Below are 510,659 nucleotides of genomic sequence, written 5' to 3' on the forward strand. Positions count from 1 at the left end.
TAGGGCTTATTAACACGTTGATTATTTGGTCAGACATTTGCATCTGTGTTTGTATGCCAAAAACAGGAGTGGAACTTACATAGAAAAACTATAATTTAAAGATTGACATCTATTCTGTGTTTTGGAGACCCTCCTGGTTTTGTAATACAAACAATGATAAAATATTGATAAAAAATACTGATATGTGAAAAAAACTTAACAAATAGGTTTGAGATGGTCTGTTGTACTTAGTGTTCACTGGAACTTGCAGTGGCTTAGTACTTGGTTGTCCAGTGGCCTGATCTCAAAGAAAAAGTTTAATGTTAATCTTTGGTTGCCCATTATGGTTTATATCACAATTTGCCTTGGAAAACTTTCACTATTAAATTCAATGGTAGTAGAGGTACGAATTTCTTTCTTAGCAGAGTTGTATATATGGGTTCAACTCGGTAGGAGAGTAATGCTCACCACTATGTCACTTAGACCTCACTCCCACTTGCTTATCAATATGCATAATAAAAAATCCGATTGCTCTTGGTCCAATGTTATTCAATGAGGCAGTGCAGATCCGCATGTTTTTTCTCAGTTGTATTTGGCATGAGAAAAAAAATGCAGCATGCTGTAATTTTACTCCAACATTGGTACAGTGCGAGAAAAAAAATCACATGCCATACAAGCCATCAGTGTGGCATCTGATTTTTAGGGATATATTACAATTCTGTAGCATAGGAAGCTGTACATTGTTCTGTAAAAGATTAATAGCTGCTGAGTAAAAAACAGTGAATAACACAATCCCAAACGTGTAATAAACACCTTCAAAGTAACATATATAAACACAATTTTCCCTGAGTGTACGGGAAAACAAAGGCATACCAAAAGATAAGAAAAAATACTTTATTCAATAATATATAAAATAAAAGCCACAAAAATGACCAAACAGAAAAATTTTACTAAAAACAAGCAAACATAAGGCAGCACAATATACCGGTCATAATAATAGAGATATGCATAAGATATAAGCACACCAGGGAGTATATGAGCAAATTTATTATATGTATATAGACTGCAATATTGCATATAATACTGGGCTGTATATGTAAAACAATCATGAATTATCAAAAATGCCCCTATAACAGGTCCAATGGGCAGCCACTTGCAGCATTACAAAGCCTACATTAATGAAAAAATGCTAAAAAATACACCCTGGAATGTGTATATACAACAGTACAGTTATATGGACAGACGTAGGCGCAGAAAAAACAAAATATTATGCACAATAACTGCCACAAGAAGCTATCTGCCACAGCAGGGGATGCAATATAAAGTGCAATCAGTGCTATATAGTCTATGGTTGAAAGTCAACCCATTCAGTGCGATATATTATCCCCCTGCAAGCAATGCAAGACACTTTTATCAGATGTATAAGTGCATCAAAGATGAAAAACCGCCATCTGACCATTATACAGCAAAATATGTGTGATGAAAAACTTACATAGGTACAAGGACCGGACTTGTGTGTCTCTGTTGCGACCCCGACAGCGCCGTTTCGCTGCTCAGGCTTCTTCCATATGGGGGCTGGTGTGTTGTATATAGAAAGAACGCCCAATATATAAGGCACAAATCAAGCCAAACGCTACAAACAGCTGGTATCGGAACGTGCCGCATGTTACACGACGCATGCACTGGTTTTCAGCCGCTCGTGCAAACTATGTGGCTTCCCAGACATCGCCCTGGTAACCAAGCGTGTAACGCTTGCATCACCCGGTGGGCGGGGCTGGGAATCACCGAGTGGCCGAATCTAGGGCATGCGCACACGTCCTGGCAGTCTCTTGTTGTGCGTGCATGGAGTCTCCCAGCGAAAGAGTGACTAAAGTATGTAAACTGACAAGGGTGAGTAGACACGCCCAAAGCTAACGCAGCTAAAAACACGGCTATTATAGGACGTCATATGTAAACAAATAGGGGTGAAAAAGCACGCCCAAAGCTAACGCAGCTGAAAACACGGCCAATATAGAGCGTCATATACAAACAGGGGTGAAAAAACACACCCAGAGCTAACGTAGCTGAAAACGCGGCCGATACAGAACGTCATATATAAACATGGGTGAGAAAACACACCCAAAGCTAACGCAGCTGAAAACGCGGCCGAAATAGAACGTCGTACTAGCTACCCATATAACTCGCGTGCACCTATACTACCTTATAATAAAACAACAACAATACCCTTTCCTCTTGGAGTTTGTATAACTGCACGTCGATAAACATATCGATAATCTCAAAACAGACACTCCACCATAGCAACGTTATATTAGAGACCACAATAATACACTAACAGTTTATAAATCTAAAGCAACCTAAGAGCATTTGGTATAAATACACATGCCATATAAATGAGCAAACGAAAATAATACATTACATGAACAACCCATAACAAATTACATAGTGTAAAAGGATTATCATAACACATATGCACCAAATTTTAACTTGATTGAAGAAGTTTCTATTGGACAAACCATCCAAGTCCGTGGTGATTAGCTATAAACCAAGCTCCAAATCTTGAGATGTAATAAATGCCACATGCAATGTATTATCCAAATTTTAACTTGATTGAAGAAGTTTCTATTGGACAAACCATCCAAGTCCGTGGTGATTAGCTATAAACCAAGCTCAAAATCTTGAGATGTAATAAATGCCACATGCAATGTATTATCCTAAAATTAATAATAACACATTAGAAAACATAAAAGCACACTAAAAACACAGGATATACGGGCAACATACAAAATAGAAGTATAAGTGGGTAACCATAGTAACCAAAAGGAGACCCTTTGATCCACTATAGAAAAATTTACATTACTAGGCAAATTTTGTTAAAGCCAATAACCATATATATATGGGGAGAAAACTTTACTGCTCTTATTAGGTGGAATTATAATCTACAACTAAGTGGAAAGAACAGGCTCAAGAGATCATAATGGTAAAGTTGCAAATAGTTCATGGTAAAATGGAATTATAATCTACAATGAAGTGGAAACAACAGACTCAAGAGATCCCAGTGGTAAAGTTACATTACAAATAGTTCATAGGAATGAGCTAAAGCCCATTGTCTCATTCAGCCCTTGTGGGGCAAGGGTACCGAGTTGGTATATCCACCTACTTTCTTTACGTGCCAAGATTTTACCCAGATTTCCTCCTCTGTCATTCAGGACCACCTGATCGATTGCCTGTATTTTCAGGCCCGATGATTCGGAATTGTGATGCAGTCTGAAATGTTTTGGCAAAGTTTTAAGCAAACCAATGTCAACCGCATTGGCTGCCTTTTCAATATCCAAGATGTGCTCCCTGGTTCGTATCCTGAGCTCACGTGTAGTGAGCCCAATGTATATCTTTTTGCAAGGGCATTGTGCATGATACACAACGCCCTTAGACAAACAAGTCAGATGTTTCCATATAGAGTAAGATCTTGAGCCATCATGATTAACAAAGGAGACACTTCTGATATGATTTTTACACGCTTTGCACTTTTTACAGGGAAAAAATCCATTTGGTCTCGCTGTATAGGGCATATCCATAGTCTCCTTCCCTGAATAGTGGCTATGAACCAGGATGTCTTTTAAATTTCGTGCCCTTCTAGGTGTCATAGCTGGACGAGTAGAGAGGGTTTTTTTCAAAATTGGGTCACTCAGCAAAATATTCCAATGTTTTTGAAGTATAGATGTTAATTCCGGCCATTGTTTATTGAAGTTTGTAATAATCCTCACTTGATTGATGTTATTCCTATTACTAGATATATTACTGCCGTATAGTAATTTTTCTCTCGGAGTTCCACATGCTCGATTATATCCTTTTTTAATTTGTCTCTTGCTATACCCACGGTCTTGGAAACGCTGAGCTAGTTCCATTGATTGGGTCTGGAAGTTATCCTCAGTGGCGCAGATTTTTTTGATCCTCAGAAATTGCCCAATTTGGATCCCATTTATTGTTGGTTTAAAGTGGGCCGATGATGCATGGAGCAAGGTGTTCGTGGCAGTTGGTTTTCTAAATACATCGGTGACAATTCTGCCATTGGGGGTTACTGTCATCTTGAGGTCCAAGAAGCCTAAAGATCTACCACACTTATAGGTAAGTTTGATATTATAATTATTCTGATTTAGCTTATCCATCAAAGATGCTAGTTGGTCAGTACTGCCCTCCCAAAAAAACAGGACGTCATCGATATATCCACTCCATCCTTGTACTAAATCCATGCCTATTAGTTGATCATTTTGGAAAATTTCCTTTTCCCAAAAGCCCATAAAAAGATTGGCATAAGTAGGGGCGCAAGTTGCGCCCATGGCCGTCCCTTGTTTTTGAAGGAAAATCGTCTTATTAAAAATAAAGACGTGTTCCAGGACAAACCTTAACAGTACCAAAATGAGATCAATCAATGCTTTATCTAGATTGCTTTGATTTAAAAAGTATGAAACTGCATTTAGACCGTCAGGAGGTAAAATGTGGCCATTTTAGGTTGTAATTTTGTAATATAGTCAAGGAGGCGCTTAGGGATAATCCCTTTTTCATAGGCTATTTCCAAGATATTAATTAGTTCTTGCTGGAACTGGGTGGAAGGGTTATGGGTCATTTTTTTATAGCATGATTTGACCGATAGTATTTTGTCTGCTTGCTTTTCATACATGTTAGTAGACCAGATAACGGTGTTACCTCCTGCCAAAACTGCATAAAGATCCGGATGATCCCCCAGGAAGACCGATAGTTTCTGGCAAGGAGGGTTTATGTGAACCAATCTGTATGGTTATAGATTATTATCTACAACCCTTAGTCCTAACGCTTCCGTCATACATAAAAGACACTACATCAGTCTTACAGAGATTGGACTCTGTTTACTTAGAAGATGGGGCTATTCTTGTAACAGCAGATGTTGAGGCGCTTTATTCATCAATTAGACATAGTGACAGTCTAAATGCAGTTTCATACTTTTTAAATCAAAGCAATCTAGATAAAGCGTTGATTGATCTCATTTTGGTACTGTTAAGGTTTGTCCTGGAACACAACGTCTTTATTTTTAATAAGACGATTTTCCTTCAAAAACAAGGGACGGCCATGGGCGCAACTTGCGCCCCTACTTATGCCAATCTTTTTATGGGCTTTTGGGAAAAGGAAATTTTCCAAAATGATCAACTAATAGGCATGGATTTAGTACAAGGATGGAGTCGATATATCGATGACGTTCTGTTTATTTGGGAGGGCAGTACTGACCAACTAGCATATTTGATGGATAAGCTAAATCAGAATAATTATAATATCAAACTTACCTATAAGTGTGGTAGATCTTTAGACTTATTGGACCTCAAGATGACAGTAACCCCCAATGGCAGAATTGTCACCGATGTATTTAGAAAACCAACTGCCACGAACACCTTGCTCCATGCATCATCGGCCCACTTTAAACCAACAATAAATGGGATCCCAATTGGGCAATTTCTGAGGATCAAAAAAATCTGCGCCACTGAGGATAACTTCCAGACCCAATCAATGGAACTAGCTCAGCGTTTCCAAGACCGTGGGTATAGCAAGAGACAAATTAAAAAAGGATATAATCGAGCATGTGGAACTCCGAGAGAAAAATTACTATACGGCAGTAATATATCTAGTAATAGGAATAACATCTACCATTTCTTTCTACCCTGGCAGGAGGAGTTTTCAGAGACTGCAGGGCATAGACCCAAATTTGAGACTGTTCACTGAATCTGAGACAGTTGGGACTAGAGAAGTGGATGGATTCCCGGGTCTCTGGTCCAGCATCCAGGTCAGTGGTACCTGGCAGCTGGACGGGAGGCCGGAAATCTCTAACTGTCTGGCGTCCCTGGATCGGCTTTTGATTAGCCAGGGCTGGTGCGACGTCATCTGTGCGTCCTGCTCATCTCTAGTTGATTTAGTCACAGTCGGAACCGCCAGAACTTTCTCATCTTTATGTAGCTTCATGATGGCACAAGACTCATTGCACCAACCCCATTTAATTCTACTGGGAAATAAGACACATGACAACTGCTATGGTGTTAAAAAATTGGCCAAGGTGCCTTTATTAAGAGATTACCTGAAAGTATTCGTATGAGTTTTAATTCATAAATCCATAAATAGAATAAATAATAATTAATTAATCAATTTAATAAAGTACCAGAACCAATCCACCACAAGTAAGGGGGATTCAAGAATTGAATGCCCCCCATACACACACACATACACACACACACAAACACCTCAGCCAATTTTCCAATATGTTCTGGAGTCTGACATTAAATATAACGAGATCCACATTGGACAGACAAATAAAATCTGCCCCGACATGAAGCCCTCCAAGACAATGTGCCTATGTAATTCCCATTAATAACTAACAAACTTGCACATATATTTATTAATACACTTTCTGATCCCTTCCACAAAACATAATTTGGAAGCATGCCCAAGCAACTTCAGGACCATTTTGGAAAAGACCAAGGAGCGAGACGAAAATTGACAATGGATCCAAACAATATCTCTTTTCAATAGAGACAATAAAAACCCATGAACGAATCTTACCTATATCACTTCATCCTAAATGAATAACTAAAAATGTCCATGGAAGGAAAAAACAGCAGAAAGTGCAATCAAATGCTCAAGCAGGTCAGCCCAACGAAGGCCCCTTTTACCATACAAAAAATACCCGTACTTGACTTGTTCGAAAAACCAGGTTAATGGAATAACCTTGATTCTCAGCTCTCAGGCGAGAACAGTGGATAAATAAGTGACGCATCAGCCATGCAACCTTTGAGCCTGAGGAAATAGAGAAAATAAAGTTAGTTCACTATGACAAAAGCAAATGAGGACGAATGTACAACTTAATTTTTTTATACTGCCATCTCCCAATTTTTGAATTAAGGAATCAGATAAAACCAAACTAGTAGCAGTAGTAACCACTCCAATCCGGAATGAATGTGAATTGAACCCAAAACCATCAAGTGACGCAGATTCAAGCACATTTTTAAAATTAAACTGATAAATGGTTGTGGGGCAACCATCGCTATGACAAAAGAAAGGACCAGGTATGAATCCCCTACGTTTTACCAACCTTCCACATTTCTAGCTGGTCAAATTAAAAGAAACTGAACAATGAAAAAGAGTAACCAATGCATCTCTGCCACACTGGTCCGTCTTGGAAGTTCGCATGAAAATCACCATAATAGATGTCGAAAACTGGACATCCAATCAACACAAACCCAAACGAACTGAGCAGGAAGCCGAAACCAATTCACTGACCCAGAGTGCCACAAAAAACACCACAACGAGAAAGAGCAAGTTTGTAATAATCACGATATACCACTCGAAAGCACCGCAGAACCTGACTAACAGAGCTTATGTAATGGGATTACGCCCATCAAGGGAAAACAAGACTTCTTGTAACCTTTCAAAGCTTGATTCGCTATGAAAAAATCGATCAACCCTGTTGTGAATTCTGTTGTCGAGCTCCCTCCTGTGGTCGTGAATGGTACTTCGGCGAGTTCTGTCCATGGACTCCCCCTGGTGGCTGTGAGTGAAGCTGCTGCTTCTGAGGTTCCTTACACAGGTGACGTGGTTTATCCTTTGGTTGGCTGCTCTATTTAACTCCACTCAGATCGTTACTCCATGCCAGCTGTCAATGTTCCTGCATTGGTTCAGTTCGCTCTTGGATCTTTCTGGTGACCTGTCTTCTCCTGCAGAAGCTAAGTTCCTGATAGTTATTATTTGTTCATTGTTTCCTTGTCCAGCTGGTTATCATGATTTTGTCTTGCTAGCTGGAAGCTCTGGGATGCAGAGTGGCATCTCCGCACCGTTAGTCGGTGCGGGGGTCTTTTTGCACACTCTGTGTGGTCTTTTGTAGTTTTTTGTGCTGACCGCAAAGATACCTTTCCTATCCTCTGTCTGTTTAGTAAGTCTGGCCTCCCTTTGCTGAAATCTGTTTCATTTCTATGTTTGTGACTTCATCTTAACTCACAGTCAATATATGTGGGGGGATTCCTTTACCTTTGGGGAATTTCTCTGAGGCAAGGTAGGCTTTATTTTCTATCTCTAGGGCTAGCTAGCTCTTAGGCTGTGAAGAGGCGTCTAGGGAGTGTCAGGAATGCTCCACGGCTGTTTCTAGTGTGTGTGATAGGATTAGGGGTTGCGGTCAGCAGAGCTCCCACATCCCAGAGCTTGTCTTGTGTCAGTTTAACTACCAGGTCGTGCCGGGTGCTCTAAACCACCAGGTCATAACAGTACAGCTGGCCCAAAGTATTAATGCATCTCAATAGAGGGATACGAGAAGTTCTGAGACCATTTTTTTTTCTTTGCACTGTGTTTTGTCTTTCTTTTCCCCTAAACCTTTGGGTGGTTCAGGACACAGGTATAGATATGGACATTCAAGGTCTGTCCTCTTGTGTGGATCATCTCACTGCAAGGGTACAAAACATTCAAGATTTTGTGTTTCAGAATCCTATGTTAGAGCCTAGAATTCCTATTCCTGATTTATTTTCTGGGGATAGATCTAGGTTCTTGAATTTCAAAAATAATTGTAAACTGTTTCTAGCTTTGAAACCCCGCTCCTCTGGTGACCCCGTTCAACAAGTAAAAATCATTATTTCTTTGTTGCGTGGTGACCCTCAAGACTGGGCATTTTCCCTTGCGCCAGGAGATCCTGCATTGCGTGATGTTGATGCGTTTTTTCTGGCGCTTGGATTGCTTTATGATGAACCAAATTCAGTGGATCAGGCAGAGAAAATCTTGCTGGCTTTGTGTCAGAGTCAGGATGAAGCAGAGGTGTACTGTCAGAAGTTTAGAAAGTGGTCTGTGCTTACTTAGTGGAATGAGTGTGCTCTGGCGGCAATTTTCAGAAAGGGTCTTTCTGAAGCCCTTAAGGATGTCATGGTGGGATTTCCCACGCCTGCTGGTCTGAATGAGTCTATGTCCTTGGCCATTCAAATCGATCGGCGCTTGCGTGAGCGCAAAGCTGTGCACCATCTGGCGGTATTCTCTGAGCATAGGCCTGAGCCTATGCAGTGTGATAGGACTTTGACCAGAGCTGAACGGCAAGAACACAGACGTCAGAATGGGCTGTGTTTTTACTGTGGTGAATCCACTCATGCTATCTCCGATTGTCCTAAGCGCACTAAGCGGTTCGCTAGGTCTGCCACCATTGGTACGGTACAGTCTAAATTTCTTTTGTCCGTTACTCTGATTTGCTCTCTGTCGTCCTATTCTGTTATGGCATTTGTGGATTCAGGCGCTGCCCTGAATTTGATGGACTTGGAGTTTGCCAGGCGCTGTGGTTTTTTCTTGGAGCCCTTGCAGTATCCTATTCCATTGAGAGGAATTGATGCTACGCCTTTGGCCAAGAATAAGCCTCAGTACTGGACTCAATTGACCATGTGCATGGCTCCTGCACATCAGGAGGATATTCGCTTTTTGGTGTTGCATAATCTGCATGATGTGGTCGTTTTGGGGTTGCCATGGCTACAGGTCCATAATCCAGTGTTGGATTGGAATTCTATGTCTGTGTCCGGCTGGGGTTGTCAGGGGGTACATGGTGATGTTCCATTGTTGTCAATTTTGCCTTCCACTCCTTCTGAAGTCCCTGAGTTTTTATCAGATTACCGGGATGTATTTGAAGAGCCCAAATCCGGTGCCCTACCTCCTCATAGGGATTGCGATTGTGCTATTAATTTGATTCTTGGTAGTAAGTTTCCTAAGGGCCGTTTGTTTAATTTATCTGTGCCAGAGCACGCCACTATGCGGAGTTATGTAAAGGAATCCTTGGAGAAGGGTCATATTCGCCCGTCGTCATCACCGTTGGGAGCAGGGTTCTTTTTTGTGGCCAAGAAGGATGGCTCTTTGAGACCTTGTATTGATTACCGCCTTCTTAATAAGATCACAGTCAAATTTCAGTATCCTTTGCCGCTGCTGTCTGATTTGTTTGCTCGGATTAAGGGGGCTAGTTGGTTCACCAAGATAGATCTTCGAGGGGCGTATAATCTTGTGCGAATTAAACAGGGCGATGAATGGAAAACAGCATTTAATACGCCCGAGGGCCATTTTGAGTACCTGGTTATGCCATTCGGGCTTTCTAATGCTCCATCTGTGTTTCAGTCCTTTATGCATGACATCTTCCGAGAGTACCTGGATAGATTCATGATTGTATATTTGGATGACATTTTGGTCTTTTCGGATGATTGGGAGTCTCATGTGAAGCAGGTCAGAATGGTGTTCCAGGTCCTTCGTGCGAATTCCTTGTTTGTGAAGGGGTCAAAGTGTCTCTTTGGAGTTCAGAAGGTTTCATTTTTGGGTTTCATTTTTTCCCCTTCTACTATCGAGATGGACCCTGTTAAAGTTCAGGCCATTTATGATTGGACTCAGCTGACATCTGTGAAGAGCCTGCAGAAGTTCCTGGGCTTTGCTAATTTTTACCGTCGCTTCATCGCTAATTTTTCTAGTATTGCTAAACCGTTGACTGATTTGACCAAGAAAGGTGCTGATGTGGTCAAGTGGTCCTCTGCGGCTGTAGAGGCTTTTCAGGAGTTGAAGCGTCGTTTTTCTTCTGCCCCTGTGTTATGCCAGCCAGATGTTTCGCTCCCGTTTCAGCTCGAGGTTGATGCTTCTGAGATTGGAGCTGGGGCTGTTTTGTCGCAAAGAAGTTCTGATGGCTCGGTGATGAAACCATGTGCCTTCTTTTCTAGAAAATTCTCGCCTGCCGAGCGCAATTATGATGTTGGCAATCGAGAGTTGTTGGCCATGAAGTGGGCATTCGAGGAGTGGCGACATTGGCTTAAAGGAGCTAAACATCGCGTGGTGGTCTTGACGGATCACAAGAATTTGACTTATCTCGAGTCTGCCAAACGGTTGAATCCTAGACAGGCTCGATGGTCGCTCGTTTTCTCCCGTTTTGATTTTGTGGTTTCATACCTTCCGGGATCTAAGAATGTGAAGGCTGATGCCCTGTCAAGGAGTTTTGTGCCTGACTCTCCGGGTGTTCCGGAGCCGGCGGGTATTCTTAAAGAGGGGGTAATTTTGTCTGCCATCTCCCCTGATTTGCGGCGCGTGCTGCAGAAGTTTCAGGCTGATAGACCTGACCGTTGTCCAGCGGAGAAACTGTTTGTCCCTGATAGATGGACTAGTAGAGTTATCTCTGAGGTTCATTGTTCGGTGTTGGCTGGTCATCCTGGAATCTTTGGTACCAGAGATTTGGTGGCTAGATCCTTTTGGTGGCCTTATTTGTCATGGGATGTGCGTTCTTTTGTGCAGTCCTGTGGGACCTGTGCTCGGGCTAAGCTCTGCTGTTCTCGTGCCAGTGGGTTGCTTTTGCCCTTGCCGGTCCCGAAGAGGCCCTGGACGCATATTTCCATGGATTTTATTTCTGATCTCCCTATTTCTCAAAGGTTGTCGGTCATTTGGGTGGTTTGTGATCGCTTCTCTAAGATGGTCCATTTGGTGCCCTTGTCTAAATTGCCTTCCTCCTCTGATTTTGTGCCATTGTTTTTCCAGCATGTGGTTCATTTGCATGGCATTCCAGAGAACATCGTCTCGGACAGAGGTTCCCAGTTTGTTTCGAGGTTTTGGCAGTCCTTTTGTGCTAAGATGGGCATTGATTTGTCTTTTTCTTCGGCTTTCCATCCTCAGACTAATGGCCAAACCGAACGAACTAATCAGACTTTGGAAACATATCTGAGATGCTTTGTTTCTGCTGATCAGGATGATTGGGTGTCCTTCTTGCCTTTGGCTGAGTTCGCCCTTAATAATCGGGCCAGCTCGGCTACTTTAGTTTCTCCTTTTTTCTGTAATTCTGGTTTCTATCCTCGTTTCTCTTCGGAGCAGGTTAAGCCTTCGGACTGTCCTGGTGTGGATACAGTGGTGGACAGGTTGCAGCAGATTTGGACTCATGTGGTGGACAATTTGACATTGTCCCAGGAGAAGGCTCAACGTTTCGCTAACCGCCGGCGCTGTGTTGGTCCCCGACTTCGTGTTGGGGATTTGGTTTGGTTGTCATCTCGTCATGTTCCTATGAAGGTTTCTTCTCCTAAGTTTAAGCCTCGTTTCATTGGGCCATATAAGATTTCTGAGGTTCTTAATCCTGTGTCATTTCGTTTGGAATCTTCCAGCTTCTTTTGCCATTCATAATGTGTTCCATAGGTCGTTTTTGCGGAGATACGTGGCGCCTATGGTTCCCTCCGTTGATCCTCCTGCCCCGGTGTTGGTCGAGGGGGAGTTGGAGTATGTGGTGGAGAAGATTTTGGATTCTCGTGTTTCGAGACGGAAACTCCAGTACCTTGTCAAGTGGAAGGGTTATGGTCAGGAAGATAATTCCTGGGTTTTTGCCTCTGATGTTCATGCTGCCGATCTAGTTCGTGCCTTTCATTTGGCTCATCCTGATCGGCCTGGGGGCTCTGGTGAGGGTTCGGTGACCCCTCCTCAAGGGGGGGGGTACTGTTGTGAATTCTGTTGTCGAGCTCCCTCCTGTGGTCGTGAATGGTACTTCGGCGAGTTCTGTCCATGGACTCCCTCTGGTGGCTGTGAGTGAAGCTGCTGCTTCTGAGGTTCCTTACACAGGTGACGTGGTTTATCCTTTGGTTGGCTGCTCTATTTAACTCCACTCAGATCGTTACTCCATGCCAGCTGTCAATGTTCCTGCATTGGTTCAGTTCGCTCTTGGATCTTTCTGGTGACCTGTCTTCTCCTGCAGAAGCTAAGTTCCTGATAGTTATTATTTGTTCATTGTTTCCTTGCACACTCTGTGTGGTCTTTTGTAGTTTTTTGTGCTGACCGCAAAGATACCTTTCCTATCCTCTGTCTGTTTAGTAAGTCTGGCCTCCCTTTGCTGAAATCTGTTTCATTTCTATGTTTGTGACTTCATCTTAACTCACAGTCAATATATGTGGGGGGCTTCCTTTACCTTTGGGGAATTTCTCTGAGGCAAGGTAGGCTTTATTTTCTATCTCTAGGGCTAGCTAGCTCTTAGGCTGTGAAGAGGCGTCTAGGGAGAGTCAGGAACGCTCCATGGCTGTTTCTAGTGTGTGTGATAGGATTAAGGGTTGCGGTCAGCAGAGCTCCCACATCCCAGAGCTTGTCTTGTGTCAGTTTAACTGTCAGGTCGTGCCGGGTGCTCCTAACCACCAGGTCATAACACAACCCCACTTCACCATGAAGACGTAGATAAAAGGAATTCCCCGCTAAAGTCTTTTGAATATATGAAACTGACCAATTCTGGCTAAATAAGGATTCGAAAAAAAGTATAAAACTGACTCAGGAGTACACCTTAGTATGGGAAAGCCAAATATTTTACAAAAAAATTCCCACATACTTTCAAGAATAAGACTCCCAGGTACTAGTGGCGACAGAATCGGCTACCAACTCGGGTATCTTCATCAAGTAATGGACCACCATTGGAACAGACACGGCCAACCTTCCTGAGCTCCACCCGGAAACAACTCTTGGAAATCTGATAGACACTGATGAGACAACAATTGAACAGGTAAGTGATGATTCTAATAACAGGAACTAGCCTTCAACCAAATATTAACTTTCAAACACATTAAAGCAAATTGACTAAAGATAACAGAGGACCATGAGTTCTCAGGAGTCTAAACAAATTTTCGAATTTAACAATTTTGAAGACCAAAGAAAGAAACACACCAAGATACTAAACAACTCAGGGGCTAAGTAATACTTTTTGAAAGCCAAGTCGGGAGCCAAGAAGCACCACACCATTCATGATAAAAATAACACCAAAGCCAAACTAACTGACTCCAGTAAACAAATAGATAGAAAACGAAACCTGAAAGGTGTATTACAAACAAGAAATTTCATTGTAATTATCTAGAAATTGAGATCAAACCAAAATTTTTTATTTCAATGAACTTGTAACCAGATATGTGAACCTGGGGAGTTATGACCTCATATATTCCACGCAAAGACACCCTACCCATCGGAATAATGCGTACAGCAAAGCTAAATAAGCCTAGAGCAGATTGAAATTACCGCAGTGTCACTTGACTGACACAATAAAAATCATATTGAAGCCGTCAACTGTTGCAACTTCGCATCTGGTAAACTGCACGACATACGGTCAGAAACTAACACGATTCTAAGAAATTCTAACAGATGACAAACTACAACAGGCTGAAGAGAAAAAAGGGTAAACAACAAAAAATTATCCAATTAATGAAGCATAAAACCATCGTTAACTTCCTGCTAAACACACCATTGTAAAAACATAAAAAAACCTGCAAAATAAAAACACGAGAGAGGAAAACCCATGGGAAGCGACTTATCAAAGACAAATAAATTCCTAAAGGACAAACCTAAGGAATTAAATCCAGACGGATGAACAGGAAACAGCCTAAACATTGATTTAACATCCATCTTAGCCAACCATGCGTGCGCGCCTCAGCAAGCCCACAGCCATGTCAAAGGATGCATAAGGAACAGAAGCCGAAGTGGAATCCATTTGATCATTAAGGGAAGAGCCGTACAGGTAGTAAAGAAGATGTATCAAGCGGAATTATCCTCTTTTTTTTTTTTGCGCAATACCAAGGGGAGACACTCTAAAAACTGGAAAACAGAAGAGAGGAAAAAAGGGGGGCCATCCTCCCGTGGAAACTTCTTTAAACAGGTTTTCAGCCTCCACCTCATGATATTTACCCACAGATAGCAAATTAGCATGAACCACACAACTCAAAACTAAATATTCAGGAACATAAAACCCGTCATTGAACCCGTGAAAAATCACATTAGCCATCCGCCTGCAGAGGTACATGTCTAGCTATGCCTGAATGTTTTGCACTTTCACTGGGATCTGCTCCTTTAAAACCGTGCTCCTTGAAGGAAGGTTGCAGGTGTTGATTTGCTTACTAAATCATTTGGAAGCAGGATGAATATTTCCTCCTTATACGCAAAACAAAAGCTTTCATCATAGGCGATCCACGCTATGCCACTAAAATCTCTATAAGCTTAAAAAATAGCTTTGATTATTATTATTATTATTATTATTTATTTGTATAGCACCATTAATTCCATTGTGCTGTACACGAGAAGGGGTTGCATACAAAGTTATAGATATAATTTACAGTAAACAAATTTACGATGACAGACTGGTACAGAGGGGAGAGAACCCTGTCCTTGCGGACTTACAGTCTACGGGATAATGGGGAAGAGACAGAAGGTCGGGGGTGCAGCAGCTTTGGTGGTGGTGAGGAGGCAGCTCGGGTGGTGGTGAGGCGGCAGAATGGTTATTGCAGGCTGTAAGCTTACCTGAAGAGATGGGTTTTCACATTCCATCTGAAGGATCCGAGGGTGGTGGCTAATCGGATGTGTTGAGGCGTGGAATTCCAGAGGATTGGGGATATTCGGGTGAAATCTTGGAGGCGGTTGTGTGAGGAACGAATAAGTGTGGAGGAGAGTAGGAGGTCTTGTGAGGATCGAAGATTACGAGAGGGAAGATATTAGGAGATTAGATCAGAGATATAGGGAGGGGACAGGTTGTGGATGGCTTTGTAGGTCAGTGTTAGTAGTTTGAACTGGATTCGTTGGGGAATTGGGAGCCAGTGGAGGGATTTGCAGAGGGGAGTAGCGAGTAGAGAAGTGGATTAGTAGGGCTGCAGAGTTGAGGACAGACTGGAGAGAGGTAGCGGGGTAGCCACATTACATTAAACTAACATTGTAGACATTTTTTGCTGGTATAAATGCGATTTTTTAAAATCTCATGTACTATGTGAAAACTGTAAAATGCAGCAGATTTTCTACAAACAAACACGCAATTAAAAATTTGATGCATTTTTACTACTTTTATTCTTATGGTCATAACAGTCTCATACCAAAGTGATCTTACAAACCGGTTTGATATTAGTAATTTGGTCATGCTAATTTCACTTTACATTTATAAATATTTTATAATGTGTAAAGTGTTTTTCACCTTTTAACATTATTTGACTTTTTGAAATCAGAATAAATCTGATTGGCAGGTCTTTCAATAGATGAATTACAAAATAAACTGACCTCATATTAAAGGGGTTCTTCACTTTTCACAGTCTTGTTAGAAGAGACCTTTCACAATTATCTCATTATATGGTGTAACCTCACAGGGACCATACAGTAATCAGCTGTAATCTATGGAGAAAACTGGAATTAAGTGTTCATTTTTTTCTGTAGCACCACTACAGTGGAAATTAAAGGATTATTCCCAATAATACAAATTAGGACCTATTTTCTCCATTCATTGTCTATGAACTGATGGAAATATCTGAATACAGTACTCAGCCACTTCTCCATTATATCTAGCATTTCAGAGCCCCATTGTTGGGTTTAGAGTGGGTACTAGCGGTCAGGATTAGGTGATAACTTGCAATGTTGGGAATAATCCTTTAAGCATTGCACACTTTGTTTTCAGGTCCATAAGTTGTCTATGTAATGTAGAACAGGTCCTCCAGAGCGAAAAATGCTTTGTGTAATCCTCTACTCTGATACAGAGATGTGAATTCTGAACAGGGGTCCTACCTAACAAATTCCTAATAGCATTTCCTTAATAGGGTAGATTAAAATGGGTTTTCTAAAAATGACAATCCATTCAATATAGTGGGAGAGTTATTTATCCATCAGTAAATAACAGACCTATCAGTGGGTCATGTTGCCGTTCAGCACCATCAAGAAAGTCTTCAGACGTTGGCTTTAGAGTAAACAGAATTCTTGACTCTCATCTATAGAGAGGCATGTACAGATGGTGGGTAGGCTTTGGACAAGCCTGATCCTAGAGGGGAAAGATGTACCCATTGACAACAAGGAATGGATAAAAAGTGGAGGTTTGGTCCCTATAACAGACAGAGAGTTTGAATATTGTGTTGTATCTTTTGGAACTACTATTGGCCTGTGAGATGATTGTGCCTGGAGCCAATTTAAAAAATTAGGAACACCACACACTGGAGCCTTCAAAGCCAAGCTCCTGCATAGGTGAATAATGTTGGGAAGAGAGGTCTGTGGATGGCTGCACAAAGGTATAACGTGAAGTGCTAAGATAAAACTATGAAGGGAAGTAGTGAGTAGAGTTGAGTGAATTTGTTCGGGTTCCCTCTTAAATCGGCAAGCTATAGCGCTTGCCAAATAAGCTGCAGAGGGAACCTGGCTGATCGGCCCGCTCAATCCAGAAAGCCAGGTTCCCTCTGCAGCTTATTTGGCAAGCGCTATAGCTTCCTGAATAAGAGGGAACCCGAGCAAATTTGCTCAACTCTAGCAGTGACCCCAATCTTACAAGTGGGACTGAATCATCACAGGACCAGAGACAAAGCATAATCAGCAAGCATTTATGAGACTGAAGAATAGCTTGGATGACCATGAATAAAAGAGGTGTGCAATCATATTGTATAAGCTGCTGCTGAAACGGTGTAAGTGGTGAGGGTATCACTTGCCTGAGTATGTTTTTTCCAGCATAAGTATATGCAGTGTCTGTAGATACTATATCTGCCAGAGAGAAGTGATTGTAGTGCTGAGTTTAAAAACAGTGGAACCAATTGGTAGACCCTGTTGGAGTTTTTCTACTCACTTTTCCTAAATCCTGCGCCAGGCCTTGCTCCCTTCTCCTATGGCTGCTTCCTTTTGCAATAGTCCACATTGTATTTCTCAGGTAACCTGGCAAAGTCCTCTGGGAGCATCACTTTTTTGCATTGTAAGGTCAGCTAAGGCAGCATCAGGTGTTTGGGTATTAGGTAGCATTGCTCACAGATGCTTCAAGTTTTTCACAAGTTTTCCTTTTGGTTCATTTGACTTCACTCCAGACAGATGTTTAATCATCCACCTCTGCTACTCTTGACTTCCATGCTACAAACAGCGTTATTTCCAATCTCAGTCAAGCCCGCTTTGTGTTTTCCACAAATATATTTCTGCATGCAAGTTATCAACTTCTCACAACTATTTTGATCCTGTTCACACCTGGCATCTGCAATAAAGCTAACACATCTGTTCAAGCAAGTTTCCAATATGCCTATACTACCATTCAATCTGGCGATCAACTATTTCTTTGCTATAAGTTCCAGTTTACATATCGCATTTACTTCTGTGTTACTCTGGTGATTAACTGCTTCTCTGTAAGAAGATACCAATGTCCTGTACAGTTGCGGTTCCTATGTGTCTTTGCACTTCTACTTCATCTCTGCTGCCTGCTACCCTTGTTTGTCTGTTGTCTTGCATATTCCTCTGTCATGGTCCTTGCTGATCCATGTGTCATCTGCCAAGACTCACTCCATTGCATCATTGCCTCTGGACCATGCTTTTCACGCAGACCTACGACTAGGAGAAACCGCACACTAGGATGAGCCCTTCACAGAATTGAGTTATGAGGTTTTGAGTAGGAGCATCAATGTAGGATTGGTTGCCTATAGGAAAAAGCATTGGCTAGACTAGTTTAGGTTGCATGGCGTATTATCCAGAATGAACATATTAAGTTGCTCCATGGTGGATTCCAACTGAGTGCACTGGGATTTAGTGAGGAAATTAAAGGAGTGAAAAATTTGCAAGCCTGGGTCTAGTGGTGAGTGTATCATAGAATCATAGAATGTTAGAGTTGAAAGGGACCTCAAGGGTCATAGTGTCCAACTCCCTGCTCAATGCAGGATTCACTAAACCATCTCAGACACCTGTCTATTCAGCCTCTGTTTGAAGACTTCCATTGAAGGAGAACTCATCACCTCTCCTGCCAGCCTGTTCCACTCATTGATCACCCAAACTGTCAAAAAATGTTTTTCTAATATCTAATTTGTATCTTCTCCCTTTCAGTTTCATTCCATTGCTTCTTGTGTTTCCATGTGCAAATGAGAATAATGATGATCCCTCTATACTGGAACAGATATTTGTAGACCGCTATTAAGTCTCCTCGTAGCCTTCTTTTTTGCAAGCTAAACATTCTCAGATCCTTTAACCGTTCCTCATAGGACATACTTTGCATTCTGCTCACCATCCTGGTAGCTCTTCTTTGAACTTGCTTCAGCTTTTCAATGTCTTTTTTAAAATGTGGTGCCCAGAACTGGATACAGTATTCCAGATGAGGCCTGACTAAGGAGGAGTAGAGGAGGATATTTACTTCACGTGATCTAGACTATATGCTTCTCTTAACACATCCTAGAACTGTGTTTGGACTGTCTTTCTTGCTGCTGCATCACACTATTGACTCATGTGCAGTCTGTGATCTCTTAGTATTCCCAAGTCTTTTTCACATGCGCTGTTGCTCAGTTCTGTTCTTCTCATTCTATAGATGTAATTTTCATTTTTCTTGCCCAGATGTAGACTCTTGCATTTCTCCTTGTCAAATACCACTCTATTAGTCACTGCCCACTGTTCAAGCTTATCTAGGTCCTTCTGAATCCTTTCTCTGTCTTCTCTAGAGTTAGCTATCCCTTCTTAGCTTTGCATCATCTGCAAATTTGATTAGTTTACCTTTAGTTCCCTTATCTAGAATATTTAAAAAAAATGTTGAACAATACTGGGTCCAGGACAGGGCCTTGTGGTACCTCACTTGAAACACTTTTCCAATTGGATGTGCACCCATTTATTACCACTCTTTGAGTGCAATCACTGAGCAAGTTATGAATCCTCCTAACCATAGTCCTTTCAGTCCCATACTTGGTCTTTTTTTCAGAAAGGATAGTATGAGATACTTTCTCACTTGCTTTGCTGAAGTCGAGATATACTATATCTACTGCAGATAGATATGTAGTTGCCATTTGAACGACATTGAAGGCTGTGAGATGCAGGTGAGCATGTTCTTTTGAGAGGCACTTTTCTAGAGAAAACAGCAGCAATTGATTGAAGATTAAAATATAGTACTTTGCTAAATCCTGTGTAGCTAAACTTTTCAACAGTTGTAATAGGCTGTCTCATTAGTCCTATAGACTTGAAAAGAGAAGCAGTGCATATGTTGAATCGCTACTTCATTCAATCAGGAGACTTTGATTCCTGCAGTTGTGAAAAGTGTAATTCTCACTAAGATATGACTAGATGACAATTTGACAAACCACTGATCTGATACTCTGTAATGCTTCTGCACTGCAGAGCATCGTAGCAGCATCTGATAGGCAGGGAAGGAGGCATTTCCACTTCTGCTCTTACCAGGCACTCACAGGCCACCTTCGCTACAGGACCCTGAAGCACCCCGTGGCCATTTTGCAACCGTGGGTCACCAAGGAGACCATGAGCACAGCGAGAATAACATCATCAGTGCTCAAACAATACATTAAAAAAATTCCACTCTGTCTCAAAAACATAATATAGTATGTGTCCTCAGAAGAATGCAGTATAGAGTATCAACAGTCCTTATCTTTAGATTTATCCCATGATTGATTGTGAAATATCCCACTCTTCACCAGTAGGCGGCAACAGCTCGGAAATGACTAAATTGAACATGGATGGTCCTGAACTTGAACAAAATGTGGGAACGCATATGATAAACACAATAGACAAACTACAAGAAAAAAAGACAAAGACAAGAATACATAAAAATCTATAGGTAGAGGCCTTCAAAGGATAACATAATGAATAAATAAAGAGCACTAGGTGGGTGGAAAGTGCTTCTATAAGATCCAGCTAAACCCATCTACTGTTTGTAGAAGTCTAGCCGGAAGTGGGCTTTATGAGAAATTTGTAGTAAAAAAGCCATACCTTCAACATGGAAAAAAGGCCAAGTGACTCAACTATGCACAAAAACATAGGAACTGGGGTGCAGAAAAATAGCAGCAGGTGCTCTGGACTGATGAGTCAAATTTTGAAATATCTGGCTGTAACAGAAGGCATTTTGTTCACTGAAGGACTATAGAGCATTACAATAATGGGCGTCTGCAAGCAACAGTGAAGCATGGTGGAGGTTCCTTGAAAGTTTGAACTATCTTCAGTCTGAGAAGATCAAGGAGTCCTAGAAGTGATGATATGTCCCCCACTGACCCCAGATTTCAAGATCATCAAGTCTGACTGGGAATACACGACCAGACAAAAGGATTTTCACCAGCCAACGTCGACAGAAAACTTGTGGTTAGTTATCCAAGATGTTTGGAACAAGCTCTCTACCGAGTTCCTTCAAAAACTGTGTACAAGTGTGCCTGGAAACATTGTTGCCTTGATGATGTTCGGAAGCAAAGGATGGTTACATCAAATATTGATTTCATTTAGCTTTCTCTTTTGTTCATTTACTTTGCATTGTGTTAATTGCAACCCCATAGATTAGCGGTCACAAGCTTTGCCAGCGCCCAGATATCAATACATTGAAAGAAGGTGCAAAGTGCCGCTCAATTCAATGTGCAGCAGTACTGCAGAACAATCCTATTGTTTTCAAAAGAATAGGATTATTCTGCAGTACTCGGCCATGGTCATAACACAATGAATGGAGCTGCGTTTTGCAGCTTGGTTCAATCTTTTGACATCTGGCCACTGGCAAATTTTGTGTCAGCTGATTGGTGGGGGTGCCGGTTATCGGACCTTCTTTGATTTTATATTATCTTTCTTACGGTTAGTTCATCAATATTTTATGACTGGAGAACCCCTTTTAATGTACTCCAAGAAGCTAAATACGCAGCAGGAAACATTGCTGTAACAAAATTTTTAAAAAACTGCCACCGGCAGGGGAGCATTTTGAAACCAATTGCTTAGATTTCTTGATAAAGTCATTTTAGAAATGACCATTTAGGTCTTTGCAAAATAAATAATGAGCTTGGGGCCCCAAACTAATGTGGCGAAGGGTGAAGTCAAATTATTTTTGAGTTTCTACAGATCACTTATCTGGCATGTGCTCGGAAATAGAGACATTTGGATTGCACCACCAAAGCCATTAAGTACATGTAGGCAAGGAAAAGAACCATTGGTACTATGTATGACTGAGTGAACTGGATACAGTCTATTTTATGGACATTTTATACTCCTATTTCATTAGGCTCTCAAAACTGTAATGGTTAAATTATCTTACAAAGGAGGAGTTCCCATGGGTTTTCAGTTCTCTGTCTGTTTCCAGACAAAAGCATTTGTTCCTGAAAGGATCGAGATTATAATATGGCAGCAACAGATCCTGCCTCATCCTTTTGTGGGATGATATTTAACTTCAAGGTCTCTTTTTATCTGAAAATAGCTTTTATTTCCAACTCCCTCCCACATTGCTGAGGCACAGACACACAGGAGCAGTGTCCTAGGCCGATGACAAAGGGGTCAGATTGACTGAATGACCTATCAATTGATATTTATTTAGGAGGATCCATGGAACATTAACGGTGAAAAAAACACAAAACATCATAACCAAAAGTACTGAGAAAATCATTTACGCTGAAAAAGTGAGGTGCAGGTACAGACCTTAGAAGTGCCCCTGTATCCTTTAAGTTCTCCCATGGGTATTCTTGCATTGTTGGTTGTCAAGGATTTCTGTGTGTCTTCTTTTTTTTAATCACGTCATTTTTATTAAGATTTTGAAGTCAATTATAACAATAACCACAATAAACATAACATCATTTACATTAAAAAGTGCAAAGAAAAGGGTTTCATATATATTCGCCAAGGAGCCAGTTCTTTCAAACAGCATAAGCAGCATATTATTATACTGATGGTGGCCCAATTCTAACGCATCGGGTATTCTAGAATATGTATGTAGTTTATTTATGAAGTTTTCAGAATGCAATTTATACAAAGGATTCGGCCGGCTGCGACCAATTAGTGAAGCGTGGTTCAAATTCCGCGCCAATTCGCGGGTGGACTGCACCAGGTTTTTAAGGGTCCCGGGTGAAAAAAGTCTCAGTGGGCCCACCTCTTTAACACATACCACGATTCATGATGCACAGATACAGCAGAAAAATATAGCACAGCCAAATAGCGTATAACACAGCCCACGTAGTATATAACACAGCCCACGTAGTATATAACACAGTCACGTAGTATATAGCTCAACTACGTAGTATATAACACAGCCACGTAGTATATAGCATAGCCCATGCAGTATATTGCCCAGCCACGTGGTATAATGCCCAGCCACGTAGTATATAGTACACAAGTAGTATATAGCACACACGTAGTATATAGCACAGACACGTGGTATATTACCCAGCCACATAGTATATAGCACAGACACGTAGTATATAGCAGACACGTAGTATATAGCACAGACACGTAGTATATTGCCCAGCCACATAATATATTGCACAGCCACATAGTATATAGCACAGCCACATAGTATATAGCACAGCCACGTAGTATATAGCATAGCCACGTAGTATATAACATTGCTGCCCATGCAGTATATAACACACGTAGTATAGAGCACAGCGATGTAGTATATTGCCCAGCCAAGCAATATATACCACAGCCACCTAGTATATAGCACAGCCCATATAGTATATAGCACAGAGATGTAGTATATAACAGCCCACGCAGTATCTAGCACAGCCCACATAGTATATAGCAATGTGGGCACCATATCCCTGTTAAAAAAAGTATTAAAATAAAAAATAGTTACATACTCAACCTCCGTCGGCCCCTCGGATCCAGCCGAGGCGTTTACCGATGCTCCTTGCGACTCTCTGGTCCCAAGAATGCATTGCGGTCTCGTGAGATGATAACCTAGCGGTCTCGCGAGTTCGCTATGTCATCATCTCGCGAGACCGCAATGCATGGACCGGTCACCGGAGCGTCGCGAGGAGCGGGAAAGGCCTCGGCTGGATCCGGGGGCCCACGGAAGGTGATTATATAATGATTTTTATTTTTTTTTAATTACTTTTAACATTAGATCTTTTTCTATTGATGCCGCATAGGCAGCATCAATAGTAAAAAGTTGGTCACACAGGGTTAATAGCAGCTTTAACGGACTGCGTTACACCACGGCATAAAGCGGTCCATTAACGCTGCCATTAACCCTGTGTGAACGCTGACTGGGGGAGGAGTATGGACTGCGGGCACTGACTGCGGGGAGTAAGGAGTGGCCATTTTGCCACCGGACAGTGCCCGGCGCTGATTGATCGTGGCCATTTTGCCACGACCAATCAGCAACTTAGGATTTCCGTGACAGAAAGAAAGACAGACAGAAGGACAGACAGAAAGACGGAAGTGGACCTTAGACAATTATATAGTAGATTATATTATTGGGGGATCTTTCTAGATTTTTAAAAAAAGTTGTTCCTGTAGTGTTTCCTGATGAAGGAGTCTTGAACTCTGAAACGCGTAGAATAATAAAACCACATATACTAATAATTCTGGAATTCTAGTGATTCAGCAGCGCAGAAATTTACCACAATTATCTCAATCTGTATCTAACGGCTGGTCCTTCCTGGACTCCTGTATCTGCTGCTGGGAATTCTTTCAATGCTTCAACTCAGCTACATCTGGTGAGTGCAATCCTATAGATTAACCTTTTAACCTTATCAGATAAGACACTATTTGCACTTTTTATACCAAATATTCCTCGGAATACTAGAATGACACATTAAGATTATGTAAAGCATTCCCAAATAAATAAAGCGGCCTCCCCAACAACACTCTTGATGGCATACCAGGAGTGTCCAACCATGGACCTCAAATTCTCTCAAATTTGTTCATTGCATTACATTTTTATTTATACCATTTTCCAATCTAATAGTATTGTTTAGCCTATTTTTGAATACGCCAATTAAGCAAGATGTTTTTGAATATGAATCCATTTGGATGCAATGTGTTTCCTAGCTTGATATAAGAATCGCTATTTGAACAGGGTCAAATTTCATGTCATCCTCTGTTTACCCTAATATATATATTTTGGGATCAGGAGGAATCTCAATCTTATATGCTCTTTTAATAATATTGTGAAAGAATCTGGGTGTCTTGTACTGTATTTCCTATGGATAATAATTTGAGAAAATCTCTGCACCTCATTTACAAATAAAGGGGATACCAATATTGAGTTCCATTGGTTTTCTGAGTTTGGTCCCGTGCCCTCCTCCCATTTTTGCTTGGCTTGTAAGGGGAGTTTTGTTTAATAAGAATTTGGAAGAAGTCTGTGCAAAAGAGAAATACGACCCCTAGAATTTCTCTTTTCCAAAACTTGTTTAACAAGAGAGTTATGATATATTAACAGGGGAGTCAGTTTTGATTGTACATTGAATGCATGCCTAAATTGCAGATATTTATGAAATTGGTTATTTGACAGCTCAATCTCCTCTTTTAATTGGTCAAAGGTTTTAAGGATACCTTCGGATAATACTTGACGAAACGTACATATGCACCTATCCATCCAATCCTAAAACCCCCCCTCTAATTTGTCAAACTCAGGGCATCTATTATTAAACCAGATGGGAGTAAATGCATTGCAATCTCCCATACCCATATTGTGTTTACCTCTATCCCAAACCTTATAAAGTAATGCAAGAGTTGGGTATGGTGATTTCTTGCATATGAGATTACTTAGTTCAGTGATATGTATAGGAGTTTTCCATAGAGTTCCTGAAGTAATTAACATTTTAATGTTATTCGAATTCTCATTATGATTCCACCCTCTAAAGTGCTGCAGTTAAGCTGCCAAAAAGTATATTATCGCTCATAGAGTTTGGTATTTGGCCAGAATGTAGGGCATCCTTTAAAGTCTCTAAAAATTTAGGAATCAATATATCACAATATTTTTTGTTTAACCCCTTAGTGACAGAGCCAATTTGGTACTTAATGACCGAGCCAATTTTTGCAATTCTGACCACTGTCACTTTATGAGGTTATAACTCTGGAACGCTTCAACGGATCCCGCTGATTCTGAGATTGTTTTTTCGTGACATATTGTACCTCATGTTAGTGGTAACATTTCTTCGATATTACTTGCGATTATTTATGAAAAAAATGGAAATATGGTGAAAATGTTTTAAATTTTGCAATTTTCAAATTTTGTATTTTTATGCCCTTAAATCAGAGAGATATGTCACGAAAAATAGTTAATAAATAACATTTCCCACATATCTACTTTACATCAGCACAATTTTGGAAACAAAATTTTTTTTTGTTAGGGAGTTATAAGGGTTAAAAGTTGACCAGCAATTTCTCATTTTTACATCTTTTTTTTTTAGGGACCACATCACATTTGAAGTCATTTTGAGGGGTCTATATGATAGAAAATAACGAAGTGTGACACCATTCTAAAAACTACACCCCTCAAGGTTCTCAAAACCACATTCAAGAAGTTTATTAACCCTTTACGTGCTTCACAGGAACTGAAAAAATGTGGAAGGAAAAAATGAACATTTAACTTTTTTTTGCAAACATTTTAATTCAGAACCATTTTTTTTATTTTCACAAGTGTAAAAACATAAATGTAACCATAAATTTTGTTATGCAATTTCTCCTGAATACGCCAATACCCCATATGTGGGGGTAAACCACTGTTAGGGCGCACCGCAGAACTTGGAAGTGAAGGAGCACCGTTTTACTTTTTCAATGCAGAATTGGCTGGAATTGAGATTGGATGCCATGTCACGTTTAGAGAGCCCCTGATGTGCCTAAACAGTGGAAACCCCCCACAAGTGACACCATTTTGTAAACTAGACCCCTTAAGGAACTTATCTAGATGTGTGGTGAGCACTTTGAACCCCCAAGAGCTTCACAGAAAGTTTATAACGTAGAGCCGTGAAAATAAAAAATCGCATTTGTTTACACAAAAATGATCTTTTCGCCCACAAATTCTTATTTTCACAAGGGTAACAGGAGAAATTAGACCACAAAAGTTGTTGTGCAATTTCTCCTTAATACCAACCCTAATCCAAACCCTAACCCTAATCCCAACTCTAACCCTAAATTTAGCCCCAAACCTAGCCCTAACTTTAGCCCCAACCCTAACCCTAGCCCTAAGGCTACTTTCACACTTGCGTCGTTTGGCATCCGTCGCAATCCGTTGTTTTGGACAAAAAACGGATCCTGCAAATGTGTCCGCAGGATGCATTTTTTGCCCATAGACTTGTATTGCCGACGGATCGTGACGGATGGCCACACGTTGCGTCCGTCGTGCACTGGATCAGTTGTGTTTTGGCGGACCGTCGGCACAAAAAACGTTCAAAGTAACGTTTTTTTGTACGTCGCGTCCGCCACTTCTGACCACGCATGCATGGCCGCAACTCCGCCCCCTCCTCCCCAGGACATAGATTGGGCAGCGGATGCGTTGAAAAACTACATCCGCTGCCCACGTTGTGCACAATTTTCACAACGTGCGTCGGTATGTCGGGCTGACGCATTGCGATGGCCCCGTACTGACGTAAGTGTCAAAGAACCCTAACCCTAAATTTAGCCCCAACCCTAACCCTAAATTTAGCCCCAACCCTAACCCTAAATTTAGCCCCAACCCTAACCCTAAATTTAGCCCCAACCCTAACCTTGAATTTAGCCCCAACCGTAACCCTAAATTTAGCCCCAACCCTAACCCTAGCCCTAACCCTAACCCTAACAGACAGCGGTAGGTAAGTATGTAGTGTTTGTTTTTTTTTTACTTTTACGCTGGTAACCAGGGTAAACATCGGGTTACTAAGCGCGGCCCTGCGCTTAGTAACCCGATGTTTACCCTGGTTACCGGAATCGTTGGTCGCTGGAGAGCGGTCTGTGTGAAAGCTCTCCAGCGACCAAACAGCGACACTGCAGCGATCCGGATCGTTGTCGGTATCGCTGCAGCGTCGCTTAGTGTGAAGGGGCCTTTAGTAACAGTAGAGCGCAGTTATTTTTTAGGTCTTTATTAATTATTCTGCAGCCTGGTCTAATCATTGGATTTATGTTGGGGTCTGTTCTTATTATGTGTTTTTTATTACAGTGATTTTTTTTGGGATGTATATATTTTGGGACACTGTATTTGTTTTGGGGCTCTATATATTCTGTTTTTTGGTCTGGGGTCTTTACGATTAGGATGTAATAAAGGATATATAAATGACTTGTGACTGAATAGCAGTAAGTAAGCAGTCTTTAGTGTCACATGAGCGCTGCAGCCTAACAGCAGCCACTGATTTACTGTAACGCCCATTTGCATTTCATACTCCAAAGTTAATGAGGAACACGCATGAATAAGATGTGCCCAATTCATAGAGAGGCGAATGCCACTCACGGTAATTCATTTGATACATTTTATCAGTGGCGTGCAGTGCACCTCCATGTGCATTGACAAAAATGTTACTTCAGTCAGGGACTGAAGTAATATTTCTGGCGTAAAACATGCTAGCACTTTTGATATATTTGACAGGTAAGCATAGCCACTATGCGTCCTGCCATGGCTTCTTCCCAGCTCTGCCCATTTTGGCAGAGTTGCCCAAAACTTGAATAAAAATGGCAATAGTCGCAACTCCACATTGCGCAAAAGTTTTGTAATTTTTGAAAATATTTTGCTCCAGTTTTCTGACTTAAACACTTTGTTAAATCAGGTCAAACAAATGCCTCCTCTTCCCTTATTTTCGTCTACACTATGTTCCAAATTATTATGCAAATTATATTTTTCTCGGATTTTCCTAAATGGTCGGTGCAAATGACAGTCAGTCTAATAAAAGTCATCACCCGTTAGAGTATACATCGAATTTTATTGAATAAACCTCCCAATGATAACAGTATAATCTCCAAAATGAATAAAAACTCAAAATGCACTGTTCCAAATTATTAGGCACAGTAGAATTTCTAAACATTTGATATGTTTTAAAAACTGAAAATGCTCGTTTGTGGAATTTGCAGCATTAGGAGGTGACATTCACTGAGCAAAAAAGCTATTTAACTCCAAAACATCCTAACAGGCCAAGTTACATTACATAGGACCCCTTCTTTGATATCACCTTCACAATTCTTGCATTCTTGAGTTTTTGGAGAGTTTCTTCTTGTACGTCTTTGCATGAAGTCAGAAGAGGGGCGATCCAAAAGTAATGATAATCAATACTAAAAACAATGAATATAGTAAAAAAAAGTTTTTATTTTTCTACATAGTCTCCTATCAAGTCTATACATTTAGTCCATCTCTTTTCTAAACTTAGAATTCCCTTCGAAAAAAATTCTTGATCTTGACCCTCAAAAAAATCCCCAACAGCGGTTATCACATCGCTATTGTCATCAAATTTCTTGCCCCGGAGGTGTTCCTTGAGCCAAGGAAAGAGAAAGAAGTCACTGGGGGCTAGATCTGGTGAATAGGGGGGGTGTTCCACCAGTTCAAAGCCCGCTTCTTGAATGGTAGCCATGGCAACTAGGGTTGAGCGACTTTTACTTTTATAGGATCGGGTCGGGTTTCACGAAACCCGACTTTCTCAAAAGTCGGGTCGAGTGAAATCGGCCAATCCTATAGAAAAGTCGGGGTCGGCCGAAACACGAAACCCAATGCAGTGCATTGGGTTTCTAATGGTTCCCAGGGTCTGAAGGAGAGGAAACTCTCCTTCAGGCCCTGGGATCCATATTTAAGTGTAAAATAAAGAATTAAAATAAAAAATATTGCTATACTTACCCTCTGACGCGCCCTGGTAGTAACCGGCAGCCTTCCTTCCTTAGAATCAGCGCGTGAAGGACCTTAGATGACGTCGCGGCTTGTGATTGGTCGCGCGACCGCCCATGTGACCGCTCACGCGACCAATCACAAGCCGCGACGTCACCGAAGGTCCTTCAAGCGCTGATTCTTAGGAAGGAAGGCTGCCGGAAAGAAGCAGGGCGCGTCCGAGGGTGAGTATATACCTAATAGGAATATACTCACCCTCGGACGCGCCCTGCTTCTTTGAGGGACGTGGATGGGCGTCCTTCATGATGTTCATCTTCCGTCGATGTTCTTCCCAGCTTAAATTCCTTGGCCCAGCATGCAACTGTGGAATATGGAAGAGAAGAGTCCCCCAATGTTTCCACCAAGTCGCTGTGTATGTCTTTGGCAGTCATTTTTTTCAAGCAGAGGTATTTGATGACAGCTCTGAGCTTGTTTTTTTCCATTTTGATGTTCACTCCTCGGCAGTTCATATTCAAATGAATGTAGCTCCCAGGAATCGTGGTCTATTTAAGTGATTTTTTTTCCTGGACTAGTGGGTACCTAAGAGAGAAGAAAACATTTTATTTTAATTTCTGTGTGCAATAGAAATAACCGATTATCATTACTTTTGGATCACCCCTCGTAGCTTCCCAGAGCTGCTGTTTTGATGGGTACTGCCTCCCACCCTCATAGATCTTGTGCTGGATGATACTCCAAAGGTTTTCTATAGGGTTGAGGTCAGGGGAAGATGGTGGCTACACCATGAGTTTATCTCCTTTTATGCCCATAGCAGCCAATGACTGAGAGGTATTATTTGCAGCATGAGATGGGGCATTGTCATGCATGAAGATGATTTTGCTCCTGAAGGCACGTTTCTGCTTTTAGACCATGGAAGAAAGTTGTCAGTCCGAAATGCTATTTACTTTACAGAGGTCATTTTCACATCTTCAGGAACCTTAAAGGGCCCCACCAGCTGTTTCCCCATGATTCCGGCCCAAAACATGATTTCTCCACCTCCTTGCTGACGTCGCAGCCTTGATGCGACATGGTGGCCATCCACCAACCATCCACTACTCCATCCATCTGGACCATCCAGGTTTGCTTGACACTCATCAGTAAACAAGACTGTTTAAAAATTAGTCTTCATGTATGTCTGGGCCCACTGCAACCGTTTCTGCTCATGAACACTATTTAGGGGTGGCCGAATAGTAGGTTTTTGCACCACAGCAAGCCTTTGAAGGATCATACACCTTGAGGTTCGAGGGACTCCAGAGGCACCAGCAGCTTCAAATAATTGTTTGCTGCTTTGTAATAGTATTTTGGCAGCTGCTCTCTTAATCCAATGAATTTATCTGGTAGAAACCTTCCTCATTATGCCTTTATCTGCATGAACTCTCTCTGTGCTCTGTTTCAGTAACAAATCTCTTCACAGTATGATGATCACAAAGTTTTTGTGAAGTATCTAATTTTTTCATACCTTGTACAAGGCATTGCACTATTTAACGCTTTTCAGCAGCAGAGAGATCCTTTTTATTTTTCATATTGCTTGAAAACTTTGGCCTGCTTAATAATGTGGAACATCATTTTTAAGTAGTTTTCCTTTAATTAGAATCACCTGGGAAACTAATTATCACATGTGTTTAAGATTGATTTCAGTTATCTATTGAGCCCTGAGACACAATACCATCCACAAGTTTATTTGAAAAACACACTTAAATCCAATTTGCATAATAGTTTGGAACACAGTGTAGCCTCTCTAGTGCTGCTGCTCTGCAGTACAGGGATTGAATCTGCCAGCACGTCCTTTGTTAGTTTTCTGTTGGTTAGCAGTTTCTTTTTTCATAAATTACCAGACAATGGCCTGCAGAATTACATGTAATATGGATTTGATGGGGCATTATGGAGGGCAGGCAGGCTCAGTGTGTGGGAAATATTATCTGCGGCACAGTGTGCAGATCTTTTTGACTTTGGGCACAATGCGTGGAAACTAAATTCTGAGGTACTCTATTTCCTGGGGAAGGGGGAATATGCTGGTACTATTGTCGGGAACACAATGGATGGGTGGTATGGTCTGGGGCATTAGTGTTTATTTGGTACTATTGGCCGCGGCCAGGGCCAGACTGGCCATCTGGCAAATGCCGGAAGGGCCTGTCTGGTTATGGGCTTCCTTGTCTGCACGTTTTTAACAGAATTGGTGTTCTCAAGAAACCCATACTATTAAGCGTTGTGATGGAGCACAAAGTTCCTGACTCCGTCACTTACCCCAGCAGGCCACGGGTATCATTAGAAATATTGGTTTTGTAGTAAATCTTCCTTTCTTCTATCCAGGGTAATATTAGTAATATATCCCATCTGGTTCATGGGGATGGGGACAACATGGGCCTGTGTGATTTCAAATGCCAGGACTAAGTTGCAGCCCCAGTCCACACCTGACCAGGGCTAAAGTTTACGTGTGGTGGTTCTAACGTCTAAGTATAGTATATGAGACTAATGTTGGTGGTGGGCATAGTGTGTGAGAATATTATTTTTTGGTTCCCCAGAGTGGCACCAATTTATCAGGGTGAAGTATGGGGCACAGTGTATGTGTGGCATTACTATGCGCTGAGGGCACATTATTGATATTATGTTCAAAGGAGTGTGTATAGTAAATCAATGTAAAAAATCTAGACTTAGCTGCAGCAGTCACGAGGATGTACGGAACATGATCGCTACAGCCAAGTTAACAGAGACCAGCAGCAACCACAAGAGCAGTATCACCGAAGTGACAGATGATTTAACCTGGACCTATGCATAACATCATCACATATTACAAGCAAGAATAGGACTTACAAATGTGACAAGAATAGTTTTGTTTTATGTATCAAAAAATCAGCGTCATCCAATGCTTTCATCATTCGGCCATAGTAACAACCACAGACAGTATTGTATGGACAGCAGTGAGCATCTTCCTATAAAATATTTTTAGCATGAGAGTTAGAGATGACAATAAACAGCAAGGAAGAATATCCCTTAGGGTAAGTTCACACTGTGCGTTTTTTTTCTGCAGCAAAACCTGATTTCTTGGCTGGAAAGAAGCTGTGTCAAAAATGCATGTTTTGGTGAGTTTTTTGCTGCGTTTGTTTGTGGTTTTGGTGCATTTTTTTCATGTGTTTTTGGAGTGAACTTGTCTCTTTGTGCATGCTAATAAAGTTGAGTGCCCCCAGAAAAAAAAATACTTCCTGTAGAACCATACCTCTAAATCCTTTGAAAAGCCAGCAATTCCTCTGTCGCGTACAGTAAAATCACACTGACAGGTTAGCATAGAATAGATATATACACATAGAATACATAGATATATATATATGTGAGTGACACACACACACACATAGAGTGCCTTGCGAAAGTATTCGGCTCCCTGGAACTTTTCAACCTTTTCCCACATATCATGTTTCAAACATAAAGATACCAAATGTAAATTTTTGGTGAAGAATCAACAAGTGGAACACAATTGTCAAGTTGAACGAAATTTATTGGTTATTTTAAATTTTTGTGGAAATTCAAAAACTGAAAAGTGGAGCGTGCAATATTATTCGGCCCCTTTAACTTAATACTTTGTTGCGCCACCTTTTGCTGCAAGTCACTTGGGGTATGTCTCTATCAGTTTTGTACATCGAGAGATGGAAATTCTTGCCCATTCTTCCTTGACAAACAGCTCAAGCTCAGTGAGGTTTGTTCATGGTGTGTTCAGGGTGATGAGCTGTGTTGCCTTTACGCCAAACATATCGTTTGGCATTGTTGCCTAAAAGTTCGATTTTGGTTTCATCTGACCAGAGCACCTTCTTCCACATGTTTGGTGTGTCTCCCAGGTGGCGTGTTGCAAACTTTAAACCTCAGCTGTAGATCTCTGCAGTTCATCCAGAGTGATCATGGGCCTCTTGGCTGCATCTCTGATCAGTCTTCTCATTGATTGAGATGAAAGTTTAGTGGGATGGCTGGGTCTTGGTAGATTTGCAGTGGTATGATACTCCTTCCATTTCAATATGATTGCTTGCACAGTGCTCCTTGGGATGTTTAAAGTTTTGGAAATCATTTTGTATCCAAATCCAGCTTTAAACTTCTCCACAACAGTATCACGGACCTGCCTGTTGTGTTCCTTGGTCTTCATGATGCTCTGTGTGCTTCAAACAGAACCCTGAGACTATCACAGAGCAGGTGCATTTATACGGAGACTTGATTACACAGGTGGATAATATTTATCATCATTAGGCATTTAGGACAACATTGTATCATTCAGAGATCCACAATGAACTTCTGGGGTGAGTTTGCTGCACTGAAACTAAAGGGGCTGAATAATATTGCACGCCCCGCTTTTCAGTTTTTGAATTTCCATAAAAATTTAAAATAACCATTAAATTTCGTTCAACTTCACAATTGTGTTCCACTTTTTGTTGATTCTTCACCAAAAATTTACATTTGGTATCTTTATGTTTGAAGCATGATATGTGGGAAAAGGTTGAAAAGTTCCAGGGAGCCGAATACTTTCGCAAGGCACTGTTTAAATGCTTTTATATTACATAGATAGATAGAAGAAAATATGGCAATTCATCTGCTATGTACTGTAAAATCACAGCAGAAACCGACAGGAAAGAAGAGATGGATTACATACAGTAAATACAAATAGAATACATAAATATATAGATGTCTGTGACAAATACAATTAGTGCAGTGTGTGCAGCTTACTGTACACGTATTTAATTAATAAAAGATTCATTTTTTTATTTTTTGGAAAAAAATGGCACTCCCACACAATTTTTGTAACCAGCAGAGGGAAAGCCGATGGCTGGGAGCTGTTGTTTATAGCCTGGGAAGGGGGTAATACCCAAGGAGCTTCCCAGGCTATTAATATCAGCTCACAGCAGTATAATTATGGCCTTTACTGGCTATTAAAATGGGAGACCCTAAAACAAATGACGTAGGGTCCCCCTATAATTAATAACCAGCAAAGGCTATGCAGACAGCTGTGAGCTGATATTAATAGCCTGGGAAGGTGCCATGGATACTGCCTCCCCAGAAAACGCCCATCTCTAAGATGTGCCATTTCTGGCACGTAGCTTTGCTCTTCCTACTTGCCCTGTAGCTGTGGCAAGTGGGGTGATAGTTGGAGGGGTTGATATCACCTTTGTATTGTTCGGTGACATCAAGCCCCGAGGGTAGTAATGGAGATCCGTCAATAAGATGCCCCCATTACTATCCCCATAGCCACATTGTAAGAAAACACAGACACCCACAATAAAGTCCTTTACTTGAAAAATTGATACAGGCTCCTTTAATAATGTCAATTAATCCATACTTACGACGTCGCCTAATTCCCCTGAAGCCCTCCTGTAATGAACCAAAAATAAAAAAACAATATCCATCACCTCTCTGTCATTCTGTCCCACGCCGTAAGCCATGTCTTGGAGATTATTAGTTTTCAACCTGGACGGTGCCAAGATGCAACCTTCCAGGCTGAAAGCCACTGGTGAATGAGATACTGCAAGCGCAGCTTCAATGACTAGCAGTGACGCCAATGAAGCTTTGTTACCAGTCGGGATGAACTGTGCTGCAGCCACATTCACACTTTCAGTATTTGGTCAGTTTTTTACCTCAGTATTTGTAAACCAAAGTCAGGAGTGGAACAATCAGAGGAAAAGTATAATAGAAACATGCAACGACTTCCATATTTATCACCCACTCCTGGTTTTGGCTTAGAAATACTGACCAAATACTGAACGTGTGCACGTGGCCTTACATTTTACAGGGAATATTAGACATCAGGAGTCAGTGGAAGATATGGTGATTTAGACAAGACATATTTTATACAACACATCGTGAAAGGGTCACTGGTGCTGTACGTGAGGGGAGATGTGTCGCAAAGGTTGGTTTCCTGCGTGATGTGAAATCCATAAGTGTTTTCTGCAGCATGATATGTGCTGAGAGCAATCCAGTTGCTATATGTCTTGGTTTTCATGGTGGGTAGGTCAGAGATGTGCGGGACGCCTACCTAACATATCTTAATCTCCAGGGTGTGGCTGGAGGGAGTTAAATGTCGAGCCAACTTTTTTATCTGTATGTATGTGTGAAGGAAAGGAAGCCTCCATATTAGGCTCCTGTGATAGCTGCCATATGTGGTGTCCCAGAAGTACTGAGCAAGACTTTCTATGAATTGTTTACTTTCTTTTGAGCCACAAAGGCTGTTTTTCTGTTACCAGTTTGGGTTTTTGGTTTATGATGCAATAAACCACCCAGAGACTTTAACCAAACGTGGTCCTGTGTCTACCTCGAGGAGCATCTAAGTGAGCCGCCCTTCCACAATTGGTGTTTCGAATGTGGGAAATGTTCCAAGAACACGGGTAGCAGCAGTGGATATACTATATATCCTGGGTGAATGAGGCTACAGGGATGAAACAACGGTTGGGCAAAATGGAGGACCTAATCATGCTTCTGATCCTGAGCCAACAACAGCAGCACCAAGTACAGCAGGAGACAAATAAACTCCTAATATAACAGATTCAACAACAAAGGCAGATGGAATGCCTGGTGGGAAATGTCTGCAGCACAGAAACCGCCCCTCCCCCACATCAAGGTGATGACTCATGCATCCAGAAAGTGGTAAGACAAGCCATGTAAAAGATGACCCCAGGGGATGATGAGGAGGTATTTTTGATTGTGTTTGAGTGGGTGGCTGAGCATGAGAAGCTACCACCAGAGCAGTGGGCAGAGGTGCTAGCCCCTATTTGACTGGTGAGCCCCGGAAGGCCTATTATGATTTAGCATTACAGTATGCCCTGGGAATATGCCAAACTAAAAACTGAGATACTGGCACGCTCAGTGGTGACTATGGCTGTCCGAGTGCAAAGTGTCCATCACTGGGCGTATTGCGGAGATAAACCTCCTTGCTCCCAAATGTTCAACTTGCTGCATCTGGTGCAGAAATGGTTGCAGCCAGAGTCCTCCACCCCAGCCCAGATTGTGGAGCCAGTTGTAATGGACAGATTTATCTACTCCCTTCCAAGGCTGGTACAGACATGGGTTGCCCAGGGAGACCCCCGGAATGCAGATGACCTGGTTGGCCTCATAGAAAGGTACCAAGAAGTCCCTAAGGAAGCTGGGTGGTTATACATCTCCATACTAGGGTACCCAGTCTAAAAAAAGGGGTAACAAATCCAACACTGGAGGACCCCGAGGTCCCAAGGAGCCACTGAGGAGTTAACAAAGGCTGTTGGTAAAGACCTGATATGCTGGCAGTGTCATGGTCCTGGATACATAGCGACCCGTTGTCCTATGTCTTCTGAGCAGATGGATTGTAGCCTAGGCAGATGCTGCTCGTATTATGCCTACCCAGCCTGCAGTGTGGACTATAAGCCCGGAGAGGGGCCACAGTCATATCCCGTGACCATAAACCAAGTACTTGTCAGGACTCTTGGAATCCAGGAGTGTGGTGACCCTGATATGGGCCCTGCTTCCCCATCAGCTGATCTTAGGGAAACATGTTGGCATCTACTGTATCCTCAAGGATGCCAAAGACTACCCTGTTGCCATAGTGTTAATTAAAGCAAACCGTAGTATGGAGTTCCATGTGTTCGGGGTAGTCAAAGACTTGCTACACCCCCGTGGTAATCGGGCAGGACTACAAATTGTTCTGGGACTTGTGGGGGAAAGGCAAGGGTGCCCAGTGACTCAGTCGGGAACCATCGCAACTCTGATGAATCCCCGTCGTAGTCAGAGGTGCAGGAGTTCCATTTGTGTGTCCTAGCTGGTGATGAGGAGGAAACGGTGACCAGTGAGGCCGAGGTTCCTGAGCTGGGGGTTTCTGGGGAAAATTTTGGTACTGCTCAAATGCAGGATCTTACCCTAAAAGGGGCCTTTGAAAATGTGTCTGTGATTGATGGGGTTACTCTAGAGCCGGGGGCTGATACCAGGTACCCAAGGTACCCACGCTTTGCAGTCAATAGCGAATAGTTGTATCGAGTTACTACACTGAGGGGAGGTGAAATAGTGGAGCAGCTTTCGGTTCCAGGGCCATACCGGCGGAGGGTTCTAGACATGGTCCATTCGCATGTTTTGGTTGGACATCTGACGGTGGAGAAAACACAGGAGAGAATATTGCAGAGGTTCTATTGGCCGGGATGTTATCATGAGATCCTGAATTATTATAGGTCCTGCCCCACCTGCCAGATAACCGCTCCCTCTTCTCACTTCTGAAGTCCTCTAGTCCCGTTACCGGTAATTGAGATCACTTTAGAGCAAATTGTCATGGACCTGCTAGGTCCTTTAGTTAAGTCTGCACGAGGGCACCAATATATTTTTGTAGTCATGGACTATGCGACCCGGTATCCTGAAGCAGTACCCCTAAGGAACTCTTTGGCTAAGAGTAGCACCCAGGAACTTGTCCATATTTTTGCTAGGACGGGTATGCCGAAGGAGATTTTGACAGACCAGGGAATCCCCTTCCTGAGCAAGGTAAGAAAAGAACTGTGTAGGGTCCTCCATTTTTCCCATCTGCAATCCTCAGTGTACCATCCACAGACCCACGGACTAGTAGAGTGCTTCAATAAAACCTTGAAAGCCATGTTCAAAAAGGTTATTGAGAAGGGTAGTCGAGTCCTATTGTCCTCATGCCGAACTCCGATGGTGAGTGGCGGTTTTGTAACTACTACCACAGGTTGAATGAAGTCTCCAGATTTGATGCTTACCTGATGCCTCGTGTGAACGAACTCAGAGAGACTTGGACTCGTGAGGTACATTACAACCCTGGATCTGATGAAGAGCTATTGGCAGATCCCCATTTCCAAGAGTGCCAAGGAGAAGACAGCCTTCTCAATGCCTGATGGGTGTTTTCAATACAACAGGATGCTCTTCGGTCTGCAGAGGGCCTTCCAGAGAATGATGGATCGGATACTGGCTCCACATCAGAAGTATGCCGCAGCGTACCTCGATGACAATGTGGTCTTTAGCCCTGACACAATGCACCTTAACTGATATGCAGTTTCCTATGGGGTTTGATATTGTGAGATTTTATTCCAACATAGACAATACACAGGGGATATGGTATTAATGACACTCTATCATATGTCATCCATGTCATGGCAGAGGCATTTACTGGTACACTGCAGATAGACATTCCTCTGCATATCAGTTAAGGTGCATTGTGTCTATCAATTATACCGTGATTATTATTATCTTGATGTTTTATGGGTTGCCATCAGCACATGTCGTTTCTGCATGCAATTATTTACCATTTATGTCGGGATAAGTTATTATTTAGTGCTTGACATGTGTCTGAATTATTAGCCGTCTGATTACTTCAACATTTTCCTTCTATGGCCCATTTGGCCTGGTTTCTGGGGGTGTGGGTGGATTGGCCATGGTGTATGTGTTTTTAATGGTTTTTATATTTGTCTTGTCTTGAGGTGCAATAAAGGTTTACTTGCATTTTACCATGCTGTGGATGTGCATATCATTATTGGTCTAGTCTTTTCTCTCCCTTATGTTCACATTCATTACAGACTAGGTGTAGCACTCCATTTTACTATATTCATTGATATATTTGTGATTGTGGTGCACCCCTTAGTCTACTGATATGGGTTTTTGGTTTATGACACAATAAACCACCCAGAGACATTAAACATTAGAGAGGTGAGGAATATTGCTGCTTTTTATTTTTGTTTTATTACAGGAGAACAAGGGCTTTGGTGGAATTAGGCGTTAGGTGAGTATAACTGTGTTTGTTATACTTTATTCTGGCTTTGTCATTATTTACCATATAACTATTGGATTAGTAATAGACAGTTGTCTTATAGTGGGCTTGATGTCACCTGACCATACAAAGATGACATCAACCCCACAAGTATGAACCCCACTTGCCAATGCTACAGGGCAAGTGGGAAGAGCCGGACAAAGCGCCAGAATTGGAGCATCTAAAAGATGCACCTTTTATGGGTAGCTGTGGGCTGCAATTTATAGGCTTTGGGGGTCAATATCCATGGCCCTTTAATAGCCTGAGAATATGAGCCCCCAGCTGTGAGCTTTATCAAGGCTAGTTGTCAAAAATGGGGGGACACCACACCGTTTTTTTAAATTATTTATTTAAATAATTTAAAAAAAACAGTATGGTGACCACTCTATTTTTGATAACCAACCTTGCTGAAGCTGACAGCTGAGGGTTGCCTGGCTGGTTATAGAAAATACAGGGGAAGTAACGCCAATTTTTTCATTCATTCATTCATTTATAGCCCAGGCGGCGGCTGACGAATAATCCCATCAGCCTGCTGTCACTGTTATTAACGGCAGCAGGGTTAGGCTGATGGGAGTGATAGTCCCATCAGCTGCTACCTGCTGTCTCTTTTATCACTTTAAATATAACTCTTACCATTCTCCCCTGCTTGCGAAAAGCAGGGAAGAATGATGTGAGGTGTGTTCAGCACCCGGCGCCGGGGAAAAGCACTAACTGTAACACTTCTTCCCCTTCGCCGATGCCTGTCACACAGATGAAATCCATGTGTGTTATCCATGTGCACTTGTGTGGGATGTTTTGTGGCCCGTGTTGACATTAAAAAAAGGACAGCGTGTTTTGCCCAAATATGAACTCCAATATGGTGCCTCTTCCCTTCTGAGCTTTGCACTGTGCTTAAAAGTAGTATTCCCCTACTTATGGGATATCGGCATACTCAAGAGGAATTGCACAGCAAATTGTTTGGTGCAATTTCTCTACTTACCCTTATGAAAATGCTAAATTTGGGACTGAAATAACATTTTTGTGAGGAAAATGTGATTTTATTATTTTCACAATTCAACGTTATAAACTTCTGTGAAGCACCTCGGGGTTCAGGGTTCTCACCATGCATCTAAATACATTTCTTGAGGGGTCTAGTTTCCAAAATTTGGTCACTTGTGGGGAGTTTCCATTGGTTAGGCACATCAGGGGCTTTCCAAACGCTACATCGCATCCAATTTCAATTCCAGACAAATTTGCGCTGAAAAAGTGAAATAGTGCTCCTTCTCTTCCAAGCTCTGCCATGCGCCCAAACAGTGGTTTACCCCCACATATGGGGTATTAGTGTACTCAGGACAAATTGCACAACAACTTTTGGGGTAATTTCTCCTGTTAGTCTGGGGAAAATAAAAAATTGGGGGTGAAAAGATCATTTTTGTGAAAAAAAAGTGATTTTTTATTTTCACAGCTCTACATTATAAACTTCTGGAGCACTTGAGAATTCAAAGTGCTCACCACACATCTAGATAAGTCCCTTGCGGCGTCTAGTTTCCAAAAATGGGTAATTTGTGGTTGTTTCCACTGTTTAGGCACATCAGGGGCTCTCCAAACCCGACATGGCGTCCAATCTCAATTCCAGCCAATTTTGCATTGAAAAAGTGAAACTGCACTCCATCCCTTCCAAGCTCTGCCAATGCACCCAAACAGTGGTTTACCCTCAGATATATGGCAACAGCATACTCAGGACAAATTCCACAACTTTTGGGGTCCAACTTCTAATGTTGCTCTCAGAAAAATGTAAAAATTGGGGGGCGAAAAGATCATTTTTGTGGAAAAAATATGATTTTTAATTTTCACGGCTCTACGTTATAAACTTCTGCGAAGCACATGGGTGTTCAAAGTGCTCACCACACATCTAGATAAGTTCCTTGTGGGGTCTAGTTTCCAAAATGGGGTCACTTGTGGGGTTTTTCCACTGTTTAGGTATATCAGGGACTCTCCAATCATGACATGTTGTCCGATCTCAATTCCAAACAGTGGTTTATCCTCACACATGGGGTATCAGCATACCCAGGATAAATTGCAAAACAACTTTTGGGGTCCAATTTCTCCCGTTACCCTTGGAAAAATAAAAAAATATATATCTGAAGTAAATTTCTTGTGAAAAAAAAATGTACATGTTCTTTTTTTTAAACATTCCAAAAATTCCTGTGAAGCACCTGAAGAGTTAATAGACTTCTTGAATGTGGTTTTGAGCACCTTGAGGGGTGCAGTTTTTACAATGGTGTCACTTTTGGGTATCTTCTATCATGTAGATTCCTCAAAGTGACTTCAAATGTGATGTAGTCCCTAAAAAAAAAATTGTGTTGTAAAAATGAGAAATCGCTGTTCAACTTTTAACCCTTATAAGTTCCTAAAAAAAAATTTGGGTTCCAAACTTGTGTTGATGTAAATTAGACACGTGGGAAATGTTAATTATTAAGTATTTTGTGTGTGACATATCTCTGTGATTTAAGGCATAAAAATTCAAAGTTGGATAATTGCGAAATATTCAAAAATTTCTCTAAATTTCTGTTTTTTTTTCACAAATAAACGAAAGTCATATCAAAGTAATTTTACCACTATCATGAAGTACAATATGTCACGAGAAAACATTGTTAGAATCAGTGGGATCCACTGAAGTGTTCCAGAGTTATTACCTCATAAAGGAACAGTGGTCAGAATTGTAAAAATTGGCCTGGTCATTAACGTGCAAACCACCCTCAGGGGTAAAGGGGTTAATCAAACGTGGTCCTGTGTCTACTTTGAGGAGCAGCTACAGTAAGTGTGCTGACCTTCCACAACATATAAATTACAATAGACTATCTTCACCACACTTAGTAGTGCTATTATTATAAGGCAAAATTCACACGAATATTTAAAAAAAACTGATTTACATCCAGAAAAAAACAGACTTTTTAAATCTGTATTATCATCCATTTAGCATATTTTTGCAGTTATTAAAATATACAAGACTAAATACAGTTTCCTGTGTTAAAGAATTACTATGTATCAGAGGCATAGCCAGGGTTTTGGTTCAGGAGGGTCGAAACTTCTGAGTGGGCCCTTAACCAGGTAACCTTGATTACAACTGGGTGACGCACCCTAAAAGTGGAGGAGAACCTCAGCAGATGACCGCGCTGGTACTGAAAATGATCTCTAAATAAAGACCAACATTGATATTACCGCCATATGGTCAGTGGTAGATGCCAGTCTTACAGAACATATAAGAGATCACAGCACAGTTACAGATAATGACTTACCGCTGACATTCTTTCTGATGGAGTCGTCACTTTTCACTTCTTTTCCATCTGGCCCAGACCGACACGACAAATTCTTCCAGCCATGACTCTGCTGCAGAGAATACAACAAAGATACGTTTCACATCTCACATTCTAGCCATCACCATCTATTCCCAACCTGCACAAACTCCTTATCCTGCTGATACCCCAATACTGAGCCGCTGCTGCCTTATGTGTCCTTATTACTGCACCTGCTGTGTGGTTCTCTGTGACCTCTAAATTCTAAAGCAACTCTCTAGAATACAGTAATGCCGGGTGCAAGTGCCCTAGAAAACAGTGCCCACAATTTGTCCCCTAAAAAGTAATATTGTCCTGTGTGTGCCCTTTTGACAGTCACAGTAACCTGAGTTCCCCTATAACAATAAGTGCCCACTTAACATTGAATATCCCCCCTTACAGCTCCCGTATACACAGTATGATGCTCTTTTATACACCGTATAATGCCCCCTTACTGTATATAACCACCCACACAGTATACTGGCCCCTTATTAGGCTCCAACACTGTAAGATGACCCCCTTACTGTAATCTCCACACTATGATGCCCTCTAGATAGCCTCTATATAGTATAATGTACGAGATAGTCCTCAATATAGTATAATGCACTCCCTATAAGCCTCCACATAGAATAATACACCAGATAGTCCTTAATATAGTATAATGTACTCCCATAGGACTCCATATAGTATAATGCACTCCCCATAGGCCTACTCTATATTGTATAATGCACCCCAATAGGCAGACTCTATAGCATAAGGCAGCACGGTGGCTCAGTGGATAGCACTGCAGCCTTGCAGCGCTGGAGTCCTGGGTTATAATCCCACCTTGGACAACATCTGCAAGGAGTTTGTATGCTCTCCCCGTGTTTGCGTGGGTTTCCTCCGGGTACTCCGGTTTCCTCCCACATTCCAAAGACATACTAATAGGGAATTTAGATTGTGAGCCCCATCGGGGACAGTGATGATAATGTGTGCAAAACTGTAAAGTGCTGCGGAATATGTTAACGCTATATTTATTTTTTTAGGGAACTATCCATGTTTGAAGTGACTCATATGTTAGGAAACCCCCAAAAGTGATACCATTTTAAAAACAGCACCCCCTGACATATTGAAAACTGCTTTCAGGTAGTTTATTAACCCTTCAGGAATTAATACAAAGTGGCATGACAGGAATGAAAATGTGTATTTTTACCACCTAAATGTCGGTAACTTCTGAACTGGTTACAACAGCCGGCAGACTCTAAGGCCGCTATTTGGTCGTGAATTACCATCGCAAACATCAGGACCACACAATCATGATCTGAGGGCACCAACTGGGATAAAGAGGGAGCCCCCACACTCTGTTAACCATTTATAATGATGTAGTCACTATTGACAGCAGCATCTAAAGGGTTAAACAGATATGGACTGTGCCAACATTGATCGTGGCTGATACAGCAAGTTGTCAGCTATAGTGGACAGCTGACAGATGCTGGATTGTCACCTGTATGGGGAGGCTATTCTCTTATATCTCAGGTCAGTTAAAAGACGTATTGGCTGTCACTAAGGGGTTAATAAAACTTCACATGTATGATGCAATTCATATTCATCTCCTGAGTGCGGTTGTTTCTTCAAATATACGACCCTGTAATATAAGGCAGCCCCCACAAAAAAAAACATAAATAAATACTCACCTCTCTTCTTCCTGGTTCCTGCACTGCTCCCTGCTCACTTCCGGACCGCAGACGCCAGGCAGTGACGTCATCGCGCCCCCGTGTCGGTGACATCAGACGCTGACAGGGGGATGATGGGAGAAGGAGCGTAGCGCTCCTTCCCTCATCAATGCGGTCAGCTACATCGGCTAGATGTAATGATAGGTGGGGGGCCCACTGCTGGCACCGCCACCGGCCTGCTCAGGGGCCCATAGCGGCCAGGTGGCAGAACAGGGAGATCAATACAGTTACAGTAGCATATCTCCGGGTGGGCCCCTTCAGAGCGCGGGGCCCTGGGCAACCGCCTCATCCGCTCCCCCGGTAGCTATGCTACTGCTATATATCCATAAAAATTTGGGTGCTATATGGTTCATCTGTATTGGATCTGAGTTTATTTTGCTCACTCAGACTTGAATAGATTAGTCTCATCCAAAATACACAAAAGAATATTGCATACTATTATTTTTTTTCGTGGAAACATTTGGTCTGTGTGAAGAAAAAAAAATCGATAATCTAATCACCGAAAATTGCTTAAGCATTGGTTGATGTGTTGTCAGTTGTTTCATGGACAGGAGTTGGTCCGGAAATACGGTCGTGTGAACGTAGCCTAACAGCAAGACAATTTAAAACATGTCCCCGCTCCTACAATGTTAATAGGTTAGTGTTGTGTTGTCATTCTCCTGTCCCTTCCTTTTATTGAACAAGCAACGGCCATTAGATCAATTGACAATTGTAAAAGCCACCAGTATTGTTTACCTCAGTGCTGAGTTCCACAATCGTCAATGGCAGAAGTCAGGTTTCACTGAGGGTACATTTCACAGTGCGCACAAAGATCATGTGTGTGAATGCTTTTCTGAAATGTTAGACTCTGAGGCATGTTCTGTTCAGTTATCCACTAGTCAATGATAATTATGTATTTTAATAAGCAAAATTGGTATTTTGAGGTGATAAAAAATGTCTGTTACTTTTTGACAATTATGGCATTCACACAAAACAAGTACAGTGGGAAACATAAGTATTTGATACACTGCGAATTTTGCACGTTTTCCCACCTATAAAGAATGGAGAGGTCTGTAATTCTTATCGTAGGTACACTTCAACTGTGAGAGACAGAATCTAAAAATAAAAACAATAAAATCACATTGTATGATTTTTACATAATTAATTTGCATTTTATTGCATGAAATAAGTATTTTTTTCACCTACCAACCAGCAAGAATTCTGGCTCTCACAGACCTGTTAGTTTTTCTTTAAGAAGACCTCCTGCTCAGCACCCTGCAGTTACCTGAATAAACCTTACCTGTCTACACACTCAATCACACTCCAACCTCTTCACCTTGGCCAAGACCAAATTGCTGTCTAAGGACACCAGGGACAAAATTGTAGACTTGCGCAAGGCTGGACAGTAGGCAAGCAGGTTAATGAGAAGGCAACAACTGTTGGCACCATTATTAGAAGATGGAAGAAACACCAGATAACTGTCATTCTTCCTCGGTCTGGGCTCCACGCAAGATCGCGTGTCGTGGTGTAAGGATGATTCTGAGAAAGGTCAGGAATCAGCATACAAATACACGGGAAAGTTTGCTCAATGACCTGAAGAGAGTTAGGACCACAGTTCCAAACATTACCGTTAGTAACACACTATGCTGTCATGGATAAAAATCATGCAGGGCACGCAAGGTCCCCCTGCTCTCGCCAGCACATGTCCAGGCCTGTTTGATAGGGTTGAGCGAAACGGGTCGTTCATTTTCAAAAGTCGCCGACTTTTGGCAAAGTCGGGTTTCATGAAACCCGATCCGACCCCTGTGCGGGGTCGGCCATGCGGTACGCGACTTTCGCGCCAAAGTCGCGTTTCAATGACGCGAAAAGCGCCATTTCTCAGCCAATGAAGGTAAACGCAGAGTGTGGGCAGCGTGATGACATAGGTCCTGGTCCCCACCATCTTAGAGAAGGGCATTGCAGTGATTGGCTTGCTGTCTGCGGCGTCACAGGGGCTATAAAGGGGCGTTCCCGCCGACCGCCATGTTACTGCTGCTGATCTGAGCTTAGGGAGAGGTTGCTGCTGCTTCGTCAGAAGCAGGGATAGCGTTAGGCAGGGTCCATTAACCACCAAACCGCTTGTGCTGTAGCGATTTCCACTGCCCAACACCACCTTCGGTGTGCAGGGACAGTGGAAGCTACATTTTTTTTTTTTTCCCCCTCAGCGCTGTAGCTCATTGGGCTGCCCTAGAAGGCTCCCTGATAGCTGCATTGCTGTGTGTACGCCGCTGTGCAAACCAACTGCTTTTTTCAAAGCACAAATCCTCTTGTTCCTTCCTTTCTGCACAGCTATCTTTTTGGTTTGTACACACTTTTTATTTAATTTGTGCATCAGTCCACTCCTTATTGCTGCCTGCCATACCTGGCTGAGATTACTGCAGGGAGATAGTAATTGAAGGACACTCCCTGTTTTTTTTTTTTTTTTTTGTGGGAGATTAAGATTGACATTTCTGCTAGAGTGCCATCCCTGTCTGTGTCATCTCGCACTCAGTGGGCCATAGAAAGCCTATTTATTTTTTTGCTTGATTTGGGTTATAAAATCTACCTGAAAAAATCACTACATCAATCAGTGGGAGAAAAATATTGGCCTCAGGGCTTGTGTGCCACTCTTGACTCCTGTGTGCATCATCACTCACTCAGTGGGCCATAGAAAGCCTATTTATTTTTTTGCTTGATTTTGGTTCTAAAATCTACCTGAAAAAATCACTACATCAATCAGTGGGAGAAAAATATTGGCCTCAGGGCTTGTGTGCCACTCCTGACTCCTGTGTGCATCATCACTCACTCAGTGGGCCATAGAAAGCCCATTTTTTTTTTTTTTTGCTTTATTTGGGTTCTAAATTCTACCTGAAAAAATCAATAAATCAATCAGTGGGAGATTAATATTGGCCTTTGGGCTTGTGTGCCAGTCCTAAGCGTGCCATCTCTCTCTCTCAGATAGTGGGCCATAGAAAGCCTATTTATTTTATTTTTTTTTTATTGGGTTTATAAATTTTCCCTGGAAAAAAAAAAAAAGTGGGAGATTAATATTGGCCTCTGGGCTTGTGTGCCAGTCCTGAGCGTGCCATCTCTCTCACAAATAGTGGGCCATAGAAAGCCTATTTATTTATTTTTTTTGGTTTTATAAATTCTCCCTTAAAAAAAAAAGGGAGATTAATATTGGCCTTTGGGCTTGTGTGCCAGTCCTAAGCGTGCCATCTCTCTCTGTCTCTCAGATAGTGGGCCATAGAAAGCCTATTTATTATTTTTTTTATTGGGTTTATAAATTTTCCCTGGAACAAAAAAAAAAAAGTGGGAGATAAATATTGGCCTCTGGGCTTGTGTGCCACTCCTGACTCCTGTGTGCGTCATCTCTGACTCAGTGGGCCATAGAAAGCCTTTTTTTGTTTTATTTGTTTTCTAAATTCTCCCTGAAAAAATCATTTTATTTTCTTTGGTTTCTAAATTCTTCCTGAAAGAATCATTTTATTCTATTTTTTTTTTCCTAAAGTCTCCCTGAAAAAAACAAAAAAAAAAAAAATCAGTGGGAGATTAATATTGCCCTTTCTGCTTGTGTGCCAGTCTTGACTCCTGGGTGTGCCATCTCTCTCTCTCTCTCTCTCCAATTGTGGGCCATAGAAAGCCTATTATTTTTTTAGCTTGATTTGGGTTCCAAAATCTACCTGAAAAAATCACTACATCAATCAGTGGGAGATAAATATTGGCCTCTGGGCTTGTGTGCCACTCCTGACTCCTGTGTGCATCATCACTCACTCAGTGGGCCATAGAAAGCCCATTTTTTTTTTTTTGCTTTATTTGGGTTCTAAATTCTACCTGAAAAAATCAATAAATCAATCAGTGGGAGATTAATATTGGCCTCTGGGCTTGTGTGCCAGTCCTGAGCGTGCCATCTCTCTCACAAATAGTGGGCCATAGAAAGCCTATTTATTTATTTTTTTTGGTTTTATAAATTCTCCCTTAAAAAAAAAAGGGAGATTAATATTGGCCTTTGGGCTTGTGTGCCAGTCCTAAGCGTGCCATCTCTCTCTGTCTCTCAGATAGTGGACCATAGAAAGCCTATTTATTATTTTTTTTATTGGGTTTATAAATTTTCCCTGGAACAAAAAAAAAAAAGTGGGAGATAAATATTGGCCTCTGGGCTTGTGTGCCACTCCTGACTCCTGTGTGCGTCATCTCTCACTCAGTGGGCCATAGAAAGCCTTTTTTTGTTTTATTTGTTTTCTAAATTCTCCCTGAAAAAATCATTTTATTTTCTTTGGTTTCTAAATTCTTCCTGAAAGAATCATTTTATTCTATTTTTTTTTTCCTAAAGTCTCCCTGAAAAAAACAAAAAAAAAAAAAATCAGTGGGAGATTAATATTGCCCTTTCTGCTTGTGTGCCAGTCTTGACTCCTGGGTGTGCCATCTCTCTCTCTCTCTCTCCAATTGTGGGCCATAGAAAGCCTATTATTTTTTTAGCTTGATTTGGGTTCCAAAATCTACCTGAAAAAATCACTACATCAATCAGTGGGAGATAAATATTGGCCTCTGGGCTTGTGTGCCACTCCTGACTCCTGTGTGCGTCATCTCTCACTCAGTGGGCCATAGAAAGCCTTTTTTTGTTTTATTTGTTTTCTAAATTCTCCCTGAAAAAATCATTTTATTTTCTTTGGTTTCTAAATTCTTCCTGAAAGAATCATTTTATTCTATTTTTTTTTTCCTAAAGTCTCCCTGAAAAAAACAAAAAAAAAACAAATCAGTGGGAGATTAATATTGCCCTTTCTGCTTGTGTGCCAGTCTTGACTCCTGGGTGTGCCATCTCTCTCTCTCCAATTGTGGGCCATAGAAAGCCTATTATTTTTTTAGCTTGATTTGGGTTCCAAAATCTACCTGAAAAAATCACTACATCAATCAGTGGGAGATAAATATTGGCCTCTGGGCTTGTGTGCCACTCCTGACTCCTGTGTGCGTCATCTCTCACTCAGTGGGCCATAGAAAGCCTTTTTTTGTTTTATTTGTTTTCTAAATTCTCCCTGAAAAAATCATTTTATTTTATTTGGTTTCTAAATTCTTCCTGAAAAAATCATTTTATTCTGTTTTTTTTTTCCTAAAGTCTCCCTGAAAAAAAAAAAAAAACAAATCAGTGGGAGATTAATATTGCCCTTTCTGCTTGTGTGCCAGTCTTGACTCCTGGGTGTGCCATCTCTCTCTCTCTCTCCAATTGTGGGCCATAGAAAGCCTATTATTTTTTTTAGCTTGATTTGGGTTCCAAAATCTACCTGAAAAAATCACTACATCAATCAGTGGGAGATAAATATTGGCCTCTGGGCTTGTGTGCCACTCCTGACTCCTGTGTGCGTCATCTCTCACTCAGTGGGCCATAGAAAGCCTTTTTTTGTTTTATTTGTTTTCTAAATTCTCCCTGAAAAAAATCATTTTATTTTCTTTGGTTTCTAAATTCTTCCTGAAAAAATCATTTTATTCTATTTTTTTTTTCCTAAAGTCTCCCTGAAAAAAAAACAAAAAAACAACAAATCAGTGGGAGATTAATATTGCCCTTTCTGCTTGTGTGCCAGTCTTGACTCCTGGGTGTGCCATCTCTCTCTCTCTCTCCAATTGTGGGCCATAGAAAGCCTATTATTTTTTTTGCTTGATTTGGGTTCCAAAATCTACCTGAAAAAATCACTACATCAATCAGTGGGAGATAAATATTGGCCTCTGGGCTTGTGTGCCACTCCTGACTCCTGTGTGCGTCATCTCTCACTCAGTGGGCCATAGAAAGCCTTTTTTTGTTTTATTTGTTTTCTAAATTCTCCCTGAAAAAATCATTTTATTTTCTTTGGTTTCTAAATTCTTCCTGAAAAAATCATTTTATTCTATTTTTTTTTTTCCTAAAGTCTCCCTGAAAAAAAAAAAAAAAAAAAACAAATCAGTGGGAGATTAATATTGCCCTTTCTGCTTGTGTGCCAGTCTTGACTCCTGGGTGTGCCATCTCTCTCTCTCCAATTGTGGGCCATAGAAAGCCTATTATTTTTTTTGCTTGATTTGGGTTCCAAAATCTACCTGAAAAAATCACTACATCAATCAGTGGGAGATAAATATTGGCCTCTGGGCTTGTGTGCCACTCCTGTGTGCGTCATCTCTCACTCAGTGGGCCATAGAAAGCCTTTTTTTGTTTTATTTGTTTTCTAAATTCTCCCTGAAAAAATCATTTTATTTTATTTGGTTTCTAAATTCTTCCTGAAAAAATCATTTTATTCTATTTTTTTTTTCCTAAAGTCTCCCTTAAAAAAAAAAAAAAAAAAAAAAATCAGTGGGAGATTAATATTGCCCTTTCTGCTTGTGTGCCAGTCTTGACTCCTGGGTGTGCCATCTCTCTCTCTCTCTCCAATTGTGGGCCATAGAAAGCCTATTATTTTTTTTAGCTTGATTTGGGTTCCAAAATCTACCTGAAAAAATCACTACATCAATCAGTGGGAGATAAATATTGGCCTCTGGGCTTGTGTGCCACTCCTGACTCCTGTGTGCGTCATCTCTCACTCAGTGGGCCATAGAAAGCCTTTTTTTGTTTTATTTGTTTTCTAAATTCTCCCTGAAAAAATCATTTTATTTTATTTGGTTTCTAAATTCTTCCTGAAAAAATCATTTTATTCTATTATTTTTTTTCCTAAAGTCTCCCTTAAAAAAAAAAAAAAATCAAATCAGTGGGAGATTAACCCCTTACCGGCATCGGACGTACTATACCGTCCGATGCCGGCTCCCCTGCTTTGATGCAGGGCTCCGCGGTGAGCCCGCACCAAAGCCGGGACATGTCAGCTGTTTTGAACAGCTGACATGTGCCCGTAATAGGCGCGGGCAGAATCGCGATCTGCCCGCACCTATTAACTAGTTAAATGCCGCTGTCAAACGCAGACAGCGGCATTTAACTACCGCTTCCGGCCGGGCGGCCGGAAATGACGTCATCGCCGACCCCCGTCACATGTCCGGGGGTCGGCGATGCGTCTCCATTGTAGCCATAGAGGTCCTTGAGACCTCTATGGTTACTGATTGCCCGTCGCTGTGAGCGCCACCCTGTGGTCGGCGCTCACAGCACACGTGCAATTCTGCTACATAGCAGCGATCAGCAGATCGCTGCTATGTAGCAGAGCCGATCGGCTTGTGCCTGCTTCTAGCCTCTCATGGAGGCTATTGAAGCATGGCAAAAGTTAAAAAAAAAAGTTTAAAAAAATGTGAAAAAAATAAAAAAAACATAAAAGTTTAAATCACCCCCCTTTCGCCCCAATCAAAATAAATCAATAAAAAAAATATCAAATCTACGCATATTTGGTATCACCGCGCTCAGAATTGCCCGATCTATCAAATAAAAAAAAGTATTAACCTGATCGCTAAACAGCGTAGCGGGAAAAAAACTCGAAACGCCAGAATTACGTTTTTTTGGTCGCCGCGACATTGCATTAAAATGCAATAACAGGCGATCAAAAGAACGTATCTGCACCGAAATGCTATCATTAAAAACGTCATCTCGGCACGCAAAAAATAAGCCCTCAACCGACCCCAGATCACGAAAAATGGAGACGCTACGAGTATCGGAAAATGGCGCAATTTTTTTTTTTTTTTTTTTAGCAAAGTTTGGAATTTTTTTTCACCACTTAGATAAAAAATAACCTAGTCATGTTTGGTGTCTATGAACTCGTAATGACCTGGAGAATCATAATGGCAGGTCATTTTTAGCATTTAGTGAACCTAGCAAAAAAGCCAAACAAAAAACCAATGTGGGATTGCACTTTTTTTGCAATTTCACCGCACTTGGAATTTTTTTCCCGTTTTCTAGTACACGACATGCTAAAACCAATGATGTCGTTCAAAAGTACAACTCGTCCCGCAAAAAATAAGCCCTCACATGGCCAAATTGACGGAAAAATAAAAAAGTTATGGCTCTGGGAAGGAGGGGAGCGAAAAACGAACACGGAAAAACGAAAAATCCCCTGGTCATGAAGGGGTTAATATTTACATTTGTGCTTCAGTGACAGTCCTGCGTGTGTGGCATCTCTCTCATTTGTTGCCACCAACAACAGAGTGTGTAACATTGTGCCTGATTTTCGTTGTGGTCTCACTCACCTGTAAAGGGGTAGCTAAATCATACTGAAGTTATAGCTCACCGTGTAATTTGTGTGACAGCAACAAATACCGTTAGTTTGTTTACATTTTTAAAACAATGAGGAAGTATGGTGGAAGAGGTCGTGGCCGGGGGCGTTCATTGTCAGCTGGTAATGAGGGTAGTGGTAGTGGTGGAGCATCAGCTGGTCGTGGGAAAAAAATATTGCACCTAAGTCTGGAGCTGTGGAGCCAGGTTCGTCGTCTGGCTACACAAGGCCTCGAACGCTCCCTTTTCTGGGAGTAGGAAAACCGCTTTTAAAGCCGGAGCAGCAAGAACAAGTTTTGGCTTATCTTGCTGACTCAGCCTCTAGCTCTTTTGCCTCCTCTCGTGAAACTGGTAAATGTCAAAGCAGCGCGTCGTTAGTGGATGTTCACAGTCAGGGACAAGTCGCTTCCTTGTCCTCTTCAGCAAAAACAACAACAGAGAAGAATGCAGCAGGCGACACAACGGGTTACTCCATGGAGCTCTTTACACATACCGTCCCTGGCTTAGAAAGTGAAGCAGTTAACAGTCCATGCCCATTACAAGTTGAATCTGACATGGAGTGCACTGATGCACAGCCACAGCCAGACTACTATGCTGGTCCTTTGACTCAGACCACAACATTGCCCTCGCAGGGTGCTGATCAAGAATCAGACCCTGATGAGACTATGTTGCCCCATCACGAACGCTATACCACCGACCGACACGGTGACACAGACGAAGTTGCACACGAGCTACAAGAAGAGGTAATAGATGACCCAGTTCTTGACCCCGATTGGCAGCTATTGGGGGAACAGGGTGCAGGCGGCAGCAGTTCTGAAGCGGAGGAGGAGGGGCCGCAGCAGGCATCAACATCGCAACAGGTTCCATCTGCCGGGCCCGTATCTTGCCCAAAACGCGTGGCAAAGCCAAAACCTGTTGGAGGACAGTGTGGCCATCCGGTTAAAGCTCAGTCTGCAATGCCTGAAAAGGTATCCGATGCTAGAAAGAGTGCAGTCTGGCATTTTTTTAAACAACATCCAATTGATCAGCGCAAAGTCATCTGTCAAAAATGTTCAACTACCTTAAGCAGAGGACAGAATCTGAAAAGTCTCAATACAAGTTGCATGCATAGACATTTAACCACCATGCATTTGCAAGCCTGGACTAACTACCAAACGTCCCTTAAGGTTGTAGCACCCTTGGCCAATGAAGCTAGTCAGCAACGCAACATCCCTTCCGGCAGTGTAGGGCCACCATTTTCCGCACCACCTGCAGTATCTGTGCAGGTTTCTTTGCCAGGCCAAAGCAGTCAGGGTCAGGGAATCACCAGTTTCGTAGTAGGAAACACTGCATCTAGGGCACCGGTGGCAACAATACCATCTCCCACCGTCTCTCAGTCTGCCATGTCCACCGGCACCCCCGCTAGTTCCACGATCTCCAGCTCTCCAGTCCAGCTCACCCTACATGAGACTATGGTTAGAAAAAGGAAGTACTTAGCCTCGCATCCGCGTACACAGGGTTTGAACGCACACATAGCTAGACTAATCTCGTTAGAGATGATGCCCTACCGGTTAGTTGAAAGCGAAGCTTTCAAAGCCCTGATGGACTACGCTGTACCACGCTACGAGCTACCCAGTCGACACTTTTTTTCCAGAAAAGCCATCCCAGCCCTCCACCAGCATGTTAAAGAGCGCATCGTCCATGCACTCAGGCAATCTGTGAGCACAAAGGTGCACCTGACACCAGATGCATGGACCAGTAGGCATGGCCAGGGACGTTACGTGTCCATCACGGCACACTGGGTAAATGTGGTGGATGCAGGGTCCACAGGGGACAGCAAGTTTGGGACAGTTCTGCCTAGCCCACGGTCTAGGAAACAATTGGCTTTAGCCGTTCGCACTCCCTCCTCCTCCTCTTCGTCCTCCTGCAGAAGCGAGAGCTCGTCCACAGACCGCAGTCGCACAACCACTCCATCCGCAGCTGCCACTGTTGCACACCAGGTCTCCCATTATGGGGCAGCTACTGGCAAACGTCAGCAGGCTGTATTGGCTATGAAGTGTTTGGGCGACAACAGACACACCGCGGAAGTTCTGTCCGAGTTCTTGCAGAAAGAAACGCAGTCGTGGCTGGGCACTGTAGATCTTGAGGCAGGCAAGGTAGTGAGTGATAACGGAAGGAATTTCATGGCTGCCATCTCCCTTTCCCAACTGAAACACATTCCTTGCCTGGCTCACACCTTAAACCTGGTGGTGCAGTGCTTCCTGAAAAGTTATCCGGGGTTATCCGACCTGCTCCTCAAAGTGCGTGGACTTTGCTCACATATCCGCCGTTCGCCCGTACACTCCAGCCGTATGCAGACCTATCAGCGTTCTTTGAACCTTCCCCAGCATCGCCTAATCATAGACGTTGCAACAAGGTGGAACTCAACACTGCACATGCTTCAGAGACTGTGTGAACAGAGGCGGGCTGTTATGTTTTTGTGGGAGGATACACATACACGGGCAGGCAGTAGGATGGCAGACATGGAGTTGTCAGGTGTGCAGTGGTCGAAGATTCAAGACATGTGTCAAGTCCTTCAGTGTTTTGAGGAATGCACACGGCTGGTTAGTGCAGACAACGCCATAATAAGCATGAGCATCCCCCTAATGCGTCTGCTGATGCAAAGTTTGACGCACATAAAGGATCAGGCGTCTGCAGCTGAGGAAGAGGAAAGCCTTGATGACAGTCAGCCATTGTCTGGCCAGGGCAGTGTACAGGACGAGGTAGCGGGCGAAGAGGAGGAGGAGGACGAGGAGGATGATGGGGATGATTATATTTTTAATGAGGAAGCTTTTCCGGGGCCACTGGAAATTGGTGGCGCGGCAAGGCCAGGTTCTGGTTTTTTGAGGGACACAAATGACGTGGATTTGCCTGAAACTGCCCCTCAACCAAGCACAACCGCAGATTTGAGAACTGAAACTTTGGCCTACATGGCGGATTATGCCTTACGTATCCTCAAAAGGGACACACGCATAACTAAAATGATGAATGATGACGATTACTGGTTGGCCTGCCTCCTTGATCCTCGCTATAAAGGCAAATTGCAAAATATAATGCCACATGAGAACTTGGAACTAATATTAGCAACCAAACAATCAACTCTTGTTGACCGTTTGCTTCTGGCATTCCCTGCACACAGCGCCCGTGATCGTTCTCACACGAGCTGCAGGGGCCAGCAGACCAGAGGAGTTAGAGGGGCAGAAATCAGAAGTGGCGTTGGCCAGAGGGGTTTTCTGACCAGGTTGTGGAGTGATTTTGCTATGACCGCAGACAGGACAGGTACTGCAGCATCAATTCAAAGTGACAGGAGACAACATTTGTCCAGTATGGTTACAAACTATTTTTCATCCCTTATCGATGTTCTCCCTCAACCGTCATTCCCATTTGATTACTGGGCATCAAAATTAGACACCTGGCCAGAATTGGCAGAATATGCATTGCAGGAGCTTGCTTGCCCGGCAGCTAGTGTCCTATCAGAAAGAGTATTCAGTGCTGCAGGTTCAATACTAACAGAAAAAAGGACTCGTCTGGCTACCCAAAATGTAGATGATCTAACCTTCATTAAAATGAACCACAACTGGATTTCGAAATCTTTTGCCCCACCTTGCCTGGCTGACACCTAGCTTTCCTATGAAAAGGTCTTGCCTGTGGACTATTCTGAATGCCTTTTCCAATCTCGTAATTTTCTGCACCTGATTGTCCAGCATACGACATGTTTACACCTCACTAAATGGCCAAACTCCCCACACGGGGCCGTGGTATCGACACTTGGCGACAGCACCCGTGAGAGTGCAGTTTGTCTGAAGAGGTGGGTGAGCCCGCTTTTGGTCGACGGCACTGCCACTGGGTCCCTCCTAGTACAATAAAGTGTCTCTGGCGGTGGTGGTGCGCACCCAACGTCAGACACACCGTTGTAATATGAGGGGCCCTGGGCCTGTACCGCCGGCCACAAGACAGTTTCCCCCCACCCCAGCTCAAACAGTGCTCTACCACTTGCAAAATTATCTCACAGCTCCACCAATGTTTAGTCTATGCGCTGACATCCTTCAATGCCTGCCACTGACAATACCATTGTATTGACATTTTTGTTATGTTAGGCCTTCGATGCCTGTCTGTGGTCACTCCTTCCACTAGGCCTCCACTGACCACACCACTGCTGCCCGTGTACCCCTGTAACCAATTCAAAAATTGCCTACAGCCATGTGTTATTATTTTAGGCCTTCGATGCCTGTCTGCGGTCACTCCTTCCACTAGGCCTCCACTGACCACACCACTGCTGCCCGTGTACCCCTGGAACCAATTTAAAATTGCCTACAGCCAGCCCAATTTTTTTACTTTAGGCCTTCGATGCCTGTCTGCGGTCACTCCTTCCACTAGGCCTCCACTGACCACACCACTGCTGCCCGTGTACCCCTGGAACCAATTTAAAATTGCCTACAGCCATGTGTTATTATTTTAGGCCTTCGATGCCTGTCTGTGGTCACTCCTTCCACTAGGCCTCCACTGACCACACCACTGCTGCCCGTGTACCCCTGGAACCAATTTAAAATTGCCTACAGCCATGTGTTATTATTTTAGGCCTTCGATGCCTGTCTGCGGTGACTCCTTCCACTAGGCCTCCACTGACCACACCACTGCTGCCCGTGTACCCCTGGAACCAATTTAAAATTGCCTACAGCCATGTGTTATTATTTTAGGCCTTCGATGCCTGTCTGCGGTCACTCCTTCCACTAGGCCTCCACTGACCACACCACTGCTGCCCGTGTACCCCTGTAACCAATTTAAAATTGCCTACAGCCATGTGTTATTATTTTAGGCCTTCGATGCCTGTCTGCGGTCACTCCTTCCACTAGGCCTCCACTGACCACACCACTGCTGCCCGTGTACCCCTGGAACCAATTTAAAATTGCCTACAGCCATGTGTTATTATTTTAGGCCTTCGATGCCTGTCTGTGGTCACTCCTTCCACTAGGCCTCCACTGACCACACCACTGCTGCCCGTGTACCCCTGGAACCAATTTAAAATTGCCTACAGCCATGTGTTATTATTTTAGGCCTTCGATTCCTGTCTGCGGTGACTCCTTCCACTAGGCCTCCACTGACCACACCACTGCTGCCCGTGTACCCCTGGAACCAATTTAAAATTGCCTACAGCCATGTGTTATTATTTTAGGCCTTCGATGCCTGTCTGCGGTGACTCCTTCCACTAGGCCTCCACTGACCACACCACTGCTGCCCGTGTACCCCTGGAACCAATTTAAAATTGCCTACAGCCATGTGTTATTATTTTAGGCCTTCGATGCCTGTCTGCGGTCACTCCTTCCACTAGGCCTCCACTGACCACACCACTGCTGCCCGTGTACCCCTGGAACCAATTTAAAATTGCCTACAGCCATGTGTTATTATTTTAGGCCTTCGATGCCTGTCTGCGGTCACTCCTTCCACTAGGCCTCCACTGACCACACCACTGCTGCCCGTGTACCCCTGGAACCAATTTAAAATTGCCTACAGCCAGCCCAATTTTTTTACTTTAGGCCTCCGATGCCTGTCTGCGGTCACTCCTTCCACTAGGCCTCCACTGACCACACCACTGCTGCCCGTGTACCCCTGGAACCAATTTAAAATTGCCTACAGCCATGTGTTATTATTTTAGGCCTTCGATGCCTGTCTGTGGTCACTCCTTCCACTAGGCCTCCACTGACCACACCACTGCTGCCCGTGTACCCCTGGAACCAATTTAAAATTGCCTACAGCCATGTGTTATTATTTTAGGCCTTCGATGCCTGTCTACGGTCACTCCTTACAATATGCCTCCACTGACCACACCACTGCTGCCCGTGTACCCCTGGAACCAATTTAAAATTGCCTACAGCCATGTGTTATTATTTTAGGCCTTCGATGCCTGTCTGCGGTCACTCCTTACAATATGCCTCCACTGACCACACCACTGCTGCCTGTGTACCCCTGGAACCAATTTACAATTGCCTATAGCCAGCCCAATTTTTTTTACTTTAGGCCTTCGATGCCTGTCTGCGGTCATTCCTTCCACTAGCCCTCCACTGACCACACCACTGCTGCCCGTGTACCCCTGGAACCAATTTAAAATTGCCTACAGCCATGTGTTATTATTTTAGGCCTTCGATGCCTGTCTGCGGTCACTCCTTCCACTAGGCCTCCACTGACCACACCACTGCTGCCCGTGTACCCCTGGAACCAATTTAAAATTGCCTACAGCCAGCCCAATTTTTTTACTTTAGGCCTTCGATGCCTGTCTGCGGTCACTCCTTCCACTAGGCCTCCACTGACCACACCACTGCTGCCCGTGTACCCCTGGAACCAATTTAAAATTGCCTACAGCCATGTGTTATTATTTTAGGCCTTCGATGCCTGTCTGTGGTCACTCCTTCCACTAGGCCTCCACTGACCACACCACTGCTGCCCGTGTACCCCTGGAACCAATTTAAAATTGCCTACAGCCATGTGTTATTATTTTAGGCCTTCGATGCCTGTCTACGGTCACTCCTTACAATATGCCTCCACTGACCACACCACTGCTGCCCGTGTACCCCTGGAACCAATTTAAAATTGCCTACAGCCATGTGTTATTATTTTAGGCCTTCGATGCCTGTCTGCGGTCACTCCTTACAATATGCCTCCACTGACCACACCACTGCTGCCCGTGTACCCCTGGAACCAATTTACAATTGCCTACAGCCAGCCCAATTTTTTTACTTTAGGCCTTCGATGCCTGTCTGCGGTCATTCCTTCCACTAGGCCTCCACTCGTCTGGCTACCCAAAAAAAGGACTCGTCTGGCTACCCAAAATGTAGATGATCTAACCTTCATTAAAATGAACCACAACTGGATTTCGAAATCTTTTGCCCCACCTTGCCTGGCTGACACCTAGCTTTCCTATGAAAAGGTCTTGCCTGTGGACTATTCTGAATGCCTTTTCCAATCTCGTAATTTTCTGCACCTGATTGTCCAGCATACGACATGTTTACACCTCACTAAATGGCCAAACTCCCCACACGGGGCCGTGGTATCGACACTTGGCGACAGCACCCGTGAGAGTGCAGTTTGTCTGAAGAGGTGGGTGAGCCCGCTTTTGGTCGACGGCACTGCCACTGGGTCCCTCCTAGTACAATAAAGTGTCTCTGGCGGTGGTGGTGCGCACCCAACGTCAGACACACCGTTGTAATATGAGGGGCCCTGGGCCTGTACCGCCGGCCACAAGACAGTTTCCCCCCACCCCAGCTCAAACAGTGCTCTACCACTTGCAAAATTATCTCACAGCTCCACCAATGTTTAGTCTATGCGCTGACATCCTTCAATGCCTGCCACTGACAATACCATTGTATTGACATTTTTGTTATGTTAGGCCTTCGATGCCTGTCTGTGGTCACTCCTTCCACTAGGCCTCCACTGACCACACCACTGCTGCCCGTGTACCCCTGGAACCAATTTAAAATTGCCTACAGCCATGTGTTATTATTTTAGGCCTTCGATGCCTGTCTGTGGTCACTCCTTCCACTAGGCCTCCACTGACCACACCACTGCTGCCCGTGTACCCCTGGAACCAATTTAAAATTGCCTACAGCCATGTGTTATTATTTTAGGCCTTCGATGCCTGTCTGCGGTGACTCCTTCCACTAGGCCTCCACTGACCACACCACTGCTGCCCGTGTACCCCTGGAACCAATTTAAAATTGCCTACAGCCATGTGTTATTATTTTAGGCCTTCGATGCCTGTCTGCGGTCACTCCTTCCACTAGGCCTCCACTGACCACACCACTGCTGCCCGTGTACCCCTGTAACCAATTTAAAATTGCCTACAGCCATGTGTTATTATTTTAGGCCTTCGATGCCTGTCTGCGGTCACTCCTTCCACTAGGCCTCCACTGACCACACCACTGCTGCCCGTGTACCCCTGGAACCAATTTAAAATTGCCTACAGCCATGTGTTATTATTTTAGGCCTTCGATGCCTGTCTGTGGTCACTCCTTCCACTAGGCCTCCACTGACCACACCACTGCTGCCCGTGTACCCCTGGAACCAATTTAAAATTGCCTACAGCCATGTGTTATTATTTTAGGCCTTCGATTCCTGTCTGCGGTGACTCCTTCCACTAGGCCTCCACTGACCACACCACTGCTGCCCGTGTACCCCTGGAACCAATTTAAAATTGCCTACAGCCATGTGTTATTATTTTAGGCCTTCGATGCCTGTCTGCGGTGACTCCTTCCACTAGGCCTCCACTGACCACACCACTGCTGCCCGTGTACCCCTGGAACCAATTTAAAATTGCCTACAGCCATGTGTTATTATTTTAGGCCTTCGATGCCTGTCTGCGGTCACTCCTTCCACTAGGCCTCCACTGACCACACCACTGCTGCCCGTGTACCCCTGGAACCAATTTAAAATTGCCTACAGCCATGTGTTATTATTTTAGGCCTTCGATGCCTGTCTGCGGTCACTCCTTCCACTAGGCCTCCACTGACCACACCACTGCTGCCCGTGTACCCCTGGAACCAATTTAAAATTGCCTACAGCCAGCCCAATTTTTTTACTTTAGGCCTCCGATGCCTGTCTGCGGTCACTCCTTCCACTAGGCCTCCACTGACCACACCACTGCTGCCCGTGTACCCCTGGAACCAATTTAAAATTGCCTACAGCCATGTGTTATTATTTTAGGCCTTCGATGCCTGTCTGTGGTCACTCCTTCCACTAGGCCTCCACTGACCACACCACTGCTGCCCGTGTACCCCTGGAACCAATTTAAAATTGCCTACAGCCATGTGTTATTATTTTAGGCCTTCGATGCCTGTCTACGGTCACTCCTTACAATATGCCTCCACTGACCACACCACTGCTGCCCGTGTACCCCTGGAACCAATTTAAAATTGCCTACAGCCATGTGTTATTATTTTAGGCCTTCGATGCCTGTCTGCGGTCACTCCTTACAATATGCCTCCACTGACCACACCACTGCTGCCTGTGTACCCCTGGAACCAATTTACAATTGCCTATAGCCAGCCCAATTTTTTTTACTTTAGGCCTTCGATGCCTGTCTGCGGTCATTCCTTCCACTAGCCCTCCACTGACCACACCACTGCTGCCCGTGTACCCCTGGAACCAATTTAAAATTGCCTACAGCCATGTGTTATTATTTTAGGCCTTCGATGCCTGTCTGCGGTCACTCCTTCCACTAGGCCTCCACTGACCACACCACTGCTGCCCGTGTACCCCTGGAACCAATTTAAAATTGCCTACAGCCAGCCCAATTTTTTTACTTTAGGCCTTCGATGCCTGTCTGCGGTCACTCCTTCCACTAGGCCTCCACTGACCACACCACTGCTGCCCGTGTACCCCTGGAACCAATTTAAAATTGCCTACAGCCATGTGTTATTATTTTAGGCCTTCGATGCCTGTCTGTGGTCACTCCTTCCACTAGGCCTCCACTGACCACACCACTGCTGCCCGTGTACCCCTGGAACCAATTTAAAATTGCCTACAGCCATGTGTTATTATTTTAGGCCTTCGATGCCTGTCTACGGTCACTCCTTACAATATGCCTCCACTGACCACACCACTGCTGCCCGTGTACCCCTGGAACCAATTTAAAATTGCCTACAGCCATGTGTTATTATTTTAGGCCTTCGATGCCTGTCTGCGGTCACTCCTTACAATATGCCTCCACTGACCACACCACTGCTGCCCGTGTACCCCTGGAACCAATTTACAATTGCCTACAGCCAGCCCAATTTTTTTACTTTAGGCCTTCGATGCCTGTCTGCGGTCATTCCTTCCACTAGGCCTCCACTGACCACACCACTGCTGCCCGTGTACCCCTGGAACCAATTTAAAATTGCCTACAGCCATGTGTTATTATTTTAGGCCTTCGATGCCTGTCTGCGGTCACTCCTTCCACTAGGCCTCCACTGACCACACCACTGCTGCCCGTGTACCCCTGGAACCAACATCAGAAAATATAAAAATAAGTATTTTGCTTATAAAAAAGAAAATACTGGAGAGATATCAAATGCAGACATTTTAACATTAAAAACAAACACATACAACAAAAATCTGGTACAGTACTAAAAATGGCCACCAGCTACAATAACGTTCTCCTGCAAGTAGTTAACTGAAAGTTTTTTTCAATTTAAAACACAGATATGGCATCCACCGAGTGTTGTCCTGTCGCGTCTTCTTTATATTATTGCCAAGAAGATGCAAAACAATGAACATAATAAAATCATTATTTACCAAAAAAATAGAGTAAGTCAAAACCACATTGCAAATAAACATTCATTACAAATAAAGAAGCAGGGCGCGTCCGAGGGTGAGTATATACCTAATAAGAATATAATCACCCTCGGATGCGCCCTACTTCTTTCCGACAGCCTTCCTTCCTAAGAATCAGCCCTTACGTGGTGTAGAGAGAGGGTTTGTTACACTCCAAGGTGTTCCCCAGGTTGCCTTTCCTGAGCTTCGATCTTCATGCTCTCGTTTAGTAGTTGTCGGAAAGTAGGCTGCATTAGGCCTACAAATTGGGTATGGGGTGGAGAGAGATGGTGTGTTACACTCCAAGGTGTTCCCCAGGTTTCCTTGCCATTGCTTCGGTCTTCCGACTCTCGTTTAGTAGTTGTAGAAAACTACACTGCATTAGGCCTACAAAATGGGTATCGGGTGGAGAGAGATGGTGTGTTACACTCCAAGGTGTTCCCCAGGTTGCCTTTCCTGAGCTTCGATCTTCCGGCTCTCGTTTAGTAGTTGTTGGAAACTACACTGCATTAGGCCTACAAATTGGGTATGGGGTGTAGAGAGATGGTGTGTTCCACTCCAAGGTGTTCTCCAGGTTGCCTTTCCTGAGCTTCAATCTTCCGGCTCTCGTTTAGTAGTTGTTGGAAACTACACTGCATTAGGCCTACAAATTGGGTATGGGGTGTAGAGAGATGGTGTGTTCCACTCCAAGGTGTTCCCCAGGTTTCCTCGCCAATGCTTCGATCTTCATGCTCTCGTTTAGTAGTTGTTGGAAACTACGCTGCATTAGGCCTACAAATTGGGTATGGGGTGTAGAGAGATGGTGTGTTCCACTCCAAGGTGTTCCCCAGGTTTCCTCGCCAATGCTTCGATCTTCATGCTCTCGTTTAGTAGTTGTTGGAAACTACGCTGCATTAGGCCTACAAATTGGCTATGGGGTGTAGAGAGATGGTGTGTTCCACTCCAAGGTGTTCTCCAGGTTGCCTTTCCTGAGCTTCGATCTTCCGGCTCTCGTTTAGTAGTTGTTGGAAACTACGCTGCATTAGGCCTACAAATTGGGTATGGGGTGTAGAGAGATGGTGTGTTCCACTCCAAGGTGTTCCCCAGGTTTCCTCGCCAATGCTTCGATCTTCATGCTCTCGTTTAGTAGTTGTTGGAAACTACGCTGCATTAGGCCTACAAATTGGGTATGGGGTGTAGAGAGATGGTGTGTTCCACTCCAAGGTGTTCCCCAGGTTTCCTCGCCAATGCTTCGATCTTCATGCTCTCGTTTAGTAGTTGTTGGAAACTACGCTGCATTAGGCCTACAAATTGGGTATGGGGTGTAGAGAGATGGTGTGTTCCACTCCAAGGTGTTCTCCAGGTTGCCTTTCCTGAGCTTCGATCTTCCGGCTCTCGTTTAGTAGTTCTTGGAAACTACACTGCATTAGGCCTACAAATTGGGTATGGGGTGTAGAGAGATGGTGTGTTCCACTCCAAGGTGTTCTCCAGGTTGCCTTTCCTGAACTTCTATCTTCAGGCTCTCATTAAATTGTGGTTAAACGGAACAACTGCATTTGGCGTACTAGTTGGTTTGGGGCCTACTATCGGTGTCTGCCACTCCTTGCTGTTCTCCTGGTTTCCTGTCCTGAAATTCCGTTTTCAGGCGCTCGTTGAGTAGTTGTTAATGTTAGACTGCATTTGGCCTACTAGTTGGGTTGGGGCCTACTATCGGTGTGTGCCACTCCTTACTGTTCTCCTCCACTGAACAAAGCTGTGCCGCCTGTTTACTACGGTTGCCAATTTTGAACTGCATTTCGACTACTTACTGATTTGGGCCTACTCTCTGTGTCAGCCTCTCATTCCAGTTGTCCTCCACTGCAATGCCCCCTGGTTATTCCTGTGTTACCAATTTTGAACTGCATTTAGCCAACTTTATTCTTTGGGCCTATATCTGTGTTTCCTCCTCATCCTGCCCATTGCCCAGCCAGTGATAGATGAGTCTGCTGGTACATTGACCCATAACGCAACATTCCCCGTGCACGCTACACAACAACATTGTGACCCTGCTGAAAGTCAGGTTGCTCTTCCCGCATACCATACCACCTTACACGGGGACAAAGAGGAAGGTGCAGATGAAAGTGCAGGTTCCTTCATCAGGTGGGGGGAGGAATACTAGTTGGCGACGTCACTGGCACAGGGCCTCTCATAGTACGCAAAAGTGTTGCTGCCGGTGGGAGGCGCCCCCGCCGTGCAAACACACCGCTGTACTTTGAGGGGCCCTGTGCCAGTGCCAATGCCAACGAGTGGGCCCCCCCTGCTTGCTCAGGTTCACAGCACTTGCAAAGTTGAAATACTTACCTCTCCCTGCTCCACTGCCGTGACGTGGTCCAGATTTCCTGGGCCCACTAATTACTTGAACCAGCCCTACCCACCACAACTTTAGCCAAATGACCCCCAATTTCAAATGCCTTCCAATTATTATAAGGTAAATTACGCTTGACAAGCTTCATTAAGAAGAATGGATGGTTTTGACATTAAAATGGGCACTCTAGGTGTTTTCCTGGCCCCCACTCACTGCCGACTATGCTGCCCCATTGACTTGCATTGGGTTTCGTGTTTCGGTCGATCCCGACTTTATGTCATAATCGGCCGATTTCACTCGACCCGACTTTTGAGATAGTCGGGTTTCGCGAAACCCGGCTCGACTCTAAAAAGGTCAAGGTCGCTCAACTCTACTGTTTGAAATTCACCAATGACCAGCTGCATGATCCAGAGGAGGCATGGAAGAAGGTAATGTGGTCAGATGATACCAAAATAGAACTTTTTGGTATCAACTTCACTCGCCATGTTTGGAGGAAGAAGAAGAAGGATGAGTACAGCCCAAAAAAAACATAAAGCCTGGTGAGGAAAACATCATACTTTGGGGGTGATTTTCTGCAAAGGGGACAGGATGACTGTACAGTATTGAAAGGAGATTGGATGTAAGGGGAGATTTTGACCAACAACCCCCTTACCTCAGTAAGAGCATTGAAGATGAGTCGTGACTGGGTCTTCCAGCATGACAATGACCTGAAGCACACAGCCAGGGCAACTAAGGAGTGGCTCCGTAAGAAGCATTTCAAGGTCCTGGAGTGGCTTAGCCAGTCTCCAGACCTGAACCCAATAAAAAAAATCTTTGGAGGGAGCTGAAACTCAATGTTGCTCAGTAAGAGCCATGAAAGATCTGGAGAAGATCTGTATGCATTGAGGAGTCAGTCAAAATCCCTGCTGCAGTGCATGCAAACTTGGTAAAGAACTACAGAAAACATCTGACCTTTGTAATTACAAATTACCAAATAATAAATTCTGATTTTTCTATTGTATCAAATACTTATTTCATGCAATAAAATGCAATTTAATAATTTAAAAATCATACAATGTGATTGTGAAGACACAGGGGATTGGCGGGCGCCCCGGTCCGCTAGCTGAAACCACATGGACCAGAGATCATCCCACAGAACGCCTGCTCTCCTTTTACAGTGGGAATATCGCTACTCAGACAACACAGTGCAAGGGTAAAACAGTGTGGCAATTATTGAACAACAAAACAGGCAGATAATATGTAGAACAGTCCCAGCACAACACCCCAAGATGGTGCACATTACAGAGTCTCACCCTTCCGCTGACTCGCTGGGATAATAGCAGCTGTTACTTCAGGTTTTCCAGAGCCACTTGCCACACCTGTAGCATGCACACAGAGAGGAAGTAATGACAAGCATAGGAAGATGACAATCCATTCAGGTACAAGGTCAGTTGACCAGAGGGTCACGACCTGGTTTCTTCAAACATCTCCATGGAGCCAGGAGACCAGCGGGTCCCAATCTTGGCTTTCTCCAAATGTATCCATAGGTGCCAGGTGACCAGATGGTCCCAACCTGGTTTCTCCAAATGTATCCATAGGTACCAGGTGACCAGATGGTCCCAACCTGGTTTCTCCAAATATATCCATAGGTTCCAGGTGACCAGATGGTCCCAACCTGGGTTTCACAAATGTATCCATGGTTCTGCGATAATCAGTGGAGCATATCTGTATTCTTCCAGCCGAGGCTGAGGTCTCCTAAGCTGGCATCCTGTAGAATGATAAATCTGTGTCCCTCTTGATGGAGCCATAATGTATTGGCTGATGTCCTGTAGTGACTCTCTGGATATCTGGATGTCTTGGCTGAATCTCTGGCTGTCTCCCTCTGACTCTTCCAGAGGGGTATTACCTCTTTTTATATTTTACAAGTGTCCTTCATTCAGTATTTACAGGTAATGCTGATAAGACCAATTCACATTGTTTGATTATGTAATCTATTTGCATAGATTTTCCTCCTCTATTTTAAAAGTCAACAAACTGTCTGGCTTAGACAATGCATAATTAGCATATCAGCAAACATCACTAGTCATCAAGGATAAGAGCATAATGTTACTTCAAATGTCAACTTGAAAGTCAATATTGCAGGCTCACACAAGCAAAAGTCTGTTTTCTTGACCAACCATAAAGAAACATATAAATTCAAAAGTCAAAATATACAGCAGAACAGTCTATTCTTCCTAGTTTGCTAAAAATAGATGTCTGGTTATTTAGGATACAATGCTGTGTCTCCACAGTGATTTTCTGTTTTTTATCTTTAGATTCTGCCTCTCGCAGTTGAATTGTACCTACGATAAAAATTGCAGACATGTCCATTCTTTGTAGGTGGGAAAACTTGCAACATGGGCAGTGTATCAAATACTTAAGGGACATACGCAATATTTAATACAGAGCTCATTGACCTTTTCTAATTGAGACGGCATCCCAAATTTGGGCCCCCAGTGCAGCTGCTCCAGCTATACTGGCTATATTTCCACCCTTGGTTCTGTTTTTTCATTGGTGCTCCCACAGCGTGAATGCAGGATGCCGATGCGATGCCTGCTGAAGACCCCTGTGTCTGTCATGATTGTATTCCTGTGAAAACCAGCCCGTGACTGGCGTTCACAGGAGACCATGATTTCTGCTATACACAGCAATGCTGTGGCATTGCTGTATACAGCACAAGCGATCAGATGATTGCAGTTTCAAGTCCCCTAAAGGAACAAGCAAATATTATGAAAAATTAAAAAATGTTGAAAAAAAATACATATAAAAGTTGTAATCACCCTACTTTTCCCCCATTAAAAATTAAGAAATAAAACAATACACATATTTGGTACTGCTGCATTCATAATAATCCGATCTATCAAAATATAAGATAAATTAATTCGATCAGCAAACTGCATATCAAGAAAAAAACCACCAGAATTGCTGTTTTTCTGCAACTGCAACAATAGAATAAAATGTAATAATAGGCGATCAAAACATCATGTCTACCCAAAAATTATATCAATAAAACTCTAATCTATACTAATGTTTATTTTTTTATATAGCGCTAACATATTCCTCAACTCTTTACAGTTTTGCACACATTATCATCACTGTCCCCGTTGGGGCTCACAATCTAAATTCCCTATCAGTATGTATTTAGAATGAGGGAGAAAACCGGAGTACCCGGAGGAAACCCATGCAAACACTGGGAAAACATACAACTCCTTGTAGATGTTGTCCTAGGTGGGATTTGAAACCAGGATTCCAGTGGTGCAAGGATTCAGTGCTAACCACTGAGCCACCATAAAAACATCAGCTCAGAGTGCAAAAAATAAACCATCCCACAGCTCTATATGCCGAAAATTGAAAACGTTACGGCTCTTGGAAAGTGGCAACATAAATTTTTTTTTTTTTTACAAATTTCAGAATTTTTCTTCATTACTTAAATGAAGCAAAAAACTATGCATGTTGGTATCTGTGTCATACTGACCTGGAGAATCATATAGTCAGGTCAGTTTTACTATAAAATCAACAAGTTAATAAACAATTAAAATAGACATAGCAGAACTGCACTTTTTTATTCTATTTTACTACACTATTTTTTTTTCTGCTTTCCAGTTCATTATATGATAAAATGAATGGTGTCATTCGAAAGTACAACTTGTCCCGCAAAAAAACAAGCCCTCACATGGCTATGTTGACAGAAAAATAAAAAAAGTTATAGGTAGAATAAGGCAAAAAGGCAGAGATGCTAACCTGCCTTGGCCTCCAAACAAATGCACTCAGTGGACCCATGTGGTTGAGGCTACTTTCACACTTGCGTCGGTACGGGGCCGTCGCCATGCGTCGGCCCAACGTACCGACGCAAACTGCGAAAAAAAAGAACAACGGGGGCAGCGGATGCAGTTTTTCAACGCATCCGCTGCCCCATTGTAAGGTCCGGGGAGGAGGGGGCGGAGTTCTGGCCTCGCATGCTTGGTCGGAAATGGCGGACTCGACGCACAAAAAAAACGTTACATGTAAAAATTTTTCGTGCCGACGGTCCTCCAAAACATGACGCATCCATCGAACGACGGATGCGACGTGTGGCGATACATCGCAATGCGTCGCTAATGAAAGTCTATGGAGAGAAAACGCATCCTGCGGGCAACTTTGCAGGATGCGTTTTTTCTCCAAAACGCCGCATTGCGACGTACAGCAAACAATGCTAGTGTGAAAGTAGCCTAAGATGACGACAACACAGGTGCAGAAATACCAATGAGGCAACCACTCACAACCTCACAACTGTCTTTTATGTGCAGTAATATGCCAAGCAGCCACCCCCTCCATTAGTTTGGTAGGTTGTGAGTGCTTGCCTCATCGGTATTTCTGCACCTGTGTTGTCTCCATCTTAATCACATGGGTCCACTACATCCTGATAGTGCATTTGTTTGGAGGCCTAGGCAGCTAAGCATCTCTGCCTTTTTGCTGTTTTCTGAATTTTTGGAGGATCTCTGAATCCTCTTTTTGTGCTATAATTGTTTAACTATTGGAATAAGGGGAGAAAAAGAAGGAAGATCACCTTAAGGGGTTAAGTATTTACATCTACAACAAAAACCTGTGAAATATTAATAAATCAAAGCTGCAGATCACATCAAATATAAAGATATGAACATTTTATCGTTATTTTACGGTGGCCGCAACAGTGTGGAAGTGCAGATATAATGGAAGTCTGTAGCGGTAGAATCCGTCCGTTAATACACGTGCAGACGTTCTAATTGAAGGTTTGACACAAAGATTGGTTTCAGAGACCCAAGCTCCTAAGGCTATGTGCAAACGTATTTTTTAGGGCTGCGGATTTTTCTGCAGCGGATTTCAGAAATCCGCAGGTAAAAGGCACTGCCTTTTACCTGCAGATTTTCCGCGGATTTACCGCAGTTTTTATGCGGAATTTGTGCGGATTCCTATTTTGGAGCAGGTGTAAACCGCTGCAGAATCTGCACAAAGAATTGAAATGCTGCGGAATGTAACCCGCAGCATTTCAGCATGTTTTTTTCCGCAGCATGGGCACTGCGGATTGCTTTTTCCATAGGTTTACATGGTACTGAAAACGCATGGAAAGCTGCTGCGAATCCGCGGCAAAATCCGCAATGTGTCCACATAGCCTAATTGTGACATTAAAGAGCACTGACAGTAATAACGATAATTGCTTACTTTGTTCGTCTTGTTTTTTTCCCCCGTTAAAGATATTGGTCTTCTCACTTCTGTATAGAAGTAACATTAGCCTTTTCCCCCGAATAATTTACGGGATTACAAAAGGAGTTCCTATAAGAAGTTTTTTCCGTTTTTCTGATATAATTCTTGTTGTCATGACTCAAACGTCTTTGGCATCTTCCAACAGGATCAATGAAACGTAATAATTTTTTCCAGTTGCTCACAGCCACAGTTCACTGTTGTTTTTTGGTTTGGTCCCCATGAATCCAAGTCTTCACAGGATCAAATCTTGTTTGCTACAATTGATCTTCGTCGATTATTCTTTATATGTCCAGCAGATCCGAACAACTCCTGAGTGACGCGTGACCATATATGTCCAATTTGGGTCTCCCTAGGGATCAAATCATCCCGGGATCATATCTATAAGGCTGGGAGCGTCACTCTGTCCGAAGCCTTTATAGACTGTGCAAGCGCAAGCGCTGGCGCAGTCTGGCCCCCTCAGAGTGACTCTCCCAGGAGATCGCGGTATGCGTAAACACTGAACGCACACCGCGATCTCCAACGGAGAGGCAGAGACCGCCAGGAGGGTGAGTATATTCACCTGTCCCCCGTTCCAGCGCTGCGTGCAGCTCCGTCTCCGTGTCCCGGTCCTCTGCCTGTGACGTTCAGTTCAGAGGGCGCGATGACGCGCTTAATGCGCGCCGCCCTCTGACTGACCAGTCACAGCCAGAGGACCCAGCAGTGGAACGGGGCCAGGTGAATATAGCAAGTGCCTGAGCTAGCGGCGATACTGGCACCTGACCCCCACAGCGCGCCGGTGTCCTCGCCTGCTCAGGCCCCCCAGCACTCGGCGCCCAGCGACGATAGGTGAGTATGGTTTTTTTTTTATATATATTGCAGCAGCATACGGGGCATACACTATAGAGCATGTTATGGGGGCCATAAACCATAATGGAGCAGTGTACGGGGGCATATACCATGGAGCATCTTATGGGGGCCATCAACCATAATGGAGCAGTGTAGGGGGCATACACTATAGAGCATGTTATGGGGGCCATAAACCATAATGGAGCAGTGTACGGGGCATACACAATAGAGCATCTTATGGGGGCCATAAACCATAATGGAGCAGTGTTCGGGGGCATATACAATGGAGCATCTTATGGGGGCCATAAACCATAATGGAGCAGTGTACGGGGGCATATACCATGGAGCATCTTATGGGGGCCAAAAATATTATGGAGCAGTGTACGGGGGCATATACCATGGAGCATCTTATGGGGGCCAAAAACCTTTATGGAGCAGTGTACGGGGGCATATACCATGGAGCATCTTATGGGGGCCAAAAATATTATGGAGCAGTGTACGGGGGCATATACCATGGAGCATCTTATGGGGGCCATAAACCATAATGGAGCAGTGTATGGGGGCATATACAATGGAGCATCTTATGGGGGCCGTAAACCTTTATGGAACAGCATACGGGGCATACACTATGGAGCATCTTATGGGGGCCATAAACCTTTATGGAGCATATGGGGCATTTGGATGGGAGCAGCAAATTAAAGAAAGGTGGCGCAGGATGGGAGCAGCACATGACAGAACGGGGGTGCAGGATGGCAGCAGCACATGACAGAACGGGGGTGCAGGATGGAAGCAGCACATGACAGAACGGGGGCGCAGGATGCAAGCAGCACATGACAGAACGGGGGCGCATGATGGAAGCAGCACATGACAGAACGGGGGCGCAGGATGGAAGCAGCACATGACAGAACGGGGGCGCAGGATGGGAGCAGCAAATGACAGAATGGAGGCGCAGGATGGGTGCAGCACATGACCGGATGGAGGCGCAGGATGGGTGCAGCACATGTCAGAATGGAGGTGCAGGATGAGTGCAGCACATGTCAGAATGGGGGCGCAGGATGGGTGCAGCACATGACAGGATGGGGACCATATACCAATATAAATGCTCGCCACCCGGGCATAGAACGGGTTCAATAGCTAGTACCATATATTCTGAATAGGTTTTAGATGTATAATCAATATGCCTTGCTTTTACATTTTAAGATAATTTTTAATACTAATTTTAATACTATTCTTTAGGCTTCAGGGACACAGGCAAGTCTGGCTTTCTTTGATCACAAAGAACCCTGGATTTTAACCTTTTTTTCATGTTGTGTAAATTTTGTTGTGTAGTGAACTTTGAGACGATCATGTTCTCTGTTTGGCAATTTAAAAAAAAAGACTGCATAAAAGTAAATCAACCCTGACAGTTGTCATAGGTTTTGTCCTGATGAAGAGGTCCTGTGTATGGCCGAGGCCACACTTGCAAGTGCAATGTGAGAAACTCATTTGAGTCAAGTATTTCTATGCAGCTGAACGCTCTGGTCCAGAGTGCAGGTGGCAGTGCCGGGTATTGATGCAAGAGACTTACCCGAGTTTCACTCGCCAGTGTGACCCCGACCTATGACTTCAAAATGCATTGACCTGAAACCTGTCCAATAAAGCTTTTGAAAATATTATTGACTATCCGAATATATTCATCAGCAGCACATCCACTGACACTTCACCTGGATCCAGATATAATGGATCTCATGGTTTCAGCCTTTTTAGTCAATAATAAAGTAACAGTTTTTCGGACAAACGGATTCAGAAATAAAAATGAAATCTCTGTACTTCCTGATGTCCCAATTTATGATTTACTAATATAATACTAATATATTTTGAGTGTAAAGAATGTATATAGCAGCATAAACACAAGTGTATTCACATGCATGCAAAGTATAAATGAAGAAACATTAAGCACTAACACATTCAAATGTTACCATCGATTAAAAAAGTAATTTACTTTGAAGATAAAAAAGACTAGAAAATGCAATGACCAACAGGGTTATCTCATGATGCTAATTTACCGTAGGTTAAAATTACAAACTGTTTGTAAAAATACATTTGCAATTTACTTGTTATTGATATCCTCTATGTTATCAAGAATTGAGGATTTCTAAGCACCATAGTGAAGCTGGCTGGATTGCTTAAGTACTTCTACACTCCTCCGATACTGTAGAGTCAAAGCTGCCTCTGTTTCCAACATCGGAAGGTGTGCAAATTGGGTGAGTGGTGAAAGTATTCCACTGGTCCGACCAGGCAATCGGTCAAGAGCGCGCCGTCAGTAGGCAAGCAGGAAGCTAGGAGACTGAGAAGTGGTACCCCGCACATTGTTAAGTATAACATTTTAAAGGAATTGACTTTCCTATTTTCATGTAGCCAGAAAAAGTTTCCCACTGTCATTAAACCCCAAATTTCCCACCCCAGTTCATAGAATCATAGAATGGTAGAGTTGGAAGGGACCTCCTGTGTCATCTGGTCCAACCCCCTGCTCAAAGCAGGATTCACTAAATCATCCCAGACAGATGTCTGTCCAGCCTCTGTTTGAAGACTTCCATTGAAGGAGAACTCGACACCTCTTGTGGCAGCCTGTTCCACTCATTGATCACTCTAACTGTCAAAAAGTTTTTTCTAATATCTAATCTGTTTCTCCTCCCATTCAGTTTCATCCCATTGCTTCTAGTCTTTCCTTGTGCAAATGAGAATAAAGATGATCCTTCTACCATGTGACAGCCCTTGAGATATTTGTAGACAGCTATTAAGTTTCCTCTCAGTCTTCTTTTTTGCAAGAAAAACATTCCCGAATCCTGTAAATGTTCCTCATAGGACATGGTTTGCAGACTGGTGACCATTCTGGTCGCTCATCTCCAGTTTGTTGATGTCTTTTTTAAAATGTCGTGCCCAAAATTGGATGCAGTATTCCAGGTGAGGTCTGACCAAAGATGAGTAGAGGGCAATAATGACTTCATGTGATCTAGACTGTATGCTTCTGGAGCGCCCCCAGACACAGGGCCGCGGGGTACTTGGTCTGGGGTTGTCACGGTGGCTAGACCTGGTCCGTGACCCTGCTAAGGGGCATCCAATGAAAGTTGTTGGTGCGTGGTGCAAGGTGCAAGGAATAACAAAGACACAGGGTTGCAGTCATTTTACCTTTTTACTGAAGACTTCGGGGTCCACAATACAGAGCACCTCTAACAGGGCTGGCTGAGTCCGGCCAGTCCGAAGGCACATCCAGAGTTCCCTTTGCAGGTGGAAATCAGTGTCTACCAACTAGCGCCTGTGTGTTGTAGTTCTTCCCTGCTGAGCATTCGGGATAGTCCTCACAACTTTTGTATTCGTTCTCTCTCTCTCCGTCCCCCAGGTATATCTGGCTAGGACGCACCTGTATGACAGGTAGGCCTGGAGTTATTCTGGGACCCTAGAGACGCCCCTCTCCCACGATTGCCTCCTATGTCCGTTTAGGTGATTTAAGTCAGACAGCCAACCTGTAATTAACTGTCCTGCCGCTGTTTGAAGTAATGCGTGGAGTCTGTTACTTCCTCGGTGCTCTGGCCACCGGCTACGCGCCTCAGAAGGATGTTGCCACAGTCTTAGGGACACGACTCCTTCTGGTTCTATCTCCTTCATACTATGATCCCGCTTCTCACTTCTCCATAATATACTTCGCTTCTTGTCCTTCCTTGAGATGCCGCCGCAAGGTGGTGTAGGCACGGCTCCGTAACAATCTGTCTTTCTCCTAGGTACCTGCCAGGTTCCCACTCCTGACAGGTCCTCTCCCGAACTCTCCCAGGCTCTTTCTCCTCTGACTTCCTATCCAACCCCCAGTTTTACCAGTGTGAGGAGTGGCCTAATACATAGTGCCTTTTGCTCCCCCTGGTGGCCGGAGTGTGAAGTGTAATGTGTGACTGTGATACCTGGTCAGGTGAACTCCTTTAGTGCAATCAGACATAACATCACTCCCTTTAGTGGCAGAGCGACATTACTGCAATGACCAGGACTCTGGGGCGCTGCACTCCCCCCCGGTTAAATCCAGTACTCCCGGACTGGGAAAAGAAGGATAACAATACATGTTAATAGAAAACACACACAATCTTACATACTATGAACAAGTAAATATAACAGTGCTTTCCGTTATGGAAGGTAAGGACACTTGAACGTTGCAAAAGATTGGTCATGCACAGTCCATGACTCCCAGTTCAGTAGGTGCAACCATAGAACAGCAGGGACCCTGGGTAAACAACGGGGTCCCTGTGAAAGTTTTGGAGTGATTCACTGTCCATCACGCCATTGTCCATTTTTTAAACCTGTAACACAGATATTTACACAGCATTTTCGACCAAATAGCAACTATCGTTAATATCTCCAAGTTTCATAGCGAAGTGGAGTCTGATTCTGGGTGGTACGCGTAGACCTTCGCAGCGCAGGGGTTGCTATTGGCCTAACAGGGCCCGCTACGCTTGCTATCGCTGGTGTAGTGCACTGTCTTCTAGCTACACTTCTTGTGAGTCTGGGCAGCACTGGCATGCTGGAGTTATCAGGGCTGCCACTACTAATGGTGGGCATGGCAGATTCACCGATGGCAGAGGGAGGGCCTGCTGGTTCGACCGTTGGCATTGCATCTTCTGGTGGAGTCAGCTGCGCTTGCGGGTCCAGATGCCCTGGCACCACATTTAGTTCTGGCGGTCTCAGTTGACGAAACGTTAAGACAGGTACCACAATGGCCTGATTTATTTGAGTCCAGGACTGGGGAAAATCGCCAAGAACAGTGTGTATCATCTTATCCTCTTCCACGGGCGGAGAAGTCCCGGGATCTGTTTCCCCATCTCTCAGCTTATCAGGGCATATTTTCAGGTGGTCTCTGGATATGGCCGTTGAGGTCTCCCCTCCATCTTTGCTGATGAGACAGACCTTCGTCTTGTCGAAGTCGGAGGGCAGAATGGTATACGGTTCCGCTTCCCATTGATCATCAAGCTTGTGTAGTCTCCTCTTTCGTTTGAGTACCTGCTCACCAGGTGACAATGGAGCCGCGGGAGCATACTGGTTGTAGTCCCTCTCTTGCTTTTGTCTGGCTTGAGCGAGACTTCTTTCTACACATTCCTGTACTTTGCGGTACCTTTGCTGCCTCTCAGTATCCCAATCCGCATCTGGCGATATTTCTTCGGGGATCAGGACCCCCATGTCCAGATCGACGGATAACTTGCTAGGCCTTCCTCGCATCAGGTACGCTGGGGTGCAGTTGGTGGAATTCACCGGGATGTGGTAATACATATCTACCAAGTCTGGTAACTTTGTGGGCCACAAGTTCCGCTCCTCTACAGGTAAGGTCTTCAGTAAGTCGATCACCACTTGGTTCATCTTTTCACACATCCCGTTGGTTTGTGGATGGTACAGCGTGGTTCTGATCTTCTTACACCCGTACAAATTGCAGAACTCCTGGAACACCTCCGCTTCAAATGCTTGTCCCTGATCGGTCAACACCTTCTCCGGGTACCCATAGGGTCTACAGAAGTACTGCTGGAAGGTTTTGGCAGCCGTCCTAGCCGTTAGATCTTTGACCGGTACAACTACCAGGAATCTGGAGTAGTGGTCCACAATGGTGAGAGCGTAGATATAACCTGACCGGCTAGGTGTCAGCTTTACGTGATCCAGCACGACCAACTCAAGCAGCCGTTTGGTGATGATGGGCTGCAAGGGAGCCCATTGGCTGTCACGATCTTTCCGGCGTAGGCTACAAGAGCCACACTCCCGACACCACTTCTCGATGGCTTTCTTCATGCCGATCCAGTAGAACCTCCCACGGAGTAGTCTCTCCAGCTTCCTCCATCCGAAGTGTCCTGCCCCATCGTGGTACGCTCCCAGGACCATTGGCACATCTTGTCTTGGGACCACGATCTGCCATACCAATTCATGAGTGCGGGGATCGATGCTCCTTCGGCACAGCTTGCCATCGTGAATAAACAGTTTGCCCCTCTCCTTCCACAACTGTAATGCCTCTGGTGGATCATCCAGGCCGGGATGCAAACCTGCCTGCGTCAGGAGCTCTTTCACCTGACGGACCGCAGGGTCACCATCCTGGTTCTCTGTCCACCCGTGATGGGGCAGGGGATTCAACGGAGCGCCCTGTTTATTTCTGTGCCGGTTGTCCACCTGATGGGAACACTGGGTTGCCTTGGGGCGATGGAAAGTGGGCAGCTCTACTTCTTCAAATGCTTCTGGATCTTCCCCCGTTTCGGGCAAGTGTGGCATTCGGGACAACGCATCGGCATTCGCATTCTTGTGCCCCGTCCGGTACTTGATGGTGAAGTCGTAATTGGACAACCGGGCCATCCACCGCTGCTCCAAGGCACCAAGTTTTGCTGTGTCCAAGTGCGTTAGTGAATTATTATCTGTGAAGACGGTGAATTTTTCCGAGGTCAGGTAGTGCTTGAACCTCTCCGTCACGGCCCAAACGACGGCGAGGAACTCCAGCTTAAAGGAACTGTAGTTGTCTGGGTTCCTTTCAGTGGGGCGAAGTTTCCTGCTGGCGTAAGCGATTACTCTTTCCTTGCCCTTCTGGACCTGGGACAGCACAGCTCCCAGCCCCACGTTGCTGGCATCCATATACAATTCGGTTGGTCATATTCAGGGCAGGCTAGTACTTCGTCTCCTGTCAGTGCCGATTTTAAGCAGGTGAACAATTCTTCCAGTCCGTCATTCCAATCAAATGGGGTATTCTTACCCTTGGGTTTCTTGGGTTGGCCCACCAACAGGTCTTGCAATGGCGCGGCCTTCTTGGTGAAGTCTTTGATAAACCTCCGGTAGTAGCCTACCAACCCGAGGAACTGCCGGACTTCATGGAGGTTACCGGGCTGCGGCCAGTCTTTGTTCACCGTGACCTTGTCGGGGTCTGGGGCCACTCCTTCGGCACTCACCACATGGCCCAGGTACTGCACTTTGGGTTTTAGCAGATGGCATTTGGACGGTTTCACCTTTAAGCCAAAATTGGACAGCACTTCAAACACCTAAGCCAGGTGCTTCAAATGGTCTTCATAGGTCTTAGAGAAGACAATGACATCATCCAGATATAGCAGCACGGTCTCAAAGTTCTTGTGTCCCAACAGCATTCCATCATCCTCTGGAACGTCCCCGGGGCGTTACACAATCCGAAGGGCATGTAGTTGAACTCGCAGAGACCCATCGGCGTCGTGAAGGCTGTCTTTTCCTTGTCCGCTTCTGCCACGGGAACCTGCCAGTACCCACTGGTGAGATCTAAGGTAGAGAAGTATTTAGCAGACTTTAACGCAGCCAAGGACTCCTCTATCCTAGGCAGGGGGGTATGCGTCCTTATGTGTAATATGGTTTAATTGCCTATAATCCACACACATCCTCATGGTGCCATCTTTCTTCCTAACGAGGACTAATGGAGCTACCCAGGGGCTACAGCTGTCTCTCACTACCCCAGCCTCCTTCATGTCTTGCAACATGTCCTTGGCACACTGATAATGAGCTGGGGGTACAGGACGGTATCTTTCTTTTACGGGTGGGTGATCTCCTGTGGGGATGTGATGTTGAATCCCTTTTACCCGCCTGAAATCAAGGGGGTGTTTGCTGAATACCCGCTCATACTCGTGAACCACCCTGTAGGCCCCCTGTATCTGGTGATGGAGTAGAATCAGTGCCCACATGTAATTCTTGACACCAATCTTTCGATTGCTCTGCAGGGCCGTTGTCCTCCGACGGTTTGGACTGAGCCAAGGGCCCAGGTGCCTGTATCACGCTATTATTAACAGTAAACAGCTTGGCAAGTGTGACATATTTGGTTAGGTGGACTTCTTCCTCACCGCAGTTGAGAACACGTACCGGCACCCTCCCCTTGCGGACGTCAACCACCCCTCTGGCTGTCAGGAGGGTAGGCCTATCATCCGAATACACGGGTTCTACCAGGGCCTGATAGTCTTTACCCCCGAGGCCTATGGATGCCCGACACCATATTAACATTTCACTCCTTGGGGGTATTGCAATGGGGTTCGAATCACTCACTGTGACCCGGCCAATTTCACCACCAGTCAGCTCCACCTGCTGTCTCCGCATTAGGGCTCAGATTTCTTTCTGCAAGGCACATTGTTCACTGTAACCAGCTGTCTCTGCTACCTGCTGCAACAAGACAATAACTTCTGCAAGACAATTTTCTATGACATTAGTACCGATGGTCATCATTGGGTTATGTTCACGTCGGTCAATATCAACAATGACAATTCCATGGGCCTCCAGTTCTACCCGCACCACCTTAATAGTGACCTCTTTATACCCCACTTGCGGCAGCGGCTGACCATTACTAGCTATTATGGTAAAATCATCATCGGGGGCACGGGTAATGTCGGTGTCCTCCCAATAACGTCTATAAAGAATGTAGGGCATAGTTGTCACCTGGGAACCGGTGTCCAGCAAAGCGTTCATGGGGATACTGTCGATCATGATGGGGAGAACTGGTCGCCCTCCGATGTATTTAGCTCTCCAATTGTGCGGGCCTGACCATTCTACTCCTGGGGGTTGACCCTCTGCCCCAGGGGTTGCTCGTTTAACTGACAGTACCTTGCAAGATGGCCCACGTGGTGACAGCGGCGACAGATAGGTCATCCATCCCGATGAAAGCGATCGTCGTCTCTGCCTCTGGTCGGCGGAACTCTCCTTGGTCGCTGCCAGGGGACATCCTCCGGTCTGAAAGCCAACTGGATCTTCTCCTTGGGGGCCTCCTGTAGGGATTGGACGGTCTGGGCTAGGGCAGCAATGCTCCTGGTCAGCTCCTGTATCTGGAGGCTCAGTCCTGCAGGGGAGTCGTCTTCCAGGGTCTGGGCATCGGCCTCGGCGGAAACGGATGCGTCCGGCGCCTCCTCCTGGTGGTACGTGAGGGCTTGATGCCTGGGAAGTGTGGCACGGCTGGGCTGTCACTCTGGTAGTGCCTGGATGGCTTTATCTTTGAATTGCGCAAAAGTCAGGTCTGGATTCTGCATGGCCAGGAGTGTAGCTGGGCCCTTTGGTTACTGCACAGGAGCCCCTTGATGAACCGCTCCTTCAGGAGTTTATCTTCATCTTGCATGCTGTTTGGGTCACTTTGCTTGATGGCCCGCAGCGCCTCCTAAAGATTAAGGGCATAATCCCGTAAGCTATCCTGCGACCTCTGCTCGCGCCCATAGAACGTCAATTTAATTTCCGTAGCGGTGCGGGTGTCAAAGGTGGTTTTAAGCTTTGCAAATACCTGTTGCGCAGTTTTCTTGTCCGCAACAGGCCAGGACTTCACTTCCCTCAATGCCACTCCAAAGAGTTGACCGGTTATCATATGAACTTTCTGAGGCTCTGTCAAGGGATAAAACTCGAGCAGGCTACAAATCCCCTCTTTAAAGTCAGTTAACGCATGGGCTTCTCCGGAGTATCGCAGGAGCCAGGCGGCTCCTGGTTGGTACGGCATAGAGAAGGGCATTATGGCTGTTGTAGCAGCGGCAGTATCTGGCTGGTTGATGGGAGCGGCAAGCCCCACGGAATCCGGCGGTGATACCAGACCCGTGGCTGCATCTACCATGGAATCTGGAAGTGCTCCCGAGTCTGCAGCTGTGGCCGCCTCCTCCGCTCCTCCGGGATCCGACATGGCCGTTCTTCCCCACTTGCTAACCCATCGGGGTTGGGGTTCTCCTTCCGGGATCGGGGTCGGGGCTCTTCTTCCGGGATCAGCACCTCACCGCGTATTCCACTCCACGCTCTTTTCCAGCCGGCTCCACCCACGAAGCTATGGCTCCTCCCCTCGCGCTCCACACGGCACGGCAATGGCGGATTTTTGGCGGCAAATAGCGATACAGTCTTTGCAATAAATCACAGTTCAATCACAGTTCCAAGGCACGCATGAACTGATTCTTCAGGCTTAAGTAGATCCTGTTCGTGACGCCAAGTTGGAGCGCCCCCAGACACAGAGCCGTGGGGTTGTCACGGTGGCTAGACCTGGTCCGTGACCCTGCTAAGGGGCGTCCAATGAAAGTTGTTGGTGCGTGGTGCAAGGTGCGAGGAATAACGAAGACACAGGGTTGCAGTCTTTTTACCTTTTTACTGAAGGTTTCGGGGTCCGCAATCCAGAGCACCGCTAACAGGGCTGGCTGAGTCCGGCCGGTCCGAAGGCACATCCAGAGTTCCCTTTGCAGGTGGAAATCAGTGTCTACCAACTAGCGCCTGTGTGTTGTAGTTCTTCCCTGCTGAGCATTCGGGATAGTCCTCACAACTTTCGTATTCGTTCTCTCTCTCTCCGTCCCCCAGGTATATCTGGCTAGGACACACCTGAATGACAGGTAGGCCTGGAGTTATTCTGGGACCCTAGAGATGCCCCTCTCCCACGATTGCCTCCTATGTCCGTTTAGGTGATTTAAGTCAGACAGCCAACCTGTAATTAACTGTCCTGCCGCTGTTTGAAGTAATGCGTGGAGTCTGTTACTTCCTCGGTGCTCCGGCCACCGGCTACGCGCCTCAGAAGGATGTTGCCACAGTCTTAGGGACACGACTCCTTCTGGTTCTATCTCCTTCATACTATGATCCCGCTTCTCACTTCTCCACAATATACTTCGCTTCTTGTCCTTCCTTGAGATGCCGCCGCAAGGTAGTGCAGGCGCGACTCCGTAACAATTTGTCTTTCTCCTAGGTACCTGCCAGATTCCCACTCCTGACAGGTCCTCTCCCGAACTCTCCCAGGCTCTTTCTCCTCTGACTTCCTATCCAACCCCCAGTTTTACCAGTGTGAGGAGTGGCCTAATACATAGTGCCTTTTGCTCCCCCTGGTGGCTGGAGTGTGAAGTGTAATGTGTGACTGTGATACCTGGTCAGGTGAACTCCTTTAGTGCAATCAGACATAACATCACTCCCCTTAGTGGCAGAGCGACATTACTGCAACGACCAGGACTCTGAGGCGCTGCACTTCTGTTAATACATCCCAGAATTGTATTTGCCTTTTTTGCTGCTGCATCACACTGTTGACTCATGTTCAGTCAGATCTATTAGTATACCCACGTCTTTTTCACATGTGCTGTTGCTTAGCCCTATTACTCCCATTTTGTATATGCTTTTTTCATTTTTATTGCCCAGATGTAGTACTTTGCATTTTTCCCTGTTAAAATCCATTCTGTTAGTTGCTGCCCACTGCTCCAGTTTATTTATATCTTTTTGAATCCTCTCTCTCTTCTCTAGTATTAGCTATCCCTCTTAGCTTTGTGTCATCAGCAAATTTAATCAGGTTACCCTCAATTCCTTCATCTAAATCATTGATAAAGATGTTGAACAATACAGGGCCCAGGACAGAGCCCTGTGGTACCCCACTTGAGACATTCTTCCAACTGGATGTGCAGCCATTTACGACCACTCTTTGGGTCCGATCACTAAGCCAGTTATGAATCCACCTAACAGTTGCCTTGTCCATTCTATACTTAGTCATTTTTTCAATAAGGATTGTGTGAGATACTTTGTCAAATGCTTTGCTGAAGTCAAGATATACTATATCTACAACATTTTCCTGATCCACCCAGTCAGTGATTCTGTCATAGAAGGAAATTAAGTTAGTCTGACATAACTTATTAGTTACAAACCCATGCTGACTCTGTTTAATCACTTCATTCTTATCCAGGTACTTACATACATGTTGTTTAATAATTTGTTCAAAGATCTTTCCTGGTATAGACGTCAGACTTACCAGCCTATAGTTCCCTGGGTCCACCTTCTTCCCCTTTTTGAAGATAGGAACAACAGTTGATTTGTAGCTCATAATCTTAGTTTGTCTATTTTTGTTGTAGTTGCCATACAATGTAAATGACATTTAGTAAAACTTTTGGAAACAGGAAAATCCCTCAATGGGGTTTTCTAAAGAAGGTAACTCTTTTTTGAGGGTGAAGTGTTCTCAAAAATAGTTTAAGACAGTAATGGATAATATTCATTCCTAAAGAAGTTATCCAACCTTAGGGTACAAGTCTGCAGTCACCCTATGTGACTGTAGACTTGTGAATCCTCACAGCATGCTGCGTGATTCTCTGATGCCAATAGGTGCATGACCACAATTAAGCAATTTGCATACATGCAGTCACTTACCGACTAGATTTGTGCAGCCTTGCTCAATAGACGTGTATTGAGCATGGTTGAACATTTCTAGTCGGAATAAAAACAGATTACACTGATACATATCAATCAAATTAGTAGACCACATGCCTCTCTCAAGGACAAAACAATTATCACCATGGACACTCCCAAAACATGAATCCTCCAAACTACCCACGGAGTGAAAGTCCAGAAAAGAGTATGGAAAATTAATCATATTTTATTAACAGAATATAAGCATATAATAATGTAAAAGCTATAACACCAAGGCACATACAGAGCTCATACATGAAGGACAGTCTACACTGTAATAGCAGAAGGGGTTAACTTGCATGCCTATACAAAAATTGCACCCTGCAAAGCTAACTATGTAGCATATGTTCCAAAAAGTGCATAGTGCAAAATAAAGTGCAATAAGTAATCAGTGGGGTCCTCCAAGCAGTATAGAATATATAGAGCACAAGTGTGTTCAAAGCCTGAGGAGATCACCCATTAAGTAATGCTCATCTTACCCATGAGTATCTGCCAGAGTGTGTCCAGTTGCAGGGGCATTGTTGTGTGAGTCTGTCAGCACAGATTGACTTTTCAAACCAAGTACAGATGCTCGGTGCATCATGGCAGGGCCAGTCATTTACATAGACCTTCCCAACTGCTTGGTTTCCATCTATCTCCTCCTTTCCCTGGTTCTATGAAGCCAGAGCTGTCAATTAAATAACGAAAGTGGAGATAGAGGGAAAACTAGCAGGTGGGAAGGCGTATTTAAATGATTGGCCTGGACATGAAGCGATGAGCAGTGAGACTTAGTTTGAACAGTCAATCTAACAGAGTAGCTTTAAGTTTTGCCATGTGTTATTACAAAAGGACAGAAAAGGTTGGCCTATACACTGGTCTTTAAGAGACTTGCCATCAAGTGTATTTTGCCTATAATACAGCCCATTTTGCCACTATAATACAGTCGTTGTGGTACGACGTTGTGCATGGTGAGTTGTACCAGACATGTGATTTGACATATCTAAAAAATGCTTGTTGAATGCCATAAAATGCCATTTATTTAAATTTACAATGGTTTTGGATTGGTACCCATGGTTTACACAAAGCACTATAGCACTTTCTGTCATTTATACACACCAGTTAGTTGTTTGTGTGGCTTGAGGCTCTTCTATTAATCTTATCACTGAAAAATTTGAGCCATCTTCACTCCCCACTCCCCTTTCTCCTCCTACTACCCCCATTACACATTGGGTTATGGAGAGCTGGAAGGGTTAGTGGTTAGGGGACATGAGGGTAAGCCGATGTTGAGAGGGGGCGCCACTTTGCATATTTATTTAGGGTGCTAACCTCAGCGGCAAGGTAGAGACACATGACCAGGGTTAGTAGAGGGTGAATTAGCATAGAAACCACCATCCCCCGTGTACCCCCTACTTGATATTTTGTCTGGGTATCTGGTTGTCAATTCAGATTTGTTTTACTATTTGTGGTTGGATTTGATGACATGGGCTCTTAAAGAGGTAATGTTTGTCTTCTGGTTATCACTATTGTACAGACTACCTTTATGGGGACACTCGTTCCTTTGGTTCACCAATTGATCTAATACCCAAACCCTCTTCTTCCTTTCTAAACACCGCGGCACACCTTTTTGAACACTGTCTCTTATGGTCTTGGTGTTTTAGTTTATAGCTAGGGATTTCTAGTTGAATCCAGGGTGAGCCGACGGTGAGTGGGGGTGCCACATTGGGTCCAAATTTAGGGTGCCAACCTCCACTGTAAGGAAGGGAGGAAACAGGGTTCAATAGGACCATTTAGGGTTTATCTGTTAGCTTCACCACCAGTTTGTATTTCTGGACCTGCTGGTTGCAGGCATTAAAGAGTATATGTCTATATGTTGATATGTTGTTTTTTAATGATTGAAATAAAAATTTGATTTTAGGTATTAGTTTTCATGACAGCCTTATTTGTTGGCCCTCACTCAAAATCTTTAGAGAGTCATCAGGTGGCCCTCACTCAAAATCTTTATAGGGTCATCTGAAGGCCCTCACTCAAAATCTTCATACAGTTATCAGGTGGCCCTCACTGAAAATATTTATAGGGTCATCAGGCAGCCTTCACTCAAAATCTTTATAATAATAATAATATTTATTTATATAGAGCCAACATATTCCGCAGCGCTTTACAGTTTTACAGTTTCAAACACAACAGTCATAAGTAACAACGTTAACAATACAATAATTAAAGCGAAATAAGACGACCCTGCTCGTGAGAACTTACAATCTACAATGAGGTGGGGGAGATACAAAGCACAGGTGTGTATTTACAATAATGTATTTACAATGATGGTCCAGTCATCTTCAGGGGGTGGGGGATAGATGGAGATAGTGAATGGGCTTCACACACACAAACCTAAAATGACTTTGATTAGTGAACGTGGTAGGCCTCTCTGAACAAATGTGTTTTGAGCAAGCACCTAAAACTATGCAAATTGTGGATGGTCCTAATATCTTGGGGTAGAGCATTCCAAAGGATTGGCGCAGCACGGGAGAAGTCTTCGAGTTGGGAGTCGGAGATACGGATTAGTGCAGAGGTTAGTCAAAAGTCATTTGCAGAATGCAGCGGTCGGTTAGGCCGATAGACAGAGATGAGGGAGGAGATGTAAGGGGGTGCCGCACTGGGGAGAGCTTTGTGGGTGAGAACAAGTACTTTGAATTGTATCCTGTAATGAATTGGCAGCCAGTGTAACGACTGGCGAAGAGCGGACGCGTCCGAGTAATGATTAGCCAGATGGACAACCCTGGCTGCTGCATTAAGGATGGACTGGAGAGGGGAAAGTCGAGTGAAGGGGAGGCCAATTAATAGAGAGTTACAGTAGTCCAGGCGGGAGTGGATCAGGGCGACAGTGAGGGTTTTTGTTGTTTCCATGGTGAGAAAAGGGCGGATTCTAGAGATGTTCTAGGTGTAAGTGGCACGAGTGGGCAAGAAATTGTATATGGGAGGTGAAGGAGAGATCAGAGTCAAACATAACACCCAGACAGCGCGCCTGCTGCCAGGGTGTTATTATGGTGCCACCTACGGAAAGGGAAATCAGGGTCATCAGGAGGCCCTCACTAAAATTTTTTAGAGAGTCATCAATACTCATATATAATATATGTATACCACCCAGGAGTAAGTGTTTTTCAGCCCTTGCACTTCTTACATAGGCTTTATGAGTCTAGGAGTCCCACCTTAACAATTTTAACAGAATGTGTATGAGGCCCTCCCTTATATCCTCTATTTTTTGCAGTTATGGCATTGTCCGAATAGGCTTTGTGAGTTTCAGTGTCCTTTCTTCATAAATTAAACAGGTTTTGTCTGACCATGTGACACACATCACATGCCCAGATAAGGTAGTAAAATGTTAAAATTACATTTACCGGTGACTACCTGTGGGTGTACCTTTATTTCCCCCTCTACTATGTCATCTACTGTAGTCATAGGTGGTGGGGAAATATGATGAGAAATGGCCCAATTATTAAGGGGTGGAGGAGACAGATTTTTTTCTTCTCTGTTTAATTTTACCTTACAGTGGGTACGGAAAGTATTCAGACCCCTTTAAATTTTTCACTCTTTGTTTCATTGCAGCCATTTGGTGAATTCACAAAAGTTCATTTTTTCTCATTAATATACACACTGCACCCCATCTTGACTGAAAAAAAACAGAAATGTAGATTTTTTTTTAAAATTTTATTAAAAAAGAAAAACTGAAATATCACATGATCATAAGTATTCAGACCCTTTGCTCAGACACTCATATTTACCGTATTTTTCAGACTATAACACGCACTTTTTCCCCAAAAAAAATGTGAGGAAAATGGGGGGTGCGTCTTATAGTCGTAATGCAGGCTTACCGGCAGTGGTGTGGTGGCAGCGTCAGAGGTGCGGCAGCGTCAGAGGTGCGGGAATGATGAGCGGTATGGCGTGAGCAGGGTCCCTTCCACAGGTGAGGTGACGCAGCGGCCCGGTATTCAATGTGAACAGCAGAGCCGGGTTAATCATCGGTCTTTCGGTGGCGGCGGTCGCCGCGATCTCCATCTGCACACGCGCGGCCTCCCGCGGCCATTTTCCTGAAGTCCCGGGAAGCACAGCACTCCATCTGCGCACACACGGCCTCAGGAAGATGGCCGCCACCACTGAGAAACCGGTGATTAACCCGGCTCTGCTGCTCACATTGGATACTGGGCCGCTGCGTCACCTCACCTGTGGAAGGGACCCTGCTCACGCCATACCGCTCATTATCCCCGCACCTCTGCCATCGCCACACCACTGCTGCAACCCCCCATGGAAGCAAGGTCGTGGCGTCGCCCACCTAAGCATGAAGGGACCCTGCTCAGGTGCACGCCGTACCGCATCACCCCACCTCCGCCGACACCATGCCTCCTGTGACCCTGCTCTGCCACCGCCAGCCCTCAGGGAAGATACTGTAAATTCGGACAATAAGACGGACCCCCATCTTATAAAAAATCTCTTTTTCTGCAATTTTCACCCCAAATTTGGGGTGCGTCTTATAGTCTGAAAAATACGGTCACATGCTGTCCATTTCCTTGTGATCCTCCTTGGGATGGTTCTACTATTTCATTGGAGTCCAGCTGTGTTTAATTAAACTGATATTACTTGATTTGGAAAGGCACACACCTGTCTATATAAGACCTCACAGCTCACAGTGCATGTCAGATGAAACGAGAATCATGCAGTCAAAGGAACTGGCCAAGGAGCTCAGAGACAGAATCGTGGCACGGCACAGATCTGGCCAAGGTTACAAAAGAATTTCTGCAGTACTTATTTATTTATTTTACTCATTTATATGGTGTCATTTTCCAAGACCCCTAGCATCTCCATTTTTTTTTATCTCAGGTTGGGTGAGGTCTTATTTTTTGCATGCTGAGCTGATGTTTTTAACGATACCATTTTGGTGCAGATACGTTCTTTTGATCGCCTGTTATAGCATTTTAATGCAATGTTGCGGCGACCAAAAAAACTTAATTTTGGCGTTTTGACTTTTTTTCTCGCTATGCCGTTTAGCGATCGGGTGACTCTGAACTTGGCGATACCAAATATGTTCATGTTTGATTTTTTTATTGTTTTATTTTTAATGGGGCGAAACATGAAATTTCATATTTTTTTAATTTTTTAAATGTTTTTAAAAACATTTTTTTTTTTACTTTTGCATGCTTCAATAGTCTCCATGGGAAACTAGACGCTGCCATAACCTGATCATCTCTGCTACATACAGGTGAAAGTCAGATCTCCTGTATGTAGCAGAATTGCTGACTTACAATGGGCACCGACAAACTGTGAGTTTCAAAGCTCTCCAAAGATTCCTTGGCATTGCTAATTTCTACTGGCAGTTTATCAAAAACTCTTCCCAAATACTTTCTCTTTACTATGATCCTTACATGGAAGGATACAAACTGGCTTATCTTTGCAATTTAACCCATTAGTTAAGAGATAAAACTTCTTATGGAAAATAATGACTAATTATGATTTATGAACTCAGTTTCATGTAGGAATATATGGTGAGCATGAAAAGGGATCTACAGTGTATAGGAAATATTGAAAATTATATACCTTTTTTGACAAACGTTGACCTACAAGCATGCAATCACTAAACCACTATAGCATAACTTATCATTCTGATCAGATTTAGATATTTTGGAGTTTCCCTTTACTGTTTACTGTAATTTTTTTTGGAGTAGCCGATGACTGTCTTAGAAAGACCAGATTATGTATTTAAAACGTAAAACTGTGCATTAATATTAAAATTCTGCTCCCACGATAGATTTCTTCTGTGAAGTTGACTTCCCCCTCTTCCACCTAGTGCCCTGCTTCTCAAGAATTGATTAATCTGCTATAGCCCCCCACCCACCTTCCCCTCAACCATCACCCTTTTTTCTCAGCCTGTGATAAAAATCAGCAGAGGGAGGAGAAGTCTGGAATTTAGGTATTTCTACTGGACAGCAAAGGTAGAGTGGAAATCTAACAAAGAGCCTATTGTAGTACCATGTTCAGCGCCTTTGCCATTTTACATTGTAAACAGAGCCTTTTTTAATGTACAACAGGGGAAAGTCGCACATATGTATGTTGAAAGGAAGCATAAACATGTATGTAAGAGTGGTTACAGTGAGATTAGATTTTCTTCTCTGGTATTTTGCTTTTAGTCTATTAAAAAATCTATTGTACATTTTGTAAAGGTATTTGTTGTAACCTATTTTCATTTATGAAATACTTTATACAGTGCTTCCATAATAATATTTTATGTCACCAGAATTATGCACAGAAATGTCACTTAGTATTTGATACTGTAAATAAGGTAATCACAACTAGTATAAAATAGTTAGATCTATACCTTCATTATGGACAAAAATTAAAAGCACAGACACATAAAGAGAACTATATTTTCCCCTAAAAATCAAAAATTAACATAGCAAAAAAAGGGTAACAGTATGACCGTGATGTCCTATATTTTAAGTGTAGAACCCAAGGATAGTAATGGAAATTAATAAATCGTAACTATAATTGGGGCTGATTGGTTTCAATTAAGGGATCCAGCATTTGGCAAATACCCTAATGAAAAATAAACAGACCCCCATTATATAAATAAAGGGATGCGTCTGATGGTTTTTGCATCCGTCATACAAAAAATACAGCTTGCACAAAACTGGTAGTGGTTCTGGTGATGTATTCCGATTCTGGTGATGTATTCCGGTTTTGGTGACATATTCATGTAGTGATGGTAGTTCTGGTGCTGTATTCATGTAGGGATGATATATCACCAGAACCATCATCAGTACATGAATACAAAGCCAAAATAATCATCAGTGCAAAATTAGAGCACCAGAGCCATCAATAGTACATAAATATGGCACCAGAAACATCATCAGTAAATAAATACATTACCAGAACCATCTTCAGTACATGAACATCAGCAGAACCACCATCAGTACATAAATATGTCACCAGAACCGCCATTAGGTCATGAATGAATCACTAGATCCACTATCAGTACATGAATGTATCAACTGACTCACCATACCCAGTACTTGACTATGTCACCAAAACCATTATCAGTATATTAATACGTTACCAGAACCTCAATCAGTGCATGAATACATCTCAAGAACCACCATAAGGCTATGCTCACACATTCAGTATTTGAGCAGTATTTTACATCAATATTCGTAAGTCAAAATCAGGAGTGGAACAATCATTGTAAAATTATAATAGAAACATGTATATCACTTCTGCATTTTTTTACTTCTGGTTTTAGCTTACAAACACTGATGTAAAATACTGACCAAATATTGAAAGTGTGAACGTGGCCTAAGTACATGAATACATGACCAGAACCAAGAGTACTTTAATACAAGAACCAAGCTTAGTACAACAATCAATTGTAATATCAAGCCAGCCCCATAAACAATTGTATTGCATGTATTTACAATCCTACAATTCCTAGTATGTCCTTAACAATGGTAAGGAGATACTGCGAGCTGTTATTAACAGCCATCATCAGACTGCGGGCCATACAGGAGCCACAGTACTGAAAAGAACTAGTTAGTATCACAAATAAACATTTACATCCAGGTACCTCATAGATTACATCTTACAGTCGTCTCTTTCTTTTTCATCTCCATCTTGTCTAGATGCCATGATGACTTTTCACATGCACAGCTGTTCTCTGCAGACCTCCCTCTTCTCCTTTTTTTTGCAACTCATCACGACACAGTGCCACATGGTCTGCCCTTATGAACCATTGCCTATACCATGGCTGTCCCTCTCTAATTTTCCATTACACTTTCTTAATCTTCAGACTGTCCCCTCTCCATATTCTGCCTCCATTTCACACTACATTACCAAAATCCAATATGTGAGGCAACACCTCCCACCAAATACAACTAATCAACATCCCCCATCATAGATGGGGGATGTTGATTAGCTCCATTTCACACTGTCCCCTCTCCATATCCATTTTCCATTTATACACTTTTTCACAATATGCCCTCATTGTGACCACCACGCTGCCCTCTTCAAACTGTAACCACTTCTCACACTGTTCCCCTACACAGTATGATGGTCACCACAGCCGCCCATATGGTGTGATATCCTTAACAACCCCCCAATATATAGTAGGGTCACCTCCACAGCCCCTGTTGTGAATTCTGCTTTTGGGTTCCCTCCAGTGGTTGTAGGTGGGAATGCAGTTGTCTCTGAGTCGCAGTCCTGGCCAGGTGTATCTGCTGATTGCAGTTCTGACTGGGATATTTAGGTGTGCAGGATTCATTAGTCCTTGCCAGTTGTCAATGTTTCTTGTGAAGTGTTGGATCACTTTCTGGCCTCTCCTGCTTAGCTGCCAATTCAGCAAAGATAAGTGTCTGTTTCTTTTTCTGTGGCACACATGCAGTGTGCTTATATTTTGTGCTATTCTTTTGTTTTTCTCTTGTCCAGCTTAGACTGTGTCAGTGTTTTCTTAGTCTTGTTGGATTCTCTGGAGTTGCAGATATATGCTCAACATCTTTAGTTATATGGTGGAGTTTTTGTATTTTCTGCTGTGGATATTTTTGGAAGGATTTTTAATACTGACCGCTTAGTATCCTGTCCTATCCTTTCCTATTTAGCTAGTGTGTGCCTCATTTGCTAAATCCTGTTTCCTGCCTGCGTGTGTCTTTTCCTCTACTACTCACAGTCAATATTTGTGGGGGGCTGCCTATCCTTTGGGGTTCTGCTCTGAGGCAAGGTAGAATTCCTATATCCATCTATAGGGGTATTTAGTCCTCCGGCTGTGTCGAGGTGTCTAGGTTTTGTTAGGCACACCCCACGGCTACTTCTAGTCGCGCTGTTAAGATCAGGGTTTGCGGTCAGTATAGTTACCACCTACTCCAGTGAAAGTTTTCATGCTGCTCCAAGGTCACCTGATCATAACAGTACAACTGGCCCGTAATGAGTTAAATGCATCTCAGAAGAAGGGAAGAAAGGACTTGAGCCATTTTTTTTTCTTCAGTCTACTTTGTCTTCTCCTCCCTCTTTATCTCTGGGTGACTGAAGAGCCTTGTGCTAGCATGAATGTTCAGGAAACAGGAAACAGGAACAGGAACACATGGGCTACTTGCACAGTGAACAAGTCTGTATGATCATGTTCACACACCACCAAGAAACCTGAAGACACAAAAGAGAATAGGATTACTGCAACATTTTTTCAAACTGAGTGTTTTTGGTTTTACTATTCTCTTTTGTGTCTTCAGGTTTCTTGGTGGTGTGTGAACATGATCATACAGACTTGTTCACTGTGCAAGTAGCCCATGTGTTCCTGTTTCCATAATTGTTCTCTTGTGTCTACAAGACTGGGGAGTTCCACCACTCCTCTTGGGCTATCTGCACAAAAGCTGTTCTACCCTGTATGCACACATGGATTTTTCCTCTCTGAACCCTGTTCACACAGGTTATATACAGATGATCAGGTTTTTAAAAACATCAGATAGGGATTGCATACATTAGTTTGGACTGCTCTGATAAGGGTATACCGTGAAGATTGGTAGAGCAGCTTAGTATACATTTTTTGCAAAAAACGTATCAACCAAATACCCTGTTTTTTACATCTTTTACTAGCACTTGCGGATTACTGCAACATTTTTTCAAACTGAGTGTTTTTGGTTTTACTATTCTCTTTTGTGTCTTCAGGTTTCTTGGTGGTGTGTGAACATGATCATACAGACTTGTTCACTGTGCAAGTAGCCCATGTGTTCCTGTTTCCATAATTGTTCTCTTGTGTCTACAAGACTGGGGAGTTCCACCACTCCTCTTGGGCTATCTGCACAAAAGCTGTTCTACCCTGTATGCACACATGGATTTTTCCTCTCTGAACCCTGTTCACACAGGTAATATACAGATGATCAGGTTTTTAAATACATCAGATAGGGATTGCATACATTAGTTAGGACTGCTCTGATAAGGGTATACCGTGAAGATTGGTAGAGCAGCTTAGTATACATTTTTTGCAAAAAACGTATCAACCAAATACCCTGTTTTTTACATCTTTTACTAGCACTTGCGGATTACTGCAACATTTTTTCAAACTGAGTGTTTTTGGTTTTACTATTCTCTTTTGTGTCTTCAGGTTTCTTGGTGGTGTGTGAACATGATCATACAGACTTGTTCACTGTGCAAGTAGCCCATGTGTTCCTGTTTCCATAATTGTTCTCTTGTGTCTACAAGACTGGGGAGTTCCACCACTCCTCTTGGGCTATCTGCACAAAAGCTGTTCTACCCTGTATGCACACATGGATTTTTCCTCTCTGAACCCTGTTCACACAGGTTATATACAGATGATCAGGTTTTTAAATACATCTGATAGGGATTGCATACATTAGTTAGGACTGCTCTGATAAGGGTATACCGTGAAGATTGGTAGAGCAGCTTAGTATACATTTTTTGCAAAAAACGTATCAACCAAATACCCTGTTTTTTACATCTTTTACTAGCACTTGCGGATTACTGCAACATTTTTTCAAACTGAGTGTTTTTGGTTTTACTATTCTCTTTTGTGTCTTCATGAATGTTCAGGAATTAGCTTCTCGTGTAGACCAGCTTGCTGCTAGGGTACAGGGTATTTCTGATTATATTGTTCAGACTCCTGTTTTAGAACCGAAGATTCCTACTCCTGACTTGTTTTTTGGTGACAGGTCCAAATTTTTGAGTTTTAAAAACAACTGTAAATTGTTTTTTGCTTTGAGACCTCGATCCTCCGGTGATTCCATTCAGCAGGTTAAAATTGTCATCTCCCTGCTGCGTGGCGACCCGCAGGATTGGGCATTTTCCCTGGAATCTGGGAATCCGGCTTTGCTTGATGTAGACTCCTTTTTTCAGGCTTTGGGATTGTTATATGATGAACCTAATTCTGTGGATCAAGCTGAGAAGACCTTGTTGGCCCTGTCTCAGGGTCAAGAGGCGGCAGAATTGTATTGTCAGAAATTCAGAAAATGGTCGGTGTTGACTAAATGGAATAATGATGCTTTGGCGGCAATTTTCAGAAAGGGTCTTTCTGAATCCGTTAAAGATGTTATGGTGGGGTTTCCCACACCTTCCGGTCTGAGTGATTCTATGTCTCTGGCCATTCAGATTGACCGGCGCTTGCGGGAGCGCAGAACTGTGCACACGGTGGCGTTATCCTCAGAGCAAATTCCTGAGCCTATGCAGTGTGATAGGATTCTGTCTAGAACGGAACGACAAGGTTTCAGACGTCAGAATAGGTTGTGTTATTATTGTGGCGACGCTTCTCATGTCATTTCTGTCTGCCCTAAGCGGACAAAGAGGATCGCCAGTTCAATTACCATCAGTACTGTACAACCTAAATTTTTGTTATCTGTGTCCTTGATCTGCTCATTGTCATCATTTTCTGTCATGGCGTTTGTGGATTCAGGCGCCGCCTTGAACTTAATGGACTTTGAGTTTGCCAAGCGTTGTGGTTTTCCCTTGCAGCCTTTGCAGAACCCTATTCATTTAAGGGGCATTGATGCTACACCCTTGGCTAAAAATAAGCCCCAGTTTTGGACACAGGTGACCATGCGCATGGCGCCAGCCCATCAGGAAGATTGTCGATTTCTGGTGTTGCATAATTTGCATGATGCTATCGTGCTGGGTTTTCCGTGGTTGCAGGTACATAATCCTGTGTTGGATTGGAAGTCCATGTCTGTGACTAGTTGGGGTTGTCAGGGGGTTCATAATGATGTTCCTTTGATGTCAATCTCCTCTTCTTCCTCTTCTGAAATTCCAGAGTTTTTGTCTGATTTTCAGGATGTATTCGATGAGCCCAAGTCCAGTTTCCTTCCACCGCACAGGGACTGCGATTGTGCTATTGACTTAATTCCAGGCTATAAGTTTCCTAAGGGTCGACTTTTCAACCTGTCTGTGCCTGAACATACTGCCATGCGGAGCTATATTAAGGAGTCTTTTGAGAAAGGGCATATTCGACCATCTTCTTCACCGTTGGGAGCGGGGTTCTTTTTTGTTGCTAAAAAAGATGGTTCCTTGAGACCCTGTATTGATTATCGCCTCTTGAATAAGATCACGGTCAAGTTTCAATACCCTTTACCTTTGCTTTCCGATTTGTTTGCTAGGATTAAGGGAGCTAGTTGGTTTACGAAGATTGACCTTCGGGGGGCATATAATCTTGTTCGTATTAAGCAGGGTGATGAATGGAAAACTGCGTTTAACACGCCCTAAGGCCATTTTGAATACCTTGTGATGCCATTCGGACTCTCTAATGCTCCATCTGTTTTTCAGTCCTTCATGCATGATATCTTCCGGACTTATCTTGATAAATTCTTGATTGTATATTTGGACGATATTTTGATTTTTTCCGATGATTGGGAGCCTCATGTGCAACAGGTCAGGATGGTATTTCAGATCCTTCGTGACAATGCTTTGTTTGTGAAAGGGTCTAAGTGTCTTTTTGGGGTGCAGAAGGTTTCTTTTTTGGGCTTTATTTTTTCTCCCTCGTCTATAGAGATGGATCCGGTTAAGGTTCAGGCCATTCATGATTGGATTCAGCCCACATCCGTGAAGAGACTTCAGAAATTTTTGGGTTTTGCAAATTTTTATCGCCGTTTTATTGCTAATTTTTCCAGTGTGGTTAAACCCTTGACCGATTTGACGAAGAAAGGCGCTGATGTGGTGAATTGGTCCTCTGCGGCTGTCTCTGCCTTTCAGGAGCTTAAACGTTGATTTACTTCTGCTCCGGTGTTGCACCAACCGGATGTTTCTCTTCCATTTCAGGTTGAGGTTGACGCTTCTGAGATTGGGGCAGGGGCCGTTTTGTCTCAGAGGGATCCTGTAACCGTGTGCCTTCTTTTCCCATAAGTTTTCACCTGCTGAACGCAATTATGATGTCGGCAATCGGGAGTTGTTGGCTATGAAGTGGGTGTTTGAGGAGTGGCGACATTGGCTTGAGGGAGCTAAGCACCGTATTGTGGTCCTGACCGATCATAAGAATCTGATTTACCTCGAGTCTGCCAAACGGCTGAATCCTAGACAGGCTCGATGGTCCTTGTTTTTTCCCGTTTTGATTTCGTGGTCTCGTACCTTCCGGGTTCTAAGAATATTAAGGCTGATGCCCTCTCTAGGAGTTTTTTGCCTGATTCTCCTGAGGTCTTAGAATTGGTTGGTATTCTGAAAGAAGGGGTGGTCCTTTCTGCCATTTCCCCTGATTTATGACGGGTTCTTCAGGAATTTCAGGCTGACAAACCTGACCGCTGTCCTGTGGGGAAATTGTTTGTTCCTGACAGATGGACTAGTAAAGTGATTTCTGAGGTTCACTGTTCCGTGTTGGCTGGTCATCCTGGCATTTTTGGTACCAGAGACTTGGTTGGTAGGTCCTTTTGGTGGCCTTCTTTGTCACGTGATGTGCGTTTTTTTGTGCAGTCCTGTGGGACTTGTGCGCGGGCCAAGCCTTGTTGTTCCCGTGCTAGTGGGTTGCTTTTGCCATTGCCAGTCCCTGAGAGGCCCTGGACGCATATTTAGATGGATTTTATTTCTGATCTTCCGGTCTCCCAGAAGATGTCTGTTACCTGGGTTGTTTGTGACCGGTTCTCTAAGATGGTTCATTTGGTGCCTTTGCCTAAATTGCCTTCCTCTTCAGATTTGGCTCAGTTGTTTTTTCAGCATGTGGTTCGTTTGCATGGTATTCCGGAGAATATTGTGTCCGACAGAGGTTCCCAGTTTGTTTCTAGGTTTTGGCGGGCCTTTTGTGCTTGGCTGAGCATTGATTTGTCTTTTTCTTCTGCATTTCATCCTCAGACAAATGGCCAGACCGAGCGAACTAATCAGACTTTGGAGACTTATTTGAGATGCTTTGTGTCTGCTGATCAGGATGATTGGGTGGCCTTCTTGCCATTGGCCGAGTTTGCCCTTAATAATCGGGCTAGTTCGGCTACTTTAGTTTCGCCTTTCTTTTGTAATTTTGGTTTTCATCCTCGTTTTTCTTTTGGGCAGGTTGAGCCTTCTGACTGTCCTGGTGTGGATTCTGTGGTTGACAGGTTGCAGCAGATTTGGGCTCATGTGGTGGATAATTTGGTGTTGTCTCAGGAGGAGGCTAAACGTTTTGCTAACCGTCGTCGGTGTGTTGGTTCCCGACTTCGGGTTGGGGATCTGGTCTGGTTGTCTTCCCGTCATGTTCCTATGAAGGTTTCTTCCCCTAAGTTTAAGCCTCGGTTTATTGGTCCTTATAAGATTTCTGAGATTATTAATCCGGTGTCTTTTCGTTTGGTGCTTCCGGCCTCTTTTGCTATCCATAATGTCTTCCATAGATCTTTATTGCAGAAATATGTGGTGCCCGTTGTTCCCTCTGTTGATCCTCCGGCCCCTGTGTTGGTTGATGGAGAGTTAGAGTATGTTGTTGAGAAGATTTTGGATTCTCGTTTTTCGAGGCGGAGGCTTCAGTACCTTGTCAAATGGAAGGGTTATGGCCAGGAGGATAATTCTTGGGTTTTTGCCTCTGATGTCCATGCTGCTGATTTGGTTTGTGCCTTTCATCTGGCTCATCCTGATCGTCCTGGGGGCCCTGGTGAGGGTTCGGTGACCCCTCCTCAAGGAAGGGGTACTGTTGTGAATTCTGCTTTTGGGTTCCCTCCAGCGGTTGTAGGTGGGAATGCAGTTGTCTCTGAGTCACAGTCCTGGCCAGGTGTATCTGCTGATTGCAGTTCTGACTGGGATATTTAGGTGTGCAGGATTAATTTGTCCTTGCCAGTTGTCAATGTTTCTTGTGAAGTGTTGGATCACTTTCTGGCCTCTCCTGCTTAGCTGCCAATTCAGCAAAGATAAGTGTCTGTTTCTTTTTCTGTGGCACACATGCAGTGTGCTTATATTTTGTGCTATTCATTTGTTTTTCTCTTGTCCAGCTTAGACTGTGTCAGTGTTTTCTCAGTCTTGTTGGATTCTCTGGAGTTACAGATATACGCTCCACATCTTTAGTTAGATGGTGGAGTTTTTGTATTTTCTGCTGTGGATATTTTTGGAAGGATTTTTAATACTGACCGCTTAGTATTCTGTCCTATCCTTTCCTATTTAGCTAGTGTGTGCCTCATTTGCTAAATCCTGTTTCCTGCCTGCGTGTGTCTTTTCCTCTACTACTCACAGTAGGCAAGGTAGAATTCCTATTTCCATCTATAGGGGTATTTAGTCCTCCGGCTGTGTCGAGGTGTCTAGGTTTTGTTAGGCACACCCCACGGCTACTTCTTGCGGTGTTAAGATCAGGGTTTGCGGTCAGTATAGTTACCACCTACTCCAGTGAAAGTTTTCATGCTGCTCCAAGGTCACCTGATCATAACAAGCCCCCATAAATAGTATGATTTCCACCACAGACCCTCATAAATAGTATGATGTCCAAAACAGCCCCAATGTATACTAAGATGATCCCCACAACACTCCATACAATATTATGGCCCGCAGACAGCACCCCAAACAGTATTATGGCCTACAAACAACACCCCAAACAGTATGATATTCACCACAGCCCCCTATCCAGTATGGTCACCATAGCCCACAGTGTAATGACCCCCACAGGGCCATTATAGAGTATGGTCACCACAGCTCCTTATATACATTGCTTTCCCACTTCACAGACCCTCATTTCATGGCCCAAATACACATTCCCTCATTTCATGGCCCCCGCACAGCCCCTTATTTCATGGCACACCGCACTGCCTCTCATTTCATACTCCCCTACACAGCCCCTAATTTTATGCCCCCCTGCACAGCCCTTCATTTTATTCCCCCTCTGCACAGCCTCTCAGTTTATCACCACTCTGCACAGCCCCTCAGTTTATCCCCACTCTGCACAGCCCTGCAGTTTATTCCCCCCCATCTGCACAGCCCCACATTTTATCCTCATCTGCACAGCCTTTCAGTTTATTTTCTCACATCTGCACAGCCCCTCTGTTTATTCACCCCCATCTGCACAGCCCTTCTGCAATGTCTTGCACCTAGGGTAAACTGCATAGCAAATCTGAAGAACTATACTACATTTCTAATTGGAGGTATCTGATAATATTATTACACCTCCGGGAAAGGATCTTATAGATGAGAATACCTCTTTAAGTAGAATGAGAATCAAAGAATACTAAACACAAGAGGTAAGGAAAAGTAAAGTAGTTGTCTGTGGCAACAAATCAGATTTCTGCTCTCATTTTGCAGAGGTTCTTTAAATTTGATAAATCTCAACCTACTTTTTCATATTTAACTTTTTGAGTGTGTCCCATAATTGAATGCATGCACTGCGCAATAGCTGAAGGTGTATGATTGAAGAATATTGGCTAAGTTTAGTGATGAGCAAGTATACTCGTTACTCTAGAATTTCTGAGCATGCTCAGGTGGTCTCCGAGTATTTGGGCATGCTCGGAGATTTAGTTTGTGTCGCCGCAGCTGTATGATTTGCGGCTGCTAGACAGCTTGAATACATGTGGGGGTTGCCTGTTTGTTAGGGAATCCCAACATGTATTCAGGCTGTCTAGCAGCCGCAAATTATGCAGCTGCGGCGACAAAAACAAAATCTCCAAGCACGCCCAAATACTCGGAGACCACCTGAGCATGCTTGGGAAATCTCAAGTAACGAGTATACTTGCTCATCACTAGCTAAAGATACCTTCACACATAACGATTTTGTTAACGATATCGTTGCAACGTCACGCTTTTTGTGACGTAGCAACGATCCCGCTAACGATCTCGTTATGTGTGACAGCGACTAACGATCAGGCCCCTGCTGGGAGATCGTTGGTCGTTAGGGAATGATCAGGACCTTTTTTTGGTTGCTGATCACCCGCTGTCATCGCTGGATCGGCGTGTGTGACGCTGATCCAGCGATGTGTTCACTTGTAACCAGGGTAAATATCGGGTTACTAAGCGCAGGGCCACGCTTAGTAACCCGATATTTACCCTGGTTACCATTGTAAAAGTTTTTAAAAAAAACCAGTACATACTCACATTCCGATGTCTGTCACGTCCCCCGCCGTCAGCTTCTCTGCACTGACTGTCAGCGTCGGCCGTAAAGCAGAGCACAACGGTGACAACACAGTCAGTGCGGGAAGCTGACGGCGGGGGACGTGACAGACATCGGAATGTGAGTATGTAGTGTTTTTTTTTTTTTACTTTTACAATGGTAACAAGGGTAAATATCGGGTTACTAAGAGCGGCCCTGCACTTAGTAACCTGATGTTTACCCTGGTTACCCGGGGACTTTGGCATCGTTGAAGACAGTTTCAACGATGCCAAAGTCGTTCCCCTGATCGTTGGTCGCTGGAGAGAGCTGTCTGTGTGACAGCTCCCCAGCGACCACACAACGATTTACCAACGATCACGGCCAGGTCGTATCGCTGGTCGTGATCGTTGGTAAGTCATTTAGTGTAACGGTACCTTTAGACTCAACATCCATAAAGTCTTCTCTGTCTAAAGTGGTTAGCTGTGCACTGAAATTAATAGATCTAAAAGTGTTGAACCCCTGCTGTACATCAGCAACAGATGTAGATATAACCATATCTTTCCCACCTTAAAAGGTTGCATTCACACACCATAGTCTCGTTGCGTTGCATTTTATTTGCAACAAAGTTGGCAAAACAATTTATCATGGCAAAAAATGGCTCATCACAGCAGCAATGTGTGAACACAGAATTGCTGTCAACCTACTTATTATTAATAAATATAAAAAAATCACTGTCTACGTATTCCAAACATATGACAAGTATATATATTTATACAGTGAGTGCGCACAATATCAAGGGAGCGGCTAGATCTAGGTGGCAGACATACAAAGCAAGCATTGAGTGCCAGACGTGTAACTAAAATGGGTGCAGGGTTTGCTGTTGCACTGGGGCCCTGGAGCCTAGAAGGCACCTTGGAGCCTAGGAGGGGCCAAAAGGTTATTTTGGCTCATAAGAGTCAACCTATTAATAAGCACTATATGGTAAAACTGGAATAAAAAGCAGTGAAGTGAATATTTGCCCTAGGTGAAAGAAAACCTAAGTCCAACTATGTTCAGTAGATGCTGTAGATTTCATCCCTGACTATTAGTGCTGTGTGGCTGCTTTCCTTGCTACAGAAGCAGTTATTGTACCCTCCTTCCAATTCCTGATTAATTGAACTACATTTTTGATACTTTTCCAGCTCATTCCTGTTCCGTTGTCAACTCGCCTATTAAACTCTGTTTTGTGATGTGAGAAATTCTGTTTAGCAATTCCACATCAAGATCTGCTAGTACCTAATGCCCAGATCCAGCTCCTTGGATGCATTTACAGTTGCTTTTTCACAGACAAAAACATAACTAGGACCCTATGTCAGGATGATATTCAGGAATAGACAACCTATGCAGCTGCCCAGGGACCCAATACTAACTGTCACCATCAAGGTATTGTTCATTTTAAAAAATCTATTTTTATCTACAGTCAGGGGCGTAGCAATCTTGGTTGCAGAGGATGCGACCATGATCAGGTCTGTGCAGAACGGGGGCTTGCTGACACCAGCTCCTATTTCAGCTGGTTGAGCGTACTTTTTCTCCACCTATGGTTAGTGGTTGGGTGAAGCCATTTATTGTCAAACTATGTGTTTTCTCTTTTTAAATCATAGTGACAACCCAAAACATCCAAATAACCATGATCAAAAGTTCACATACACTGGTGATTTTGGCCTGATAACATGCACAGAAGTTGATACAAATGTGTTTAAATGGCTACTAAAGGTTATATCCTCATCTGTGACTTGTTTGCTTGTAATCAGTGTGCACGTAAAAGCTGAGTGAGTTTCTGGGATCAAGACAGACTCTTGCATCTTTCATCCAGCCACTGACGTTTCTGGATTGTGAGTCATGGGGAAACCAAAAGAATTGTCAATGGATCTACTGTAAAAGATAGTTGAACTGTAAAAAATATGAAAAGGATACAAAAAGATATCAAAGGAATTGATAATACCAGTCAGCAGCGTTCAAACTGTGATTAACAAATGGAAAATCAGGGGCTCTGAAAAAAAAAAAAAAACACAGTCAGGTGGACCAGCAAAAATTTCGTCCACAAATGCCAGGAATATTGTTCGGGATGCAAGGAAAAACCCACAAATAATATCAGCTGAAATACAAGACTCTCTGAAAACTAGTGGTGTGGTTGATTCAAGATGCACAATAGGGAGGCACTTGAAGAAAAATGGGTTGTATGGTCGAGTCGCCAGAAGAAAACCATTACTGCACAAATGCCACAAAGTATTACGCCTATAATACACAAAACAGCACAGACAAGCCTCAAAACTTCTGGAACAAGGTAATTTGGAGTGATGAGACCGAAATTGAACTTTTTGGCAACAACCAAAAACGTTACACTTGGAGAGAGGTCAACAAGGCCTATGATGAAAGCAACTCCATTCCTACTGTAAAGCACGGAGGTAGATTGCTGATGTTTTGGGGATATGTGAGCTACAGTGGCACAGGAAATTTGGTCAAAGTTGAAGGAAAGATGAATGCAGCACATTATCAGCAAATACTCAAGGCAAATTTGCACTCATCAGCCCGGAAGCTGCGCATGGGACTTTTTTCCCCACTGTATATATGGTACTGTCCCTTAGTATATAGCTTCATCTGCTATGTAGAGTGTTGTCTCTTACATAGTTTATTATTGTTGTTTTTCTTATTCACAGCGTCCATTCTCTTGTTAGATATAAAATTACTTCTGATGGAGCAGTCGGTGACCAGACGACCAGTCCATCAGCTCCTCCATTAGAAAATAAGCTTTCCCATGTTCGATCAGCCATCATTGCATTATACATCTAACAAGAAAGGACGGTATGTAATAAAGACAGGGCTGTAATGTGCTGCTGCAGTGCTGTATAGTGCAACCTCCACCAGGGGTTGCTGGTGAGGGAAGAGAGGTTGTACACAAAGTGTAGCAACACTGAGCAGCAGCACAAGTGCCACAGGTAGCGAAAGAGTAGTCAGACAAGCCGAATCCAAAACTGTTAGGAGATGAAGTACCAAAGATAACAGCAAAACACGTAGTCAGGGACAAGCAAGAAGTCAGAGCCTACCGGGAACGTGGTAACCAAAACGTGAGACATTAGACGAAGTCGGGGTACAAGCCAGAGTCGAAACTAGTCAGGGAGCATGGTATCAGAGACAGAAAACAAGGGGCAAAGTCCAGAGATCAGGTCAAGTCATACACGAGTACAGGCAGTCAGAGGCATAAGGCTCACTAATACAGGTATACAGGTCAGGGGCTCAAGCCAGGAAGCATGAACTATAGCTGACACTGGCCCGCAGGCTGCAGAGGACTGAAAAAGCCCATCCATCTTCAAAATGAGGCAGAGGGGATTAACTCCCGCATGACCAGTCCAGAGACAAGACAGCTGAAAGCAAAATCAGGACTGGATCATGACAGTACCCCCCTCTCAATGGGGGCCACCGGACCCCCAGGCTTCCCTGGATAATGAGCGTGAAAGGCCCGGACCAGTCGATCTGCATGGACCAAGCGCGCCAGCACTCACGACCGGTCCTCAGGACCGTAACCTTTCCAATGGACCAAGTATTGCAGTGATTGGCAGAGCATACGAGAATCCACCACCCGTTCCACCTCATACTCAGTCTGGCCATCCACCACAACAGGCGGCGGGTGCTCTGGAGACTCACCTGAGGAAGGCACCGATGGCTTCAGAAGCTCCTTATGGAATACATTGGGGATCCGCAATGACGGAGGCAAGCGCAGACGAAAGGCCACAGGATTAACCACCTCTAAAATTTCATAAGGGCCAATAAACTTGGGACCCAACTTAGCCGAGGGAATCCTCAATCTAATATTCTTAGTGGATAACCATACCTTATCCCCCAGCTGGTAAGCCGGCGCCACAGAACGTTGTTTATCGGCAAAAAATTTATACTTGCCCTGAGCCTCCCCAATGTTTCTCTGAGTCTCCCTCCAGATCTCCCCCAACCGCAGAAAGGCTAAATCAGCCCCTGGACACCCCAAATCCAGCTGGGAAAACTCACCAAAATAAGGGTGAAACCCATAGTTGCAGAATAACGGGGAAGTACCAGTGGACTGATTGACACGATTATTGAAAGCAAATTCCGCCATGGGTAGTGCAGAGCACCAATCCTGTCTGGATGTAGCAAGACATCATAATATCTGCTCCAAAGACTGATTAGTCTTTTCAGTCTGACCGTTGTTCTCGGGATTGTAGTCCGATGAAAAGGACAGACTGATACCCGGCCTTTTACAAAAGGCCCTCCAGAATTTTGCCACAAATTGCAGATCTCTATCAGACACCACACTGACAGGCACACCATGCAATTGGACCACATGTGTTATGTTTGCTAATGACAGGTGTTATGAAGGCAATCCAGAAACACAGTGTGCTTAGCGATCAGAGCGCACACAGTGATCTGACAAATACCCAAAAATACAAGAACGAGCTCTGAGACGTGGAAACTCTGTAGACTGCACACCTAATCCTATCCTAAACACAACTAAAAGCGGCTGTGGATTGCGCCTAACAACTACCTAGGCAACTCGGCACAGCCTAAGAAACTAGCTAGCCTGAAGATAGAAACATAGGCCTGACTTGCCCCAGAGAAATTCCCCAAAGGAAAAGGCAGCCCCCCACATATAATGACTGTGAGTAAGATGAAAAGACAAAACGTAGGGATGAAATAGATTCAGCAAAGTGGGGCCCGATATTCTAGGACAGAGCGAGGACAGTAAAGCGAACTTTGCAGTCTACAAAAAACCCTAAAGCAAAACCACGCAAAGGGGGCAAAAAAAAACCACCGTGCCGAACTAACGGCACGGCGGTACACCCTTTGCGTCTCAGAGCTTCCAGCAAAACAAAAGACAAGCTGGACAGAAAAAAAGCAACAAAAAAGCAAAAAGCACTTAGCTATACAGGGCAGCAGGTCACAGGAACAATCAGGAGAAGCTCAGATCCAACACTGAAACATTGACAAGGAGCAAGGATAGCAGCATCAGGCGGAGTTAAGTAATGAAGCAGTTAACGAGCTCACCAGAACACCTGAGGGAGGAAGCTCAGAAGCTGCAGTACCACTTGTGACCACAGGAGTGAATTCAGCCACAGAATTCACAACAGTACCCCCCCCCCTTGAGGAGGGGTCACCGAACCCTCACCAGAGCCCCCAGGCCGACCAGGATGAGCCGCATGAAAGGCACGAACAAGATCGGAAGCATGAACATCAGAGGCAAAAACCCAGGAATTATCTTCCTGAGCATAACCCTTCCATTTAACCAGATACTGGAGTTTCCGTCTAGAAACACGAGAATCCAAAATCTTCTCCACAATATACTCCAATTCCCCCTCCACCAAAACCGGGGCAGGAGGCTCAACAGATGGAACCATAGGTGCCACGTATCTCCGCAACAACGACCTATGGAATACATTATGTATGGAAAAGGAGTCTGGGAGGGTCAAACGAAAAGACACAGGATTGAGAACCTCAGAAATCCTATACGGACCAATAAAACGAGGTTTAAATTTAGGAGAGGAAACCTTCATAGGAATATGACGAGAAGATAACCAAACCAGATCCCCAACACGAAGTCGGGGACCCACACGGCGTCTGCGATTAGCGAAAAGTTGAGCTTTCTCCTGGGACAAGATCAAATTGTCCACTACCTGAGTCCAGATCTGCTGCAACCTATCCACCACAGAATCCACACCAGGACAGTCCGAAGACTCAACCTGTCCTGAAGAGAAACGAGGATGGAACCCAGAATTGCAAAAAAATGGAGAAACCAAGGTAGCCGAGCTGGCCCGATTATTAAGGGCGAACTCAGCCAACGGCAAAAAGGACACCCAATCATCCTGGTCTGCAGAAACAAAACATCTCAGATATGTTTCCAAGGTCTGATTGGTTCGTTCGGTCTGGCCATTAGTCTGAGGATGGAAAGCCGAGGAAAAGGATAGGTCAATGCCCATCCTACCACAAAAGGCTCGCCAAAACCTTGAAACAAACTGGGAACCTCTGTCAGAAACAATATTCTCAGGAATGCCATGCAACCGAACCACATGCTGAAAGAACAAAGGTACCAAATCAGAGGAGGAAGGCAATTTAGCCAAGGGCACCAGATGGACCATTTTAGAAAAGCGATCACAGACCACCCAAATGACTGACATCTTTTGAGAAACGGGAAGGTCAGAAATGAAATCCATCGAAATATGTGTCCAAGGCCTCTTTGGGACCGGCAAGGGCAAAAGCAACCCACTGGCACGAGAACAGCAGGGCTTAGCCCTAGCACAAATCCCACAGGACTGCACAAAAGTACGTACATCCCGTGACAGAGATGGCCACCAGAAGGATCTAGCCACTAACTCTCTGGTACCAAAGATTCCAGGATGACCAGCCAACACCGAACAATGAAGTTCAGAGATAAGTTTATTAGTCCACCTATCAGGGACGAACAGTTTCTCTGCTGGACAACGATCAGGTTTATTCGCCTGAAATTTTTGCAGCACCCGCCGCAAATCAGGGGAGATGGCAGACACAATGACTCCTTCCTTGAGGATACCCGCTGGCTCAGATAAACCCGGAGAGTCGGGCACAAAACTCCTAGACAGAGCATCCGCCTTCACATTTTTAGAGCCCGGAAGGTACGAAATCACAAAGTCGAAGCGGGCAAAAAATAATGACCAACGGGCCTGTCTAGGATTCAAGTGCTTGGCAGACTCGAGATAAGTCAAGTTCTTATGATCAGTCAATACCACCACGCGATGCTTAGCTCCTTCAAGCCAATGACGCCACTCCTCGAATGCCCACTTCATGGCCAGCAACTCTCGATTGCCCACATCATAATTACGCTCAGCGGGCGAAAACTTCCTGGAAAAGAAAGCACATGGTTTCATCACTGAGCAATCAGAACCTCTCTGTGACAAAACCGCCCCTGCTCCAATCTCAGAAGCATCAACCTCGACCTGGAACGGAAGAGAAACATCTGGCTGACACAACACAGGGGCAGAACAAAAACGACGCTTCAACTCCTGAAAAGCTTCCACAGCAGCAGAAGACCAATTAACCAAATCAGCACCCTTCTTGGTCAAATCGGTCAATGGTTTGGCAATGCTAGAAAAATTACAGATGAAGCGACGATAAAAATTAGCAAAGCCCAGGAACTTTTGCAGACTTTTCAGAGATGTCGGCTGAATCCAATCCTGGATGGCTTGGACCTTAACTGGATCCATCTCGATAGTAGAAGGGGTAAAGATGAACCCCAAAAATGAAACTTTCTGCACACCGAAGAGACACTTTGATCCCTTCACAAACAAAGAGTTAGCACGCAGGACCTGAAAAACCATTCTGACCTGCTTCACATGAGACTCCCAATCATCTGAGAAGATCAAAATGTCATCCAAGTAAACAATCAGGAATTTATCCAGATACTCACGGAAGATGTCATGCATAAAAGACTGAAACACAGATGGAGCATTGGCAAGTCCGAACGGCATCACTAGATACTCAAAATGACCCTCGGGCATATTGAATGCAGTTTTCCATTCATCTCCTTGCCTGATTCTCACCAGATTATACGCACCACGAAGATCTATCTTAGTGAACCAACTAGCCCCCTTAATCCGAGCAAACAAGTCAGATAACAATGGCAAGGGATACTGAAATTTAACAGTGATCTTATTAAGAAGGCGGTAATCAATACACGGTCTCAGCGAACCATCCTTCTTGGCTACAAAGAAGAACCCTGCTCCCAGTGGTGATGACGATGGGCGAATATGTCCCTTCTCCAGGGATTCCTTCACATAACTGCGCATAGCGGCGTGTTCGGGCACGGATAAATTAAATAATCGACCTTTAGGGAATTTACTACCAGGAATCAAATTGATAGCACAATCACAATCCCTATGCGGAGGTAGAGCATCGGACTTGGGCTCTTCAAATACATCCTGATAATCAGACAAGAACTCTGGGACCTCAGAAGGGGTGGATGACGAAATCGACAAAAATGGAACATCACCATGTACCCCCTGACAACCCCAGCTGGATACCGACATGGAATTCCAATCCAATACTGGATTATGGGTTTGTAGCCATGGCAACCCCAACACGACCACATCATGCAGATTATGCAACACCAGAAAGCGAATAACTTCCTGATGTGCAGGAGCCATGCACATGGTCAGCTGGGCCCAGTATTGAGGTTTATTCTTGGCCAAAGGTGTAGCATCAATTCCTCTCAATGGAATAGGACACCGCAAAGGCTCCAAGAAAAACCCACAACGTTTAGCATAATCCAAATCCATCAGATTCAGGGCAGCGCCCGAATCCACAAACGCCATGACAGAAAACGACGACAAAGAGCATATCAAGGTAATGGACAGAAGGAATTTGGACTGTACAGTACCAATGACGGCAGACCTAGCGGACCGCTTAGTGCGCTTAGGACAATCAGAAATAGCATGAGTGGAATCACCACAGTAGAAACACAGACCATTCAGACGTCTGTATTCCTGCCGTTCAACTCTAGTCATAGTCCTATCGCACTGCATAGGCTCAGGTTTAACCTCAGGCAGTACCGCCAAATGGTGCACAGATTTACGCTCGCGCAAGCGTCGACCGATCTGAATGGCCAAAGACAAAGACTCATTCAAACCAGCAGGCATAGGAAATCCCACCATGACATCCTTAAGAGCCTCAGAGAGACCGTTTCTGAACAAAGCTGCCAGCGCAGATTCATTCCACTGAGTGAGTACTGACCATTTCCTAAATTTCTGACAATATACTTCTATATCATCCTGACCCTGGCACAAAGCCAGCAAATTTTTCTCAGCCTGATCCACTGAATTAGGCTCATCGTACAGCAATCCGAGCGCCAGGAAAAACGCATCGACACTACTCAATGCAGGGTCTCCTGGCGCAAGAGAAAATGCCCAGTCTTGAGGGTCGCCGCGCAAAAAAGAAATAATAATCAAAACCTGTTGAATAGGATTACCAGAAGAATGAGGTTTCAAGGCCAGAAATAGCTTACAATTATTTTTGAAACTTAGAAACTTAGTTCTATCTCCAAAAAACAAATCAGGAATAGGAATTCTTGGTTCTAACATAGATTTCTGATCAATAGTATCTTGAATTTTTTGTACATTTATAACGAGATTATCCATTGAAGAGCACAGACCCTGAATATCCATGTCCACACCTGTGTCCAGAATCACCCAAATGTCTAGGGGAAAAAAAAATAGTGAACACAGAGCAGAAAAAAAAAAAAATGATGTCAGAACTTTTTCTTTCCCTCTATTGAGAATCATTAGTTAGGCTCCTTGTACTATTATGTTTGCTAATGACAGGTGTTATGAAGGCAATCCAGAAACACAGTGTGCTTAGCGATCAGAGCGCACACAGTGATCTGACAAATACCCAAAAATACAAGAACGAGCTCTGAGACGTGGAAACTCTGTAGACTGCACACCTGATCCTATCCTAAACACAACTAAAAGCGGCTGTGGATTGCGCCTAACAACTACCTAGGCAACTCGGCACAGCCTAAGAAACTAGCTAGCCTGAAGATAGAAACATAGGCCTGACTTGCCCCAGAGAAATTCCCCAAAGGAAAAGGCAGCCCCCCACATATAATGACTGTGAGTAAGATGAAAAGACAAAACGTAGGGATGAAATAGATTCAGCAAAGTGGGGCCCGATATTCTAGGACAGAGCGAGGACAGTAAAGCGAACTTTGCAGTCTACAAAAAACCCTAAAGCAAAACCACGCAAAGGGGGCAAAAAAAAACCACCGTGCCGAACTAACGGCACGGCGGTACACCCTTTGCGTCTCAGAGCTTCCAGTAAAACAAAAGACAAGCTGGACAGAAAAAAAGCAACAAAAAAGCAAAAAGCACTTAGCTATACAGAGCAGCAGGTCACAGGAACAATCAGGAGAAGCTCAGATCCAACACTGAAACATTGACAAGGAGCAAGGATAGCAGCATCAGGCGGAGTTAAGTAATGAAGCAGTTAACAAGCTCACCAGAACACCTGAGGGAGGAAGCTCAGAAGCTGCAGTACCACTTGTGACCACAGGAGTGAATTCAGCCACAGAATTCACAACACACATGCTCAATGAATAGTTTTGATAGAGTCTCAGCATTAGGGAGGCCCGCCAAAGGTACAAAATGCGCCTGCTTACTGAACCTATCAACAACTACCCAGATCACGGTTTTGCCATTAGAGGGGGTAGATCGGTGATAAAATCCATGGACAGATGAGTCCACAGTCTATCTGGAATTGGCAGTGGCACCAATTCCCCAGCCGGTTACCGGAGGTTTTAGCATGAGCACAAGTTTCACAGGAAGACACAAACCCAATGACGTCTGAAGCCAATGAAGGCCACCAAAACAGCCTAGTGATGGCTTTACGCGTGGCCGAGATTCCAGGATGCCCACTAAGAGCCAAGTCATGGAACTCCCGAAGCACCCTTAACCGATACTGGACAGGTACAAAGAGCTTATTATCAGGTACGGATGAAGGAACAAGAGATTGGGCCTCACAAATCTGTCATTCCAATGCCGAGGACACCGCAGTCACCACCACTCCACGCTGAAGAATGGAGGTTCAGGAGGTGAAGCTGGATCCAGGCTACTAGATAAAGCATCAGCCTTCACATTCCTGGACCCTGGTCTAAAAGTAATAGAAAACTGAAATCGGGAAAAAAAAGTGACCACCTTGCTTGTCTCAGGGTCAAACGTTTGGCAGATTCGATGTAAGACAGATTCTTGTGATCCGTAATGACAGTGATACGATGGGCAGCTCCCTCCAAAAATTGCTTCCTTTCTTCAAATGCCAATTTAATGGCCAACAGCTCCCAGTTACCCACATCATAATTCCTCTCAGCAGAGGAAAATTTTCTCGAAAAGAAGGCACAAGGTCTTAAATTAGTCAACGTGGTGGGCCCTTGAGACAACACAGCCCCCACTCCCACCTCCGAGGCGTCCTTCTCTATGATAAATGGTTTAGACAAATCAGGTTGAACCAGTACAGGAGCAGTCATGAAACATTTCTTCATAGAAGAAAGCGCCACCAAAGCTGGAGGATTCAGAGTCCCAGCCTCTTGGCTACTGAGACTGGACTGTGTGAAAGACTTCATGATGCTACTTGTCAACACACTGGAGCCTTTGTCTGCCATCCAATCCACAACATCCTCACACTTGTCTGGGTTCGGCAGTGGTGTAGCGCGCTGACCAAATTTTGACAGGAAGCTACAACAAGATACAGTCACCTTTTGATCTGTCACACAGCCTTGGTGGGCACCACCACATCCAAGTGCCTTAACGTCACCCTTTCTCATATTAAATGCATTATGAAAAAAATTCCTGGCTTTATTTTTCACAAGTACCCTCACAGAGGTGTTATGTACAAATTTCCTGTATCTTGCAATGTGTGGCTATTTTTTTCAGATATCAGCCTTATTACACATGGCAACAGCAGACTCATGCAAATTACAGGTAAATAGTCACTTTTGTGCATCTCAGCAGTGTTTGCACCAGTCGCACAACTGCTAGATAAAGATACGCTATTTATTTAACCAATAGAAAATTGGTATTTTTTTAATATTGCTTTGCTGACACACGGCAACAGCAGACTAAGGAAAATTATTGCCACTGGTAAATTGTGTTGTTTTCATTTCTCAGCAGGGTTTGCAACAGTCGCACAACTGCTTGATAAACATACGCTGTTTATTAAACCAATAGAAAATTAGTATTGTTGTTATATCGCATTGCTGATGCCGATAGCAGACTAAGGCCAATCTCACACGTCCAGATATTTCCGGTACCAGAAGAAATGGTCTCAGAGCTATCCGTGTCCGTGTGTGCATGTAGGCCATCTGTGTGTCATCTGGGTGCTATCTGTGTTATTTAACCAACTAGCTGAAGAGCCCAGCATTGCCCGGTTTAGTAACTAACTGTGGTTAATTATAACAAATTATAATGATTATATTGCACATAAAGCACAGCTTTTCTCCTTTATAGTCGCCTCCTCCATATATTACTCGGCCGTATTTAACAGGCTGAGAAAATCGCAGCATGCTGCGATTGTCAGCATATTCCTCCAAAAATAAGCCAATGCAAGTCTATGGGGGTGAGAAAAATACGGATTACACATGGACCACACGTCTGCCTTACGAGAAATATGCACCGGTGTCCTATAGAAAAGCCGGTAATTCAGTGCGGTGCGGTGAAAAATCACACTGACAGGTTAAAAATAGAATAGATAAAATAAATGTCTACCATAGTATAGGTTGACACACAAATATTCAGAAAAATTCCCACGCTACAGTTCATATGAGTTTATGCCACCAGGGGGCGCAGCTTCAATGACGGCACCGCTAGTCACAAAGCTCCGTTACCTTCATTTCATTCATTCCCAGTCTTTTACAGCCAGGAGCGGCTGCATTAGCAACGCTCCTGGTTGTAAATGTATTTAACCCCTTCAGATGGATTTACAGTGTGCGACATAACTGTACAGCGGACAGGTATGGGATATTTATACATATTAGTCCAAAAAGGAGAAATCCAGAACACATTCACTATATCAATGCATCAAAAACCTAGTAGATGTATAAACCAGGCTACAGAATGTTTACGTTCAAAAACTTGAAAACTTTATTGACATAAATAGAGTAAAATGTATTTATACACACAATAATACAACAGGATGCCTCCAATCCAAAAACCGGCACTGAGAGTGTTAACAGATATATAGCCAATATTAATTTAAAACAAAATATATAAGGAGCATTTCCATTATAGTCATGTGACTTATATTTTGTGGCTAAAGAGTATATCTATGGTCGGGTAGGTTGCTGGGGAAAGATTACTGTACTCCGGTGCTGATAAGGCTATATGCAAACGCTAAAGAAAGGCCTATCGTATATATATTGTAGCATGGCTAAAGGGTTTGTAGTCGATGGGAGGTATGTGCCACATAAGTGCCTGGTTGCTGTAATGTAGCCCGGAGTATTCCTTTCTTGCACATAATCTTGTATATGTGTTTCAGGACCTGTGGTAATGTCAGACCACATGGCTAATCATGTGATGGGTTACTGGGTGGGGTTAGCTCTTTATAAGACTGGCTAATCCTTTACACAGCAGAGATGTGTGGAGGTGAAACCCTCCTGAGTGTGTTACGGCTTCAGGACTGAGCCGGATGAACTGGACACTTGTTTTTCTTTACCTGAACCAAAGGCTATTTGTTTTCTGTTGTTTGCAACATGGTTTATGAAGCAATAAACCCAGTGAACTTTAAAGGAACACGTCTCCTGAGGGTCAGCCGTCGCAGCTGAGTGAGTGAAATCCTTACAATTGGTGGAGACGTGCGAGCAGCGTTCCCAGCGGAGACGTGAGTTTATTTTGAATGTCCTGGGTCAAGGCTGTTGCAAGCCAGCAAGCATTGCCGGAGAAAATGGAGGACCTGCTGAAACAATTGGTCCAGATGCAGTCACAGCAGGAGAAAAGGCAGCAAGAGACCAACAGGCTGTTGATGCAGCAGATACAACAGAGCCAGCAGGAGCAACGGCAGCAGATGCAACAAAGCCAGCAGGAGCAACGGCAGCAGTTACAACAGAGCCAGCAGCAGATGCAGCAGAGCCAGCAGGAGCAACGGCAGCAGATGCAGCAGAGCCAGCAGGAGCATCAGCAGCAGATGCAGCTTCTGGCAACCGCCATCCAGGGCAAGGCGAGCGCCCCAACCCCAGGTTTGGCTGATGACACCCACGTCCGGAAAACGGTAAGACGCGCGTTGCAGAAAATGACTCCCGGGGATGATGTTGAGGCCTTCCTGACGGTGTTTGAGAGGGTCGCTGAGAGGGAAAAACTTCCGCCAGAGCAGTGGGCAGAGGTACTTGCGCCATACCTGACGGGAGAACCCCAGAAGGCGTACTATGATTTGACCTTGCAGGATGCCAAAGAGTATCACAAATTGAAAGCTGAGATTCTCGCACGTTTGGGGGTGACACTGACTGTCAGGGCACAGCGAGTTCACTCCTGGGGCTATCACCGGGACAAACCACCTCGTTCCCAAATGTTTGATCTGTTGCACCTGGTCCAGAAATGGCTGCAGCCAGAATCCTCTGCGCCTGCACAGATGGTAGAACGGGTGATGATGGATCGGTTTGTCCATTCCCTCCCGAGGCCTATACAGTCTTGGGTTGCCCAGGGTGATCCCCAGAATGCCGACGAGCTGATCGGACTGGTTGAGAGGTACCAAGGGTTGGAAGGCTCCTTCGGGAGGCAGCCCATGCCGTACTGGGGATCCCAGAAGGCAGCTGAGTCCCAAAAAGGGGTGGTGCGTCCAAGGTCACAAAGGGCGGGGGAGGTGGTGCCCAAGGTCCCCACGGGTGATATTATTTGTTGGAGGTGCCACAAGCCAGGACATATAGCTGCCCGTTGTTCCCAAACCACTGAGCAGATGGACTGCAGCATGGGACGCCGTTGTTCATACTATGCGTATCCAGCTTGCAGTGTGAACTCTCCGCCCAACGAGGGACCTCAAGCATGTCCCGTGAAGGTGAACGGTCAAGCAGTAACGGCACTGTTAGACTCGGGGAGCCTAGTGACCCTGGTGAGGGCCACTTTTCCTCTCCACCTGCTCCCGGGAAAGAAGGTCGGAGTGTGGTGCATACATGGTGATGCAAAGGACTACCCTGTGGCCAGTGTGAACATTGAAACGACATGTGGCACGGAGTCCCACATAGTCGGCGTCGTTCAGGACTTGTTGCGCCCTATAATTATTGGCCGGGATTTCTGTTTGTTTTGGGATTTGTGGGGGAAAGGTTCTGAGCTCCCTAGCAAGAGTAGGGAACCAGTGAACCCGGGAAGGGTGGTGCCACACCCAGAGTCAGACAGATTTCCTTTTTGTGTCCTGGCTGGAGATGAGGAGGAAGTGTCCCCTGCATCTGACATCCTGGAGTTAGAGGTATCCGGTGAAAATTTTGGGACTGCCCAACATAGGGACCCCACTCTGAGGGAAGCCTTTAATAATGTCACAGTTATTGACGGGGTGGTACAGGAGCCGGGGGCAGACACAAGATTTCCCCATTTTCTAATGAGCAGGGAGTTGTTGTACCGGGTCACGAAAATAAGGGAGGAGTTGGTAGAGCAGTTGGTAGTGCCGGGTCCATATAGACGGAAGGTGTTGGACATGGCCCATTCACACATCTTGGGTGGACACCTAGGGGTGGAAAAAACGCAGGAACGGGTTGTGCAGAGGTTCTATTGGCCTGGGTGCCACCGGGAAATAGTGAACTATTGCAGGTCCTGCCCTACATGTCAGCTAACTGCTCCCACTCCTCATTTCCGGAACCCCCTTGTGCCACTGCCCATTATTGAGGTGCCATTCGAGAGAATTGCCATGGACTTGGTCAGTCCCTTAGTTAAATCAGCCCGGGGCCATCAGTATATATTAGTCATCCTGGACTACGCCACACGCTATCCTGAGGCAATTCCCTTGAGAAATTCTTCTTCAAAGAGTATAGCTCGCGAGTTGGTCCATGTCTTTTCCCGGACAGGTCTGCCGAAGGAGATCCTGACTGACCAGGGGACACCTTTCATGAGCAAGGTGATGAGGGAACTATGCAAAGCCCTGAAAATCTCCCAGTTGAGGACCTCGGTGTACCATCCCCAGTCAGATGGCCTTGTTGAGAGATTTAACAAGACACTGAAGAGCATGCTGAGAAAAGCTATAGAGAAAGACGGTAGAGACTGGGATTGTCTCTTACCCTATTTGATGTTTTCCATTCGTGAAGTTCCACAGGCCTCCACAGGTTTCTCACCGTTTGAGCTTCTGTATGGCCGACATCCACGAGGACTCCTGGATATAGCCAAGGAAACCTGGGAAGCCGAAGTCACGCCCCACAGAAGCGTCATTGAGCATGTGGCCCTGATGCAGCAGAGGATTGCAAAGGTGATGCCTATCGTGAAAGAACACCTTCTCCAAGCACAAGAAGCTCAGGCCAGGGTCTACAACCGGTCTGCAAGAGTGAGGCAATTCAATCCGGGAGACCGAGTTCTTGTGTTAGTTCCGACAGTGGAAAGCAAGTTCTTGGCCAAATGGCAAGGGCCATATGAGGTTGTCGAGAAACTTGGTGAAGTAAACTATAAAATTCACCAACCAGGAAGACGGAAACCATTCCAAGTATACCATGTCAACCTTATCAAGCCGTGGCAAGATAGAGAGCCGACAGTAACTCCATCGTTGTTAAGCAACCCAGAAGATGAGGTTGGAGCGGTTACTATAGCGGAGACGCTATCGGAGTCCCAGAAACAGCAATGCCGGGAGTTACTCCAGAAAAACAGGGACCTGTTTTCCGAGTTGCCTGGGTACACGAAGGTCATAGAGCATGAGGTCCTGACAGAGCCCCATGTGCGCGTGAACGTGAAGCCCTATAGAATTCCTGAGGCCCGTCGAGAAATAGTCTCCAAGGAAGTGGAGCGTATGTTGAAGCTTGGAGTCATTGAGGAATCCAAGAGCGGTTGGTCGAGCCCAATTGTCCTGGTCCCAAAACCTGATGGGGAGTGGAGATTTTGCAACGACTATAGGAAGTTGAATGAGGTCTCCAAGTTCGACGCATATCCCATGCCCCGAGTTGATGAGCTCATCGAAAGGCTTGGGCCCGCCATGTACATAACCACCTTGGATTTGACGAAGGGGTATTGGCAGATCCCCATGGCACAGGAAGCCAAGGAGAAGACGGCGTTTTCTACACCAGATGGATGCTTCCAGTATGTCCGGATGCCATTTGGCCTACAGGGAGCTCCGGCCACCTTCCAAAGGGCTATGGATAGAGTCCTTGCACCCCACAAGGCATACGCTGCTGCGTACCTAGATGATATCGTCATCTTTAGCCCGGACTGGGAGAGTCATCTGGAGAAAGTCCAAGCGGTGTTTGATGCTATAAGAGAGGCCGGATTTACAATAAACCCGAAGAAGTGTGCATTGGGTAAAGAAGAAGCTAAGTACCTTGGATACATAGTGGGTCATGGAGAAATAAAACCCCAAATCAGTAAAGTGGAGGCAATTCAAACATGGCCAAAACCAGTTTCCAAGAAGCAAGTTAAAGCCTTCCTGGGAATCGTGGGATATTACAGGAGGTTCATCCCAAACTTCGCCACAATGGCGGCGCCTCTGACTGACCTGCTAAAAGGGACAAAATCAGTAATGGTTAAGTGGTCCGAAGAAACAGATTCAGCCTTCCAAGAAATGAAAGAGGCTTTATGTAAGCAACCCGTTCTGATGGCCCCAAACTTCAAGAAAGAGTTTATTCTTCAGACAGATGCCTCAGATGTTGGGGTGGGAGCAGTCCTTTCCCAAGAACTACATGGGGAGGAGCATCCTGTTCTCTATCTGAGTAGGAAGCTGTCCTCATCTGAAAAGAACTACTCAGTCGTTGAGAAGGAGTGCTTGGCCATAAAATGGGCAGTGGACACATTGCGGTACTATCTGCTGGGACGTAAATTTAGACTGGTATCTGACCATGCCCCGCTTAGGTGGATGAGAGAAACGAAAGGAAGAAATGCTAGAGTCACCCGTTGGTTCTTAGCCCTGCAGGACTTCAGTTTCCATGTGGAACATAGGGCCGGAAAGCTGCACGGTAATGCGGATGCCCTATCGAGAATCCCTTGTTTAGTGGGGGAAAGTGCCAAGCCCCACGGCTTTAGGCAGAGGGGGGAGGTATGTAGCATGGCTAAATGGTTTGTAGTCGATGGGAGGTATGTGCCACATAAGTGCCTGGTTGCTGTAATGTAGCCCGGAGTATTCCTTTCTTGCACATAATCTTGTATATGTGTTTCAGGACCTGTGGTAATGTCAGACCACATGGCTAATCATGTGATGGGTTACTGGGTGGGGTTAGCTCTTTATAAGACTGGCTAATCCTTTACACAGCAGAGATGTGTGGAAGTGAAACCCTCCTGAGTGTGTTACGGCTTCAGGACTGAGCCGGATGAACTGGACACTTGTTTTTCTTTACCTGAACCAAAGGCTATTTGTTTTCTGTTGTTTGCAACATGGTTTATGAAGCAATAAACCCAGTGAACTTTAAAGGAACACGTCTCCTGAGGGTCAGCCGTCGCAGCTGAGTGAGTGAAATCCTTACAATATATAAATGTTGTTTTTTTGTTTATGGCCGCTGTGCCTTATATATATAAGCTCCCGGAACATGTGCACCTCACTAGCAGGGTATGGCTAGATAAAAATAATAAAAATAAAACATCAATCTGATAGATAGTCAGGGAGCCATATATACAATGGCGTCCAGATAATATACCCCCTGGTAGTGAAGAAATAGCACAAATAGAGCCCCAACAGCCTAATCAAGATCCATAGTTACCTCTGAACACTCACAAAGCCGGTAAGATACCCCTACGCGCGTTTCCATAAGCTTCTTCTTCCGGGGGCGTGTGTTGTTAGGAGAAGAAATGAGGGTTTATTTAAATGAGTTCCTAGCCAATAGCTGTGGATGAAAAATCACCACACATGTGAGTAAGGTGCCTTACGCTATATCCTGTGCGGCCGTGTTCAACGTAAATGAAAAGCGCCGTGTTGCTTGGTTACTATACACTCAGTGTGACGCACTAGAAACCCTCTGCATAGTTATACGCAGGAGCGGAAGTCAAGAAACACCGTGCATATCTCTGTATCCCTATGATCTAATGCACAGCTGCCAACCGAGCTGTTGCCTAGCAGCCTTAACGCAAACAGTGGATTGGTGCACACAAACTAAAGTGAACATCGCCGCCACATACCTCACAATGCGCAACCGCAGGCCCGGTAAAAACAAACAAAGAAACCTTCCATTATCCCTTTGGGGAACAATCAGCTGATACCTTGTACAGCGCTGGTATAATACCAAACACATACCAAGATATAACACAGTAGTGCCAGCGCAAACAGTGGACGAGTGCGCGAGCGCACAAATGACCGCGGTCTCCGCCTACCTCCCACTGCGCAGCTGCAGACAGAATAAGACTAGGCAACATAGCCAGCCACTGCCCCACTGTGAAGAGAATCGGTACGGAACAGCAAAGATGGCCACCACCTCATCCTCACCGCATCACCCAGCAACGGTAACTAGGAAGCTTGCTGTGAATCAGGTAACGTCAAGCCAAAAGTGAAAAGTGCTGAGCAATCATAAGTACAACAGTTTATAAAATGAGGGATCCCAGGAACATCCCCAGAGGTTAATAACAACAGTAATAACAGGCTCACCACTTAAAATATAATAAAATGCATGGGATTAAACTTCATAACTAAACACATGAACAAGGACAATCTAAGCCTCATTAACACTGAGGGTATACATGCATAGTGCGATACCAAAGGGAAGCGGACTAAATGGCGCATGTAAATACAGTGACACCACAGCTATAAGGATCCACAAATCGCTGGAGGCGGACGCTGCCGCACACCAGCCAAAAAGGGTGGAATGCAGCCGCGATACCTGTACCGGGGATGAGAGGGTCCAGCATGTAGCCCCCTGCTGCCATGCGCACTCCAACTTCCCAAAGAACAATAAGTACAATATACAAGTTGTGATAATAAGATCATATAAGAATAAATATAACCTCATAAACCGAGGTGTGAGTGTACATACACATAAACGTGACCTCATAAGCGAGGAATAAATATATAAGGAATGATAAATAAATTGTACAGAAGTGAACAAAACAAAAAATAACAAGTGTAATAGATGATACACAAAAGGGGTAATGAATCCCATACAACAAGCCTAAAGCCTTCGAGCGGATAATGAATGAATTACAAGTTATAATATAACCTACGGACAAAAATATCTTATAAAGTTCGAATTGCACTTCTTGATAGTCACAGATCGTCCGTCATGTTGCTTTTCAGTTGTGGTGTCAGAGGGCAAAAAAGCATCTTCAGCCGAACAGGAACTAGGTGCCGTGGATATCAGATGTCCATTATCTCACATTATGACAGGGATTTATCGCAACTCAGAATATAAAAAGGCCGGAACTCATGTGGATAATCAATACCATAACTTATAAAAAATAAGAAAGAAAAAATAATTAAAAACAATACAAACAACCACATATACCCACAATCCCCTAAAATATATCAGACAAGGAAAAGAAAAGAAAATCAAGACCAAAAAACGAGATTATAAGAATGCTCCAAAACCAAGAGTCTCATTAAGGCCCTGCGGAGCCATAGTGCCCAGTCGGTATATCCACCGACTCTCGACTTGGGCCAAAATCTTACTGATGTCACCACCCCGTATTCCCATGCTGACAGAATCTATGCCCCTCACCACCAAGCCCACCGAGCTGCATGCATGATGTTGCCTGAAATGTCTAGGCAGGGTTTTCAGACTGGTTTCATCTGTTACTGTCTTTGCTTTTTCTATAGCCGACATAGATCCTGCCGCACGGGCAGGTAGCATGATAAATGACTCCTCGAGTCGAACAGGATATATGCTTCCTGATATCATATGTTATAGTTCCGTCAAAATTCACGAAGCTCTTGGCCTTTACGGTATTGGCACAAGCCTTGCATAATCCACACGGGTAGAACCCGGCATTAGTAATATCCTTAGATCTTTTACTTGATCTAGTTGGATCATAGAAACTATGAACCAAGGTGTCAGCAAGGTTCTTAGATCTTCTGGCCGTGATCTGTGGCTTTGTCGGTAAGACTTTTTTTAGGATAGGGTCATTGAATAAAACATTCCAATGTTTCGCTATGATTTCTCAAAATTGGTGCCATTTATTATGAAATGTGGTAATCAATCTGACCTGATCTAAATCAGTTTTAGTAGTCCCCTTTGCAGTCTGTTTGTTTGGCCCATATAACAGTTCGGCCCTAGTATTCCTATTTGCCCTAGCATATCCCCTTCTAATAACTCTTCTACTATACCCTCTTTCCTGAAAACGATCAGCAAGGTCCCGTGACTGCTCATGGAAGTCCTCCGAGCTAGTGCATATTCTTTTTGCCCTCAGGAACTGCCCTACTGGGATGCCACAAATCGTGGCTTGAGGATGGAATGATGTTGCGTGCAAAAATGAATTAGTAGCCATAGGCTTCCTAAACAAGTTAGTATACAAGTTACCATTTGGGTCAATCCCGACAATAAGGTCCAAGAACTCAACTTGGCCGCCAAATTTGAACGTAAGTTTAACGTTGACCTCATTGTTGTTCAATTTATCAATAAATGTGGTAAGATCGCCTATGGAGCCATCCCATATGAACCAGATGTCGTCAATATACCTCATCCAGCCAGAAATATGGCTGGATAGAGGTATTGGTTCACTGACAAAAATCTCCCGCTCCCAGGCACCAAGAAATAAGTTGGCGTACGAGGGGCACAACTGGCCCCCATCGCCGTACCCTGCAATTGTAAGTATGTATTATTTTTAAAAATAAAGATGTTATGTGTTAATGCATACTCAAGCAATTGCATAAGCAGTTGGATCATGTCTTTATCCATATTGCTGGACTCCAAAAACCAACGGACTGCTCGAAGGCCATCTCTATGCCGAATGGAAGTGTAGAACGCCTCTACGTCCGTGGTTACCATTACCGCATTCTCATTTAGATGGATACCATCAATCCTGCGGAGCGCCGAATTTGTATCTTGTATGTAAGATGGTAATTCACTTACCAAAGGTTTTAAATAGGGGTCGATAATTTTAGTGACCATCTCACATAAACTCCCATTGCCGGAAATTATCGGTCTCCCAGGCGGGTCCATGGGGTTCTTATGGATTTTAGGAGTCAGATATAGAGTTGAGAGCCGTGGATGCATATCTTTGATGACCTCTAAGAATTTTTGGGGGATGATTCCAATGGTAAAAGCATCCTCCAATATTTGGACTAATTCGTGCTGAAAAGAGTGCATAGGGTTAGTAGTTAACTTCCGGTAACATTCTTTATCGTTTAGTAATTTCATGGCCTGTCTCTCGTACATAGCGTTTGGCCAGATCACTATATTGCCACCCTTGTCCGAGGGTTTAAACACCACATCAGTAAGGTTAGCCAGACTATCAATTGCCTCTCTCAGCCTTGCTGCAGTTGGAATCTCCATAGCCAGATTGACTCAGATTTTCAATTTCAGTGTTCACTAATTTAGTGAAGACCTCCACCGCAGGACAAAGGCTGAGGGAGGGGAACTTCTTGGATTTGCCCAGAAGTGATACAGGAAATTTATGGCTTACCGATGTGGTGCTATTTTCCTCGGCAAGGGCTTCCAAATCTGCCAACGTCTCCCTCTCCTGTGTAGATGGAAAGAGATCATCTATTTCAGATCTGTAGTGCATCCTTTTTAGAATTATTTTCCGCGAAAAGAGATGGAGATCCTTAACCGCTATGAACGAATCTAGATGTTTAGAGAGAGAGAATGTTAAACCCTTAGCCAGTACCTGATACTGAACATCTGTAAGAGAGAGGTTGGACAAGTTTATTACCTTAAAGGTATCCTCCCTATTCTTAGATGGTCTTGAAAATATATCAGCCTGTCGTTTTTGTTCATTTTTCTTTGCCCCAAATCTTGTGGTCATATTTGGCTCCCGATTGCGACTAGAGGTGCTAGTTTCAGATGCGGACGACATTGAGCTAAACGATGGCTGTCTTGATCTATTAGCCTCCGTATGGTTCTTTTTCCACTGCCACCTATAGATTCTATTTTCCTCATAGTCTTTAACGTCTCTTTGATATTTTTTCACCTTTCTCTGGCAAATCTCATTTTCCCACTTCTCCATATCATTATTAAAGTCACTAGACCATGTGTTAAGGACTGGCGGAACGCACCAAGAATAGATGATATGAAACTAGGTGCGTTCGCAGTCTGAGGTCCACCGTGCAGGTAAAAACCTGCTAGTAAGACGGACTATATGACGGTACTATAAGTATTCACGCACGGGTTAACTTCACCCTGCGTGAAGGAAGCGATCCTGTTGAGTCACAGGACCGCGGTACCGCACATAGAGCACGAGCAAGAAGTCAGCGAACACAACCCCAACACAGGATTGAAGTCCGATTAGACCACTTGCTGGCACAACACCGCAACTGGGTGTGTAAAGAAACTATTAAAATAGTATATAAAGGCACGAGAGTGCATGCAGTGCCGCACTGACGGACGCCACTAACCACCCAGGCTTGGGTAAGGAAAGCGCAGAGGAAGCGCACGGCGCCGTACAGGTGGTCACAGCAACTAGACGCTGTTATGTGTGTAACGTGCTGTTGGATAAGTCGGGAGCTAGATAGCAAACATACACCTTCCGCGAACAGTCATCCAATAGGGAGGGTATTTTAAAGAGCGACTTTCACTCACAACACACACACATATTATCAAGACAATACTAGCGCATGGCCATGCGGTCATGCGCAGTTTATATAGTTGCAGCACAGGAAGCTGCTACAGAAGTTTTGCCCTTTCAGGACCTGCCAAGAGGACCAATGGGATGTGCTGCAGCACCTGAGCATGTGACCCTCGATCTCCAACGGGAGATCCTGTCCTGGGCACGCTCAGTGTGTGCAAATAAGGACTTAGTCCCAGGGAAGCCCGCTCGCCGCAGATCAGTGCAGGGTACAACATGAGAGCCGGAAAAGGCAGCAGTAACCCTTTGCACAGAATCAGTCCCAGCGAGACGCTGGGAGCGACGCCTCCGCTGAGCAGAGCCCACTGCGGCCGAAGCAGAATGGGAGACCGCAGCAGACACGGATCGAGATTCCCCCAGTGCAGCAGAGGAAACTCGACTCCTAACATTACCCCCCCCTCCTAGGGCCCCCCCCTCCTTGGGCCTCGCTACGTTCGAAGGCAGCAATAAGCTGCGGAGCCCGAATGTGCTCAGCAGGCTCCCAGGACCTATCCTCAGGGCCGTAACCCTTCCAGTCCACCAAAAAAAAATTTTTTGCCACGTACCACCTTGCACCCCAAGATAGCGTTCACCTCGAAATCGTCCGTAGACGAACCCGATGTCTCGGCAGATGACTCAGGAAACCGGGACATGTATACGGGCTTAAGGAGGGACACATGAAAGGTGTCGGTGATACCAAGGCGTGGAGGAAGGGCCAGACGGTAGACCACAGGATTAACCTGTTCGAGGACCTTGAAGGGACCCAAGTAGCGAGGAGCAAACTTAGTGGACTCAACTCGCAGCCTGATGTTACGGGCGGAGAGCCACACCAAGTCGCCAGGAGCAAAGGTCGGAGCGGGGCGCTGATGAGCATCGGCGGAGGACCTCATTCTCTCCTTAGAGGCCCGAATGGCATCCTGAGTGCGGTCCCAAATATCCCGTGCCTCCACAGCCCAGTCTGCCACCCTGGAGTCTGCGGAAGACACGGGCATAGGCACAGGTACCCGTGGATGCTGACCATAGTTGAGGAGGAATGGGGTTTGTCCAGTGGAGTTGGCTACGGCGTTGTTCAGCGCAAACTCTGCCCACGATAGCAAGGATGCCAAGTCATCCTGCCTGGCTGAAACAAAATGTCGCAGGTATGTGACCAAGGTCTGGTTGGCCCTCTCTACCAACCCATTCGTCTCGGGATGATAAGCGGAAGAGAGATTCAACTCAATACTGAGAAGACGACAAAGCTCTCTCCAGAACCGAGATGCAAACTGGGGACCCCGGTCACTGACAATTTTGTCAGGCATACCATGTAGGCGGAAGATGTGTTTAATGAACAACGCTGCCAAGGCCCATGCAGAAGGTAACTGTGGTAGCGGCACCAAATGCACCATTTTTGAGAAATGATCGGTGATGACCCAAATGATGGTACAGCCGCGAGATTTGGGTAAACCCACAACAAAGTCCATCCCGACCATCTCCCAGGGCCTATCTGCCACCGGCAAGGGATAGAGCAACCCAGCTGGCCTTTGCCGCGGAGATTTATTTATGGCGCAGGAGACACACGCCAGAATATAATCCCTGACATCCCGGACCATATGCGGCCACCAGTACGTCCTCGCCAATAGCTCAGATGTCCTCTTTGTCCCAAAGTGTCCACCCACCCTGGACGAATGAGCCCAAGAGAGAACCTCCGGTCGCAAATTAATGGGCACAAAAGTCTTGCCCGGAGGCACAGACTCCAGCGAAACCGGCGCTACGGTTCTCAGGCTCTCAGAAGGGACAATAAGCCGAGGCTCCTCTTCCTCCTCTTCAGTTGACATAAGGGAGCAAGAGAAAGCGTCAGCACGAATATTCTCCTCCCCGGCGAGAAAATGAAGGGAAAAGTGGAACCGGGAAAAGAACAAGGACCATCTGGCTTGGCGAGAATTTAGCCGCTGGGCTGTTTGCAAGTAGACCAAATTTTTGTGGTCCGTGTAAACTTGGAAGGGAAACCGCGCACCTTCCAGAAGGTGTCTCCACTCTGAAAAGGCCAATTTCATTGCTAGCAACTCCCTATCCCCGATGGAGTAGTTTCTCTCCGCTGGCGTGAAGGTCTTAGAGAAGAAGAAGCATGGATGCTTCCGACCTTGAGCATCCTTTTGATAGAGGACTGCTCCAGCACCAACGGATGAGGCATCCACCTCCATTAGGAATGGCTTATCCACATCGGGACGATGTAAGATGGGAGCGCTAGCAAAGTGGGACTTAATAGAAGTGAAGGCCTTGGAGACCTCTTCCGACCACAATTTGGGATTCGCTCCCTTCTTGGTGAGGGCTACCAAGGGAGCTACCAGAGTTGTGAAGTGGGGAATAAACTGGCGGTAATAGTTAATGAACCCCATAAAGCGCTGCACCGCTTTAAGAGAATGGGGCTCTTGCCAGTCCATCACAGCCTGTAGTTTGGCAGGATCCATAGCCAATCCCTGGGCGGAGATGATATAGCCCAGGAACGGTAAAGACTCCTGCTCAAACATACACTTCTCCAACTTAGCATAAAGAGAGTTTGCCTGTAGAAGGTCGAAGACTCTGCCAACATCTCTCCGGTGGGAGTCTATATCTGGAGAAAAGATGAGAATATCATCCAGATAGACTACAACTGAGGTGGAAAGCATATCCCGGAAGATGTCGTTGACAAAGTCTTGGAAAACGGCTGGGGCATAACAGAGCCCGAAGGGCACTCATAGTGCCCATCTCTGGTGTTAAACGCCGTTTTCCATTCGTCCCCCTCACGGATGCGAATCAGGTTATAAGCACCCCGCAGATCTAATTTAGTAAACACTCTAGCTCCCCGAAGCCTATCGAAGAGCTCGGATATCAAGGGCAAAGGATACTCGTTCTTAACGGTGATAGTGTTAACACCCCTGTAGTCTATGCATGGACGTAGTTCCCCATTCTTCTTCTGCATGAAGAAGAACCCTGCCCCAGCAGGTGACACTGACTTCCTGATAAATCCTCTTGCCAGATTCTCTTGAATGTACTGAGACATGGCCTCCGTCTCCGGGAGAGATAATGGATAAACTCGACCCCGGGGAGGCTCCGCACCAGGCAAGAGATCGATAGGTGTTGTGAATTCTGTGGCAGAGCTCCCTCCTGTGGTCACAAGTGGTACTTCGGCTGATTCTCTCTGTGAGCTTCCGTTGGTGGAGGAAAGTGGTACTGCGGCTTCTGAGTTTCCTTCCTCAGGTGATGTGGTGAAGTCGTTAGGTGCTGCTCTATTTAACTCCACCTAGTGCTTTGATCCTGGCCTCCAGTCAATGTTCTAGTATTGGACCTGTTTCCTCCTGGATCGTTCCTGTGGCCTGCTGCTCTGCATAGCTAAGTTCCGCTTTGCTATTCTGTTTGCTGTTTTTTTTCTTTCCAGCTTGTCTATTTGTTTTTTCCTGCTTGCTGGAAGCTCTGGGACGCAGAGGGTGTACCTCCGTGCCGTTAGTTCGGTACGGAGGGTCTTTTTGCCCCCTTTGCGTGGTTTTTGTAGGGTTTTGTGTTGACCGCAAAGTTACCTTTCCTATCCTCGCTCTGTTCAGAAAGTCGGGCCTCACTTTGCTAAATCTATTTCATCTCTATGTTTGTCTTTTCATCTTAACTCACAGTCATTATATGTGGGGGCTGCCTTTTCCTTTGGGGTATTTCTCTGAGGCAAGGTAGGCTTATTTTCTATCTTCAGGCTAGCTAGTTTCTCAGGCTGTGCCGAGTTGCATAGGGAGCGTTAGACGCAATCCACGGCTGCCTCTAGTGTGGTTGGAGAGGATTAGGGATTGCGGTCAGCAGAGTTCCCACGTCTCAGAGCTCGTTCTATGTTTTTGGGTTATTGTCAGGTCACTATGTGCTCTGACTTCTATGTCCATTGTGGTACTGAATTACCTTATCATAACAGTACTGGAGGCCCAAAGTACTAATGATTCTCAATAGAGGGAAAAAAGAAGTTCTGAGACCATTTTTTTTCTCTGCACTGTGTTTTGCCTTTTTTTTCCCCTAGACATTTGGGTGGTTCAGGACACAGGTGTAGCGATGGACATTAAAGGTCTGTCTTCATGTGTGGATCAGCTCACGGCAAGAGTACAAAATATTCAAGACTTTGTGGTTCAGAATTCTATGTTAGAACCGAGAATTCCTATTCCTGATTTGTTTTTTGGAGATAGAACTAAATTTCTGAGTTTCAAAAATAATTGTAAACTATTTCTGGCTTTGAAACCTCGCTCCTCTGGTGACCCAGTTCAACAAGTTAGGATCATTATTTCTTTTTTACGTGGCGACCCTCGGGACTGGGCATTTTCTCTTGCGTCAGGAGATCCTGCATTAAGTAATATCGATGCGTTTTTCCTGGCGCTCGGATTGCTGTACGATGAACCTAATTCAGTGGATCAGGCAGAGAAAAATTTGCTGGCTCTGTGTCAGGGTCAGGATGAGATAGAGGTATATTGTCAGAAATTTAGAAAGTGGTCCGTACTCACTCAGTGGAATGAAGGTGCGCTCACAGCTATTTTCAGAAAAGGTCTCTCTGAAACCCTTAAGGATGTCATGGTGGGATTTCCTATGCCTGCTGGTCTGAATGAGTCTATGTCTTTGGCCATTCAGATCGGTCGACGCTTGCGTGAGCGTAAATCTGTGCACCATTTGGCGGTATTACCTGAGCTTAAACCTGAGCCTATGCAGTGCGATAGGACTTTGACCAGAGTTGAACGGCAAGAACACAGACGTCTGAATGGGCTGTGTTTCTACTGTGGTGATTCCACTCATGCTATCTCTGATTGTCCTAAGCGCACTAAGCGGTTCGCTAGGTCTGCCACCATTGGTACGGTACAGTCAAAATTTCTTCTGTCCGTTACCTTGATCTGCTCTTTGTCATCGTATTCTGTCATGGCATTTGTGGATTCAGGCGCTGCCCTGAATTTGATGGACTTGGAGTTTGCTAGGCGTTGTGGGTTTTTCTTGGAGCCCTTGCAGTGTCCTATTCCATTGAGAGGAATTGATGCTACGCCTTTGGCCAAGAATAAGCCTCAGTACTGGACCCAGCTGACCATGTGCATGGCTCCTGCATATCAGGAGGTTATTCGCTTTCTGGTGTTGCATAATCTGCATGATGTGGTCGTGTTGGGGTTGCCATGGCTACAAGTCCATAATCCAGTATTAGATTGGAAATCCATGTCTGTGTCCAGCTGGGGTTGTCAGGGGGTACATGGTGATGTCCCATTTCTGACTATTTCCTCATCCACCCCTTCTGAGGTTCCAGAGTTCTTGTCTGATTACCGGGATGTATTTGATGAGCCCAAGTCTGATACCCTACCTCCGCATAGGGATTGTGATTGTGCTATCGATTTGATTCCTGGTAGTAAATTCCCAAAAGGTCGACTGTTTAATTTATCTGTGCCTGAGCACGCCGCTATGTGGAGTTATGTGAAGGAGTCCTTGGAGAAGGGGCATATTCGCCCATCATCGTCGCCATTAGGAGCAGGGTTCTTTTTTGTAGCCAAGAAGGATGGTTCACTGAGACCTTGTATAGATTACCGCCTTCTAAATAAGATCACGGTTAAATTTCAGTACCCCTTGCCGTTGTTATCTGATTTGTTTGCTCAGATTAAGGGGGCTAGTTGGTTCACCAAGATAGATCTTCGTGGTGCGTATAATCTTGTGCATATTAAGCGAGGCGATGAATGGAAAACTGCATTTAATACGCCCGAGGGCCATTTTGAGTATCTAGTAATGCCATTCGGACTTGCCAATGCTCCATCAGTGTTTCAGTCCTTTATGCATGACATCTTCCGAGAGTACCTGGATAAATTCCTGATTGTGTACTTGGATGACATTTTGATCTTCTTGGATGATTGGGAGTCTCATGTGAAGCAGGTCAGAACGGTGTTTCAGGTCCTGCGTGCTAATTCTTTGTTTGTGAAGGGATCAAAGTGTCTCTTTGGTGTTCAGAAGGTTTCATTTTTGGGGTTCATTTTTTCCCCTTCTACTATCGAGATGGACCCTGTTAAGGTCCAAGCCATCCATGATTGGACTCAGCTGACATCTCTGAAAAGTCTGCAAAAGTTCCTGGGCTTTGCTAATTTTTATCGTCGCTTCATCTGCAATTTTTCTAGTATTGCTAAACCATTGACCGATTTGACCAAGAAGTGTGCTGATGTGGTCAATTGGTCTTCTGCTGCTGTGGAAGCTTTTCAAGAGTTGAAGCGTTGTTTTTCTTCTGCCCCTGTGTTGTATCAACCAGATGTTTCGCTTCCGTTCCAGGTCGAGGTTGATGCTTCTGAGATTGGAGCAGGGGCTGTTTTGTCGCAGAGAAGTTCTGATTGCTCGGTGATGAAACCATGCGCCTTCTTTTCCAGGAAGTTTTCGCCTGCTGAGCGAAATTATGATGTGGGCAATCGAGAGTTGCTGGCCATGAAGTGGGCATTCGAGGAGTGGCATCATTGGCTTGAAGGAGCTAAGCATCGCGTGGTGGTCTTAACTGATCATAAGAACTTGACTTATCTCGAGTCTGCCAAGCGGTTGAATCCTAGACAGGCTCATTGGTCGCTGTTTTTTGCCCATTTTGACTTTGTGATTTCGTACCTTCCGGGCTCTAAAACTGTGAAGGCGGATGCTCTGTCTAGGAGTTTTGTGCCCGACTCTCCGGGTTTATCTGAGCCGGCGGGTATCCTCAAAGAGGGAGTAATTGTGTCTGCCATCTCCCCTGATTTGCGGCGGGTGCTGCAAAAATTTCAGGCTAATAAACCTGATCGTTGCCCAGCGGAGAAACTGTTTGTCCCTGATAGGTGGACGAATAAAGTTATCTCTGAGGTTCATTGTTCGGTGTTGTCTGGTCATCCTGGAATCTTTGGTACCAGAGAGTTAGTGGCTAGATCCTTTTGGTGGCCATCTCTGTCGCGGGATGTGCGTTCTTTTGTGCAGTCCTGTGGGATTTGTGCTCGGGCTAAGCCCTGCTGTTCTGGTGCCAGTGGGTTGCTTTTGCCCTTGCCAGTCCCGAAGAGGCCTTGGACACATATCTCTATGGATTTTATTTCAGATCTTCCCGTCTCTCAAAAGATGTCAGTCATTTGGGTGGTCTGTGATCGCTTCTCTAAGATGGTCCATTTGGTACCCTTGTCTAAATTACCTTCCTCCTCTGATTTGGTGCCATTGTTCTTCCAGCATGTGGTTCGTTTACATGGCATTCCAGAGAATATCGTTTCTGACAGAGGTTCCCAGTTTGTTTCGAGGTTTTGGCGAGCCTTTTGTGGTAGGATGGGCATTGACTTGTCTTTTTCCTCGGCTTTCCATCCTCAGACTAATGGCCAGACCGAACGAACCAATCAGACCTTGGAAACATATCTGAGATGCTTTGTTTCTGCTGATCAGGATGACTGGGTGTCCTTTTTGCCTTTGGCTGAGTTCGCCCTTAATATAGTAACATAGTAACATAGTAACATAGTTAGTAAGGCCGAAAAAAGACATTTGTCCATCCAGTTCAGCCTATATTTCATCATAATAAATCCCCAGATCTACGTCCTTCTACAGAACCTAATAATTGTATGATACAATATTGTTCTGCTCCAGGAAGACATCCAGGCCTCTCTTGAACCCCTCGACTGAGTTCGCCATCACCACCTCCTCAGGCAAGCAATTCCAGATTCTCACTGCCCTAACAGTAAAGAATCCTCTTCTATGTTGGTGGAAAAACCTTCTCTCCTCCAGACGCAAAGAATGCCCCCTTGTGCCCGTCACCTTCCTTGGTATAAACAGATCCTCAGCAAGATATTTGTATTGTCCCCTTATATACTTATACATGGTTATTAGATCGCCCCTCAGTCGTCTTTTTTCTAGACTAAATAATCCTAATTTCGCTAATCTAATAATCGGGCCAGCTCGGCTACCTTGGTTTCGCCGTTTTTCTGCAACTCTGGGTTTCATCCTCGTTTCTCTTCAGGGCAGGTTGAGTCTTCGGACTGTCCTGGTGTGGATACTGTGGTGGACAGGTTGCAGCAGATTTGGACTCATGTAGTGGACAATTTGACCTTGTCCCAGGAGAAGGCTCAACGTTTCGCTAATCGCAGACGCTGTGTGGGTCCCCGACTTCGTGTTGGGGATTTGGTTTGGTTATCTTCTCGTCATATTCCTATGAAGGTTTCCTCTCCTAAGTTTAAACCTCGTTTCATTGGTCCGTATAGGATTTCTGAGGTTCTTAATCCTGTGTCTTTTCATCTGACCCTTCCAGATTCTTTTTCCATCCATAACGTATTCCATAGGTCATTGTTGCGGAGATACGTGGCACCTATGGTTCCATCTGTTGATCCTCCTGCCCCGATTTTGGTGGAGGGGGAGTTGGAGTATATTGTGGAGAAGATTTTGGATTCTCGTGTTTCAAGACGGAAACTCCAGTATCTGGTTAAGTGGAAGGGTTATGCTCAGGAAGATAATTCCTGGGTCTTTGCCTCTGATGTCCATGCTCCCGATCTTGTTCGTGCCTGTCATATGGCTCATCCTGGTCGTCCTGGGTGCTCTGGTGAGGGTTCGGTGACCCCTCCTCAAGATGGGGGGTACTGTTGTGAATTCTGTGGCAGAGCTCCCTCCTGTGGTCACAAGTGGTGCTTCGGCTGATTCTCTCTGTGAGCTTCCGTTGGTGGAGGAAAGTGGTACTGCGGCTTCTGAGTTTCCTTCCTCAGGTGATGTGGTGAAGTCGTTAGGTGCTGCTCTATTTAACTCCACCTAGTGTTTTGATCCTGGCCTCCAGTCAATGTTCTAGTATTGGACCTGTTTCCTCCTGGATCGTTCCTGTGGCCTGCTGCTCTGCATAGCTAAGTTCCGCTTTGCTATTTTGTTTGCTGTTTTTTTTCTGTCCAGCTTGTCTATTTGTTTTTTCCTGCTTGCTGGAAGCTCTGGGACGCAGAGGGTGTACCTCCGTGCCGTTAGTTCGGTACGGAGGGTCTTTTTGCCCCCTTTGCGTGGTTTTTGTAGGGTTTTGTGTTGACCGCAAAGTTACCTTTCCTATCCTCGCTCTGTTCAGAAAGTCGGGCCTCACTTTGCTAAATCTATTTCATCTCTACGTTTGTCTTTTCATCTAAACTCACAGTCATTATATGTGGGGGCTGCCTTTTCCTTTGGGGTATTTCTCTGAGGCAAGGTAGGCTTATTTTCTATCTTCAGGCTAGCTAGTTTCTCAGGCTGTGCCGAGTTGCATAGGGAGCGTTAGACGCAATCCACGGCTGCCTCTAGTGTGGTTGGAGAGGATTAGGGATTGCGGTCAGCAGAGTTCCCACGTCTCAGAGCTCGTTCTATGCTTTTGGGTTATTGTCAGGTCACTGTATGTGCTCTGACCTCTATGTCCATTGTGGTACTGAATTACCTTATCATAACAGATAGGACAGTCATAGGGGCGATGGGGCGGAAGGGTCTCCGCCACCTTTTTGGAGAACACGTCTGAGTAAGACCAATATTGCTTGGGGAGAGAGGATAGATCTGCGGGTACCTCAGTAGTAGCAACCTGAACACACTCTCGGTGACACCTACCCCCACATGATTCACCCCATCCCAGAATTCTGCCTGAGGACCACTCGATGTGAGGAGAGTGGTAACGTAACCAAGGTATCCCCAACAGGACCTCATCAATCCCCTCAGGAATGATGAGCAGAGATATAATCTCCTGATGGGATGGTGACATGGACAGAGTAAAAGGGATGGTCTGATGTGTTATCTGTGCGGGGAGTGTCGACCCATTCACCACTCGTACCGTTACTGGTTGAGGTAGCATAACCAGGGGTATTGCATGACGTTGGGCGAAAGCAGAAGACATAAAATTGCCCTCCGCCCCAGAATCCACGCAGAGCTCTACCGAGTGGGAGGATGAGCCAAAAGTAATTGTCCCCTTAAAGGACAATTTGGAGGCAAACGTCGCAGTGTCTAGTGCACCTCCACCTACTACCACTAGACGCTGACGTTTCCTCGACCGCTGATGACATCTGGTGGCAAGATGTCCTGACTGTTGGCATACATGGCAAACCTGGGATGCACGAGCGGTCCGGGACTTAGATCCCGCTCGTGACACTACCTTAGGTTCATGGGGCTCAGGAGCCTGGACTGGAGATTCCAAAGGTTTGGCGAAGGTGGGAGCCAGCCGAAATCTCTGCCTACACTGGGCTCGCTCTAACCTCCGCTCGTGAAAACGGAGGTCAATACGAGTAGATACTGTTATTAATTCTTCCAGTGTGGCGGGAATCTCCCTAGTGGCCAGGGCGTCCTTAACGTGGTCAGCCAGCCCCCTCCAAAATATAGGGATAAGGGCTTTATCCGACCACTCCAACTCAGATGCTAGAGTGCGGAAGTGGACGGCAAAAAGGCTGACCATGGACGAGCCCTGAGTCAATGCCAACAGTTGGAGCGCCGTATCATGGGTGACACGAGGTCCTAAAAAGACCTGTTTTAGAGTGCTCAGGAATAACGGAGCACTCTGCACCACATGATCGCCACGCTCCCACAGCGGCGTAGCCCACTGCAACGCCCTGTCTGACAATAAGGATATGATAAAGCCCACTTTAGCCCGCTCTGTAGGGAAACGAGAGGCCAGAAGCTCGAGATGTATTGAGCACTGACTCACGAAACCCCTACAGGACTTACTGTCACCAGAAAATTTCTCTGGTAGCGGTAGGCAAGATAGCGTCGGTACAGGGCTGGCAGTGGACAAAGTAGCTGCAGCCACACTTGCAGCCTGAACAGCGACAGCAGTAACATCCACAGCTGAGGTTGAACGCTCTAGAGCCGCCAACCTTCCCTCCTGCTGCTGGATGTACCGCTGTAAACGCTGATCGTCCGTCATTACTAGCCAGACCTTGGCGCTAGTATTATGTTAAGGACTGGCGGAACGCACCAAGTATAGATGATATGAAACTAGGTGCGTTCGCAGTCCGAGGTCCACCGTGCAGGTAAAAACCCTGCTGCTAGTAAGATGGACTATATGACGGTACTATAAGTATACACGCACGGGTTAACTTCACCCTGCGTGAAGGAAGCGATCCTGTTGAGTCACAGGACCGCGGTACCGCACATAGAGCACGAGCAAGAAGTAAGCGAACACAACCCCAACACAGGATTGAAGTCCGATTAGACCACTTGCTGGCACAACACCGCAACTGGGTGTGTAAAGAAACTATTAAAATAGTATATAAAGGCACGAGAGTGCATGCAGTGCCGTACTGACGGACGCCACTAACCACCCAGGCTTGGGTAAGGAAAGCGCAGAGGAAGCGCACGGTGCCGTACAGGCGGTCACAGCAACTAGACGCTGTTATGTGTGTAACGTGCTGTTGGATAAGTCGGGCGCTAGATAGCAAACATACACCTTCCGCGAACAGTCATCCAATAGGGAGGGTATTTTAAAGAGCGACTTTCACTCACAACACACACACATATTATCAAGACAATACTAGCGCATGGCCGTGCGGTCATGCGCAGTTTATATAGTTGCAGCACAGGGAGCTGCTACAGAAGTTTTGCCCTTTCAGGACCTGCCAAGAGGACCAATGGGATGTGCTGCAGCACCTGAGCATGTGACTCTCGATCTCCAACGGGAGATCCTGTCCTGGGCATGCTCAGTGTGTGCAAATAAGGACTTAGTCCCAGGGAAGCCCGCTCGCCGCAGATCAGTGCAGGGTACAACAGGAGAGCCGGAAAAGGCAGCAGTAACCCTTTGCACAGAATCAATCCCAGCGAGACGCTGGGAGCGACGCCTCCGCTGAGCAGAGCCCACTGTGGCCGAAGCAGAATGGGAGACCGCAGCAGACAGGGATCGAGATTCCCCCTGTGCAGCAGAGGAAACTCGACTCCTAACACCATGCCTCAAGCGATTCCTTTTTTATTTCATTTTTCATATTATCTACTAATTTTTCCAACTCACTCTCAATTTCCGTAATAGCCTGTATATTGCTATCAATAATAATCTTGAGGAATTCAAGAGAACATGCTGTAGCGGCACTAGTCCATCGTTTAATCAGTTTGTCGTCCTTCAACTCAAATGTAGGGAACAACTGCACCCTCAGTCCCCGAGGTATAATTTCCTGCTCCACATAATTTTCCAACGTGGTCCTGGTCCACCACAGTCTTGTTTTTTTGTACATTACGTTTCTATACTGTCTAAACATTTCCTTGTCTGATACAGATGTGACCACATTGGATACGGAGGCACCCGTATTGAACATACAGTATTAGTCGCTTTCTTACGCCAGGCTGATTCCCTGACTTTGTAATCCATAATAATAATAGGGACTGTCTGTTTGAAAACAGAATTAACACATTTATACATATTAGTCCAAAAAGGAGAAATCCAGAACACATTCACTATATCAATGCATCAAAAACCTAGTAGATGTATAAACCAGGCTACAGAATGTTTATGTTCAAAAACTTGAAAACTTTATTGACATAAATAGAGTAAAATGTATTTATACACACAATAATTAGTGTTGAGCATTCCGATACCGCAAGTATCGGGTATCGGCCGATATTTGCGGTATCGGAATTCCGATACCAAATTCCGATACTTCCCGCGTATCGGATACCGGAATCGGAAGTTCCCAGAATTCAAACTGAACGCAGCAGCCAATGAGGAATGATTGGAAGTGTGGGCACATCCTGTTTAGCATGGTGGGCATGTAAGTACTGGCAAGGCTGTGATTGGCTGCTGAAATGATGTCACTCTGCACTATAAAAAACGCTGCCGCCATTTTGCGCTCACTCTGCTGTGATTTCAGTTAGGGACAGGACGCTGTGTTCTAACTGAGGGCCAGTTGAGCTAGCTAATTGCTTTATTTTCCTTTCCAAAGGCTAATTTAGCAAAACGCTGTGTGTTCTTCACTGTTCACCTTGCTCTTGCCTTGCAACGCTGTTTTAACAGCGTTCTGCAAGGTCTCTGTGTGTGTGTGTGTGTGTGCAGCTCACTCTGTAGTCTGTGTGCAGCCATATACCCGGTTGTATTCAGCTCAGGGGGGTTCACACTGCCTCACACAGTTGTCCTTTTTTGCTCATAGTGCAGCCTGCTGCACATTTTTTCTCAAATTTCCTATTAGTGTTTTTCCACCAGTCTCCAGCTAAATTGTGGAAAAACACTACATAGGATAACCTAGAGGGGGGTTTTTGGGCCTTGCAGCGCCGTTTACGGCTGTCTGCACGGTCTCCGTGTGAGCCCAGCTCGCCCTGTAGTCTGTGTGCAGCCATAGCCGGTTGGATTCAGCTCAGGGTTCGTTACTGGCTCATACCTTGAGAAAAATTTTCCTTTTTTTCAAATAGTGCAGCCTGTTTAAAAATTTTAAAAAAAATTCCCTATTAGTGTTTTTCCACCCGTCTCCAGCTAAATTGTGGAAAAACACTACATAGGATAACCTAGAGGGGTTTTTTTGGGCCTTGCAGCGCCGTTTACGGCTGTCTGCACGGTCTCCGTGTGAGCCCAGCTTGCCCTGTAGTCTGTGTGCAGCCATAGCCGGTTGGATTCAGCTCAAGGTTCGTTACTGGCTCATACCTTGAGAAAAATTTTCCTTTTTTTCAAATAGTGCAGCCTGTTTAAAAATTTTAAAAAAAATTCCCTATTAGTGTTTTTCCACCCGTCTCCAGCTAAATTGTGGAAAAACACTACATAGGATAACCTAGAGGGGGGTTTTTGGGCCTTGCAGCGCCGTTTACGGCTGTCTGCACGGTCTCCGTGTGAGCCCAGCTCGCCCTGTAGTCTGTGTGCAGCCATAGCCGGTTGGATTCAGCTCAGGGTTCGTTACTGGCTCATACCTTGAGAAAAATTTTCCTTTTTTTCAAATAGTGCAGCCTGTTTAAAATTTAAAAAAAAAAATTCCTATTAGTGTTTTTCCACCCGTCTCCAGCTAAATAGTGGAAAAACACTACATAGGATAACCTAGAGGGGGTTTATTGGGCCTTGCAGCGCCGTTTACGGCTGTCTGCACGGTCTCTGTGTGAGCGCAGCTCGCCCTGTAGTCTGTGTGCAGCTATAGCCGGTTGGATTCAGCTCAGGGTGCGTTACTGCCTCATACCTTGAAAAACAATTTCCTTTTTTTCAAATAGTGCAGCCTGTTTAAAATTTAAAAAAAAAAATTCCTATTAGTGTCTTTCCACCCGTCTCCAGCTAAATAGTGGAAAAACACTACATAGGATAACCTAGAGGAGGGTTTTTTGGCCTTGCAGCGCCGTTTACGGCTGTCTGCACGGTCTCCGTGTGATTTAAACTAGCTCTGTAGCCCGATCTGCACAAAAAAAAAAGTAAAGTTCACCAAACACAACTTAACACTTGTGTAGGCCACATTTGAAAAATAATAAAGTTTAGTCCACACTTTACAACATTAGTGTTTCTTACACCTGTTAGGAGGAGCATTTCAGGAATAAGCACACTAAGGCCTTAGTACTTTTCTGCTTATCTTTATCTGTCAACCAAGATGAAGAGGGCAGGGAGTAAGGCACGTGGGCGTGGGCGCGGAGCAGGGAGAGGAGCAGGGAGAGGACGTGGTGATTCTGTGCCTGCTGCGGGCGCCGGTGACTTGTCGTCACTCAGTTTCAGCAGGGAACAGTCCTTCATGCGCAGCTTTGTCGGAGAGCGCCGTGTACCGCTGCTGCGTGAAGACCAAATTGAAGCCGTTGTCGGGTGGATGGCAGCTAACTCCTCGGCATCGACTTCAGTTAGTGCCACATCCTCTCAGGCACAGAGCACTGGAGAGCAGCCATCTGTCTCTTCACCACCTGCCAAATTGGCCAGGCAGTCAGAGAGCCCAGGACAGGAGCCGTCTCTACTTCTGTTCTCTGAATCTCTTGGCTTGGAAACAGGGGGCCAGCCAAGCAGCATTGGAGAAATGGAAGAAGAGGCAGTGTGCAGTGATGCCCAACAGCTTTTTCTCTCTGACTCTGAAGAGGCAGGTGGGCCAGTGCCTCCGATGACCACAGCGCAGTACGCATCTGATGATGAAACTCAGGTGCCGCTTTCTGGTGCGTACTGTGCTGCCGAGACTACCCTTGAGGAGCAGTTGGTGGCAGAGGGTAGTGGAGATGATGAGGTCCTTGACCCATCGTGGCGTGAGGAACAGGAAGGTGGTGGGAGCAGCTCTGAGGAAGAGCTTCCCCTTACGGGCCAAAGAGGGAGAGGGAGGGGGAAGACTGCGGAGCCTGTAGCCTCCACTTTGGCACCCGTTAGGTGCCTGTCTCTTTCCAAAGCCAAAAAGGGCGCTCCCAAGACTTGCAGTGCCTGGTCCTTTTTTGACACAGTTGCAGATGACATTTGTTTTGTCAAATGCAAGCTGTGTCATCAGAAAGTAAAAAGAGGGAAAAATGTCAGCAACCTCAATACCACAAATATGTGGAAACATGTGCGGACCAGGCACGCGGTGGAGTTACAGAAACAGACTGAAGATGTAGGCCAACCAACAGCGGCAGCTACCACCTCTTCAGCTCGTGTTGCCTCTTCCTCCAGCTCACGCGCAGCTGGTTTGGCTTCCTCCCAGGATCGCCATGGAAGAACCTCTGGCACTGTTGTCCAGAGACCTTGTGTAATTCCACCCACAGCACCACCTTCCCAGTCATCCTCACACTCCCAGTCTACTCTACAGCCATCGGTAGTACAGGCATGGGAGAAAAGGCGGGCATTCTCGGCCAACCACCCCCGAGCACAGGCTCTGAATGCAGGCATTGCCAAACTGTTGTCCCTGGAAATGCTCTCGTTCAGGCTGGTGGAGACTGACAGCTTCCGTGACTTGATGGCATTGGCAGTCCCACAGTACAAGGTGCCCAGCCGCTTTTACTTCAGCAGGCAGGCTGTCCCTGCCCTGCACAGGCATGTTGAGGCAAACATAAAACATGTGCTACTGAACGCCGTCAGTAGCAAGGTCCACCTCACCACCGATGCGTGGACCAGTCAGCATGGACAGGGGCGATACGTTTCCCTCACTGCCCATTGGGTTAATGTTGTTGAGCCAGGTACAGATCGTGCGAGTGGCGCAGGACGTGTCCTGCCCACTCCAAGGATTGCAGGAATCCAGTCTGTACGCATCGACTCCTCCTCTTACACCAGTTCCTCAGATTCCTCTCTGCAGGATCCGTCACAGTCCACCTCCACATGGACCCGTGAACGTTTACCTATGACCGACATGAGCACAGCCGTGGCCAAAACGTCAGCAGGCCGTCTTGAAACTAGTTTCAAAGGGGCATCGAAGCCACACAGCGCAGGAGCTCTGGAATGCCATCAAGCAGGAGAGCGATGTGTGGTTACTGCCAGCGAATCTCCAGCCAGGCATGGTAGTGTGTGACAATGGCCGAAATCTGGTGGCAGCTTTGGCCCTTGGCAACCTCACTCACATCCCATGTCTGGCACATGTGCTCAATTTGGTTGTGCAGAGTTTTCTGAGGGACTATCCGGATCTTGATGCCCTGCTGCACAAGGTCCGCCTAGAGTGTGCTCACTTGCGGCGTTCCAGCTTGGCCAGATCCCGCATTGCTGCTCTGCAGCGCCGATTCCGCCTTCCGGAACACCGCATCATATGTGACCTACCTACCCGGTGGAATTCCACGTTACATATGTTGGAGCGGTTGTGTGAGCAGCAGCAAGCAGTTATGGAGTACCAGCTGCATCAGGCGCAAAGAAGTCGCAGTCAGCGCCGATCAGACTTCACAACCACAGAGTGGGCCACTATGAAGGACGTCTGCCAGGTTTTGCGTCCTTTTGATTATTCCACGCGGATGGCAAGTGCAGATGATGCACTAGTCAGCATGACTGTCCCCTTATCTGCCTGCTTCAGCAAACTTTGCAAGGGTTAAGGGATGATGTTGTGGAAGAGGTGGAGGATGAGGAGTCACCTTTTCCATCAGCTTCTGGAGAGTCAGCGCCACGTGGTTCCTCACAAAGGGGTACGCAGGGGCCAATTTGTGAGGAGGATGAGGAGGAGTCAATGGAGGAGGAAGAGCTCCGTCCAGAGGAGGGAGCGACACAATTGTCCAGTGGTCAGTGTGTACAGCGAGGGTGGGGTGATGACGAGCGGGCAGAGATCATGTCTCAAGCAGGGGACAGCGTTTCTGGGCCAGTTGGCACTCTGCAGCACATGGTGGATTTCATGCTGCAGTGCCTGAGAAACGACCGCCGCATCGACCACATTCTCAACATGCCTGATTATTGGGTGTTCACCTTCCTCGATCCTCGCTACCGGGACAACGTCCAAAACCTCATCCCAGCGTTGACCGGGGAGCGTAAATTGCGGGAGTACCACGACACACTGGTGAATTCCATCATCTTCTCCTGTCCAACTGAGGAGTGCTGCTAGTGCTTTACAAAGCAGCTCAGTGCGTCGAGGCAGTGGGGGAGGCTCTGCCCAAAGAGGGAGCAGAAGCAGTGCCTCTGCCCAAGGCAAGCCCAGTATGGCACAACTCTGGCACACTTTTGTGTGCCCGCCCCAAATGTCTACACCATCACCGGCGGCTCCAGTCAGCAGGAGGCAACGGTTCCGTCAGATGGTGACAGACTACATGGCTTGCCCTCTTACTGTACTCCCAGACGGCTCTTCCCCGTTCAAGTTTTGGGTCTCTAAGCTGGATCCATGGCCAGAGCTAAGCCAGTATGCATTGGAGGTGCTGGCTTGCCCTGCGGCTAGTGTCTTATCGGAACGTGTCTTTAGTGCCGCAGGTGGTGTACTAACAGACCGTCGCATGCGACTATCCTCCGATAACGTTGACCGGCTTACTTTCCTGAAAATCAACCAGGCCTGGATCTCGCAGGAATTTGCCACTCCTCTGCCTGATTAAGTAATTGGGTGTTATCCAGGTCTCCTGATGTGTTCATCTTTCTACCACCTGAACTGCTATTCCTGGGCTCCAACACCGCCAGTTGCGGCTCAGAAGTGCAGGCTGCACAGTAAAAACATACGACCCAGTGTTATTGGGTTTCAGTAACGTCAGCTGATCCCCAGCTGTGTAGCCGGCAATGTGTCCTGCGACCGCCACGCTGGCACAACAACCTAAATGTAAGGGAACCTGTCCCCCCCCCCCCCCCGTCGTTTGTTACTGAAAGAGCCATCTTGTGCAGCAGTAATGCTGCACAAGGAAAAGGTAGCTCTTTTAGTTTAGCTCCTTGCACACGCAGAACTTAACACTTATAAAATGTGTTCACTGATACCGTTATACCGTCCCGGAGCTGGGACTTTCCTTCGTAATGGGACGCAGCACAGCCGTCATTCCTACCCCCTTGGTGCCATGCGCTGCCTCCTCAGCGTTGTTTTAAGCTGTCACGGAGCCTGCGCTGTTCTGTTATCCCTTGGGCATGCCCTATTTGCGCTGCCTGTCTTCTGACATAATTTGGAGTCAGGCTGGCTGCGCCTGTGCGGCCGCGCTGCCCGAGATCCCGCCTCGCAGTGTCTTCTGATTGAGTCACACTGCGGGCCTGGGATCCATGGGCATGCGCAGTGCATATCTTCCCATCGGGCTCTCGCTCATTTCACTCCGCCTTCTTTAGACTGTGCGCCGTCAGCTGATCCCTAATAGCATGCCACGGCCGTGACACCGCACAGTCTGAAGAAGAGGGAAGGAGGGGAGTGAGAGTCGAGGATATGCACTGTGCATGCCCATGAATCCAAGGCCCGCAGTGGGATTACGTTAGACAAGACTGCGAGGTGGGATCTGGAGCAGTGTGGACCCACAGTCACTGACAGCCTGACACCAAATTATGTCAGAAGACAGGCAGCGCTAATTGGGCATGGCCAAGGGATAACAGAACAGCGCAGGCTCCGTGACAGCTTAAAACAACGCTGAGGAGGCAGCGCACGGCACCAAGGGGATAGGAATGACAGCTGTGCTGTGTCCCATTACGAAGGAAATTCGCACCTCCGGGACGGTTTGACGGTATAAGGGGACACATTTTTAGTGTTTACTTCTGTGTTTGCAAGGAGCATAATTAAAAGAGCAACCTTTTCCTTTTGCATCCTTAGTGCTGCACAAGATGGCTCTTTCAGCTACAAACGTCTTGGGGGGGGGGGTTAAAGGTTCCCTTTCAACTTGCTCCAATCAGGCTTCGGCCTACACTCTGTTCCTCTGCTCCTCCTGCTGTCCCTGGGCTCTAACACCGCCAGTTGGTGCCTGGAAGTGCTGTGTGCACAGTCAACAGTCGCTCCTCTGTTATTGGGGTTCAGTAACGTCAGCTGATCCCCAGCTGTGTGGGCGGCAATACCTCCAATCTGCTCCTCCTGCTGTCCCTGGGCTCTAACACCGCCAGTTGGTGCCTGGAAGTGCTGTGTGCACAGTCAACAGTCGCTCCTCTGTTATTGGGGTTCAGTAACGTCAGCTGATCCCCAGCTGTGTGTGCGGCAATACCTCCAATCTGCTCCTCCTGCTGTCCCTGGGCTCTAACACCGCCAGTTGGTGCCTGGAAGTGCTGTGTGCACAGTCAACAGTCGCTCCTCTGTTATTGGGGTTCAGTAACGTCAGCTGATCCCCAGCTGTGTGTGCGGCAATACCTCCAATCTGCTCCTCCTGCTGTCCCTGGGCTCTAACACCGCCAGTTGGTGCCTGGAAGTGCTGTGTGCACAGTCAACAGTCGCTCCTCTGTTATTGGGGTTCAGTAACGTCAGCTGATCCCCAGCTGTGTATCCGGCAACGTGTCATGCGACCGCCACGCTGGCACAACTAAAATGTAAGGGGACCTGTCCCCCCCCCCCCCTAGGCGTTTGTTACTGAGAGAGCCACCATGTGCAGCACTAATACTGCACAAGGAAAAGGTCGCTCTTGAAATTATGCTCCTTGCAAACGCTGAACTACACACTCATGTCATGTGTTCCCTCACACCGTCCAACCGTCCCGGAGGTGGGACTTTCCTTTGTAATGTGACGCAGCACAGCCGTCATTGCTACCCCCTTGGCACCGTGCGCTGCCTCCTTAGCGTTGTTTGATTCCGTCATGGACCCTGCGCTGTTATGTTATCCCTTGGCCATGCACAGTTTGCGCTGCCCGTCCTCTGACATCATTTGTTGTCGTCCTGGCTGCGCCTGTGCGTCCATGCTGCCCGAAATCCCACCTCGCAGTGTCGTCTAATGTGATCCCACAGTGGGCCTGGTATCCATGGCCATGCGCAGTGCATATACTAGCCTCTCACTCCCCTTCACGCTTCTTCAGACTAGGCGGCGTCAGCTGATCCCTAATAGCATGCCACGGCCGTGACGCCGCACAGTCTGAAGAAGCAGGAAGGAGGTGAGTGAGAGGCGATGATATGCACTGCGCATGCCCATGGATCCCTGGCCCGCAGTGGGATTACATTAGATGACACTGCAAGGTTGGATCTCAGGCAGCTTGGACGCACAGGCACAGCCAGCATGACACCTAAATGATGTCAGAAGACGGGCACCGCTAACTGTGCATGGCCAAGGGATAACATTACAGCGTGGGCTCCGTGACAGAACCAAACAACGTTGAGGAGGTGGCGCACGGCACCAAGGGGGTTGGAATGACGGCTGTGCTGTGTCACATTACAAAGGAAAGTCCCACTTCCGGGATGGTTTGACGGTGTGAGGGGACACATTATATGAGTGTGTACTTCAGCGTTTGCAAGGAGCATAATTTTCGGAGCCACCATTTTCCATGTGCAGTATTACTGCTGTACAAGATGGCTCTTTCAGCAACAAATGCCTGGGGGGGGGGGGGTTAAAGGTTCCCTTTCAACTTGCTCCACTGCAGGCTTCGGCCTACACTCTGCTCCTCTTTGATTCCCTGGGTTTCAACACTGTCAGTTGCCACCTGGAAGTGTTGTCTACACAGAAAAAACACTAGGTGATGTGTCAGTGGGGTTCAGCACCGCCAGCTGTTCCCCTGCTGTGTAGTCGGCAACGTGTCCAGCACAAGCCACGCTGGCACAACAGAACAAAAGCTGCCACCAGTGCAGGCTTCGGCCTACACTCTGCTCCTCTCCTCCTCCTGCTGCCCCTGGGCTCAAACACCGCTAGTTTTTGCCCGGAAGTGCTAGCTGCAGAGAGAAAAACACCAGTCAATGTGTCAGTGGGGTTCAGCACCGCCAGCTGTTCCCCTGCTGTGTAGCTGGCAACGTGTCCTGCAAACGCCACGCAGGCACATGAACTGAAATTAAACGGAACCTGGCCCCACCCCCCCAGGTGTTTCTATGTATAACAGCCACCTAGTACAGCAGTACTGCTGCATTTGTACAAGGTGGCTGATTTTTTATCCTTGCCCACGTAGAATTAAACACGTAAAATATGTGTCTCATTACAGACCATTACAATGTCCCTGAGGTGTGACTTTCCTTTTTAATGACACGCACCACCCCCCTTTGTAGCGCTGCCCGTCTTCTGACATCATTGTTTGGCTGCCTGTGCCTGTGCGTCCGCCCTGCCCGACACAACCCCCCTCGTAGTCTCATATTTTTGGGCTGCGAGGGTGTGATTGATGGGCATGTGCAGTGCATATGTTCGCCTGTCTTAACTCATCTCCTTTTGCCTTCTTCAGACTGTGCGGCCTCCTGGCCGTGGTAGGCGATAAGGGATCAGCTGAGGCCGCCCAGTCTAAAGCAGGTGTAACGACATGTGTGAGCGGCAAACATATTTACTGCACAAGGCCACGAATCCCAGCCACGCAGTGTGTTTTTTTTAAAACACACTGCGGGTCTGTGATTCATGGCCATTGCTAACCGCACCGGCCAACATGAAATGAGGTAAGAAGACAGGCAGCGCTCACAGCGCCTGGCCAAGGGATCACAATAGCGCAGATTCCTGTACAGCAAATAACATTGCTCAGGAGGCTGCGCCCAGCACCTAGGTGTAAATTTTGACACCTGTGCTGCGTCTCCTTAAAAAGCCAGGTCACGCCACAAAAACAGAACTGAACTACTGTTCAATGGGCTAAATTGTGTACGTCTTTCATTCTGCGTGTGCAATGAGCAAAACTTAAAGAGCAACCTTTAACTTGTGGAGCTTTACTGCTGCACAAGGTGTGGCTCTTCAACATTGTAACACCTGAGGGTGGGTTAAAGGTTACCTTTGAAATTGGTTCACGTAGGCTTCGGCCTACACTCTGCTCCTCCTGCAGACCCTGTGCTCTAACTACGCCAGTTGGGGCCCGGAAGTGCTGGCTGCACAGAGAAAAACACCCACCATTGTGTCAGTGGGGTTCAGCACCGCCAGCTGTTCCCCTGCTGTGTAGCCGGCATCGTGTCCAGCACAAGCCACGCTGGCACAACTGACCAAAAGCTGCCACCAGTGCAGGCCTCGGCCTACACTCTGCTCCTCTCCTCCTCCTCCTGCTGACCCTGGGCTCTAACACCGATAGTTTTTGCCCGGAATTGCAAGCTGCACAGAGAAAAACACCAGCCAATGTGTTAGTGGGGTTCAGCACCGCCAGCTGTTCCCCTGCTGTGTAGCTTGCAACGTGACCTGCAAACGCCACGCAGGCACATGAACTGAAATTGAAGGGAGCCTGCCCCCCACCCCCAGGTGTTTCTATGTATAACAGCCACCTTGTACAGCAGTACTGCTGCATTTGTACAAGGTGGCTGACTTTGTCTACTTGCCCACGTTTAATTAAACACGTACAAAATGTGTCTCATTACAGACCATTACAATGTCCCTGAGGTGTGACTTTCCTTTTTAATGACACGCAGCACCCCCCTTGTTATCGCTGCCTGTCTTCTGACATCTTTGGTTGGCTGGCTGCGGCTGTGCGTCCGCCCTGCCTGAAACCACGCTCCTCGTTGTCTTACTTATTTTGACTGCGAGGGTGTGATTGATGGGCACGAGCAGTGGATATCTTCGCCTGTCTTTACTCATCTCCTTCCGCCTTCTTCAGAATGTGCGGCCTCGTGGCCGCGGCATGCGAGAAGGGATCAGATGAGGCCGCCCAGTCTGATGCAGGTGTAAGGACATGAGGGACAGGCGAAAAAATTTACTGCGCAAGGTCACGAATCCCAGCTCTGCAGTGTGACTTTATTAAAAGACACTGCGGGTCTGGGTTTCATGGCCATCGCTAACCGCACCGGCCAATATGAAATGAGGTGAAAAGACAGGCATCGCTCACAGCGCATGGCCAAGGGATAACAAGAGCGCAGACTCCTGTACAGCAACTAACAACGTTCAGGAAGCTGCGCACAGCACCTAGGTGTAAATTTTGACACCTGTGCTGCGTCTCCTTAAAAAGACAAGTAGGTAAAGAAGCTGCGGAGACACCATAGTAACATAGTAACATAGTTAGTAAGGCCGAAAAAAGACATTTGTCCATCCAGTTCAGCCTATATTCCATCATAATAAATACCCAGATCTACGTCCTTCTACAGAACCTAATAATTGTATGATACAATATTGTTCTGCTCCAGGAAGACATCCAGGCCTCTCTTGAACCCCTCGACTGAGTTCGCCATCACCACCTCCTCAGGCAAGCAATTCCAGATTCTCACTGCCCTAACAGTAAAGAATCCTCTTCTATGTTGGTGGAAAAACCTTCTCTCCTCCAGACGCAAAGAATGCCCCCTTGTGCCCGTCACCTTCCTTGGTATAAACAGATCCTCAGCGAGATATTTGTATTGTCCCCTTATATACTTATACATGGTTATTAGATCGCCCCTCAGTCGTCTTTTTTCTAGACTAAATAATCCTAATTTCGCTAATCTATCTGGGTATTGTAGTTCTCCCATCCCCTTTATTAATTTTGTTGCCCTCCTTTGTACTCTCTCTAGTTCCATTATATCCTTCCTGAGCACCGGTGCCCAAAACTGGACACAGTACTCCATGTGCGGTCTAACTAGGGATTTGTACAGAGGCAGTATAATGCTCTCATCATGTGTATCCAGACCTCTTTTAATGCACCCCATGATCCTGTTTGCCTTGGCAGCTGCTGCCTGGCACTGGCTGCTCCAGGTAAGTTTATCATTAACTAGGATCCCCAAGTCCTTCTCCCTGTCAGATTTACCCAGTGGTTTCCCGTTCAGTGTGTAATGGTGATATTGATTCCCTCTTCCCATGTGTATAACCTTACATTTATCATTGTTAAACCTCATCTGCCACCTTTCAGCCCAAGTTTCCAACTTATCCAGATCCATCTGTAGCAGAATACTATCTTCTCTTGTATTAACTGCTTTACATAGTTTTGTATCATCTGCAAATATCGATATTTTACTGTGTAAACCTTCTACCAGATCATTAATGAATATGTTGAAGAGAACAGGTCCCAATACTGACCCCTGCGGTACCCCACTGGTCACAGCGACCCAGTTAGAGACTATACCATTTATAACCACCCTCTGCTTTCTATCACTAAGCCAGTTACTAACCCATTTACACACATTTTCCCCCAGACCAAGCATTCTCATTTTGTGTACCAACCTCTTGTGCGGCACGGTATCAAACGCTTTGGAAAAATCGAGATATACCACGTCCAATGACTCACCGTGGTCCAGTCTATAGCTTACCTCTTCATAAAAACTGATTAGATTGCTTTGACAGGAGCGATTTCTCATAAACCCATGCTGATATGGAGTTAAACAGTTATTCTCATTGAGATAATCCAGAATAACATCCCTCAGAAACCCTTCAAATATTTTACCAACAATAGAGGTTAGACTTACTGGCCTATAATTTCCAGGTTCACTTTTAGAGCCCTTTTTGAATATTGGCACCACATTTGCTATGCGCCAGTCCTGCGGAACAGACCCTGTCGCTATAGAGTCACTAAAAATAAGAAATAATGGTTTATCTATTACATTACTTAGTTCTCTTAGTACTCGTGGGTGTATGCCATCCGGACCCGGAGATTTATCTATTTTAATCTTATTTAGCCGGTTTCGCACCTCTTCTTGGGTTAGATTGGTGACCCTTAATATAGGGTTTTCATTGTTTCTTGGGATTTCACCTAGCATTTCATTTTCCACCGTGAATACCGTGGAGAAGAAGGTGTTTAATATGTTAGCTTTTTCCTCGTCATCTACAACCATTCTTTCCTCACTATTTTTTAAGGGGCCTACATTTTCAGTTTTTATTCTTTTACTATTGATATAGTTGAAGAACAGTTTGGGATTAGTTTTACTCTCCTTAGCAATGTGCTTCTCTGTTTCCTTTTTGGCAGCTTTAATTAGTTTTTTAGATAAAGTATTTTTCTCCCTATAGTTTTTTAGAGCTTCAATGGTGCCATCCTGCTTTAGTAGTGCAAATGCTTTCTTTTTACTGTTAATTGCCTGTCTTACTTCTTTGTTTAGCCACATTGGGTTTTTCCTATTTCTAGTCCTTTTATTCCCACAAGGTATAAACCGCTTACACTGCCTATTTAGGATGTTCTTAAACATTTCCCATTTATTATCTGTATTCTCATTTCTGAGGATATTGTCCCAGTCTACCAGATTAAGGGCATCTCTAAGCTGTTCAAACTTTGCCTTCCTAAAGTTCAATGTTTTTGTGACTCCCTGACAAGTCCCCCTAGTGAAAGACAGGTGAAACTGCACAATATTGTGGTCGCTATTTCCTAAATGCCCAACCACCTGCAGATTTGTTATTCTGTCAGGTCTATTAGATAGTATTAGGTCTAAAAGTGCTGCTCCTCTGGTTGGATTCTGCACCAATTGTGAAAGATAATTTTTCTTGGTTATTAGCAGAAACCTGTTGCCTTCACACCATCACGTGTTTCTCGACGCAAGCAGTGAATAGCCAAGCCTTTCCCCGGGAAGGAAGAACCACGGGAAGGGCAGCATCCTATGAAGGAAAGCCACCTATGCCAAGCATGGTATCCATCCACAGACAGCTGTTTCGGGGTGTTTGCCCCTCATCAGTGTGGAGTAGGAATCTGGCTATTAGGAGCAGTGCCTAGTAAAAAGGCTATAAAGGCACAGATGATTGGCCTCGGGGAGACCAAAACATCCAACACTGCGGAGACACCATCACGTGTTTCTCAACGCAGTGATTCCAGAACACTGCCCCCATCCCTTATGGGAAATATGCAGATGCAGGTAAAGAAGCTGCGGAGACACCATCACGTGTTTCTCGACGCAAGCAGTGAATAGCCAGGCCTTTCCCCAGGAAGGAAGAACCACGGGAAGGGCAGCATCCTATGAAGGAAAGCCACCTATGCCAAGCATGGTATCCATCCACAGACAGCTGTTTCGGGGTGTTTGCCCCTCATCAGTGTGGAGTAGGAATCTGGCTATTAGGAGCAGTGCCTAGTAAAAAGGCTATAAAGGCACAGATGATTGGCCTCGGGGAGACCAAAACATCCAACACTGCGGAGACACCATCACGTGTTTCTCAACGCAGTGATTCCAGAACACTGCCCCCATCCCTTATGGGAAATATGCAGATGCAGGTAAAGAAGCTGCGGAGACACCATCACGTGTTTCTCGACGCAAGCAGTGAATAGCCAGGCCTTTCCCCGGGAAGGAAGAACCACGGGAAGGGCAGCATCCTATGAAGGAAAGCCACCTATGCCAAGCATGGTATCCATCCACAGACAGCTGTTTCGGGGTGTTTGCCCCTCATCAGTGTGGAGTAGGAATCTGGCTATTAGGAGCAGTGCCTAGTAAAAAGGCTATAAAGGCACAGATGATTGGCCTCGGGGAGACCAAAACATCCAACACTGCGGAGACACCATCACGTGTTTCTCAACGCAGTGATTCCAGAACACTGCCCCCATCCCTTATGGGAAATATGCAGATGCAGGTAAAGAAGCTGCGGAGACACCATCACGTGTTTCTCGACGCAAGCAGTGAATAGCCAGGCCTTTCCCCGGGAAGGAAGAACCACGGGAAGGGCAGCATCCTATGAAGGAAAGCCACCTATGCCAAGCATGGTATCCATCCACAGACAGCTGTTTCGGGGTGTTTGCCCCTCATCAGTGTGGAGTAGGAATCTGGCTATTAGGAGCAGTGCCTAGTAAAAAGGCTATAAAGGCACAGATGATTGGCCTCGGGGAGACCAAAACATCCAACACTGCGGAGACACCATCACGTGTTTCTCAACGCAGTGATTCCAGAACACTGCCCCCATCCCTTATGGGAAATATGCAGATGCAGGTAAAGAAGCTGCGGAGACACCATCACGTGTTTCTCGACGCAAGCAGTGAATAGCCAGGCCTTTCCCCGGGAAGGAAGAACCACGGGAAGGGCAGCATCCTATGAAGGAAAGCCACCTATGCCAAGCATGGTATCCATCCACAGACAGCTGTTTCGGGGTGTTTGCCCCTCATTAGTGTGGAGTAGGAATCTGGCTATTAGGAGCAGTGCCTAGTAAAAAGGCTATAAAGGCACAGATGATTGGCCTCGGGGAGACCAAAACATCCAACACTGCGGAGACACCATCACGTGTTTCTCAACGCAGTGATTCCAGAACACTGCCCCCATCCCTTATGGGAAATATGCAGATGCAGGTAAAGAAGGTGCGGAGACACCATCACGTGTTTCTCGACACAAGCAGTGAATAGCCAGGCCTTTCCCCGGGAAGGAAGAACCACGGGAAGGGCAGCATCCTATGAAGGAAAGCCACCTATGCCAAGCATGGTATCCATCCACAGACAGCTGTTTCGGGGTGTTTGCCCCTCAACAGTGTGGAGTAGGAATCTGGCTATTAGGAGCAGTGCCTAGTAAAAAGGCTATAAAGGCACAGATGATTGGCCTCGGGGAGACCAAAACATCCAACACTGCGGAGACACCATCACGTGTTTCTCAACGCAGTGATTCCAGAACACTGCCCCCATCCCTTATGGGAAATATGCAGATGCAGGTAAAGAAGCTGCGGAGACACCATCACGTGTTTCTCGACGCAAGCAGTGAATAGCCAGGCCTTTCCCCGGGAAGGAAGAACCACGGGAAGGGCAGCATCCTATGAAGGAAAGCCACCTATGCCAAGCATGGTATCCATCCACAGACAGCTGTTTCGGGGTGTTTGCCCCTCATCAGTGTGGAGTAGGAATCTGGCTATTAGGAGCAGTGCCTAGTAAAAAGGCTATAAAGGCACAGATGATTGGCCTCGGGGAGACCAAAACATCCAACACTGCGGAGACACCATCACGTGTTTCTCAACGCAGTGATTCCAGAACACTGCCCCCATCCCTTATGGGAGATATGCAGATGCAGGTAAAGAAGCTGCGGAGACACCATCACGTGTTTCTCGATGCAAGCAGTAAATAGCCAGGCCTTTCCCCGGGAAGGAAGAACCACGGGAAGGGCAGCATCCTATGAAGGAAAGCCACCTATGCCAAGCATGGTATCCATCCACAGACAGCTGTTTCGGGGTGTTTGCCCCTCATCAGTGTGGAGTAGGAATCTGGCTATTAGGAGCAGTGCCTAGTAAAAAGGCTATAAAGGCACAGATGATTGGCCTCGGGGAGACCAAAACATCCAACACTGCGGAGACACCATCATGTGTTTCTCAACGCAGTGATTCCAGAACACTGCCCCCATCCCTTATGGGAAATATGCAGATGCAGGTAAAGAAGCTGCGGAGACACCATCACGTGTTTCTCGACGCAAGCAGTGAATGGCCAGGCCTTTCCCCGGGAAGGAAGAACCACGGGAAGGGCAGCATCCTATGAAGGAAAGCCACCTATGCCAAGCATGGTATCCATCCACAGACAGCTGTTTCGGGGTGTTTGCCCCTCATCAGTGTGGAGTAGGAATCTGGCTATTAGGAGCAGTGCCTAGTAAAAAGGCTATAAAGGCACAGATGATTGGCCTCGGGGAGACCAAAACATCCAACACTGCGGAGACACCATCACGTGTTTCTCAACGCAGTGATTCCAGAACACTGCCCCCATCCCTTATGGGAAATATGCAGATGCAGGTAAAGAAGCTGCGGAGACACCATCACGTGTTTCTCGACGCAAGCAGTGAATAGCCAGGCCTTTCCCCGGGAAGGAAGAACCACGGGAAGGGCAGCATCCTATGAAGGAAAGCCACCTATGCCAAGCATGGTATCCATCCACAGACAGCTGTTTCGGGGTGTTTGCCCCTCATCAGTGTGGAGTAGGAATCTGGCTATTAGGAGCAGTGCCTAGTAAAAAGGCTATAAAGGCACAGATGATTGGCCTCGGGGAGACCAAAACATCCAACACTGCGGAGACACCATCACGTGTTTCTCAACGCAGTGATTCCAGAACACTGCCCCCATCCCTTATGGGATGCTGCCCTTCCCGTGGTTCTTCCTTCCCGGGGAAAGGCCTGGCTATTCACTGCTTGCGTCGAGAAACACGTGATGGTGTCTCCGCAGCTTCTTTACCTGCATCTGCATATTTCCCATAAGGGATGGGGGCAGTGTTCTGGAATCACTGCGTTGAGAAACACGTGATGGTGTCTCCGCAGTGTTGGATGTTTTGGTCTCCCCGAGGCCAATCATCTGTGCCTTTATAGCCTTTTTACTAGGCACTGCTCCTAATAGCCAGATTCCTACTCCACACTGATGAGGGGCAAACACCCCGAAACAGCTGTCTGTGGATGGATACCATGCTTGGCATAGGTGGCTTTCCTTCATAGGATGCTGCCCTTCCCGTGGTTCTTCCTTCCCGGGGAAAGGCCTGGCTATTCACTGCTTGCGTCGAGAAACACGTGATGGTGTCTCCGCAGCTTCTTTACCTGCATCTGCATATTTCCCATAAGGGATGGGGGCAGTGTTCTGGAATCACTGCGTTGAGAAACACGTGATGGTGTCTCCGCAGTGTTGGATGTTTTGGTCTCCCCGAGGCCAATCATCTGTGCCTTTATAGCCTTTTTACTAGGCACTGCTCCTAATAGCCAGATTCCTACTCCACACTGATGAGGGGCAAACACCCCGAAACAGCTGTCTGTGGATGGATACCATGCTTGGCATAGGTGGCTTTCCTTCATAGGATGCTGCCCTTCCCGTGGTTCTTCCTTCCCGGGGAAAGGCCTGGCTATTCACTGCTTGCGTCGAGAAACACGTGATGGTGTCTCCGCAGCTTCTTTACCTGCATCTGCATATTTCCCATAAGGGATGGGGGCAGTGTTCTGGAATCACTGCGTTGAGAAACACGTGATGGTGTCTCCGCAGTGTTGGATGTTTTGGTCTCCCCGAGGCCAATCATCTGTGCCTTTATATCCTTAAAAAGACAAGTCACGCCTCCACTACTGTTTGACAGTATAATGGGCTAAATAGTGTACGTGTTTTATTCAGCGTGTGCAATGAGCAAACTAAATAGAGCAACCTTTTACTTGTGCAGCATTAATGCTGCATAAGGTGTGGCTCTTGTACCTTGCAACACCTGAGGGGGGGTTAAAGGTAACCTTTGAAATTGGTTCAACTAGGCTTCGGCCTACACTCTGCTCCTCTCCTCCTCCTGCTGACCCTGGGCTCTAACACCGCTAGTTTTTGCCCGGAAATGCGAGCTACACAGATAAAAACACCAGCCTGTGTGTTAGTGGGGTTCAGCACCGCCAGCTGTTCCCCTGCTGTGTAGCCGGCATCGTGTCCAGCACAAGCCACGCTGGCACAACCGACCAAAAGCTGCCACCAGTGGAGGCTTCGGCCTACACTCTGCTCCTCTCCTCCTCCTGCTGACCCTGGGCTCAAACACCGCTAGTTTTTGCCCGGAAGTGCTAGCTGCACAGAGAAAAACACCAGCCAATGTGTTAGTGGGGTTCAGCACCGCCAGCTGTTCCCCTGCTGTGTAGCCGGCAACGTGACCTGCAAACGCCACGCAGGCACATGAACAGAAAGTAAAGGGACTCTGCCACCCACCCCAAGGTGTTTCTATGTATAACAGCTACCTTGTACAGCAGTAATGCTGCATTTGTACAAGGTGGCTGACTTTTTATCCTTGCCAACGTGGAACTCAACACGTACAAAATGTGTCTCATTGAGACCATTCCACTGTCCCTGAGGTGTGACTTTCCTTTCTAATGACACGCATCACAACCCCTTGGTAGCGCTGCCCGTCTTCTGACATCATTGGTTGGCTGCCTGTGCCTGTGCGTCCGCCCTGCCCGACACAACCCCCCTCGTAGTCTCATATTTTTGGGCTGCGAGGGTGTGATTGATGGGCATGTGCAGTGCATATGTTCGCCTGTCTTAACTCATCTCCTTCCGCCTTCTTCAGACTGTGCGGCCTCATGGCCGTGGTAGGCGATAAGGGATCAGCTGAGGCCACCCAGTCTGAAGCAGGTGTAAGGACATGTGTGAGCGGCAAACATATTTACTGCACAAGGCCACGAATCCCAGCCACGCAGTGTGATTTTTTGAAAACACACTGCTTGCCTGGGATTCATGGCCATTGCTAACCGCACTGGCCAACATGAAATGAGGTCACAAGACAGGCAGCGCTCACAGCGCATGGCCAAGGATTCACAATAGCGCAGACTCCTGTACAGCAAATAGCAACGCTCAGGAAGCTGCGCCTAACACCAAGGCGTTATTTGGCACACCTGTGCTGCGTCTCTTTAAAAAGACAAGTCACGCCTCCAATACAGAACTGAACTTCTGTTCAATGGGCTAAATTGTGTACGTCTTTCATTCTGCGTGTGCAATGACCAAAACTTAAAGAGCAACCTTTAACTTGTGGAGCTTTACTGCTGCACAAGGTGTGGCTCTTCAACATTGTAACACCTGAGGGTGGATTAAAGGTTCCCTTTGAAATTGGTTCAACTAGGCTTCAGCCTACACTCTGCTCCTCCTGCAGACCCTGGGCTCTAACTACGCCAGTTGGGTCCCGGAAGTGCTGGCTGCACAGAGAAAAACACCCACCATTGTGTCAGTGGGGTTCAGCACCGCCAGCTGTTCCCCCGCTGTGTAGCCGGCATCGTGTCCAGCACAAGCCACGCTGGCACAACTGACCAAAAGCTGCCACCAGTGCAGGCTTCTGCCTACACTCTGCTCCTCTCCTCCTCCTGCTGACCCTGGGCTCAAACACCGCCAGTTTCTGCCCGGACATGCTAGCTGCACAGAGAAAAACACCCACCATTGTGTCAGTGGGGTTCAGCACCGCCAGCTGTTCCCCCGCTGTGTAGCCGGCAACGTGACCTGCAAACGCCACGCAGGCACCTGAACTGAAATTGAAGGGAGCCTGCCCCCCACCCCCAGGTGTTTCTATGTATAACAGCCACCTTGTACAGCAGTACTGCTGCATTTGTACAAGGTGGCTGACTTTTTCTCCTTGCCCACGTGGAACTCAACACGTACAAAATGTGTCTCATTGAGACCATTCCACTGTCCCTGAGGTGTGACTTTCCTTTCTAATGATACGCAGCACCCCCCTTGGTAGCGCTTCCCGTCTTCTGACATCATTGGTTGGCTTGTTGCGCCTGTGCGTCCGCCCTGCCTGAAACAATGCTCCTCGTTGTCTTACTTATTTTGACTGTGAGGGTGTGATTGATGGGCACGAGCAGTGCATATCTTCGCCTGTCTTAACTCATCTCCTTCCGCCTTCTTCAGACTGTGCAGCCTCATGGCCGCGGCATGCGAGAAGGGATCAGCAGAGGCCGCCCAGTCTGAAGCAGGTGTAAGGACGTGTGTGAGCGGCCAAAATATTTACTGCTCAAGGCCACGAATCCCAGCACCGCAGTGTGACTTTATGAAAAGGCACTGTGGGTCTGGGATTTATGGCCATCGTTAACCGCACCGGCCAACATGAAATGAGGTCATAAGACGGGCAGCTCTAACAGGGCATTGCCAAGGGATAACACAAGAGCGCAGACTCCTGTACAGCAAATAACAACGCTCAGGAAGCTGCGCCAAGCACCAAGGCGTTATTTGGGACACCTGTGCTGCGTCTCCTTAAAAAGCCAAGTCACGCATCCACTACAGTTTGACTGTAGAATGGGCTAAATTGTGTACGTCTTTCATTCAGCGTGTGCAAGTAGACAAATTAATAGAGCAACCTTTCACTTGTGCAGCATTAATACTGCACAAGGTGTGTCTCTTGTACTTTGTAACACCTGAGGGGGGGTTAAAGGTTTCCTTTGAAATTGGTTCAACTAGGCTTCGGCCTACACTCTGCTCCTCTCCTCCTCCTCCTGCTTCAACACGGGCTCTAACATCGCTAGTTTTTGCCCGCAAGTGCTAGCTGCACAGAGAAAAACACCCGCCATTGTGTTAGTGGGGTTCAGCAACGCCAGCTGTTCCCCCACTGTGTAGCCGGCAAAGTGTCCTGCAAACGCAACGCAGACACAAAGCTGCCTCCAGTGCAGGCTTCGGCCTACACTCTGCTCCCCCTGCTTACCCTTTGCTCCAACACCGTTAGTTGGGGCTCTAGGAAGACAATCTTTAATAAGCAACGCATCCTGGTTCCAGCACCGCCAGCTGGTTCTCGGCAGTGTTCTTGTCACAGGTACTCCCTCGTGCCAAGCCTGGTTTCAGCACCGTCAGCTGTTTCCGGGTTGTGTCGTTCACTGAGACGCCTATGCTTGCCCCGTCGTGGTGCGGTCGGGTTAGCCAACTTCAGGGTGCCTCCAGTTTAGGAGCTTCCTATGTGGGCTGCGTGAACTGGTAGTCAAGGCTGGTTCTGTAGTGCCAGTAGGCCCAGCTCCCCCTGTAGGACTGTTGGGGTTCGGTAACTGCGGCTGCCTCGCGGCCTAGCTGTTCTCTCCTCTCCTGTGGACCTTCGGGTCCACCACCTGGTTCCAGCACCGTCAGCTGGTTCCGGGCCGAGCCTTTGGCTTAGGTGCCTCCTCCTGGGTATCCCAGTTCCGCCAACGCCAGGCGGTCCTTGGTAGTGCTTTTAAGCGCGGGCACCTACAGCTTAGTAACCGGGTTCCAGCACCGTCAGCTGGTCCTCGGTGCCATTGGCTCTTGCACACTGGGGCAACGCATCCGGGTTCCAGCACCGCCAGCTGGTTCTCGGCAGTGTTCTTGTCACAGGTACTCCCTCGTGCCAAGCCTGGTTTCAGCACCGTCAGCTGTTTCCGGGTTGTGTCAAGCTCACTGAGACGCCTATGCTTGCCCCGTCGTGGTGCGGTCGGGTTAGCCAACTCCAGGGTGCCTCCAGTTTAGGAGCTTCCTATGTGGGCTGCGTGAACTGGTAGTGAAGGCTGGTTCTGTAGTGCCAGTAGGCCCAGCTCCCCCTGTAGGACTGTTGGGGTTCGGTAACTGCGGCTGCCTCACGGCCTAGCTGTTCTCTCCTCTCCTGTGGACCTTCGGGTCCACCACCTGGTTCCAGCACCGTCAGCTGGTTCCGGGCCGAGCCTTTGGCTTAGGTGCCTCCTCCTGGGTATCCGAGTTCCGCCAACGCCAGGCGGTCCTTGGTAGTGCTTTTAAGCGCGGGCACCTACAGCTTAGTAACCGGGTTCCAGCACCGTCAGCTGGTCCTCGGTGCCATTGGCTCTTGCACACTGGGGCAACGCATCCGGGTTCCAGCACCGCCAGCTGGTTCTCGGCAGTGTTCTTGTCACAGGTACTCCCTCGTGCCAAGCCTGGTTTCAGCACCGTCAGCTGTTTCCGGGTTGTGTCAAGTTCACTGAGACGCCTATGCTTGCCCCGTCGTGGTGCGGTCGGGTTAGCCAACTCCAGGGTGCCTCCAGTTTAGGAGCTTCCTATGTGGGCTGCGTGAACTGGTAGTCAAGGCTGGTTCTGTAGTGCCAGTAGGCCCAGCTCCCCCTGTAGGACTGTTGGGGTTCGGTAACTGCGGCTGCCTCGCGGCCTAGCTGTTCTCTCCTCTCCTGTGGACCTTCGGGTCCACCACCTGGTTCCAGCACCGTCAGCTGGTTCCGGGCCGAGCCTTTGGCTTAGGTGCCTCCTCCTGGGTATCCCAGTTCCGCCAACGCCAGGCGGTCCTTGGTAGTGCTTTTAAGCGCGGGCACCTACAGCTTAGTAACCGGGTTCCAGCACCGTCAGCTGGTCCTCGGTGCCATTGGCTCTTGCACACTGGGGCAACGCATCCGGGTTCCAGCACCGCCAGCTGGTTCTCGGCAGTGTTCTTGTCACAGGTACTCCCTCGTGCCAAGCCTGGTTTCAGCACCGTCAGCTGTTTCCGGGTTGTGTCAAGCTCACTGAGACGCCTATGCTTGCCCCGTCGTGGTGCGGTCGGGTTAGCCAACTCCAGGGTGCCTCCAGTTTAGGAGCTTCCTATGTGGGCTGCGTGAACTGGTAGTGAAGGCTGGTTCTGTAGTGCCAGTAGGCCCAGCTCCCCCTGTAGGACTGTTGGGGTTCGGTAACTGCGGCTGCCTCGCGGCCTAGCTGTTCTCTCCTCTCCTGTGGACCTTCGGGTCCACCACCTGGTTCCAGCACCGTCAGCTGGTTCCGGGCCGAGCCTTTGGCTTAGGTGCCTCCTCCTGGGTATCCGAGTTCCGCCAACGCCAGGCGGTCCTTGGTAGTGCTTTTAAGCGCGGGCACCTACAGCTTAGTAACCGGGTTCCAGCACCGTCAGCTGGTCCTCGGTGCCATTGGCTCTTGCACACTGGGGCAACGCATCCGGGTTCCAGCACCGCCAGCTGGTTCTCGGCAGTGTTCTTGTCACAGGTACTCCCTCGTGCCAAGCCTGGTTTCAGCACCGTCAGCTGTTTCCGGGTTGTGTCAAGCTCACTGAGACGCCTATGCTTGCCCCGTCGTGGTGCGGTCGGGTTAGCCAACTCCAGGGTGCCTCCAGTTTAGGAGCTTCCTATGTGGGCTGTGTGAACTGGTAGTCAAGGCTGGTTCTGTAGTGCCAGTAGGCCCAGCTCCCCCTGTAGGACTGTTGGGGTTCGGTAACTGCGGCTGCCTCGCGGCCTAGCTGTTCTCTCCTCTCCTGTGGGCCTTCGGGTCCACCACCTGGTTCCAGCACCGTCAGCTGGTTCTCGGCAGTGTCTTTTGCTCTTGTACCTTCTGCTCCCCATCCTGGTTCCAGTACCGTCAGCTGGTTCCGGGCAGAGCCTTTGGCTTAGGTGCCTCCTTCTGGGTATCCAAGTTCCACCAACGTCAGGTGGTCCTTGATAGTGCTTTCAGGCACGGGTACCTCCTGCTTAGTAACCGGGTTCCAGTAACGTCAGCTGGTCCTCGGTAGTTCCATTGGCTCTTGGACCTTCGGCTACCCATCCGGGTTCCAGTACCGTCAGCTGGTTCTCGGCAGTGTCTTTTGCTCTTGTACCTTCTGCTCCCCATCCTGGTTCCAGTAACGTCAGCTGGTTCCGGGCAGAGCCTTTGGCTTAGGTGCCTCCTTCTGGGTATCCGAGTTCCGCCAACGTCAGGCGGTCCTTGGTAGTGCTTTTTAGCACGGGTACCTCCTGCTTAGTAACCGGGTTCCAGTAACGTCAGCTGGTCCTCGGTAGTTCCATAGGCTCTTGAACCTTCGGGTAGCCATCCGAGTTCCAGTTCCATCAGCTGGTTCTTGGCATTTTCTCAGCCTTCTTGTACCTTCTGCTACATTTCCAAGTTGAAGACCCTAAAGTCGACGACCCGGAAGACCACCCCGATGACGACGACGATGACCCGGAAGACCACCCCGATGACGACGACGGCGGAGACGACGACTGCGGAGACGACGACGGCTGAGACGACGACGGCGGAGATGACGACACTGGAGACGACGACCCTGGAGACGATGACATGGAAGACCGAGAAGCAGAAGAACAAGAGGCTGCAGAACAAAGAGCAGAAGAACATTAAGCATAAGACTTAATATCAGAGCAAAAGATATTATCTAAATTATATGCAGAAGAAGACTAAGCAGTGTATGGGGGTGAGTCCGTTCCTCCTCGTGGTGCCCCTGGATAAAGCCTGATGCTGCAGGCCAAACTGAACGCGGACAAATGTAACTTTTGTGACTGGCAGAACGGAAGGTGTAATCTTCAAACTTTTATAGATAACAACTATGGGAATGCCTGTCACAAATGAGAATATGATGAAGAAGTAGAATAGGAAAAATAATAACAGTGGAATAAAAAGAATATGTAGAATAGGAAGAATAATAATAGTTGAATAAAATGAATATGAAGAATGTAATCAAAAAAAAAAAAAGGTAAAGGATGAAGAAGAAGATGAATAAGGTGAAGAAGAAGTTGATGTCAAAGATGCTGATGATGATGAAGATGAAAGTGTGGGAAAAGTAAAAAAAAAAAGAAAAAAAAGAAGGGGAAGGGCGTGGAATAGTGAAACATCAATATCTGACAAAATAAAAAAAAAATTTACATAGTCAATATCTTTGTCACTCCGAACGTCTTAAAAAAAAACAAAAAACATGCTATTCTATTTGATTGTGATAAACCTCTATGACTTTAATGTCTCCGCCACCTCCCCAAATACATCCGGCATTATTCTTAGTTGTTTTCCTTCATGTAGAATGAACCTACAAGGCAAGAAAGGGTTTATTTTAATTCCGATATTTTGGTCCCATTGACTTGCATTGGGATCGGGTATCGGTATCGGCGATATCCGATATTTTTTGAATATCGGCCGATCCTATCCGATACCGATAGTTTCCGATATCGGAAGGTATCGCTCAACACTAACAATAATACAACAGGATGCCTCCAATCCAAAAACCGGCACTGAGAGTGTTATATAGCCAATATTAATTTAAAACAAAATATATAAGGAGCATTTCCTTTATAGTCATGTGACTTATATTTTGTGGCTAAAGAGTATATCTATGGTCGGGTAGGTTGCTGGGGAAAGATTACTGTACTCCGGTGCTGATAAGGCTATATGCAAACGCTAAAGAAAGGCCTATCGTATATATATAAATGTTGTTTTTTTGTTTATGGCCGCTGTGCCTTTATATATATAAGCTCCCGGAACATGTACACCTCACTAGCAGGGTATGGCTAGATAAAAATAATAAAAATAAAACATCAATCTGATAGATAGTCAGGGAGCCATATATACAATGGCGTCCAAATAATATACCCCCTGGTAGTGAAGAAATAGCACAAATAGAGCCACAACAGTAGCCTAATCAAGATCCATAGTTACCTCTGAACACTCACAAAGCCGGTAAGATACCCCTACGCGCGTTTCGATAAGCTTCTTCTTCCGGGGGCGTGTGTTGTTAGGAGGAGAAATGAGGGTTTATTTAAATGAGTTCCTAGCCAATAGCTGTGGATGAAAAATCACCACACATGTGAGTAAGGTGCCTTACGCTATATCCTGTGCGGCCGTGTTCAACGTAAATGAAAAGCGCCGTGTTGCTTGGTTACTATACACTCAGTGTGACGCACTAGAAACCCTCTGCATAGTTATACGCAGAAGCGGAAGTCAAGAAACACCGTGCATATCTCTGTATCCCTATGATCTAATGCGCAGCTGCCAACCGAGCTGTTGCCTAGCAGCCTTAACGCAAACAGTGGATTGGTGCACACAAACTAAAGTGAACATCGCCGCCACATACCTCACAATGCGCAACCGCAGGCCCGGTAAAAACAAACAAAGAAACCTGTCTGCAGCTGCGCAGTGGGAGGTAGGCGGAGACCGCGGTCATTTGTGCGCTCGCGCACTCGTCCACTGTTTGCGCTGGCACTACTGTGTTATATCTTGGTATGTGTTTGGTATTATACCAGCGCTGTACAAGGTATCAGCTGATTGTTCCCCAAAGAGATAATGGAAGGTTTCTTTGTTTGTTTTTACCGGGCCTGCGGTTGCGCATTGTGAGGTATGTGGCGGCGATGTTCACTTTAGTTTGTGTGCACCAAACAGATGACCTGGCCTCCACAGTCACCAGACCTGAACCCAATCGAGATGGTTTGGGGTGAGCTGGACCGCAGAGTGAAGGCAAAACAGCCAACAAGAGCTAAGCATCTATGGGAACTCCTTTAAGATTGTTGGAAGACCATTTCCGGTGACTACCTCTTGAAGCTCATCAAGAGAATGCCAAAAGTGTGCAAAGCAGCCATCAAAGCAAAAGGTGGATTCTTTGAAGAACCTAGAATATAAGACATATTTTCAGTTGTTTCACACTTTTTTGCTAAGTATATAATTCCACATGAGAAGGTGTGTCCAAACTTTTGGTCTGTACTGTATATATATATATATATATATATATATATATATATATATAGACTGTATATATGTGTTCACGAATATTTGAGCCCATGGATCCATTATATGTCCATTTTGCAAGCCGACGAGAAAATCTCACCATACGGATGCCATACGGGTGACACATGGATACTTTTTGGAGAAAAAATTTGCATTCTCACATTGAATACTGATCACTGTTCAGAAACTTTTCTGCATATCTCGGCCATAAAAAACGGACCGTATTTTTATACATTAGGTGTGACCCTGGCCTTAAAGAACATCTCTGCTGAACCTCGGCTTCTATATTTCCTATGAAGTAGAGTTGAAGAAATTGAGGTTCTTTTCCATGTAATGGAAGCAGTGAGCCAATTAAGTGGTAAATCTGTCCTTGAACTTTGAACGTGGGCATAAATCCAGTTGAAAAAATGTGTTTTTTCACCAAATGATGTCATTTGGAAGCAGGAGTTGTACTTCCTGATGGGGCTATGTGGAGTGGGCATGGCTTGATACATACATACACTCAGCTTTATATATAGATAGAATTTTTTTTTATTTTTTAGATCGCCTTTATAAGACATGCCAACAGCAGACTCAGGAAAATTACTAGTAAATAGTGATGTTTCTGTAGCTCAGCAGGTTTTGCGCCAGTCGCACAACTGCTAAATATATACTAGCTATTTCAGCAATAGGCGAGGAATATTATTTAGGAAGTAGCTTTTAAAAAGGATGTAACTATATGCTGGCACTGAGGAATATTGTTTATCTGTAAAAAAAAGGATTTTAATATTCTGGTACTAATATTATTTGGCTGTAAAAAGAGCTGCTTTGTATATTATGGTAGTGGATGAAATTCCGCCTCTCACTCCCTAATCCCACAGTCTGTTCCTAATTCTAAACTATACAACACAATACAAATTAGCAGAGATCTGCAGCATGTACTTGCAATGATGATGTGATAATGATAACACCCAGGTGCCTGCCTTTCACTCTCCCTTGTATTAAATCTCTCCCTATGCTATCTCCACCTAACAAAAAACTAATCTTCAGCCTCATGAGCTCTTAAAAGAGCTTTTTGGAATCACAAACTCTCCCTATATGCTCCTTTCACTCTCCCTATGCTCACACTACGCTCTCCCTACGCTGTTTCCGGCTACAATGTGCGCAAGATGGTGCCAGTAGGGATTAAATATCCCCTATGATGCTGTAAGGCCAGCCAATAACTATAATGGCACACCAAAGATGGCGCCGGCTTTACTGTGATTGGTAACCAAGCCCAGCATGGGTGGGTCACTTGAATATACAGAGGCGAATACCAAATTACTCACCGAGTAACGAATACCACGAATAGTGTATTATTCGTGCGAGTAACGAATAGTGCCGAATGTATTTGCTCACCACTACATATGATGTACTGGAAAGTGGAAAAAAAAATCAAAGTGTGGTGAAATAGCAAAACAAATGCAATTCTGTCATTTTTTTAATTTTTTTTATTTTTATTTACAGCATTGATTTTATGTCAAAACTGAGCTGGCAATATAATTCTCCAGGTCAGTGAAATTACGCGGATACCAAACATGCAAAACTTTTGTTTTATTTAAGTGATGAAAAAATATTCAGAAATTTGTTAAAAAAAATGTGCTTGTTGCTACTTTCTGAGAGCCACCATGTTCTAAATTTTGGGATATGGAGCCATGTGAGGGCTTATTTTTGCGTCCTGAGCCCATGTTTTCATTGATATAATTCTCGAGTAGATGCGTTGTTTTGATTGCCTGTTATTACATTTCTTTCTGTTGTTGCAGCGGCTGAAAAAACTGAAATTTTTATTTTGATAGACCATACTTTTATGAATGCAATACATGCCGGTGGCCAATCAGATGCCGGCAGCTGACATTGGCATGCCCATGACTGGGAGTGCATGGCATTGATATCACGTGCCATGGCAGGGATGCTGAAATCAGCTGCCGGCTCTAGAAGAGGACCCTACTCAGTGTGGGAGCATAGGGGAAGATGAGTAATATCGTTTTTGGTTTTTTTAATGTATTGGAGTATAAAACAGGATACCGTATCTAAGGAAGAAGCCCAGGAGTGGGCACATTATATATGGAAATAGACCAGGGTGGGTCACATTACACCAGGAAGGGGACCAGGATGGGACATTACCAGGATGGGGCACATTATCTCAGGAAGGGGACCATGATGAGGCACATTCTCTCAGGAATGGGACCAGGATGGGTCACATTGTCCCAGGAAAGGGGCCAGAATGGGGCACATTATCTCAGGAAGGGGACAAGAATGGGCACTTTATCCCAGGAAGGAGACAAGGATGGAGAACATGGTAGGAAGAGGGCCAGGATTGGGTACATTATCTCAGGAAAGTAACCAGGATGGGGTACATTATCCCAGGAAGGGGACCAGGATAGAGCAAATTATCCCAGGAAGGGGTCCACAATAGGGTGCATTATTCCAAAAAGGGGACCAGGTTAGGGCACATTATACCAGGATAGGATTCATTATACCAGTAAGGGGACCAGGATGGGGCGCATTATGTCAGGATGGGGAAAAGTATACAAGGAAGGGAACCAGGATGAGGCACAATATACCAGAAGGGCACATTTATATCAAGATGGGGTTCATTATACCAGGAAGGGGACCAGGATGGGGCACATTATATCAGGAAGGGAAACAGGATAGGGAACATTATACCAGGAAGGGGAATAGGATAAGGCACAATATACTAGGAAGAGGACCAGGATGGGGGACATTATTACTGGAAAGGGCATCCCTTATTACATAACATCTTCTCTAGTTATGTATGGTGCAGTCCCTTATTACCTTATTACATAGCATCCTCTGTTGTTATGTACAGTGCTGTCCCATTATTACATAGAATTATCTCTCGTCATGCATAGCACCATCTCTAAAGGTACCGTCACATTTAGCGACGCTGCAGCGATCTAGACAACGATCCCGATCGCTGCAGCGTCGCTGTGTGGTCGCTGGAGAGCTGTCACACAGACAGCTCTCCAGCGACCAACTATGCGAAGTCCCCTGGTAACCAGGGTAAACATCGGGTTACTAAGCGCAGGGCCGCGCTTAGTAACCCAATGTTTACCCTGGTTACCAACGTAAACTTAAAAAAAAAAAAAACACTACATACTTACATTCCGGTGTCTGTCCCCGGCGCCCACATAGTATATTGCCCAGCCACGTAGTATATTGCCCAGCCACGTAGTATATTGCCCAGCTATGTAGTATATTGCCCAGCCACGTAGTATATTGCACAGCCACGTAGTATATTGTCCACTGACGTAGTATATTGCACAGCCACGTAGTATATTGCAAAACCACGTAGTATATTGCCCAGCTACGTAGTAAATTGCTCAGCCACGTAGTATATTGCCCAGCCACGTAGTATATTGCCCAACCGCGTAGTATATTGCCCAGCTACGTAGTATATTGCCCAACCGCGTAGTATATTGCCCAGCTACGTAGTATATTGCCCAGCCACGTAGTATATTGCCCAGCCACATAGTATATTGCCCAGCCACATAGTATATTGCCCAGACATGTGGTATATTGCCCAGTGACGTAGTATATTGCCCAGTGACGTAGTATATTGCCCAGCCACGTAGTATATTGCCCAGTGACGTAGTATATTGCCCAGCCACATAGTATATTGGCCAGTTACGTAGTATATTGCCCAGTCACGTAGTATATTGCCCAGTCACGTAGTATATTGCCCAGCCACGTAGTATATTGCCCAGTTACGTAGTATATTGCCTATGCATCTGCATATTTCCCATAAGGGATGGGGGCAGTGTTCTGGAATCACTGCGTTGAGAAACACGTGATGGTGTCTCCGCGGTGTTGGATGTTTTGGTCTCCCCGAGGCCAATCATCTGTGCCTTTATAGCCTTTTTACTAGGCACTGCTCCTAATAGCCAGATTCCTACTCCACACTGATGAGGGGCAAAAACCCCGAAACAGCTGTCTGTGGATGGATACCATGCTTGGCATAGGTGGCTTTCCTTCATAGGATGCTGCCCTTCCCGTGGTTGTTCTTTCCCGGGGAAAGGCCTGGCTATTCACTGCTTGCGTCGAGAAACACGTGATGGTGCCCCCTGACGAAGGTGTTCCGAAACGCGCGTTGGGGCGGGCGCCGGGACCCCCACTGGCCAGCACTTGCTCATACTATACGGTGATGTATCCTGAACCTTTCTTTGCTATCTCTATTTCCCTATATGTGTAGCTCTATTGTGAGCCGGGACTGGTATTAAGGGGATACATTCTCCCACTCTGTACTCATGTATGTATAGCAGTATGATGTCAGGACATCCCCCCTTTTATATGTATACATTTTTTAAATAATCATTGTGGTTGATGTGGGTACCTAGCGCCTGTTGTTTGTTATATTGGTGGCTTTTCGTTGCTGCCACCACTTCTGTGTATTCCTAAATAAAGTATTTGTTGCATTTTCTAGACCTGATTGTTGAGTGGAAGTTTCCTCCCCCCCCCTTACTGCTCCTAATAGCCAGATTCCTACTCCACACTGATGAGGGGCAAAAACCCCGAAACAGCTGTCTGTGGATGGATACCATGCTTGGCATAGGTGGCTTTCCTTCATAGGATGCTGCCCTTCCCGTGGTTGTTCTTTCCCGGGGAAAGGCCTGGCTATTCACTGCTTGCATCGAGAAACACGTGATGGTGTCTCCGCAGCTTCTTTACATGCATCTGCATATTTCCCATAAGGGATGGGGGCAGTGTTCTGGAATCACTGCGTTGAGAAACACGTGATGGTGTCTCCGCGGTGTTGGATGTTTTGGTCTCCCCGAGGCCAATCATCTGTGCCTTTATAGCCTTTTTACTAGGCACTGCTCCTAATAGCCAGATTCCTACTCCACACTGATGAGGGGCAAAAACCCCGAAACAGCTGTCTGTGGATGGATACCATGCTTGGCATAGGTTGCTTTCCTTCATAGGATGCTGCCCTTCCCGTGGTTGTTCTTTCCCGGGGAAAGGCCTGGCTATTCACTGCTTGCGTCGAGAAACACGTGATGGTGTCTCCGCAGCTTCTTTACATGCATCTGCATATTTCCCATAAGGGATGGGGGCAGTGTTCTGGAATCACTGCGTTGAGAAACACGTGATGGTGTCTCCGCAGTGTTGGATGTTTTGGTCTCCCCGAGGCCAATCATCTGTGCCTTTATAGTATATTGCCTAGTGACGTAGTATATTGCACAGCCACATAGTATTTTGCCCAGTTACGTAGTATATTGCCCAGTCACGTAATATATTGCGCAGCCACGTAGTATATTGCCCAGTTACGTAGTATATTGCCCAGTTATGTAGTATATTGCCCAGTTACGTAGTATATTGCACAGCGAAGTAGTATACAGCACAGAGCCATGTAGTATATTGGCCAGTCACGTAGTATATTGCCCAGCTACGCAGTATATTGCCCAGCCAGGTTTGTCACAGGTGAAAAAATAAAAAATAAGCATATACTCACCTTTCCGAAGGCCCGTTGTAGTCCACGGCAGCTTGCAGTCCCACGGTTGGTATCACAGCACAGGACCTGTGATGATGTCGCGGTCACATGACCGTAATGTCATGGCAGGTCTTTCTAGCGCAGGCACGCAGGGCCTGTGATGACATCGCGGTCACATGACTGTGACGTCATGGCAGGTCCTTGTCACGCAGGCACGCAGGGCCTGTGATGACGTCGCGGTCACATGACCGTGATGTCATGGCACAGGTCCTTCTGCCATACCATCTTTGCCACCGGAAACTGCAGCGGAAGATGGCAGCCAGCAGGAGTGGCTCAGCGTACAATGGAGGGTGAGTATAGCAGGTTTTTTTTTTTTTTTATTATTTTTAACATTACTTTTTTACTATTGATGCCGCATAGGCAGCATCAATAGTAAAAGGTTGGGGACACACAGGGTTAATAGCGGCGGTAATGGAGTGCGTTACCCGTGGCATAACGCGGTCCGTTACCGCCGGCATTAACCCTGTGTTAGCGGTGACCGGAGGGGAGTATGCGGGCGACAGGCACTGACTGCAGGGAGTAAGGAGCGGCCATTTTCTTCTGGACTGTGCCTGTCGCTGATTGGTCGCGGCAGCCATGACAGGCAGCTGGCGAGACCAATCAGCAAATGAATAACCGTGACAGAAGGACAGACAGAAAGACGGAAGTGACCCTTAGACAATTACAGGTCCTTCTCAAAAAATTAGCATATAGTGTTAAATTTCATTATTTACCATAATGTAATGATTACAATTAAACTTTCATATATTATAGATTCATTATCCACCAACTGAAATTTGTCAGGTCTTTTATTGTTTTAATACTGATGATTTTGGCATACAACTTCTGATAACCCAAAAAACCTGTCTCAATAAATTAGCATATTTCACCCATCCAATCAAATAAAAGTGTTTTTTAATAACAAACAAAAAAACCAACAAATAATAATGTTCAGTTATGCACTCAATACTTGGTCGGGAATCCTTTGGCAGAAATGACTGCTTCAATGCGGCGTGGCATGGAGGCAATCAGCCTGTGACACTGCTGAGATGTTATGGAGGCCCAGGATGCTTCAATAGCGGCCTTAAGCTCATCCAGAGTGTTGGGTCTTGCGTCTCTCAACTTTCTCTTCACAATATCCCACAGATTCTCTATGGGGTTCAGGTCAGGAGAGTTGGCAGGCCAATTGAGCACAGTAATACCATGGTCAGTAAACCATTTACCAGTGGTTTTGGCACTGTGAGCAGGTGCCAGGTCGTGCTGAAAAATGAAATCTTCATCTCCATAAAGCATTTCAGCCGATGGAAGCATGAAGTGCTCCAAAATCTCCTGATAGCTAGCTGCATTGACCCTGCCCTTGATGAAACACAGTGGACCAACACCAGCAGCTGACATGGCACCCCACACCATCACTGACTGTGGGTACTTGACACTGGACTTCAGGCATTTTGGCATTTCCTTCTCCCCAGTCTTCCTCCAGACTCTGGCACCTTGATTTCCGAATGACATGCAAAATTTGCTTTCATCAGAAAAAAGTACTTGGGACCACTTAGCAACAGTCCAGTGCTGCTTCTCTGTAGCTCAAAAGTGGCTTTACCTGGGGAATGCGGCACCTGTAGCCCATTTCCTGCACACGCCTGTGCACGGTGGCTCTGGATGTTTCCACACCAGACTCAGTCCACTGCTTCCTCAGGTTCCCCAAGGTCTGGAATCGGTCCTTCTCCACAATCTTCCTCAGGGTCCGGTCTCCTCTTCTCGTTGTACAGCGTTTTCTGCCACATTGTTTCCTTCCAACAGACTTACCATTGAGGTGCCTTGATACAGCACTCTGGGAACAGCCTATTTGTTGAGAAATTTCTTTCTGGGTCTTACCCTCTTGCTTGAGGGTGTCAATGATGGCCTTCTTGACATCTGTCAGGTCGCTAGTCTTACCCATGATGGGGGTTTTGAGTAATGAACCAGGCAGGGAGTTTATAAAAGCCTCAGGTATCTTTTGTTTGTTTAGAGTTAATTAGTTGATTCAGAAGATTAGGGTAATAGGTCGTTTAGAGAACCTTTTCTTGATATGCTAATTTATTGAGACAGGTTTTTTGGGTTATCAGGAGTTGTATGCCAAAATCATCAGTATTAAAACAATAAAAGACCTGACAAATTTCAGTTGGTGGATAATGAATCTATAATATATGAAAGTTTAATTGTAATCATTACATTATGGTAAATAATGAAATTTAACACTATATGCTAATTTTTTGAGAAGGACCTGTATATAGTAGATTGCCATAAAAGGAGTCAATACATTTCTTATACGGGGGCCCAAGCTTTCAGTGTCCGCCCCTGATGACAACACATCGGCACCACGTGATCATGTTGTGGGAGCACCGATGAGGGGATAGAATGATGGCCCGCCTGCCAATATAACGTGTCACCATTATAAGGTCTTCAGAAGGGTGTTTCTTTTCTTTCCACACTCTTACAGAGGGTTAGGAGAAACCCTGTCTTTGTGGACTGAAAGAACAGTTATAGTTAGGACTAATTTTCCTGTAGGTCTGGAAATGGCTCTACAATCCTTAATGGGACTGAAAGGCTTCTCAAACTTTTTCTACTGGATCCTCACCAGGCAGACCAAGAGGATTCTTTACTGTTAGGGCAGTGAGAATCTGGAATTGCTTGCCTGAGGAGGTGGTGATGACGAACTCAGTCGAGGGGTTCAAGAGAGGCCTGGATGTCTTCCTGGAGCAGAACAATATTGTATCATACAATTATTAGGTTCTGTAGAAGGACGTAGATCTGGGTATTTATTATGATGGAATATAGGCTGAACTGGATGGACAAATGTCTTTTTTCGGCCTTACTAACTATGTTACTATGTTACTATGTCTAGGACTCACCATGTGTAGTGTAAGTCCTTACTAAAAATAAAAAGCTCAGTCTTCCTTTTTTAGCATTCTAAATCCAGTATAACATTAAAATACATAGAAATGATATACCGTAATTATATTATTAAACTACAGTTACATAGGTTGAAAAAAGACATAGGTTAATCAAATTCAACCTTTCTCCAGCAGTTTTACATTTCATCACCAATTTAACTATAACCCACAATGTAATGTGTGTCGATGAAATCATCCAGCCCTTGTTTTCAAAGCTGTTAGGCTATGTGCACACGTTGCGGATTTGCAGCATTTTTTTCTGTGCAGAAACGCTGCAGATCCACAAGTGATTTACAGTGCAGTGTAAATCAATGAAAAAAAAAATGCTGTGCTAATGGTGCTGAAAAATCCGCACCGAAAACGCTGCAGATTAAAAAAAGGACCATGTCAATTATTTTTGCGGATCTGCAGCGTTTTTGCACCCATTGACTTCCATTAATTCAGTCATATCTGCAGCAAAACCGCAGGATCTGCGGTTTTGCTGCGGAGTTGGGTGCGAGAAATGCTGCAGATCGGGAGAGGAAGAGTGTGTGGGCGGAGATTGTGTGTGTGGGCGGAGACTGTGTGTGTGCAGGGAAGATGTGCGTGTGTGTATTTGTGTGTGTCTGCAGTGGTCTGTGGGTGTGTGCGGGGGTCTGCGGAGCTGTGTGGAGGTCTGTGGGGCTGTGTGGGTGTGCGTTGGTGTGTATGCGGGGCTGTGTGTGCGCGGGGCTGTGTGTGCGCGGGGCTGTGTGTGAGCGGGGCTGTGTGTGTGCGGGGCTGTGTGTGTGTGGGGATGTGTGTGTGTGGGGCTGTATGTAGGCAGGCATCATCTGATGGGACTTCTAGTACATAGTAATGGACAAGACGTGGACTCTCGCTACTAGTGGTGCAGACTGAACATGGAGGGATCCTCCAGAATATAGTCTTGTACAACAACAGTCGCACTCAAGAAAGAGGTCTTTAGATTTTTTTGCCAAAAAAACTTGTTTTTTTTATTGTGAACAAACACCAAATTTTTGTGGTATCACCGCATTGTTTCAAGGTTTCAAGGTAACGTTTCGACCCACTGGGTCTTTCTCAAACCTTACTGAAACAAAAACAAAACAAAATGTACAAGGTATCACAAAACATGAATACATAACAATAAAACATGAACAAAATACAATATATACAAAAGATATACAGAGAGTCCCTATATAATGTAAATTGCGTATAGTGGTAAACTGGCGACGGTAATGGAGTGTAAATGTATTTTGGTGTAATAACTCCTATACAGGGAGAGAATAAAATGGGTAGTAAAACCTGAAGGTAGTCAGAGAAATAGAATAAGTAATGTAACAAAAGGAGAAAAGAGCAGGGCGTAAAAAAAATAAAAAATAAAATTAAAAATATGAAAATAAAATGAAAATAAAAGTAAGATGTAAAAATAAAATAATGGAAGAAATGCCGAAAAAATATATATTTTATTTGAAAAAAATGAAAAAGATAAACCAGAAAAAAAAGGAAAAAAAAGGAAAAAATAAGAAATAAATAAATAAAAAGAATGATGAAAAAATGACGAGAAAAATTATGAAAATAATTGATGAAAAAAATGAATGAGAGAATGAAATAGAAAATAAAAAATAAATACGGTAATAAAAAAATATATAAAAAATAAAAAATAAAAGGAAAAATTAGAAAAAAAGGGGGGAGTGGGGGGGGGAACTCAAAGGCTACACGATGTACCATACTCACCCTACGGAGAAGGCAGAGGACTAGTGTGCCTGAAAAAATAAGGTATAAGTTAGTGAAGAGGAAATAAAGGGAAATACCTATCCACCACCAATATGGGTATAAAAGTAACAAAAGGTTAGATTACAATACTGGAAATATGGTTACTTGAATGTGAGGTCCATTTCTCTGTTGAGGCCTCGTGGGGCCAGTGTTTGGAAGGTGTAAATCCAGTAAGCCTCCCTTTCTTTCAATCGTCTGATGTGGTTTCCGCCTCTTCGAGACCGCTCGACTTGTTCGATCACTTGCACTCTCAGTTGCGAAACATTGTGGTTCGCACTGATGAAATTGTGCGGAACTGGAAGCCAAGTCTTCTTGCAGCGTATGGTGGACTTGTGACTAGCAATTCTGTCACGAAGATGTTGGGTAGTCTCACCCACATAAAGTAGGCCACACGGGCATTTTATGAGATACACGACATAGTTGGCGTCACATGTGTAGAAGCCTTGGATGTTATAATATTTGCCTGTGTGGGGGTGGGTAATTCTATCCCCCTTGATGATGTTTGAGCAACAGGCACAGCTGAGGCACGGGAATGTGCCTCTACGTTCTGTGCCAAGAAAGGTCTGTCTAGGGACCCTGGAGAAACTACCCACGTCCGCTCTGACTAGGCTGTCCCTAATGTTCTGTGGGCGTCGTTTACACATGAGTGTGGAGGTCCGAAAGGCTTCAATGTTAGGATAGGACTTGGTCAAGATGGACCAATGTTTATGGATGATATTATGGTGTGTATGAATGAATGTAACCCTTTCTTTGGTAGGAACTGGAACAGAGGGTGGTGTCAATAGTGGTTCAACAGCTCTGGCTTTCTCCTTGGTCAGGAGTTCCTGAGGGTATTGTCTCATTTTAAATTTATTGGCCATCTCGTCTAGGCGGGTAGGGATGAGATTAGTGTCTGATACTATCCTCTTGATCCTTGTGAACTGGGAGCGAGGTAAACTATTTTTGGTTGATGAGGGATGGCAACTGGTGTAGTGAAGTAAGTTATTGGTATCAGTAGGTTTAGTAAAGATATCTGTGGAGAGAGTGCCCTTATCGTTCTTCATCACTAGGGTGTCCAAAAAGGAAATCTGAGTCATATGCCAATTTAGTGTAAACTGTAATTCTGGCCTGATGGAATTGAGAATCTCGGTGAAGGATAGAAGGTCCTCAGGGGTCCCAACCCAAAGACAGAAAATGTCATCTATGAAGTGTAGCCAACATTTGCTGTTTTGTTTGAATAGGGCATTGGTATAGACATGTGATTGCTCGAAATTATCCATGTAGATATTAGCATAAGCAGGCGCCATGTTAGCGCCCATGGCGGTCCCGCGTACCTGCTGGTAAAACTGATCTCCAAATAAGAAATAGTTCTCCCTAAGAACAATGGACAAGAGGTCAAGGCATAGTTGGGTGAGGTTATTACTAAGATTAGATGATTGGAGGAGCTCTGCAACCGCAGTAATGCCGAGGTTGTGTTCAATAGAGGTATATAAGCTCTTGACATCGAATGTGGCTAGAATGCAATCAGAAGATATATTGGTAATCTGACTTATGGAATGAAGAAAATGGCCAGTGTCTAGAACAAATGATTGGGTTTTCTTAGTTAGTGGTGTTAATATCTTTTCCAAAAAAACAGAGATTGGTGCTAGAATGGAATCTGTCGAGGCCACTATTGGGCGGCCGGGTGGATTTGTTAAGGACTTGTGAACTTTAGGCAGGGTGTAAAACACAGGATTCTGATTTACTAAAAAGGTGACAGTTTTAGAATCGATGGTGTTCAGGGCTACATATTTGGACAAAATTTGTTGAATTTTTGACCTAATTGTAAGTACCGGATCGTGGGGGATAGGTAAATATGTGGTGGTGTCAGACAGTTGGCGAAGGATTTCCTTGACGTAATCAGTATGGTTCTGGACTACAATGGCACCGCCTTTGCCGGCGGATTTTACCACAATGTGTTTATTGTCTTTGAGGGACTTAATGGTTTGTTTCTCGATGGGTGTAATGTTATTGCATGTAGGAAAAGAGCCCTTCTGGTGTTGGTCTAGGACCCTGCCGATGTCCCTATGTACTAGGTCAATAAAGGCTTCTGTGGCGTTGAATGAACGTGGAGGGCTAAAGTTACTTGGGTTGCGTAGGCCCAGATCCGTGATGGATATCTCGGGAGCAGGGTTACCTCCTGGTGGAGGGACTCTGTTCCCCCTAGTTTCTTGTTCATGTCCAAAGTACGTCTTCAGACGGATGTTTCTATAGAAATGTTCAAGGTCTTGGGATAATTGAAATTTATCCCATGGGGGGGGGTAGGGCAAAATGAAAGCCCTCTTTGGAGAATGGCTAGTTCAGACGGGCTGAGTGTATATGTGGAAATGTTGAGGATAGAGTTAGAGGGTTTACCTGGGATCTGGTCGTCATCCGATCTGCGATATTTGCGGGCGTCCCTCCTTGTATGTCTCCTCCTGCGTGGCGGCCCCGTGTTTTGGATGGCGGTCGTTTCTGAAAAAAACAGTTCTGAGAAAAAGTGCTAGTAGAGCTGTCGCTGTCTGTGCTGTGTGAGCCGGTAAATCTTGGATTGTAGTTGTAGTTTTGACGCCTGGAGCCCGTATTGGTGGAATCCTTCCATCTGTATACCCGGTCTTGGCTGTAGTCGTCGGAATCTCTCTGAAATTTAGATCTTTTCTTGTCCTGTAACGCCTTACCATGGTCTTCGATGGTTTTGTCTGTTTTGGATTTCAGGTTCTGCCACTCGGTGCTAGAGAGAGTAGAGCCAAGTTGTTCCTCTATGGAAGTGATTTTCTGTGCTGTTTCGGTGATAGCTGTCTGTAGAGTTTCTATGGTGAGTAGTATAATATCCAAGGAGCACTTGTTGAGTATTGACTGAAATTTCTCGCAGAATTCAGGTTTATCAGAGAAAAGGGTGGGTCTCAGGTGGCACCGTAAACCTCGCAGTATTCTGCTGAGTTTGTGGTATTCAGCCAAGGTGGTTGCGTGTAGATCGTATGAAGTTAGACGTTTCCGTTCTCTCTCGTAATCCCTGGTACGTATTTCTTGTACAGGAGTTATAAGAAAATCCCCTGAGGTGGTTACTCTTGATAGTATCCTGGATGCTGTCGTCTCATCAAAAGCAAAAGTGTATTAGGTATCTCTAGCGCTTATAGAATAGCTTTTTACCATACTTCCACACTCTGCGCCCCCGCTTTATTATGCGCCGTTACTAACAGGTCTTTTCCAGCACCGCCACGTTATGCGCCTGCGCTGACAACTTTCACAGATAGTACCGCCCGGGGCTGTGATCGCAGCGTTCTTTATAGTGCGCAGGTGCGACGTGGTTTCCCGGCCCCAAGCGCACCAGACCTCGTTCTGACCGCTGCGCTAGTGCGCAGGTGCAACATGGTTCCCCCAGCCCCAAGCGCTCCAGACCTCGTTCCTACTGTAGCGCTAGTGCGCCTGCGTTCCTTCTATCCCACACTTCCTGTCGCCCATTTCAAAAGGCGCCTCTCTCCTTGGTCCCACACACACCACCACCGCAGACACCCGCAACTACTAAACTACAGGTAATTGTGCCTATTCTTTTTCTCTACTTTTGCTCTGGAGTCATCTCTTTGGCTATTATACTTACCGCTGTGGCCTTCTTTTCTATAGCCCCTAAACGGGACTCCTGCATCTCTCCAGGGATTTGTGCCCTTCTCGGTATCTACTATTGGAAGGTCAGTTCTTAGCCTCTACCATTGTCCACCACCTGGGTATCCCACTCTTCTATGGTACTGCATCTGGTTATTGTGTTTGCTTGATACTATGTCTGCATAAATTCTCAGTGCCTGTCCTTTTTTTAGAATACTGTTATCATATAGGGTACTGTTGGGTCTAATGATATTGGTTGATTCCACTATAGTATATAGCCCCCTATGTTTATTGCCTCGACGGTGCCTACCGCTCTTGCAGTATGTGTTACACATATGCCCCATAGGTGCTTGACGGCTAAGACAACGTACGTCCGACGACAACCCTAAGGTCCCCTACCACCGTACCTCCCCATGACTTCGATGGGTCCTGCTTTGCTGTCTCCGTGTCCACTATTAGGACAACTATACGCAATTTTCATTATATAGGGACTCTCTGTATATCTTTTGTATATATTGTATTTTGTTCATGTTTTATTGTTATGTATTCATGTTTTGTGATACCTTGTACATTTTGTTTTTGTTTCAGTAAGGTTTGAGAAAGACCCAGTGGGTCGATACGTTACCTTGAAACCTTGAAACACTGCGGTGATACCACAAAAATTTGGTGTTTGTTCACAATAAAAAAAACAAGTTTTTTTGGCAAAAAAATCTAAAGACCTCTTTCTTGAGTGCGACTGTTGTTGTACAGGGACTTCTAGTACATACAGTACAGACAATACATACATATAGAAATACAGTACATACAACATAGAGTAAATACTCACCAATCACCTAGTCCCCAAAGCCCTCAATTCTCCTGTAAGAAATATAAAAATAATAAACCAACAATATACTCCCTGATCCACAGTAATCCATGTAATAATGAGTGTCCCATGACGATCTCCCTTGGAGAGCTGTCACATCAACAGATGCGACCGATCTCCAGGGGCTCCGGCGATACAATGACGGAAGGTATCCTTCCGCACTACATCCCTTTGCCGCTGTGAGTACAGTATAATTCATACTGTCACTTGTGGCACAGCTGCATCGGAAAATTCTCACGCAGCAGTGCCGTAAAGTGAGAACAATGAACTCATTGAACCCTCAGTGACAACACTGCAGGAGCCATTGTCTCCTGTCAGTGTGTCATTGAAGGTCTATAGAGCTGTCACATCTCCTGATGTGGATGTAAGTATGGTGAAATTAAGAATATTAAAATACTTTTTTCTGGTTGTGTCTTTTTTTTTACTCTTGTACTACTATAGGATTAGTAATGGAATAGGTGGCTTATTGACGCCTCTCCATTACTAACCGGGCTTGATGTCACCTTACAATACAAAGGTGACAGACTAACCCCTTATTACCCCATATAGGGCAGTGGGAAGAGAGATGCTAAGTGCCAGAATTGGGGCATCTTACAGATGCGCCATTTCTGGGGCAGTTGAGAGCTGGTATTTGTAGCCAGGGGGGCAATATCCATGGCCCCTCTCTAGGCTATGAATATCAGCCCGCTGACTGCATAGCCTTTCTGGATATAAATTATAGGGGACCCCACGTCATTTTTTGGTCCCCCTATTTTAATAGCCAGTAAAGACTACGCAGACAGCTGTGGGTTGATATTTATAGCCTGGGAAGCTCCATGGGTATTAACCCTTTCCTAGGCTACAAATATAGGCTGCCAGTAGCTGGCTTTCCCACTCTGGACTTGAAAATTGCACGGGAGCCCACACAATTTTTTTTTCCATTTTGTTAAAATTAAACAGATATTGCGTTTAAGGCTGGGGTCACACTTGTGAGAAACTCACACCTCAATACCCGGCACAGCCACCGGCACTCGGGAGCGGAGCGTGCAGCTGCATAGAAATACATGCAGCTGCACACTCTGGTCCCAAGTGCCGGCGGCAGTGCCGGGTATTGAGGTGCGAGACTCGTGCGAGTTTCTCGCAAGTGTGACCCCGGCCTAACGAAGATTTTGTGTGTGTGTATGTGTCTTTATTTAACTCTCTATGTACTATTTTATTATGTTTATTACTAAACATTGGGCTTGGTATTTATCTATCTATCTATCTATTATCTATCTTCCATCTATCTATCCATCTATCTATCTGTCTATCATCTATCTTCCATCTACCCATCTATCTATTATCTATCTATCTATCTATCTATCTATCTATCTATCTATCTATCTATCTATCTATCCATCTATCTATCTATTATCTATCTATTTTCTATCTATATATCTATCTATCTGTGTAAACAATATTCTTCAATGGAGTATGTAAATGAAGAATTTGGACAAGAAATGACATCACAATTCTTTTTTTTTTTTTAAGCATGTTAGCTTTATTTAGGTTACAAAAAAGCAGACAAATCTGCATGAAAAAACGCATGAAAAAAACGCAGCAAATCCGCACCTGTATTTTCTGGTAAGAGAGGGAAGAATCTGCACAGAAAATTCCACAGACAACTCTGCAACGTGTGCACATACCATTATAGTGTCTGCCATTACTACCTCTTGCAGAGCAATCCAAAATCTGACTGCTCTAACTGTAAAGAATCAGCTTTCTTCCACCTGAAATGAGTGCCCCTGGTCCTTGGTATAGTCTTTGGAAGGAATAAGTAATGTGCCAGTGTTTTGTACTAGCCACACATATATTTATACATGTAAATGAGATCTCCTCTGAGGCATCTTTTTTCTAAGCTTCATCATATGAGAGGCCTTTCGTTCCTTGTAATAAATTAGTTGCCCGTCTTTGAATTGATTCTGAATATCGTTTTGAAAATGTGGAGCCCAGACCTGGATCCCATATTCTAGATCTGGCCTCACCAGTAATTTATAAAGGGGTAATAATATGTTGGGATCGTGGAATTTTATCTCTCTCTTTATACATCCTGAAATCTTGTTTGCTTTTGCGTCTGCTGCCTGACATTCAATACTACTGCTCAGTTTACTTGTAACCAGAATACCCAAGTCCTTCTCCTGTTCTGTAGTCCCGAGGATACTCCCATTTAATGTATATGCAGCAATAGGATTACTCTGTCCTAGGTGCATTACTCTACATTAAACTACATTAAATTTCATTTGCCAAGTTTTTGCCCTTTCATTCATCTTATTCAGATCGTTTTGCAATATTGTAATGTCAAGGTCAGGTTTTAATATCCTGCATAGTTTGGCATCATCAGCCAAGACTGACACTTTACTCTCAATCCCATCCGCAAGGTCATTAATAAAGAGGTTAAAAAGAATCGCTCCTAGCGGGGCCGGACTAGCCATATGGCAATTCTGGCAAATGCCAGAAGTGCCCGTCTAGTCATGGGCTGCCTGGTCTCCTACTTTGTTGACAGAATCAATGTTCTCAAGGCACCAATGCTGTTAAGAGTAGTGACGGAGCACAAAGTCGCTTACTCAGTCACTTACCCCAGCAGGCCACGGGTATCATTAGAAATGTTGGTGTGGTAGTAAATCTTGCTTTCCTCCATCCAGGGAAATATTAGTAATATATTCCATCTGGTGCTCGGAGACGGGGACAACATGGGCCTGTGTGATTTAAAATGCCAGGACTGAGTTTCAGACCCAGTCCGAACCTGGCTCCTAGCACAGATCCCTGTAGCACCCCACTGCTAACTATTTCCCGTTTGGAGAATGTTCCATTTATGACAACTCTTTATTTCCTGTCATTTAGCCAATTCCTTACCCATCTGCATATAGTTTCCCCCAGCCTCTGCTTATGGAATTTCAATGTAAGGCTGTTATTTGGAACAGTATGAAATGCCTTTGCAAAGTCGAGATGAATCACATCAGCTGCATTACCAATATCCAGATTTGCCCTTACCTCCTCATAGAAACCCAACATGTTAGTTAGACACAACTTATTCTTCATGAATCCATGCTGGTTGTCAGTTATTATATTATTATCTACAATATATTTCTGCAGGTCATCTCTTATAATGCCCACAAAAAATTAGCATACTACTGATGTCAGGCTTACCAGGCGGTAGTTGCATGGATCCACCTTCTTATCTTTCTTAAATATCAGTACCACATTAGCCATCCACCAATCCAATGGCGCCACCCATGTTACAAGAGAGTCTAAGAATATGAGGTACAGCGGTCTATCAATTATTGAGCTCAATTCCCTCAATATCTGTGGATGAATGCCACCTGGGCCGATGGATTTGTCAATGTTTAAACTGCTCCAACGTAGATATAGATTCTTTTTGTGTTAAACTAGTTATATCGGGTGGTGAACTTTGATTTTTGCCTTGTTAAATGATGCCTGTAACAGACAGTTCATTGGTGAACATGGATGAAAAGTGCTTTTTTAATATCCAAGCCTTTTTTTTGTCCTCTATAATTTTCTTGTTATTGTATTGTTGTCTTTTAAGGAGCCGATACCATCTGTTTTTTCTTTTTGGCATTGATGTATTTATAACAAATTTGGGGATTTATTTTCATGTCGTTGGCTATATGTTTCTATGTAGGTAACTTTGCTTGCTTGATTTCTTTTTTACATTTCTTATTTACATCTTTATACTCCTGAAATGCTTTTTCAGTATTCTCAGCTTTCAAGATTTTGAATGCCCTTTGTTTTTGTCTTATTAAACTTTCTACTGTCTTATTTTTCCATAATGGTTTCTTTTTATTCTTTGACATTTTATTATAAGAAGATATAAGTTTCCTCCAGGATTCTAGTATTTCCTTAAAAGTGCCCTATTTATGTTTTGTATCCCCAGTTACCATGACATGGTCCCAGTCTACACGATTAAGCTCTTCCCATAATTTATTGAAATCAGCTTTCCTAAAGTTCCAGGTTTGGGCATTTCCCCTTTTGAATGTTTGATTGAAAATTACTTTAAAACTTACCATATTATGGTCACTGCATCCCAAATGCTCCCTGACCTGTAGATCTGAAATTGTATCTGGTGTCTTTCACAGAACCAGATCCCGCATATTACCTCCCTTGGTTGGTTCACCTACCATCTGAGAGAGGTAATTGTCCTGAACTGTGGATAAGAACTTGTACCTTTTAGCACAACCAGAAGATTCTATGTCCCATTGAATGTCTGGATAGGAAAAATCCCCAATTATAAGAACCCTATCACTGTTTGCTGCCTTTTTAATTTGTTGCAGCATTGTATCCTCTACCTGTTCAGCTATATTAGGAGTCTTGTAGCAAACTACAATTAGCAGCTTTCCATTATAGCCATCCCTATGTATCTTTACCTATAGGGACTAGAGCCTGAGCACAGTATGATCACTTTTCTGTGAACTGTCTCCTGGCACCTTATTAACAATAAAGGGGCACATCACATATAGAGTACTATAAAGGTTTATCCATTTTGGGGTATTTTTTTCTCTTCTTACTCAAAAGCCTGTATCTGTGGCTAAAAATAATTTTTGCCATTGGGTATTATTAAAAACTATATGGTGGCCTGATTCTAACGCATCGGGTATTCTAGAATATGCATGTCCACGTAGTATTATTATTATTATTATTATTATTTATTTATATAGCACCATTGATTACATGGTGCTGTACATGAGAAGGGGTTACATACAAGTTACAGATATCACATACAGTAAACAAACTAACAATGACGGACTGATACAGAGGGGCGAGGACCCTGCCCTTGCGGGCTTACATTCTACAGGATTATGGGGGAGGAGACAGTAGGTTGAGGGTTGCAGGAGCTCCGGTGTTGGTGGGGCAGTAGCTTCGATAGTGATGAGGCAGCAGCGGTGTCAGTGCAGGCTGTAGGCTTCCCTGAAGAGATGAGTTTTCAGGTTCCGTCTGAAGGATCCGACTGTTGTTGATAGTCGGACGTGTTGGGGCAGAGAGTTCCAGAGGATGGGGGATATTCGGGAGAAGTCTTGGAGGCGATTGGATGAGGAGTGAATAAGTGTGGAGGAGAGAAGGAGGTCTTGGGAGGACCGGAGATCATGTGAGGGAAGATATCGGGAGATTAGTTCAGAGATATATGGAGGAGACAGGTTGTGGATGGCTTTGTAGGTCAGTATTAATAACTAGATTGTGGCCCGATTCTAACGCATCGGGTATTCTAGAATATGCATGTCCCCGTAGTATATGGACAATGATGATTCCAGAATTCGCGGCAGACTGTGCCCGTCGCTGATTGGTCGAGGCAACCTTTATGACATCATCGTCACCATGGCAACCATTATGACATCATCGTCGCTGTGCCCGTTGCTGATTGGTCGAGGCAACCTTTATGACATCATCGTCACCATGGCAACCATTATGACATCATCGTCGCTGTGCCCGTAGCTGATTGGTCGAGGCAACCTTTATGACATCATTGTCGCCATGGCAACCATTATGACATCATCGTCGCTGTGCCCGTAGCTGATTGGTCGAGGCAACCTTTATGACATCATTGTCGCCATGGCAACCATTATGACATCATCGTCGCTGTGCCCGTTGCTGATTGGTCGAGGCCTGGCGGCCTCGACCAATCAGAGGGCCGGGATTTCCAGGACAGACAGACAGACAGAAAGACAGACAGACAGACAGACGGAAAAACCCTTAGGCAATTATATATATAGATTTGAACTGGATACGCTGAGGGAATGGGATCCAGTGAAGAGATTTGCAGAGGGGGGAAGCGGAGGAGTAGCGAGGAGAGAGATGGATTAGTCGGGCAGCAGAGTTAAGGATGGACTGGAGAGGTGCAAGGGTGTTAGCAGGGAGGCCACAGAAAAGGATGTTGCAGTAGTCAAGGCGGGAGATGATGAGGGCATGCACAAGCATTTTAGTAGATTGGGGGTTGAGGAAAGGACGGATCCTGAAGATATTTTTGAGCTGGAGGCGACAGGAGGTGGAAAGAGCTTGGATGTGTGGTTTGAAGGACAGGGCAGAGTCGAAGGTTACTCCGAGGCAGCGGACTTCGGGTACGGGGGAAAGCATGATGTCATTGACTGCGATAGATAGGTCAGGTAAGGAAGATTTGTGGGATGGAGGAAAGATGATGAGTTCAGATTTGTCCACATTGAGTTTGAGGAAGCGAGAGGAGAAGAAGGAGGATATGGCTGATAGGCATTCTGGGATTCTGGACAGCAGAGCGGTGATGTCTGGGCCAGAGAGGTAGATCTGAGTGTCATCAGCATAGAGGTGGTACTGGAATCCATGGGACTTTATGAGTTGTCCCAAGCCAAGTGTATAGATTGAGAAGAGTAGGGGTCCTAGAACAGAGCCTTGGGGGATTCCAACAGAGAGAGGGTGGGATGAGGAGGTAGTATGGGAGTGGGAGACGCTGAATGTGCGGTTGGAAAGGTACGAGGCGATCCAGGATAGGGCGAGGTCTTTGATGCCAAAGGAGGAGAGGATCTGTAGTAGGAGGCAGTGGTCAACTGTGTCGAAAGCAGAGGACAGGTCTAGAAGGAGGAGTACAGAGTATTGTCCAGTAGTTTTGGCGGTAAGTAGGTCGTTAGTGATTTTGGTCAGGGCAGTCTCAGTTGAGTGATGGGGGTGGAAACCAGATTGTAGATTGTCGAACAACAAGTTAGATGAGAGGTGGGAGGAGAGTTCAGCATGGACGTGCTGCTCCAGGAGTTTGGAAGTGAATGGGAGCAGCGATATTGGGCGATAGCTGGACATAGCAGTTAGATCGAGGGTTGGCTTTTTAAGGATAGGCGTGATTGTGGCATGTTTGAACGCAGAGGGGAAGGTGCCAGAAGTTAGTGATAGGTTGAAGAGGTGGGTTAGGGATGGGATAAGTGTGGTGGTGAGGTTGGGGAGGAGGTGGGATGGGGTCGAGCGCACAGGTGGTGAGGTGCGATTTGGAGAGGAGACAATTAAGCCCCCCTTCAGTGATGCTGGATAGGCAGGTTATGGGGTTTGGGCATTGGTCTGGTATACAAAGGGGTTGTGGTGGTTGAACAATAAAGACTTGCCTTGTCTGGTCGATCTTATTTTTAAAGTGTGTGGCAAAGTCCTCAGCAGAGATGAGGGAGGTTGGAGGGGGCAGTGGGGGGCGGAGGAGGGAGTTAAAGGTTTTGAATAACTGTTTGGGGTTGTAGGATAGGGAAGATACGAGGGTTGGGAAGTAGGCCTGTTTAGCAGAGGTGAGTGCAGATTTAAAAGTGAGTGTTGCTTGTTTGAATACAGTGAAGTCATCTTGCGAGTGTGTTTTCTTCCAACGCCGCTCCGCAACCCTGGACACTTGCCGGAGCTTTTTGGTGGTGTTATTGTGCCAAGGTTGTCTATTGATACGTCGCACTCTGCCATGGACGAGAGGGGCAACCATGTCAATAGCTGATGCGAGAGTGGCATTGTAGAAAGCAGTGTCTGTGTCGTGGAGTGAGGATATGGATGCCAGTGGTAGGATGGAGTCAGAGAGTGTGTGGGTGTCTAGGTGTGCAAGGTTTCTGCGTGGGTGCGCATGTTGCTGGACATGGATGACTGGTGAGGAGGACAGGGATGAGAAGGTGAGCAGATGGTGGTCGGATAGAGGGAGAGGGGAGGTGGTGAAGTTAGATAGAAAGCAGAGACGAGTGAATACCAGGTCTAGTGTATGCCCATCCGTGTGGGTGGCTGCGGAGGATCACTGAGTAAGTCCAAAGGATGAGGTAAGGGACAGAAGTTTGGAGGCTGTTGACTGAAGGGTATCAATGGGGATGTTGAAGTCACCCATGATGATGGTGGGAATGTCAGCAGGGAGAAAGTGAAGAAGCCAGGTGGAGAATTGGTCAATAAAGGCAGTGGCCGGACCCGGAGGTCGGTATATGATGGCCACTTGGAGGTTGGAGGGAGAGTAGATGCGGACAGAATGGACTTCAAAAGAGGGGAGGATAAGGGAGGGAAGAGGTGGGATTGGGTTAAAGGTGCAGTAGTCACGTAGTATATTGCCCAGTCACGTAGTATATTGCCCAGCCACGTAGTATATTGCCCAGTCACATAGTATATTGCCCAGCCACGTAGTATATTGGCCAGCCACGTAGTATATTGCCCAGTCACGTAGTATATTGCCAAGCCACGTAGTATATTGCCCAACCACGTAGAATATGGCCCAGCCACGTAGTATATTGCCCAGCCACGTAGTATATTGCCTAGCCACATAGTATATTGCCCAGTCACGTAGTATATTGCCCAGCCACATAGTATATTGCCCAGTCACGTAGTATATTGGCCAGTCATGTAGTATATTGCCCAGTCACGTAGTATATTGCACAGCGACGGAGTATACAGCACAGAGCCACGTAGTATAGAGACTTAAAATAAAAAATAAACATATATTCTCCTTCTGAAGGCCCGTGGAAGTCCTGCTATACTCATCATCCGCCGCCTTTCCCGCTCATCGCAACGCTCCGGTGAATGCTCCATGCAAGCGGCAGGTACCGGTCCCAGGGCTGGTATGAGCACAGGACCTGTGATGACGTCGCGGTCACATGACCGTGACGTCATGGCAGGTCCTTGTCACATACAATCCTTGCCACCGGAACCTGCCGCTTGCATGGAGCATTCACCGGAGCGTTGCGATGAGCGGGAAAGGCGGCGGATGGTGAGTATAGCAGGTTTTTTGTTTTTTTATTATTTTTAACATCACATATTTTTACTATTGATGCTGCATAGGCAGCATCAATAGTAAATAGTTGGGGACACACAGGGTTAATAGCAGCGGTAACGGAGTGCGTTACACCGCGGCCCGTTACCGCTGCCATTAACCCTGTGTGAGCGGTGACTGGAGGGCATTATGGAGCGGGCGCCGGGAACTGACTGCAGGGGAGTAGGGGAGGGACTAATCGGACTGTGCCCGTCGCTGATTGGTCTCGGCAGCCATGACAGGCAGCTGCCGAGACCAATCAGCGACGCGGCATTTCTGTTACAGAAGTTGAGGACAGAAAGACGGAAGTACCCCTTAGACAATTATATATATAGATATTGCTCTGTTTGACATTTATGTGCTCTTTGTGTCCCTGAATATTCAACTTTGATGTGGTCTGTAGTCATAAATCAGTTGAAAGCAGCTCAGAAAATGAGGACTACAAGAACAAACTCCCTGTCAGACTATCTCAGTGGGTTGACTGACGAATTCTCTGTTAACTCATTCTGCAGCAAGCAAGAGATATTGCAAAACATACACTATAGAAGGCAAAGAGTGCAACATTTTAATGAAACCCAATTGTAAAAATGACTTGTAGCCACAATTCCAAGTAAGAACAAAAATTGTCCCCAAAGATGGATAACCCACGGAGAAGTCCATGGGAGTCAAGAGTGGACCTGTATGATGTAAAATGGTTTTTATTTAGCAATTGTGCAGCGAACAGGGATCTGAAAAAAGTTTTATAAACAATTCTATGTTTCCTATCTCAGATGAGCATGATGTAGGGACAGATACCCCAATTCCAGCTATTACCACATATTGGGTTGTTGTTGCAAATTTGAATAAAGACAGTTATAATCAACTCTACGCTATTTATTTGACTCAGACCCCTTTCACATGTTCGTTTTTTGTGTCCATATGTGGTCCATTTTTTAAGGGCCGCAAATATGGACACATGTATGCCCATTGTATTCAATGGTGATGTGCACGTCAGGTTTTTTTTTTACACAGACCATGTGACATGTACCAGTCCAGGGAAAAAGCCGTACAGATCGTACTGTTTCCAAGTGCTGGTCTCCCTGAGATCTGCGCGACGAGGCGACAATGATGGAAGTTATATTCAGCATCCGCAGTGTATATTGTATGTAAAATAAAAAATTATTTTTTAAAAATTGTCGTGGTCTCCAGTGTAATTTTGATAACTATCAGAGGGAAAGCCCATGGCTGGGGGCTGATGTTACTAATCTGGGAAAGGGTACAATATCCCAAAAGGTTCCTAGGCTATTAATAACAGCTCACAGCTGTTTGCTTAGCCTTTACTGGTTAGTTCATGGGAGACCCCAGAAAAAAATATATAAATTCTAAGCAGCAATTCAGTGTGAGCCGGAAAATGAACTGTGATAATCTTTATGACATCACCACTAGCACCATGAGAAATTTCACAGTGCTAGCAATTATCTCATTAACGTCATCGAAGTTCATCAGGCCGCTCACAATGAGCTACACATGGGAAACACAGCTTCAGTGACCAGTGGTAACCTCAGTTACATCACCACAGGTCACTGAAGCTGCTATCTGATGCTCAGCTCAGTGTCTGCTGGATTTGAGGCTTAACGGTCGCATCATGCCACCATTCAGCTTGAAATCCAGATAAAGCAGAGATGGATTACAGCGTGGGACAAATGGATTATCGTCAGACAGGTGAGGAATATGTTTTTTATTATTTTTATTTTTACAGTTTTAAATGGAAAAATGAGGGTGGGATATGACCATTTCAATTACAGGCCTTTATTCTTGCTGTGTATTTACAATATGACTATGGGTTTAGTAATGGGGCGTCTTATAGATGCCTCTCCATTTCTAATCACTGGGCTTGATGTCAGCTGACAATACAAAGCTGACATCAACCCCAACCCTATTACCTCACTTGCCACCACCACAGGGCAAGCGGAAAGAGTGAGGGTAAGTGCCAGATTTGGCTCAATGTTATTAGCCTGGAGGGGGGCTAATATCCCTTTCCCTGGCTATTAATATCAGCCCACAACTGTCTCTGTTTAGCCTTTGCTGGTTAGAATTTATCAGGGACACCTGCGTCATTTTTTTTCTGGGGTCCCCCTATAAACCAACCAGTAAAGGGTAAGCAAACAGCTGTGAGCTGTTATTAGCAGCCTGGGAACATTTAGGGCTAATGGTCCATCTCCCGCGGACACACAATTGCCACATAGATATGACACATAAACAATGAACAGATACATGGATGTCACATACGTACATACGGATGGCACACGGACACGGACCATAGATCTCACTAGACTAGTTTTTCCAGTACAGGAATCAAAAAGATGTATGAAGAGTGCCTAAGACAGAAAGAAAATCTATCTCTTTGCATATATACAGTATATATGCAAGTGAGCACAATATATTATATTGTTGAGGTCAATACAATATATTATGACGCTTCAAAGTACAGATCTATGCAACGTTCTATTATATACAGTGGGGCAAAAAAGTATTTAGTCAGTCAGCAGTAGTGCAAGTTCCACCACTTAAAAAGACGAGAGGCGTCTGTAATTTACATCATAGGTAGACCTCAACTATGGGAGACAAACTGAGAAAAAAAAATCCAGAAAATCACATTGTCTGTTTTTTTAACATTTTATTTGCACATTATGGTGGAAAATAAGTATTTGGTCAGAAACAAACAATCAAGATTTCTGGCTCTCACAGACCTGTAACTTCTTTAAGAGTCTCCTCTTTCCTCCACTCATTACCTGTAATAATGGCACCTGTTTAAACTTGTTATCAGTATAAAAGACACCTGTGCACACCCTCAAACAGTCTGACTCCAAACTCCACTATGGTGAAGACCAAAGAGCTGTCAAAGGACACCAGAATCAAAATTGTAGCCCTGCACCAGGCTGGGAAGACTGAATCTGCAATAGCCAACCAGCTTGGAGTGAAGAAATCAACAGTGGGAGCAATAATTAGAAAATGGAAGACATACAAGACCACTGATAATCTCCCTCGATCTGGGGCTCCACGCAAAATCCCACCCCGTGGGGTCAGAATGATCACAAGAACGGTGAGCAAAAATCCCAGAACCACGCGGGGGGACCTAGTGAATGAACTGCAGAGAGCTGGGACCAATGTAACAAGGCCTACCATAAGTAACACACTACGCCACCATGGACACAGATCCTGCAGTGCCAGACGTGTCCCACTGCTTAAGCCAGTACATGTCCGGGCCCATCTGAAGTTTGCTAGAGAGCATTTGGATGATCCAGAGGAGTTTTGGGAGAATGTCCTATGGTCTGATGAAACCAAACTGGAACTGTTTGGTAGAAAAACAACTTGTCGTGTTTGGAGGAAAAAGAATACTGAGTTGCATCCATCAAACACCATACCTACTGTAAAGCATGCTGGTGGAAACATCATGCTTTGGGGCTGTTTCTCTGCAAAGGGGCCAGGACGACTGATCCGGGTACATGAAAGAATGAATGGGGCCATGTATCGTGAGATTTTGAGTGCAAACCTCCTTCCATCAGCAAGGGCATTGAAGATGATACGTGGCTGGGTCTTTCAACATGACAATGATCCAAAGCACACCGCCAGGGCAACGAAGGAGTGGCTTCGTAAGAAGCATTTCAAGGTCCTGGAGTGGCCTAGCCAGTCTCCAGATCTCAACCCTATAGAAAACCTTTGGAGGGAGTTGAAAGTCTATGTTGCCAAGTGAAAAGCCAAAAACATCACTGCTCTAGAGGAGATCTGCATGGAGGAATGGGCCAACATACCAACAACAGTGTGTGGCAACCTTGTGAAGACTTACAGAAAACGTTTGACCTCTCATTGCCAACAAAGGATATATTACAAAGTATTGAGATGAAATTTTGTTTCTGACCAAATACTTATTTTCCACCATAATATGCAAATAAAATGTTAAAAAAACAGACAATGTGATTTTCTGGATTTTTTTTTCTCAGTTTGTCTCCCATAGTTGAGGTCTACCTATGATGTAAATTACAGACGCCTCTCATCTTTTTAAGTGGTGGAACTTGCACTATTGCTGACTGACTAAATACTTTTTTGCCCCACTGTACGTCATTGCTATTATTTAGCAGTTAAACAACATTTACTGCCTTTATGCTCTAGCTCAATGGGAGTCACTTTCATTACTAGGGCTTTCAGCATCTTATTCTGTTTAAGCGCCTCAGATCGTTACACTGGCCCTAACAGTGGTCACACAGTGTGCTAGTTGTTCCCTGAAGCACTATCCTGGCCCACACTCTGTGTCGTATGTCTACGTTGGAAGTAACGGGTCACAGGAACAGTCCTCCGCTACAGCCAGATCATCTCCCGAGCCTGGTTCAGCTCTGGTTATGTTCTTCCACTGGCGCGGGTCATGGTCTACTACTGGTGTGGGTCACTGATCTTCCTCTTGGCTCAAGTCACGGATCTTCCTCTTAGCCCAGACTTTCTCCGTGTTCTGACCGCTCTCGGACTCTTCTGTTGCGATGCTGACTGCAAGCCCCTTTGCAGCCACACAGCCTGCCTGGTACAGGTTCTGGCTCAACTGCATCCTTCTCTGTCCAGCCAGGCCTTAAATATTTAGTAACTGCGACACAACTGTCACCTGACCCGGTGTCGTCTCCAATCTCCTCTCTATGGGAACATGCACTTCACTCTTCAGTTCTTACTATTACAATTTTTTCTTTTTACTTTCACTTTCTCTATAGCCTCAAACTGAAGCATGCTTGGGTTATGCAGCAAGAAATTATCCAAAACACACCAGCTTTTCTGAATGGCTTCAGAAAAGCAAAATTAAGACTTTGAGATGCTGTGGCATGACCTTAAAAAGTCAGTTCATGCTCGGAGACCCTCCAATGTGGCTGAATTACAACAATTCTGCAAAGTTGAGTGGGCCAAAATTCCTCCAGAGCATTGTAAGGGTATGTGCCCACGTTGCGGATTTCATTGCGAATTTTTCTGCGCGGATTCATAAAAATCCGCAGATAAAAAGCCCTGCGTTTTACCTGCGGATTACCTGCGGATTACTGAGGATTTACCATGGATATTGTGCTGAATTCGCCTGCGTTTTTACACCTGCGGATTACTATAAAAGAATAGATGTAAAACGCTGCGGAATCCGCACAAAGAATTGACATGCTGCGGAAAATAAACTGCAGCTTTTCCGCGTTGAATTTTCCACAGCATGTGCACTGCTGATTTGGTTTTCCATAGGTTTACATGGTACTGTAAAATGCATGGAAAACAGCTGCAGATCCGCAGGCTTATTGATAGTTATCACAAACGCGTGATTGCAGTTGCTTTACGGAGAATCACTTTTTCGCACAGGGCCCTGTAGGTTTGGATTTCGTTTACTCTTAATTAGTGTTGAGCGATACCGTCCGATACTTGAAAGTATCGGTATCGGATAGTATCGGCCGATACCCGAAAAATATCGGATATCGCCGATACCGATATCCGATACCAATACAAGTCAATGGGACACCAAGTATCGGAAGGTATCCTGATGGTTCCCAGGGTCTGAAGGAGAGGAAACTCTCCTTCAGGCCCTGGGATCCATATTAATGTGTAAAATAAAGAATTAAAATAAAAAATATTGATATATTCACCTCTCCGGCGGCCCCTGGACATCACGCTGGTAACCGGCAGGCTTCTTTGTTTAAAATGCGCGCGTTTAGGACCTGAGGAATGACGTCGCGGCTTCTGATTGGTCGTGTGCCGCCCATGTGACCGCCACGCGACCAATCAGAAGCCGCGACGTCATTCTCATTCACTAAACTCCTAATTCTAGGAATTTAGGACCTGCGAATGACGTCACGGCTTCTGATTGGTCGCGTGGCGGTCACATGGGCGGCACGCGACCAATCAGAAGCCGCGACGTCATTCCTCAGGTCCTAAACGCGCGCATTTTAAACAAAGAAGCCTGCCGGTTACCAGCGTGATGTCCAAGGGCCGCCGGAGAGGTGAATATATCAATATTTTTTATTTAAATTCTTTATTTTACACATCCCTATGGATCCGATACCGATACCCGATACCACAAAAGTATCGGATCTCGGTATCGGAATTCCGATACTGCAAGTATCGGCCGATACCCGATACTTGCGGTATCGGAATCCTCAACACTACTCTTAATAATAAAGACCTTCATTTATAAACTGCATTTTGTGTTTACTTGTGTAATCTTTGTCTAATATTTATATTTGTTTGGTGATCTGAAACATTTAAGTGTGACAAACTTACAAAAGAATAGGAAATCAGGAAGGGGCAAACACTTTTTCACACAACTGTATGTATGTAATGCAGTGTAGTTGTGCAGTCTGCAAGAAAAGCTGCACTAACAAGTGCAAGAGAAGAACCTCTCATACATATACATTAGTCAGTGCCATAAAATCATGTCCCCAACACATCTGATAAAATATAAAGTAGAAAATTGCTTCAAAGAAACAAAATCACATATATTGTTATTTACTTTGCAAAGTGTTATTTTTATGGAAATTACGGTATCTAAATAAGAATAAAAGAACAAGCAAAACAAACAATCAGTGCATATAAAGGGAACTTTTCATTGCCAAAAATGCTTTTTTTCTGCAGATATAATTGCAGGTAAATAAGATTTAAATTGTGTCTACTAGGCTTGCTGGAAGTGAACCACATCCCGTCAATCCATGTGCCAGGGAGTGATTAGAGCGAACTCCCAGGATAGTGAACAGTGACTGTAACCGCTTCCTGCACCCACCCAATTACTGAAAGCGAGTGTCTACAGGGACAATATAATTTAATTTTCTTCCTGTAGCCGTTGCTTCATTAAGGCAGCAAGATATGATTTAAATGCTAATTACTTACAGATTAGCACCATATCTGCAAGTAAATATTTTCTGGAGGTGACGGGATCCCTTTATGTGTGTGAAATGGAAAGTTTTTGTGATAATTGCTTCATGAAAAGTGCATCTCTATACTGCTGACCATAATGCACTACAATTTTTTGGGGGGAGGCATTACTCTCAAATTGTGAAAGTGGCATGACACTTGTCTACTCTCTACAGCTCTTTTGTTACAATGGCAGTCCAGCAATGTGATGATACACTGCCTGTGTTAGATGTGGACAAGGTGAATTTCATACACACACGATGCTGCAAATGGATATTGGCCTCAATATTTCTTGGAGGCACGGCCATCAGTCTCACAGCCGGACTATTAATAAGTAAGTGTGCATATTTATTTTTCTTATCTAAACACTAATACTCTATTTAAAAGAGGTCTAATAAATGACAGTATTCACTGGGGGGAATCCCTGCTAGTTCTTGGTTAAATGGAACATGTCATGTTGAAAATGGTATCTTTTCTGTATGCATATGAGTCCAGGGGGAAGTCCTATTCATACAAACACCAGAGATTTCAATGAGCAAAATACAATTTACACTGAACTTTTTTTTAACAAAACCATATCTCATTCTGCTCAGCTTCTCTATGCCAATCTGTTCACAGATCAGAAGGCATATACGGTACATCATGAAGGTTTCTCTTTAAATGCATGGCTACAGATATTTCCCACTCTGGCTCCCCACTCAAATTGTTTGCCCCTACATACTGCTCAATATAAATGCTACTGAAGTAATACTATCAACTATTCTATGCAACAAACAAATGAATTCCGTTTTGATCAGAATAAATAATTATAGAAGACCTTTCACTGGATTTTATTATTTAAATATGATCTTAATATTTTAAATTAAATCTGAATATTTTATCCAATTGCCACAGTTTCAATGATTCTGGAACAGGTTTTCTCCTTTTTCTGTGCCCTTCCATTCCAAAGTTATGCCCCCTGATTATTGTTTTCAAATAATTGTTTTAAAAATAATATACCACAGAACCTCTCTGTGGTCGTTTACTTTTGCTCTTCTATGATGCCGGCCAATCAAATAGGGGCAAGTCGTAGAAGAAAATTGATCTTGAATCAGCGATACAGTGCCAATCAGAGGGGGTATTCAGTGTAAAGAGAATCTGTCACCACATTTGACCTATCTAAACTGTTAATATGGGAGGAACACTGAAGAGGAGCGTCAGAAGTCGGAATATGCAGGCTCAGGATTTCCGGACGCGCACCTGACGTCACAGGGACAGAGTGACGATGAGAGAGGAGAAAGATAGGATAATGAAGAGACAGCATTATATTTCAGGCAACAACCTCACCATAGCCTGGGAGAACTCCTTTTCATAAAGGGATAAAAGCTGGCATCTGATATGAGACATTCAGCATTCTATAACCTGTATGCACATATTAATAGGTTAGGCTAGCTTCACACTAGCTTTCGGAAGGGCTGCAGATGAAAGCCTTCTTCCTCCGTGAAGCCCCGTTCACTGCCGTGCCTCTTCCTTCAGCCCCGCCTACGTCTGCATCTGTCCTGCATACCCTATCTTTAATATTGGGTATGCAGGCCATGCGGATGTATGCAGATGCCTCCGCATGCGTCGTTTTGAAGCCGCACCAACCACAACAAAATCCAACATGTTGCGTTTGACGCAGGTCAGCGCAGTGTCAAGACAACGCATGCATAGGCATCCGCATACATCTGCATGGCCTGCGTACCCAATGTTAAAGATAGGTATGCAGGACGCATGTAGACATAGGCGGAGCTGAAGGAAGAGGCTCGGCAGTGGGCGGGGCTTCACAGAGGAAGAAGGCTTTCCTCCGCAGCCCTGCCAAACGCTAGTGTGAAACTAGCCTTAGATAGCTCAAATGTGCTGACATATTCCCTTTAAAATTAAAAAAAATAAGTGAGGGTATGTGCACACAATCAGGAATTGCTCAGGATTTGACGCAGGTGGTATCTGTACCAAACCTGCATGTGAGGTCACTGGCAGGTCAACTGTATTTTTGATGCGTTTATTACATGCGCTTTTGATGAGTTTTTTTTCGCATGAGTTTTTGATGCATTTTTTCATTGCATGCGTTTTTTTGTCACTTGAAATAAAGCTAATTGAAAGTTGGTTTCTGGGAAGGGAAAAAAATGTTCTGATTGCAGATATATTTGCAAATATATTGAGGTATGTGCACACGGTCAGTAAATGCTGCGGGTTGGATTTATAAAAAAAAAAAGCGTGTCTTCTGGTCGGTGTCCGTGTCTATTTGCTGTACTGGGACAGCGCGGAATAGTATAGTAGACTTCACTATTCCATCCAATAGTATATTAAGCCCTGTTCATACTGAGCTTCTGCAGTGCGTCCGGGGGCTCTGCCTGAATCCCCCTAAAATAGGATTCACATTAATCCCTGACGGGCCACGGACTGCATTGACATGAGCAGAAGTCAAATGAATTTGTTTTTTTTTCTGAAATTGACTGATTTATTTTCTTCGGGTATGTGCACACGGTCAGGAATTGGCAGCGCTTTGGATGTAGCACATGTCCGCTGCCTACTATTGAACGCAGGTGACTCCTCTGTGGTCACGGAACCGTGTGGATTCACTGCGTCCAATACAGTGTACGGGTGATATTTATCTCACGTCTCCGCAAGAGAAATAGACATGCTGCAATCTGGAAAGACGTGACACATGTCTGTCTCTGCGGGTGAGCCGCGGGTGTCTATGGATGCATAGTGGGCATGGGGGTTTCTTGAGATCCCATCCACTACTGTATGCTGTAACATCTGGACGCTGCACAAGTACGCAACGTCCAACCTGCATAGTTTACTGACCGTGTGCACCTACCCTCAGAGTCTGTTTCTGTTTTTTCATCCAAAAGTGTCCACTTTTCTGTGGCTGTTTGGACAGACGGACACGTTCAGAGAAAAAACATCACCTGTGGAATTCACGTGAACTCCATTCCTGTCATTGCAATCTATGGCTCTATAGGGAATTCAGGCAGAACCCAGATGGTGCAGTAAAGAAAGACAGTGTGAACATGCACTAATGTAAAACACAGGCCTTAGACATAAACTGCTGATCCCTATTATAGTGACACTTGAATTACAGAACTATATATGCAGCACATATACACAGATATGCACTATACATGTACACATATTATATATACTTTATAAATATAAAAACATACACTACATATTCTATATACAGTATACAGACATACAGTGTGTACAAGGACAAATATGAGGTGTATATACAGAGAAACATTCAGTTTATATACAGTATATACAGTATGCTCATATATATACACTTTATACATATTTCACAATATGCTGCACACATGCAGTATAACATAATATACACAGACACACATACTATATACTGTATGTACATGCATATATATATATATATATATATATATATATATATATACACACACACACACACAAATGCACCACAGATATACACAATCATACTATATACTTTATATGCACACACATACTATATACACATATACAGACACACACTGTATACTACCCATGTACACACACAGATATATACACTACAGTTCCAAATTTCCTTATTTTTGAAAGAAAAGCAGTTTTTTCCAATGAAGCTAACATTAAATGATTCAGAAATACACTCTACACTTTGTTAATGTAGTAAATGACTATTCTAGCTGCAAACTTCTGGTTTGTAATGCAATATCTTCATAAGTATATAGAGGACCATTTCTAGCAACCATCACTCCAGTGTTCTAATGGTACTTTGTGTTTGCTACCTGTGTAAGAAGGTTAATGGATGGTTAGAATACCCTTGAAAACCCTTGTGCAAGTATGTTAGCACAGCTGAATACAGTTTGGCTGATTAGAGAACCTATAAACCTGACCTTCCTTTGAGCTAGTTGAGAATCTGGAGCATTACATTTGTTGGCTCCATTAAACTCTCAAAATGGTCAGAAAAAAAGAGCTTTCATGTGAAACTCGACAGTCTATTCTTGTTCTTAGAAATGAAGGCTATTCCATGCGAGAAATTACCAAGAAACTGAAGATTTCCTACAACAGTGTGTACTACTCCCTTCAGAGGAGAGCACAAACAGGCTCTAACCAGAGTAGAAAGAGAAGTGGGAGGCCCCGCTGCACAACTGAGCAACAAGAGAAGTACATTAGAGTCTGTAGTTTGAGAAATCGATGCCTCACAGGTCCTCAACTGGCAGCTTCATTAAATAGTACACGCAAAACGCCAGTGTCAATGTCTACAGTGAAGAGGCGACTCTGGGAGGCTGGCCTTCAGGGCAGAGTGGCAAAGAAAAAGCCATATCTGAGACTGGATAATAAAAGGAAAATATTAATATGGGCAAAAGAACACAGACATTGGACAAAGGAAGATTGGAAAAAAGTGTTATGGACAGATGAATCCAAGTTTGATGTGTTTGGATTACACAGAAGAACATTTGTGAGATGCAGAACAGCTGAAGAGATGATGAAAGAGTGTCTGACGCTATCTGTCAAGCATGGTGGAGGTAATGTGATGGTCTGGGGTTGCTTTGGTGCTGGTAAAGTGGGAGCTTTGTACAAGGTAAAAGGGGTTTTGAATAAAGAAGGCTATCACTCCATTTTGCAACGCCATGCCATACCCTGTGGACAGCGCTTGATTGGAGCCAATTTCATCCTACAACAGGACAATGACCCAAAGCACACCTCCAAATTATGCAAGAACTATTTAGGAAAGAAGCAGGCAGCTGATATTCTATCTGTAATGGAGTGGCAAGAGCAGTCACCAGATCTCAACTCCATCGGGCTGTTGTGGGAGCAGCTTGACTGTATGGTATGCAAAATGTGCCCATTAAGCCAAACCAACTTGTGGGAGGGGATTCTGGAAGCATGGGGTGAAATTTCTCCAGATTACCTCAGCAAATTAACTGTTGAATACCAAAGGTCTGCAATGCTGTAATTGTTGCAAAGGGAGCATTCTTTGACAAAAGCAAAGTTTGAAGGAGAAAATTATTATTTCAAATAAAAATATTTTTTTCGAACCTTGTCAATGTCTGGACTAGATTTTCAATTCATTTGGCAACTCATTTGATTAATAAAAGTATGAGTTTTCATGGAAAACACAAAATTGTCTGGATGACCCTAAACTTTGGAACCGTAGTGTATATGTATAATTACCAGGTTCTGATATCACTTGTGCAGATCTCAGGACAATGATGTAGGAACAGCCATGATGAGGAGGTGACACACACACACAGGACTGCAGACATTATCCTGCCCCAGGTCTGACCTCTGCTGTACTGTGCCCTTCCCCTTCACTCTCAACTTCTAACCTGACAATGCAGGGGAGAGAGAGGGGGGATTGGAGGGGTTTGGGAGAGACAATCAAGGACTGCAGAGGATGCACAGCGTTATTCACTGTAAGTAATGCTGTACACTCTCTGGGCACTTCATAAAGGGGCTGCAGACACAGGGGGCCCCCTTTGTGGGTGGGGACCCCAGGCAGCTGCCTTGTCCGCTGACCCTGTTTCCTAGTTACATGCATATTAAGTGTGGGAATGCAGCTTACTACGCATGTGTACTAATTTAAATAATGGTGAATCTTGTGACACAGCCAGAAGTACACGACACAGGAAGTGGAGGAGAGCACAGAGAGAGGTCCCCTCCTTTTTTAATAAATAATAGTTTAAAAAAAAGGTATTGTGGGGTCCCCCTATATTTGTCAACCAGCCAGAGTAAAGCAGACTACTGGGACTAGTATTTCAGGCTGGTAAGGATCCAATATCCATGAACCTTACCAGTCTGATAATACAAGACCATAGCAGTCTGTTTACCTTGGATGGTTAGAAAAAATAAGGGGATCCCCTCCAAAAAAAATAGCTTGGGATCCCCTTATATTTGTCAACCAGACAGAGTAAAGCAGACTACTGGGACTGGTATTTCAGGCTGGTAAGGATCCAATATCCATGAACCTTATCAGCCTGATAATACCAGGCCGCAGCCGTCTGCTTACCTTGGATGGTTAGCAAAAATAGTGGGATCCCCTCAAAAAACAAAATAGCATGGGGTCCCCTTATTTTTGTTAACCAGGAAAGGAGAAAGCAGGCAGCTGTGACTTGGTATTCTCAGGCTGGCAAGGCCCATGGATTATGGCCCTCATCACCCTAAAAAGAGCATCCTGCAGCCGCCCCACAATTGGCACATCCAAAGATGCGCCAATCGTGGCACTTTAATCGGCTCTTTCCACTTGCCCTGTAATGGTGGCAAGTGGGGTAATATTTGTGGGGTTGATGTCACCTTTGTACTGTCAGGTGACATCAAGCCCACGGCTTAGCAATGGAGAGGTGTCTATAAGACCCCTATCCATTACTAATCCTATAGTTGTATGGTAAATAAAGATGCAGCCAGAATAAAGTCTTTTAATTGAAATAATGACACAGACTCCTTTAATAGATCTTAATTAAACCATACTTACTGCATCGCCTCTTCCATCAATGCACTCGTTCTCCTGTAAGAGAATTAAAATAAAAAAGCAACAATATCCTTACATGTATGCCGAGAAGATATACATACTCTCCCACGACCAGTCCAGCTCTGCTACATTTGGATGCCTTTGGCTAAACGGTGGCATTATGCCACTATTCAGCCAGACATCCAGACACAGTGGAGCTTGAAGATGATCACCGAAGATGTCCCCGGCGGTCACGGGCACTGCAGTTCTCACGATCAGCCCAGCAGATCGCAAGAACTGCAGTGTAGTTGTACTTTTGGCTGAGACAAGGTACACCTTTATTTAAATTAGTACACATGTGTAGTAAGCTGCATTCCTGCACTTAATACGCATGTGACTAGGAAGATAATGCGGTTTTACTGCATCTAATGATAGTGAATGGGTAATTTATGCAGCGGAGACAGAGCATCTCCGCTACATAAATTGACATGCTGCGGTCTGGAAATCCCATCCACTATGTTGAAACATCTAGCCGCTGCGGGTTGGACGCTGCGGATCATTTAGAAACAACAATACTAATGTTTTAACTCAGGATTCAGGAAGAGTTCAGAAATCAATATTTTGTGGAATAACCATGATTTTTAATCACAGCTTTCATGTGTCTTGGCATGCTTTCCACCAGTCTTTCACACTGCTTCTGGCACAATAATTTAAGCAGTTCTTTAATGACTTGTGACTATCCATCATCCTCTTGATTACATTCCAGAAGTTTTCAATGGGGTTCAGGTCTGGAGATTGGGCTGCCCATGACAGGGATTTGATGTGGTGGTCTCTTAATTTTTGCCAGAGCTGTAGTGTCAGTGTACAGTTAATACAGGGATCATCAGTTACATTATACACAGGAGCACTGACTCACCGGTGATGTCTCTAATTGAAGTCCTTCATCTTCATCCAGCACACATCGCCATCACTTTTTCCAGCCAGTACTTGTTTCTGCAGAAAATAACACAGCTATCTAGAGCACATTCCCAAATTTTTCCCCAACCTCTACACTACGCCAGATGAAGAAAAAAAAGCAACAGTGTCACCCTGCACAATACCAGGAACTCTCCCCTGCACTGAAAATAGTATCCTCAAAAATAAAATATATCACAGCAGTAATAATTTCCTATAATTAGCCCCTACAGTAATAATGTCCTACATCCTGCTCCCATATGTACTCCATTCTGAACCCGACGTGTCTTATTACTGGCCCTATGCCTTACCATCCTGGCCCCATGTCTCTCCATTGTGGCCCCCATATCTCCCCATACTGCCCCATGTCTCTCCATTTTGCTCTCATGTCTATCCATTCTGTCCCCATGTTTTTCCATCCTGTCTCCATGTCTTTCCATCCTGTCCCCATGTCTCTCCATCCTGTCACAATGTCTCTCCATCCTGGCCCCATATCTCTCTATCCTGCCCCCATGTCTCTCCATACTTCCCCGTGTTTCTCCACAGTGTCCCTATATCTCTCCACAGTGCCCCCACGTCTCTCAATACTGCCCCATGTCTCTCCACACTGCCCCCATGTCCCTCCACACTGACCCCATGTCTCTCCACACTGACCCCATGTCTCTCCATACTGCCCCATGTCTCTCCATCCTGGCCCCATGTCTCTCCACACTGCCCCCATGTCTCTCCATCCTGCCCTCATGTCTCTTCACACTGCCCCATGTCTCTCCATCCTGCTCCCATGACTCTCCATACTGCCCCCGCACCTCTTCACACTGCCCCCATATCTTTTCACACTGCCCCATGTCGCTTCATTCTGCCCCCATGTCTTTCCATACTGCCCCATGTCTCTCCACATTGCCATATGTCTCTCCACAGTGTCCCCATGTCTATCCAGTGTCCCCATGTCACTTCATCAAGACCCCATGTCTCTCCATATTGCCTCCTTGTCTCTCCATACTGCCCCATGACTCTTCACACTGCCCCTTGTCTCTTCATTCTGCACCCATGTCTCTCCATACTGCCCTATGTCACTCTACACTGCCCCATGTCTCTCCATATTGCCCCATGTCTCTCCAGTGTCCCCATGTCTCTTCACAGTGTCCCCATGTCTCTCCATACTGCCCCCATGTTTCTCCACACTGCCCCCATGTCTCTCCATAGTTGCGCTTTACAAAATAAAGTTTCTCCTTACGTGGCCGAGATCCAGTGGTGTCCTCTCTTCTTGATTCAAGTGAGGTGCAGACGTTCCGGCATACAGCAGTGATGTCATACGTAAGCGACATGCGGGCTAATGTCAGCTGCTGGCCTGTGATTGGCTAGTGGCTGTTAACTGTTGCCGTGCGGGAAGCCTTCCCACACGGCAATATAGATTTTAACTATAGGACGCACGTTCAGTTAGTGAACAGGCAGAAACCTGCCACTGATGCCTGGGCCGAGCCCCCTATGCTCACCGGGCCCCATACGCCAGTAAGGTCAGTAATGCCCTGATGGCGGCCCTGAGTAGTAGCATTTTATATGAAATAATCTAGTGGTAATACAGATGTGGACAAAATTGCTGGTACGCAGCTGTTAAAGTAGGAAAAGACTGCATGTTTCATGTTTTTCCGCAGATGTTCAATAAGATTTAGATCAGGGCTCTTAGAAGCCACTTCAGAAGAGTCCAATGCTTTGCTCTTAGCCATTGTTGGATGTTTTCAGCCATGTGTTTTGGACCATTATCCTGTTGGAGGAGCCATAACCTGTGAATCACACCAAGGTTTCTGATACTGGGCTGTACATTTGACTTTGAATGCATTGATAGACTTGAGATTTTATTGTGTTGCATGTACGCCACTCAGCATATGAAGACAAAACATAAGTTATTTTTGGAATCCTGGCCAAATCTTACTCAGGGCAACGATTAATTGTAATTCATCACAGTAGAGGGGAGGTAACAGTGTACAGGCACACAGCTATGATACAGTTCTGAGCTAAAGTTAATCACAGGGTTTTATTCAAGCTTCTTTTCATCACACAGAATCACTTCTCTTCATGTAATGTTTCATCAGCACATACAGCTCTGGCAAAAATTAAGAGACCACCACATCAAAGCTCTGTCATGGGCAGCCCAATCTCCAGACATGAACCCCATTGAAAACCTCTGGAATGTAATCAAGAGGATGATGGATAGTCAAAAGCCATCAAACAAAGTAGAACTGCTTACATTTTTGTGCCAGAAGCAGTGTGAAAGACATGCCAAGACACATGAAAGCTGTGATTAAAAGTCATGGTTATTCCACAAATTATTGATTTCTGAACTCTGAATTAGTATTGTTATTTCCAAATGATTATGAACTTGTTTTCTTTTCACTATTTGAGGTCTGAAGGCACTGTCTTCTTTTTAATTTTGGCCATTTCTACTTTTCAGGAAAAAAAATACAAAATGTATTGCTCGGAAATTGGAAAACATATTGATAGAAGTTTATAGACTAAAAGAACAATTTACATTTTACTCAAAAATATACCTATAAAGAGAAAAATCAGAGAAACTGAAAATTTTGCAGTGGTCTCTTAATTTTTGCCAGTGCTGTATGAAAATCTCTTTCCAGATAACTTCTCTTCACACACAGTGTCTTAACCTAACCAGAACTGTACTTAGCTGATGCAGTGAGGGGGAAAGGGGATGAGTCTGGTGCTGTAGCTCTATAACGTTTATCTTGAGGTAATAAAGATGTTCCTGGCTGTCCTGACTGATTCTATGATTACAGCAATCGCTTCCAGGAAGAACTGATCTAAAGAGCTTGTCTGATTTCAGTGTGAGAGGAGACTCTCAAACATGCACCTTAAGTTTTAGTCACACTAAACGACTTACCAATGATCACGACCAGCGATACGACCTGGCCGTGATCGTTGGTAAGTCGTTGTGTGGTCGCTGGGGAGCTGTCACACAGATAGCTCTCTCCAGCGACCAACGATCAGAGGAACAACTTCGGCATCGTTGAAACTGTCTTCAACGATGCCGAAGTCCCCTGCAGCACCCGGGTAACCAGGGTAAACATCGGGTTACTAAGGGCAGGACCGCGCTTATTAACCCCATATTTACCCTGGTTATGGTTACCATTGTAAAAGTAAAAAAAAAAAACACTACATACTCAAATTCTGATGTCTGTCACGTCCCCCGGCGTCCACAGGGTTAAAACTGCTTTCGGCAGGAGCACTGCTAATGTACGCGCTCCGCCCGAGAGCTGCCCTGCACTGACTGTGTCAGCGCCGGCAGTAACAGCGTGTGCTCTGCTTTACACTGATCCAGCGATGACAGCGGGTGATCAGCGACAAAAAAATTGTCCTGATCATTCCCCAACGACCAACGATCTCCCAGCAGGGGCCTGATTGTTGGTCGCTGTCACACATAACGAGATTGTTAGCGGGATCGTCGCTACGTCACCAAAAGCGCGACGTTGCAATGATATCGTTAACGATATTGTTATGTGTGACTCCGGAAGAAGCGAGCAGCGAAACGGCGCCCGTCGGGTGGGAGGGAAGGACACCGGATGCAGGATACTCTTGCGGTAAGCCCTCCCACACTTTCACCTACCAACTGGCATCACTCTTATTAATCATTCGGCCTATGACTATTGTATTTGCCGTATTATACTGTCATTTTGGCATTCAAGATTGCAGCATTTGCACATTGCTTTTTATGGTACAATATCCTTTTGTGGTATCCTCTTTACACATATGGCCATACCATGGGCACTAATTGTTATTTTTTGACTAATTGCCTGTTATACTAGATTGTCATCCCTTGCACCTGTAGCTGCAGCATTTGTACTTTTTTCGGTATTATACTATCATGGCCTGCCAGTGTCACACTGCACATTGACACTGTGTATATATATGTTTGGTTACTATACTCTGGTCCCTTATTGTTAGGTTGGGGAGACTGAGCTTCCGCTTACTTGTATACATGTATATCAATCACTTGCAGTTAGATTTATTTTCCTAGTTATTACCATATATATATTTATTCCGCTATATACTGTTAGGGAATCTAACATTTTGTATGGTACATATATACTTACTTGTTGCGTCTGTGATGTTGTTGGTCCTTCCCTATGGAGGTTTTTTTAGCCCTGTCACTGATCAGGTGTTTTAACCAATTTTGTAATAAAGATATAACTTTTTATAAATTTAACCTTTTGCCTTATCACTTGTTGTCTGTGGGCTATTATACCATCATGGATTTTGTTGTTCAGATTTATGACACCTTGAGCCAGATGCAGCAAAGCTGCCCCAAAACATAACCAATCCTCCTCCATGCTCCACAGTAGCTACAATGTTCTTTTTATCTGTATGCTCCATTTTTCTGTCTGTGAACATAGAGCTAATGTGACTTACCAAAAGCTTCGGTTTTGTCTCATCTGTCCTTAGGACATTCCCCTAGGAGCTTTGTGGCTTGTCAATATACATTTTGGCAAATTCCAGTGTCGCTTTTTATGATTCGCTTTCAACAGTGGTTTCCTCCTTGGTTATCTTACATGAAGTCCACTTTGGTCAAGACTGCGAAGGATGGTGCAATCTTATGCTGATGTAAGACGGGTGGCACGGTGGCTCAGTGGTTAGCACTGCAGCCTTGCAGCTGCTGGAGTCTTGGGTTCTAATCCCACCAAGGACACCATCTGCAAGGAGTTTGTATGTTCTCTCCGTGTTTGCGTGGGTTTCCTCCGGGTACTCCAGTTTCCTCCCACATTCCAAAGACATACTGATAGGGAATTTAGATTGTGAGCCCCATCGGGGACAGCAATGATAATGTGTGCAAACTGTAAATCGCTGCGGAATATGCTAGCGCTATATAAAAATAAAGATTATTATTATGTATATTGAACTTGGAGTTCACCTTTAACCCCTTTACGACCAAATGTCATCTCCCTACATTTGATGCAGACTGTTTCCCTGCACATGACAGCTGATACACCCGCAGCTGTTAACACGTTAAATCTCTGACAGTGGCATGTAACTTGCGCAATCTGGAAGCACATCATAAGACAAGCACATCGGCACCCCCGTCACGTAATCGCAGGGCACCAATAGGTTGTCATGGCAGAAGACCCACATGCCTTTCATTGTAAATCTCCAATGAAGGACAGCATTCATAGGAGATCAAGATTTATGCTACGCATAGCAGGGCTGAAGTCCTACTATGTGTAACACAGGCAATCATACGATCGCAGCTTCAAGTCTCCTAAGGGGACTATTGAAGAAAGTAAAAATGCCACCCCCTTTTGACCCATGCAAAATAAAACAATAAAAAAAAACACATATTTGGTATCGCTAACTTCAGAAATGTCCAATCTATCAAAATATAAAGTAAATTTTTCAGATCGGTAAACGGCGCAATAAGAAAAAAGCAAAATACCAGAATTCCTTTTTTTAGTTGCCGCACCATTGCAATAAAATGCGATAAAAACATTGTATCCTCCCCAAAATGGTATCAATAAAAGCGTCAGCTCAGGTCTCAAAAAATAAGCCCAGCCCTACATCCCAAAAACTGGATTTTTTTTCACTACTTAAATAAAAAAGAACCTACGCATTTTTGGTATCTGCTTACTTGTACTGACCTGGGGAATCTTGTTGGCAAATTAGTATTAGCATTTAGTGAACATGGGAAACACTTTTTTTGCAATTTCACAACACTTGGAATTTTTTTCCCATTTTCCAGTACACTATATGGTAAAGTCAATGGTGTTGTTTAAAAGTACAACATATCCCACAGTAAACAAGCCTTCATACGGCCATATTGATGGAAAAATAACAAAGTTATGGCTCTGGGAGGAAGGGGAGCGAAAAATGAAAACAGAAAATCACAAGGTTGTAAAAGGGTTAGGCTAGGTTCACATTGCGTTAGCAGCAGCCCGTTCAGCACATACGCTAATGGGCTGCTGCTAGCGCAAGTGCCTGCGCTACATCACGCTAGTGCAGATGGAGCATCTGCTACCTCCATCTGCGCTAGCAGTGACGGACCCGGAAACGCTGCAGCCAGCGTCTCGGGTCCGTCACTCAAATGACGGCACATCGCTAGCGCACGCCCATTGTGGGCGTGCGCTAGCGATGCATTCGCCATTGCATTCAATGGCGGCGTTACCGGACTACGTTACACCGCGTTATGCCGCGGTGTAACGTAGTCTGTTTAACGTAGTCAATGAACGCAATGTGAACCTAGCCTTAGTCTGTTTGCAGGTTGTTCTGAGCTCTTTTTTAATATTTGTATCATTCAGCTGTTCAATTTGACATCAATTTTCCACTTCGGACCACATGAGAGTTTGGCTACGGCCCTATTGACTTTAAACTTTTGAATAACATGCAACTGTAGTAAAAGGAACAAAAAGCTATATGGAGATGGTCTTATAGCCTTTACCTTAAACATGTTTGTCTATAATTTTATTTAAAATCCCTTTAGACAACTCTCTCCTTAGCTTTCTTTGGTCCATGCTCAGTATGTTTGAGTTAGGCCGGCGTCACACACAGCATATGAAAATACGGTCCGTATATTACGGCCGTAATACGCTGAAAAGTCCCGAAAATAGTGGTCCGTAGCTCCTCCGTAGGCAGGGTGTGTCACCGTTTTTTGCGCATGGCATCCTCCGTATGTAATCCGTATGGCAGCCGTAATGCGTGTTTTTATCGCAGGCTTGCAAAACCGACATACGGCTATACAAGGGATCCATGTGTAAAAAAAAAAACAAAACCATATATACTGTCTATATACAGTTAGGTCCATATATATTTGGACAGTGACAACATTTTTCTAATTTTAGTTATAGACATTACCACAATGAATTTTAAACAAAACAATTCAGATGTAGTTGAAGTTCAGACTTTCAGCTTTCATTTGAGGGTATGCACATTAAAATTGGATGAAGGGTTTAGGAGTTTCAGCTCCTTAACATGTGCCACCCTGTTTTTAAAGAGACCAAAAGTAATTGGACAATTGACTCCAAGGCTATTTCATGGACAGGTGTGGGGAATCCCTTTGTTATGTCATTCTCAATTAAGTAGATAAAAGGCCTGGAGTTGATTTGAGGTGTGGTGCTTGCATTTGGAAGGTTTTGCTGTGAAGTAAACAAGCGGTCAAAGGAGCTCTCCATGTAAGTAAAACAAGCCATCCTTAAGCAGCGAAAACAGAAAAAACCCATCCGAGAAATTGCTACAATATTAGGAGTGGCAAAATCTACAATTTGGTACATCCTGAGAAAGAAAGAAAGCACTGGTGAACTCATCAATGCAAAAAGACTTGGGTGCCCACGGAAGACAACAGTGGTGGATGATCGCAGAATAATCTCCATGGTAAAGAGAAACCCCTTCACAACAGCCAACAAAGTGAACAACACTTTCCAGGAGGTCGGCGTATCAATATCCAAATCTACCATAAAGAGAAGACTGCATGAAAGTAAATGCAGAGGGTTCACTGCACGGTGCAAGCCACTCATAAGCATCAAGAACAAAAAGGCTAGACTGGACTTTGCTAAAAAACATCTAGAAAAGCCAGCACAGTTCTGGAAGAACATTCTTTGGACAGATGAAACCAAGATCAACCTCTTGATGGAAAGAGAAAAGTATGGTGAAGGCGTGGTACAGCTCATGATCCAAAGCATACCACATCATCTGTAAAACCCGGCGGAGGCAGTGTGATGGCTTGGGCATGCATGGCTGCCAGTGGCACTGGGTCACTAGTGTTTATTGATGATGTGACACAGGACAGAAGCAGCCGAATGAATTCTGATGTATTCAGAGCCATACTGTGTGCCCAGATCCAGCCAAATGCAGCCAAACTGATTGGTCGTCGTTTCAAACTACAGATGGACAATGACCCTAAACATAAAGCCAAAGCAACCCAGGAGTTTATTAAAGCAAAGAAGTGGAATATTCTTGAATGGCCAAGTCAGTCACCTGATCTCAACACAATTGAGCAGCATTTCACTTGTTAAAGACTAAACTTCAGACATAAAGGCCCACAAACAAGCAGCAACTGAAAACCACCGCAGTGAAGGCCTGGCAGAGCATCAAAAAGGAGGAAACACAGCATCTGGTGATGTCCATGAGTTCAAGACTTCAGGCAGTCATTGCCAACAAAGGGTTTTCAACCAAGTACTAAAAATTAACATTTTATTTAAAATTATTGAATCTGTCCAATTACTTTTGGTCCCTTTAAAAACAGGGTGGCACATGTTAAGGAGCTGAAACTTCTAAACCCTTCCTCCAGTTTTAATGTGGATACCCTCAAATGAAAGCTGAAAGTCTGTACTACAACTGCATCTGAATTGTTTTGTTTAAAATTCATTGTGGTAATGTCTATAACCAAAATTAGAAAAATATTGTCTCTGTCCAAATATATATGGACCTAACTGTATATATATATATATATATATATATATATATATATCAGTAGACACATATATGTATATATATTAATATTTCATCCAGCGCGATATAGCAGAAAGCCGGTAACTGAATTACCGGCTTTCTGCTATATCGCGCTGGATGAAATATTAATATATATACATATATGTGTCTCAATGACATATATATATATATACCTATTCTATGTGTACACATTTATTCTACCTATTCTACTGTAAGCTGTCAGTGTGATTTTACTGTACACCGCACTGAATTGCCGGCTTTTCTCTCTAACAGCGCTGCGTATTCCTCGCAAGTCACACTGCTGGTCCATGTGTAATCCGTATTTATGGGGCTTCCATAGACTTTCATTGACGTTTTATTTGCGCAATACGGTGGCAAACGCAGCATGCTGCGATTTTCTACGGCCGTAGAAAGCCGTATAATGCTGATCAGGAAAATACGGCAGATAGGAGCAGGGGCATAGAGAATAATTGTGCCGTATTTTTTGCGAGTTTTACGGACGTAGTTTCTGCGCTCTTACGTCCGTAAAACTCGCAAGCGTGACGCCGGCCTTACACATCATGATGTCAAACAGCACAGTGACTACTTTTCACCCTTGAAATATGCAGACTGGCTTTTTGTAGACACCTGTGATGCTAATTACAAGACACAAAATAGTTTCACATGTCTCTATGGTCAAATTATTTTCAGTCTTTTTTTGTCCAAGCCTGTTTCATTAATTTGTTTTTATTTTTCTGTTGAACCCCAATTTAAAAGCAATGTCTGATTTTCATTAGTTGATACTCAGTAAAGTTATATTAACATTTACTTTTGTCAGTTTCAAGATATTTCAGTGACCATTGTAGTTTACTCTTACTTTAACAGAAGGGTGCCAACAATTTTGATTTTGTCTATATATGTAAATTGTAATAGTTACAAAAAAGGGGTAGAAGATGGCTACACTTTTTTATACAGTTGGAAAGACGGTATACCAATGTATACCTGCACAACTGATGAAACACTTTTGGCATTCATCTTCAGCGTTTATTTAACTTTGTTATACAGCACCATTTCCAGAGAGCTTTAAAGATATTATCATCAATGTCCCCATTGGGGCTCACAATCTAGACTCACTGTCTTTGGTGTGTGGAAGGAAGCCAGAGAAAACCCACAAAGAATATACAAATTTCTTGCTGATGTTTTCCATGGTGGAAATTGACCCCAGGACCTAAGAGATGTAAGGCTGAATATTTTCTCACGCTACAGTTCAAATGAGCTTATGCCACCAGGGGGCGCAGCTTCGGTGATGGCACTGCAAGTCCCTGAAGCTACGTTACCTTCATTTCATTCATTCCTCAGTCTCTTACAGCCGGGAGCGGCTGTATTAGCAGGCTCCTGGTTGTAGCTGTATTTAACCCCTTCAGATGGATTTACATCGTGGGACATGACTGTACAGTGGACAGGTATGGGATATTGTTGCTTTTTTATTTTCCTTTTTTTTTTCAGGAGAACGAGGGTCTTCAGTTGGATTGAGCGTACAATAAAGATAATAAACCCCATGTGTATTTCATTAAAATACTTTATTCTTAATGTGTGTGTGAATTTTTAACCCTTTACTAACATTGGATTAATAATGGATAGGTGTCTTAATGACATCTCTCCATTATTAACCAGGCTTAATGTCACCTTACAATAGCAAGGTGACATTAACCCCTTACCACCCCATATCCCACCGCTACAGGGGAGTGGGAAGAGAGTGGCTAAGTGCCAGAATAGGTGCATTTTACAGATGTTCTTTTTCTGGGGTGGCTGGGGGCAGATGTTTTTAGCCGGGGGGCAATAACCATGATCCCTCTCTAGGCTATTAATATCTGTCCTCAGTCACTGGCTTTCCCACTCTGGCGGAGAAAATTGCGGGTGAGCCATTTTTTTCCGTGATTTAAACCTTTATTTTAACACCTAGAGCTCCAAAATTTTGCACACACACTACTAACATTATTAGTGAGGAATATGTAAAAATATAACGGATATGAAATGGTTTACTGTATGTAAACCATGTCTCATATCCTGTCGGGTTTGGTAAGGAGTTAGCAACAGCTGGCAATTGAATTACCGGCATATATGCTATCTAGCTCTCTATGAAATATGAATATATATGTGTCAATGACATATATATATATATATATATATATATACCTGTTCTATGTGTAGACATTTATTTTATCTATTCTATTCTAACCTGTCAGTGTGATTTTACTGTACACCGCACTGAATTACCGGCTTTTCTATAGAATACCGGTGCGTATTTCTCACAAGGCAGACGTGTGGTCCATGTGTAATCCATCTTTTTCTCACCCTCATAGACTTGCATTGGTGTATTTTTGGATGAATACGCTGACAATCGCAGCATTCTGCGATTTTCTCAGCCCGTAAAATACGGCCGAGAAATATACAGCTGATGGAGCTTCCCCATAGAGAAACATTGGTCCGTGTGCAATGCGTTGCTTTTGCGCCTCTCCCTCATCTGTATTTCTCTCTAGTGTGAGGCTGGCCTAAGGCTCTTCTCCCATGATTGCTCAGTTTGGCTGGACGGCCAGGTCTAGGGAGACTTTTGGTGGTCCCAAACTTCTTCCATTTAAGGATTATGGAGGCCACTGTGCTCTTAGGAACCTTGAGTACTGCAGAAATTCTGTTGTAACCTTGGCCAAATCTGCGCTTTGCCACAATTCTGTCTCTGAGCTCCTTGGCCAGTTCCTTTGACCTCATGATTCTCATTTGGTCTGACATGCACTGTGAGGTCTTATATAGACAGGTGTATGTCTTTCCATATCAAGTCCTATCAGTTTAACCCCTTTCTGACCTCACACGGGATAGTACGTCCGAGGTCAGAACCACCGCTTTGATGCGGGCTCTGGCGGTGAGCCCGCATCAAAGCCGGGACATGTCAGCTGTATTGTACAGCTGACATGTGCCTGCAATAGCGGCGTATGGAATCGCAATCCACCCACCGCTATTAACTAGTTAAATGCCGCTGTCAAACACTGACAGTGGCATTTAACTAGCGCTTCTGGCCATTGGGCTAGAAATGAGCGCATCGCTGAGCCCCGTCACGTGATCGGGGGTCAGCGATGCATCGGCATGACAACCAGAGGTCTATTGAAGACCTCTATGGTTGTTGATGCTGGATTGCTGTGAGCGCCACCCTGTGGTCGGCGCTCATAGCAATGCACTAAATCTACTACATAGGAGCCATCAGAGCATCATTCCTATGTAGCAGAGCCGATCAGGCTATGCAAGCTTCTAGCCTCCCATGAAGGCTAGTGAAGTATGGCAAAAGTAAAAAAAAAAAGTTTTAAAAAATCTTTAAAAAAAAAATATATAAAAGTTTAAATCACCCCCCCTTTCGCCCCATTCAAAATAAAACAATAAAAAAAATCAAACCTACAAATATTTGGTATCGCCGCATTCAGAATCGCCCGATCTATCAATAAAAACAATGATTAACCTGATTGCTACAACGGCGTAGCGAGAAAAAATTTTGAAATGCCAGAATTATGTTTTTTTGGTCGCTGCGACATTGCATTAAAATGCAATAACGGGCGATCAAAAGAACCTATCTGCACCAAGATGGTATCATTAAAAGCATCAGCTCGGCACACAAAAATAAGCGCTCACCCAACCCCAGATCATGAAAAAATTAGACGCTATGGGTATCAGAAAATTGCGCTTTTTTTTTTAGCAAAGTTTGGAATTTCTTTTACCGCTTAGATGAAAGAGAACCTAGACATGTTTGGTGTCTATGAACTCATAATGACCTGGAGATTCAAAATGGCGGACAGTTTTAGCATTTAGTAGTAAAAAAAAAGCCAAACAAAAAACAAGTGTGGGATTGCACTTTTGTTGGAATTTCACTGCACTTGGAATTTTTACCCGTTTTCTGTTACGCGACATAGTAAAACCAATTGTGTCGTTCAAAAGTACAACTTGTCCCGGAAAAAATAAGCCCTCATATGACCATATTGAGGGAAAAATAAAAAAGTTATGGCTCTGAGAAGGAGGAGAGTGAAAAACGAAAACGCAAAACCGAAAAAAACTGGGGTCATGAAGGGGTAATAAACCCAGCTGGACTCCAAGGAAGGAGTAGAACCATCTCAAGGAGGATCACAAGGAAATGGACAGCATGTGACTTAAATATGAGTGTCTGAGCAAAGGGTCTGAATACTTATGACCATGTGATATTTCAGTTTTTCTTTTATGATAAAATTGCAAAAATTTCTGCAAAGAGTGAAAAATTTTAAGGGGTCTGAATACTTTCCGTACGCACTGTATATCCCATAAATATCGAATAGATACAAAACCACAATATTCACATCTGGACAATGGAGACACAAGTCTGAAACACTCTAAAAACACTGTACATGAACTAGGAAACTGAGGATGCACAATGCTACTTTTATACATCCCACCAAAATATTAATAAATATACAAAATTAAATATAAATATGGAGTGATGCATGCATGCCAGTCTTTGTTATACTCATGGCATTCAGTTCATGAACCAGGAGGTACAGCCTGAACACCGCTACAGATGTCAACCAGATAAGCTGATGATACACAAAATAATAAAATTCATAATTGTACCCATAGGCCATGAATGAAATATTACTTTGCTATGATACATATCAATAACCGTGTCAGTATTATTTACTTATGGCTAGTGTTGAGCCACCCCCCCTAGTGTTCGAGTTCAGTTCGGTTCGTCGAATTGGGGCGTGTTCGACGAATGTTCTTCGATCATTCGACGAACACCGTCGAACCCAATTGAAACCAATGGCAGGCAAACACAACAACATACAAACACATAGAAAACACATAGAAAACACCTTAAAAGGTGTCCAAAAGCTGACAAACTGCTCAGAAGACACAACAAACACATGGGAAAGTCACAAGTACATATAGTGATGCGAAAAGAAAATACGTGGAGGAGTAAAAGGAGGAGGAGACACAGATATAGGCATGTCATGCCCTTCTAAAATCAAGAAAGGCTGGAGTAAAAATCTAAAATCAGCCTACCAACACCTAGACGTCGTGACAAAAAAATAAAAAAATGTAAAAAAGAAATATCTTTAGGTAGAATGGCGGGTCCATTCAGAACACTTTCCTTAGTGTCCAGCATCTCTGCGCCTAATGTCCAGCATCTCTGCCCCCAATGTGTCCAGCATCCTGCCTCCAGTGTGTCCAGCATATTGCCCCCAGTGTTTCCAGCATATTGTCCCCAATTTGTCCAGCATATTGCCCCCAGTGTGTCCAGCATATTGCCCCCAGTGTGTCCAGCAATCTGCCCCAGTGTGTCCAGCATATTGCCTCCAGTGTGTCCAGCATATTGCCCCCAGTGTGTCCGGCATTCAGCCCCCAGTTTGTCCAGCATTCTGCCCCAGTGTCTCCAGCATATTGCCCCCAGTGTGTCCATCAATCTGCCCCAGTGTCTCCAGCATCTCTGCCCCAGTGTCCAGCATCTCTGCCCCAATGTGTCCAGCATCCTGCCCCCAGTGTGTCCAGAATCCTGCCCCCAGTGTGTCCAGGATATTGCCCCATTGTGTCAAGCATATTGGCCCCAGTGTGTCCAGCATATTGCCCCCAGTTTGTCCAGCATATTGCCTCCAGTGTGTCCAGCAGATTTCCCCCAGTGTGTCCAGCATCCTGCCCCCAGTTTGTCCAGCATATTGCCCCCAGTGTGTCCAGCATATTTCCCCCAGTGTGTCCAGCAATCTGCCCCAGTGTGTCCAGCATCCTGCCCCCAGTTTGTCCAGCATATTGCCCCCAGTGTGTCCAGCATATTGCCCCCAGTGTCTCCAGCATACTGGCCTGGGCCCCCCGGATTGCCGTTCTCAATAATAAAAAAAAAAGTTCTCCTCATCTGTCCGTGCTCCAGCGGCGAAGCTCCCTCCAGCAGCGCGCACTCGCCGGCGACTGACAATGACATCAGACGCCGGCGACGTGCGCGCTGCGGCTGATGTCAGCTGCCAGCCTCCAATTGGCTGGTGGCTGTTAACTATTGACGTGCGGGTGCGCGCCTGCATATCAATAGCGTTTAACTGCCACAGCGCCGGTCGGGGCCCGGTGAGCAGATGAGACGGGGCCCGATACGGGCCCCCTCTGCCCAGTGGGCCCATATGCCAGTCAGGGCAGTAATGCCCTGATGGCGGCAGGCAATCTGAGCGGTAGCCCAGGGCCCCCTCACACCACTGGGCCCTGGGCTACCGCCCATATTGACCCTATTATAATCCGCCCCTGGGTGGGGTACTCTGCTGAGTAGCAGAAACCGCTACTAGGCCCAAAAGGATTTCCTGGGCTAGATGCAGTTAAAAATTAGTACTTAGATAAACAGGCTGTGTAGCTTGCTTCATGGGTGGGGTACTCTGCTGAGTGGCACAAAATGCAACTAGGCCCAAAAGGATTTCCTGGGCTAGATGCAGTTAAAAATTAGTAATTAGATAAACAGGCGGTGTAGCTTGCTTCATGGGTGGGGTACTCTGCTGAGTAGCAGAATCTGCTACTAGGCCCGAAGTATTGCCTGGGCTAGATGCAGTTAAAAATCAATACTTAGATAAACAGGCGGTGTAGCTTGCTTTATGGGTGGGGTACTCTGCTGAGTAGCAGAAACTACTACTAGGCCCAAAGTATTGCCTGGGCTAGATGCAGTTAAAAATCAGTACTTAGATAAACAGGCGGTGTACCTTGCTTCATGGGTGGGCTACTCTGCTGACTAGCAGACACTGAAGCTTTGGAGCAGACTTCTGAATCCCAGGCCATAGTATGAGTAAACAGCTCTGCAGACTCAACCATCTGTGTTACCCCAAGCCATAGTGTATGTAGTTTCTAAAGGTTAAAAGGGGGGGAGTGACCCCACCCACCTGGAATTGACGCTGCCAATGTCATGTAAAACACAGCAAGGGGACTCCAAAAACAGTCTCCATTTTTTCCAAAAATTGGGCCACAGACACCACTTAAGTGGCATCAATTTCACCAGAGTTTCTTAAAATGGTGGTGAGGTGATTTTCAAAAATCATCAAGCTTTTAGTCTCCCCAGGATGACACAGGGGTAGAAAAGTCCTTGCGGATCCAGGATTTGTTCATCTTGATGAACGTTAATCTGTCTACATTGTCACTGGACAGCCGCGTGCGCTTATCTGTCAGCACACCATCAGCAGCGCTGAACACACGTTCAGAGAGAACGCTGGCTGCGGGGCACGACAAGATCTCCAAGGTGTGAGTGGGGAGCTCAGGCCATTTTTCCAGATTGGAAGTACAACATGAGCAAGGGTCCAGCTCCACAGTCATGGCATCAATGTTAACTTGGAGATACTCCTGTACCATCCTTTCTAGGCGTTGGCTAGGCGTCAGACTTCTTGTCTCCTGTGGCCTTGCAAAGGATGGTTCAAAAAAATTCTTGAAACGATTGGAAAAAATTGCTGTTACCACCAGATACGATGGTACTGTTTGAGTGATGACTCGACAGTCCCACGGTTGGCAAGTTAGAACTCAGAGATTCACTACGTGCACCACTGTTTTGTGGAAAAGCAGATGTAAGATTCTGTAACAGTCTCTGCTGATACTCCTGCGTGCGTGAATCCCTTTCTATGGCAGGAATTATTTCACCAAATTTACTTTTGTACCGGGGATCTAAGAGTGTGGCAACCCAGTAGTCGGCATTACTTCGGATTCTGACAATCCGAGGGTCATGTTGCAGGTAGTGCAGCAAGAAGGCACTCATGTGTCTTGCGCATCCAGGAGGACCAAGTCCTTGTTGTCTTGGTGATGGCGAGGAGAGAATCATGCTTCTTTTCTCTGCCCTCTCCCCCCAACCTCGCACAACAGAAATTTGATCAAGGTCTCCCTCATCTGATGAGTCTTCCATGCCCAGCGCCAGTTTGTCCTTCACTTCCTCGGCTCCTGCACCTTCCTCAACAGTTTGGCTGCTACCTGGCACACTCGGTAATCCCTCTCCCCCACCCTCCAATGCCAGCCGCCTTGGTGCTGCTGACCGTCTGGACCTTGGAGATATTATCCATTCCGCATACGACTCCTCCTGTTGTTCCTCCTCCTCCTCCTCTTGTCCCACCACCTGACTCCGAATACTGTTTAAGGTGTGCTCCAGCATGTAAATGACCGGAATAGTCATGCTGATAATGGCATCGTCAGCACTAAACATCTTCGTCGCTATTTCAAAACTGTGCAGAAGGGTGCATAGGTCCCTGATCTGAGACCACTCCTGCAGTGTGATTTGCCCCACCTCTGGATCTCGTTGGCCCAGGCTATACGTCATAACGTATTGCACCAGGGCTCGTCGGTGCTGCCACAGTCGCTGCAACATGTGCAGAGTTGAATTCCACCATGTGGGCACATCGTATTTCAGCCAGTGAACTGGCAGGCCCAACGACTTCTGTAGAGATGTAAGTCATTGAGCTGCAGGATGCGAATGGTGGAAGTGAGCACACACCGACCATGCCCTCTGCAGAAGCCCATCTAGTCCGGGATAGTGGGATAAAAATTGCTGGACAACCAGGTTTAAAACGTGAGCCATACAAGGCACGTGTGTGACATTGCCCCTGCGAAGGGCCGAACCCAGGTTTGCAGCATTGTCGCACACAGCCTTTCCTGGCCGCAGGTTCAATGGAGACAACCATTGATGGAACTCGGTCTCGAGAGTTGACCACAACTCCTCAGCTGTGTGACTCACATTTCCCAGACATTTCAAGGTAGACACCGCCTGATGCCGTTGAGCCCTGGTGACAGCATAGTAAGGAGGTGTGCAGGATTCCTTCTGCGCAGTTAGAACACGGTGGCATTACCAGACAGGCTTTAGGTGCAGGTGGAGGACCGAGAGGAGGTTGAGGAGGCAGAGCAGTGGAGGAACTTAGAGATACAGAGGAACGACACATAACTCGTGGGGATGGCAAGACTTGGACAGCAGCCCCTTCTCCTGATGTCACCATAGTTACCCAGTGCCCAGTCACCGACATGTAACGCCCCTGTCCATGTCTACTCGTCCAAGTGTCTGTGGTGAAATGCACCCTGTCACACAGAGAGTTTCTCAAGGAAGCGGTGATGGTGTGTGCGACATGCTGGTGTAGCCAGGCACAGCTTTGTTTGAGACGTAGTGGCGACTGGGAATCTGGTACTGGGGCACTGCAACGGACATAAGGTCTCGAAAATCCTGTGTTCACCAGGCAGAAAGGCAGCATTTCTGCAGCCAATAGCTTGCAGATGGTGAAATTCAACCTCTTAGCTTTGTGATGGCTAGGAGGAAATGGTCTTTTACTTGTCCACATCTGAGGGACCGAGGGCTGGCTGCCGTGCTTAGATGGAGTTGAAAAGGGTGTTCCCGGCAAACTGCTGGTCTGTGAGAAAGGTGCAGGCTGAGATATTATGTTTACAACCAATGGCAGCGTACAGAACAAAGCAGCAACACACACCGGTCCAGGTGTGGTCTGAATCCTTTATTAGAAAATGTAAAAAGACACCGTCATCTTCACGGCTCGGGACAACAAACAGGGAAGGAGGTGAGCAGGATGTGACGACGGCCGTTTCGCGCCTACGATAGCGCTTCCACGGGTCTAAGGTGCAGGAGAGTGACGCAGACCTAAATAGGCAGGTAGGAGAACACCCCCCCTCCCTCTAATCACACGCCCCTTCCCTCCGGCACCTGACGACAAAATACAACATGTGTGAAACATAAAATATTAAAAACCGGGACCAAGACCGGATTCTATCCACTACCTTGTGTCAGCTCTCAGGTAAAAACATATACAATATCCGGGGTGACTACGTGAACACAAAAATTATGAATATATCCCTACCCTCCCCACCTCTAACGCAGCATGCTACACACATCTTCACATATGTTAATCCTATACATCTCTTTGCCGCGGGTCATACCGCAGCCGAGGGGACCTACCTAGTTCGTAAGAACATACCAGTGCAGTTAGTCAAAACACCAATATAACCAAATACAGGGGTACAGGTCACAACCAGTCTTTACAGGAAGACAGACATATCTATCCTGTCATTCATTCAAGCCCGCTGGACCCATCGCGCATGCGCATAATCCACTTGGCTTCCTTTCTTAACAACAACTTATGTGTATCACCCCCCTGTGCCGGCACGACCACCCTCTCGATGTCCGCAAACATGAGGACTTCTGAGTCCCCTAGATGTGTGTCCCTGATATGCTCAATCAGTCTAGGCACACCCTTACCCGTCCGAATCGATCTGAAGTGTTCCCTTGAAACGGACACACAATTGGCGTATGGTCTTCCCTATGTAAAACCTCTTACAGGGACAAAAAACAACATACACCACATAATCGGTCTTACAGGATATCAACTGCTGAACGGTATGTCTAATAGGACCTATATTCAAAAATTGCCCAATGGCATGATGCTTGCAAGGAGAGACAATGGCCGCAGCGATAGTTACCCTTAGGGATCGATTGTTCCAACCACGTCACTCTAGGATTGGATATACGATTGCGCACCAACACGTCTCTGACCCGTGTGCTCCGTCTGTTAGAGATAAGCGGCCCTCCAGCCACCCTATCCGAGAGATCCCTGTCTCATGCCAACACATGCCAGTGCCTCCTAATAGATGCCCTGATCTCCTGGTCCATCAGACCAAAGCGAAAACAGAAGGCGAACCGTTGTCCCACAGGTGTCCTTTTGCCATCCGCCCCACCTCGTAAATGCTCATTGACCCGCTCCACGGCCCTCTGAAAAATGGTGTTCTGGTAGCCCCTCTCCCGGAGCCTATCACACAACTCCCTAGACTGCTCCTCAAACCCTGTCTGCGTGTTGTTAATCCTTCTCGTACGGAGAAGTTGACTATAGGGCAGCGAACGTCTAGTGTGTGCCAGATGGAAACTATTGAAATGTAACAACATGGATGTGGCAGTGAGGGTTCAAGATGGGGAAATTCGTACTTTTGTCCATCGAAAATCTACTGCAACGAACTCGTTGTTACATTTCAATAGTTTCCATCCGGCACACACTAGACGTTCGCTGCCCTATAGTCAGCTTCATGCGGGCACCTCTACTTGGAAATCGGGCTCCTGTGTAACATGCTTTGTGCGGACCACGGCTGATCTTGGACTCTTTGACAGCTGTGCGGCTCTACTGTTTCTATATGGACATGAGATATTATGTTGCCTTGATCAAAATGTGGTGGTCTCAATGTCTGAGAGCGCTTAACACCAGCAGGTGTTTCCACTTGCAAATTTACAGACGACCTGCCAATCACACTGGCCTAGTGGGTAAAGAGATGGAAGGTCTGCATCCAAAACCATGTGCCAATGCTGTCCCCACTGTCACAGAGGATGAAGAGGCCGCGGATGCACTTGATGGGCAGACGGTGGTTGGCCCAGCCCACTTGGCCGCATTGTAGCACAGTGAGCATCCCACTGCAACTTATGCCTCATATCCATGTGACGGTTCATGCATGAAGTACTCAAACTATTCATTTTTTGGCCTCTACTGGGATTTTGTTAACAAATCTTACAGACAACATGAGTTGGGTCATCCTTTGCGATCTCAAAAAATGCCCAGGCTATGCAAGGCTTAGAGCCCATATGACCTGGAGAGCCACCACAACTTGTGCTCAGAGGCACAGTTATGGTTGAGGATACAGTTGTTGACGTGCTTCCAGTACTCTGTCTCTGTCCAGGAAGGCACAACCTAATCTCATCGTCAGACTTGTCACTAGCATCCTCCGCCACCTCCTCTGCTGACCTCATGGACTGGCGGACAGTTGGTTGACAGTAAATGGGGTCTCCAACCTCGTCATCATCACTCTCTGTGTTCTCACACCCGTCGTCCTCAGAGCCAACCTCTTCCTGCCCTGACCGAAAAGTCAAGTTTTCGTTCCAATTATATCTGTCTCATCATCAGCTTCCTCATTGTATCCACCAACAGGAGTTACAGTTTGGGAACGAGGGTCTACATTATGCTCAGAACCTTCTTGATCTGGGCCTGGATCAGACTCACAAAGATTCTGGGCATCAGTGCAGATCATTTCCTCTTCTGGATTCACAGAAGCTCTGGAGCAGACCTCTGATTCCCAGGCTATAGTATGAGTAAACAGCTCTGCAGACTCAACCATCTGTGTTACCCCATACTCAAACGGGAGGCTGGAGACTTGGGAGTTGGGAGGAAGCAAGTGCGATTGGGGTGACACTTCTGAGGACTGGAGTATTTGTGATGTTGAAGTTGAGGTGGAGGAGAGCCCACTTGAACGAGCACTTGATATCGGTTCAAGCACCTGCTGTTTTTGTGCCTCATCTGGAATTTGTAGTGATGCTCGTAGTGATGGTCGTAAGAAAGGGATCATATCAGATTGTCCACGAAAAGAAGTAGACATCTTACTTTGGCTGGAAGATAGTCTTTCTTCTGCAGATGTTACTGTTGCTTTACCACCTACCCTACGGACACAACATTTTTTTCAATACTCCTATTCCCCTTTCCACCAGCAGCAGGCCTTTTGCCACTCATTTTGGTGCTTTACTAATTGGAAACTCTGTAGTTGTTGGCACAAAAAATGATGGATGGAAACCGAGCAGAGCTGAGCGGCCAAACTGTGGTACTAGGCCCAAAACGATTTACTGGGTTAGATGCAGTGAAACTTTAGATACACAGGCAGTGTAGTTAGCTTTACAGACGTGCTACTCCGCTAACAGGCAGACACACTGCTCCTAGGCCCAAAACAATTTACTGGGTTAGATGCAGTAAAAATGTAGATACACAGGTGGTGTAGCTTCACAGGCGGGATACTCCGCTGATGTGCAAACTCTGCTACTAAGCCCAAAATGATTTACTGGGTTAGATGCAGTAAATTTAGATACACAGACGGTGTAGTTTGCTTCACAGGCGGGCTACTCCGCTGACGTGCAGACACTGCTCCTAGGCCCAAAACGATTTACTGGGTTAGATGCAGTGAAAATTTAGATACACAGGTGGTGTAGTTAGCTTCCCAGATGGGCTACTTCGCTAACATGCAGACACTGCTCCTAGGCCCAAAACAATTTACTGGGTTAGATGCAGTAAAAATTTAGGTACACAGGCGGTGTAGTTAGCTTCACAGGCAGGCTACTCCACTGACGTGCAGACACTGCTCCTAGGCCCAATACGAATTACTGGGTTAGATGCAGTAAAAATTTAGATACATAGGCGGTGTAGCTTCACCGGCGGGATACTCCGCTGACATGCAGACACTGCTACTAGCACCAAAATGATTGTTAGCATCGCTCCCTCTGCTCACCTCTGTCGCCCCGCCTCCGGGTCCAGGCACGCTCGTCCTGCTCCTTCTGTGGTGGCTGCTCTTCCTGCTCACTCTTATCGCTCCACTCCTGGGTCCCTGGGTCTCTGTTCTTCTGCAGCGGCGCCTGCTCTTCCCGCCGCTGTTTGTTCCTGCTCTCCTGCTTCCGTGTCTCGGCGCTCGTCCTCGCTGTGCTCCTCCCCTGCTTCCTGCTTCTCGCTCTGCTGGTGGGATCCGGCTTCTGCGCAGGCGTCCTGGGTCCCTAGAGGGCGCACGCGCTCCAATCCTTCTGCTACTGGATACTTGAATCCGGAGATCTCCTGCAGCCAATCCGGGTGAGGTATATGGTATATCAGGCCGCCTCTCCTGCATGGACACGCCTGATCGTCATTTGCTTCTAGCTTGTGTCTCTGGCCACTTTGTGCTCTGTGTCTGGCATCCTTGTGCTCGACACTTAGTCTTGCTTTCCTGTGTCTGTGCTTTCCTCTGGCTCAGTTTTGCTGTTCCTATCATCCATTACCGGTCTCCCTGGTTCCAGTATTTCCGTCCCCTGTACTTTCTTTGTTTCTGCCTCATACCCATCTTCTCTTCCTCCTTCTGAGCCGTCCCACTTGGTATCTGCTACTGTGGACTGGTGACCTCTGGGCCTGCTCCTGACGGTCCCTGTATAGGGGTCGGTCTCACTAGGTCAGTTCGCCCAGGGGTAGGTCTTATGCACAGTCCAGAGGGTCCACTCTAGCTCCATTTCTCTGGTAGCATCACAACGATTTACTGGTTAGATGCAGTAAAAATGTAGATACACATGCTTTGTAGTTAGCTTCACATGCGGGCTACTCCACTGACGTGCAGACACTGCTACTAAGCCCAAAACGATTTACTGGGTTTTTATGCAGTAAAAATTTAGATACACAGGCGGTGTAGCTAGCTTCACAGGTGGGCTACTCAGATGACTACCAGACAATGCTACTAGCCCAAAAGGATTGGCTGAGCTAGATTACACCAAATGCTGTGACAAACACTTGGACAGCACTGGCACAGACCTGCCTGGCAAAAAGTGCTATGAACTGCTGTAACCTACCCTGAAAAGGGCTGATATTACAACTAGTCCGACTCCTTAAACCTATCTCTCTCTGTCTAACAGAAAATTCGCTCGCAAAAACCACTCTTAGACTGTATAGCGCCCACAGCAGCAGCGGTGCCGTCTAACACTAAGCTGCAGCAGTGAGGAAATGGTGGTGACGGGGAAAATGGCTGATTCTTATAGGGCAAGGACATGTTACATACACAGCCAATGACACATGCACATTGCTGTGTGTGCACTGCTGATAGGCTGAGAGACTGCACCGCCCCACTGTAAATGCGGGGGGAAAAAAATGGAGATCGGCATTATTTCAGCACAGATCTATTCCCGCCCCCCCCCTCCACCCACTATACACTGAAACAGTCTATTAACATTGCTAAACAGTTTAAATGTGAAAATCAAGTTAGGCTTTTGGTGAACGAACAGATATCGAACAGAAACTTGAACAGCCAAATTTTAAGCAACTGTTCGGCCCAAAACAGCTCGAATTTGAAATTGACTAACTGTTCGACTCGAACACCGCTCATCTCTACTTATGGCATTATGCTCATGAATCAGAGAGCTCAGGATGAACAATGCCATACATTCCACCTAATGCAATATTAAAGAATTAAAAGAAAGAAACAAAAAAGCATGTTTTATTCTGTTCTGCAGCCATTATTACAACCTGTGTCAAGCTCAACATGAAACATTTGAAGAATGATGCTCTTTAACCCCTTTACCCCCAAGGGTGGTTTGCACGTTAATGACCAGGCCAATTTTTACAATTCTGACCACTGTCCCTTTATGAGGTTATAACTCCGAAACGCTTCAACGGATCCTGGTGATTCTGACACTGTTTTCTCGTGACATATTGTACTTCATGATAGTGGTAAAATTTCTTTGATAGTACCTGCGTTTATTTGTGAAAAAAACGGAAATTTGGCGAAAATTTTGAAAATTTCGCAATTTTCAAACTTTGAATTTTTATGCAATTAAATCACAGAGATATGTCACACAAAATACTTAAGTAACATTTCCCACATGTCTCCTTTACATCAGCATAATTTTGGAACCAATTTTTTTTTTTGTTAGGGAGTTATAAGGGTTAAAAGTTGACCAGCAATTTCTCATTTTTACAACACCATTTTTTTTTAGGGACCACGTCTCATTTGAAGTCATTTTGAGGGGTCTATATGATAGAAAATGCCCAAGTGTGACACCATTCTAAAAACTGCACCCCTCAAGGTGCTCAAAACCACATTCAAGAAGTTTATTAACCCTTCAGGTGTTTAATAGGAATTTTTGGAATGTTTAAATAAAAATGAACATTTAACTTTTTTACACAAAAAATTTACTTCAGCTCCAATTTGTTTTATTTTACCAAGGGTAACAGGAGAAATTGGACCCAAAAAGTTGTTGTCCAATTTGTCCTGAGTACGCTGATACCCCATATGTGGCAGTAAACCACTGTTTGGGTGCATGGGAGAGCTCGGAAGGGAAGGAGCGCTATTTGACTTTTCAATGCAAAATTGACAGGAATTGAGATGGGACGCCATGTTGCGTTTGGAGAGCCACTGATGTGCCTAAACATTGAAACCCCCCACAAGTGACACCATTTTGGAAAGTAGACCCCCTAAGGAACTTATCTGGATGTGTGGTGAGCACTTTGACCCACCAAGTGCTTCACAGAAGTTTATAATGCAGAGCCGTAAAAATAAAAAATCATATTTTTTCACAAAAATTATATTTTTGCCCCCAATTTTTTATTTTTCCAAGGGTAAGAGAAGAAATTGGACCTCAAAAGTTGTTGTCCAATTTGTCCTGAGTACGCTGATACCCCATATGTGGCAGTAAACCACTGTTTGGGCGCATGGGAGAGCTCGGAAGGGAAGGAGCGCAGTTTGACTTTTCAATGCAAAATTGACAGAAATTGAGATGGGACGCCATGTTGCGTTTGGAGAGCCACTGATGTGCCTAAACATTGAAACCCCCCACAAGTGACACCATTTTGGAAAGTAGACCCCCTAAGGAACTTATCTAGAGGTGTGGTGAGCACTTTGACCCACCAAGTGCTTCACAGAAGTTTATAATGCAGAACCGTAAAAATAAAAAATCATATTTTTTCACAAAAATTATATTTTTGCCCCCAATTTTTTATTTTTTCAAGGGTAAGAGAAGAAATTGGACCTCAAAAGTTGTTGTCCAATTTGTCCCGAGTACGCTGATACCCCATATGTGGCAGTAAACCACTGTTTGGGCGCATGGGAGAGCTCGGAAGGGAAGGAGCGCCGTTTGACTTTTCAATGCAAAATTGACAGGAATTGAGATGGGACGCCATGTTGCGTTTGGAGAGCCACTGATGTGCCTAAACATTGAAACCCCCCACAAGTGACACCATTTTGGAAAGTAGACCCCCTAAGGAACTTATCTGGATGTGTGGTGAGCACTTTGACCCACCAAGGGCTTCACAGAAGTTTATAATGCAGAGCCATAAAAATAAAACAAAATTTTTTTCCCACAAAAATTATTTTTTAGCCCCCAGTTTTGTATTTTCCCTAGGGTAACAGGAGAAATTGGACCCCAAAAGTTGTTGTCCAATTTGTCCTGAGTACGCTGATACCCCATATGTGGGGGGGAACCACCGTTTGGGCGCATGGGAGGGTTCGGAAGGGAAGGAGCGCCATTTGGAATGCAGACTTAGATGGAATGGTCTGCAGGCGTCACATTGCGTTTGCAGAGCCCCTAATGTACCTAAACAGTAGAAACCCCCCACAAGTGACACCATTTTGGAAAGTAGACCCCCTAAGGAACTCATCTTGATGTGTTGTAAGAGCTTTGAACCCCCAAGTATTTCACTACAGTTTATAACGCAGAGCCATGCAAATAAAAAATTTTTTTTTCCACAAAAATTATATTTTAGCCCCCAGTTTTGTATTTTTCCAAGGTTAGCAGGAGAAATTGGACCCTAAATGTTGTTGTCCAATTTGTCCTGAGTACGCTGATACCCGATATGTGGGGGGGAACCACCGTTTGGGCGCATGGGAGGGCTCGGAAGGGAAGGAGCATCATTTGGAATGCAGACTTAGATGGATTGGTCTGCAGGCGTCACATTGCGTTTGCAGAGCCCCTAATGTACCTAAACAGTAGAAACCCCCCACAAGTGACCCCATATTGGAAACTAGACCCCTCAATGAACTTATCTAGATGTGTTGTGAGAACTTTGAACCCCCAAGTGTTTCACTACAGTTTATAACGCAGAGCCGTGAAAATAAAAAATCTTTTTGTTTTCCCACAAAAATTATTTTTTAGCCCCCAGTTTTGTATTTTCCCAAGGGTAACAGGAGAAATTGGTCCACAAAAGTTGTTGTCCAATTTGTCCTGAGTACGCTGATACCCCATATGTTGGGGTAAACCCCTGTTTGGGCACACAGGAGAGCTCGGAAGGGAAGGAGCACTGTTTTACTTTTTCAACGCAGAATTGGCTGGAATTGAGATCGGACGCCATGTCGTGTTTGGAGAGCCCCTGATGTGCCGAAACAGTGGAAACCCCCCAATTATAACTGAAACCCTAATCTAAACACACCCCTAACCCTAATTCCAACGGTAACCCTAACCACACCTCTAACCCTGACACACCCCTAACCCTAATCCCAACCCTATTCCCAACTGTAAATGTAATCTAAACCCTAACCCTAACTTTAGCCCCAACCCTAACTGTAGCCCCAACCCTAACCCTAACCCTAATCCTAGCCCTAACCCTAGCCCTAACCCTAACCCTAATCCTAGCCCTAACCCTAGCCCTAACCCTAGCCCTAACCCTAACCCTAGCCCTAACCCTAGCCCTAACCCTAACCCTAACCCTAGCCCTAACCCTAGCCCTAACCCTAGCCCTAACCCTAACCCTAGCCCTAACCCTAGCCCTAGCCCTAACCCTAGCCCTAACCCTAGCCCTAACCCTAGCCCTAACCCTAGCCCTAACCCTAGCCCTAGCCCTAACCCTAGCCCTAACCCTAGCCCTAATGGGAAAATGGAAATAAATACATTTTTTTTTATTTTTCCCTAACTAAGGGGGTGATGAAGGGGGGTTTGATTTACTTTTATAGCGAGTTTTTTAGCGGATTTTTATGATTGGCAGCCGTCACACACTGAAAGACCCTTTTTATTGCAAAAAATATTTTTTGCAATACCACATTTTGAGAGCTATAATTTTTCCATATTTTGGTCCACAGAGTCATGTGAGGTCTTGTTTTTTGCGGGACGAGTTGACGTTTTTATTGAAAACATTTTTGGGCACGTGACATTTTTTTATCGCTTTTTATTCCGATTTTTGTGAGGAAGAATGACCAAAAGCCAGCTATTCATGAATTTCTATTGGGGGAGGCGTTTATACCGTTCCGCGTTTGGTAAAATTGATAAATCAGTTTTATTCTTCGGGTCAGTACGATTACAGCGATACCTCATTTATATCATTTTTTTATGGTTTGGTGCTTTTATACGATAAAAACTATTTTACAGAAAAAATAATTATTTTTGCATCGCTTTATTCTCAGGACTATAACTTTTTTATTTTTTTGCTGATGATGCTGTATGGCGGCTCTTTTTTTGCGGGACAATATGACGCTTTCAGCGGTACCATGGTTATTTATATCTGTCCTTTTGATCGCGTGTTATTCCACTTTTTGTTCGGCGGTATGATAATAAAGCGTTGTTTTTTGCCTCGTTTTTTTTTTTTTTTCTTACGGTGTTTACTGAAGGGGTTAACTAGTGGGACAGTTTTATAGGTCGGGTCGTTACGGACGCGGCGATACTAAATATGTGTACTTTTATTGTTTTTTTTTTTTTATTTAGATGAAGAAATGTATTTATGGGAATAATATTTTTTTTTTTTTTTCATTATTTTGGAATATTTTTTTTTTATTTTTTTTACACATTTGGAAAATTTTTTTTTTACTTTTTTACTTTGTCCCAGGGGGGGACATCACAGATCAGTGATCTGACAGTTTGCACAGCACTCTGTCAGATCACTGATCTGACATGCAGCGCTGCAGGCTTCACAGTGCCTGCTCTAAGCAGGCTCTGTGAAGCCACCTCCCTCCCTGCAGGACCCGGATCCGCTGCCATCTTGGATCCGGGGCTCGAGCAGGGAGGGAGGTGAGGAGACCCTCGCAGCAACGCGATCACATCGCGTTGCTGCGGGGGGCTCAGGGAAGCCCGCAGGGAGCCCCCTCCCTGCGCGGTGCTTCCCTGCACCGCCGGCACATCGCGATCATCTTTGATCGCGGTGTGCCAGGGGTTAATGTGCCGGGGGCGGTCCGTGACCGCTCCTGGCACATAGTGCCGGATGTCAGCTGCGATAAGCAGCTGACACCCGGCCGCGATCGGCCGCGCTCCCCCCGTGAGCGCGGCCGATCGGCTATGACGTACTATCCCGTCCAGGGTCAGATAAGCCCAGGGCACCTCGACGGGATAGTACGTCTAAGGTCACAGAGGGGTTAAAGAGTTGTGACTTGACCAAGTTCGTTGTTAAATGGACCAAACTTTCTTTCTGACAATAGGAAAGAAGCATAAGTACCTTCTGTTTTTATTTTCCTTTTTTGAATTTTGGAACAAACATTTTTTTTCATTATGAGGTAATTGATTTCTATCTTTACCATTGGGATAAACGGTGATGGCGAATTGTTAACATGCTTAAAGGGAATGTCTCATCAGAAAATTACCTACTTTTTAAATCAGGTTTTATATTAAATTAATGTTTTAAAAATAGTTGGTAATGTTTTCTTTATTTTTCACATAATGTTCTGTATTTAAAAAAATAATTAGAAATCATGAAATTTTCACACTGGCTACTGGGGCTATTTTATACTCATACTTCTTGTTCTTTATAAAAAAAAAAATACTTTTCAGGAGGTTCATTTTCATCACAGATCGGACTACAATGAAAGGTAACTCCTATATATACAATAGATAACACTAGATACACCATTTGCAGCAGATGCTGTCACATCCCGGCTCCCCGACACTTCACTCCTTTAGTTGCTTTTCAATACAGTGAAACATGGTGTTGGCTAGAATATTGTTGCTAATGTTCATGTGGATTTTCTGAAGGAATAGGAAGAACAAGTCCCAGTGGCCAGTGTGAATATTGTTAATATAGATTTTGATATGAAAAATAGATAAGAATTAACAAAAATGTATTAAACATACATGTAACATAAAAACCTGATTTAGGAAGCGTAGGTCATTTTTTGATGACAACTTTCATTTAAAAGGGGATCTTTCACCAAATTTAATTTTTCATGTTGAACTGGACACACAATATAATAATAGAGCAGAATATTCCTGGAGTGTAACTAGGTGTTATCAGAGACATTCTGAGGGAGTTTACTTCTTCCTTCTGTTTCACGTTGACCAATCATAAACAGGCAGCAACATACAGGCGAAAAAGAACATTTCCCACAATAACTTAAAGCAGGTTTCTCAGTGTGTGAGGTACAATGACAGAGTCCTGATCTCTTGGTCTTGCATGATATGAAAATACTGGTAATAGAGCACAGATGACTAACACCTTTCAGATAAGTGGCAGCCTAACTGAGTTTAGCAGTGTCACATTACAAACCTTTCAATTAGCTCTTTTATCATAGTATGGTCACATTGGCTATACTGTCCGGAGATGAAAGTTCAAAGATGTCAGTAATCACACTTATGACTGTGGTACTCACAGTAACTTGGCAACTTGTACTTAGTATGTAGTAATAACAAAGTATGATGTCATTGCATGTCACACAAGAGTAGCCTGTTTTTAGCTATCCTGGGGCATGTTTTTCTCCCATGTGTAACTGCTTGCTTATGATAAGGCAAAGCTATACAGGGGAAAAAGCTTGGACTTAATGAACATTAACTCATTAGATGCAAAATACTTTGATTACTAAGTAATATCGCCACAACAGAGAGGCAAAATAAAAAATGAACAAAAAAAAAACATTTTACTCTGCTCTGCAGCCTCGTTTACATTGTGTGTCCAGTTCAACATAAAAAAAACTGGTGAGAGGTCCTCTTATGATTAAGATTAGTGTTGTGTTAGGCTACTTTTAAGATTAGTGTTGTGTTAGGCTACTTTCACACTAGCGTCGTACGACGCACGTCGCAATGCGTCGTGGCGACGTACGGACGCATGCTGTGAAAGCGCAGCACAACGGGGGCAGTGGATGCATTACTACAACGCATCCGCTGCCCCATTGTGAGCTCCAGGGAGGAGGGGGTGGAGTTCCGGACGCACATGCACGGTCGGAAATGGCGAACACAACGCACCAAAAAACTTTACATGCAACGTTTTTTGGTGCCACGGTCCACCACAACACGATGCAACCGTCGCACGACGTGTGGCAATGCGTCACAATGCGTCGCTAATACAAGCCTATGGAGAAAAAACGCATCCTGCAGACAACTTTGCAGGATGCGTTTTTTCTGCAAAACGACGCATTGCGACGTGCATCGTACGACGCTAGTGTGAAAGTAGCCTTACTAAACACAGCACCTAAGGCTGCGTGCCCGCGATCAGGACGGAGTAGTAGCGTATTGGACACAGTGTTCTACATTACAAGCACAATGGATGGGATTTATAGAACTCAGTCGTGGTGCTGATTTCAAAGCCGCAGCATATACACTTCTGTAGTGGAGACGCTACTCTCCTCTGTGTATTTTTCCTGAATTGTTATTAGATGAGGTAAATTTGCATAGTTCCAAAAGACAAGTACGTAATGTAGAATGCAGAGTTTTGGGAGTAGCGAAAATATGCTGCGTCCAGAATGCTACTATTCCTTTTCGTGGGCACATAACCTAAGGGTGTCATGAGGTTCACACTGTAGTTTTATATTAAGCAGCACTTTGATTATCAAAAAGCTATCCTGACATGAGTTTTCAAAGTAAAGTACACTAGCCTCATCAGGTCAATGAGATCTATTTAACATTGTATACAACTCGCATTGTGAAATTCGGTGACAGACACATCCACCTTGCCATGTTTAGTGAAGTAACTGTCACTTAATAATAATAATCTTTACTTTTATATAGCGCTAACATCTTCCACAGCGCTTTACAGTTTGCACACTATCATCACTGTCCCCGATGGGGCTCACAATCTAGATTCCCTATCAGTATGTCTTTGGAGTGTGGGAGGAAACCGGAGTACCAGGAGCAAACACGGAGAGAACATACAAACTCTTTGCAGATGTTGTCCTGGGTGGGATTAGAACCCAGGACCCCAGCGCTGCAAGGCTGCGTGCTAACCACTGCTCCCATTAAAACTCTATCCAGTACACCATGCCCATTTTAATAAAACTGTTACACTAGAAAACCCATATATACACTACCATTCAAAAGTTTAGGGTCACCCAGACAATTTTGTGTTTTCCATGAAAACTCATACTTTTATTAATCAAATGAGTTGCCAAATGAATTGAAAATCTAGTCCAGACATTGACAAGGTTCAAAAAAAAGATTTTTATTTGAAATAATAATTTTCTCCTTGAAACTTTGCTTTTGTCAAAGAATGCTCCCTTTGCAGCAATTACAGCATTGCAGACCTTTGGCATTCTAGCAGTTAATTTGCTGAGGTAATCTGGAGAAATTTCACCCCATGCTTCCAGAAGCCCCTCCCACAAGTTGGTTTGGCTTGATGGGCACTTTCTGCGTACCATACAGGCTAGCTGCTCCCACAACCGCTCAATGGGGTTGAGATCTGGTGACTGACTTGGCCACTCCATTACAGATAGAATACCGGCTGCCTGCTTCTTCCCTAAATAGTTCTTGCATAATTTGGAGGTGTGCTTTGGGTCATTGTCCTGTTGTAGGATGAAATTGGCTCCAATCAAGCGCTGTCCACAGGGTATGGCATGGTGCGGCAAAATGGAGTGATAGCCTTCCTTATTTAAAATCTCTTTTATCTTGTACAAATCTCCCACTTTACCAGCACCAAAGCAACCCCAGACCATCACATTGCCTCCACCATGCTTGATAGATGGCGTCAGGCACTCTTCCAACATCTTTTCAGTTGTTCTACGTCTCACAAAGGTTCTTCTGTGTGATCCAAACACCTCAAACTTGGATTTGTCTGTCCATAACACTTTTTTCCAATCTTCCTCTGTCCAATGTCTGTGTTCTTTTTCCCATATTAATCTTTTCCTTTTATTAGCCAGTCTCAGATATGGCTTTTTCTTTGTCACTCTGCCATGAAGGCAAGCATCCGGGAGTCGCCTCTTCATTGTAGAAGTTCACACTGGTGTTTTGCGTGTACTATTTAATGAAGCTGCAAGTTGAGGACCTGTGAGGCGTCAATTTCTCAAACTCCAGACTCTAATGTACTTACGACATTGTAGGAAACACTGTTGTAGGATATCTTCAGATTCTTGGTAATTTCTCTCATGGAATAGCCTTCATTTCTAATAACAAGAATAGACTGTCGAGTTTCACATGAAAGTTCTTTTTTTCTGGCCATTTTGAGAGTTTATTGGAACCAACAAATGTAATGCTCCAGATTCTCAACTAGCTCAAAGGAAGGTCAAGTTTATAGGTTCTCTAATCAGCCAAACTTTTTTCAGCTGTACTAACAAACTTGCACAAGTGTTTTCAAGGGTATTCTAACCATCCATTAGCCTTCTTACACAGATAGAAAACACAAAGTACAATAAGAACACTGGAGTGATGGTTGTTGGAAATGGGCCTCTATACACCTATAAAGATATTGCATTACAAACCAGACGATTGCAGCTAAAATAGTCATTTACCACATTAACAATGTATAGAGTGTATTTCTGAATCATTTAATGTTAGCTTCATTGGAAAAAACTGTGCTTTTCTTTCAAAAATAAGGAAGCTTCTAAATGACCCTAAACTTTTGAACGGTGGTGTAAGAGAATGCCAAGAGTGTGCAAAGCAGTCATCAAAGCAAAAGGTGGCTACTTTGAAGAACCTCGAATATAAAACATATTTTCAGTTGTTTCACACTTTTTTGTTAAGTATATAATTCCACATGTGTCAATTCATAGTTTTGATGCCTTCAGTTTGAATGTAAAATTTTCATAGTCATGAAAATACAGAAAAATCTTTAAATGAGAAGGTGTGTCCAAACTTTTGGTCTGTACTGTATATATATTAGGGTGCCAAGGAAAAAGGAACTTTGCAAATTGGTAAGTCTTACCCCTCAAATTTGTTCATTTTGGCATAAGGATTCACCATGTAAAATATGTTGACATTAAATTTAGATTTACCACTTGCTTAAGGCATGTGAATTATTCCATGTTTCTCATTTTCCACAATATTGTACACACAATAACCACTCAGTTTGTCATCATATCTTTAACTGGATATACTATTTATAATTCAAAAAACATGGAATGGCAGTAAGCATTCTATTACAGTAAAATATGCATTACACAATTATGTACATTAATAATAATAAATAATAATCTTTATTTTTATATAGCGCTAACATATTCCGCAGCGCTTTACAGTTTTGCACACATTATCATCACTGTCCCCAATGGGGCTCACAATCTAGAATCCCTATCAGTATGTCTTTGGAATGTGGGAGGAAACCGGAGTGCCCGGAGGAAACCCACGCAAACACGGAGAGAACATACAAACTCTTTGCAGATGTTGTCCTGGGTGGGATTAGAACCCAGGACTCCAGCGCTGCAAGGCTGCTGTGCTAACCACTGCGCCACCGTGCTGCTGAACATGTATCAGTACTTAGCAGCAATGTAGCTGTCAGTTCAGTTTTTTGCGTAAATATAATTAATCTGATCGGTAAAAAGCATAACATACCATACATAACGCGGGATATGCATGATGATAAATACTAAACAAACATTTAAAACTGCAATATGATGTGCCCTTGAGCAACCATTAAATGATAACTAATTTTAAAAAAAGAAAATTATAAAATATCTATGACCAAAAGGGAACAAAAATAGGAGGTAAGACCTTGAAAAACTTGCTACTTAATTTTTACCATTTTTTTTACCATCTTTTAAAGATTAAAAAAGAAAGATTAAAAGAAAGATTACCATTCATTTCCTTGGCACCCTAATATATGTATATGTATATATATGTATATATGTCAGAAGTTTATTGAACAAAAAAGCAATTTACGTTTTGCTCAAAAATATACCTATAAAAAGAAAAATCAGACAAACTGAACATTTTGCAATGGTCTCTTAAAAAAAAAAAAGAAATATATATATATATATATATATATATATATATATACATATATATTTATATATATATTTCTTTTTTTTTTTTTAAGAGACCATTGCAAAATGTTCAGTTTGTCTGATTTTTCTTTTTATAGGTATATTTTTGAGCAAAACGTAAATTGCTTTTTTGTTCAATAAACTTCTGACAACATGTCTCCAAATTTCCAAGCAATAAATGAAAAATGGTCAAAATTAAAACAACCCAGTGCTTTCAGACCTCAAATAATGCAAAGAAAACAAGTTCATAATCAGTTAGAAACAACAATACTAATGTTTTAACTCAGGAAGAGTTCAGAAATCAATATCTTGTGGAATAGCCATGATTTCTAATCACTGCTTTCATGCGGTCTTGGCATGCTTTCCACCAGTCTTTCACACTACTTCGCTTCTGGAGCAAAAATTTAAGCAGGTCTTCTTTGTTTGATGGCTTGTGACTATCCATCATCCTATTGATTACATTCCAGAGGTTTTCAATAGGGTTCAGGTCTGGAGAATGGGCTGCCCATGACAGGGTTTTGATGTGGTGGTCTCTTAGTTTTTGCCAAAGCTGTATATATACAACCCCTGGCAAAAATTATGGAATCACCGGCCTTGGAGGATGTTCATTCAGTTGTTTAATTTTGTAGAAAAAAAGCAGATCACAGACATGGCACAAAACTAAAGTAATTTCAAATGGCAACTTTCTGGCTTTAAGAAACACTAAAAGAAATCAAGATTAAAAAAATGTGGTAGTCAGTAATGGTTACTTTTGATAATCAAGCATAGGGGAAAAATTATGGAATCAATCAATTCTGAGAAAAAAATTACGGAATCATGAAAAACAAACAAACAAAAAAAACTCCAAAACATCACTAGTGTTTTGTTGCACAACCTCTGGCTTTTATAACAGGTTGCAGTCTCCGAGGCATGGACTTAATGAGTGTCAAACAGCACTCTTCATCAATCTGGCACCAACTTTCCCTGATTGCTGTTGCCAGATCAGCTTTGCAGGTTGGAGCCTTGTCATGGACCATTTTCTTCAACTTCCACCAAAGATTTTCAATTGGATTGAGATCCGGACTATTTGCAGGCCATGACATTGACCTTATGTGTCTTGTTTTAAGGAATGTTTTCACAGTTTTTGCTCTATGGCAGGATGCATTATCATCTTGAAAAATTATTTCATAATCCCCAAACATCCTTTCAATTGATGGGATAAGAAAAGTGTCCAAATTATCAACATAAACTTGTGCATTTATTGAAGCTGTAATGATAGCCATCTCCCCAGTGCCTTTACCTGACATGCAGCCCCATATCATCAATGACTGTGGAAATTTGCATGTTCTCTTCAGGCAGTCATCTTTATAAATCTCACTGGAACGGCACCAAACAAAAGTTCCAGCATCATCACCTTTCCCAATGCAGATTTGTGATTCATCACTGAATATGACTTTCATCCAGTCATCCACAGTCCACAATTGCTTGTCCTTAGCCCATTGTAACCTTGTTTTTTCTATTTAGGTGTTAATGATAGTTTTCGTTTAGCTGTTCTGTATGTAAATCCCATTTCCTTTAGGCGGTTTCTTACAGTTGGGTCACAGACGTTGACTCCAGTTTTCACCCATTCATTCCTCATTTGTTTTGATGTGCATTTCCTGTTTTGGAGACATATTGCTTGAAGTTTCCGGTCTTGACGCTTTGATGTCTTCCTTGGTCTACCAGTATGTTTGCCTTTAATAACCTTCCCAAGTTGTTTGTATTTGGTCCAGATTTTAGACACAGCTGAATGTGAACAACCAACATCTTTTGCAACATTGCATGATGATTTACCCTCTTTAAGACTTTGATAATCCTCTCCTTTGTTTCAATTGACATCTCTCGTGTTGGAGCCATGATTCATGTCAGTCCACTTGGTGCAACAGCTCTCCAAGGTGTGATCACTCCTTTATAGATGCAGACTAGCGAGCAGATCTAATTTGATGCAGGTGTTATTTTTGGGTATGAAAATTTACAGGGTGATTCCATAATTTTTTCCTCAGAATTGAATGATTCCATAATTTTTCCCCTATGCTTGGTTAAAAAAAGTAACCATTACTGACTACCACATTTTTGTTCTTGATTTCTTTTAGCGTTTCTTAAAGCCAGAAAGTTGCCATTTGAAATGACTTTAGTTTTGTGCCATGTCTGTGATCTGCTTTTTTTCTACAAAATTAAACAACTGAATGAACATCCTCCAAGGCCGGTGATTCCATAATTTTTGCCAGGGGTTGTATATATATATTTTATTAAAATGTAAACATTAGACTTTAACTCAGATCATAATAAATATTATAAGCTGCATGAGATACTCATATAATTGTCTGTGTTTGATTCGTCCGCAAATGAATGAATCCATTGATTCTCCCAAATTTTTTTTCTCTAGTGTATTTAACAACACAGAGCCTCACTGTCGTACATACGTTGGAATTACAAGGCCTTCAGTACAACCCTAGTTTACAAAATAGCTCCTCTTTGTACTACAAATCTATAACCACTACGTTACAGAGAATGGTAAGTCTATTACTGTCTGACACTGTCCTCTCAACTGAAAAACTAAACCATAAAAAGGTTCTAAAATAGTGAAATAATATCAGTACTAACAATATTTTTTTCCTTTCAAGCTTATTTTTAAAAATTTCTGCAGTTTTCGTGTGACATTCAGTTAAAAAAATAAACAAGTGTGAGGGAAAAAGAAAGAATTAGACTGAGGTCACACAACCGTGTATTCTCTCATCTGAGAGAATCGGGTCGATTAGGCAAATCACCTTCTGATCAAACGCTGATGATTATACTGTTATCTGGTTCACTTGGACAAGGAGAAGATGGAGAAAAAATGTCTCCATCTTCTCCATTGTTAGTGCGTGGAAATCGGAGTGCACGCAATCATCCCAGTGCAGTACGATGTTTTCTATGGACTAATTGACCAAATATTAGATCAAACTCGGGCATGCTGTGATTTTTTTTTTTCCCTTCACCGACCCTGTATGAGTAAAAATCAGACATGTACAGGATCACATAGCATAACAGTGGTCCGGATGTGATCCGATGTTTTATCTGACCACACACAAAATGACAATAAGTTTGTCTGCACGAGCCCTAAGCGTCGTTTTACACACAATGAGTTTGATTTACTAATGCTGCCTAACTTTCAGACAGTTCAAGCTTTGACTTAACCAGATATAGAGTATGTGTAGATGACATCTTTTTTAGGCGGATTATACTCTGAAACCCGCCTGAAAATGTGCAAACTAATCACTCAAAGGAATAAACATAAGTGATATGTAAAAACAACTTGTTATTCCTATGTTCAGTCCTTAGAGTGACTTTAAACCGTTTAACGTTTCCAAAGATGCTAAGTTGTTAAAAAAAAGTAACCTGTCCATTCTTCTGGCGTTTACTGCTCAAGGATGCTTTATATTTTATAAAAGAAGTCAATGTATAGGCTCAAAAAGAGTCTGCCAGGACATCTTTTTAAACGTTTTGACGCATTTTTTGATTCAGAAACTGCTAGCATTGTTTTCATTATTGAATGAAGGTAAAAATAAAATGTCCAGATAATGCCCCTGTAAAAGAGACCCCCAAAATCCAGGAAAAATAACTCACATTCAAAATGTTGAAAAAGCACCCATGAAATGACATAAAAATGCTGAAAAAAGACCCTTCAGGAAACAAAAACGCTGGCATTTCCTGAAGTCTCTACCTATTGAAAAACTTATCAGGTTTGCCCATCTGACAAAAATGTTGTGTGAATATACCCTTAAAGGAATTGTCCTGTACTACTTTAATGCTTCTAAAATGCTACAGTGCCCCAAATAAAATAAATAAAAACTCATCCTTTCCTTCATGGACCAGTGATGTGTCTCTGCGCAGTCTCATAACTTTACAGCCTTCACATTTCATCAAACGGAATTTTGAAGGCTTCAGCCAATGGGCGGCCAATTGACATGCTGCGGAAATTACAACGCAGCGTTTCCGTACATTTTTTTCCGCACCATGGGCACAGAGGATTTGGTTTTCCATAGGTTTACATAGTACTGTAAACCTGATGGAAAACTGATGCGAATCCTCAGCAGCCAATACGCTGCAGGCAAATCCACAATGTGTGCACATAGCCTTAGACGGTTAAATATACACCACTTATTATTTGGTGTACTTTTGTGGGTCCCTGGTGTGTGTTTTTAAGTAGTTTGACTATTTTTTTATCTGTCTTCCTGTAGGTTTCTCAGCAGGAATTTTAAAATACAAGTAAAAAAACCTATGGGCCTAATTCATCAAGATTGGCGTTGTCCACGCTGGTCTTGAGGGGGCATGGTGGAGTCAGACGCTCCTGATTCATGATAAGGTGCATACCTCTACATTAATTTGGAGTGTCTGATGAGGGCCGTGCGCCTCCAGGCGCCACACCAGAGATCTTACACCAGTCAGGGACTGCAGTGATATTACTGACGTAAGGAACATCACAGCTCATCATGAATTAGAATGGCATCATGTCGCTGCAATGCCCCACCCATTTTGGCAGAGCTGGGAGACACTGGTGTGAGAATGCCAAAAGCTACAAAATTTTGGCACAACTCTGAGTTGCGCCTACATTTTACAACTTTTAAGAGCTTTTAGGCCACAATTTTATTTGTGAAAGCTTTGATAAATTGGGCCCAATGAATAAAAAACTCAGCTAAAAAAATGCTTGTAAAAATGCTTGAAATTGAAGGTGTGTTTTATAAGCCTAAAAGACACTGCACAAAACACAAAGACATGTGTGAGTATTCCATGTTGCATTAAGCAGGGTTTTATATTTTTTCCTGGATGTAATGCTGCAGTTGAGAATATTTTCTTGATACAATATATGTTGGTGCATATTACAGTGTTTGTTGCACAGGTTCTTCCAGAGCAAACAAACATGGGTACCTGTACATAAAATCAGGTACACAGGTGTAAAAGGAAGCAGTGATACCCCTGAACATACCCCTGAAGAGCCCTTGCCCTTGTGACCATAGTGAGGAAAGACTACCATTTGCTGGCCGGGTGCAATAAGGTGGAACCAATTTGTAACGGAAGAAATGCATGGGGAGCAGCTTTGTGTGCTGGACATGGTCAGGTGACTCGCAGGACAGAGTCCCAGGATATAAAAGCTGAGAGAGTGAGGAGCAGGCGAGGACCAGGGATGGTGCTGAGGCCAGCATGACATATGCCTCAGTGAGAAGTCTGAGACCTGACAAGGTTCAGACTATGTCCGGGAAGACCCAGAGTTCTGACTGCTCTGGTCAAGACACAGAGACCAGATGTCACCTGCAAGAGCCGAGCCCCAGTCCTCTCTGCTCCAGGCCCAGCAGACATTCGCTGACAGTCAAGCAGCGGAAATCCGCAAGGAGATGACGACTAGAGAGGCACTTCTATGATTCCAGAGGGACAGCACGAGCGAGCAAGGCCATCACTTCCAGTTTTAATATACCAGAGATGCCCCGGGTCAGGACAAAAGGTTGGGAGGGGGCCAATTGGTGTGTGGGAGGCTCAAGGGACTTTAATAGACTTTGTCACAAAGACTTGTTGCTTAGCGGGAAAACCCGGTGACCCCCGCTATGACCAGAGTTAAAGAGAGAACCTACGTGCTTAACTCACATGACTGGGCGTACCACCTTCGTGAATTGGACATTAGTATTATATAGTGAAGAACGTTCATTGCTATTTCACTCGTATTGTTATATGGTTTATTGTTGATTTGCCTTGTTATTATCACCAACAGTTTAGACGTACTGTTAATTACTGTTGTGTTTTAACATAATTATATTGTTCACTGACTGTTCTTGCCTCATGTTATCTGCACATTGCATCCAGTCACCTGCATATATAACATATAATTGTTAAAATAACAGATCCTTAAAATTTAGGTCTGCAATATTACCTTGCGCACAAGGTCTGAGCTAAATATTGGTTTATGGTTAGTTTCAGCTCGTTTTTTTATATAATTTATACAGTTTGCTTATGTGCATCTTTCACTTAGTTGCAATCCAGTTTCAAAGATTCTGTTCTAGAAGATAGCTACACTGGATTATCAGTTTTACATTACAGGTAAGCAATTTATATTTTTTGACTTGTGAAATGAACTGTTATAGAGGGGGTTATTCAATTACTTTTCTACTGATGACCCATCACCCTCACCGATCAGCTGTTCTCAGTGTCCTGGCAGGGGCTGGTCTTCAGCAGTTGCCAACTTGAATAGGATAGCTCCATTAAAAACGAAAATATGTCAGGGTCTTATATTATTTTTTGCTCCAAAATATGGGTTATGGCTTATTTTCAGGGGTTATCTTATTTTTTCAAGCCTAAGGCACACCTGTGCAATAATCATGCTGTCAAATAAGCATCTTGATATGCCACATGCTGCACATACATACACGTGTATATACACACACTGCACACAGTGTACATACCAACCTAGTTTCTATACACTCCAGCAGATAAAGGTCCTTTGATGACTTCATGGTCACATGACTATGATGTAACCAAAGGTCCTTAACCCCTTTCTGACATCGAATGTAATTCTCCATCCACGTGTCTTGGGCCTGTTTGACCAGGGACAGAATATTACGTCTGAGCAATCACCCACGCACATAGAGGGTGTGTGGGCAATCGCTGCCGGGTGTCAGCTGATTCTGACAGCTGACACCCAGCACTAAGTGCCAGGAGTGGTCACAGACTGCTCCTGGAACTTTATCCCCCGAAATGCTGTGATCGAACATGATCGCAGCATTCCAGAAGCCAGCAGAAGGCTGACAGTCCCTCTGCCTTTGGATTAGAGATCCCGCGGCATGACGTGGGGTCCCGATCATTGCCATGGTGACCTGATGTCGTCATGACGACATCCGGGTCACCAGACCTAGCAAACTTGCTGATCATGCCCAGTGCAGAGCTGAGAGCTTTTGCAGCATGAGGATACTGCTTCACCTCCATGCTGTAGAAGTGATCAGCCTGCAAAAAATGATTGTACTGTAGTGGGACAAAGTAAAAAATTTAGAAAAAAGTAAAAAAAATTTTTTTAAATAATTGTAAAAAATGTAAAAAAATCAAAAATAATTAAAAAAAATCTAAAGATATTGTATCTCTAAATAAATATTTGAATGAAAAAAACAATAAAAGTACACATACCAGTATTTGGTATCATCACGTCCGCAACGACCTGAACTATAAAACTGTCATATTAGTTATTCTCTTTAGTGAACACCATAAAAAAATTAAAAAACAAGGCAAAAAACAATGCTTTATCATCATTCCGCTGAACAAAAAGTGGAATAAAACGTGATGAAAAAAGACGGATATAAATAAACATGGTACAGCTGAAAACATAATTTTGTCTCGCAACAAACAATGCATCACACAGCTCCATCAACGAGAAAATAAAAAAGTTATAGCTCTCACAATAAAGCAATGCAAAAATAATTATTTTTTCTTTAAAATAGTTTTTATTGTATAAAAAAAGCACCAAAACATAAAAAACTATATAAATGAAGTATTGCTGTAATCGTACTGATCCGAAAAATAAAACTGCTTTGTGAATTTTACCACACACGGAATGGCATAAACTCCCCCCCCTCCCTCCCCCCAAAAAAAGATATTCCTGAATTGCTGGTTTTTGTTCATCCTGCCTTACAAAAATTGGAATAGAAAGCGATCAAAAACTCATGTGCCCGATAATGGTACCAATAAAAACGTCAAATTTAAAACAAACTCACTTTATTAACAAGCTAGTTAAAATACAGACATAAACATGAACAAACAATAAGGTGCCTCTATACAACCAACAAAAAATCAATGCAGTCAGCATGAGCAGAGATAGGAGTGGGGCTGGGGCTGAAATTATCAAGTCATGCATATAATCCATTGAAATCTTCCTACTGCATATGCCCTGATCACAAGAGATAGTAAAAGGGTGCTCTTACTTATCACTTGTGTATTGCAATTTTCCAAGTGCTAGTTAGGACTTATCTACAGCCAATACCATACAGCATCCTCCACTATTGATTCTCTAATGACAGCAATATTTAAACAATCCAGGCATATTTAGTGGTGTACCCTGTACCCCACACATATTACCTGCTCCATGTCTCTCCCAACGTGCTCGGCCAAATGGCATGCTGTGTCCACAGCCATGATCTGCCGGCCGGCAGCTAGAGGAGTTAGGGCTAAATTTAGGGTTAGGGCTAAATTTAGGGTTAGGATTGGGGCTAAATTTAGGGTTAGGGCTAGGGTTAGGGTTAGGGCTAGGGTTAGGCTTCTTTCACACTTTTGTCGGTACGGGGCCGTCGCAATGCGTCGGCCCGACGTACCGACGCACGTTGTGAACATTGTTCACAACGTGGGCAGCGGATGCAGTTTGTCAACAGATCCGCTGCCCAGTCAATGTCCTGGGGAGGAGGGGGTGGAGTTACGGCCATGCATGCGCGGTCGGAAATGGCAGACGCGACGTACAAAAAAACTGACAACGGTCCGCCAAAACACAACGGATCCAGTGCATGACGGACACGACGTGTGTCCATCCGTCGCGATCCGTCCACAATACAAGTCTATGGGCAAAAAACGCATCCTGTGGGCACATTTGCAGGATCCGTTTTTTGTCCAAAACGACGGATTGCGACGGATGCCACACGACGCAAGAGTGAAAGTAGCCTTAGGGCTAGGGTTGGGCTAAGGTTAGGGTTGGGGCTATAGTTAGGGCTAGGGTTAGGTTTGGGGCTAAATTTAGGATTAGGGTTAGGGCTAGGGTTAGGGTTGGGGCTAAAGTTAGGGTTAGGGCTAGGGTTAGGATTGGGGCTAAAGTTAGGGCTTGAGTTGGGGCTAAAGTTAGGGCTAGGGTTGCGGCTAAAGTTAGGGTTAGAGTTGGGATTAGGGTTAGGGTTTGGATTAGGGTTGGTATTAGGTTTAGGGTTGGCATTAGGGCTACGTTTGGGATAAGGGCTAGGTTTGGGATTAGGGTTAAGGTTAGGGTTGGGATTAGGGTTAGGGGTGTATTGGGATTAGGGTTAGGTTTGAGGTTAGGGTTGAGATTAGGATTAGGGGTGTGTTGGATTTAGGGTTTTGATTGGGGTTATGGTTAGGGATGAGACTAGGGTTGTTTTGGGGTTAGGGTTGTGATTAGGATTAGGGTTGTGATTAGGATTATGGATCGGGTTGGGATTAAGGTTAGGGGTGTGTTGGGGTTAGGGTTGGAGTTAGAATTGGGGGGTTTCCACTGTTTAGGTACATCAGGGCGTCTCCAAACACGACAGCCAATTTTGCAATCAAAAAGTCAAATGGTGCTCCCTCCCTTCTGAGCTCTGCCGTGTGCCCAAACAGTGGTTTACACCCACATATGGGGCATCAGCGTACTCGGGATAAATCGGACAACAACTTTTGGGGTCCAATTTCTCCTGTTACCCTTGTGAAAATAAAAACTTGGGGGATAAAAACTCTGCATTATAAACTTCTGTGAAGCACTTGGGCATTCAAAGTTCTCACCACACATCTAGATAAGTTCCATGGGGGGTCTAGTTTCCAAAATGGGGTCACTTGTGGGGGGCTTCTACTGTTTAGGTACATCAGGGACTCTGCAAACGCAACATAACGCCCGCAGACCCTTCCGAGCTCTGCCGTGCGCCCAAACAGTGGTCCCCCCACACATGGAGTATCGGCATACTCAGGACAAATGGGACAACAACTTTTGGGGTCCAATTTCTCTTTTTACCGTTGTGAAAATAAAAACTTGGGGGCTAAAAAATCTTTTGCGCCTTGCGCAGGTGTGTACTATGGAGGACAGAGAATGAACTTCAATCCAATATTGCAGCCAGCGGGTAAGGAAAGGGTGAATCAAACAGCCCGAAAACCCGGCCCCTATGGCTGAAGATTGTTCCCTCCAAATTCAGGTCACAGAGTCCCTTTAAGGGGTCTAGTTACCAAAATGGGGTCACTTGTGGGGGGTTTCTACTGTTTAGGCACATCAGGGGCTCTCCAAACGCGACATGGCGTTCGATCTCAATTCCAGCCAATTCTACATTGAAAAAGTAAAATGGCACTCCTTCTCTTCCAAGCTCTGCGGTGCGCCCAAACATATGGGGTATCGACGTACTCAGGAGAAATTGCACAACAACTTTTGTGGTCTAATTTCTCCTGTTACCCTTGTGAAAATAAAAATTTGGGAGCAAAAAGATCATTTTTGTAGAAAAAATGCGATTTTTTTTTTATTTTCACAGCTCTACGTTATAAACTTCCGTGAAGCACCTGGGGATTTAAACCGCTCACCACACATCTAGATAAGTTCCTTAAGGGGTCTAGTTTCCAAAATGGTGTCACTTGTGGGGGGTTTCCACTGTTTAGGCACATCCGGGGCTCTCCAAACGCGACATGGCGTTCGATTTCAATTCTAGCCAATTCTACATTGAAAAAGTAAAACGGCACTCCTTCTCTTCCAAGCTCTGCGGTGCGCCTAAACAGTGGTTTACCCCCACATATGGGGTATCGGCGTGTTCAGGCGAAATTGCACAACAAAATTTATGGTTAAATTTCTGTTTTTACACTTCTGAAAATAAAACAAAATGGTTCTGAAGTAAAATGTTTGCAAAAAAAAAAGTTAAATGTTCATTTTTTCCTTCCACATTGTTTCAGTTCCTGTGAAGCACGTAAAGGGTTAATAAACTTCTTGAATTTGGTTTTGAGCACCTTGAGGGGTGCAGTTTTTAGAATGGTGTCACACCTGGTTATTTTCTATCATATAGACCCTTCAAAATGACTTCAAATGTGATGTGGTCCCTAAAAAAAATGGTATTGTAGAAATGAGAAATTGCTGGTCAACTTTTAACCCTTATAACTCCCTAACGAAAAAAAAAATTTCTTTCCAAAATTGTGCTGATGTAAAGTAGACATGTGGGAAATGTTATTTATTAACTATTTTTTGTGACTTATCTCTCTGATTTAAGGGCATAAAAATACAAAGGTTGAAAATTGCAAAATTTTAAAAATATTTGCCATATTTCCGTTTTTTCATAAATAATCACAAGTAATATCAAAGAAATGTTACCACTAACATGAAGTACCATATGTCACGAAAAAACATTCTCTGAATCAGCGGGATTCGTTAAAGCGTTCCATAGTTATAACCTCATAAAGTGACAGGGGTCAGAATTGTAAAAATTGGCTCGGTCATTAAGTACCAAATTGGCTGTGTTATACACTACATGGGCTGTTATATGCTATGTGGGCTGTGCTATATACTACGTGGGCTGTGTTATACAGTATGTGGGCTGTTATATTTTATGTGGGCTGTGTTATACACTACGTGGGCTGTGTTATACACTACGTGGGCTGTGTTATACACTACGTGGGCTGTTATAAACTACGTGGCTGTGTTATATGCTATGTGGGCTGTTATACACTCCGTGGGCTGTGCTGTATACTCTGTGGGCTGTGTTATATACTCTGTGGGCTGTGCTATATACTACGTGGCTGTGCTATATACTACGTGGCTGTGCTATATACTCTGTGGGCTGTGCTATATACTCCGTGGGCTGTGTTATATACTATGTGGCTGTGCTATATACTCCGTGGGCTGTGCTATATACTCTGCGGGCTATGTTATATACTACATGGCTGTGCTATATACTCGTGGGCTGTGCTATATACTACGTGGTTGTGCTATATACTAAGTGGCGGTGCAATATACTGCGTGGCTGTGCTATGTACTACGTGGCTGTGCTATTTACTACGTGGGCTGTTATATACTACGTGGCTGTGCTATATACTACGTGGCCTGCCGCGAACAATCAGCGGCAGGCACAGTCCGTCCGCGAACAGGCACGGGATTTGAACCACGCTTCGTTAATTGGTCACGGTTGGCCGAATCCTGTATATTCAATGTATCATTCTAAAATCTTCATAAATAAACTACATATATTCTATAATATCCGATGCGCTAGAATTGGGCTACCATCTAGTATATTATATGTACTTAAAAATGGTGGCTTTGAAAAATCCAACAAATCCAGCCCTCATAGAGCTACAGCGATGGAAAATGTTTAACCCCTTAGTGACAGGGCCAATTTTTTCAAATCTGACCAGTGTCACTTTATATGGTAATAACTCTGGAACGCTTCAACAGATCTAAGGCTAGGTTCATATTGCGTTAGTGGGTGTCCGCTAACGGAATCCGTTACATGGCACAATTGTCGCAATTAACGCTATGTAACGGATTCGTTAGCGCACCAATTGACCGCAATGTGCTAACGGATCGCTAACGCATCGCTAACGTATGCCATTTTTGGTATGTGTCAGCGATGTTCCGTTATTTTCAGACGGACCTCGAACGCTGCTTGCAGCGTTCAGGGTCCGTTCTTCGCTAGCGCAGATCGGGCATCTGCGCTAGCGGGATCGCCAAACGCAATCCCTTTTTGGACATTGCGTTAGCGCATTCTGTTAGCGTATGCGCTAAACAGACTGACTAACGCAATGTGAACCTAGCCTAATTGATTTTGAGATTGTACTTTATCTTAATGGTAGATTTATGTCGACATTTTCTGCACTTGTTTATAAAAATATCAGAAATTTGACAAACTTCTAAAAATTAGCAATTTTCAAACTTTGAATGATTATCCCTTTAATCCATAGTCATACCACATAAAATAGTCATTAATAACATTTCCCTCATGTCTGCTTTACATCAGCACCATTTGTAAAATATCCTTTTATTTTGTTAAGATGCTAGAAGGTTTAAAATTGTAGCAGTAATTTTTCATTTTTTCAAAACTTATTCTTGTAGGGACCTATGCAGTTTTGAAGTGACTTTGGTGAACCTATATGTTGAAAAATACCCAAAAGTGAGACCTTATTAAAACCACCACCCCTTGATGTATTCAAAACTGCTGTCAGGTAGTTTATTAACCATTCGGCTGCTTTTCAGGAATTAATACAACATGATATGACAGTCAGGAAAAGTTGAATTTTACCACCTAATTATCACTAACTTCTGAACAAACTACTATAGCCGGCAGACTCTAAGGCCGTTATTTGCCCGTAAATTACATTGGCAAACATCAGGACCACAGAATTATGATCTCAGGTGCCAATGGTGTTAACAAGGGAGCCCCCACACTCTGTTAACTATTTAGATGCCATAGTCACTATTGACAGCAGCATCTAAGGGGTTAAAAATCCATGGTTGGAGGCAAAACCAATTAAGGCTGATACAACAATGTGCCAGTTATAGTGTACAGTCAATAGCTGCAGCATTTTCACCAGTCGGGGGATGCTATTGCCTGATATGTGAGGTCAGTAAAAAGACATATTGGTGGTCACTAAAGTGCTAAAAGGGTTTTCCGGGGCTATTTTATTTTTTTCTCATGGCACTAAGGACTGACAAGCAAGTCGCTGCTAATGACCTGCCATTTCTACCCAGCACTGGTTCAGGGCAATCACTAACCGCTCCTGATGGTGACTCTACTCGTACTGCTTCAAGTCAACATAGCAGATCTTCCTCTACTGGACTGCTTTGTTGAAGGGGCATGACTGCTGATTGGCTGCCAGCTCCCAGCATATATAAAGCAGGACGCCGGTTGTCAATCAGCATGACATCGTCAGTCACAACCCATCAAATAGAGCAGAGAGTATTAGAAGTTTTTTGAGCAGTAAGAAAAAAAAATAAAATAGTCCCAGATAATTCCATTAAATTTATTTTAAATGAGGGTGTTGTGAAACAAGAGTAAACACTTTTTATATTAATTGGATATTATAAAAGTAAGATACATTGAATCCAATTTTTTAAGTTTCTTATTCTTATCCTTCAGAGCTTTAAATGTCATACAGAAAATACAAAAGGTCCATCAGTCAGCAGACCACAGTCTACTTTTTACATTTGGTATTTTCTTTATTTTAGTTTCTATTGATTATTTAGCCAGCCAAACTACTTTCATCTGAATAATAATAAATATATTACCCAAACATACATGCATGCACACTAGGTAATGAAATTGATATTTTAAAATAAACTAAACTGTTCCTATTTTGTGTTGAATGTACTCACAGCAGAGGGAATGCGAGCATCATTGCCCATCTCAAGATGCAGTTTAAGTCATCAGTCTACACAAACGATCAGGGGCAGATTGAAGACATTCTCAGACAAGGACTGGCATCCTCGCTCAGTGATCGGCCCATTCCAGTATACACATATGGGAATATCTCTTCTGCTGTACTTGCTGGTAAGTCTCCTTGTACCATTCCCTTACATCCTAATAGCAGTAAAATAGTAGGCTAATACTACTGCTGTGGAATGGTAGGACAAATGACAATTAAGAACCCCCACATGTTCTTTTCTGTTCTTGGACAGTTTAGGACAGATATTGATTCCCTGCTGATAGATTGTTTTCCTTCTTTTACTTTTTGATGGCTTCCCTTCCCATCTATAGCTCATTCTCATTGTTCCTCCTTGGGCTCATGTGAACTGTCAGGAAGCAGCTGAGTATCCTCCAGGTTTTTCTGCACATGCGATGCTTTGTGTTGCGTTGTGCTGCCATTTTAGCGAGTCTGATGCTTAGTCAAGCTATGTGTACTATGAGTGTCCAAATTTGGTGCGTTCCTGCAAATTGCCTAATTCCAAAAGAGCATTCAGACACTTCCATTCACTACCCTACCCCTTGGAATCATCCCAGCTACTCACACTTTTACAAAGGTTGTCATACAGTAGCTTTGGCAACTGGTCTCAGAACCATTGCAGGGATAGAGTAAGACAAACGACAACCATCAGATTGGACTACACCGTACGCGAGGATTATAAAAGGTATTTTTTGTGATATACAGAGGAGTTGAGTGCTTATATACAGATTGCTGGAAAGTGGAAAAAAGGTGTTTAAGGTGGTGGCTTTAATTTATATTGGAAAAACCTAGTGACAGGTCCCAAAAGGACCTGACGAAGAGGGACGGAGTCCCTGGAAACGCGTTGGTTTGCTTTTTTCCCCAAACAAGGCTCCGTAGCCTCGTGACGTAACGCGCTGCAGAGCACTGTCAGCCATTTTTTTCTCAGCCACGCATCCAGGAACACCACCGGCCGGGGCGCTCTGGCTCTGCGCGCTTTCCAATTACCTTCAGCCGCTCGGGTAATCCCGAAAACCCCCTCCTACAACATCCGCAGGCCTTCACACCTTCGGCCAAACTGTCTGCAGCTCAGGTTGTAAGTAAGTGAGTAGTGCTACAGCACTTATTATCGCCGTTTCTCTCTTATGCTCATTTCAAGCTGTATATGGGTACACCGCATGCTGAAGCATTTAGGCAACCATAGCCACGTTTAGTTGATTGTATATGTAGTAGCGCTATACCTCATTTGCTAGTTTCTTTTCTTCCACCTTTTGGATTGTGACAGGGTTGGCACGACACCTGTCTGGTATCAGCAGCTTTAGACCTTTGCATTCTTAGCGCCAGTGTGTGATTATTATTTACCTCTCCTGTCTATGTTTTGGTACCAAAGTCCTTGCCTTGATTTCTGTTTTGTCCTGTTCTGGCGCTTGTCCTGGAGGCGGTATATCCAGGCCCGAATCCTTGATCCTGTACCTGTCTTGTACCTGAACCTGTCTGAACTATGCATCTGGAGCCTCGCACCCATTGACCTTGAGTCTCTTGTAACTGGTGTTTCTGCTGAGCATCTACTCTGTGTTGTGGATACCATGCGGTTCTAGCTCCTGGCAGGTCCAGTAGTCCTGCGTTTCTAGCACCATCCCGCTTGAGTTCCTTCCTAGGTCCGATGCTCGGAGCCTGACGACCGCAGTCTGGAACCTGATGACCGCTGCCTATAGCTTGGAGCCTGATGATTGGTGGTGCCTGTAGGTCGTGTCGGATATCCGGAACCGAACGACTCATGCCTGATGTCTGCCAGTGACCCTGGGTCTAGATGTCGTGTCTATACCCTGATGTCCTGCCTGTGTCCTGATGACCTTGTGTACCCTGATGTCCTGTGTCCTGATGTAACTGATGCCCTGGGCTGCCACGCCAGTGTCCCAGATGTCTATCCGGTATTCCTGATGTCCTGATGCCCTGCCTGTATCCTAATGTCCTTCCTGTGTCCAGTTGTCCTGATGTTCTGTCTGTACCCTGACGTCTTGCCTGCGTCCTGATAACCTCGTGAACCCTGATGTCCTGCCTGTGTCCTGATGTCCCGCCTATGTGTACCTCGGTGATCCGTTGGTGCCTTGGGGTCCACTGGGTGATACCCTTCTGGAGGTGTGGAATCGGGAGCCTGGCATAGTCATGTTTGGTTTACTTTCTCTATACCTGAAGTTGTGCGGTGTAATCAAGTCCTACATGTCTTATTCCTTGTCCACATGCTCAGCTGCCACAGAACCCTGGTCTCTGCCCTCTCCTAGTTCGGGTAGGCCCGGGTCCCCCTCTGTGGTATAAAGGGTCTGTATTGCATCCCTGGGGGATGCGCGCCCCTTCCCTTCTGAGGTGGTCGGCTTGGGGGCGTCTATGGGCTGGGCCGCATCAGAGGCTGCAGCTGACCATGACAATAAACTAATTAGCTCCTGTACTCTTTCCCCCAGGTCGCTGGAGCCTTAACACTCCCCCACTATGTATCTCCTGCTCCCCCGATTCATTATATTTACATGCCCCTTCCATCCCAATTCACTGTCATGTCTTCTCATCCCACATCCACCCTCTATTCATTATCAACTGCTCTCCCCCCACATTCAATACATCATTTACTCCCAACACCCTCAAAATTCATCATTATTTGCCCAAGGCCTCATTTGCTCTTCCCATCTTCAATTCAATTGCTGTCCCTCGTCCCTCACCCTCTATTCATCATTTGCAGTCCCCCTCCCCCACTTCATCATTTGCAGTCCCCCATCTGCCCCTCACTTCATCATCTGCCATCCACCTCACTTCATCATTTGCAGTCCTCCATTCTCCCCCCACTTTATCATGTGCAGTCCCCCTCCGTTCATCATGTGCAGTCTCCTTCCGTTCATCATGTGCAGTCCTCCTACCCCACTTCATCGTGTGCAGTCCCCTCCCTCACTTTCTAATTTGCAGCCCCTTTCATAATTTGCTGCCCTCTTCCATCATTTGCAGCCCTCTTCATAATTTGCAGCCCCCTCCATCATGTGCAGTCTCCCTCCCCCACTTCATCATGTGCAGTCCCCCGTCCACTCCCTCAATTCATAATTTGCAACTCCCATCCATCATTTGCAGTCCCCTCCATCATTTTCAGCCCTGTGACCATTTTTAGCCCCCTCCTTCATTTGTAGCCCCCTATATCATTTGCAGCCTCCTTCCATCATTTACAGCACCCCATTCATCATTTGCAGCCCCTCCATCATTGGCAGTCCCCTCCATCATTTACAGCCCCCTGTCATCACTTGCAGCCTCCCTCCATCACTTGCAGCCTTCATCCATCATTTGCAGCCCCTCTTCATCATTTACAGCTCCCCCTTCTTCATTTGCAAACTCCCTTCATCATTTTCAGCCCCCCTTCATCACTTGCAGCCTCCATCTATCACTTGCAGCCTCCATCCATCACTTGCAGCCTCCATCTATCATTTGCAGCTCCCCCTTCATAATTTGCAGCCCCCTCCATCATTTGCAGCCCCCTCCATCATTTGCAGCCCCTTCATCATTTGCAGCCCCCTTTGTCATTTGCAGCCCCCTTCGTCATTTGCAGCCCCCTTCATCACTTGCAGCCTCCATCCATCACTTGCAGCCCCTCTTCATCATTTACAGCTCCCCCTTCTTCATTTGCAACCTCCCTTCATCAATTGCAGCCTCCCTCCATCACTTGCAGCCTCCATCCATCATTTGCGGCCCCCCTTTCATCATTTGCAGCTCCCCCTCCATCATTTGCAGCCCCTTCATAATTTGCAGCCTCCTCCATCATTTGCAGCCCCCTCCATCATTTGCAGTGCCCCTCCATCATTTGCAGTCCCCTTCATCTTTTGCAGCCCCTTCATCATTTGCCGCTCCCCTTCCATTATTTGCGGCCCCTTCATCATTTGCAGCCCTTCATCATTTGCATCTCCCATCATCATTTGCAGCACCCCTTTAATCATTTGCAGCCTCCCTCCATTATTTCCAGCCCCCTTCATCATTTGCAGCCCCCTCCATCATTTGCAGTGCCCCTTTCATCATTTGCAGTCCCCCTCCATCTTTTGCCTCCATCCATCATTTGCAGCCTCCCTCCATCATTTGCAGCCCCCTTCATCATTTGCAGCCCTTCTCCATCATTTGCAGCCTCTTTCATCCTTTTCAGCCCCTTCATCATTTTCAGCTCTCCTTCATCATTTGCAGATCCGTCGTCATTTGCAGGCCCCAATCATTTGCAGCCCATTCATCATTTGCAGCCCCCTTCATTATTTGCAGCCCCTTTCATCATTTGCAGCCCCCTTCATCATTTGCAGCCCCCCTTCATTATTTGCAGCCCCCTCCATCATTTGCAGTCCCCTTCATTATTTGCAGCCCCCTACATCATTTGCAGCACCCCTTCATTTTTTGCAGCCCCCTTGCATTATTTGCAGCCCCTTCATCATTTGCAGTCCCCTTCATTATTTGCAGCCCCTACATCATTTGCAGCACCCCTCCCCTACTTCCCTACCCTCTATTCATCATTTGCAGTCCCCCTCCCCTACTTCATCATTTGCAGTCCCCCATCTGCCCCTCACTTCATCATCTGCCATCCACCTCACTTCATCATTTGCAGTCCTCCATTCTCCCCCCACTTTATCATGTGCAGTCCCCCTCCGTTCATCATGTGCAGTCTCCTTCCGTTCATCATGTGCAGTCCTCCTACCCCACTTCATCGTGTGCAGTCCCCTCCCTCACTTTCTAATTTGCAGCCCCTTTCATAATTTGCTGCCCTCTTCCATCATTTGCAGCCCTCTTCATAATTTGCAGCCCCCTCCATCATGTGCAGTCTCCCTCCCCCACTTCATCATGTGCAGTCCCCCGTCCACTCCCTCAATTCATAATTTGCAACTCCCATCCATCATTTGCAGTCCCCTCCATCATTTTCAGCCCTGTGACCATTTTTAGCCCCCTCCTTCATTTGTAGCCCCCTATATCATTTGCAGCCTCCTTCCATCATTTACAGCACCCCATTCATCATTTGCAGCCCCTCCATCATTGGCAGTCCCCTCCATCATTTACAGCCCCCTGTCATCACTTGCAGCCTCCCTCCATCACTTGCAGCCTTCATCCATCATTTGCAGCCCCCTTTCATCATTTGCAGCTCCCCTCCATCATTTGCAGCCCCCTTCATCATTTTCAGCCCCCCTTCATCACTTGCAGCCTCCATCCATCACTTGCAGCCTCCATCCATCATTTGCGGCCCCCCTTTCATCATTTGCAGCTCCCCCTTCATCATTTGCAGCCCCTTCATAATTTGCAGCCCCCTCCATCATTTGCAGCCCCTTCATCATTTGCAGCCCCTTCATCATTTGCAGCCCCCTTCGTCATTTGCAGCCCCCCTTCATCACTTGCAGCCTCTATCCATCACTTGCAGCCCCTGTTCATCATTTACAGCTCCCCCTTCTTCATTTGCAACCTCCCTTCATCAATTGCAGCCTCCCTCCATCACTTGCAGCCTCCATCCATCATTTGCGGCCCCCCTTTCATCATTTGCAGCTCCCCCTCCATCATTTGCAGCCCCTTCATAATTTGCAGCCTCCTCCATCATTTGCAGCCCCCTCCATCATTTGCAGTGCCCCTCCATCATTTGCAGTCCCCTTCATCTTTTGCAGCCCCTTCATCATTTGCCGCTCCCCTTCCATTATTTGCGGCCCCTTCATCATTTGCAGCCCTTCATCATTTGCATCTCCCATCATCATTTGCAGCACCCCTTTCATCATTTGCAGCCTCCCTCCATTATTTGCAGCCCCCTTCATCATTTGCAGCCCCCTCCATCATTTGCAGTGCCCCTTTCATCATTTGCAGTCCCCCTCCATCTTTTGCCTCCATCCATCATTTGCAGCCTCCCTCCATCATTTGCAGCCCCCTTCATCATTTGCAGCCCTTCTCCATCATTTGCAGCCTCTTTCATCCTTTTCAGCCCCTTCATCATTTTCAGCTCTCCTTCATCATTTGCAGATCCGTCGTCATTTGCAGGCCCCAATCATTTGCAGCCCATTCATCATTTGCAGCCCCCTTCATTATTTGCAGCCCCTTTCATCATTTGCAGCCCCCTTCATCATTTGCAGCCCCCCTTCATTATTAGCAGCCCCCTCCATCATTTGCAGTCCCCTTCATTATTTGCAGCCCCCTACATCATTTGCAGCACCCCTTCATTATTTGCAGCCCCCTTCATCATTTGCAGTCCCCTTCATTATTTGCAGCCCCCTACATCATTTGCAGCACCCCTTCATTATTTGCAGCCCCCTTCATCATTTGCAGCCCCCTACATCATTTGCAGCCCCCCTTCATTATTTGCAGCCCCCTTCATCATTTGCAGCCCCCTACATCATTTGCAGCGCCCCTTCATCATTTGCAGCCCCCCTGCATTATTTGCAGCCCCCTTCATCATTTGCAGCCCCCTTCATCATTTGCAGCCCCCCTTCATTATTTGCAGACCCCTTACCTATTCAATTTTTGTTATAAAAAAACAACGTTTTCCATACTTACCTCACAGGTGATCTCCAGCAAGCGCAGCTCCACTTCTGGTGTCCTCATAAGTGTCAGGGAGTCCAGGGAGGGTGGAGGGAGCTGCACAGCCGTCAAGGTTAGACAGCCGTGGAGCTCTGAGAACGCTCCCAGGCCCCAGCGTCAATGTGTGCACTGCAGCACATAGCACTTTAATGCATGATGGGACCCATTAAACAGAAGCACAACAGGCAGGGCCCCCCTCTGTGCCGCTGCCCACTGGGCCCCATACAGCAGTAAAAAGTAATGCCCTAATGGGTGTCCTCGTCCTATCATTCCATTATTGTGCTGTTGATAGGACCAAGGGAAAACAGATTAACGTTAGAAATTATAACGTGGGCTTTTATTACCAAAATTGGAAACCTGAACTTGCTCATCACAAGCAATCAGAGCCCATCTTTCATTTCTTTGTTCAGGAAGAATGAAAACTGTTCTGGGATTTACTGTGGAGACTGGGATCTTTCTGCCCTGGTCATGTGATGGACAGACAAGAGCTCAACTCATTACACTACCAAAATCAGCTATGTGTCTTCTACTGAGACATCATCACGTGTGACCCTCTCGTGATCAGAATACACATTTAGGCTGCCGTCACACTAGCAGTATTTGGTCAGTATTTTACATCAGTATTTGTAAGCCAAAACCAGGAGTGGGTGATAAATGCAGAAGTGGTGCATATGTTTCTATTACACTTTTCCTCTAATTGTTCCACTCCTGGTTTTGGCTTACAAATACTGATGTAAAATACTGACCAAATACTGCGAGTGTGACGGCAGCCTTAAACTGGGTTCACTTGTTCCAGCACACATCCATGTGTCACGGGCCCAGCCTAAGGCCGGGGTCACAGTTGCGAGTTCAATGCGAGAAACTCACGTGAGTCTCTCGCATCAAGTCCTGGCACTGCCGCCGGCACTCGGGACTGGAGCGTACAGCTGCATAGAAATACATGCAGCCACAAACTCCGGTCCCGAAGCGGCAGTGCCAGGACTTGATGCGAGAGACTCGCGTGAGTTTCTCGCATTGAACTCGCAAGTGTGACCCCAGCCTAAAGGGTGGTATTGCGCTGTGTGTCCGAGAACAGTGTGGCAAAACCACATAAGGTTAATGCTAATTGCAGTGGTTTTGTGAAATTTTCAGATGGAGCACATGAAAACAATAAAGGTTCCTATTGAATGAGAACAAGCCCAAATCTTGAAAGAGATCATTTATATAATAGGTATTTGGGAAAATTGTATAACCCATTATTACACAGTGAAATACCTGTATTTTCTGAAAATACTCACTTTTTGTTGAAATTATCAAAGTTTCTTTTTCCAAATGCCATGCCTTTGTGTTATTATTATTATAATATATTATTTATAAATGATATGCAGTATAGCTATTATATATGATGATAGTGGATAATTCAATAATTTCTCACAAATAACCTTTCTATAGCATTAAAAATAAATGGCTTCATACACTTAACAATTTGCTGTATAATAAGCTAAAAATGTCTAAAAGCTGGAATGGAAGGAGCAGGAATAGAAAAGGTGTTGAATGTCTGCCAAGTTTGGACTGTAATCTGAGCAATGGCAGAGGAAAGCATGTGCTTTTTACAGACGCCAAGAACGATTGAAGTAAATGAAAAAATCTATAAAAAAAAAGCTAAAAAAAAATTACAGCAAGATGATTACAGAGCTGCACACGTGCAATTTTAAAGGAAGAGCAATAACTTTTTCTAGGAGCAGAAACCTTTGAACTTGAAGCCTCATGTCTGAATATAAACTTTAGTATAGTTTATCTTACTGATATACAGTACACTGTATGGAAAGAAATATAACATACCGATTACAAACCCTCCAAAAATAACTTAAAGAGGCTTTCTGTTTTCAGCAAAGTGGATCCCAAAGTCTGTGATGCTCTGGTCTCTGTGTTTTAACTGCAGCAGTGATGTAATGTAGACACCGTTGCAGTCAGTCCTTGAGATCAGTGGATCGACTGTTGTAGACAGGAAGAGCCACTGAGCTCATTGATTCTCCTGCTATTTTTCACTTTTCATTGTACAGGAATGATTTTGACAACCAGCCTTTGTACAGCAGACAGCTGGGGGCTGGTATTCTCAGGCTGGTAAGGGTCCGTGGATATTGGCACCCCCCAGCCTAAAAATAGCAGCCTGCAGCCACCCAGAAAAGGCACATCTATTAGATGCGCCAATTCTAGCGCTTTGCCTTGCTTTTCCCACTTGCCCTGTAGCGGTGGCAAGTAGGGTTCATATTTGTGGAATTGATGTCACCCTTGTACTGTCGGTGACATCAAGCCCATGGATTAGTAATGGAGAGGCGTCTATAAGACACCTATCCATTACTAATCCTATAGTTGTATGGTAAATTAAGACACATTCAAGAAAAAACACCAAATACAGGCAAAGATGCTTACCTGTCTAAATAGGCCTCAATACAAATGCACAAGCAGGGTGCAGCGGACCCAAACAAAATAGCAAATGCACAGGTGCAATACCTAATGAAACAGCCAGCCTTCAATAAGGGTTTGGCCGTGTGGTACACCAATGCACTAAGATAAAATACTCTGTATGTGGCGTGTTCACACAAGGAATACAAAGCATCTGGTGGCCTCTGTTCGCACGGGATGCATTTTAGCACTGGGCAGCCCGCCATTTGGCGTCATTAATAGGCTGTAGCCAGATGCTTTGTATTGCACCTGTGCATTTGCTATTTTGTTTGGGTCCGCTGCACCCTGCTTGTGCATTTGTATTGAGGCCTATTTAGACAGGTAAGCATCTTTGCCTGTTTTTGGTGTTTTTTCTTGAATGTGTAAATTAAGACACACCCAGAATAACACTTAGTGCGCCGGAGTTATTTGTAGATAAACATGGTATTATTTCTCCAGAGCACCTACTACATTGAGCACCCTCTATATGTTCTATTATACCCAGAATAGTCTTTTATTTGAAATAAAACACAAAGAAACACACTTTTACTTTTTTATTTAAAAATAAGAAACACAGTTATACTCACCTATGGCCCAATTCCACTGAATCCATTGTCTCCTGAAAGAAAACAAAGATAAAAAATGACAATATCCCTCACCTCTCCGTCGTTCTGTCCCACTCCATAATCCATGTCTGGGAGATAAACAGTTTTCAACCTGGACGGTGCCAAGATGCAACCGTCCAGGCTGAGAACCAGTGGTGAATGAGCTGCTGCGAGGGTCGGCAGTGATGTCATTGAGGTTATAAAGGTGACATCAACACCACAAATATGAACCCCTCTTTACACCGCTACAAGGCAAGTGGCAAGAGCCCACTTCTTGATAACCAGCCTTGCTGAAGCTGACAGCTGAGGGTTGCAGCCCCCATCTGTGAATTTTGCCTGGCTGGTTATCAAAAATACAAATGTTTTAAATTATTTATTTACAGCGCAGGAGCTGGTTGATGAATACTCCCATCAGCCACTCCTGCTCTCACTGTTATTATCTGCAGCAGGCGTCATCTGATGGGAGCGGTAGTCTCATCAGCTGACACCAGTGACCAGAGGTAAACTTTATACCTCTGATCACAGCTGCACTCTCTCACTGTCTTTTGACAGCATGGGAACAGCGGCTCTCTGACTGGCAGTGATTATTTCACTGCCGATCAAAAGCGGTGCTTGCCGCGCTGTCATGCATATGATAGCATAGCAAACACTGTATGTTCGGGCCTCCCATTCAAGTGAATGGGGTCTGGGTTCGGTTTGTGGTCCGGGTACTGTTCTGGTACCCAAACTCAAACACTTTGTAACTGTTCGGCTGAATCCGCCAGACCCGAACATCCAGGTGTCCGTCCATCTCTACTTGCTGGTCTGAAGCTGTACGGTGCTTACTGGCATCACCAAGTAATGATGCCAGCAGTATGACACATGACTGCTGAGGAGTGGACAATGACTGCCTGTGGTGGTCACTTGCAGCCATGGTACGTAATCACTTGCAGCTTGTATTCAAAGGCTGCCAAAGTACAATGGAGAATCTGTGCTGAATCAGTGGATGAATGAAGCGATAAGTATGTTCTATGTAGTTGTTGTTTTGCTATAAAATATTTTATATATTTTTTAGTTGACAACCCTTTTAAGGATGTATCCAGTTTGGTCAGAAATGTTTAGTTTTTTTAAACGTTCAGCATTACAGTGGTCATAACTTTTTTATTTTTACATCTAAATAGCAATATGAAGCCTAAAGGCCTAATTCATTAAGACTATCTATACATATAATTGTCTAAGGGTTTTTCCGTCTGTCTGTCTGTCGGTCTTTCTGTCTGTCCTGGAAATCCCACGTCTCTGATTGATCTCAATCAGAGACCGGCACAGCATCGACGTAGAAATCCCGCGTCTTTGATCAGCAACGGGCACAGCGACGATGATGTCATAAAGGACGTAGACATCTCACGTTTCTGATTCAGCAACAGGCACTGTATCAACGTAGATGTCATAATGGTTGCCATGGCGGCGATGATGTCATAAAGGTTGCCTCGACCAATCAGCGACGGGCACAGTCTGCCGCGAATTCTGGAATCATCATTGTCCATATACTACAGGGACATGCATATTCTAGAATACCCGATGCGTTAGAATCGGGCCACAATCTAGTATTTCATAAGCCTGTAATAAAGGAGCCCTCCTATTAACTCTTTTTTTTCCATAAGCCTGTGCATACGTGTCTGTAATATAGTGTGAGTGTGTTAATATACTTACCTATTCCTGCCTTTTCTGGGATCCAGCACTGCTCCTTTCCTCTTCTGAATGACGCCACCGCTCCTTATACTTTCCTCGGCACACTGCATGACCCAGAGTGACTTTTACAGTGTCAGTCGATGGAGTATCAGAACGAGGCCTTATAGGCTTATATTGTAAAAGAGACTTGCAGCTCACGGATAGAGCAAAGAGTGACCTGGAAAGTCTGAAGAGCGGTGAACTCACTGAGAAGAGGAGTAGAACAATGCTGGATTCCGGACAAAACCGATGTAGGAGTGTATATTAACACACTCACAGTACCCTACATACACATATACACAGGTTTAGAGGAGAAAAATTAATGAGGGGGCTTCTTTAATGACAGATGTGCAGAAATAAGATGAGCCTAATGCATTTAGACATAGATGCCACTAAATGAATTATGTCTACAAGGCGAGCACCAATATTATAGCACTGTTGTGCACAAAAATTGGCATAAAAACACCTGAGAAATCCCATGAAAAATAACACATCACATTCATTTGGAATAAACAAAAATATTACATTTACTTATAAAAAAACAAGGAAAAAAGCAAATTAAAAATAAGTAAAAGTCCAAAACAGTGAAAGAACTGCACAATGATAGTCCAGAGTAAAGCTACCTCAAGTCCCTGATGGATAACCAGAACTATGGCATGAAAAAAATGGGAAATGGGTATACCAATACCAAATGATGAAATACACACAGTAAGGCCGGTTTCACACATCAGTGCCTCCGGTACATGTAGTGACAGTTTTCTCACGTACCGGAGACACTGACACACGTAGACTCATTCAAATGAATGGGTCTATGCAGATGTCAGCATGTTTTGAGGGACCATGTGTCCCTGTGCAAAACACGCAGACATGTCCGTTTTTACTCAGACACACGGCCTGCCAAACGTCCCGCACACGTGCACACGGAGAACAGTGTACATTGTCCTCCGTGTGTGGCACCCCTGGGGTCCAGTCACCCTAGATGTACTGCACCTCATCCAGAGGTCTGGTATCCCACTCTCACATAAGGAGGGGGCACTATCCAGGACTCTAACACTCACATCCAACACACACCAGTTCAGTCGGGGCACCTGGGCGTACCCTTAGGGAGGAAGGCCTCAATCCAGGCTAGATAGGAATGGGTGATGGGAGTGGGTGAGGTACGTAGAGTAGGAGAGGAGCTGATTAGAGGGGAGTCAGTCAGAAGGGAGTCTGTGAGAAGTGGAGCTGAGCAGACAGGGTCTGCAGCTCCTGACAGCCTGAAGAGAGAAGTTTGAGGGAGAGACAGAGAGAAGCTCCCGGTAGGACAGAAGGGGTCCTTGGTGCACGGGAAGTTTAGAAGCCACCCGTGAGACCCGCATCCATGCTGACCATTGCCAGGTGGAAGGACCAGGTCGCAGTCAGGGGACCGACCCCAACTTAGTGGAAAGCTTCAAGTTCAGCTAAGAAACCGTAGGCTGTAATGACTGTAGGAGTCACAGCCACATCCACCTATAACTCACCAAAAAGGCAGCCGGATAGAATCCATGGGACTCAGAAGACGTAGCCAAACCAGGTTCGTGACTGCTGGCTTGGGACATTGTGGATGAGACGCTGGGCAGGAGAAGTGGAAGCCAGTGTAGTGAGACCACCAGAGAAAGGCATAAGGAAGGAGTCCTGGAAAGGTGCACCTCAATTTACCTGGGAGTTTGCTGGGCCACTGACCCAGAGAACACGGCAGCCGGCTGGCGTTTGTGGACTGGAGAATTGTAAGTAAAAGTGTAAACTGCACCTCGCTGTGTCCTTTGAGTCATTGCTGCGTCACCTGCCTGACATAACCACAACCGCCAACTTAACACTTAACCCTACAACTGTCCTGGGACTAGCTTTACCCATTGGGAGCTGCACCATCTTTGCTGCGCCACCATTGCAGCTAACATAGAAAAAACTCAGAAAAAATACATACCATGAGATACGGCCTTCCCAAAACCCTGTCTAATGACAAATGCACACTTAGCAGGATGCAGCAGGCCTCCACTGATAAAGGCTAGGAGCGGCACAGGTGCAAACTACTTGATAAAAACAACCACCCCAGCCAAACATTGCAGGGGTTGGCTGCCTAGCAGAAAAAATGCACATTGATATGACTCACATAGGACGCCAGTCACACTGATAGGTGCGGTGCACAGTGTCTGTATGCAACCTATTGATGACGCCCCTTGTATTAACAGGCGGGCTGCCCAGCACTATAAAATGCAGCACACAGTGAAAGACGCCCCAGAAAAACCTAGCCAACATAAAGAGGCCTGGCCACATCCTGCAAAAAAAGATATGATATAGTGCAAAAAAATGCATGCATATGATAAATACATACACTATATGAGGTATTGGTTTAATATTTTGGCCAAAATAAAGTAAGCCCGCAACCCAACGTCAAGGGTCCCCATAATATTGCGGGTCCTAACACTAATATCAAAAACAGCTAACATAGAAAAAACTCAGAAAAAATACATACCATGAGATACGGCCTTCCCAAAACCCTGTCTGATGACAAATGCACACTTAGCAGGATGCAGCAGGCCTCCACTGATAAAGGCTAGGAGCGGCACAGGTGCAAACTACTTGATAAAAACAACCACCCCAGCCAAACATTGCAGGGGTTGGCTGCCTAGCAGAAAAAATGCACATTGATATGACTCACATAGGACGCCAGTCACACTGATAGGTGCGGTGCACAGTGTCTGTATGCAACCTATTGATGACGCCCCTTGTATTAACAGGCGGGCTGCCCAGCACTATAAAATGCAGCACACAGTGAAAGACGCCCCAGAAAAACCTAGCCAACATAAAGAGGCCTGGCCACATCCTGCAAAAAAAGATATGATATAGTGCAAAAAAATGCATGGGCCCTCCCAGCCTTAAAAAAGCAGCCCGCAGCTGCCCAGAAAAGCCGCATCTAATAGAATTCTGGAGCTTTGCCCGGTTCTTAACACTTGCCCTGTAGCATTGGCAAGGTGGGGTAATGACGGGTTAATGTCACCATCCTATTGTAAGGTGACATTAAGCCGACTTAGTAATGGAGAGGTGTCAATAAGACTCCTACCCATTACTAATCCTAAAGTAGTTAAAGGGTCAATCAAACACACCACACAGTAAGAAAAAAGTCTTTTAATGAAATAAAACAATATACACATTTTTTCCATTTTTATTACTCTGCCATTCCAAGCAAAGCCCTCGATCTCCTGGAAAAAATGTCAACATAATAAGCCAACAATATATCCATACCTGTCCGGCGTACAGTCAGTCCCACGCAGTAATTCATTTCTAGGGGAATGTACATTTTACAACCAGGAGTGCTGCTAATGCGACCACTCCCAGCTGTAAGCTACTAGTGAATGAATGAAATGCTGGGAGCAGAGCTTTGGTGAATAGCAGTGACGTCACCGAAGCTGCGCTCCCTGGCAGGCTGAACTAAAATTAACTCTTCAGCGTGGGAAAATCAGCTGGCATTTTCCCAAGCTGAAGAGTTCATTTTAGTTCAGGCCGCCAGGGAGCACAGCTTTGGTGACATCACCGCTAATCACCAAAGCTCCGCTCCCAGCATTTAATTCATTCACTAGTAGCTTAAAGCCGGGAGCGGTAACATTAGCAGTGCTCCCGGTTGTAAACTGTAAATTTCCCTAGACATGGATTACTGCATGGGACTGACTGTACACATGGGTATATTGTTGATTTATTATGTTGACATTTTTTCCAGGAGATCGAGGGCTTCGCTTGGAATGGCAGAGTAATAAAGATGGAAAAAATGTGTATATTGTTTTATTTCATTAAAATACTTTTTCTTACTGTGTGGTGTGTTTGATTATCCCTTTAACTACTCTAGGATTACTAATGTAATTGACATTATTATTGACACCTAAGCCGGCTTAATGTCACCTTACAATAGGAAGGTGACATTAACCCCTCATTACCCCACTTGCCAATGCTACAGGGCAAGTGGGATGAATAGGGCAAAGCTCCAGAATTGGCACATCTAATAGATGCGCCTTTTCTGGGCAGCTGCGGGCGGCTGCTTTTTAAGGCTGGGGGCCCATATCTATGGCCCCTTACCAGCCGGAGAATAGCAGCCCGCACCTGTGAGTTTTGCTGGGTTGGTTGTAAAATATAGGGGGGACCCACGTCAGGTTTTTCTTTCATTCATTCTCCTCTGCTCGCGCTGCTGCCCATCGAGCATGGGACAATGGATGACATCTGGCTTCAGCACCACAAGCAGGGGAACAGCACTTACTGTAGCACTGCTTCCCGATGGCCGTCCTTGTGGTCCTGATGCGGCACATGGTTGCCACACGTGTGCCACATGGATGTATCACATGGACACACGGACACAGATATCTCCAGTACCGTGTTTACCAGTACCGGAAATATCAGGCCGTGTGAAACCGGCCTCAGAGACCATCAATACATAGTAAATCAAGAACCACAAACCTTTATTAAAATCAAAATGGAGTAAGAAAGGAGAATAACTGCAAAAAATCAAATAATTACACAAAATATCAATGAAAAAACAACAATCTAATGAAAAATACATGAATTGATTAAATAAGTGGTATTTAAATAATAACAAAAATATAAGTCATAATGCTGCCTAAATGAAAAATATGTATCATATAGCGAGAACCACTAAAGCACGGTGAATAGAACAATGTAACATCAAGACTGCGAGGAACCAAAAAAAATTAAGAAAATCCTCAGATATAAAGTTTTGATCTTATCAAATCATAGGGAGAAGTGAGTCCCCATGCCTATCACTGGGTAGACTGGCTTCCTCAGGGGTTAACATGTAGGCAAAAATAGCACATGTTAAATACCCGTATAAGTGTAGAAATACCTGAGGTATTTAACGTGCTCCATTTTTGCCTACATGTTATTCCCTGAGGAATGCGGTGTACTCTCCCTCCAGAAATTACATGTTAGTGGCTTATCTATCCTCCAAACAAAAAGACCAAGCGATTACCGTATTTTTCTGACCATAAGACGCACTTTTTTTCCTCCAAATTTGGGAGGAAAATGTGGGTGCGTCTTATGGTAGGGATGTAGCATGTGGGGAGGGGGGCAGCAGCGAGTGGGACGCAATGATATCCCACTTCAGGAGGCAGAAAAATGTCCCCACTGTGGGAAACAGCTGCTGAGGAAACCATGTGGTCCCGATGATTAAGTGCAGTGAATATTCATTAGCTACTCCCCGCCCACCTATCAGCTGAGCAGTGAGCGGGGAGCAGCAAATGAATACTGCACTTAAGCAGCGACACACATGGATTCCTCAGCGCTGATTCCTGCAGCAGCTGGGGAGATCCATGTGTCCGGGGGAGGAGGAGGCAGCAGCAGCAGGGTCCGGGGAAGAGGAGATCGATGGAACCTTCCTGGGCTGGAGCTGAGTGCTGTGTAGGAGGACCTGTGATGATGTCAGAAGTGGGCGGGCTGGAGCATCACATGGCAGCACAGAGCCCTCCCTCTTCTAGACATCATCACAGGTCCTTCAGACTCCAACACTAGAATCTGCTGGCTTCCATTACCTGTGCTGTGGAAAGGCAACAAGAGGGAGGGCTCTGTGTGTGCAGTCATGGGATGCTTTTACCTCACCACAGTGTGGCTGGCTGCCACAATTAAGAGGTTAGTATTTCCAAAACACAATAAAGCACTCTGCCACTCCTTTAGTGAAATATAACTCCCAGCATGTCATAGGATCTGCAGGACATGCTGGGAGTTATAGTTCTCCCATGGGATTTTAAAGCAGCACTACAGTGTTATTTTGCAGTGCTGGAGTGGTGCTTTCAATATCAGCCCTGCGCCCCCATTCTTAGGCTGCCGTCACACTAGCAGTATTTGGTCAGTATTTTACATCAGTATTTGTAAGCCAAAACTAGGAGTGGGTGATAAATGCAGAAGTGGTGCATATGTTTCTATTATACTTTTCCTCTAATTGTTCCACTCCTGTTTTTGGCTTACAAATACTGATGTAAAATACTGACCAAATACTGCTAGTGTGACGGCAGCCTTATACTCACCCTCCAGCGTCTTCATATAGTACTTCACAGACACCACACTGGTCCCGCAGCTTCCAACATAATAACATACTATTATATATAATAACACCACATATAATAGTATTTTATTAAATATTTTACCACATTTTTTTGCTTCAAATATTTTTTTCCCTATTTTCCACCTCTAAAACCTGGGTGCGCCTTATAGTCCGGTGCGTCTTATAGTCCGAAAAATACGGTATATTCCAACCTCCCATTCCTCGTTTCCCCACACTGCCGAGGGACAGTTGTGAGGATCTCATTTTCTTTAGATGATTAGACAATGTGGCTAAACAAAGATGTAAGACAGGCAATTAACAGTAAAAAGAAAGCATTTGCACTACTAAAGCAGGATGGCACCATTGAAGCTCTAAAAAACTATAGGGAGAAAAATACTTCATCTAAAAAACTAATTAAAGCTGCCAAAAAGGAAACAGAGAAGCACATTGCTAAGGAGAGTAAAACTAATCCCAAACTGTTCTTCAACTACAGGTCCTTCTCAAAAAATTAGCATATAGTGTTAAATTTCATTATTTACCATAATGTAATGATTACAATTAAACTTTCATATATTATAGATTCATTATCCACCAACTGAAATTTGTCAGGTCTTTTATTGTTTTAATACTGATGATTTTGGCATACAACTCCTGATAACCCAAAAAACCTGTCTCAATAAATTAGCATATCAAGAAAAGGTTCTCTAAACGACCTATTACCCTAATCTTCTGAATCAACTAATTAACTCTAAACACATGCAAAAGATACCTGAGGCTTTTATAAACTCCCTGCCTGGTTCATTACTCAAAACCCCCATCATGGGTAAGACTAGCGACCTGACAGATGTCAAGAAGGCCATCATTGACACCCTCAAGCAAGAGGGTAAGACCCAGAAAGAAATTTCTCAACAAATAGGCTGTTCCCAGAGTGCTGAATCAAGGCACCTCAATGGTAAGTCTGTTGGAAGGAAACAATGTGGCAGAAAACGCTGTACAACGAGAAGAGGAGACCGGACCCTGAGGAAGATTGTGGAGAAGGACCGATTCCAGACCTTGGGGAACCTGAGGAAGCAGTGGACTGAGTCTGGTGTGGAAACATCCAGAGCCACCGTGCACAGGCGTGTACAGGAAATGGGCTACAGGTGCCGCATTCCCCAGGTAAAGCCACTTTTGAACCATAAACAGCGGCAGAGGCGCCTGACCTGGGCTACAGAGAAGCAGCACTGGACTGTTGCTAAGTGGTCCCAAGTACTTTTTTCTGATGAAAGCAAATTTTGCATGTCATTCGGAAATCAAGGTGCCAGAGTCTGGAGGAAGACTGGGGAGAAGGAAATGCCAAAATGCCTGAAGTCCAGTGTCAAGTACCCACAGTCAGTGATGGTGTGGGGTGCCATGTCAGCTGCTGGTGTTGGTCCACTGTGTTTCATCAAGGGCAGGGTCAATGCAGCTAGCTATCAGGAGATTTTGGAGCACTTCATGCTTCCATCGGCTGAAATGCTTTATGGAGATGAAGATTTCATTTTTCAGCACGACCTGGCACCTGCTCACAGTGCCAAAACCACTGGTAAATGGTTTACTGACCATGGTATTACTGTGCTCAATTGGCCTGCCAACTCTCCTGACCTGAACCCCATAGAGAATCTGTGGGATATTGTGAAGAGAAAGTTGAGAGACGCAAGACCCAACACTCTGGATGAGCTTAAGGCCGCTATTGAAGCATCCTGGGCCTCCATAACATCTCAGCAGTGTCACAGGCTGATTGCCTCCATGCCACGCCGTATTGAAGCAGTCATTTCTGCCAAAGGATTCCCGACCAAGTATTGAGTGCATAACTGAACATTATTATTTGTTGGTTTTTTTGTTTGTTATTAAAAAACACTTTTATTTGATTGGATGGGTGAAATATGCTAATTTATTGAGACAGGTTTTTTGGGTTATCAGGAGTTGTATGCCAAAATCATCAGTATTAAAACAATAAAAGACCTGACAAATTTCAGTTGGTGGATAATGAATCTATAATATATGAAAGTTTAATTGTAATCATTACATTATGGTAAATAATGAAATTTAACACTATATGCTAATTTTTTGAGAAGGACCTGTATATCAATAGTAAAAGAATAAAAACTGAAAATGTAGGCCCCTTAAAAAATAGTGAGGAAAGAATGGTTGTAGATGACGAGGAAAAAGCTAACATATTAAACACCTTCTTCTCCACGGTATTCACGGTGGAAAATGAAATGCTAGGTGAAATCCCAAGAAACAATGAAAACCCTATATTAAGGGTCACCAATCTAACCCAAGAAGAGGTGCGAAACCGGCTAAATAAGATTAAAATAGATAAATCTCCGGGTCCGGATGGCATACACCCACGAGTACTAAGAGAACTAAGTAATGTAATAGATAAACCATTATTTCTTATTTTTAGGGACTCTATAGCGACAGGGTCTGTTCCGCAGGATTGGCGCATAGCAAATGTGGTGCCAATATTCAAAAAGGGCTCTAAAAGTGAACCTGGAAATTATAGGCCAGTAAGTCTAACCTCTATTGTTGGTAAAATATTTGAAGGGTTTCTGAGGGATGTTATTCTGGATTATCTCAATGAGAATAACTGTTTAACTCCATATCAGCATGGGTTTATGAGAAATCGCTCCTGTCAAACCAATCTAATCAGTTTTTATGAAGAGGTAAGCTATAGGCTTGACCACGGTGAGTCATTGGACGTGGTATATCTCGATTTTTCCAAAGCGTTTGATACCGTGCCGCACAAGAGGTTGGTACACAAAATAAGAATGCTTGGTCTGGGGGAAATTGTGTGTAAATGGGTTAGTAACTGGCTTAGTGATAGAAAGCAGAGGGTGGTTATAAATGGTATAGTCTCTAACTGGGTCGCTGTGACCAGTGGGGTATCGCAGGGGTCAGTATTGGGACCTGTTCTCTTCAACATATTCATTAATGATCTGGTAGAAGGTTTACACAGTAAAATATCGATATTTGCAGATGATACAAAACTATGTAAAGCAGTTAATACAAGAGAAGATAGTATTCTGCTACAGATGGATCTGGATAAGTTGGAAACTTGGGCTGAAAGGTGGCAGATGAGGTTTAACAATGATAAATGTAAGGTTATACACATGGGAAGAAGGAATCAATGTCACCATTACACACTGAACGGGAAACCACTGGGTAGATCTGACAGGGAGAAGGACTTGGGGATCCTAGTTAATGATAAACTTACCTGGAGCAGCCAGTGCCAGGCAGCAGCTGCCAAGGCAAACAGGATCATGGGGTGCATTAAAAGAGGTCTGGATACACATGATGAGAGCATTATACTGCCTCTGTACAAATCCCTAGTTAGACCGCACATGGAGTACTGTGTCCAGTTTTGGACACCGATGCTCAGGAAGGATATAATGGAACTAGAGAGAGTACAAAGGAGGGCAACAAAATTAATAAAGGGGATGGGAGAACTACAATACCCAGATAGATTAGTGAAATTAGGATTATTTAGTCTAGAAAAAAGACGACTGAGGGGCGATCTAATAACCATGTATAAGTATATAAGGGGACAATACAAATATCTCGCTGAGGATCTGTTTATACCAAGGAAGGTGACGGGCACAAGGGGGCATTCTTTGCGTCTGGAGGAGAGAAGGTTTTTCCACCAACATAGAAGAGGATTCTTTACTGTTAGGGCAGTGAGAATCTGGAATTGCTTGCCTGAGGAGGTGGTGATGGCGAACTCAGTCGAGGGGTTCAAGAGAGGCCTGGATGTCTTCCTGGAGCAGAACAATATTGTATCATACAATTAGGTTCTGTAGAAGGACGTAGATCTGGGGATTTATTATGATGGAATATAGGCTGAACTGGATGGATAAATGTCTTTTTTCGGCCTTACTAACTATGTTACTATGTTATGTTACTATGTTACAATCTGATGGCTTTTACCCGATGTGTTATGGGGGCCTTTAGGTCAGGCAGTGTGTCTGTATCTCTTACTTGTCCCAATTATGGTCCCCAATGTAAGCATTCATTTGTGTCAAAATATCTGTGTTTAGAACAGATTAATATTACATATGTTTTTATAACTGACTGTAGATACTAATTATTATTAACTATAATCTTTTGTTTTTTCCCTTTTTTTCTAACTTGACGGGATTCTATATGCAGACAATAAAGGGCTAGCCTTCTACTCCATAGGTCTGAAGTCAGGTAAGACAAAGTATTTCTCGCCATTGTTATTGAGTAGTTCTTAGTGATTTCTGTGTATCCATCACATCAAGTTAAAAATATTCATGAATTTAATATATTGAAATTGTATTAACCCTTATTGTCATTAGGCCAAAACCTCCAATAGTAATGGTTTAAAATATGTGTTAATGGGAACCTGTCATCTGAATTTGGCGGGACTGGTTTTGGGTCATATGGGCGGAGTTTTCGGGTGTTTGATTCACCCTTTCCTTACCCGCTGGCTGCATGCTGGCCGCAATATTGGATTGAAGTTCATTCTCTGTCCCCCGTAGTACACGCCTGTGCAAGGCAAGATTACATAAAAAACTTTTGTTTTGTTTGGTTTTTGGACAAGGCTTTTGAAAACCAAAAAATGCATGCCAAAAATGTCTCCGAGTTACTGCATGATTCCATGTATCAGTTGCTATGTAGTGGACACGGTTTTCATACAACCGTGCAGTAAGTAATAATGAAGTCATTCAAGTGCAGCCTGATGTTTTCTACGCACCCATGGACTAGAATGGGCGAGTTTCGTCTGAGTTACGTGTCAAATCCCAGCATGCTGAAATTTTTTTTCTATTGCCGAATCGTTATGAGAAAGAAAAGTTGATCAGCACTGCCCCATTACATTTCATTGATAAAAAAAAAATTGGATAGTACTCGTCCGATTAATTAGGTGGTGTGAGCGAGCCCTAAATATCATGAGTTGCATTGCAGGCATGCGTTTTTGGCATGCAGCGACCTCTTCCTGGGACCCTGCTCTAAATGTCACCACAGCTCCAAAATAAGGCTACGGCCCCACTATCAGTATTGGGTCAGTATTTTTCCTCGGTATTTGTAAACCAAAACCAGATGAGGAACACTCTGAGGAAAAGTATAATAGAAACAAGTGCCCCAATTCTGTATTTTTGATCCACTCCTGGTTTTGGCTTACAAATACTGAAGGAAAATACTGACCAAATACTGATAGAGGGGCCATAGCAAGTTGCCACATACTTTTGGCCACATAGAGAATCCCAAGTGAATTGCAGTGTGTTCCAAATTGTTATTCCATATCCATCAATGTAAAACAAAGGAGCTCCACAAGAAAAAAAGACCAACCCTCCATTCAAAAAATTATATATAAAAATAAAGACAGTATAACTATCCAAACTCTTTCACTCACCCCCTATTCCTGGAGAAAACAATCTAGAAACTTCCATGGTTTATATGTTGCCACTCTTGTCATCACTGTTGTTTGTGGTAATCTGAATTATTCCTGTAGTTGCTTGTAAATGTGGTTCATGCATAGTGCATACAGTCAACAAACACACTAGTCAAACTGATAGTAAAATTATAGGTCATACATACAACATACCTTCCATCTTTTGAAGAACAGAAAGAAAGACATCAATGGGGCATACATAAGGCGCTGTGGAAAATTTTGACCACGCCCCTGGCCACTCTCCAATCCACACCCATTTACCAATTTACTTCTACCCTGGCAGGAGGAGATGTCAGAGGCATGGTGGTACTGTGAGAAATTCAGATACTGGGGGCTGCAGGGTGTAGACCCAAATCCAAGATGGGATGGCCATATAGACCGGACTGAGATTGGACCACAAATCAAGGACTGGCCGACAGCTCTCTCAACCCGAACATGACAACTGCATAGAAATACATGAACCTGTCACGGTCAGGTGTAGGGAGCTGACAACCAGTCTGTACATTACAGTCCGATTTCGATCTCATTTATACAGTTGTTTGACTGTGCCCTTAGCAGCAACATTCCGGTGACAGATTACTTTTTAGACAGGGTATTGGCCAACCAGGTCCAACAAGTTGGAATCAAAGGAACAACCAGTAATACTCACAGATTGGGCTCAGCTGCTCTGATGATGGCCAAAGATCCCAGCAATTGGTGGCAATATTCATGTGGGCTGTAGTCATGATGTCTCCGCTGCAGCCTGTTAACAATCACGAGGAGCAGCAGCAGAGAACCATCTCTGGAGCAGGGGAGGGCAAGTATTGTACTTGTTATTAAGCTCAGGTATGGAAGTAGGTGAAAGGAGAAAACCCCTTTAATTAGTAATTAGGAAATAAAGTTAGGTTACTTATCATATGAAGTCGAAACATAGGAGAACCACAGGAGTATACAGGAAAATATAAATTTTATTTGAAGACAAAAAACATTAAAAACTACACATTTAAAAGACACCAGATGAAAACACCAGGGATAACCAGACACAAATAACATCAATTGATACATATATCATATATAATGAGGCAATAGTGCTCTGCTACTCTGAATTGATATACATAATGGAAGATCCATGGCCCCCATACCACCTAACAATAATGAAATGACACCTGATCTACCTGTAAGAGTACTCAATATAATATAACCAGCTCCATTGCTCCAGACCAGAATATCATGCATAATGCTAGGACTAAGATATGAGTCATGTCTCAAAAGGGACACAGAAAAAACCCATAGAGGTGAATTCCCAACCAACGTAACCAAGTATCCCTTAGGACATGAAACAACCCAGGATCTTACCAAGTATAGGGAGGTCCCTGGATACAGCGCGACCCCCGACGCGCGTTTCGCCGCTCCTACACTCAGGCTTTCTCAAGGGGAGTGCCTTGTTCCTATACGCCGAACCTTTTATCCTCACTTCCTGGGTCACATGATATCATGTGATCGCAGGCTATGCAGCGCTGTGTGTAACGGCGCGTGCGCCAGCGGCCCGCCCCCCCGGCCATCCCCCAAGCCCGGCACACGTCGGCGGACAAGCGAAAAGGTCCCATGGACACCATGACAACCAGATCACCTGCCGCGGACGCATCTTGGCCGGACCCGGAGGGCGCCGGGGGGCGGAGCAAGCCGGCGCACGCGCACCACAGCAGAATATGGTGCCGCTTGTAAGTGTGGTATAACATCAAGGTTACAACCTCAGCCAGCAAATATGTAGAGAATAGCTATTACAAGAGGGACAATATCAGTACAACATCACACCCACAAGGGATAGCAGTCATTGTGGCATAATAATAATAATTAATCATAAACGACAATTCCATAGTATGGCAATATCCCCACGATCTTCTTGTCCCACTTATAGATCCACCTCAACGGAAGGAAGGATAATAGGTCCAGTTATGATGGATACTAAATAAAAATAAAATACAAAGGATAAATATAAAAAGAAACAAAACAACACAAACACAGGGGAACCTTTGTATTTTATTTTTATTTAGTATCCATCATAACTGGACCTATTATCCTTCCTTCCGTTGAGGTGGATCTATAAGTGGGACAAGAAGATCGTGGGGATATTGCCATACTATGGAATTGTCGTTTATGATTAATTATTATTATTATGCCACAATGACTGCTATCCCTTGTGGGTGTGATGTTGTACTGATATTGTCCCTCTTGTAATAGCTATTCTCTACATATTTGCTGGCTGAGGTTGTAACCTTGATGTTATACCACACTTACAAGCGGCACCATATTCTGCTGTGGTGCGCGTGCGCCGGCTTGCTCCGCCCCCCGGCGCCCTCCGGGTCCGGCCAAGATGCGTCCGCGGCAGGTGATCTGGTTGTCATGGTGTCCATGGGACCTTTTCGCTTGTCCGCCGACGTGTGCCGGGCTTGGGGGATGGCCGGGGGGGCGGGCCGCTGGCGCACGCGCCGTTACACACAGCGCTGCATAGCCTGCGATCACATGATATCATGTGACCCAGGAAGTGAGGATAAAAGGTTCGGCGTATAGGAACAAGGCACTCCCCTTGAGAAAGCCTGAGTGTAGGAGCGGCGAAACGCGCGTCGGGGGTCGCGCTGTATCCAGGGACCTCCCTATACTTGGTAAGATCCTGGGTTGTTTCATGTCCTAAGGGATACTTGGTTACGTTGGTTGGGAATTCACCTCTATGGGTTTTTTCTGTGTCCCTTTTGAGACATGACTCATATCTTAGTCCTAGCATTATGCATGATATTCTGGTCTGGAGCAATGGAGCTGGTTATATTATATTGAGTACTCTTACAGGTAGATCAGGTGTCATTTCATTATTGTTAGGTGGTATGGGGGCCATGGATCTTCCATTATGTATATCAATTCAGAGTAGCAGAGCACTATTGCCTCATTATATATGATATATGTATCAATTGATGTTATTTGTGTCTGGTTATCCCTGGTGTTTTCATCTGGTGTCTTTTAAATGTGTAGTTTTTAATGTTTTTTGTCTTCAAATAAAATTTATATTTTCCTGTATACTCCTGTGGTTCTCCTATGTTTCGACTGAATATTTGGAGTAGGTTGTTATAGGGGCCTAGACATTGTTCCTGGCCACCCTAACATTATGAGTCTGGGTGTTTGTGCAGTGTTACTTATCATATGTATAGAATGAGAACAGGAAAGATACCAATTTTTTTAATTCATTTTTTTTTAATTCAAGATTTAGCATACATTTTTGGGAACTATATAAAATTCATATGAACTTTTTAGTAATAAGTCCCCCTTTTTCAATTTCTCAATACACTGTGTGAGATCATACAGAAAGGTTAGGTCCACACTTTCACCAGTAAGCGTGGGATACATCGACAGAATTAAAACATAAGCTTTAACATACCTTCCTTACATTTCATGGGCTGGTAGCAATTAATATCTAGTTCTTCAATTTTTCCTTCTCATGTGTGCCTCCTAATAGTACACATGTTGTCGTTACATAAGGGATAAGCTAGGTAGGCCACAGCGATACAATTAGACATCACATACTGTTGAGGGAGGATCTAAATTGATCCTTCACGGTTGACTCAGTGATTTCCAAATTAAAATGACCAGACGGAGACGCGTGCCTCTGTGTGGGGGATCGAGCAGATCTCTGGGCCCCCGTTTATTGTGTTGCAGTTTTATCATATTAGCAAATTCTACTTCCACCAATCAGCATAAGAACACGCTCACAGTTCTTAACCTATAAGAATACAGGAAAAACTTAACCCATGAGGATACAGGAAAAATGGAAACTACAGATATGGTCGTGTCTTTTTGGCATAAAAAACATATTAACAGATGCCTCAGTCTTGTATAGCGATTGTTGTGAATTCCGGTCTTGGGCTCTCCCTCCGGTGGTTATTAGTGGTATTTTTGTGAGTTCTGCTCTTTGGCTCCCTCCTGTGGTTTTGAGTGGTATGGCTGCTTCTTGGATTTAGCTTCAGCAGCTGTTTTCACTGATCGTCTTTCTGGCTCGGCTATATTAGTCTGGCCTTATCCCTCATTCAATGCCAGTTGTCAATTGTTCCTGCCTGGAGTCATTGCTCTTAGGACTTTCCTGACACTCTGACCAGTTCATCAAAGCTAAGTCCTTGCTTGTTCTTTTGCGGTTCTCTTGTTGTGGACTTGTTGTTCTGCACTTTCTTTGTTTTTGTTCATTTGTCCAGCTTTTCAGTATGGATCTATTCAGCTAAGCTGGATGCTCTGGGCAGCAGAGTTTGCCCTCCACACCTTTAGTCAGGTGTGGAGATTTTTGCATTTCTCTGCGGTGGACTTTTTCTAGTTTTTATTACTGACCGCACAGCGTTCTGTCCTGTACTATTTTCTATCTAGCTAGAAGTGGCCTCCTGTGCTAAATCTTGTTTCATACTACGTTTGTCATTTCCTTCTCCTCTCACAGTCATTATTTGTGGGGGGCTAATCTATCCTGTGGGGATTTTCTCTGAGGCAAGATAGTTTTCCTGCTTCTATCTTTAGGGGTAGTTAGCTCTTAGGCTGTGACGAGATGCCTAGGCAGTGTTAGGAGCATTCCACGGCTGCTTCTAGTGTTGTGTTGAGCTTAGGGACTGCGGTCAGTATAGTTGCCACCTGCTCAGAGCTAGACGCATGTCGCTCCTTAATCACCAGATCATAACAGTACAACTGGCCAAAAATGAGCTGAATGCCTCTCAAAAGAAGGAAGAGAAAAAGAGTTTTGAGCCATTTTTTTTTCCTTTAGTTTGTTTTGTCTTTTTCCTTCCTCTTGATCTCTGGGTGATTCGGGATTTGGATGCAGGCATGGATGTTCAGGGTTTGTTTTCTTGTGTGGATCAGCTTGCTGCAAGAGTACAGAGTATTCAAGATTATGTGGTTCAGACTCCGGCCTTAGAGCCTAGAATTCCTACTCCGGATTTGTTTTACGCGGATAGATCTAAGTTTTTGAACTTTAAAAATAATTGCAAATTGTTTTTTGCTCTGAAACCCCATTCCTCTGGTGACCCCATTCAGCAAGTAAAGATAGTTATTACTCTTCTGCGTGGCGACCCTCAGGACTGGGCATTCTCACTTGAGCCAGGGAATCTGGCATTGCTTAATGTAGATGCATTTTTTCAATCGCTCGGATTATTGTATGACGAACCTAACTCTGTAGAGCATGCTGAGAAAACACTGTTGGCCCTGTGTCAGGGTCAGGAAGCGGCAGAATTATACTGCCAGAAATTTAGAAAATGGTCTGTGCTCACTAAATGGAATGAGGAGGCTCTGGCAGCAATTTTCAGAAAGGGTCTTTCTGAAGCCCTTAAAGATGTTATGGTGGGGTTTCCCACGCCTGTTGGTTTGAGCGAATCTATGTCTCTGGCCATTCAGATTGATCGGCGCCTGCGCGAACGCAAAGTGGTGCACCATATGGCAGTGTCCTCTGAGCAAACTCCTGAGCCCATGCAATGTGATAGGATTTTGACTAGAGCGGAACAGAGGGGATACAGACGTCAGAATGGGCTGTGTTTTTACTGTGGTGATTCTGCTCATACTATTTCTGATTGCCCGAGGCGTATTAAGAGGGTCGCTAGATCTGTTACCATTAGTACTGTGCAGCCTAAGTTTCTCCTGTCTGTGACCCTGATTTGCTCATTGTCATCTTTTTCTGTCATGGCATTTGTGGATTCAGGCGCTGCTCTGAACTTAATGGATTTAGAATTCGCTAGGCGCTGTGGTTTTTCTTTGCAGCCTTTGCAGAGTCCCATACCCTTGAGGGGTATTGATGCTACACCATTGGCCAAGAATAAACCTCAGTACTGGACGCAGATGACTATGTACACGGCTCCTGCACATCAGGAAGATTGCCGTTTTCTGGTGTTGCATAATTTACATGATGTTGTTGTACTGGGTTTTCCATGGTTACAAGTACACAATCCAGTGCTGGATTGGAAATCAATGTCTGTGACTAGTTGGGGTTGTCAAGGGGTACATAGTGACGTTCCTTTGATGTCAATTTCTTCTTCCCCCTCTTCTGATGTTCCTGAATTTTTGTTAGATTTCCAGGATGTATTCGATGAGCCCAGGTCCAGTTCCCTTCCTCCACATAGGGACTGTGAGTGTGCTATTGAATTGATTCCTGGCTGTAAGTTCCCTAAGGGCCGACTTTTCAACCTGTCTGTGCCAGAGCATGCCGCCATGCGGAGCTATGTTAAGGAGTCTTTAGAGAAGGGGCATATTCGGCCGTCTTCGTCACCATTGGGAGCGGGATTCTTTTTTGTTGCCAAGAAGGATGGCTCCTTAAGACCCTGTATTGATTATCGCCTTCTTAATAAGATCACGGTCAAATTCCAATACCCTTTACCTTTGCTCTCTGATTTGTTTGCTAGGATTAAGGGGGCTAGTTGGTTTACCAAGATTGACCTTCGAGGGGCATATAATCTTGTTCGTATTAAACAGGGTGACGAATGGAAGACTGCATTTAATACGCCCGAAGGCCATTTTGAATACCTCGTGATGCCATTTGGGCTCTCTAATGCTCCATCTGTGTTCCAGTCTTTCATGCATGATATTTTCCGCAATTATCTTGACAAATTCTTGACTGTGTATTTGGATGATATTTTGATTTTTTCCGATGATTGGGAGTCTCATGTGAAGCAGGTCAGAATGGTATTCCAGATCCTTTGTGATAATGCTCTATTTGTGAAGGGGTCTAAGTGCCTATTTGGAGTTCAGAAGGTCTCTTTTTTGGGGTTTATTTTTTCTCCTTCGTCTATAGAAATGGATCATGTTAAGGTCCAAGCCATTCATGACTGGATTCAACCCACATCTGTGAAGAGCCTTCAGAAATTTTTGGGCTTTGCTAATTTTTATCGCCGTTTCATTGCCAACTTCTCTAGTGTGGTTAAACCCCTGACCGATTTGACGAAGAAAGGCGCTGATGTGACTAATTGGTCCTCTGAGGCTGTTGAGGCCTTTCAGAAGCTTAAACGCCGATTTACTTCTGCCCCTGTGTTGCGACAAGCGGATGTTTCTCTTCCATTTCAGGTTGAGGTTGACGCTTCTGAGATTGGGGCAGGGGCCTTTTTGTCACAGAGGAATTCTGATGGTTCCTTGATGAAGCCATGTGCCTTCTTTTCCCGAAAGTTTTCGCCTGCAGAACGCAATTATGATGTCAGCAATCGGGAGTTGTTGGCTATGAAGTGGGCGTTTGAGGAGTGGCGACATTGGCTTGAGGGAGCCAAGCACCGCATTGTGGTCTTGACCGATCATAAGAATTTGATTTACCTTGAGTCGGCCAAGCGGCTGAGCCCTAGACAGGCTCGATGGTCCCTGTTTTTCTCCCGTTTTGATTTTGTGGTCTCGTATCTTCCAGGATCTAAGAATGTTAAGGCGGATGCCCTCTCTAGGAGTTTTTTGCCGGATTCTCCTGGAGTCCTTGAGCCGGTTGGCATTCTTAAGGAAGGGGTGATTCTTTCTGCCATCTCCCCTGATTTGCGGTGGGTGCTTCAGGAATTTCAGGCTGATAGGCCTGACCGCTGTCCTGTGGGGAAGCTGTTTGTTCCTGATAGATGGACGAGTAAGGTGATTTCTGAGGTCCATTGTTCAGTGTTGGCTGGTCATCCTGGGATTTTTGGCACCAGAGATTTGGTTGCTAGGTCCTTTTCGTGGCCTTCCTTGTCGCGCGATGTCTGTGCTTTTGTGCAGTCCTGTGGGACTTGCGCCCGAGCCAAGCCTTGCTGTTCCCGCGTTAGTGGGTTGCTTTTGCCTTTGCCCGTCCCGGAGAGGCCTTGGACACATATTTACATGGATTTTATTTCGGATCTTCCTGTGTCCCAGAGGATGTCTGTTATCTGGGTGGTTTGTGACCGGTTCTCTAAAATGGTCCATTTGGTACCTTTGCCTAAATTGCCTTCCTCCTCTGATTTGGTTCCATTGTTTTTTCAGCATGTGGTTCGTTTGCATGGCATTCCGGAGAATATTGTGTCTGACAGAGGATCCCAGTTTGTTTCCAGGTTTTGGCGGGCCTTTTGTGCTAGGATGGGTAATCAGACCTTGGAAACCTATTTGAGATGCTTTGTGTCTGCTGATCAGGATGATTGGGTGACTTTCTTGCCGTTGGCCGAGTTTGCCCTTAATAATCGGGCCAGTTCGGCTACTTTAGTTTCACCTTTCTTTTGTAATTTTGGTTTCCATCCTCGTTTTTCTTCAGGGCAGGTTGAACCTTCTGATTGTCCTGGTGTTGATTCTGTGATGGACAGGTTACAGCAGATTTGGACTCATGTGGTAGACAATTTGACGTTGTCCCAGGAAAAGGCTCAGCGTTTTGCTAACCGCCGTCGGTGTGTTGGTCCTCGACTTCGTGTGGGGGATTTGGTTTGGTTGTCCTCTCGTCATTTTCCTATGAAGGTTTCTTCCCCTAAGTTCAAGCCTCGGTTTATTGGTCCTTATAAGATTTCTGAGATTATCAATCCTGTGTCTTTTCGTTTGGCCCTTCCAGCCTCTTTTGCCATCCACAATGTTTTCCATAGATCTTTGTTGCGGAGATATGTGGTGCCCGTTGTTCCATCTGTTGGTCCTCCTGCCCCGTTGTTGGTTGAGGGGGAGTTGGAATATGTGGTTGAGAGGATTTTGGATTCTCGTTTTTCGAGGCGGAAGCTTCAGTATCTTGTCAACTGGAAGGGTTATGGCCAGGAGGATAATTCTTGGGTTGCTGCCTCCGATGTTCTTGCCGCTGATTTGGTTCGTGCTTTTCATTTGGCTCATCCCGATCGGCCTGGGGGCTCTGGTGAGGGTTCGGTGACCCCTCCTTAAGGGGGGGGGGTACTGTTGTGAATTCCGCTCTTGGGCTCCCTCCGGTGGTTGTTAGTGGCATTTTTGTGAGTTCTGCTCTTTGGCTCCCTCCTGTGGTTTTGAGTGGTATGGCTGCTTCTTGGATTTAGCTTCAGCAGCTGTTTTCACTGATCGTCTTTCTGGCTCGGCTATATTAGTCTGGCCTTATCCCTCATTCAATGCCAGTTGTCAATTGTTCCTGCCTGGAGTCATTGCTCTTAGGACTTTCCTGACACTCTGACCAGTTCATCAAAGCTAAGTCCTTGCTTGTTCTTTTGCGGTTCTCTTGTTGTGGACATGTTGTTCTGCACTTTCTTTGTTTTTGTTCATTTGTCCAGCTTTTCACTATGGATCTATTCAGCTAAGCTGGAAGCTCTGGGCAGCAGAGTTTGCCCTCCACACCTTTAGTCAGGTGTGGAGATTTTTGCCTTTCTCTGCGGTGGACTTTTTCTAGTTTTTATTACTGACCGCACAGCGTTCTGTCCTGTACTATTTTCTATCTAGCTAGAAGTGGCCTCCTGTGCTAAATCTTGTTTCATACTACGTATGTAATTTCCTTCTCCTCTCACAGTCATTATTTGTGGGGGGCTAATCTATCTTTTGGGGATTTTCTCTGAGGCAAGATAGTTTTCCTGCTTCTATCTTTAGGGGTAGTTAGTGTTATGATCTGGTGGTTTAGGAACAACATGAGACAAGCTCTGAAGGAGGTGGTATCTGTACTGACCGCAGACAATGAACCTAGCAGCGCAACTAGAAATAGCCGTGGGGGGTACCTGACGCTCCCGAGACCCCTCGGCACAGCCTAAGATCTAACTTCCCCTAAAGATGGAAACAGGAAACCTATCTTGCCTCAGAGAAAATCCCCAAAGGAAAGATAGCCCCCCACAAATATTGACGGTGAGAGGAGGGGAAAATAACATACGCAGAGATGAAATCAGATTTTAGCATAGGAGGCCAGTCTAGCTTGATAGATAGGACAGGAAAGGATACTGTGCGGTCAGTATAAAAACTACAAAACAATCCACACAGAGTTTACAAAATCTCCACACCTGACTAAAGGTGTGGAGGGTAAATCTGCTTCCCAGAGCTTCCAGCTAACAGAAAAAATCCATAATGACAAGCTGGACAAAAATAGAATGCACAGAACAATAAGTCCACAACATGTGGACTGAAAAGAGCAAAGCCAGAACTTATCTTAGCAGAACTAGTCAGGAAACCAGGAGAATCCAAGCAGAGATGTGAATCCAGCCAGAAAACATTGACAAGTGGCATAGGCTGAAGACTAGAGCCAGGTTAAATAGCAGAGCCAGGAGAGACGATTAGTGAAAGCAGCTGCTAAAGCTAAACCCAAGGAGCAGCAGTTCCACTCAAAACCACCAGAGGGAGCCCAAGGGCAGAATTCACAAAAGTGCCATTTACAACCACCGGAGGGAGCCCAAGAACGGAATTCACAACAAGTTAGCTCTTAGGCTGTGACGAGTTGCCTAGGCAGTGTTAGGAGCATTCCACGGCTGCTTCTAGTGTTGTGTTGAGCTTAGGGACTGCGGTCAGGATAGTTGCCACCTGCTCAGAGCTAGACGCATGTCGCTCCTTAATCACCAGATCATAACAAGCGATACACCCACGAGTCTCCTCCCTGGCTCGAGTTAGAACACTCAAGGTCTTTATACCAATTATAAACCATAGCCTAGTTGAATAACAAAATGTTATCTTCGTGAGAAACAGGACAGAGTTACTTCATGGCAGCTGTAACCTTCTACCTAAGTAAATAACAGAATTTATCTTTAACCAACAAGAAAATGGAGTCAAAGCACAAAATGGAGAATCTTTCATAATTTGTTCCTTCACATTCCCCCCTAGATAAATTTTGTTAATTAATGTCCAGCATCAGAGGTACTATCCCAAGCTATAAGCTCGAGGGGTACTGGTCTTCACATGACTGGTGCCATGTTACCAGCCATGGCTGTTGCGGCGTACCCATCCCCCCTGTATACTAGAATTTCCGAATAACAATTATTGATGACGGTGGTGGGGATCTTTTGAAGATAGCCATACGCTTGGCTTCAACATCTTCATCAGGTAACTTTGTGAAATCGTTGTAGAGAAGAGAAGGGGTGGCAACGCTTTTGGTTTCATCATTAGTTGTCTTAGTGCAGAATTTCCTAATACATACAGAAATACACCAAAGAACAAGTTTTAGTATTACATACATGACAAGGATAAAGGCAGCGATGTGAAACAAACTTTACAAGATCCCAGCTATCCAGCCCCCAAGTCCCTCAAACCAATTGGCTGGATTAAGAAAGGAGAAGATATCTGCCCACCAACTGTCCTTATTATGGTTATTATCTTTATCATATTGATCTGAGTTTTTTAATATCTTCTAACTTTAACTTTAAAGTACTATTGGGATCTGTATAATAACAGCATGTGGGTCCAATAATCTGACACATACCACCCTGTGCTGCTGTCAAGTAGTCCAGTACTACAGTATATTGATTAGTGACTATGATAAGTTGGTTTTGAACAGCGACAGTAGTATTAAGTATATCCAATATATCCCCAAATTTGATCATCTAGATAGTCTGTAGCCCTAAGCAATTTATCCCACATTTGTGTAATCATAGGGTAAATGAAAATAGAACTGACAATTTTATTGGCTATACCCATCTGTACTACTAATCTTTCATGATATTGTACAAACTTATTATTCAAGGATGTTGGAGAATTTAGGCTGTCCCATGCGGTTACCAATATTATTAAATGGAAATACGAAAAACTAAAATATTATGTCCCCTTATTTGCTACTAGTCTGTTTGGCCAGCTTGCACTGCGATACGTGGATCCACCTCGGCCTTCCTTCCAGCTTTACTGACATAGGAGTAATGAGGAGGACTTGGTAGGGACCGTCATACAAGGGTTCTAGTCCGTGTTTTCTGACATAGCTTTTCACGACCATAAAACCACCAGGCTTCAAATTGTGACAAGTGTCGGTTTCTGCTGAATCTGGAAGCGAAGAATAAACTAAAACATGGGTGTTAGCAACATTTTTACTAAGCTGAATAACATATTGAACAGCACGGTCAGTTTCTTCTGATAACTACTGAGGCTTGAAATTTGCAACTGAGGGCCTAGCACCAAACAGTATCTCATATGGGGACAGGCCATGTTTTGCAATAGGGGCAGTACAAATATGGTACAGTACAATGGGTAGGAGCTCTGGCCATGGAGCCGTAGTCGCCTGCATCATTTTGGTCAATTGTCCCTTCAGTGTGCCATTCAGCCTATTAACTTTCCCACTGGATTGTGGATGGTACGGTGTATGGAGAGCTACAGTGGATCCAAGAATTGTCAGAACCTCCTGATACACGAGAAGAAAAGGCCGGGCCTTGGTCACTTTCAACAACTTCTGGAACACCATATCTGCATATAACTTCCATCACCAGTTTCTTTGCTGTGGTCTTTGCAGTCATGTTGGTAACGGGGAATGCTTCCGGCCAATTGGAGAACATATCGACAACCACCAGACAATATCCATACCTTCCAGACTTAGGCAACATGATGTGGTCCACCTGGAGCCTTTGGAAAGGATAGTCGGGCTTAGCAAGATGCTTTGGGGTACACGTTGAAGTTGAGCGGGATTGCAGGTCTGACAGATATTACATATGCGGTTGAGTGCTGTCAGGACTGTAAAAATACCTGGAGCCCAGTAGAATTTTTGTACCAGGTCAAGGGCCTGTTTTTTTCCCCTCGATATGTGTGGGCCCATGTGCCCACGTGGCAATAGCAGGGTACATTCACTAACGGAGACACACAAGTTGGTCCTTTTTCCAGAGACCATTATCCATACGTGCTCCATCAGCTTTCCACTGCTTCACTTCTTCCTTTGGGGACATTCTCTGCATCGTCATTAAGCGGTCTCGCGGGGTCCGGCAGAAAACCTCAGTCTGTCGTGGATCATCAGGTTCCTGTAGAGTCAGTGTTTCTTGTAACTGTTTACGCTGAGAGTGTGTGGTCACCATAGTTGGTATGGTTAGTTCAACAGGCAGAAGAGCAGCGGCTTTTGCTTGCATATCCGCAAAGGCGTTACCAACAGTCTGTGGACTGTTCCTAGGACCGTGCTCCTTAACTTTGATAATGGCCACCTGAGTAGGTAATTTGATTGAGTCCATGAGGGTTTTAACAGCTTCAGCATTCCCCATTGAGTCCCGGCAGTAGTAATAAACCCTCGATTGGCCCATAGGGCTCCGAAATCATGAGCAATACCAAATGCATACTGTGAGTCCGTGTATATATTAGTCCGCCTGTCTTTGGCCAGAACACATGCAGTAGACAGAGCCTGAAGTTCTACTTCTTGTGCTGACAGTGAGGGAGAGAGTGCAGCTCCGTGCACTACAGTGTCTTCTGTAGTAACAGTGTATCCGATGTGGAATCTGCCAAACTCATCAGCATATCTTGAACCGTCTTTCAGTGCATTGTAGAGAGGTTGCATTATGCGGGATGCGTCCAGTATCCACTGACAACAACAAGTACATAGTCCAAGAAAACGCTGGAGTTCAGTCTCATCTTTTGGGAAAGGAAGGGAGCTGACTGCTATTTTTCTTTTTTCTCTTCTGTGAGGTGTCTGGCACCCTGAAGGAGACAGTGACCCAAAAATATCACTTGATCAAGGCAGAACTGAAGTTTCGAGGCCGAAACCCGACAGTTCAGATCTGCCAGATACTTGAGGAGGCTAACAGTGGCAACAATGGCTTCCTGCTCTGTTCGTGCACACAACAAAAAATTACCCACATACTGAAGCAGCGTGACATAAGGATATTCTAACTGCCAGGGTAAAAGACACTCGCCCATATTTGTTTTTGCAAACTGATTGGGACTGTTTTGGGCCCCTTGTGGCATAACTGTCCACGTCAATTGTCGTCCCTGATAAATGAATGCAAACAGAAACTGGCAATCTGGGTGTAATGGAATGCTGAAGAAGTCATTGGCGAGATCGATGACTATGAACCAAGCAGCATCCTGAGGTATCTGGGACAAGAGAGTATGTGGATTAGGCACCGGAGTTTCCAGAACAGTAGCTGCATTAACTGCCCGCAGATCTTGTACCAGCCGGTACACAGGGGGTTGGCCGGGTGGGGTCTTTTTCTTAACGGGAAACAAAGGCGTGTTACATGGGGAAACACAGTGTACCAGGGCACCATTATCGAGAAACGTTTGTATTTGCCCCTTGAGGCCCTGCTCCTGATCATATTTCAAAGGGTACTGATGGACTTTGGGAAAAGGGGCACCAGGTTTGAGAAACACTTTTACTGGTTCTACAGGCATTATTGGGGGTGGATCTGGGCCTATCAGGGCCATCATAACCGTGGAAAGGATGTGTAAGATACAGATCTCATTATGTTCATCTGCATAGGGGTTATATAACGTAAATACCATTTGACCATCATCTTGGAATTGTATTCTGGAGTGGAACTGTGATAATAAATCTGCCCCAGTAAATTTACCGGAGATGAGGGAGAGATTACGAACTGAGCAGTAACTTCAGGGAAAGGTCCCACAGGGTGGGTTTTGTGAGAGTATATTTATTGGGTCTGCCATCTACTCTAATTAAAACAAGCTCTTGATCTGAGAATTGACATGGCGAGGGAGATTCCCAGACATAGGGTTAAAAACGGATATTGGAGTATGGGACTGGATTTGTGTAAGGGAGGAGGGCTGGAGCTAAAGTCTGGGCCACTGATAAGGAACTAGCTGTGTCCTTGTAACTGTGGGGGGGCTGAGATTGGAGCAGAAATCGCTGCGGCTAGCGATTTAACCCTTGATTTCCCTGTTGATGCAGAGCGGGTTAAGTTCTTCTGAAAACTTTGTACTACTTTTTTTTTTTCAATGCATCGTCCAGAATGGAAGTCTCAGTATCGGGTCTCATTGACATTATTGCCTCTTTCAATTCAGATTTAAGGCCGGACATCAAAGCTACTGCAAAAAGGTGTGAATAGGCTTTATTATACAGTGAAAACCCCAGATCTTTAAACACTACCATAAGACGCCCATAGAACTTCTCGGCAGTCTCCCCCTTGTCCTGTGTGACATCTGTGAGGGAGGTAGCTTGGTCCGCTAGTCTATCTTGTGCCCAAACCTTTAAAACATTACAGAAATCAACATCACTCTCATAGGTTCCCCCGTTCACATTATACATTATGCCACCCTCAATAATTGGAAAATACCCCTCTCCAGCCTTCACATGGAGTAAGTGTAACAGATCTCTCCGGGGAGTGGAATAAATCTCTCGATTCGCTGCTATTTGTCTATAGAAGGCCATGGGGGATGTTTCTGAATCGGGTAACTAAAGTAGGAGGGGGTGGATACTCATAACCACTAGCAATACTAAGCATAGCAGGGACTGGTGCTGGCGGTGGCTGATAATAAGTGCCGTCAGCGTTTAGCAAGGGAAAGGTGGGGGCTACAACTCCGGGTCTTCTTGCTTCACAATTGTAACAGACCTGTCTCCACTGAGAATTAGTAACTCTGCATACATCACAAATCCACCCGGCAGGATCATAGGGTGGGGGCGCACTGAGTTTTGGCAACCCAGGATATATTGGAGCTTTGGGGTTAAGGGGCACAGAGCTTACAGTCGGGAGAAGAGGCTTGATTTCCTGGGGAGGGACCATATTGTCTAGCAGGGAGACCCCCTGTCCCAAATTTGTAATTGTTTGCTTTCCCAACACATTGATCTCAGTCACTTTCTCAGTTCCTTCTTACACCACAAAACATACAGTTTTTTGTCTTAGTAATAGACAACTTTCCTTTTTCAACTTAACAAAAACAAATCAAATCAGAAGTCACTTCCTCTGTTAATCCTTAATTTGCTATATATCAACCATTCAACTTGAAGCAGGTGAATCTTTTACCAATCTTTCAATCACACTGATAACCAAACAATCTCTTACAAGTTTCCTTCTAAAACTAGGCGCCATTTTTTACTTTAAACTTACAATATTTCTTTCTACTTCAATACAATATTGTACTATTGCTTCAAACAAAACACAGATCTCCCAGCATATACTACACAAGGATAGAAAATTCAGAGAGAACGCAGCTATGTGCCCCCTCCATACCAGAGACACAGAACAGATAAGAACATCACAGCATTCCTCAACACAAAAGAAAGCAATAGTGCAGATGTTTGACCCCTCCCATCTTGGAAATTTCACACAGAAACGGAATACAGCAGTTCTCAGACTTAATTAATTTCTATAAAACCTTCATTACACAATTCACATGAAAAACCAGACCACCTTAGAAAAACCAATGATTGAGAATATTTTCCCCATCTTTGGGCTAACAATATCAGATTCATCACACAAATTAAAAGTCTTCTCTTACTTCCATGGAAACATGATTCTCCTTTAGAGCTAAATATCCTTACTTTGTCGTGCATAGTACTAGAGCGGCCGTATATAGTCTATTCCACTAGGTTTACCTGTCCCCCGCTGGGACAACCCATAAATGCGGTACTCAGTGAAAGGAGGAGGGCGTCTCAGACCATCCCTCCAGACACCTCTGGATATATTTACTGTATATCAATATATACCTGAGTTACGTATCCTACCCAATCTTCGATCACCTCACCGCGCCTGATTCTAACAATGATCAGGAGTTCAGGATATTTTGACTATAAAGAGAATTACATCACTGGTCAATCCGGGGTGTCCGTCCCTTATGAGGTACGGTTCGAGCACTGGGCTCCCAACGGAACTACACCTCTATATGATTCCACCCAAAAATCACCCCACCATCGGGGACAAACCTCAGATCCTCTTTGCAGCACAAACACAGGAAAACCACACCAAATGGTCAGTCTGGACAGTATAACTGCCAACTTACCGTGGTTATTGTGGGGGATGATCAGTCCCAATTTTCCAGTGCCTGTGTCCGGTCCGAGGGTCCTTTGTCTTGTTGTCCTCCGGGGGGCAGAGGCGTTCCTGTTTGGGGCCCCACGTTGGGCGCCAAGCTGTTGAGGGAGGATCTAAATTGATCCTTCACGGTTGACTCAGTGATTTCCAAATTAATCTACAGGGCGTTGCCGGCAACTGAAAATGACCAGATGGAGACGCGTGCCTCTGTGTGGGGGATCGAGCAGATCTCTGGGCCCCCATTTATTGTGTTGCAGTTTTATCATATTAGCAAATTCTACTTCCACCAATCAGCATAAGAACACGCTCACAGTTCTTAACCTATGAGAATACAGGAAAAACTTAACCCATGAGGATACAGGAAAAATGGAAACTACAGATATGGTCGTGTCTTTTTGGCATAAAAAACATATTAACAGATGCCTCAGTCTTGTATAGCGATACACCTATGAGTCTCCTCCCTGGCTCGAGTTAGAACACTCAAGGTCTTTATACCAATTATAAACCATAGCCTAGTTGAATAACAAAATGTTATCTTCGTGAGAAACAGGACAGAGTTACTTCATGGCAGCTGTAACCTTCTACCTACTGTAAGTAAATAACAGAATTTATCTTTAACCAACAAGAAAATGGAGTCAAAGCACAAAATGGAGAATCTTTCATAATTTGTTCCTTCACAATACCTTTCACTTTTTGGTGAAAAACTGTGAGAGGGAAACTCAACATATGCACAGGAATAACACACGGATTCCCATCCTCCTTTCTATTTTGGGCAACAAAATTTATACAGTGCCTTGCGAAAGTATTCGGCTCCCTGGAACTTTTCAACCTTTTCCCACATATCATGCTTCAAACATAAAGATACCAAATGTACATTTTTGGTGAAGAATCAACAACAAGTGGAACACAATTGTGAAGTTGAATGAAATTTATTGGTTAGTTTAAATTTTTGTGGGGTGTGCAATATTATTCGGCCCCTTTACTTTTAGTGCAGCAAACTCACTCCAGAAGTTCATTGTCGATCTCTGAATGATCCAATATTGTCCTAAATGCCTAATGATGATAAATATAATCCAACTGTGTGTAATCAAGTCTCCGTATAAATGCACCTGCTCTGTGATAGTTTCAGGGTTCTGTTTGAAGCTCAGAGAGCATCATGAAGACCAAGGAACACAACAGGTAGGTCCGTGATACTGTTGTGGAGAAGTTTAAAGCTGGATTTGGATACAAAATGATTTCCAAAACTTTAAACATCCCAAGGAGCACTGTGCAAGTGATCATATTGAAATGGAAGGAGTATCATACCACTGCAAATCTACCAAGAAGAAAGACATTTCTCAAAGATATCCATAAAAAGTGTAGTTTTAAGTTTTTCAACAAGCCACCTGGGAGACACATCAAACATGTGGAAGAAAGTGCTCTGGTCAGATGAAACCAAAATCAAACTTTTTGGCAACAATGCCATACGATATGTTTGGCGTAAAGGCAACACAGCTCATCACCCTGAACACACCATCCCCACTGTCAAACATGGTCGTGGCAGCATCATGGTTTGGGCCTGCTTTTCTTCAGCAGGGACAGGGAAGATGGTTAAAATTGATGGGAATATGGATGGAGCCAAATACCGGACCATTCTTGATGAAAACCTGTTGGAGTCTGCAAAAGACCTGAGACTGGGACGGAGATTTGTCTTCCAACAAGACAATGATCCCAAAAATAAAGCAAAATCTACAATGGAATGGTTCACAAATAAACGTGTCCAGGTGTTAGACTGGCCAAGTCAAACTCCAGACCTCAATCCAATCGGGAATCTGTGGAAACAGCTGAAAACTGCTGTTCACAAACGATCTCCATCAAACCTCACTGAGCTTGAGCTGTTTGCCAAGGAAGAATGGGCAAGAATTTCAGTCTCTCTATGTACAAAACTGATAGAGATATACCCGAAGTGACTTGCAGCTGTAATTGCAGCAAAAGGTGGTGCAACAAAGTATTAAGTTAAAGGGGCCGAATAATATTGCACGCCCCACTTTTCAGTCTTTGATTTTCCACAAAAATTTAAAATAACCAATAAATTTCGTTCAACTTCACAATTGTATTCCACTTGTTGTTGATTCTTCACCAAAAATTTACATTTGGTATCTTTATATTTGAAGCATGATATGTGGGAAAAGGTTGAAAAGTTCCAAGGAACCGAATACTTTCGCAAGGCACTGTATATTTTCATCTTTTACATTTTAAAAAGCACAAAAAGGAAAATGGATGGATGCAAAAGTTTGGGCACCCTGCATGGTTAGTGCCTAGCAGCATACCCTGTTTCAAGCATCACGGCTTGTAAATGCTTTTTGTAGCCAGACAAGAGTCTTTCAATTCCTGCTTCAGGGATTGTCATCAATTCTTCCTTGGAAAATTCTTCCAGTTCTGTGAGATTCCTGGTTCGTCTTGCCTGCATTGTTCGTCTAGCCACAGATTTTCAAAGATGTTCAGATCAGGAGACTGTGAGGGTCATTGTAAAACCTTCAGCTTGCTCCTTTTGAGGTAGTCTATTGTGGATTTTGACTTGTGTTTAGGATCATTATGTTACTCTTGTGCCCAGACTGGGGGGTGCGAATGTGGATCGTGGTCCCACTGTGTCACGGACTGAGGAGAGCCTTGAGGGGAATGACTACGTGCCTCCCCAAGACTGACCCCGGATGCACGGCAACTGATGGTTCTGCGATCCGAGGAGAGCCCGGGGAGGCGTGACCAGGTGCTACACCAAGACTGAACTCAGTCAAACGGTAGCTGAGCCCTCAATGAATATGAAAGTGCTGGCGAACAGGACTGCTATACTGGCAGGCAGGTGTAGGACAAAGTTCAGACAGGACGGACAGGAGCAGTTTCTGGGAGAACTGTGTTTCAGGCAAGGGGGAACTGAACTGCAAGTGCGGACAGAAAAGGAACTGGAGATGTGGACAAACAGGGAACCACAGACAGGCAGGGAACTGCAAATGCAGACAGGCAAGACAGGACACTGTTCACAAGGATTAGACAGGGTCAGGTTAATAAAGGACGCATTCAGTTCACACAGGGTCCTTACAATGAAGTAGCAAGCGACAACAGATAAGGATAGGTACAGTTTCAGACACTGCAGGTTTTAGCGATAGAAATAGGTTCTGATACTGCAGGTTTTAGGGATAGGAACAGGTTCAGACACTGCAAGTTTTAGGGATAGGAACAGTTCAGACACTGCAGGTTTAAGGGATAGGAACAGGTTCACATACTGCAAGTTGTAGGGATAGGAACAGGTTTAGACACTGCAGGTTTTAGGGATAGGTACAGGTTTAAACACTGCAGATTTGATGGAAACATCAAGACTTAGATACAAATATGTTCAGGAATAGGTCCTAATTCAGACAAGGACAGACAAAGGTACAAGTTCTGGGTTCAGGCCTGGGTATTCAGCCCCCAGAGTGCCAGGAACAGGAAAGGATCGGGCAGCTCAGTAGTTGCACACACACTGAAAAAGAATGTTGTTCCTGCACCTCCCATCAGGTTGAGGTGCTTTAAGTACCCAGTGACTTTCAGCAATAGACTGGGGACACATTAGAAATGTGCAAACTGTTTCTTTAAGAATCTGGTCACTCTAAACATGCAGTCAGAAAATATGCACACAGCAAGCAGATGACATGAAACTCACTGCACAGCCTGAAGTGGTGAGTAAGTCAGTGCCCCTGCACGGTGGACAATGGAAAGCCATGCAGGGATGCCAGCAGTGATGTTACACATTATCCATTTGTAGAAGCCATCCTCTTTTCAACTTCAGCTTTTCTACAAATGGGGTTATATTTACATCAAGAATTTGTTGAAATTTAATTGAATCCATTCTTCCCTCAACCTGTGAAATGTTCCCCGTGGTGCCAATGGCTACAACACAATCCCAAAGCATGATTGATCCACCCCCATGCTTAATGGTGGGCGAGATGTTCTTTTCCTGAAAATCTGTGACCTTTCTCCATACATACCTTTGATCATTGTTGCCAAAGAGTTCTATTTTAACCTCATCTGTCCACAGGACTTGTTTCCAAGATGCATCAGACTTGATTAGATGTTCTTTCGCATACTTCTGACAATGAATGTTATAGTGAGGATGCAGGAGAGGTTTTCTTCTGATGACTCTTCTATGAAGGCCATATTTGTGCAGGAGTCTCTGAAGAGTAGAACAATGTACCACAACTCCAAAGTCTACTAAATCTTTCTGAAGGTCTTTTACAGTCAAGCGGGAGTTCTGATTTGCTGCTCTAGCAATCCTACCAGCAGCTCTCACTGAAATTTTGCTTGGTCTTCCAGGCCTTATCTTGACCTCCACTGTTCCTATTAACTGCCATTTCTTAATTACATTTCAAACAGAGGAAAGGGCAACTTGAAAATGGTTTGCTATCTTCTTATACCCTTCTCCAGCTTTGTGGGCCTCCACCATTCCCATTGTCAGAGTGTTAGGCAGCTGCTTAACCCATGGCTGCTGTTTTTTGCCCAAGGCTAGAGGAGGCTAGGTTTTTATAAAACTGGGAAATTTTGCATCACCTGGCCTTGCTTAACAGTGATAGCAAACAAGCCATAGCCCTAACAGCCGAATTAAGGTCTGAAACCTACGCTAAAGTTACCTGAGCATACATATCAGATGATTTCCCTTTTTGTAATTTTGTAACTGAAAATAAATGACAATATATATTTTTTTGCCTGAAATGCAAAGGAAGTGTGTTAGGGCTAGCGGAACGCACCAAATAATTAGAGAAAAGGACTAAGGTGCGTTCGCAGCCCGGGGTCCACCGTGCAGTGATGGAACCTGCTGCTAAGCAATGACGGACGATATGGCAGTACAATGAGGATACACAGGGGTTAGCTTCACCCTGTGTGAAAGAAGCGAACCCTATTGTGTCACAGGGCCGCAGTACCGCACGTAACAAAACTAATAATTCAATAGCACGAGAGTGCATGCGATGTCGCACTGGCGGATGCCACTAACCACCCAGACTTGGGTTTGGAAAGCGGGGTGATAGTGCACGGCACCGCACTAGCGGTCACAACAATAGACGTTGTTTGTGTACCAGTGTTGGTTACTAGTCGGGCGCTAGCTTACAATCATCCTCCTTATGCGAGCATTCAAACACAACAGAGGGGATGATTAATGAGTGACTTTCACTCACAACACACACACATAAACAAGTGTACACTAGCGCATGGCCGTGCGACCATGCGAACCCTTTATAGCTGCAGCATGTACAGGACCTTCCCAGAAGGTCCAATGGGAGGCTGCCACAGAAGTTGATCACCTTCAGGACCTTCCTGGAGGACCAATGGGATCTGCTGCAGTATCTGAGCATGTGACCCTCGATCTCCAACGGGAGATCTTGCCCTGGGCATGCTCAGAAGGGGAAAAGCAGGACTTAGTCCCAAAAGCGTCTGTTCGCCGCTGCCCAGCACTGGCTTTAATGGCAGAAGCTGGAAAAGCGGCAGTAACCCTTTGCACAGAGTGAGACTGAGCAAGATGCTGAGACCGACATCTCCGCTGAGCAGGCTCCACTGCGGCTGATGCAGAATGAGAGACCACAGCAGACATGGTTCGAGATTCCCCCTGTGCAGTGGCGGGAACTCGACTCCTAACATTACCCCCCCTCCTAGGGCCCCCCCTCCTTGGACATTGCCACGCTCAAAGGCTGCAACGAGCAGCGGAGCCTGAACGTGCTCTACAGGTTCCCAGGTTCTGGCCCTTCCAGTCCACCAGATAGTATTTTTTGCCACGTACTACCTTGCACCCCACGAAAGCATTCACCTCGTACTCATCCGTGGACGAACCCGATGTCCCGGCAGATGACTCAGAAAACTGGGACATATAGACGGGCTTTAAGAGGGAAACGTGGAAGGTGTCGGTGATACCAAGGAGGAATAGCCAAACGGTAGACCACAGGGTTAACCTGTTCCAGAACCTTGAAAGGACCAATGTAGTGAGGCGCAAACTTAGTGGACTCAACTTGCAGCCTGATGTTATGGGCGGAGAGCCAAACTCCTCGCCAGGAGTGAAGGTCGGAGCGGGGCGCCGGTGAGCATCGGCAGAAACCCTCATTCTCTCCTTGGAAGCCCGAATGGCATCCTGTGTGCGGTCCCAAATGTCACGTGCCTCCACTGCCCAGTCTGCCACCCTGGAATCAGTGAATGACACGGGCATGGGCAAAGGAACACAAGGATGCTGGCCGTGATTAAGGAGAAAAGGAGTCTGCCCAGTGAAATCGGCTACGGCGTTGTTCAGAGCAAATTCTGCCCAAGGTAGCAAAGATGCCCAGTCATCCTGCCTAGCAGAGACAAAATGTCACAAATATGTCACCACAGTCTGGTTGGCATTCTCTACCAACCCATTCGTCTCGGAATGATATGCGGAGGAGAGATTTAGTTCTATGCTGAGTAAACGACAGAGCTCTCTCCAAAACCGAGATGCGAACTGGGGACCCCAGTCACTGACAATTTTATCAGGCATGCCATGTAAACGGAAAATATGTTTAATGAACAACACCGCCAAGGCCCGTGCAGAAGGTAACCGTGGAAGCGGCACCAAGTGCACCATCTTAGAGAAATGATCGGTGACAACCCAGATAACGGTGCAGTTGCGAGACTTGGGTAAGCCCACCACGAAGTCCATCCCGACCATCTCACAGGGCCTGTATGCCACCAGCAGGGGGTAAAGTTGCCCAGCAGGCAGTTGCAGAGGAGAGCGATTCTTGGCGCAGGAGACACACGCCTGAATATAGTCCCCGACATCACGGGCCATATGCGGCCACCAGTACGTCCTCGCCAAAAGCTCAGATGTCCTCTTGGTCCCAAAATGTCCACCCACCCTGGATGAGTGAGCCCAAGCGAGAACCTCTGGTCGCGAATTAGATGGAACGAAAGTCTTGCCTGGGGGCACAGACTCTAGCGAAACTGGAGCTACAGTTCTCAGGCTCTCAGAAGGGACAATAAGCCGAGGCTCCTCCTCCTCATCCTCAGATGACACTACGGAGCGAGAGAGAGCGTCGGCACGAATGTTCTTCTCCCCGGAGAGAAAATGGAAGCGGGAGAAGAACAGGGACCATCTAGCAGAATGAGAGACTGCAACAGACATGGTTCGAGATTCCCCCTGTGCAGCGGCGGGAACTCGACTCCTAACAAAGTGTACCATCTTTAACTTTATCCCTTTTAGAGATCATTTCATCTTCATCTTGCTTAACTGTTCACAATAACTGTAATTTTGACCAGAGGTGCCCAAACTTTTGCATGCCATTGTACCTATCGAAGAATAGCTTATAGGCTGGATGTTTCTGGTTGCGATATACTCATAAAGTGATAGACAAAATTGATTATAATAATTATATATATAATTGGCTCAGAGATGTGGGGTCCTGTATTTAAATCAATTTGTGACATTAACTACTGTGGCTTGCAAAAGTGTTCACCCCCCTCCCCCCTTCGCTTTATACCTATTTTGTTACATTACAATCTCTGGTTAAATATTTTTGTAATCTGATTTCTGTGTGATATATCAGAACTAAATAATCTAAGGTGGTGAAGTGAAGTGAAAAAAATAAAAAAATAATAATTTTTTGGATCAAATAACTAAAAATTAGAATGTACATATATATTCGCCCTTAAAATTTTCTTGTGGAAGCAATTACCTTCACAAGTCACATGCTGAGTGAAAGGAAGTCCCCATGTGTGCAATCTAAGTGTCACATGGGCTGTCAGTATAAACACACCTTTTCTGAAAGGACACAGAGGTTGCCACACCATTAATGAAGAGGAAATAATAATAATTTTATTTCTATAGCGCCGACATCTTCCGCAGCACTTTCCATTTTCGAGGGGACTTGTACACACAATAGACATTACAGCATAACAATAATCATAGTTCAAAACAGATACCAAGAGGAATAAGGGCCCTGCTTACAAGCTTACAGACTATGAGGAAAAGGGGGAGACACGAGAGGTGGATGGTAACAATTGCTTTCGTTATTCGGCCCAGCCATAGTGTAAGAATCAAGTGTTCCTGTAAAGCTGCATGAACCGGTTATCAGCCTAAATATGTAACAGTACAGACACACAGGGCTATTAACTGCATAAAGTGTATGAGAACATGATGCGAGGAACCTGATTATGGTAAAAATTTTGAATGGGCCACACAGGGATAGTTAGGTTAATGCATTGAGGCGGTAGGCCATTGTGAAGAAATATGTTTTTAGGGCACTGTGTTTATTGGGGATTAATTGTATTAACCTGGGTAGTGCATTCCAAAGAATTGGCACAGTATGTGAAGTCTTGTGATGGGAGAGGGAGGTTCTGATTATTGAGGATGGTAACCTCAGGTCATTAGCAGGATGGAGGGCACGGGTGGGGTGGTAGACTGAGACGAGGGAGGAGATGTAGGGTGGTGCTGAGCCATGGAGTGCTTTGTGGGTGAGGGTAATAAGTTTGTACTGGATTCTGGAGTGGATGGGTAACCAGTGTAATGAGTGGCACAAGGTAGAGGCATCATGTAATGACTGGGGAGGAATATGATCCTATTATATCACCATACAAGAGGTATAAGGTATCATCAAAGTACTCATCCTCTGATATTGATCTATCAAATGCTGATCGGGGATTGAATTTATTCCAAGGGGCAGAGGGGCATGTGGTGGAGCTCGGAGAAAAAACTATAGGCCAAAATGGGAAAGACAAGAGAGGAAAAATTATATGTCAACCAGGAACAGTTATCGAAGGGACTTATCCCCAGCAAGATCCTCTGCACCATCATCGTCATCCTCACTCTCTTTTTTAGAGAAGGAGAAGGGAATAGGGATGGCCCCTATGGGGGTAAGATCAGAAACCATGACTACCAAAAAATAGATGAGAATAAAATTATCAATGTTTCCTCCTCCTACACACTATCCCCATTGGAAAAGTATGTTCTGTCCAAAGGTATCTTTCGTACCAACGAATCGTTATGACGATTTCAGTTGGGTAAAGGATATAAATTTATTTGCCCGAAAATTAAAATGGACATTTTTTTTTTAAAACCCATGACCGTACTGAATGTGATTCTTTGGGGATTATGGAAGAGGATCTCCCAAGTATTAGGGTACTGACGGAACTTATGAGGGAGAATGAAGGACAGCCAGGACTGGGCCCTTTTACAGATCTAAAGGTTAAGAGTACCAAGATGCTCCCATGTATGGATTATAACAACATTGACATTTTTACCAAGCTAGTGACTGATGAATTAAAGCTTATGAATGACAATCCGGTAAGGATGCATTCTAATATGTCAATAATGGAGAGGGAGGCCCTTGATAAATTGGCGGGTAATAAAGAGTTTATCTTTAACCGGATAAGGGGGTTAATCTTGTTATAATGAATCATGAGAAATATTTGCAGATGTTATTTGCCCGGATACTGTCTCAAAATTTGTGGAAGAATTAAATATCAATCAGTTGGGGCTAAAACTCACCTATGAGATAAATTATGATTCTATCAGTTTTTTGGATATATAAATTGATAGGGATAGTACAGACGTATCATTACAGAAACCTTTCGAAAACCCACAGCCACAAATAACCTCTTGCGATGGGATAGCCACCCCCCCACCCCTCCCCCCCGCTTGAGAAGGGGGATCACTAAAGGTCAGTACCTTTGGGTTAAACAAAATTGTTTGTCACCTAATAGTTTCCACCATCAGGCCCGGGAACTGAGGGATAGGTTTGCATTCCCATATTAGGATTATAGGCACCTTTGATACAAATGGAGGGAGATTAAAGGGATTTTGAAAAAATATTGGAAAATACTGAGGATGAACCCTGATATAGGTGATCTTGTCCCAGAAACTCCATCTGTGATCTACCATAGGGGGAGATCAGTAAGAGATCAACTTGTGCATAGTGAATATTTCCCTATAACCAGGCAACCACCTTGGTTGGAAAACAGGGAAAAGGGTCATTTCAAATGTGGAAAGTGTAAGTTCTGCAAATATTTTTAAGAACTAGGTCTTTTACCAGTACAAGTACAAAAAGGACCTATCAGTGTATACACTTTTCAAACTGCAAAACGAATGGGGTGGTCTACCTGTTCCAATGTACCTCCCCGATTGGTTATATTGGAAAAACTAAACGTGAATTTCGGAAGAGAGTGGGGGAGCATATAGGGGACTTCAGGAATGCTAAGGATACCTCCATCTCTAGACATGTGAGAGATGCACATTGTGGGGCCCTTGATTGCTTCACTTTTTGGTTATAGAGGTGGTTACCCCACCAAGAAGAGGAGGCGATTGGGATAGGTTAATTGAACAAAAAGAAACTAGGTAGATCTATCGTATGAACAGTATATATCCGAATGGTCTCAATGAACAGCTACAATACAATTGTTTCTTATGAAATTACCCCTGAACTACCCCCCTTTTTTATTGCACCACTTTTTTGTTCTTTGATTGGCACCTTTGAGGAAGACTCGCTATAGAGGCCCATTGACCTGGATAAGTTATGGCCTTAACCAAATCTAATTATTGCATCTGAAAAGAATTGACTCTTTGGGATATATTTTTTTTTTTAGATAAGTGGGCTATTACCTTACCTTTAATTTCCCCTCCTGATATGGGTCGCTATTTATAAAGTAATGAACTATGAATCCATTGTTCAGAAATTGATATTTATTTGATCCTTAGTAAAAATAAAGCTACTCTCCGCAGCGGTATACAAATAATACATTAGACGCAGCTAAGGGGTAAAAAAAAGTTTAATAGAAGCGGCGAATCTGGCAACTAGGCACACACACAATCTGCGCATGCGCAAGGTGAAACGCACTTGCATGCCAAATGATAGGAAGTAGTACCTGAGAACTCCTGGAAGTGTATGCCTTTTGAAGTCTCAAATGGAGGGGCAGAAGTGAGGTTTGAGCATGGCGGATACTGACTCCACGACTCACTCGGATGGGTATTATTCCCATGCTGTTAATAGCCATCTCTCTGACACGATAAGATAAGTTTTTTTTATCTCCGTATGTCCTCCTGATGAACTGCAAGACGTGGAAACGCGTTGAGTGTACGCATACTGAATGATATGGCAATAGTGGCTGGACTGATGGAAATGTGCAATAAGGTGTACGCACACTGAATACTATGGTACTGGTAGCTGGAAATGTGCAATATTGATGTGTTAATTAATGACGATGCACAAGAGCACTTTGGAGCCATATAATATGTGATTAATGTTGGTTCCTGAGGCTCCATCTTGAATTTTTTTGTGTGTGGGATTGTGTGCAATATTTTTTTTGCCTATAGCACTTTTGGAGCCATATACTATGCGATTTAATGTTGGTTCCTAAAGCCACATCTTGAATAATTTTTTTGCGTGTTGGGATCGTGTGCAATACCATATACGCCTATATGATATCTCTTTTTTGTGGAGTACGGACTATTTGATATGTACCTAATATGATTATACTATTGAATTTGGTCCCTTATTGACAGGGTTAATTTTTTATGTCTGTCTCCTCATAAACCTTATTGAAGGGGTTTCTTTTTTGTCTGTTCCCTTGTGAAAAAAAGGGTGTATTTATTACTATAAGATGGGGTGCCATTCTGACTTGGTTAAAAGTACCCTCAAGTCTATATTTGTACAACTCAAAATATAAAATATAAATGGATATGGAAATAATCTAAAATCTCCCAGCAACTGCCTTATCTGATATAGTACACGTACCATATGATATATCAGAATTGGGGCTAGATATGAATTGATCATATAGTACCTTACTTTTTTTGATCCCTTGCACCCTATTATTAGGGTTTTCTAGGGAGAGGGAGGGATAGCCACTGACGAGCGGTGGCACCACTGCGCAGGTTCTAGGGTGCCAACCTCCGCAGGTAGGTAGGGAGATATCAGTGTAACAATAGGGTGAATTTTCTCCCCCTCCCCTCGCTAATTGCAGACAAAAATAGGTTGTGTTTTGTCTTGTGAGTCAATTTTGGCCAATGTTTTTACGAAAAGATTGTTTTTTCCTGAATATAATATTAAAAGTTATGCATTATTTGATGATTGAAAAAATTGGTACATTTCGGTGAGAGGAATATGATCCTGGCTGCAGCATTCAAGACAGATTGGAGAGGAGCGAGTTTGGTAAGAGGGAGATCAGTTAGTAGAGACTTATAATAGTCCAGACGAGAATGAATAGAGAAACAGTTACAGTTTTTGCAAAGTCGAAAAGAAGAAAGGGTCTGTTAGGAGTCGAGTTTCCTCTGCTGCACAGGGGGAATCTCGATCCGTGTCTGCTGCGGTCTCCCATTCTGCTTCGGCCACAGTGGGCTCTGCTCAGCAGAGGCGTCGCTCCCAGCGTCTTGCTGGGACTGATTCTGTGCAAAGGGTTACTGCTGCCTTTTCTGGCTCTCCTGTTGTACCCTGCACTGATCTGCGGCGAGCGGGCTTCTCTGGGACTAAGTCCTTATTTGCACACACTGAGCATGCCCAGGGCAAGATCTCCCGTTGGAGATCGAGGGTCACATGCTCAGGTACTGCAGCACATCCCATTGGTCCTTTTGGCAGGTCCTGAAAGGGCAAAACTTCTGTAGCTGTTTCCTGTGCTGCAGCTATATAAACTGCGCATGACCGCATGGCCATGCGCTAGTATTGTCTTGATATTATGTGTGTGTGTAGATGGATGTATGTCGATGGATGAAAGCTCCTAAGTATCCCTCCCTAGAGTTGTTGACTGCTCGCGGATGATGGTAGCTATCTAGCGCCCGACTAGCCATCTGCATGTAACACACATCACAGCGTCCTGTTGCTGTGCCCACCAGTACGGCGCCGTGTGCTTCCTCTGCGCTTTCCTTACCCAAGCCTGGGTGGTTAGTGGTGTCCGTCAGTGCGGCACCGCACGCACTCTCGTGCCTATAGATTCTATTTTATAAGTTTCCTTACACACCCAGTTGCGGTGTTGTGCCAGCAAGTGTCTAATCGGACTTCAATCCTGTGTAGGGGTTGAGTTCGCTGACTTCTTGCTCGCGCTCTATGTGCGGTACTGCGGTCCTGTGACGCAACAGGATCGCTTCCTTCACGCAGGGTGAAGTTAACCCACGTGTGTATACTTAGTACCGCCATATAGTCCGTCTTACTAGCAGCAGGGTCTTTTACCTGCACGGTGGACCTCGGACTGCGAACGCACCTAGTTTCATATTATCTATACTTGGTGCGTTCCGTCGGTCCTTAACATAATACTAGCGCCAAGGTCTGGCTAGTAATGACGGACGATCAGCGTTTACAGCGGTACATCCAGCAGCTGGAGGGAAGGTTGGCGGCTCTTGAGCGTTCAACCTCAGCTGTGGATGTTACTGCTGTCGCTGTTCAGGCTGCAAGTGTGGCTGCAGCTACCTTGTCCACTGCCGCCCCTGTACCGACGCTATCTCGCCTCCCGCTACCAGAGAAATTTTCTGGTGACAGTAAGTCCTGTAGGGGTTTCGTGAGTCAGTGCTCAATACATCTCGAGCTTCTGGCCTCTCGTTTCCCTACAGAGCGGACTAAGGTGGGCTTTATCGTATCTTTACTGTCGGACAGGGCGTTGCAGTGGGCTACGCCGCTGTGGGAGCGTGGCAATCATGTGGTGCAGAGTGCTCCGTTATTCCTGAGCACTCTGAAACAGGTCTTTTTAGGACCTCGTGTCACCCATGATACGGCGCTCCAACTGTTGGCATTGACTCAGGGCTCGTCCTTGGTCAGCCATTTTGCCGTCCGCTTCCGCACTGGAGTTGAGCTGGAGTGGTCGGATAAACCTCTTATTCCTATATTTTGGAGGGGGCTGGCTGACCACGTTAAGGACGCCATGGCCACTAGGGAGATTCCCGCCACACTGGAAGAATTAATAACAGTGTCTACTCGTATTGACCTCCGTTTTCACGAGCGGAGGTTAGAGCAAGCCCAGTGTAGGCAGAGGTTTCGGCTGGCTCCCACCTTCGCCAAACCTTTGGAATCTCCAGTCCAGGCTCCTGAGTCCCATGAACCTAAGGTAGTGTCTCGAGCGGGATCTAAGTCCCGGACCGCTCGTGCACTCCAGGTTTGCCATGTTTGCCAACAGTCAGGACATCTTGCCACCAGATGTCACCAGCGGTCGAGGAAACGTCAGCGTCTAGTGGTAGTAGGTGGAGGTGCACTAGACACGGCGACGTTTGCCTCCAAATTGTCCTTTAAGGGGACAATAACTCTTGGCTTATCCTCCCACTCGGTAGAGCTCTGCGTGGATTCTGGGGCGGAAGGCAATTTCATGTCTTCTGCCTTCGCCCAGCGTCACGCAATACCCCTGGTTATGCTATCTCAACCAGTAACGGTACGAGTGGTGAATGGGTCGACACTCCCCGCACAGATAACACATCAGACCATCCCTTTTACTCTGTCCATGTCACCATCCCATCAGGAGATTATATCTCTGCTCATCATTCCCGAGGGGATTGATGAGGTCCTGTTGGGGATACCTTGGTTACGGTTCCACTCTCCTCACATCGAGTGATCCTCAGGCAGAATTCTGGGATGGGGTGAATCATGTGGGGGTAGGTGTTACCAAGAGTGTGTTCAGGTTGCTACTACTGAGGTACCCGCAGATCTTTCCTCTCTCCCCAAGCAATACTGGTCTTATGCAGACGTGTTCTCCAAAAAGGTGGCGGAGACCCTTCCGCCCCATCGCCCTTATGACTGTCCTATCGATCTCTTGCCTGGTGCAGAGCCTCCCCGGGGTCGAGTTTATCCATTATCTCTCCCGGAGACGGAGGCCATGTCTCAGTACATTCAAGAGAATCTGGCAAGAGGGTTCATCAGGAAGTCAGTGTCACCTGCTGGGGCAGGGTTCTTCTTCGTGCAGAAGAAGAATGGGGAACTACGTCCATGCATAGACTACAGGGGTCTTAACGCTATCACCATTAAGAACAAGTATCCTTTGCCCTTGATATCCGAGCTCTTTGATAGGCTTCGGGGAGCTAGAGTGTTTACTAAATTAGATCTGCGGGGTGCTTACAACCTGATTCGCATCCGTGAGGGGGACGAATGGAAAACGGCGTTTAACACCAGAGATGGGTATTATGAGTATCTGGTGATGCCCTTTTGGCTCTGTAATGCCCCAGCCGTTTTCCAAGACTTTGTCAACGACATCTTCCGGGATATGCTTTCCACCTCGGTTGTAGTCTATCTGGATGATATTCTCATCTTTTCTCCAGATATTGACTCCCACCGGAGAGATGTTGGCAGAGTCTTCGACCTCTTACGGGCAAACTCTCTCTATGCAAAGTTGGAGAAGTGTATGTTTGAGCAGGAGTCTTTACCGTTCCTGGGCTATATCATCTCCGCCCAGGGATTGGCTATGGATCCTGCCAAACTACAGGCTGTGATGGACTGGCAAGAGCCCCATTCTCTTAAGGCGGTGCAGCACTTTATGGGGTTCATTAATTATTACCGCCAGTTCATTCCCCACTTCTCAACTCTGGTAGCTCCCTTGGTGGCCCTCACCAAGAAGGGAGCGAATCCCAAATTGTGGTCGGAAGAGGTCTCCAAGGCCTTCACTTCTGTTAAGTCTCATTTTGCTAGCGCTCCCATCTTACATCGCCCCGATGTTGATAAGCCATTCCTAATGGAGGTGGATGCCTCATCCGTTGGAGCTGGAGCAGTCCTCTATCAAAAGGACGCTCAAGGTCGGAAGCATCCATGCTTCTTCTTCTCTAAGACCTTCACATCAGCGGAGAGAAATTACTCCATCGGGGATAGGGAGTTGCTAGCAATGAAGTTGGCCTTTTCAGAGTGGAGACATCTTCTGGAAGGTGCACGGTTTCCCTTCCAGGTTTTCACGGACCACAAAAATTTGGTGTATTTACACACAGCCCAGCGGCTGAATTCACGTCAGGCCAGATGATCCTTATTTTTCTCCCGGTTCCATTTTACTCTGTATTATCTCGCCGGGGAGAAGAATATTCGTGCCGACGCTCTCTCTCGCTCCCTTATGTCAACTGAGGAGGAGGAAGAGGAGCCTCGGCTTATTGTCCCTTCTAAGAGCCTGAGAACCGTCGCGCCAGTTTCGCTAGAGTCTGTGCCTCCGGGCAAGACTTTTGTGCCCATTAATTTGCGACCGGAGGTTCTCTCTTGGGCTCATTCGTCCAGGGTGGGTGGACACTTTGGGACAAAAAGGACATCTGAGCTACTGGCGAGGACGTACTGGTGGCCGCATATGGTCCGGGATGTCAGGGATTATATTCTGGCGTGTGTCTCCTGCGCCAAAAATAAATCTCCGCGTCAAAGGCCAGCTGGGTTGCTCTATCCCTTGCCGGTGGCAGATAGACCCTGGGAGATGGTCGGGATGGACTTTGTCATGGGTTTACCCAAGTCTCGCGGCTGTACCATCATTTGGGTCATCACCGATCATTTCTCAAAAATGGTGCATTTGGTGCCGCTACCACGGTTACCTTCTGCACGGGCCTTGGCAGCGTTGTTCATTAAACACATCTTCTGCCTACATGGTATGCCTGACAAAATTGTCAGTGACCGGGGTCCCCAGTTTACGTCTCGGTTCTGGAGAGAGCTTTGTCGTCTTCTCAGTATCGAGTTGAATCTCTCTTCCGCTTATCATCCCGAGACGAATGGGTTGGTAGAGAGGGCCAACCAGACCTTGGTCACATACCTGCGACATTTTGTTTCAGCCAGGCAGGATGACTGGGCATCCTTGCTATCATGGGCAGAGTTTGCGCTGAACAACGCTGTAGCCGACTCCACTGGACAAACCCCATTCCTTCTCAACTATGGTCAGCATCCACGGGTACCTGTGCCTATGCCCGTGTCTTCCGCAGACTCCAGGGTGGCAGACTGGGCTGTGGAGGCATGGGATATTTGGGACCACACTCAGGATGCCATTCGGGCCTCTAAGGAGAGAATGAGGTCCTCCGCCGATGCTCATCGGCGCCCCGCTCCGACCTTTGCTCCTGGCGACTTGGTGTGGCTCTCCGCCCGTAACATCAGGCTGCGAGTTGAGTCCACTAAGTTTGCTCCTCGCTACTTGGGCCCCTTCAAGGTCCTCGAACAGGTTAATCCTGTGGTCTACCGTCTGGCCCTTCCTCCACGCCTTGGTATCACCGACACCTTTCATGTGTCCCTCCTTAAGCCCGTATACATGTCCCGGTTTTCTGAGTCATCTGCCAAGACATCGGGTTCGTCTATGGACGATTTCGAGGTGAATGCTATCTTGGGGTGCAAGGTGGTACGTGGCAAAACATTTTTTTTGGTGGACTGGAAGGGTTACGGTCCTGAGGATAGGTCCTGGGAGCCTGCTGAGCACATTCGGGCTCCGCAGCTTATTGCTGCCTTCGAACGTAGCGAGGCCCAAGGAGGGGGGGCCATGTTAGGAGTCGAGTTTCCTCTGCTGCACAGGGGGAATCTCGATCCGTGTCTGCTGTGGTCTCCCATTCTGCTTCGGCCGCAGTGGGCTCTGCTCAGCAGAGGCGTCGCTCCCAGCGTCTTGCTGGGACTGATTCTGTGCAAAGGGTTACTGCTGCCTTTTCTGGCTCTCCTGTTGTACCCTGCACTGATCTGCGGCGAGCGGGCTTCTCTGGGACTAAGTCCTTATTTGCACACACTGAGCATGCCCAGGGCAAGATCTCCCGTTGGAGATCGAGGGTCACATGCTCAGGTACTGCAGCACATCCCATTGGTCCTTTTGGCAGGTCCTGAAAGGGCAAAACTTCTGTAGCTGTTTCCTGTGCTGCAGCTATATAAACTGCGCATGACCGCATGGCCATGCGCTAGTATTGTCTTGATATTATGTGTGTGTGTAGATGGATGTATGTCGATGGATGAAAGCTCCTAAGTATCCCTCCCTAGAGTTGTTGACTGCTCGCGGATGATGGTAGCTATCTAGCGCCCGACTAGCCATCTGCATGTAACACACATCACAGCAACCTGTTGCTGTGCCCACCAGTACGGCGCCGTGCGCTTCTTCTGCACTTTCCTTACCCAAGCCTGGGTGGTTAGAGGCGTCCGTCAGTGCACGCACTCTCGTGCCTATAGATACTATTTTATAAGTTTCCTTACACACCCAGTTGCGGTGTTGTGCCAGCAAGTGTCTAATCGGACTTAGATCCTGTGTAGGGGTTGAGTTCGCTGACTTCTTGCTCGCGCTCTATGTGCGGTACTGCGGTCCTGTGACGCAACAGGATCGCTTCCTTCCCGCAGGGTGAAGTTAACCCATGTGTGTATACTTAGTACCGCCATATAGTCCGTCTTACTAGCAGCAGGGTCTTTTACCTGCACGGTGGACCTCGGACTGCGAACGCACCTAGTTTCATATTATCTATACTTGGTGCGTTCCGCCGGTCCTTAACAGGGTCGAATTCTATAAATGTTTTTGAGGTGCAGATGACAAGAGTGAACCAGTGATCGGATATGGGGGTGAATGAAAGCTCGGAATCAAGTATGACCCCAAGACAGCGGGCGTGTTGCTGGGGAGTAAAGGTGGAACCACCCACGGAAATGGTAATGTCGGGCATAGGTACATTAGTAGAGGGAGGAAACACAAGGAGTTCAGTTTTTGACAGGTTCAGTTTCAGATAGAGGGAGGACATGATATTAGAGACAGCAGTAAGACAATCACTGGTGTTATCTAAAAAGGCAGGCATGATATCAGGAGAACTGTATAATTGGGTGTCATCAGCATAGAGATAGTTCTGGAAACCAAATCTATTGATTATTTGACCAATAGGGGCAGTATACAGTAGACCCCTGGAAGTTTTTGTGGTGGAGAACGGCACAGGAAGGTGAGCTCTTGCATCAAGCCCTTATTTCTGGCCCCGCTCACCTCCCTTCCCCTTCTCCTTACTCCCTTTTCGTGCCTTGGGTTGGGGGTCGCTGTGCTCCCCCGAGGCACCGGCCGCCTCTGCCTCAACCGACCTCTTCATGTACCACTAACCAAACAACACAATGAAGACAAAGGAGATCTCCAAACAGGCAAGGCACAAAGTTGTTGAGAAAGGCCATTAATCAGAGGCAGCTTAGAGACCAAAGGTAACCCTGGAGGAGCTGCAGAGTTCCCAAGCAGAGACTGGAGTATCTGTCCATGAGACCACTATAGCCATGCACTCCATAGAGGTTGCCTTTATGGAAGAGTGGGCAGAAAAAAAGCCTTTACTTGCGCACAATAATTGTAAGGTTCATTTTGAGTTTGCTAAAAGACATGTGGGAGACTCTTCAAATGTATGGAGGAAGGTGCTGTGGTCAGATGAGACCAAAATTGAACTTTTTGGCCACCAAGGTAAACACTATATCTGGTGCCAAACCAAGACAGTTCATCACTCCAAGAACACCATCCCCATAGTGAAACATGGTGGTGGTGGCACCATCATGTTATGTGGATGTTTTCAGGCAGCAGAAACAGGGAAAATGGTCCAAGTCGATGGGAAAATGAATAGTGTGAAATACAGGGAAATTCTTGAGCAAAGTCTGTTTCAGTCTGTCAATGATTTGAGACTGGTACAGAGGTTCACCTTCCAACAAGACAATGACCCAAAGCATCCTACCAAAGCAATACTCAAGTGGTTTAAGTTAAAATGTGTAAATGTTTTGGAGTTGCCTAGTCAAAGCCCAAACCTTAATCCAATTGAAAATATGTGGTCAGGCTTGAAGATTGCTCTTCACCAAAGGAAGCCATCTAACTTGAAGAAGATGCAGCAGTTTTGCCTTGAGGAATTGTCAAAAATCCCAGTGGCAAGACGTATCAATAGAGACTTATCTAAAGTGACTTGCAGCTGTAATTTAAATAATAATTGGGGTGAATAGTTATGCACACTGAAGTTTTCAGTTATTTTGTCCTATTTGTTGTTTGCTTCACAATAAAAAGAAAAACCATGAGTTGTAGGCATGCATTTTACATGAACTGATGCAAACCCTCAAAAAAAGTGAAATTCCAGGTTGTGAGGTAGCCATACACGAAAAATGCGAAGGAGGGTGAATACTTTTGCAAGCCACTGTATGCCCTAGAAGAAGCAACAGAAGAGGTGAAACCTGTGTCTGGCAGAAAGTTGAACATGCTATTGGTTTTATTCCAATATTCAAATTCTTATCTGTAACACTGGCTGAAGAGCCCGGACATAATAACTAACTGTAGTTAGTTATAGCAAATTATAATGATCCCGAGAGAAATTGCACTAATTGCAGTAAAGAGTATCATATACACAACCTACTTCTTCTGCAGCACCACACTTTTCTCATTTAGACTTCGTATTTGGTCAATATTTTTACATCAGTATTTGTAAGCTAAAACTTGGAGTAAAACAATCAGAGGAAAAGTATATTAGAAACACGTTCACCACTTCTGTATTTTTCTCCCACTCATGGTTTTGGCTTATAAATGCTGAGGTAAAATACTAACCAAATACTGAACATGTGAATGTGGCCTTATACACAGCATCCAATTGCAACACCTCACTCTTCTCTATACACAGCCTCATACTGCAGCATCACCTCCTTCTCTAATTTTCCCATCACAACTCTCATTTTCCCCTCACGACTCTCATTTCCCCCCTCACACCTCTCTTTTTCCCCATTCACTTCTCTCTTTTTCCCCCCTCACACCTGTCATTTTGACCTCACACCACTATTTTCCCCTCACTTCTCTCATTTTCCCCTCACGACTCTCATTTCCCCATTCACTTCTCTCTTTTTTCCCCCTCACACCTGTCATTTTGACCTCACACCACTATTTTCCCCTCACTTCTCTCATTTTCCCCTCACTACTCTCATTTTCACCTCACTCCTCTCTTCCATTTGCACAGCAACTTCCTGTTATGAGCACAGTGGTATAATCCATGAGGCTCCTCCCAACACGATGAAGCTAGATATGGCCTGTGCTTGCTGCGCACGCTTACTCTGAAGGCGGCAGCCCTGATTGTAGTTCGCAGTGGCTGGGACATCGAAGCTGATGAGTTTTTTGCAGGGTGGATTTTGAGGTGAATGTGTCTCCGCCCGTGTGCGCTAACAACGTGGGCCGTGTGGATGGGGCTTTGCGTATGAAATGAGTATGGCTATGTGGAGTGGGCAGGGCTATGTGGAGTGGGCGTGGCTTGATACCTACACACACATACATACACTCAGCTTTATATAGATGAGTATGAGTGATAAATTTACTCTCACATTTTACAAGTGACTAATGTGAACTAAGTCTGCATGTTGGCGCTATGCAAAATCCATGTTTGTGAGCAATCGTAGAAACAGCTGAGAATGCTACAAATTAATTTAGTGAATAAAGTGTCAACACATAAACCATGGAAGATTGTACATTGCATTTATTCTCATAAAAAAAGGTGGTGAGTGAAGAAGTTAGTATAATTGTGCTGGTACTTTTTACACAGAAGTAGAACACTAAAGTCCCTTTATTTCAAATCAGGTAGTTGATGCTTTCAAAGTTGGTGGGTATTGATGTGGTGACTTAACCCTTACCCGATCTGAGTAGACCCCATAGCTTTGATTTGATACTCAGTTGCTACTGTCTTGTTGCTCCCACTACAGGAAATTGCCCACCTCAAGTATTTGCCTGCAAGAACAGTCAATGCATTGTAAAGCAAAACCCAGAATGTGACAGCGTTCGCGATTGCAAGGATGGATCAGATGAGAAGAACTGCAGTGAGTTTGCATGTCAAAATTGATAGTAAATTTGCCCCATTAAAATTTCAATTTTTAATAAACACATTTTTATGATTGATAACGCTTATTTATACCACATCTCCAGATATGTATGGCCCATCTTATGCATATGTATGCCATACAGTTGCAAGTTTGCCAGATTAGGAGGTGTCACGTTCGGCCGCTGTGCTGCGGGAATGATGGAGTCTTGGCGTATAGAACAAAGTTTTTATTAATAACTAACGATTTTTGGTGCCAGACTAGTGCCTTTTTCAAGATAAAAATACACAAATATTTCCTAGATTTCCTCGTAAATGTCACTGACTAACTTCCATTGTAAAACATCTGTTGCATGTTTTTGTTTCCGAAGGATAGTCTGCACTAAAAAGTATAAAGGTACCGTCACATTAAGCGACGCTGCAGCGATATAGACAACGATGCCGATCGCTGCAGCGTCGCTGTTTAGTCGTTGTGTGGTCGCTGGAGAGCTGTCACACAGACAGCTCTCCAGCGACCAACGATGCCGAAGTCCCCGAGTAACCAGGGTAAACATCGAGTTACTAAGCGCAGGGCCGTGCTTAGTAACCCGATGTTTACCCTGGTTACCATTGTAAATGTAAAAAAACCTAAACACTACATACTTACATTCCGGTGTCTGTCGCGTTCCCCGGCGTCAGCTTCCCTGCACTGTGTAAGCGCCGGCCGTAAAGCAGAGCGGTGATGTCACCGCTGTGCCCTGCTTTACGGCCGGCCGGCGCTGGTACAGTGCAGGGAAGCTGACGCCGGGGGACGCGACAGACACCGGAATGTAAGTATGTAGTGTTTTTTTTTTTTACATTTACAATGGTAACCAGGGTAAATATCGGGTTACTAAGCGCGGCCCTGCGCTTAGTAACCTGATGTTTACCCTTGTTACAAGTCAACACATCGCTGGATCGGCGTCACACACGCCGATTCAGCGATGTCAGCGGGTGATCCAGCGACGAAATAAAGTTCTGGCCTTCTAGCTCCGACCAGCGATGTCACAGCAGGATCCTGATCGCTGCTGCGTGTGAAACACAACGATATCGCTAGCCAGGACGCTGCAACGTCACGGATCGCTATCATTATCGTTCTAAAGTTGCTCAGTGTGAAGGTACCTTAAGCCTAGAGCAATTCTTGCAGGATAAGACAAACATAACACAAATCTTTTGACATAAAAACGGATTTCGGATTGTGACACAAGGGAGAGAGGAAACATTCCCCTATATTTCCCTAGAGACCTTTTCGTCTTGCCTTCTGCCTGGATCCATTACTCCTTTTTATTTAAAAAGATGTATGGGAGTGACTATCTCCTGAATGTGATGTGTAAGGGGCTTTACTCATTTGACTATTAGTTATTCAGTGGTGACTGCTTATTATGTCCTTCTTACTGTTCCTTTAGACTGTGGTACTCGACCTGCTATGCAAAAAGCCAACAGAATAGTTGGCGGGTCAGATGCTTCAAAAGGAGAGTTTCCATGGCAGGTTAGCCTCCGAGAGAACAATGAACACTTCTGTGGAGCCACCATAATAAGTGCTAAGTGGCTGGTGTCAGCAGCTCACTGCTTCAATGAGTAAGTATAGCTGGATTTTAGATCTAATTCCAGCATTCTTTTATTTCAAAGAGTACAAGTCATTAATTGCAACTATATAATAAGTGTGTATGATCTGGTAAGGGCATGTTCCTAATGGTGATTAGGTTCTATTCCCTTGTTTTCGAAGGTAATGAAACCTATTTTGCTATTTCTGAGGGAGTATGTTGTGGGCATGCTCATTGAAAAGTGCAGAAGTGTGGATGCATAGATATACCATTCATTATCAATCATGAAAAAATCTATTGTAAGCATCAAAAATGGCACCTACAGGATGATATTACTCAATACTTTAAAAAGAATCTGCAGGCTTTTTGCTATGTAATCTGAAAGCAGCATGAGGTAGGGACAGACACCCCAATTCCAGCAATGTATCACTTGGTTTCCTGGGTGCAGCAGTTATGGTAGAACCACAGGTTTCTCTCCTACAGATCTCCCAGAGTTTACATAACCTGCCTACATCACAGCTTTCTGTGTACAATGTATAGTGACAGAGCGCTGCTAATCAGTGCTGGGAGTGTGGTTGGACTAGGAGGCATGAGGCCAGTTGTCCTGTAGTGATAATCTCCTGCTGACACTGATTGTATTGAAACAGAGAAAACAAAGACAACTAAGTGACACATCACTGGAATCAGAGTTTCTGCTCCTACTTTATGGTACTTTCAGATTACATAGCAAAAATCTACTGACAGGTTCCCTGTAAAAGAATAAAAACCTTATTTACACAAGACATCCCAAAGCACCGATTACCTTTACCCCTTCACCACCTACAGATTTTTCATTTTTGCATTTTTCTTTTTTTGGTCCCCTTCTTCCCGGAGCCATAACTTCTTTATTTTTCTGTCAATGTGAGTGCTTGGTTTTTGTGGGACTAGTTAAACTGTTGAACGACACCATTGGTTTTACTGAACTGGTAAACAGGAAAAAAATTCCAAGTGAGGTGAAGTTGCAAAAAACTGCAATTCCACATTGGGTTTTTTTTTCTTTTTTTTTTTTGTACCCTGTTGAGTTTTTTTACCATGTTCACTAAATGCTAAAATTGACCTCCTATTATGATTTTCCATGCCATTACGAGTTTGCAGCTACCAAATATGTATAGGTTCTGTTATATTTAACTGGTAAACAAAAAATCCCAAATTTGTAAAAATAAATAAATTTTCCAAGATCCCTAGCGTCTCCATTTTTCGGAATCAGGGGCTGGGTGAGGGCTTATATTTTATGCACCAAGCTGATGTTTTTATTGATATGATTTGAGGATGGATAACGATCTTTTGATCACCGTTACTGCATTCATTGCAATGTTGTGGCAACCAAAAAATGTAATTCTGGCGGTTTGATTTTTTTTTTGTTACGATGCTTACCGATCAGATTAATTCTTTTTATATATTGATAGATCGGGCGTTTCTGAACTTGGCAATGCCAAATATTTGTATATATATTTTTTTATTGTTTTATTTTGAATGGGGCAAAAGGGAGGCGATTTGAACTGTTATAGATTTTAAATTTTGGAAAATCTTTTATTTTTTACTTGCTTCAATAGTCTCTATAGGAGACTTGAAGATGCGATCTTCTGATCGCTTGTGCTACACACAGTAGGCCTTCAGCCCTGCTATGTGTAGCTAAAATGTTCATCTGCTATGAATGCCGTCCTTGAGGCGGCATTCATAGCAGATCGGCAATGTCAACCACGGGGGTCTCTTGCAGACCCCGGGTTGTCATGCCAACCAATCATGTAACAGTGGCACAGATGGGCGGTGCTAGTGACGCGCTTCCAGCGTGGGCATGTTAAGTGCCACTGTCAGAAATTGACATTGGCTTTTAATATAATAGCCATTGGTGGATTGCGATTCCACCTGCAGCTGTTAGGGGCACATAACACCTGATCAGATCAGCTGTCATGTGCTTGAAAAGATGCAGGCTCAGTGCCGGAGCCCACGTCACAGAGGGAGAGGCGACCTATGACATACACATACATCATTGGTCATAAAGGGGTTAAAGAATCACTCCCATCAAAATGTTTATCCTCTTAATTTATTGCAATCATCATCTATCTATATAATCGTCTAAGGGTCACTTCCGTCTGTTTGTCTGTGACGGAAATCCCGTACAGTCCGGCCGCGAATTCGCCCTTCCCAACTCCACTCCTGTCATTGCCGCCTCCCTACTGCCCTCCAGTCAGTGCCCCCATTGCGGTTTAGCAGTCCGTTAAATGGACTGCGTTACACCGCGGCATAACGCGGTGTAAAACAGTCCGTTAACGCTCCTATCAACCCTGTGTGACCAACTTTTTACTATTGATGCTGCGTATGCCTGGGCTGGATCCGGGGGCCACTGGAAGGTGAGTATATACCATAACTATTTTTTATTTTAATTCTTTTTTTTAACAGGGATATGGTGCCCACATTTCTATATACTACGTTGGCTGTGTTAGATACTACGTGGTCTGTGTTATATACTGCATGGCCTGTGTTATATACTATGAGGCCTGTGTTATATAATACGTCTCTGTGCTATATACTACGTGGGCTGTGCTATATACTACGTGGCTGTACAATATACTACGTGGCTGGGCAATATACTATGTGGCTGTGCTATATACTATGTGGCTGTGTTATATACTATGTGGGCTGTGCTATATACTACATGGGCTGTGCTATATACTACATGGGCTGTGTTATATACTGCGTGGGCTGTGCTATATACTACGTGGGCTGTGTTATATACTATGTGGGCTGTGTGATATACTACATGGGCTGTGCTATATACTACGTGGCTGTGCTATATACTACGTGGGCTGTGTTATATACTGCGTGGGCTGTGCTATATACTACGTGGGCTGTGTTATATACTATGTGGGCTGTGTGATATACTACATGGCTGTGCTATATACTACGTGGCTGTGCTATATACTATGTGGGCTGTGTTATATACTATGTGGGCTGTGTTATATACTGCGTGGGCTGTGCTATATACTACGTGACTGTGCTATATACTATGTGGGCTGTGATATATACTACGTGGGCTGTGTTATATACTATGTGGGCTGTGTTATATTCTACGTGGGCTGTGTTATATACTGTGTGGGCTGTGCTATATACTAAGTGGCTGTGCTATATACTAAGTGGCTGGGCAATATACTGCGTGGGCTGTGTTATATACTACGTGGCTGTGTTATATACTATGTGGGCTGTGTTATATACTACGTGGGCTGTGTTATATACTGCGTTGGCTGTGCTATATACTACTATACATATTCTAGAATACCCGATGCGTTAGAATCGGGCCACCATCTAGTATTATATAGCACTGTGTCCTTACAATTGGCTTTCTACTCTGTCAATTTGTCTCTTTTCTCTTGTCTTTGTATAAACAGGAAGTCTTTTGGCTCTATAACAACTTGTACAGTCACGTCCAAAAGTGTTGGCACCCTTAAAATTGTTGCAGAAAAATGAAGTATTTCTCCAAGAAAATAATTAAAATGATTTGTTATACACTTATTTCCTTTGTATGTATTAGAACAGCACAAAAAAACAGAGAAAAAAAGGCAAATTTAACATAATTTCATACAAAATCCCAAAAATGGGCCAGACAAAATTTTTGACACAATCAACTTAATTTTTGGTTGCACACCTTTTGGAATAAATAACTGCAATCAGCAATCCTCAAGGTTCTTAGACTTCTCAACTGGAATTTTTCTTCACTCTTTTATGTAAACTTCTGCAGGTCTCTCATATTTGAAGGGTGCCTTCTCCCAACAGGAATTTTAACATATCTCCACAGTTGTTCAATAAGATTTAGATCCGGACTCATTGCTGGCCACTTTAGAACTCTCAAAAGCTTTGTTTCCATCCATTTCTAGGTGCCTCTTGAGGATATGTTTGGGGTCATTGTTCTGCTGGAAGACAAATGACCTAAAACGCAAACCCCATTGCAACCCAAAATTCTTTGGTAATCTTTAATTTTATGATGCCTTGCACACAGTCAAGGCACTCAGTGCCAGATGCAGGAAAACGGTCCCAACACATCTTTGAACCTCCAACATATATGATTGTAGGTACTGTGATCTTTGTAGGTCTCATTCCATTTTCGGTAAACAGTAGAATGATGTGCTTTACCAAAAAGCTCTATCTTAGTCACATCTGTCTGTAACAGGGGCCAAGGAGGTAGTCGTGTCTGAGGGTGGTTGTAATAGCACACCCTGGCCCTTTGTCACATAAACACATTGTCCCTTCTGTTGTGCACTTGGTAATTTACGTACTTGCACATCAGAGTCCACTCCGGTCTGCTGGGGCTTTCTTCCTTTGAATATCACGCAATGACAGTCAGAGTCCATATCCAGTTCCAACAAAATCACTTTACTCAGTTCTTTACACAGCGCATCCAGTTTCATCACAAAGGCAGCACAAGGTTCTCCACAGAGCATAACTTTTCCATTCCCTATGCTGTCTCTCACTCCTCCAGGAATATCACAGCTTCATGACCGGTCAGATCAACCTGCTTCAGGAATCCCCTGTCCGTTTTGACCCAGACATTTGGAATCGTTCAACTGAAGTTAGCCGCTACCATCCTGATGCTACTCTGTATTCCGCTATAATAGCGTGCAGGGTTGAGTATGTCACCACGGAACAGACAGACCCACTGTTGAGGGGGATTTATTAACAGGAGTAAAGGTACCGTCACACTTAGCGACGCTGCAGCGATACCGACAACGATCCGGATCGCTGCAGCGTCGCTGTTTGGTCGCTGGGGAGCTGTCACACAGACCGCTCTCCAGCGACCAACGATCCCGAGGTCCCCGGTAACCAGGGTAAACATCGGGTAACTAAGCGCAGGGCCGCGCTTAGTAACCCGATGTTTACCCTGGTTACCATCGTAAAAAAACAAACAGTACATACTTACATTCAGCTATCTGTCCCTTGCTGTCTGTTTGCTGCACTGACTGCTGGCCGCAAAGTGAAAGCAGAGCACAGCCACAGCGGTGAGTCACCGCTGTGTGACTCACCGCTGTGCTGTGCTTTCACTTTCACTTTGCGGCCAGCAGTCAGTGCAGCAAACAGACGGCAAGGGACAGACAGCTGAATGTAAGTATGTACTGTTTGTTTTTTTACGATGGTAACCAGGGTAAACATCGGGTTACTAAGCGCGGCCCTGCGCTTAGTTACCCGATGTTTACCCTGGTTACCAGTGAAGACATCGCTGAATCGGTGTCACACACACCGATTCAGCGATGTCTGCGGGGAGTCCAGCGACGAAATAAAGTTCTGGACTTTCTTCCCCGACCAGCGATCTCCCAGCAGGGGCCTGATCGCTGCTGCCTGTCACACTGGACGATATCGCTAGCGAGGACGCTGCAACGTCACGGATCGCTGGCGATATCGTCTAGTGTGACGGTACCTTAAGATTCTCCTCGCAGGGAGAATACAGGGGGTTAGTAGAGATAAAGTAAACAGTATAACAATACACAGCAAGCTAACTGAAGCTATGAAACAGTTAAGTGGAATATAAATGGTTAAAGAGTGTTCTTGTACCTTATCAGTCCAGCGAGGTCCTGACTGGAGGGTACTTATTCCAACGTGGGTACAGTCACCAGCAGCACTTGAAGATTCTGAAGTCTCTCCTCTGTCTCCTGGGAACTGGAGACTCCGGGGTTAAATCTTTGCAGTCTTTTTCTTAGAGTGAAACTGGAAGCAGGAAGTAGCACAGTCACACTGCTGCAGGAGTCTCTATATGTTGGGCTTGCAGTCTCTCTGCAGTAGCAATGCTACACACACACTGGACAGTTTACTTATCACACTCAGGGGTCTTGGCTTGTCACTGCGGTCACCGGGGATGCGCGCTCGGTTCACTGTCTCTGCACTGTCAGGGGAAAAGTCTTCTCTGATTACGGAGGCTTCCGAGTCCACACCCTCACATACAGCCTTCACTATGGTGGGTATCTCAGCCTCAGTGCCCTCACGGGGAGCTCTCTTACGTGGGGAGCGCGGCGCTGCAGCCTGCTTTCTCTCTCGCATGCTGTCCCCTCTGTCCCACGTGCTCTGCTTTCCCGCTCTTTTCTGACCACACTCCTCTCTCTTCCTCTCCTCCCCCAGCAGTCACATCGTCTTCTGTCCTCCCCCCAACAACCCAGCTGTCCAACTAAGTGGTTCCAAGTAAGTAGCAGGGAAAGCAACCTCCTTTGGGCTCGTCTTCCTCTTCACCTCCTTACACCGCCACTACAAAGTGACCTTCAGCCCATAGGCCCTGGAAGGCTGGGCTCCTTGCTTAAGGCCCCGTCACACATAGTGACGCTTAAGCGATCCCAACAATGATACGACCTGTCAGGGATCGTTGCTGCGTCGCTATGTGGTCGCTGGTGAGATGTCAAACAGTGAGATCTCCCCAACGACGCAGCAGCGATGCGGCGACCTGTAGCGACCTGTACAACGATGCTATTTCATGACGATTCAATGGGACGTCCTGTCAACGAGGTCGTTGGTAAGGTGTCAAACACAGTGATGTGTGCTACCCAGCGGGACCTCAACGATCAAAAAATGGTCCAGGCCATTCCGACACGACCAGCGATCTCACAGCAGGGGCCTGGTCGCTGCTACGTGTCACACATAGCGAGATCGCTACTGAGGTCGCTGTTGCGTCACAAAACTTGTGACTCAGCAGCGATCTCGCTAGCGGTCTCGCTATGTGTGACGGGGGCTTTAAACGTTACATGACTCAACTGACTCGTTTGGGCTCCCAGCCCCAACTAACGCAACTCAGGAAGCTCTATTACTTGCTCCCAGTTGGCCCCTCCTAACTAAATCCTATTGGTAAACTGATTCCTATATTATTCTATTGTGCTACCCCTAGTGGGCTAATTCTAAGTTCTACACTTTCCTTACATCGCATAATTCAAAGAATATATGTACATTAGACATTATAACAGCATTATAAGACATATGAGGTAATATGCATATATACAGGACATTACACAACATAACATTACAACAAGAAATATATCAGTCCTTAAGGGACGTATGTAAGGAATGTGGGGCATGAACCAGTCTCTGTTCCCCCTTACATGTCCACAAGACACTTTCCCAGAAGGAAATACATTTTGACAAACTACAGTCTGTCTATTTTATGTTGTTGAGTCAGCAGTGGGGTTATCCTTAGCTTGCTGCCATAGCATATCATTTTATTCAAAAGTCAGAAGATAGTTCACACTGACACTAATGCACCCTGAGTCTGCAGGACAGCTTGAATTTCTTTGGAACTAGATTGCGCTGCTTATCCACCATCCAGACTATTCTGCATTTCAAACTTTCATTAATTTTTATCTGCTGTCCACGTCCAGAGAGATTCGGTACAGTGCTATGGATTGTAAACTTCTAGATTACCGTATTTTTCGCTTTGTAAGACGCTCCGGATTATAAGACGCACCCCAAATTTTGAGGAGAAAAATAGGAAAAAACTATTTTTTAATAAATTGGTGGGGCGTCTTATAATCCATGCGTCTTATTACTTACCAGGGGTTGTGGTTGTGGTGGATCAGGGTCCCAGGCTTGTTGCCGGAGGCAGGAGTGGAGCATTGCTGCAGGCTGGGATGAGGGGGTCTGCAGGGGGCTCCTGTGCTGCAGGGGGGCTCCTGTGCTGCAGCCTGGGATGAGGGGTCTGCAGGGGGCTCCTTTGCTGCAGGCTGGGATGAGGGGTCTGCAGGGGGCTCCTGTGCTGTAGGGCTGTCTCCGGTGCTGCGGGGGGCTCTGGTGACATTTTGTGAAAGACCAGAGCCCCCCGGCAGTTCTTCCATGCGTTCCAGTATGACTAATTCCGGGAAAATGGCCGCCGGAATCTCGAGAGATGAGATCTCAGCGCTGAAATCTCATCTCCCGAGATTCCGGCGGCCATTTTCCCGGAGTCAGTCATACTGGAACTAACTCCGGGAAAATGGCCGCCGGAATCTCGAGAGATGAGATCTCAGCGCTGAAATCTCATCTCCCGAGATTCCGGCGGCCATTTTCCCGGAATTAGTCATACTGGAACGCATGGAAGAACTGCCGGGGGGCTCTGGTCTTTCACAAAATGTCGCCAGAGCCCCCCGCAGCACCGGAGCCTTCAGCATCACCCGGGGCAGCAGCGGACAACCCCGGCAGTGGCGGTGGACGACAGCGGCGGCAGGCGGTAGCGGCGGCGGACACCCCCTCCTCCCAGCCTGTAATGGTAAGCGGTATATCCGCTTTGTTAGACGCACCCACATTTCCCCCCCAAATTTGGGGGAAATAAAGTGCGTCTTACAAAGCGGAAAATACGGTATGTTGTGCACCGTGGACAAAGGAACATCAAGATCTCTTGAGATGGACTTGTAACCTTGAGATTTTTTATATTTTTCAATAATTTTGTTTCTTGAGTCCTCAGACAGTTCTCCTCTCCTCTTTCTGTTCTCCATGCTTATTGTGGCACCCACAGACACACAATGCAAAGATTGAATCAACGTCTCCCCTTTCTATCTAGATTCAGGAGTGATTTTAATATGAACATCTTTTAGCTGCCACAGGTGAGTTTGAACGAGCATCACATGCTTGGAACAAAGTTACTTTCCCGCAATTTTGGAAATGTGCCAACAATTTTGTCCAGCCCATTAGTGGGGATTTTGTGTGAAATTATGTCCAATTTGCCTTTTATGGTTTTTTTGTGTTGTTCCACATAAAAGAAATAAACGTGTATAACAAAACATGTGTAATTGCAATAATTTTCTTGGAGAAATACTTCATTTTCTGGAACAATTTTAAGGGTGCCAACACTTTCAACCAGAACTGTATGTGCATCAGTATTTACTTGCATGCTCTTTGATAAAAGGTAGCGATTGCTTCTTTGACTTTTTGTATACTACAAAGTCCTTAGGAATAAATCAGGGTTTTCATTAGTATGAGTCATCAAGGAGCAGGGGTGCCATTTACATTTCTGTCATTCAGTGTGCCAATCTATTTGGCTAACCAGGGATAATATGATCAATCACCAGTTTAGGACATCACTATATAATTGACCTCTGGTAAATAGAGTAATGATATTTAACCCCTTAATGAACGCCGATACGCATTAAAACGGCGGCCATTAGAAGTACTTATTCCCTCATCGCCATTTTAAAATGGCAATCGGGAATAAGGCTGTAGCGCCTCCCAGAGTTGGAAAATCTCCGGGGTCTTGGCTACCAGGGAAGAACATGATCAGGGCCAGATTTTCCAGTCCCGAATCATGTGATCGCCATTATTCAATGAATAACTGTGATCACAAAAAAAAGTGAGTCCACTGTTACAATGATTTCTCTCGCTTCTGACATGATATACCCCGAGACCCTCTGATACCTTTGCTATCCCCAGGACCTTCTGATCCGACGCCTGGCCCGGCCTCATCTTCCTGGGAAAAAAATGTTGGGCGCATACGCTGTGCGCCTACCAAGATCTGCCGGCCGGTACCCTGCAACAATACGCAATTTTTCCTATTGGTTCATTTTGATAACTGTGGCAGACCCTATTACAGGGATCAAATCCAGTGCCAGTCCCCTTAGATAAAAATTATAAAAAAAAGTTTCTATTTGCAGTTGGGATGAGGGTTGGGGTTAGAGTTGTGTTAGGGTTAGGGCTGATGTTAGAGTTGTGTTAGGGTTAGGGTTAAGGTTGGGGTTAGAATTGAGGTTTTTTCAAAAGCAAAAAAAAAACAATAATGTTCAGCGCAAGTGCTCGCTACTTGAGTTTCCATCAGGTGCTCAGGGTATGCAAGGAGTATGGCGGATCCCCTTTTTTTTGTGTGTCTAGCAGTACTGAAACATGTTGAGCTCAACACTAGGGTTGAGCGACCTTGACCTTTTTAGAGTCGAGCCGTGTTTCGCGAAACCCGACTATCTTAGAAGTCGAGTCGAGTGGAATCGGCCGATTATCGCGAAAAGTCGGGTATCGCCCGAAACACGAAACCCAATGCAAGTCAATGGGGGAGCATAGTCGGCAGTGAGTGGAGGCCAGGAAAACACCTACACTGCCCATTTTAATGGCAAAAACATCCATTCTTGTTAAAGAAGCTTGTCAATCGTAATTTACCTTATAATAATTGGAAGGCATTTGAAATTGGGGGTCATTTGGCTAAAGTTGTGGGGGGTAGGGCTGGTTCAAGTAATTAGTGGGCCCAGTAAATCTGGACCACGTCACGGCAGTGGAGCAGGGAGAGGTAAGTATTTAAACTTTGCAAGTGCTGTGATCCTGAGCAAGCAGGGGGGGCCCACTCGTTGGCATTGGCACTGGCACAGGGCCCCTCAAAGTACAGCGGTGTGTTTGCACGGCGGGGGCGCCTCCCACCGGCAGCAACACTTTTGCGTACTATGAGAGGCCCTGTGCCAGTGACGTCGCCAACTAGTATTCCTCCCCCCACCTGATGAAGGAACCTGCACTTTCATCTGCACCTTCCTCTTTGTCCCCGTGTAAGGTGGTATGGTATGCGGGAAGAGGAACCTGACTTTCAGCAGGGTCACAATCTTGCTGTGTAGCGTGCACGGGGAATTTTGCGTTATGGGTCAATGTACCAGCAGACTCATCTATCACTGGCTGGGCAATGGGCAGGATGAGGAGGAAACACAGATATAGGCCCAAAGAATAAAGTGGGCTAAATGCAGTTCAAAATTGGTAACACAGGACTAACCAGGGGGCATTGCAGTGGAGGACAACTGGAATGAGAGGCTGACACAGAGAGTAGGCCCAAATCAGTAAGTAGTCGACATGCAGTTCAAAATTGGCAACCGTAGTAAACAGGCGGCCCAGCTTTGTTCAGTTGAGGAGAACAGCAAGGAGTGGCAGACACCGATAGTAGGCCCCAACCCAACTAGTAGGCCAAATGCAGTCTAACATTAACAACTACTTAACAAGAGCCTGAAAATGGAATTTCAGGACAGGAAACCAGGAGAACAGCAAGGAGTGGCAGACACTGATAGTAGGCCCCAAACCAACTAGTACGCCAAATGCAGTTTTTCCATTTAACTACAATTTAATGAGAGCCTGAAGATAGAAGTTCAGGAAAGGCAACCTGGAGAACACCTTGGAGTGGAACACACCATCTCTCTACACCCCATACCCAATTTGTAGGCCTAATGCAGTGTAGTTTTCTACAACTACTAAACGAGAGCATGAAGATCGAAGCAATGGAGAGGAAACCTGGGGAACACCTTGGAGTGGAACACACCATCTCTCTACACCCCATACCCAATTTGTAGGCCTAATGCAGTGTAGTTTCCAAGAACTACTAAACGAGAGCCGGAAGATCGAAGCTCAGGAAAGGCAACCTGGAGAACACCTTGGAGTGGAACACACCATCTCTCTACACCCCATACCCAATTTGTAGGCCTAATGCAGCGTAGTTTCCAACAACTACTAAACGAGAGCATGAAGATCGAAGCAATGGAGAGGAAACCTGGGGAACACCTTGGAGTGGAACACACCATCTCTCTACACCCCATACCCAATTTGTAGGCCTAATGCAGTGTAGTTTCCAAGAACTACTAAACGAGAGCCGGAAGATCGAAGCTCAGGAAAGGCAACCTGGAGAACACCTTGGAGTGGAACACACCATCTCTCTACACCCCATACCCAATTTGTAGGCCTAATGCAGTGTAGTTTCCAAGAACTACTAAACGAGAGCCGGAAGATCGAAGCTCAGGAAAGGCAACCTGGAGAACACCTTGGAGTGGAACACACCATCTCTCTACACCCCATACCCAATTTGTAGGCCTAATGCAGCGTAGTTTCCAACAACTACTAAACGAGAGCATGAAGATCGAAGCATTGGCGAGGAAACCTGGGGAACACCTTGGAGTGGAACACACCATCTCTCTACACCCCATACCCAATTTGTAGGCCTAATGCAGCGTAGTTTCCAACAACTACTAAACGAGAGCCGGAAGATCGAAGCTCAGGAAAGGCAACCTGGAGAACACCTTGGAGTGGAACACACCATCTCTCTACACCCCATACCCAATTTGTAGGCCTAATGCAGTGTAGTTTCCAAGAACTACTAAACGAGAGCCGGAAGATCGAAGCTCAGGAAAGGCAACCTGGAGAACACCTTGGAGTGGAACACACCATCTCTCTACACCCCATACCCAATTTGTAGGCCTAATGCAGTGTAGTTTCCAACAACTACTAAACGAGAGCATGAAGATCGAAGCTCAGGAAAGGCAACCTGGAGAACACCTTGGAGTGGAACACACCATCTCTCTACACCCCATACCCAATTTGTAGGCCTAATGCAGTGTAGTTTCCAACAACTACTAAACGAGAGCCGGAAGATCGGAGCTCAGGAAAGGTAACCTGGAGAACACCTTGGAGTGGAACACACCATCTCTCTACACCCCATACCCAATTTGTAGGCCTAATGCAGTGTAGTTTCCAACAACTACTAAACGAGAGCATTAAGATCGAAGCAATGGCGAGGAAACCTGGGGCACACCTTGGGGAGGCAGACACCGTTAGTAAGCCCTACCAAAGTTGTACCCCCAATGCAGTTTTAAAATTCCTAGAGGCTGAAAACAAGACTATTGACGCTCAGCTTTTTTCAAAGGAACACAGCTGAATTGAGTGGCGCAGACAGACACAGGTAGTAGGACTTAACCCAAAAATGTGGCTCACTGCAGCTTAAAAAAGTTACAGGGGTTCACAAGCAGCAGTGCTCTGGGCAGTGGAGGACAATTTCAATAGTGGACCGCAGACAGACTTTGTACGCCTACTATTAAAAAAAGGATGCTCTATGCAATTAAAAATAGGTTCCAGGGGTCCACGGGCAGCAGTGGTGTGGTCAGTGGACGAGTATTGGAAGGAGGGACCGCAGACAGGCGTAGTAGGCCTAACATAACAAAATTAGGCTGTAGACACTGTAAAATTGGTTCCAGGGGTACACGGGCAGCAGTGGTGTGGTCAGCGGAGGAAAATTGGAATTAGGGACTGCAGACAGACTTTGTAGGCTGTCCCCTGTGGACCATGCATCCAACACATTAACCCAGTGCGCCGTAATGGACACGTAACTTTTTGTGGACATGCCTACTGGTCCATGCGTCTCTTGTCAGGTGCACCTTTCTACTGTTTGATTGCCTGAGTGCTATGACAATGCAGACTTTTTCATGCCGGTGGAGGGCTGGGATGGCTTTTCTCGCAAAAGAAATGTCGACTGGGTAGCTTGAACCGTTGCACAGCGTAGTTCATCTGGGCTTTCTAAATATAAAACAAAGAAAAAAAGGAGGCTACATGCACTTTCAGCTGGGTTCCAGGGGTACACGGCCAGCATTGGTCTGGTCAGTGGAGAACTATTGGAAGGAGTGACCGCAAACAGGCATCGAAGGCCTAACATAATAACACATTGCTGTTGGCAATTTTAAATTGGTTCCAGGGGAACACGGGCAGCAGTGGCCTGGTCAGTGTAGTAGTAGTAGAAAGAACGGACCGCAGACAGGCATCGAAGGCCTAAAATAAAAAAATTGGGCTGGCTGTAGGCAATTTTAAATTGGTTCCAGGGGTACACGGGCAGCAGTGGTGTGGTCAGTGGAGGCCTAGTGGAAGGAGTGACCGCAGACAGGCATCGAAGGCCTAAAATAATAACACATGGCTGTAGGCAATTTTAAATTGGTTCCAGGGGTACACGGGCAGCAGTGGCCTGGTCAGTGTAGTAGTAGTAGAAAGAACGGACCGCAGACAGGCATCGAAGGCCTAAAATAAAAAAATTGGGCTGGCTGTAGGCAATTTTAAATTGGTTCCAGGGGTACACGGGCAGCAGTGGTGTGGTCAGTGGAGGCCTAGTGGAAGGAGTGACCGCAGACAGGCATCGAAGGCCTAAAATAATAACACATGGCTGTAGGCAATTTTAAATTGGTTCCAGGGGTACACGGGCAGCAGTGGTGTGGTCAGTGGAGGCCTAGTGGAAGGAGTGACCGCAGACAGGCATCGAAGGCCTAAAATAAAAAAATTGGGCTGGCTGTAGGCAATTTTAAATTGGTTCCAGGGGTACACGGGCAGCAGTGTTGTGGTCAGTGGAGGCATAGTGGAAGGAGTGACCGCAGACAGGCTTCGAAGGCCTAACATAACAAAAATGTCAATACAATGGTATTGTCAGTGGCAGGCATTGAAGGATGTCAGCGCATAGACTAAACATTGGTGGAGCTGTGAGATAATTTTGCAAGTGGTAGAGCAGTGTTTGAGCTGGGGGGGGGAACTGTCTTGTGGCCGGCAGTACAGGCCCAGGGCCCCTCATATTACAACGGTGTGTCTGATGTTGGGTGCGCACCACCACCGCCAGAGACACTTTATTGTACTAGGAGGGACCCAGTGGCAGTGCCGTCGACCAAAAGCGGGCACACCCACCTCTTCAGACAAACAGCACTCTCACGGGTGCTGTCGCCAAGTGTCGATACCACGGCCCCGTGTGGGGAGTTTGGCCATTTAGTGAGGTGTAAACATGTCGTATGCTGGACAATCAGGTGCAGAAAATTACGAGATTGGAAAAGGCATTCAGAATAGTCCACAGGCAAGACCTTTTCATAGGAAAGCTAGGTGTCAGCCGGGCAAGGTGGGGCAAAAGATTTCGAAATCCAGTTGTGGTTCATTTTAATGAAGGTTAGATCATCTACATTTTGGGTAGCCAGACGAGTCCTTTTTTCTGTTAGTATTGAACCTGCAGCACTGAATACTCTTTCTGATAGGACACTAGCTGCCGGGCAAGCAAGCTCCTGCAATGCATATTCTGCCAATTCTGGCCAGGTGTCTAATTTTGATGCCCAGTAATCAAATGGGAATGACGGTTGAGGGAGAACATCGATAAGGGATGAAAAATAGTTTGCAACCATACTGGACAAATGTTGTCTCCTGTCACTTTGAATTGATGCTGCAGTACCTGTCCTGTCTGCGGTCATAGCAAAATCACTCCACAACCTGGTCAGAAAACCCCTCTGGCCAACGCCACTTCTGATTTCTGCCCCTCTAACTCCTCTGGTCTGCTGGCCCCTGCAGCTCGTGTGAGAACGATCACGGGCGCTGTGTGCAGGGAATGCCAGAAGCAAACGGTCAACAAGAGTTGATTGTTTGGTTGCTAATATTAGTTCCAAGTTCTCATGTGGCATTATATTTTGCAATTTGCCTTTATAGCGAGGATCAAGGAGGCAGGCCAACCAGTAATCGTCATCGTTCATCATTTTAGTTATGCGTGTGTCCCTTTTGAGGATACGTAAGGCATAATCCGCCATGTGGGCCAAAGTTCCAGTTCTCAAATCTGCGGTTGTGCTTGGTTGAGGGGCAGTTTCAGGCAAATCCACGTCACTTGTGTCCCTCCAAAAACCAGAACCCGGCCTTGCCGCGCCACCAATTTCCAGTGGCCCCGGAAAAGCTTCCTCATTAAAAATATAATCATCCCCATCATCCTCCTCGTCCTCCTCCTCCTCTTCGCCCGCTAACTCGTCCTGTACACTGCCCTGGCCAGACAATGGCTGACTGTCATCAAGGCTTTCCTCTTCCTCTGCTGCAGACGCCGGATCCTTTATGTGCGTCAAACTTTGCATCAGCAGACACATTAGGGGGATGCTCATGCTTATTATGGCATTGTCTGCACTAACCAGCCGTGTGCATTCCTCAAAACACTGAAGGACTTGACACATGTCTTGAATCTTCGACCACTGCACACCTGACAACTCCATGTCTGCCATCCTACTGCCTGCCCGTGTATGTGTATCCTCCCACAAAAACATAACAGCCCGCCTCTGTTCGCACAGTCTCTGAAGCATGTGCAGTGTTGAGTTCCACCTTGTTGCAACGTCTATGATTAGGCGATGCTGGGGAAGGTTCAAAGAACGCTGATAGGTCTGCATACGGCTGGAGTGTACGGGCGAACGGCGGATATGTGAGCAAAGTCCACGCACTTTGAGGAGCAGGTCGGATAACCCCGGATAACTTTTCAGGAAGCACTGCACCACCAGGTTTAAGGTGTGAGCCAGGCAAGGAATGTGTTTCAGTTGGGAAAGGGAGATGGCAGCCATGAAATTCCTTCCATTATCACTCACTACCTTGCCTGCCTCAAGATCTACAGTGCCCAGCCACGACTGCGTTTCTTTCTGCAAGAACTCGGACAGAACTTCCGCGGTGTGTCTGTTGTCGCCCAAACACTTCATAGCCAATACAGCCTGCTGACGTTTGCCAGTAGCTGCCCCATAATGGGAGACCTGGTGTGCAACAGTGGCAGCTGCGGATGGAGTGGTTGTGCGACTGCGGTCTGTGGACGAGCTCTCGCTTCTGCAGGAGGACGAAGAGGAGGAGGAACGGCTACAGCCAACTGTTTCCTAGACCGTGGGCTAGGCAGAACTGTCCCAAACTTGCTGTACCCTGTGGACCCTGCATCCACAACATTCACCCAGTGTGCCGTGATGGACACGTAACGTCCCTGGCCATGCCTACTGGTCCATGCATCTGTTGTCAGGTGCACCTTTGTGCTCACAGATTGCCTGAGTGCATGGACGATGCGCTCTTTAACATGCTGGTGGAGGGCTGGGATGGCTTTTCTGGAAAAAAAGTGTCGACTGGGTAGCTCGTAGCGTGGTACAGCGTAGTCCATCAGGGCTTTGAAAGCTTCGCTTTCAACTAACCGGTAGGGCATCATCTCTAACGAGATTAGTCTAGCTATGTGGGCGTTCAAACCTGTGTACGCGGATGCGAGGCTAAGTACTTCCTTTTTCTAACCATAATCTCATGTAGGGTGAGCTGGACTGGAGAGCTGGAGATCGTGGAACTAGCGGGGGTGCCGGTGGACATGGCAGACTGAGAGACGGTGGGAGATGGTATTGTTGCCGCCGGTGCCCTAGATGCAGTGTTTCCTACTACGAAACTGGTGATTCCCTGACCCTGACTGCTTTGGCCTGGCAAAGAAACCTGCACAGATACTGCAGGTGGTGCGGAAAATGGTGGCCCTACACTGCCGGAAGGGATGTTGCGTTGCTGACTAGCTTCATTGGCCGAGGGTGCTACAACCTTAAGGGACGTTTGGTAGTTAGTCCAGGCTTGCAAATGCATGGTGGTTAAATGTCTATGCATGCAACTTGTATTGAGACTTTTCAGATTCTGTCCTCTGCTTAAGGTAGTTGAACATTTTTGACAGATGACTTTGCGCTGATCAATTGGATGTTGTTTAAAAAAATGCCAGACTGCACTCTTTCTAGCATCGGATACCTTTTCAGGCATTGCAGACTGAGCTTTAACCGGATGGCCACGCTGTCCTCCAACAGGTTTTGGCTTTGCCACGCGTTTTGGGCAAGATACGGGCCCGGCAGATGGAACCTGTTGCGATGTTGATGCCTGCTGCGGCCCCTCCTCCTCCGCTTCAGAACTGCTGCCGCCTGCACCGTGTTCCCCCAATGGCTGCCAATCGGGGTCAAGAACTGGGTCATCTATTACCTCTTCTTGTAGCTCGTGTGCAACTTCGTCTGTGTCACCGTGTCGGTCGGTGGTATAGCGTTCGTGATGGGGCAACATAGTCTCATCAGGGTCTGATTCTTGATCATTACCCTGCGAGGGCAATGTTGTGGTCTGAGTCAAAGGACCAGCATAGTAGTCTGGCTGTGGCTGTGCATCAGTGCACTCCATGTCAGATTCAACTTGTAATGGGCATGGACTGTTAACTGCTTCACTTTCTAAGCCAGGGACGGTATGTGTAAAGAGCTCCATGGAGTAACCCGTTGTGTCGCCTGCTGCATTCTTCTCTGTTGTTGTTTTTGCTGAAGAGGACAAGGAAGCGACTTGTCCCTGACCGTGAACATCCACTAACGACGCGCTGCTTTGACATTTACCAGTTTCACGAGAGGAGGCAAAAGAGCTAGAGGCTGAGTCAGCAAGATAAGCCAAAACTTGCTCTTGCTGCTCCGGCTTTAAAAGCTGTTTTCCTACTCCCAGAAAAGGGAGCGTTCGAGGCCTTGTGTAGCCAGACGACGAACCTGGCTCCACAGCTCCAGACTTAGGTGCAATATTTTTTTTCCCACGACCAGCTGATGCTCCACCACTACCACTACCCTCATTACCAGCTGACAATGAACGCCCCCGGCCACGACCTCTTCCACCAGACTTCCTCATTGTTTTAAAAACGTAAACAAACTAACGGTATTTGTTGCTGTCACACAACTTACACGGTGAGCTATAACTTCAGTATGATTTAGCTACCCCTTTACAGGTGAATGAGACCACAACGAAAATCAGGCACAATGTTACACACTCTGTTGTTGGTGGCAACAAATGAGAGAGATGCCACACACGCAGAACTGTCACTGAAGCACAAATGTAAATATTAATCTCCCACTGATTTGATTTTTTTTTTTTTTTCAGGGAGACTTTAGGAAAAAAAAAAAATAGAATAAAATGATTTTTTCAGGAAGAATTTAGAAACCAAATAAAATAAAATGATTTTTTCAGGGAGAATTTAGAAAACAAATAAAACAAAAAAAGGCTTTCTATGGCCCACTGAGTGAGAGATGACGCACACAGGAGTCAGGAGTGGCACACAAGCCCAGAGGCCAATATTTATCTCCCACTGATTGATGTAGTGATTTTTTCAGGTAGATTTTGGAACCCAAATCAAGCTAAAAAAATAATAGGCTTTTTATGGCCCACAATTGGAGAGAGAGAGAGAGATGGCACACCCAGGAGTCAAGACTGGCACACAAGCAGAAAGGGCAATATTAATCTCCCACTGATTTGTTTTTTTGTTTTTTTTCAGGGAGACTTTAGGAAAAAAAAATAATAGAATAAAATTATTTTTTCAGGAAGAATTTAGAAACCAAATAAAATAAAATGATTTTTTCAGGGAGAATTTAGAAAACAAAAAACAAAAAAAGGCTTTCTATGGCCCACTGAGTGAGAGATGACGCACACAGGAGTCAGGAGTGGCACACAAGCCCAGAGGCCAATATTTATCTCCCACTGATTGATTTATTGATTTTTTCAGGTAGAATTTAGAACCCAAATCAACCAAAAACATAAATAGGCTTTCTATGGCCCACTATTTGTGAGAGAGATGGCACGCTCAGGACTGGCACACAAGCCTAGAGGCCAATATTAATCTCCCACTTTTTTTTTTTTGTTCCAGGGAAAATTTATAAACCCAATAAAAAAAATAATAAATAGGCTTTCTATGGCCCACTATCTGAGAGAGAGAGAGATGGCACGCTTAGGACTGGCACACAAGCCCAAAGGCCAATATTAATCTCCCTTTTTTTTTCAGGGAGAATTTATAAAACCAAAAAAAAATAAATAAATAGGCTTTCTATGGCCCACTATTTGTGAGAGAGATGGCACGCTCAGGACTGGCACACAAGCCCAGAGGCCAATATTAATCTCCCACTTTTTTTTTTTTGTTCCAGGGAAAATTTATAAACCCAATAAAAAAAATAATAAATAGGCTTTCTATGGCCCACTATCTGAGAGAGAGAGATGGCACGCTTAGGACTGGCACACAAGCCCAAAGGCCAATATTAATCTCCCTTTTTTTTTCAGGGAGAATTTATAAAACCAAAAAAAATAAATAAATAGGCTTTCTATGGCCCACTATTTGTGAGAGAGATGGCACGCTCAGGACTGGCACACAAGCCCAGAGGCCAATATTAATCTCCCACTTTTTATTTTTTGTTCCAGGGAAAATTTATAAACCCAATAAAAAAAATAATAAATAGGCTTTCTATGGCCCACTATCTGAGAGAGAGAGATGGCACGCTTAGGACTGGCACACAAGCCCAAAGGCCAATATTAATCTCCCTTTTTTTTTTCAGGGAGAATTTATAAAACCAAAAAAAAATAAATAAATAGGCTTTCTATGGCCCACTATTTGTGAGAGAGATGGCACGCTCAGGACTGGCACACAAGCCCAGAGGCCAATATTAATCTCCCACTTTTTTTTTTTTGTTCCAGGGAAAATTTATAAACCCAATAAAAAAAATAATAAATAGGCTTTCTATGGCCCACTATCTGAGAGAGAGAGAGATGGCACGCTTAGGACTGGCACACAAGCCCAAAGGCCAATATTAATCTCCCACTGATTGATTTATTGATTTTTTCAGGTAGAATTTAGAACCCAAATAAAGCAAAAAAAAAATAAAAAATGGGCTTTCTATGGCCCACTGAGTGAGTGATGATGCACACAGGAGTCAGGAGTGGCACACAAGCCCTGAGGCCAATATTTTTCTCCCACTGATTGATGTAGTGATTTTTTTCAGGTAGATTTTAGAACTCAAATCAAGCAAAAAAATAAATAGGCTTTCTATGGCCCACTATTTGTGAGAGAGATGGCACGCTCAGGACTGGCACACAAGCCCAGAGGCCAATATTAATCTCCCACTTTTTTTTTTTTTGTTCCAGGGAAAATTTATAAACCCAATAAAAAAAATTATAAATAGGCTTTCTATGGCCCACTATCTGAGAGAGAGAGATGGCACGCTTAGGACTGGCACACAAGCCCAAAGGCCAATATTAATCTCCCACTGATTGATTTATTGATTTTTTCAGGTAGAATTTAGAACCCAAATAAAGCAAAAAAAAAAAAATGGGCTTTCTATGGCCCACTGAGTGAGTGATGATGCACACAGGAGTCAGGAGTGGCACACAAGCCCTGAGGCCAATATTTTTCTCCCACTGATTGATGTAGTGATTTTTTCAGGTAGATTTTATAACCCAAATCAAGCAAAAAAATAAATAGGCTTTCTATGGCCCACTGAGTGAGAGATGGCACACACAGGGATGGCACAGAAATGTCAATCTTAATCTCCCACAAAAAAAAAAAAAAAAAACAGGGAGTGTCCAACAATTACTATCTCCCTGCAGTAATCTCAGCCAGGTATGGCAGGCAGCAATAAGGAGTGGACTGATGCACAAATTAAATAAAAAGTGTGGACAAACAAAAAAGATAGCTGTGCAGAAAGGAAGGAACAAGAGGATTTGTGCTTTGAAAAAAGCAGTTGGTTTGCACAGCGGCGTACACACAGCAATGCAGCTATCAGGGAGCCTTCTAGGGCAGCCCAATGAGCTACAGCGCTGAGGGGAAAAAAAAATGTAGCTTCCACTGTCCCTGCACACCGAAGGTGGTGTTGGGCAGTGGAAATCGCTACAGCACAAGCGGTTTGGTGGTTAATGGACCCTGCCTAACGCTATCCCTGCTTCTGACGAAGCGGCAGCAACCTCTCCCTAAGCTCAGATCAGCAGCAGTAACATGGCGGTCGGCGGGAACGCCCCTTTATAGCCCCTGTGACGCCGCAGACAGCAAGCGAATCACTGCAATGCCCTTCTCTAAGATGGTGGGGACCAGGACCTATGTCATCACGCTGCCCACACTCTGCGTTTACCTTCATTGGCTGAGAAATGGCGCTTTTCGCGTCATTGAAACGCGACTTTGGCGCGAAAGTCGCGTACCGCATGGCCGACCCCGCACAGGGGTCGGATCGGGTTTCATGAAACCTGACTTTGCCAAAAGTCGGCGACTTTTGAAAATGAACGACCCGTTTCGCTCAACCCTACTCAACACTAATGACAAAATATTCAATATGACAACCTAATGTTATCAAATTTTGTGTCACACCTGTGGGTTCAAAATGCCCACTATACCCCTGGATAAAATCTTTTAAGAGTGTGGTTTCCAAAATGGGGTCACTTGTGGGGGGTTTTCACAAAATGATTCCAGCTAATTTTACATTCAAAAAGTCACATTTTTCACTTCTGAACCCTGCCGTGCACCCAAACAGTAGATTTCCCCCACAAATAAGGTATCGGCATGCTCAGGAGAAATTGCACAACAAATTTTGGTGTACCCTTGTTACCCTTGTGAAAATAAAAACATTTGGGACTAAAATAAATTTTTGCTGAAGAAAAATTAAATATTGGTGATGAGCGAGTATGCTCGTTACTCGAGTTTCTCCGAGCATGCTCGGGTGGTCTTCGAGTAGTTCGGTGTGCTCAGAGATTTAGTTTGTGTTGACGCAGCTGCATGATTTGGGCTGCTAGACAGCTTGAATACATGTGGGGATTACCTAACAAACAGGCACCGAAGTGCTACACAGTAAGTGCGACCCTTTTTCTTGTTACAGCGCCCCCTGGTGGTGTCTGATCACAACTGCTCCACAGTTGCATTACATTATCACTCACCAACTACATTTTAAAGGGGAGTTCGCACTTGTTTTTTTTCTCTGGTATGGATCCGCTCTGTACTTTGGTGGACCAGGTGGCTAACCTTACTCAGATGATGTAGGAATTATCTGTGGAGCACAGGGCCTTGGTTACTTTTCAGAACCAGGTGCAGAGGGAGATGGCTTAGACAGTTAAGTTAACCCGGGGGACCTCCTCTATCAGTAAGTCTGATGAGGTGACTGACATGTCTCTGCACTCAACTGATCCTTCGGTGAAATTCCCTGACACCTTATCTGGTTGCAGATTATTGTTTTATTGTTTAAAGGCAACAGGTTTCTGCTAATAACCAAGAAAAATTATCTTTCACAATTGGTGCAGAATCCAACCAGAGGAGCAGCACTTTTAGACCTAATACTATCTAATAGACCTGACAGAATAACAAATCTGCAGGTGGTTGGGCATTTAGGAAATAGCGACCACAATATTGTGCAGTTTCACCTGTCTTTCACTAGGGGGACTTGTCAGGGAGTCACAAAAACATTGAACTTTAGGAAGGCAAAGTTTGACCAGCTTAGAGATGCCCTTAATCTGGTAGACTGGGACAATATCCTCAGAAATGAGAATACAGATAATAAATGGGAAATGTTTAAGAACATCCTAAATAGGCAGTGTAAGCGGTTTATACCTTGTGGGAATAAAAGGACTAGAAATAGGAAAAACCCAATGTGGCTAAACAAAGAAGTAAGACAGGCAATTAACAGTAAAAAGAAAGCATTTGCACTACTAAAGCAGGATGGCACCATTGAAGCTCTAAAAAACTATAGGGAGAAAAATACTTTATCTAAAAAACTAATTAAAGCTGCCAAAAAGGAAACAGAGAAGCACATTGCTAAGGAGAGTAAAACTAATCCCAAACTGTTCTTCAACTATATCAATAGTAAAAGAATAAAAACTGAAAATGTAGGCCCCTTAAAAAATAGTGAGGAAAGAATGGTTGTAGATGACGAGGAAAAAGCTAACATATTAAACACCTTCTTCTCCACGGTATTCACGGTGGAAAATGAAATGCTAGGTGAAATCCCAAGAAACAATGAAAACCCTATATTAAGGGTCACCAATCTAACCCAAGAAGAGGTGCGAAACCGGCTAAATAAGATTAAAATAGATAAATCTCCGGGTCCGGATGGCATACACCCACGAGTACTAAGAGAACTAAGTAATGTAATAGATAAACCATTATTTCTTATTTTTAGTGACTCTATAGCGACAGGGTCTGTTCCGCAGGACTGGCGCATAGCAAATGTGGTGCCAATATTCAAAAAGGGCTGTAAAAGTGAACCTGGAAATTATAGGCCAGTAAGTCTAACCTCTATTGTTGGTAAAATATTTGAAGGGTTTCTGAGGGATGTTATTCTGGATTATCTCAATGAGAATAACTGTTTAACTCCATATCAGCATGGGTTTATGAGAAATCGCTCCTGTCAAACCAATCTAATCAGTTTTTATGAAGAGGTAAGCTATAGGCTGGACCACGGTGAGTCATTGGACGTGGTATATCTCGATTTTTCCAAAGCGTTTGATACCGTGCCGCACAAGAGGTTGGTACACAAAATGAGAATGCTTGGTCTGGGGGAAAATGTGTGTAAATGGGTTAGTAACTGGCTTAGTGATAGAAAGCAGAGGGTGGTTATAAATGGTATAGTCTCTAACTGGGTCGCTGTGACCAGTGGGGTACCGCAGGGGTCAGTATTGGGACCTGTTCTCTTCAACATATTCATTAATGATCTGGTAGAAGGTTTACACAGTAAAATATCGATATTTGCAGATGATACAAAACTATGTAAAGCAGTTAATACAAGAGAAGATAATATTCTGCTACAGATGGATCTGGATAAGTTGGAAACTTGGGCTGAAAGGTGGCAGATGAGGTTTAACAATGATAAATGTAAGGTTATACACATGGGAAGAGGGAATCAATATCACCATTACACACTGAACGGGAAACCACTGGGTAAATCTGACAGGGAGAAGGACTTGGGGATCCTAGTTAATGATAAACTTACCTGGAGCAGCCAGTGCCAGGCAGCAGCTGCCAAGGCAAACAGGATCATGGGGTGCATTAAAAGAGGTCTGGATACACATGATGAGAGCATTATACTGCCTCTGTACAAATCCCTAGTTAGACCGCACATGGAGTACTGTGTCCAGTTTTGGGCACCGGTGCTCAGGAAGGATATAATGGAACTAGAGAGAGTACAAAGGAGGGCAACAAAATTAATAAAGGGGATGGGAGAACTACAATACCCAGATAGATTAGCGAAATTAGGATTATTTAGTCTAGAAAAAAGACGACTGAGGGGCGATCTAATAACCATGTATAAGTATATAAGGGGACAATACAAATATCTCGCTGAGGATCTGTTTATACCAAGGAAGGTGACGGGCACAAGGGGGCATTCTTTGCGTCTGGAGGAGAGAAGGTTTTTCCACCAACATAGAAGAGGATTCTTTACTGTTAGGGCAGTGAGAATCTAGAATTGCTTGCCTGAGGAGGTGGTGATGGCGAACTCAGTCGAGGGGTTCAAGAGAGGCCTGGATGTCTTCCTGGAGCAGAACAATATTGTATCATACAATTATTAGGTTCTGTAGAAGGACGTAGATCTGGGGATTTATTATGATGGAATATAGGCTGAACTGGATGGACAAATGTCTTTTTTCGGCCTTACTAACTATGTTACTATGTTACTATGTTACTATGTTACTTAGACCCCGATCTTCAGGGGATGAGAGTTAGCGGATGGGAATAATTATATCTTTACTGAAGGAGGGTCCGCCGTCTTGGACTTTTTCTTTACCCCTGACCGCCACTGAGATAATGTCTGTTGATAAGTTTTTGAGGCTCTGGGCCTCATCTATGATGAACCAGACCGAATCAGATTGGCAGAGGACACTATTATGGGTCTATCGCAAGGAAATCTCTCTGCCGAATGGTACTGTTTGGAATTTCAGAGGTGTCCTGGAACAACTCGGCACTCAGGTGTCAGTTCCGGAGGGGACTGTCTGATAATTTAAAGGACGCTCTGGCTCTTCATCCTCCTCCTTGTTCTCTGGAAGAGGCCATGACTCAGGCCGTTTGCATATATCGGAGGTTACTGGCGAGAGTAGTCATACAACAGGAAGCCCCTCTCCTTCCGGTTAAACCGGAACCTTCACAATCTGCTGAGCCCATGGAAGTAGAGGCCATTACCTTCAAAGAAAAGGAGAGGAGATGTCGATAGGAAGGTAAATTTTGTTTTTACTGCAGTGCTCCAGGACATTGGAAGAAGGACTGCCCCTCCTGTCCACTACTCCTAAGCTGTCGGGAAACGCCTAAGTATGGGTAACTACTGAGGAGCTTGCACAGACTCACAGGTATTATTTTCCTGATTCCTTAAAGTACTGTTAAAAGTGGAACTTGGTGTAGAGAACTGCTTCACTCTCACTTTGGTCTTTGTGGACTGTGGATCATCCATGAACCTGATTGAATCGTGGCCATTGACTCTACACCCCTCACCAAGGGCTGGGTTAATTTCATATCTAATGAGTTCACCCTCAAGGTGGGGGCTCTACACCAGGAGTGTATTTCATGTTTTGTCTTGGATAATCTCCCTGCTGGCCTGGTGTTGGAGTTTCCTTGGTTGCAACTTCATAACCCGGTGATTGACTGGGGGTCCCGGGATATTAAGAAGTGGGGACCTAATTGTTCTGAGGCTTGTCTTACTACTATGTCTATGTCATTCGTCAGTCTGGAGGGTATTCCGGAGTGCCTGAAGGACTTTACGGATATATTCTCTGAAAAAGAGGCTGAGGTTTTGCCACCACACCGCCCATTTGATTGTACCATTGATCTTGTTCCTGATGCTAAATTGCCCAAGGCCCGTTTGTATAATTTATCCAGTCCCGAGCATATGGCCATGAAGAAATACATCTCTGAGTCTTCACAAAGGGCACATTTGCCCTTCCATGTCCCCTGTGGCGGCTGGGTTCTTCTTCGTGAAAAAGAGAGATGGTAGTTTGCGCCCATGCCTCGATTTCCGAGAGTTGAATAAGATAACTGTGAGAAATACTTACCCTCTCCCACTTATCCCTGATTTATACAACCAATTGTCTGGGGCTAAGTGGTTTTCTAAATTGGATCTTTGGGGGCATACAATCTCACCGTATATGAGAGGGGGATGAGTGGAAAACTGCATTTCTCACCTCTGAGGGGCTGTACGAAAATTTGGTTATGCCTTTTGGGTTGACTAATGCGCCGGCTGTTTTTAAAATTTTTATCAAGCATGTCTTTTCTGACTTTATTGGGCACTTTTTGGTAGTGTATGTTGATGATATTCTGGTGTACTCTGTGGAGAACCAGGCCCACATAGGTAATCTGCGTGCAGTTCTCCAGAGACTCCGAGAGAACTGGCTCTTTGCTAAACCAGAGAAATGTTTGTTTTTGGTCCAGGGGTTGTCCTTTCTGGGGTTTGTCTTGTCCGCTGAGGGATTTCTTATGGACCCTAGAAAGGTTCAGGCCATTGTGGACTGGGTCCAACCCAGGGATCTTAAAGGTCTTCAGAGTTTCTTAGGGTTCGCTAATTATTATAGGAAATTTATGAGGAGTTTTTCTCAATTTGTTAAGACCCTCACTGATTTGACCTGAAGGGGTCTGATATCAAGAATTGGCCTGCTCCTGCCGCAGCTGCATTTTAGGCGTTTAAGAGGTGTTTCATGTCTGCCCCCGTATTTCATTCAGCCGGATCCATCTGAACCATTTATTGTAGAGGTGGACGTCTCAGAGGTGGGGTTGGGGGCGTATTGTCCCAGGAACCTGCCACTTTAATCAACTTAAGACCTTGTGCCTTCTTCTCGAAGAAATTCTCCTCTGCGGAAAAGAATTATGATGTAGGTAACAGAGTTATTGGCCATTAAACTAGCATTTGAAGAATGGAGGCATTTTTTGGAAGGAGCGGACCATCAAATCACTGTGATTACAGATCATAAGAATTTGGCTTACATCGAGTCTGCCAAGAGGTTGACACAGTTTCAATTCTCTATTACCTTTTGGCCCAGTTCTAAAAATGTCAAGGTTGATGCCTTATCCTGTAGTCTGGACCCATTATCACCTCCTGAACCTCCTTCCTCCATTCTTCAGCATGGTGTGGTTGTGGATGGGGTGTCCTCGGTGTTGGAGTGAGAGATTCACGGGGCTCAGTCTCTTGCTCCTCCGTCATTGCCGGTTAATAAGCTCTTTGTGCCCATTCAATTTAGTCTCAGGATACTTCGGGAGTTTCATGATTCTGCCCTGAGTGGACATCCTGAAATCTCAGCTACCCATATTTTGTTTCTAAGTTGTTTTGGTGGTCCTCGTTGGCTTTGGATGTGGTTAAGTTCGTGTTGTCCTGTGTTGTATGTGCTCATGCTAAAAGCTCCCGGCCGGGGAATTGGTGCCTTTGCCAATTCCTGATAGACCATGGACTTTTCTGTCTATGGCTTTTATCGCCGATCTTCCTTCGTCTAGTGGTAAAATGGTCATTTGGGATGCGGTGGACAGATTTAGTAAGCAGGCGCATTTTGCATCTTTGACAGGTCTATCTAATGCAGAGACATTAGCTAAATTGTTTGTGGAACATGTGGTACGGTTGCATGGTGTGCCTGCGAGTGTGGTTTCTGACAGGGGAGTGCAGTTTGTGTCCAAGTTCTGGAGGGCCTTTTGTAAAAGGTTGGGTATCTGTTTGACCTTTTCTTCAGCATATCATCCTGAGTCTAATGGTCAGACAGAGAGCGCCAATCAGTCCTTGGAGCAAATCTTTTTTTTTTTTTACCACTACCCGGCAGGACGATTGGTGTTCCTCTTTGCCTGTGGCTGAATTTGTTTTTAACAATTGCATTAATCAGTCCACAGGTATCTCCCATTTCTTCTGCAATTATGGGTTTCATCCTCATTTTGGGGAGTTCTCCCGACTGGATTCAGGGTGCCTTGGGGCTGACCTAGCTGTGCAACGTTTGGGGGAGGCGTGGAGGCTCAGGGGAGGTATAAATTCTTTGCTGACAAAAAGCGATCTGTGGGGCCAGTATTCAGGGTTGGGGATAAGGTTTGGTTATCCACCAGGAATATTAAGCTTAAAGTTCTGCTAAATTGGGGCCCAAGTTCATTGGCCCTTATGAGATTGTGGAGATGGTCAATCCTGTGGCCTTCCATTTGCGTATTCCCCAGTCTCTACAGATTCCCAACGTCTTCCATAAGGCTCTTTTGAAACCGTTGGGGTCTTCCTCTGGGGAATCGTCATCGTTCGCCACCCATTTCGGTGGATGGCCAAAATGAGTATGAGGTAAAACAGATTGTTCTACCTCAGATTGTCTATTGTCTGTACAAGTCCCCTCTATAATTTGTAAAGCGCTGCGGAATATGTTGGCGCTATATAAATAAAAATTATTATTATTATTATTATTGTTATTATTGTGGACTCTCACATGGTCCATCGCTCACTCCAGTATCTGGTCCATTGGAGGGGCTACGGTCCAGAGGACCGGTCCTGGGTTCCAGCGCAATCGGTCCATGAGGATCGGTTTTCCAGGCCTTTCATGCTCGGTATCCTGGGAAGCCTGGGGGTCCGGTGGCCCCCCTTGAGAGGAGGTTACTGTCATGATCCAGGTCGGGGTTTGCTTCTTGCTTCTCTTTCCCCGGCCTGGTCATGAGGGGTTAACCTTTCCTGCCTCTCATTGGTTCTTGGGTGGCTATTTATTGGTGCTGTTTCTGGTAGCCTTTGTTAGTGATAGTCCAGGTCCTTCCCTAAAGCAGCTGATCCGTATACCCTAGTGATGCTTCTGCCTCTGACTTCCCATGTGTATGTCTGACCTGTTTCCTATCCCTGACTCAGTGTACATTTGGTGATTTCCCTACAGTGTATGACTCGGCTTGAACTCTGAACTCCACCTTCGGTTTTTCTGTCTCTGGTACTGCATTCCCCAACTGGCTTTTGACCCTCTGGCTCATACCTTGACTCCTCTTTCTGTCTCATGTTTTGGATACTGCGCTCCCGTCTGGCTCTGACTTTTGGCTCGTCTCTGACCTCGTGCTTTGCTGTGACCTCTGGTACTTCATCTCCCTGTTTGTTGCTGACTTTGGCCTGTCTGACTACTCTGCCACCTCCTGGTGGCGGCTTGCACTTCTGCACCAAAGTGCTACACAGTAAGTGCGACCCTTTTTCCCGTTACAGAGCCCCTTGGTGGTGGCTGAGCGCAACTGCTCCGCAGTTGCATTACAGTTTTGCTGGGTTAATTTTAAAGTGTACTTCCAACTATATAAAAAACTTAAGGCCTCATTCGGACATCTATTTTTCATGTGCATTTTTTATCTGTGTTTTTCACAGATAAAACAGGAACCCATTTTTGTCTATGAGGCTGTTCACTTGTCTGATTTTGAACAGAGGCACAGATGAAAATCACCTATACCAGTGTACTGTTCAGAGAACATCATGGACAGCACACGTTTCCATTCATGGGCAATTCATGTGCTTGTAAGGGTGGTGGACAATGGCTATCATGTTCCTACCCCCTGAAGAACCGAATCGCGTTGTTTCAGAGTAGTGTGGATAATGCCATGCGTCTTATGTAAATATTATGTAATGTATTGTGACATAATGTGTAGTTTTACTGTAGGAACGTTTGGAGTTAATGTTTGGGACTAACCCACAATGAAAGGGGAAAGTGTTAGGGAGAGTGACTGCTTCCTGCTGGGAAGACAGATAGGGCCTGGAATGCTGTGTGAGTGGATTTAGGGGTCCAAGATGAACAGTGCCGCATTTGAGGGTGACCCTAAAAGAGAGGAGACTGAAGATAAGGGATAGCAAGATTCTGAGGATAAGTGACGGAGACAGAGTGGCCTTACGGAGACAGGTTCCAAGAAAGATGCCAAGCCACGAGACTTCGAGCTTGTAACACTGAAAAGTAATGGTCCTAAACAGGAATGAGTGACTGGGACTAGTGAAGGACCCCAATCAGGAGTTCCAGAGCACCAGTAGTGGAAGAAATAGGATGCAGAACTGCTGAACATGCAAAGGAAACTTGTTAATCAGTACTGTAGAGTTAAAGCTGGGTTGTGGCGAAGTAGGGAGAAACATTGGATATAGAAAGCCGTGGAGTACACTACAGAGGAAGGATACTGTGTGGAAAATGCTTCATACTGTAAAAGATATATCCAGAAAACTTTTTATCCGCAGTCCCTTGTATATAACCCTTGTCAACTTGCAGTTCAGTGAAGTGTTTATGCTTGAATGGTACTCTCATTGAACTGGTAGTCTCTCTCATTGAACTGTGAGTCATCTGGTCCTGGCAAAGTAGCAACATCGGTGACATGCGGCCTGCACGAGCGCAATCCCCTCACAGCACAAGTCCAATCACCCAGCCAGGACCTCCACTTTCATGTAACTTCCCGGGACACCACAAATGAGTGCCTCACCCACAGCTACTTCCCCGCACCACGTTACACTTGGCAAAGTTTTAATAAAAAAACAGAGCAGGGGGCGCTCCTAGGATTACACCTGATGGTCAACATTTTAATAAAGGTTTGTACATTTTTTAACCTTCTGTCCTTATCCATATGCCCAGCGCTCCGCCTGACCACACATTCTTTCCTTTACACTTGGCGTAGTTGGCAGGATCGAATCTTGTAGATGAAAGAACAACATATTGCAGGGAAGACTAGAGTTGAATGGAAGATGGTGACTGTTACACGTTATAACATGCCACCATCCAAGGATTGAAAAATGGCGGTGTGTCATGAAATGGCAAGAAGAATCCTCCCATCGTAGGTGATGAAAGAGCAAAAAGGTGGAAAGCGATGTCCAGCCCATAAAAAAGTATGCCTACAGAGGGAGATGCCGGAATTGAGAGTGCTAGCCCACAGCAGAGAGTGACATTGCCACAGAGTGAAATGAAAGGGAAAGATTTGCCCAATAAGGAGTCACCAAAGGAAACTGGCAGAAACATTCAAGAAATGTGATGGTGAGTCAGGAAAGACTCCATCAAATGAAAAGCTGAGCCATGACCGTCCTCAGTAGGCAGAAGAGATGAGGTTATTTGTCGGTTGTAAGTCGCAGGAAGCAGCAGTTTGGAGGGAGAATGGCAGAGTCGGGCAGTGATTCCCAAGGGGTGGCAAGAGATGTGGAGGAACCCAAAGCAGGCTGGCTCATCCGAAAAAGCTGGAGCTTGTCAAGGTACCCCAGAGCCAGTCGGCTCCACTGGTCAGACGGTCGCGAAGATAGGCCAACACATGGGTTACTTGGGGAGGGAAAAATGAGGATCTAGCAGCTTGTTAGCAACCTGAGGGGTCTGGGCTTGATGGCAGAGGTGAGAATATGGGCCAGTACTCAGGCCAGGAGCATGCTGGCTAGTCCCTTAGCCAAGCATTACCAGGAGCTGGCTTCCCAGGGAGAGGTCACTCGGTACAACCTGCAGCGAAGCCTTGGGTTCGTAGTCGAGTTTGGAACTACTTGCCATAATATCCTCTTCGACCAGAGGGTGTCCCTGAGTATCCCTGAAGAGGAGGAAGAGAGCGCAGGCACCAAATGAAATGGGGGAAAAAAGGTAATATATGAAATGCTGAAATGAGACGGGAGTCGAATTGCAAAGTTGTGCTGGTTGCACCTTTGTGAAGGGCCCAGAGCGCCAGCTGGTTCAGGATCCACGTATCCGGGACTCCCCCATGCTAATGGCCGCAGACAGCCAAAACTGTTTCCCCTTCCCCAGTTTTATTGCGCGTCCCCCTGCTGGATTGCAAAGACACTGCAGCTGCTGGAGAGTTCTACACCCTCAGTCCAGGACTGTATCAGATCCAGTAAGGGAGATGTGTTTAAGGTACTGTGTGCCTGTCTTGTAGACAGAAGTGAAGAAAGCGGACTGTGTCCCCGTGTCACAGACTGATGGGGACAATGGACTTTGCCCCTCATGGGCTGTGTCCTTGTCAGAGGACTATTGTTGGGTGAGGGGATAAGGAAGAAAAGATATCCCAATCGGGTTGAATCCAAGCAGCCTGTGCTCGTGGACAGTTTGGGCCACTGTTATGTTGGCCTTAGGGTCTTTGTTTATAAAGAAATTGGGCTCCATGTTTCTGGGGTCCCAACCTAATGGGACCGGGATCAGTTCTGACCAGTAAAGCAAAGGACACTACATGCCCTCCAGAAAAGCGACTGTTATTTGCATTGTATGTGTTGTGCATTAGTGTCTTCCAGGTGTCCAAAAAGTGAAGGATGACCATTGTTAAAGAGGGGAGGAATGTAAGGGTGGTAGACAATGGCTATCACGTTCCTACCACTGAAGACGCCAACTGAGTTGTTGTAGTATAGTGCGAATAATGTTTGCGTCTTATGTAAATATTGATTAATTTGAATTCTAATTAACCCCTTAGTGACGGAGCCAATTTGCAGCTTAATTACCAGGCCAATTTTTACAATTCTGACCACTGTCACTTTATGAGGTTATAACTCTGGAACGCTTTAACGGATCCTGCTGATTCTGAGGTTGTTTTTTCGTGACATATTGTATTTCATGGTAGTGGTAAAAAATTTTCAATATTACTTGCATTTATTTATGAAAAAACAGAAATATGGCAAAAATTATTAAAATTTTGCAATTTTCAAACTTTGAATTTTTATGCCCTTAAATCAGAGAGACATGTCATACAAAATAGTTAATAAATAACATTTCCCACATGTCTACTTTACATCAGCATACATAAGCATGATTTTGGAAACAAATTTTTTTTGTTAGGACGTTATACAGTCATGGCCAAAAGTATTAACACCCCTGCAATTCTGTCAGATAATACTCAGTTTCTTCCTGAAAATAATTGCAATAACAAATTCTTTGGCATTATTATCTTCATTTAATTTGTCTTAAATGAAAAAACACAAAAAGAATTGTCCTAAAGCCAAATTGGATATAATTCCACACCAAACATAAAAAGGGGGGTGGACAAAAGTATTGGCACCGTTCGAAAAATCATGTGATGCTTCCCTAATTTGTGTAGTTAACAGCACCTGTAACTTACCTGTGGCACCTAACAGGTGTTGGCAATAACTAAATCACACTTGCAGCCAGTTGACATGGATTAAAGTTGACTCAACCTCTGTCCTGTGTCCTTGTGTGTACCACATTGAGCATGGAGAAAAGAAAGAAGACCAAAGAACTGTCTGAGGACTTGAGAAACCAAATTATGAGGAAGCATGAGCAATCTCAAGGCTACAAGTCCATCTCCAAAGACCTGAATGTTCACGTGTCTACCGTGCGCAGTGTCATCAAGAAGTTTAAAGCCCATGGCACTGTGGCTAACCTCCCTAGATGTTGGCTGAAAAGATAAATTGACAAGAGATTTCAACGCAAGATTGTGCGGATGTTGGATAAAGAACCTAGACTAACATCCAAACAAGTTCAAGCTGCCCTGCAGTCCGAGGGTACAACAGTGTCAACCCGTACTGTCCGTCGGCGTCTGAATGAAAAGGGACTGTATGGTAGGAGACCCAGGAAGACCCAACTTCTTACCCCGAGACATAAAAAAGCCAGGCTGGAGTTTGCCAAAACTTACCTGTAAAAGCCTAAAACGTTTTGGAAGAATGTTCTCTGGTCAGATGAGACAAAAGTAGAGCTTTTTGGGCAAAGGCATCAACATAGAATTTACAGGAGAAAAAAAGAGGCATTCAAAGAAAAGAACACGGTCCCTACAGTCAAACATGGCGGAGGTTCCCTGATGTTTTGGGGTTGCTTTGCTGCCTCTGGCACTGGACTGCTTGACTGTGTGCATGGCATTATGAAGTCTGAAGACTACCAACAAATTTTGCAGCATAATGTAGGGCCCAGTGTGAGAAAGCTGGGTCTCCCTCAGAGGTCATGGGTCTTCCAGCAGGACAATGACCCAAAACACACTTCAAAAAGCACTAGAAAATGGTTTGCGAAAGCACTGGAGACTTCTAAGGTGGCCAGCAATGAGTTCAGACCTGAATCCCATAAAACACCTGTGGAGAGATCTAAAAATGGCAGTTTGGAGAAGGCACCCTTCAAATATCAGGGACCTGGAGCAGTTTGCCAAAGAAGAATGGTCTAAAATTCCAGCAGAGCATTGTAAGAAACTCATTGATGGTTACCGGAAGTGGTTGGTCGCAGTTATTTTGGCTAAAGGTTGTGCAACCAAGTATCAGGCTGAGGGTGCCAATACTTTTGTCTGGCCCATTTTTTGGAGTTTTGTGTGAAATGATCAATGTTTTGCTTTTTGCTTCATTTTCTTTTGTGTTTTTTCATTTAAGACAAATTAAATGAAGATAATAACATCAAAGAATTTGTGATTGCAATCATTTTCAGGAAGAAACTGAGTATTATCTGACAGAATTGCAAGGTTGTCAATACTTTTGGCCATGACTGTAAGGGTTAAAAGTTGACTAGCGATTTCTCATTTTTCCAACACAATTTACAAAACCATTTTTTTTTACGGAGCATCTCACATTTAAAGTCACTTTGAGGGGTGTACATGACAGAAAATACCCAAAAGTGACACCATTCTAAAAACTTCACCCCTCAAGGTGCTCAATACCACATTCAAGAAGTTTATTAACCCTTTACGTGCTTCACAGGAACTGAAGCAATGTGGAAGGAAAAAATGTACATTTAACTTTTTCTTACAAACATTTTATTTCAGAACCAATTTTTTTTATATTCACAAGTGTAAAATTGAAAATGAACCATATAATTTGGTGTGCAATTTCTCCTGAGTACGCCGACACCCCATATGTGGGGGTAAACCAGTGTTTGTGCGCATGGCAGAGCTTGGAAGAGAAGGTGTGCCATTTGCAATTTATTCTCAATACGCCAATACCCCGTATGTGGCGGTTAACCACTGTTTGGGCGCACAGCAGAGCTCGGAAGGGAAGCAGTGTCGTTTGACTTTTTCAATGCAGAATTGGCTGGAATTGAGATCGGATGCCATGTTGCGTCTCGAGAGCCCCTGATGTGCCTAAACAGTGGAAACCCTTGACAAGTGACACTATTTTGGAAACTAGACCCCTTAAGGAGCTTATCTAGCTGTGTGGTGAGCACTTTGAACCCTCAGGTGCTTCAAAGAAGTTTATTATGTAGAGCCGTGAAAATAAAAAAATCATATTTTTTCCACAAAAATGATCTTTTCACCCCAAAATTTTTACTTTCACAAGGGTAACAGGAGAAATTGGACCATAGAGACTGTGCAATTTGTTCTGAGTACTCTGATACCCCATATGTGGGGGGGGGGGGCACTATGTGGGCGCATGGCAGAGCTCTGAAGGGAAGGAGTGCCGTTTGACTTTTTCAATGCAGAATTGACTGAAATTGAGATCGGACGCCATATCGTGTCTGAGAGCCACTGATGCCTAAACAGTGGAAATCCCCCACATGTGACATCGTTTTGGAAACTAAACCCCTTAGGGAACTTTTCTAGATGTGTGGTGAGTACTTTGAACACCCAAGTGCTTCACAGAAGTTTATAACGTAGAGCCGTAAAAATAAAAAATCATATTTTTTCCACAAGAATGATCTTTTAGGGTAAAAGGAGATATTAGACAACCAAAGTTGTTGTGCAATTTGTCTTGAGTATGCCGATACCCCATATGTGGGGGTAAACTAATTTTTGTCCTCAATACGCCAATACCCCGTATGTGGCGGTAAACCACTGTTTGGGCACACAGCAGAGCTCGGAAGGGAAGCAGTGTCGTTTGACTTTTTCAATGCAGAATTGGCTGGAATTGAGATCGGATACACAGAAGTTTATAACGTAGAGCCGTGAAAATAAAAAAAAAAATTTCCTCAAAAATTATTTTTTTAGCCCGCAATGGTAACAGGAGAAGTTGGACCCCAAAAGTTGTTATCCAGTTTGTCCTGAGTACGTCGATACCACATATGTGGGGGGACCACTGTTTGGGCACACATCGGGGCTCGGTAGGGAAGTAGTGACGTTTTAAAATGCAGACTTTGATGGAATGGTCTGCGAGCGTCATGTTGCATTTGCAGAGCCCCTTATGTACCTAAAAAGTAGAAACCCAGCACAAGTGACCCCATTTTGGAAACTAGACCCCCAGAGGAGCTTATCTAGATGTGTGGTGAGCACTTTGAACCCCCAAGTGCTTCACAGAAATTTATAAGTAGAGCCATGAAAATAAAATAAAAAATCATGTTTTTTTACACAAAAAAATATCTTTTCACCCCAAAATTTTTACTTTTTTCACAAGGGTCACAGGAGAACTTGGACCATAAAAGTTGTTGTGCAATTTGTCCTCTGATGCCCCATATGTGGGGGTAAACCACTGTTTGGATGCACGGCAGAGCTCAGAAGGGAGGGAGCACCATTTGACTTTTTGAGTGCAAAATTGGCTGGAATCAATGGTGGCGCCATGTTGCGTTTGGAGACCCCCTGATGTACCTAAACAGTGGAAACCCCCCAATTCTAACTCCAACCCTAACCCTAATCCCAACATTAACCATAACCCTAATCACAACCCTAACCCCAACACACCCCTAACCCTAATCCCAACCCTAACCCTAATCTCAACCCTAATCCCAACCCTAATCCCAACCCTAACCCTAATCCCAATCCTAATCCCAACCCTAACCCTAATCCCAACTCTACTTCAAAACGCGTCAAAATAAACTAATCATTATGCTACTCTGGGATCTATGTCTTAAATCCTGTCGGCAGCGCGGTGACTATCCACAAAATCCTTCTAACCTATTGATGTCCGATGGTCATTGGCTGACCCGTGGATTTGCTGCAGCCGATATTGCACTATATGGTGGTTTTTTCAGATTAAACAGGTGAGTTTAATCTGACCGTAAAGCTCACTATATTTCTCGGATAAGACCCTATTTTGCTCTGATCTCTCCTACAGTTTTATTTGGATAGGGCGCCAGTAGTGGAAGAAATAGGATGCAGAACCACTAAACAAGTAAAGGAGACTTGTTAAAGCTAGGTTGTGGTGAAGTAGGGAGAAACTGTGGACATAAATGGCACTGGAGTAGACTACAGAGGAGGGATACTGTGTGAAAGATGTTTCACACTGTAAAGGAAATGTCCATTAGACTGTGTACCCACCAGGGGTGTAACTACAACAGGTGCAGGGGTTGCAATCGCACCCGGGCCCTGGAGCCTAGGGGGCCCTAAAAGTCCCTTTGGCCTATAGAAAAAGACTATTCCTATTAAAGATTTAAAATATTTGGGGGCCCCGTTGGAGCTTTCGCATCGGAGCCATGAGTTTCAAGTTACGCCACTGATACCCACTATCCCTTGTATATAACCCTTATCAAGTTATCATTCAGTAAAGAGTCTATTTTTGAATGGTGGTCTCCCTCATTGAACTGTGGAACATCTGGTCTTGGCAAACCTGCAACAATGGTTACATGAGGCCTGATGGGCAAAATGCTCTCACAATACAATTCCACACACCCAGCCAGGACCTCCACTTTCATGTAATTTGCAGGAGTGCTGCAGATGAGTGCCTCGACTGCAGCTACCATCCCAGGCCATGTTTCATGCTCTCCATGATTAACATTGCAATGGTTAGTAGAAGCTATACAATTTTATTTTCATACGCAAAAATCTCTTATGAAAGACTGATGGTAAAAAGTGACACACTGACCCAACACTGATGAAACTCAAACCTTTTTTTTTTTTTTAATTACTTTTGCATGTCAGGAACCTCACTGACGTTCGAATGAGGCCTAAGACATTGGAGGAGTGGGCACAATAATTGTTCTATAACAGATTATCTAAAGAGTAGTTTGTTATCTACATTTCGGGCTCCTTAAATATATATACTGTACTAAGAGACAGGGGGAGATTCATCAAACCTTTTTTGACAGATTTCTGGCAAAAAAAAAGCCTTGAAACGTTGCATTTTTTGCGCAAATGCGAAATTACACAAAGAATGCAACTTTTGGCTTGTTGACGCCATTCTCACCACATCTCTAACAAAGTAGGCAGAGCTGAGGCGGACTGGAGGTCACAGTGGGGTGTGGAGAATCCTGCTCATTAAATTCATGAAGAGTGGTGGCATTCGATGGAGTAAGATTTGTGACAAGGCGTTCACCAATACGTGCCCCGTTTACTCTAAAACGCCCTCTCATCAAGACCACTGCCGATCTTGAATCTCCGCCAGAGTGTCTATTGGTTGTATATGTTTGATCTGAAGTGCTGTAATCTGAAACCTTTCTCCTTACACTTCTGACTATACTATTTAACTGTTTTCTGAAGTTTTCAGGATCCAGCTGTGTGGGTGGCTTACATAGGATCCACATCTTTAAGTGGCTCAGACAGCAGCACAGTCAAAGCCTCTATTAAAAGCATTGTAAAGCATCCTTCTTACAACCCGGACACGGCAGATTATGATGTGGCTGTACTGGAACTGGAGTCTGAATTACGCTTCAACAAATACACCCAAGCAATCTGCTTACCAGCTTCCACTCACGTCTTCCCCATGGGCAAGAAGTGTATTATTACTGGATGGGGCTACCTCAAAGAGGACAACTGTAAGATATGCAATATGCTGACATTTTCACTGATTAGGGTTAAATTATGTTAATATTTTCTGGTATGTTTCAAACTCTTAAACCCATAGGAGTCAAGACTGTTTTTTTACACCACTCTGGATCCAGAGTGAACTGGAATATGATGCACCAAATTAATTTTGAGGCTTGTGCTTCCTAATGCATTTAGTGCATTTTACTGCATTACAATAAATTTATAGGGCCGTGTCAGACAAAAAAATTGGAACTAGCGAAAAAACATCAGAAGTATTAGTTGCTGAAAAATATGATTTTTCAATCAGTTTTATGCCAGACTTCTTATGAAAACTGTTTAATGAATAAGCCCCAATAGGTTGGTTTTAGGCAACTTTCACATCATAAATTAAGCAAGCTGTAGCTTTAAACCACCAACAATAAATACATTAGATCACATGATGGCAATGTGAGTGAGTAAAAAATGTATAAATCTGCTGTAAAAGTGCACAATATGAGTTACAACATAATTATGATAAAGTGCAGCGTGCATAACAAAATATCAGAGAAGATTTGCATGGAAAGATGAAACACGTGGAAAACTAATGATGAAAACAAAGCAAATATATGTAGAATGTGAGATAAAATATAGAACAGCATGGTATCACGTATATAAAGCTCAGGTATAGATCACATTGTACGGGTAATAAAGATATATGCAGACAGAAATGTACTGTAAAGTGTTTTTCTGGACCCGAGTTTAAGGCCACATTCACACGGTCAGTATTTTACCTCAGTATTTGAAAGCCAAAACCAGGTGAGGAACAATCAGAGAAAAAGTATAATAGAAACATATGCACCACTTCTGCACTTATCACCCACTCCTGGTTTTGGCTTACAAATTCTGAGGTAAAATACTGACCAAATACTGATGTGTGCCCGTGGCATTAAAGGGAACCTGTCACATGAAAAAATACTATTAACCTGCAGATATGTGGTTAATCTGCAGGTTAATAGCATTCTGAATCTGCACGTTGACGGCACTTGGACCCCACTGCCTGGAGGAAATTAACTTTATTCCTCCAGGAAGCGCTCAGGTTTTAGTCACAGGGTTGGCACCAGCACACTCTGTGTATAGAGAACAGTGGCTGTACCCGCGCCCCCCAGCGCTGACTGACAGCAGCGTATCATTAGAGCCGGCTGTCAGTCAGTGCTGGGGGCACAGTTACAGCCGCTGTTCACTATTTACAGGGCAGTGACTAAACCCACACTGCCGCTTGACGGAAAACAAAACTACCGGGAAGAATAACGTTTATTTCCTACCAGTGGAGGGGTTCTAAGTGCCGGCACTGTGCATGTTCAGAACACTAGTAACCTGCCTATTAATCCCATATCTGCAGATTAATAGCATTTTTTCACATGACAGGTTCCCTTTAACAATGTCTTCAAATTGCAAAAATGTCTCTCTAGGCAGGACAAACTAGTCGATATCCTAAATTCACCCAAAAAGTTAAATTCCTGTATCCAAGTTATAACTATTAATGTGAGAACAAATCGAGTATTCAATATTATTTGTAATTTTAGTGGTGAAACCTGAAGTGTTGCAAAAAGCTACAGTGGCCCTGATGGATCAAACTCTCTGCAATAGCCTCTACAGCCACGTGGTCACAGACAGGATGGTTTGTGCTGGTTATTTGGAGGGCAAGATCGATTCCTGCCAGGTAATCGAACATTAGGTGATACGTATATTTGGCATACATGTTAAAGGGATTTACTGATGAGTTGATAAGTTCAATTTTAGAAATAGTTTGCACTAAAACAATTTGCTTCCTGTAAGATTTAGAAATAATTAGGGACATTATGAATTGTTATTACAGATTTACGACACCAAATGTGCACCATTAAAAAAAATAACATAACATGTAAATTAAGGAAAGGGAATAGACATAAAGGTGATACAATACAGCATAAAAGTACAACCATTTCTGTCCGTCACGTTAGGTTTCTGTAATGATGAAGAAATCCTGAGTGGCCTCGAAACGCGTTAACTATGTAAACCTATTCAATAAATCATTCAATATATCCCGCTGGATATACTATGGATTCATCATTGGCAGCGAATTAGTGGCACCTCCGTCACATTGTCTTTAGCTATAATATATCCATATGCTTTGATACATTACATAAATGCTTTTTATGTGTTTTGTTTTGTATTATATTGGCCTGGGCCTTTTGTTTACAGGAGTTATGGGATAGTTCTAGCCACTTATGGTGGGCCAGTTCTGTTTGGAGCACAATGGTTCTTTTCTTTAACTGGCACTATCATCAGAAAATGGCCTATTGTTTAAATCAGATTTTGGTGTTACATTTATTTATTTTTTTAAATGTTGCCATTTTTTTTTTCATCTCATGATCTAAATACAAAAATAAAAACTTGAATTTGAAAAAAAAAAATTAAAATTAGTAACCTTATTATTGCAATTTTCTTACCAGCACTGGTGCTTTTTTTCGACTCATACTTCTCGTCCTTTTAGGAAGAGTTCACAGGAGTTTTCTTATCATCACGGGCAGGATTACAATGATAGGTAACATCTCTATCCACAGCTGATAACACCGGATCCATCAGTCACAGTAGGTTCTGTCATGGCTGCCCCTGCCCCTCCTCTCTTCACAATGATTAAACACTTCAGTACAAAAGATAAGGTTAGGGTCTAAAGGTACCGTCACACTTAGCGATGCTGCAGCGATCCAGACAACGATCCCGATCGCTGCAGCGTTGCTGTTTGGTCACTGGAGAGCTGTCACACAGACAGCTCTCCAGCGACCAACGATGCCGGTCCCCTGGTAACCAGGGTAAACATCAGGTTACTAAGCGCAGGGCCGCACTTAGTAACCCGATGTTTACCCTGGTTACCAGCGTAAACGTAAAAAAAAAAAACACTACATACTTACCTTCCGCTGTCTGTCCTCCGGCGCTGTGCTTCTCTGCACTAACTGACTCACAGTGCAGAGAAGCACAGCGCTGGGAACAGACAGCGGAAGGTAAGTATGTAGTGTTTTTTTTTTTACGTTTATGCTGGTAACCAGGGTAAACATTGGGTTACTAAGCACGGCCCTGCGCTTAGTAACCCGATGTTTACCCTGGTTACCAGTGAAGACATCGCTGGATCGGCGGCACACACGCCGATTCAGCGATGGCTGCGGGGAGTCCAGCTACAAAATAAAGTTCTGGACTTTCTGCACCGACCAACGATGGCACAGCAGGATCCTGATCGCTGCTGCCTGTCAAACTGAATGATATCGCTAGCCAGGACGCTGCAACGTCACGGATCGCTAGCGATATCGTTCAGTGTGACGGTACCTTTAGCTTTGTGGCTATGTACATGTTTTGTTTCCTAAAACAACAGAAGATAGAGTCTAAAAAAGCCCCAGTGGTCAGTGTGAAAATTGCAAGATTTCTATTTTTTATTTTTACTATAGATTGTGCTATTGGTCAGTAATAAGGTATAATATATGTGCCAGGGTCAATCAAAATAGATACTCATAAAGAACCCTTCAAACATAGTAACATTAGTTTTTAAGGTTGAAGGAATACTTTAAGTCCATCTAGTTCAACCCATATCCTAACTGAACATGCCCTAACATGTTGATCCAGAGGAAGGCAAATTTTACTGTATATGATTAAAACCAACCGTGTGACAAATAAACAGACCAAAGGTACAGATTTAGCAAGGATTTACATGAATACGAGTACAACTTTGTACATAAGATAACATATTTTGCAGTTATTTAGTGTGAATCCTTATTATAAAATGTAAGGACACTTAGTGGAATGTGTCAGGTATTAGGAAGAATATAAGAAGTAATTACAAGAGGTTTTGGGCCATAAGAGAACGTAAAATGGATATCTGAGAGTTTTGGTGAGCGTAGAAGGACAAATAGTGATTTGTACATTCAGCCAACGACAGCAGGATTAGGTGTGAATGGGACTGTAAGACAAGCAGGGTCTGCCCTGGAACCATGATCTCTATGTGCACCAGTCCATGAACAATGGAGGAGGATCAGCCACTGCTGGGGATGGAAAATTACATAGAATCACCAACTCCTATCGTCACATATGACCTTTCTATGTTATGACAAACCAAACAAATTGTACATTGAGTGCAATAATCTAATAGTTATTGTTTGCCAATTTTAATCTATAGTCAACTATTAACTCCTATTGTAATATTTCCTTACAGGGTGACTCAGGGGGCCCTCTGGTTTGCGAGGAGGCATCAGGGCGATTTTTTTTGGCAGGTATTGTCAGTTGGGGAGTGGGGTGCGCTGAAGCTAGAAGACCTGGGGTCTATGTGAGGGTGAGCAAAGTCCGGAACTGGATCCAGGATGTTATTTCAGCACCCATGGAGCCACTTACAAGTTTGATTACTACCACCAGTAATATAAAGAAGACAACTAACCCCAAAGTTACAACTGTCCGGCCATTAACTAAACATTCCACAACGAAAGCTAAACCAGGGAGCAGTACCATGCCGGCTAAGCCAACCCAGAAACCTCTCAGTACGCCTAAACCTCAAGGTATGTCGTCTCTGAAAGAGGGAAAAAAAAGCCAAGCTGAAGATCTGGTGTCTAACAAATATGAGCTGAGGTCTGTAAGGTTACTCCCTGAGAAGTCAGCCATGCAGACTGAAAGGCAGCAGCCTTTTGATATTTGGAGATAGAGGGACAATAGAAAACATTGTTCGCCAGCGGAAAGTAGTTTGAGACAATCGCTAGAAAATTGTATCTAACAGATTGTGTTGTTATCTGACAACGGTAAATTTTCCGGTATTCACACATCACATTCTACATGTTTTATTCTACAGTGAGAAGTACTGACACTCCATAGATCGCTGTATTTCCTATAAGTACAGGTCGATTTCTGTGGAAAAGTAAGAGGAGGTTACCATGTATTCCAATTGAAATACATAGATGAAAATACTTACCGTATTTTGAATCACTTCATTTAAAACAAGTATTATGGTTTCAGAATGCGGTAGCCGTCCCGGCTTAACAAAACCCAACAAAATAGTAGGAGGCTTCGATGCCGTCAGAGGTGAAGTACCATGGCAAGCAAGCCTAAGGGAGGGCCCACATCACTTCTGTGGGGCCACAATAATTGGGGATCGGTGGTTGGTGTCTGCTGCTCATTGCTTCAACCAGTGAGTATTCTTTTGCATAAATTGTGGCTATATATCAAAGGTGGTTAGCTTGAGGACTCTCCGTTCTAAAGAGTATCCGTCATTTTAATTTTTATGTCATAAATCAACAGCACACATGAAAATAAGCAACTTTGGACTTTATCTTATCAGAGAAACCTGCTTCTTTCTCCTTCTGGATTTATTTTTCACTTTCAAAGAATGGCTAAAATCAGTATTCCGTGAATACATATTTTCCCATATCTGTGATAGTAGATGACAGTTGGTTTACCTCCTCTCGCAGACATTCTGCTGCACGTTCTCCAGACATGACAGTCACAATTCTCCACAGAACTTTATCTCCTATCTCAGTAATGGTAATGGTAAAATCTGTCTTCCCATAAATTGAGAATGTTGAGAATGAATGATCAGTCCAGGAGGACATAGAAGCATATTTCTCAAATAAGACATCATTCTTAGTTTCTTATTTTTGTGTGTACTATTGATTTATGAAAAAAAAACAATGGTTACAATTTAAAATAAGATTAAAATAATACAGTATTAACATCTGCTCTTCTCTCCAGAACAAAGTTGGACCAAATTACTGCTCATATGGGTTCCACGGCTCTAAGTGGAGCTGACACAATGGCTGTAAAGGTCAGCTTGAAGAGAGTAATCCAACATCCTCAATTCAATCCACTGACCCTGGACTTTGATGTAGCTGTGGTAGAACTATCAAATGCTCTGACTTTTAACAAGTATGTGCAGCCTGTCTGTCTCCCATCTGCCCTGCAGAAGTTTCCCGCTGGTTGGAAGTGCATGATATCAGGATGGGGCAACATCAAAGAAGGCAACGGTAGGAATTTAGGAAAGACCATCACGTTGTGTATTAATCATCATTGTGCATGCATCTTGGAAGATGAGCTAAACACATTCTCTATTTAGAATGAATGTTATAGAAATAATGTTTGGGGGCATGCTCACCAAGAAGCAATAAATGATAGTAAATCTGTGTGGTCTCTACATCATATAAAAACAATAAAAATGATGAATACTATTTTGTATGCAGTGTCTAAGCCTGAGGTTCTACAAAAAGCGTCTGTGGGTATCATTGACCAGAAAATTTGCAGTGTCCTTTATAACTTCTCAATAACAGAACGGATGATCTGTGCGGGGTTTCTAGATGGGAAGGTGGACTCCTGTCAGGTATGGCTGAAATAAAAACAAAGCTTATAAATAGGGAACCAATAGCTTGTCTACTGACTCAAACTTTGTTTCAAAGGGAGATTCTGGAGGACCGCTAGCATGCGAAGAGAGTCCAGGTGTATTCTTCTTGGCTGGCATTGTGAGTTGGGGCATTGGTTGCGCTCAAGCCAAAAAACCAGGGGTTTACAGTAGAGTAACAAAACTTAAAGATTGGATCCTGGACACAGTGGCTCCCGTATTAAGGACTACAGATAGTGGTATGAACCTGCCCAAGTCAACTATGCCTCCTACAACGTCAATGACCACTATTAGGCCAGCTACAGTAAGGCCACCAACTTCCACGGGACGAAGGACAACCACAGTTTCTAGGACTACCATGTCTCAAATCAAACCAACAAAAAGTACTCCTAAGTCAACGACAGCTAAAACCACAAGCAAGAGGACAACTCTTGCTAAAACAAGTACAACAAGGATCACTGAACCACCCAGACCAACCCAAAGACCAGGTGAGTGGAAACTATATCAATTCCAGGCTGGGGGGAATGCTATTTTTGGCCTGTAATAGAGTATATAAAAGGAAACTATACTGTATAGCGTACTACACACCCTAGGGTTAATGTGGTAAGGTATACAACATGCATTGAAGCAGAGATGTATCTTTTAGTGGACTATGCATGGATTTACAGGTGCACTTGAATATGGCAGCATGCATAGAATAATTGAAATTGAGTAAAAACGAGCCACAAAAAAGAGTTAATAATAATAATCGAATGTATTAATATGTCATAGAATGGTATTTTCTACTACAGTGACATTGATGACCTACCCGTAGGAGAGTCAGTCAGTGGAGGTCCCCACCAATCTAATATTAATAATTGTTAATCCCAAATCAATCAAACACCCACACACACAGGTCTCTTATGATTATTATCTATTGTATGTACTATGGTTTGCCTGGTGGATACCACGTTGCCACTCTTTATGGTGTGTTCCCTGTCATCTTTCTTATGCTCCTGTTGTGTTATGTTTTAATTTTTGGCTCAATAAAATGTATTACATTTTTCAGTAATTGGTTCCTTTGGTGCTTTTTCCCTTTCTGTTTTGGTTACTAATATTAATAATGTATCCTAGAGATAATAAGGCCATCTTGTGGAGAAAACAAAATGTACTGCTTAAAGGGAACCTGTCACCAAAAATAACACTGGTAAGGCTACGTTCATATTTGCGCTGTTGGGCGCAGCGTCGGCGACGCGACGCAACCAACAACGCATGTGCACAATGCTGCGTTTTGCGACGCATGCGTTGTCATAAGAAAGCACACAGCAGGAATTTCGGCGCAGGAAAAACCCTACAAGTAGCGTCCTCTGCGCCCTGTCTGTGCGTCTATATGACACATGCATCGTAAAACGCAGTACAACGCATACCGGTGCATGTACATGCGCCCCCCCATGTTAAAGATAGGGGCGCATGACGCATGCGTCGGTATGCGTCAACGACACTCCGCCCAAAGGCGCAAATGTGAACGTAGCCTAACCTGCAGATTAACAGCATATCTGCAGGTTAACAGAGTTATGATGCTGTCAAGTGCCTGCACGTAGCCAAATAATGCAGTGGGGAGAAAATGACCTTTACTCTTCCAGCCAGCACTCGGTTTCAGTTATGGGGGCGGGGCCAGTTCAGTCACCGCTCTGAGTATACAGAGCGGCCACTGTAACTACGCCCCCAATACTGACTGAAACTGGCTCTACATTGCGGGCGGCAGTCAGGGCTGGGGGTACGGTTACAGCGGTCACTATATATACTCAGAGCGATGACTGAACCGGCGTCGGTGCCGCCCCCATGACTGAATACTGAATGCTGGCGGTGAGAATAAAGATCATTTTCTCCCTGCTGCATTCAGCTACATACAGGCGCTGGACAGCATCATAACGCTGTTAACCTGCCGATTAACCCCACATCTGCAGGTTAACAGCGTTATTCCTGGTGAGTGGTTCCCTTTAAATATGGAGCGTATGCATATAGGGTTAATGAAATAATAAAGCAAAAAAAAAATGAAAGCCTGAAGGGTGCCTAAAAGATCTGTACATTTCCTTAGTTCCATGCACCGCTTCCACCTACAAATGCTCCAACAGACTCTGCATCAGCAAAACTAATCCTGAGTGTGATGGAGTCCCTGACTGCAATAATGGCTCTGATGAACAGAACTGCGGTGAGTACATAAAAAGGGAATGGTCATTTCCAGTTAACCTTTCATGTTCTTTTAAATGGAAAATAATGCGTCTTTTCGATAATAAACATTTTTAACGTTCATTTTTTGGTATCATCGTGTCACAATCCACATGAAAGGACTCATGGGTAGGTCTGGCACGTCAGAGTGAGGAGGCTTACAGGGCAAGTATGCTCCTTAGGGAAATTAAATATGCAAATTGCCTCTTCAGAGAGGAAGAGAACTTGAACTCTACTGCCACCTATTGGAAGTAGCAGTCCTAACAGTCAAAGTGGTTTGGCTTTTATCCTAAGTCATGTGGCAAGGCTTGTTAAATGGTCGATAATGACTTTTAGGATTGCTACATCCAATAGGTGGCACTAGTGTTCAAAAAAAAAAAATATATATATACATATATATATATATATACCGTATATATATATATATATATATATATATTACAGCTTTTATATTAGCCACTATGACACTCACAATACACTCCTGGAAGACTAAATAAGGCAGGCTATCAACACTACACATTATACACATATATAAGGCTCTGAATGCAGCTCCTCCGGCACTCTCTGGAGAATGAGGTTCTCCTACTGCAGACTGTGATAGGCTACGTATGAAATTTCTCACAGAGGGCTTGTTTTTTGGGGGAATGAATTGTACTTTTCAATGACACCATTCATTCTACCACATAGTGTACTGGAAAATGGGGGAAAAAATCCAAGTCTGTTGAAATTGCTAAAAAAAAGGCCAGTTTCACAATTATTTTTAGGTTTTTTATTTACCATGTTCACTGTATGGTAAAACTGACCAGGTATGCAGATACCAAACAGGTTTAGGGTTTTTGTTTTATTTCAGTGGTTAAAAAAAAATTTGGATATTTGTAAAAAAAATTTCGGGATATGGGGCTGGGTGAGGGCTTATTTTTTTGCACCCTGAGCTGACATTCTTACTGATATCATTTTGGGGTAGATAGTATGTTTTGATCACCTCTTATTGTACAGTAATTTTGGAGTTTCCATTTTTTTTCTTATTACGTCTTTTACCAGTCGGATTCATTATTTTATATTTTTACAGTTCAGATTTCTGCAATACCAAATATGTGTATTTTTTTTTTAAATTGTTTTATGTTTAATGGGGCAAAAAGGGGGGTGATTTGAATTTTGTGTGCTTTTTTTTATATTTTTACTGTATTCAATAGTCCAGTTAGGGGGCTGGAAGCTGCGATTGATCGCTTGTGCTATACATAGCAGTTAATAAGCACTGCTATGTATAGATAAAATCTAAATCTCCTATGAACTACAGCGAGGGCCTGGCTTTTTGCAGGAGAATCATAATGACAGTCACGGGCATCTTCAGCTGATCCCCCCAGTTGTTATGACAACCCATTGGTGCCCCGTAATCATGTCACATGTGCACCGATAGGTGAGTGTTAAATGCTGCTGTCAGAGATTGACAGTGGCATTTAACAAGGTAACAGCTCCTCTCCACCCATGGATATTAGAGGCACATGATGGTTGATTAAGTCAGCCATCATGTGCAGGGAAAGATGCAGGCTCAGCGTGCAAGCCTGCGTCAAAGCAGGAACATGACATATGATGTTTGCGTCATGATAGTTTACGTCATACAGTACAGACCAAAAGTTTGGACACACCTTCTCATTTAAAGATTTTTCTGTATTTTCATGACTATGAAAATTGTACAGTCACACTGAAGGCATCAAAACAATGAATTAACACATGTGGGATTATATACTTAATTTCAGTTGTTTCACACTTTTTTGTTATGTCTTATATTCTAGGTTCTTCAAAGTAGCCACCTTTTGCTTTGACGACTGCTTTGCACACTCTTGGCATTCTTTTGATGAGCTTCAAGAGGTAGTCACCGGGAATGGTCTTCCAACAACCTTGAAGGAGTTCCCAGAGATGCTTGTTGGCCGTTTTGCCTTCACTCTGCGGTTCAGCTCACCCCAAACCATCTCGATTGGGTTCAGGTCTGGTGACTGTGGAGGCCAGGTCATCTGCTGTAGCACCCCATCACTCTCCTTCTTGGTCAAATAGCCCTTACACAGCCTGGAGGTGTGTTTGGGGTCATTGTCCTGTTGAAAAATAAATAATGGTCCAACTAAACGCAAACCAGATGGAATAGCATGCCGCTGCAAGATGCTGTGGTAGCCATGCTGGTTCAGTATGCCTTCAATTTTGAATAAATCCCCAACAGTGTCACCAGCATGTTTCACGGTGGGAACCAGGCAAGCAGAGTCCATCCGTTCACCTTTTCTGCGTCGCACAAAGACACGGTGGTTGGAATTAAAGATCTCAAATTTGGACTCATCAGACCAAAGCACAGATTTCCACTGGTCTAATGTTCATTCCTTGTGTTCTTTAGCAAAACCAGTCTCTTCTGCTTGTTGCCTGTCCTTAGCAGTGGTTTCCTAGCAGCTATTTTACCATGAAGGCCTGCTGCACAAAGTCTCCTCTTAACAGTTGTTGTAGAGATGTCTGCTGCTAGAACTCTGTGTGGTATTGACCTGGTCTCTAATCTGAGTGGCTGTTAGCCTGTGATTTCTGAGGCTGGTGACTCGGATAAACTTATCCTCAGAAGCAGAGGTGACTCTTGGTCTTCCTTTCCTGTGGCACATCCTCATGTGAGCCAGTTTCTTTGAGCGCTTGAAGGTTTTTGCCACTGCACTTGGGGACATTTTCAAAGTTTGCCCAATTTTCAGACTGACTGACCTTCATTTCTTAAAGTAATGATGGCCACTCGTTTTTCTTTACTTAGCTGCTTTTTTCTTGCCCTAATACAAATTCTAACAGTCTATTAAGTAGGACTATCAGCTGTGTATCCACCAGACTTCTGCTCCACACAACTGATGGTCCCAACCCCATTTATAAGGAAAGAAATTCCACTTATTAAACCTGACAGGGCACACCTGTGAAGTGAAAACCATTCCCGGTGACTACCTTTTGAAGCTCGTCAAGAGAATGCCAAGAGTGTGCAAAGCAATCATCAATGCAAAAGGTGGCTACTATGAAGAACCTAGAATATAAGACATAATTTCAGTTGTTTCACACTTTTTTGTTAAGTATATAATTCCACATGTGTTAATTCATAGTTTTGATGCCTTCAGTGTGAATCTACAATTTTCATAGTCATGAAAATACAGAAAAATCTTTAAATGAGAAGGTGTGTCCAAACTTTTGGTCTGTACTGTATGTAATAAAGGGGTTAAACTAAATGGATTTTGACTCAATTTGCACATAAAAAACAGTTTTCCATCTTATGTTCTAGATTTATTATGTATTTTGTAGACTTTCTATGCCACATTAGATAACTTTAAAAGGCATTTTGAAAAATAACGCTGGTTAAAATGCACGAAATTGGACCAAATTTTGGACCAATACAGCTTCCAAATATATATCACTTACTTGGCTGCTTGCTGCAGTTTTGATAAACTCACTATTTTATCTGCTGTAGGTCTGCCAGTACTCTGAATGATGAGCTCTGTATAACCCTGCCCACACCAGTTATTTGTGTACTCTGCATAGGCAGAAAGCTAGAACAAATATTAGAAGCTTGTGTGAGTACAATAGAGTCACTAAGGATAAGAGTTAATAAAGACTACGAAAAAACATACTCTAGATTATAGGACTATTCATCATGGTTGTGCACCAAATGCACAAAAAATCATATTGAAAAAAGTGCATAAGAAACCAAAAATTAAAGCAAAAGTTTTGAAGGATAAAAATAACTTTTATTTAAGAAAATATATTAAAACATGTACTTGTACAGATTAACCAAAAGGTGACACCAACTACAAGAAAGAGGGAAAAACATCCTATCTAATATACTGTACATTAAACTGATAGTCTCTAAATATGCAAGAGCTATAATATTTATTACTCCACAATGGTTTAACCCATTCACGACATGCGCCGTACTATTACTGCGCATGCCGTGTCACCCCCTTTGATGTGGGCTCCAGCGGTGAGCCCACATCAAAGTCGCCACATGTCAGCTGTTTTGTACAGCTGACATGTGCGCGCAATAGCGGCGGGTGAAATCGCTTTTCACCCGCCGCTATTAACCTGTTAAATGCCGCTGTCAAATGCAGACAGCGGCATTTAACCGGCGCTTCCAGCCAGGCGGCCGGAAATGATGTCATCGCCGACCCCCGTCACATGATCGGGAGTCAGCGGTGCATCAGGATGGTAACCATAGAGGTCCTTGAGACCTCTATGGTTACTGATGCCGGCCTGCTGTGAGCGCCACCCTGTGGTCGGCGCTCACAGCACACCTGCATTTCTGCTACATAGCAACGATCTAATGATCGCTGCTATGTAGCAGAGCCGATCAGGCTATGCCAGCTTCTAGTCTCCCATGGAGGCTATTGAAGCATGGCACAAGTAAAAAAAAATGTTTTTAAAAATATGAAAAAAATATAAAATATATAAAAGTTTAAATCACCCCCCTTTCGCCCCATCCTAAATAAAACAATTTGAAAAAAACAAACCTACACGTATTTGGTATCGCCGCGTTCAGAATCGTCCGATCTATCAATAAAAAAAAGCATTAACCTGATCGCTAAACAGCGTAGCGAGAAAAAAATCCGAAACGCCAGAATTACGTTTTTTTGGTCGCCGTGACATTGCATTAAAATGCAATAACGTGCGATCAAAAGAACGTATCTGCACCAAAATGGTATCATTAAAAACGGCAGCTCGGCACGCAAAAAATAAGCCCTCACCCGACCCCAGATCACGAAAAACGGAGACGCTTCTGGTATCGGAAAATGCCACTTTTTTTTTTTTAAGCAAAGTTTTGAATTTTTTTTCCACCACTTGGATAAAAAATAACCTAGTCATGTTAGGTGTCTATGAACTCGTAATGACCTAGAGAATCATAATGGCAGGTTAGTTTTAGCATTTAATGAACCTAGCAAAAAAGCCAAACAAAAAACCAGTGTGGGATTGCACTTTTTTTGCAATTTCACCGCATTTGGATTTTTTTTCCCGTTTTCTAGTAAAAGACATCGTAAAACCAATGGTGTTGTTCAAAAGTACAACTCGTCCCGCAAAAAATAAGCCCTCACATGACCATATTGACGGAAAAATAAAAAAGTTATGGCTCTGGGAAGGAGGGAAGTGAAAAACGAAAATGCAAAAACGGAAAAGGGCTGCGACTTGAAGGGGTTAACCACCACAGTGGTACAGCATCTAATAGTATTTATGTTGTCCAGTAGGGCACATGTAATAACCGAAACAACAGCTGCATCTCCCTAATAAAGCATACTAAAAGCAAATATAGATGAAAGTTGTAAAAAATAAAATTACCTGTGTTGGAATGTCGTACCAGATGCCCAATGCCCGTTTCGGTGCTGCAGCCTTCTTCCAGCTATTGCATATTTAGGGACTATACATTACATACACTATAAAAAAAAACACATAGTCATGTTTTCCTCAATATCTTGCAGGAAATCAGAATAAACCTTTCCCGCTTTAGGTCAATTAGGATTTCCATAATTCTCAATATTTGACAAATGCCAGAATAATGAGAGAGAGACTGTTTTAAGGCATTTTTATTACTTACTGCAAATTCAAAAGTTTACAAACATTGCTATGACTTTAAACAATTATGGACTGCCCATTTGAGGTCATGTGTTAGGAAGCTTCTGTATTTTAATACACACCTGAAACACACTGCTAATTTGTGTAGTATCATGGGAAATTCTAAAGAAATAAGCCAAAATATCAAGAAGAGAATTGTGGACTTGCACAAGTCTGGTTCATCATTGGGTACATATTCAAGATACCTGAAGGTGCCTCGTTCATCAGTACGAATAATTATACGCAAGTACAAACAAGATGTGAATGTCCAGTCATCATACCGGTCAGGAAGGAGACTGGTTCTGTGTCCCAGAGATGAAAGTGCTTTGGTCCAACATGTGCATATCAACCCAAGGACAAAAGCAAAAGACCTTGTGAAGATGATGGTGGAAGCTGGTAAGATTGTGTCAAGATCCACAGTGAAACAAGTACTGTAGCAACATGGGATAAAAAGCCACTCTGCCAGGAAGAAGCCATTACTCCAAAAGAAACATAAACAAGCCAGATTAATGTTTGCAAATGCACACAGAAACATAGACCTTAATTTTTGGAAACGTGTCCTGTGGTCTGATGGAACTAAAATTGAACTTTTTGGGCATAATGACCATTGGAGAAAAAAGGGAGGGCTTCGAAGCCTAAAAACTAGTGATGAGTGAATATACTCGTTGCTCGGGTTTTCCTGAGCACACTTGGGTGACCTCCGAATGTTTGTTATTGCTTGGAGATATAGTTTTCATTGCCTCAGTTGCATGATTTACGGCTTCCAGATAAGCTGAATACATATGGGAATTCCCTAACAAACAGGCATTCCTCACATCTATTCAGCGTATCTGGAAGCCGTAAGTCATGCAACTGAGGGGATGAAAACTATATCTCCGAGCAATAACAAATACTCGGAAGTCACATCCCAGCTGTGAAACACCGGGGTGGCAGCATCATGTTGTGGGGTTGTTTTGCTGCAGGAGGGACTGGTGCACTTCACAAAATAGATGGCATCATGAGAAAAGAAGATTATGTGGCAGTACTGAAGCAAAATCTCAAGACATCAGCCAGGAAGCTAAGGGTATGTGCACACGTTACAGATTTTGCTGCGGATCCACAGCGGATTGGCAGCTGCGGATTCGCAGCAGTTTTCCCTGAGTTTACAGTACCATGTAAACCTTTGGAAAACAAAATCCGCAGTGCACATGCTGCGGAAAAAAACTTGCGGAAGCGTAGCGTTGTTTATTCCGCAGCATGTCAATTCTTTGTGCGGATTCCATAGCGGTTTACACCTGCTCCATAAGAGAAATCCGCAGGTGTAAAACCGCAGGTGAAATCTGTACAAAATCCGCAAAAAAACGCGGTAAATCCGGGGTAATTCCACAGGTAATCCACAGTGTGGTTTACCTGTGGATTTACCAAAATCAATCCAGAAAAATCTGCAGAGTAATCCGCAGCGTGTGCACGTGGCCTAAAGCTTGGGCGGAAATGGGTCTTCCAAATGGACAATGACCCTAACATACTGCCAGAATGGTAACAAAGTGGCTTAAGGATAACAAAGTAAATGTTTTGGAGTGGCCATCACAAAGCCCTGATCTCAATCCTATTGAAAATTTATGGGCATGGCTGAAAAGGCAGGTGTGAGCAAGGCGACCTACAAACCTGGACCAGTTACACCAGTTTTGTCAGGAGGAATGGGCTGAAATTCTGACCAACTATTATGAGAAGCTTGTGGAAGGATATCCCAAATGTTTGACCAAGTCATTCAGTTTAAGGGCAAATTTTAGACTTCACAGTAAGTAATAAAAATGCCTTAAAACATTCTCTCTCATTATTCTGACACTAGATGGTAGCCGGATTCTAACGTACTCTAGAATATGTATGTAGTTTATTTATGAAGATTTTAGAATAATACATTGAATACACAGGATTCAGCCGGCCGGGCGCGTCCAATTAGCGAAGCGTGGTTAAAATCCCGCGCCAATTCACAGCCTGTGACTGCGCCTGTTGCTGATTGTTCGCGGCCGGCCACGTAGTATATAGCACAGCCACGTAGTATATAACAGCCCACATAGTAAATAGCACAGCCACTTAGTACATAGCACAGCCACATAGTATATTGAACAGCCCACGGAATATATAGCACAGCCACATAGTATATAACACAGCCACGTAGTATATAACATAGCCACGGAGTATATAGCACAGCCACGTAGTATATAGCACAGCCCACGGAGTGTATAACAGCCCACATAGCATATAACACAGCTCACGTAGTATATAACAGCCCACGTAGTGTATAACACAGCCCACGTAGTATATAGCACAGCCCATGTAGTATATAGCACAGCCACGTAGTATATTGGACAGCCACGTAGTATATTGCACAGCCACGTAGTATATTGCACAGCCCACGTAGTATATTGCACAGCCCACGTAGTATATAACACACCCCACGTAGTATATTGCACAGCCCACGTAGTATATTGCACAGCCCACGTAGTATATTGCACAGCCCATGTAGTATATTGCACAGCTCACGTAGTATATTGTGCAGCCCATGTAGTATATTGCGCATCCCACGTAGTATATTGCACAACCCACGTAGTATATAGCACAGCCCATGTAGTATATTGCACAGCCCACGTAGTATATTGCACAGCCCATGTAGTATATTGCACAGCCCACGTAGTATATAGCACAGCCCACGTAGTATATAACACACCTCACGTAGTATATTGCACAGCACACGTAGTATATAACACACCTCACGTAGTATATTGCACAGCCCACTTAGTATATTGCACAGCCCACATAGTATATTGTATAGCCCACGTAGTATATTGCATAGCCCACGTAGTATATTGCATAGCCCACGTAGTATATAGCACAGCCCACGTAGTATATAGCAATGTGGGCATCATATCCCTGTTAAAAAAAAAAGAATTAAAATAAAAAAAAATAATAGTAGTGAGTAATATACTCACCTTCCGTTGGCCCCCGGATCCAGGCAAAACGATTACCGATGCTCCTCGCGCGCTCCAGTCCCAAGAATGCATTGCGGTCTTGCAAGGTGATGATGTAGCGGTCTTGCAAGACCGCTACGTCATCATCTCACGAGATCGCAATGCATGGAGCGGTCACCGGAGCGTTGCGAGGAGCAAGAAAAGCCTGTTCTGGATCCGAGGGGCCGACGGACGGTGAGTATATACAGTAACTATTTTTTATTATTATTTTTAACATTAGATCTATTTACTATTGATGCATAGGCAGCATCAATACTAAAAAGTTGGTCACACAGGGTTGATAGCAGCGTTAATGGAGTGCGTTACACCGCGGCATAACGCGGTCCGTTAACGCTGCCATTAACCCTGTCTGAGCGCTGACTGGAGGGGAGTATGGAGCGGGCACTGACTGCGGGGAGTAAGGAGCGGCCATTTTGCCTCCGGACTGTGCCCATCGCTGATTGGTCGTGGTTGTTTTGCCGCGACCAATCAGCGACTTGGGATTTCTGTTACAGACAGACAGACAGAAAGACGGAAGTGACCATTAGACAATTATATAGATTTGGCAAATATAAATATAAATAATTATGGTAATCCTAATTGACCTCAAACAGGAAAGATTTATTCAGATTTCATGTCAGATATTGAGAAAAACATGCATATGTGCTTTGTATATAGCATATGTAAATTTCTGGTTTCAACTGTATACATATATAAATATATATATATATATATATATATATATATATACACGTTTTCCCTCTACCTAGTATGTGGTGGCACCATTGGCTAATCAGTACAAGAACACGTTTTAATATATAATAGACAAATATGTACCACTGCGCTTCCATTAGAAATGGTGCATAAAGCTGCATATGCTGATGCACAGTCTGCCCGGGTGCGTAAAATAATGGTCTGTTAGAAAAAATGGTTGATATACGATAAGTACACCCTCAATCTATTAGTGAGGAGTATAGAGAACTTAGTAATGGAAGGTAGATGACAAGCGCCTAGATTTAGGAATGAGTCTCCTACGCATTTCAGATGTACTGTCCTCCACCATAGGGGATTACGCTCCCTAGCACATGACAGTTCTTCTATTTATATAATTGCCTTGTAATGTTTTCATTTCCTGTTCTGTCCAGATGTCACCGTATCCCAGAATTCCAAGCAGAGGAAGTTCACCGACCTATTGCACGTACCGCCAGCGGAACACCGTCGCACCACACACACACTCTCTCACACACTCACGCGGCCTTTTGTGTGGTACCACCAGCGGAACACCGTTGCGTCGCACCACACACACACACACACACACACACACACTCTCACATACACGCTCACACACTCATGCAGCCTCTTGTGTGGTACCACCAACGGAACACGGTTGCAAACACGCCGCCACCAGGATCAGCTGAATGATTCACTCACTGCCGCCATTTTTGAACAGGCGGAGCGCATGCGCAGTTTTAATGTGACCGCCACTATCTGTCTGCACAAAGATTGTGGCGGTCTGATTTGCTGCGCCTGTGTGAATTTCACACAGGTGCAGTGAATCATTTGGCTGATCCCGGCAGCAGATGCGCAACGTGTCTACAGGCAGAGGAAGCCGGTCACATTAAAGGTGTTTTCTCACAAATGAAAGTTCATTTTAAAAATTGACTGTGTCTGACCGTGTATGGAGCATAGCATATCTCCTGGGCAGGGAAGGAAGCAAAAGACAATACTGACATTATACCAGGGGATCACAGTGGATTCTTTGTGTGAGGTAAAATATTTCACTGACTGTTTTTAAAAAATATTTTACCTCACAAAATGTATCCTCTGTGATCTCCTGCTATAATGTCAGTATTGTCTTTTGCTTCCTCCCCTGCACAAAAGCTGTTGTATGTTCTGTACACAGTCAGACACAAGGGTGAGTGTGTCTGACCGTGTATGGAGCATACCACATCTCCTGGGTAGGGGAGGAAGCAAAAGACAATACTGACATTACAGCAGGGGATCACAGTGGATTCATTTTTTGAGGTAAAATATTTCACTGACTGTTTTTAAACAATATTTTACCTCACAAAATGTATCCTCTGCGATCTCTTGCTGTAATATCAGTATTGTCTTTTGCTTCCTCCCCTGCCAAGGAGCTATGTTCTGTATGTTCGGTACACGGTCAGACACAATTTTTAAAATGAACTTTTGTTTGTGGGAAAACCCCTTTAAAAAGCAAATATCAATGCCAACATGGCTCCTCATATAAAGTACGCTGTTATAGCTGTTTTCGTTCTGACCAACGTCAGCTGACAGATCACCAGTGAGGTCCAAATTGTGGAGTTACGCCCGTCATTTTACAAGCGCACTTGGAGACAAAAAGACACCTCACACATATCCTGTGAGCAAGTCACTTTTATCTGAAGTAAAAGAGCAAGAAGCAATATTTTATACCATTTACAATAAATGTAACTCAATTCATGTAGCCCCCACCATCACCCAGGGTCATACTGACCTTTAATCTCTCACGTACCAAATAACATGCTGTGACTGAATATTGAGAACATACATGATAAGAAGTATGGTCTCCTTGAAGCGGAGACACTAAGACTACTGCATCAACAGATTCTAGTAATTCTAACAATTAAAGGCAAGAGGCACTTAAAGGCAAACTATTAACCCTTCTATATCAACGCCAATGACAATGAAAGGAAAGCAGCAAAGGCACAACGTCAAAGACATCAAAGGGCAAATGAGACTCTTGAAGAGCAACAGCATCACTGGGACAAAAACAATGCATATAAGCGTAGGTGTCAAGCACATGAGTCCCCTGATGCAAAAGTCATTAGATTATCACAGGATGCCATTAGGCAACAACAGCGCCGCATGCCTGCCCCCATCGTGACATTACCGCCCTCCCGATGCGATAGCATTGGGCCTCCATCTAGTTTATAAATAAGTATTAATGTACATGGGTCCAACAGTTTTGTATTTAATACATGATAGTAATAGATTATCTCTATTCTCCAAACGCGAATAGTTCTATTTCACTTTTGAGACGTGCCGGCTCACTAAATATTTTGAGGGTGTATTTAGCGTATATAAAACAAAATTTCTAACAAAGCTTAATATATTTTTTTAACTAAAGGTATTTTTTATCCTTCAAAATTTTATAATTTTTTTTGTTTCTTATGCACTTTTTTCAATATGATCGCCAGAAAGCTGCCAATCAGTGTTGGTGGGTGGGGTTATACAGCGCTCATGAATATGGAGGACTACATGGCAAGTTTACTAGTCCTCTAGTGATAATCTCTTGCAGATAAGCCACTGATTTTTAGCAAAACTATGGCAAGCAGCCCAGTAAGTGACACATTGCTGGAATCAGGGTCTCTGTCTCTACATCATGCTGCTCTCAGAATAGGTGGCTAAAACTTGCTGACAGATTCCCTTTAAAATTAATCCAGTAATAATAAATCTGCCATGTTATTTCTCTCCTACAGCCTTTGAACTAATTAATGGAATCAAATCAATTACACGACACTTTTTTACTACAATAAGAACAGTGTGAGAAGGAAATAGCATGGCCTGACCGACAGCCTGATTACTGGGGATATGCTGCCAAATTAGTAGATTATGCATTAATTACACTGTACTGATATTTTTGTCTCTTGCCAATTTTTGTAAAAAAAAAATATCCCTTTACAATTATTTTTCTTTGTTTCAGATTGTGGCTCTGCCCCTGTAGTACCTTTTAACAAGATAGTTGGAGGCAGTGGTTCCTTGCGAGGGGAATGGCCGTGGCAAGTTAGTCTGTGGCTAAGAAGAAAAGAGCACAAATGTGGAGCTGTTCTGATCTCGGACCGTTGGTTGCTTTCGGCTGCCCACTGCTTTGACATGTAGTTATTGACATACTGTACGGGGTACTGTGATAGAAGAAGGGATGGGTGGGGGACTGGGGACTGAATATTTATGCAGAAACATATGAGAAAAAAGAAACTAATTGTTGATTAGTGTTTGACTACATCGTAATTTTTCTTTTTATAATGCTAACAGTTACAGTGACCCCAAAGTGTGGGCAGCATACCTGGGAACCCCTTTCCTCAATGGGGTAGAGGGAAGAGTGGAGAAGATTTTCCGAATTCATAAACATCCCTTCTACAATGTGTACACCCTGGATAATGACGTGGCTTTGCTGGAGCTGCCTTCACCTCTCTCATTCACAAATCTAATAAAGCCTATCTGCCTCCCTGACACCAGCCATAGCTTCGTAGAGGGAACAAAATGCTTCATTACAGGCTGGGGCTCTACTAAGGAAGGAGGTAATTAGAAAGGAAATTAGTAAACATGTTTAGCATATAAATGTATATTTTAGGCAATAGCACATGTGCCCCGAAGACTAGCATCACAAAGGGATTCATTCAAAAAAGATCCAAGAGAAAGATCTTGTGTCACTTAACTCCCACATCAGGTTCTCCATAAAATAGAACTCAATATGAACATGCTTGGTGTGTTTTTTCACTATAGTTCAGGCAATATTTGCTAAGTCTTTCTAGGAATTGGAAAAGACTACAGTTCCCATGACTTCTCTCACTTCTTACAGACATAGGCCTCGATTCATCAAGTTCATCCCTGTCTTGGTGAAGGGGCATGGTGGAGTCAGAAGAGCCTGATTCATTAAAGAAGTTGGCCCCGATAAAATAGAAAAGCCTATACTCGCCTCCCGTGCCGACGTCATTCCAGCGGTGTCGACACTCTGATTCCCGTGTCTCTCGTGAGGTTGTTATGTGTGCCATACACCTTGAGCTCCTGGCTGCACGTTTTCCCACAGAGCGGGTGAAGGTGGGATTTATTGTAGCCCTGTTGTCGGGCAGGGCATTGGAGTGGGCAACGCCGCTGTGGGAGCGTGACGATCATGTGGTGCAGAGTGCTCCAAGGTTTCTGGACTCTCTGAGACAGGTCTTTTTGGGACCTCATGTCACCTTTGATTTGGCACTCCAACTGCTGGCTTTGACACAGGGTTCATCCATGGTCAGTCATTTTTCCGTTCACTTGCGGACTTTGGCATCTGAGCTGGAGTGGCTGGATAAAGTCCTTATCCCTGGGTTCTAGAGAGGACTGGCTGACCATGTGAAGGACGCCTTGGCCACAAGGGAGATTCCCGGCACCCTGGAAGAGCTGATAGCCATATCCACTCGCATTGACCTCCGTTTTCACGAGCGGGGGTTGGAGCGAGCCCAGTGTAGGCAGAGGTTTCGGCTGGCACCTACCGTACACAAGCCGCTGGAGTCCCCTGTTCAGGCGTCCAAGCCCTATGAGGCCATGGAGGTTTCTCGATCGGGTCCTAAGTCTTGGGCAGCTAGAATACCCATGGTCTGTAATGTCTGCCAGCAGTCGGGACATTATACCAAGAAATGTCCACAGCAGCAGGGGAAACGACCGCGTCTAGTAACTGTAGGAGGAGGTTCACTAGACACAGCGGCATTTTCCTCCAAATTGTCCTTCAAGGGGACAATTACCTTTGGCTTTTCCACTTTTACGGTCGAGCTTTGTGTGGATTCCGGGGCGGAGGGAAATTTCATGTCCTCAGCCTTCGCCCAACAGCACGCAATACCCCTGGTTATGCTAGCCAAACCAGTGACCGTAAGAGTGGTGAATGGGTCGACACTGCCCTCACAAATTACACACCAGACTATCCTGTTCACATTATCCATGTCTCCATCCTATCAGGACATCATTTCCCTTCTTGTGATTCCTGAGGGAATAGACGAGATTCTGCTAGGGATACCTTGGTTGTGTTACCACTCTCCTCATATAGAGTGGTCCTCTGGGAGAATTCTGGGATGGAGTAAATCTTGTGACGGCAGATGTCTGAGGGCGTGCGTTCAGGTTACCAAAACAGAGGTACCCGCAGATCTTACCTCCCCAAACACTATTGGTCTTATGCGGACGTATTCTCCAAGAGTGCTGCTGAGACTCTTCCGCCTCACCACCCCTATGACTGTCCTATTGATCTCTTTCCTGGGTCAGAGCCTCCCCAGGGATGAGTCTATCCCTTGTCTCCCAGAGACGGAGGCAATGTCACTATACATCCAGGAAAATCTGGCAAGAGGATTCATTAGGAAGTCAGTGTCACCTGCGGGGGCGGGGTTCTTCTTTGTGCAAAAGAAGATTGGAGAATTGCATCCATGTATTGACTACCGGGGTCTTAACACCATCACCATTAAGAATAAGTACCCTCTGCCTTTGATATCTGAGCACTTCGATAGACTACGAGGGGCGAGGGTATTTACTAAGTTAGATCTGTGGGGTGCTTACAACCTTATTCGCATCTGTGAGGGAGATGAATGGAAGATGGCTTTTAATACCAGGGATGGGCACTATGAGTATCTGGTGATGCCCTTAGGGCTCTGTAATTCCCCAGCCATCTTCCAAGATTTTGTGAATGACATCTTCCAGGATATGTTCTCCACCTCGGTGGTAGTCTATCTGGATGATATTCTCATCTACTCTCCAGATATAGATTCCCACCGGAGAGATGTTTTCAGAGTCTTCGGCCTCCTACGGGCAAACTCCCTCTATGCCAAGTTGGAGAAGTGTCTGTTTGAGCAGGAGTCCTTGCCTTTCCTGGGCTATATCATCTCAGCCCCGGGATTAGCTATGGATCCTGCCAAGCTACAAGCAGTTATGGACTGGCATGAACCTTATTCTCTCAAAGCGGTGCAGCGCTTTATGGGGTTCACTAATTATTATCGCCAGTTCATTCCCTACTTCTCCACTTTGGTAGCTTCCTTGGTAGCCCTCACTAAGAAGGGTCCAAATCCCAAATTGTGATCGGAGGAGGTCTCCAAGGCCTTCTTATCCGTTAAGTCCCATTTTGCTAGTGCTCCCATTCTGCATCGTCCCCATGTAGATAAGACCTTCATTATTGAGGTGGATGCCTCATCCGTTGGTGCTGAAACGATCCTCTTCCAAAAGGACGCTCAAGGTCGGAAGCATCCTTGCTTCTTCTATTCCAAGACCTTCACTCCGGCGGAGAGGAATTATTCCATCGGGGACAGGGAGTTGCTAGCAATGAAGTTAGCCTTTTCATAGTGGAGACACCTCCTGGAGGGAGCTCGCTTTCCCTTCCAAGTTTACACTGACCACAAGAATTTGGTGTATTTGCAAACAGCCCAGCGGCTAAATTCTCGCCAGGCTAGCTGGTCTCTGTTCTTCTCCCTGTCCCACTTCACCCTTCATTTCCTATTCGGGGAGAACATTCGTGCCGGCGCTCTCTCCCGCTCCGTGGTGTCATCTGAGGAGGAGGAGCCTCGGCTAATTGTCCCCTCCGAGAGTCTGAGAACTGTGGCTCCGGTGTCGCTACACTGTGCCCCCAGGCAAGACTTTCGTGCCAGCTAATTTGTGACCGGAGGTTCTCTTTTGGGCTCACTCGTCCAAGGTGGGTGGACATTTTGGGATCAAGAGGACATCAGAGCTTTTGGCGAGGACGTACTGGTGGCCGCATATGGCCCGTGACGTCAAAGACTATATTCGGGTGTGCGTCTCCTGTGCCAAGAATAGGTCTTCTCGACAACGGCCTGCTGGGCTACTTTACCCCCTACCGGTGGCTGATAGGCCCTGGGAGATGGTCAGGATGGACTCTGTGGTTGGCTTACCCAAGTCCCGTAGCTGCACTGTTATTTGGGTAGTTACCGGTCATTTCTCTAAAATGGTGCATTTGGTGCCTCTCCCACGGTTACCTTCTGCACAGGCCTTGGCGGCGTTGTTTGTCAAATATGTCTTCCGCTTACACGGTATGCCTGATAAGATTGTCAGTGACCGGGGTCCCCAGTTTGTGTCTCGGTTCAGGAGAGAGCTTTGTCGCCTACTTAGTATTGAGCTGAATCTCTCTTCAGCGTACCATCCTGAGACGAATGGGTTGGTAGAGAGGGCCAACCAGACCCTGGTCACATACCTATGACATTTTGTCTCGGCCAGGCAGGATGACTGGGCATCCCTGCTACCGTGGGCGGAGTTTGCCTTGAACAGTGCCATAGCCGACTCCACTGGGCAGACACCATTCCTCCTTAATTACGGCCAGCATCCGCGGGTTCCTGTGCCGATGCCCGTGTCTTCCACCAAATCTAGGGTGGCAGACTGGGCAATGGAGGCACGGAACATCTGGGACCATACACAGGATGCCATCCGGGCCTCCAAGGAATGAGGGTCTGTGCCGATGCACATCGGCGCCCTGCTCCGACCTTTGCTCCTGGCGACTTAGTGTGGCTCTCCGCCCGCAATATCAGGCTGCGAGTTGAGTCCACTAAGTTTGCGCCTCGCTACTTAGGTCCCTTCAAGTTTCTGGAACAGGTTAACCCTGTGGTCTATCGTCTGGCTCTTCCTCCATGCCTGGGTATCACCAACACCTTTCATGTGTCCCTCTTAAAGCGCATTTACATGTCCCGGTTTTCCGAGTCATCTGCCGGGACATCGGGTTCGTCCACGGATGAGTACGAGGTGAATGCTATCTTGGGGTGCAAGGTGGTACGTGTCAAAAAGTACTATCTGGTGGACTAGAAGGGTCACGGCCCAGACAGGACCTGGAGAGCACATTTAGACTCCGCTGCTCATTGCAGCCTTTGAAGTGAGGCCCAAGGGGGGGGTAATGTTAGGTGTTGAGTTCCCGCTGCTGCACAGGGGGAATCTCAAACCACGTCCACTGCGGTCTCCCTTCCTCCTCCAGCCGCAGTGGAACCTGCTCAGCAGTGACGTCGATACTAGCATCTGGCTCTAGCTGATACTGTGTGCTTGGGTACTGCTGCCTTTCCAGGCTCTGCCTTTGTAGCCAGCACTGTTCAGCACCAAGCAGGCGTTTCAAGGACTAAGTCCTTTATTTCCCACACTGAGCATGCCCAAAGGAAGACCTCCCATTGGAGGTCGGGGGTCACATGCTCAGGTCCTGTTGCGGCTCCTATTGGACCATCAGGAAGGTCCCGGAGCGCTACTGCTATAAGGGTATGTGCACACGTTGCGGATTCGCAGCGTTTTTTGAGGTGCAGAAACGCTGCAGATCCACAATTGATTTACAGTACAATGTAACTGAATGAGAAAAAAAAACTGCTGTGCACACTTTGCGGAAAATCCGCTGCGGAAACGCTACAGTTTAAAAGAAGTAGCATGTCACTTCTTTTTTGTGAATCTGCAGCGTTTTTGTACCCATTCCATTATAGAAAACCGCAGGGGTAAAAAATGCAGCAAATCCGCCAGAAAACCGCAGCAAAAACGCACAAAAAACGCTGGGGAACCGCACAAAAAAACGCAACAGATCCGCAGGTGCTTTCTCTGCCAGGAGAGGCATAATCCGCACCAGAAATTCCTAATCCGCAACGTGTGCACATAGCCTAAAAGGTTTGCATGGCCGCTCGGTCATGCGCTAGTGTAAACTTATGCGTGTGTGGATGAATGCCTGTCGATAAATGAAAGCTCCGAATCATTCCCATCCCTAGTGTTGTTGCCTGCTCGCGAATGATATAGCTACCTTGCGCCCGACAGTGCTATCCTGCACAATTGCACAAGTTGCTAATCCAGTTAGCAGTGACGGCCAGAGTGGCGCCGTGCACAGATAGTGCGCTTTCCTAGCCCTACTTAGGGTGGTTAGTGGCATCTGCCAGAGTGGCGCTGCATGCACTCCTGTGCGGAAAATATTTACGTTAGTTTCCCTGGCACTGCAGTAGCGGTGTCAAGCGCAAGAGATCTAGAGGGACTTTTACCCTGAGTCTTGGGGCAGAGTTCTGTGTCGTCTTGCTTGTGCTCTCTGTGCGGTATCGCGGCCCTGTGACGCAACAGTGTTCGCTTCCTTCATACCAGGTGAAGCTAACCCACTAACCCGTGTGTATACTCACATTATACCGCCATATAGTCCGTCATAACCAAGCAGCAGGTGTCTTAGCTGCACGGTGGACCCCAGACTGCGAACGCACCTTATATCATCTCCAATTATTATTTGGTGCGTTCCGCCAGTCCTAAAACTCGGTGGCTATTTCGGCATAACAAAGGCTATGCGCACTTTTACTTTTTTGAGGAGTTTTTGGAGCAGAAATTCTCCAATGGTATGTACAACCAGAAACAACCTTGGCAAATCTGCTTCATGAAAATTACGAGTTTTTTTTTTTACCAAAGCAGCTTCGCCTGGGAAGACTCAGCGTATGCACTGGCATCTAAAAGGGGTTAAAAGATGAAACTTGTTCATTCATCCAAATAAAGCCTCCTGCTCAACACACTTGAAGGCATATAGTAAAGACCCTGGTGACGGAGTTACCAGAAAAACGTCTGTAAAGTTGCCAGTGAAGACACTTCAGGGAAACAATTGCTGGTGTTTCTCTTAGGCCGGGGACACACATAACGTATAAAAAAACGGTCCGTTTTTGACGGACGAGAATCGCACAAATGTTACCAAAACAGTGATCCGTGTGCAGTGCGAAGATGCGATTTTCTCGCATCAAATGATCCGTGTGACATCCGTGTGACATCCGTATGGCATCCGTATGGTGAGATTTTCTCACACACTTGCAAAATGAGCAAATAATGGCTGAGCCTTTCCTGTCACCTGCCTAATGCCTGAGAATTTCTCGCAAGTCACACTGATGGTCCGTGTGCTGTGCTATTTTTTCTCACCCCCATAGACTTTCATTGGCGATTCTCGGCCGAGAAACGCTGACAATCGCAGCATGCTGCGATTTCACTCGGATCCTGAATACGGCCGAGAAAATATCGGATGATGGGAGCTGCCCCATTGATTAACATTGGGACGAGTGCTATGCGATTTTTTATCGCATTGCACTCGTCCGTATTACGGTCTAGTGTGACCCCGGCCTTAAAGGGAACCTGTCACCCCGTTTTTTCAGATTGAGATAAAAATACTGTTAAATAGGGCCTGCGCTGTGCGTTATAATAGTGTATGTAGTGTACCCTGATTCCCCACCTATGCTGCGAAATACATTACCAAAGTCGCCGTTTTCGCCTGTCAATCAGGCTGGTCAGGTCAGGTGGGCGTGGTGACATCGCTGTTTCTTCCCCAGCTTTCCGTTGGTGGCGTAGTGGTGTGCGCATGTCCAAGTTCCGAATCCACTGCACGCAGGTGAAGCAAAAGCGCGCGATCTGCGCTATTACCCTTGTCATCGGTGGGGGCGGCCATCTTTCTGAGGCCACGCGTGCGCAGATGGAGTGCTCTGCTGCACGGGGCTTCAGGAAAATGGCCGCGGGATGCCGCGCGTGCGCAGATGGAGAGCACGGTGGCCATTTTCCCAAAGCCGAGTTTGCATCTCGGCTTCAGGAAAATGGCGGCCGCGATCTCCATCTGCGCACGCGCGGCATCCCATGGCCATTTTCCTGAAGCCCCGTGCAGCAGAGCACTCCATCTGCGCACGCGCGGCCTCAGGAAGATGGCTGCCCCCACCGATGACAAGGGTAATAGCGCAGATCGCGCGCTTTTGCTTCACCTGTGCGCAGTGGATTCGGAACTTGGACATGCGCACACCACTACGCCACCAACGGAAAGCTGGGGAAGAAACAGCGATGTCACCACGCCCACCTGACCTGACCAGCCTGATTGACAGGCGAAAACGGCGACTTTGGTAATGTATTTCGCAGCATAGGTGGGGAATCAGGGTACACTACATACACTATAGTAACGCACAGCGCAGGCCCTATTTAACAGTATTTTTATCTCAATCTGAAAAAGCGGGGTGACAGGTTCCCTTTAAGGGTTTTTGTGTTGGTGGTTCTGCCAGCATCTTAAAAAGGAAACATACCCAAAGAAGGAGATTTTCCTGAAGAGGTTTCCACTTGAAGAACTCGTTTTTGACAGCCATAAAAAAGAACACTGGCTCTCTAGTGACACCTATTGGAACTAGTTAACCTATAAATCAATATCCAACCCTCTCCTTGACACGACATGATTTTTAGCTTATTCCGCAGCAGTCAAAATCATTTTAAAAGGTAATCAAAATGTCACTTGTGCCCTCTGAATTATATTAATAAAAACTGCAACTCATTCCACACAAAAAACAGAGCTGGAAATACCCTGATTTCTGCTATGTATCACTATCTGGGCTGATTGCTGTCATTGTAAAAGGAATTTGTCACAAAGTTTTCCTTTGTAATATGAGAGCAGCAAGATATATGGGCAGAGACCCTGATTCCAACGATGCATCACTTACTGGACTGCTTGGTGCAGTTTTGATAAGATTCCCTGTTTTCCCTGCTGTAGTTGTAGTAGCGCTGAAAATATTGAGCCCTGTGTAACCCCGCCCACAGCAGCGATTCGTAGATTTCTGTGTACACTGTGATTGTCAGCAATCAGTGGTGGGGCGGGGTTACACAGAATAGCCTGACTAGCCTGCACATGGGACATAGTCAGGCTCCTGCTGAAAAAACACTGATTGTATTGAAACTATGGCATAAAATAAGTGACACTCTGGAATTAGTGTTTCTGTACCTCATGCTGCTTTCAGATTAAGTAGAAAAACCTGCTGACAGATTCCATTTAAAGGACTCTGTCAGCACAGAATGACAGTTCAAAAAAAGTCTCCCAGCTCTGTGCATCAGGGCTCAGCCTATCATTTGGATACACCTTGCCAGCTGCTTGTTTTCCCTCTTACCCCCTCTTCTTTGATTGACAGCTCTGGATGGAGATAGATGGGAACCAAGCATTTGGTAAGGTGTGTTTAGATGTTTCCACCCGCCATGGAGCAAGAAACATGTCTTGTGCATTGATTCTTCGGCCTGGAAAACGATTTTTGGAGGTATCCTTCAGTCAGTCTGCCTTATGGTAGTGTTTACTTCTCAAAGGCTTAGGGGAAGACGTAAAATTATCCAGAGCATGCGGCCACCACTGTTGACTGCATTCTCTATGAAGGTCTATCTGCAGGAGTACAATACAACAACCTGTAGTTCGATATCGGACAAGCCAGATCGACATCTCCAGCAACAATCAGTTGGCCGGCACCACCACCATACACATTAGTCTGTCGGCTGAACCTGTTGATATCGGAGGATTCAGCCGACATTAGTCTGATGTGTATGGGAGCCCATAGACCTACTCTGTATTTGTGAGCTTTGTAAAACTACCCACATCTTCAGAGATTCTTTGTTAAGCTGGCTTGTTGCAGCCATCAGGTGCTGTCAACTTATGCTAGATGGAAATGCTGCCCATGTTTCCCATTGAAGACCCGTGTATCGTTATCATCAGAGGCGTAGCTAGGGTTTTGGTTCAGGGGGGTCAAAACTTCTGAGTGGGCCCCTAACCAGGTAACCTTGATTACAACTGGGTGACGCACCCTAAGGGTATGTGCACACATCAGGATTTCTTGCAGAAATTTCCTGAAGAAAACCGGAAATTTTCTGCAAGAAATCCGGATTTTTTTTTTGCGTTTTTTTAGCATTTTGCAAGCGTAATTAGCTTGCAGAATGCTAAAGTTTTCCAAGCGATCTGTAGCATCGCTTGGAAAACTGACTGACAGGTTGGTCAATTTGACAAGTGTGACCAACTTTTTACTATAGATGCTGCCTATGCCGCATCTATAGTAAAGGATAGAATGTCTAAAAATAATAAAAAAATTTTTTTTAAAAATGGTTATACTTACCTGCAAACAGCCGATCTCCTCAGCGGCGTCCGTTCCTATAGATGGTGTGTGTGTGCAGGACCTTCGATGACGTCGCGGTTACGCGATCAATCACAGGACCGCGACGTCATCGCAGGTCCTTCACACAGACCATCTATAGGAACAGAAGCGGCAGCATGCACCGCTGAGAGGCGGGAAGACTCCGGGGCCATCAGAGGGTAAGTATATGACTATTTTTTATTTTAATTCTTTTATTTTTACTAATTATATGGTGCCCAGTCTGTGGAGTCTCCTCTCCTCCACCCTGGGTACCAACCGCACATAATCTGCTTACTTCCCGCATGGTGTGCACAGCCCCATGCGGAAAGTAAGCAGATCAATGCACTCCTAGGTGTGCGGAGTCACCGCAATTCCGCATTTTTAATGAACATGTTGCTTTTTTTCCCGCAATGCGATTTTTTTCGCGGAAAAAAAAGCAACATTTGCACTAGAAATGCGGAATACACTGTAATTAATAGGAGGCATATGTAAGCGTTTTTTTTTCGCGTTTTTATCACGTTTTTATAGCGAAAAAACCTCGAAAAATACTGAACGTGTGCACATGGCCTAAGGATTTCTCGCAGAAAATTCCTGAGAAAAACCGGACATTTTCTGCAAGAAATCCGCAAAAAAAAGCATGCGTTTTTGCCGCAATTCTGGCGCGTTTTTGCCGCGGTTTTGTCGCGTTTTTGCCGCAGTTTTTTCTGGACACTTCCCAATCCATTTTGTAGTGGGAAATCCGCAAAAAAAAGCAAAATTAATGAACATGTTGCGTTTTTTACCGCGGTGCGTTTTTTTCCCGGAAAAAAACGCATCATGTGCACAAAACATGCGGAATTCATTCTAAATGATGGGATGCTTATTGTATGCGGTTTTTTTGCGGTTTTATAGCGTTTTTATCGGGAAAAACCGCGAAAAAACCGCAACGTGTGCACACAGCCTAATAGTGGAGGAGAACCTCAGCAGATGACAGCACTGTTACTGAAGATAATCTCTATATAAAGACCAATATGGATATTACCGCCATATGGTCAATGGTAGTTACCAGTCCTACAGAACATATAAGAGATCACAGATGGTGACTTACCACTGACATTCTTTCTGATGGAATCGTTCACTTTTCCCGTCTTTTCCATCTGGCCCAGACCGACATGACAACTTCTTCCAGCCAGGACTCGGCTGCAGAGATTACAATAAAGACACATTTCAGTTCTCACATTCCAGCCATCACCATCTATTCCCAACCTGCACAAACTCCTCATCCTGCTGATACCCCAATACTGAGCCGCTGCTGCCGTATGTGTCCCTATTACTGCTCCTGCTGTGTGGTTCTCTGTGACCTCTAAATTCTAAAGCAACTCTCTAGAACAGTGTTCCCCAACTCTGGTCCTCAAGAGCCACCAACAGGTCATGTGTTCAGGATTTCCTTAGTATTGCCCAGGTGATAACTGCATCACCTTCACAGGCAATAATTCCATCACCTGTGAAATACAAAGGAAATCCTGAAAACATGACCTGTTGGTGGCTCTTGAGGACTGGAGTTGGGGAACACTGCTCTAGAATATAGTAATGCCAGGTGCAAGTGCCCTAGAAAGCAATGCCCACATTTTGTCCCCTAAAAAGTAATATTGCCCTGTGTGCGCCCCTTTGACCGTCACAGTAACCTGAGTTCCACTATAAGAATAAGTGCCCACTTTAAATTTAATAATATCCAGAGTCTTCCCCCTGTACAACTCCCCTATAAACAGTATGATGCTCTTTTATACACGGTATAATGCCCCCTCACTGTATAGTACCACCCACACAGTATACTGACCCCTCACTGTATATATACTGACCTCTTAGTGTCCCCGAAACTGATGGCTCTAACACTGAATAATGGCCTCGTCACAGTAATCTCCACACTGTATGATGGCCCCCCTTGATAGACTCCATATAGTGTACTGCACCAGATAGTCCTCCATATAGTATAATGCACTCCCCATAGGCCTCCATATAGTATGATGCACTCCCCCTAGTTAGACGCTATATATTATAATGCACTCCCCATAGGCACACTCTATATATAATGCACCCCCCATAGGCAGACTCTATAGTATAATGCACTCCCCATAGGCTGACTCTGTATAGTATAATCCAGCCCCCCATAGGCAGGGAGAGCTTAGATTAGAGCAGGCATGTTGGCGATGTTTAATTGCTATTGCAGTACTTGTATACCGCTGCTGTACCATTCAAACAAAAGTCCTTTTCAATGCTACATACTGTCCTTTCTCTAGTAAAACCAGTTACCTAAATTCAGTGTAGTGGTAGCTGGTGGAGGAGGGATAGTTTTGGATTAGAGGCATATAGACAGGGTTTACTTCCTTTCAGTCCTTCTATATGTATATTGCTGCTGCTCCCCTCTGTACCAGTCTGTCATCATAAATTTGTTTACTGTAAATGATATCTATAACTTTGTATGTAACCCTTCTCATGAACAGCACCATGGAATTAATGGTGCTATATAAATAATAATAACCTAAAAACAAAAGTCCTTTTCAGAGCTACATATTTTCTTTCCCCTTTTAATATCGGAAAGTTTACAGGCATATATTATATACCTAATTTAAAATGCGCAAGCCATACGGTAATGGACGGGGAAGTGGACATGCTGCTGATGGTGCATGCAGAGGCCATGGAACAGGTGAAACTGTGCCTGCTGCTGGAGCACAACAAACACACTCATCCACAATGAGTCCATTTTGCAGGGGAGAGCGGGACACAACTCTTGAAGCCAAAACAAGTGGTCAGTTGGATGGCAGATAGTGCTTCCAGTATGTTTCTCTGCACCACCCTGTCTTAGACATAGTCCAATTTCACTAACCAAGAGTGTGGACCACATATTCCTTATCCTGATCCTCCTTCCTCCCACCATTGCGAGTCCTGGGAGACAACTGATCCCACACTCGCACACTCTGAGGAGCTCTTTACACTTACATTTATTGATTCTGGCCTCACACCATACACCTTTCAAGAGGAACTTGAGGAGATCGTGTGTAGTGATGCCCAAATATTTGAGCCGCCACGGTCAGAATACGGCGGTGGGGAACAGGAATTAGTGTCTCAAGAGGTTGATGATGATGAGACACCGTGCATAAGACCCTCGTTTATGTCCAATACAGGGTGTATCGGAGTCCTTCTTCCTTCTAATATTTGACAATTCTTGCATTGTCCGCATAGGCTTTGTAAATTTCAGGTTCCCTTCTTCATAAATTAAACAGGTTGTATCTGACCATGTCACACACACCCCATGTCCAGATAAGGTAAATAAAATGTTAAAATTACATTTACTGGTGTCTACCTGTGGGTGTAGTTTTATTTCCCCCTCTACTATGTCATCGTCGACGTGGAAATACGACTGTAGATGGCCAGGCTATTAATGGATGGAGGAGGCGTTTTTTTCTCTTTTTAATTTTGGCTTATATACAAGAAAGAATGCTTCCACACATTTTTTTCCCTGTAAAATCCATTTTATCATTGGTTTTGTATGTTTTATTATCAGTCGAGCCCAACCGAGCGTTTGACCTGCTCAATTTGAGTACCAAGTACTCGAGCATTTTAGTACTCGGTCATCACTAGCCCTCATTAGTCAGCTAGGAACGGAGAGTATCCGTGAGGGGCCGTAGCATTACACCTCGACCCGTGTTGTCCCCACAGAGGAAAAACTGCTGTGAGGGACTGTAGTGTTACACCTCGATCCATGCGGTCCACGCAGAGGAAAACGGAAATTCCAGAGTGTGCTAGACTGTGCAAAGAGTAGAGGAAGTAAGCGAAGAAGATTGAAGTAAGGAATAAGAGTGTTTCCAGGGAAGAAGGAAATGTGGGTGATGGTGTTGCTTGTTGTTAAAGCGTCCTTGAAATTAAATTCCTACTATCTGCTGTAATAGTTCATACAAACTTATTCTTCAGTAAAAAAAAAGTTTATTTTTGAATGGTGGTCTCCCTCATTGCACTGTGAATCAACTGGTTCTGGCAAACCGGCAACATTGGTTACATGTGTCCTGCATGGGCGTAACGCCCTCACAGCACAAGGACGGCACAAGTCCACACACTGCCCCGTGCCACGCTACACTTCTGTTGGCTCATATGGAAAAGGGTGAGGACTATGGGAAATAGATATTATTCGTAGGTAAGCAAACAAGGAAGCACTGTGCATGAAATGTCACTGTAGCAATAAAGAATATCAAAATCAAAATAGAGAAATGTACCTTGTATTTAAAAGAATTGTCCAAGCATTCATATTCTCTAGAACAAGTGCTGTTAAGTGGGGGTGCCTGACCACTACCGATCCGATATTGATGACCTATCAACATGAAGTATCCAAACAACCTCTTTAAGAAAAAAAGAAAAAAAAGTAGAAGTCATATTGCCCAGTTCTATTATATAATTCTGACAAGAGCAATTTGATACAGCAAAATCAGATCTTCTAATTTGCACTGAGGAGGGGCAACACCTCGAAACATGTGTCTGTAAATTGAGATTCTGGTTTAGCTTACCCTAAGTCATGTGACAAGGCTCGTTAAAGGGTTGATATTGACTTTTAGGATTTCTACTTCCAATAGGTGGCGCTAAAGTACATGTCCTCTTACTCTCTGAAGAGGCAATTTGCATACCTTTCTGAAATCTATGAAATACTGTTACTTTTTTGTGTACATTTCAGGAGCAATGTCCAGGCAGCTACAGAAGGCCTCAGTCACCCTTGTAGGAGATCAAACCTGTAAAAAATTCTACCCCATTCAGATTAGCCCCAGAATGATGTGTGCCGGTTTCATGCAGGGCGGTGTGGACAGTTGCTCTGTAAGTACTCTATTTTTTTAATTCTATCTTACCTCATCCCAACCTTGCTGCCTTATTTATCTAAGCCCTCACCACCTCTACCACTTACCAACCTATCACTAACCCCATTTTTTTTTCAGTCTTCTTGCAAACATGCAACCATAACACACATTCTTAAAGAAGCCCTCCCATCAAAATTTTTATCATATTATATAGCACAGTGCACTTAGGCTACGTCCCCACGGTCCTTAATCGGCACCGCTTTGCACGCAGCACATGTCCGCTCTGTCCAAAGCGCTGCCAGCTTTTGAGCGCAGGTGATTCCGCATGTGTTCATTGAACATTGCACAGGTGATATTTATGTTGTGGAGACTGAGCGTCTCTGCAAGAGAAATAGACATGCTGCAGTCTGGAAAGAGGCGCCGCATGTCCGTCTCCACAGGGAAGCCGTGGGTGCACGCATAGTGGGCATGGGATTTCTTGAAATCCTATCCACTATACTGTAACATCTGGATGCTGCGGGTTGGATGCAGCGGATGTATGCAGCGTTGAACGCGCAGCATTTACTGACCGTGGGAACGTACCCTTTGCTCATGTTGTCCTTCTAACCAGCTAATTCTGTTTTCCATTAGATTTATGATATCACGTGATTAAAAACAGTATAGCTGAATCCTTCTAAGCTCGATGTAGAAACAAGTCAATTTTCACTGTATGAGCCATGAGTCACTGCAAAAGTCCCTGGCAGAGGGGAAGAGAGAGCAGCTGGGTCAGGGGTCGAAGAAGGGAATGATAAATGCAGAGAAAAGAGACGGTTTTCTTAGAGAGGAGAAAAAAAAGAATTAAAGGGGTTTTCCCATGACAAAAGTTGATTTATTCACTAGATCTTGAAATAAAAATAAGATCCATAATTGGATGTGTATAAAAAAAAATGTTCCTGTGCTGAGATAATCTTATAAATGTGCCCCTGCTGTGTACTGTGTAATGGCTGTGTCTGACCGTGATGGAACATGGTTTGATAATACCACATCTCCTTGGCAGGGGAGGAAGCAAGAGAGTATACAGACAGGACAGCAGGGGATTTCAGAAGAAGTTGATTAATTAGTGGATTGTCCGCCACTCGACAACCCAAGCCTACTCATTTCAGAAGTCCAAATAAAATATAAATGGCGCATACTCGCTTCCTGCAGCAGTGCCGTTCCAGCAATGTCTGTGCCTCTGTTCCTTGCGGTGACGTGACATTGTAGAGTCACTATCAGGTTGCAGTCAATGTGCTGCTGCTCTTTGGCTAGATTGTCAATATTCCATTGGGTCAGGCATCCGCTCTGATGAAATATTAACCCCTTTACCCCCAAAGGTGGTTTGCACATTAATGACCAGGCCAATTTTTACAATTCTGACCACTGTCCCTTTATGAGGCTATAACTCTGGAACGCTTCAACGGATCCCCGTGATTCTGACATTGTTTTCTCGAGACATATTGTACTTCATGATAGTGATAAAATTTCTTTGATATTACCTGGGTTTATTTGTGAAAAAAATGGAAATTTGGCAAAAATTTCACAATTTTCCAACTTTGAATTTTTATGCAATTAAATCACAGAAATATGTCACACAAAATACTTAATAAGTAACATTTCCCACATGTCTACTTAACATCAGCACAATTTTGGAACCAAAATTTTTTTTTGTTAGGGAGTCGTAAGGGTTAATAGTTGACCAGCAAGTTCTCATTTTTACAACACCACTTTTTTTTTAGGGACCACATCTCATTTGAAGTCATTTTGAGGGGTCTATACGATAGAAAATAACCAAGTGTGACACAATTCTAAAAACTGAACCCCTCAAGGTGCTCAAAACCACATTCAAGAAGTTTATTAACCCCTCAGGTGTTTCACAGGAATTTTTGGAATGTTTAAATAAAAATGAACATTTAACTTTTTTTCACAAAAAAATTACTTCAGCTCCAATTTGTTTTATTTTACCAAGGGTAACAAGAGAAAATGGACCCCAAAAGTTGTTGAACAATTTGTCCTGAGTACGCCGATACCCCATATGTGGGGATAAACCACTGTTTGGGCGCATGACAGAGCTCGGAAGCGAAGGAGCGCCATTTGACTTTTCAATGCAAAATTGACTGGAATTGAGATGGGACACCATGTTGGGTTTGGAGAGCCCCTGATGTGCCTAAACATTGAAACCCCCCATAAGTGACACCATTTTGTAAAGTAGACCCCCTAAGGAACTTATCTAGATGTGTGGTGAGCACTTTGACTCATTAAGCGATTCACAGAAGTTTATAATGCATAGCCGTAAAAATAAAAAATCATATTTTTTCGCAAAAATGATCCTTTTGCCCCCAATTTTTTATTTTCCCAAAGGTAAGAGAAGAAATTGGACCCCAAAAGTTGTTGTACAATTTGTCCTAAGTACGCTGATACCCCATATGTGGGGGTAAACCACTGTTTGGGCGGATGGGAGAGCTCGGAAGGGAAGGAGCGCCGTTTGACTTTTCAATGCAAATTTGACAGGAATTGAGATGGGACGCCATGTTGCGTTTGGAGAGCCTCTGATGTGCCTAAACATTGAAACCCCCCGCAAGTGACACCATTTTGGAAAGTAGACCCCCTAAGGAACTTATCTAGATGTGTGGTGAGCACTTTGACTCATTAAGCGATTCACAGAAGTTTATAATGCATAGCCGTAAAAATAAAAAATCATATTTTTTCACAAAAATTATCTTTTCGCCCCCAATTTTTTATTTTCCCAAGGGTAAGAGAAGAAATTGTACCCCAAAAGTTGTGGTACAATTTGTCCTGAGTACGCTGATACCCCATATGTGGGGGGAACCACCGTTTGGGTACATGGGAGGGCTCGGAAGGGAAGGAGCGCCATTTGGAATGCAGACTTAGATGGAATGGTCTGCAGGCGTCACATTGCGTTTGCAGAGCCCCTAATGTACCTAAATATTAGAAACCCCCCACAAGTGACCCCATATTGGAAATTAGACCCCCCAAGGAACTTATCTAGGTGTTTTGTGAGAACTTTGAACCCCAAAGTGTTTCATTACAGTTTATAACGCAGAGCCGTGAAAATAAAATCTTTTTTTTTTCCACAAAAACTTTTTGGAGCCCCCTGTTTTGTATTTTTCCAAGAGTAGCAGTTGAAATTGGACCCCAAACGTTGTTGTCCAATTTGTCCTGAGTATGCTGATACCCCATATGTGGGGGGAAACCACCGTTTGGGTGCGTGGGAGGGCTCGGAAGGGAAGGAGCACTGTTTTACTTTTTCAACGCAGAATTGGCTGGAATTGAGATTGGACGCCATGTCGCGTTTGGAGAGCCCCTGATGTGCCTAAACAGTGGAAACCCCCCAATTATAACTGAAACCCTAATCCAAACACACCCCTAACCCCATTCCTAACAGTAACCCTAACCACACCTCTAACCCTAATCCCAACCCTATTCCCAACCGTAAATGTAATCCTAACCCTAACTTTAGCCCCAACCCTAACCCTAACTTTAGCCCCAACCCTAACTGTAGCCTTAACCCTAGCCCCAACCCTAGCCCTAACCCTAATGGGAAAATGGAAATAAATAATTTTTTTTTATTTTTCCCTAACTAATGAAGGGGATTTGATTTACTTTTATAGCAAAAAATATTTTTTGCGCTACCACATTTTGAGAGCTGTAATTTTTCCATATTTGGGTGTACAGAGTCATGTAGGTCTTGTTTTTTGCAGGACGAGTTGACGTTTTTATTGGTAACATTTTCGGGCACGTGACATTTTTTGATCACTTTTTATTCCGATTTTTGTGAGGCAGAATGACCAAAAACCAGTTATTCATGAATTTCTTTTGGGGGAGGCATTTATACCGTTCCGCGTTTGGTAAAATGGATAAAGCAGTTTTATTCTTCGGGTCAGTACGATACAGCGATACCTCATTTATATCATTTTTTTATGTTTTGGCACTTTTATATGATGAAAACTATTTTATAGAAAAAATAATTATTTTTGCATCGCTTTATTCTGAGGACTATAACTTTTTTCTTTTTTCTTTGATGACGCTGTATGGCGGCTCAATTTTTGCGGGACAAGATGACGTTTTCAGCGGTACCATGGTTATTTATATCCATCTTTCTGATTGCGTGTTGTTCCTCTTTTTGTTTGGCAGTATGATAATAAAGCGTTGTTTTTTGCCTCTTTTTTTTTTATGGTGATCACTGAAGGGGTTAACTAGTGGGACAGTTTTATAGGTCGGGTCGTTACGGACGTGGCAATACTAAATATGTGTACTTTTATTGTTTTTTTTTATTTAAAGAAATGTATTTATAGGAACAATATATATATATATTTTTTTAGGAATTTTTTTTAGGAATTTTTGTTTTATTTTTTTACACATGTGAATATTTTTTTTTACACTATAACATTGCTCCAGGGGGGGGGGGGCATCATGTTATAGTGTAAGACCGCTGATCTGACACTTTGCTGTGCACTGTGTCAGATCAGCGATCTGACGTGCACTTCTGCAGGCTTACCAGCGCTTGCTCTGAGCAGGTGCTGGTTAGCCACCTCCCTGCAGGACCCGGATGCAGACCTGTGGCCATTTTGGATCCTGGTCTGCTGCAGGGAGGAGGAGGTAAGAGACCCTCGCAGCAACGCGATCACATCGCGTTGCTCCGGGTGTCTCAGAGAAGCACACAGGGAGCCCTCTCCCTGCGCGATGCTTCCCTATACCGCCGGAACACTGCGATCATGTTTGATCGCAGTGAGCCGGGGGTTAATGTGCCGGGGCGGTCCGTGACCGCTCCTGGCACATAGTGCCTGATGTCAGTTGCGATAGTCAGCTGACACCCGGCCACGCTCCCCCCGTGAGCGCGGCCGATCGCTATGATGTACTATCCCGTCGGTGGTCATACGGGCCCACCCCACCTCGACGGGATAGTACGTCTAATGTCAGAAAGAGGTTACAGGCTGCGGCCTGCACGTGAAAAGTCATGTCACTTTCTGGGAACAACGTTGCCAACATTACAGGAACGACGCTGCAGCACGTGGTGAGTATATACCGTTTTTATTTTAAATGGGCTCCTGAAATAGTAAAACTGTGGTTGTCCAGTAGTGGTGAAGCAATTTAACCTGTCCTCTTTATGTAGCCCCATCTCACTATTCTGGTTTACCTCAAAACTGCTTGAACACCATGTCCGCCCTGATCTGTCCTTCTACCAGTTATCAAAAACGCCCTCATCTCCCACCTAGAATACTACAACATCCTTCTTTGCGGCCTCCAAATTAAAACTTTTACGCCTTTCAAATTCACCCTCAATTCTGCTGCCCAATAAATCCATCCCTCTCTTTGTGAATTTCTGCACTACCAATAACCAAGCAAGTTCAATCTAAAATACTAACAATGATGCACCTACAAGGCTGTCCATATCCTGTCCCCTCCATAATACACCCACCTAAACTCCTGCTATCTCCCCACACTGATCATGAGAATTTGGGATTTTTGTTACCTGTTCTCCACTGGCCACAAGGCTGTACCCAAAAAGAATTAAATGGATTCAATTCCTACTGTCTGGGATCAAGCTGTGATCCAAAGGCGTGATCCCCAATAATCCAACAATCATTACCTATCTAGTTGATATTTTGAAGTTATTGTTTGCTAAAATACCCCTTTAGGCTATGTGCACACGTTGCGGATTTTGCTGCGGATCCGCAGCAGTTTTCCATGAGTTTATAGTACCATGTAAACCTATGAAAAACATAATCCGCAGTGCACATGCTGCAGAAAAAAACGCGCGGAAACGTAGTGTTGTTTATTCCGCAGCATGTCAATTCTTTGTGCGGATTTCGCAGCGGTTTACACCTGCTCAATAATAGGAATCCGCAGGTGTAAAACCGAAGGTGCAATCCGAACAAAATCCGCAAAAAAATCGCGGTAAATCTGCGGTAATTCCGCAGTGCGGTTTTCCTGCGGATTTACCAAAATCAGTCTGGAAAAATCTGCAAAGTAATCCGCAGCGTGTGCACATACCCTTAAACCTTTTTTATATGTAGAGCATCCTGAAATTAATGTTTTAATATATATATATATATATATATATATACATATATATATATATATATATATATATATATATATTAGCATGCAATCAGACCAATTAATATTGCTTCAGCACATGTATAATTTGGGTCATTTCCACTTAAATGGGTTGTCAAGCACTAAGATATTGATGACCTGTTCATTGGAAAGGTCATCAATATGAGATCAGTGGAGGAGGTCTGACCCCTGTCACCTCCAGTAAACAGCTAAAATTTGCTCCGGCAGGAGGCAGATGTATGGAGTGAAACACTCCCGCTCCGTCCATTGCTTAGTAACCGATGATCAGCGTGGGTGCCGGATGACCTCGAGAGGTTAGTTCCAGACAAACCCTTTAAAAGGAACCTGTCACCCCCAAAATCGAAGGTGAGCTAAGCCCAACAGCATCAGGAGCTTATCTACAGTATTCTGGAATACTGTAGATAAGCCCCGGATGTATCCTGAAAGATGAGAAAAAGAGGTTAGATTATACTCACCCAGGGGCGGTCCCGGTACGATGGGCGTTGCGGTCCAGGGCCTCCTATCTTCTTATGATAACGTCCTCTTCTTGTATTAACGCTGTGTCTCCGGCAGAAAAATAGGGCAGACAAAGTACGCCGTCAGCGTGAATACAAGAAGAGGACGTCATCCACTCCCGGGATGTGGACCGCTGATATCAGAGCGGTTTTCCTTGGCCCAACGAAGAATGTGGCCTACCTCGGTCATGGCTGCCTTGCTGCGTGTTCCCCCCTGCCGGTTGATTTATGCCACAGCCGTGGCATTGTCAGACTGAATCCTGATGGGACGACCCGTCAGGAAGGGATGGAATTGAAGAAGAGCCAACCTGATTGCCCGTATTTCCAGGATGTTGATGGGCAGGCGAGCTTCCTGAAGAGACCAGCGGCCCTGAGCAGTGTGATGGTGGAACACTGCTCCCCAGCCCAGAAGACTGGCATCTGTTGTTACAACTAGCCAATGTACTGGGAGGAAGGACTTCGCTTGATTCAGGGAGCACTTCAAAGTCCACCACCTGAGAGACTGTGTGACTCACTGGGGAAGGAGGAAACGACGATCGAGAGATAACGGGTTCCTGTCCCAAACAACCAGGAGGGCATGCTGTAAGTGGCAGAGGTGTAGTTGAGCGAATGGGACATCCTCCATGGCTGCTACCATCCTGCCGAGGACTCTCATACTGAAACATAGAGAGTGAGAATGAGGTTGGGAGAGCTTCTGAGCTTCCCGCTGTAAGACTGTGATCTTTTCCGGGGGAAGAAGTACTAACCCCTGGGACGAGTCCAGTATCATAACTAAAAAGGAAATTCGCTGAGCCGGTACTGGGGAAGATTTTTTGAAGTTTATCTTACAACCCAGGCGAGAAAGAGTATCTATTGTGATGTTCACGGCCTCCTTGCAGATGCGGAAAGAGGGGCCTTTGATGAGGATATCGTCTAGATACGGTAACACCACCACACCTCGGGTATGAAAGATGGCCACGACAGCCACCATGACCTTGGTGAATGCCCTGGGAGCGGTGGTGAGGCTGAAGGGCAGAGCAGCAAATTGAAAGTGATCTTCCTGAACTGCGAAGCAAAGGAACCTTTGGTGAGAAGGTAAAATGGGAATGTGTAGGTAAGCGTCCTGGATGTCTATGGACGCCAGGAACTCGCCTTTTTCCATGGAGGCGATGACAGAACGAAGCGATTCCATCCGGAACCGTCACACCCTGACAAACTTGTTCAGCAGTTTTATGTCTAGTATGGGCCGTACTGTACCGTCCTTCTTTGGAACAATGAACAGGTTTGAATAAAAACCTTGAAACCTTTCGCTTTGAGGGACTGGGATAATAACCCCGTCTTCTTTTAGAGAGCTTATGGCCTGGAAGAACTCTGATGCCTTTGCCCTGGGAGAAGACAAGAAGAAGCGATTTGGTGGAAGAGAGAATTCTGTCTTGTATCCGGAGGACACTAGGTCGCAGACCCATTCGTCGTGAACGGCTGAGAGCCACGCGTCGCTGAAGGAAAGCAGGTGACCGCCTACTTTGAGGGTGTCCTCCGGATACTGCAGGGAGTCATTGTGTGGGAGACCTGCCCGGTCTGGACCCCGACTGCCTAGGCCTGCCTCTCCAAGAAGGGGAAGGTTTGCAAGAGGTCTGAGGACCTCTATCCCGCCATTGTGCTCGGCCAGGTCCAGAAGATGTGGAAGTAGAGGACAAATTTGAGTTGAAGCGAAAAAAATCAGGACGGATCCTGTGAGATTCAACGATTTCCTTAAATTCAGGATGAGTAGCGAATACCTTGTGAGCTCATTTGGTACTCTTAAAGGACACGGCATGATCCGTTTTAGATAAAGGTTCCTCCTCAAGTTTCAAAGTCTTATTCACCGACTCAGAGAGTTTCCTGATCGTGATGAAATTCCTGATCTAGGGACGTGTCAGAACCATCCTCTGAAATGGGTGCTCTGCTAGCCCCAAAGGAAGGGGAGCGAGAAATGGAGCTCTCAGAACTCGAATCCCGGTGATGGTCTGGGGATATGGCACGAGTCCTTTTTCTGGAAGGGCGAGAGCCTTTTGGCAAGGTACGACCCCTAGAGTACGAGGGGTTTTGAGGATCGGAAACGTCGTCCGTAAGAGTGCCCTGGTTAGAGGAGGGGTCTCGGAACGATTCTAACGCTTTTGCCAGGGATGCCATAGACCAGATAAGGGAGGTAGCCCACTCAGGGGGACCAGGCTCACTAGGTTCGGTGTCAGTAACAGGTGGTTCCTGAGCAGTCACTGGTTCACAAGCTGTGCACAATGCAGTATTGTGACCCTGGGGTAATGAGACCTTACAAGAGGTACATGCAGCGAAAAATACAGAGTGGGTTTTCCCAGACTTTTTGTGGGGCCTTGATTGAGACATCGTAGCCTTGAGGAGAGTGCTCACTAGCAGGGGAAGGGTTAAGCTATGTATCTGCAGCTTACCCAGGTCCTGTGTCTTGAGTCTCCAGGGGAGGTCCGCAATGTATGGTCCTGAATCCAGCACCGCTGATAAGGAAGGCTGGAGCAGTGCTGCAGCATCAGCGCTGTGGGTATCCCAAGATGGCCGCTGAGATTTGTGAGATCGCTTCTCAGGGAACGAGCTGGAAAAGGGGGGCGGCGGTAATTGCCAGTGAGCGTGGCCAAGAACTCCGGCCTGTATGCAGGAAAAAGCCGGGGACTAAATTTTTTAAGCTTGCGGTTGCGGCGTCGCGACCGCTATTAGTGCCATCCTGAGCGGTGCTCCGTTATAGAAAACGCCACCCTGCGGACCACCCACAGACCCGGGCTTTATACCCTAGAGGTGCGGACCTACTATACCCCGGGGACCAGGACCCCCCCCCCCCCCGAGCACACTCACGGTAGATGCGTTGGGCCGCTGCTCAATCCACAGTGACCATAGTCAGGGAGGGGGTGGAGAGCTTCTGCCACCTTGCGTCATCCGCTATATCAGTGGTGATGCAGTGGGGGGCTGCACGAACGCCATACATAATGTGTCCGGCTATGCACCTGGCTCCAGGAGAGGTAGATGGAGGGCTACTCCATGTGGTCGCCTGCTATGGAGGGGGGAGATTGGAACGCGAATGAACCGTCGCCCGTAAGGTGAGCTCAGGGCTGGCATCCAACGTTGCAGGAAAGGATACGGGAGGAACGCTCCACGTGCTTGCCTGTTGGTGGTTCAGGGGAGATCGGAACCTAAAAAGGGTCAGTCGCCCCCATTCGCTCCGTTAACGGAAAAAATAGAATAAAAATGAAAATAAAAACGGTGGGGTCTGAAAGCAGACCCAAGTGCCTCCTATAGACACTAAGCAAGAACTGGTTCACTTAGAGCCAGCAGGAGGGTGTATACTGAAGGGGAGGAGCTATTCTTATGTGTTAACTTAGTGTCCTCCTAGTGGCAGCAGCATAACACCCATGGTCCTGTGTCCCCCAATCAGGCGTAGGAGAAAATAAGTCATGTGTACATGCAGAATAACAGTAGTTCTGGCCATTACATGACTTGTATCCTGCATTTTTAATTTTTCCCCATTTTCAGGCTCTACTTGTAGTATAATCTGCTTTCTTTCCTACTTTTGCTCCCCCTTTTCTCCATAGACTTTTATGGGCAGCTGTAATCTGATGCTTTAGCAAAAACAGAAGTTAAAACAGATTCAAGCAGATTTTAAGAGTAAATGATCTGTGCAGCAGATGTGGAGAGAAGTGACTGATAATGGGAAATATAATATTTTACTAGAGAAAAATGTGTATTCATTTATAAAAAAAAATTAAAAAATTGGAAAAAATGAATACATTAAAATGCATAATTAGAAGGTATTGGGTCTATGTTGTTCATACCATCTGAGCATCCACATCCTAGAATCACATGTACGAGAGAATTAATTTGAGAATTAATGAGGAAAATCTGCAGCAGAAAAAGCTACTTCCGTTCCAATGCAAAAATCAATTATAAAAACGCTGATCGCAGTGACATGCATTTATGGCTTGTGGTTTTTTTTTTTCAAGCTCAGAGAAGCTTATGAAGGAGGAATGAGCTGTATCTAGAGGATATAGTGTTTTATGAAGGGCGGAAAACAGAGCTTTGAGTTTATTCCACTTTAAATCAATAGATTTTGGAATAAGTTGGGAGTTTTTAAAAACAGTCTGCTCTCCTAACTGCAGAGTGAGGACATGCTGGAAAACAGCAAACCTGAGTGTGATTAACAGCTTTCAGATCTCATCTCTGGAATTCAGTTTTTATATTAATAGATCTTGATAATAAGTTCCACAATTGGATGCGTAAAAAAAAAAAAAAAACTGTTCCTCTGCTACATACTGTTATTTGCTGTGTCCAACCATGTAAAGCTGCTCCAGTTCATAAAACACATACTACAGTTCCTGGCTAAAGGGTGGAAGCAGGCTGTCCTTTGTACAAAGTACATTTTATTTAAACTAAAGACATATCAGTATGTATTTGGAATGTGGGAGGAAATCCACGCAAATACGAGAACATACAAACTCCTTACAGATGTTATCCTTGGTGCGATGTGAACCGAGGACCCAAACGCTGCAAGGCTGCCACCGTGTTGCCCACAGATCTTAATAATAGTAAGTTTCCCGATTTGATGTGTTAAAAAAATTTTCCCGAGTGGAGATAATGTTATAAATGTGCACCTGTTAAGTAGTGTGTAAATGCTGTGTCTGACCATGTAAAACTGCTCCAGTACATACCACAGCATCTGGCCAAGGGATGAAATCATAAGTCACTTCTGAACATAGAGTATACAGACGACAAAGTAAAAGCTCATAGCTGCTGCTTTCAGAGTTAACATCTCCCTGCCTGAGGTACCACAGGAGTGAGTGTTTCTGCCACGTCTCCAACCTTTCAGGACTGGCGACAGGGCAGAAATTCTTGTTCCTGTGGTAAAACATATAGTGTAACTTGTTGCCTCAGAAAAACAGCTGCAAGCCCCTGCTGTTTAATCTGAATACTCACTTATAAGTACAGTGCCTTGCAAAAGTTTTCGGCCCCCTGGAACTTTTCAACCATTTCCCACACATCATGCTTCAAACAAAGATACCAAATGTACATTTTTGGTGAAGAATCAACAACAAGTGGAACACAATTGTGAAGTTGAACAAAATTTATTGGTTATGTTACATTTTTGTGGAAATGTAAAAACTGAAAAGTGGGGCTTGCAATATTATTCGGCCCCTTTACTTTCAGTGCAGCAAACTCACTCCAGAAGTTCATTGTGGATCTCTGAATGATCCAATGTTGTCCTAAATGCCTAATGATGATAAATATAATCCACCTGTGTGTAATCAAGTCTCCATATAAATGCACCTGCTCTGTGATAGTCTCAGGGTTCTGTTTGAAGCACAGAGAGCATCATGAAGACCAAGGAACACAACAGGCAGGTCCGTGATACTGTTGTTTAGAAGTTTAAAAACCGGATTTGGATACAAAATGATTTCCAAAACTTTAAACATCCCAAGGAGCACTGTGCAAGCGATCATATTGAAATGGAAGGAGTATTATACCACTGCAAATCTACCAAGACCCGGCCGTCCCTCTAAACTTTCATCTCAAACAAAGAGAAGACTGATCAGAGATGCAGCCAAGAGGCCCATGATCACTCTGGATGAACTGCAGAGATCTACAGCTGAGGTGGGACAGTCTGCCCATAGGACAACAATCAGTCATGCACTGCACAAATCTGGCCTTTATGGAAGAGTGGCAAGATGAAAACTACTTCTCAAAGATATCCATAAAAAGTGTTGTTTAAAGTTTGCAACAAACCACCTGGGAGACACACCAAACATGTGGAAGAAGGTGCTCTGGTCAGATGAAACCAAAATCAAACTTTTTGGAAGTCGAAAATCTGTGGAAAGAGCTGAAAACTGCTGTTCACAAACTATCTCCATCAAACCTCACTGAGCTCAAGCTGTTTGACAAGGAAGAATGGGCAAGAATTTCAGTCACTCGATGTACAAAACTGATAGAGACATACCCTAAGAGACTTGCAGCTGTTATCACAGCAGCAAAAGGTGGCGCAACAAAGTATTAAGTTAACCCCTTCCCGACCCATGACGCCACGTAGGCGTCATGAAAGTCAGTGCCAATCCGACCCATGACGCCTATGTGGCGTCATGGAAAGATCGCTTCCCCACCGATCGCCTCCCCAGCCCTCCGATCTATGTTCTGCTCCCCTCCGCCGTCCTGTCCGCTCCCCTGTCCTCCTGCCCACTCCCCCCGTGCTCCGATTCCACCCCCCCCCGTCCTCCGATCCACACCCCATGCTCAGATCACCCCCCCCCCCCTTATACTTACCGGGCCTCCCGGTGTCCGTCCGTCTTCTCCCTGGGCGCCGCCATCTTCCAAAATGGCGGGCGCATACGCAGGGCGCCCGCCGAATCTGCCGGCCGGCAGATTCGTTCCTGGTGTATTTTGATCACTGTGATATAACCTATCACAGTGATCAAAATAAAAAAAATAGTAAATGACCCCCCCCCCCCCCTTTATCACCCCCATAGGTAGGGACAATAATAAAATAAAGAAAATATTTTTTTCTTTTTACACTAGGGTTAGGGTTAGAACTAGGGTTAGGGTTAGGGTATTTGCACACGGTGCGGATTTGGCTGCGGATCCACAGCGGATTGGCTGGGGATCCGCAGCGGATTGGCCGCTGCGAATTCGTAGCAGTTTTCCATCAGGTTTACAGTACCATGTAAACCTATGGAAAACCAAATCCGCTGTGCCCATGGTGCAGAAAATACCGTGCGGAAACGCTGCATTGTATTTTCCGCAGCATGTCAATTTTGTGCGGATTCCGCAGCGTTTTACACCTGTTCCTCAATAGGAATCCGCAGGTGAAATCCGCACAAAAAAACACTGGAAATCCGCTGTAAATCCGCAGGTAAAACGCAGTGCTTTTTACCTGCGGATTTTTCAAAAATCGTGCGGAAAAATCTCACACGAATCCGCAACGTGGGTACATAGCCTTAGGGTTGGAATTAGATTTAGGGTTGGAATTAGGGCTAGGGTTGGAAATAGGGTTAAGATAAGGCTTGTGGTTAGGGTTATGGGTGTGTTGGGGTTAAAGTTGTGGTTAGGGTTGTGGTTAGGGGTGTGTTGGGGTTAGGGTTGTGGTTAGGGGTGTGTTGGGGTTAGGGTTGTGGTTAGGGTTATGGCTACAGTTGGGATAAGGGTTAGGGGTGTCTTGGGGTTAGTGTTGGTTAGAATTGAGGGGTTTCCACTGTTTAGGCACATCAGGGGTCTCCAAACGCAACATGGCGCCACCATTGATTCTAGCCAATCTTGCGTTCAAAAAGTCAAATGGTGCTCCCTCCCTTCCGAGCCCCGACGTGCGCCCAAACAGTGGTTTACCCCCAGATATAGGGTACCAGCGTACGCAGGACAAACTGGGCAACAACTATTGTGGTCCAATTTCTCCTGTTACCCTTGCGAAAATAAAAAATTGCTTGCTAAAACATAATTTTTGAGGAAAGAAAAATTATTTCTCCAGTCACCTTCCACGACAGCGGTACTGGAGGATGTCTCCCCGCCCTAATGGGGGACAGGAAACACAAAGAGGTTAAATACCCTCCCCTTCCTGCCACCTCCAGTGTTTTTCCTGTCCCCTATGGGGCATGAAGAGGTCCTGCGGTAGTGCTGCCGTGGCCGGCGATCGGAGCACTCAAGATCTTACCTACCCGGGCAGCCCGGGTCGGGATGTTTCTCCTCCCTGCGGCGCTGCTCCCGTCTCCTCACAATGTGCGGACTCGGGACCCCTCCTCCGCTCCTCCCGCGCTCCTTCGGGAGTAAAGCGGAGCGGTGTGGTGCGGCCGGGGTCCCCGCGCGGCTCCCCGGCATTTCCTCCTCTCCTCATGGCCGGAAACGGTGGACGCACGAACCAGAAGTACCCGAACTTCCGGTTCACGGCATGTGCGTTCCAGCAGTGGAACGCACGCGCGTCGGAATACAGTTCTGATGGCGGCATAGCGGTTTTTCCCCTACGCCTGGGACCGGGAGGAGGAGCACAAGATTGGACGCAGCTTCCACGGTATTTAACCCTGGTAGATCACCTCCAGGTAAGGCCCCCTGTCTGTCTGACTGGACTGCAGTACTGACTGACCATGGAAGGTGACAGACCTGTCTCTGCTTCTGCCGAGCCCTGCGTCCTCCCTCCTACCGTGAGTGGGTTAAGGTCCCTCTATCCCTGTATTCCTTAGGGTGCTATATACTTAGTCCCCCTTCTCTCTCTCTTTTAGGGAGACAAGGCTTCTGCCCCTAGGAAGGACAGATCTTTCAAGACAAAATCGGAAGATCGAAAATGTGGTGTTTGTGCATCAAAGCTACCTTCTTCTTACAAGAAGAGACTGTGCCAGCCCTGCACTGATGAAATAATTCGCTCAGAACAGCCATCCTTGTTCGAGAGCATTAAATCCCTCATTAAGCAGGAAGTTCAGTCCTCGGTATCGGCCCTTTCCCAGTCTCTGTTACCTCCGCCACCTCCTCCTAAAAAAAGGAAGATGGCAACGGTTACTTCTGATTCAGATTCTGGTGAACTTCATTCCTCCGGCTCGGAGGATTTGTGGGAGAATGAGGGCTCCACTTCCACCCCCAAAGAGGAGAGTAAAAAATACTATTTTTCCTCAGAGGACATACATGAGTTAATTAGTATGGTCAGGGGGACAATGGGCGTTGAGGAGGAGGAGGAGAAGCCATCAGTGCAGGATGAGATGTTCGGTGGGTTAAAGCCTAAAAAATTAAAAGGGTTTTCTATACACGAGAATGTACAGAGTCTCATTCTTCATGAATGGGAATTGCCCGAAAAGGGACTTACTGTTCCCTCTGAGCTAAAAAATCGTTTTTCTCTCGATGGAGACGTCTCTCTGTGGGATACCCCTAAGGTAGATGTGCAGGTCTCTAGAGTGTCAAAAAAGACAACCCTCCCTTTCGAGGATTCTTCCCAACTCAGAGACCCTATGGACCGCAAGATGGAGAGTTTACTAAGAAGATCGTGGGAGACTTCTACCAATCTCCTTAAAACAAACATTGCGTCCACCTGCGTGGCTAGATCCCTATTCCGTTGGCTCCGCACGCTTGAAGACCACCTTACCCAGGGAACGTCTAGGGAAGTAATCTTAGATTCTCTCCCGCTTCTCCAGAAAGCTACGGGCTTCCTCGCCGATGCTTCGGCAGAGTCCGTAAGAGTGGCTGCCAAATCTGCAGTTCTCTCTAACTCAGCCAGAAGAGCTCTATGGCTTAAGTCTTGGAGTGGGGACATAACGTCCAAGACAAAGCTCTGTGCCATTCCCTTTCAGGGCTGCTATCTGTTCGGGCAGGCCCTGGACGATATTCTGGAAAAAGCAACGGACAAGAAGAAAGCGCTTCCCGGAACAGAGAAATCCGAAGAAACGTTTTTTTCGTCCCTCAAAAGAACAACCCTTCCAACGTGAGTTCAAAGGGAAAGGCAAATCAGGACGCAGGAGCTATCCTAAAGGGGGGAAAGGTAGGAACATCCTGGTTCCCCAGTCCCAGCAAACCCCGGACAAGCAGTGACTACGCCCAGGGCGTTGGGGGGCGTCTCTCGAGCTTCATCAACCAGTGGAGTTCCATTTCGTCGAACCAGTGGGTACTCGACACTATTCAGAATGGACTAAAATTAGAGTTCGAGAGCCCTCCCCCTCATCACATAAGGATAACCTCATTACAGAGTCTCAGCCCTCAGGGCGCATTCCTTTCCGGCCTTCAAGACTTACTCCAGGAAGGAGTAATTTCCCCAGTACCTCAGCAAGAAATTGGCAGAGGACACTATTCCCACCTGTTTCTGATCAAGAAACCTTCGGGAAAGCACCGAATAATAATCAACTTGAAACCCCTGAATCGAGTGATAACCTACAGGAGGTTCAAGATGGAGTCGGTCAAAACAGCGATCCCTCTGATAGGACAAGACTGGGCGATGGCTACGGTGGATCTGAGGGACGCTTATTATCACGTCCCAATCCATCCGGAATTCCGGAAATACCTAAGATTCGCAATATCTCAGGATCGGGAGATAGTACACTACCAGTTCAACTCCCTTCCCTTTGGAATCGCCTCAGCTCCCAGAGTCTTTACAAAGATCATGACAGAAGCCATTATATTCATCCGTCTTCAGGGGATCTGCATAGTACCCTATCTAGACGATCTACTCATTGTCGCTCCCTCAGTCTCCCGCCTCAGGGCGGACTTAACAAGATCTCTAGAAATCCTAAAGTCGTTGGGTTGGATCTCGAATCTAGAGAAATCGGACCTACTTCCCTCCAGAAGGAAGAAGTTCCTAGGAGTCCTTCTGGACTCGGAGGTGAGGAGATCCTTTCTGCCCAGAGAACGTCAACTCGATCTGGTACAGAAGATAACAGCATTCAGAACCCTGAAGGCTCCTACTCTACGACATTCCATGTCTATGCTGGGATCTCTAACATCTTGTATCCAGATGGTATCTTGGGCCCAAGCCCACACGAGAGTCCTCCAAACCCATGTCCTATCATCCTGGGACGGACAGCAGAGTTCTCTTTCCAAGAGAATTTGCCTTCCCAAACATGTCAAGGCATCCCTGACACGGTGGCTACGGCTCCGAAACCTCCAATGGGGGGTCAGTTGGGATCAGATCCCGCTAAAGACACTAACATCGGACGCCAGTCAAAGGGGATGGGGAGCTATAGTCGAGGGAACCCATTTCCAGGGCACCTGGGCCCCAGACATCAGAGCAAGCTCTTCAAACTTCAGAGAACTGAAAGCGGTGGAAGAGGCGTTAAAAGCCGCATCCTCTATTGTTCAGGGACACCATGTCAGAATATATTCCGACAATATGACCACAGTAGCATACCTTCGTCATCAGGGAGGCACAAGATTCAGGAAACTAAAAACCTTTGCCTCAAACATTTTTTTCTGGGCAGAGAGGCACGTCCTCTCTATTTCGGCACTTCACCTGAAAGGGTCAGCCAATACCCAGGCAGATTTCCTGAGCAGAAGGGATGTACATCCAGGGGAATGGTGTCTGGACCAGGAGGTCTTCCTCTCCCTGATTTCCAGATGGGGGATCCCAGAAGTGGACCTTTTTGCCAACAGTCAGAATGCCAAGCTGCAAACTTATTTCTCCCTAAATATGGCAGACAGAGCACTGGGCATGGATGCGTTCTCTCACCCGTGGAGGTTCAACCTCGTTTATGCCTTTCCTCCGATCCCATTGCTATCAAAAACTCTACAGAAGATCCGATCGGAACGAGTTACGGCGATTCTAATCGCGCCAACATGGCCGGGGAGGAGTTGGTACAGCGCCCTGTTAGACATGGCTCAGGAAGGTCCAGTATGTCTACCTCAGAAAGAAAATCTTCTTCATCAGGGACCGTTGCTGCATCCAAACCTTCACAGATTAAATCTTTCAGCATGGCTTCTGAGGCCGAAATACTAAAGGCAAGAGGTCTCTCAGATGAAGTAATTCATACTCTCCAAAACAGTAGAAAACCCGTAACAAATGCCATTTATGCCAAAATCTGGAAGAAGTTTTCATCGTGGTATCTTCCAGATATTCCAGACCCATTTCATCCAAATATTGCCAAAATTCTGGACTTCTTGCAAAAGGGTCTAGAGTTGGGTCTTAGGCCCAATACCTTAAAGGTACAAATTTCAGCACTTAGCTCCTATTTCGATCAGGAACTAGCCAAACATCGGTGGATCAGGCGTTTTGTAACTTCAGCGAGTAGAATCCGCCCCAGAGTTCTCAACAATACTCCTCCTTGGGACCTTAATTTGGTCCTTAATAGTCTAACTCGGGACCCTTTTGAACCTTTATCTCAGTCTTCATTAAAGGTTCTTACCCTAAAAACGGTCTTTTTAGTGGCTATTACCTCTGCCAGACGGATAGGAGAACTACATGCCCTATCCATACAAGAGCCTTACTTGAGGGTAACATCGGATAGTATAATCCTTCGTCTAGATCCTACCTTCTTACCTAAAGTAACATCAGACTTTCATAGAGGTCAGGACATAGTGTTGCCCTCATTCTACCCGGATCCTTCTAATGTGAGAGAGGAGTCCTTCCACACTCTGGATGTCCGCAGAGTGGTTCTACATTATCTTTCACAAGCAGAGAGTTGGAGGATTGATCAAAATCTCTTCATTCAACTCTCCGGTAAGAACAAAGGCAGAAAGGCGACAAAAAATACTATCGCTAACTGGATTAAACAAGCCATATCTCTGGCATACTCATCCCAGAATCTACCACCTCCTCCATCACTGAAGGCCCATTCTACAGGGTCGGTGTCAACATCATGGGCAGAGAGAGGTGACGCTTCTACGGAGCAGATTTGCAGAGCTGCCACCTGGTCATCAGTACATACGTTCACCAGGCACTACAGGCTTGATTTCAACCGGGATTTAACTTTCGGCAGAACAGTTCTGCAGGCGGTTGTCCCCCCTAGAAATTATTTGTTGGTACTACTCTAGTACCGCTGTCGTGGAAGGTGACTGGAGAAAATAGAATTATTCTTACCGTTAATTCGATTTCTAGGAACCTTCCACGACAGCACTAATTTCCCTCCCTATCTGATAATTTTATTGGATGATTCCTGCACTTAAGTGGTAACTATACATACTACTGTGTCCAGAAAAAACACTGGAGGTGGCAGGAAGGGGAGGGTATTTAACCTCTTTGTGTTTCCTGTCCCCCATTAGGGCGGGGAGACATCCTCCAGTACCGCTGTCATGGAAGGTTCCTAGAAACCGAATTAACGGTAAGAATAATTCTATTTTTTTATTTTTACGGCCATGCGTTATAAACTTCTGTGAAGCACTTGGGGGTTCAAAGTGCTCACCACATATCTAGATAAGTTCCTTGGGGGGGTCTAGTTTCCAAAATGGGGTCACTTGTGGGGGGTTACTACTGTTTAGGCACATCAGGGGCTCTGCAAATGCAACGTGACGCCCGCAGAGCATTTCATCAAAGTCTGCATTTCAAAAGTCACTAATTCCCTTCTGAGCCCCGACGTGTGCCCAAACAGTGGTTCCACCCCACATATGGGGCATCAGCATACTCAGGACAAACTGGACAACAACTTTTGGGGTCCAATTTCTCCTGTTACTCTTGTGAAAATAAAAAATTGCAGGCTAAAAAATAATTTTTGAGGAAAGAAAAATAATTTTTTATTTTCACGGCTCTGCGTTATAAACTTCTATGAAGCGCTTGGGGGCTTAAAGTGGTCACCACACATCTAGATTAATTCCTTGGGAGGTCTAGTTTCCAAAATGGGGTCACATGTGGGGGAGCTCCAATGTTTAGGCAGACAGGGCCTCTCCAAACGCGACATGGTGTCCGCTAACGATTGGAGATAATTTTTCATTCAAAAAGTCAAATGGCACTCCTTCCCTTCCGAGCCCTGCCGCGTGCCCAAACAGTGGTTTACCCCCACATGTGAGGTATCAGTGTACTCAGGAGAAATTGCCCAATAAATTTTAGGATCCATTTTATCCTGTTGCCCATGTGGAAATGAACAAATTGAGGCTAAATGAAATTTTTTGTAAAAAAAAAGTACTTTTTCATTTTTTTAGATCAATTTGTGAAGCACCTGGGGGTGCAAAGTGTTCACTATGCATCTAGATAAGTTCCTTGGGGGGGCTAGTTTCGAAAATGGGGTCACATGTGGGGGAGCTCCAATGTTTAGGAACACAGGGGCTATCCAAACGCGGCATGGTGTCCTCTAAAGATTGGAGCCAATTTTTCATTCAAAAGTCAAATGGCGCTCCTTCCCTTCCGAGCCTTGCCGTGTGCACAAACAGTGGTTTGTGACCACATATGAGGTATTGGTGTACTCAGGAGAAAGTGCCCAACACATTTTAGGATCCATTTTATCCTGTTGCCCATGTGAAAATTAAAAAATTGAGGCTAAATAAATTTTGTGTGAAAAAAAAAGTATTTTCATTTTTACGGATCAATTTGTGAAGCACCTGGGGGTTCAAAGTGCTCACTATGCATCTAGATAAGCTCCTTGGGGGGTCTAGTTTCCAAAATGGGGTCACTTGTGGGGAAGCTCCAATGTTTAGGCACACAGGGGCTCTCCAAACGCGACATGGTGTCCGCAGAAGATTGGAGCCAATTTTTCATTGAAAAAGTCAAATGGCGCTCCTTCCCTTCAGAGCCCTGTCGTGCGCCCAGACAGTGGTCCCCCCCCCCCCCACATATGAGGTATCAGCGTACTCAGGACAAATTGTACAATAACTTTTGGGGTCCAGTTTCTCCTTTTACCCTTGGGAAAATAAAAAACATCATTTTTGTGACTAAAAAGTTAAATGTTCATTTTTTCCTTCCATGTTGCTTCTGCTGCTGTGAAGTACCTGAAGGGTTAATAAACTTCTTGAATGTGGTTTTGAGTACCTTGAGGGGTGCAGTTTTTAGAATGGTGTCACTTTTGGGTATTTTCAGCCATACAGACCAAATGTGAGGTGGTCCCTAAAAAAAATGGTTTTGTAAATTTCGTTGTAAAAATGAGAAATCGCTGGTCAAATTTTAACCCTTATAATAACTTCCTAGTAAAAAAAAAATGTTTCCAAAATTGTGCTGATGTAAAGTAGACATGTGGGAAATGTTATTTATTAACTACTAGCTGAAGAGCCCGGCGTTGCCTGGGCATAGTAAATATCTGTGGTTAGTTATAGCACGTCACTTCTCTTATTTTCCCATCACGCCTCTGATTTTCCCAATCACATCTTTAATTTTCCCCCTCACATCTCATTTTCTCCCTCACACCTCTCATTTTCTCCCTCACTCCTCTCATTCCCGCCTAACACTTGTCATTTCGACCTCACATCTGTCATTTTCCGATCACTACACTATTTTCCCTCACTCCTCTCATTTTGCACTCACACCTTTTCATTTTCACCTCACACCTCTCATTTTCACCTCAGTATATACATGTTTGTCATCTCCCTTATATATATAGTATACACCTGTATGTCATCTCCTGTATATAGTATATACCTGTATGTCATCTCCCCTGTATATAGTATATACCTGCTGTGTCATCTCCCCTGTATATAGTATATACCTGTATGTCATCTCCTCCTATATATAGTATATACCTGTATGTCATCTCCTCCTATATATACTATATACCTGTATGTCATCTCCTCCTATATATAGTATATACCTGTATGTCATCTCCTTCTATATATAGTATATACCTGTATGTCATCTCCTCCTGTATATAGTATATACCTGTGTGTCATCTCCCCTGTATATAGTATATATCTGTGTGTCATCTCCTCCTGTATATAGTATATACCTGTATGTCATCTTCTATATATAGCATATACCTGTATGTCATCTCTTCCTGTATATAGTATATACCTGTAGGTAATCTGCTCCTGTATATAGTATATACCTGTGTGTCATCTCCTCCTGTATATAGTATATACCTGTATGTCATCTCCTCCTGTATATAGTATGTACCTGTATGTCATCTCCTCCTCTATATAGTATATACCTGTGTGTCATCTCTCCTGTATATAGTATATATCTGTGTGTCATCTCCCCTGTATATAGTATATACCTGTGTGATCTCCTGTATTAGACCTCGTTCACACGTTATTTGCTCAGTATTTTTACCTCAGTATTTGGAAGATAAATTGGCAGCCTGATCCCCAGCCAACAGGAAGCCCTCCCCCCTGGCAGTATATATTACCTCACACATACACATAATAGACAAGTCATGTGACTGACAGCTGCTGTATTTCCTATATGGTACATTTGTTGCTCTTGTAGTTTGTCTGCTTATTAATCAGATTTTTATTTTTGAAGGCTAATACCAGACTTGTGTGTGTTTTAGGGGGAGTTTCGTTTGTCAAGTTGTGTGTTGAGTTGTGTGTGGCGACATGCATGTAGCGACTTTTGTGAGATGAGTTTTGTGTGGCAACATGCGTGTAGCAACATTTTGTGTGTCGAGTTGCATGTGACAGGTTAGTTTAGCAAGTTGTGTGCAGCAAGTTTTGCGCGTGGTGAGTTTGGTCTGGTGCCTTTTGAGTATGTGCAAGTTTTGTGTGAGGCAACTTTTGCATGTGTTGCAAATTTTGTGCATGTGGCAATTTTTCCGCGTGTGCAAGTTTTGTGTGTGGCGAGTTTTCCATGAGGTGAAATTTGCACCTGTGGCGAGTTTTGCGTGAGCCTAGTTTTTGCATGTGGCGAGTTTTGCGCGTGGTGAGTTTTGAGCGGCGACTTTTGTGTTTCGACTTTTATGTGGCGAGGTTGGTGTTTGTGTGGTGAAATGTGTGCTGAGGGTGGTATATGTGTTCAAGCACGTGTGTCATGATCCCAATGGCAGGGGATCACCAAAGGACAAGCACAAAAAACAAAACAAGCTCTAGGGTGATGGAAACTGAGCTGACCGCGATCCTGAACCTCAACACACAACTAGCTGTAGCCGGGGAACGTGCCTACGATGATTCTAGATGTCTCGCGCCAGCCGAAGAACTAACTTTCCCTATTAGAAGAAACACAGACCTCTCTTGCCTCCAGAGAAACACCCCACAGAAATAGCAGCCCCCCACATGTAATGACGGTGAAATGAGAGGAAAGCACATACGTAGTTATGAAAACAGATTCAGCAAAATGAGGCCCGCTAAAGCTAGATAGCAGAGGATACAAAAGTGAACTGCGCGGTCAGCGAAAAACCCTACAAAAACCATCCTGAAATTACTTGAACTCATGTTCCAACTCATGGAACATGAGGAGTAATATCAGCCCACTAGAGCAACCAGCAAAAAGGAATCACATATCTGCAAGCTGGACTAAGACAAAAATTAATCAAAACGTGGAACAGGAAAAACAAAAACTTAGCTTGTCCTGAAGAATACAGAAGCGGGAAGCAGAGGTAACAAGACACACTGATTACATTGATAGCCGGCGAGGAAATTACAAGAAAGCCAGGTTAAATAGGAAACTCCCATATCCTGATAGAACAGGTGGACACCAGAGACCGCAGAGAACACAAGTCACCTAGTACCATCTGTAACCACCAGAGGGAGCCCAAAAACAGAATCCACAACAGTACCCCCCCCTTGAGGAGTCACCGAACCCTCACGAGAACCACCAGGGCAACCAGGATGAGCCCTATGAAATGCACGGACCAAATCAGCAGCATGAACATCAGAGGCAACCACCCAAGAATTATCCTCCTGACCATAACCCTTCCACTTGACCAAATATTGGAGTTTCCGTCTGGAAACACGAGAATCCAAGATCTTCTCCACAACATACTCCAATTCTCCCTCCACCAGCACCGGAGCAGGAGGCTCAAGCGAAGGAACAACAGGTACCTCATACCTCCGCAACAACGACCGATGGAACACATTATGAATAGCAAACGATGTCGGGAGATCCAAACGAAACGACACAGGGTTAAGAATTTCCAAGATCCTATAGGGACCGATGAACCGAGGCTTGAACTTAGGAGAAGAGACCTTCATAGGAACAAAACGAGAAGACAACCACACCAAGTCCCCAACACGAAGTCGAGGACCCACGCGGCGACGGTGATTAGCAAACTGCTGAGCCCTCTCCTGGGACAACTTCAAATTGTCCACCACATGACTCCAAATCTGATGCAACCTATCCACCACCATGTCCACTCCAGGACAATCAGAAGGCTCCACCTGACCAGAGGAAAAACGAGGATGAAACCCCGAATTACAAAAGAAAGGAGAAACCAAGGTAGCAGAACTAGCCCGATTATTAAGGGCAAATTCGGCAAGCGGCAAAAAGGTAACCCAGTCATCTTGATCAGCAGAAACAAAACACCTTAAATAAGTTTCCAAGGTCTGATTAGTTCGTTCCGTCTGGCCATTCGTCTGAGGATGGAATGCAGACGAAAAGGACAAATCAATGCCCATCTTAGCACAGAACGTCCGCCAAAATCTAGACACAAACTGGGATCCCCTGTCAGAAACGATGTTCTCCGGAATCCCATGCAAACGAACCACGTTCTGAAAAAACAGAGGGACCAACTCAGAGGAGGAAGGCAACTTAGGCAAGGGTACCAGATGAACCATCTTAGAAAAGCGGTCACACACAACCCAGATGACGGACATTTTTTGAGAGACAGGGAGATCCGAAATAAAGTCCATGGAAATGTGCGTCCAAGGCCTCTTCGGAATAGGCAAAGGTGACAACAATCCACTGGCCTGAGAACAGCAAGGCTTAGCCCGAGCGCAAACTTCACAAGACTGCACAAAATAACGCACATCCCTCGACAAGGAAGGCCACCAAAAAGACCTGGCCACCAAGTCTCTAGTACCAAATATTCCAGGATGACCTGCCAACGCAGAAGAATGGACCTCGGAGATGACTCTACTGGTCCAATTATCCGGAACAAACAGTCTTTCAGGCGGACAACAATCAGGTTTATCCGCCTGAAACTCCTGCAAAGCACGTCGCAAGTCTGGGGAGACAGCCGACAAAATCACCCCATCCCTAAGGATACCAGTGGGCTCAGAATTTCCAGGGGAGTCAGGCACAAAACTCCTAGAAAGAGCATCCGCCTTCACATTCTTTGAACCTGGCAGGTATGAAACCACAAAATCGAAACGGGAGAAAAACAGTGACCAACGAGCCTGTCTAGCATTCAGACGCTTGGCAGACTCAAGGTAAATCAGATTTTTGTGATCAGTCAAGACCACCACACGATGTCTAACACCCTCAAGCCAATGACGCCACTCCTCAAATGCCCACTTCATGGCCAAAAGCTCCTGATTACCAACATCATAATTCCGCTCAGTGGGCGAAAACTTTCTAGAAAAGAACGCACATGGCTTCATCACTGAGCAATCGGAGCTTCTCTGTGACAAAACCGCCCCCGCTCCAATTTCGGAAGCATCAACCTCAACCTGAAAAGGAAGCGAAACATTTGGCTGACGCAACACAGGAGCAGAAGAAAACCGGCGCTTAAGTTCCTGAAAGGCCTCCACAGCCGCAGGAGACCAATCAGCAACATCAGCACCCTTCTTAGTCAAACCCGTCAAAGGCTTAACAACACTAGAAAAATTAGTTATGAAACGACGATAAAAATTAGCAAAGCCCAAGAACTTCTGTAGACTCTTAAGAGATGTAGGCTGCGTCCAGTCACAAATAGCCTGAACCTTGACGGGATCCATCTCAATAGTAGAAGGGGAAAAAATATACCCCAAAAAAGAAATCTTCTGGACTCCAAAGAGACACTTTGAACCTTTAACAAACAAAGAATTGGCCCGCAGGACCTGAAACACCTTCCTGACCTGCTGAACATGGGACTCCCAGTCATCCGAAAAAACCAAAACATCATCCAAATACACAATCATAAATTTATCCAGATATTCACGGAAAATATCATGCATAAAGGACTGGAAGACAGAAGGAGCATTAGAAAGTCCAAAAGGCATCACCAAATACTCAAAATGGCCCTCAGGCGTATTAAATGCGGTTTTCCACTCATCACCCTGCTTTATCCGCACAAGATTATACGCACCCCGAAGATCAATCTTAGTGAACCATTTAGCCCCCTTAATGCGAGCGAACAAATCAGTCAACAATGGCAAAGGATACTGATATTTAACTGTAATCTTATTCAAAAGACGGTAATCTATACAAGGCCTCAAGGAACCATCTTTTTTGGCCACAAAAAAAAAAACCTGCTCCCAAAGGGGACGAAGATGGACGGATATGTCCCTTTTCCAAGGACTCCTTAACATAATCCCGCATAGCAGTATGCTCTGGCACTGACAGATTGAACAAACGACCTTTAGGAAATTTACTGCCAGGAATCAAATCTATAGCACAATCGCAATCCCTGTGAGGAGGAAGCGAATTGAGCTTAGGCTCCTCAAAAACATCCCGATAATCAGGCAAAAATACCGGAACCTCAGAAGGAGTAGATGAAGCGATAGAAATCGGAGGTGCATCATCATGAACCCCCTGACATCCCCAGCTTAACACAGACATCGTTTTCCAGTCCAAGACTGGGTTATGAGTTTGTAACCATGGCAGACCAAGCACTAAGACATCATGTAAATTATACAGTACCAGGAAGCGAATCACCTCCTGATGAACGGGAGTCATACGCATGGTCACTTGTGTCCAGTACTGAGGTTTATTCATAGCCAAAGGTGTAGAGTCAATTCCTTTCAAAGGAATAGGGACTTCCAGAGGCTCCAGACTAAACCCACAGCGGTTGGCAAATGACCAATCCATAAGACTCAGGGCAGCGCCTGAATCCACATAGGCATCGACGGAAATGGCTGATAATGAACAAATCAGAGTCACAGACAGAATGAACTTAGACTGTAAAGTACTAATGGCAACAGACTTATCAACCTTTTTTGTGCGTTTAGAGCATGCTGATATAACATTAGCTGAATCACCACAATAAAAACACAACCCATTTTTCCGCCTATAGTTTTGCCGTTCACTTCTGGACTGAATTCTATCACATTGCATTGTCTCAGGTGCCTGTTCAGAAGACACCCCCAAATGGTGCACAGGTTTGCGCTCCCGTAAACGCCGATCAATCTGAATAGCCATAGTCATAGACTCATTCAGACCTGTAGGCGCAGGGAACCCCACCATGACATCTTTAATGGCCTCAGAAAGGCCATCTCTGAATCTTGCAGCCAGGGCGCACTCATTCCACTGAGTAAGCACCGACCATTTCCGAAATTTCTGACAATATATTTCTGCTTCATCTTGCCCCTGAGAGAGAGCCAATAAAGCTTTTTCAGCCTGAATCTCTAGGTTAGGTTCCTCATAGAGCAAACCCAATGCCAGAAAAAACGCATCCACATTGAGCAACGCAGGATCCCCTGGTGCCAATGCAAATGCCCAATTCTGAGGGTCACCCCGCAGGAAAGATATAACAATCTTGACTTGCTGAGCAGGGTCTCCAGAAGAGCGAGATTTCAAAGAAAGAAACAACTTGCAATTGTTCCTAAAATTCAGAAAACTAGATCTATCTCCAGAAAAAAACTCTGGGATAGGAATTCTAGGTTCAGACATAGGAGCATGTACAACAAAATCTTGTATATTTTGAACCTTAGCAGCAAGATTATTCAGGCTGGAAGCCAAACTCTGGACGTCCATGATAAACAGCTGAGGTCAGAGCCATTCAAGGATTAAGAGGAGGTAAGACGCAGCCAGGCTGCAATTAAGGCTATGCAGCAAACTCTGAGGGGGGGAAAAAAAAAAAAAAAAAAAAACTTCCTCAGACTACTTTTCCTCCTACTTCAGCCAATACGATTACCACTTTTTGGCCGGCTATACTGTCATGATCCCTGCGGAATATGTTAGCACTATATAAAAATAAAAAAAGATTATTATCCCAATGGCAGGGGATCACAAAAGGACAAGCACAAAAAAACAAAACAAGCTCTAGGGTGATGGAAACTGAGCTGACCGCGATCCTGAACCTCAACACACAACTAGCTGTAGCCGGGGAACGTGCCTACGATGATTCTAGACGTCTCGCGCCAGCCGAAGAACTAACTTTCCCTATTAGAAGAAACACAGACCTCTCTTGCCTCCAGAGAAACACCCCACAGAAATAGCAGCCCCCCACATGTAATGACGGTGAAATGAGAGGAAAGCACATACGTAGTTATGAAAACAGATTCAGCAAAATGAGGCCCGCTAAAGCTAGATAGCAGAGGATACAAAAGTGAACTGCGCGGTCAGCGAAAAACCCTACAAAAAACCATCCTGAAATTACTTGAACTTATGTTCCAACTCATGGAACATGAGGAGTAATATCAGCCCACTAGAGCAACCAGCAAAAAGGAATCACATATCTGCAAGCTGGACTAAGACAAAAATTAAGCAAAACGTGGAACAGGAAAAACAAAAACTTAGCTTGTCCTGAAGAATACAGAAGCGGGAAGCAGAGGTAACAAGACACACTGATTACATTGATAGCCGGCGAGGAAATGACAAGAAAGCCAGGTTAAATAGGAAACTCCCATATCCTGATAGAACAGGTGGACACCAGAGACCGCAGAGAACACAAGTCACCCAGTACCATCTGCAACCACCAGAGGGAGCCCAAAAACAGAATCCACAACACACGTGGTAGTGTGTGGCGCATTTTGTGTGTGTTCATATCCCCATGTGTGGTGAGTATCCCATGTCGGGGCCCCACCTTAGCAACTGTACGGTATATACTATTTGGCGCCATCGCTCTCATTCTTTAAGTCCCCCTTGTTCACATCTGGCAGCTGTCAATTTGCCTCCTACACTTTTCCTTTCACTTTTCCCCATTATGTAGATAGGGGAAAAATAGTTTGGTGAATTGGAAAGCACGGAGTTAAAATTTCACCTCACAACATAGCCTATGACGCTCTCAGGGTCCAGACGTGTGACTGTGCAAAATTTTGTGGCTGTAGCTGCGACGCCTCCAACACTTTTCATTTCACTTTTTCCCCATTATGTAGATAGGGGAAAAATGGTTTGGTGAATTGGAAAGCGCGGGGTTAAAATTTCACCTCACAACGTAGCCTATGACGCTCTCAGGGTCCAGAAGTGTGACTGTGCAAAATTTTGTGGCTGTAGCTGCGACGCCTCCAACACTTTTGCTTTCACTTTTTTCCCCATTATGTAGATAGGGGCAATATTGTTTGGTGAATTGGAAAGCGCGGGGTTAAAATTTCACCTCACAACGTAGCCTATGACGCTCTCAGGGTCCAGACGTGTGACTGTGCAAAATTTTGTTGCTGTAGCTGCGACGCTTCCAACACTTTTCCTTTCACTTTTTCCCCATTATGTAGATAGGGGAAAAATGGTTTGGTGAATTGGAAAGCGCGGGGATAAAATTTCACCTCACAACGTAGCCTATGACGCTCTCAGGGTCCAGAAGTGTGACTGTGCAAAATTTTGTGGCTGTAGCTGCGACGCCTCCAACACTTTTCATTTCACTTTTTCCCCATTATGTAGATAGGGGCAAAATTGTTTGGTGAATTGGAAAGCGCGGGGTTAAAATTTCACCTCACAACGTAGCCTATGACGCTCTCAGGGTCCAGACGTGTGACTGTGCAAAATTTTGTTGCTGTAGCTGCGACACTTCCAACACTTTTCATTTCATTTTTTCCCCATTATGTAGATAGGGGAAAAATGGTTTGGTGAATTGGAAAGCGCGGGGTTAAAATTTCACCTCACAACGTAGCCTATGACGCTCTCAGGGTCCAGAAGTGTGACTGTGCAAAATTTTGTTGCTGTAGCTGCGACGCTTCCAACACTTTTCCTTTCACTTTTTTCCCCATTATGTAGATAGGGGCAAAATTGTTTGGTGAATTGGAACGCGCGGGGTTAAAATTTTGCCTCACAACATAGCCTATGACGCTCTCGGGGTCCAGACATGTGACTGTGCAAAATTTTGTGGCTGTAGCTGCGACGGTGCAGATGCCAATCCCGGACATACACACACACATACACACATTCAGCTTTATATAGTAGACTAGCTGAAGAGCCCGGCGTTGCCTGGGCATAGTAAATATCTGTGGTTAGTTATAGCACATCACTTCTCTTATTTTCCCATCACACCTCTCATTTTCCCAATCACATCTTTAATTTTCCCCCTCACATCTCTCATTTTCTCCCTCACACCTCTTATTTTCTCCCTCACTCCTCTCATTCCCCCCTAACACTTGTCATTTCGACCTCACATCTGTCATTTTCCGAGCACTCCACTATTTTCCCTCACTCCTCTCATTTTGCAATCACACCTTTTCATTTTCACCTCACACCTCTCATTTTCACCTCAGTATATACATGTTTGTCATCTCCCTTATATATAGTATACACCTGTATTTCATCTCCTGTATATACCTGTGTCATCTCCCCTGTATATAGTATATACCTGTATGTCATCTCCTCCTATATATAGTATATACCTGTATGTCATCTCCTCCCATATATAGTATATACCTGTATGTCATCTCCTCCTACATATACTATATACCTGTATGTCATCTCCTCCTGTATATAGTATATACCTGTGTGTCATCTCCCCTGTATATAGTATATACCTGTGTGTCATCTCCCCTGTATATAGTATATATCTGTGCGTCATCTCCTCCTGTGTATAGTATATACCTGTATGTCATCTTCTATATATAGCATATACCTGTATGTCATCTCCTCCTGTATATAGTATATACCTGTAGGTAATCTGCTCCTGTATATAGTATATACCTGTGTGTCATCTCCTCCTGAATATAGTATGTACCTGTATGTCATCTCTTCCTTTATATAGTATATACCTGTGTGTCATCTCTCCTGTATATAGTATATATCTGTGTGTCATCTCCCCTGTATATAGTATATACCTGTGTGATCTCCTGTATTAGACCTCGTTAACACGTTATTTGCTCAGTATTTTTACCTCAGTATTTGGAAGATAAATTGGCAGCCTGATAAATCCCGAGCCAACAGGAAGCCCTCCCCCTGGCAGTATATGTTAGCTCACACATACACATAATAGACAGGTTATGTGACTGACAGCTGCCGTATTTCCTATATGGTACATTTGTTGCTCTTGTAGTTTGTCTGCTTATTAATCAGAATTTTATTTTTGAAGGCTAATACCAGACTTGTGTGTGTTTTAGGGCGAGTTTCGTTTGTCAAGTTGTGTGTGTTGAGTTGTGTGTGGCGACATGCATGTAGCGACTTTTGTGAGATGAGTTTTGTGTGGCAACATGCGTGTAGCAACTTTTTGTGTGTCGAGTTGCATGTGACAGGTTAGTGTAGCAAGTTGTGTGCAGCAAGTTTTGCGCATGGCGAGTTTTGCGCGTGGTGAGTTTTATGTCTGGTGCCTTTTGAGTATGTGCAAGTTTTGTGTGAGGCAACTTTTGCATGTGTTGCAAATTTTGTGCATGTGGCAATTTTTCCGCATGTGCAAGTTTTGCGTGTGGCGAGTTTTCCATGAGGTGAGTTTTGCACTTGTGGCGAGTTTTGCGTGAGCCTATTTTTTGCATGTGGTGAGTTTTGAGCGGCGACTTTTGTGTTTCGACTTTTATGTGGCGAGGTTGGTGTATGTGTGGTGAAATGTGTGCTGAGGGTGGTATAAGTGTTCAAGCACGTGGTAGTGTGTGGCGCATTGTGTGTGTGTTCATATCCCCGTGTGTGGTGAGTATCCCATGTTGGGGTCCCACCTTAGCAACTATACGGAATATACTCTTTGGCGCCATCGCTCTCACTCTTTAAGTCCCTCTTGTTCATATCTGGCAGCTGTCAATTTGCCTCCAACACTTTTCCTTTCACTTTTCCCCATTATGTAGATAGGGGAAAAATAGTTTGGTGAATTGGAAAGCGCGGAGTTAAAATTTCACCTCACAACATAGCCTATGACGCTCTCAGGGTCCAGACGTGTGACTGTGCAAAATTTTGTGGCTGTAGCTGCGACGCCTCCAACACTTTTCATTTCACTTTTTCCCCATTATGTAGATAGGGGCAAAATTGTTTGGTGAATTGGAAAGCGCGGGGTTAAAATTTCACCTCACAACGTAGCCTATGACGCTCTCAGGGTCCAGACGTGTGACTGTGCAAAATTTTGTTTCTGTAGCTGCGACGCCTCCAACACTTTTCCTTTCACTTTTTTCCCCATTATGTAGATAGGGGCAAAATTGTTTGGTGAATTGGAAAGCGCGGGGTTAAAATTTCACCTCACAACGTAGCCTATGACGCTCTCGGGGTCCAGACGTGTGACTGTGCAAAATTTTGTTGCTGTAGCTGCGACGCTTCCAACACTTTTCCTTTCACTTTTTTCCCCATTATGTAGATAGGGGCAAAATTGTTTGGTGAATTGGAACGCGCGGGGTTAAAATTTTGCCTCACAACATAGCCTATGACGCTCTCGGGGTCCAGACATGTGACTGTGCAAAATTTTGTGGCTGTAGCTGCGACGGTGCAGATGCCAATCCCGGACATACACACACACACACGTACACACATTCAGCTTTATATAGTAGACTAGCTGAAGAGCCCGGCGTTGCCTGGGCATAGTAAATATCTGTGGTTAGTTATAGCACGTCACTTCTCTTATTTTCCCATCACGCCTCTCATTTTCCCAATCACATCTTTCCTTTTCCCCCTGACATCTCTCATTTTCTCCCTCACACCTCTCATTTTCTCCCTCACTCCTCTCATTCCCCCCTAACACTTGTCATTTCAACCTCACATCTGTCATTTTCTGATCACTCCACTATTTTTCCTCACTCCTCTTATTTTGCACTCACACCTCTCATTTTCACCTCATCACCTCAGTATATACGTTTGTCATCTCCCTTATATATAGTATACATCTGTATGTCATCTCCTGTATATAGTATATACCTGTATGTCATCTCCCCTATATATAGTATATACCTGAATGTCATCTCCTTCTATATATAGTATATACCTGTGTGTCATCTCCTCCTGCATATAGTATATACCTGCATGTCATCTTCTATATATAGCATATACCTGTATGTCATCTCCTCCTATATATAGTATATACCTGTCATCTCCCCTGTATATAGTATATATCTGAGTGTCATCTCCTCCTGCATATAGTATATACCTGCATGTCATCTTCTATATATAGCATATACCTGTATGTCATCTCCTCCTGTATATAGTATATACCTGTATGTCATCTCCTCCTGTATATATATGTACCTATATGTCATCTCCTCTATATAGTATATACCTGTGTGTCATCTCTCCTGTATATAGTATATATCTGTGTGTCATCTCCCCTGTATATAGTATATACCTGTGTGTCATCTCCTCCTGTATTAGACCTCGTTCACACGTTATTTGCTCAGTATTTTTACCTCAGTATTTGTAAGCTAAATTGGCAGCCTGATAAATCCCCAGCCAACAGGAAGCCCTCCCCCTGGCAGTATATATTAGCTCACACATACACATAATAGACAGGTCATGTGACTGACAGCTGCCGTATTTCCTATATGGTGCAATTGTTGTAGTTGGTCTGCTTATTAATCAGATTTTTATTTTTGAAGGATAATACCAGACTTGTGTGTGTTTTAGGGCGAGTTTCGTTTGTCAAGTTGTGTGTGTTGAGTTGCGTGTGGCGACATGCATGTAGCGACTTTTGTGAGATGAGTTTTGTGTGGCGACATGCGTGTAGCAACTTTTTGTGTGTCGAGTTGCATGTGACAGGTTAGTGTAGCAAGTTGTGTGCAGCAAGTTTTGCGCGTTGCAAGTATTATGTGTGGTGCCTTTTGAGTATGTGCAAGTTTTGTGTGAGGCAACTTTTGCATGTGTTGCAACTTTTGTGCATGTGGCAATTTTTCTGCGTGTGCAAGTATTGCGTGTGGCGAGTTTTTCATGAGGAGAATTTTGCACTTGTAGCGAGTTTTGCAAGAGCCTAGTTTTTGCATGTGGCGAGTTCTGCGCGTGGCGAGTTTTGAGTGGCGACTTTTGTGTTTTGACTTTTATGTGGCGAGGTTGGTGTATTTGTGGTGAAATGTGTGCTGAGGGTAATATGTGTTCAATTACGTGGTAGTGTGTGGCGCATTTTGTGTGTGTTCATATCCCCGTGTGTGGTGAGTATCCCATGTCGAGGCCCCACCTTAGCAACTGTATGGTATATACTCTTTGGCGCCATCGCTCTCATTCTTTAAGTCCCCCTTGTTCACATCTGGCAGCTGTCAATTTGCCTCCTACACTTTTCCTTTCATTTTTTCCCATTATGTAGATAGGGGCAAAATTGCTTGGTGAATTGGAAAGCGCGGGGTTAAAATTTCACCTCACAACATAGCCTATGACGCTCTCGGGGTCCAGACGTGTGACTGTGCAAAATTTTGTTGCTGTAGCTGCGACGCTTCCAACACTTTTCCTTTCACTTTTTTCCCCATTATGTAGATAAGGGCAAAATTGTTTGGTGAATTGGAACGCGCGGGGTTAAAATTTCGCCTCACAATATAGCCTATGACGCTCTCGGGGTCCAGACATGTGACTGTGCAAAATTTTGTGGCTGTAGCTGCGACGCCTCCAACACTTTTCCTTTCACTTTTTTCACCATTATGTAGATAAGGGCAAAATTGTTTGGTGAATTGGAAAGCGCGGGGTTAATATTTCACCTCACAACATAGCCTATGACGCTCTCAGGGTCCAGACGTGTGACTGTGCAAAATTGTGTTGCTGTAGCTGCGACGCTTCCAACGCTTTTCCCCCATTATGTAGATAGGGGCAAAATTGTTTGGTGAATTGGAATGCGCGGGGTTAAAATTTCGCCTCACAACATAGCCTATGACGCTCTCGGGGTCCAGACGTGTGACTGTGCAAAATTTTGTGGCTGTAGCTGCGACGGTGCAGATGCCAATCCCGGACATACACACACACATACACACATTCAGCTTTATATAGTAGATTTTGTGTCACATAACTCTCTGGTTTAACAGAATAAAAATTCAAAATTTGAAAATTGCGAAATTTTCTAAATTTTACCCAAATTTCCATTTTTCACAAATAAACGCAAAAATTATTGACCTAAAGTTACCACTAACATGAAGCCCAATATGTCACGAAAAAACAATCTCAGAACCGTTAGGATCCATTGAAGCGTTCCCGAGTTATTACCTCATAAAGGGACACTGGTCAGAATTGCAAAAAACGGCCAGGTCATTAAGGTCAAAATAGGCTGGGTCATGAAGGGGTTAAAGAGGCTGAATAATATTGCATGCCCCACTTTTCAGTTTTTGAATTTCCACAAAAATTTTAAATAACCAATACATTTTGTTCAACTTCACAATTGTGTTCCACTTCTTGTTGATTCTTCAAAGATTTACATTTGGTATCTTTAGGTTTGAAGCATGATATGTGGGAAAAGGATGAAAAGTTCCAGGGGGCCGAATACTTTTGCAAGGCACTGTAATTTATGATTCCTCCTCTAGCCAGGTGGAGTGGTATGCACAGGCTGTGAACTGGAGCAGCTCTGCATGGTAGGACACAGCCATTACACAGTACATAGCAAGGGCAAATTTACCAAATTTGTATACAAATTGCTTAACTTAATACTACAAGATCTATTAATTAAAATGTGTTTTGTACCTGGGAACATCCCTTTAAAACACATAACTTAATATTTTGTTTTAACGTGAGGTACACCGTAACTTTTTGCCTCTTTCTTTTAGGGGGATGCTGGTGGACCTCTAGCTTGTAGAGAACCATCCGGCCGATGGTTTCTCGCTGGAATAACAAGCTGGGGCTACGGCTGTGCGAGACCGTACTTTCCAGGAGTTTACACCAGAATAACATCTGTCCGTAACTGGATTGGGCAGACTTTACGATTATGAGGGTTACAACTCAGGGAAAGGCATGAAAAAAACATGCAGGGCTTAACTTCAGGCCTTGGAGCTGAGAAGAACCACAAAAGGACTTTCTAATGCCCTGATCATTCATACACTTCGGACTGAAAATGTAAACTATATATTTTATTAATAAATGTGACCTGCTTTTATCAAAGCAAAATATCAAATCACAAAAGGAGATTCTGAGCCTATGCCATTTAACCCATTATAGATATAAGGGATATTTATTTTGGATAAAAGGTCAATGATTGTTATAAGGAAGATGTTCCTAAACGGCAACTTTGTATAAAACCAAAAAGTGACTATTTAGCAAATTCCAAAACTATTAACCATTTCATGGTGGTAGAAAAAAAGAACAAAGGGAAGATAATAGTGTCTGGTTTGATAGGAGACAAACTTTGATATACGTAGAGTAATGGCAAGCAATAACCAAATGTACCACTAGCCGGATATATTAGGGGAAGCCGTTTTGTTCAATGAACAAATAAGCATGAAGTGCAACCTAGGAACTGTGAAGCTTAAGAAGCCCACGAAATGTCCGCTTCTACCATATGTATGTGATCGCCATATTATAAGCCACATATATGCATGTAAATATTCATAGAGGCAAATTATGCAGGTGACTGATGATATCTTGTTCTAGACAAATTGTGCATCTGGAAAGATTCCCAGAATGAACGTTTACACCCAATTCAATGAAAATCATTTTATCAATCCACATCTGCTTCCATTAAGATCCCAGGGAAATAAAATATCAATGATTTGCTCCAATACAGACAGATGAGGCATTCTGACAATCTGTAACAGTGTTGCAGTGAGTGCATACAATGTCTATGATCACGTGTGTAACCAGTAAAATATATGATTAAACAGCAAGTGTCTCAAGTCAGTGTGGTCTTCTGTTCGGCGTCCCCGAAATTCACATTACGAGGGCTCCTGTTGAAGTAGGACGTGCTCGTCAAGAGAGTATAAATGAAGTTAGACAAAATGAATCGGTTGTATGGTCCAATTCTAAGTGATCCGTAACCCAATGAGCACGAACCTCAGCCGAATGGAATCCTGAGAAATAGCCTTTTAAAAACGATGTTCTGAAATAAAGGCCAGCACAAAATCAGTTAATATAGACGAGACATAACGCATTAGATATTTCAGTAGGGATCCTCCAAGACGACAAAAACAAAAATGCCATTTAAAAATCTAAATTAGGGAAAATAGTTCAGTGGATTAATGAACCATACAGTTTATCAATGGCAGAGCCATTAGGTTTATCCATTTCCACCAATCACTGCCTCTCGTTACGCCATGTCGGTTGATCTTTCGGGTTCTAATCTATTATGGTGAGCAGTGGAAAGGATAACTCCCAGTTGTGGTAGGTGCAGGATTTCTGTTAGAAGTTCGGTGGCTCCTCTCACATCTTGGCTCGCTCTCTCTGCAGTCTGGAGTTGTAGGCTCTGGATACAGTATTCCAGGCATCCATGTATCTGTCCATACACATTGCAATGCATTTCTAGGGAGAGAAAGGAATCTAGAAGTCAGTTTAGTTACAAGCATCTGCAGCAAAACAGGGATTAAAAAGGAACTAAACATTCTGCCTTTGGAAAGTTAGGAATCTTTGTAGAATACAATACTGTGCCAGAGTTTTCACCCACATACGTGACCAAATAGAACACACACGTTATAATGATCATTGTTTTTGCATGTAGGTTGAAACAGACATTTCCGGTAACAGCTATGTTGGAGACTTAAAACTGGGTGAGGAACAGAAACTCTGCTACAAGCTGGAGGTTGTCGCAGACAGTTTCTGGTCACAGGTAATACACCATGGCAAGACGGAGCACAGTAACAAGACACAAGGTAGTTATACTGCATTAATAAGGTGTTACCTAGGCAAAGTTTTTAAAGTAGACTGAGGTCTCAAGATGTGCTGCTCAAGCTCTTTTTGAGGAACCACCAAGAAATTGGCAACGATGAGGACTGTAGATCCTCTGTTCGGGCAACAGATGAAAGACACACCATGCTCATTTCCCCTTGAAACCAGAAGATGCCCAGCAGTGCCATCACATCTGAATTGGCAGCAATTGGTGGAACCCAGATACACCCATCTATTTGGCAAAGTCTATCCAGAAGCAATTTGCATGGAACAACTAAGGTCCCCCCAAAAAATAAAAATCTATCAATTCAGAATAAAGGGGCAAGTGACTCAAACAAAAACAAAAAAAATCCAAAGGAACTGGGATGCATAAAAATGGCAGCAGATGCTCTGGACTGACGAGTCAAAATGTTAAATATCTGGCTGTTACTAGTGATGAGCAAGCATGCATGGGTGTTATCCCAGTATCTCAGGCGTGCTCGCATATTACGTATGAGTCCCTGCGGCTGCATGATTCACGGTTGTTAGACAGCAGCAACACATGTAGGGATTGCTTAAACAAGAAAACAACCTTAAACATACAGTTAATGTCACTAAAGGTACCGTCACACAACGATATCGTTGCAACATCACGCTTTTGGTGACGTAGCAACGATCCCGCTAACGATCTTGTTATGTGTGATAGCGACCAACGATCAGGCCCCTGCTGGGAGATCGTTGGTTGTTGGGGAATGATCAGGACCATTTTTTGGTCGCTGATCACCTGCTGTCATCGCTGGATCGGCGTGTGTGACGCCGATCCAGCGATGTGTTCACTGGTAACCAGGGTAAATATTGGGTTACTAAGCGCAGGGCCGCACTTAGTAACCCGATATTTACCCTGGTTACCATTGTAAAAGTTAAAAACAAAAAACACTACATACTCACATTCTGATGTCTGTCACGTCCCCCGGCGTCCACAGTGTCAGCACCGGCCGTAAAGCAGAGCACAGCGGTGACGTCACCGCTGTGCTCTGCTTTACAGCCGGCGCTGACACAGTCAGTGTAGGGAAATTCGGCAGCAGCGCGTGCATTAGCAGCGCTCCTGCCGAAAGCAGTTTTAACCCTGTGGACGCCGGCGGGGGACGTGACAGACATCAGAATGTGAGTATGTAGTGTTTTTTTTTTTTACTTTTACAATGGAAACCAGGGTAAATATCGGGTTACTAAGCGCAGCCCTGCACTTAGTAACCCGATGTTTACCCTGGTTACCCGGGTGCTGCAGGGGGACTTCGGCATCGTTGAAGACCGTTTCAACGATGCCGAAGTCTTTCCCCTGATCGTTGGTCGCTGGAGAGAGCTGTCTGTGTGACAGCTCCCCAGCGACCACACAACGACTTACCAACGATCACGGCCAGGTCGTATTGCTGGTCGTGATCGTTGGTAAGTAGTTTAGTGTAACTATACCTTAAGCAATATCTTCAGGGTAAAGTAGAACAGCGAGCCCTGGAAGTTATCATACCACGGAGCATTCTTACGTTGAAGCATTTTTCCCCATGCCTGCCTAGAACTTTTGCCTTCATTCCTTTATTTTACTTCCTTCTATCTTTAAAGAGGGTGTGCACTTTCAGTAAGGAGATCACCAAAGTACATAAACCAATCAGGTACATCCCCTCACCCCGCAGGTTCACACCAGGCTTCCCACTTCTGGTGTGGTCGCGGCCTCAGTATTGTCACGTCAAGAGCGCACGTCACTGCCGCAGCCACTCACCGAGCACAGTGGCACTTGCTGCCAACCTCTGCACCAGCGCGGAGTTTTGGCTAGGGCAGCGAAGTGCACCCTTGACATGGCGTCACCACTCTAGTTACAACCCCAAATAACTAGCAGCAGCGGGAGCCAGTACTGGATCCTGGGAGGGCAAGCACCTTATGGGTTTGTTATTTTAGGTTTTCTACACACTCTGGGGACCACTTTATGTGTCATCCTTCCAAGTATTACTGCATTGCGCTCTACTAGACATCTACTCAGCGAATGGGATTTAGATAACAGTAGTTAAACGATTGTGGGTAAAGATTAAACTGCCCAAATGAATCAATAAAAATATCAGTCTTTATTAAATATAACAAGAAAAAAAATGACAACTAAAAGGCTGAAGCAAAGGGGGTAGGTCTGTACAGTGAACAAAAAGTGGTAATCATATGTATACCTTATTAAATAGTACATAATTATATAATATCAATCTGTTATTTATTCCATGGAGAGATACAGTAAAACTAAATGAGAATTGAAAATATGTTTTAGTATACAGTATAAGGTCTCCGCCTAGTGGCTGAAGCTGCACATTACTGGAAGTAGGCTTGTCACAGTCAGTTTTAATCCGGTGTCATTTTTATTGTTATATTTAATAAAGATTGATATTTTTATTCATTTGGGCAGTTTCATCTTTGCTGGTGTTGTAGATAACAGTAGTTCACCAGTGAAATGCTCACACAGAGTGACGAAGACTAATAGGCCGCAGTGTTCAGAAAAGCATCGCACCACCCTGCCCTCGTTGATAGCACATCTGGAGCCTCCAGGTTACCCAAGAAGCTTAGATCACATCTCTGAGTGCAATTTCACAAGGCAATCAATCACTGCAATCTACAACTGTCACAAAACCTTAATGCAAAGGTTTATGGCTTCTAGGAAGTCCACGTGCCAATTAATTTGGAGGGTCTGGGGGTGGAAGCATCAGCAAGTGCAGCATCCTGACGAACCAAAACTTTATATCACGCATGAAAATTGGGATTCAGTTCCGCTTGTCGATTCCAGCGGTTGTCATGTGACCATAGTGTGCCATTTGTATACCTGCACGTCCACACCAACTAGGGCCTGCCGCAGGTGAACAAGCCCTTTATAACTTGTCCAGGTTTAACAGCATTTTTTATGGCAGGCCTGATATTTCTATAGCGGTTGCGTGCAGGCACTGCATACTCTTCTGGAAGCCAGTACACAACTAGATAATGGAAGTCACGCACCTGCTCTGAATTGTCCAATGATCCTCCGGGTTTCGCAATACATTTTCGAAAACATTTATCAGTCATCCGCTGCCAAGAATAGAAAGTTGTTAGTGAAAGTCTACAACATTGCAAAGAAATAACTCAGTACTCATATACACTAATTACAGTGTTAGTGTTAATCACCCACTGTGGCCAATATTCACAACAAATTATGAAGCCATTGTGGGTGGGGGTATGGCAGTGTGCGGTCAGCCGCCCTTGTGGTTTCTCCATTACTTACGGTACACATGAAAAACCTCACAGCCAACTTGGTCGTGTCACCGTAAAAGTATATACAGTGGTGGAAATACGTATTTGATCACTTGATGATTTTGTAACTTTGCCCACTGACAGACATTAACAATCTAATTTTAAGGGTTAATTTTAACCCATTGTCTTGTCCCTCTCATCCTTAGAAAGCTCTTCGGTCTTGCCCATGTTGTATAGGTTAGAATCTGACTGATTAATTGTGTGTGTGGACAGGAGTCTTTTATAAAGGTGACTATGTAAGACAGTTGTCTTTAATGCAGGTAACAAGTTGATTAGGATAGGATCGTCTAACTGGTCCGACCTGAAAGATAGGAAAAATAAGTTTTATTATACTCACTGGGGGGGAGGGCGTTCCAATGGGTGTCGCAGGTCCGGCTCCTCCCATCTTGCAATGCCGCTCTCCTGTTGCTTCATCGCTCCCTGGCAGAGGTTCAGCGCCTGCGCACTGCAGGAATTTGCTCTGCCTTCAAAGCATATAGGTACGCCTGTGCAGGAGCGCGATGACGGGGAGCGATGAAGAAGCAGGATGGCGTGGATCATAAGAAGATGGGAGGCGCCGGACCCGGACCTGCGACACCCATCGGACTGGATTGTTCCCACAGGTGAGTATAATAAAACGTATTTTTCTTATCTTTCAGGTCGGATCGGGGGCTGATATACAGCATTACAAAATGTTGTAGATAAGCCCTGAAAGGCGGTGGCCGCATCTTATATGAGCCAAACCTGGTGACAGGTTCCCTTTAACAGCTTCCAATCACTGATTTTTCATCTTCTAATGGATGTGCCACATTCCATTACAATGTGAAAAGGCAGCAATTACTCACCCGGGATCATGATCCCAGATTTCCCACTGCTAACAAATATATAACAGAGGGGACTGAGCTCGGGAGGCAGATTCTCATGCAGATCTGTGTTCAGCCCATGGATCTTAGGCCCGTTTTTCTGACGGACCATCGAGGCTATGTGCACCTGTTGTGTATGCTTCTTCGCAGCGGAAAACGCATACACAACACAGGTTAAAAATTTAAAAAATTAAATTAAATTAAAAAAAAAAAAAAAAAAAAAAATCGCAATATTCTTACCTTCTGGCGTCCTGCGCAGCGTTACCAATGCTCCTGGCAGCTGGAGTTCCCAGTAATACCTTGTGTGCAATGACCTCTGATGACGTAGCGGTCTTGCAATGCATTTCTGGGAACGCCAGCTGCCGGGAGCATCAGTAACACTGCGCAGGACGCCAGAAGGTAAGAATATTGCGATTTTTTATTTTATTCTTTACATTATATCTTGCTACTATTGATGCTGCATAAGCAGCATCAATAGTAAAAAAAAAAAAAAAGAGAGCGAGAGAGAATTTCCCTGACTGGAAATTCTTCCGCACATGCTCAGTTTCAAAAGACGGAACCCGTCGCTGGATTCCTGCTTTTGACAGTCAGCGACGGATCCTGCGTCCATAGGCTTCCATTATAGCCAACGACAGGCAGCACAGGATCCGTCGCTGAGCTATTTTCCGACGTACAGAAAAAAACCTTCCTCTGTGCGTTGTCCCCGCCCGACAGACAGCAATTTTCCAACGGAAGAAACGGATTGCCGTCCGTTACAATCTGTCGCTAATACAAATCTATGAGAAAAAAAAAACAGGATCCAGCAGAAAAATTTGGTGGATCCTGTTTTTTCAAGAATCGACGGATTGACGGGAGCTAAAAGACGTAAGTGTGAAAGAGGCCTTAACATTTCATTTACATGCAAGAAAAATGTGGATTTCTCTGGAATAAGACATCAGATCACAGATAACAAGGTATCACTTTATTCAGCTTCCTCTGACCTACATGCCCATATAGACAATAAGGAGGGGTGATCCAAACTGACAGGTTAATTGTTATCAAATTACAGATGCCAGCAGTTAAGACAAACACATCGCTATCTTTATATCTATTAAGGGTTCACACAGAGGTATGAATATGTCATGCAAATGGAATATGAAATTCAAGGGAAAAGAAAGCGGTCACTAGGGAGCGCTGTGAGGGTCACAGTTACAATTGAAAGCAAAAGGTCCACCGCAGCTCCAGCCGTTAACCTTCCAGGAGGATACAAAATGCAGTAAATAGTAATAACGGTCCTACGAGCGCTGGAAATGAGACCAAAACAAGGATTTTAGTGTTGAACCACAACGCGTTTCAACGGTTAAACCGTCTTCATCAGGTGGAAGGACCGTTATTACTATTTAATGCAAATGGAATATATCTTATTCCAAAAAATGGAATCAAATCCCATTAGTTGAAATACTCTCCCACAGGATCAGTCCTGAAATATATGACATTCACTATTGAAGAGGAGCTTATCTGCAGTACTCAGTAGAGGGCACTAAACAGCGTATAGAAGAGGAGCTGATCTGCAGTACACAGCAGAGGGCACTAAACAGCGTATAGAAGAGGAGCTGATCTGCAGTACACAGTAGAGGGCACTAAACAGCGTATAGAAGAGTTGATCTGCAGTACTCGGTAGAAAGCACTACACAGTGTATAGAAGAGGAGTTGATCTGCAGTACTCGGTAGAAAGAACTACACAGTGTATAGAAGAGGAGTTGATCTGCAGTACTCGGTAGAAAGCACTACACAGTGTATAGAAGAGGAGTTGATCTGCAGTACTCGGTAGAAAGAACTACACAGTGTATAGAAGAGGAGCTGATCTGCAGTACTCGGTAGCAGGCACTACACAGTGTATAGAAGAGGAGCTGATCTGCAGTACTCGGTAGAAAGCACTACACAGTGTATAGAAGAGGAGCTGATCTGCAGTACTCGGTAGCAGGCACTACACAGTGTATAGAAGAGGAGCTGATCTGCAGTACTCGGTAGCAGGCACTACACAGTGTATAGAAGAGGAGCTGATCTGCAGTACTCGGTAGAAAGCACTACAGTGCATAGAAGAGGAGCTGATCTGCAGTACTCGGTAGCAGGCACTACATAATGTATAGAAAAGGAGCTTATCTGCAGTACTCGGTAGCAGGCACTACACAGCGTATAGAAGAGGAGCCGATCTGCAGTACTCTGTAGCAGGCACTACACAGTGTATAGAAGAGAAGCTGATCTGCAGTACTCGGTAGCAGGCACTACACAGCGTATAGAAGAGGAGCTGATCTGCACTACTCGGTAGCAGGCACTACACAGTGTATAGAAGAAGAGCTGATCTGCAGTACTCGGTAGCAGGCACTACATAGTGTATAGAAGAGGAGCTGATCTGCAGTACTCGGTAGCAGGCACTATACAGCGTATAGAAGAGGAGCTGATCTGCAGTACTCGGTAGCAGGCACTATACAGCGTATAGAAGAGGAGCTGATCTGCAGTACACAGCAGAGGGCACTAAACAGCGTATAGAAGAGGAGCTGATCTGCAGTACACAGTAGAGTGCACTAAACAGCGTATAGAAGAGGAGCTGATCTGCAGTACTCGGTAGAAAGCACTACACAGTGTATAGAAGAGGAGCTGATCTGCAGTACTCGGTAGCAGGCACTACACAGCGTATAGAAGAGGAGCTGATCTGCAGTACTCGGTAGCAGGCACTACACAGTGTATAGAAGAGGAGCTGATCTGCAGTACTCGGTAGCAGGCACTACACAGTGTATAGAAGAGGAGCTGATCTGCAGTACTCGGTAGAAAGCACTACACAGTGTATAGAAGAGGAGCTGATCTGCAGTACTCGGTAGCAGGCACTACACAGTGTATAAAAGAGGAGCTGATCTGCAGTACTCGGTAGCAGGCACTACACAGTGTATAGAAGAGGAGCTGATCTGCAGTACTCGGTAGAAAGCACTACAGTGCATAGAAGAGGAGCTGATCTGCAATACTCGGTAGCAGGCACTACATAATCTATAGAAGAGGAGCTTATCTGCAGTACTCTGTAGCAGGCACTACACAGTGTATAGAAGAGAAGCTGATCTGCAGTACTCGGTAGCAGGCACTACACAGCGTATAGAAGAGGAGCTGATCTGCACTACTCGGTAGCAGGCACTACACAGTGTATAGAAGAAGAGCTGATCTGCAGTACTCGGTAGCAGGCACTACATAGTGTATAGAAGAGGAGCTGATCTGCAGTACTCGGTAACAGGCACTATACAGTGTATAGAAGAGGAGCTGATCTGCAGTACTCGGTAGCAGGCACTATACAGCGTATAGAAGAGGAGCTGATCTGCAGTACACAGCAGAGGGCACTAAACAGCGTATAGAAGAGGAGCTGATCTGCAGTACACAGTAGAGTGCACTAAACAGCGTATAGAAGAGGAGCTGATCTGCAGTACTCGGTAGAAAGCACTACACAGTGTATAGAAGAGGAGCTGATCTGCAGTACTCGGTAGCAGGCACTACACAGCGTATAGAAGAGGAGCTGATCTGCAGTACTCGGTAGCAGGCACTACACAGCGTATAGAAGAGGAGCTGATCTGCAGTACTCGGTAGCAGGCACTACACAGTGTATAGAAGAGGAGCTGATCTGCAGTACTCGGTAGCAGGCACTACACAGTGTATAGAAGAGGAGCTGATCTGCAGTACTCGGTAGAAAGCACTACACAGTGTATAGAAGAGGAGCTGATCTGCAGTACTCGGTAGCAGGCACTACACAGTGTATAAAAGAGGAGCTGATCTGCAGTACTCGGTAGAAAGCACTACAGTGCATAGAAGAGGAGCTGATCTGCAATACTCGGTAGCAGGCACTACATAATCTATAGAAGAGGAGCTTATCTGCAGTACTCTGTAGCAGGCACTACACAGTGTATAGAAGAGAAGCTGATCTGCAGTACTCGGTAGCAGGCACTACACAGCGTATAGAAGAGGAGCTGATCTGCACTACTCGGTAGCAGGCACTACACAGTGTATAGAAGAAGAGCTGATCTGCAGTACTCGGTAGCAGGCACTACATAGTGTATAGAAGAGGAGCTGATCTGCAGTACTCGGTAACAGGCACTATACAGTGTATAGAAGAGGAGCTGATCTGCAGTACTCGGTAGCAGGCACTATACAGCGTATAGAAGAGGAGCTGATCTGCAGTACACAGCAGAGGGCACTAAACAGCGTATAGAAGAGGAGCTGATCTGCAGTACACAGTAGAGTGCACTAAACAGCGTATAGAAGAGGAGCTGATCTGCAGTACTCGGTAGAAAGCACTACACAGTGTATAGAAGAGGAGCTGATCTGCAGTACTCGGTAGCAGGCACTACACAGTGTATAGAAGAGGAGCTGATCTGCAGTACTCGGTAGAAAGCACTACAGTGCATAGAAGAGGAGCTGATCTGCAATACTCGGTAGCAGGCACTACATAATCTATAGAAGAGGAGCTTATCTGCAGTACTCTGTAGCAGGCACTACACAGTGTATAGAAGAGAAGCTGATCTGCAGTACTCGGTAGCAGGCACTACACAGCGTATAGAAGAGGAGCTGATCTGCACTACTCGGTAGCAGGCACTACACAGTGTATAGAAGAAGAGCTGATCTGCAGTACTCGGTAGCAGGCACTACATAGTGTATAGAAGAGGAGCTGATCTGCAGTACTCGGTAGCAGGCACTATACAGCGTATAGAAGAGGAGCTGATCTGCAGTACTCGGTAGCAGGCACTATACAGCGTATAGAAGAGGAGCTGATCTGCAGTACACAGCAGAGGGCACTAAACAGCGTATAGAAGAGGAGCTGATCTGCAGTACACAGCAGAGTGCACTAAACAGCGTATAGAAGAGGAGCTGATCTGCAGTACTCGGTAGAAAGCACTACACAGCGTATAGAAGAGGAGCTGATCTGCAGTACTCGGTAGCAGGCACTACACAGCGTATAGAAGAGGAGCTGATCTGCAGTACTCGGTAGCAGGCACTACACAGTGTATAGAAGAGGAGCTGATCTGCAGTACTCGGTAGCAGGCACTACACAGTGTATAGAAGAGGAGCTGATCTGCAGTACTCGGTAGAAAGCACTACACAGTGTATAGAAGAGGAGCTGACCTGCAGTACTCGGTAGCAGGCACTACACAGTGTATAAAAGAGGAGCTGATCTGCAGTACTCGGTAGCAGGCACTACACAGTGTATAGAAGAGGAGCTGATCTGCAGTACTCGGTAGAAAGCACTACAGTGCATAGAAGAGGAGCTGATCTGCAGTACTCGGTAGCAGGCACTACACAGCGTATAGAAGAGGAGCTGATCTGCAGTACTCGGTAGCAGGCACTACACAGTGTATAGAAGAGGAGCTGATCTGCAGTACTCGGTAGCAGGCACTACACAGTGTATAGAAGAGGAGCTGATCTGCAGTACTCGGTAGAAAGCACTACACAGTGTATAGAAGAGGAGCTGACCTGCAGTACTCGGTAGCAGGCACTACACAGTGTATAAAAGAGGAGCTGATCTGCAGTATTCGGTAGCAGGCACTACACAGCGTATAGAAGAAGAGCTGATCTGCAGTACTCGGTAGCAGGCACTACACAGCGTATAGAAGAGGAGCCGATCTGCAGTACTCTGTAGCAGGCACTACACAGTGTATAGTAGAGGAGCTGATCTGCAGTATTCGGTAGCAGGCACTACACAGCGTATAGAAGAGGAGCTGATCTGCAGTACTCGGTAGCAGGCACTACAGTGTATAGAAGAGGAGCTGATCTGCAGTACTCGGTAGCAGGCACTACAGTGTATAGAAGAGGAGCTGATCTGCAGTACTCGGTAGAAAGCACTACACAGTGTATAGAAGAGGAGCTGATCTGCAGTACTCGGTAGCAGGCACTACACAGTGTATAGAAGAGGAGCTGATCTGCAGTACTCGGTAGCAGGCACTACAGTGTATAGAAGAGGAGCTGATCTGCAGTACTCGGTAGAAAGCACTACACAGTGTATAGAAGAGGAGCTGATCTGCAGTACTCGGTAGCAGGCACTACACAGTGTATAGAAGAGGAGCTGATCTGCAGTACTCGGTAGCAGGCACTACACAGCGTATAGAAGAGGAGCTGATCTGCAGTACTCGGTAGCAGGCACTACACAGCGTATAGAAGAGACGCTTCCAAATTCTGCAGGTGTGTATATCCATCTGCCACTGGCAGAGAACAGGTGATATTTCGCGGTGGCGGTCTCGACCAATCATACTGATGACCTACCCCAAAGGCCAACACCTAGACATTAGATAAAAGTTCACTAAACCAGCTTATTTCAGACCATCTAAGGGGTGTGAGGGTCTTCAGAGTGGAGGACTGATGCTTAAAGCAGTGTCCAGGGGGCTCAAAATGCCCACAATGTAGTGGTAACTTACCAGTGCCAGGGATGCTCTGATCCCTCAAACTGAAGGGCAGCCACACAAGCTATGGGGCTTAGACTTTCAGCACGAGGACTGTCATTCGGATTTAAGGGGGCTCTATAGGATATTTCACAAGTGGACGAGACAGAAGGACGCATGCTCAGAAGCGGCCCCCTGTGCCACAGCCTTCAGAAATCTCCTGGGGTCACAGGCCATGAGGGCTGACAAGGGCCGGAGAGCAGCACAAGGTCAGCGCTGACGGCTTCCACTCACTGACCTGCAGCAGCTCCTGCGCATTGGCCACCGCGATCTGCACCTTCACTTGTTCCATGATGGCGCCGGTGTCTAACTTGCCGGAGCCCGCGGCAGAAGCGGCCGGAGAAAAATCGGAGCTGAACCCGTCCATGTCTTCCCTGAGCGGTAACAGGCTACAGCTCAAAGTCACTTACACACACGTGCCGGCTACTTCCGGCTGGAATGCGGAAACGGAAGCTCTAGGTGGCCGGTCGGGCAAAGCATTGTGGTAGTTGTAGTTATGAGCTGGTGTCGCTGCCCTCTAGATGGCGCTCAGCTAGAGTTGCACACTGTCTTTTCTGCCATGTTCTCTCATGCCCAGCAATAATAAGGGCGCATTGGGGAAGCTCGGGGTTGGTTTAGCTCGGATTTATCACACACTTCCTTTAATCACTGTGCTGGATTGTATGAACCAATAATCGGTGTGAGAAATATATCAGCATGCGCTAATTTCATCGAATTTGGGGGATCAAGCTTTTTATATGTTTAAATAGGAGCACGAAAAAAAAACATGCAATAAGCAGTACCCGTAGCAAGTCTTAACTTAGAAAAGTGTGGGCTTGTGTAATCTTTTATCGATACGTGTATAACAACAGGTGGCACCTGAAGACCCCCCTCTTCAGACAAGCCCACAACCTGCAGTGACCACCGATCGCCCAAACCGCTGCACGACCAGCTCTACCCTCACCTACTGTATCCTCACCCATCCCTTGTAGATTGTGAGCCCTCGCGGGCAGGGTCCTCACTCCTCCTGTACCAGTTGTAACTTGTATTGTTCAAGATTATTGTACTTGTTTTTATTATCTATACCTCATCTCAAATGTAAAGTGCCATGGAATAAATGGCGCTATAATAATAATAATAGATGGCACCTGGGGGGGGAGCAATACAGATGGCAATAACGGACAAATGGCACCTGGGGGGGCAATACGGATGGCAATAATGGACAGATAGCATTCCTGTAGAATGTAAGTCCGCAAGGGCAGGGTCCTCGCCCCTCTGTATCAGTCCGTCATTGTTAGTTTGTTTACTGTATGTGATATCTGTAACTTGTATGTAACCCCTTCTCATGTACAGCACCATGGAATCAATGGTGCTATATAAATAAATAATAATGGCACCGGGGGCAATCCAGATGGCAATAACGGACATATGGCACCTGGGGGCAATACAGATGGCAATAACGGACAGATGGCATCGGGGGCAATACAAATGGCAATAATGGACAGATTGCACCGGAGGGGGGGGATACGGATGACAATAACGGACAGATGGCACTGATGGAGGGGGCAATCCAAATGGAAATAACGGACAGATGGCATCAGGGAGGCAATACAGATGGCATCGGGGAGTAATACAGATGGCAATGATGGACAGATTGCATCGGGGGGGGGGGGGGGGCAATGCAGATGGCAATAATGGACAGATGGCATCGAGGAGTAATACAGATGGCAATGATGGACAGATGGCACCGGGGGCAATCCAGATGGCAATAACGGACATATGGCACCGGGGGACAATACAAATGGCAATAATGGACAGATGGCACCGGGGGGGGCAATACGGATAGGAATAATGGACAGATGGCATCGGGGGACAATGCGGATGACAATAACGGACAGATGGCACCTGGGGGGGGGGCAATCCAAATGGAAATAACGGACAGATGGCACCAGGGGGGGGGCATTACAAATGGCAATAATGGACAGATGGCACCAGGGGGCAATACAGATGGCAATAACGGACAGATGGCACCTGGGGGGCAATACAGATGGCAATAATGGACATATGGTATTGGGGAGGCAATACAGATGGCAATCATATAGATCAATCCGAGGCTCCAAAATCAATATTGCCAAAATAATTTATTGAACCAAACATACAGTAACCAACGTTTCGGCTACGATAAGCCTTTATCAAGGTAAGGATCTATAAATGTAATCAAAAAATCACAATCAATGTGTGTATAAGATAATAAACAACAAATATACATCACTGTATGGTTATATTGGTAAAAAAAACAACAAATCAGAAGTATGTACAAAAAGAAACATATAAATATAAAGTATAATAGCCTACATAGGGTACATCAATGTTGAAAATAAAACAGACCCTCTGGCTATACATAAAGGAAAATAACATCCCATATGTGGCAAAGCAAAGAAATGCTATATGAAGCAATAATTATGTACCAAATCATCTTCATGAAAAAAAGAAAAACTATCAAGACTGTACTAGGTGAGGGTAGATAGATATAGAAAGACACTAGAATCACCATAGTTACCTGTATGTGGTATAGGAAAAAAGGGCTGTAAAGAGAATATAAGACAAAAGTCTGTAAGTGTGCATGCCCAAAAGGCAGGGACAAGAAGATCGAGAGATATAAAGTGATCTAAGTAACCCATACCTGAGAGAAATGGGGAATGCGGGATCCCAGGATACAGCCGCAGTATGAAGACGGTGTGATGTGTGGCCGCCATGGTGTGGTTTATATAGATCATGCCGAACGCTACCGGAAGGGACACTGGGACCGGAAGTAAAGCGCAATCCCGAGAATTCTAATGTGCGCGTGAAAATGTAGTCCGCTGCGCATGCGCAATTTGGAAGCGCCGACGGAAGAGAGGAAACCGAATGAAAGGGTAAGATTAAATAAAGCTACTGCTCAAATGCTAAAATGTTCCCAGTCGCGCATGCGCAAATAGGAGCGCCGACAAAAGAAAGATAACGAAGAACCGGATAAAGGGTAAAATAAAGAAAAGTAACTGCGCAAGTGCTGAAAGGTCTCTATATGTATAGTATATATGGTCCATATGAAGTATCACTTGGAATAGTGGTAGGAGTAGGAATAAGTACCCGCAAACCTCAGAAAGAGAATTGTGCACACCAGGTATGGAACACCATCGGACTAAGTCTATAAGAAAAAAGAGAGAAAAAAACATAATGAATAATATATCTTATATATTGATATACATCACAAAATGCCTAATGTAATAAACAGATATTAGTCAATCTCTACATATAGGTACATAATGAAAAAAAGAAATTGAGCTAAAAGGAATCTAATTCCATCAAGCATACCCAAGGGTATCCACAGATCTCAGAAAGCACCTACATAACTAAATATCAATAAAATACTTCATACTCTCTATTGAGGCCATTGGGTTCTAAAGTGTTAAGAGTGTAAATCCAATAGGCCTCTTTCTCCTTTAATTTTAATATTCTATTCCCTCCTCTCCTCATTATTGGAACGCTATCTATAATTTGATATCGGAGTTGTGACACATTGTGATTATGTGCTATAAAATGAGCCGGGATGGGTAGCATTGTTCTTTTGCATCGAATTGTCGATTTGTGTTGGGATATGCGGTCTCGGATATGTTGGGTAGTCTCTCCAACATATCCGAGACCGCACGGACATTTAATGAGATATATGACATATGTTGATTCACAGCTAAAAAAGCTGTGAATTGGGAATCGCTTGCCAGATCTAGGGTGAGTAAATGTATCTCCTCTTGTGATATTGGAGCACTGTAGACAGTGTAGACAGGGATATGAGCCCTTACGGGCTGTAGTGAGGAAAGTTTGTTTAATACTAGTCTTAGCACTACCAACATCTGCTGAAACGAGGAGATTCCGTAGGTTAGGTGGTTTTTTATGACATATCAGGGACAGATGGCACCGGGGGGGCAATACAGATGGCAATAACGGACAGATGGCACTGGGGGGGGGGGGACCATACAGATGGCAATAGCGGACAGATGGCACCTGGGGGGGCAATCCAAATGGAAATAACGGACAGATGGCACCGGGGGGGGCATTACAAATGGCAATAATGGACAGATGGCACCTGGGGGCAATACAGATGGCAATAACGGACAGATGGCACCTGGGGGGCAATACAGATGTCAATAATGGACAGATGGTATTGGGGAGGCAATACAGATGGCAATAACGGACAGATGGCACCGGGGGGGGGGGGGGGGCAATACAGATGGCAATAATGGACAGATGGCATCAGGGAGGCAATAAAGATGGCAATAGCAGACAGATGGCACCGGGGAGTAATACAGATGGCAATGATGGACAGATTGCATCGGGGGGGGGGGGGGGGAGCAATGCAGATGGCAATAATGGACAGATGGCATTGAGGAGTAATACAGATGGCAATGATGGACAGATGGCACCGGCGGCAATCCAGATGGCAATAACGGACATATGGCACCGGGGGACAATACAAATGGCAATGATGGACAGATGGCACCGGGGGGGAAGGGGGCAATACGGATGGGAATAATGGACAGATGGCATCGGGGGGCAATACGGATGGCAATAACGGACAGATGGCACCGGGGAGGCAATACAGATGGCAATAATGGACAGATGCCATCGGGGGGCAATACAGATGGCAATAACAGACAGATGGCACCTGGAGGGCAATACCGATGGCAATAATGGACAGATGGCACCTGGGGGGCAATACAGATGGCAATAACGGACAGATGGCACCTGGGGGGCAATACGGATGGCAATATCGGACAGATGGCACCGGGGAGCAATACAGAAGGTAATAACAGACAGATGGCACCGGTGGGGCAATACAGATGGCAATAACGGACAGATGGCATCGGGGGGCAATACAGATGGCAGTAACGGGCAGATGGCAGCAGGGAGCAATACAGATGGCAATAACGAACAGATGGCACTGGGGGGGGCAATACAGATGGCAATAACAAACAGATGGCACCGGGGGGGGGGAGGGTAGCAATATGGATGGCAATAACGGGCAGATGGCACCGGGTAGGCAATACAGATGACAATATCAGACAGATGGCACCTGGGGGGCAATACAGATGGCAATAACAGACAGATGGCACCGGGGAGGCAATATAGATGGCAATAACGGACGGATGGCACTGGGGAGCAATACAGATGGCAATAACAGACAGATGGCACCGGGGAGGAAATACAGATGGCAATAATGGACAGATAGCACCGGGAAGTAATACAGATGGCAATGATGGACAGATTGCACCGGGGGGGGGGAATGCAGACGGCAATAATGGACAGATGCCATCGAGGAGTAATACAGATGGCAATGATGGACAGATGGCACCGGGGGCAATCCAGATGGCAATAACGGACATATGGCACCGGGGGACAATACAAATGGCAATAATGGACAGATGGCACCAGAGGGGGAGCAATACGGATGGGAATAATGGACAGATGGCATGGGGGGGGCAATATGGATGTCAATAACGGACAGATGGCACCGGGTAGGCAATACAGATGGCAATATCAGACAGATGGCACCTTGGGGGCAATACAGATGGCAATAATGGACGGATGGCACCGGGGAGCAATACAGATGGCAATAACAGACAGATGGCACCGGGGAGGCAATGCAGATGGCAATAACGGACGGATGGCACCGGGGAGCAATACAGATGGCAATAACAGACAGATGGCACCTGGGGGGAAATGCAGATGGCAATAACAGACAGATGGCACCGGGGAGGAAATACAGATGGCAATAACGGACAGATGGCACCGGGGAGTAATACAGATGGCAATGATGGACAGCTTGCAGCGGGGGGGGGGGGGGGGGGGGGACAATGCAGACGGCAATAATGGACAGATGGCATTGAGGAGTAATACAGATGGCAATGATGGACAGATGGCACCGGGGGCAATCCAGATGGCAATAACGGACATATGGCACCGGGGGACAATACAAATGGCAATAATGGACAGATGGCACCGGGGGGGGGGGAAGTTGGCAATACGGATGGGAATAATGGACAGATGGCATCGGGGGGCAATACGGATGGCAATAACGGACGGATGGCATCGGGGGCCAATACAGATGGCAGTAACGGACAGATGGCAGCGGGGAGAAATACAGATGGCAATAACGAACAGATGGCAGCGGGGGGGCAATACAGATGGCAATAATGGACAGATGGTACCTGGGTGAGTATAGGTCAAGTGTAGGTGAAGGGCTGGCTCCAGGTGTTTGTGGGCCCCGGGCGGAAGAGTCTCAGTGGGCCTTTTTAACACATACCACGATTCATGAAGCACGGATATGGTGGAGAAATAAAGGTATAGTCCAATGCCAAAGATTTCACTTCTTACATTACGTGAGTGATTTCTATAGCTCAGAAACTGGACAGTATAGTCCTCCATACAGTATTATGGACACCACATGATGCTCCATACAGAATACTGAGCCCCATATATTGCTCCATACAGTATTATGGACACCTCATAGTGCTCCATACAGTATTTGATGGGCCCCATATAATGTCCCATACAGAATAGTGAGCCCTATATATTGCTCCATACAGTATAAAATAGGCCCCATGTACAGTTGAAACAGAAAGTTTACATACACTATATAAAAAGACCCAAATGCATGTATCTCTCAATATCTGACATGAAATCAGAATAAACCTTTCACGTTTTAAGCCAATTAGGATTACCATAATTATTAATATTTTCCAAATGCCGAAATAATGAGAGAGAGACAGAATGTTTTAAGGCATTTTATTACTGCAAAGTCAAAAGTTTATGTACATATCATTAGTATTGTGTATTTTGTGCCTCTATATAATCTGAATCTTTGAGACAGCCCACCATTTGCTTTCATTTTAGCTGCACCCATGATATAAACGTGGGTCTGAGCCCCATTTTCTTCAAAACCTCCCAGAGAAAGCTCCACTCTGTGCTATCGAAGGCCTTTGCTGCATCCAATGACATCACCACTCCATGCCCTATGTTATCCGCTGGGAGCTGCGTATTCAGAAAGAGGCGGCACAAATTAATTGCTGTGGATTTGTTGGCCATAAAGCCAGTTTAGTCTGGATCTATTACTTTATCCATAATTCTTGACAGCCTATTAGCTAATATTTTTATATCTACCATCAATAGAGAAATAGGTCTATATGACTCAGGAAGCTGAGGATCATTCCCTTTTTTAGATAATTTAGTAATAATTGCCTCTCTCATGGATGGTGGTAATGAACTCGCAGCAAGAGAGTGGTTGTACAGATCAGGGCTGACGTCAGCATCCAGGCAAGTGCCGGGGCCCTAGCAAGACGGGGGGGAGGTGGGGGGGACCATTTTGACAAGTGTGACCAACTTTTTACTATTGATGCTGCCTATGCAGTATCAATAGTAAAAAAGATATAAATGTTAAAAGTGATTAAAAAAAAATAAAAAATCATGCTATTCTCTCAAGGCCGCTACGTCATCACAGGTCATTGTCTCGCAAGGCATTACTGGGAACGGGAGCTGCCGGGAGCATTGCTAAGGCCTGGGCTGGATCCGTGGGCCGCCAGAAGGTGAGAATATAACTTTTTTATTTAATTATTTTTTTTAACAGGGATATGGTGCCCACATTGCTATATACTACGCGGGCTGTGTTATATGCTACGTGGCTGCTATATACTGTGTGGGCTGTGTTATATACTATGTGGGCTGTGTTATATGCTACGTGGGCTGTGCTATGTACTACGTGGGCTCAGCTGTGTCATATACTTCGTGGCTGTGTTATATGCAACGTGGCGGTGCTATATACTACGTAGCTGTGCTACATGCTACGTGGGCTGTGTTATATACTATGTGGCTGTTATATACTATGTGGGCTGTGTTATATACTGCGTGGCTGTGCTATATACTGCGTGGCTGTGCTATATACTACATGGCTGCGCTATATACTATGTGGCTGTGCTATATATTACGTGGGCTGTGTTATATGCTACGTGGCTGCGCTATATACTACGTAGCTGCGCTACATGCTACGTGGGCTGTGTTTGTTATGAATAGGTAATTCAGAACCACAATGGACCTTGAAGTTCAGAGCACACAAGTGACCTGACAAAAACCACAAAACATAGGACGAGCTCTGAGACGTGGGAACTCTGCTGACCGCAATTCCTAAACCTATCAAACCACACTAGAGGCAGCCGTGGATTGCGCCTAACGCTCCCTATGCAACTCGGCACAGCCTGAGAAACTAGCTAGCCTGAAGATAGAAAAATAAGCCTACCTTGCCTCAGAGAAATTCCCCAAAGGAAAAGGCAGCCCCCCACATATAATGACTGTGAGTAAGATGAAAATACAAACACAGAGATGAAATAGATTTAGCAAAGTGAGGCCCGACTTACTAAATAGACCGAGGATAGGAAAGATAGCTTTGCGGTCAACACAAAAACCTACAAACAACCACGCAGAGGGGCAAAAAGACCCTCCGCACCGACTAACGGTACGGAGGTGCTCCCTCTGCGTCTCAGAGCTTCCAGCAAGCAAGCAAAACCAAAAAAGCCAGCTGGACAGAAAATATAGCAACAAAAGAAACACAAGCAGAACTTAGCTTATGCTGAGCAGACAGGCCACAGGAACGATCCAGGAGGAAGCAAGACCAATACTAGAACATTGACTGGAGGCCAGGATCAAAGCACTAGGTGGAGTTAAATAGAGCAGCACCTAACGACTTAACCTCATCACCTGAGGAAGGAAACTCAGAAGCCGCAGTACCACTCGTGACCACAGGAGGGAGCTTGATCACAGAATTCACAACAGTACCCCCCCCCTTGAGGAGGGGTCACCGAACCCTCACCAGAGCCCCCAGGCCGACCAGGATGAGCCATATGAAAGGCACGAACAAGATCGGCAGCATGGACATCAGAGGCAAAGACCCAGGAATTATCTTCCTGACCATAACCCTTCCACTTAACCAGATACTGGAGTTTCCGTCTCGAAACACGAGAATCCAAAATCTTCTCCACTATATACTCCAACTCCCCCTCCACCAAAACCGGGGCAGGAGGATCAACAGATGGAACCACAGGCGCCACGTATCTCCGCAACAATGACCTATGGAACACGTTATGGATGGAAAAAGAATCTGGAAGGGTCAAACGAAAAGACAGGATTAAGAACCTCAGAAATCCTATACGGACCAATGAAACGAGGCTTAAACTTAGGAGAGGAAACCTTCATAGGAATATAACGAGATGACAACCAAACCAAATCCCCAACACGAAGTCGGGGACCCACACAGCGTCTGCGATTAGCGAAACGTTGAGCCTTCTCCTGGGACAAGGTCAAATTGTCCACTACATGAGTCCAAATCCGCTGCAACCTGTCCACCATAGTATCCACACCAGGACAGTCCGAAGACTCAACCTGCCCTGAAGAGAAACGAGGATGGAACCCAGAATTGCAGAAAAATGGTGAAACCAAGGTAGCCGAGCTGGCCCGATTATTAAGAGCGAACTCAGCCAACGGCAAAAAGGACACCCAATCATCCTGATCAGCAGAAACAAAACATCTCAGATATGTTTCCAAGGTCTGATTGGTTCGTTCGGTCTGGCCATTTGTCTGAGGATGGAAAGCCGAGGAAAAAGACAAATCAATGCCCATCCTAGCACAAAAGGCTCGCCAAAACCTTGAAACAAACTGGGAACCTCTGTCAGAAACGATGTTCTCTGGAATGCCATGTAAACGAACCACATGCTGGAAGAACAATGGCACCAAATCAGAGGAGAAAGGTAATTTAGACAAGGGTACCAAATGGATCATCTTAGAGAAGTGATCACAAACTACCCAAATGACCGACATTTTTTGAGAGACGGGGAGATCCGAAATAAAATCCATAGAGATATGTGTCCAAGGCCTCTTCGGGATTGGCAAGGGCAAAAGCAACCCACTGGCACGAGAACAGCAGGGCTTAGCCCGAGCACAAATCCCACAGGACTGCACAAAAGAACGCACATCCTGCGACAGAGACGGCCACCAAAAGGATCTAGCCACCAAATCTCTGGTACCAAAGATTCCAGGATGACCAGCCAACACCGAACAATGAACCTCAGAGATAACTTTATTCGTCCACTTATCAGGGACAAACAGTTTCTCTGCTGGGCAACGATCAGGTTTATTAGCCTGAAATTTTTGCAGCACCCGCCGCAAATCAGGGGAGATGGCAGACACAATTACTCCCTCTTTGAGAATACCCGCCGGCTCAGGCAAACCCGGAGAGTCGGGCACAAAACTCCTAGACAGGGCATCCGCCTTCACATTCTTAGAGCCCGGAAGGTACGAAACCACAAAGTCAAAACGGGAGAAAAACAGCGACCAACGAGCCTGTCTAGGATTCAACCGTTTGGCAGACTCGAGATAAGTCAAGTTCTTGTGATCAGTCAAGACCACCACGCGATGCTTAGCTCCTTCAAGCCAATGACGCCACTCCTCGAATGCCCACTTCATGGCCAGCAACTCTCGATTGCCAACATCATAATTTCGCTCAGCAGGCGAAAACTTCCTGGAAAAGAAGGCGCATGGCTTCATCACCGAGCAATCAGCACCTCTTTGCGACAAAACAGCCCCCGCTCCAATTTCAGAAGCATCAACCTCAACCTGGAACGGAAGCGAAACATCTGGTTGACACAACACAGGGGCAGAAGAAAAACGACGCTTTAACTCTTGAAAAGCTTCCACAGCAGCAGAAGACCAATTGACCACATCAGCACCCTTCTTGGTCAAATCGGTCAATGGTTTAGCAATACTAGAAAAATTACAGATGAAGCGACGATAAAAATTAGCAAAGCCAAGGAACTTTTGCAGACTCTTCAGAGATGTCGGCTGAGTCCAATCATAAATGGCCTGGACCTTAACGGGGTCCATCTCGATGGTAGAAGGGGAAAAAATGAACCCCAAAAATGAAACCTTCTGAACACCAAAGAGACACTTTGATCCCTTCACAAACAAAGAATTAGCACGCAGGACCTGGAACACCATTCTGACCTGCTTCACATGAGACTCCCAATCATCCGAGAAGACCAAAATATCATCCAAGTATACAATCAGGAATTTATCCAGGTACTCTCGGAAGATGTCATGCATAAAGGACTGAAATACTCATGGAGCATTGGCAAGTCCGAATGGCATAACTAGGTACTCAAAATGGCCCTCGGGCGTATTAAATGCAGTTTTCCATTCATCGCCCCGTTTAATACGCACAAGATTATATGCACCACGAAGATCTATCTTGGTGAACCAACTAGCCCCCTTAATCCGAGCAAACAAATCAGACAGCAGCGGCAAGGGGTACTGAAATTTGACCGTGATTTTATTTAGAAGGCGGTAATCAATACAAGGTCTCAGCGAACCATCCTTCTTGGCCACAAAAAAGAACCCTGCTCCCAATGGCGATGACGACGGCCGAATATGACCCTTCTCCAAGGATTCTTTTACGTAACTCCGCATAGCGGCGTGCTCAGGTACAGATAAATTAAACAGTCGACCCTTAGGAAACTTACTACCAGGAATCAACTCGATAGCACAATCACAATCCCTATGCGGAGGTAGGGCATTGGACTTGGGCTCATCGAATACATCCCGGTAATCAGACAAGAACTCTGGGACCTCAGAAGGGGTGGATGATGAGATAGACAGAAATGGAACATCACCATGTACCCCCTGACAACCCCAGCTGGACACAGACATTGATTTCCAATCTAATACTGGGTTATGGACTTGTAGCCATGGCAACCCCAACACGACCACATCATGCAGATTTTGCAACACCAGAAAGCGAATATCCTCCTGGTGCGCAGGAGCCATGCACATGGTCAGCTGGGTCCAATACTGAGGCTTATTCTTGGCCAAAGGCGTAGCATCAATTCCTCTCAATGGAATAAGACACTGCAAGGGCTCCAAGACAAACCCACAGCGCCTAGCAAACTCCAAGTCCATCAAATTCAGGGCAGCGCCTGAATCCACAAATGCCATGACAGAATAGGAAGACAAAGAGCAGATCAAAGTAATGGACAAAAGAAATTTCGACTGTACTGTACCAATGGTGGCAGACTTAGCGAACCGCTTAGTGCGCTTAGGACAATCGGAGATAGCATGAGTGGAATCACCACAGTAGAAACACAGCCCATTCTGACGTCTGTGTTCTTGCCTTTCAGCTCTGGTCAAAGTCCTATCGCACTGCATAGGCTCAGGTTTATGCTCAGTAGGCTCAGATAATACCGCCAAATGGTGCACAGATTTACGCTCACGCAAGCGTCGACCGATCTGAATGGCCAAAGACATAGACTCATTCAGACCAGCAGGCATAAGAAATCCCACCATGACATCCTTAAGGGCTTCAGAGAGACCCTTTCTGAAGATTGCTGCCAAAGCACATTCATTCCATTGAGTGAGCACAGACCACTTTCTAAACTTCTGACAATAAATCTCTATCTCATCCTGACCCCGACACAGAGCCAGCAAATTTTTCTCTGCCTGATCCACTGAATTAGGTTCATCGTACAGTAATCCGAGCGCCAGAAAAAACGCATCAATATTACATAATGCAGGATCTCCTGGCGCAAGGGAAAATGCCCAGTCTTGAGGGTCGCCACGTAATAAAGAAATAATGATCTTAACTTGTTGAACTGGGTCACCAGAGGAGTGAGGTTTCAACGCCAGAAACAGTTTGCAATTATTTTTGAAACTCAGAAATTTAGCTCTATCTCCAGAAAACAAATCAGGAATAGGAATTCTTGGTTCTAACATAGAATTCTGAGCCACAAAGTCTTGAATATTTTGTACTCTTGCAGTGAGAAGATCTACACATGAAGACAGACCTTTAATGTCCATCACCACACCTGTGTCCTGAACCACCCAAATGTCTAGGGGAAAAAAAAGGCAAAACACAGTGCAAAGAAAAAAAAATGGTCTCAGAACTTCTTTTTTCCGTCTATTGAGAAGCATAGTACTTAGGCCTCCAGTACTGTTATGAATAGGTAATTCAGAACCACAATGGACCTTGAAGTTCAGAGCACACAAGTGACCTGACAAAAACCACAAAACATAGGACGAGCTCTGAGACGTGGGAACTCTGCTGACTGCAATTCCGAAACCTATCAAACCACACTAGAGGCAGCCGTGGATTGCGCCTAACGCTCCCTATGCAACTCGGCACAGCCTGAGAAACTAGCTAGCCTGAAGATAGAAAAATAAGCCTACCTTTCCTCAGAGAAATTCCCCAAAGGAAAAGGCAGCCCCCCACATATGACTGTGAGTAAGATGAAAATACAAACACAGAGATGAAATAGATTTAGCAAAGTGAGGCCCGACTTGCTGAATAGACCGAGAATAGGAAAGATAGCTTTGTGGTCAACACAAAAACCTACAAACAACCACGCAGAGGGGCAAAAAGACCCTCCGCACCGACTAACGGTACGGAGGTGCTCCCTCTGCGTCTCAGAGCTTCCAGCAAGCAAGCAAAACCAAAAAAGCCAGCTGGACAGAAAATATAGCAACAAAAGAAACACAAGCAGAACTTAGCTTATGCTGAGCAGACAGGCCACAGGAACGATCCAGGAGGAAGCAAGACCAATACTAGAACATTGACTGGAAGCCAGGATCAAAGCACTAGCTGGAGTTAAATAGAGCAGCACCTAACGACTTAACCTCATCACCTGAGGAAGGAAACTCAGAAGCCGCAGTACCACTCGTGACCACAGGAGGGAGCTTGATCACAGAATTCACAACATGTGTTATATACTATGTGGCTGTGTTATATACTACGTGGCTGCGCTATATACTACGTGGCTGTGCTATATACTACGTGGCTGCATTATATACTGTGACTGCGCTATATACTATGTGGCTGCGTTATGTACTACGTGGCTGTCCTATATACTATGTGGCAGTGTTATATACTACGTGGCTGTGCTGTATACTACATGGGCTGTGTTATATGCTACGTGGCTGTGCTATATACTACGTGGCTGTGTTATATACTACATGGCTGTGCTATATGCCAGCTGGCTGTGCTATATACTACATGACTGTGCTATATACTACGTGGGCTGTGTTATATGCTACGTGGCTGTGCTATATTCTATGTGGCTGTGCAATATATTACAACGTGGGCTGTGTTATATGCTACGTGGCTGTTATATACTATGTGGCTGCGCTATATACTACGTGGCTGTGCTATATACTACGTGGCTGTGCTATATACTACGTGGCTGCGTTATATACCACGTGGGCTGTGTTATATGCTACGTGGCTGTTATATACTACGTGGCTGTGTCATATACCACGTGGGCTGTGATATATGCTACGTGGGCTGTGTTATATACTACGTGGCTGTTCTATATACTACTTGGGCTATGCCATAAGCTACGTGGGCTGTGTTATATACTACGTGGCTGTGTTATATACTACGTGGCTGTGCTATATACTACATGGCTGTGCTATATGCTACACATTTTGCACTTTTATAAATGTTTTACATTAATACCTTCTAATATGTACTTTAAAAAGTTTTCCATAAAAATTCTCATATTCAATGTATGCAGTTTTTTTTTGCAGCAAGATCAGCTAACAAGAAAATGCCTACTGGTAACTGAGGAAGAGGGAGTAGGTCACAAAAATTGGCATATAAAGGGTTGACTTATATAAAGCCCTTTTGCTGTATGGTATTGTAGAATTTACAATAGCTATCACTCATGTAAGAAGTGAAATCTGGCATTGTACTATGCCTATATTTCTCAGCTGTATCTGTGCATCATGAATCGTGGTATGTGTTAAAAGGAGTCCCACTGAGACTCTTTCACCCGGGGCCCTCAAAAACCTGGAGCCGGCCCTGGTATAGATGTATCAAATTTGAGAGTAATGCCTTGTTAAAACGTTTCTACACCTGCGCAGGGAGGCCATCTACTCCTGGAGCTTTACCACCCGGCATAGAAGATAGAGCGTTTTCTAGCTCCTCCAGTGACAGAGGACCATCCAGAGCCCTCCTTTCATCTTCAGACAATGTGGGTAACCTGGCCATTTCTAAGAAATTCAAAATTTTCTCCTTCTGGAGGTCTAAGCTTTGAAGAGTATAGTGTCTCATAAAATGAAAGCAGAACCTCCAGTATCTCTCCCGTAGGCTCTGCCCAATCCCCATTTTGAGAACAAAGCTTATAACTATGGGACAAATCCCTTTGCGCTGCAGTAACAAGAGACAGTAAGTGCCCTACTCGTTCACCTTCTTCAGAAAAGGTGATTCCCTGAAAGGCTCTCTTCCGCTCAGCTTTTTGCAAAAAAGTCCATGTAGCCAGGGACTGGGCTGCTTTAAGCCCACTTTAAGCATCAGGTGTAGGATCATCTATCACGTTAACTTTCTCTCTTGCCCAGAGAGTAGGCGAGAGTACTCCTAGTGTAGGTAGCAGGACATCAGACATTTATACAGTTAGAACTGAGGTAAATTTCCTGCCATTAACTCTAGCTCTGCGTCTGTTTCAGTATATGGTACCACACCAACCCAAATCAAGTAGTAAGGAGGGAAAATAAAAACCATTATAATAACTTCAAGTCTGATAGCTACCCCATCAGGAATATCTGCTATATAAATCATAAGTATGAACCCGCAGAACTGCTACATCTTCTTCCACCACTCTCTTAACTACTCAGCAGCTTCAGGTGGCATCATGACGTATTTGTCTTTCGTGTTGCTCTAGCCACTTCATGGTCTCTTCCAGACCTGGAAAAAAAAAATGGGTTTCTTTCAGAGCAACCAATCGCAGACCAGCCACATCATGGAATATGACAGTCCTAAGTTCCTTAGACATATTTTAACCTCTGAGAATTTCATCCTTTGTTTTTGCTCCTCAGTGGAATAATCTGGAAAGATCAAGATTTTATATCCATTAAAAGAGCGATCAGTCAAATCTCTGGCCTTCCTCAGTATATTGTCTTGATCCCTATAGTGCAGGATTTTTGCCAGCATTGGTCTAGGAGGGTGACCTGGAGGCAGGGGTCTGTAAGGGATCCGGTGGTCTCTCTCCACTGCAAACATTGCAGACAGGACTTCTGTGCCGAGTTTGTTTTTAAGCCAGTTTTCAGTGAATTCAATGGGATCATTCCCTTCTGTTTTTTTCGGGAATCCCTATTATTTTCAAATTATTATATCTCAGACGATTTTCAAGGTCATCTGTTTTTGCAATTAATTCAGAAATTTGCTAAACTGATCTCTCCTGGATCCTCTTAACATTGACAATGTCAACCTCATTGTACCCACTCTTACACTGCACTTGTGCTTCCTGTTACTGCTTTAAGATCTGCTTTGATATTAGAAATACCCTCTTTAATGCCACCCATTTTCTCAGTCACGATACTTAATGCATAAAGAAGAAGAGTCACGGTCTTAATGGAGCGCTTAGGGTGGAGATGAAAAAGGCATATATGGTTAAAATGAGCACACCTTTGATATAGAAGTTATCCACAATGCATTTCAATGGCAAGCCGCCATCTTCACCAGGTGGTTTCCAGCAGACCTCTTTGGTTGTCACTGCTGGATTGCTTTGAGCGCCGCCCGGTGGTCAGCACTCAAAGCAAGTGAGCAATTCTGCTACATACAGGCGATCTGATCATCGCCTGTATGAAGCAGAGTCGATCGGCTTTAGGCAGCTTCTAGTCTCCCATGGAGACTATTGAAGCATGCCAAAAGTTAAAAAAAAAATGTTTTAAAAAATACATAAAAGTTCAAATCACCCCCCTTTCGCCCCATTCAAAATAAAAACAATAGAAAAAAAATCAAACATGCACATATTTGGTATCACCGCGTTCAGAATCGCCCAATCTATCAATTTAAAAAAAGAAATAACCCGATTGCTAAACTGCATAACGAGAAAAACAGTGAAAACACCAGAATTACTTTTTTTGGTCGCCGCAACATTGCATTAAAATGCAATAACGGGCGATCAAAAGATTGTATCTGTGCCAAAATTGGTATAATTAAAAATGTCAGCTCGGTTAACAACAAAAAGCCCTCACCCAACCCGAGATCATGAAAAATGGAGACGCTATCAGTATCGGAAAATGGTGCAATTTCTTTTTATTTTAACAAACTTTGGAAATTTTTTTTCACCATTTAGCTAAAAAAGAACCTAGACATGTTTGGTGTCTATGAACTCGTAAATGACCTGGAGAATCATAATGGCAGGTCAGTTTTAGCATTTAGTGAACCTAGCAAAAAAGCCAAACAAAAAACAAGTGTGGGATTGCACTCTTTTTTGCTATTTCACCACACTTGGAAATTTTTTCCCATTTTCCAGTACACGATATGTTAAAACCAATGGTGTTGTTCAAATGTAAAATGCATTCCGCAAAAAAACAAGCCCACACATGGCCTTAATGGCCAAAAAAATAAAAAGTTATGGCTCTGGGAAGGAGGAGAGAAAAAAATGAAACGCAAAGATGAAAATACCTCCTGTAATGAAGGGGGTAATTGTTGTCTGTACTAATTTTAATATTTAGGTTAATATAATTATTTGTATTTCTTACCTATGCTAGAATATATTTTTGTTGGCAGCCAAATATCTAGCTGCTAGCAATTTGGTATTTATCTAATCAAAGTGTCTAGCACGCGATATTTACCATTTTGGTCATATGTAATTAATTGCTGTAGTAAGTAAACACTTAGTGTTTGTGAGTGTTACGTGAAAAAATGTGGAAAAGGTAACTGGGTGTGAACACTTTTCCAAGGCACTGTATATATCCATATTGAAGCCCCTTAGTGTTCTCACCAGCAATTTTAAGGCCATTTTAGAGTATGATGTTCCCAAAAATGTGTCCACCCACACACAAACTGAGTATGGTATCACTACAATGATCCCCCCACACAGTTTCACCCCACATGTACAGTATAGTACCTATCAGTATGACGCTTCCACTCAGTGTGAAGGCCTCCACAGCCCCTACTCCATATGAGGGCCCCCGCATCCCATCACACAGTATGAAGATCCCCACAGATAAGGAGGACCCTCACACAGAATGAGGGCCCCCAAAGCCTCCACTCAGAATTGAGCCCCACATTTCCTCACTCAGTATGGGAGTCCCCCACTTAGTATTGGATGCACATAGCCCCCATCAGTATAAAAGCCCCCATTCAGTATACTGATCCCCTCCAGCACAATGGCCCCCAAAAGTTCCCCTTTCAGTATTATTGCCTCAACCAGCCCCCCAGTCAGTGTTATAGCACTTACCAACACCTACTCGGTATGATTGGCCCACACTAGCCCCCATCATAGTTTTGATGTAACTATACGTAGATTTGCAGGAATCCCTTCCCTATCGTGACATACAGGTAACATCACATGTCAGGAAGGAATTAGGCTACCTCTGAACACAATTAGTCCCTAAAATATAAGTTGCCAATTCATTAAGACTCGTTAAGTTTTGCACGCCAGTGTTAATGAAGACACTGCTGGAGTAAGATTCGTCTAGCTCACGTAAGGTACCGTCACACTTAGCGACGCTGCAGCGATACCGACAACGATCCGGATCGCTGCAGCGTCGCTGTTTGGTCGCTGGAGAGCTGTCACACAGACCGCTCTCCAGCGACCAACGATGCCGGTAACCAGGGTAAACATCGGGTAACTAAGCGCAGGGCCGCGCTTAGTAACCCGATGTTTACCCTGGTTACCATCCTAAAAGTAAAAAAAACAAACAGTACATACTTACCTACCGCTGTCTGTCCTCCAGCGCTGTGCTCTGCACTCCTCCTGTACTGTCTGTGTGAGCACAGCGGCCGGAAAGCAGAGCGGTGACGTCACCGCTCTGCTTTCCGGCTGACCGACGCTCACAGCCAGTACAGGAGGAGTGCAGAGCACAGCGCTGGAGGACAGACGGCTGTAGGTAAGTATGTACTGTTTGTTTTTTTTTTACTTTTAGGATGGTAACCAGGGTAAACATCGGGTTACTAAGCGCGGCCCTGCGCTTAGTTACCCGATGTTTACCCTGGTTACCAGCGAAGACATCGCTGAATCGGTGTCACACACGCCGATTCAGCGATGTCTGCGGGGAGTCCAGCGACCAAATAAAGTTCTGGACTTTCTTCCCCGACCAGCGACAGCACAGCAGGGGCCTGATCGCTGCTGCCTGTCACACTGGACGATATCGCTAGCGAGGACGCTGCAACGTCACGGATCGCTAGCGATATCGTCTAGTGTGACGGTACCTTAAGAGGTGAATGTTGTTTTACTGAATTAGGTGCATCTTCCAACTGCTGTGCACCTCCATCACAAATGTTACTCTAGTCAACAGCTAGAGTACATTTCTTGTATACTTTACGCTACTAAAGCAGCAGAACTTTTGATGAACTTGCTTTACGGGCTTCACCATATCATGTCCGGCTTAAGCTCCAGCCACTTTGGCGGAGCTGGGCAAGACCGACATAAAAATGACAAATGTTTCAAAAATTTTGCACAAAAAAATTTGCGAAAAGTCTTGATAAATTGATCCCAAATTTAAAATTTTCTTCAACATTTGAAACATTGCTAATGGTAATTTAAGATTATAGATGTCTTTAGTCCTAACTACATGCTTGTGTTTCCCACTGATTAGCCTTCAGCACTATAAAGGCCCTTGTACATGATAATAGTAAAACTTGTTCCCAATTATCGCCAAATGCAAACATGCCGGCAATCTCCCCATGAATGAGAACGACGTCCCTTCATCAAGTAATTGGATTTTTGTGCATGTATAGAAATCTGCTGCACATTGCCCCGTTTAACCAGCTGATCTGTTACCGATAACATGTGCTGTGTATGGAGACAGAACAGTTGTATTAGTGATCGTACTGTGCCCATCATTGCTTTTCTGCCCGTGAAAATCATTCAGAAACTAATGGAACAGAAATCCCGCAGTCATTAGATGGTCAATTATTGATTTATTAAGGAAAGATTGTTTTTATCTTCTGGAATAGAATTGGGAAAATTTGGGGGCAGATTTTCTGGGGGGTCATTACAGAAAGAAGGGTCTTTGGGAATATTTTTCTTATTTGTTATGATCAGACAGTTTGATAGAATCGCCTTTGACTTTCTGTCGTCTGTCCTGGGTCTTTTTCCAGAGCCCTTCGCTGTTTCATTTTTCTAATCAGCTTTCTGCAGGTGAAAATACTGAAAAAAAACCATATACAGTGTTACATCAGCTATTTACATATAACTAAGATCTCTCCTACAAATACAGAATTATTATTTGTTGATTGTAAAGAATACATACCATATTACAACAATCAGTATGATGATGACGATGATGATGATGATGACGATGAAGCCGGCCTCCAAGAATGTTGTCTGGTATGGTTTGTTAGTTGTCATGGCCGTTATAAAAGTCGGCTCAGGCGTAGTGAGGTCAAGCACATGAGGTAGAGTAGGACGAGGCTTGAATGTTTGGGTCGTCCTTCCAGATCCTCTGATAACTAAAATAACAAAAATCTTTATTAGTTTATTCCATCTAAAGAATAGGACATTAACCCTTTCCCGACATAGGATGCAATTGTACCTCCTACTTTGGGTCTCCTTGTATGTAATAAGTTCAGGAGCTGAAGGCACTAGACCATAAATGCAAGCATCCATGCCAGAAGTAGGAAGGCGGTCCCTTTTTGGAATAGCATAATGATTCCTACTTCTGGCATGGATGCTTGCGTTTATGGTCTAGTGCCTTCAGCTCCATTAGGGGTTTTTCAACAAATATCGGAGATCCTACCGTCTACTGCTATTGGGTGAGATTGTTCCTATTTTCACTATATGGATCTCTATTGTACTTTTGGAGCATAGTTGGCAGAGCGTCAGTGATACTGGCATGTCCTCAGGCTTCTTATGTCTCATTAGGTCTATTTTATTGCATTACCAGTGGTACTGGTATTGGTAGCTTATGATAAACAATCGATCCCCTGATTGAGCAGATTTACCGTAGGTCTTTGCTGCCTCTTTGGGGGGGTTGATTTCTATATTTGTTGTGTCTATATTTTAATAATTACCATTAAATGTTATGTTTTAAAGTTCCCTATTTCGCTACCTTCTTCAATGATAATATGTCCTTACCTTTCACATGATATGTGATCCTACTGACTGGCACATCAGTTATCAGAGTGGTGGTGCACTGGTACATGCCGGAGTCAATCATCTGTATGCCCTTGATCTCTACATAGGGCTCCTCGATGACTTTTGAGTCAAATTCAACCAGCTGTGGAAATGGCAGTCTGAAGGGTATAAGCTGGAAAGATAAATGTCAGAGTCTTAGAAGTCACAATGATTTGCCATTAAGATTATTTCTAGCATTGTTATTACAAATGTGGCAATTAATGCCAAAATGTTATGGTCCTATGTATAATGATAAAATCATTATTATAATCTTATCTATGATGTTTAACCATAGCCTTTAGATAATATGCCTTATACTTACATTAGCGAACTTGGTTTTATGTGATTCCTCCAGCCTGGCATGCCAATGAAATTTACAGTCCAGGATTAGATCTTCATCCTCTGGAACTTCTATATTTCTCTCTAAATAAAAAAAGGAACAAAAAATATCAAATAAGAAATCATCTAGCTAGTCTTTCCCTGTACTTAAAGCATTTAAAGGAAAGGATCAACATAATTTCAATCAACTTTTCATAATAAATTAAAAGAGTAACACAATATCTGGATATTATATGACTTGTACCCTGCATTTGTCACAAACTGTCTTTTTTACAGGGTCTATATTTAAGGGTATGTGCCCACAATCCGTGGTTGCAGCGGGTTTGACGCTGCGTACCCACAGTGGCCAGCTGTCACAGCATAGTGGGTGGGATTTCAAGAAATCCCATATCCACTATGCGTCCACAGATGCCTGCGGCTCACCCGTGGAGACTAACATGCGGTGCGTGTTTTCAGACCACAGCATGTCAATTTCTCTTTAGAAGTTTCCCCCATAGAATGTGTTGAATGTGCTGAATCTGAATACTCACGATTCAGTGAGAACATGAGGATTCACTTGTGTTCAATAACAGGCAGTGCTTTGGACGCAGCAAACATGTGCACCGGATCATGTGCACCTGGCCTTAGTCTGCTATCCACTCTGAGCTGGTGGGAGGAGACTTGGTGTGCACCCGGCCTTAGTCTGCTATCCACCCTGAGTTGATGGGAGGAGACTAGGTGTGCACCCAGCCTTAGTGCCTGCGATCCACCTTGAGCTGGTGGGGGGAGACTAGGTGTGCACCCGGCCTTTGTCTGCTTTCCACTCTGTGAGCTGGTGAGAGGAGACTAGGTGTGCACCCAGCCTTAGTCTGCTATCTACTCTGAGCTGGTGGGAGGAGACTAGGTGTGCACCCGGCCTTAGTCTGCTATCCACTGTGTGCTGATGGGAGGAGACTAGGTGCTGTTATCTCTCCTATATACAGCACAGCATACAGAGACAGAGAGATGTATTTCTGCTCTTCACTTTTTATTGAGCACACAGTAGGAAGCAGGAAGATCATGTATGCAGTTATAATGCAATACTTCACTGTATTGATGTAAATCAGGCTCTGATGTGGGATAAAAGACTTGATAAAAAGCTCAGCACAATGGTTCTGTGTCTACCTCTACCTGTTTTCTCTCCCTGCTCCTCACTCTTCCTTTGCCTCTCATCTACATAGAGTATAATGGGCTGTGAACATGTGCTCTGTCTTGTGTGAGGAAGATGGATTTGAACTATTTGAATAAACAAGTTCACGAGACAATGGGGAGGCGAAAAAGTGTTTCATAAGTAGGAAAAGAAGCAGATTTCTCTGATAAGGTATTACAACATTTCTGAGAATTGCCTATACCATTGATTTATGGAAATTGTGTTGAAAGTATAGTTCCATGTTTGAAGGGATTATCTCATGACACAGCTCCATCATGTCATGTTGAGGAATATAGCAAACCCCGTTCTACCCATATCCCACCCCAGTTCTTTCCATTTTGGAGGAGCTGGTTGAATCTGGCAGGAAACTGCCAAAACTTGCAACATTTTTCCACAACCTCACAAGGTGCAAACATGTTGTGACTTTTTCAGTTTTTTACACTAGATTTCTGACTGAAACATTTGATAATTTGGAGCCTACACCTAAAAGTAACTGGCCACATTATAGTATATCCTCACCTCCACAGTCTAAAGTGTCAGAAAGATGTTTTTCATGGTTTCTGCATGGAGAGCAAAAAAATCCGGTTTTTAAATCTGATAAAAAAAAGAAATCAATTAAATATGAACTTTGCTTTAAACATGTTCGATTACGGTATATTAAAATAAGTATAATAATGTCCTGATGTGTAAACCCCCCGCCAGTCACCAGCACATGGACGACACGCTGACCCTTATATTCTGCTTATAGAATCTGTGTGATTCTAATTATTCAGAATCATATTCTGACATTTCAAGATTGTCTGCCATAATCTCTGGCCTATTGGAAGTCTTCTGAAACTGTAATATATAGTGAGCGCTGTGGGTCTAGTGGTTTGCTACAAGGGGATAATATCAACGACGCCAGTGCCTACCTAACTTGGTTTTGAATCCTCGGACATACAATTTAACTGAAATGTGGACACCTGCCGCCACCATGCACCACAATATACGTCGCAGGCCAATCACAAGCCAATAGCTAACATCAGTATGACCGTCACGGCCAGTGCAAAACAGTGATGCCATGGGGGACACGCAGGAATCGGATGCCGGGCCCTGATTTGGCCCATGTAAGAGGACTTTTTTTTAAATTTGTTTGAAAAGTGTAGAAAACATAAAATACTGGAAGAGGACCAGGATGTGGAACATTATACCACAAAAGTGCCCAGAATTAAGGACATTGTTTTATGGTGGGGCCCAGGATGAGGTTCATTGTTATATAGTGGGGTCAGTTGTCATAGCTCAGTTTAGGGATTCATTTAATTTTAGCTCTCCTTCGCTTTCCCTCTCTGCCTTATATGAACTATTTCATTTTCTCATCCTGGGTTTTGTTAACTTTTTCCTCTCATCTTGTTGGCAGTATGTTGCAGCCTCCCCTCTGGTTCCTCAGGAGGTATGAGAAACCCCTTGATGGCCTTTTAGAGATCCAGGCCTGAGGTGGTGTTTCTGAGTTGTGCAGTTTGGTATAGGTGCAGCCTCTCCCTGCAGAAGGTCTTCCCTTTTTTACCAGTGACAGAGTATGTTATGTTCATAACACCATTGTGGAGGACATTATTATAGAAAGTGGCCTGGATGGGGAACATTATTACTGAAACGTGCAAAGAATGGAGAACATTATACTAGAAAGGGGCCTAGGATGAGGGACAGTATTCCAAGTATGGGCCCAGGTTGGGAGCATGTACCATGAAGAAGTAGGGGCCCAGGATAGGGCCATGTACAATGAAGGGTTCTATCATGGGGGGCATTATTAAATACAGGAGCTAGAATGAGGAACATTATTACAGAAAGGAGCCAAAGAGACATTAAATAAAGGAACCACGTTTGCCTTCATAATACACTACAAGGGCTCATAAAACTAATCAACAATCAACAAGTAGTTGGGGTCCCAGGTACAAATTTTGCCCCAAGGCCCATCAAACACTAGTTATGTCACTAAATCTGAAGCAGATCCGGTGATGTGTATTTGTGTAATGACGGAGGATGTGGGCTAATTATATAAATCCCCTCTATTAAGGTGTGCATAATTATTAGGCAGCTTGTTTTTCTCAGGCATAATGGTGCAAAAAATGTTAATTAAAAGTCTTACGGAGGGATGCAGCACTCTTAAAATTGCTAAAATATTGATGAGTGATCATAGAACCATCAAAAGTTTTGTTGCAAATAGTCAATAGCGTTGCAGAAAATGTGTTGAGCAAAAAAAAAAGACGCAGATTAACTACCAAAGTTTTGAGAAGAATAAAACATGAAGCAACCAGGAACCAATTATCCTCCATGGCTGTCATATTCCAGAACTGCAACCTCATGGGAGGGAAAAGCTCAAGGTGTTCAGTGCTCAGTGACATGGCCAAGGTAAGGGAGGCTAAAACATGATCACTACTGCACAAGACACAAGTGGAAACGTCAAGACCATGACAAGAAATATCTGAAGACAGGTTTTCCAAAGATTGATGATATGGGTGTGACTCTTGAAGGAGCACATGGATAGGCATGTTTCTTGATCAGTAACACAGACCTTCACTTTGACGCCAGCAAATTTGAGGTGAGGAACTGCTATGGGTTGGTATTACTAAAGATGAGATAGTTGGACTTTTTCAGAATGAAGAGGGGCTCAAAATCAACTCCCAAACCTACTTCCAGTTTTTATAAGACACTTTCTTCAAGCAGGAGTACAGGCAAAACTCTGCAACTTTCAAGAAAACCATGATTTTTATTCAGGACAAGGCTTCATCTCATGCATCAAAGTCCTCCACTTCATGGCTGCCAGTAAAGTCCTTAAAGATTGAAGAAATATGACATGGCCCCCTTCCTCACCTGACCTAAACCCTACTGAGAACTTGTGAGCCCTTCTTAAATGGGAGATTTACTGTAAAGTAAACCAGTACAGCCTCTCTGACCAGTATCTCGGAGGCTGTGGTTGGTGGTGCCGAAAAGGTTGATCATCAACAGATGAAGAAACCGACAGACCCCATAGATGGAAGGCTTATGACAGTTATTGTAAGGAATAGGGGCTATATTGGTCACTGATATTTCATAGTTGCCTAATAATTCTGCACACATAGATATTCTTCTAAGAAAGACAAAGCCTCACTTTTCTTATATATTCAGGTTTAATAACCTTTTGGATTAACCGACAGCGCTGTAGTTGTTGCATTAGAAAATTAATCAGAAATACAAATTGGCTAATAATTGTGCACTCAGGGTATATAGATGTATTTATAGGACATAGAATCATACTTTACCGGTACATTTATTTTCAAAGCACAAACAGGTGCATCTGTCGAAATACTCTGTGAAGAGAGGAGACATCATCCAATAAATCCCATCATCCAGTCAGAGGAAAGTTGTCATTTCTTATTCTCACAAGTACATTATTATAATATCTAAGCACTCCTGAAAGATTGCGCTTATAGCAATGACCTGAACTGTAATGGGCGTCATATATTGGAGTATTCTCTCCATCCTGCTACTGCATCCACTCAGCTCTCCAGATAATATTTATTAGTGACTTTAACCCTTAGTACAGGCATTATATCTGGGGTATCACACACTATAAATATATGCGTCCCTGTGTTACAGTGCAAGCCGCAGAGACCCCAGAAAGTGACAACCACAATGTATGTCCAACATACAAGTATACTATATATATGTGAGTAACCAGTCAGTGGTCGCAGCTTTCTCTCCGCAGAGCACAATAAAAATATTTTACAAGTATAATTTGCATAAATAACAATGGCTCAGACTCATCAAGGAGAGCGCTTATAGGGGTCGGACGCTCCTCATTCATTAAGAGGTGCATGTCTACTAATGAATCAGGAGCGTCTGATGAGTGGTGTGTGCCTCTGTGCACCGCGCCACAAACCTTACTCTAGTCATGGACTGGAGTAAGATATCTGACGTAATAAACACCATAGTGTCATCAATTAGATGATCTGTGGCATCAAACCCCGTCCTGCCCCAGCTTTAACATTCTGGTGGATCTGGGAGGAACTGAGATGGAAACGCCAAAAGTCGCAATATTTTTACGTAACTTTGAGTTGCTCAAAATATTTGCAACTTTTCAAAGCAATTTCTGCCAGAATTCTGGTAAGATTGCTTTGGTAAATTGGGGCCTATATATTTTCTTTGGCTTAAAAAATAGATTTTTTAAATTACCTTGATTTTCCGAAGGTCCGCCGGCACAGATGATGTTCTCCTTGAGGCAGGTATCACAGCGGGTATAGGTTTGTACCAGTAAACCTGGAGAAACGCACAGACAGTATTAAAACCTTCTAATGATATAGACAACAATAACATCAATCAAGAGGTGGAAATCAAGTATAAAATGTACTTACCACAGCTGTTCTCACCTGAAAAATGAGAAAGGACAAATTACTGAAAGTTTTGGTTGTCAAACTCATACAGTAACAGTAATGTCCTGGACCGGACGACATTACAGACGAGTGAGGGGAAGGAAATAAGAGGAATGATTTCACAGGTGTCTATGGGGAAACCTAGAGCTCGTGTCTTCCAGTATTTCTACATGAGGCTGTGAAAGGATTGTAGTGTTGTAGAAGAACTTACCTCGTTTATTTGGGCACCTCCCTAAAAAAGAGAATGAAAGAGAATTATTAATTAAAAAACAAAAGAGCAGTGAAATACAGCATATAATTGGGATAAAAATAACATATTCCCTTCTTGGACTGCAGAAAAATCAGGATGCTAAGTCACTGTATGTATCCTATTACCTCCAATAAGTCAGTAATGGGAGTTATATGTACATGGGGCATAGGGAAATGCTTCTATTCCAGGCACAAGATCAAAACCGCAAAACCAAATTAGGATCTCAATAATACAATAAAATCTAATACATAAAGCTGAATGTGTGTGTGTGTATGTGTGTATGTCTGGGATTGGCATCTGCACCGTCGCAGCTACAGCCACAAAATTTTGCACAGTCACACGTCTGGACCATGAGAGCGTCATAGGCTATGTTGTGAGGCGAAATTTTAACCCCGCGCATTCCAATTCACCAAACAATTTTGCCCCTATCTACATAATGGGGGAAAAGTGAAAGGAAAAGTGTTGGAGGCAAATTGACAGCTGCCAGATGTGAACAAGGGGGACTTAAAGAGTGAGAGCGATGGCGCCAAAGAGTATATACCGTACAGTTGCTAAGGTGGGGCCACGACATGGGATACTCACCACACACGGGGATATGAACACACACACAAAATGCGCCACACACTGCCACGTGCTTGAACACATATCACCCTCAGCACACATTTCACCACACGTACACCAACCTCGCCACATAAAAGTCGAAACACAAAAGTCGCCGCTCAAATCTCGCCACGTGCAAAACTCACCACATGCAAAACTAGGCTCACGCAAAACTCACCACATGTGCAAAACTCACCTCATGGGAAACTCGCCACACGCAAAACTTGCACAAAAGTTGCAACACATGCAAAAGTTGCCTCACACAAAACTTGCACCTATTCAAAACGCACCACACATAAAACTCGCCACTCGCAAAACTCGCCATGCGCAAAACTTGCTGCACACAACTTGCTACACTAACCTGTCACATGCAACTCAACACACAAAAAGTTGCTACACGCATGTCGCCACACAAAACTCATCTCACAAAAGTCGTTACATGCATGTCGCCACATGCAACTCAACATACACAACTTGACACATGAAACTCGCCCTAAAACACACACAAGTCTGGTATTATCCTTCAAAAATAAAAACCTGATTAATAAGCAGACAAACTACAAGAGCAACAAATGTACCATATAGGAAATACGGCATCTGTCAGTCACATGACCTGTCTATTATGTGTATGTGTGAGCTAATATATACTGCCAGGGGGGAGGGCTTCATGTTGGCTGGGGATTTATCAGGCTGCCAATTTAGCTTACAAATACTGAGGTAAAAATACTGACCAAATATCGAGTGAACGCGGTCTAATACAGGAAGAGATGACACACAGATATATACTATATACAGGAGGAGATGACACACAGGTATATAGTATATACAGGGGAGATGACACACGTATATACTATATACAGGAGGAGATGACACACAGATATATACTATATACAGAAGCAGATGACACACAGGTATATACTATATACAGGAGGAGATGACACACACATATATACTACTGTATATATAGGGGAGATGACACAGGTATATACTATATACAGGAGGAGATGAAATACAGGTATATACTATATACAGGAGTAGATGACACACGCATATATACTATATACAGGGGAGATGACACAGGTATATACTATATACAGGAGGAGATGACACACGTATATACTATATACAGGGGAGATGACACACGTATATACTATATACAGGAGGAGATGACACAGATATATACTATATACAGGAGGAGATGACACACAGGTATATACTATATACAGGAGGAGATGACACAGGTATATACTATATACAGGGGAGATGACACACGTATATACTATATACAGGAGCAGATGACACACGTATATACTATATACAGGAGGATATGACACACAGGTATATACTATATACAGGAGGAGATGACATACAGGCACATACTATATACAGGAGGAGATGACACACAGGTATATACTATATACAGGAGATGACACAGGTATATACTATATACAGGAGGAGATGACACCTGTATATACTATATACAGGAGGAGATGACATACAGGTATATACTATATAAGAGATGACACATAGGTATATAGAAAAGGAGATTACATACAGCAGGTATACACTATATACACGGGAGATGACATACAGGTATATACTATATACAGGAGATGACATACAGGTATATACTATATATAGGAGGATATGACATACAGGTATATAGTATATACAGAAGAGATGACATACAGGTATATACTATATACAGGAGGAGATGACACATAGGTATATACAATATACAGGAGGAGATGACATACAGCAGGTATATACTATTTACAGGGGGCATGACATACAGGTATATACTATATACAGGAGATGACATACAGGTGTATACTATATATAAGGGAGATGACAAACGTATATACTGAGGGGAAAATGAGAGGTGTGAGGTGAAAATGAGGGGTGTGAGGTGAAAATGAAAACGTGTGAGTGCAAAATGAGAGGAGTGAGGGAAAATAGTGGAGTGATCAGAAAATGAAAGATGTGAGGTTGAAATGACAAGTGTTAGGGGGGAATGAGAGGAGTGAGGGGGAAAATAAGAGGAGTGAGGGGGAAAATAAGAGGTGTAAGGGAGAAAATGAGAGTTGTGAGGGGGAAAATGAGGAGCGTGATGGAAAAATAAGAGAAGTGAGGTGCTATAACTAACCACAAATATTTACTATGCCCAGGCAATGCCGGGCTCTTCAGCTAGTAATCCAATAAAAATGCTTTTATTTGATTGGCCTTTATCTGAAATATATATAGATATACATATGTCTCTCACCCTGCCTTTATTCACTTAATCAGTCACTTGCACCCTTTAGGCCATGTTCACACAGTGCGTTTTTTACCGCGGAAACGCAGCGTTTTTGCCGCTGCGGTTCCGCGGCTTTTTTCCATGCAGGGTACAGTACACTGTACCCTATGGAAAACAGGACCCACTGTGCACATGGTCCTGAATTGAAAAAAAAAAACCGCACTGATTAGCTGCGGTAAAAAAGAAGTACCATGTCACTTCTTTTTGTAAAACAGCAGCGGTTCTGCACCCATAGACCTCCATTGTGAGGTCAAACCCGCAGTAAAACCCGCAGATCAAAAATAGATCTGCGGGTTTTATTGCGGTTCGTGGTGCAGAACCGCTGCAGCAGGAAGTGCGGGGAAGCGGGCGGAAGTGCGTGGGTGGAGTGTGGCTGCCCCGATCCCACCCCCCCATGCTCCGATGCCCCTCCCCCGTGCTCCGATGTCACCCCCCCTGTGCTCCGATGCCCCACCCCCGTGCTCCGATGCCCCCCCCCGTGCCCTAATCTCCCCCCCTTATACTTACCCGGCCTCCCGGTGTCCGTCCGGCCGTCTTCTCCCTGGGCGCCGCCATCTTGCAAAATGGCGGGCGCATGCGCAGTGCGCCCGCCGAATCTGCCGGCCGGCAGATTCGTTACAAAGTGCATTTTGATCACTGAGATATAACCTCAGTGATCAAAATAAAAAAAATAGTAAATGACCCCCCCCCCTTTGTCACCCCCATAGGTAGGGACAATAAAAAAAAATAAAGAATTTTTTTTTTTTTTTTTCACTAAGGTTAGAATAGGGTTAGGGGTAGGGTTAGGGTTAGGGTTAGGGGTAGGGTTAGGGTATTTTCAGCCATTTTAACCCTAAAATAATTCCTAGAAAACACACAGACTCTGGCTAGAAAACTGCATCAAAAAACGCATCAAAAAAGGACCAAAAAAGGACCAAAAAAAGGACCTGCGTTTTCTGCCAAGAGCTGCAGTTTTTTAAAAAACAGTCCTGAAAAAAAAAGGATGGAAATCAGGAACGTGTGAACATACCCTTATATATTTTTTCATTCATTTTTCTGTTACACTTTGCACTATCTTGCACACATTGGATAGATAATTATATATTTTTGTTTTTTTACACGCTTCTCTCTTTGTTATGCTATATAGATGAAAAGCAATTTTTGAGTGTTTTTTTTGGACATAAAATATATATTTAAGCATGCACACAGCAGCATTTTTTATTTTGATTTTTCGTGTTCATCGTGTTTTTAGATGACTATATATATACTAGCTATTGAACCCGTTCTACGCCCGGGTGGCGAGCATTTATATTGGTATATGGTCTCCATCCTGGTATGTGCTGCTCCATCCTGCGTCCCCATCCTGTCATGTGCTGCTCCATCCTGCGCCCCCATTTTGTCATGTGCTGCTCCCATCCTGCGCCCCCATCCTGTCATGTGCTGCACCCATCCTGCGCCCCCATTCTGTCATGTGCTGCTCCCATCCTGCGCCCCCATTCTGACATGTGCTGCTCCCATCCTGCGCCCCCATTCTGACATGTGCTGCTGCTGCCATGCTGCGCCCCCGTTCTGTCATGTGCTGCTCCCATCCTGTGCCCCCTTTCTGTCATGTGCTTCTCCCATCCTGCGCCACCGTTCTGTAATTTGCTGCTCCCATCCATATGCCCCATACGCTGCTCCATAAAGGTTTATGGCCTCCATAAGATGCTCCATATTATATGCCCCGTACGCTGCTCCATAAAGGTTTATGGCCCCCATAAGATGCTCCATAGTATATGCCCCCATACACTGCTCCATTATGGTTGATGGCCCCCATAAGATGCTCCATAGTATATGCCCCTGTACACTGCTTCATTATGGTTGATGGCCCCCATAAGATGCTCCATAGTATATGCCCCCGTACACTGCTCCATTATGGTTGATGGCCCCCATAAGATGCTCCATAGTATATGCCCCCGTACACTGCTCCATTATGGTTCATGGCCCCCATAAGATGCTCCATATTATATGCTCCCATACACTGCTCCATTATGGTTGATGGCCCCCATAAGATGCTCCATATTATATGCCCCCGTACACTGCTCCATTATGGTTTATGGCCCCCATAAGATGCTGCATATTATATGCCTCCGTACACTGCTCCATTATGGTTGATGACCCCCATAATATGCTCCATAGTATATGCCCCGTACACTGCTCCATTATGGTTGATGGCCCCCATAAGATGCTCCATAGTATATGCCCCCGTACACTGCTCCATTATGGTTGATGGCCCCCATAAGATGTTCCATAGTATATGCCCCCGTACACTGCTCCATTATGGTTGATGGCCCCCATAAGATGCTCCATATTATATGCCCCCGTACACTGCTCCATTATGGTTCATGGCCCCCATAAGATGCTCCATATTATATGCCCACATACACTGCTCCATTATGGTTGATGGCCCCCATAAGATGCTCCATATTATATGCCCCCGTACACTGCTCCATTATGGTTTATGGTCCCCATAAGATGCTCCATATTATATGCCCCGTACACTGCTCCATTATGGTTGATGGAGCCGAAAAGTGCAGACTGGTGCTTCAGGAATCGGCACCTGCGCAGTCTGCGCTTTCCACCGCAATTTTCTTGAAGACACACTGAGGTTTCCTACAAAATGGCATCGGAAAGCGCGGACTGCGCATGCGCCGATTGCAGGAGAAGGGAGACATTCATTGCCTGGAGTCAGGGGGCCTAAAAGTAAGAAATCGCTGTGGCATGAAGTGCCACAGCGTAATAAGGGCGGGATCCTGTGAAGACGCTACCTGATTGTGTTCCGCCGCCATTTTCTTTCTCCTCCTGCTGCCGGAATCGGCGCCTGCGCAGTCCGCGCTTTCCGGCGCCATTTTCGTGAAGACACACTGCAGCGTGTCTTCAAGAAAATGGCGCCGGAAAGCGCGGACTGCGCAGGCGCCGATTCTGGCACCAGGAGGAGCAAGACAATAGCGCCGGAAAGGAATGGCGTAAGTAACAACTTGCTATGGTGGCGGAAAGGAATGGCGTACGTAATAAATTGCTGTGGCATGAAGTGCCACAGCATAATCAGGGCGGAAATATGTGGACGATGTCCCCCTGCTCCCGACCCCCTGCTCCCGGCAGTCCGCGCCTTCCGGCGCCATTTTTTTTCCTGACACTATAATGTAACGCTAGGAGCGTCGCGCCTGCGCAGTCTATAAAGGCTTCGGACAGAGTGACGCTCCCAGTGTTATATTATAGATATATATATATATATATATATATATATATATATATATATATATATATATATATATATATATATATACCTATGTATGTATGTATATGTGTACCTTTCATGGCCTGCCATTTGTTCTTACAACTGTTTATAATAACGTATATATTTTTTAGTATTATCAGTCTTGCTGTATATTTGTAACTTTATTCTTTCCAAGTACGGGCACATTGTATTAGTGCTACCGTTTGCCATCAAATAAAGGCATTTTTATTGGATTATTTTAATGTATTTGTATTATTGAAATCCAAATTTGGGTATTCGGTTTTCATCTAGTGTCCCGAATGGTTTGCCATTCTTTTTTTTCTAGCAACCACATTTCCTTTATTTTATTGATATATGTTTTTGGTGGTATTACAATTGAATTTTAATTGTCCAGCTGGGAAATTGGTTTGCTATGTCTTTTCTATTCCACAAGAAGAAATATCTGACTTACTGATGGGTGATTCCGCCACAATATTCCGGACTTTCTCTAAGAGCCGTTGGAAATGAAGTCCTATAGTCTGAAGGAGTTGGGCCCCTACAATGTACAAAGAGAAGGAATAATGACAGATATTACAGGCGACTCATTAGTGTTTACTCCCCACCTCAGCCCCCAAAAAACCTTATTATCTATTATGCATTAGTAGCAGAAACTGATTTTTTAGCTACATGAAAATGTTGAATTTACCTGTAAAGTCCGATTGTTCAATCAAATCTACACATCTTTTATATTCAGACGCTATATCGGATATTGCGATATTATCTGTAATGAAATAAATACAATCATTATCGGTGTCATATCCATCCATCCATCTTACATTAAGAGATTTAGGAAAATATAGTGAACAGTAATGAGAGAATTACCCAGCATCAGAACGTCGTCCTCCAGATATTTGACCACTTCTCGTTCAGCAGATTTGGCATACCGCTTGATGGTCACAAACTCATCGATGTCTTCATTGACTTGGCTATTGATATAGGTTTGAAACTTTTCCATAGCCTTTTCCCCTCTGCGGTCACATTCAATGCAGCCGAGAGACGGTCCAATGAAGAAGGATGCTATCAGCAGCAAAAGCCACATTTTGGTCTGGATAAAACCAGACATTTTGAAAAAAAACAAACCAATCCAATCGCTTCTAGTAGCCACTAGTTGCTAAGGTCGCAGAGAAAACAGAACTGTGTCTCCGAAAGAAAACAGCAGCACTGATACAGTTTAGAACCTCACACACTGTCTTAAAGGAATGTGTCTTTATGACATCATAAGTGACCGTGATGTCATAAGTAATATGCAAATGATGCTCAGTGACACATGAGCTGTTGGGAAGAGTAACTAGAACTGCAATGGGCCGATCAGGTCACTGGTAATGGACCATTAGTCTTATAGTCTAGAATTTACTGTAATTTAAGCTGTAGGAGTTTTATTTCCCGGCCTCATCTTGTGGATATTTGCAGATATACGGAGACATCACACATACGCCATGCACATATATACATATTATTGCAGATATACACAAATATACTTACTTTACAGCCTGCATGGACACAATCACTTTATATATGCTGCACACATGCAGTATACACATACAACATATATACACACACTATATATACAGGCTAAGCACTCATCATCTACATTACATGTCTGCTAGACACATAGACATAAACCATATATATATATATATGCTACTCACATATTTGCATATTCAATACAGGCAACAGACATATACATTTACATTATAAATATACTACAAGCATAATGTATATGTTCATGAACTTTATATATTCTACATTAACCTACATACATGCAGTATAATTGTGTACATAAACAGACATATATACATACACTATGTATGCGTGAGTCACAAACACACTTAGCATATACAGTATATGCTACATACACATATGCCATATATACACACCATCTATACCTGTGAGGATATGGCCGCTTACTAAAGACTATATACACCACCACATTTGCCCCTGATGAAGCCACTAGAGTGGCGACACGTGTTGGGCTTCCCATGCCCCCGCCTTTCTTGTCCGCACCTATTCTGGTCCTGGTCTATAGGTATTGTTTCTATATTTCCAGGTAGCATTCTTCTGCAGCTGCCGCAGAGATTACCAACCTACACTCCAGGTTCTCTTTTTTGAATCTCACTCTGTTATTATCATTATTATTTTTATTGCTATTCAATACATGTTGCTTGGGTGTCTCTGTTAATAGGTTTTTAGTCTGTGGGTTGTGTTATATTAGGATGGACCCAGGTCCATGTTGGTTATTACATCTTTGTTAACCCTTTAGCATTCATTTGTTTTTAACATTAGCTGTTCGGCTAAATCGTGCTATTTTTGGGTTACATTCTTGTTAACATTTGCAAGTTAACATTTGCAATTATTTACTCAGTCTTTCAATACCCCCTTTAAGCTCTAGAGCCTACACACTTTGTATTTGCTGATTTGATTACATATATATATATTGGGTGTCAAAATATGATCATGCAACGGGTGTCAGGGCTTTAATGATAGAACTATCAGTCTGTTATAGAGGGGGTTTTCAATTATTCTTGGTATGTTTACAATTTTCTTGTGGTGCATCGAAGTGCGGTGGGCATACCCCATTTATGGGTTATATTTCATGTCGGTTTTTAAATGGTTTTAGTGTTTTGGTGTGGTGTTTAAATCAATAACTACTATTTTATAGGTGGTCCCTGACTTATTAGCATGTTTCTTTTCTTCTTTAATTTATTAATGTACACTCTGCACCCCATCTTGACAGAAATGTAGACATTTTGGCATATTTATTAAAAAAAGAAAAAGCGAAATATCACAGACACTCATATTTAAGTCACATGCTGTCCATTTCCTTGTGATCCTCCTTGACATGGTTCTACTCCTTCATTGGAGTTCAGCTGTGTTTAATTAATCTGATAGGACTTGATTTGGAAAGGCACACACCTGTCTACATAAGACCTCACAGCTCACAGTGCATGTCAGACCAAATGAGAATCATGAGGTCAAAGGAACTGGCCAAGGCGCTCAGAGACAATTGTGGCAAGGCACAGATCTGGGCAAGGTTACAACAGAATTTCTGCAGTACTCAAGGTTCCTAAAAGCACAGTGGCCTCCATAATCATTAAATGGAAGAAGTTTGGGACCACAGAAGTCTTCCTAATCCTGGCCGTCTATCCAAATTGAGTAATCAGTGAAGAAGAGCCTTGGTGAGAGAGGTGAATAAGAACCCCAAGATCACTAAGCTCCAGAGATGCAGTAGGGAGATGGGAGAAAGTTCCACAAAGTCAACTATCACTGCAGCCCTCCACCAGTCGGGCCTTTATGGCAGAATGACCCAACGGATGCCTCTCCTCAGTGCAAAACATATCAAAACCCGCGTAGAGTTTGCTAAAAAAAAAACACATGAAGGACTCCCAGACTATAAGAAATAAGATTCTCTGGTCTGATGAGACGAATAGTCATAGTTACTCACCGATAACGGTGTTTCTCAGAGCCCATGACAGTACTATGGAGAGAGGGGATCTGCCCTTCAGGGACAGGAAACCTAAAGATAAAAGGGCGGTACCTCTCCGTCGCATCAGTTGGTTTACAGAGCATCGGAGGACCTCCAGGTTAGTTACAACAGAGAAAAACATATTATAACACTTCTTATTAGAGAAACCCCGTGCCTATATTATATTATATAAGTTATATGTAAATAAAGGTGCTCACCGCACTCGTGATGGGAGGGAATAAGCGGGTGCTGTCATGGGCTCCGATAAACACCATTATCGGGGAGTAACTATGACTTTCTCGGTCTCCCATGACAGCACTACGGAGAGAATTGCAGAGACTAAGCTTAGAAAGGGACCACCGCCTCGAGAACCCTTCGCCTGAAGGTCAAGTCAGACACAGAGGCTAGATTTAATCTATAGTGTCTAAAAAAGGTTGATGGTGATGACCAGGTGGCCGCTTTGCAAATCTGCTCAATTGATACCTCTGACCTCTCAGCCCATGAGGTAGCTACTGCTCTTGTGGAATGCGCTTTTATACCATCCGGGATCGTATTCCCCGTGGATGAATATGCCAAGGCTATTGCCTCCTTTATCCACCTTGCCAAAGTACCTTTGGATGCCCGGAATCCTTTTCTGGGACCCTGAAAACAGACAAACAAAGAGCCTTCCTTCCTATACTCCCTGGTGGAATCTAAGTATTGGACTAGACATTTTCTGACATTAAATTATGGAGGTTTTGCCCTTTCTCATTTTGGGGTTTGGGCAAAAGGACGGCAGGGATACTTCTTGTGACCTATGAAATTTTGATGCCATTTTTGGCAAATAGGCCGGGTCGGGTCTAAGAGTGACTATCATCCAATATTTTTGTAAAGGGTGGGTTAGAAGGACAGGGCTTGGATGTCAATTATTCTGCGCGCAGACGTTAAAGTTACTAGAAGAATGATAGTGTTTTTATGGAAATTGTATCTATGGGTTCAAATGGAGGACCCGTTAGCGCAGAGAGGATCTTGCTACCGCCTTAATAAACCTTATTACCCACGGATTGGCCGCAATATTTTGATTATAGAGCGCTCCCAGAGCTGCTATCTGTACCTTAAGAGTACTGACCGCCAACCCCTGTTCCAGACCCTTTTGTAGGAACTCAAGTATTTTATCAATTGAAGGCCCATCCTGGAATTTTACCTTGGAGACAGATAAGAATTTTCTCCACGTTTTCCCATATATTTTAGTAGTAATAGGTTTTCTACTTTTTAACAATGTAGCAACTAAGTTGTCCGAAAAACCCCTTTCTTTTAATAGTCTCCGTTCAAAATCTAGGCTGTCTGTTATGATCTGTGGCCTAGGAGCAGCATGAGACGGACTCTGGAGAAGGTGGTCCCTGTACTGACCGCAAACCCTGAACCTAGCAGCGCAACTAGAAGTAGCCGTGGTGGGTACCTAACACTCCCTAGACCCCTCGGCACAGCCTAAGATCTAACTACCCCTAAAGACAGAAACAGGAAACCTATCTTGCCTCAGAGAAAATCCCCAAAGGATAGACAGCCCCCCACAAATATTGACTGTGAGGGGAGAGGAAAATAACATATGCAGATATGAAATCAGATTTTAGCATAGGAGGCCATACTAGCTAAAAAGAAAGAAAAGAACAGAGTACTATGCGGTCAGTATAAAAACGCTAGAAAATATCCACCACAGAAGATACGAATCACCACATCTGACTAAAGACATGGGGGGTATATCTGCATCTCCAGAGAAATAGCCAGGCTGCAAAACATCCTTCACAGACAAAACTGGACAAGGCAAAAACATGAACATGCACAGAACTATTAAGGTCCACAGCAGGTGGACAGAAAAAACAAAGCCAGGACTTATCTTTGTAGAAAAGCACAGCAAACTGGAGAGACCAGCAGGGAAGTGAATCCTGCAAGAACAATGTACAACTGGCACTGACTAAAGGATCCTGCAAAGCTATATACCCCAGTCAGTCCTGCAATTAGTAGATACACATGTCCACTCCTGCAATCCAGGCACAACTGCATTACCCTCTACAATCACCGGAGGGAGCCCAAAAGCTGAATTCACAACAGTACCCCCCCTTGAGGAGGCGTCACCGAACCCTCACCAGAGCCCCCAGGCCGATCAGGATGAGCCCGATGAAAGGCACGAACCAAATCAACGGAATGGACATCAGAGGCAGAAACCCAAGAATTATCCTCCTGGCCATAACCCTTCCACTTGACAAGGTACTGAAGCTTCCGCCTCGAAAAACGATAATCCAAAATCTTCTCAACAACATATTCCAACTCCCCATCGACCAATACGGGGGCCGGAGGATCAACAGAGGGAACAACGGGCTCCACATATTTCCGCAACAAAGATTTATGGAAGACATTATGAATAGCAAACGAGGCCGGAAGCGCCAGGCGAAAGGACACCGGATTAATAATCTCAGAAATCCTATAAGGACCAATAAATCGAGGCTTAAACTTAGGGGAAGAAACCTTCATAGGAACATGACGGGAAGATAACCAAACCAGATCCCCAATCCGAAGCCAGGAACCAACACACCGACGACGATTAGCAAAACATTGAGCCTCCTCCTGAGACAGCACCAAATTGTCCACCACATAAGCCCAAATCTGCTGCAACCTGTCGACCACAGAATCCACACCAGGAAGGTCAGAAGGCTCAACCTGCCCAGAAGAAAAACGAGGATGAAAACCAAAATTACAAAAAAAAGGCGAAACCAAAGTAGCCGAACTAGCCCGATTATTAAGGGCAAACTCGGCCAATGGCAAAAAAGCCACCCAATCATCCTGATCAGCAGACACAAAGCATCTCAAATAGGTCTCCAAGGTCTGATTAGTTCGCTCAGTCTGGCCATTTGTCTGAGGATGAAATGCAGAAGAAAAAGACAAATCAATGCCCAGCTTGGCACAAAAGACCCGCCAAAACCTAGAAACAAACTGGGAGCCTCTGTCGGATACAATATTCTCCGGAATACCATGCAAACGCACCACATGCTGAAAAAACAACGGAACCAAATCAGAAGAAGAAGGCAATTTAGGCAAAGGCACCAAATGAACCATCTTAGAAAATCGGTCACAGACAACCCAGATAACCGACATTCTTTGGGAAACAGGAAGATCGGAAATAAAATCCATAGAAATATGTGTCCAGGGCCTCTCGGGGACCGGTAATGGTAAAAGCAACCCACTAGCGCGGGAACAGCAAGGCTTAGCCCGCGCACAAATCCCACAGGACTGCACAAAAGAACGCACATCACCGCGACAAAGAAGGCCACCAAAAGGACCTACTAACCAAATCTCTGGTACCAAAAATCCCAGGATGGCCAGCCAACACAGAACAATGAACCTCAGAAATCACTTTAATAGTCCATCTATCAGGAACAAACAGTTTCCCCACAGGACAGCGGTCAGGCTTATCAGCCTGAAATTCCTGAAGAACCCGTCGCAAATCAGGGGAGATGGCAGAAAAAATCACCCCTTCCTTCAATATGCCGACCGGCTCAAGAACCCCAGGGGAATCAGGAAAAAAACTCCTAGAGAGGGCATCCGCCTTAACATTCTTAGTACCAGGAATGTACGAGACCACAAAATCAAAACGGGAGAAAAACAGGGACCATCGAGCCTGTCTAGGATTCAGCCATTTGGCAGACTCTAGGTAAATCAGATTCTTATGATCGGTCAGGACCACAATACGGTGCTTGGCCCCCTCAAGCCAATGTCGCCACTCCTCAAATGCCCACATCATAGCCAACAACTCCCGATTGCCGACATCATAATTGCGTTCCGCAGGCGAAAACTTCCGAGAAAAAAAGGCACACGGTTTCATCAAGGAACCATCAGAATTCCTCTGAGGCAAAACGGCCCCTGTCCCAATCTCAGACGCGTCAACCTCAACCTGAAATGGAAGAGAAACATCTGGCTGACGCAACACAGGGGCAGAAGTAAATCGGCGTTTAAGCTCCTGAAAGGCAGAAACAGCCGCGGAGGACCAATTCGTCACATCAGCGCCTTTCTTGGTCAAATCGGTCAGAGGTTTAACCACACTGGAGAAGTTGGCAATGAAACGACGATAAAAATTAGCAAAGCCCAAGAATTTCTGAAGGCTCTTCACAGATGTGGGCTGAATCCAATCATGAATGGCCTGAACCTTAACCGGATCCATTTCTATAGATGAGGGAGAAAAAATGAAACCCAAAAAAGAAATCTTCTGCACTCCAAAGATGCACTTTGACCCCTTCACAAATAAAGCATTATTACGGAGGATCTGAAATACCATCCTGACCTGTTTCACATGAGACTCCCAATCATTGGAAAAAAATCAAAATATCATCCAAATATACAACCATGAATTTATCAAGATAACTCCGAAAGATATCATGCATGAAGGATTGGAACACAGATGGGGCATTAGAGAGTCCGAATGGCATCACATGGTATTCAAAATGGCCTTCAGGCGTATTAAATGCAGTTTTCCATTCGTCACCCTGCTTGATACGAATAAGATTATATGCCCCTTGAAGGTCAATCTTAGTAAACCAGCTAGCCCCCTTAATCCTAGCAAACAAATCAGTAAGCAAAGGCAAGGGGTATTGAAATTTGACCGTGATCTTATTCAAGAGGCGATAATCAATACAGGGTCTCAAGGATCCATCCTTCTTGGCAACAAAAAAAAAACCCTGCTCCCAACGGTGAAGAAGATGGTTGAATATGCCCTTTTTCCAAAGACTCCTTAACATAGCTCCGCATGGCGGCATGTTCAGGCACAGACAGGTTGAAAAGTCGACCCTTAGGGAACTTACAACCTGGAATCAAGTCAATAGCACAATCACAGTCCCTATGCGGTGGAAGGGAACTGGATTTGGGCTCATCGAATACATCCTGAAAGTCTGACACAAACTCAGGAACTTCAGAAGAGGGGGAAGAGGAATTTGACATCAAAGGAACCTGATCATGAACCCCCTGACAACCCCAACTAGTCACAGACATGGATTTCCAGTCTAACACGGGATTATGTAGCTGTAACCATGGAAAACCCAGCACAATATCATCATGCAAATTATGCAACACCAGAAAACGACAATCTTCCTGATGGGCTGGCGCCATGCGCATGGTCAGCTGTGTCCAAAACTGAGGTTTATTTTTAGCCAACGGTGTAGCATCAATGCCCCTCAAAGGAATAGGGTTCTGCAAAGGCTGCAAGGGAAAACCACAACGTCTGGCACATTCTAAGTCCATTAAGTTCAGAGCGGCGCCTGAATCCACAAATGCCATGACAGAAAATGATGATAATGAGCAAATCAAGGTCACAGATAACAGAAATTTAGGTTGTATAGTACTGATGGCAACAGAACTAGCGATTCTCCTAGTACACTTAGGGCAATCAGAAATAACATGAGCAGAATCGCCGCAGTAAAAACACAACCTATTCTGACGCCTGAATGTTTGACGTTCAGCTCTAGATAAAATCCTATCACACTGCATAGGCTCAGGGCTCCGCTTAGAGGACAACACCACAGTGTGCACAATTCTGCGCTCGCGCAAGCGCCGATCAATCTGAATGGCCAGAGACATGGAATCACTCAGACCAGCAGTCGTGGGGAACCCCACCATAACGTCTTTAACGGATTCAGAAAGACCCTTTCTGAAAATTGCCGCCAAGGCATCCTCATTCCATTTAGTCAGTACAGACCATTTTCTAAATTTCTGGCAATACGATTCTGCCGCTTCTTGACCTTGACACAGGGCTAACAAAATTTTCTCAGCCTGATCTACAGAATTAGGCTCATCATACAACAACCCCAATGCTTGAAAGAACGAATCAACATTAAGCAAAGCAGGATTGCCAGTTTCCAGGGAAAATGCCCAATCCTGTGGGTCACCACGCAGCAGAGATATGATGATTTTAACCTGCTGAATAGGATCACCAGAAGACCGGGGTCTTAATGCAAAAAACAGTTTACAGTTATTTTTGAAACTCAAAAATTTGGATCTGTCACCAAAGAATAAATCAGGAGTGGGAATCTTAGGTTCTAAGGCAGGAGTTTGAACAATATAATTTGAAATACCCTGTACCCTAGCAGCAAGCTGATCCACCCGAGAAACTAACTCCTGAACATTCATGTTAATACTAGATTCCGTAGCCACCCAGAGATAAAGAGGAAAGGAAAGACAACAGACTACAGAAAGAAAATGGCTCAGCACTTTCCTTTCCTTCTTCTGAGATGCGTTTAACTCATTGATGGCCAGTTGTACTGTTATGATCTGGTGGCCTAGGAGCAGCATGAGACGGACTCTGGAGAAGGTGGTCCCTGTACTGACCGCAAACCCTGAACCTAGCAGCGCAACTAGAAGTAGCCGTGGGGGGTACCTAACACTCCCTAGACCCCTCGGCACAGCCTAAGATCTAACTACCCCTAAAGACAGAAACAGGAAACCTATCTTGCCTCAGAGAAAATCCCCAAAGGATAGATAGCCCCCCACAAATATTGACTGTGAGGGGAGAGGAAAATAACATACGCAGATATGAAATCAGATTTTAGCATAGGAGGCCATACTAGCTAAAAAGAAAGAAAAGAACAGAGTACTATGCGGTCAGTATAAAAACGCTAGAAAATATCCACCACAGAAGATACGAATCACCACATCTGACTAAAGACATGGGGGGTATATCTGCATCTCCAGAGAAATAGCCAGGCTGCAAAAAATCCTTCACAGACAAAACTGGACAAGGCAAAAACATGAACATGCACAGAACTATTAAGGTCCACAGCAGGTGGACAGCAAAAACAAAGCCAGGACTTATCTTTGTAGAAAAGCACAGCAAACTGGAGAGACCAGCAGGGAAGTGAATCCTGCAAGAACAATGAACAACTGGCACTGACTAAAGGATACTGCAAAGCTATATACCCCAGTCAGTCCTGCAATTAGTAGATACACATGTCCACTCCTGCAATCCAGGCACAACTGCATTACCCTCTACAACCACCGGAGGGAGCCCAAAAGCTGAATTCACAACAGCTGTCAAATGCAAGTTCGACTCTTGTGGGTGGAAGATCGGTCCTTGCTGTAGCAGGTCTGGTATATTCGGTAGGATCCATGGGTCTGAAACCAATAGCATCCTTAGCCAGGATAACCATGTCCTTTTTGGCCAGAACAGGGCTATAAGGATCATTTTTGTTTTGTCCTCTCTGACTTTCCGAATGACTGCCGTGATCAGAACAATTGGAGGAAAGGCATATGTTAGCTTGTGGGTCCATGGGATCAGAAAAGCATCTAGAGCCTGGGGATTCCCTTCCGGGTTTAGTGAGCAAAATTGGTTTACTTTTTTGTTTTTGGAATTGACGAATAAGTCTATTGTTGGAGTTCCCAACATTTCTGTAATCTGGTTGTAGATAGACTGATTCATGGACTACTCGCCTTGTTTCAACTGGTTTCGACTCAAGTAATCTGCTTTCTCGTTGTTTGATCCCTGAATATGTAGCGCAGAGAGGGATAGTAGATTTTCTTCTGCAAGGCTGATAATTTTGGCGGAGGAACTCATGAGTGACCGAGACCTTGTTCCTCCCTAGTGATTTATATATGCTACTATCACTTTGTTGCCCGAAAAAATTTGGACATGATGTCCTCGATTGTAAGTTAGAAAAAATAGAAGAGCACGATGCACCGCCCAAAGTTCTTTTTGGTTCGAGGATGCTGATAGTTCCTGAACTGTCCAGTTTCCCTGAGCCACTCTGTCCCCCATGTGAGCCCCCCACCCTCTGGGACTCGCATCGGTTATTACCCAAGATATTTTTGGTACCCAAGGAATTCCCTTTGAAATATTTTGTTTTTTTCCCCACCAAAGAAGGGAATGAATAACTGAGGAATTTAGAATGATACGACTTTCTAAATTGTTTTTTAGTATTGACTGCCACTCTAGTATGTGCCATTGAAGCTCCCTTGTGTGGAATTGTGCGAAAGGTATCGCTGGCAGACATGGAGAGCCCAGTAGCGACATTGCCCTCCTTAGAGTCATGGAGGGGTTGTGTAGGGTTCGTGCTATCATGGTCAATATATTGTCCTTTTTGGAACCTGGGAGTCGGCATTCTTGAACCTGGGAGTCTAACTTTAGTCCCAGAAACTCTTGTATTTGACAGGGTTCCAACTTTGATTTTTTTATGTTTATGAGCCAACCCAAGTTCGTCAGAATAGTCATTACTCGGTCCCGCTGTTCCCTGCAACTTTGAGGCGAGTCGCTTGCAATAAGGAAATCGTCCAAGTAAGGGACTATTAGTATATTTTGTTCCCTTATGTGGGCTATCATTTCCGCTACTATTTTTGTGAATATTCGCGGAGCAATTGAGATCCCAAACGGGAGGGCCCTGTATTGGAAATTCCTTATTTGTGCCTCTATGGAGACCGCCATCCTGAGAAATTTTTGGGATTGTTTGTGGATGGGCACATGGTAGTATGCATCGGTTAGGTCTATCACGACCATGTAGCAATTCAGGAAAAGGATTTTTATGGTAGATTTTATTGTTTCCATTTTGAATTTTTTATTTTTTACGCATTTGTTCAAGTTTTTTAGATTGATTATCGTCCGAAAGGATCAGTCGGGTTTTGGTACTAGAAATAGTGGGGAGAAAAAACCTTCCTCTATTTCTTGAGGGGAGATCTCCTGAATTACAGATTTCTGTAGTAGGGAAATAATTTCCTTTTCTAATGCCGCTTGCTCTGCTGCCGAAGATCTTGTTTTTGTCACTACGTAATTTCGGGGGGTAAAGAAAGAAAATCTATTTTTAGACCGGATTGTATGAGTTTTAAAATCCAGATATTGTTGGATATTTTCTTCCAGGCGGGAAGGAATGAGGTGAGTCTTCCCCCCACCGTAGGGAGAATGTCATTTAGAGGGTTTTTTGTCATGGGAAGTGTTGCCAAAAAGGTAACCCCTATCTCTTCTTCTTCCTTCCTCCCATTTATTCTGCTCTCTGGGGGGTCTTCGGCGAAAAAATCTCCGGTTCCGAAAGGACTGTCTGAATGGAGCTGGTCCCAGATTTGGAAACCCCTTTTTCCAGCTTTCTGGAGGATGTCATCCAAGGTCTCCCCAAACAAGAAATTCCCCTCACATGGAATAGAACATAATTTTAGTTTCGTTTGGAGATCCCCAGGCCAACTCTTAAGCCATAAAGTTCTTCTGGCTGCGTTGGAGAGGGCAGCGGCCTTGCATGTTAAGCGCACGGAGTCCGCTGAAGAATCCGCTAGCAACGCCGCTGCTGCTCTAATTACAGGGATTGAATCCAGCATCTTATTCCTGGGTGACCCATCTTTAATCTGGTTTTCTAACTGGTCAATCCACACCATTAAAGATCTGGAGGTGCAGGTCGCCGCAACCGCAGGTCTCAAGCTACCCCCAGCCGATTCCCATGCCCCATTAAGAAAAGTATCCGCTTTTTTGTCTAAAGGGTCTTTAAGGGTACCCATATCCTCAAACGGGAGCGCAAATTTTTTTGAGGCTTTGGCAACCGCTACATCTAATTTCGGTGCCTTGTCCCAGGAAGTGGATGACCGAGAAATAGACCTTTTTGGTGATAATTCTAAGCAGTAGGTGTGGAGAAAACCAGGCAATGCTCATCACCTGCCCAATACAATCTCAACAGTGAAACATGGTGATGGCAGCATCATACTACGGGGGCTTTTTTCAGCTGCAGGGACAGGATGACTGTTGCCATTGAAGGAAACATGAATGCTGCCAAGTACAGAGATATCCTGGATGAAAACTTCTTCCATAGTGCTCTGGACCTCAGACTTGTCTTGTTGGAAGGTGAACCTTCGGCCAATGACCCTAAGCACACAGCTAAAATAACAAAGGAGTGGCTTGAGAACCACTCTGTGACCATTCTTGACTGGCCCAGCCAGAGCCCTGACCTAAACTCAACTGAGCATCTCTGTAGAGACCTGAAAATGGTTGTCCACCAACGTTCACCATCCAGCCTGACAGAACTGGAGAGGATCTGCAAGGAATAATGGCAGAGGCTCCCCAAATCCAAAATGTGAGAAACTTGTTGCATCATTCCCAAGAAGACTCATGGCTGAACTAGCTCAAAAGGGTGCTTCTACTCAATACTGAGAAAATGGGTATTATACCTACCGATAATTCGGTTTCCAGGAGTCCATCCTGACAGCACATTGGAGGACGTCCTCCTCCTTGCAGGGACAGGAAATACAACACGAGAGGTTAAAAGGTCCCACTCCGCCCCCTTTCCCTCAGTGTTTTGACAAGTACCACACCATGGATAGATATACTTTGAAAACTTTATTAACCAAACATATTACAGCATATGAACTGGTATGCATGGGGGAAGGGGGGGGGGGAAATAACGGTGCGGTCAGGCTGGACTCCTGGAGACCGAATTATCGGTAGGTATAATACCCATTTTCCAGGACGTCCCCCTAACAGCACATTGGAGAATACCAAAGAAAACCTCCTTTAGGGTGGGACAACTGCTTGGAGAACTTTTCTCCCATATGCGTTCTGCTGTGCTGCTACTACATCTAATTTATAATGCTTACAGAATGTGTTTACCCTGGCCCAAGTTGCGGCCTTGCAAATCTGATCTAGGGACGCTCCTGCTCGCTCAGCCCATGATGCTGAAACAGCCCTAGTAGAGTGCGCTTTAATCCCTGTTGGGCAAGTTATCCCCTCTGATGAGTAGGCTTTTGAAATTATAGTCGTGATCCATCTATCTATTGAAGCCTTGGAAGCTTTTTTACCTTTATTCTTACCCCCAAATAGAATAAAAAGATTAGAATCCTTTCTCCAGGAGCTAGTGGCATCTAGATAGTTTAATACTGCCCGTCTGACATCAAGGGAGTGTAAAGCCTGTTCTTTTTCATTAGAAGGGTTCTCACAAAGGGAAGGTAAAATTATCTCCTGGTCTCGGTTTTTAACTGAGGCTATTTTAGGGATAAATGCCGGATCTAATTTTAGAATTATATGGTCCTCTCGGACCTGAAGGTATGGATCCTTAATTGATAGAGCCTGAATTTCACCTACGCGTTTAGCTGTTGTAATCACTACTAAAAAGGCCGTCTTCCAGGTACGTATTGAAATAGGCATGTCCTCCTCAAGAGTATAAAGATTTTTACATAGAGCTCTGAGGACCAGATTTAAGTCCCATGTAGGAGCTAGCTGTTTTAAGGTAGGCTGTAATCTCTGGATAGCCTTCACAAATCTAATTATCCAGGGGTGGGAGGCCAATGGATAATCCAAGAAAGTACTGAGGGCCGAGATCTGGACTTTAATTGTACTCGGCTTGAGCCCCAAGTTAAAGCCAGTCTGTAAAAAATTTAAGACTCTAGGAACATCCACTTTCCATACAAAATTTCCTCCAGATCTTGTGGTAGATGGCTGTGGTCACAGGCTTCCTACTAGCCTGGATGGTTGTAATTACTTCATCCGAAAGACCTCTGGATTTCAAGATGTCCCTCTCAGGATCCATGCTGATAGATGTAATCTCTCCGGGTCTTGGTGTAAAACCGGCCCTTGATGAATGATATCCTTCCATAACGGGAGTTTGATAGGATCTTCCGTTGTCATGGCTCCCAATAATGGGAACCAACGTCTCTTTGGCCAAAATGGTACAATCGTCAGCACTGACGCCTGGTCCTCTTGAATCTTCCTGAGCACTACAGGAATAAGTGCTATTGGGTGAAACGCATAAGACAGAGATTCGTTCCATGTTTGACTTAAAGGGAACCTGTCACCCCATTTTTTCAGATTGAGATAAAAATACTGTTAAATAGGGCCTGCGCTGTGCGTTACAATAGTGTATGTAGTGTACCCTGATTCCCCACCTATGCTGCGAAATACATTACCAAAGTCGCCGTTTTCGCCTGTCAATCAGGCTGGTCAGGTCAGGTGGGCGTGGTGACATCGCTCTTTTTGAGTTTGCATCTCGGCTTCAGGAAAATGGCCGCCGCGATCTCCATCTGCGCACGCGCGGCATCCCACGGCCATTTTCCTGAAGCCCCGTGCAGCAGAGCACTCCATCTGCGCACGCGCGGCCCCAGGAAGATGGCCGCCCCCACCGATGACAGGGGTAATAGCACAGATCGCGCGCTGTTTCTTCACGTGCGCGCAGTGGATTCGGCACGGACATGCGCACACCACTACGCCACCAACGGAAAGCTGGGGAATAGCGCAGGCCCTATTTAACAGTATTTTTATCTCAATCTGAAAAAACGGGGTGACAGGTTCCCTTTAAGGCGTCGACTGCTTCCAGCATGTCTGAAGGGTTGAGGGAATAAAATCTGGACACCTTTGAATTTTTCCTTGTGGCGAACAAATCTATCCTGGGAGTTCCCCAACGGTGGCATAGTATTTGAAACATTCCTTGATTTAATTCCCATTCGGTTGGACAAACTTTCCTTCTGCTTAGATAGTCGGCTAGGATGTTTTGGCATCCTTCTAGATGCACTGCTGTTATTGACAGGACCATGTTTTCTGCCCAGGCAAATATTCTTTGCGCTAGATCTTGAAGCGCCCTGTGTCTGGAACCTCCTTGATGTCTCAAAAAGGATACTGCTGTCACGTCTGATAGGATTTTTACGTGTTTGTCCTTTAGGTGTGAATGGTTTCTTCTGAGAGCTTCCCAAACTGCGTATAGTTCTCTGTAATTTGACGACATCTGACTGATGTCATCGGGCCACTTGCCCTGAAAGAATCTTCCTCCCAAGTGTGCTCCCCATCCCCACTGACTTGCGTCCATGGTGATTACCACACAAGGGGTTGATATCCAAGGGACGCCCATTCTTAGATTGTAGTCGTGGGTTCACCATCGTAGCGATCTTACCTTCATTGATAGCTGTAGCTTTTTGTCTAATGACGAACGACATGAAAGACTTTCATGGCTGCTCTTATCGTAACTGGACTTTTTGGAACTCTAGAATCATCTTCTTTATTGAGATTCGTTTGTCCCTTGGCAAGAAGGATTGTCTGGTTGTAGAATCCAAGAGTACTCCCAGAAATATTTTCCGGGATTCTGGCCTTAGATGTGATTTTTTCCGGTTTAGCACCCATCCTAGTTGTTCCAATACTGCTTATGACCCGATCTCTGTGTTGTAGCAGAATTTCTTTTGTTCGTGCTACTACGAGAAAATCGTCCAAGTACGGAATTATTGTTATTCCTTGGTTTCTTAGGAACGCCACCACTTCTGCTACCAATTTCGTGAAAATTCTTGGGGCAGATGCTAGACCGAATGGGAGGCATTGAAATTGGAAGTGGCAGGTTTGGTCCGGGAAACTCACCGAGAATCTCAGTAGCTCCTGAGACGAGGGATGTATCGGAACCTGATAATACGCACTCTTCAGATCGAGAGTGCACATTACCGAATCCTTGTTAATAAGTTGAATGGTTGACCTGATTGACTCCATTCTGAATCTTTTGTACCTGACGTATACATTCAAAGGTTTAAAATTTATTATTGTACGGGTTTCTCCTGACGATTTTGGAATTGAAAATAGAGAGGAATAGTGACCTGTGCCTAATTCCGGAGAGGGAACCCGAACTATGACCCGGGAGTTGAACAGATTTTGCAGGTCTGTGAACATAGGGGAATTTGTAGCTACCACTGTTGGTGCAATACACCTTTGTGGTACTCGGGAAATCAGCTCTATTTTGTAACCGTCTGAGATTATTTTGAGAACATAACTGTTGTCTGAGATCCGACCCCAGTGTTTTAAAAAGAAGCTTAGTCTCCCGCCTATACCTGTGGCATAATTGTTTCCTTGGTCTATAGCTTGAACCAAAAAGGGAAGCTCTTCCCCTTCTGTTCTGGGCGTAAGAACCCTTGAAGGTTCCTCTGCCTGATCTCCATTGTTCTCTATACTCCGGTTGCCTGCGGGGGGCAGTGGTCTTCTCCAAAAGGGCTGAAATCTCCTAGGTTTATCCTCGGGGAACCCTTTTTTACTGTCAGCTGCTGATTCTAGAATGTCATCTAAAGCCTGACCAAATATTCTGGAGCCTGTGAATGGAATGGCACACAATTTATTTTTTGATGCATTATCCACCGACCAAGATCTAAGCCAAATGGCCCTTCGGGTTGCATTAGACAAGGAGCTATTTCTAGCCGCAAATCTAACGGATTCAGCCGAGGTGTCCGCCATGAAGGCTGTGGCTGACTTTATGATAGGCAGGGAAGCAATTATATCAGCCCACGGGGTTTTATTAATTAAATGTTCTTCCAATTGTTCCATCCACAGGAACATGGATCTTGCTATTGACGTGGCTGCGATGTTAGTCTTTATTAAAGCTGCTAAGGTCTCCCAGGCTCGACGTAAAGGGATATCTGCCTTGCGGTCCATTGCATCCTTGAGGCTAGATGAATCCTCAAAAGGTATGGATGTCTTCTTTGCAACCTTGGCTATGGGGACATCTACTTTAGGAATTTCTTCACATGTCTTGATCTCTTCTGGATCGAATGGGAGACGGTTTTTAAACTCTCGGGACATCACCAATCTACGTTCCGCATCTTTCCATTCCTCTGATATCATCCGACGAATATGATCGCTCACTGGGAACACTGTCCGTTCCTGATATGTGAGACCTCCAAACATCTGATCTTGTCTAGATCTTGGACGTGGATCTTCCTTTATCTGCATAGTACTTCTGACCGCTTGAACCAGCCCTTCTCTGTCTTCTACTGGAAAGTAATACCTTCTTCCTTGCTCCTGTTCTTCCATTGGCAATTCTCCTTCTTCCTGGTCAGAACCTCTGTATTCCGATTCTGCTTCTGATGAACCATCCTGATCATCTTGTTCTGGATCCCTTCTTGGTCTCTTACGAGCCGGGCCCGGACTGTACAAATCCTGTTGAGACATTGAGGCCAAAGAATTTTGGACCTCCTCCCGTATTAGACTCCTCATCTCAGATAAAATTGCCGGTTGTTCATCTCTGACAATCTTAGTAATACACGAACTGCAGAGAGCTTTCTTGTATGCTTCTGAAAGCTTCACATTACATATGGAGCACCTCTTAGATTTTGATAACACTTTGCCAGACTTTTTTGTCGGAGGGAGGGGAGTCTGAATGGCCTCTTTATCCTAAATATAAGAATAAGAACGGATCAGTGTGTGTGCGGGCGTATGTATGTACTCTGCGCACTTACCCCCGTCTCATCATTTCTGTCCTCCACATTTTCTGTTGAGAGATGCCCAGTATAAATATGTGATCTCCCAAACAAAATAAGGGATATTGCAGCTTCTGCTACACTCACCCTTAGTCTCCGGCATTTGCAGCAGCCTGGCTAGCACAGACCCCACGACAATTCTGTATCCTGCAGCCAAGATGCTCTCCAGGGATTCAAATCTGGCGCTTCCTTACACCGGAAGGAGGGCTGGATGAAGATCTGCGGACACCCTGAGCCTTTGTGCCTTTAAGGCCACTTACTTCCACGTTCCACTAGGTGGAACGCACGCCGAGATGCCGCTTCCCCCGGATATGACGTCACCTTACCTGCGCTGACACCAGAAGTGCTGTCCGGTATATGGATCTCATTCCCGCGTTCCACTCTGTGGATCGCACGCTGCGCCTGCTGCCGGATCCTCTTCCATACGGCGCCTCTTCTCCTGGCACCTGAACCGAGAGCCCCCCACTGGGAGGAAGCGGTTCAATCCATGAGCCCGTCCGCTCGACTGGTCTCTGGGCAGAGGGACTCCCCACTGGGAAGTTTCTGCCTGGGGCTTAATACTGCGGGGGAAGGATATTGGCCTAGCCGCACGATTCCCCGAGCCTTCTGGACTGGTGAGTCTTCACGCTGTATAGCGCTGTCTCCTCTCGTGTGTCCCTCCATGCAGGGACAGGAAAAACACTGAGGGAAAGGGGGCGGAGTGGGACCTTTTAACCTCTCGTGTTGTATTTCCTGTCCCTGCAAGGAGGAGGACGTCCTCCAATGTGCTGTCAGGGGAACGTCCTGGAAAAGGGTCTGAATATTTATGACATGTGATGTTTCAGCTTTTCTTTTTTAATAAATTTGCAAAGATTTCTACATTTCTGGGTTTTTTTCAGTCAAGATGGTGTGCAGAGTGTACATTAATGAGAAAAAAAATGAACTTTTTTGAATTTACCAAATGGCAGCAATGAAACAAAGAAAAATTTAAAGGCGTCTGAATACTTTCCCTACCCACTGTACGTAATACCTTGTCGTTTGGCATAATTGGCCAAATTATGCGCTAAGTATCTCCATTTTTATTATCTAGAGCAGTTATGCTATTCGTATTTACATGCTTTATCACTACAGAGTGCAACTTTTTTTGTTATACAGAATTCTGTGGTCTGGGGTACATTACTGTGATACAAGATCTGTACAATGCCAAAACAATAATACCGGACTATTTGCCCTGGTGTGAGGGTGGCACACAGCAGGCTCCGTACAATGCCATCACAATAATACCGGACTATGTGCCCTGGTGTGAGGGTGGCACACAGCAGGCTCCGTACAATGCCACCCCTATAATTCCAGACTATGTGCCCTGGTGTGAGGGTGGCACACAGCAGGCTCCGTACAATGCCACCCCTATAATTCCAGACTATGTGCCCTGGTGTGAGGGTGGCACACAGCAGGCTCCGTACAATGCCACCACTATAATACAGGACTATGTGCCCTGGTGTGAGGATGGCACACAGCAGGCTCCGAACAATTCCACCACTATAATACAGGGCTATGTGCCCTAGTGTGAGGGTGGCACACAGCAGGCTCCGTACAATGCCACTGCTATAATACCAGACTATGTGCCATGGTGTGAGAGTGGCACACAGCAGGCTCCGTACAATGCCACCACTATAATACTGGACTATGTGTCCTGGTGTGAGGGTTGCACACAGCAGGCTCCGTACAATGCCACCACTATGTGCCCTGGTGTGAGGGTGGCACACAGCAGGCTCCGTACAATGCCACCACTATAATACCAGAGTATGTGCCCTGGTGTGATGGTGGCACACAGCAGGCTCCGTACAATGCCACCACTATAATACTGGACTATGTGTCCTGGTGTGAGGGTGGCACACAGCAGGCTCCATACAATGCCACCACTACAATACAGGACTATGTGCTCTGGTGTGAGGGTGGCACAAAGCAGACTCAGTACAATGCCACCACTATAATACCAGACTGTGTCCTGGTGTGAGGATGGCACACAGCAGAATCCGTACAAATTTCTAATTTTGGTTAGACATTGCCACAATGAATTTTAAACAAAACAATTCAGATGCAGTTGAAGTTCAGACTTTCAGCTTTCATTTGAGGGTATCTACATTAAAATTGGATGAAGGGTTTAGGAGTTTCAGCTCCTTAATATGTGCCACCCTGTTTTTAAAGGGACCAAAAGTAATTGGACAATTGACTCCACAGCTATTTCATGGACAGGTGTGGGCAATCCATTTGTTATGTCATTCTCAATTAAGCAGATAAAATGCCTGGAGTAGATTTGAGGTGTGGTGCATTTGGAAGGTTTTGCTGTGAAGTAAACATGCGGTCAAAGGAGCTCTCCATGCAGGTGAAACAACTAACCTCTAATATATCAGTATAAAATTCAACTTTTATTAGATACTTCTAAAATGATACAAATACAATAAATACCCAATAGTGAATAAACACCACCACCGACTTAATAAAAATACATATACAGAGGCACCCAGGGGAGGTGCCTGTCCCTATGTATAACCTATCTCACCCTGCCTGACAGCGGAGGTTGGCACCCTTTTGTATATATTATGCTTTTGGGTCTTTGAGCCTGCTGGCTATGTATTAAATCTTATATGATGCCACTAAATACATATTGGTAACTGCTTATACTATCAAGTATTTTTTCTGCTACTAGATATATCTGACATCCCCACTATCATCATGGGCGACTTCAACATCCCCATTGACACTTCCCTCTCAGCTGCCACTAAACTTCTATCCCTCACTTCCACCTTTGGCCTCACTCAATGGTCTTCTACAGCCACCCACAAAGATGGTCACACACTGGACCTCATTCTCACCCGCCTCTGCTCCCTATCTAACCTCTCAAACTCACCTCTTCCTCGTTCTGACCACAACCTACTTACATTCTCTTCCCTTTCCACTCCTTGTCTACAACCCCCACCCCACAAACTCTCACACCCTCGCAGAAATCTTAAACACCTTGATCTTCACTCACTCTCTGAATCCCTCCTCCCTCTCACAGACATAAGCTCCCTACACAATGCGGATGATGCTGCCGCTCTATATAACACCACAATAGCTGCAGCTTTGGAATCTCTTGCCCCTCTCACACATACCAAAGCTCGCAAAATCAACAGACAACCCTGGCACACCAGCATGACCAAAGAACTGAGGCGAGCTTCCAGAGCTGCTGAGCGCAGATGGAAAAGATCCCACTCCATCGAGCACTTCATCGCATTCAAACAGTCCCTCACTGCTTTCAAAACCACGCTCGCCACAGCAAAACAAACCTACTTCTCATCTCTCATATCCTCCCTGTCTCACAACCCCAAACAGTTATTCAACACCTTCAACTCTCTCCTCCGTCCCCCAGCACCTCCTCCCTCCCCACTCATCTCAGCTGAAGACTTTGCCTCATTTTTCAAGCAGAAAATTGAGAACATCAGAGACAATTTTAGTAAACAACCCCCAGAACCCTTCCTCCCAACTACCCAGCCCTCCACCTCCAAAACCAACTTCTCCACCATTACAGAAGATGGACTCTCCACTCTACTCTCAAGATCGCATCTCACCACCTGTGCACTTGACCCACTCCCATCCCACTTCATCCCAAACCTCACCACAGTCTTCATCCCAACCCTAACCCATCTCTTTAACCTATCACTAACAACTGGCATTTTCCCCTCAAGCTTTAAACATGCCTCAATCACACCTATCCTCAAAAAGCCCTCTCTTGACCCATCCTCTGCATCTAGCTATCGCCCTATATCACTTCTCCCCTTTGCCTCAAAACTACTGGAACAACATGTCCATCTTGAACTGTCCTCCCATCTATCTTCCTGCTCCTTCTTCGACCGCTTTCAATCAGGCTTCCGGTCACACCACTCCACTGAAACTGCCCTAACTAAGGTCACCAATGACCTATTAACCGCCAAGAGCAAGCGACACTACTCTGTCCTCCTCCTCCTGGACCTGTCCTCTGCCTTTGACACAGTGGACCATTCCCTGCTGCTGCAGACCCTCTCATCCCTTGGAATCACAGAATTGGCCCTATCCTGGATCTCATCATACCTAACTGACCGTACATTCAGCGTCTCCCACTCACACACCACCTCCTCACCTCGCCCCCTATCTGTCGGAGTCCCGCAAGGTTCAGTTCTAGGACCCCTGCTCTTCTCCATCTACACCTTTGGCCTGGGACAGCTCATAGAATCTCACGGCTTTCAGTATCATCTCTATGCTGACGACACACAGATCTACATCTCTGGACCAGATATCACCTCCCTACTAACCAGAATCCCTCAATGTCTGTCTGCTATTTCATCCTTCTTCTCCACTAGATTTCTAAAACTTAACATGGACAAAACAGAATTCATCATCTTTCCCCCATCTCACGCGACCTCCCCAACGAACCTATCCATTACAGTAAACGGCTGCCCACTCTCCCCAGTCCCACAAGCCCGCTGTCTTGGGGTAATCCTTGACACTGATCTCTCCTTTAAACCACATATCCAAACCCTTTCCACTTCCTGCCGCCTCCAACTCAAAAATATTTCACGGATCCGCACATTCCTAAACCAAGAATCTGCAAAGACCCTAGTCCATGCCCTCATCATCTCCCGCCTTGACTACTGTAACCTCCTGCTCTGTGGCCTCCCCTCTAACACTCTTGCACCCCTCCAATCTATTCTAAACTCTGCTGCCCGACTAATCCACCTGTCCCCCGGCTATTCCCCGGCCTCTCCCCTCTGTCAATTCCTGCACTGGCTCCCCATCACCCAGAGACTCAAGTACAAAAACCTAACCATGACATACAAAGCCATCCACAACCTGTCTCCTCCATACATCTGCGACCTCGTCTCCCGGTACTTTCCTGCACGCAACCTCCGATCCTCACAAGATCTCCTTCTCTACTCCCCTATTATCTCCTCTTCCCACAATCGCATACAAGATTTCTCTCGTGCATCCCCCCTACTCTGGAATGCTCTACCACAACATATCAGACTCTCGCCTACCATCGAAACCTTCAAAAAGAACCTGAAGACCCACCTCTTCCGACAAGCCTACAACCTGCAGTAACCACCGATTGACCAAACCGCTGCACAGCCAGCTCTACCCTCACCTACTGTATCCTCACCCATCCCTTGTAGATTGTGAGCCCTCGCGGGCAGGGTCCTCTCTCCTCCTGTACCAGTTGTACTTGTTTTATTATGCATACCCCTCCTCACATGTAAAGCGCCATGGAATAAATGGCGCTATAATAATAAATAATAATAATAATAATAATAATATATAGTTGACTGTCTATATTATTGGGTAGTTAGACCGTTTTATGGTATATCCTTATGGGTATGTACATTTGACCCCTTTTTTTCTATAGGGAACATACCCGGTCCAGTGTACCTTAAACATCTTTTATGTACAATAGGAATAAGATAAAAATAAGATATCTCTCTAACTACCTTCTGCTCTTTTTCGTCTATAGACAATAGGTCCTTATTATGATATCAGTCTATACCTCTGTGGACTGTTCACTAAGCAGTTAGGCATTTATGCGATAAGATTTATCAATACAGTAAGCATTGATATAAACAAATATACAAAAGTTTACTAATAGAAGTGGAGTTATAGATAAACTATAGCTAGCCTAGTGATTAGACCAGTTCTAGCTAGCCTTGTCATAGGACCCTAAGACAAACAGCATATCTCCTTATAACTATCTTTCTCACCCTTTAGGTATCCTTTTTCACTCCCCTGCCACTGTTGGGCTCAATAGGGCAGACAGGGAGAGCCGCCGCCGAGTGGGGGCGCCAGAGTGCAGGATATAGGGTGCCAACCTCCGCTGTCAGGCAGGGTGAGATAGGTTATACATAGGGACAGGCACCTCCCATGGGTGCCTCTGTATATGTATTTTTATTAAGTTGGTGGTGGTGTATATTCACCATTGGGTATTTATTGTATTTGTATCATTTTAGAAGTATCTAATAAAAGTTGAATTTTATACTGACATATTAGAGGTTAGCGGTGACTACATGATTATATACTCTAATTGACCATATTTATACTGTGAAATTTACGAATGCAGGTGAAACAAGCCATCCTTAGGCCAGCGTCACACTAGCGAGTTATACGGACGTATGAGAGGTGCAGAAAATACGGATTGCATACGGTACAATGTTTCTCTATGCCCCAGCTCCTATCTGCCGTATTTTACTGATCCGTATTATACGGTCTTCTACGGCCGTAGAAAATCGCAGCATGCTGCGTTTGTCACCATATTGCGCAACAAATACGTCAATGAAAGTCTATGGGGGCCAGAAAAATACGGATTATACACAGACCAGCAGTGTGACTTGCAAGAAATACGCAGCGGTGTTCTATAGAAAAGCCAGCAATTGAATTACCGGCTTTTAAGCTAACTAGCGTTGTATAATATATATATATATATATATATATATATATATATATATATGTGTATGTATATATATATATATGTATATATATATATATGTATATATATATATATATATATATATATATATATATATATATATATATATGTGTGTGTGTGTGTGTGTGTGTGTGTGTGTGTGTGTGTGTGTGTGTGTGTGTGTGTGTGTATATATATATATATGTGTATATATATATATATATATATATATATATATATATATATATATATATACATATATACATACATATATATACACAGTATGTTTTTACGATTTTTGAGAACATGGATCCATTGTATGTCCGTATGTCAGTTTTACAAGCCTGCGAGAAAATCTCGCAGTACAGATGCAATACGGATTACATACGGATAAAAAAGAAGAATATGTGGCACTCACCCAGAAAAGCTGCTGAATTAAAGTCCTTTATTCATGATGCGATAAAACAGAACACTTTTGGAGAGGCGGCTGGGATCGGGAGATGGTGCTGGGAGGAGGAGAGGTGGACGACGATCGTTTCGCGCAAATGCGCTTCAACGGGTCCAGCAAATCGCACGAATCCTGCGCAGACATTGTGCTGCTTTGCGTCAAAGATTGGGTGCATTTTGAGCCTGGTGCCGTCTATATTCTTTGTTTTGTCAGGATTACATACGGATGCCATGCGCAAAATACGGTGACACACCCTGCCTACGGAGGAGATACGGACCACTATTTTGGGGACTTTTCTGCGTATTACGGCCGTAAAATACAGACCGTATTTTTATACGCTGAGTGTGACGCCAACCTTAAGCTGCGAAAACAGAAAAAACCCATCCGAGAAATTGCTACAATATTAGGAGTGGCAAAATCTACAGTTTGGTACAGAAAGAAAGCACTGTTGAACTCATGAATGCAAAAAGACCTGGGCGCCCACGGAAGACGACAGTGGTGGATGATCGCAGAATAATCTCCATGGTGAAGAGAAACCCCTTCACAACAGCCAACCAAGGGAACAACACTCTCCAGGAGGTCGGCGTATCAATATCCAAATCTACCATAAAGAGAAGACTGCATGAAAGTAAATACAGAGGGTTCACTGCACGGTACAAGCCACTCATAAGCATCAAGAATAAAAAGGCTAGACTGGACTTTGCTAAAAAAACATCTAAAAAAGCCAGCACAGTTCTGGAAGAACATTCTTTAGACAGATGAAACCAAGATCAACCTCTACCAGAATGATAGAAAGAGAAAAGTATGGCGAAGGCGTGGTACAGCTCATGATCCAAAGCATACCACATCATCTGTAAAACACGGCGGAGGCAGTGTGATGGCTTGGGCATGCATGACTGCCAGTGGCACTGGGTCACTAGTGTTTATTGATGATGTGACACAGGACAGAAGCAGCTGAATGAATTCTGAGGTATTCAGAGACGTACTATGGGCTCAGATCCAGCCAAACTGATTGGTCGTCATTTCATACTACAGGTGGACAATAACCCAAAACAAAGCCAAAGCAACCCAGGAGTTAATTAACCCCTTCATGACCCAGCCTATTTTGACCTTAATGACCTGGCTGTTTTTTGCAATTCTGACCAGTGTCCCTTCATGAGGTAATAACTCAGGAACGCTTCAATGGATCCTAGCGGTTCTTTGCTAGGAAGTTATAAGGGTTAAAATTTGACCAGCGATTTCTCATTTTTACAACGAAATTTACAAAACCATTATTTTAGGCACCACCTCACATTTGATGTCAGTTTGAGGGGTCTATATGGCTGAAAATACCCAAAAGTGACACCATTCTAAAAACTGCACCCCTCAAGGTGCTCAAAACCACATTTAAAAAGTTTATTAACCCTTCAGGTACTTCACAGCAGCAGAAGCAACATGGAAGGAAAAATAAACATTTACATTTGTAGTCACAAAAATGATCTTTTAGTAACAATTTTTTTTATTTTCCCAAGGGTAAAAACAGAAACTGGACCCCAAAAGTTATTATACAATTTGTCCTGAGTACGCCGATACTCCAAATGTGGGGGGGAACCACTGTTTGGGCGCATGACAGGGCTCGGAAGGGAAGGAGCGCCATTTGACTTTTTCAATTAAAAATTGGCTCCAATCTTTAGCGGACACCATGTCGCGTTTGGAGAGCCCCTGTGTGCCTAAACATTGGAGCTGCCCCACAAGTGACCCCCCCATGGAGCTCATCTAGATGCATAGTGAGCACTTTGAACCCCCAGGTACTTCACAAATTGATCCGTAAAAATGAAAGTACTTTTTTTTCCACAAAAAAATTCTTTAACCTCAATTTTTTCATTTTCACATGGGGAACAGGATAAAATGGATCCTAAAATGTGTTGGGCAATTTCTCCTGAGTACATCGATACCTCATATGTGGTCACAAACCACTGTTTGTGCACATGGCAAGGCTCGGATGGTAAGGAGCACCATTTGACTTTTGAATGAAAAATTAGCTCCAATCATTAGCAGACACCATGTCGCGTTTGGAGAGACACTGTGTACCTAAACATTGGAGCTCCCCCACAAGTGACCCCATTTTAGAAACTAGACCCCCCAAGGAACTTATCTAGATGCATAGTGAGCACTTTGAACCCCCACGTGCTTCACAAATTGATCCGTAAAAATGAAGTACTTTTTTTTCACAAAAAAATGTCTTTTAGCCACAATTTGTTAATTTCCACATGGGCAGCAGGATAAAATCGATCCTAAAATTTATTGGGCAATTTCTCCTGAGTACACTGATACCTCACATGTGAGGGTAAACCACTGTTTAAGCACACGGCAGGGCTCGGAAAGGAAGGAGCACCATTTGACTTTTTGAATGAAAAATTAGCTCCAATCGTTAGCGGACACCATGTCGCGTTTGGAGAGCCCCTGTGTGCCTAAACATTGGAGCTCCCCCACGTGACCCCATTTTGGAAAATAGACCTCCCATGGAACTAATCTAGATGTGCGGTGACCACTTTAAACCCCCAAGTGCTTCACAGAAGTTTATAACGCAGAGCCGGGAAAATAAAAAATCATTTTTCTTTCCTCAAAAATTATTTTTTAGCCTGCAATTTTTTATTTTCACAAGAGTAATAGGAGAAATTGGACCCCAAAAGTTGTTGTCCAGTTTGTCCTGAGTACACCGATACCCCATATGTGGGGGTAAACCACTGATTGGACAGACGTAGGGGCTCGGAAGGGAAGTAGTGACGTTTTGAAATGCAGACATAGATGGATTGATCTGCAGGCGTCACGTTGCATTTGCAGAGCCCCTGATGTACCTAAACAGTAGAAACCCCCCACAGGTGACCCCATATTGGAACCTAGACCCCAAAAGGAACTTATCTAGATGTGTTGAGAACTTTGAACCCCCAAGTATTTTACTACAGTTTATAACGCAGAGCTGTGAAAATAAAAAATCATATTTGTCCAACAACAATGTTTTTCTTAGCCCCCCAAATTTTTATTTTCCCAAGGGTAACAAGATAAATTGGTCCCCAGAAGTTGTTGTCCAATTTGTCCTGACTACGCTGATGCCCCATATGTTGGGGTAAACCCGTTTCGGCGCACGGGAGAGCTCGGAAGGGAAGGAGCACTGTTTTACTTTTTCAACGCAGAATTGGCTGCAATTGAGATTGGACGCAATTTCGCGTTTGGAGAGCCCCTGATGTGCCTAAACAGTGGAAACCCCCAATTCTAACTGAAACCCTAACCCAAACACACCCCTAACCCCAACACAACTCTAACCCTAACCATAAACCTAACCACACCCCTAATCCCAACCGTAAATGTAATCCAAACCCTAGCCCCAACCCTAACGGAAAAATGGAAATACATTTTTTTAAATTTTATTTTTCCCTAACTAAAGGGGTGATGAAGGGGGGTTGGATTTACTTTTATAGCCTTTTTTTAGCAGATTTTTATTATTGGCAGCTGTCACACACTAAAAGACGCTTTTTATTGCAAAAAATATTTTTTGGCGTTACATTTTGAGAGCTATAATTTTTCCATATTTTGGTCCACAGAGTCATGTGAGGTCTTGTTTTTTTTGCGGGACGAGTTGACGTTTTTATTGGTAACATTTTCGGGCACGTGACTTTTTTTGATCGCTTTTTATTCCGATTTTTGTGAGGCAGTATGACCAAAAACCAGCTATTCATGAATTTCTTTTGGGGGGACGTTTATACCGTTCCGCATTTGGTAAAATGGATAAAGCAGTTTTATTCTTCGGGTCAGTACGATTACAGTGATACCTCATGCAGATTATTTTTTTTTGTTATGGCACTTTTATAAGAAAAACTATTTTATAGAAAAAAATAATTATTTTTGCATAGCTTTATTCTGAGGACTATAACTTTTTTTATTTTTTCACTGAAGGCGCTGTATGGCGGCTTGTTTTTTTTGCGGGACAAGATGACGTTTTCAGCAGTACCATGTTTATTTATATGTCTTTTTAATCGCGTGCTATTCCACTTTTTCTTAGGTGGCATGATAATAAAGGGTTGTTTTTTGCCTCGTTTTTACGGTGTTCACTGAAGTAACCCCTAGTGGAAGTTTTATAGGTTGGGTCGTTACGGACGCGGCAATACTAAATGTGTGTACTTTAATTTTTTTTCATTTAGATAAAGAAATGTATTTATGGGAATATATATATACTTGTACTATACAATTGTCTAAGGGTCACTTCCGTCTGTCTGTCCTTCTGTCTGTCACGGATATTCATTGGTCGCGGCCTCTGTCTGTCATGGAAATCCAAGTCGCTGATTGGTCGCGGCAAAACAGCCACAACCCATCAGCGACGGGCACAGTCCGGAATAAAATGGCCGCTCCTTACTCCCCGCAGTCAGTGCCCGGTGTCTGCATACTCCCCTCCGGTCAGCGCTCACACAGGGTTAATGGCAGCGTTGACCGCGGTGTAACGCACTCGGTTAACGCTGCTATTAACCCTGTGATCAACTTTTTACTATTCATGCTGCCTATGCAGCATGAATAGTAAAAATATGTTAAAAATAATAAAAAAACTAAAAAAGTTACATACTCACCATCCGGAGCCCCCGGATTGAAGCGGCCGGTTACCGATCCTCCTCGCGACGCCCCGGTGACCGCTCCATGCATTGCGGTCTCGAGAGACTGCTACATCATCATCTTGGGACACCACAATGCACTCTTCAGACCGGAGCGCGTTATTTTTTATTTAATTCTTTTAACAGGGATATGGTGCATACTACGTGACTGGCCAATATACTACGTGGCTATGCAATATACTACGTGACTGGCCAATATATTACGTGTGTGCTGTATACTACGTGGCTCTGGGCAATATACTACGTGGCTCTGGGCAATATACTACGTGGCTCTGTGCTGTATACTACGTGGCTGGGCAATATACTACGTGGTTAGGCAATATACTACGTGGACATGCATATTCTAGAAAATATATATAATTTATTTATTTTTTTTTACACGAGAATATATATATTTTTTTACTTCATAACATTGCCCCGGGGAAGGGCACATCATGTTATAGTGACAGATCGCTGATCTGACCCTTTGCACAGCTGTCAGATAAGCAATCTGACATGCAGGGCTGCAGGCTTACCAGCACTTGCTCTGAGCAGGCGCTGGTAAGCCACCTCCCTGCAGGACCCGGATGCAGCCCCGTGGCCATTTTGGATCCGGGGCCTGCAGGGAGGAGACACTCGGTACAAGGTGAGCACATCGCCTTGTACCGAGGGTCTCAGGGAAGTCCGCAGGGCGCCCCCTCCCTGCACAAAGCTTCCCTGTGCCCCCGGAACGCTGCGATCATGTTTGCTCGCAGTGTGCCAGGGGTTAATGTGCCGGGGCGGTCCGTGACCATCTGTTTTTTAAAAAAATTTAGGTGCACTCCTTGAGGCTTCCCGGCGCCTGCTCTGAGGAGGCGCTGTGAAGCCACCTCCCTGCAGGACCCGGATGCCGTGGCCATTTTGGATCCGGGCCTGCTGCAGGGAGGAGGTTAGAGACCCTCGGAGCAACGCGATCACATCGCGTTGCTCCGGGGGTCTCAAGGAAGCAAGCAGGGAGCCCCCTCCCTGCGCGATGCTTCCCTACACCGCCGGAACACTGCAATCATGTTTGATCGCAGTGTGCCAGATGTCGGCTGCAATAGTCAGCTGATACCCAGCTGCGCTCCCCCCGTGAGCGCAGCTGATCGCGTCACTGGGAATTAAGTCCTAGGTCACCTTGATGGGACAGTACTTCCAATGGGATTAAGGGGTTAAAGCAAAGAAGTAGAATATTCTTGAATGGCCAAGTCAGTCACCTGCTCGCAACCCAATTGAGCATGCATTTCACTTGTTTAAGACTAAACTTCAGATATAAAGGCCCACAAACAGCAACTGAAAACCACTGCAGTGAAGGCCTGGCAGAGCATCAAAAAGGAGGAGACACAGCGTCTGGTGATGTCCATGAGTTCAAGACTTCATGCAGTCATTGCCAACAAAGGGTTTTCAACCAAGTACTAAAAATGAACATTTTATTTAAAACTATTGAATCTGTCCAATTACTTTTGGTCCCTTTAAAAACAGGGTGGCACATGTTAAGGAGCTGAAACTCCTAAACCCTTCATGGAATTTTTAATGTAGATACCCTCAAATGAAAGCTGAAAGTCTGAACTTCAACTGCATCTGAATTGTTTTGTTTAAAATTCATTGTGGTAATGTCTATAACCAAAATTAGAAAAATGTCTGTCCAAATATAAATGGACCTATCTGTATGTGCCCTGGTGTGAGGGTGGCACACAGCAGGCTCCGTACAATGCCACCACTATAATACCAGACTATGTGCCCTGGTGTGAGGGTGGCATACAGCGGGCTCCATACAATGCCACTGTAATACAGGACTATGAACCCTGGTGTGAGGGTGGCACACAGCAGGCTCCATACAATGCCACCACTATAATACCAGACTATATGGGATCGTGGTAAAAATACTCGGGTTTCCCGTAGACTTACATTGGGCTCGTTGTGCAGTGCCGGGCCTCTCTGACCTTTCCCGGCGCCTGCGCACTGCAGTACTTTGCTCTGCCCTCAACAGGGCAGACAAAGTACGCTTGGGCAGGAAGACAAGAAGAGGACGTCATCGTAAGAAGATCCAGAATGCTGTAGATAAGCACCTGATACCGGTGGCCTTAGGTCATATACGATTTTTGGGGTGACAGATTCCCTTTAACCACTTGGTTGATCACTCCCTTTTCCACCCCCTGGGATGGTCCTAATCCCTCCCTCCCCCTGGGCTTTTGTGGCCAAAACTCCAAAATCTATTAAGGATCATAAATTCCCAACGGAAGGCCATAAAGTGGGGGTTTTTTGCACCAACGGATTCGGCCATGCCCGTTACGCTTGGAGCCAAACCCTGCTTCCCTACCTGGCTTCTACTAGCCATTCTGCATATTCGCCACCCTGGGGTGCTAGAACGGAATGAAAATCTGGAAGACGTTCAGCCTATTCCAGAGATCTTGAAAATGTAACCGGTATAGCTAGGAAGTATGATAATTCCATAATCTTATGAAATTTCCATCTGACTGAATGAATCAGTTACACAACTTGGGCTCCACAGCGTCATGAGCCTGGATGCTAGCTAAGATGGTGGGGGTGTGAGTTGTCACTCAGAAGCTGAGGAGGCTGGACCAACTGCTGAGGGAGGATTGGAATAGGATGACAGTTGATGGGCATGACAAATCTCACCATATTCTTCACAGCCCTCTTTGGTACTATAGCAGAAAGCCTATATATATATTCCAAAAATAAAACAATGATACAATGGTTTATGAAAAAGGATTTTATTGATCATACAAAAATGTGTTCCAGTCTTACAATGAGTAACTTGTAAAATGGAGGAGGGAAGGAAATGATGCAAACGAAAAACATGCCATGAACATAATTAGCACAGTATACAATTTAGATAGGTTACATCATTTATTTTAGCATGGTTTCAAATAAGAAAATAATAATGTATCTTCATGAAAACACAGGATCAACGGAATAAATCATCAAGCATGATTTAATAAAACAGCTTATAGGCTGAGGGGAAAAAAAATCATTTATGATTTATGTAAAATGTTATGTTATATATACAAGCTTCTATATGACTCCTTGTTAGCAGGGAGATATGGCTGCTTTAGTTCTACAAAAGAGCAGCAATGCAGTTATTCTGGAAAAATAAAAACCATTGGGCCATAGCACAAGTAATGTAGTTTGGTGCTTTTAGTGTATAGCTACCGGTTCTGTAACACCATATTATCTGTGTGTTCGGCACAGGGAACAAGTCATTAATTACTCCCTGCAGTTCCTACTATCCAATGGCAACTTCAGAAAGCACTTTAGCCTCCAGAATACCTGCAGTGTTCTGCTGCCACCTCACGAGCCGTTATCTCTCCCACTAACTTTTCCCCTAAACCGTCATCCAGCACCGCTACGATCCTCTTCTGAGTCATGTGATGGCGATTCAGACTCCTCTGGATCACACAGCGCTGTGTGACTTTTACAATGCCAGAATGTGGATCTATAGACAAACACTGTAAAAGCGACTTATAGCTCACCCACACAGAACGGCAGTGTGATCCGGAGAGTGAACTGCCGTCACATGACTCCGGAGAGGATCAGAACGGTGTTGGCTATGGTGCTAGGTGAGTCAATTATCTTACCTACACTACCATTTACACAGGTTTAGCGGGACATAAACGGGATGGGAGTGCTTCTTTAATATGCTTGACTGAAAGCACATTCAACTAGAAATCCACTCTATTATTGGCAGATCGATAACTTGCTAGATACAGAGGTTCCTCCGGAATGTATGCAGGAGAGAAGGCAGCCATTTCTACTCTTGTGATCATGAGGATTTCAAACATATAAGGGTATGTTCCCACGGTCAGCATTAGCAGCGCTTTGGACACAGCACATGTCCGGTCCATCCAAAGAGCTGCCGGCCTTTGTATGCGTGGTGATTCCGCATGTGTTCATTGAACCGTGCGGTATCACAGCATCCTATACATAGGACTGTGATATTTATCTTGGGGAGACGTCTCCACAAGATAAATAGACATGCTGCGGTCTTATAAAGACGAGCCGCATGTCCGGTTACGCAGGGAAGCAGGAGGCGTTCCTGCACGCATAGTGGAGTTGGGATCTCATAAAATCCCATCCACTATACAATAACATCTGGACGCTGTGGCTGTACAAAGCGTCCAATCGGTAGCGAATACTGAACATGGAAACATACCCTTACCTGTTAATATAGCAAAAGTTGGGATTGTGGTTCAAGATTTGCCCCTGCCTTAGGAATCATATTAAGAAATAGTGTCCATGCCAATGTTTTAAGAAAACCACAAGGCAACCTGCGTGTTTTTTCTCATTTTACTAAAATAGTTTCCTGAAGATAGCCTGCGTAAGCAAAAATTGTGATAAACTGTGGTCTACTCTTAAAAAAAAAAAACCTGTAGGTTATGGAGGTCTAGCGAATATATGACTGCACACACAATTGTTGCATAGCGTACAGGAGTCTAGGTGATCGTACTGGGTGAGCTCTGCATCTACAGACCAAATTTAAAAAAATCTGCTGTGCAGATATGTTATACATCTCCATTGCAGGGGAAAATAATGAACTTCACTTTAACTCCTTACGGACACATGAATTAATAGTACATCACATGCCAGGTGCCAGTGTATAGAGTGGGGTTCATGAGCTGAGCCAGCAACAAACCTAGAGGATACCATCTGTGGTAGGGCTCCATAGGAAAATGTAACTAACTATATACTGCAATACTGCAGTATGTAACAATAAGTAAAATAATTGAAGTCCCATAAGTAAAATAATTGAAGTCCCATAAGGAGACAAAAAAAAGTTTACAAATATGAAAATATATAAAAATTGGCATCAATAAAAAATAAGCATATTTGTTATCGCCACATAAGAGTGATCAAAACATAAAAATTTACACATATGGTAAATGTCAAAGAAAAAAACATTTAAATGCCATAATTGCAGCTTTTGGTTTATGCAGCTCCATGCAAAAAAAAAAAAATGCAAAAAAGTTATCAAAATGTAATACGTGCCCTTAAATCAAAGAAATGACACAGACCACTAGAATATAAACAGAGACACGTACATTATATGTATAAACTATGGCAACAATAGAGGTTAAATATCCCTTTGTGTCTGGTTCATATACGTAAAGCCACAATTTACAGTGATTTTGGAATGTTAAAATTCCAAGATCTAAATAAAATCCTTTGGTGGTGCTAACAAGAGGATAGAGATTCCAGAATCCTACTAAGCCATCCCATAAGGACTCCGTTTGGATGGTAAATTCGATTTATGCCTCCGTCATTAATATGCATCAATCACAGAAAATTATTTTCACAAGTTAAAACCATGGCCCTAAAAGACAATGAATGTGAACAGAACAGACTTAGAAATAAAAAAATATACATAGCCACAGCAAAGTCACAGAACTGGCTTCATTCACAGTGAGAATATTCAGTGTAAATCCATTTTTAGGGTCTTGATCAAACTTCTAATTTAGCACAAGCCATTTTTGCATCCATAAAGCAGTCTTCTCTCAAAGAGATAGAAAAAAAATAACTGGTACAATGAAACAGTAAGCACTGGTTTTGTACAAGTGTGAACAAAGCCTTGTGTTCAAAGAGGTTTCACATTTAAAGAAGCACACCCATCAAAGTTTTTATCCTCTTACTATATTGAAGCAAGCATCATATTATATAGCACTATACTAACAATTGCTCATTTTGCCTTTCTACCCAGCTAATTCTTCTGTTTTCTCTACTCTATGTAGAAACAGGAAGTCTCTTGTCCCTGCATTTATCATTCTCCCCCTCCCAGGGACTTATACCTTACACAGGGAAAATTGATCCTGTTTCTACATAGAGCTTAGAAGGATTCAGCTAGTCAGTTTTTAGTCACGTGATGTCATAGACCTAATGGAAAAGAGAAGAATTAGCTGGGTAGAAAGGCAAAATGAGCAATTTTAAGTACACAGTGATATATAATATAATGACTGCAATATATTAAGAGGGTACAAATTTTGATTTGAGTGCTTCTTTAATAAAGGGTGAAATTAGATAAGCCTCTATATTACTTATAAAATGTAACAGGAGCATCAAAAAATAGTAAACAGACTAATTAGTGCATGTATGCAAGTAAGGACACAGCAACTGGGTACAAAATATCACAAGGTTTGTATCTTACATACTTATCCTACTAACATATTACAATGAAACTTCTTCCTTTAAATCCAGTGTGAGAAAGTGGCTCACAGATTCACCAAGTCTATTTTTTTATTTTTTTAAGGATACTGCCTACCAAAAGTAAATGGTGGACAGTTAATGGCTCAACATAGAAGTCAGAGTATTGCAAGCTGTACAAGGTTCACACATGACTAAGAGCAAGGACCCATGTCGTAGCTGTATGAAGGTCTGTGGCATTTACATCATTATACAAAGTTCTGAAATGCCATATCGTCATTTACTGCCTTGCCTCAAACCCCATTTACTGTTAGTAGAGCAGTAATACTGACATACGGGTCCGATTACTGCGCTATGTAAGTGTTCACATTTTTATTGAGAGCAATAAATGAGGTTATATATTGTCCAATATTACTTCTGAATATTGTATTAAAATGAATCAAGCATGGAGCATGTGCCTTTTTTTTAGTAAAGGTTGGGAAACTAAAGCCAATATTTAACAAGGGGACAACATCTGAGCCCGGAAATTATGCGCCTCTGGATCAACATGTTAGGGTTAGGCTATAGGTTGAACTTGATGGAACTAAGTCTACCTTCAATCTTAAAAAAAAAACTATAATATTATAGTAAATGGTGAGAAACCAAAGCATAATAGTATGACACGGTAAGAAGCTAAAGCATTATAGTATAATACATGGTAAGAAAATACAGTAGAATAGTCAATAACTAAAGCATAATAGTATAGCACAGAACTACTAAAGCATAGTAGTATAATAGGGTGAGAAACTAAAGCATAATAACCATTTATTAATGTCTGTAAAAACAACACTATGACAACTGTATGAAGTAGTGATGAGGGTACATCTTATAAGCATAAGGCTAAACTTAGAAAGTAAATGGAGCATTGTATGTAGTTGAATGAATGTCTAGTTTCCCACACAAATGATTGCATTTGAAGAAACTAGACAGCCTGCCAGAGAACCTGTTACTTCTGGTAATGAAGAAAATCAAAAAGGTAAAATTATTAATTTCTAAACATAGAAAGCACAATCATTACATTTTACATGTAGAGAAAAAAAAATTCTGTGAAACGCAACTACTAGATTCAAGCATTAGAGTATTAATAGCACTATATATATTAGGCATTGGGACAATTATTAGAATAATTATACTGCAAGTGCATCCACTGTGCAGTCAGCTAAGAAAAGGAGTTCACATTCCTTGTATTGTACAATTTTCTAATGGCATAGCCTAACAATCCAATCTCTGGTAAGTTCACAATGTCATATGTGAATGAGCCTTATGAGAGTAAGACTTAGGCTGCCGTCACACTAGCAGTATTTATAAGCCAAAACCAGGAGTGGGAGAGAAATCCAGAAGTGGTGACGTGTTTCTATTATACTTTTCCTCTGTTTCTCTCCAGGTTTTGGCTTATAAATACTGATTGAAAATACTGAATGTGTGACTGTTGCCTTAAAGGGAACCTGTGAGCAGGATTGTGCTCAGTAACCTACACACAGTGTCAGGTTGGAACCGTTATACTGATTACAATGATACCTTGGTTGATGAAATCCGTCTTGTGGTTCTTGTTTAATCTTTGTTTGCCAAATGATTTTTTTGCTCCAACAAAATGGCGACAGCAGCAGCACATGCGCAGCAGCATCCATCTGTTAGCGATGCTCTTAATCTGCGCAAACACTGTGCACTAGTGGGTGGTGCTTGCACAGATTGAGTGCATCGCTTGCTGATCAATGCGTCGTCATTTTGTTGGAACAAAAAGAAAAATTGGCTCAAGCAAAATGGCGGTGGCGCATGTGCAGTAGAATCGGCAAGAGACAGATGCTACTGCACAGGAGCCACCGCCATTTAATTTTTTTTTATAAACACAATGTAAATTGTGCAAGGGCAGTATTTAAAATATGAGGCTGGTACTGAAGGTTCAGTGACCTGTCAATTAAGCCCACAAGGATTAAGATGAGGCCAGAGCACCACAAAGCCCAGTCCACAGTCCCGCCCCGAAGCATGAAAATCTCATTAACTGAAAACACATTACACAACCACAAGACGGATTTCTTCAACCCAGGTATTTTAATCAGTTTAACAGTGCCAACCTGACAAAGCGAACCTGTTATCAGGAACTAAACTACAGGCATTAATATTGATTTAAAAACAACCCAAAAACACTAATGTCCCATTATAGCATGATTACTAATAGAAAAGGAGGGGTAACTCCATCTAAAAGAGAAAGTAAGAATTGGCTTCCAACTCTAAGGCTGTGTTCACATGTAGTGGTCACTCAGCAACTGAAAACCACAGCAGTCTGTGCTGCTGAGGTCTTTTCATGGTTTCCATGCACAAATCACTAAGGCTGGGTTCACACTGCTTTAGTATGACCCGTTTAACGGACTACGTTACACTGCGGCATAACGCAGGGTAACATAGTCCGTTAACGCCGCCATTACTTTCAATTGCGGACGCATCGCTAGCGCACGCCCACAATAGGCGTGCGCTAGCGATGTGCCGTCATGGAGTGACGGACCCGAGACGCCGGCTGCAGCGTTTCTGGGTCCGTCACTGCTAGCGCAGATGGAGCTAGCAGATGCGCAAGTAAGTGTGAACTTAGCCTGTCAAGGAAAGAGCCGCTACCCCTGGTCATTTTCATTGGGGTCTTGCGAGCATTTCCCTGCAAAATTAAAGGAATCTGTCAGCAGGGTTTTGCTATGTAATCTAAGGACATCATGAGGTAGGGGTTAAACACTGAATTCAATGATATATCAAATAAGGCAATGTGGTTTTGTTTACTTAGACTGAAGGTTTAATCACCTGTGGATTATCATTCCTGTGGCTAGCTGACAAGGACAAACATCTGATTCCGCCCCTTTCCAGATAGCAGCTCACTGTCTATAGACTTTGTACACAGAGAGCCTTGTGTAGGAGGGGTTAGCTTTCTCAGCTCTGCTGCAATCTAAAAACTGTCAGAACTGCTGTACACAGGAAACTAAGTGATACATTGTTGGATTCAAGGTCCTTCTGCCTACATTATACTGCTCTCAGATGAGGTAGCAAAAGCCTGCTGATGTATTCCCTTTAAGTGACTGTGTGAAAACTGTGGAAATATCACAGCGGCACAAGGACTCTTGCAGTTTATAGGTGCAGCATGACCACTGTGTGAGAAAACAGGCTAAAGAATTGCAGACATATTCTAGATCTTTCATTACTGTAATATAAGCTGCACGCACATCAGTGTCCTATAGCACAGTTTGTTCTTAACCACTTCAGGACCACCTACTGACTATGAACAGATTTCCATGCCACTTTAAAGAACTGATGCATATATATGTTATTCTGCAGCCAATTGTGTCCCCCACGGCAGGCCCACCACCTGATCTTACAAACATCTGGTCCCGGTGATACCATCTAGACAGAAATGCCTTTTCCTTGTCTAAAGCTTTCTGAGTGGACACAAAACTGAAGAGGCAGCCATGCTCTTGTACCACTATATTGTCATACATTAGATCAGAGGTCCCCAACCTTTCTGACCTTGAGAGCCACATCCAGTTCCTGCCCCACTCACAGTTGTGTTACCCATAGCCCCCTATTATCAGTGTAATAGCAGCCAAAGCTTTTCCACAGAAATCACGCCAAGGCAGTATATCAAGCTCCAGGGTTTCCAATCTTACCCCCATTCAGATCTGCTCTTCTGTGCAGGGCTACACACAAGTCACCATCTAGAGATCTACTCTTAATAGCCATTTGCTACACCTGGTACTAACGCACCAAGCTGGAAGACAGCCGCAAGACACACATGGGACAGCAAGCCACATGTGGCTCTTGAGCTACATGTTGGGGACCCTTGCGTTAGATAATGTATACATATTTGTCAACAATATGTACAGCACCCCCGGTTCTGAAGGGTTAACTACTAAAATATGGAAATGTACACTTGCAATGGTAGCTCCCCCCCCCCCAAATCACACAAGCTTCAATATGTTGATGGGAGATTTTATTTAAAATCTTGGGCAAAGAGAGAACACCACATTACCTGAGAAATCCACCACTGCTCCGCTGTCCCCCAGAAATTACTTCGTCCATGAAGACACAGCGGTGCAACCAGTGCCAAGTTGTGGAAAAAAGTTTTCCTGTGAGCCTCATTATCTGGCTGTCACAGTGATCATGTGATTGGAACCAATTTAGGTGTGAATGGTATCAACAGGACCAGAGGTTGTTAGCAAGTGTGTACATAGGAAGAGACTTGTCGACCCAAATGTAGAGCGGCACCGTACTAGTCACGTCTCCCCTTACAGTTCTTGGCCGGCTCATCAAACCAGGTGCTCTCTCAAACTCCACAGCATTTCACAGTCAAACATACCTGGCTGCAATAACAGTAAGGCTTCCATTCATCAGAGCTGCAGCTGGAAAAAAGGATTGTTTTCTGGATAAAACTCAATTTTTTATACAGTTGTAAGAACTTCGCCTAAAGGTTTGACAGAATGATCTTTTCCCGCCACCCTTCAAACGGTTTATATGGTCATGTTCCTGGCTGAAAGACAATGTCACCCACAACTTTGCTCTTGCAATCTGCTGCCCCCTAACTGAAAACAAAATGCAAGTTTTATTTATATGCAAATAAGGCTTTATTGTTCTTTGAGTATTCAAAACCCTTCCCAAGCCTCTGCCTCCCTGGCTCTATTCCTCACCTTCTCTTGCCTGACTGACAGCACACTGGGTGCATCTGTGCAGAGACTAGAGCCACGGAAGGCAGAGGCTTGGCATGTGCTTTGACACTCCCAGAGTACTTAATGGGGTGGTCCCACAAACAAAGCACATTTTAATCAATAAGTCTTAGAATAACTAGCATTTGGAGGCATTTAAGAAAAAAATTACTGTGCTGAGAAGACCCTATGTACGGTGTTATTTGCAGTGTCCGGCTATTAGGAGGTGCTGCAGTTCATGGTCACGTATACAAAAGTCCTGGCTAGGGGAGAAATCATAAGTGAATGTACTAGTTACATGGCAGGGAAAAGTGATGAGCGAACGTGCTCGGATACAACATCAGGGCATCTGGGCCTGCTCATGTATTATGTTCGATTCCTTGCGGTTGCATGATTTGCTGCTGTTAGACAGCCTCAACACATGTGGGGATTGTCTGTTAGGGAATTCCCACATGTGGTCAGGCTAACAGCAGCAAATCATGCAACCGCAGGGACAAACAAAATATACGAGCATTGCTCATCACTAGTAGGGACTCAACTGCTCATTTGTGCGAGTGAACACCAACTTGTCATGGCCAGCACTCCACTGCCTCCAATCAATTGATGGAGGCCACATCTGCTTTCACTACTAGGCAGGTTCTTGGGCACTTTCCAGTGAACATATAGTATTTACACATCAGATTCTATCACATAGATATGGATATATACTTCAGTATGGTCACTGCCAAGCTCCGCAATAACCAGGGAAAAATAGCTTCAACCACCAATCAGTTAAGGTACCTTCACACTAAACGATATCGCTAGCGATCCGTGACGTTGCAGCGTCCTGGCTAGCGATATCGTTTAGTTTGACACGCAGCAGCGATCAGAATCCTGCTGTGATGTCGTTGGTCGGGGCTAGAAGGCCAGAACTTTCTTTGGTCGCTGGCTCTCCCGCTGACATCGCTGAATCGGCATGTGTGACACCGATTCAGCGAGGTCTTCGCTGGTAACCAGGGTAAACATCGGGTTACTAAGCACAGGGCCTAAACGCTTCATACTTACCTTCGGCTGTCTGTCCCTCGGCGCTGTGCTTTCCTGCACTCACTGTGAGCACAGCGGCCGGAAAGCAGAGCGGTGACGTCACCGCTCTGCTTTCCGGCCGCTGTGCTCACAGCCAGTACAGAGAAGCAGAGCGCCAGGGACAGACAGCCGAAGGTAAGTATGAAGCGTTTGTTTTTTTACTTTTAGGATGGTATCCAGAGTAAACATCGGGTTACTAAGCGCGGCCCTGCGCTTAATAACCCGATGTTTACCCTGGTTACCGGCATCGTTGGTCGCTGGAGAGCTGTCTGTGTGACAGCTCTCCAGCGATCAAACAGCGACGCTGCAGCGATCCGGATCGTTGTCTGGATCGCTGCAGCGTCGTTTAGTGTGAAGGTACCTTTAGACAGGCCGATTGGGGAGAGTTCCTGCTGTGTCTCACCATAAATCAAGTCAGTGACATGAGCTCAGCAGGCAGCAGGAGATAATAAGTCAATGACTTGATTCATGATTAGCTCACAGGGCTTGTCCCTGTGATAAAGCAGGCAGAGAAGTGTTTGCTCATACAAACTGAGATGTCACCAGTACATTCACTTAGGCTACGTTCACACTAGCGTTAGGCTAGTGTGCGTCGCGCTAGCGTCGGGCGACGCAGCGGCGACGCACGCGTCATGCGTCCCTATGTTTAACATGGGGGACGCATGCGTTTTTGCTTGTTGCGTTTTCCCGACACGTGCGTCTTTTTTGACGCTAGCGTCGGACCAAGAAAACGCAACAAGTTGCATTTTTCTTGCGTCCGATTTTCGTCAAAAAACGACGCACACGTCGAAAAACGCAGCGTTTTTGCGTGCGTTTGCACGTGTTTTTCGGTGCGTTGCGTCGCCGACGCAGCTGCGCACAACGCTAGTGTGAACGTAGCCTTATTGCTTCCTCCCCTGGCCAGGACGTGTGCGTGCGTAACTATGAGCTGCAGCTCTACATGGTTGTACTCAGCCATTACACAGTATATATAGCAGGGACACATTTATAACATTCTCAGCACAGGAAGTTTTTTTTTGTGGAACTTCTTAATTTTCTACAATCTACTGATTAAATTATATATATATTTTGTGTGTGTGTGTGTGTGTGTGGGGGGGGGGGGGGGGGGGGGATGGGGGGCAATCCCTTTTAAACCTCAATTACATATTAAGTATAGCAGCGATTTTTTTTCAGCTGGGGAGCATCAAATGTACAAGTAACGATGTGGAGGACATCTTTCAAAGAGCAAAAATGACCATATAAACAGTTTGGGGAGAGTGGGTGGGAAATCACCCCTGACTCTTAAAAAGGTGAAATACAATCATCTATCACC

At 44.6% G+C, this 510,659-nt stretch overlaps 2 protein-coding genes across 2 annotated transcripts; one reads left to right on the forward strand and one right to left on the reverse strand.

Annotated features, from left to right (window-relative positions):
* Window positions 1-192,882: 192,882 nt before the first annotated feature.
* On the forward strand, window positions 192,883-422,153 carry TMPRSS9 (transmembrane serine protease 9). The gene is made up of 19 exons (XM_069740847.1): window positions 192,883-193,027; window positions 236,535-236,662; window positions 240,150-240,217; window positions 248,192-248,364; window positions 269,753-269,794; window positions 309,316-309,429; window positions 310,853-311,024; window positions 349,464-349,738; window positions 351,293-351,429; window positions 353,950-354,286; window positions 354,738-354,909; window positions 355,470-355,741; window positions 355,955-356,091; window positions 356,168-356,597; window positions 358,187-358,300; window positions 370,609-370,780; window positions 370,938-371,203; window positions 385,224-385,360; window positions 421,101-422,153. Exons 1-19 carry the CDS (start codon window positions 192,883-192,885, stop codon window positions 421,260-421,262), a joined length of 3,453 nt encoding a protein of 1,150 aa, XP_069596948.1. The 3' UTR covers window positions 421,263-422,153.
* On the reverse strand, window positions 421,969-434,159 carry TIMM13 (translocase of inner mitochondrial membrane 13). The gene is made up of 3 exons (XM_069740837.1): window positions 433,962-434,159; window positions 426,145-426,213; window positions 421,969-422,784 (listed from the first exon to the last, which is right to left on the reverse strand). Exons 1-3 carry the CDS (start codon window positions 434,088-434,090, stop codon window positions 422,686-422,688), a joined length of 297 nt encoding a protein of 98 aa, XP_069596938.1. The 5' UTR covers window positions 434,091-434,159; the 3' UTR covers window positions 421,969-422,685.
* Between the last annotated feature and the right edge of the window lie 76,500 nt (window positions 434,160-510,659).

The sequence above is a fragment of the Ranitomeya imitator genome, chromosome 1 (genome assembly GCF_032444005.1).
Source record: "Ranitomeya imitator isolate aRanImi1 chromosome 1, aRanImi1.pri, whole genome shotgun sequence".
NCBI lineage: Eukaryota > Metazoa > Chordata > Amphibia > Anura > Dendrobatidae > Ranitomeya > Ranitomeya imitator.

What these genes read in the sequence shown, in the direction of transcription:
- TMPRSS9 (XM_069740847.1), top strand. Translation starts at nt 192,883, where the DNA reads ATGGCAGTCCAGCAATGTGATGATACACTGCCTGTGTTAGATGTGGAC. An exon ending in CTCTTCTGCTGTACTTGCTG is followed by an intron (nt 248,365 to 269,752) that starts GTAAGTCTCCTT and finishes TTCTATATGCAG; the next exon opens with ACAATAAAGGGCTAGCCTTC. An exon ending in GCAAGATCGATTCCTGCCAG is followed by an intron (nt 351,430 to 353,949) that starts GTAATCGAACAT and finishes ATTTCCTTACAG; the next exon opens with GGTGACTCAGGGGGCCCTCT.
- TIMM13 (XM_069740837.1), bottom strand. Translation starts at nt 434,090, where the DNA reads ATGGACGGGTTCAGCTCCGATTTTTCTCCGGCCGCTTCTGCCGCGGGC. An exon ending in ATGCGCAGGAGCTGCTGCAG is followed by an intron (nt 426,214 to 433,961) that starts GTCAGTGAGTGG and finishes TATTCTTGGCAG; the next exon opens with CGGATGACTGATAAATGTTT. An exon ending in CATTGGACAATTCAGAGCAG is followed by an intron (nt 422,785 to 426,144) that starts GTGCGTGACTTC and finishes TTCTCTCCCTAG; the next exon opens with AAATGCATTGCAATGTGTAT.